The sequence below is a fragment of the Balaenoptera physalus genome, assembly GCF_965194825.1.
Source record: "Balaenoptera physalus genome assembly, chromosome: 15".
Taxonomy (NCBI): domain Eukaryota; kingdom Metazoa; phylum Chordata; class Mammalia; order Artiodactyla; family Balaenopteridae; genus Balaenoptera; species Balaenoptera physalus.
The window spans coordinates 24,284,869-24,861,584 of NC_138894.1; the positions used below are offsets into that span (position 1 = coordinate 24,284,869).

The 576,716-nt window shown below is 50.6% G+C and overlaps 2 long non-coding RNA genes across 2 annotated transcripts; one reads left to right on the forward strand and one right to left on the reverse strand.

Moving 5' to 3' along the window:
* Nucleotides 1-21,717: 21,717 nt before the first annotated feature.
* LOC309643934 lies at nt 21,718-283,454 on the reverse strand. The gene is made up of 3 exons (XR_014254155.1): nt 283,424-283,454; nt 32,730-32,769; nt 21,718-21,787 (listed from the first exon to the last, which is right to left on the reverse strand). It is a non-coding gene; the product is annotated as an uncharacterized lncRNA (long non-coding RNA).
* On the forward strand, nt 31,908-216,389 carry LOC309643935. The gene is made up of 3 exons (XR_014254156.1): nt 31,908-32,015; nt 38,011-38,089; nt 216,257-216,389. It is a non-coding gene; the product is annotated as an uncharacterized lncRNA (long non-coding RNA).
* Nucleotides 283,455-576,716: the final 293,262 nt, after the last annotated feature.

The window sequence follows — 576,716 nt, forward strand, 5'->3', positions numbered from 1 at the left end:
GTTCCAGAATCAAACCTCAGACATGTTCCCAGGCCACAGGGTTTCAGAATCAAACCGTTCTCATGTTCCCAGCCCACAGGGTTCCACAATCCACTGATGTCATGTTCCCAGGCCACAGGGTTCCAGAATAAGTCCTCAGTTATATTCCCAGACTACAGGGTTCCAGAATAAAACCTCAGTCATGTTCCAAGTCCACAGGGTTCCAGAACCAAGCCTCAGTCAGGTTCCCAGGGCACAGTATTCCACAGTCTAAACAGATGTCATGTTCCCAGGCCACAGGTTTCCAGAATCACGCCTCAGTCATATTCCCAGTCCACAGGGATCCAGAATCAAACCTCAGTCATGTTGCCAGGCCATAGGGTACCACCATCAAACCTCAGTCATATTTCCAGATCACAGGTTTCCAGAATCAAACCGATTTCTTGTTCCCAGGCAACAGGGTACCAGAATCAAAACCGATGTCATGTTCCCAGGCCACAGGATTCCACAATCTCACATCAGTCATGTTCCCAGGCCAATGGTTTCCAGAATCAAACCTCAGGCATATTCCCTGCCCACATGGCTCCAGAATCAAACCTCAGTCATGTTCCCAGGAAACAGGGTTCCAGAATAAAACCTCAGTCATGTTCCCTGGACACAGGTTTCAAAAATAAAACCCCAGTCATGTTCCCAGGCAACAGGGTTCCAGAATCAAGCCTCACTCATATTCCCAGGCCACAGGGTTCCACAATTAAACCTCAGTCATATTCCCAGGCCAGAGGGTTCCACCATCAAACCTCAGTCCTGTTGCCAGGCCACAGGGTTCCACCGTCAAGCCTCAGTCATGTTCCCAAGCCTGAGGGTTCCACAATCATACCTCGGTCATGTTCCCAGGCCACAGGGTTCTTCCATCAAACCTCTGTCATGTTCCCAGGCCACAGGATTCCACAATCTAACATCAGTCATGTTCCCAGACCAATGGTTTCCAGAATCAAACCTCAATCATGTTCCCAGGACACAGGGTCCCAGAATCAAACCAGTGTCAAGTTCCCAGGCCATGGGTTTCCATGTAGGCCACAGTCATGTTTCCAGGGTATAGGGTTCCACCATCAAACCTCAGTCATGTTGCCAGTCCACAGGTTTCTTCCATCAAACCTCAGTCAAGTTCCCAGGCCACAAGGTGCCAGAATCAAGCCTCAGTCATTTTGCCAGGCCAGAGTGTTCCACCATCAAACCTCACTCATGACCCCAGGTCACATATTTCCACAATGAAACCTCAGTCATTTTCCCAGGCCACAGGTATCCACAATCAAACCTCAGTCATGTTGCCAGGCCACAGGGTTCAACCATCAAACCTCAGTCATATTCCCAGGAAACAGGGTTCCAGAATCAAACCAATGTCATGTTCCCAGGCCACGGGGTTCCAGTATCAGGCCTCAGTCATGTTCCCAGTGCACAGGGTTCCACCATCAAACCTCAGTCATGTTGCCAGGCCACAGGTTTCCACCATCAAACCTCCGACATGTTCCCAGGCCACAGGGTTCCAGAATAAAACCTCAGACATGTTCCCAGGCCACAGGGTTCCACAATCCACTGATGTCATGTTCCCAGGCCACAGGGTTCCACAATCAATCCTCAGTTATGTTCCCAGGGCAGAGGGTTCCAGAATCAAGCCTCACTCATATTCCCAGGCCACAGCGTTCCACAATTAAACCTCAGTCATATTCCCAGGCCAGAGGGTTCCACAATCAAACCTCAGTCCTATTGCCAGGCCACGGTTCCACCATCAAGCCTCAGTCATGTTCCCAGGCCACAGGGTTCTTCCATCAAACCTCTGTCATGTTCCCAGGCCACAGGATTCCACAATCTAACATCAGTCATGTTCCCAGACCAATGGTTTCCAGAATCAAACCTCAATCATGTTCCCAGGACACAGGGTTCCAGAATCAAACCAATGTCAAGTTCCCAGGCCATGGGTTTCCATCTAGGCCACAGTCATGTTTCCAGGGTATAGGGTTCCACCATCAAACCTCAGTCATGTTGCCAGTCCACAGATTTCTTCCATCAAACCTCAGTCAAGTTCCCAGGCCACAAGGTGCGAGAATCAAGCGTCAGTCATTTTGCCATGCCAGAGTGTTCCACCATCAAACCTCACTCATGACCCCAGGTTACATATTTCCACAATGAAACCTCAGTCACTTTCCCAGGCCACAGGTATCCACAATCAAACCTCAGTCATGTTGCCAGGCCACAGGGTTCAACCATCAAACCTCAGTCATATTCCCAGGAAACAGGGTTCCAGAATCAAACCAGTCATGTTCCCAGGCCACGGGGTTCCAGTATCAGGCCTCAGTCATGTTCCCAGTGCACAGGGTTCCACCATCAAACCTCAGTCATGTTGCCAGGCCACAGGTTTCCACCATCAAACCTCCGACATGTTCCCAGGCCACAGGGTTCCAGAATAAAACCTCAGACATGTTCCCAGGCCACAGGGTTCCACAATCCACTGATGTCATGTTCCCAGGCCACAGGGTTCCAGAATCAATCCTCAGTTATATTCCCAGACTACAGGGTTCCAGAATAAAACCTCAGTCATGTTCCCAGGCCACAGGGTTCCAGAACCAAGCCTCTGTCAGGTTCCCAGGGCACAGTATTCCACAGTCTAAACAGATGTCATGTTCCCAGGCCACAGGTTTCCAGAATCACGCCTCAGTCATGTTCCCAGTCCACAGGGATCCAGAATCAAACCTCAGTCATGTTGCCAGGCCATAGGGTACCACCATCAAACCTAAGTCATATTCCCAGATCACAGGTTTCCAGAATCAAACCGATTTCATTTTCCCAGGCAACAGGGTACAAGAATCAAAACCGATGTCATGTTCCCAGGCCACAGGATTCCACAATCTCACATCAGTCATGTTCCCAGGCCAATGGTTTCCAGAATCAAACCTCAGGCATATTCCCTGGCCACATAGTTCCAGAATCAAACCTCAGTCATGTTCCCAGGAAACAGGGTTCCAGAATAAAACCTCAGTCATGTTCCCTGGACACAGGTTTCAAAAATAAAACCCCAGTCATGTTCCCAGGCCACAAGGTTCCAGAATCAAGCCTCACTCATATTCCCAGGCCACAGGGTTCCACAATTAAACCTCAGTCATATTCCCAGGCCAGAGGGTTCCACCATCAAACCTCAGTCATGTTCCCAAGACTGAGGGTTCCACAATCAAACCTCGGTCATGTTCCGAGGCCACAGGGTTCTTCCATCAAACCTCTGTCATGTTCCCAGGCCACAGGATTCCACAATCTAACATCAGTCATGTTCCCAGTCCAATGGTTTCCAGAATCAAACCTCAATCAAGTTCCCAGGACACAGGGTTCCAGAATCAAACCAATGTCAAGTTCCCAGGCCGTGGGTTTCCATCTAGGCCACAGTCATGTTTCCAGGGTACAGGGTTCCACCCTCAAACCTCAGTCATGTTGCCAGTCCACAGGTTTCTGCCATCAAACCTCAGTCAAGTTCCCAGGCCACACGGTGCCAGAATCAAGCCTCAGTCATTTTGCCAGGCCACAGGGTACCACCATTAAACCTCAGTCATGTTCCGAGGCCACAGGGTTCCTCCATCAAACCTCAATCATGTTCCCAGGACACAGGTTTCCAGAATCAAACCAAAGTCAAGTTCCCAGGCCATGAGTTTCCAGTACCAGGCCTCAGTCATCTTTCCAGGGCACAGGGTTCCACAATCAAACCTCAGTCATGTTGACAGTCCACAGGTTTCTGCCATCAAACCTCAGTCAAGTTCCCAGGCCACACGGTGCCAGAATCAAGCCTCAGTCATTTTGCCAGGACAGAGTGTTCCACCATCAAACCTCACTCATGACCCCAGGCCACATATTTCCACAATGAAACCTCAGTCATTTTCCCAGGCCACAGGTATCCAGAATCAAACCTCAGTCATATTCCCAGGACACATGGTTCCAGAATCAAACCTCAGTCATGTTCGCAGGCCACAGGGTTCCACAGTCAATCCTCAGTCATGTTCCCACGACAAAGGTGTCCAGAATCAAACCTCAGTCTTGTTCCCAGGGAACAGGGTTCCATAAACTAACCTCAGTCATGTTGCCAGGCCACAGGTTTCAACCATCAAAACTCAGTCATATTCCCAGGAAACAGGGTTCCAGAATCAAACCAATGTCATGTTCCCAGGCCACGGGGTTCCAGTATCAGGCCTCAGTCATGTTCCCAGTGCACAGGGTTCCACCAACAAACCTCAGTCATGTTGCCAGTCCACAGGTTTCTGCGATCAAACCACATTCAAGTTCCCAGGCCACAGGGTTCCAGAATCAAGCCTCAGTCATGTTGCCAGGCCACAGGGTACCACCATCAAACCTCAGTCATGTTCCCAGGCCACAGGTTTCCTCCATCAAACCTCAATCATGTTCCCAGGACACAGGTTTCCAGAATCAAACCAAAGTCAAGTTCCCAGGCCATGGTTTTCCAGTACCAGGCCTCAGTCATCTTTCCAGGGCACAGGGTTCCACAATCAAACCTCAGTCATGTTGCCAGTGCACAGGTTTCTGCCATCAAACCTCAGTCAAGTTCCCAGGCCACAGATTTCCAGAATCAAACCTCAGTCATATTCCCAGTCCACAGGGTTCCAGAACCAAGCCTCCGTCAGGTTCCCAGGGCACAGTATTCCACAATCTAAACAGATGTCATGTTCCCAGGTCACAGGTTTCCAGAATCACGCCTCAGTCATGTTCCCAGGCCACAGGTTTCCAGAATCAAACCGATTTCATGTTCCCAGGCAACAGGGTACCAGAATCAAAACCGATGCCATGTTCCCAGGCCACAGGGTTCCACCGTCAAATCTGAGTCCTGTTGCCAGGCCACAGGGTTCCACCATCAAGCCTCAGTCATGTTCCCAAGCCTGAGGGTTCAACCATCAAACCTCAGTCATGTTCCCAGGAAACAGGGTTTCAGAATCAAACCAATGTCATGTTCCCAGGCCACTGGGTTCCAGTATCAGGCCTCAGTCATGTTCCCAGTGCACAGGGTTCCACCATCTAACCTCAGTCATGTTGCCAGTCCACAGGTTTCTGCGATCATACCACATTCAAGTTCCCAGGCCACTGGATTCCAGAATCAAGCCTCAGTCATGCTGCCAGGCCACAGGGTACCACCATCAAACCTCAATCATGTTCCCAGAACACAGGTTTCCAGAATCAAACCAAAGTCAAGTTCCCAGGCCATGGGTTTCCAGTAGCAGGCCTCAGTCTGGTTTCCAGGGCACAGGGTTCCACAATCAAACCTCAGTCATATTGCCAGGCCATAGCGTACCACCATCAAACCTCAGTCATATTCCCAGGCCACAGTTTTCCGGAATCAAACCGATTTCATGTTCCCAGGCAACAGGGTACCAGAATCCAAACCGATGTCATGTTCCCAGGCCACAGGGTTCCACCATCAAATCTGAGTCCTGTTGCCAGGCCACAGGCTTCCACCATCAAGCCTCAGTCATGTCCCCAAGCCTGAGGTTTCCACAATCAAACCTCAGTCATGTTCCCAGTGCACAGGGTTCAACCATCAAACCTCAGGCATGTTCCCAGGAAACAGGGTTCCAGAATCAAACCAATGTCATGTTCCCAGGCCACGGGGTTCCAGTATCAGGCCTCAGTCATGTTCCCAGTGCACAGGGTTCCACCATCAAACCTCAGTCATGTTGCCAGTCCACAGGTTTCTGCTATCAAATCACAGTCAAGTTCCCAGGCCACAGGGTTCCAGAATCAAGCCTCAGTCATGTTGCCAGGCCACAGGGTACCACCATCAAAACTCAGTCATGTGCCCAGGCCACAGGGTTCCAGAATAAAACCTCAGCCATGTTCCCTGGTCACAGGTTCCAAAAATAAAACCCCAGTCATGTTCCTAGGCCACAGGGTTCCAGAATCAAGCCTCACTCATATTCCCAGGCCACAGGGTTCCACAATAAAACCTCAGTCATATTCCCAGGCCAGAGTGTTCCACAATCAAACCTAAGTCATCTTGCCAGGCCACAGGGTTCCACCATCAAACCTCAATCCTGTTGCAAGGCCACAGGCTTCCACCATCAAGCCTCAGTCACGTTCCCAAGCCTGAGGGTTCCACAATCAAACCTCTGTCATGTTGCCAGGCCACAGGGTTACAGAATTAAACCACAGTCATATTCCAAGGCCAGAGGGTTCCACAGTCAAACCTCACTCATATTTCCATGCCACAGGTTTCCAGAATCCAACCGATGTCATGTTCCCAGGCCACAGGGTTCCAGAATCAATCCTCAATCATGTTCCCAGGCCACAGGGTTCCAGAATCAATCCGCAGTTACATTCCCAGGCTACAGGGTTCCAGAATAAAACCTCAGTCATATTCCCAGTCCACAGGGTTCCAGAACCAAGCCTCAGTCAGGTTCCCAGGGCGCAGTATTCCACAATCTAAACAGATGTCATGTTCCCAGGTCACAGGTTTCCAGAATCACGCCTCAGTCATGTTCCCAGGCCACAGGGATCCAAAATCAAACCTCAGTCATGTTTCCAGGCCATAGGGTACCACCGTCAAACCTCAGTCATAATCCCAGGCCACAGGTTTCCAGAATCAAACCGATTTCATGTTCCCAGGCAACAGGGAACCAGAATCCAAACCGATGTCATGTTCCCAGGCCACAGGGTTCCACCGTCAAATCTCAGTCCTGTTGCCAGGCCACAGGGTTCCACCATCAAGCCTCAGTCATGTTCCCAAGCAGAGGGTTCAACCATCAAACCTCAGTCATGTTCCCAGGAAACAGGGTTCCAGAATCAAACCAATGTCATATTCCCAGGCCACAGCGTTCCACAATTAAACCTCAGTCATATTCCCAGGCCAGAGGCTTCCACAATCAAACCTCAGTCCTATTGCCAGGCCACGGTTCCACCATCAAGCCTCAGTCATGTTCCCAGGCCACAGGGTTCTTCCATCAAACCTCTGTCATGTTCCCAGGCCACAGGATTCCACAATCTAACATCAGTCATGTTCCCAGACCAATGGTTTCCAGAATCAAACCTCAATCATGTTCCCAGGACACAGGGTTCCAGAATCAAACCAATGTCAAGTTCTCAGGCCATGGGTTTCCATCTAGGCCACAGTCATGTTTCCAGGGTATAGGGTTCCACCATCAAACCTCAGTCATGTTGCCAGTCCACAGATTTCTTCCATCAAACCTCAGTCAAGTTCCCAGGCCACAAGGTGCGAGAATCAAGCGTCAGTCATTTTGCCATGCCAGAGTGTTCCACCATCAAACCTCACTCATGACCCCAGGTCACATATTTCCACAATGAAACCTCAGTCACTTTCCCAGGCCACAGGTATCCACAATCAAACCTCAGTCATGTTGCCAGGCCACAGGGTTCAACCATCAAACCTCAGTCATATTCCCAGGAAACAGGGTTCCAGAATCAAACCAATGTCATGTTCCCAGGCCACGGGGTTCCAGTATCAGGCCTCAGTCATGTTCCCAGTGCACAGGGTTCCACCATCAAACCTCAGTCATGTTGCCAGGCCACAGGTTTCCACCATCAAACCTCCGACATGTTCCCAGGCCACAGGGTTCCAGAATAAAACCTCAGACATGTTCCCAGGCCACAGGGTTCCACAATCCACTGATGTCATGTTCCCAGGCCACAGGGTTCCAGAATCAATCCTCAGTTATATTCCCAGACTACAGGGTTCCAGAATAAAACCTCAGTCATGTTCCCAGGCCACAGGGTTCCAGAACCAAGCCTCTGTCAGGTTCCCAGGGCACAGTATTCCACAGTCTAAACAGATGTCATGTTCCCAGGCCACAGGTTTCCAGAATCACGCCTCAGTCATGTTCCCAGTCCACAGGGATCCAGAATCAAACCTCAGTCATGTTGCCAGGCCATAGGGTACCACCATCAAACCTAAGTCATATTCCCAGATCACAGGTTTCCAGAATCAAACCGATTTCATTTTCCCAGGCAACAGGGTACAAGAATCAAAACCGATGTCATGTTCCCAGGCCACAGGATTCCACAATCTCACATCAGTCATGTTCCCAGGCCAATGGTTTCCAGAATCAAACCTCAGGCATATTCCCTGGCCACATGGTTCCAGAATCAAACCTCAGTCATGTTCCCAGGAAACAGGGTTACAGAATAAAACCTCAGTCATGTTCCCTGGACACAGGTTTCAAAAATAAAACCCCAGTCATGTTCCCAGGCCACAGGGTTCCAGAATCAAAGCTCACTCATATTCCCAGGCCACAGGGTTCCACAATTAAACCTCAGTCATATTCCCAGGCCAGAGGGTTCCACCATCAAACCTCAGTCCTGTTGCCAGGCCACGGTTCCACCATCAAGCCTCAGTCATGTTCCCAAGACTGAGGGTTCCACAATCAAACCTCGGTCATGTTCCCAGGCCACAGGGTTCTTCCATCAAACCTCTGTCATGTTACCAGGCCACAGGATTCCACAATCTAACATCAGTCATGTTCCCAGACCAATGGTTTCCAGAATCAAACCTCAATCATGTTCCCAGGACACAGGGTTCCAGAATCAAACCAATGTCAAGTTCCCAGGCCATGGGTTTCCATCTAGGCCACAGTCATGTTTCCAGGGTACAGGGTTCCACCCTCAAACCTCAGTCATGTTGCCAGTCCACAGGTTTCTTCCATCAAACCTCAGTCAATATCCCAGGCCACACGGTGCCAGAATCAAGCCTCAGTCATTTTGCCAGGCCACAGGGTACCACCATTAAACCTCAGTCATGTTCCCAGGCCACAGGGTTCCTCCATCAAACCTCAATCATGTTCCCAGGACACAGGTTTCCAGAATCAAACCAAAGTCAAGTTCCCAGGCCATGAGTTTCCAGTACCAGGCCTCAGTCATCTTTCCAGGGCACAGGGTTCCACAATCAAACCTCAGTCATGTTGACAGTCCACAGGTTTCTGCCATCAAACCTCAGTCAAGTTCCCAGGCCACACGGTGCCAGAATCAAGCCTCAGTCATTTTGCCAGGACAGAGTGTTCCACCATCAAACCTCACTCATGACCCCAGGCCACATATTTCCACAATGAAACCTCAGTCATTTTCCCAGGCCACAGGTATCCAGAATCAAACCTCAGTCATATTCCCAGGACACATGGTTCCAGAATCAAACCTCAGACATGTTCCCAGGCCACAGGGTTCCAGAATAAAACCTCAGTCATGTTCACAGGCCACAGGGTTCCAGAACCAAGCCTCAGTCAGGTTCCCAGGGCACAGTATTCCACAATCTAAACAGAGGTCATGTTCCCAGGTCACAGGTTTCAAGAATCACGCCTCAGTCATATTCCCAGGCCACAGGTTTCCAGAATCAAACCGATTTCATGTTCCCAGGCAACAGGGTACCAGAATCCAAAGCGATGTCATGTTCCCAGGCCACAGGGTTCCACCATCAAATCTCAGTCCTGTTGCCAGGCCACAGGGTTCCACCATCAAGCCTCAGTCATGTTCCTAAGCCTGAGGGTTCCACAATCAAACCTCAGTCATGTTGCCAGGCCACAGGTTTCAACCATCAAACCTCAGTCATATTCCCAGGAAACAGGGTTCCAGAATCAAACCAATGTCATGTTCCCAGGCCACGGGGTTCCAGTATCAGGCCTCAGTCATGTTCCCAGTGCACAGGGTTCCACCATCAAACCTCAGTCATGTTGCCAGTCCACAGGTTTCTGCGATCAAAGCACATTCAAGTTCCCAGGCCACAGGGTTCCAGAATCAAGCCTCAGTCATGTTGCCAGGCCACAGGGTACCACCATCAAACCTCAGTTATGTTCCCAGGCCACAGGTTTCCTCCATCAAACCTCAATCATGTTCCCAGGACACAGGTTTCCAGAATCAAACCAAAGTCAAGTTCCCAGGCCATGGTTTTCCAGTACCAGGCCTCAGTCATCTTTCCAGGGCACAGGGTTCCACAATCAAACCTCAGTCATGTTGCCAGTGCACAGGTTTCTGCCATCAAACCTCAGTCAAGTTCCCAGGCCACAGATTTCCAGAATCAAACCTCAGTCATATTCCCAGGACACATGGTTCCAGAATCAAACCTCAGTCATGTTCGCAGGCCACAGGGTTCCACAATCAAACCTCAGTCATGTTCCCAGGACAAAGGTGTCCAGAATCAAAACTCAGTCATGTTCCCAGGGATTAGGGTTCCAGAAACAAACCTCAGTCATGTTGCCAGGCCACAGGTTTCCACCATCAAACCTCAGACATGTTCCCAGGCCTCAGGGTTCCAGAATAAAACCTCAGACATGTTCCCAGACCACAGGGTTACACAATCCACTGATGTCATGTTCCCAGGACACAGGGTTCCAGAATCAAACCTCAGTTATGTTCCCAGGGCAGAGGGTTCCAGAATCAAGCCTCATTCATATTCCCATGCCACAGGGTTCCACAATTAAACCTCAGTCATATTCCCAGGCCAGAGGGTTCCACAATCAAACCTCAGTCCTATTGCCAGGCCACGGATCCACCATCAAGCCTCAGTCATGTTCCCAGGCCACAGGGTTCTTCCATCAAACTTCAGACATGTTCCCAGGCCACAGGATTCCACAATCTCACATCAGTCCTGTTCCCAGGCCAATGGTTTCCAGAATCAAACCCAAGTCATATTCCCAGGCCACAGGTTTCCAGAATCAAACCGATTTCATATTCCCAGGCAACAGGTTTCCACCATCAAACCTCAGTCCTGTTGCCAGGCCACAGGGTTCCACCATCAAGCCTCAGTCATGTTCCGAAGCCTGAGGGTTCCACAATCAAACCTCAGTCATGTTGCCAGGCCACAGGGTTCAACCATCAAACCTCAGACATATTCCCAGGAAACAGGGTTCCCGAATCCAACCAATGTCATGTTCCCAGGCCACGGGGTTCCAGTATCAGGCCTCAGTCATGTTCGCAGTGCACAGGGTTCCACCATCAAACCTCAGTCATGTTGCCGGTCCACAGGTTTCTGCGATCAAACCACATTCAAGTTCCCAGGCCACAGGGTTCCAGAATCAAACCTCAGACATGTTCCCAGGCCACAGGGTTTCAGAATCAAACCGTTCTCATGTTCCCAGCCCACAGGGTTCCACAATCCACTGATGTCATGTTCCCAGGCCACAGGGTTCCAGAATCAGTCCTCAGTTATATTCCCAGACTACAGGGTTCCAGAATAAAACCTCAGTCATGTTCCATGTCCACAGGGTTCCAGAACCAAGCCTCAGTCAGGTTCCCAGGGCACAGTATTCCACAGTCTAAACAGATGTCATGTTCCCAGGCCACAGGTTTCCAGAATCACGCCTCAGTCATGTTCCCAGTCCACAGGGATCCAGAATCAAACCTCAGTCATGTTGCCAGGCCATAGGGTACCACCATCAAACCTCAGACATATTCCCAGGAAACAGGGTTCCCGAATCAAACCAATGTCATGTTCCCAGTCCACGGGGTTCCAGTATCAGGCCTCAGTCATGTTCCCAGTGCACAGGGTTCCACCATCAAACCTCAGTCATGTTGCCGGTCCACAGGTTTCTGCGATCAAACCACATTCAAGTTCCCAGGCCACAGGGTTCCAGAATCAAACCTCAGACATGTTCCCAGGCCACAGGGTTTCAGAATCAAACCGTTCTCATGTTCCCAGCCCACAGGGTTCCACAATCCACTGATGTCATGTTCCCAGGCCACAGGGTTCCAGAATAAGTCCTCAGTTATATTCCCAGACTACAGGGTTCCAGAATAAAACCTCAGTCATGTTCCAAGTCCACAGGGTTCCAGAACCAAGCCTCAGTCAGGTTCCCAGGGCACAGTATTCCACAGTCTAAACAGATGTCATGTTCCCAGGCCACAGGTTTCCAGAATCACGCCTCAGTCATATTCCCAGTCCACAGGGATCCAGAATCAAACCTCAGTCATGTTGCCAGGCCATAGGGTACCACCATCAAACCTCAGTCATATTTCCAGATCACAGGTTTCCAGAATCAAACCGATTTCTTGTTCCCAGGCAACAGGGTACCAGAATCAAAACCGATGTCATGTTCCCAGGCCACAGGATTCCACAATCTCACATCAGTCATGTTCCCAGGCCAATGGTTTCCAGAATCAAACCTCAGGCATATTCCCTGCCCACATGGCTCCAGAATCAAACCTCAGTCATGTTCCCAGGAAACAGGGTTCCAGAATAAAACCTCAGTCATGTTCCCTGGACACAGGTTTCAAAAATAAAACCCCAGTCATGTTCCCAGGCCACAGGGTTCCAGAATCAAGCCTCACTCATATTCCCAGGCCACAGGGTTCCACAATTAAACCTCAGTCATATTCCCAGGCCAGAGGGTTCCACCATCAAACCTCAGTCCTGTTGCCAGGCCACAGGGTTCCACCGTCAAGCCTCAGTCATGTTCCCAAGCCTGAGGGTTCCACAATCATACCTCGGTCATGTTCCCAGGCCACAGGGTTCTTCCATCAAACCTCTGTCATGTTCCCAGGCCACAGGATTCCACAATCTAACATCAGTCATGTTCCCAGACCAATGGTTTCCAGAATCAAACCTCAATCATGTTCCCAGGACACAGGGTCCCAGAATCAAACCAGTGTCAAGTTCCCAGGCCATGGGTTTCCATGTAGGCCACAGTCATGTTTCCAGGGTATAGGGTTCCACCATCAAACCTCAGTCATGTTGCCAGTCCACAGGTTTCTTCCATCAAACCTCAGTCAAGTTCCCAGGCCACAAGGTGCCAGAATCAAGCCTCAGTCATTTTGCCAGGCCAGAGTGTTCCACCATCAAACCTCACTCATGACCCCAGGTCACATATTTCCACAATGAAACCTCAGTCATTTTCCCAGGCCACAGGTATCCACAATCAAACCTCAGTCATGTTGCCAGGCCACAGGGTTCAACCATCAAACCTCAGTCATATTCCCAGGAAACAGGGTTCCAGAATCAAACCAATGTCATGTTCCCAGGCCACGGGGTTCCAGTATCAGGCCTCAGTCATGTTCCCAGTGCACAGGGTTCCACCATCAAACCTCAGTCATGTTGCCAGGCCACAGGTTTCCACCATCAAACCTCCGACATGTTCCCAGGCCACAGGGTTCCAGAATAAAACCTCAGACATGTTCCCAGGCCACAGGGTTCCACAATCCACTGATGTCATGTTCCCAGGCCACAGGGTTCCAGAATCAATCCTCAGTTATGTTCCCAGGGCAGAGGGTTCCAGAATCAAGCCTCACTCATATTCCCAGGCCACAGCGTTCCACAATTAAACCTCAGTCATATTCCCAGGCCAGAGGGTTCCACAATCAAACCTCAGTCCTATTGCCAGGCCACGGTTCCACCATCAAGCCTCAGTCATGTTCCCAGGCCACAGGGTTCTTCCATCAAACCTCTGTCATGTTCCCAGGCCACAGGATTCCACAATCTAACATCAGTCATGTTCCCAGACCAATGGTTTCCAGAATCAAACCTCAATCATGTTCCCAGGACACAGGGTTCCAGAATCAAACCAATGTCAAGTTCCCAGGCCATGGGTTTCCATCTAGGCCACAGTCATGTTTCCAGGGTATAGGGTTCCACCATCAAACCTCAGTCATGTTGCCAGTCCACAGATTTCTTCCATCAAACCTCAGTCAAGTTCCCAGGCCACAAGGTGCGAGAATCAAGCGTCAGTCATTTTGCCATGCCAGAGTGTTCCACCATCAAACCTCACTCATGACCCCAGGTCACATATTTCCACAATGAAACCTCAGTCACTTTCCCAGGCCACAGGTATCCACAATCAAACCTCAGTCATGTTGCCAGGCCACAGGGTTCAACCATCAAACCTCAGTCATATTCCCAGGAAACAGGGTTCCAGAATCAAACCAATGTCATGTTCCCAGGCCACGGGGTTCCAGTATCAGGCCTCAGTCATGTTCCCAGTGCACAGGGTTCCACCATCAAACCTCAGTCATGTTGCCAGGCCACAGGTTTCCACCATCAAACCTCCGACATGTTCCCAGGCCACAGGGTTCCAGAATAAAACCTCAGACATGTTCCCAGGCCACAGGGTTCCACAATCCACTGATGTCATGTTCCCAGGCCACAGGGTTCCAGAATCAATCCTCAGTTATATTCCCAGACTACAGGGTTCCAGAATAAAACCTCAGTCATGTTCCCAGGCCACAGGGTTCCAGAACCAAGCCTCTGTCAGGTTCCCAGGGCACAGTATTCCACAGTCTAAACAGATGTCATGTTCCCAGGCCACAGGTTTCCAGAATCACGCCTCAGTCATGTTCCCAGTCCACAGGGATCCAGAATCAAACCTCAGTCATGTTGCCAGGCCATAGGGTACCACCATCAAACCTAAGTCATATTCCCAGATCACAGGTTTCCAGAATCAAACCGATTTCATTTTCCCAGGCAACAGGGTACAAGAATCAAAACCGATGTCATGTTCCCAGGCCACAGGATTCCACAATCTCACATCAGTCATGTTCCCAGGCCAATGGTTTCCAGAATCAAACCTCAGGCATATTCCCTGGCCACATAGTTCCAGAATCAAACCTCAGTCATGTTCCCAGGAAACAGGGTTCCAGAATAAAACCTCAGTCATGTTCCCTGGACACAGGTTTCAAAAATAAAACCCCAGTCATGTTCCCAGGCCACAGGGTTCCAGAATCAAGCCTCACTCATATTCCCAGGCCACAGGGTTCCACAATTAAACCTCAGTCATATTCCCAGGCCAGAGGGTTCCACCATCAAACCTCAATCATGTTCCCAGGACACAGGGTTCCAGAATCAAACCAATGTCAAGTTCCCAGGCCGTGGGTTTCCATCTAGGCCACAGTCATGTTTCCAGGGTACAGGGTTCCACCCTCAAACCTCAGTCATGTTGCCAGTCCACAGGTTTCTGCCATCAAACCTCAGTCAAGTTCCCAGGCCACACGGTGCCAGAATCAAGCCTCAGTCATTTTGCCAGGCCACAGGGTACCACCATTAAACCTCAGTCATGTTCCGAGGCCACAGGGTTCCTCCATCAAACCTCAATCATGTTCCCAGGACACAGGTTTCCAGAATCAAACCAAAGTCAAGTTCCCAGGCCATGAGTTTCCAGTACCAGGCCTCAGTCATCTTTCCAGGGCACAGGGTTCCACAATCAAAGCTCAGTCATGTTGACAGTCCACAGGTTTCTGCCATCAAACCTCAGTCAAGTTCCCAGGCCACACGGTGCCAGAATCAAGCCTCAGTCATTTTGCCAGGACAGAGTGTTCCACCATCAAACCTCACTCATGACCCCAGGCCACATATTTCCACAATGAAACCTCAGTCATTTTCCCAGGCCACAGGTATCCAGAATCAAACCTCAGTCATATTCCCAGGACACATGGTTCCAGAATCAAACCTCAGTCATGTTCGCAGGCCACAGGGTTCCACAGTCAATCCTCAGTCATGTTCCCACGACAAAGGTGTCCAGAATCAAACCTCAGTCTTGTTCCCAGGGAACAGGGTTCCATAAACTAACCTCAGTCATGTTGCCAGGCCACAGGTTTCTACCATCAAACCTCAGACATGTTCCCAGGCCACAGGGTTCCAGAATAAAACCTCAGTCATGTTCACAGGCCACAGGGTTCCAGAACCAAGCCTCAGTCAGGTTCCCAGGGCACAGTATTCCACAATCTAAACAGAGGTCATGTTCCCAGGTCACAGGTTTCAAGAATCACGCCTCAGTCATATTCCCAGGCCACAGGTTTCCAGAATCAAACCGATTTCATGTTCCCAGGCAACAGGGTACCAGAATCCAAACCGATGTCATGTTCCCAGGCCACAGGGTTCCACCATCAAATCTCAGTCCTGTTGCCAGGCCACAGGGTTCCACCATCAAGCCTCAGTCATGTTCCTAAGCCTGAGGGTTCCACAATCAAACCTCAGTCATGTTGCCAGGCCACAGGTTTCAACCATCAAACCTCAGTCATATTCCCAGGAAACAGGGTTCCAGAATCAAACCAATGTCATGTTCCCAGGCCACGGGGTTCCAGTATCAGGCCTCAGTCATGTTCCCAGTGCACAGGGTTCCACCAACAAACCTCAGTCATGTTGCCAGTCCACAGGTTTCTGCGATCAAACCACATTCAAGTTCCCAGGCCACAGGGTTCCAGAATCAAGCCTCAGTCATGTTGCCAGGCCACAGGGTACCACCATCAAACCTCAGTCATGTTCCCAGGCCACAGGTTTCCTCCATCAAACCTCAATCATGTTCCCAGGACACAGGTTTCCAGAATCAAACCAAAGTCAAGTTCCCAGGCCATGGTTTTCCAGTACCAGGCCTCAGTCATCTTTCCAGGGCACAGGGTTCCACAATCAAACCTCAGTCATGTTGCCAGTGCACAGGTTTCTGCCATCAAACCTCAGTCAAGTTCCCAGGCCACAGATTTCCAGAATCAAACCTCAGTCATATTCCCAGGACACATGGTTCCAGAATCAAACCTCAGTCATGTTCGCAGGCCACAGGGTTCCACAATCAAACCTCAGTCATGTTCCCAGGACAAAGGTGTCCAGAATCAAAACTCAGTCATGTTCCCAGGGATTAGGGTTCCAGAAACAAACCTCAGTCATGTTGCCAGGCCACAGGTTTCCACCATCAAACCTCAGACATGTTCCCAGGCCTCAGGGTTCCAGAATAAAACCTCAGACATGTTCCCAGACCACAGGGTTACACAATCCACTGATGTCATGTTCCCAGGACACAGGGTTCCAGAATCAAACCTCAGTTATGTTCCCAGGGCAGAGGGTTCCAGAATCAAGCCTCATTCATATTCCCATGCCACAGGGTTCCACAATTAAACCTCAGTCATATTCCCAGGCCAGAGGGTTCCACAATCAAACCTCAGTCCTATTGCCAGGCCACGGATCCACCATCAAGCCTCAGTCATGTTCCCAGGCCACAGGGTTCTTCCATCAAACTTCAGACATGTTCCCAGGCCACAGGATTCCACAATCTCACATCAGTCCTGTTCCCAGGCCAATGGTTTCCAGAATCAAACCCAAGTCATATTCCCAGGCCACAGGTTTCCAGAATCAAACCGATTTCATATTCCCAGGCAACAGGTTTCCACCATCAAACCTCAGTCCTGTTGCCAGGCCACAGGGTTCCACCATCAAGCCTCAGTCATGTTCCGAAGCCTGAGGGTTCCACAATCAAACCTCAGTCATGTTGCCAGGCCACAGGGTTCAACCATCAAACCTCAGACATATTCCCAGGAAACAGGGTTCCCGAATCAAACCAATGTCATGTTCCCAGGCCACGGGGTTCCAGTATCAGGCCTCAGTCATGTTCCCAGTGCACAGGGTTCCACCATCAAACCTCAGTCATGTTGCCGGTCCACAGGTTTCTGCGATCAAACCACATTCAAGTTCCCAGGCCACAGGGTTCCAGAATCAAACCTCAGACATATTCCCAGGCCACAGGGTTTCAGAATCAAACCGTTCTCATGTTCCCAGCCCACAGGGTTCCACAATCCACTGATGTCATGTTCCCAGGCCACAGGGTTCCAGAATCAGTCCTCAGTTATATTCCCAGACTACAGGGTTCCAGAATAAAACCTCAGTCATGTTCCATGTCCACAGGGTTCCAGAACCAAGCCTCAGTCAGGTTCCCAGGGCACAGTATTCCACAGTCTAAACAGATGTCATGTTCCCAGGCCACAGGTTTCCAGAATCACGCCTCAGTCATGTTCCCAGTCCACAGGGATCCAGAATCAAACCTCAGTCATGTTGCCAGGCCATAGGGTACCACCATCAAACCTCAGACATATTCCCAGGAAACAGGGTTCCCGAATCAAACCAATGTCATGTTCCCAGTCCACGGGGTTCCAGTATCAGGCCTCAGTCATGTTCCCAGTGCACAGGGTTCCACCATCAAACCTCAGTCATGTTGCCGGTCCACAGGTTTCTGCGATCAAACCACATTCAAGTTCCCAGGCCACAGGGTTCCAGAATCAAACCTCAGACATGTTCCCAGGCCACAGGGTTTCAGAATTAAACCGTTCTCATGTTCCCAGCCCACAGGGTTCCACAATCCACTGATGTCATGTTCCCAGGCCACAGGGTTCCAGAATAAGTCCTCAGTTATATTCCCAGACTACAGGGTTCCAGAATAAAACCTCAGTCATGTTCCAAGTCCACAGGGTTCCAGAACCAAGCCTCAGTCAGGTTCCCAGGGCACAGTATTCCACAGTCTAAACAGATGTCATGTTCCCAGGCCACAGGTTTCCAGAATCACGCCTCAGTCATATTCCCAGTCCACAGGGATCCAGAATCAAACCTCAGTCATGTTGCCAGGCCATAGGGTACCACCATCAAACCTCAGTCATATTTCCAGATCACAGGTTTCCAGAATCAAACCGATTTCTTGTTCCCAGGCAACAGGGTACCAGAATCAAAACCGATGTCATGTTCCCAGGCCACAGGATTCCACAATCTCACATCAGTCATGTTCCCAGGCCAATGGTTTCCAGAATCAAACCTCAGGCATATTCCCTGCCCACATGGCTCCAGAATCAAACCTCAGTCATGTTCCCAGGAAACAGGGTTCCAGAATAAAACCTCAGTCATGTTCCCTGGACACAGGTTTCAAAAATAAAACCCCAGTCATGTTCCCAGGCCACAGGGTTCCAGAATCAAGCCTCACTCATATTCCCAGGCCACAGGGTTCCACAATTAAACCTCAGTCATATTCCCAGGCCAGAGGGTTCCACCATCAAACCTCAGTCCTGTTGCCAGGCCACAGGGTTCCACCGTCAAGCCTCAGTCATGTTCCCAAGCCTGAGGGTTCCACAATCATACCTCGGTCATGTTCCCAGGCCACAGGGTTCTTCCATCAAACCTCTGTCATGTTCCCAGGCCACAGGATTCCACAATCTAACATCAGTCATGTTCCCAGACCAATGGTTTCCAGAATCAAACCTCAATCATGTTCCCAGGACACAGGGTCCCAGAATCAAACCAGTGTCAAGTTCCCAGGCCATGGGTTTCCATGTAGGCCACAGTCATGTTTCCAGGGTATAGGGTTCCACCATCAAACCTCAGTCATGTTGCCAGTCCACAGGTTTCTTCCATCAAACCTCAGTCAAGTTCCCAGGCCACAAGGTGCCAGAATCAAGCCTCAGTCATTTTGCCAGGCCAGAGTGTTCCACCATCAAACCTCACTCATGACCCCAGGTCACATATTTCCACAATGAAACCTCAGTCATTTTCCCAGGCCACAGGTATCCACAATCAAACCTCAGTCATGTTGCCAGGCCACAGGGTTCAACCATCAAACCTCAGTCATATTCCCAGGAAACAGGGTTCCAGAATCAAACCAATGTCATGTTCCCAGGCCACGGGGTTCCAGTATCAGGCCTCAGTCATGTTCCCAGTGCACAGGGTTCCACCATCAAACCTCAGTCATGTTGCCAGGCCACAGGTTTCCACCATCAAACCTCCGACATGTTCCCAGGCCACAGGGTTCCAGAATAAAACCTCAGACATGTTCCCAGGCCACAGGGTTCCACAATCCACTGATGTCATGTTCCCAGGCCACAGGGTTCCAGAATCAATCCTCAGTTATGTTCCCAGGGCAGAGGGTTCCAGAATCAAGCCTCACTCATATTCCCAGGCCACAGCGTTCCACAATTAAACCTCAGTCATATTCCCAGGCCAGAGGGTTCCACAATCAAACCTCAGTCCTATTGCCAGGCCACGGTTCCACCATCAAGCCTCAGTCATGTTCCCAGGCCACAGGGTTCTTCCATCAAACCTCTGTCATGTTCCCAGGCCACAGGATTCCACAATCTAACATCAGTCATGTTCCCAGACCAATGGTTTCCAGAATCAAACCTCAATCATGTTCCCAGGACACAGGGTTCCAGAATCAAACCAATGTCAAGTTCCCAGGCCATGGGTTTCCATCTAGGCCACAGTCATGTTTCCAGGGTATAGGGTTCCACCATCAAACCTCAGTCATGTTGCCAGTCCACAGATTTCTTCCATCAAACCTCAGTCAAGTTCCCAGGCCACAAGGTGCGAGAATCAAGCGTCAGTCATTTTGCCATGCCAGAGTGTTCCACCATCAAACCTCACTCATGACCCCAGGTCACATATTTCCACAATGAAACCTCAGTCACTTTCCCAGGCCACAGGTATCCACAATCAAACCTCAGTCATGTTGCCAGGCCACAGGGTTCAACCATCAAACCTCAGTCATATTCCCAGGAAACAGGGTTCCAGAATCAAACCAATGTCATGTTCCCAGGCCACGGGGTTCCAGTATCAGGCCTCAGTCATGTTCCCAGTGCACAGGGTTCCACCATCAAACCTCAGTCATGTTGCCAGGCCACAGGTTTCCACCATCAAACCTCCGACATGTTCCCAGGCCACAGGGTTCCAGAATAAAACCTCAGACATGTTCCCAGGCCACAGGGTTCCACAATCCACTGATGTCATGTTCCCAGGCCACAGGGTTCCAGAATCAATCCTCAGTTATATTCCCAGACTACAGGGTTCCAGAATAAAACCTCAGTCATGTTCCCAGGCCACAGGGTTCCAGAACCAAGCCTCTGTCAGGTTCCCAGGGCACAGTATTCCACAGTCTAAACAGATGTCATGTTCCCAGGCCACAGGTTTCCAGAATCACGCCTCAGTCATGTTCCCAGTCCACAGGGATCCAGAATCAAACCTCAGTCATGTTGCCAGGCCATAGGGTACCACCATCAAACCTAAGTCATATTCCCAGATCACAGGTTTCCAGAATCAAACCGATTTCATTTTCCCAGGCAACAGGGTACAAGAATCAAAACCGATGTCATGTTCCCAGGCCACAGGATTCCACAATCTCACATCAGTCATGTTCCCAGGCCAATGGTTTCCAGAATCAAACCTCAGGCATATTTCCTGGCCACATAGTTCCAGAATCAAACCTCAGTCATGTTCCCAGGAAACAGGGTTCCAGAATAAAACCTCAGTCATGTTCCCTGGACACAGGTTTCAAAAATAAAACCCCAGTCATGTTCCCAGGCCACAGGGTTCCAGAATCAAGCCTCACTCATATTCCCAGGCCACAGGGTTCCACAATTAAACCTCAGTCATATTCCCAGGCCAGAGGGTTCCACCATCAAACCTCAGTCCTGTTGCCAGGCCACAGGGTTCCACCGTCAAGCCTCAGTCATGTTCCCAAGACTGAGGGTTCCACAATCAAACCTCGGTCATGTTCCGAGGCCACAGGGTTCTTCCATCAAACCTCTGTCATGTTCCCAGGCCACAGGATTCCACAATCTAACATCAGTCATGTTCCCAGTCCAATGGTTTCCAGAATCAAACCTCAATCAAGTTCCCAGGACACAGGGTTCCAGAATCAAACCAATGTCAAGTTCCCAGGCCGTGGGTTTCCATCTAGGCCACAGTCATGTTTCCAGGGTACAGGGTTCCACCCTCAAACCTCAGTCATGTTGCCAGTCCACAGGTTTCTGCCATCAAACCTCAGTCAAGTTCCCAGGCCACACGGTGCCAGAATCAAGCCTCAGTCATTTTGCCAGGCCACAGGGTACCACCATTAAACCTCAGTCATGTTCCGAGGCCACAGGGTTCCTCCATCAAACCTCAATCATGTTCCCAGGACACAGGTTTCCAGAATCAAACCAAAGTCAAGTTCCCAGGCCATGAGTTTCCAGTACCAGGCCTCAGTCATCTTTCCAGGGCACAGGGTTCCACAATCAAACCTCAGTCATGTTGACAGTCCACAGGTTTCTGCCATCAAACCTCAGTCAAGTTCCCAGGCCACACGGTGCCAGAATCAAGCCTCAGTCATTTTGCCAGGACAGAGTGTTCCACCATCAAACCTCACTCATGACCCCAGGCCACATATTTCCACAATGAAACCTCAGTCATTTTCCCAGGCCACAGGTATCCAGAATCAAACCTCAGTCATATTCCCAGGACACATGGTTCCAGAATCAAACCTCAGTCATGTTCGCAGGCCACAGGGTTCCACAGTCAATCCTCAGTCATGTTCCCACGACAAAGGTGTCCAGAATCAAACCTCAGTCTTGTTCCCAGGGAACAGGGTTCCATAAACTAACCTCAGTCATGTTGCCAGGCCACAGGTTTCTACCATCAAACCTCAGACATGTTCCCAGGCCACAGGGTTCCAGAATAAAACCTCAGTCATGTTCACAGGCCACAGGGTTCCAGAACCAAGCCTCAGTCAGGTTCCCAGGGCACAGTATTCCACAATCTAAACAGAGGTCATGTTCCCAGGTCACAGGTTTCAAGAATCACGCCTCAGTCATATTCCCAGGCCACAGGTTTCCAGAATCAAACCGATTTCATGTTCCCAGGCAACAGGGTACCAGAATCCAAACCGATGTCATGTTCCCAGGCCACAGGGTTCCACCATCAAATCTCAGTCCTGTTGCCAGGCCACAGGGTTCCACCATCAAGCCTCAGTCATGTTCCTAAGCCTGAGGGTTCCACAATCAAACCTCAGTCATGTTGCCAGGCCACAGGTTTCAACCATCAAACCTCAGTCATATTCCCAGGAAACAGGGTTCCAGAATCAAACCAATGTCATGTTCCCAGGCCACGGGGTTCCAGTATCAGGCCTCAGTCATGTTCCCAGTGCACAGGGTTCCACCAACAAACCTCAGTCATGTTGCCAGTCCACAGGTTTCTGCGATCAAACCACATTCAAGTTCCCAGGCCACAGGGTTCCAGAATCAAGCCTCAGTCATGTTGCCAGGCCACAGGGTACCACCATCAAACCTCAGTCATGTTCCCAGGCCACAGGTTTCCTCCATCAAACCTCAATCATGTTCCCAGGACACAGGTTTCCAGAATCAAACCAAAGTCAAGTTCCCAGGCCATGGTTTTCCAGTACCAGGCCTCAGTCATCTTTCCAGGGCACAGGGTTCCACAATCAAACCTCAGTCATGTTGCCAGTGCACAGGTTTCTGCCATCAAACCTCAGTCAAGTTCCCAGGCCACAGATTTCCAGAATCAAACCTCAGTCATATTCCCAGGACACATGGTTCCAGAATCAAACCTCAGTCATGTTCGCAGGCCACAGGGTTCCACAATCAAACCTCAGTCATGTTCCCAGGACAAAGGTGTCCAGAATCAAAACTCAGTCATGTTCCCAGGGATTAGGGTTCCAGAAACAAACCTCAGTCATGTTGCCAGGCCACAGGTTTCCACCATCAAACCTCAGACATGTTCCCAGGCCTCAGGGTTCCAGAATAAAACCTCAGACATGTTCCCAGACCACAGGGTTACACAATCCACTGATGTCATGTTCCCAGGACACAGGGTTCCAGAATCAAACCTCAGTTATGTTCCCAGGGCAGAGGGTTCCAGAATCAAGCCTCATTCATATTCCCATGCCACAGGGTTCCACAATTAAACCTCAGTCATATTCCCAGGCCAGAGGGTTCCACAATCAAACCTCAGTCCTATTGCCAGGCCACGGATCCACCATCAAGCCTCAGTCATGTTCCCAGGCCACAGGGTTCTTCCATCAAACTTCAGACATGTTCCCAGGCCACAGGATTCCACAATCTCACATCAGTCCTGTTCCCAGGCCAATGGTTTCCAGAATCAAACCCAAGTCATATTCCCAGGCCACAGGTTTCCAGAATCAAACCGATTTCATATTCCCAGGCAACAGGTTTCCACCATCAAACCTCAGTCCTGTTGCCAGGCCACAGGGTTCCACCATCAAGCCTCAGTCATGTTCCGAAGCCTGAGGGTTCCACAATCAAACCTCAGTCATGTTGCCAGGCCACAGGGTTCAACCATCAAACCTCAGACATATTCCCAGGAAACAGGGTTCCCGAATCAAACCAATGTCATGTTCCCAGGCCACGGGGTTCCAGTATCAGGCCTCAGTCATGTTCGCAGTGCACAGGGTTCCACCATCAAACCTCAGTCATGTTGCCGGTCCACAGGTTTCTGCGATCAAACCACATTCAAGTTCCCAGGCCACAGGGTTCCAGAATCAAACCTCAGACATGTTCCCAGGCCACAGGGTTTCAGAATCAAACCGTTCTCATGTTCCCAGCCCACAGGGTTCCACAATCCACTGATGTCATGTTCCCAGGCCACAGGGTTCCAGAATCAGTCCTCAGTTATATTCCCAGACTACAGGGTTCCAGAATAAAACCTCAGTCATGTTCCATGTCCACAGGGTTCCAGAACCAAGCCTCAGTCAGGTTCCCAGGGCACAGTATTCCACAGTCTAAACAGATGTCATGTTCCCAGGCCACAGGTTTCCAGAATCACGCCTCAGTCATGTTCCCAGTCCACAGGGATCCAGAATCAAACCTCAGTCATGTTGCCAGGCCATAGGGTACCACCATCAAACCTCAGACATATTCCCAGGAAACAGGGTTCCCGAATCAAACCAATGTCATGTTCCCAGTCCACGGGGTTCCAGTATCAGGCCTCAGTCATGTTCCCAGTGCACAGGGTTCCACCATCAAACCTCAGTCATGTTGCCGGTCCACAGGTTTCTGCGATCAAACCACATTCAAGTTCCCAGGCCACAGGGTTCCAGAATCAAACCTCAGACATGTTCCCAGGCCACAGGGTTTCAGAATCAAACCGTTCTCATGTTCCCAGCCCACAGGGTTCCACAATCCACTGATGTCATGTTCCCAGGCCACAGGGTTCCAGAATAAGTCCTCAGTTATATTCCCAGACTACAGGGTTCCAGAATAAAACCTCAGTCATGTTCCAAGTCCACAGGGTTCCAGAACCAAGCCTCAGTCAGGTTCCCAGGGCACAGTATTCCACAGTCTAAACAGATGTCATGTTCCCAGGCCACAGGTTTCCAGAATCACGCCTCAGTCATATTCCCAGTCCACAGGGATCCAGAATCAAACCTCAGTCATGTTGCCAGGCCATAGGGTACCACCATCAAACCTCAGTCATATTTCCAGATCACAGGTTTCCAGAATCAAACCGATTTCTTGTTCCCAGGCAACAGGGTACCAGAATCAAAACCGATGTCATGTTCCCAGGCCACAGGATTCCACAATCTCACATCAGTCATGTTCCCAGGCCAATGGTTTCCAGAATCAAACCTCAGGCATATTCCCTGCCCACATGGCTCCAGAATCAAACCTCAGTCATGTTCCCAGGAAACAGGGTTCCAGAATAAAACCTCAGTCATGTTCCCTGGACACAGGTTTCAAAAATAAAACCCCAGTCATTTTCCCAGGCCACAGGGTTCCAGAATCAAGCCTCACTCATATTCCCAGGCCACAGGGTTCCACAATTAAACCTCAGTCATATTCCCAGGCCAGAGGGTTCCACCATCAAACCTCAGTCCTGTTGCCAGGCCACAGGGTTCCACCGTCAAGCCTCAGTCATGTTCCCAAGCCTGAGGGTTCCACAATCATACCTCGGTCATGTTCCCAGGCCACAGGGTTCTTCCATCAAACCTCTGTCATGTTCCCAGGCCACAGGATTCCACAATCTAACATCAGTCATGTTCCCAGACCAATGGTTTCCAGAATCAAACCTCAATCATGTTCCCAGGACACAGGGTCCCAGAATCAAACCAGTGTCAAGTTCCCAGGCCATGGGTTTCCATGTAGGCCACAGTCATGTTTCCAGGGTATAGGGTTCCACCATCAAACCTCAGTCATGTTGCCAGTCCACAGGTTTCTTCCATCAAACCTCAGTCAAGTTCCCAGGCCACAAGGTGCCAGAATCAAGCCTCAGTCATTTTGCCAGGCCAGAGTGTTCCACCATCAAACCTCACTCATGACCCCAGGTCACATATTTCCACAATGAAACCTCAGTCATTTTCCCAGGCCACAGGTATCCACAATCAAACCTCAGTCATGTTGCCAGGCCACAGGGTTCAACCATCAAACCTCAGTCATATTCCCAGGAAACAGGGTTCCAGAATCAAACCAATGTCATGTTCCCAGGCCACGGGGTTCCAGTATCAGGCCTCAGTCATGTTCCCAGTGCACAGGGTTCCACCATCAAACCTCAGTCATGTTGCCAGGCCACAGGTTTCCACCATCAAACCTCCGACATGTTCCCAGGCCACAGGGTTCCAGAATAAAACCTCAGACATGTTCCCAGGCCACAGGGTTCCACAATCCACTGATGTCATGTTCCCAGGACACAGGGTTCCAGAATCAATCCTCAGTTATGTTCCCAGGGCAGAGGGTTCCAGAATCAAGCCTCACTCATATTCCCAGGCCACAGCGTTCCACAATTAAACCTCAGTCATATTCCCAGGCCAGAGGCTTCCACAATCAAACCTCAGTCCTATTGCCAGGCCACGGTTCCACCATCAAGCCTCAGTCATGTTCCCAGGCCACAGGGTTCTTCCATCAAACCTCTGTCATGTTCCCAGGCCACAGGATTCCACAATCTAACATCAGTCATGTTCCCAGACCAATGGTTTCCAGAATCAAACCTCAATCATGTTCCCAGGACACAGGGTTCCAGAATCAAACCAATGTCAAGTTCCCAGGCCATGGGTTTCCATCTAGGCCACAGTCATGTTTCCAGGGTATAGGGTTCCACCATCAAACCTCAGTCATGTTGCCAGTCCACAGATTTCTTCCATCAAACCTCAGTCAAGTTCCCAGGCCACAAGGTGCGAGAATCAAGCGTCAGTCATTTTGCCATGCCAGAGTGTTCCACCATCAAACCTCACTCATGACCCCAGGTCACATATTTCCACAATGAAACCTCAGTCACTTTCCCAGGCCACAGGTATCCACAATCAAACCTCAGTCATGTTGCCAGGCCACAGGGTTCAACCATCAAACCTCAGTCATATTCCCAGGAAACAGGGTTCCAGAATCAAACCAATGTCATGTTCCCAGGCCACGGGGTTCCAGTATCAGGCCTCAGTCATGTTCCCAGTGCACAGGGTTCCACCATCAAACCTCAGTCATGTTGCCAGGCCACAGGTTTCCACCATCAAACCTCCGACATGTTCCCAGGCCACAGGGTTCCAGAATAAAACCTCAGACATGTTCCCAGGCCACAGGGTTCCACAATCCACTGATGTCATGTTCCCAGGCCACAGGGTTCCAGAATCAATCCTCAGTTATATTCCCAGACTACAGGGTTCCAGAATAAAACCTCAGTCATGTTCCCAGGCCACAGGGTTCCAGAACCAAGCCTCTGTCAGGTTCCCAGGGCACAGTATTCCACAGTCTAAACAGATGTCATGTTCCCAGGCCACAGGTTTCCAGAATCACGCCTCAGTCATGTTCCCAGTCCACAGGGATCCAGAATCAAACCTCAGTCATGTTGCCAGGCCATAGGGTACCGCCATCAAACCTAAGTCATATTCCCAGATCACAGGTTTCCAGAATCAAACCGATTTCTTTTTCCCAGGCAACAGGGTACCAGAATAAAAACCGATGTCATGTTCCCAGGCCACAGGATTCCACAATCTCACATCAGTCATGTTCCCAGGCCAATGGTTTCCAGAATCAAACCTCAGGCATATTCCCTGGCCACATAGTTCCAGAATCAAACCTCAGTCATGTTCCCAGGAAACAGGGTTCCAGAATAAAACCTCAGTCATGTTCCCTGGACACAGGTTTCAAAAATAAAACCCCAGTCATGTTCCCAGGCCACAGGGTTCCAGAATCATGCCTCACTCATATTCCCAGGCCACAGGGTTCCACCATCAAACCTCAGTCCTGTTGCCAGGGCACGGTTCCACCGTCAAGCCTCAGTCATGTTCCCAAGCCTGAGGGTTCCACAATCAAACCTCGGTCATGTTCCCAGGCCACAGGGTTCTTCCATCAAACCTCTGTCATGTTCCCAGGCCACAGGATTCCACAATCTAACATCTTTTCATGTTACCAGACCAATGGTTTCCAGAATCAAACCTCAATCATGTTCCCAGGACACAGGGTTCCAGAATCAAACCAGTGTCAAGTTCCCAGGCCATGGGTTTCCATCTAGGCCAGAGTCATGTTTCCAGGGAACAGGGTTCCACCATCAAACCTCAGTCATGTTGCCAGTCCACATGTTTCTTCCATCAAACCTCAGTCAAGTTCCCAGGCCACACGGTGCCAGAATCAAGCCTCAGTCATTTTGCCAGGCCAGAGTGTTCCACCATCAAACCTCACTCATGACCCCAGGCCACATATTTCCACAATGAAACCTCAGTCATTTTCCCAGGCCACAGGTATCCAGAATCAAACCTCAGTCATATTCCCAGGACACATGGTTCCAGAATCAAACCTCAGTCATGTTCCCTGGCCCCAGGGTTCCACATTCAAACCTCAGTCATGTTCCCAGGACACAGGTGTCCAGGATGAAACCTCAGTCATGTTTCCAGGGAACAGGGTTTCAGAACCAAACCTCAGTCATGTTCCCAGGCCAAAGGGTTACAGAAATAAAACACAGTCATATTCCCAGGCCAGAGGGTTCCACAGTCAAACCTCAGTCATGTTCCCATGCCACAGGGTTCCAGAATCCAACCGATGTCATGTTCCCAGGCCACAGGTTTCCAGAATCTATCCTCAGTCATGTTCCCAGGCCACAGGGTTCCAGAATCAACCCTCAGTTATGTTCCTAGGATACAGGGTTCCAGAATAAAACCTCAGTCATGTTCCCAGTCCACAGGGTTCCAGAAGCATGCCTCAGTCAGCTTTCCAGGGCACAGTGTTCCACAATCTAAACAGATGTCAGGTGCCCAGGTAACAGGTTTCCAGAATCAGGCCTCAGTCATGTTCCCAGGCCACAGGGATCCAGAATCAAACCTCAGTCATGTTGCCAGGCCATAGGGTACCACCATCAATCCTCAGTCATATTCCCAGGCCACAGGTTTCCAGAATCAAACCTCTGACTTATTCCCAGGCCACAGGGTTCCAGAAGCAAACCGATTTCATGTTCCCAGGCAACAGGGTACCAGAATCCAAACCGATGTCATGTTCCCAGGCCACAGGATTCCACAATATCACATCAGTCATGTTCCCAGGCCAATGGTTTCCAGAATCAAACCTCAGTCATAGTCCCAGGCCACATGTTTCCACAATCAAACCTCAGTCCTGTTGCCAGGCCACGGTTCCACCATCAAGCCTCAGTCATGTTCAAAGACCAGAGTGTTCCACAATCAAACCTAAGTCATCTTGCCAGGCCTCAGTGTTCCACCATGAAACCTCAGTCCTGTTGCCAGGCCACGGTTCCACCATCAAGCCTCAGTCATGTTCCCAGGCCACAGGGTTCCAGAATAAATCCTCAGTCATGTTTCCAGTGCACAGGGTTCCAGAATAAAAGCAATGTCATGTTCCTAGGCCACGGGGTTCCAGTATCAGGCCTCAGTCATGTTCCCAGTGCACAGGGTTCCACCATCAAACCTCAGTCATGTTGCCAGTCCACAGGTTTCTGCCGTCAAATCAGAGTCAAGTTCCCAGGCCACCGGGTTCCAGAATCAAGCCTCAGTCATGTTGCCAGCCCACAGGGTACCACCATTAAACCTCAGTCATGTTCCCAGGCCACAGGGTTCTTCCATCAAACCTGTCATGTTCCCAGGCCAGAGGATTGCACAGTCTAACATCAGTCATGTTCTCAGACCAATTGTTTCCAGAAACAAACCTCAATCATGTTCCCAGGACACAGGGTTCCAGAATCAAACCAATGTCAATTTCCCAGGCCATGGGTTTCCATCTAGGCCACAGTCATGTTTCCAGGGCACAGGGTTCCACAATCAAACCACAGTCATGTTGCCAGTCCACAGGTTTCTGCCATCAAACCTCAGTCAAGTTCTCAGCCACAGGGCTCGAGAATCAAGCCTCAGTCATTTTACCAGGGCAGAGTGTTCCACCATCAAACCTCACTCATGACACCAGGCCACATATTGCCACAATGAAACATAAGTCATTTTCCCAGGCCACAGGTATCCAGAATCAAACCTCAGTCATATTCCCAGGACACATGGTTCCAGAATCAAACCTCAGTCATATTCCCAGGACACATGGTTCCAGAATAAAACCTCAGTCATGTTCCCAGTCCACAGGGTTCCAGAACCAAGCCTCAGTCAGGTTCTAGGGCACAGTATTCCACAATCTAAACAGATGTCATGTTCCCAGGTCACAGGTTTCCAGAATCACGCCTCAGTCATGTTCCCAGGCCACAGGGATCCAGAATCAAACCTCAGTCATGTTGCCAGGCCATAGGGTACCACCATCAAACCTCAGTCATATTCCCAGGCCACAGGTTTCCAGAATCAAACCGATTTCATGTTCCCAGGCAACAGGGTACCAGAATCCAAACCGATGTCATGTTCCCAGGCCACAGGGTTCCACCATCAAATCTCAGTCCTGTTGCCAGGCCACAGGCTTCCAACATCAAGCCTCAGACATGTTCCCAGGCCACAGGGTTCCAGAATCAAACCGTTCTCGTGTTCCCAGGCCACAGGCTTCCACAATCCACTGATGTCATGTTCCCATTCAAAAGGGTTCCAGAATCAAACCTCAGTTATGTTCCCAGGCCACAGGGTTCCAGAATCAAGCCTCAGTCATGTTCGCAGGCCACAGGGATCCAGAATCAAACCTCACTCATGTTGCCAGGCCATAGGGTACCACCATCAAACCTCAGTCATGTTCCCAGGCCACAGGATTCCAGAATCAAACCGATTTAATGTTCCCAGGCAACAGGGTACCAGAATACAAACTGATGTCATGTTCCCAGGCCACAGGGTTCCAGAATCAAGCCTCACTCATATTCCCAGGCCACAGGGTTCCACAATTAAACCTCAGTCATATTCCCAGGCCAGAGGGTTCCACAATCAAACCTCAGTCCTGTTGCCAGGCCACGGTTTCACCATCAAGCCTCAGTCATGTTCCCAGCCCAGAGTGTTCCACAATCAAACCTAAGTCATCTTGCCAGGCCACAGGGTTCCACCATCAACTCTCAGTCCTGTTGCCAGGCCACAGGCTTCCACCATCAAGCCTCAGTCACGTTCCCAAGCCTGAGGGTTCCGCAATCAAACCTCTGTCATGTTGCCAGGCCACAGGGTTACAGAATTAAACCACAGTCATATTCCCAGGCCAGAGGGTTCCACAGTCAAACCTCACTCATGTTCCCATGCCACAGGTTTCCAGAAGCCAACCGATGTCATGTTCCCAGGCCACAGGGTTCCAGAATCAATCCTCATTCGTGTTCCCAGGCCACAGGGTTCCAGAATCAATCTGCAGTTATGTTCCCAGGCTACAGGTTTCCAGAATAAAACCTCAGTCATATACCCAGTCCACAGGGTTCCAGAACCAAACCTCAGTCAGGTTCCCAGGGCACAGTATTCCACAATGTAAACAGATGTCATGTTCCCAGGTCACAGGTTTCCAGAATCACGCCTCAGTCATGATCCCAGGCCACAGGGATCCAGAATCAAACCTCAGTCATGTTGCCAGGCCATAGGGTACCACCATCAAACCTCAGTTATATTCCCAGGCCACAGGTTTCCAGAATCAAACCGATTTCATGTTCCCAGGCAACAGGGTACCAGAATCCAAACCGATGTCATGTTCCCAGGCCACAGGGTTCCACCATCAAATCTCAGTCCTGTTGCCAGGCCACAGGCTTCCACCATCAAGCCTCAGTCATGTTTCCAAGCCTGAGGGTTCCACAATCAAACCTCTGTCATGTTGCCAGGCCACAGGGTTCAACCACAAAACCTCAGTCATGTTCCCAGGAAACAGGGTTCCAGAGTCAAACCAATGTCATGTTCCCAGGCCACGGGGTTCCAGTATCAGGCCTCAGTCATGTTCCCAGGACAAAGGTGTCCAGAATCAAACCTCCGTCATGTTCCCAGGGAACAGGGTTCCAGAAACAAACCTCAGTCATGTTGCCAGGCCACAGGTTTCCACCATCAAACCTCAGACATGTTCCCAGGCCACAGGGTTCCAGAATCAAACCGTTCTTATGTTCCCAGGCCAAAGGGTTCCACAATCCACTGATGTCATGTTCCCAGGCCACAGGGGTCCAGAATGAAACCTCAGTTATATTAACAGGCCACAGGGTTCCAGAATCAAGCCTCCCTCATATTCCCAGGCCACAGGGTTCCACAATTAAACCTCAGTCATATTCCCAGGCCAGAGGGTTCCACAATCAAACCTCAGCCCTGTTGCCAGGCCACGGTTCCACCATCAACCCTCAGTCATGTTCCCAGGCCTGAGTGTTCCACAATCAAACCTAAGTCATCTTGCCAGGCCTCAGGATTCCACCATCAAGTCTCAGTCCTGTTGCCAGGCCACAGGCTTCCACCATCAAGCCTCAGTCATGTTTCCAAGCCTGAGGGATCCACAGTCAAACCTCTGTCATGTTGCCAGGCCTCAGGGTTCAACCATCAAACCTCAGTCATGTTCCCAGGAAACAGGGTTCCAGAATCAATCCAATGTCATGTTCCCAGGCCACGGGGTTCCAGTATCAGGCCTCAGTCATGTTCCCAGTGCACAGGGTTCCACAATCAAACCTCAGTCATGTTCCCAGGCCACAGGATTTTTCCATCAAACCTCAGTCATGTTCTCAGGTCACAGGATTCCACAATCTCACATCAGTCATGTTCCCAGGCCAATGGTTTCCAGAATCAAACCTCAGTCATATTCCCAGGCCACATGGTTCCAGAATCAAATCTCAGTCATGTTCCCAGGACACAGGGTTCCAGAATAAAACCTCAGCCATGTTCCCTGGACACAGGTTCCAAAAATAAAACCCCAGTCAAGTTCCCAGGCCACAGGGTTCCAGAATCAAGCCTCACTCATATTCCCAGGCCAGAGGGTTCCACAATTAAACCTCAGTCATATTCCCAGGCCAGAGTGTTCCTCAATCAAACCTCAGTCTTGTTGCCAGGCCACGGTTCCACCATCAAGCCTCAGACATGTTCCCAAGCCTTAGGGTTCCACAATCAATCCTCTTTCATGTTGCCAGGCCACAGGGTTACAGAATTAAACCACAGTCATATTCCCAGGCCAGAGGGTTACACAGTCAAACCTCACTCATATTCCCATGCCACAGGGTTCCAGAATCCAACGCATGTCATTTTCCCTGGCCACAGGGTTCCAGAATCTATCCTCAGTCATGTTCCCAGGCCACAGGGTTCCAGAGTAAAACCTCAGTCATATTGCCAGTCCACAGGTTTCTGCGATCAAATCAGAGTCAAGCTCCCAGGCCACAGGGTTCCAGAATCAAGCCTCAGTCATGTTGCCAGGCCACATGGTACCACCATCAAACCTCAGTCATGTTCCCAGTCCACAGGGTTCTTCCATCAAACCTCAGTCATGTTCCCAGGCCACAGGATTCCACAATCTCACATCAGTCATGTTCCCAGGCCAATGGTTTCCAGAAACAATACTCAGTCATATTCCCAGGCCACATGGTTCTAGAAACAAACCTCAGTCATGTTCCCAGGACACAGGGTTCCAGAATAAAACCTCAGCCATGTTCCCTGTACACAGGTTCCAAAAATAAAACCCCAGTGATGTTCCCAGGCCACAGGGTTCTAGAATCAAGCCTCCCTCATATTCCCAGGCCACAGGGTTCCACAATCACACCTCAGGCCTGTTGCCAGGCCACAGGCTTCCACCATCAAGCCTCAGTCATGTTCCCAGGCCAGAGTGTTCCACAATCAAACCTAAGTCATCCTGCCAGGGCACAGGGTTCCACCCTCAAACCTCTGTCATGTTCCCAGGTCACAGGGTTCCAGAAAAAAACCTCAGTCATGTTCCCAGGCCACAGGTTTCCAGAATCAATCCTCAGTTATCTTCCCAGGCTACAGGGTTCCAGAATAAAACCTCAGTCATATTCCCAGTCCACAGGGTTCCAGAACCAAGCCTCAGTCAGGTTCCCAGGGCATAGTATTCCACAATCTAAACAGATGTCATGTTCCCAGGTCAAAGGTTTCCAGAATCACGCCTCAGTCATGTTCCCAGGCCACAGGGATCCAGAATCATACCTCAGTCATGTTGCCAGGGCATAGGGTACCACCATCAAACCTCAGTCATATTCCCAGTCCAAAGGTTTCCAGAATCAAACCGATTTCATGTTCCCAGGCAACAGGGTACCAGAATACAAACTGATGTCATGTTTCCAGGCCACAGGGTTCCAGAATCAAGCCTCACTCATATTCCCAGGCCACAGGGTTCCACAATTAAACCTCAGTCATATTCCCAGGCCAGAGGGTTCCACAATCAAACCTAAGTCATCTTGCCAGGCCACAGGGTTCCACCATCAAACCTCAATCCTGTCGCAAGGCCATAGGCTTCCACCATCAAGCCTCAGTCACGTTCCCAAGCCTGAGGATTCCACAATCAAACCTCTGTCATGTTGCCAGGCCACAGGGTTACAGAATTAAACCACAGTCATATTCCCAGGACAGAGGGTTCCACAGTCAAACTTCACTCATGTTCCCATGCGACAGGTTTCCAAAATCCAACCGATGTCATGTTCCCAGGCCACAGGGTTCCAGAATCAATCCTCAGTCGTTTTCCCAGGCCACAGGGTTCCAGAATAAAACCTCAGTCATATTGCCAGTCCACAGGTTTCTGCGATCAAATCAGAGTCAAGCTCCCAGGCCACAGGGTACCAGAATAAAGCTTCAGTCATGTTGCCAGGCCACATGGTACCACCATCAAACCTCAGTCATGTTCCCAGTCCACAGGGTTCTTCCATCAAACCTCAGTCATGTTCCCAGGCCACAGGATTCCACAATCTCACATCAGTCATGTTCCCAGGCCAGAGGGTTCCACAATCAAACCTCAGTCCTGTTGCCAGGCCACGGTTCCACCATCAAGCCTCAGTCATGTTCCCAGGCCAGAGTGTTCCACAATCAAACCTAAGTCATCTTGCCAGGCCACAGGGTTCCACCATCAACTCTCAGTCCTGTTGCCAGGCCACAGGCTTCCACCATCAAGCCTCAGTCACGTTCCCAAGCCTGAGGGTTCCACAATCAAACCTCTGTCATGTTGCCAGGCCACAGGGTTACAGAATTAAACCACAGTCATATTCCCAGGCCAGAGGGTTCCACAGTCAAACCTCACTCATGTTCCCATGCCACAGGTTTCCAGAAGCCAACCGATGTCATGTTCCCAGGCCACAGGGTTCCAGAATCAATCCTCAGTCGTGTTCCCAGGCCACAGGGTTCCAGAGTCAATCCGCAGTTATGTTCCCAGGCTACAGGTTTCCAGAATAAAACCTCAGTCATATTCCCAGTCCACAGGGTTCCAGAACCAAGCCTCAGTCAGGTTCCCAGGGCACAGTATTCCACAATCTAAACAGATGTCATGTTCCCAGGTCACAGGTTTCCAGAATCATGCCTCAGTCATGATCCCAGGCCACAGGGATCCAGAATCAAACCTCAGTCATGTTGCCAGGCCATAGGGTACCACCATCAAACCTCAGTTATATTCCCAGGCCACAGGTTTCCAGAATCAAACCGATTTCATGTTCCCAGGCAACAGGGTACCAGAATCCAAACCGATGTCATGTTCCCAGGCCACAGGGTTCCACCATCAAATCTCAGTCCTGTTGCCAGACCACAGGCTTCCACCATCAAGCTTCAGTCATGTTTCCAAGCCTGAGGGTTCCACAATCAAACCTCTGTCATGTTGCCAGGCCACAGGGTTCAACCATCAAACCTCAGTCATGTTCCCAGGAAACAGGGTTCCAGAGTCAAACCAATGTCATGTTCCCAGGCCACGGGGTTCCAGTATCAGGCCTCAGTCATGTTCCCAGGACAAAGGTGTCCAGAATCAAACCTCAGTCATGTTCCCAGGGAACAGGGTTCCAGAAACAAACCTCAGTCATGTTGCCAGGCCACAGGTATCCACCATCAAACCTCAGACATGTTCCCAGGCCACAGGGTTCCAGAATCAAACCGTTCTCATGTTCCCAGGCCAAAGGGTTCCACAATCCACTGATGTCATGTTCCCAGGCCACAGGGTTCCAGAATCAAACCTCAGTTATATTAACAGGCCACAGGGTTCCAGAATCAAGCCTCCCTCATATTCCCAGGCCACAGGGTTCCACAATTAAACCTCAGTCATATTCCCAGGCCAGAGGGTTCCACAATCAAACCTCAGCCCTGTTGCCAGGCCACGGTTCCACCATCAACCCTCAGTCATGTTCCCAGGCCTGAGTGTTCCACAATCAAACCTAAGTCATCTTGCCAGGCCTCAGGATTCCACCATCAAGTCTCAGTCCTGTTGCCAGGCCACAGGCTTCCACCATCAAGCCTCAGTCATGTTTCCAAGCCTGAGGGATCCACAGTCAAACCTCTGTCATGTTGCCAGGCCTCAGGGTTCAACCATCAAACCTCAGTCATGTTCCCAGGAAACAGGGTTCCAGAATCAATCCAATGTCATGTTCCCAGGCCACGGGGTTCCAGTATCAGGCCTCAGTCATGTTCCCAGTGCACAGGGTTCCACAATCAAACCTCAGTCATGTTCCCAGGCCACAGGATTTTTCCATCAAACCTCAGTCATGTTCCCAGGACACAGGGTTCCAGAATAAAACCTCAGCCATGTTCCCTGGACACAGGTTCCAAAAATAAAACCCCAGTCAAGTTCCCAGGCCACAGGGTTCCAGAATCAAGCCTCACTCATATTCCCAGGCCAGAGTGTTCCTCAATCAAACCTCAGTCTTGTTGCCAGGCCACGGTTCCACCATCAAGCATCAGACATGTTCCCAAGCCTTAGGGTTCCACAGTCAAACCTCTTTCATGTTGCCAGGCCACAGGGTTCCAGAATCAATCCTCATTCGTGTTCCCAGGCCACAGGGTTCCAGAATCAATCTGCAGTTATGTTCCCAGGCTACAGGGTTCCAGAATAAAACCTCAGTCATATTCCCAGGCCACAGTGTTCCAGAACCAAGCCTCAGTCAGGTTCCCAGGGTACAGTATTCCACAATCTAAACAGATGTCATGTTCCCAGGTCAAAGGTTTCCAGAATCACGCCTCAGTCATGTTCCCAGGCCACAGGGATCCAGAATCAAACCTCACTCATGTTGCCAGGCCATAGGGTACCACCATCAAAACTAAGTCATATTCCCAGGCCACAGGTTTCCAGAAACAAACCGATTTCATGTTCCCAGGCAACAGGGTAACAGAATCCATAGCGATGTCATGTTCCCTGGCCACAGGGTTCCACCATCAAATCTCAGTCCTGTTGCCAGGCCACAGGGTGCCACCATCAAGCCTCAGTCATGTTCCCAAGCCTGAGGGTTCCACAATCAAACCTCAGTCATGTTGCCAGGCCACAGGGTTCAACCATCTAACCTCAGTCATGTTCCCAGGAAACAGGGTTCCAGAATGAAACCAATGTCATGTTCCCAGTCCATGGGGTTCCACTATCTGGCCTCAGTCATGTTCCCAGTGCACAGGGTTCCACCATCAAACCTCAGTCATGTTGCCAGTCCACAGGTTTCTGCGATTACATCAGAGTCAAGTTCCCAGGCCACAGGGTTCCAGAATCAAGCCTCAGTCATGTTGCCAGGCCACAGGGTACCACCATCAAACCTCAGTCATGTTCCAAGGCCACAGAGTTCTTCCATCAAACCTCAGTCATGTTCCCAGGCCACAAGATTCCACAATCTCACATTAGTCATGTTCCCAGGCAAAAGGTTTCCAGAATCAAACCTCAGTCCTATTCCCAGGCCACATGGTTCCAGAATCAAACCTCAGTCATGTTCCCAGGACACAGGGATCCAGAATAAAACCTCAGCCATGTTCCCTGACACAGGCTCCAAAAATAAAACCCCAGTCATGTTCCCAGGCCACAGGGTTCCAGAATCAAGCCTCACTCATATTCCCAGGCGACAGGGTTCCACAGATAAACCTCAGTCATATTCCCAGGCCAGATTGTTCCACGGTCAAACCTCAGTCATGTTCCCATGCCACAGGGTTCCAGAATCCAACCGATGTCATGTTCCCAGGACACAGGGTTCCAGAATCAATCCTCAGTCATGTTCTCAGGCCACAGGGTTCCAGAATAAAACCTCAGTCAATTTCCCAGGCCACAGGGTTCCAGAATCAATCCGCAGTTATGTTCCCAGGCTACAGGGTTCTAGAATAAAACCTCAGTCATATTCCAAGTCCACAGGGTTCCAGAACCAAGCCTCAGTCAGGTTTCCAGGGCACAGTATTCCACAACCTAAACATATGTCATGTTCCCAGGTCACAGGTTCCCAGAATCACGCCTCAGTCATGTTCCCAGGCCACAGGGATCCAGAAACTAACCTCAGTCCTGTTGCCAGGCCACAGGCTTCCACCATCAAGGCTCAGTCATATTCCCAGGCCACAGGTTTCCAGAATCAAACCGATTTCATGTTCCCAGGCAACAGGGAACCAGAATCCAAACCGATGTCATGTTCCCAGGCCACAGGGTTCCACCATCAAATCTCAGTCCTGTTGCCAGGCCACAGGGTGCCACCATCAAGCCTCAGTCATGTTCCCAAGCCTGAGGGTTCCACAATCAAACCTCAGTCATGTTGCCAGGCCACAGTGTTCAACCATCAAACCTCAGTCATGTTCCCAGGAAACAGGGTTCCAGAATCAAACCAATGTCATGTTCCTAGGCCACGGGGTTCCAGTATCAGGCCTCAGTCATGTTCCCAGTGCACAGGGTTCCACCACTAAACCCCAGTCATGCTGCCAGTCAACAGGTTTCTGCGATCAAATCAGAGTCAAGTTCCAGGCCACAGGGTTCCAGAATCAAGCCTCAGTCATGTTGCCAGGCCACAGGGTACCACCATGAAACCTCAGTCATGTTCCCAGGCCACAGGGTTCCTCCATCAAACCTCAATCATGTTCCCAGGACACACGTTTCCAGAATCAAACCAAAGTCAATTTCCCCATCCATGGGTTTCCAGTACCAGGCCTCAGTCATGTTTCCATGGTACAGGGTTCCCCAATCAAACCTCAGTCATGTTGCCAGTCCACAGGTTTCTGCCATCAAATCTCAGTCAAGTTCCCAGGCCACAGATTTCCAGAATTAAACCTCAGTCATATTCCCAGGACACATGGTTCCAGAATCAAACCTCAGTCATGTTCGCAGGCCACAGGGTTCCACAATCAAACCTCAGTCATGTTCCCTGGACAAAGGTGTCCAGAATCAAACCTCAGTCATGTTCCCAGGGAACAGGGTTCCAGAAACAAACCTCAGTCATATTGCCAGGCCACAGGTTTCCACCATCAAACCTCAGACATGTTCCCAGGCCACAGGGTTCCAGAATCAAACCGTTCTCATATTCCCAGGCCACAGGGTTCCACAATCCACTGATGTCATGTTCCCAGCCCACAGGTTTCCAGAATCAAACCTCAGTTATGTTCCCAGGCGGCTGGGTTCCAGAATCAAGCCTCCCTCATATTCCCAGGCCACAGGGTTCCAGAATTAAACCTCAGTCATATTCCCAGGCCAGAGGGTTCCACAATCAAAGCTCAGTCCTGTTGCCAGGCCACGGTTCCACCATCAAGCCTCAGTCATGTTCCCAGGCCTGAGTGTTCCACAATCAAACCTAAGTCATCTTGCCAGGCCTCAGGGTTCCACCATCAAATCTCAGTCCTGTTGCCAGGCCACAGGCTTCCACCATCAAGCCTCAGTCATGTTCCCAAGCCTAAGGGTTCCACAGTCAAACCTCTGTCATGTTGCCAGGCCACAGGGTTATAGAATTAATCCACAGTCATATTCCCAGGCCAGAGGGTTCCAAAGTCAAACCTCGGTCATGTTCCCATGCCTCAGGGTTCCAGAATCCAACCGATGTCATGTTCCCAGGCCACAGGGTTCCAGAATCAATCCTCTGTCATGTTCCCAGGTCACAGGGTTCCAGTATAAAACCTCAGTCATGTTCCCAGGCCACAGGGTTCCAGAACCAATCCTCAGTTATGTTCCCAGGCTACAGGGTTCCAGAATAAAACCTCAGTCATATTCCCAGTCCACAGGGTTCCAGAACCAAGCCTCAGTCAGGTTCCCAGGGCACAGTATTCCACAACCTAAACAGATGTCATGTTCCCAGGTCACAGGTTTCCAGAATCACGCCTCACTCATGTTCCCAGGCCACAGGTTTCCAGAATCAAACCGATTTCATGTTCCCAGGCAACAGGGTACCAGAATCCAAACCGATGTCATGTTCCCAGGCCATAGGGTTCCACCATCAAATCTCAGTCCTGTTGCCAGGCCACAGGCTTCCACCATCAAGCCTCAGTCATGTTCCCAAGCTTGAGCGTTCCACAATCAAATCTCTGTCATGTTGCCAGGCCACAGGGTTCAACCATCAAACCTCAGTCATGTTCCCAGGAAATAGGGTTCTAAAATCAAACCAATGTCATGTTCCCAGGCCACGGGGTTCCACTATCAGGCCTCAGTCATGTTCCCAGTGCACAGGGTTCCACCATCAAACCTCAGTCATATTGCCAGTCCACAGGTTTCTGCGATCAAATCAGAGTCAAGCTCCCAGGCCACAGGGATCCAGAATCAAGCCTCAGTCATGTTGCCAGGCCACATGGTACCACCATCAAACCTCAGTCATGTTCCCAGTCCACAGGGTTCTTCCATCAAACTTCAGTCATGTTCCCAGGCCACAGGATTCCACAATCTCACATCAGTCATGTTCCCAGGCCTATGGTTTCCAGAAACAATACTCAGTCATATTCCCAGGCCACATGGTTCTAGAAACAAACCTCAGTCATGTTCCCAGGACACAGGGTTCCAGAATAAAAACTCAGCCATGTTCCCTGTACACAGGTTCCAAAAATAAAACCCCAGTGATGTTCCCAGGCCACAGGGTTCTAGAATCAAGCCTCCCTCATATTCCCAGGCCACAGGGTTCCACAATCACACCTCAGGCCTGTTGCCAGGCCACGGTTCCACCATCAAGCCTCAGTCATGTTCCCAAGCCTGAGGTTTCCACCCTCAAACCTCTGTCATGTTCCCAGGTCACAGGGTTCCAGAAAAAAACCTCAGTCATGTTCCCAGGCCACAGGTTTCCAGAATCAATCCTCAGTTATGTTCCCAGGCTACAGGGTTCCAGAATAAAACCTCAGTCATATTCCCATTCCACAGGGTTCCAGAACCAACCTCAGTCAGGTTCCCAGGGCACAGTTTTCTGCAATCTAAACAGATGTCATGTTCCCAGGTCAAAGGTTTCCAGAATCACGCCTCAGTCATGTTCCCAGGCCACAGGGATCCAGAATCATACCTCAGTCATGTTGCCAGGCCATAGGGTACCACCATCAAACCTCAGTCATATTCCCAGGCCAAAGGTTTCCAGAATCAAACCGATTTCATGTTCCCAGGCAACAGGGTACCAGAATACAAACTGATGTCATGTTCCCAGGCCACAGGGTTCCAGAATCAAGCCTCACTCATATTCCCAGGCCACAGGGTTCCACAATTAAACCTCAGTCATATTCCCAGGCCAGAGGGTTCCACAATCAAACCTCAGTCCTGCTGCCAGGCCACGGTTCCACCATCAAGCCTCAGTCGTGTTTCCAGGCCAGAGTGTTCCACAATCAAACCTAAGTCATCTCGCCAGTCCACAGGGTTTCACCATCAAACCTCAATCCTGTTGCAAGGCCATAGGCTTCCACCATCTAGCCTCAGTCACGTTCCCAAGCCTGAGGGTTGCACAATCAAACCTCTGTCATTTTGCCAGGCCACAGGGTTACAGAGTTAAACCACAGTCATATTCCCAGGGCACAGGTTTCCAGAATCAAACCGATTTCATGTTCCCAGGCAACAGGGTACCAGAATCCAAACCGATGTCATGTTCCCAGGCCACAGGGTTCCACCATCAAATCTCAGTCCTGTTGCCAGGCCACAGGGTTCCACCATCAAGCCTCAGTCATGTTCCCAAGCCTGAGGGTTCCACTATCAAACCTCAGTCATGTTGCCAGGCCACAGGGTTCAACCATCAAACCTCAGTCATGTTCCCAGGAAACATGGTTCCAGAATCAAACCAATGTCATGTTCCCAGGCCACGGGGTTCCAGTATCAGGCCTCAGTCATGTTCCCATTGCACAGGGTTCCACCATCAAAGCTCAGTCATGTTAGCAGTCCACAGGTTTCTGCGATCAAACCACATTCAAGTTCCCAGGCCCCAGGGTTCCAGAATCAAGCCTCAGTCATGTTGCCAGGCCACAGGGTACCACCATCAAACCTCAGTCATATTCCCAGGACACATGGTTCCAGAATCAAACCTCAGTCATGTTGCCAGTCCACAGGTTTCTGCCATCAAACCTCAGTCAAGTTCCCAGGCCACAGATTTCCAGAATCAAACCTCAGTCATGTTCCCAGGGAACAGGGTTCCAGAAACACACCTCAGTCATGTTGCCAGTCCACAGGTTTCCACCATCAAACCTCAGACATGTTCCCAGGCGACAGGTTTCCAGAATCAAATCGTTCTCATGTTCCCAGGTCACAGGGTTCCACAATCCAATGATGTCATGTTCCCAGGCCACAGGGTTCCAGAATCAAACCTCAGTTATGTTCCCAGGCCACAGGGTTCCAGAATCAAGCCTCACTCATACTCCCAGGCCACAGGGTTCCACAATTAAACCTCAGTCATATTCCCAGGCCAGAGGGTTCCACAATCAAACCTAAGTCATCTTGCCAGGCCACAGGGTTCCACCATCAAACCTCAATCCTGTTGCAAGGCCACAGGCTTCCACCATCAAGCCTCAGTCACGTTCCCAAGCCTGAGGGTTCCACAATCAAACCTCTGTCATGTTGCCAGGACACAGGGTTACAGATTTAAACCACAGTCATATTCCCAGGCCATAGGGTTCCACAGTCAAACCTCTCTCATGTTCCCATGCCACAGGTTTCCAGAATCCATCCGATGTCATTTTCCCAGGCCACAGGGTTCCAGAATCAATCCTCAGTCATGTTCCCAGGCTACAGGGTTCCAGAATAAAACCTCAGTCATATTCCCAGTCCACAGGGTTCCAGAACCAAGCCTCAGTCAGGTTCCCAGGGCACAGTATTCCACAATCTAAAGAGATGTCATGTTCCCAGGTCACAGGTTTCCAGAATCACGCCTCAGTCATGTTCCCAGGCCACAGGGATCCAGAATCAAACCTCAGTCATGTTGCCAGGCCATAGGGTACAACCATCAAACCTCAGTCATATTCCCAGGCCACAGGTTTCCAGAATCAAACCGATTTCATGTTCCCAGGCAACAGGGTACCAGAATCCAAACCGATGTCATGTTCCCAGGCCACAGGGTTCCACCATCAAATCTCAGTCCTGTTGCCAGGCCACAGGGTTCCACCATCAAGCCTCAGTCATGTTCCCAAGCCTGAGGGTTCCACTATCAAACCTCAGTCATGTTGCCAGGCCACAGGGTACCACCATCAAACCTCAGTCATATTCCCAGGACACATGGTTCCAGAATCAAACCTCAGTCATGTTGCCAGTCCACAGGTTTCTGCCATCAAACCTCAGTCAAGTTCCCAGGCCACAGATTTCCAGAATCAAACCTCAGTCATGTTCCCAGGGAACAGGGTTCCAGAAACACACCTCAGTCATGTTGCCAGTCCACAGGTTTCCACCATCAAACCTCAGACATGTTCCCAGGCGACAGGTTTCCAGAATCAAATCGTTCTCATGTTCCCAGGTCACAGGGTTCCACAATCCAATGATGTCATGTTCCCAGGCCACAGGGTTCCAGAATCAAGCCTCAATCATCCTCCCAGGCCACAGGGTTCCACAATTAAACCTCAGTCATATTCCCAGGCCAGAGGGTTCCACAATCAAACCTAAGTCATCTTGCCAGGCCACAGGGTTCCACCATCAAACCTCAATCCTGTTGCAAGGCCACAGGCTTCCACCATCAAGCCTCAGTCACGTTCCCAAGCCTGAGGGTTCCACAATCAAACCTCTGTCATGTTGCCAGGCCACAGGGTTACAGATTTAAACCACAGTCATATTCCCAGGCCAGAGGGTTCCGCAGTCAAACCTCACTCATGTTCCCATGCCACAGGTTTCCAGAATCCATCCGATGTCATGTTCCCAGGCCACAGGGTTCCAGAATCAATCCTCTGTCATGTTCCCAGGCTACAGGGTTCCAGAATAAAACCTCAGTCATATTCCCAGTCCACAGGGTTCCAGAACCAAGCCTCAGTCAGGTTCCCAGGGCACAGTATTCCACAATCTAAACAGATGTCATGTTCCCAGGTCACAGGTTTCCAGAATCACGCCTCAGTCATGTTCCCAGGCCACAGGGATCCAGAATCAAACCTCAGTCATGTTGCCAGGCCATAGGGTACCACCATCAAACCTCAGTCATATTCCCAGGCCAAAGGTTTCCAGAATCAAACCGATTTCCTGTTCCCAGGCAACAGGGTACCAGAATCCAAACCGATGTCATGTTCCCAGGCCACAGGGTTCCACCATCAAATCTCAGTCCTGTTGCCAGGCCACAGGGTTCCACCATCAAGCCTCAGTCATGTTCCCAAGCCTGAGGGTTCCACTATCAAACCTCAGTCATGTTGCCAGGCCACAGGGTTCAACCATCAAACCTCAGTCATCTTCCCAGGAAACAGGGTTCCAGAATCAAACCAATGTCATGTTCCCAGGCCACGGGATTCCAGTATCAGGCCTCAGTCATGTTCCCATTGCACAGGGTTCCACCATCAAAGCTCTGTCATGTTGGCAGTCCACAGGTTTCTGCGATCAAACCACATTCAAGTTCCCAGGCCCCAGGGTTCCAGAATCAAGCCTCAGTCATGTTGCCAGGCCACAGGTTTCAACCATCACACCTCAGTCATATTCCCAGGAAACAGGGTTCCAGAATCAAACCAATGTCATGTTCCCAGGTCACGGGATTCCAGTATCAGGCATCAGTCATGTTCCCAGTGCACAGGGTTCCACCATCAAACCTCAATCATGTTGCCAGTCCACAGGTTTCTGCCATCAAATCAGAGTCAAGTTCCAAGGCCACAGGGTTCAAGAATCAAGCCTCAGTCATGTTGCCAGGCCACAGGTTTCAACCATCACACCTCAGTCATATTCCCGGGAAACAGGGTTCCATAATCAAACCAATCTCATGTTCCCAGGGCACGGGGTTCCAGTATCAGGCCTCAGTCATGTTACCAGTGCACAGGGTTCCACCATCAAACCTCAGTCATGTTGCCAGTCCACAGGTTTGTGCTATCAAATCAGAGTCAAGTTCCCAGGCCAGAGGTTTCCAGAATTAAGCCTCAGTCATGTTGCCAGGCCACAGGGTACCACCATCAAACCTCAGTCATGTTCCCAGGCCACAGGGTTTTTCCATCAAACCTCAGTCATGTTCCCAAGCCACAGGATTCCACAATCTCACATCAGGCATGTTCCCACGCCAATGGTTTCCAGAATCAAACCTCAGTCATATTCCCAGGCCACATGGTTCCAGAATCAAACCTCAGTCATGTTCCCAGGACAAAGGGGTCCAGAATAAAACCTCAGTCATGTTCCCTGGACACAGGTTCCAAAATAAAACCCCAGGCATGTTCCCAGGCCACAGCGTTCCAGAATCAAGCCTCACTCATATTCCCAGGCCAGAGTGTTCCACAATTAAACCTCAGTCATATTCCCAGGACACAGGGTTCCACAATTAAACCTCAGTCATATTCCCAGGCCAGAGGGTTCCACAATCAAACCTAAGTCAACTTGCCAGGCATCAGGGTTCCACCATCAACTCTCAGTCCTGTTGTCAGGCCACAGGCTTCCACCATCAAGCCTCAGTCACGTTCCCAAACCTGAGGGTTCCACAATCAAACCTCTGTCATGTTGCCAGGCCATAGGGTACCACCATCAATCCTCAGTCATATTCCCAGGCCACAGGTTTCCAGAATCAAACCGATTTCATGTTCCCAGGCAACAGGTTACCAGAATCCAAACCGATGTCATGTTCCCAGGCCACAGGGTTCCACCATCAAATCTCAGTCCTGTTGCCAGGCCAGAGGTTTCCACCATTAAGCCTCAGTCATGTTCCCAAGCCTGAGGGTTCCACAATCAAACTTCAGTCACGTTGCCAGGCCACAAGATTCAACCATGAAACCTCAGTCATGTTCCCAGGAAACAGGGTTCCAGAATCAAACCAATGTCATGTTCCCAGGCCACGGGGTTCCAGTATCAGGCCTCAGTCATGTTCCCAGTGCACAGGGTTCCACCATCAAACCTCAGTCATGTTGCCAGTCCACAGGTTTCTGCTATCAAATCACAGTCAAGTTCCCAGGCCCCAGGGTTCCAGAATCAAGCCTCAGTCATGTTGCCAGGCCACAGGGTACCACCATCAAAACTCAGTCATGTGCCCAGGCCACAGGGTTCCAGAATAAAACCTCAGCCATGTTCCCTGGTCACAGGTTCCAAAAATAAAACCCCAGTCATGTTCCCAGGCCACAGGGTTCCAGAATCAAGCCTCACTCATATTCCCAGGCCACAGGGTTCCACAATAAAACCTCAGTCATATTCCCAGGCCAGAGTGTTCCACAATCAAACCTAAGTCATCTTGCCAGGCCACAGGCTTCCACCATCAAGCCTCAGTCACGTTCCCAAGCCTGAGGGTTCCACAATCAAACCTCTGTCATGTTGCCAGGCCACAGGGTTACAGAATTAAACCACAGTCATATTCCAAGGCCAGAGGGTTCCACAGTCAAACCTCACTCATATTCCCATGCCACAGGTTTCCAGAATCCAACCGATGTCATGTTCCCAGGCCACAGGGTTCCAGAATCAATCCTCAGTCATGTTCCCAGGCCACAGGGTTCCAGAATCAATCCGCAGTTACATTCCCAGGCTACAGGGTTCCAGAATAAAACCTCAGTCATATTCCTAGTCCACAGGGTTCCAGAACCAAGCCTCAGTCAGGTTCCCAGGGCACAGTATTCCACAATCTAAACAGATGTCATGTTCCCAGGTCACAGGTTTCCAGAATCACGCCTCAGTCATGTTCCCAGGCCACAGGGATCCAGAATCAAACCTCAGTCATGTTTCCAGGCCATAGGGTACCACCGTCAAACCTCAGTCATAATCCCAGGCCACAGTTTTCCAGAATCAAACCGATTTCATGTTCCCAGGCAACAGGGAACCAGAATACAAGCCGATGTCATGTTCCCAGGCCACAGGGTTCCACCGTCAAATCTCAGTCCTGTTGCCAGGCCACAGGGTTCCACCATCAAGCCTCAGTCATGTTCCCAAGCCTGAGGGTTCAACCATCAAACCTCAGTCATGTTCCCAGGAAACAGGGTTCCAGAATCAAACCAATGTCATGTTCCCAGTCCACGGGGTTCCAGTATCAGGCCTCAGTCATGTTCCCAGTGCACAGGGTTCCACCATCAAACCTCAGTCATGTTGCCGGTCCACAGGTTTCTGCGATCAAACCACATTCAAGTTCCCAGGCCACAGGGTACCAGAATAAAGCCTCAGTCCTGTTGCCAGGCCACAGGGTACCTCCATCAAACCTCAGTCATGTTCCCAGTGCACAAGGTTCCTCCATCAAACCTCAATCATGTTCCCAGGACACAGGTTCCAAGAATCCATCCAAAGTCAATTTCCCAGGCCATGGGTTTCCAGTACCAGGCCTCAGTCATGTTTCCAGGGCACAGGGTTCCACAATCAAACCTCAGTCATGTTGCCAGTCCACAGGTTTCTGCCATCAAACCTCAGTCAAGTTCCCAGGCCAGAGATTTCCAGAATCAAACCTCAGTCATATTCCCAGGACACATGGTTCCAGAATCAAACCTCAGTCATGTTCACAGGCCACAGGGTTCCACAATCAAACCTCAGTCATGTTCCCAGGACAAAGGTGTCCAGAATCAAACCTCATTCATATTCTCAGGGAACAGGGTTCCAGAAACAAACCTCAGTCATGTTGCCAGGCCACAGGTTTCCACCATTAAACCTCAGACATGTTCCCAGGCAACAGGGTTCCAGAATCAAGCCTCCCTCATATTCCCAGGCCACAGGGTTCCACAATTAAACCTCAGTCATATTCCCAGGCCAGAGGGTTCCACAATCAAACCTCAGTCCTGTTGCCAGGCCACGGTTCCACCATGAAGCCTCAGTCATGTTCCCAGGCCAGAGTGTTCCACAATCAAACCTAAGTCATCTTGCCAGGCCACAGGGTTCCACCATCAAACCTCAGTCCTGTGACCAGGCCACAAGCTTCCACCATCAAGCCTCAGTCACGTTCCCAAGCCTGAGGGTTCCACAATCAAACCTCTGTCATGTTGCCAGATCACAGGGTTACAGAATTAAACAACAGTCATATTCCCAGGCCAGAGGGTTCCACAGTCAAACCTCACTCATGTTCCCATGCCACATGGTTCCAGAATCCAACCGATGTCATGTTCCCTGGCCACAGGTTTCCAGAAGCTATCCTCAGTCATGTTCCCAGGCCACAGGATTCCAGAATAAAACCTCAGTCATATTCGCAGTCCACAGGGTTCCAGTATCAAGCCTCAGTCAGGTTCCCAGGGCACAGTATTCCACAATCTAAACAGATGTCATGTTCCCAGGTCACAGGTTTCCAGAATCACGCCTCAGTCATGTTCCCAGGCCACAGGGATCCAGAATCAAACCTCAGTCATGTTGCCAGTCCATAGGGTACCACCATCAAACCTCAGTCATATTCCCAGGCCACAGGGTTCCAGAATCAAACCGATTTCATGTTCCCAGGCAACAGGGTACCAGAATCCAAACCGATGTCATGTTCCCAGGCCACAGGGTTCCACCATCAAATCTCAGTCCTGTTGCCAGGCCACAGGCTTCCACCACCAAGCCTCAGTCATGTTCCCAAGCCTGAGGGTTCCACAATCAAACCTCTGTCATGTTGCCAGGCCACAGGGTTCAACCATGAAACTTCAGTCATGTTCCCAGGAAACATGGTTCCAGAATCAAACCAATGTCATGTTCCCAGGCCACGGGGTTCCAGTATCAGGCCTCAGTCATGTTGCCAGTCCACAGGTTTCTGCGATCAAATCAGAGTCAAGTTCCAGGCCACAGGGTTCCAGAATCAAGCCTCAGTAATGTTGCCAGGCCACAGGGTACCACCATGAAACCTCAGTCATGTTCCCAGGCCACAGGGTTCATCCATCAAACCTCAGTCATGTTCCCAGGCCACAGGATTCCACAATCTCACATCAGTCATGTTCCCAGTCCAATGGTTTCCAGAATCAAACCTCAGTCATTTTCCCAGGACACAGGGTTCCAGAATAAAACCTCAGCCATGTTCCCTGGACACAGGTTCCAAAAATAAAACCCCATTCATGTTCCCAGTCCACAGGGTTCCAGAATCAAGCCTCACTCATATTCCCAGGCCACAGGGTTCCACAATTAAACCTCAGTCATATTCCCAGGCCAGAGGGTTCCTCAATCAAACCTCAGTCCTGTTGCCAGGCCACGGTTCCACCATCAAGCCTCAGTCATGTTCCCAGACCAGATTGTTCCACAATCAAATCTATGTCATCTTGCCAGGCCACAGGGTTCCACCATCAAACCTCAATCCTGTTGCAAGGCCACAGGCTTCCACCATCAAGCCTCAGTCACGTTCCCAAGCCTGAGGGTTCCACAATCAAACCTCTGTCATGTTGCCAGGCCACAGGGTTACAGAATTAAACCACAGTCATATTCCCAGGCCAGAGGGTTCCACAGTCAAACCTCACTCATGTTCCCATGCCACAGGTTTCCAGAATCCAACCGATGTCATGTTCCCAGGCCACAGGGTTCCAGAATCAATCCTCAGTCATGTTCCCAGGCCACAGGGTTCCAGAATCATTCCGCAGTTATGTTCCCAGGCTACAGGGTTGCAGAATAAAACCTCAGTCATATTCCCAGTCCACAGGGTTCCAGAACCAAGCCTCCGTCAGGTTCCCAGCGCACAGTAATCAACAATCTAAACAGATGTCATGTTCCCAGGTCACAGGTTTCCAGAATCACGCCTCAGTCATGTTCCCAGGCCACAGGTTTCCAGAATCAAACCGATTTCATGTTCCCAGGCAACAGGGTACCAGAATCAAAACCGATGCCATGTTCCCAGGCCACAGGGTTCCACCGTCAAATCTGAGTCCTGTTGCCAGGCCACAGGGTTCCACCATCAAGCCTCAGTCATGTTCCCAAGCCTGAGGGTTCAACCATCAAACCTCAGTCATGTTCCCAGGAAACAGGGTTTCAGAATCAAACCAATGTCATGTTCCCAGGCCACTGGGTTCCAGTATCAGGCCTCAGTCATGTTCCCAGTGCACAGGGATCCACCATCTAACCTCAGTCATGTTGCCAGTCCACAGGTTTCTGCGATCATACCACATTCAAGTTCCCAGGCCACTGGATTCCAGAATCAAGCCTCAGTCATGCTGCCAGGCCACAGGGTACCACCATCAAACCTCAGTCATGTTCCCAGTGCACAGGGTTTCTCCATCAAACCTCAATCATGTTCCCAGAACACAGGTTTCCAGAATCAAACCAAAGTCAAGTTCCCAGGCCATGGGTTTCCAGTAGCAGGCCTCAGTCTGGTTTCCAGGGCACAGGGTTCCACAATCAAACCTCAGTCATATTGCCAGGCCATAGCGTACCACCATCAAACCTCAGTCATATTCCCAGGCCACAGTTTTCCGGAATCAAACCGATTTCATGTTCCCAGGCAACAGGGTACCAGAATCCAAACCGATGTCATGTTCCCAGGCCACAGGGTTCCACCATCAAATCTGAGTCCTGTTGCCAGGCCACAGGCTTCCACCATCAAACCTCAGTCATGTCCCCAAGCCTGAGGTTTCCACAATCAAACCTCAGTCATGTTCCCAGTGCACAGGGTTCAACCATCAAACCTCAGGCATGTTCCCAGGAAACAGGGTTCCAGAATCAAACCAATGTCATGTTCCCAGGCCACGGGGTTCCAGTATCAGGCCTCAGTCATGTTCCCAGTGCACAGGGTTCCACCATCAAACCTCAGTCATGTTGCCAGTCCACAGGTTTCTGCTATCAAATCACAGTCAAGTTCCCAGGCCACAGGGTTCCAGAATCAAGCCTCAGTCATGTTCCCAGGGAACAGGGTTCCAGAAACACACCTCAGTCATGTTGCCAGTCCACAGGTTTCCACCATCAAACCTCAGACATGTTCCCAGGCGACAGGTTTCCAGAATCAAATCGTTCTCATGTTCCCAGGTCACAGGGTTCCACAATCCAATGATGTCATGTTCCCAGGCCACAGGGTTCCAGAATCAAACCTCAGTTATGTTCCCAGGCCACAGGGTTCCAGAATCAAGCCTCACTCATACTCCCAGGCCACAGGGTTCCACAATTAAACCTCAGTCATATTCCCAGGCCAGAGGGTTCCACAATCAAACCTAAGTCATCTTGCCAGGCCACAGGGTTCCACCATCAAACCTCAATCCTGTTGCAAGGCCACAGGCTTCCACCATCAAGCCTCAGTCACGTTCCCAAGCCTGAGGGTTCCACAATCAAACCTCTGTCATGTTGCCAGGACACAGGGTTACAGATTTAAACCACAGTCATATTCCCAGGCCATAGGGTTCCACAGTCAAACCTCTCTCATGTTCCCATGCCACAGGTTTCCAGAATCCATCCGATGTCATTTTCCCAGGCCACAGGGTTCCAGAATCAATCCTCAGTCATGTTCCCAGGCTACAGGGTTCCAGAATAAAACCTCAGTCATATTCCCAGTCCACAGGGTTCCAGAACCAAGACTCAGTCGGGTTCCCAGGGCACAGTATTCCACAATCTAAAGAGATGTCAAGTTCCCAGGTCACAGGTTTCCAGAATCACGCCTCAGTCATGTTCCCAGGCCACAGGGATCCAGAATCAAACCTCAGTCATGTTGCCAGGCCATAGGGTACAACCATCAAACCTCAGTCATATTCCCAGGCCACAGGTTTCCAGAATCAAACCGATTTCATGTTCCCAGGCAACAGGGTACCAGAATCCAAACCGATGTCATGTTCCCAGGCCACAGGGTTCCACCATCAAATCTCAGTCCTGTTGCCAGGCCACAGGGTTCCACCATCAAGCCTCAGTCATGTTCCCAAGCCTGAGGGTTCCACTATCAAACCTCAGTCATGTTGCCAGGCCACAGGGTACCACCATCAAACCTCAGTCATATTCCCAGGACACATGGTTCCAGAATCAAACCTCAGTCATGTTGCCAGTCCACAGGTTTCTGCCATCAAACCTCAGTCAAGTTCCCAGGCCACAGATTTCCAGAATCAAACCTCAGTCATGTTCCCAGGGAACAGGGTTCCAGAAACACACCTCAGTCATGTTGCCAGTCCACAGGTTTCCACCATCAAACCTCAGACATGTTCCCAGGCGACAGGTTTCCAGAATCAAATCGTTCTCAAGTTCCCAGGTCACAGGGTTCCACAATCCAATGATGTCATGTTCCCAGGCCACAGGGTTCCAGAATCAAGCCTCAATCATACTCCCCGGCCACAGGGTTCCACAATTAAACCTCAGTCATATTCCCAGGCCAGAGGGTTCCACAATCAAACCTAAGTCATCTTGCCAGGCCACAGGGTTCCACCATCAAACCTCAATCCTGTTGCAAGGCCACAGGCTTCCACCATCAAGCCTCAGTCACGTTCCCAAGCCTGAGGGTTCCACAATCAAACCTCTGTCATGTTGCCAGGCCACAGGGTTACAGATTTAAACCACAGTCATATTCCCAGGCCAGAGGGTTCCGCAGTCAAACCTCACTCATGTTCCCATGCCACAGGTTTCCAGAATCCATCCGATGTCATGTTCCCAGGCCACAGGGTTCCAGAATCAATCCTCTGTCATGTTCCCAGGCTACAGGGTTCCAGAATAAAACCTCAGTCATATTCCCAGTCCACAGGGTTCCAGAACCAAGCCTCAGTCAGGTTCCCAGGGCACAGTATTCCACAATCTAAACAGATGTCATGTTCCCAGGTCACAGGTTTCCAGAATCACGCCTCAGTCATGTTCCCAGGCCACAGGGATCCAGAATCAAACCTCAGTCATGTTGCCAGGCCATAGGGTACCACCATCAAACCTCAGTCATATTCCCAGGCCAAAGGTTTCCAGAATCAAACCGATTTCCTGTTCCCAGGCAACAGGGTACCAGAATCCAAACCGATGTCATGTTCCCAGGCCACAGGGTTCCACCATCAAATCTCAGTCCTGTTGCCAGGCCACAGGGTTCCACCATCAAGCCTCAGTCATGTTCCCAAGCCTGAGGGTTCCACTATCAAACCTCAGTCATGTTGCCAGGCCACAGGGTTCAACCATCAAACCTCAGTCATCTTCCCAGGAAACAGGGTTCCAGAATCAAACCAATGTCATGTTCCCAGGCCACGGGATTCCAGTATCATGCCTCAGTCATGTTCCCATTGCACAGGGTTCCACCATCAAAGCTCTGTCATGTTGGCAGTCCACAGGTTTCTGCGATCAAACCACATTCAAGTTCCCAGGCCCCAGGGTTCCAGAATCAAGCCTCAGTCCTGTTGCCAGGCCACAGGTTTCAACCATCACACCTCAGTCATATTCCCAGGAAACAGGGTTCCAGAATCAAACCAATGTCATGTTCCCAGGTCACGGGATTCCAGTATCAGGCATCAGTCATGTTCCCAGTGCACAGGGTTCCACCATCAAACCTCAATCATGTTGCCAGTCCACAGGTTTCTGCCATCAAATCAGAGTCAAGTTCCAAGGCCACAGGGTTCAAGAATCAAGCCTCAGTCATGTTGCCAGGCCACAGGTTTCAACCATCACACCTCAGTCATATTCCCGGGAAACAGGGTTCCATAATCAAACCAATCTCATGTTCCCAGGGCACGGGGTTCCAGTATCAGGCCTCAGTCATGTTACCAGTGCACAGGGTTCCACCATCAAACCTCAGTCATGTTGCCAGTCCACAGGTTTGTGCTATCAAATCAGAGTCAAGTTCCCAGGCCAGAGGTTTCCAGAATTAAGCCTCAGTCATGTTGCCAGGCCACAGGGTACCACCATCAAACCTCAGTCATGTTCCCAGGCCACAGGGTTTTTCCATCAAACCTCAGTCATGTTCCCAAGCCACAGGATTCCACAATCTCACATCAGGCATGTTCCCACGCCAATGGTTTCCAGAATCAAACCTCAGTCATATTCCCAGGCCACATGGTTCCAGAATCAAACCTCAGTCATGTTCCCAGGACAAAGGGGTCCAGAATAAAACCTCAGTCATGTTCCCTGGACACAGGTTCCAAAATAAAACCCCAGGCATGTTCCCAGGCCACAGCGTTCCAGAATCAAGCCTCACTCATATTCCCAGGCCAGAGTGTTCCACAATTAAACCTCAGTCATATTCCCAGGACACAGGGTTCCACAATTAAACCTCAGTCATATTCCCAGGCCAGAGGGTTCCACAATCATACCTCAGTCCTGTTGCCAGGCCACGGTTCCACCATGAAACCTCAGTCATGTTCCCAGGCCTGAGTGTTCCACAATCAAACCTAAGTCAACTTGCCAGGCATCAGGGTTCCACCATCAACTCTCAGTCCTGTTGTCAGGCCACAGGCTTCCACCATCAAGCCTCAGTCACGTTCCCAAACCTGAGGGTTCCACAATCAAACCTCTGTCATGTTGCCAGGCCATAGGGTACCACCATCAATCCTCAGTCATATTCCCAGGCCACAGGTTTCCAGAATCAAACCGATTTCATGTTCCCAGGCAACAGGTTACCAGAAGCCAAACCGATGTCATGTTCCCAGGCCACAGGGTTCCACCATCAAATCTCAGTCCTGTTGCCAGGCCAGAGGTTTCCACCATTAAGCCTCAGTCATGTTCCCAAGCCTGAGGGTTCCACAATCAAACTTTGGTCACGTTGCCAGGCCACAAGATTCAACCATGAAACCTCAGTCATGTTCCCAGGAAACAGGGTTCCAGAATCAAACCAATGTCATGTTCCCAGGCCACGGGGTTCCAGTATCAGGCCTCAGTCATGTTCCCAGTGCACAGGGTTCCACCATCAAACCTCAGTCATGTTGCCAGTCCACAGGTTTCTGCTATCAAATCACAGTCAAGTTCCCAGGCCACAGGGTTCCAGAATCAAGCCTCAGTCATGTTGCCAGGCCACAGGGTACCACCATCAAAACTCAGTCATGTGCCCAGGCCACAGGGTTCCAGAATAAAACCTCAGCCATGTTCCCTGGTCACAGGTTCCAAAAATAAAACCCCAGTCATGTTCCCAGGCCACAGGGTTCCAGAATCAAGCCTCACTCATATTCCCAGGCCACAGGGTTCCACAATAAAACCTCAGTCATATTCCCAGGCCAGAGTGTTCCACAATCAAACCTAAGTCATCTTGCCAGGCCACAGGCTTCCACCATCAAGCCTCAGTCACGTTCCCAAGCCTGAGGGTTCCACAATCAAACCTCTGTCATGTTGCCAGGCCACAGGGTTACAGAATTAAACCACAGTCATATTCCAAGGCCAGAGGGTTCCACAGTCAAACCTCACTCATATTCCCATGCCACAGGTTTCCAGAATCCAACCGATGTCATGTTCCCAGGCCACAGGGTTCCAGAATCAATCCTCAGTCATGTTCCCAGGCCACAGGGTTCCAGAATCAATCCGCAGTTACATTCCCAGGCTACAGGGTTCCAGAATAAAACCTCAGTCATATTCCTAGTCCACAGGGTTCCAGAACCAAGCCTCAGTCAGGTTCCCAGGGCACAGTATTCCACAATCTAAACAGATGTCATGTTCCCAGGTCACAGGTTTCCAGAATCACGCCTCAGTCATGTTCCCAGGCCACAGGGATCCAGAATCAAACCTCAGTCATGTTTCCAGGCCATAGGGTACCACCGTCAAACCTCAGTCATAATCCCAGGCCACAGGTTTCCAGAATCAAACCGATTTCATGTTCCCAGGCAACAGGGAACCAGAATACAAGCCGATGTCATGTTCCCAGGCCACAGGGTTCCACCATCAAATCTCAGTCCTGTTGCCAGGCCACAGGGTTCCACCATCAAGCCTCAGTCATGTTCCCAAGCCTGAGGGTTCAACCATCAAACCTCAGTCATGTTCCCAGGAAACAGGGTTCCAGAATCAAACCAATGTCATGTTCCCAGTCCACGGGGTTCCAGTATCAGGCCTCAGTCATGTTCCCAGTGCACAGGGTTCCACCATCAAACCTCAGTCATGTTGCCGGTCCACAGGTTTCTGCGATCAAACCACATTCAAGTTCCCAGGCCACAGGGTACCAGAATAAAGCCTCAGTCCTGTTGCCAGGCCACAGGGTACCTCCATCAAACCTCAGTCATGTTCCCAGTGCACAAGGTTCCTCCATCAAACCTCAATCATGTTCCCAGGACACAGGTTCCAAGAATCCATCCAAAGTCAATTTCCCAGGCCATGGGTTTCCAGTACCAGGCCTCAGTCATGTTTCCAGGGCACAGGGTTCCACAATCAAACCTCAGTCATGTTGCCAGTCCACAGGTTTCTGCCATCAAACCTCAGTCAAGTTCCCAGGCCAGAGATTTCCAGAATCAAACCTCAGTCATATTCCCAGGACACATGGTTCCAGAATCAAACCTCAGTCATGTTCACAGGCCACAGGGTTCCACAATCAAACCTCAGTCATGTTCCCAGGACAAAGGTGTCCAGAATCAAACCTCATTCATATTCTCAGGGAACAGGGTTCCAGAAACAAACCTCAGTCATGTTGCCAGGCCACAGGTTTCCACCATTAAACCTCAGACATGTTCCCAGGCCACAGGGTTCCAGAATCAAGCCTCCCTCATATTCCCAGGCCACAGGGTTCCACAATTAAACCTCAGTCATATTCCCAGGCCAGAGGGTTCCACAATCAAACCTCAGTCCTGTTGCCAGGCCACGGTTCCACCATGAAGCCTCAGTCATGTTCCCAGGCCAGAGTGTTCCACAATCAAACCTAAGTCATCTTGCCAGGCCACAGGGTTCCACCATCAAACCTCAGTCCTGTGACCAGGCCACAAGCTTCCACCATCAAGCCTCAGTCACGTTCCCAAGCCTGAGGGTTCCACAATCAAACCTCTGTCATGTTGCCAGATCACAGGGTTACAGAATTAAACAACAGTCATATTCCCAGGCCAGAGGGTTCCACAGTCAAACCTCACTCATGTTCCCATGCCACATGGTTCCAGAATCCAACCGATGTCATGTTCCCTGGCCACAGGTTTCCAGAAGCTATCCTCAGTCATGTTCCCAGGCCACAGGATTCCAGAATAAAACCTCAGTCATATTCGCAGTCCACAGGGTTCCAGTATCAAGCCTCAGTCAGGTTCCCAGGGCACAGTATTCCACAATCTAAACAGATGTCATGTTCCCAGGTCACAGGTTTCCAGAATCACGCCTCAGTCATGTTCCCAGGCCACAGGGATCCAGAATCAAACCTCAGTCATGTTGCCAGTCCATAGGGTACCACCATCAAACCTCAGTCATATTCCCAGGCCACAGGGTTCCAGAATCAAACCGATTTCATGTTCCCAGGCAACAGGGTACCAGAATCCAAACCGATGTCATGTTCCCAGGCCACAGGGTTCCACCATCAAATCTCAGTCCTGTTGCCAGGCCACAGGCTTCCACCACCAAGCCTCAGTCATGTTCCCAAGCCTGAGGGTTCCACAATCAAACCTCTGTCATGTTGCCAGGCCACAGGGTTCAACCATGAAACCTCAGTCATGTTCCCAGGAAACATGGTTCCAGAATCAAACCAATGTCATGTTCCCAGGCCACGGGGTTCCAGTATCAGGCCTCAGTCATGTTGCCAGTCCACAGGTTTCTGCGATCAAATCAGAGTCAAGTTCCAGGCCACAGGGTTCCAGAATCAAGCCTCAGTCATGTTGCCAGGCCACAGGGTACCACCATGAAACCTCAGTCATGTTCCCAGGCCACAGGGTTCATCCATCAAACCTCAGTCATGTTCCCAGGCCACAGGATTCCACAATCTCACATCAGTCATGTTCCCAGTCCAATGGTTTCCAGAATCAAACCTCAGTCATTTTCCCAGGACACAGGGTTCCAGAATAAAACCTCAGCCATGTTCCCTGGACACAGGTTCCAAAAATAAAACCCCATTCATGTTCCCAGTCCACAGGGTTCCAGAATCAAGCCTCACTCATATTCCCAGGCCACAGGGTTCCACAATTAAACCTCAGTCATATTCCCAGGCCAGAGGGTTCCTCAATCAAACCTCAGTCCTGTTGCCAGGCCACGGTTCCACCATCAAGCCTCAGTCATGTTCCCAGACCAGATTGTTCCACAATCAAATCTATGTCATCTTGCCAGGCCACAGGGTTCCACCATCAAACCTCAATCCTGTTGCAAGGCCACAGGCTTCCACCATCAAGCCTCAGTCACGTTCCCAAGCCTGAGGGTTCCACAATCAAACCTCTGTCATGTTGCCAGGCCACAGGGTTACAGAATTAAACCACAGTCATATTCCCAGGCCAGAGGGTTCCACAGTCAAACCTCACTCATGTTCCCATGCCACAGGTTTCCAGAATCCAACCGATGTCATGTTCCCAGGCCACAGGGTTCCAGAATCAATCCTCAGTCATGTTCCCAGGCCACAGGGTTCCAGAATCATTCCGCAGTTATGTTCCCAGGCTACAGGGTTGCAGAATAAAACCTCAGTCATATTCCCAGTCCACAGGGTTCCAGAACCAAGCCTCCGTCAGGTTCCCAGGGCACAGTAATCCACAATCTAAACAGATGTCATGTTCCCAGGTCACAGGTTTCCAGAATCACGCCTCAGTCATGTTCCCAGGCCACAGGTTTCCAGAATCAAACCGATTTCATGTTCCCAGGCAACAGGGTACCAGAATCAAAACCGATGCCATGTTCCCAGGCCACAGGGTTCCACCGTCAAATCTGAGTCCTGTTGCCAGGCCACAGGGTTCCACCATCAAGCCTCAGTCATGTTCCCAAGCCTGAGGGTTCAACCATCAAACCTCAGTCATGTTCCCAGGAAACAGGGTTTCAGAATCAAACCAATGTCATGTTCCCAGGCCACTGGGTTCCAGTATCAGGCCTCAGTCATGTTCCCAGTGCACAGGGTTCCACCATCTAACCTCAGTCATGTTGCCAGTCCACAGGTTTCTGCGATCATACCACATTCAAGTTCCCAGGCCACTGGATTCCAGAATCAAGCCTCAGTCATGCTGCCAGGCCACAGGGTACCACCATCAAACCTCAGTCATGTTCCCAGTGCACAGGGTTTCTCCATCAAACCTCAATCATGTTCCCAGAACACAGGTTTCCAGAATCAAACCAAAGTCAAGTTCCCAGGCCATGGGTTTCCAGTAGCAGGCCTCAGTCTGGTTTCCAGGGCGCAGGGTTCCACAATCAAACCTCAGTCATATTGCCAGGCCATAGCGTACCACCATCAAACCTCAGTCATATTCCCAGGCCACAGTTTTCCGGAATCAAACCGATTTCATGTTCCCAGGCAACAGGGTACCAGAATCCAAACCGATGTCATGTTCCCAGGCCACAGGGTTCCACCATCAAATCTGAGTCCTGTTGCCAGGCCACAGGCTTCCACCATCAAACCTCAGTCATGTCCCCAAGCCTGAGGTTTCCACAATCAAACCTCAGTCATGTTCCCAGTGCACAGGGTTCAACCATCAAACCTCAGGCATGTTCCCAGGAAACAGGGTTCCAGAATCAAACCAATGTCATGTTCCCAGGCCACGGGGTTCCAGTATCAGGCCTCAGTCATGTTCCCAGTGCACAGGGTTCCACCATCAAACCTCAGTCATGTTGCCAGTCCACAGGTTTCTGCTATCAAATCACAGTCAAGTTCCCAGGCCACAGGGTTCCAGAATCAAGCCTCAGTCATGTTGCCAGGCCAGAGGGTACCACCATCAAAACTCAGTCATGTGCCCAGGCCACAGGGTTCCAGAATAAAACCTCAGCCATGTTCCCTGGTCACAGGTTCCAAAAATAAAACCCCAGTCATGTTCCTAGGCCACAGGGTTCCAGAATCAAGCCTCACTCATATTCCCAGGCCACAGGGTTCCACAATAAAACCTCAGTCATATTCCCAGGCCAGAGTGTTCCACAATCAAACCTAAGTCATCTTGCCAGGCCACAGGGTTCCACCATCAAACTTCAATCCTGTTGCAAGGCCACAGGCTTCCACCATCAAGTCTCAGTCACGTTCCCAAGCCTGAGGGTTCCACAATCAAACCTCTGTCATGTTCCCAGGCCACAGGGTTACAGAATTAAACCACAGTCATATTCCAAGGTCAGAGGGTTCCACAGTCAAACCTCACTCATATTCCCATGCCACAGGTTTCCAGAATCCAACCGATGTCATGTTCCCAGGCCACAGGGTTCCAGAATCAATCCTCAGTCATGTTCCCAGGCCACAGGGTTCCAGAATCAATCCGCAGTTACATTCCCAGGCTACAGGGTTCCAGAATAAAACCTCAGTCATATTCCCAGTCCACAGGGTTCCAGAACCAAGCCTCAGTCAGGTTCCCAGGGCACAGCATTCCACAATCTAAACAGATGTCATGTTCCCAGGTCACAGGTTTCCAGAATCACGCCTCAGTCATGTTCCCAGGCCACAGGGATCCAGAATCAAACCTCAGTCATGTTTCCAGGCCATAGGGTACCACCGTCAAACCTCAGTCATAATCCCAGGCCACAGGTTTCCAGAATCAAACCGATTTCATGTTCCCAGGCAACAGGGAACCAGAATCCAAACCGATGTCATGTTCCCAGGCCACAGGGTTCCACCGTCAAATCTGAGTCCTGTTGCCAGGCCACAGGGTTCCACCATCAAGCCTCAGTCATGTTCCCAAGCCTGAGGGTTCAACCATCAAACCTCAGTCATGTTCCCAGGAAACAGGGTTCCAGAATCAAACCAATGTCATGTTCCCAGTCCACGGGGTTCCAGTATCAGGCCTCAGTCATGTTCCCAGTGCACAGGGTTCCACCATCTAACCTCAGTCATGTTGCCAGTCCACAGGTTTCTGCGATCAAACCACATTCAAGTTCCCAGGCCACAGGGTACCAGAATAAAGCCTCAGTCCTGTTGCCAGGCCACAGGGTACCTCCATCAAACCTCAGTCATGTTCCCAGTGCACAGGGTTCCTCCATCAAACCTCAATCATGTTCCCAGGACACAGGTTCCCAGAATCCATCCAAAGTCAATTTCCCAGGCCATGGGTTTCCAGTACCAGGCCTCAGTCATGTTTCCAGGGCACAGGGTTCCACAATCAAACCTCAGTCATGTTGCCAGTCCACAGGTTTCTGCCATCAAACCTCAGTCAAGTTCCCAGGCCAGAGATTTCCAGAATCAAACCTCAGTCATATTCCCAGGACACATGGTTCCAGAATCAAACCTCAGTCATGTTCACAGGCCACAGGGTTCCACAATCAAACCTCAGTCATGTTCCCAGGACAAAGGTGTCCAGAATCAAACCTCATTCATATTCTCAGGGAACAGGGTTCCAGAAACAAACCTCAGTCATGTTGCCAGGCCACAGGTTTCCACCATTAAACCTCAGACATGTTCCCAGGCCACAGGGTTCCAGAATCAAGCCTCCCTCATATTCCCAGGCCACAGGTTTCCACAATTAAACCTAAGTCATATTCCCAGGCCAGAGGGTTCCACAATCAAACCTCAGTCCTGTTGCCAGGCCACGGTTCCACCATGAAGCCTCAGTCATGTTCCCAGGCCAGAGTGTTCCACAATCAAACCTAAGTCATCTTGCCAGGCCACAGGGTTCCACCATCAAACCTCAGTCCTGTGACCAGGCCACAAGCTTCCACCATCAAGCCTCAGTCACGTTCCCAAGCCTGAGGGTTCCACAATCAAACCTCTGTCATGTTGCCAGATCACAGGGTTACAGAATTAAACAACAGTCATATTCCCAGGCCAGAGGGTTCCACAGTCAAACCTCACTCATGTTCCCATGCCACATGGTTCCAGAATCCAACCGATGTCATGTTCCCTGGCCACAGGTTTCCAGAAGCTATCCTCAGTCATGTTCCCAGGCCACAGGATTCCAGAATAAAACCTCAGTCATATTCGCAGTCCACAGGGTTCCAGTATCAAGCCTCAGTCAGGTTCCCAGGGCACAGTATTCCACAATCTAAACAGATGTCATGTTCCCAGGTCACAGGTTTCCAGAATCACGCCTCAGTCATGTTCCCAGGCCACAGGGATCCAGAATCAAACCTCAGTCATGTTGCCAGTCCATAGGGTACCACCATCAAACCTCAGTCATATTCCCAGGCCACAGGGTTCCAGAATCAAACCGATTTCATGTTCCCAGGCAACAGGGTACCAGAATCCAAACCGATGTCATGTTCCCAGGCCACAGGGTTCCACCATCAAATCTCAGTCCTGTTGCCAGGCCACAGGCTTCCACCACCAAGCCTCAGTCATGTTCCCAAGCCTGAGGGTTCCACAATCAAACCTCTGTCATGTTGCCAGGCCACAGGGTTCAACCATGAAACCTCAGTCATGTTCCCAGGAAACATGGTTCCAGAATCAAACCAATGTCATGTTCCCAGGCCACGGGGTTCCAGTATCAGGCCTCAGTCATGTTGCCAGTCCACAGGTTTCTGCGATCAAATCAGAGTCAAGTTCCAGGCCACAGGGTTCCAGAATCAAGCCTCAGTCATGTTGCCAGGCCACAGGGTACCACCATGAAACCTCAGTCATGTTCCCAGGCCACAGGGTTCATCCATCAAACCTCAGTCATGTTCCCAGGCCACAGGATTCCACAATCTCACATCAGTCATGTTCCCAGTCCAATGGTTTCCAGAATCAAACCTCAGTCATTTTCCCAGGACACAGGGTTCCAGAATAAAACCTCAGCCATGTTCCCTGGACACAGGTTCCAAAAATAAAACCCCATTCATGTTCCCAGTCCACAGGGTTCCAGAATCAAGCCTCACTCATATTCCCAGGCCACAGGGTTCCACAATTAAACCTCAGTCATATTCCCAGGCCAGAGGGTTCCTCAATCAAACCTCAGTCCTGTTGCCAGGCCACGGTTCCACCATCAAGCCTCAGTCATGTTCCCAGACCAGATTGTTCCACAATCAAATCTATGTCATCTTGCCAGGCCACAGGGTTCCACCATCAAACCTCAATCCTGTTGCAAGGCCACAGGCTTCCACCATCAAGCCTCAGTCACGTTCCCAAGCCTGAGGGTTCCACAATCAAACCTCTGTCATGTTGCCAGGCCACAGGGTTACAGAATTAAACCACAGTCATATTCCCAGGCCAGAGGGTTCCACAGTCAAACCTCACTCATGTTCCCATGCCACAGGTTTCCAGAATCCAACCGATGTCATGTTCCCAGGCCACAGGGTTCCAGAATCAATCCTCAGTCATGTTCCCAGGCCACAGGGTTCCAGAATCATTCCGCAGTTATGTTCCCAGGCTACAGGGTTGCAGAATAAAACCTCAGTCATATTCCCAGTCCACAGGGTTCCAGAACCAAGCCTCCGTCAGGTTCCCAGGGCACAGTAATCCACAATCTAAACAGATGTCATGTTCCCAGGTCACAGGTTTCCAGAATCAGGCCTCAGTCATGTTCCCAGGCCACAGGTTTCCAGAATCAAACCGATTTCATGTTCCCAGGCAACAGGGTACCAGAATCAAAACCGATGCCATGTTCCCAGGCCACAGGGTTCCACCGTCAAATCTGAGTCCTGTTGCCAGGCCACAGGGTTCCACCATCAAGCCTCAGTCATGTTCCCAAGCCTGAGGGTTCAACCATCAAACCTCAGTCATGTTCCCAGGAAACAGGGTTTCAGAATCAAACCAATGTCATGTTCCCAGGCCACTGGGTTCCAGTATCAGGCCTCAGTCATGTTCCCAGTGCACAGGGTTCCACCATCTAACCTCAGTCATGTTGCCAGTCCACAGGTTTCTGCGATCATACCACATTCAAGTTCCCAGGCCACTGGATTCCAGAATCAAGCCTCAGTCATGCTGCCAGGCCACAGGGTACCACCATCAAACCTCAGTCATGTTCCCAGTGCACAGGGTTTCTCCATCAAACCTCAATCATGTTCCCAGAACACAGGTTTCCAGAATCAAACCAAAGTCAAGTTCCCAGGCCATGGGTTTCCAGTAGCAGGCCTCAGTCTGGTTTCCAGGGCACAGGGTTCCACAATCAAACCTCAGTCATATTGCCAGGCCATAGCGTACCACCATCAAACCTCAGTCATATTCCCAGGCCACAGTTTTCCGGAATCAAACCGATTTCATGTTCCCAGGCAACAGGGTACCAGAATCCAAACCGATGTCATGTTCCCAGGCCACAGGGTTCCACCATCAAATCTGAGTCCTGTTGCCAGGCCACAGGCTTCCACCATCAAACCTCAGTCATGTCCCCAAGCCTGAGGTTTCCACAATCAAACCTCAGTCATGTTCCCAGTGCACAGGGTTCAACCATCAAACCTCAGGCATGTTCCCAGGAAACAGGGTTCCAGAATCAAACCAATGTCATGTTCCCAGGCCACGGGGTTCCAGTATCAGGCCTCAGTCATGTTCCCAGTGCACAGGGTTCCACCATCAAACCTCAGTCATGTTGCCAGTCCACAGGTTTCTGCTATCAAATCACAGTCAAGTTCCCAGGCCACAGGGTTCCAGAATCAAGCCTCAGTCATGTTGCCAGGCCACAGGGTACCACCATCAAAACTCAGTCATGTGCCCAGGCCACAGGGTTCCAGAATAAAACCTCAGCCATGTTCCCTGGTCACAGGTTCCAAAAATAAAACCCCAGTCATGTTCCTAGGCCACAGGGTTCCAGAATCAAGCCTCACTCATATTCCCAGGCCACAGGGTTCCACAATAAAACCTCAGTCATATTCCCAGGCCAGAGTGTTCCACAATCAAACCTAAGTCATCTTGCCAGGCCACAGGGTTCCACCATCAAACTTCAATCCTGTTGCAAGGCCACAGGCTTCCACCATCAAGCCTCAGTCACGTTCCCAAGCCTGAGGGTTCCACAATCAAACCTCTGTCATGTTGCCAGGCCACAGGGTTACAGAATTAAACCACAGTCATATTCCAAGGTCAGAGGGTTCCACAGTCAAACCTCACTCATATTCCCATGCCACAGGTTTCCAGAATCCAACCGATGTCATGTTCCCAGGCCACAGGGTTCCAGAATCAATCCTCAGTCATGTTCCCAGGCCACAGGGTTCCAGAATCAATCCGCAGTTACATTCCCAGGCTACAGGGTTCCAGAATAAAACCTCAGTCATATTCCCAGTCCACAGGGTTCCAGAACCAAGCCTCAGTCAGGTTCCCAGGGCACAGCATTCCACAATCTAAACAGATGTCATGTTCCCAGGTCACAGGTTTCCAGAATCACGCCTCAGTCATGTTCCCAGGCCACAGGGATCCAGAATCAAACCTCAGTCATGTTTCCAGGCCATAGGGTACCACCGTCAAACCTCAGTCATAATCCCAGGCCACAGGTTTCCAGAATCAAACCGATTTCATGTTCCCAGGCAACAGGGAACCAGAATCCAAACCGATGTCATGTTCCCAGGCCACAGGGTTCCACCGTCAAATCTGAGTCCTGTTGCCAGGCCACAGGGTTCCACCATCAAGCCTCAGTCATGTTCCCAAGCCTGAGGGTTCAACCATCAAACCTCAGTCATGTTCCCAGGAAACAGGGTTCCAGAATCAAACCAATGTCATGTTCCCAGTCCACGGGGTTCCAGTATCAGGCCTCAGTCATGTTCCCAGTGCACAGGGTTCCACCATCTAACCTCAGTCATGTTGCCAGTCCACAGGTTTCTGCGATCAAACCACATTCAAGTTCCCAGGCCACAGGGTACCAGAATAAAGCCTCAGTCCTGTTGCCAGGCCACAGGGTACCTCCATCAAACCTCAGTCATGTTCCCAGTGCACAGGGTTCCTCCATCAAACCTCAATCATGTTCCCAGGACACAGGTTCCCAGAATCCATCCAAAGTCAATTTCCCAGGCCATGGGTTTCCAGTACCAGGCCTCAGTCATGTTTCCAGGGCACAGGGTTCCACAATCAAACCTCAGTCATGTTGCCAGTCCACAGGTTTCTGCCATCAAACCTCAGTCAAGTTCCCAGGCCAGAGATTTCCAGAATCAAACCTCAGTCATATTCCCAGGACACATGGTTCCAGAATCAAACCTCAGTCATGTTCACAGGCCACAGGGTTCCACAATCAAACCTCAGTCATGTTCCCAGGACAAAGGTGTCCAGAATCAAACCTCATTCATATTCTCAGGGAACAGGGTTCCAGAAACAAACCTCAGTCATGTTGCCAGGCCACAGGTTTCCACCATTAAACCTCAGACATGTTCCCAGGCCACAGGGTTCCAGAATCAAGCCTCCCTCATATTCCCAGGCCACAGGGTTCCACAATTAAACCTCAGTCATATTCCCAGGCCAGAGGGTTCCACAATCAAACCTCAGTCCTGTTGCCAGGCCACGGTTCCACCATGAAGCCTCAGTCATGTTCCCAGGCCAGAGTGTTCCACAATCAAACCTAAGTCATCTTGCCTGGCCACAGGGTTCCACCATCAAACCTCAGTCCTGTGACCAGGCCACAAGCTTCCACCATCAAGCCTCAGTCACGTTCCCAAGCCTGAGGGTTCCACAATCAAACCTCTGTCATGTTGCCAGATCACAGGGTTACAGAATTAAACAACAGTCATATTCCCAGGCCAGAGGGTTCCACAGTCAAACCTCACTCATGTTCCCATGCCACATGGTTCCAGAATCCAACCGATGTCATGTTCCCTGGCCACAGGTTTCCAGAAGCTATCCTCAGTCATGTTCCCAGGCCACAGGATTCCAGAATAAAACCTCAGTCATATTCGCAGTCCACAGGGTTCCAGTATCAAGCCTCAGTCAGGTTCCCAGGGCACAGTATTCCACAATCTAAACAGATGTCATGTTCCCAGGTCACAGGTTTCCAGAATCACGCCTCAGTCATGTTCCCAGGCCACAGGGATCCAGAATCAAACCTCAGTCATGTTGCCAGTCCATAGGGTACCACCATCAAACCTCAGTCATATTCCCAGGCCACAGGGTTCCAGAATCAAACCGATTTCATGTTCCCAGGCAACAGGGTACCAGAATCCAAACCGATGTCATGTTCCCAGGCCACAGGGTTCCACCATCAAATCTCAGTCCTGTTGCCAGGCCACAGGCTTCCACCACCAAGCCTCAGTCATGTTCCCAAGCCTGAGGGTTCCACAATCAAACCTCTGTCATGTTGCCAGGCCACAGGGTTCAACCATGAAACCTCAGTCATGTTCCCAGGAAACATGGTTCCAGAATCAAACCAATGTCATGTTCCCAGGCCACGGGGTTCCAGTATCAGGCCTCAGTCATGTTGCCAGTCCACAGGTTTCTGCGATCAAATCAGAGTCAAGTTCCAGGCCACAGGGTTCCAGAATCAAGCCTCAGTCATGTTGCCAGGCCACAGGGTACCACCATGAAACCTCAGTCATGTTCCCAGGCCACAGGGTTCATCCATCAAACCTCAGTCATGTTCCCAGGCCACAGGATTCCACAATCTCACATCAGTCATGTTCCCAGTCCAATGGTTTCCAGAATCAAACCTCAGTCATTTTCCCAGGACACAGGGTTCCAGAATAAAACCTCAGCCATGTTCCCTGGACACAGGTTCCAAAAATAAAACCCCATTCATGTTCCCAGTCCACAGGGTTCCAGAATCAAGCCTCACTCATATTCCCAGGCCACAGGGTTCCACAATTAAACCTCAGTCATATTCCCAGGCCAGAGGGTTCCTCAATCAAACCTCAGTCCTGTTGCCAGGCCACGGTTCCACCATCAAGCCTCAGTCATGTTCCCAGACCAGATTGTTCCACAATCAAATCTATGTCATCTTGCCAGGCCACAGGGTTCCACCATCAAACCTCAATCCTGTTGCAAGGCCACAGGCTTCCACCATCAAGCCTCAGTCACGTTCCCAAGCCTGAGGGTTCCACAGTCAAACCTCTGTCATGTTGCCAGGCCACAGGGTTACAGAATTAAACCACAGTCATATTCCCAGGCCAGAGGGTTCCACAGTCAAACCTCACTCATGTTCCCATGCCACAGGTTTCCAGAATCCAACCGATGTCATGTTCCCAGGCCACAGGGTTCCAGAATCAATCCTCAGTCATGTTCCCAGGCCACAGGGTTCCAGAATCATTCCGCAGTTATGTTCCCAGGCTACAGGGTTGCAGAATAAAACCTCAGTCATATTCCCAGTCCACAGGGTTCTAGAACCAAGCCTCCGTCAGGTTCCCAGGGCACAGTATTCCACAATCTAAACAGTTGTCATGTTCCAAGGTCACAGGTTTCCAGAATCACGCCTCAGTCATGTTCCCAGGCCACAGGTTTCCAGAATCAAACCGATTTCATGTTCCCAGGCAACAGGGTACCAGAATCAAAACCGATGCCATGTTCCCAGGCCACAGGGTTCCACCGTCAAATCTGAGTCCTGTTGCCAGGCCACAGGGTTCCACCATCAAGCCTCAGTCATGTTCCCAAGCCTGAGGGTTCAACCATCAAACCTCAGTCATGTTCCCAGGAAACAGGGTTCCAGAATCAAACCAATGTCATGTTCCCAGTCCACGGGGTTCCAGTATCAGGCCTCAGTCATGTTCCCAGTGCACAGGGTTCCACCATCTAACCTCAGTCATGTTGCCAGTCCACAGGTTTCTGCGATCAAACCACATTCAAGTTCCCAGGCCACAGGGTACCAGAATAAAGCCTCAGTCCTGTTGCCAGGCCACAGGGTACCTCCATCAAACCTCAGTCATGTTCCCAGTGCACAGGGTTCCTCCATCAAACCTCAATCATGTTCCCAGGACACAGGTTCCCAGAATCCATCCAAAGTCAATTTCCCAGGCCATGGGTTTCCAGTACCAGGCCTCAGTCATGTTTCCAGGGCACAGGGTTCCACAATCAAACCTCAGTCATGGTGCCAGTCCACAGGTTTCTGCCATCAAACCTCAGTCAAGTTCCCAGGCCAGAGATTTCCAGAATCAAACCTCAGTCATATTCCCAGGACACATGGTTCCAGAATCAAACCTCAGTCATGTTCACAGGCCACAGGGTTCCACAATCAAACCTCAGTCATGTTCCCAGGACAAAGGTGTCCAGAATCAAACCTCATTCATATTCTCAGGGAACAGGGTTCCAGAAACAAACCTCAGTCATGTTCCCATGCCACATGGTTCCAGAATCCAACCGATGTCATGTTCCCTGGCCACAGGTTTCCAGAAGCTATCCTCAGTCATGTTCCCAGGCCACAGGATTCCAGAATAAAACCTCAGTCATATTCGCAGTCCACAGGGTTCCAGTATCAAGCCTCAGTCAGGTTCCCAGGGCACAGTATTCCACAATCTAAACAGATGTCATGTTCCCAGGTCACAGGTTTCCAGAATCACGCCTCAGTCATGTTCCCAGGCCACAGGGATCCAGAATAAAACCCCAGTCATATTCCCTGTCCACAGGGTTCCAGAACCAAGCCTCAGTCAGGTTCCCAGGGCACAGTATTCCACAATCTAAACAGATGTCATGTTCCCAGGTCACAGGTTTCCAGAATCACGCCTCAGTCATGTTCCCAGGCCACAGGGATCCAGAATCAAACCTCACTCATGTTGCCAGGCAATAGGGTACCACCATCAAACCTCAGTCATGTTCCCAGGCCACAGGATTCCAGAATCAAACCGATTTCATGTTCCCAGGCAACAGGGTACCAGAATACAAACTGATGTCATGTTCCCAGGCCACAGGGTTCCAGAATCAAGCCTCACTCATATTCCCAGGCCACAGGGTTCCACAATTAAACCTCAGTCATATTCTCAGGCCACAGGGGTCCACAATCACACCTCAGGCCTGTTGCCAGGCCACGGTTCCACCATCAAGCCTCAGTCATGTTCCCAGGCCAGAGTGTTCCACAATCAAACCTAAGTCATCCTGCCGGGGCACAGGGTTCCACCATCAAACCTCAGTCCTGTTGCCAGGCCACAGGCTTCCACCATCAAGCCTCAGTCATGTTCCCAAGCCTGAGGTTTCCACCCTCAAACCTCTGTCATGTTCCCAGGTCACAGGGATCCAGAAAAAAACCTCAGTCATGTTCCCAGGCCACAGGATTCCAGAATCAATCCTCAGTTATGTTCCCAGGCTACAGGGTTCCAGAATAAAACCCCAGTCATATTCCCTGTCCACAGGGTTCCAGAACCAAGCCTCAGTCAGGTTCCCAGGGCACAGTATTCCACAATCTAAACAGATGTCATGTTCCCAGGTCACAGGTTTCCAGAATCACGCCTCAGTCATGTTCCCAGGCCACAGGGATCCAGAATCAAACCTCACTCATGTTGCCAGGCCATAGGGTACCACCATCAAACCTCAGTCATGTTCCCAGGCCACAGGATTCCAGAATCAAACCGATTTCATGTTCCCAGGCAACAGGGTACCAGAATACAAACTGATGTCATGTTCCCAGGCCACAGGGTTCCAGAATCAAGCCTCACTCATATTCCCAGGCCACAGGGTTCCACAATTAAACCTCAGTCATATTCTCAGGCCACAGGGGTCCACAATCACACCTCAGGCCTGTTGCCAGGCCACGGTTCCACCATCAAGCCTCAGTCATGTTCCCAGGCCAGAGTGTTCCACAATCAAACCTAAGTCATCCTGCCGGGGCACAGGGTTCCACCATCAAACCTCAGTCCTGTTGCCAGGCCACAGGCTTCCACCATCAAGCCTCAGTCATGTTCCCAAGCCTGAGGTTTCCACCCTCAAACCTCTGTCATGTTCCCAGGTCACAGGGATCCAGAAAAAAACCTCAGTCATGTTCCCAGGCCACAGGATTCCAGAATCAATCCTCAGTTATGTTCCCAGGCTACAGGGTTCCAGAATAAAACCCCAGTCATATTCCCTGTCCACAGGGTTCCAGAACCAAGCCTCAGTCAGGTTCCCAGGGCACAGTATTCCACAATCTAAACAGATGTCATGTTCCCAGGTCACAGGTTTCCAGAATCACGCCTCAGTCATGTTCCCAGGCCACAGGGATCCAGAATCAAACCTCGATCATGTTGCCAGGCCATAGGGTACCACCATCAAACCTCAGTCATGTTCCCAGTCCACAGGGTTCCAGAATCAAGCCTCACTCATATTCCCAGGCCACAGGGTTCCACAATTAAACCTCAGTCATATTCCCAGGCCAGAGGGTTCCTCAATCAAACCTCAGTCCTGTTGCCAGGCCACGGTTCCACCATCAAGCCTCAGTCATGTTCCCAGACCAGATTGTTCCACAATCAAATCTATGTCATCTTGCCAGGCCACAGGGTTCCACCATCAAACCTCAATCCTGTTGCAAGGCCACAGGCTTCCACCATCAAGCCTCAGTCACGTTCCCAAGCCTGAGGGTTCCACAGTCAAACCTCTGTCATGTTGCCAGGCCACAGGGTTACAGAATTAAACCACAGTCATATTCCCAGGCCAGAGGGTTCCACAGTCAAACCTCACTCATGTTCCCATGCCACAGGTTTCCAGAATCCAACCGATGTCATGTTCCCAGGCCACAGGGTTCCAGAATCAATCCTCAGTCATGTTCCCAGGCCACAGGGTTCCAGAATCATTCCGCAGTTATGTTCCCAGGCTACAGGGTTGCAGAATAAAACCTCAGTCATATTCCCAGTCCACAGGGTTCTAGAACCAAGCCTCCGTCAGGTTCCCAGGGCACAGTATTCCACAATCTAAACAGATGTCATGTTCCAAGGTCACAGGTTTCCAGAATCACGCCTCAGTCATGTTCCCAGGCCACAGGTTTCCAGAATCAAACCGATTTCATGTTCCCAGGCAACAGGGTACCAGAATCAAAACCGATGCCATGTTCCCAGGCCACAGGGTTCCACCGTCAAATCTGAGTCCTGTTGCCAGGCCACAGGGTTCCACCATCAAGCCTCAGTCATGTTCCCAAGCCTGAGGGTTCAACCATCAAACCTCAGTCATGTTCCCAGGAAACAGGGTTCCAGAATCAAACCAATGTCATGTTCCCAGTCCACGGGGTTCCAGTATCAGGCCTCAGTCATGTTCCCAGTGCACAGGGTTCCACCATCTAACCTCAGTCATGTTGCCAGTCCACAGGTTTCTGCGATCAAACCACATTCAAGTTCCCAGGCCACAGGGTACCAGAATAAAGCCTCAGTCCTGTTGCCAGGCCACAGGGTACCTCCATCAAACCTCAGTCATGTTCCCAGTGCACAGGGTTCCTCCATCAAACCTCAATCATGTTCCCAGGACACAGGTTCCCAGAATCCATCCAAAGTCAATTTCCCAGGCCATGGGTTTCCAGTACCAGGCCTCAGTCATGTTTCCAGGGCACAGGGTTCCACAATCAAACCTCAGTCATGGTGCCAGTCCACAGGTTTCTGCCATCAAACCTCAGTCAAGTTCCCAGGCCAGAGATTTCCAGAATCAAACCTCAGTCATATTCCCAGGACACATGGTTCCAGAATCAAACCTCAGTCATGTTCACAGGCCACAGGGTTCCACAATCAAACCTCAGTCATGTTCCCAGGACAAAGGTGTCCAGAATCAAACCTCATTCATATTCTCAGGGAACAGGGTTCCAGAAACAAACCTCAGTCATGTTCCCATGCCACATGGTTCCAGAATCCAACCGATGTCATGTTCCCTGGCCACAGGTTTCCAGAAGCTATCCTCAGTCATGTTCCCAGGCCACAGGATTCCAGAATAAAACCTCAGTCATATTCGCAGTCCACAGGGTTCCAGTATCAAGCCTCAGTCAGGTTCCCAGGGCACAGTATTCCACAATCTAAACAGATGTCATGTTCCCAGGTCACAGGTTTCCAGAATCACGCCTCAGTCATGTTCCCAGGCCACAGGGATCCAGAATAAAACCCCAGTCATATTCCCTGTCCACAGGGTTCCAGAACCAAGCCTCAGTCAGGTTCCCAGGGCACAGTATTCCACAATCTAAACAGATGTCATGTTCCCAGGTCACAGGTTTCCAGAATCACGCCTCAGTCATGTTCCCAGGCCACAGGGATCCAGAATCAAACCTCACTCATGTTGCCAGGCCATAGGGTACCACCATCAAACCTCAGTCATGTTCCCAGGCCACAGGATTCCAGAATCAATCCTCAGTTATGTTCCCAGGCTACAGGGTTCCAGAATAAAACCGCAGTCATATTCCCTGTCCACAGGGTTCCAGAACCAAGCCTCAGTCAGGTTCCCAGGGCACAGTATTCCACAATCTAAACAGATGTCATGTTCCCAGGTCACAGGTTTCCAGAATCACGCCTCAGTCATGTTCCCAGGCCACAGGGATCCAGAATCAAACCTCACTCATGTTGCCAGGCCATAGGGTACCACCATCAAACCTCAGTCATGTTCCCAGGCCACAGGATTCCAGAATCAAACCGATTTCATGTTCCCAGGCAACAGGGTACCAGAATCCAAACCGATGTCATGTTCCCAGGCCACAGGGTTCCACCATCAAATCTCAGTCCTGTTGCCAGGCCACAGGCTTCCACCACCAAGCCTCAGTCATGTTCCCAAGCCTGAGGGTTCCACAATCAAACCTCTGTCATGTTGCCAGGCCACAGGGTTCAACCATGAAACCTCAGTCATGTTCCCAGGAAACATGGTTCCAGAATCAAACCAATGTCATGTTCCCAGGCCACGGGGTTCCAGTATCAGGCCTCAGTCATGTTGCCAGTCCACAGGTTTCTGCGATCAAATCAGAGTCAAGTTCCAGGCCACAGGGTTCCAGAATCAAGCCTCAGTCATGTTGCCAGGCCACAGGGTACCACCATGAAACCTCAGTCATGTTCCCAGGCCACAGGGTTCATCCATCAAACCTCAGTCATGTTCCCAGGCCACAGGATTCCACAATCTCACATCAGTCATGTTCCCAGTCCAATGGTTTCCAGAATCAAACCTCAGTCATTTTCCCAGGACACAGGGTTCCAGAATAAAACCTCAGCCATGTTCCCTGGACACAGGTTCCAAAAATAAAACCCCATTCATGTTCCCAGTCCACAGGGTTCCAGAATCAAGCCTCACTCATATTCCCAGGCCACAGGGTTCCACAATTAAACCTCAGTCATATTCCCAGGCCAGAGGGTTCCTCAATCAAACCTCAGTCCTGTTGCCAGGCCACGGTTCCACCATCAAGGCTCAGTCATGTTCCCAGACCAGATTGTTCCACAATCAAATCTATGTCATCTTGCCAGGCCACAGGGTTCCACCATCAAACCTCAATCCTGTTGCAAGGCCACAGGCTTCCACCATCAAGCCTCAGTCACGTTCCCAAGCCTGAGGGTTCCACAGTCAAACCTCTGTCATGTTGCCAGGCCACAGGGTTACAGAATTAAACCACAGTCATATTCCCAGGCCAGAGGGTTCCACAGTCAAACCTCACTCATGTTCCCATGCCACAGGTTTCCAGAATCCAACCGATGTCATGTTCCCAGGCCACAGGGTTCCAGAATCAATCCTCAGTCATGTTCCCAGGCCACAGGGTTCCAGAATCATTCCGCAGTTATGTTCCCAGGCTACAGGGTTGCAGAATAAAACCTCAGTCATATTCCCAGTCCACAGGGTTCTAGAACCAAGCCTCCGTCAGGTTCCCAGGGCACAGTATTCCACAATCTAAACAGATGTCATGTTCCAAGGTCACAGGTTTCCAGAATCACGCCTCAGTCATGTTCCCAGGCCACAGGTTTCCAGAATCAAACCGATTTCATGTTCCCAGGCAACAGGGTACCAGAATCAAAACCGATGCCATGTTCCCAGGCCACAGGGTTCCACCGTCAAATCTGAGTCCTGTTGCCAGGCCACAGGGTTCCACCATCAAGCCTCAGTCATGTTCCCAAGCCTGAGGGTTCAACCATCAAACCTCAGTCATGTTCCCAGGAAACAGGGTTCCAGAATCAAACCAATGTCATGTTCCCAGTCCACGGGGTTCCAGTATCAGGCCTCAGTCATGTTCCCAGTGCACAGGGTTCCACCATCTAACCTCAGTCATGTTGCCAGTCCACAGGTTTCTGCGATCAAACCACATTCAAGTTCCCAGGCCACAGGGTACCAGAATAAAGCCTCAGTCCTGTTGCCAGGCCACAGGGTACCTCCATCAAACCTCAGTCATGTTCCCAGTGCACAGGGTTCCTCCATCAAACCTCAATCATGTTCCCAGGACACAGGTTCCCAGAATCCATCCAAAGTCAATTTCCCAGGCCATGGGTTTCCAGTACCAGGCCTCAGTCATGTTTCCAGGGCACAGGGTTCCACAATCAAACCTCAGTCATGGTGCCAGTCCACAGGTTTCTGCCATCAAACCTCAGTCAAGTTCCCAGGCCAGAGATTTCCAGAATCAAACCTCAGTCATATTCCCAGGACACATGGTTCCAGAATCAAACCTCAGTCATGTTCACAGGCCACAGGGTTCCACAATCAAACCTCAGTCATGTTCCCAGGACAAAGGTGTCCAGAATCAAACCTCATTCATATTCTCAGGGAACAGGGTTCCAGAAACAAACCTCAGTCATGTTCCCATGCCACATGGTTCCAGAATCCAACCGATGTCATGTTCCCTGGCCACAGGTTTCCAGAAGCTATCCTCAGTCATGTTCCCAGGCCACAGGATTCCAGAATAAAACCTCAGTCATATTCGCAGTCCACAGGGTTCCAGTATCAAGCCTCAGTCAGGTTCCCAGGGCACAGTATTCCACAATCTAAACAGATGTCATGTTCCCAGGTCACAGGTTTCCAGAATCACGCCTCAGTCATGTTCCCAGGCCACAGGGATCCAGAATCAAACCTCAGTCATGTTGCCAGTCCATAGGGTACCACCATCAAACCTCAGTCATATTCCCAGGCCACAGGGTTCCAGAATCAAACCGATTTCATGTTCCCAGGCAACAGGGTACCAGAATCCAAACCGATGTCATGTTCCCAGGCCACAGGGTTCCACCATCAAATCTCAGTCCTGTTGCCAGGCCACAGGCTTCCACCACCAAGCCTCAGTCATGTTCCCAAGCCTGAGGGTTCCACAATCAAACCTCTGTCATGTTGCCAGGCCACAGGGTTCAACCATGAAACCTCAGTCATGTTCCCAGGAAACATGGTTCCAGAATCAAACCAATGTCATGTTCCCAGGCCACGGGGTTCCAGTATCAGGCCTCAGTCATGTTGCCAGTCCACAGGTTTCTGCGATCAAATCAGAGTCAAGTTCCAGGCCACAGGGTTCCAGAATCAAGCCTCAGTCATGTTGCCAGGCCACAGGGTACCACCATGAAACCTCAGTCATGTTCCCAGGCCACAGGGTTCATCCATCAAACCTCAGTCATGTTCCCAGGCCACAGGATTCCACAATCTCACATCAGTCATGTTCCCAGTCCAATGGTTTCCAGAATCAAACCTCAGTCATTTTCCCAGGACACAGGGTTCCAGAATAAAACCTCAGCCATGTTCCCTGGACACAGGTTCCAAAAATAAAACCCCATTCATGTTCCCAGTCCACAGGGTTCCAGAATCAAGCCTCACTCATATTCCCAGGCCACAGGGTTCCACAATTAAACCTCAGTCATATTCCCAGGCCAGAGGGTTCCTCAATCAAACCTCAGTCCTGTTGCCAGGCCACGGTTCCACCATCAAGGCTCAGTCATGTTCCCAGACCAGATTGTTCCACAATCAAATCTATGTCATCTTGCCAGGCCACAGGGTTCCACCATCAAACCTCAATCCTGTTGCAAGGCCACAGGCTTCCGCCATCAAGCCTCAGTCACGTTCCCAAGCCTGAGGGTTCCACAATCAAACCTCTGTCATGTTGCCAGGCCACAGGGTTACAGAATTAAACCACAGTCATATTCCCAGGCCAGAGGGTTCCACAGTCAAACCTCACTCATGTTCCCATGCCACAGGTTTCCAGAATCCAACCGATGTCATGTTCCCAGGCCACAGGGTTCCAGAATCAATCCTCAGTCATGTTCCCAGGCCACAGGGTTCCAGAATCATTCCGCAGTTATGTTCCCAGGCTACAGGGTTGCAGAATAAAACCTCAGTCATATTCCCAGTCCACAGGGTTCCAGAACCAAGCCTCCGTCAGGTTCCCAGGGCACAGTATTCCACAATCTAAACAGATGTCATGTTCCCAGGTCACAGGTTTCCAGAATCACGCCTCAGTCATGTTCCCAGGCCACAGGTTTCCAGAATCAAACCGATTTCATGTTCCCAGGCAACAGGGTACCAGAATCAAAACCGATGCCATGTTCCCAGGCCACAGGGTTCCACCGTCAAATCTGAGTCCTGTTGCCAGGCCACAGGGTTCCACCATCAAGCCTCAGTCATGTTCCCAAGCCTGAGGGTTCAACCATCAAACCTCAGTCATGTTCCCAGGAAACAGGGTTTCAGAATCAAACCAATGTCATGTTCCCAGGCCACTGGGTTCCAGTATCAGGCCTCAGTCATGTTCCCAGTGCACAGGGTTCCACCATCTAACCTCAGTCATGTTGCCAGTCCACAGGTTTCTGCGATCATACCACATTCAAGTTCCCAGGCCACTGGATTCCAGAATCAAGCCTCAGTCATGCTGCCAGGCCACAGGGTACCACCATCAAACCTCAGTCATGTTCCCAGTGCACAGGGTTTCTCCATCAAACCTCAATCATGTTCCCAGAACACAGGTTTCCAGAATCAAACCAAAGTCAAGTTCCCAGGCCATGGGTTTCCAGTAGCAGGCCTCAGTCTGGTTTCCAGGGCACAGGGTTCCACAATCAAACCTCAGTCATATTGCCAGGCCATAGCGTACCACCATCAAACCTCAGTCATATTCCCAGGCCACAGTTTTCCGGAATCAAACCGATTTCATGTTCCCAGGCAACAGGGTACCAGAATCCAAACCGATGTCATGTTCCCAGGCCACAGGGTTCCACCATCAAATCTGAGTCCTGTTGCCAGGCCACAGGCTTCCACCATCAAGCCTCAGTCATGTCCCCAAGCCTGAGGTTTCCACAATCAAACCTCAGTCATGTTCCCAGTGCACAGGGTTCAACCATCAAACCTCAGGCATGTTCCCAGGAAACAGGGTTCCAGAATCAAACCAATGTCATGTTCCCAGGCCACGGGGTTCCAGTATCAGGCCTCAGTCATGTTCCCAGTGCACAGGGTTCCACCATCAAACCTCAGTCATGTTGCCAGTCCACAGGTTTCTGCTATCAAATCACAGTCAAGTTCCCAGGCCACAGGGTTCCAGAATCAAGCCTCAGTCATGTTGCCAGGCCACAGGGTACCACCATCAAAACTCAGTCATGTGCCCAGGCCACAGGGTTCCAGAATAAAACCTCAGCCATGTTCCCTGGTCACAGGTTCCAAAAATAAAACCCCAGTCATGTTCCTAGGCCACAGGGTTCCAGAATCAAGCCTCACTCATATTCCCAGGCCACAGGGTTCCACAATAAAACCTCAGTCATATTCCCAGGCCAGAGTGTTTCACAATCAAACCTAAGTCATCTTGCCAGGCCACAGGGTTCCACCATCAAACCTCAATCCTGTTGCAAGGCCACAGGCTTCCACCATCAAGCCTCAGTCACGTTCCCAAGCCTGAGGGTTCCACAATCAAACCTCTGTCATGTTGCCAGGCCACAGGGTTACAGAATTAAACCACAGTCATATTCCAAGGCCAGAGGGTTCCACAGTCAAACCTCACTCATATTTCCATGCCACAGGTTTCCAGAATCCAACCGATGTCATGTTCCCAGGCCACAGGGTTCCAGAATCAATCCTCAATCATGTTCCCAGGCCACAGGGTTCCAGAATCAATCCGCAGTTACATTCCCAGGCTACAGGGTTCCAGAATAAAACCTCAGTCATATTCCCAGTCCACAGGGTTCCAGAACCAAGCCTCAGTCAGGTTCCCAGGGCACAGTATTCCACAATCTAAACAGATGTCATGTTCCCAGGTCACAGGTTTCCAGAATCACGCCTCAGTCATGTTCCCAGGCCACAGGGATCCAGAATCAAACCTCAGTCATGTTTCCAGGCCATAGGGTACCACCGTCAAACCTCAGTCATAATCCCAGGCCACAGGTTTCCAGAATCAAACCGATTTCATGTTCCCAGGCAACAGGGAACCAGAATCCAAACCGATGTCATGTTCCCAGGCCACAGGGTTCCACCGTCAAATCTCAGTCCTGTTGCCAGGCCACAGGGTTCCACCATCAAGCCTCAGTCATGTTCCCAAGCCTGAGGGTTCAACCATCAAACCTCAGTCATGTTCCCAGGAAACAGGGTTCCAGAATCAAACCAATGTCATGTTCCCAGGCCACGGGGTTCCAGTATCAGGCCTCAGTCATGTTCCCAGTGCACAGGGTTCCACCATCTAACCTCAGTCATGTTGCCAGTCCACAGGTTTCTGCGATCAAACCACATTCAAGTTCCCAGGCCACAGGGTACCAGAATAAAGCCTCAGTCCTGTTGCCAGGCCACAGGGTACCTCCATCAAACCTCAGTCATGTTCCCAGTGCACAGGGTTCCTCCATCAAACCTCAATCATGTTCCCAGGACACAGGTTCCCAGAATCCATCCAAAGTCAATTTCCCAGGCCATGGGTTTCCAGTACCAGGCCTCAGTCATGTTTCCAGGGCACAGGGTTCCACAATCAAACCTCAGTCATGTTGCCAGTCCACAGGTTTCTGCCATCAAACCTCAGTCAAGTTCCCAGGCCAGAGATTTCCAGAATCAAACCTCAGTCATATTCCCAGGACACATGGTTCCAGAATCAAACCTCAGTCATGTTCACAGGCCACAGGGTTCCACAATCAAACCTCAGTCATGTTCCCAGGACAGAGGTGTCCAGAATCAAACCTCATTCATATTCTCAGGGAACAGGGTTCCAGAAACAAACCTCAGTCATGTTGCCAGGCCACAGGTTTCCACCATTAAACCTCAGACATGTTCCCAGGCCACAGGGTTCCAGAATCAAGCCTCCCTCATATTCCCAGGCCACAGGGTTCCACAATTAAACCTCAGTCATATTCCCAGGCCAGAGGGTTCCACAATCAAACCTCAGTCCTGTTGCCAGGCCACGGTTCCACCATGAAGCCTCAGTCATGTTCCCAGGCCAGAGTGTTCCACAATCAAACCTAAGTCATCTTGCCAGGCCACAGGGTTCCACCATCAAACCTCAGTCCTGTGACCAGGCCACAAGCTTCCACCATCAAGCCTCAGTCACGTTCCCAAGCCTGAGGGTTCCACAATCAAACCTCTGTCATGTTGCCAGATCACAGGGTTACAGAATTAAACAACAGTCATATTCCCAGGCCAGAGGGTTCCACAGTCAAACCTCACTCATGTTCCCATGCCACATGGTTCCAGAATCCAACCGATGTCATGTTCCCTGGCCACAGGTTTCCAGAAGCTATCCTCAGTCATGTTCCCAGGCCACAGGATTCCAGAATAAAACCTCAGTCATATTCGCAGTCCACAGGGTTCCAGTATCAAGCCTCAGTCAGGTTCCCAGGGCACAGTATTCCACAATCTAAACAGATGTCATGTTCCCAGGTCACAGGTTTCCAGAATCACACCTCAGTCATGTTCCCAGGCCACAGGGATCCAGAATCAAACCTCAGTCATGTTGCCAGTCCATAGGGTACCACCATCAAACCTCAGTCATATTCCCAGGCCACAGGGTTCCAGAATCAAACCGATTTCATGTTCCCAGGCAACAGGGTACCAGAATCCAAACCGATGTCATGTTCCCAGGCCACAGGGTTCCACCATCAAATCTCAGTCCTGTTGCCAGGCCACAGGCTTCCACCACCAAGCCTCAGTCATGTTCCCAAGCCTGAGGGTTCCACAATCAAACCTCTGTCATGTTGCCAGGCCACAGGGTTCAACCATGAAACCTCAGTCATGTTCCCAGGAAACATGGTTCCAGAATCAAACCAATGTCATGTTCCCAGGCCACGGGGTTCCAGTATCAGGCCTCAGTCATGTTGCCAGTCCACAGGTTTCTGCGATCAAATCAGAGTCAAGTTCCAGGCCACAGGGTTCCAGAATCAAGCCTCAGTCATGTTGCCAGGCCACAGGGTACCACCATGAAACCTCAGTCATGTTCCCAGGCCACAGGGTTCATCCATCAAACCTCAGTCATGTTCCCAGGCCACAGGATTCCACAATCTCACATCAGTCATGTTCCCAGTCCAATGGTTTCCAGAATCAAACCTCAGTCATTTTCCCAGGACACAGGGTTCCAGAATAAAACCTCAGCCATGTTCCCTGGACACAGGTTCCAAAAATAAAACCCCATTCATGTTCCCAGTCCACAGGGTTCCAGAATCAAGCCTCACTCATATTCCCAGGCCACAGGGTTCCACAATTAAACCTCAGTCATATTCCCAGGCCAGAGGGTTCCTCAATCAAACCTCAGTCCTGTTGCCAGGCCACGGTTCCACCATCAAGCCTCAGTCATGTTCCCAGACCAGATTGTTCCACAATCAAATCTATGTCATCTTGCCAGGCCACAGGGTTCCACCATCAAACCTCAATCCTGTTGCAAGGCCACAGGCTTCCACCATCAAGCCTCAGTCACGTTCCCAAGCCTGAGGGTTCAACCATCAAACCTCAGTCATGTTGCCAGGCCACAGGGTTACAGAATTAAACCACAGTCATATTCCCAGGCCAGAGGGTTCCACAGTCAAACCTCACTCATGTTCCCATGCCACAGGTTTCCAGAATCCAACCGATGTCATGTTCCCAGGCCACAGGGTTCCAGAATTAATCCTCAGTCATGTTCCCAGGCCACAGGGTTCCAGAATCATTCCGCAGTTATGTTCCCAGGCTACAGGGTTGCAGAATAAAACCTCAGTCATATTCCCAGTCCACAGGGTTCTAGAACCAAGCCTCCGTCAGGTTCCCAGGGCACAGTATTCCACAATCTAAACAGATGTCATGTTCCCAGGTCACAGGTTTCCAGAATCACGCCTCAGTCATGTTCCCAGGCCACAGGTTTCCAGAATCAAACCGATTTCATGTTCCCAGGCAACAGGGTACCAGAATCAAAACCGATGCCATGTTCCCAGGCCACAGGGTTCCACCGTCAAATCTGAGTCCTGTTGCCAGGCCACAGGGTTCCACCATCAAGCCTCAGTCATGTTCCCAAGCCTGAGGGTTCAACCATCAAACCTCAGTCATGTTCCCAGGAAACAGGGTTCCAGAATCAAACCAATGTCATGTTCCCAGTCCACGGGGTTCCAGTATCAGGCCTCAGTCATGTTCCCAGTGCACAGGGTTCCACCATCTAACCTCAGTCATGTTGCCAGTCCACAGGTTTCTGCGATCAAACCACATTCAAGTTCCCAGGCCACAGGGTACCAGAATAAAGCCTCAGTCCTGTTGCCAGGCCACAGGGTACCTCCATCAAACCTCAGTCATGTTCCCAGTGCACAGGGTTCCTCCATCAAACCTCAATCATGTTCCCAGGACACAGGTTCCCAGAATCCATCCAAAGTCAATTTCCCAGGCCATGGGTTTCCAGTACCAGGCCTCAGTCATGTTTCCAGGGCACAGGGTTCCAGAATCAAGCCTCAGTCATGTTGCCAGGCCACAGGGTACCACCATGAAACCTCAGTCATGTTCCCAGGCCACAGGGTTCATCCATCAAACCTCAGTCATGTTCCCAGGCCACAGGATTCCACAATCTCACATCAGTCATGTTCCCAGTCCAATGGTTTCCAGAATCAAACCTCAGTCATTTTCCCAGGACACAGGGTTCCAGAATAAAACCTCAGCCATGTTCCCTGGACACAGGTTCCAAAAATAAAACCCCATTCATGTTCCCAGTCCACAGGGTTCCAGAATCAAGCCTCACTCATATTCCCAGGCCACAGGGTTCCACAATTAAACCTCAGTCATATTCCCAGGCCAGAGGGTTCCTCAATCAAACCTCAGTCCTGTTGCCAGGCCACGGTTCCACCATCAAGCCTCAGTCATGTTCCCAGACCAGATTGTTCCACAATCAAATCTATGTCATCTTGCCAGGCCACAGGGTTCCACCATCAAACCTCAATCCTGTTGCAAGGCCACAGGCTTCCACCATCAAGCCTCAGTCACGTTCCCAAGCCTGAGGGTTCAACCATCAAACCTCAGTCATGTTGCCAGGCCACAGGGTTACAGAATTAAACCACAGTAATTTTCCCAGGCCAGAGGGTTCCACAGTCAAACCTCACTCATGTTCCCATGCCACAGGTTTCCAGAATCCAACCGATGTCATGTTCCCAGGCCACAGGGTTCCAGAATTAATCCTCAGTCATGTTCCCAGGCCACAGGGTTCCAGAATCATTCCGCAGTTATGTTCCCAGGCTACAGGGTTGCAGAATAAAACCTCAGTCATATTCCCAGTCCACAGGGTTCTAGAACCAAGCCTCCGTCAGGTTCCCAGGGCACAGTATTCCACAATCTAAACAGATGTCATGTTCCCAGGCAACAGGGTACCAGAATCAAAACCGATGCCATGTTCCCAGGCCACAGGGTTCCACCGTCAAATCTGAGTCCTGTTGCCAGGCCACAGGGTTCCACCATCAAGCCTCAGTCATGTTCCCAAGCCTGAGGGTTCAACCATCAAACCTCAGTCATGTTCCCAGGAAACAGGGTTCCAGAATCAAACCAATGTCATGTTCCCAGTCCACGGGGTTCCAGTATCAGGCCTCAGTCATGTTCCCAGTGCACAGGGTTCCACCATCTAACCTCAGTCATGTTGCCAGTCCACAGGTTTCTGCGATCAAACCACATTCAAGTTCCCAGGCCACAGGGTACCAGAATAAAGCCTCAGTCCTGTTGCCAGGCCACAGGGTACCTCCATCAAACCTCAGTCATGTTCCCAGTGCACAGGGTTCCTCCATCAAACCTCAATCATGTTCCCAGGACACAGGTTCCCAGAATCCATCCAAAGTCAATTTCCCAGGCCATGGGTTTCCAGTACCAGGCCTCAGTCATGTTTCCAGGGCACAGGGTTCCACAATCAAACCTCAGTCATGGTGCCAGTCCACAGGTTTCTGCCATCAAACCTCAGTCAAGTTCCCAGGCCAGAGATTTCCAGAATCAAACCTCAGTCATATTCCCAGGACACATGGTTCCAGAATCAAACCTCAGTCATGTTCACAGGCCACAGGGTTCCACAATCAAACCTCAGTCATGTTCCCAGGACAAAGGTGTCCAGAATCAAACCTCATTCATATTCTCAGGGAACAGGGTTCCAGAAACAAACCTCAGTCATGTTCCCATGCCACATGGTTCCAGAATCCAACCGATGTCATGTTCCCTGGCCACAGGTTTCCAGAAGCTATCCTCAGTCATGTTCCCAGGCCACAGGATTCCAGAATAAAACCTCAGTCATATTCGCAGTCCACAGGGTTCCAGTATCAAGCCTCAGTCAGGTTCCCAGGGCACAGTATTCCACAATCTAAACAGATGTCATGTTCCCAGGTCACAGGTTTCCAGAATCACCCCTCAGTCATGTTCCCAGGCCACAGGGATCCAGAATCAAACCTCAGTCATGTTGCCAGTCCATAGGGTACCACCATCAAACCTCAGTCATATTCCCAGGCCACAGGGTTCCAGAATCAAACCGATTTCATGTTCCCAGGCAACAGGGTACCAGAATCCAAACCGATGTCATGTTCCCAGGCCACAGGGTTCCACCATCAAATCTCAGTCCTGTTGCCAGGCCACAGGCTTCCACCACCAAGCCTCAGTCATGTTCCCAAGCCTGAGGGTTCCACAATCAAACCTCTGTCATGTTGCCAGGCCACAGGGTTCAACCATGAAACCTCAGTCATGTTCCCAGGAAACATGGTTCCAGAATCAAACCAATGTCATGTTCCCAGGCCACGGGGTTCCAGTATCAGGCCTCAGTCATGTTGCCAGTCCACAGGTTTCTGCGATCAAATCAGAGTCAAGTTCCAGGCCACAGGGTTCCAGAATCAAGCCTCAGTCATGTTGCCAGGCCACAGGGTACCACCATGAAACCTCAGTCATGTTCCCAGGCCACAGGGTTCATCCATCAAACCTCAGTCATGTTCCCAGGCCACAGGATTCCACAATCTCACATCAGTCATGTTCCCAGTCCAATGGTTTCCAGAATCAAACCTCAGTCATTTTCCCAGGACACAGGGTTCCAGAATAAAACCTCAGCCATGTTCCCTGGACACAGGTTCCAAAAATAAAACCCCATTCATGTTCCCAGTCCACAGGGTTCCAGAATCAAGCCTCACTCATATTCCCAGGCCACAGGGTTCCACAATTAAACCTCAGTCATATTCCCAGGCCAGAGGGTTCCTCAATCAAACCTCAGTCCTGTTGCCAGGCCACGGTTCCACCATCAAGCCTCAGTCATGTTCCCAGACCAGATTGTTCCACAATCAAATCTATGTCATCTTGCCAGGCCACAGGGTTCCACCATCAAACCTCAATCCTGTTGCAAGGCCACAGGCTTCCGCCATCAAGCCTCAGTCACGTTCCCAAGCCTGAGGGTTCCACAATCAAACCTCTGTCATGTTGCCAGGCCACAGGGTTACAGAATTAAACCACAGTCATATTCCCAGGCCAGAGGGTTCCACAGTCAAACCTCACTCATGTTCCCATGCCACAGGTTTCCAGAATCCAACCGATGTGATGTTCCCAGGCCACAGGGTTCCAGAATCAATCCTCAGTCATGTTCCCAGGCCACAGGGTTCCAGAATCATTCCGCAGTTATGTTCCCAGGCTACAGGGTTGCAGAATAAAACCTCAGTCATATTCCCAGTCCACAGGGTTCCAGAACCAAGCCTCCGTCAGGTTCCCAGGGCACAGTATTCCACAATCTAAACAGATGTCATGTTCCCAGGTCACAGGTTTCCAGAATCACGCCTCAGTCATGTTCCCAGGCCACAGGTTTCCAGAATCAAACCGATTTCATGTTCCCAGGCAACAGGGTACCAGAATCAAAACCGATGCCATGTTCCCAGGCCACAGGGTTCCACCGTCAAATCTGAGTCCTGTTGCCAGGCCACAGGGTTCCACCATCAAGCCTCAGTCATGTTCCCAAGCCTGAGGGTTCAACCATCAAACCTCAGTCATGTTCCCAGGAAACAGGGTTTCAGAATCAAACCAATGTCATGTTCCCAGGCCACTGGGTTCCAGTATCAGGCCTCAGTCATGTTCCCAGTGCACAGGGTTCCACCATCTAACCTCAGTCATGTTGCCAGTCCACAGGTTTCTGCGATCATACCACATTCAAGTTCCCAGGCCACTGGATTCCAGAATCAAGCCTCAGTCATGCTGCCAGGCCACAGGGTACCACCATCAAACCTCAGTCATGTTCCCAGTGCACAGGGTTTCTCCATCAAACCTCAATCATGTTCCCAGAACACAGGTTTCCAGAATCAAACCAAAGTCAAGTTCCCAGGCCATGGGTTTCCAGTAGCAGGCCTCAGTCTGGTTTCCAGGGCACAGGGTTCCACAATCAAACCTCAGTCATATTGCCAGGCCATAGCGTACCACAATCAAACCTCAGTCATATTCCCAGGCCACAGTTTTCCGGAATCAAACCGATTTCATGTTCCCAGGCAACAGGGTACCAGAATCCAAACCGATGTCATGTTCCCAGGCCACAGGGTTCCACCATCAAATCTGAGTCCTGTTGCCAGGCCACAGGCTTCCACCATCAAGCCTCAGTCATGTCCCCAAGCCTGAGGTTTCCACAATCAAACCTCAGTCATGTTCCCAGTGCACAGGGTTCAACCATCAAACCTCAGGCATGTTCCCAGGAAACAGGGTTCCAGAATCAAACCAATGTCATGTTCCCAGGCCACGGGGTTCCAGTATCAGGCCTCAGTCATGTTCCCAGTGCACAGGGTTCCACCATCAAACCTCAGTCATGTTGCCAGTCCACAGGTTTCTGCTATCAAATCACAGTCAAGTTCCCAGGCCACAGGGTTCCAGAATCAAGCCTCAGTCATGTTGCCAGGCCACAGGGTACCACCATCAAAACTCAGTCATGTGCCCAGGCCACAGGGTTCCAGAATAAAACCTCAGCCATGTTCCCTGGTCACAGGTTCCAAAAATAAAACCCCAGTCATGTTCCTAGGCCACAGGGTTCCAGAATCAAGCCTCACTCATATTCCCAGGCCACAGGGTTCCACAATAAAACCTCAGTCATATTCCCAGGCCAGAGTGTTCCACAATCAAACCTAAGTCATCTTTCCAGGCCACAGGGTTCCACCATCAAACCTCAATCCTGTTGCAAGGCCACAGGCTTCCACCATCAAGCCTCAGTCACGTTCCCAAGCCTGAGGGTTCCACAATCAAACCTCTGTCATGTTGCCAGGCCACAGGGTTACAGAATTAAACCACAGTCATATTCCCAGGCCAGAGGGTTCCACAGTCAAACCTCACTCATGTTCCCATGCCACAGGTTTCCAGAATCCAACCGATGTCATGTTCCCAGGCCACAGGGTTCCAGAATCAATCCTCAATCATGTTCCCAGGCCACAGGGTTCCAGAATCAATCCGCAGTTACATTCCCAGGCTACAGGGTTCCAGAATAAAACCTCAGTCATATTCCCAGTCCACAGGGTTCCAGAACCAAGCCTCAGTCAGGTTCCCAGGGCACAGTATTCCACAATCTAAACAGATGTCATGTTCCCAGGTCACAGGTTTCCAGAATCACGCCTCAGTCATGTTCCCAGGCCACAGGGATCCAGAATCAAACCTCAGTCATGTTTCCAGGCCATAGGGTACCACCGTCAAACCTCAGTCATAATCCCAGGCCACAGGTTTCCAGAATCAAACCGATTTCATGTTCCCAGGCAACAGGGAACCAGAATCCAAACCGATGTCATGTTCCCAGGCCACAGGGTTCCACCGTCAAATCTCAGTCCTGTTGCCAGGCCACAGGGTTCCACCATCAAGCCTCAGTCATGTTCCCAAGCCTGAGGGTTCAACCATCAAACCTCAGTCATGTTCCCAGGAAACAGGGTTCCAGAATCAAACCAATGTCATGTTCCCAGGCCACGGGGTTCCAGTATCAGGCCTCAGTCATGTTCCCAGTGCACAAAGTTCCACCATCTAACCTCAGTCATGTTGCCAGTCCACAGGTTTCTGCGATCAAACCACATTCAAGTTCCCAGGCCACAGGGTACCAGAATAAAGCCTCAGTCCTGTTGCCAGGCCACAGGGTACCTCCATCAAACCTCAGTCATGTTCCCAGTGCACAGGGTTCCTCCATCAAACCTCAATCATGTTCCCAGGACACAGGTTCCCAGAATCCATCCAAAGTCAATTTCCCAGGCCATGGGTTTCCAGTACCAGGCCTCAGTCATGTTTCCAGGGCACAGGGTTCCACAATCAAACCTCAGTCATGTTGCCAGTCCACAGGTTTCTGCCATCAAACCTCAGTCAAGTTCCCAGGCCAGAGATTTCCAGAATCAAACCTCAGTCATATTCCCAGGACACATGGTTCCAGAATCAAACCTCAGTCATGTTCACAGGCCACAGGGTTCCACAATCAAACCTCAGTCATGTTCCCAGGACAAAGGTGTCCAGAATCAAACCTCATTCATATTCTCAGGGAACAGGGTTCCAGAAACAAACCTCAGTCATGTTGCCAGGCCACAGGTTTCCACCATTAAACCTCAGACATGTTCCCAGGCCACAGGGTTCCAGAATCAAGCCTCCCTCATATTCCCAGGCCACAGGGTTCCACAATTAAACCTCAGTCATATTCCCAGGCCAGAGGGTTCCACAATCAAACCTCAGTCCTGTTGCCAGGCCACGGTTCCACCATGAAGCCTCAGTCATGTTCCCAGGCCAGAGTGTTCCACAATCAAACCTAAGTCATCTTGCCAGGCCACAGGGTTCCACCATCAAACCTCAGTCCTGTGACCAGGCCACAAGCTTCCACCATCAAGCCTCAGTCACGTTCCCAAGCCTGAGGGTTCCACAATCAAACCTCTGTCATGTTGCCAGATCACAGGGTTACAGAATTAAACAAGAGTCATATTCCCAGGCCATGGGTTCCACAGTCAAACCTCACTCATGTTCCCATGCCACATGGTTCCAGAATCCAACCGATGTCATGTTCCCTGGCCACAGGTTTCCAGAAGCTATCCTCAGTCATGTTCCCAGGCCACAGGATTCCAGAATAAAACCTCAGTCATATTCGCAGTCCACAGGGTTCCAGTATCAAGCCTCAGTCAGGTTCCCAGGGCACAGTATTCCACAATCTAAACAGATGTCATGTTCCCAGGTCACAGGTTTCCAGAATCACGCCTCAGTCATGTTCCCAGGCCACAGGGATCCAGAATCAAACCTCAGTCATGTTGCCAGTCCATAGGGTACCACCATCAAACCTCAGTCATATTCCCAGGCCACAGGGTTCCAGAATCAAACCGATTTCATGTTCCCAGGCAACAGGGTACCAGAATCCAAACCGATGTCATGTTCCCAGGCCACAGGGTTCCACCATCAAATCTCAGTCCTGTTGCCAGGCCACAGGCTTCCACCACCAAGCCTCAGTCATGTTCCCAAGCCTGAGGGTTCCACAATCAAACCTCTGTCATGTTGCCAGGCCACAGGGTTCAACCATGAAACCTCAGTCATGTTCCCAGGAAACATGGTTCCAGAATCAAACCAATGTCATGTTCCCAGGCCACGGGGTTCCAGTATCAGGCCTCAGTCATGTTGCCAGTCCACAGGTTTCTGCGATCAAATCAGAGTCAAGTTCCAGGCCACAGGGTTCCAGAATCAAGCCTCAGTCATGTTGCCAGGCCACAGGGTACCACCATGAAACCTCAGTCATGTTCCCAGGCCACAGGGTTCATCCATCAAACCTCAGTCATGTTCCCAGGCCACAGGATTCCACAATCTCACATCAGTCATGTTCCCAGTCCAATGGTTTCCAGAATCAAACCTCAGTCATTTTCCCAGGACACAGGGTTCCAGAATAAAACCTCAGCCATGTTCCCTGGACACAGGTTCCAAAAATAAAACCCCATTCATGTTCCCAGTCCACAGGGTTCCAGAATCAAGCCTCACTCATATTCCCAGGCCACAGGGTTCCACAATTAAACCTCAGTCATATTCCCAGGCCAGAGGGTTCCTCAATCAAACCTCAGTCCTGTTGCCAGGCCACGGTTCCACCATCAAGCCTCAGTCATGTTCCCAGACCAGATTGTTCCACAATCAAATCTATGTCATCTTGCCAGGCCACAGGGTTCCACCATCAAACCTCAATCCTGTTGCAAGGCCACAGGCTTCCACCATCAAGCCTCAGTCACGTTCCCAAGCCTGAGGGTTCCACAATCAAACCTCTGTCATGTTGCCAGGCCACAGGGTTACAGAATTAAACCACAGTCATATTCCCAGGCCAGAGGGTTCCACAGTCAAACCTCACTCATGTTCCCATGCCACAGGTTTCCAGAATCCAACCGATGTCATGTTCCCAGGCCACAGGGTTCCAGAATCAATCCTCAGTCATGTTCCCAGGCCACAGGGTTCCAGAATCATTCCGCAGTTATGTTCCCAGGCTACAGGGTTGCAGAATAAAACCTCAGTCATATTCCCAGTCCACAGGGTTCCAGAACCAAGCCTCCGTCAGGTTCCCAGGGCACAGTATTCCACAATCTAAACAGATGTCATGTTCCCAGGTCACAGGTTTCCAGAATCACGCCTCAGTCATGTTCCCAGGCCACAGGTTTCCAGAATCAAACCGATTTCATGTTCCCAGGCAACAGGGTACCAGAATCAAAACCGATGCCATGTTCCCAGGCCACAGGGTTCCACCGTCAAATCTGAGATCTGTTGCCAGGCCACAGGGTTCCACCATCAAGCCTCAGTCATGTTCCCAAGCCTGAGGGTTCAACCATCAAACCTCAGTCATGTTCCCAGGAAACAGGGTTTCAGAATCAAACCAATGTCATGTTCCCAGGCCACTGGGTTCCAGTATCAGGCCTCAGTCATGTTCCCAGTGCACAGGGTTCCACCATCTAACCTCAGTCATGTTGCCAGTCCACAGGTTTCTGCGATCATACCACATTCAAGTTCCCAGGCCACTGGATTCCAGAATCAAGCCTCAGTCATGCTGCCAGGCCACAGGGTACCACCATCAAACCTCAGTCATGTTCCCAGTGCACAGGGTTTCTCCATCAAACCTCAATCATGTTCCCAGAACACAGGTTTCCAGAATCAAACCAAAGTCAAGTTCCCAGGCCATGGGTTTCCAGTAGCAGGCCTCAGTCTGGTTTCCAGGGCACAGGGTTCCACAATCAAACCTCAGTCATATTGCCAGGCCATAGCGTACCACCATCAAACCTCAGTCATATTCCCAGGCCACAGTTTTCCGGAATCAAACCGATTTCATGTTCCCAGGCAACAGGGTACCAGAATCCAAACCGATGTCATGTTCCCAGGCCACAGGGTTCCACCATCAAATCTGAGTCCTGTTGCCAGGCCACAGGCTTCCACCATCAAGCCTCAGTCATGTCCCCAAGCCTGAGGTTTCCACAAACAAACCTCAGTCATGTTCCCAGTGCACAGGGTTCAACCATCAAACCTCAGGCATGTTCCCAGGAAACAGGGTTCCAGAATCAAACCAATGTCATGTTCCCAGGCCACGGGGTTCCAGTATCAGGCCTCAGTCATGTTCCCAGTGCACAGGGTTCCACCATCAAACCTCAGTCATGTTGCCAGTCCACAGGTATCTGCTATCCAATCACAGTCAAGTTCCCAGGCCACAGGGTTCCAGAATCAAGCCTCAGTCATGTTGCCAGGCCACAGGGTACCACCATCAAAACTCAGTCATGTGCCCAGGCCACAGGGTTCCAGAATAAAACCTCAGCCATGTTCCCTGGTCACAGGTTCCAAAAATAAAACCCCAGTCATGTTCCTAGGCCACAGGGTTCCAGAATCAAGCCTCACTCATATTCCCAGGCCACAGGGTTCCACAATAAAACCTCAGTCATATTCCCAGGCCAGAGTGTTCCACAATCAAACCTAAGTCATCTTGCCAGGCCACAGGGTTCCACCATCAAACCTCAATCCTGTTGCAAGGCCACAGGCTTCCACCATCAAGCCTCAGTCACGTTCCCAAGCCTGAGGGTTCCACAATCAAACCTCTGTCATGTTGCCAGGCCACAGGGTTACAGAATTAAACCACAGTCATATTCCAAGGCCAGAGGGTTCCACAGTCAAACCTCACTCATATTCCCATGCCACAGGTTTCCAGAATCCAACCGATGTCATGTTCCCAGGCCACAGGGTTCCAGAATCAATCCTCAGTCATGTTCCCAGGCCACAGGGTTCCAGAATCAATCCGCAGTTACATTCCCAGGCTACAGGGTTCCAGAATAAAACCTCAGTCATATTCCCAGTCCACAGGGTTCCAGAACCAAGCCTCAGTCAGGTTCCCAGGGCACAGTATTCCACAATCTAAACAGATGTCATGTTCCCAGGTCACAGGTTTCCAGAATCACGCCTCAGTCATGTTCCCAGGCCACAGGGATCCAGAATCAAACCTCAGTCATGTTTCCAGGCCATAGGGTACCACCGTCAAACCTCAGTCATAATCCCAGGCCACAGGTTTCCAGAATCAAACCGATTTCATGTTCCCAGGCAACAGGGAACCAGAATCCAAACCGATGTCATGTTCCCAGGCCACAGGGTTCCACCGTCAAATCTGAGTCCTGTTGCCAGGCCACAGGGTTCCACCATCAAGCCTCAGTCATGTTCCCAAGCCTGAGGGTTCAACCATCAAACCTCAGTCATGTTCCCAGGAAACAGGGTTCCAGAATCAAACCAATGTCATGTTCCCAGTCCACGGGGTTCCAGTATCAGGCCTCAGTCATGTTCCCAGTGCACAGGGTTCCACCATCTAACCTCAGTCATGTTGCCAGTCCACAGGTTTCTGCGATCAAACCACATTCAAGTTCCCAGGCCACAGGGTACCAGAATAAAGCCTCAGTCCTGTTGCCAGGCCACAGGGTACCTCCATCAAACCTCAGTCATGTTCCCAGTGCACAGGGTTCCTCCATCAAACCTCAATCATGTTCCCAGGACACAGGTTCCCAGAATCCATCCAAAGTCAATTTCCCAGGCCATGGGTTTCCAGTACCAGGCCTCAGTCATGTTTCCAGGGCACAGGGTTCCACAATCAAACCTCAGTCATGTTGCCAGTCCACAGGTTTCTGCCATCAAACCTCAGTCAAGTTCCCAGGCCAGAGATTTCCAGAATCAAACCTCAGTCATATTCCCAGGACACATGGTTCCAGAATCAAACCTCAGTCATGTTCACAGGCCACAGGGTTCCACAATCAAACCTCAGTCATGTTCCCAGGACAGAGGTGTCCAGAATCAAACCTCATTCATATTCTCAGGGAACAGGGTTCCAGAAACAAACCTCAGTCATGTTGCCAGGCCACAGGTTTCCACCATTAAACCTCAGACATGTTCCCAGGCCACAGGGTTCCAGAATCAAGCCTCCCTCATATTCCCAGGCCACAGGGTTCCACAATTAAACCTCAGTCATATTCCCAGGCCAGAGGGTTCCACAATCAAACCTCAGTCCTGTTGCCAGGCCACGGTTCCACCATGAAGCCTCAGTCATGTTCCCAGGCCAGAGTGTTCCACAATCAAACCTAAGTCATCTTGCCAGGCCACAGGGTTCCACCATCAAACCTCAGTCCTGTGACCAGGCCACAAGCTTCCACCATCAAGCCTCAGTCACGTTCCCAAGCCTGAGGGTTCCACAATCAAACCTCTGTCATGTTGCCAGATCACAGGGTTACAGAATTAAACAACAGTCATATTCCCAGGCCAGAGGGTTCCACAGTCAAACCTCACTCATGTTCCCATGCCACATGGTTCCAGAATCCAACCGATGTCATGTTCCCTGGCCACAGGTTTCCAGAAGCTATCCTCAGTCATGTTCCCAGGCCACAGGATTCCAGAATAAAACCTCAGTCATATTCGCAGTCCACAGGGTTCCAGTATCAAGCCTCAGTCAGGTTCCCAGGGCACAGTATTCCACAATCTAAACAGATGTCATGTTCCCAGGTCACAGGTTTCCAGAATCACGCCTCAGTCATGTTCCCAGGCCACAGGGATCCAGAATCAAACCTCAGTCATGTTGCCAGTCCATAGGGTACCACCATCAAACCTCAGTCATATTCCCAGGCCACAGGGTTCCAGAATCAAACCGATTTCATGTTCCCAGGCAACAGGGTACCAGAATCCAAACCGATGTCATGTTCCCAGGCCACAGGGTTCCACCATCAAATCTCAGTCCTGTTGCCAGGCCACAGGCTTCCACCACCAAGCCTCAGTCACGTTCCCAAGCCTGAGGGTTCCACAATCAAACCTCTGTCATGTTGCCAGGCCACAGGGTTCAACCATGAAACCTCAGTCATGTTCCCAGGAAACATGGTTCCAGAATCAAACCAATGTCATGTTCCCAGGCCACGGGGTTCCAGTATCAGGCCTCAGTCATGTTGCCAGTCCACAGGTTTCTGCGATCAAATCAGAGTCAAGTTCCAGGCCACAGGGTTCCAGAATCAAGCCTCAGTCATGTTGCCAGGCCACAGGGTACCACCATGAAACCTCAGTCATGTTCCCAGGCCACAGGGTTCATCCATCAAACCTCAGTCATGTTCCCAGGCCACAGGATTCCACAATCTCACATCAGTCATGTTCCCAGTCCAATGGTTTCCAGAATCAAACCTCAGTCATTTTCCCAGGACACAGGGTTCCAGAATAAAACCTCAGCCATGTTCCCTGGACACAGGTTCCAAAAATAAAACCCCATTCATGTTCCCAGTCCACAGGGTTCCAGAATCAAGCCTCACTCATATTCCCAGGCCACAGGGTTCCACAATTAAACCTCAGTCATATTCCCAGGCCAGAGGGTTCCTCAATCAAACCTCAGTCCTGTTGCCAGGCCACGGTTCCACCATCAAGCCTCAGTCATGTTCCCAGACCAGATTGTTCCACAATCAAATCTATGTCATCTTGCCAGGCCACAGGGTTCCACCATCAAACCTCAATCCTGTTGCAAGGCCACAGGCTTCCACCATCAAGCCTCAGTCACGTTCCCAAGCCTGAGGGTTCCACAATCAAACCTCTGTCATGTTGCCAGGCCACAGGGTTACAGAATTAAACCACAGTCATATTCCCAGGCCAGAGGGTTCCACAGTCAAACCTCACTCATGTTCCCATGCCACAGGTTTCCAGAATCCAACCGATGTCATGTTCCCAGGCCACAGGGTTCCAGAATCAATCCTCAGTCATGTTCCCAGGCCACAGGGTTCCAGAATCATTCCGCAGTTATGTTCCCAGGCTACAGGGTTGCAGAATAAAACCTCAGTCATATTCCCAGTCCACAGGGTTCCAGAACCAAGCCTCCGTCAGGTTCCCAGGGCACAGTATTCCACAATCTAAACAGATGTCATGTTCCCAGGTCACAGGTTTCCAGAATCACGCCTCAGTCATGTTCCCAGGCCACAGGTTTCCAGAATCAAACCGATTTCATGTTCCCAGGCAACAGGGTACCAGAATCAAAACCGATGCCATGTTCCCAGGCCACAGGGTTCCACCGTCAAATCTGAGTCCTGTTGCCAGGCCACAGGGTTCCACCATCAAGCCTCAGTCATGTTCCCAAGCCTGAGGGTTCAACCATCAAACCTCAGTCATGTTCCCAGGAAACAGGGTTTCAGAATCAAACCAATGTCATGTTCCCAGGCCACTGGGTTCCAGTATCAGGCCTCAGTCATGTTCCCAGTGCACAGGGTTCCACCATCTAACCTCAGTCATGTTGCCAGTCCACAGGTTTCTGCGATCATACCACATTCAAGTTCCCAGGCCACTGGATTCCAGAATCAAGCCTCAGTCATGCTGCCAGGCCACAGGGTACCACCATCAAACCTCAGTCATGTTCCCAGTGCACAGGGTTTCTCCATCAAACCTCAATCATGTTCCCAGAACACAGGTTTCCAGAATCAAACCAAAGTCAAGTTCCCAGGCCATGGGTTTCCAGTAGCAGGCCTCAGTCTGGTTTCCAGGGCACAGGGTTCCACAATCAAACCTCAGTCATATTGCCAGGCCATAGCGTACCACAATCAAACCTCAGTCATATTCCCAGGCCACAGTTTTCCGGAATCAAACCGATTTCATGTTCCCAGGCAACAGGGTACCAGAATCCAAACCGATGTCATGTTCCCAGGCCACAGGGTTCCACCATCAAATCTGAGTCCTGTTGCCAGGCCACAGGCTTCCACCATCAAGCCTCAGTCATGTCCCCAAGCCTGAGGTTTCCACAATCAAACCTCAGTCATGTTCCCAGTGCACAGGGTTCAACCATCAAACCTCAGGCATGTTCCCAGGAAACAGGGTTCCAGAATCAAACCAATGTCATGTTCCCAGGCCACGGGGTTCCAGTATCAGGCCTCAGTCATGTTCCCAGTGCACAGGGTTCCACCATCAAACCTCAGTCATGTTGCCAGTCCACAGGTTTCTGCTATCAAATCACAGTCAAGTTCCCAGGCCACAGGGTTCCAGAATCAAGCCTCAGTCATGTTGCCAGGCCACAGGGTACCACCATCAAAACTCAGTCATGTGCCCAGGCCACAGGGTTCCAGAATAAAACCTCAGCCATGTTCCCTGGTCACAGGTTCCAAAAATAAAACCCCAGTCATGTTCCTAGGCCACAGGGTTCCAGAATCAAGCCTCACTCATATTCCCAGGCCACAGGGTTCCACAATAAAACCTCAGTCATATTCCCAGGCCAGAGTGTTCCACAATCAAACCTAAGTCATCTTTCCAGGCCACAGGGTTCCACCATCAAACCTCAATCCTGTTGCAAGGCCACAGGCTTCCACCATCAAGCCTCAGTCACGTTCCCAAGCCTGAGGGTTCCACAATCAAACCTCTGTCATGTTGCCAGGCCACAGGGTTACAGAATTAAACCACAGTCATATTCCCAGGCCAGAGGGTTCCACAGTCAAACCTCACTCATGTTCCCATGCCACAGGTTTCCAGAATCCAACCGATGTCATGTTCCCAGGCCACAGGGTTCCAGAATCAATCCTCAATCATGTTCCCAGGCCACAGGGTTCCAGAATCAATCCGCAGTTACATTCCCAGGCTACAGGGTTCCAGAATAAAACCTCAGTCATATTCCCAGTCCACAGGGTTCCAGAACCAAGCCTCAGTCAGGTTCCCAGGGCACAGTATTCCACAATCTAAACAGATGTCATGTTCCCAGGTCACAGGTTTCCAGAATCACGCCTCAGTCATGTTCCCAGGCCACAGGGATCCAGAATCAAACCTCAGTCATGTTTCCAGGCCATAGGGTACCACCGTCAAACCTCAGTCATAATCCCAGGCCACAGGTTTCCAGAATCAAACCGATTTCATGTTCCCAGGCAACAGGGAACCAGAATCCAAACCGATGTCATGTTCCCAGGCCACAGGGTTCCACCGTCAAATCTCAGTCCTGTTGCCAGGCCACAGGGTTCCACCATCAAGCCTCAGTCATGTTCCCAAGCCTGAGGGTTCAACCATCAAACCTCAGTCATGTTCCCAGGAAACAGGGTTCCAGAATCAAACCAATGTCATGTTCCCAGGCCACGGGGTTCCAGTATCAGGCCTCAGTCATGTTCCCAGTGCACAAAGTTCCACCATCTAACCTCAGTCATGTTGCCAGTCCACAGGTTTCTGCGATCAAACCACATTCAAGTTCCCAGGCCACAGGGTACCAGAATAAAGCCTCAGTCCTGTTGCCAGGCCACAGGGTACCTCCATCAAACCTCAGTCATGTTCCCAGTGCACAGGGTTCCTCCATCAAACCTCAATCATGTTCCCAGGACACAGGTTCCCAGAATCCATCCAAAGTCAATTTCCCAGGCCATGGGTTTCCAGTACCAGGCCTCAGTCATGTTTCCAGGGCACAGGGTTCCACAATCAAACCTCAGTCATGTTGCCAGTCCACAGGTTTCTGCCATCAAACCTCAGTCAAGTTCCCAGGCCAGAGATTTCCAGAATCAAACCTCAGTCATATTCCCAGGACACATGGTTCCAGAATCAAACCTCAGTCATGTTCACAGGCCACAGGGTTCCACAATCAAACCTCAGTCATGTTCCCAGGACAAAGGTGTCCAGAATCAAACCTCATTCATATTCTCAGGGAACAGGGTTCCAGAAACAAACCTCAGTCATGTTGCCAGGCCACAGGTTTCCACCATTAAACCTCAGACATGTTCCCAGGCCACAGGGTTCCAGAATCAAGCCTCCCTCATATTCCCAGGCCACAGGGTTCCACAATTAAACCTCAGTCATATTCCCAGGCCAGAGGGTTCCACAATCAAACCTCAGTCCTGTTGCCAGGCCACGGTTCCACCATGAAGCCTCAGTCATGTTCCCAGGCCAGAGTGTTCCACAATCAAACCTAAGTCATCTTGCCAGGCCACAGGGTTCCACCATCAAACCTCAGTCCTGTGACCAGGCCACAAGCTTCCACCATCAAGCCTCAGTCACGTTCCCAAGCCTGAGGGTTCCACAATCAAACCTCTGTCATGTTGCCAGATCACAGGGTTACAGAATTAAACAAGAGTCATATTCCCAGGCCATGGGTTCCACAGTCAAACCTCACTCATGTTCCCATGCCACATGGTTCCAGAATCCAACCGATGTCATGTTCCCTGGCCACAGGTTTCCAGAAGCTATCCTCAGTCATGTTCCCAGGCCACAGGATTCCAGAATAAAACCTCAGTCATATTCGCAGTCCACAGGGTTCCAGTATCAAGCCTCAGTCAGGTTCCCAGGGCACAGTATTCCACAATCTAAACAGATGTCATGTTCCCAGGTCACAGGTTTCCAGAATCACGCCTCAGTCATGTTCCCAGGCCACAGGGATCCAGAATCAAACCTCAGTCATGTTGCCAGTCCATAGGGTACCACCATCAAACCTCAGTCATATTCCCAGGCCACAGGGTTCCAGAATCAAACCGATTTCATGTTCCCAGGCAACAGGGTACCAGAATCCAAACCGATGTCATGTTCCCAGGCCACAGGGTTCCACCATCAAATCTCAGTCCTGTTGCCAGGCCACAGGCTTCCACCACCAAGCCTCAGTCATGTTCCCAAGCCTGAGGGTTCCACAATCAAACCTCTGTCATGTTGCCAGGCCACAGGGTTCAACCATGAAACCTCAGTCATGTTCCCAGGAAACATGGTTCCAGAATCAAACCAATGTCATGTTCCCAGGCCACGGGGTTCCAGTATCAGGCCTCAGTCATGTTGCCAGTCCACAGGTTTCTGCGATCAAATCAGAGTCAAGTTCCAGGCCACAGGGTTCCAGAATCAAGCCTCAGTCATGTTGCCAGGCCACAGGGTACCACCATGAAACCTCAGTCATGTTCCCAGGCCACAGGGTTCATCCATCAAACCTCAGTCATGTTCCCAGGCCACAGGATTCCACAATCTCACATCAGTCATGTTCCCAGTCCAATGGTTTCCAGAATCAAACCTCAGTCATTTTCCCAGGACACAGGGTTCCAGAATAAAACCTCAGCCATGTTCCCTGGACACAGGTTCCAAAAATAAAACCCCATTCATGTTCCCAGTCCACAGGGTTCCAGAATCAAGCCTCACTCATATTCCCAGGCCACAGGGTTCCACAATTAAACCTCAGTCATATTCCCAGGCCAGAGGGTTCCTCAATCAAACCTCAGTCCTGTTGCCAGGCCACGGTTCCACCATCAAGCCTCAGTCATGTTCCCAGACCAGATTGTTCCACAATCAAATCTATGTCATCTTGCCAGGCCACAGGGTTCCACCATCAAACCTCAATCCTGTTGCAAGGCCACAGGCTTCCACCATCAAGCCTCAGTCACGTTCCCAAGCCTGAGGGTTCCACAATCAAACCTCTGTCATGTTGCCAGGCCACAGGGTTACAGAATTAAACCACAGTCATATTCCCAGGCCAGAGGGTTCCACAGTCAAACCTCACTCATGTTCCCATGCCACAGGTTTCCAGAATCCAACCGATGTCATGTTCCCAGGCCACAGGGTTCCAGAATCAATCCTCAGTCATGTTCCCAGGCCACAGGGTTCCAGAATCATTCCGCAGTTATGTTCCCAGGCTACAGGGTTGCAGAATAAAACCTCAGTCATATTCCCAGTCCACAGGGTTCCAGAACCAAGCCTCCGTCAGGTTCCCAGGGCACAGTATTCCACAATCTAAACAGATGTCATGTTCCCAGGTCACAGGTTTCCAGAATCACGCCTCAGTCATGTTCCCAGGCCACAGGTTTCCAGAATCAAACCGATTTCATGTTCCCAGGCAACAGGGTACCAGAATCAAAACCGATGCCATGTTCCCAGGCCACAGGGTTCCACCGTCAAATCTGAGATCTGTTGCCAGGCCACAGGGTTCCACCATCAAGCCTCAGTCATGTTCCCAAGCCTGAGGGTTCAACCATCAAACCTCAGTCATGTTCCCAGGAAACAGGGTTTCAGAATCAAACCAATGTCATGTTCCCAGGCCACTGGGTTCCAGTATCAGGCCTCAGTCATGTTCCCAGTGCACAGGGTTCCACCATCTAACCTCAGTCATGTTGCCAGTCCACAGGTTTCTGCGATCATACCACATTCAAGTTCCCAGGCCACTGGATTCCAGAATCAAGCCTCAGTCATGCTGCCAGGCCACAGGGTACCACCATCAAACCTCAGTCATGTTCCCAGTGCACAGGGTTTCTCCATCAAACCTCAATCATGTTCCCAGAACACAGGTTTCCAGAATCAAACCAAAGTCAAGTTCCCAGGCCATGGGTTTCCAGTAGCAGGCCTCAGTCTGGTTTCCAGGGCACAGGGTTCCACAATCAAACCTCAGTCATATTGCCAGGCCATAGCGTACCACCATCAAACCTCAGTCATATTCCCAGGCCACAGTTTTCCGGAATCAAACCGATTTCATGTTCCCAGGCAACAGGGTACCAGAATCCAAACCGATGTCATGTTCCCAGGCCACAGGGTTCCACCATCAAATCTGAGTCCTGTTGCCAGGCCACAGGCTTCCACCATCAAGCCTCAGTCATGTCCCCAAGCCTGAGGTTTCCACAAACAAACCTCAGTCATGTTCCCAGTGCACAGGGTTCAACCATCAAACCTCAGGCATGTTCCCAGGAAACAGGGTTCCAGAATCAAACCAATGTCATGTTCCCAGGCCACGGGGTTCCAGTATCAGGCCTCAGTCATGTTCCCAGTGCACAGGGTTCCACCATCAAACCTCAGTCATGTTGCCAGTCCACAGGTATCTGCTATCCAATCACAGTCAAGTTCCCAGGCCACAGGGTTCCAGAATCAAGCCTCAGTCATGTTGCCAGGCCACAGGGTACCACCATCAAAACTCAGTCATGTGCCCAGGCCACAGGGTTCCAGAATAAAACCTCAGCCATGTTCCCTGGTCACAGGTTCCAAAAATAAAACCCCAGTCATGTTCCTAGGCCACAGGGTTCCAGAATCAAGCCTCACTCATATTCCCAGGCCACAGGGTTCCACAATAAAACCTCAGTCATATTCCCAGGCCAGAGTGTTCCACAATCAAACCTAAGTCATCTTGCCAGGCCACAGGGTTCCACCATCAAACCTCAATCCTGTTGCAAGGCCACAGGCTTCCACCATCAAGCCTCAGTCACGTTCCCAAGCCTGAGGGTTCCACAATCAAACCTCTGTCATGTTGCCAGGCCACAGGGTTACAGAATTAAACCACAGTCATATTCCAAGGCCAGAGGGTTCCACAGTCAAACCTCACTCATATTCCCATGCCACAGGTTTCCAGAATCCAACCGATGTCATGTTCCCAGGCCACAGGGTTCCAGAATCAATCCTCAGTCATGTTCCCAGGCCACAGGGTTCCAGAATCAATCCGCAGTTACATTCCCAGGCTACAGGGTTCCAGAATAAAACCTCAGTCATATTCCCAGTCCACAGGGTTCCAGAACCAAGCCTCAGTCAGGTTCCCAGGGCACAGTATTCCACAATCTAAACAGATGTCATGTTCCCAGGTCACAGGTTTCCAGAATCACGCCTCAGTCATGTTCCCAGGCCACAGGGATCCAGAATCAAACCTCAGTCATGTTTCCAGGCCATAGGGTACCACCGTCAAACCTCAGTCATAATCCCAGGCCACAGGTTTCCAGAATCAAACCGATTTCATGTTCCCAGGCAACAGGGAACCAGAATCCAAACCGATGTCATGTTCCCAGGCCACAGGGTTCCACCGTCAAATCTGAGTCCTGTTGCCAGGCCACAGGGTTCCACCATCAAGCCTCAGTCATGTTCCCAAGCCTGAGGGTTCAACCATCAAACCTCAGTCATGTTCCCAGGAAACAGGGTTCCAGAATCAAACCAATGTCATGTTCCCAGTCCACGGGGTTCCAGTATCAGGCCTCAGTCATGTTCCCAGTGCACAGGGTTCCACCATCTAACCTCAGTCATGTTGCCAGTCCACAGGTTTCTGCGATCAAACCACATTCAAGTTCCCAGGCCACAGGGTACCAGAATAAAGCCTCAGTCCTGTTGCCAGGCCACAGGGTACCTCCATCAAACCTCAGTCATGTTCCCAGTGCACAGGGTTCCTCCATCAAACCTCAATCATGTTCCCAGGACACAGGTTCCCAGAATCCATCCAAAGTCAATTTCCCAGGCCATGGGTTTCCAGTACCAGGCCTCAGTCATGTTTCCAGGGCACAGGGTTCCACAATCAAACCTCAGTCATGTTGCCAGTCCACAGGTTTCTGCCATCAAACCTCAGTCAAGTTCCCAGGCCAGAGATTTCCAGAATCAAACCTCAGTCATATTCCCAGGACACATGGTTCCAGAATCAAACCTCAGTCATGTTCACAGGCCACAGGGTTCCACAATCAAACCTCAGTCATGTTCCCAGGACAGAGGTGTCCAGAATCAAACCTCATTCATATTCTCAGGGAACAGGGTTCCAGAAACAAACCTCAGTCATGTTGCCAGGCCACAGGTTTCCACCATTAAACCTCAGACATGTTCCCAGGCCACAGGGTTCCAGAATCAAGCCTCCCTCATATTCCCAGGCCACAGGGTTCCACAATTAAACCTCAGTCATATTCCCAGGCCAGAGGGTTCCACAATCAAACCTCAGTCCTGTTGCCAGGCCACGGTTCCACCATGAAGCCTCAGTCATGTTCCCAGGCCAGAGTGTTCCACAATCAAACCTAAGTCATCTTGCCAGGCCACAGGGTTCCACCATCAAACCTCAGTCCTGTGACCAGGCCACAAGCTTCCACCATCAAGCCTCAGTCACGTTCCCAAGCCTGAGGGTTCCACAATCAAACCTCTGTCATGTTGCCAGATCACAGGGTTACAGAATTAAACAACAGTCATATTCCCAGGCCAGAGGGTTCCACAGTCAAACCTCACTCATGTTCCCATGCCACATGGTTCCAGAATCCAACCGATGTCATGTTCCCTGGCCACAGGTTTCCAGAAGCTATCCTCAGTCATGTTCCCAGGCCACAGGATTCCAGAATAAAACCTCAGTCATATTCGCAGTCCACAGGGTTCCAGTATCAAGCCTCAGTCAGGTTCCCAGGGCACAGTATTCCACAATCTAAACAGATGTCATGTTCCCAGGTCACAGGTTTCCAGAATCACGCCTCAGTCATGTTCCCAGGCCACAGGGATCCAGAATCAAACCTCAGTCATGTTGCCAGTCCATAGGGTACCACCATCAAACCTCAGTCATATTCCCAGGCCACAGGGTTCCAGAATCAAACCGATTTCATGTTCCCAGGCAACAGGGTACCAGAATCCAAACCGATGTCATGTTCCCAGGCCACAGGGTTCCACCATCAAATCTCAGTCCTGTTGCCAGGCCACAGGCTTCCACCACCAAGCCTCAGTCACGTTCCCAAGCCTGAGGGTTCCACAATCAAACCTCTGTCATGTTGCCAGGCCACAGGGTTCAACCATGAAACCTCAGTCATGTTCCCAGGAAACATGGTTCCAGAATCAAACCAATGTCATGTTCCCAGGCCACGGGGTTCCAGTATCAGGCCTCAGTCATGTTGCCAGTCCACAGGTTTCTGCGATCAAATCAGAGTCAAGTTCCAGGCCACAGGGTTCCAGAATCAAGCCTCAGTCATGTTGCCAGGCCACAGGGTACCACCATGAAACCTCAGTCATGTTCCCAGGCCACAGGGTTCATCCATCAAACCTCAGTCATGTTCCCAGGCCACAGGATTCCACAATCTCACATCAGTCATGTTCCCAGTCCAATGGTTTCCAGAATCAAACCTCAGTCATTTTCCCAGGACACAGGGTTCCAGAATAAAACCTCAGCCATGTTCCCTGGACACAGGTTCCAAAAATAAAACCCCATTCATGTTCCCAGTCCACAGGGTTCCAGAATCAAGCCTCACTCATATTCCCAGGCCACAGGGTTCCACAATTAAACCTCAGTCATATTCCCAGGCCAGAGGGTTCCTCAATCAAACCTCAGTCCTGTTGCCAGGCCACGGTTCCACCATCAAGCCTCAGTCATGTTCCCAGACCAGATTGTTCCACAATCAAATCTATGTCATCTTGCCAGGCCACAGGGTTCCACCATCAAACCTCAATCCTGTTGCAAGGCCACAGGCTTCCACCATCAAGCCTCAGTCACGTTCCCAAGCCTGAGGGTTCCACAATCAAACCTCTGTCATGTTGCCAGGCCACAGGGTTACAGAATTAAACCACAGTCATATTCCCAGGCCAGAGGGTTCCACAGTCAAACCTCACTCATGTTCCCATGCCACAGGTTTCCAGAATCCAACCGATGTCATGTTCCCAGGCCACAGGGTTCCAGAATCAATCCTCAGTCATGTTCCCAGGCCACAGGGTTCCAGAATCATTCCACAGTTATGTTCCCAGGCTACAGGGTTGCAGAATAAAACCTCAGTCATATTCCCAGTCCACAGGGTTCCAGAACCAAGCCTCCGTCAGGTTCCCAGGGCACAGTATTCCACAATCTAAACAGATGTCATGTTCCCAGGTCACAGGTTTCCAGAATCACGCCTCAGTCATGTTCCCAGGCCACAGGTTTCCAGAATCAAACCGATTTCATGTTCCCAGGCAACAGGGTACCAGAATCAAAACCGATGCCATGTTCCCAGGCCACAGGGTTCCACCGTCAAATCTGAGTCCTGTTGCCAGGCCACAGGGTTCCACCATCAAGCCTCAGTCATGTTCCCAAGCCTGAGGGTTCAACCATCAAACCTCAGTCATGTTCCCAGGAAACAGGGTTCCAGAATCAAACCAATGTCATGTTCCCAGTCCACGGGGTTCCAGTATCAGGCCTCAGTCATGTTCCCAGTGCACAGGGTTCCACCATCTAACCTCAGTCATGTTGCCAGTCCACAGGTTTCTGCTATCAAATCACAGTCAAGTGCCCAGGCCACAGGGTTCCAGAATCAAGCCTCAGTCATGTTGCCAGGCCACAGGGTACCACCATCAAAACTCAGTCATGTGCCCAGGCCACAGGGTTCCAGAATAAAACCTCAGCCATGTTCCCTGGTCACAGGTTCCAAAAATAAAACCCCAGTCATGTTCCTAGGCCACAGGGTTCCAGAATCAAGCCTCACTCATATTCCCAGGCCACAGGGTTCCACAATAAAACCTCAGTCATATTCCCAGGCCAGAGTGTTCCACAATCAAACCTAAGTCATCTTGCCAGGCCACAGGGTTCCACCATCAAACCTCAATCCTGTTGCAAGGCCACAGGCTTCCACCATCAAGCCTCAGTCACGTTCCCAAGCCTGAGGGTTCCACAATCAAACCTCTGTCATGTTGCCAGGCCACAGGGTTACAGAATTAAACCACAGTCATATTCCAAGGCCAGAGGGTTCCACAGTCAAACCTCACTCATATTCCCATGCCACAGGTTTCCAGAATCCAACCGATGTCATGTTCCCAGGCCACAGGATTCCAGAATCAATCCTCAGTCATGTTCCCAGGCCACAGGGTTCCAGAATCAATCCGCAGTTACATTCCCAGGCTACAGGGTTCCAGAATAAAACCTCAGTCATATTCCCAGTCCACAGGGTTCCAGAACCAAGCCTCAGTCAGGTTCCCAGGGCACAGTATTCCACAATCTAAACAGATGTCATGTTCCCAGGTCACAGGTTTCCAGAATCACGCCTCAGTCATGTTCCCAGGCCACAGGGATCCAGAATCAAACCTCAGTCATGTTTCCAGGCCATAGGGTACCACCGTCAAACCTCAGTCATAATCCCAGGCCACAGGTTTCCAGAATCAAACCGATTTCATGTTCCCAGGCAACAGGGAACCAGAATCCAAACCGATGTCATGTTCCCAGGCCACAGGGTTCCACCGTCAAATCTCAGTCCTGTTGCCAGGCCACAGGGTTCCACCATCAAGCCTCAGTCATGTTCCCAAGCCTGAGGGTTCAACCATCAAACCTCAGTCATGTTCCCAGGAAACAGGGTTCCAGAATCAAACCAATGTCATGTTCCCAGGCCACGGGGTTCCAGTATCAGGCCTCAGTCATGTTCCCAGTGCACAGGGTTCCACCATCTAACCTCAGTCATGTTGCCAGTCCACAGGTTTCTGCGATCAAACCACATTCAAGTTCCCAGGCCACAGGGTACCAGAATAAAGCCTCAGTCCTGTTGCCAGGCCACAGGGTACCTCCATCAAACCTCAGTCATGTTCCCAGTGCACAGGGTTCCTCCATCAAACCTCAATCATGTTCCCAGGACACAGGTTCCCAGAATCCATCCAAAGTCAATTTCCCAGGCCATGGGTTTCCAGTACCAGGCCTCAGTCATGTTTCCAGGGCACAGGGTTCCACAATCAAACCTCAGTCATGTTGCCAGTCCACAGGTTTCTGCCATCAAACCTCAGTCAAGTTCCCAGGCCAGAGATTTCCAGAATCAAACCTCAGTCATATTCCCAGGACACATGGTTCCAGAATCAAACCTCAGTCATGTTCACAGGCCACAGGGTTCCACAATCAAACCTCAGTCATGTTCCCAGGACAAAGGTGTCCAGAATCAAACCTCATTCATATTCTCAGGGAACAGGGTTCCAGAAACAAACCTCAGTCATGTTGCCAGGCCACAGGTTTCCACCATTAAACCTCAGACATGTTCCCAGGCCACAGGGTTCCAGAATCAAGCCTCCCTCATATTCCCAGGCCACAGGGTTCCACAATTAAACCTCAGTCATATTCCCAGGCCAGAGGGTTCCACAATCAAACCTCAGTCCTGTTGCCAGGCCACGGTTCCACCATGAAGCCTCAGTCATGTTCCCAGGCCAGAGTGTTCCACAATCAAACCTAAGTCATCTTGCCAGGCCACAGGGTTCCACCATCAAACCTCAGTCCTGTGACCAGGCCACAAGCTTCCACCATCAAGCCTCAGTCACGTTCCCAAGCCTGAGGGTTCCACAATCAAACCTCTGTCATGTTGCCAGATCACAGGGTTACAGAATTAAACAACAGTCATATTCCCAGGCCAGAGGGTTCCACAGTCAAACCTCACTTATGTTCCCATGCCACATGGTTCCAGAATCCAACCGATGTCATGTTCCCTGGCCACAGGTTTCCAGAAGCTATCCTCAGTCATGTTCCCAGGCCACAGGATTCCAGAATAAAACCTCAGTCATATTCGCAGTCCACAGGGTTCCAGTATCAAGCCTCAGTCAGGTTCCCAGGGCACAGTATTCCACAATCTAAACAGATGTCATGTTCCCAGGTCACAGGTTTCCAGAATCACGCCTCAGTCATGTTCCCAGGCCACAGGGATCCAGAATCAAACCTCAGTCATGTTGCCAGTCCATAGGGTACCACCATCAAACCTCAGTCATATTCCCAGGCCACAGGGTTCCAGAATCAAACCGATTTCATGTTCCCAGGCAACAGGGTACCAGAATCCAAACCGATGTCATGTTCCCAGGCCACAGGGTTCCACCATCAAATCTCAGTCCTGTTGCCAGGCCACAGGCTTCCACCACCAAGCCTCAGTCATGTTCCCAAGCCTGAGGGTTCCACAATCAAACCTCTGTCATGTTGCCAGGCCACAGGGTTCAACCATGAAACCTCAGTCATGTTCCCAGGAAACATGGTTCCAGAATCAAACCAATGTCATGTTCCCAGGCCACGGGGTTCCAGTATCAGGCCTCAGTCATGTTGCCAGTCCACAGGTTTCTGCGATCAAATCAGAGTCAAGTTCCAGGCCACAGGGTTCCAGAATCAAGCCTCAGTCATGTTGCCAGGCCACAGGGTACCACCATGAAACCTCAGTCATGTTCCCAGGCCACAGGGTTCATCCATCAAACCTCAGTCATGTTCCCAGGCCACAGGATTCCACAATCTCACATCAGTCATGTTCCCAGTCCAATGGTTTCCAGAATCAAACCTCAGTCATTTTCCCAGGACACAGGGTTCCAGAATAAAACCTCAGCCATGTTCCCTGGACACAGGTTCCAAAAATAAAACCCCATTCATGTTCCCAGTCCACAGGGTTCCAGAATCAAGCCTCACTCATATTCCCAGGCCACAGGGTTCCACAATTAAACCTCAGTCATATTCCCAGGCCAGAGGGTTCCTCAATCAAACCTCAGTCCTGTTGCCAGGCCACGGTTCCACCATCAAGCCTCAGTCATGTTCCCAGACCAGATTGTTCCACAATCAAATCTATGTCATCTTGCCAGGCCACAGGGTTCCACCATCAAACCTCAATCCTGTTGCAAGGCCACAGGCTTCCACCATCAAGCCTCAGTCACGTTCCCAAGCCTGAGGGTTCCACAATCAAACCTCTGTCATGTTGCCAGGCCACAGGGTTACAGAATTAAACCACAGTCATATTCCCAGGCCAGAGGGTTCCACAGTCAAACCTCACTCATGTTCCCATGCCACAGGTTTCCAGAATCCAACCGATGTCATGTTCCCAGGCCACAGGGTTCCAGAATCAATCCTCAGTCATGTTCCCAGGCCACAGGGTTCCAGAATCATTCCGCAGTTATGTTCCCAGGCTACAGGGTTGCAGAATAAAACCTCAGTCATATTCCCAGTCCACAGGGTTCCAGAACCAAGCCTCCGTCAGGTTCCCAGGGCACAGTATTCCACAATCTAAACAGATGTCATGTTCCCAGGTCACAGGTTTCCAGAATCACGCCTCAGTCATGTTCCCAGGCCACAGGTTTCCAGAATCAAACCGATTTCATGTTCCCAGGCAACAGGGTACCAGAATCAAAACCGATGCCATGTTCCCAGGCCACAGGGTTCCACCGTCAAATCTGAGATCTGTTGCCAGGCCACAGGGTTCCACCATCAAGCCTCAGTCATGTTCCCAAGCCTGAGGGTTCAACCATCAAACCTCAGTCATGTTCCCAGGAAACAGGGTTTCAGAATCAAACCAATGTCATGTTCCCAGGCCACTGGGTTCCAGTATCAGGCCTCAGTCATGTTCCCAGTGCACAGGGTTCCACCATCTAACCTCAGTCATGTTGCCAGTCCACAGGTTTCTGCGATCATACCACATTCAAGTTCCCAGGCCACTGGATTCCAGAATCAAGCCTCAGTCATGCTGCCAGGCCACAGGGTACCACCATCAAACCTCAGTCATGTTCCCAGTGCACAGGGTTTCTCCATCAAACCTCAATCATGTTCCCAGAACACAGGTTTCCAGAATCAAACCAAAGTCAAGTTCCCAGGCCATGGGTTTCCAGTAGCAGGCCTCAGTCTGGTTTCCAGGGCACAGGGTTCCACAATCAAACCTCAGTCATATTGCCAGGCCATAGCGTACCACCATCAAACCTCAGTCATATTCCCAGGCCACAGTTTTCCGGAATCAAACCGATTTCATGTTCCCAGGCAACAGGGTACCAGAATCCAAACCGATGTCATGTTCCCAGGCCACAGGGTTCCACCATCAAATCTGAGTCCTGTTGCCAGGCCACAGGCGTCCACCATCAAGCCTCAGTCATGTCCCCAAGCCTGAGGTTTCCACAAACAAACCTCAGTCATGTTCCCAGTGCACAGGGTTCAACCATCAAACCTCAGGCATGTTCCCAGGAAACAGGGTTCCAGAATCAAACCAATGTCATGTTCCCAGGCCACGGGGTTCCAGTATCAGGCCTCAGTCATGTTCCCAGTGCACAGGGTTCCACCATCTAACCTCAGTCATGTTGCCAGTCCACAGGTTTCTGCTATCAAATCACAGTCAAGTGCCCAGGCCACAGGGTTCCAGAATCAAGCCTCAGTCATGTTGCCAGGCCACAGGGTACCACCATCAAAACTCAGTCATGTGCCCAGGCCACAGGGTTCCAGAATAAAACCTCAGCCATGTTCCCTGGTCACAGGTTCCAAAAATAAAACCCCAGTCATGTTCCTAGGCCACAGGGTTCCAGAATCAAGCCTCACTCATATTCCCAGGCCACAGGGTTCCACAATAAAACCTCAGTCATATTCCCAGGCCAGAGTGTTCCACAATCAAACCTAAGTCATCTTGCCAGGCCACAGGGTTCCACCATCAAACCTCAATCCTGTTGCAAGGCCACAGGCTTCCACCATCAAGCCTCAGTCACGTTCCCAAGCCTGAGGGTTCCACAATCAAACCTCTGTCATGTTGCCAGGCCACAGGGTTACAGAATTAAACCACAGTCATATTCCAAGGCCAGAGGGTTCCACAGTCAAACCTCACTCATATTCCCATGCCACAGGTTTCCAGAATCCAACCGATGTCATGTTCCCAGGCCACAGGGTTCCAGAATCAATCCTCAGTCATGTTCCCAGGCCACAGGGTTCCAGAATCAATCCGCAGTTACATTCCCAGGCTACAGGGTTCCAGAATAAAACCTCAGTCATATTCCCAGTCCACAGGGTTCCAGAACCAAGCCTCAGTCAGGTTCCCAGGGCACAGTATTCCACAATCTAAACAGATGTCATGTTCCCAGGTCACAGGTTTCCAGAATCACGCCTCAGTCATGTTCCCAGGCCACAGGGATCCAGAATCAAACCTCAGTCATGTTTCCAGGCCATAGGGTACCACCGTCAAACCTCAGTCATAATCCCAGGCCACAGGTTTCCAGAATCAAACCGATTTCATGTTCCCAGGCAACAGGGAACCAGAATCCAAACCGATGTCATGTTCCCAGGCCACAGGGTTCCACCGTCAAATCTCAGTCCTGTTGCCAGGCCACAGGGTTCCACCATCAAGCCTCAGTCATGTTCCCAAGCCTGAGGGTTCAACCATCAAACCTCAGTCATGTTCCCAGGAAACAGGGTTCCAGAATCAAACCAATGTCATGTTCCCAGGCCACGGGGTTCCAGTATCAGGCCTCAGTCATGTTCCCAGTGCACAGGGTTCCACCATCTAACCTCAGTCATGTTGCCAGTCCACAGGTTTCTGCGATCAAACCACATTCAAGTTCCCAGGCCACAGGGTACCAGAATAAAGCCTCAGTCCTGTTGCCAGGCCACAGGGTACCTCCATCAAACCTCAGTCATGTTCCCAGTGCACAGGGTTCCTCCATCAAACCTCAATCATGTTCCCAGGACACAGGTTCCCAGAATCCATCCAAAGTCAATTTCCCAGGCCATGGGTTTCCAGTACCAGGCCTCAGTCATGTTTCCAGGGCACAGGGTTCCACAATCAAACCTCAGTCATGTTGCCAGTCCACAGGTTTCTGCCATCAAACCTCAGTCAAGTTCCCAGGCCAGAGATTTCCAGAATCAAACCTCAGTCATATTCCCAGGACACATGGTTCCAGAATCAAACCTCAGTCATGTTCACAGGCCACAGGGTTCCACAATCAAACCTCAGTCATGTTCCCAGGACAAAGGTGTCCAGAATCAAACCTCATTCATATTCTCAGGGAACAGGGTTCCAGAAACAAACCTCAGTCATGTTGCCAGGCCACAGGTTTCCACCATTAAACCTCAGACATGTTCCCAGGCCACAGGGTTCCAGAATCAAGCCTCCCTCATATTCCCAGGCCACAGGGTTCCACAATTAAACCTCAGTCATATTCCCAGGCCAGAGGGTTCCACAATCAAACCTCAGTCCTGTTGCCAGGCCACGGTTCCACCATGAAGCCTCAGTCATGTTCCCAGGCCAGAGTGTTCCACAATCAAACCTAAGTCATCTTGCCAGGCCACAGGGTTCCACCATCAAACCTCAGTCCTGTGACCAGGCCACAAGCTTCCACCATCAAGCCTCAGTCACGTTCCCAAGCCTGAGGGTTCCACAATCAAACCTCTGTCATGTTGCCAGATCACAGGGTTACAGAATTAAACAACAGTCATATTCCCAGGCCAGAGGGTTCCACAGTCAAACCTCACTTATGTTCCCATGCCACATGGTTCCAGAATCCAACCGATGTCATGTTCCCTGGCCACAGGTTTCCAGAAGCTATCCTCAGTCATGTTCCCAGGCCACAGGATTCCAGAATAAAACCTCAGTCATATTCGCAGTCCACAGGGTTCCAGTATCAAGCCTCAGTCAGGTTCCCAGGGCACAGTATTCCACAATCTAAACAGATGTCATGTTCCCAGGTCACAGGTTTCCAGAATCACGCCTCAGTCATGTTCCCAGGCCACAGGGATCCAGAATCAAACCTCAGTCATGTTGCCAGTCCATAGGGTACCACTATCAAACCTCATTCATATTCCCAGGCCACAGGGTTCCAGAATCAAACCGATTTCATGTTCCCAGGCAACAGGGTACCAGAATCCAAACCGATGTCATGTTCCCAGGCCACAGGGTTCCACCATCAAATCTCAGTCCTGTTGCCAGGCCACAGGCTTCCACCACCAAGCCTCAGTCATGTTCCCAAGCCTGAGGGTTCCACAATCAAACCTCTGTCATGTTGCCAGGCCACAGGGTTCAACCATGAAACCTCAGTCATGTTCCCAGGAAACATGGTTCCAGAATCAAACCAATGTCATGTTCCCAGGCCACGGGGTTCCAGTATCAGGCCTCAGTCATGTTGCCAGTCCACAGGTTTCTGCGATCAAATCAGAGTCAAGTTCCAGGCCACAGGGTTCCAGAATCAAGCCTCAGTCATGTTGCCAGGCCACAGGGTACCACCATGAAACCTCAGTCATGTTCCCAGGCCACAGGGTTCATCCATCAAACCTCAGTCATGTTCCCAGGCCACAGGATTCCACAATCTCACATCAGTCATGTTCCCAGTCCAATGGTTTCCAGAATCAAACCTCAGTCATTTTCCCAGGACACAGGGTTCCAGAATAAAACCTCAGCCATGTTCCCTGGACACAGGTTCCAAAAATAAAACCCCATTCATGTTCCCAGTCCACAGGGTTCCAGAATCAAGCCTCACTCATATTCCCAGGCCACAGGGTTCCACAATTAAACCTCAGTCATATTCCCAGGCCAGAGGGTTCCTCAATCAAACCTCAGTCCTGTTGCCAGGCCACGGTTCCACCATCAAGCCTCAGTCATGTTCCCAGACCAGATTGTTCCACAATCAAATCTATGTCATCTTGCCAGGCCACAGGGTTCCACCATCAAACCTCAATCCTGTTGCAAGGCCACAGGCTTCCACCATCAAGCCTCAGTCACGTTCCCAAGCCTGAGGGTTCCACAATCAAACCTCTGTCATGTTGCCAGGCCACAGGGTTACAGAATTAAACCACAGTCATATTCCCAGGCCAGAGGGTTCCACAGTCAAACCTCACTCATGTTCCCATGCCACAGGTTTCCAGAATCCAACCGATGTCATGTTCCCAGGCCACAGGGTTCCAGAATCAATCCTCAGTCATGTTCCCAGGCCACAGGGTTCCAGAATCATTCCGCAGTTATGTTCCCAGGCTACAGGGTTGCAGAATAAAACCTCAGTCATATTCCCAGTCCACAGGGTTCCAGAACCAAGCCTCCGTCAGGTTCCCAGGGCACAGTATTCCACAATCTAAACAGATGTCATGTTCCCAGGTCACAGGTTTCCAGAATCACGCCTCAGTCATGTTCCCAGGCCACAGGTTTCCAGAATCAAACCGATTTCATGTTCCCAGGCAACAGGGTACCAGAATCAAAACCGATGCCATGTTCCCAGGCCACAGGGTTCCACCGTCAAATCTGAGATCTGTTGCCAGGCCACAGGGTTCCACCATCAAGCCTCAGTCATGTTCCCAAGCCTGAGGGTTCAACCATCAAACCTCAGTCATGTTCCCAGGAAACAGGGTTTCAGAATCAAACCAATGTCATGTTCCCAGGCCACTGGGTTCCAGTATCAGGCCTCAGTCATGTTCCCAGTGCACAGGGTTCCACCATCTAACCTCAGTCATGTTGCCAGTCCACAGGTTTCTGCGATCATACCACATTCAAGTTCCCAGGCCACTGGATTCCAGAATCAAGCCTCAGTCATGCTGCCAGGCCACAGGGTACCACCATCAAACCTCAGTCATGTTCCCAGTGCACAGGGTTTCTCCATCAAACCTCAATCATGTTCCCAGAACACAGGTTTCCAGAATCAAACCAAAGTCAAGTTCCCAGGCCATGGGTTTCCAGTAGCAGGCCTCAGTCTGGTTTCCAGGGCACAGGGTTCCACAATCAAACCTCAGTCATATTGCCAGGCCATAGCGTACCACCATCAAACCTCAGTCATATTCCCAGGCCACAGTTTTCCGGAATCAAACCGATTTCATGTTCCCAGGCAACAGGGTACCAGAATCCAAACCGATGTCATGTTCCCAGGCCACAGGGTTCCACCATCAAATCTGAGTCCTGTTGCCAGGCCACAGGCGTCCACCATCAAGCCTCAGTCATGTCCCCAAGCCTGAGGTTTCCACAAACAAACCTCAGTCATGTTCCCAGTGCACAGGGTTCAACCATCAAACCTCAGGCATGTTCCCAGGAAACAGGGTTCCAGAATCAAACCAATGTCATGTTCCCAGGCCACGGGGTTCCAGTATCAGGCCTCAGTCATGTTCCCAGTGCACAGGGTTCCACCATCAAACCTCAGTCATGTTGCCAGTCCACAGGTTTCTGCTATCAAATCACAGTCAAGTGCCCAGGCCACAGGGTTCCAGAATCAAGCCTCAGTCATGTTGCCAGGCCACAGGGTACCACCATCAAAACTCAGTCATGTGCCCAGGCCACAGGGTTCCAGAATAAAACCTCAGCCATGTTCCCTGGTCACAGGTTCCAAAAATAAAACCCCAGTCATGTTCCTAGGCCACAGGGTTCCAGAATCAAGCCTCACTCATATTCCCAGGCCACAGGGTTCCACAATAAAACCTCAGTCATATTCCCAGGCCAGAGTGTTCCACAATCAAACCTAAGTCATCTTGCCAGGCCACAGGGTTCCACCATCAAACTTCAATCCTGTTGCAAGGCCACAGGCTTCCACCATCAAGCCTCAGTCACGTTCCCAAGCCTGAGGGTTCCACAATCAAACCTCTGTCATGTTGCCAGGCCACAGGGTTACAGAATTAAACCACAGTCATATTCCAAGGCCAGAGGGTTCCACAGTCAAACCTCACTCATATTCCCATGCCACAGGTTTCCAGAATCCAACCGATGTCATGTTCCCAGGCCACAGGGTTCCAGAATCAATCCTCAGTCATGTTCCCAGGCCACAGGGTTCCAGAATCAATCCGCAGTTACATTCCCAGGCTACAGGGTTCCAGAATAAAACCTCAGTCATATTCCCAGTCCACAGGGTTCCAGAACCAAGCCTCAGTCAGGTTCCCAGGGCACAGTATTCCACAATCTAAACAGATGTCATGTTCCCAGGTCACAGGTTTCCAGAATCACGCCTCAGTCATGTTCCCAGGCCACAGGGATCCAGAATCAAACCTCAGTCATGTTTCCAGGCCATAGGGTACCACCGTCAAACCTCAGTCATAATCCCAGGCCACAGGTTTCCAGAATCAAACCGATTTCATGTTCCCAGGCAACAGGGAACCAGAATCCAAACCGATGTCATGTTCCCAGGCCACAGGGTTCCACCGTCAAATCTCAGTCCTGTTGCCAGGCCACAGGGTTCCACCATCAAGCCTCAGTCATGTTCCCAAGCCTGAGGGTTCAACCATCAAACCTCAGTCATGTTCCCAGGAAACAGGGTTCCAGAATCAAACCAATGTCATGTTCCCAGGCCACGGGGTTCCAGTATCAGGCCTCAGTCATGTTCCCAGTGCACAGGGTTCCACCATCTAACCTCAGTCATGTTGCCAGTCCACAGGTTTCTGCGATCAAACCACATTCAAGTTCCCAGGCCACAGGGTACCAGAATAAAGCCTCAGTCCTGTTGCCAGGCCACAGGGTACCTCCATCAAACCTCAGTCATGTTCCCAGTGCACAGGGTTCCTCCATCAAACCTCAATCATGTTCCCAGGACACAGGTTCCCAGAATCCATCCAAAGTCAATTTCCCAGGCCATGGGTTTCCAGTACCAGGCCTCAGTCATGTTTCCAGGGCACAGGGTTCCACAATCAAACCTCAGTCATGTTGCCAGTCCACAGGTTTCTGCCATCAAACCTCAGTCAAGTTCCCAGGCCAGAGATTTCCAGAATCAAACCTCAGTCATATTCCCAGGCGACAGGGTTCCAGAATCAAGCCTCCCTCATATTCCCAGGCCACAGGGTTCCACAATTAAACCTCAGTCATATTCCCAGGCCAGAGGGTTCCACAATCAAACCTAAGTCATCTTGCCAGGCCACAGGGTTCCACCATCAAACCTCAGTCCTGTGACCAGGCCACAAGCTTCCACCATCAAGCCTCAGTCACGTTCCCAAGCCTGAGGGTTCCACAATCAAACCTCTGTCATGTTGCCAGATCACAGGGTTACAGAATTAAACAACAGTCATATTCCCAGGCCAGAGGGTTCCACAGTCAAACCTCACTCATGTTCCCATGCCACATGGTTCCAGAATCCAACCGATGTCATGTTCCCTGGCCACAGGTTTCCAGAAGCTATCCTCAGTCATGTCCCCAGGCCACAGGATTCCAGAATAAAACCTCAGTCATATTCGCAGTCCACAGGGTTCCAGTATCAAGCCTCAGTCAGGTTCCCAGGGCATAGTATTCCACAATCTAAACAGATGTCATGTTCCCAGGTCACAGGTTTCCAGAATCACGCCTCAGTCATGTTCCCAGGCCACAGGGATCCAGAATCAAACCTCAGTCATGTTGCCAGTCCATAGGGTACCACCATCAAACCTCAGTCATATTCCCAGGCCACAGGGTTCCAGAATGAAACCGATTTCATGTTCCCAGGCAACAGGGTACCAGAATCCAAACCGATGTCATGTTCCCAGGCCACAGGGTTCCACCATCAAATCTCAGTCCTGTTGCCAGGCCACAGGCTTCCACCACCAAGCCTCAGTCATGTTCCCAAGCCTGAGGGTTCCACAATCAAACCTCTGTCATGTTGCCAGGCCACAGGGTTCAACCATGAAACCTCAGTCATGTTCCCAGGAAACATGGTTCCAGAATCAAACCAATGTCATGTTCCCAGGCCACGGGGTTCCAGTATCAGGCCTCAGTCATGTTGCCAGTCCACAGGTTTCTGCGATCAAATCAGAGTCAAGTTCCAGGCCACAGGGTTCCAGAATCAAGCCTCAGTCATGTTGCCAGGCCACAGGGTACCACCATGAAACCTCAGTCATGTTCCCAGGCCACAGGGTTCATCCATCAAACCTCAGTCATGTTCCCAGGCCACAGGATTCCACAATCTCACATCAGTCATGTTCCCAGTCCAATGGTTACCAGAATCAAACCTCAGTCATTTTCCCAGGACACAGGGTTCCAGAATAAAACCTCAGCCATGTTCCCTGGACACAGGTTCCAAAAATAAAACCCCATTCATGTTCCCAGTCCACAGGGTTCCAGAATCAAGCCTCACTCATATTCCCAGGCCACAGGGTTCCACAATTAAACCTCAGTCATATTCCCAGGCCACAGGGTTCCTCAATCAAACCTCAGTCCTGTTGCCAGGCCACGGTTCCACCATCAAGCCTCAGTCATGTTCCCAGACCAGATTGTTCCACAATCAAATCTATGTCATCTTGCCAGGCCACAGGGTTCCACCATCAAACCTCAATCCTGTTGCAAGGCCACAGGCTTCCACCATCAAGCCTCAGTCACGTTCCCAAGCCTGAGGGTTCCACAATCAAACCTCTGTCATGTTGCCAGGCCACAGGGTTACAGAATTAAACCACAGTCATATTCCCAGGCCAGAGGGTTCCACAGTCAAACCTCACTCATGTTCCCATGCCACAGGTTTCCAGAATCCAACCGATGTCATGTTCCCAGGCCACAGGGTTCCAGAATCAATCCTCAGTCATGTTCCCAGGCCACAGGGTTCCAGAATCATTCCGCAGTTATGTTCCCAGGCTACAGGGTTGCAGAATAAAACCTCAGTCATATTCCCAGTCCACAGGGTTCCAGAACCAAGCCTCCGTCAGGTTCCCAGGGCACAGTATTCCACAATCTAAACAGATGTCCTGTTCCCTGGTCAGAGGTTTCCAGAATCACGCCTCAGTCATGTTCCCAGGCCACAGGTTTCCAGAATCAAACCGATTTCATGTTCCCAGGCAACAGGGTACCAGAATCAAAACCGATGCCATGTTCCCAGGCCACAGGGTTCCACCGTCAAATCTGAGTCCTGTTGCCAGGCCACAGGGTTCCACCATCAAGCCTCAGTCATGTTCCCAAGCCTGAGGGTTCAACCATCAAACCTCAGTCATGTTCCCAGGAAACAGGGTTTCAGAATCAAACCAATGTCATGTTCCCAGGCCACTGGGTTCCAGTATCAGGCCTCAGTCATGTTCCCAGTGCACAGGGTTCCACCATCTAACCTCAGTCATGTTGCCAGTCCACAGGTTTCTGCGATCATACCACATTCAAGTTCCCAGGCCACTGGATTCCAGAATCAAGCCTCAGTCATGCTGCCAGGCCACAGGGTACCACCATCAAACCTCAGTCATGTTCCCAGTGCACAGGGTTTCTCCATCAAACCTCAATCATGTTCCCAGAACACAGGTTTCCAGAATCAAACCAAAGTCAACTTCCCAGGCCATGGGTTTCCAGTAGCAGGCCTCAGTCTGGTTTCCAGGGCACAGGGTTCCACAATCAAACCTCAGTCATATTGCCAGGCCATAGCGTACCACCATCAAACCTCAGTCATATTCCCAGGCCACAGTTTTCCGGAATCAAACCGATTTCATGTTCCCAGGCAACAGGGTACCAGAATCCAAACCGATGTCATGTTCCCAGGCCACAGGGTTCCACCATCAAATCTGAGTCCTGCTGCCAGGCCACAGGCTTCCACCATCAAGCCTCAGTCATGTCCCCAAGCCTGAGGTTTCCACAATCAAACCTCAGTCATGTTCCCAGTGCACAGGGTTCAACCATCAAACCTCAGGCATGTTCCCAGGAAACAGGGTTCCAGAATCAAACCAATTTCATGTTCCCAGGCCACGGGGTTCCAGTATCAGGCCTCAGTCATGTTCCCAGTGCACAGTGTTCCAACATCAAACCTCAGTCATGTTGCCAGTCCACAGGTTTCTGCGATTAAACCACATTCAAGTTCCCAGGCCTCAGGGTTCCAGAATCAAGCCTCAGTCATGTTGCCAGGCCACAGGTTACCACCATCAAACCTCAGTCATGTTCCCAGTGCACAGGGTTCCTCCATCAAACCTCAATCATGTTCGCAGGACACAGGTTTCCAGAATCAAACCAAAGTCAAGTTCCCAGGCCATGGGTTTCCAGTACCATGTCTCAGTCATGTTTCCAGGGCACAGGGTTCCACAATCAAACCTCAGTCATGTTGCCAGTCCACAGGTTTCTGCCATCAAACCTCAGTCAAGTTCCCAGGCCACAGATTTCCAGAATCAAACCTCAGTCATATTCCCAGGACACATGGTTCCAGAATCAAACCTCAGTCATGTTCGCAGGCCACAGGGTTCCACAATCAAACCTCAGTCATGTTCCCAGGACAAAGGTGTCCAGAATCAAACCTCAGTCATGTTCCCAGGGAACAGGGTTCCAGAAACAAACCTCAGTCATGTTGCCAGGCCACAGGTTTCCACCATCAAACCTCAGACGTGTTCCCAAGCCACAGGGTTCCAGAATCAAACCGTTCTCATGTTCCCAGGCCACAGGGTTCCACAATCAACTGATGTCATATTCCCAGGCCAAAGGGTTCCAGAATGAAACCTCAGTTATGTTCCCAGGTCACAGGTTTCCAGAATCAAGCCTCCCTCATATTCCCAGGCCACAGGGTTCCACAATTAAACCTCAGTCATATTCCGAGGCCAGAGGGTTCCACCATCAAACCTCAGTCCTGTTGCCAGGCCACAGGGTTCAACCATCAAACCTCAGTCATATTCCCAGGAAACAGGGTTTCAGAATCAACCCAATGTCATGTTGCCAGGCCACAGGGTACCACCATCAAACCTCAGTCTTGTTCCCAGGCCAGAGGGTTTTTCCATCAAACCTCAGTCATGTTCCCAGGCCACAGGATTCCACAATCTCACATCAGTCATGTTCCCAGGCCAATGGTTTACAGAATCAAACCTCAGTCATATTCCCAGGCCTCATGATTCCAGAATCAAACCTCAGTCATGTTCCCAGGACAAAGGGTTCCAGAATAAAACCTCAGTCATGTTCCCTGGACACAGGTTCCAAAAATAAAACCCCAGGCATGTTCCTAGGCCACAGGGTTCCAGAATCAAGCCTCACTCATACTCCCAGGTCACAGGGTTCCACAACTAAACCTCAGTCATATTCCCAGGCCTGAGGGTTCCACAATGAAACCTAAGTCATCTTGCCAGGCCACAGGGTTCCACCATCAAACCTCAATCCTGTTGCAAGGCCGCAGGGTTCCACCATCAAGCCTCAGTCACGTTCCCAAGCCTGAGGGTTCCACAATCAAACCTCTGTCATGTTGCCAGGCCACAGGGTATCACATTTAAACCACAGTCATATTCCCAGGCCAGAGGGTTCCACAGTCAAACCTCACTCATGTTCCCATGCCACAGGTTTCCAGAATCCAACCGATGTCATGTTCCCAGGCCACAGGGTTCCAGAATCAATCCTCAGTCATGTTCCCAGGCTACAGGGTTCCAGAATAAAACCTCAGTCATATTCGCAGTCCACAGGGTTCCAGAACCAAGCCTCAGTCAGGTTCCCAGGGCACAGTATTCCACAATCTAAACAGATGTCATATTCCCAGGTCACAGGTTTCCAGAATCACGCCTCAGTCATGTTCCCAGGCCACAGGGATCCAGAATCAAACCTCAGTCATGTTGCCAGGCCATAGGGTACCACCATCAAACCTCAGTCATATTCCCAGACCACAGGTTTCCAGAATCAAACCGATTTCATGTTCCCAGGCAACAGGGTACGAGAATCCAAACCGATGTCATGTTCCCAGGCCACAGGGTTCCACCATCAAATCTCAGTCCTCTTGCCAGGCCACAGGGTTCCACCATCAAGCCTCAGTCATGTTCCCAAGCCTGAGGGTTCCACTATCAAACCTCAGTCATGTTGCCAGGCCACAGGGTTCAACCATCAAACCTCAGTCATCTTCCCAGGAAACAGGGTTCCAGAATCAAACCAATGTCATGTTCCCAGGCCACGGGGTTCCAGTATCAGGCCTCAGTCATGTTCCCATTGCACAGGGTTCCACCATCAAAGCTCAGTCATGTTGGCAGTCCACAGGTTTCTGCGATCAAACCACATTCAAGTTCCCAGGCCCCAGGGTTCCAGAATCAAGCCTCAGTCATGTTGCCAGGCCACAGGTTTCAACCATCACACCTCAGTCATATTCCCAGGAAACAGGGTTCCAGAATCAAACCAATGTCATGTTCCCAGGGCACAGGATTCCAGTATCAGGCCTCAGTCATGTTCCCAGTGCACAGGGTTCCACCATCAAACCTCAATCATGTTGCCAGTCCACAGGTTTCTGCCATCAAATCAGAGTCAAGTTCCAAGGCCACAGGGTTCAAGAATCAAGCCTCAGTCATGTTGCCAGGCCACAGGTTTCAACTATCACACCTCAGTCATATTCCCAGGAAACAGGGTTCCAGAATCAAACCAATGTCATGTTCCCAGGGCACGGGGTTCCAGTATCAGGCCTCAGTCATGTTACCAGTGCACAGGGTTCCACCATCAAACCTCAGTCATGTTGCCAGTCCACAGGTTTGTGCTATCAAATCAGAGTCAAGTTCCCAGGCCAGAGGTTTCCAGAATTAAGCCTCAGTCATGTTGCCAGGCCACAGGGTACCACCATCAAACCTCAGTCATGTTCCCAGGCCACAGGGTTTTTCCATCAAACCTCAGTCATGTTCCCAAGCCACAGGATTCCACAATCTCACATCAGGCATGTTCCCACGCCAATGGTTTCCAGAATCAAACCTCAGTCATATTCCCAGGCCACATGGTTCCAGAATCAAACCTCAGTCATGTTCCCAGGACAAAGGGGTCCAGAATAAAACCTCAGTCATGTTCCCTGGACAAAGGTTCCAAAATAAAACCCCAGGCATGTTCCCAGGCCACAGCGTTCCAGAATCAAGCCTCACTCATATTCCCAGGCCAGAGTGTTCCACAATTAAACCTCAGTCATATTCCCAGGACACAGGGTTCCACAATTAAACCTCAGTCATATTCCCAGGCCAGAGGGTTCCACAATCATACCTCAGTCCTGTTGCCAGGCCACGGTTCCACCATGAAGCCTCAGTCATGTTCCCAGGCCTGAGTGTTCCACAATCAAACCTAAGTCAACTTGCCAGGCATCAGGGTTCCACCATCAACTCTCAGTCCTGTTGCCAGGCCACAGGCTTCCACCATCAAGCCTCAGTCACGTTCCCAAACCTGAGGGTTCCACAATCAAACCTCTGTCATGTTGCCAGGCCATAGGGTACCACCATCAATCCTCAGTCATATTCCCAGGCCACAGGTTTCCAGAATCAAACCGATTTCATGTTCCCAGGCAACAGGTTACCAGAATCCAAACCGATGTCATGTTCCCAGGCCACAGGGTTCCACCATCAAATCTCAGTCCTGTTGCCAGGCCAGAGGTTTCCACCATTAAGCCTCAGTCATGTTCCCAAGCCTGAGGGTTCCACAATCAAACTTCAGTCACGTTGCCAGGCCACAAGATTCAACCATGAAACCTCAGTCATGTTCCCAGGAAACAGGGTTCCAGAATCAAACCAAAGTCATGTTCCCAGGCCACGGGGTTCCAGTATCAGGCCTCAGTCATGTTCCCAGTGCACAGGGTTCCACCATCAAACCTCAGTCATGTTGCCAGTCCACAGGTTTCTGCTATCAAATCACAGTCAAGTGCCCAGGCCAAAGGGTTCCAGAATCAAGCCTCAGTCATGTTGCCAGGCCACAGGGTACCACCATCAAAACTCAGTCATGTGCCCAGGCCACAGGGTTCCAGAATAAAACCTCAGCCATGTTCCCTGGTCAGAGGTTCCAAAAATAAAACCCCAGTCATGTTCCCAGGCCACAGGGTTCCAGAATCAAGCCTCACTCATATTCCCAGGCCACAGGGTTCCACAATAAAACCTCAGTCATATTCCCAGGCCAGAGTGTTCCACAATCAAACCTAAGTCATCTTGCCAGGCCACAGGGTTCCACCATCAAACCTCAATCCTGTTGCAAGGCCACAGGCTTCCACCATCAAGCCTCAGTCACGTTCCCAAGCCTGAGGGTTCCACAATCAAACCTCTGTCATGTTGCCAGGCCACAGGGTTACAGAATTAAACCACAGTCATATTCCAAGGCCAGAGGGTTCCACAGTCAAACCTCACTCATATTCCCATGCCACAGGTTTCCAGAATCCAACCGATGTCATGTTCCCAGGCCACAGGGTTCCAGAATCAATCCTCAGTCATGTTCCCAGGCCACAGGGTTCCAGAATCAATCCGCAGTTACATTCCCAGGCTACAGGGTTCCAGAATAAAACCTCAGTCATATTCCCAGTCCACAGGGTTCCAGAACCAAGCCTCAGTCAGGTTCCCAGGGCACAGTATTCCACAATCTAAACAGATGTCCTGTTCCCAGGTCAGAGGTTTCCAGAATCACGCCTCAGTCATGTTCCCAGGCCACAGGGATCCAGAATCAAACCTCAGTCATGTTTCCAGGACATAGGGTACCACCGTCAAACCTCAGTCATATTCCCAGGCCACAGGTTTCCAGAATCAAACCGATTTCATGTTCCCAGGCAACAGGGAACCAGAATCCAAACCGATGTCATGTTCCCAGGCCACAGGGTTCCACCGTCAAATCTCAGTCCTGTTGCCAGGCCACAGGGTTCCACCATCAAGCCTCAGTCATGTTCCCAAGCCTGAGGGTTCAACCATCAAACCTCAGTCATGTTCCCAGGAAACAGGGTTCCAGAATCAAACCAATGTCATGTTCCCAGTCCACGGGGTTCCAGTATCAGTCCTCAGTCATGTTCCCAGTGCACAGGGTTCCACCATCTAACCTCAGTCATGTTGCCAGTCCACAGGTTTCTGCGATCAAACCACATTCAAGTTCCCAGGCCACAGGGTACCAGAATAAAGCCTCAGTCCTGTTGCCAGGCCACAGGTTACCTCCATCAAACCTCAGTCATGTTCCCAGTGCACAGGGTTCCTCCATCAAACCTCAATCATGTTCTCAGGACACAGGTTTCCAGAATCCATCCAAAGTCAATTTCCCAGGCCATGGGTTTCCAGTACCAGGCCTCAGTCATGTTTCCAGGGCACAGGGTTCCACAATCAAACCTCAGTCATGTTGCCAGTCCACAGGTTTCTGCCATCAAACCTCAGTCAAGTTCTCAAGCCAGAGATTTCCAGAATCAAACCTCAGTCATATTCCCAGGACACATGGTTCCAGAATCAAACCTCAGTCATGTTCACAGGCCACAGGGTTCCACAATCAAACCTCAGTCATGTTCCCAGGACAAAGGTGTCCAGAATCAAACCTCATTCATATTCTCAGGGAACAGGGTTCCAGAAACAAACCTCAGTCATGTTGCCAGGCCACAGGTTTCCACCATTAAACCTCAGACATGTTCCCAGGCCACAGGGTTCCAGAATCAAACCGTTCTCATGTTCCCAGGCCACAAGGTTCCACAATCCACTGATGTCATGTTCCCAGGCCACAGGGTTCCAAAATCAAACCTCAGTTATGTTCCCAGGCGACTGGGTTCCAGAATCAAGCCTCCCTCATATTCCCAGGCCACAGGGTTCCACAATTAAACCTCAGTCATATTCCCAGGCCAGAGGGTTCCACAGTCAAACCTCACTCATGTTCCCATGCCACATGGTTCCAGAATCCAACCGATGTCATGTTCCCTGGCCACAGGTTTCCAGAAGCTATCCTCAGTCATGTTCCCAGGCCACAGGATTCCAGAATAAAACCTCAGTCATATTCGCAGTCCACAGGGTTCCAGTATCAAGCCTCAGTCAGGTTCCCAGGGCACAGTATTCCACAATCTAAACAGATGTCATGTTCCCAGGTCACAGGTTTCCAGAATCACGCATCAGTCATGTTCCCAGGCCACAGGGATCCAGAATCAAACCTCAGTCATGTTGCCAGTCCATAGGGTACACCATCAAACCTCAGTCATGTTCCCAAGCCTGAGGGTTCCACAATCAAACCTCTGTCATGTTGCCAGGCCACAGGGTTCAACCATGAAACCTCAGTCATGTTCCCAGGAAACATGGTTCCAGAATCAAACCAATGTCATGTTCCCAGGCCACGGGGTTCCAGTATCAGGCCTCAGTCATGTTGCCATTCCACAGGTTTCTGCGATCAAATCAGAGTCAAGTTCCAGGCCACAGGGTTCCAGAATCAAGCCTCAGTCATGTTGACAGGCCACAGGGTTCATCCATCAAACCTCAGTCATGTTCCCAGGCCACAGGTTTCATCCATCAAACCTCAGTCATGTTCCCAGGCCACAGGATTCCACAATCTCACATCAGTCATGTTCCCAGTCCAATGGTTTCCAGAATCAAACCTCAGTCATTTTCCCAGGACACAGGGTTCCAGAATAAAACCTCAGTCATTTTCCCAGGACACAGGGATCCAGAATCAAACCTCAGTCATGTTTCCAAGCCATAGGGTACCACCGTCAAACCTCAGTAATATTCCCAGGCCACAGGTTTCCAGAATCAAACCGATTTCATGTTCCCAGGCAACAGGGTACCAGAATCAAAACCGATGCCATGTTCCCAGGCCACAGGGTTCCACCGTCAAATCTGAGTCCTGTTGCCAGGCCACAGGGTTCCACCATCAAGCCTCAGTCATGTTCCCAAGCCTGAGGGTTCAACCATCAAACCTCAGTCATGTTCCCAGGAAACAGGGTTCCAGAATCAAACCAATGTCATGTTCCCAGGCCAAGGGGTTCCAGTATCAGGCCTCAGTCATGTTCCCAGTGCACAGGGTTCCACCATCTAACCTCAGTCATGTTGCCAGTCCACAGGTTTTTGCGATCATACCACATTCAAGTTCCCAGGCCACAGGATTCCAGAATCAAGCCTCAGTCATGCTGCCAGGCCACAGGGTACCACCATCAAACCTCAGTCATGTTCCCAGTGCACAGGGTTTCTCCATCAAACCTCAATCATGTTCCCAGAACACAGGTTTCCAGAATCAAACCAAAGTCAAGTTCCCAGGCCATGGGTTTCCAGTAGCAGGCCTCAGTCTGGTTTCCAGGGCACAGGGTTCCACAATCAAACCTCAGTCATATTGCCAGGCCATAGCGTACCACCATCAAACCTCAGTCATATTCCCAGGCCACAGTTTTCCGGAATCAAACCGATTTCATGTTCCCAGGCAACAGGGTACCAGAATCCAAACCGATGTCATGTTCCCAGGCCACAGGGTTCCACCATCAAATCTGAGTCCTGTTGCCAGGCCAGAGGCTTCCACCATCAAGCCTCAGTCATGTCCCCAAGCCTGAGGTTTCCACAATCAAACCTCAGTCATGTTTCCAGGCCACAGTGTTCAACCATCAAACCTCAGGCATGTTCCCAGGAAACAGGGTTCCAGAATCAAACCAATTTCATGTTCCCAGGCCACGGGGTTCCAGTATCAGGCCTCAGTCATGTTCCCAGTGCACAGTGTTCCACCATCAAACCTCAGTCATGTTGCCAGTCCACAGGTTTCTGCGATTAAACCACATTCAAGTTCCCAGGCCTCAGGGTTCCAGATTCAAGCCTCAGTCATGTTGCCAGGCCACAGGGTACCACCATCAAACCTCAGTCATGTTCCCAGTGCACAGGGTTCCTCCATCAAACCTCAATCATGTTCGCAGGACACAGGTTTCCAGAATCAAACCAAAGTCAATTTCCCAGGCCATGGGTTTCCAGTACCATGTCTCAGTCATGTTTCCAGGGCACAGGGTTCCACAATCAAACCTCAGTCATGTTGCCAGTCCACAGGTTTCTGCCATCAAACCTCAGTCAAGTTCCCAGGCCACAGATTTCCAGAATCAAACCTCAGTCATATTCCCAGGACACATGGTTCCAGAATCAAACCTCAGTCATGTTCGCAGGCCACAGGGTTCCACAATCAAACCTCAGTCATGTTCCCAGGACAAAGGTGTCCAGAATCAAACCTCAGTCATGTTCCCAGGGAACAGGGTTCCAGAAACAAACCTCAGTCATGTTGCCAGGCCACAGGTTTCCACCATCAAACCTCAGACATGTTCCCAAGCCACAGGGTTCCAGAATCAAACCGTTCTCATGTTCCCAGGCCACAGGGTTCCACAATCCACTGATGTCATATTCCCAGGCCAAAGGGTTCCAGAATGAAACCTCAGTTATGTTCCCAGGCCACAGGGTTCCAGAATCAAGCCTCCCTCATATTCCCAGGCCACAGGGTTCCACAATTAAACCTCAGTCATATTCCCAGGCCAGAGGGTTCCACCATCAAACCTCAGTCCTGTTGCCAGGCCACGGTTCCACCATCAAGCCTCAGTCATGTTCCCAGGCCTGAGTGTTCCACAATCAAACGTAAGTCATCTTGCGAGGCCTCAGGGTTCCACCATCAAATCTCAGTCCTGTTGCCAGGACACAGGCTTCCACCATCAAGCCTCAGTCATGGTCCCAAGCCTGAGGGTTCCACAATTAAACCTCTGTCATGTTGCCAGGCCACAGGGTTCAACCATCAAACCTCAGTCATATTCCCAGGAAACAGGGTTTCAGAATCAACCCAATGTCATGTTGCCAGGCCACAGGGTACCACCATCAAACCTCAGTCTTGTTCCCAAGCCAGAGGGTTTTTCCATCAAACCTCAGTCATGTTCCCAGGCCACAGGATTCCACAATCTCACATCAGTCATGTTCCCAGGCCAATGGTTTACAGAATCAAACCTCAGTCATATTCCCAGGCCTCATGATTCCAGAATCAAACCTCAGTCATGTTCCCAGGACAAAGGGTTCCAGAATAAAACCTCAGTCATGTTCCCTGGACACAGGTTCCAAAAATAAAACCCCAGGCATATTCCCAGGCCACAGGGTTCCAGAATCAAGCCTCACTCATACTCCCAGGTCACAGGGATCCACAATTAAACCTCAGTCATATTCCCAGGCCTGAGGGTTCCACAATGAAACCTAAGTCATCTTGCCAGGCCACAGGGTTCCACCATCAAACCTCAATCCTGTTGCAAGGTCGCAGGGTTCAACCATCAAGCCTCAGTCACGTTCCCAAGCCTGAGGTTTCCACAATCAAACCTCTGTCATGTTGCCAGGCCACAGGGTATCAGATTTAAACCACCGTAATATTCCCAGGCCAGAGGGTTCCACAGTCAAACCTCACTCATGTTCCCATGCCACAGGTTTCCAGAATCCAACCGATGTCATGTTCCCAGGCCACAGGGTTCCAGAATCAATCCTCAGTCATGTTCCCAGGCTACAGGGTTCCAGAATAAAACCTCAGTCATATTCGCAGTCCACAGGGTTCCAGAACCAAGCCTCAGTCAGGTTCCCAGGGCACAGTATTCCACAATCTAAACAGATGTCATATTCCCAGGTCACAGGTTTCCAGAATCACGCCTCAGTCATGTTCCCAGGCCACAGGGATCCAGAATCAAACCTCAGTCATGTTGCCAGGCCATAGGGTACCACCATCAAACCTAAGTCATATTCCCAGATCACAGGTTTCCAGAATCAAACCGATTTCATGTTCCCAGGCAACAGGGTACCAGAATCCAAACCGATGTCATGTTCCCAGGCCACAGGGTTCCACCATCAAATCTCAGTCCTGTTGCCAGGCCACAGGGTTCAACCATCAAACCTCAGTCATGTTCCCAGGAAACAGGGTTCCAGAATGAAACCAATGTCATGTTCCCAGGCCACGGGGTTCCAGTATCAGGCCTCTGTCATGTTCCCATTGCACAGGGTTCCACCATCAAAGCTCAGTCATGTTGCCAGTCCACAGGTTTCTGCGATCAAACCACATTCAAGTTCCCAGGCCCCAGGGTTCCAGAATCAAGCCTCAGTCATGTTGCCAGGCCACAGGGTACCACCATCAAACCTCAGTCATATTCCCAGGACACATGGTTCCAGAATCAAACCTCAGTCATGTTCCCTGGACAAAGTTGTCTAGAATCAAACCTCAGTCATGTTCCCAGGGAACAGGGTTCCAGAAACACACCTCAGTCATGTTGCCAGTCCACAGGTTTCCACCATCAAACCTCAGACATGTTCCCACGCGACAGGTTTCCAGAATGAAATCGTTCCTATGTTCCCAGGCCACAGGGTTCCAGAATGAAACCTCAGTTATGTTCCCAGGCCACAGGGTTCCAGAATAAAGCCTCCATCATATTCCCAGGCCACAGGGTTCCACAATTAAACCTCAGTCATATTCCCAGGCCAGAGGGTTCCACCATCAAACCTCAGTCCTTTTGCCAGGCCACGGTTCCACCATCAAGCCTCAGTCATGTTCCCAGGCCTGAGTATTCCACAATCAAACGTAAGTCATCTTGCGAGGCCTCAGGGTTCCACCATCAAATCTCAGTCCTGTTGCCAGGCCACAGGCTTCCACCATCAAGCCTCAGTCATGTTCCCAAGCCTGAGGGTTCCACAATCAAACCTCTGTCATGTTGCCAGGCCACAGGGTATCAGATTTAAACCACAGTCATATTCCCAGGCCAGAGGGTTCCACAGTCAAACCTCACTCATGTTCCCATGCCACAGGTTTCCCGAATCCAACCGATGTCATGTTCCCAGGCCACAGGGTTCCAGAATCAATCCTCAGTCATGTTCCCAGGCTACAGGGTTCCAGAATAAAACCTCAGTCATATTCCCAGTCCACAGGGTTCCAGAACCAAGCCTCAGTCAGGTTCCCAGGGCACAGTATTCCACAATCTAAACAGAAGTCATGTTCCGAGGTCACAGGTTTCCATTATCACGCCTCAGTCATGTTCCCAGGCCACAGGGATCCAGAATCAAACCTCAGTCATGTTGCCAGCTCATAGGGTACCACCATCAAACCTCAGTCATATTCCCAGGCCACAGGTTTCCAGAATCAAACCGATTTCATGTTCCCAGGCAACAGGGTACCAGAATCCAAACCGATGACATGTTCCCAGGCCACAGGGTTCCACCATCAAATCTCAGTCCTGTTGCCAGGCCACAGGGTTCAACCATCAAACCTCAGTCATGTTCCCAGGAAACAGGGTTCCAGAATGAAACCAATGTCATGTTCCCAGGCCACGGGGTTCCAGTATCAGGCCTCAGTCATGTTCCCATTGCACAGGGTTCCACCATCAAAGCTCAGTCATGTTGCCAGTCCACAGGTTTCTGCGATCAAACCACATTCAAGTTCCCAGGCCCCAGGGTTCCAGAATCAAGCCTCAGTCATGTTGCCAGGCCACAGGGTACCACCATCAAACCTCAGTCATATTCCCAGGACACATGGTTCCAGAATCAAACCTCAGTCATGTTCCCTGGACAAAGTTGTCTAGAATCAAACCTCAGTCATGTTCCCAGGGAACAGGGTTCCAGAAACACACCTCAGTCATGTTGCCAGTCCACAGGTTTCCACCATCAAACCTCAGACATGTTCCCACGCGACAGGTTTCCAGAATGAAATCGTTCCTATGTTCCCAGGCCACAGGGTTCCAGAATCAAACCTCAGTTATGTTCCCAGGCCACAGGGTTACAGAATCAAGCCTCACTCATATTCCCAGGCCAGAGTGTTCCACAATTAAACCTCAGTCATATTCCCAGGACACAGGGTTCCACAATTAAACCTCAGTCATATTCCCAGGCCAGAGGGTTCCACAATCATACCTCAGTCCTGTTGCCAGGCCACGGTTCCACCATGAAGCCTCAGTCATGTTCCCAGGCCTGAGTGTTCCACAATCAAACCTAAGTCAACTTGCCAGGCATCAGGGTTCCACCATCAACTCTCAGTCCTGTTGCCAGGCCACAGGCTTCCACCATCAAGCCTCAGTCACGTTCCCAAACCTGAGGGTTCCACAATCAAACCTCTGTCATGTTGCCAGGCCATAGGGTATCACCATCAATCCTCAGTCATATTCCCAGGCCACAGGTTTCCAGAATCAAACCGATTTCATGTTCCCTGACAACAGGTTACCAGAATCCAAACCGATGTCATGTTCCCAGGCCACAGGGTTCCACCATCAAATCTCAGTCCTGTTGCCAGGCCACAGGTTTCCACCATCAAGCCTCAGTCATGTTCCCAAGCCTGAGGGTTCCACAATCAAACTTCAGTCATGTTGCCAGGCCACAGGGTACAACCATCAAACCTCAGTCATGTTCCCAGGAAAAAGGGTTCCAGAATCAAACCAATGTCATGTTCCCAGGCCACGGGGTTCCAGTATCAGGCCTCAGTCATGTTCCCAGTGCACACGGTTCCACCATCAAACCTCAGTCATGTTGCCAGTACACAGGTTTCTGCTATCAAATGACAGTCAAGTTCCCAGGCCACAGGATTCCAGAATCAAGCCTCAGTCAGGTTGCCAGGCCACAGGGTACCACCATCAAACCTCAGTCATATTCCCAGGCCACAGGGTTCCAGAATAAAACCTCAGCCATGTTCCCTGGTCACAGGTTCCAAAAATAAAACCCCAGTCATGTTCCCAGGCCACAGGGTTCCAGAATCAAGCCTCACTCATATTCCCAGGCCACAGGGTTCCACAATTAAACCTCAGTCATATTCCCAGGTCAGAGGGTTCCTCAGTCAAACCTTAGTCCTGTTGCCAGGCCACGGTTCCACCATCAAGCCTCAGTCATGTTCCCAGGCCAGAGTGTTCCACAATCAAACCTAAGTCATCTTGCCAGGCCACAGGGTTCCACCATCAAACCTCAATCCTGTTGCAAGGCCACAGGCATCCACCATCAAGCCTCAGTCACGTTCCCAAGCCTGAGGGTTCCACAATCAAACCTCTGTCATGTTGCCAGGCCACAGGGTTACAGAATTAAACCACAGTCATATTCCAAGGCCAGAGGTTTCCACAGTCAAACCTCACTCATGTTCCCATGCCACAGGTTTCCAAAATGCAACCGATGTCATGTTCCCAGGCCACAAGGTTCCAGAATCAATCCTCAGTCATGTTCCCAGGCCACAGGGTTCCAGAATCAATCCGCAGTTATATTCCCAGGCTACACGGTTCCAGAATAAAACCTCAGTCATATTCCCAGTCCACAGGGTTCCAGAACCAAGCCTCAGTCAGGTTCCCAGGGCACAGTATTCCACAATCTAAACAGATGTCATGTTCCCAGGTCACAGGTTTCCAGAATCACGCCTCAGTCATGTTCCCAGTCCACAGGGATCCAGAATCAAACCTCAGTCATGTTTTCAGGCCATAGGGTACCACCGTCAAACCTCAGTCATATTCCCAGGCCACAGGTTTCCAGAATCAAACCGATTTCATGTTCCCAGGCAACAGGGAACCAGAATCCAAACCGATGTCATGTTCCCAGGCCACAGGGTTTCACCATCAAATCTCAGTCCTGTTGCCAGGCCACGGTTCCACCATCAAGCCTCAGTCACGTTCCCAAGCCTGAGGGTTCCACAATCAAACCTCTGTCATGTTGCCAGATCACAGGGTTAGAGAATTAAACCACAGTCATATTCCCAGGCCAGAGGGTTCCACAGTCAAACCTCACTCATGTTCCCATGCCACATGGTTCCAGAATCCAACCGATGTCATGTTCCCTGGCCACAGGTTTCCAGAAGCTATCCTCAGTCATGTTCCCAGGCCACAGGATTCCAGAATAAAACCTCAGTCATATTCCCAGTCCACAGGGTTCCAGTATCAAGCCTCAGTCAGGTTCCCAGGGCACAGTATTCCACAATCTAAACAGATGTCATGTTCCCAGGTCACAGGTTTCCAGAATCACGCCTCAGTCATGTTCCCAGGCCACAGGGATCCAGAATCAAACCTCTGTCATGTTGCCAGGCCACAGGGTTCAACCATCAAACCTCAGTCATATTCCCAGGAAACAGGGTTCCAGAATCAACCCAATGTCATGTTGCCAGGCCACAGGGTACCACCATGAAACCTCAGTCTTGCTCCCAGGCTACAGGGTTTTTCCATCAAACCTCAGTCATGTTCCCAGGCCACAGGATTCCACAATCTGACATCAGTCATGTTCCCAGGCCAATGGTTTCCAGAATCAAACCTCAGTCATATTCCCAGGCCTCATGGTTCCAGAATCAAACCTCAGTCATGTTCCCAGGACAAAGGGTTCCAGAATAAAACTTCAGTCATGTTCCCTGGACACAGGTTCCAAAAATAAAACCCCAGGCATGTTCCCAGGCCACAGGGTTCCAGAATCAAGCCTCACTCATACTTCCAGGCCACAGGGTTCCACAATTAAACCTCAGTCATATTCCCAGGCCAGAGGGTTCCACAATCAAACCTAAGTCATGTTGCCAGGCCACAGGGTTCCACCATCAAACCTCAATACTTTTGCAAGGCCACAGTCTTCCACCATCAAGCCTCAGTCACGTTCCCAAGCCTGAGGGTTCCACAATCAAACCTCTCTCATGTTGCCAGGCCACAGGGTTACAGATTTAAACCACAGTCATATTCCCAGGCCAGAGGGTTCCACAGTCAAACCTCACTCATGTTCCCATGCCACAGGATTCCAGAATCCAACCGATGTCATGTTCCCAGGCCACAGGGTTCCAGAATCAATCCTCAGTCATGTTCCCAGGCTACAGGGTTTCAGAATAAAACCTCAGTCATATTCCCAGGCCTCATGGTTCCAGAATCAAACCTCAGTCATGTTCCCAGGACAAAGGGTTCCAGAATCAAGCCTCACTCATATTCCCAGGCCACAGGGTTCCACAGTCAAACCTCAATCATCTTCCCATGCCACAGGTTTCCAGAATCCAACCGATGTCATGTTCCCAGGCCACAGGGTTCCAGAATCAATCCTCAGTCATGTTCCCAGGCCACAGGGTTCCAGAATCAATCCTCAGTTATGTTCCCTGGCTACAGGGTTCCAGAATAAAACCTCAGTCATATTCCCAGTCCACAGGGTTCCAGAACCAAGCCTCAGTCAGGTTCCCAGGGCACAGTATTCCACAATCTAAACAGATGTCATGTTCCCAGGTCACAGGTTTCCAGAATCACGCCTCAGTCATGTTCCCAGGCCACAGGGATCCAGAATCATACCTCAGTCATGTTGACAGGCCATAGGGTACCACCATCAAACCTCAGTCATATTCCCAGGACACAGGTTTCCAGAATCAAACCGATTTCATGTTCCCAGGCAACAGGGTACCAGAGTACAAACTGATGTCATGTTCCCAGGCCACAGGGTTCCACCATCAAATCTGAGTCCTGTTGCCAGGCCACAGGGTTCTACCATCAAGCCTCAGTCAAGTTCCCAGGAAACAGTGTTCCAGAATCAAACCAATGTCATGTTCCCAGGCCACGGGGTTCCAGTATCAGGCCTCAGTCATGTTCCCAGTGCACAGTATTCCACCATCAAACCTCAGTCATGTTGCCAGTCCACAGGTTTCTGCGATTAAACCACATTCAAGTTCCCAGGCCACAGGGTTCCAGAATCAAGCCTCAGTCATGTTGCCAGGCCACAGGGTACCACCATCAAACCTCAGTCATGTTCCCAGTGCACAGGGTTCCTCCATCAAACCTCAATCATGTTCGCAGGACACAGGTTTCCAGAATCAAACCAAAATCAAGTTCCCAGGCCATGGGTTTCCAGTACCAGGTCTCAGTCATGTTTCCAGGGCACAGGGTTCCATAATCAAACCTCAGTCATGTTGCCAGTCCACAGGTTTCTGCCATCAAACCTCAGTCAAGTTCCCAGGCCACAGATTTCCAGAATCAAACCTCAGTCATATTCCCAGGACACATGGTTCCAGAATCAAACCTCAGTCATGTTCGCAGGCCACAGGGTTCCACAATCAAACCTCAGTCATGTTCCCAGGACACAGGTGTCCAGAATCAAACCTCAGTCATGTTCCCAGGGAAAAGGGTTCCAGAAACAAACCTCAGTCATGTTGCCAGGCCACAGGTTTCCACCATCAAACCTCAGACATGTTCCCAAGCCACAGGGTTCCAGAATCAAACTGTTCTCATGTTCCCAGGCCACAGGGTTCCACAATCCACTGATGTCATGTTCCCAGGCCACAGGGTTCCAGAATCAAGCCTCTCTCATATTCCCAGGCCACAGGGTTCCACATTTAAACCTCAGTCATATTCCCAGGCCAGAGGGTTCCACCATCAAACCTCAGTCCTGTTGCCAGGCCACGGTTCCGACATGAAGCCTCAGTCATGTTCCCAGGCCTGAGGGTTCCACAATCAAACCTCTGTCATGTTGCCAGGCCACAGGGTTCAACCATCAAACGTCAGTCATATTCCCAGGAAACAGGGTTCCAGAATCAATCCAATGTCATGTTGCCAGGCCACAGGGTACCACCATCAAACCTCAGTCATGTTCCCAGGCCACAGGGTTTTTCCATCAAACCTCAGTCATGTTCCCAGGCCACAGGATTCCACAATCTCACATCAGTCATGTTCGCAGGCCAATGGTTTCCAGAATCAAACCTCAGTCTTATTCCCAGGCCTCATGGTTCCAGAATCAAACCTCAGTCATGTTCCCAGGACAAAGGGTTCTAGAATAAAACCTCAATCATGTTCCCTGGACACAGGTTCCAAAAATAAAACCCCAGGCATGTTCCCAGGCCACAGGGTTCCAGAATCAAGCCTCACTCATACTTCCAGGCCACAGGGTTCCACAATTAAACCTCAGTCATATTCCCAGGCCAGAGGGTTCCACAATCAAACCTCAGTCCTGTTGCCAGGCCACGGTTCCACCATCAAGCCTCAGTCATGTTCCCAGGCCTGAGTGTTCCACAATAAAACATAAGTCATCTTGCCAGGTCACAGGGTTCCACAATCCACTGATGTCATGTTCCCAGGCCACAGGGTTCCAGAATCAAGCCTCCCTCATCTTCCCAGGCCACAGGTTTCCACAATTAAACCTAAATTATATTCCCAGGCCAGAGGGTTCCACAATCAAACCTCAGTCCTGTAGCCAGGCCACAGGGTTACAGAATTAAACCACAGTCATATTCCCAGGCCAGAGGGTTCCACAGTCAAACCTCACTCATGTTCCCATGCCACAGGTTTCCAGAATCCAACCGATGTCATGTTCCCAGGCCACAGGGTTCCAGAATCAATCCTCAGTTATATTCCCAGACTACAGGGTTCCAGAATAAAACCTCAGTCATGTTCCCAGGCCACAGGGTTCCAGAACCAAGCCTCAGTCAGGTTCCCAGGGCACAGCATTCCACAATCTAAACAGATGTCATGTTCCCAGGTCACAGGTTTCCAGAATCACGCCTCAGTCATGTTCCCAGTCCACAGGGATCCAGAATCAAACCTCAGTCATGTCGCCAGGCCATAGGGTACCACCATCAAACCTCAGTCATATTCCGAGGACACAGGTTTCCAGAATCAAACCGATTTCATGTTCCGAGGCAACAGGGTACCAGAATCCAAACCGACGTCATGTTCCCAGGCCACAGCGTTCCACCATCAAATCTCAGTACTGTTGCCAGGCCACAGGCTTCCACCATCAAGCCTCAGTCATGTTCCCAAGCCTGAGGGTTCCACAATCAAACCTCAGTCATGTTGCCAGGGCACAGGGTTCAACCATCAAACCTCAGTCATGTTCCCAGGAAACAGGGTTCCAGAATCAAACCAATGTCATGTTCCCAGGCCACGGGGTTCCAGTATCAGGCCTCAGGCATGTTCCCATTGCACAGGGTTCCACCATCAAAGTTCAGTCATGTTGGCAGTCCACAGGTTTCTGCAATCAAACCACTTTCAATTTCCCAGGCCAGTGGGTTCCAGAATCAAGCCTCAGTCATGTTGCCAGGCCACAGGGTACCACCATCAAACCTCAGTCATGTTCCCAGGACACATGGTTCCAGAATCAAACCTCAGTCATGTTCGCAGGCCACAGGGTTCCACAATCAAACCTCAGTCATGTTCCCAGGACAAAGGTGTCTAGAATCAAACCTCAGTCATGTTCCCAGGGAACAGGGTCCCAGAAACAAACCTCAGTCCTGTTGCCAGGCCACAGGGTTTCAGAATCAAACCGTTCTCATGTTCCCAGGCCACAGGGTTCCACAATCCACTTATGTCATGTTCCCAGGCCACAGGGTTCCAGAATCAAACCTCAGTTATGTTCCCAGGCCACAGGGTTCCAGAATCAAGCCTCCCTCATATTCCAAGGCCACAGGGTTCCACAGTTAAACCTCAGTCATATTCCCAGGCCAGAGGGTTCCACAATCAAACCTCAGTCCTGTGGCCAGGCCCCGGTTCCACCATCAAGCCTCAGTCATGTACCCAGGCCTGAGTGTTCCACAATCAAACCTAAGTCATCTTGTGAAGCCTCAGGGTTGCACAATGAAACCTCAGTCATGTTGCCAGTCCACAGGTTTCTGCGATCAAATCAGAGTCAAGTTCCAAGGCCACAGGGTTCCAGAATCAAGCCTCAGTCATGTTGCCAGGCCACAGGGTTCAACCATCAAACCTCAGTCATATTCCCAGGAAACAGGGTTCCAGAATCAAACCAATGTCATGTTCCCAGGGCACGGGGTTCCAGTATCAGGCCTCAGTCATGTTCCCAGTGCACAGGGTTCCACCATCAAACCTCAATCATGTTGCCAGTCCACAGGCTTCTGCGATCAAATCAGAGTCAAATTCCCAGGCCACAGGGTTCCAGAATCAAGCCTCAGTCATGTTGCCAGGCCACAGGGTTCAACCATCAAACCTCAGTCATATTCCCAGGAAACAGGGTTCCAGAATCAAACCAATGTCATGTTCCCAGGACACGGGGTTCCAGTATCAGGCCTCAGTCATGTTCCCAGTGCACAGGGTTCCACCATCAAACCTCAGTCATGTTGCCAGTCCACAGGTTTCTGCTATCAAATCAGAGTCAAGTTCCCAGGCCACAGGTTTCCAGAATCAAGCCTCAGTCATGTTGCCAGGCCACAGGGTACCACCATCAAACCTCAGTCATGTTCCCAAGCCACAGGGTTTTTCCATAAAACCTCAGTCATGTTCCCAAGCCACAGGATTCCACAATCTCACATCAGGCATGTTCCCAGGCCAATGGTTTCCAGAATCAATCCTCAGTCATATTCCCAGGCCACATGGTTCCAGAATCAAACCTCAGTCATGTTCCCAGGACAAAGGGTTCCAGAATAAAACCTCAGTCATGTTCCCTGGACACAGGTTCCAAAAATAAAATCCCAGGCATGTTCCCAGGCCACAGGGTTCCAGAATCAAGCCTCACTCATATTCCCAGGCCACAGGGTTCCACAATTAAACCTCAGTAATATTCCCAGGCCACAGGGTTCCACAATTAAACCTGAGTCATATTCCCAGGCCAGAGGGTTCCACAATCATACCTCAGTCCTGTTGCCAGGCCACGGTTCCACCATGAAGCCTCAGTCATGTTCGCAGGCCTGAGTGTTCCACAATCAAACCTAAGTCATCTTGCCAGGCCTCAGGGTTCCACCATCAACTCTCAGTCCTGTTGCCAGGCCACAGGCTTCCACCATCAAGCCTCAGTCAGGTTCCCAAACCTGAGGGTTCCACAATCAAACCTCTTTCATGTTGCCAGGCCACAGGGTTACAGAATTAAACCACAGTCATATTCCCAGGCCAGAGGGTTCCACAGTCAAACCTCAATCATATTCCCATGCCACAGGTTTCCAGAATCCAACCGATATTACGTTCCCAGGCCAAAGGGTTCCAGAATCAATCCTCAGTCATGTTCCCAGGCCACAGGGTTCCAGAATCAATCCGCAGTTATGTTCCCAGGCTACAGGTTTCCAGAATAAATCCTCAGTCATATTCCCAGTCCACAGGGTTCCAGAACCAAGCCTTAGTCAGGTTGCCAGGGCACAGTATTCCACAATCTAAACAGATGTCATGTTTCCAAGTCACAGGTTTCCAGAATCACGCCTCAGTCATGTTCCCAGGCCACAGGGATCCAGAATCAAACCTCAGTCATGTTGGCAGGTCATAGGGTACCGCCATCAATCCTCAGTCATATTCCCAGGCCACAGTTTTCCAGAATCAAACCGATTTCATGTTCCCAGGCAACAGGGTACCAGAATCCAAACCGATGTCATGTTCCCAGGCCACAGGGTTCCACCATCAAATCTCAGTCCTGTTGCCAGGCCACAGGGTTCCACCATCAAGCCTCAGTCATATTCCCAAGCCTGAGGGTTCCACAATCAAACTTCAGTCATGTTGCCAGGCCACAGGGTTCAACCTTGAAACCTCAGTCATGTTCCCAGGAAACAGGGCTCCAGAATCAAACCAATGGCATGTTCCCAGGCCACGGGGTTCCAGTATCAGGCCTCAGTCATGTTCCCTGTGCACAGGTTCCACCATCAAACCTCAGTCATGTTGCCAGTCCATAGGTTTCTGCTATCAAATCAGAGTCAAGTTCCCAGGCCCCAGGGTTCCAGAATCAAGCCTCAGTCATGTTGCCAGGCCACAGGGTTTTTCCATCAAACCTCAGTCATATTCCCAGGCCAAAGGTTTCCACAATCTCACATCAGTCATGTTCCCAGGCCAATGGTTTCCAGAATCAAACCTCAGTCATATTCCCAGGCCACATGGTTCCAGAATCAAACCTCAGTCATGTTTGCAGGACACAGGGTTCCACAATCAAACCTCAGTCATGTTCCCAGGACAAAGGTGTCCAGAATCAAACCTCAGTCATGTTCCCAGGGAACAGGGTTCCAGAAACAAACCTCAGTCATGTTGCCAGGCCACAGGTTTCCACCATCAACCCTCAGACATGTTCCCAGGCCAGAGGGTTCCAGAATCAAATCGTTCTCATGTTCCCAGGCCACAGGGTTCCACAATCCACTGATGTCATGTTCCCAGGCCACAGGGTTCCAGAATCAAACCGTTCTCATGTTCCCAATCCACAAGGTTCCACAATCCACTGATGTCATGTTCCCAGGCCACAGGATTCCAGAATCAAACCTCAGATATGTTCCCAGGCCACAGGGTTCCAGAATCAAGCCTCCCTCATATTCCCAGGCCACAGGGTTCCACAATTAAACCTCAGTCATATTCCCAGGCCAGAGGGTTCCACAATCAAAGCTCACTCATGTTCCCATGCCACAGGGTTCAGGAATCCAACTGATGTCATGTTCCCAGGCCACAGGGTTCCAGAATCAATCCTCAGTCATATTCCCAGGCCACAGGGTTCCAGAATAAACCCTCAGACATGTTCCCAGGCCAGAGGGTTCCAGAATCAAATCGTTCTCATGTTCCCAGGCCACAGGGTTCCACAATCCACTGATGTCATGTTCCCAGGCCACAGGTTTCCACCATCAAACCGATTTCATGTTCCCAGGCAACAGGGTTCCAGAATACAAACTGATGTCATGTTCCCAGGCCACAGGGTTCCACCATCAACTCTCAGTCCTGTTGCCAGGCCACAGGGTTCCAGAATCAAGCCTCAGTCATGTTGCCAGGCCACAGGGTACCACCTTCAAACCTCAGTCATGTTCCCAAGCCACAGGGTTTTTGCATCAAACCTCAGTCATGTTCCCAGGCCAAAGGTTTCCACAATCTCACATCAGTGATGTTCCCAGGACAATGGTTTCCAGAATCAAACCTCAGTCATATTCCCAGGCCACATGGTTCCAGAATCAAACCTCAGTCGTGTTCGCAGGACACAGGGTTCCACAATCAAACCTCAGTCATGTTCCCAGGACAAAGGTGTCCAGAATCAAACCTGAGTCATGTTCCCAGGGAACAGGGTTCCAGAAACAAACCTCAGTCATGTTGCCAGGCCACAGGTTTCCACCATCAAACCTCAGACATGTTCCCAGGCCACAGGGTTCCACAATCCACTGATGTCATGTTCCCAGGCCACAGGGTTCCAGAATCAAACCGTTCTAATGTTCCCAGGCCACAAGGTTCCACAATCCACTGATGTCATGTTCCCAGGCCACAGGATTCCAGAATCAAACCTCAGATATGTTCCCAGGCCACAGGGTTCCAGAATCAAGCCTCCCTCATATTCCCAGGCCTCAGGGTTCCACAATTAAACCTCAGTCATATTCCCAGGCCAGAGGGTTCCACAATCAAAGCTCACTCATGTTCCCATGCCACAGGGTTCAGGAATCCAACTGATGTCATGTTCCCAGGCCACAGGGTTCCAGAATCAATCCTCAGTCATATTCCCAGGCCACAGGGTTCCAGAATAAAACCTCAGTCATGTTCCAGGGCCACAGGGTTCCAGAATCAATACTCAGTTATGTTCCCTGGCTACAGGGTTCCAGAATAAAACCTCAGTCATGTTCCAGGGCCACAGGGTTCCAGAATCAATCCGCAGTTATGTTCCCAGGCTACAGGGTTCCAGAATAAAACCTCAGTCATATTCCCAGTCCACAGGGTTCCAGAACCAAGCCTCAGTAAGGTTCCCAGGGCACAGTATTCCACAATCTAAACAGATGTCATGTTCCCAGGTCACAGGTTTCCAGAATCACGCCTCAGTCATGTTCCCAGGCCACAGGGATCCAGAATCATACCTCAGTCATGTTGCCAGGTCATAGGGTACCACCATCAAACCTCAGTCTTATTCCCAGGCCACAGGTTTCCAGAATCAAACCGATTTCATGTTCCCAGGCAACAGGGTTCCAGAATACAAACTGATGTCATGTTCCCAGGCCACAGGGTTCCACCATCAAATCTCAGTCCTGTTGCCAGGCCACAGTGTTCAACCATGAAACCTCAATCCTTTTGCAAGGCCACAGGCTTCCACCATCAAGCCTCAGTCACGTTCCCAAGCCTGAGGGTTCCACAATCAAACCTCTGTCATGTTGCCAGGCCACAGGGTATCAGATTTAAACCACAGTCATATTCCCAGGCCAGAGGGTTCCACAGTCAAACCTCACTCATGTTCCCATGCCACAGGATTCCAGAATCCAACCGATGTCATGTTCCCAGGCCACAGGGTTCCAGAATCAATCCTCAGTCATGTTCCCAGGATACAGGGTGCCAGAATCAAGCCTCACTCATATTCCCAGGCCACAGGGTTCCAGAACCAAGCCTCAGTCAGGTTCCCAGGGCACAGTATTCCACAATCTAAACAGATGTCATGTTCCCAGGTCACAGGTTTCCAGAATCACGCCTCAGTCATGTTCCCAGGCCACAGGTTTCCAGAATCAAGCCTCAGTCATGTTCCCAAGCCTGAGGGTTCCACAATCAAACCTCTGTCATGTTGCCAGGCCACAGGGTTCAACCATCAAACCTCAGTCATGTTCCCAGTGCACAGGTTTCTGGAATCAAATCAGAGTCAAGTTCCAGGCCACAGGTTTCCAGAATCAAGCCTCAGTCATGTTGCCAGGCCACAGGGTACCACCATCAAACCTCAGTCATGTTCCCAGTGCACAGGGTTCATCCATCTATCCTCAGTCATGTTCCAAGGCCACAGGATTCCACAATCTCACATCAGTCATGTTCCCAGGCCAATGGTTTCCAGGATCAAACCTCAGTCATATTCCCAGGCCTCAGGGTTCCAGAATCAAACCTCAGTCATGTTCCCAGGACAAAGGGTTCCAGAATAAAACCTCAGTCAACTTCCCTGGACACAGGTTTCAAAAATAAAACCCCAGGCATGTTCCCAGGCCACAGGGTTCCAGAATCAAGCCTCACTCATATTCCCAGGCCACAGGGTTCCACAATTAAACCTCAGTCATATTCCCAGGCCAGAGTGTTCCACAATCAAACCTCAGTCCTGTTGCCAGGCCACGGTTCCACCATCAAGCCTCAGTCATGTTCCCAGGCCTGAGTGTTCCACAATCAAACCTAAGTCATCTTGCCAGGCCACAGGGTTCCACAATCCACTGATGTCATGTTCCCAGGCCACAGGGTCCCAGAATCAAGCCTCCCTCATATTCCCAGGCCACAGGGTTCCACAATTAAACCTCAGTCATATTCCCAGGCCACAGGGTTCCACCATCAAACCGCAGTCATGTTGCCAGTCCACAGGTTTCTGCCATCAAACCTCAGTCAAGTTCCCAGGCCACAAATTTCCAGAATCAAACCTCAGTCATATTCCCAGGACACATGGTTCCAGAATCAAACCTCAGTCATGTTCGCAGGCCACAGGGTTCCACAATCAAACCTCAGTCATGTTCCCAGGACAAAGGTGTCCAGAATCAAACCTCAGACATGTTCCCAAGCAACAGGTTTCCAGAATCAAACCTTTCTCATGTTCCCAGGCCACAGGGTTCCACAATCCACTGATGTCATGTTCCCAGGCCACAGGATTCCAGAATCAAACCTCAGATATGTTCCCAGGCCACAGGGTTCCAGAATCAAGCCTCCCTCATATTCCCAGGCCACAGGGTTCCACAATTAAACCTCAGTCATATTCCCAGGCCAGAGGGTTCCACAATCAAAGCTCACTCATGTTCCCATGCCACAGGGTTCAGGAATCCAACTGATGTCATGTTCCCAGGCCACAGGGTTCCAGAATCAATCCTCAGTCATATTCCCAGGCCACAGGGTTCCAGAATAAACCCTCAGACATGTTCCCAGGCCAGAGGGTTCCAGAATCAAATCGTTCTCATGTTCCCAGGCCACAGGGTTCCACAATCCACTGATGTCATGTTCCCAGGCCACAGGTTTCCACCATCAAACCGATTTCATGTTCCCAGGCAACAGGGTTCCAGAATACAAACTGATGTCATGTTCCCAGGCCACAGGGTTCCACCATCAACTCTCAGTCCTGTTGCCAGGCCACAGGGTTCCAGAATCAAGCCTCAGTCATGTTGCCAGGCCACAGGGTACCACCTTCAAACCTCAGTCATGTTCCCAAGCCACAGGGTTTTTGCATCAAACCTCAGTCATGTTCCCAGGCCAAAGGTTTCCACAATCTCACATCAGTGATGTTCCCAGGACAATGGTTTCCAGAATCAAACCTCAGTCATATTCCCAGGCCACATGGTTCCAGAATCAAACCTCAGTCGTGTTCGCAGGACACAGGGTTCCACAATCAAACCTCAGTCATGTTCCCAGGACAAAGGTGTCCAGAATCAAACCTGAGTCATGTTCCCAGGGAACAGGGTTCCAGAAACAAACCTCAGTCATGTTGCCAGGCCACAGGTTTCCACCATCAAACCTCAGACATGTTCCCAGGCCACAGGGTTCCACAATCCACTGATGTCATGTTCCCAGGCCACAGGGTTCCAGAATCAAACCGTTCTAATGTTCCCAGGCCACAAGGTTCCACAATCCACTGATGTCATGTTCCCAGGCCACAGGATTCCAGAATCAAACCTCAGATATGTTCCCAGGCCACAGGGTTCCAGAATCAAGCCTCCCTCATATTCCCAGGCCTCAGGGTTCCACAATTAAACCTCAGTCATATTCCCAGGCCAGAGGGTTCCACAATCAAAGCTCACTCATGTTCCCATGCCACAGGGTTCAGGAATCCAACTGATGTCATGTTCCCAGGCCACAGGTGTCCAGAATCAATCCTCAGTCATATTCCCAGGCCACAGGGTTCCAGAATAAAACCTCAGTCATGTTCCAGGGCCACAGGGTTCCAGAATCAATACTCAGTTATGTTCCCTGGCTACAGGGTTCCAGAATAAAACCTCAGTCATGTTCCAGGGCCACAGGGTTCCAGAATCAATCCGCAGTTATGTTCCCAGGCTACAGGGTTCCAGAATAAAACCTCAGTCATATTCCCAGTCCACAGGGTTCCAGAACCAAGCCTCAGTAAGGTTCCCAGGGCACAGTATTCCACAATCTAAACAGATGTCATGTTCCCAGGTCACAGGTTTCCAGAATCACGCCTCAGTCATGTTCCCAGGCCACAGGGATCCAGAATCATACCTCAGTCATGTTGCCAGGTCATAGGGTACCACCATCAAACCTCAGTCTTATTCCCAGGCCACAGGTTTCCAGAATCAAACCGATTTCATGTTCCCAGGCAACAGGGTTCCAGAATACAAACTGATGTCATGTTCCCAGGCCACAGGGTTCCACCATCAAATCTCAGTCCTGTTGCCAGGCCACAGGGTTCCACCATCAAGCCTCAGTCATGTTCCCAAGCCTGAGGGTTCCACAATCAAACCTCAGTCATGTTGCCAGGCCACAGTGTTCAACCATGAAACCTCAATCCTTTTGCAAGGCCACAGGCTTCCACCATCAAGCCTCAGTCACGTTCCCAAGCCTGAGGGTTCCACAATCAAACCTCTGTCATGTTGCCAGGCCACAGGGTATCAGATTTAAACCACAGTCATATTCCCAGGCCAGAGGGTTCCACAGTCAAACCTCACTCATGTTCCCATGCCACAGGATTCCAGAATCCAACCGATGTCATGTTCCCAGGCCACAGGGTTCCAGAATCAATCCTCAGTCATGTTCCCAGGATACAGGGTGCCAGAATCAAGCCTCACTCATATTCCCAGGCCACAGGGTTCCAGAACCAAGCCTCAGTCAGGTTCCCAGGGCACAGTATTCCACAATCTAAACAGATGTCATGTTCCCAGGTCACAGGTTTCCAGAATCACGCCTCAGTCATGTTCCCAGGCCACAGGTTTCCAGAATCAAGCCTCAGTCATGTTCCCAAGCCTGAGGGTTCCACAATCAAACCTCTGTCATGTTGCCAGGCCACAGGGTTCAACCATCAAACCTCAGTCATGTTCCCAGTGCACAGGTTTCTGGAATCAAATCAGAGTCAAGTTCCAGGCCACAGGTTTCCAGAATCAAGCCTCAGTCATGTTGCCAGGCCACAGGGTACCACCATCAAACCTCAGTCATGTTCCCAGTGCACAGGGTTCATCCATCTATCCTCAGTCATGTTCCAAGGCCACAGGATTCCACAATCTCACATCAGTCATGTTCCCAGGCCAATGGTTTCCAGGATCAAACCTCAGTCATATTCCCAGGCCTCAGGGTTCCAGAATCAAACCTCAGTCATGTTCCCAGGACAAAGGGTTCCAGAATAAAACCTCAGTCAACTTCCCTGGACACAGGTTTCAAAAATAAAACCCCAGGCATGTTCCCAGGCCACAGGGTTCCAGAATCAAGCCTCACTCATATTCCCAGGCCACAGGGTTCCACAATTAAACCTCAGTCATATTCCCAGGCCAGAGTGTTCCACAATCAAACCTCAGTCCTGTTGCCAGGCCACGGTTCCACCATCAAGCCTCAGTCATGTTCCCAGGCCTGAGTGTTCCACAATCAAACCTAAGTCATCTTGCCAGGCCACAGGGTTCCACAATCCACTGATGTCATGTTCCCAGGCCACAGGGTCCCAGAATCAAGCCTCCCTCATATTCCCAGGCCACAGGGTTCCACAATTAAACCTCAGTCATATTCCCAGGCCACAGGGTTCCACCATCAAACCGCAGTCATGTTGCCAGTCCACAGGTTTCTGCCATCAAACCTCAGTCAAGTTCCCAGGCCACAAATTTCCAGAATCAAACCTCAGTCATATTCCCAGGACACATGGTTCCAGAATCAAACCTCAGTCATGTTCGCAGGCCACAGGGTTCCACAATCAAACCTCAGTCATGTTCCCAGGACAAAGGTGTCCAGAATCAAACCTCAGACATGTTCCCAAGCAACAGGTTTCCAGAATCAAACCTTTCTCATGTTCCCAGGCCACAGGGTTCCACAATCCACTGATGTCATGTTCCCAGGCCACAGGGTTACAGAATCAAACCTCAGTTATGGTCCCAGGCCACAGGGTTCCAGAATCAAGCCTCCCTCATATTCCCAGGTCACAGGGTTCCACAATTAAACCTCAGTCATATTCCCAGGCCAGAGGGTTCCACCATCAAACCTCTGTCATGTTGCCAGGCCACAGGGTTCAACCATCAAACCTCAGTCATATTCCCAGGAAACAGGGTTCCAGAATCAATCCAATGTCATGTTGCCAGGCCACAGGGTACCACCATCAAACCTCAGTCATGTTCCCAGGCCACAGGGTTTTTCCATCAAACCTCAGTCATGTTCCCAGGCCACAGGATTCCACAATCTCACATCAGTCATGTTCCCAGGCCAATGGTTTCCAGAATCAAACCTCAGTCATATTCCCAGGCCTCATGGTTCCAGAATCAAACCTCTGTCATGTTCCCAGGACAAAGGGTTCCAGAATAAAACCTCAGTCATGTTCCCTGGACACAGGTTCCAAAAATAAAACCCCAGGCATGTTCCCAGGCCACAGGGTTCCAGAATCAAGCCTCACTCATATTCCCAGGCCACAGGGTTCCACAATTAAACCTCAGTCATATTCCCAGGCCAGAGTGTTCCACAATCAAACCTAAGTCATCTTGCCAGGCCACAGGGTTCCACCATCAAACCTCAATCCTGTTGCAAGGCCACAGGCTTCCACCATCAAGCCTCAGTCACGTTCCCAAGCCTGAGGGTTCCACAATCAAGCCTCAGTCATGTTGCCAGGCCACAGGGTACCACCTTCAAACCTCAGTCATGTTCCCAAGCCACAGGGTTTTTCCATCAAACCTCAGTCATGTTCCCAGGCCAAAGGTTTCCACAATCTCACATCAGTGATGTTCCCAGGACAATGGTTTCCAGAATCAAACCTCAGTCATATTCCCAGGCCACATGGTTCCAGAATCAAACCTCAGTCGTGTTCGCAGGACACAGGGTTCCACAATCAAACCTCAGTCATGTTCCCAGGACAAAGGTGTCCAGAATCAAACCTGAGTCATGTTCCCAGGGAACAGGGTTCCAGAAACAAACCTCAGTCATGTTGCCAGGCCACAGGTTTCCACCATCAAACCTCAGACATGTTCCCAGGCCACAGGGTTCCACAATCCACTGATGTCATGTTCCCAGGCCACAGGTTTCCAGAATCAAACCGATTTCATGTTCCCAGGCAACAGGGTACCAGAATCCAAAGCGATGTCATGTTCCCAGGCCACAGGGTTCCACCATCAAATCTGAGTCCTGTTGCCAGGCCACAGGGTTCTACCATCAAGCCTCAGTCAAGTTCCCAGGAAACAGTGTTCCAGAATCAAACCAATGTCATGTTCCCAGGCCACGGGGTTCCAGTATCAGGCCTCAGTCATGTTCCCAGTGCACAGTATTCCACCATCAAACCTCAGTCATGTTGCCAGTCCACAGGTTTCTGCGATTAAACCACATTCAAGTTCCCAGGCCACAGGGTTCCAGAATCAAGCCTCAGTCATGTTGCCAGGCCACAGGGTACCACCATCAAACCTCAGTCATGTTCCCAGTGCACAGGGTTCCTCCATCAAACCTCAATCATGTTCGCAGGACACAGGTTTCCAGAATCAAACCAAAATCAAGTTCCCAGGCCATGGGTTTCCAGTACCAGGTCTCAGTCATGTTTCCAGGGCACAGGGTTCCATAATCAAACCTCAGTCATGTTGCCAGTCCACAGGTTTCTGCCATCAAACCTCAGTCAAGTTCCCAGGCCACAGATTTCCAGAATCAAACCTCAGTCATATTCCCAGGACACATGGTTCCAGAATCAAACCTCAGTCATGTTCGCAGGCCACAGGGTTCCACAATCAAACCTCAGTCATGTTCCCAGGACACAGGTGTCCAGAATCAAACCTCAGTCATGTTCCCAGGGAAAAGGGTTCCAGAAACAAACCTCAGTCATGTTGCCAGGCCACAGGTTTCCACCATCAAACCTCAGACATGTTCCCAAGCCACAGGGTTCCAGAATCAAACTGTTCTCATGTTCCCAGGCCACAGGGTTCCACAATCCACTGATGTCATGTTCCCAGGCCACAGGGTTCCAGAATCAAGCCTCTCTCATATTCCCAGGCCACAGGGTTCCACATTTAAACCTCAGTCATATTCCCAGGCCAGAGGGTTCCACCATCAAACCTCAGTCCTGTTGCCAGGCCACGGTTCCGACATGAAGCCTCAGTCATGTTCCCAGGCCTGAGGGTTCCACAATCAAACCTCTGTCATGTTGCCAGGCCACAGGGTTCAACCATCAAACGTCAGTCATATTCCCAGGAAACAGGGTTCCAGAATCAATCCAATGTCATGTTGCCAGGCCACAGGGTACCACCATCAAACCTCAGTCATGTTCCCAGGCCACAGGGTTTTTCCATCAAACCTCAGTCATGTTCCCAGGCCACAGGATTCCACAATCTCACATCAGTCATGTTCGCAGGCCAATGGTTTCCAGAATCAAACCTCAGTCTTATTCCCAGGCCTCATGGTTCCAGAATCAAACCTCAGTCATGTTCCCAGGACAAAGGGTTCTAGAATAAAACCTCAATCATGTTCCCTGGACACAGGTTCCAAAAATAAAACCCCAGGCATGTTCCCAGGCCACAGGGTTCCAGAATCAAGCCTCACTCATACTTCCAGGCCACAGGGTTCCACAATTAAACCTCAGTCATATTCCCAGGCCAGAGGGTTCCACAATCAAACCTCAGTCCTGTTGCCAGGCCACGGTTCCACCATCAAGCCTCAGTCATGTTCCCAGGCCTGAGTGTTCCACAATAAAACATAAGTCATCTTGCCAGGTCACAGGGTTCCACAATCCACTGATGTCATGTTCCCAGGCCACAGGGTTCCAGAATCAAGCCTCCCTCATCTTCCCAGGCCACAGGTTTCCACAATTAAACCTAAATTATATTCCCAGGCCAGAGGGTTCCACAATCAAACCTCAGTCCTGTAGCCAGGCCACAGGGTTACAGAATTAAACCACAGTCATATTCCCAGGCCAGAGGGTTCCACAGTCAAACCTCACTCATGTTCCCATGCCACAGGTTTCCAGAATCCAACCGATGTCATGTTCCCAGGCCACAGGGTTCCAGAATCAATCCTCAGTTATATTCCCAGACTACAGGGTTCCAGAATAAAACCTCAGTCATGTTCCCAGGCCACAGGGTTCCAGAACCAAGCCTCAGTCAGGTTCCCAGGGCACAGCATTCCACAATCTAAACAGATGTCATGTTCCCAGGTCACAGGTTTCCAGAATCACGCCTCAGTCATGTTCCCAGTCCACAGGGATCCAGAATCAAACCTCAGTCATGTCGCCAGGCCATAGGGTACCACCATCAAACCTCAGTCATATTCCGAGGACACAGGTTTCCAGAATCAAACCGATTTCATGTTCCGAGGCAACAGGGTACCAGAATCCAAACCGACGTCATGTTCCCAGGCCACAGCGTTCCACCATCAAATCTCAGTACTGTTGCCAGGCCACAGGCTTCCACCATCAAGCCTCAGTCATGTTCCCAAGCCTGAGGGTTCCACAATCAAACCTCAGTCATGTTGCCAGGGCACAGGGTTCAACCATCAAACCTCAGTCATGTTCCCAGGAAACAGGGTTCCAGAATCAAACCAATGTCATGTTCCCAGGCCACGGGGTTCCAGTATCAGGCCTCAGGCATGTTCCCATTGCACAGGGTTCCACCATCAAAGTTCAGTCATGTTGGCAGTCCACAGGTTTCTGCAATCAAACCACTTTCAATTTCCCAGGCCAGTGGGTTCCAGAATCAAGCCTCAGTCATGTTGCCAGGCCACAGGGTACCACCATCAAACCTCAGTCATGTTCCCAGGACACATGGTTCCAGAATCAAACCTCAGTCATGTTCGCAGGCCACAGGGTTCCACAATCAAACCTCAGTCATGTTCCCAGGACAAAGGTGTCTAGAATCAAACCTCAGTCATGTTCCCAGGGAACAGGGTCCCAGAAACAAACCTCAGTCCTGTTGCCAGGCCACAGGGTTTCAGAATCAAACCGTTCTCATGTTCCCAGGCCACAGGGTTCCACAATCCACTTATGTCATGTTCCCAGGCCACAGGGTTCCAGAATCAAACCTCAGTTATGTTCCCAGGCCACAGGGTTCCAGAATCAAGCCTCCCTCATATTCCAAGGCCACAGGGTTCCACAGTTAAACCTCAGTCATATTCCCAGGCCAGAGGGTTCCACAATCAAACCTCAGTCCTGTGGCCAGGCCCCGGTTCCACCATCAAGCCTCAGTCATGTACCCAGGCCTGAGTGTTCCACAATCAAACCTAAGTCATCTTGTGAAGCCTCAGGGTTGCACAATGAAACCTCAGTCATGTTGCCAGTCCACAGGTTTCTGCGATCAAATCAGAGTCAAGTTCCAAGGCCACAGGGTTCCAGAATCAAGCCTCAGTCATGTTGCCAGGCCACAGGGTTCAACCATCAAACCTCAGTCATATTCCCAGGAAACAGGGTTCCAGAATCAAACCAATGTCATGTTCCCAGGGCACGGGGTTCCAGTATCAGGCCTCAGTCATGTTCCCAGTGCACAGGGTTCCACCATCAAACCTCAATCATGTTGCCAGTCCACAGGCTTCTGCGATCAAATCAGAGTCAAATTCCCAGGCCACAGGGTTCCAGAATCAAGCCTCAGTCATGTTGCCAGGCCACAGGGTTCAACCATCAAACCTCAGTCATATTCCCAGGAAACAGGGTTCCAGAATCAAACCAATGTCATGTTCCCAGGACACGGGGTTCCAGTATCAGGCCTCAGTCATGTTCCCAGTGCACAGGGTTCCACCATCAAACCTCAGTCATGTTGCCAGTCCACAGGTTTCTGCTATCAAATCAGAGTCAAGTTCCCAGGCCACAGGTTTCCAGAATCAAGCCTCAGTCATGTTGCCAGGCCACAGGGTACCACCATCAAACCTCAGTCATGTTCCCAAGCCACAGGGTTTTTCCATAAAACCTCAGTCATGTTCCCAAGCCACAGGATTCCACAATCTCACATCAGGCATGTTCCCAGGCCAATGGTTTCCAGAATCAATCCTCAGTCATATTCCCAGGCCACATGGTTCCAGAATCAAACCTCAGTCATGTTCCCAGGACAAAGGGTTCCAGAATAAAACCTCAGTCATGTTCCCTGGACACAGGTTCCAAAAATAAAATCCCAGGCATGTTCCCAGGCCACAGGGTTCCAGAATCAAGCCTCACTCATATTCCCAGGCCACAGGGTTCCACAATTAAACCTCAGTAATATTCCCAGGCCACAGGGTTCCACAATTAAACCTGAGTCATATTCCCAGGCCAGAGGGTTCCACAATCATACCTCAGTCCTGTTGCCAGGCCACGGTTCCACCATGAAGCCTCAGTCATGTTCGCAGGCCTGAGTGTTCCACAATCAAACCTAAGTCATCTTGCCAGGCCTCAGGGTTCCACCATCAACTCTCAGTCCTGTTGCCAGGCCACAGGCTTCCACCATCAAGCCTCAGTCAGGTTCCCAAACCTGAGGGTTCCACAATCAAACCTCTTTCATGTTGCCAGGCCACAGGGTTACAGAATTAAACCACAGTCATATTCCCAGGCCAGAGGGTTCCACAGTCAAACCTCAATCATATTCCCATGCCACAGGTTTCCAGAATCCAACCGATATTACGTTCCCAGGCCAAAGGGTTCCAGAATCAATCCTCAGTCATGTTCCCAGGCCACAGGGTTCCAGAATCAATCCGCAGTTATGTTCCCAGGCTACAGGTTTCCAGAATAAATCCTCAGTCATATTCCCAGTCCACAGGGTTCCAGAACCAAGCCTTAGTCAGGTTGCCAGGGCACAGTATTCCACAATCTAAACAGATGTCATGTTTCCAAGTCACAGGTTTCCAGAATCACGCCTCAGTCATGTTCCCAGGCCACAGGGATCCAGAATCAAACCTCAGTCATGTTGGCAGGTCATAGGGTACCGCCATCAATCCTCAGTCATATTCCCAGGCCACAGTTTTCCAGAATCAAACCGATTTCATGTTCCCAGGCAACAGGGTACCAGAATCCAAACCGATGTCATGTTCCCAGGCCACAGGGTTCCACCATCAAATCTCAGTCCTGTTGCCAGGCCACAGGGTTCCACCATCAAGCCTCAGTCATATTCCCAAGCCTGAGGGTTCCACAATCAAACTTCAGTCATGTTGCCAGGCCACAGGGTTCAACCTTGAAACCTCAGTCATGTTCCCAGGAAACAGGGCTCCAGAATCAAACCAATGGCATGTTCCCAGGCCACGGGGTTCCAGTATCAGGCCTCAGTCATGTTCCCTGTGCACAGGTTCCACCATCAAACCTCAGTCATGTTGCCAGTCCATAGGTTTCTGCTATCAAATCAGAGTCAAGTTCCCAGGCCCCAGGGTTCCAGAATCAAGCCTCAGTCATGTTGCCAGGCCACAGGGTTTTTCCATCAAACCTCAGTCATATTCCCAGGCCAAAGGTTTCCACAATCTCACATCAGTCATGTTCCCAGGCCAATGGTTTCCAGAATCAAACCTCAGTCATATTCCCAGGCCACATGGTTCCAGAATCAAACCTCAGTCATGTTTGCAGGACACAGGGTTCCACAATCAAACCTCAGTCATGTTCCCAGGACAAAGGTGTCCAGAATCAAACCTCAGTCATGTTCCCAGGGAACAGGGTTCCAGAAACAAACCTCAGTCATGTTGCCAGGCCACAGGTTTCCACCATCAACCCTCAGACATGTTCCCAGGCCAGAGGGTTCCAGAATCAAATCGTTCTCATGTTCCCAGGCCACAGGGTTCCACAATCCACTGATGTCATGTTCCCAGGCCACAGGGTTCCAGAATCAAACCGTTCTCATGTTCCCAATCCACAAGGTTCCACAATCCACTGATGTCATGTTCCCAGGCCACAGGATTCCAGAATCAAACCTCAGATATGTTCCCAGGCCACAGGGTTCCAGAATCAAGCCTCCCTCATATTCCCAGGCCACAGGGTTCCACAATTAAACCTCAGTCATATTCCCAGGCCAGAGGGTTCCACAATCAAAGCTCACTCATGTTCCCATGCCACAGGGTTCAGGAATCCAACTGATGTCATGTTCCCAGGCCACAGGGTTCCAGAATCAATCCTCAGTCATATTCCCAGGCCACAGGGTTCCAGAATAAACCCTCAGACATGTTCCCAGGCCAGAGGGTTCCAGAATCAAATCGTTCTCATGTTCCCAGGCCACAGGGTTCCACAATCCACTGATGTCATGTTCCCAGGCCACAGGTTTCCACCATCAAACCGATTTCATGTTCCCAGGCAACAGGGTTCCAGAATACAAACTGATGTCATGTTCCCAGGCCACAGGGTTCCACCATCAACTCTCAGTCCTGTTGCCAGGCCACAGGGTTCCAGAATCAAGCCTCAGTCATGTTGCCAGGCCACAGGGTACCACCTTCAAACCTCAGTCATGTTCCCAAGCCACAGGGTTTTTGCATCAAACCTCAGTCATGTTCCCAGGCCAAAGGTTTCCACAATCTCACATCAGTGATGTTCCCAGGACAATGGTTTCCAGAATCAAACCTCAGTCATATTCCCAGGCCACATGGTTCCAGAATCAAACCTCAGTCGTGTTCGCAGGACACAGGGTTCCACAATCAAACCTCAGTCATGTTCCCAGGACAAAGGTGTCCAGAATCAAACCTGAGTCATGTTCCCAGGGAACAGGGTTCCAGAAACAAACCTCAGTCATGTTGCCAGGCCACAGGTTTCCACCATCAAACCTCAGACATGTTCCCAGGCCACAGGGTTCCACAATCCACTGATGTCATGTTCCCAGGCCACAGGGTTCCAGAATCAAACCGTTCTAATGTTCCCAGGCCACAAGGTTCCACAATCCACTGATGTCATGTTCCCAGGCCACAGGATTCCAGAATCAAACCTCAGATATGTTCCCAGGCCACAGGGTTCCAGAATCAAGCCTCCCTCATATTCCCAGGCCTCAGGGTTCCACAATTAAACCTCAGTCATATTCCCAGGCCAGAGGGTTCCACAATCAAAGCTCACTCATGTTCCCATGCCACAGGGTTCAGGAATCCAACTGATGTCATGTTCCCAGGCCACAGGGTTCCAGAATCAATCCTCAGTCATATTCCCAGGCCACAGGGTTCCAGAATAAAACCTCAGTCATGTTCCAGGGCCACAGGGTTCCAGAATCAATACTCAGTTATGTTCCCTGGCTACAGGGTTCCAGAATAAAACCTCAGTCATGTTCCAGGGCCACAGGGTTCCAGAATCAATCCGCAGTTATGTTCCCAGGCTACAGGGTTCCAGAATAAAACCTCAGTCATATTCCCAGTCCACAGGGTTCCAGAACCAAGCCTCAGTAAGGTTCCCAGGGCACAGTATTCCACAATCTAAACAGATGTCATGTTCCCAGGTCACAGGTTTCCAGAATCACGCCTCAGTCATGTTCCCAGGCCACAGGGATCCAGAATCATACCTCAGTCATGTTGCCAGGTCATAGGGTACCACCATCAAACCTCAGTCTTATTCCCAGGCCACAGGTTTCCAGAATCAAACCGATTTCATGTTCCCAGGCAACAGGGTTCCAGAATACAAACTGATGTCATGTTCCCAGGCCACAGGGTTCCACCATCAAATCTCAGTCCTGTTGCCAGGCCACAGTGTTCAACCATGAAACCTCAATCCTTTTGCAAGGCCACAGGCTTCCACCATCAAGCCTCAGTCACGTTCCCAAGCCTGAGGGTTCCACAATCAAACCTCTGTCATGTTGCCAGGCCACAGGGTATCAGATTTAAACCACAGTCATATTCCCAGGCCAGAGGGTTCCACAGTCAAACCTCACTCATGTTCCCATGCCACAGGATTCCAGAATCCAACCGATGTCATGTTCCCAGGCCACAGGGTTCCAGAATCAATCCTCAGTCATGTTCCCAGGATACAGGGTGCCAGAATCAAGCCTCACTCATATTCCCAGGCCACAGGGTTCCAGAACCAAGCCTCAGTCAGGTTCCCAGGGCACAGTATTCCACAATCTAAACAGATGTCATGTTCCCAGGTCACAGGTTTCCAGAATCACGCCTCAGTCATGTTCCCAGGCCACAGGTTTCCAGAATCAAGCCTCAGTCATGTTCCCAAGCCTGAGGGTTCCACAATCAAACCTCTGTCATGTTGCCAGGCCACAGGGTTCAACCATCAAACCTCAGTCATGTTCCCAGTGCACAGGTTTCTGGAATCAAATCAGAGTCAAGTTCCAGGCCACAGGTTTCCAGAATCAAGCCTCAGTCATGTTGCCAGGCCACAGGGTACCACCATCAAACCTCAGTCATGTTCCCAGTGCACAGGGTTCATCCATCTATCCTCAGTCATGTTCCAAGGCCACAGGATTCCACAATCTCACATCAGTCATGTTCCCAGGCCAATGGTTTCCAGGATCAAACCTCAGTCATATTCCCAGGCCTCAGGGTTCCAGAATCAAACCTCAGTCATGTTCCCAGGACAAAGGGTTCCAGAATAAAACCTCAGTCAACTTCCCTGGACACAGGTTTCAAAAATAAAACCCCAGGCATGTTCCCAGGCCACAGGGTTCCAGAATCAAGCCTCACTCATATTCCCAGGCCACAGGGTTCCACAATTAAACCTCAGTCATATTCCCAGGCCAGAGTGTTCCACAATCAAACCTCAGTCCTGTTGCCAGGCCACGGTTCCACCATCAAGCCTCAGTCATGTTCCCAGGCCTGAGTGTTCCACAATCAAACCTAAGTCATCTTGCCAGGCCACAGGGTTCCACAATCCACTGATGTCATGTTCCCAGGCCACAGGGTCCCAGAATCAAGCCTCCCTCATATTCCCAGGCCACAGGGTTCCACAATTAAACCTCAGTCATATTCCCAGGCCACAGGGTTCCACCATCAAACCGCAGTCATGTTGCCAGTCCACAGGTTTCTGCCATCAAACCTCAGTCAAGTTCCCAGGCCACAAATTTCCAGAATCAAACCTCAGTCATATTCCCAGGACACATGGTTCCAGAATCAAACCTCAGTCATGTTCGCAGGCCACAGGGTTCCACAATCAAACCTCAGTCATGTTCCCAGGACAAAGGTGTCCAGAATCAAACCTCAGACATGTTCCCAAGCAACAGGTTTCCAGAATCAAACCTTTCTCATGTTCCCAGGCCACAGGGTTCCACAATCCACTGATGTCATGTTCCCAGGCCACAGGATTCCAGAATCAAACCTCAGATATGTTCCCAGGCCACAGGGTTCCAGAATCAAGCCTCCCTCATATTCCCAGGCCACAGGGTTCCACAATTAAACCTCAGTCATATTCCCAGGCCAGAGGGTTCCACAATCAAAGCTCACTCATGTTCCCATGCCACAGGGTTCAGGAATCCAACTGATGTCATGTTCCCAGGCCACAGGGTTCCAGAATCAATCCTCAGTCATATTCCCAGGCCACAGGGTTCCAGAATAAACCCTCAGACATGTTCCCAGGCCAGAGGGTTCCAGAATCAAATCGTTCTCATGTTCCCAGGCCACAGGGTTCCACAATCCACTGATGTCATGTTCCCAGGCCACAGGTTTCCACCATCAAACCGATTTCATGTTCCCAGGCAACAGGGTTCCAGAATACAAACTGATGTCATGTTCCCAGGCCACAGGGTTCCACCATCAACTCTCAGTCCTGTTGCCAGGCCACAGGGTTCCAGAATCAAGCCTCAGTCATGTTGCCAGGCCACAGGGTACCACCTTCAAACCTCAGTCATGTTCCCAAGCCACAGGGTTTTTGCATCAAACCTCAGTCATGTTCCCAGGCCAAAGGTTTCCACAATCTCACATCAGTGATGTTCCCAGGACAATGGTTTCCAGAATCAAACCTCAGTCATATTCCCAGGCCACATGGTTCCAGAATCAAACCTCAGTCGTGTTCGCAGGACACAGGGTTCCACAATCAAACCTCAGTCATGTTCCCAGGACAAAGGTGTCCAGAATCAAACCTGAGTCATGTTCCCAGGGAACAGGGTTCCAGAAACAAACCTCAGTCATGTTGCCAGGCCACAGGTTTCCACCATCAAACCTCAGACATGTTCCCAGGCCACAGGGTTCCACAATCCACTGATGTCATGTTCCCAGGCCACAGGGTTCCAGAATCAAACCGTTCTAATGTTCCCAGGCCACAAGGTTCCACAATCCACTGATGTCATGTTCCCAGGCCACAGGATTCCAGAATCAAACCTCAGATATGTTCCCAGGCCACAGGGTTCCAGAATCAAGCCTCCCTCATATTCCCAGGCCTCAGGGTTCCACAATTAAACCTCAGTCATATTCCCAGGCCAGAGGGTTCCACAATCAAAGCTCACTCATGTTCCCATGCCACAGGGTTCAGGAATCCAACTGATGTCATGTTCCCAGGCCACAGGTGTCCAGAATCAATCCTCAGTCATATTCCCAGGCCACAGGGTTCCAGAATAAAACCTCAGTCATGTTCCAGGGCCACAGGGTTCCAGAATCAATACTCAGTTATGTTCCCTGGCTACAGGGTTCCAGAATAAAACCTCAGTCATGTTCCAGGGCCACAGGGTTCCAGAATCAATCCGCAGTTATGTTCCCAGGCTACAGGGTTCCAGAATAAAACCTCAGTCATATTCCCAGTCCACAGGGTTCCAGAACCAAGCCTCAGTAAGGTTCCCAGGGCACAGTATTCCACAATCTAAACAGATGTCATGTTCCCAGGTCACAGGTTTCCAGAATCACGCCTCAGTCATGTTCCCAGGCCACAGGGATCCAGAATCATACCTCAGTCATGTTGCCAGGTCATAGGGTACCACCATCAAACCTCAGTCTTATTCCCAGGCCACAGGTTTCCAGAATCAAACCGATTTCATGTTCCCAGGCAACAGGGTTCCAGAATACAAACTGATGTCATGTTCCCAGGCCACAGGGTTCCACCATCAAATCTCAGTCCTGTTGCCAGGCCACAGGGTTCCACCATCAAGCCTCAGTCATGTTCCCAAGCCTGAGGGTTCCACAATCAAACCTCAGTCATGTTGCCAGGCCACAGTGTTCAACCATGAAACCTCAATCCTTTTGCAAGGCCACAGGCTTCCACCATCAAGCCTCAGTCACGTTCCCAAGCCTGAGGGTTCCACAATCAAACCTCTGTCATGTTGCCAGGCCACAGGGTATCAGATTTAAACCACAGTCATATTCCCAGGCCAGAGGGTTCCACAGTCAAACCTCACTCATGTTCCCATGCCACAGGATTCCAGAATCCAACCGATGTCATGTTCCCAGGCCACAGGGTTCCAGAATCAATCCTCAGTCATGTTCCCAGGATACAGGGTGCCAGAATCAAGCCTCACTCATATTCCCAGGCCACAGGGTTCCAGAACCAAGCCTCAGTCAGGTTCCCAGGGCACAGTATTCCACAATCTAAACAGATGTCATGTTCCCAGGTCACAGGTTTCCAGAATCACGCCTCAGTCATGTTCCCAGGCCACAGGTTTCCAGAATCAAGCCTCAGTCATGTTCCCAAGCCTGAGGGTTCCACAATCAAACCTCTGTCATGTTGCCAGGCCACAGGGTTCAACCATCAAACCTCAGTCATGTTCCCAGTGCACAGGTTTCTGGAATCAAATCAGAGTCAAGTTCCAGGCCACAGGTTTCCAGAATCAAGCCTCAGTCATGTTGCCAGGCCACAGGGTACCACCATCAAACCTCAGTCATGTTCCCAGTGCACAGGGTTCATCCATCTATCCTCAGTCATGTTCCAAGGCCACAGGATTCCACAATCTCACATCAGTCATGTTCCCAGGCCAATGGTTTCCAGGATCAAACCTCAGTCATATTCCCAGGCCTCAGGGTTCCAGAATCAAACCTCAGTCATGTTCCCAGGACAAAGGGTTCCAGAATAAAACCTCAGTCAACTTCCCTGGACACAGGTTTCAAAAATAAAACCCCAGGCATGTTCCCAGGCCACAGGGTTCCAGAATCAAGCCTCACTCATATTCCCAGGCCACAGGGTTCCACAATTAAACCTCAGTCATATTCCCAGGCCAGAGTGTTCCACAATCAAACCTCAGTCCTGTTGCCAGGCCACGGTTCCACCATCAAGCCTCAGTCATGTTCCCAGGCCTGAGTGTTCCACAATCAAACCTAAGTCATCTTGCCAGGCCACAGGGTTCCACAATCCACTGATGTCATGTTCCCAGGCCACAGGGTCCCAGAATCAAGCCTCCCTCATATTCCCAGGCCACAGGGTTCCACAATTAAACCTCAGTCATATTCCCAGGCCACAGGGTTCCACCATCAAACCGCAGTCATGTTGCCAGTCCACAGGTTTCTGCCATCAAACCTCAGTCAAGTTCCCAGGCCACAAATTTCCAGAATCAAACCTCAGTCATATTCCCAGGACACATGGTTCCAGAATCAAACCTCAGTCATGTTCGCAGGCCACAGGGTTCCACAATCAAACCTCAGTCATGTTCCCAGGACAAAGGTGTCCAGAATCAAACCTCAGACATGTTCCCAAGCAACAGGTTTCCAGAATCAAACCTTTCTCATGTTCCCAGGCCACAGGGTTCCACAATCCACTGATGTCATGTTCCCAGGCCACAGGGTTACAGAATCAAACCTCAGTTATGGTCCCAGGCCACAGGGTTCCAGAATCAAGCCTCCCTCATATTCCCAGGTCACAGGGTTCCACAATTAAACCTCAGTCATATTCCCAGGCCAGAGGGTTCCACCATCAAACCTCTGTCATGTTGCCAGGCCACAGGGTTCAACCATCAAACCTCAGTCATATTCCCAGGAAACAGGGTTCCAGAATCAATCCAATGTCATGTTGCCAGGCCACAGGGTACCACCATCAAACCTCAGTCATGTTCCCAGGCCACAGGGTTTTTCCATCAAACCTCAGTCATGTTCCCAGGCCACAGGATTCCACAATCTCACATCAGTCATGTTCCCAGGCCAATGGTTTCCAGAATCAAACCTCAGTCATATTCCCAGGCCTCATGGTTCCAGAATCAAACCTCTGTCATGTTCCCAGGACAAAGGGTTCCAGAATAAAACCTCAGTCATGTTCCCTGGACACAGGTTCCAAAAATAAAACCCCAGGCATGTTCCCAGGCCACAGGGTTCCAGAATCAAGCCTCACTCATATTCCCAGGCCACAGGGTTCCACAATTAAACCTCAGTCATATTCCCAGGCCAGAGTGTTCCACAATCAAACCTAAGTCATCTTGCCAGGCCACAGGGTTCCACCATCAAACCTCAATCCTGTTGCAAGGCCACAGGCTTCCACCATCAAGCCTCAGTCACGTTCCCAAGCCTGAGGGTTCCACAATCAAGCCTCAGTCATGTTGCCAGGCCACAGGGTACCACCTTCAAACCTCAGTCATGTTCCCAAGCCACAGGGTTTTTCCATCAAACCTCAGTCATGTTCCCAGGCCAAAGGTTTCCACAATCTCACATCAGTGATGTTCCCAGGACAATGGTTTCCAGAATCAAACCTCAGTCATATTCCCAGGCCACATGGTTCCAGAATCAAACCTCAGTCGTGTTCGCAGGACACAGGGTTCCACAATCAAACCTCAGTCATGTTCCCAGGACAAAGGTGTCCAGAATCAAACCTGAGTCATGTTCCCAGGGAACAGGGTTCCAGAAACAAACCTCAGTCATGTTGCCAGGCCACAGGTTTCCACCATCAAACCTCAGACATGTTCCCAGGCCACAGGGTTCCACAATCCACTGATGTCATGTTCCCAGGCCACAGGGTTCCAGAATCAAACCGTTCTAATGTTCCCAGGCCACAAGGTTCCACAATCCACTGATGTCATGTTCCCAGGCCACAGGATTCCAGAATCAAACCTCAGATATGTTCCCAGGCCACAGGGTTCCAGAATCAAGCCTCCCTCATATTCCCAGGCCTCAGGGTTCCACAATTAAACCTCAGTCATATTCCCAGGCCAGAGGGTTCCACAATCAAAGCTCACTCATGTTCCCATGCCACAGGGTTCAGGAATCCAACTGATGTCATGTTCCCAGGCCACAGGGTTCCAGAATCAATCCTCAGTCATATTCCCAGGCCACAGGGTTCCAGAATAAAACCTCAGTCATGTTCCAGGGCCACAGGGTTCCAGAATCAATACTCAGTTATGTTCCCTGGCTACAGGGTTCCAGAATAAAACCTCAGTCATGTTCCAGGGCCACAGGGTTCCAGAATCAATCCGCAGTTATGTTCCCAGGCTACAGGGTTCCAGAATAAAACCTCAGTCATATTCCCAGTCCACAGGGTTCCAGAACCAAGCCTCAGTAAGGTTCCCAGGGCACAGTATTCCACAATCTAAACAGATGTCATGTTCCCAGGTCACAGGTTTCCAGAATCACGCCTCAGTCATGTTCCCAGGCCACAGGGATCCAGAATCATACCTCAGTCATGTTGCCAGGTCATAGGGTACCACCATCAAACCTCAGTCTTATTCCCAGGCCACAGGTTTCCAGAATCAAACCGATTTCATGTTCCCAGGCAACAGGGTTCCAGAATACAAACTGATGTCATGTTCCCAGGCCACAGGGTTCCACCATCAAATCTCAGTCCTGTTGCCAGGCCACAGGGTTCCACCATCAAGCCTCAGTCATGTTCCCAAGCCTGAGGGTTCCACAATCAAACCTCAGTCATGTTGCCAGGCCACAGTGTTCAACCATGAAACCTCAATCCTTTTGCAAGGCCACAGGCTTCCACCATCAAGCCTCAGTCACGTTCCCAAGCCTGAGGGTTCCACAATCAAACCTCTGTCATGTTGCCAGGCCACAGGGTATCAGATTTAAACCACAGTCATATTCCCAGGCCAGAGGGTTCCACAGTCAAACCTCACTCATGTTCCCATGCCACAGGATTCCAGAATCCAACCGATGTCATGTTCCCAGGCCACAGGGTTCCAGAATCAATCCTCAGTCATGTTCCCAGGATACAGGGTGCCAGAATCAAGCCTCACTCATATTCCCAGGCCACAGGGTTCCAGAACCAAGCCTCAGTCAGGTTCCCAGGGCACAGTATTCCACAATCTAAACAGATGTCATGTTCCCAGGTCACAGGTTTCCAGAATCACGCCTCAGTCATGTTCCCAGGCCACAGGTTTCCAGAATCAAGCCTCAGTCATGTTCCCAAGCCTGAGGGTTCCACAATCAAACCTCTGTCATGTTGCCAGGCCACAGGGTTCAACCATCAAACCTCAGTCATGTTCCCAGTGCACAGGTTTCTGGAATCAAATCAGAGTCAAGTTCCAGGCCACAGGTTTCCAGAATCAAGCCTCAGTCATGTTGCCAGGCCACAGGGTACCACCATCAAACCTCAGTCATGTTCCCAGTGCACAGGGTTCATCCATCTATCCTCAGTCATGTTCCAAGGCCACAGGATTCCACAATCTCACATCAGTCATGTTCCCAGGCCAATGGTTTCCAGGATCAAACCTCAGTCATATTCCCAGGCCTCAGGGTTCCAGAATCAAACCTCAGTCATGTTCCCAGGACAAAGGGTTCCAGAATAAAACCTCAGTCAACTTCCCTGGACACAGGTTTCAAAAATAAAACCCCAGGCATGTTCCCAGGCCACAGGGTTCCAGAATCAAGCCTCACTCATATTCCCAGGCCACAGGGTTCCACAATTAAACCTCAGTCATATTCCCAGGCCAGAGTGTTCCACAATCAAACCTCAGTCCTGTTGCCAGGCCACGGTTCCACCATCAAGCCTCAGTCATGTTCCCAGGCCTGAGTGTTCCACAATCAAACCTAAGTCATCTTGCCAGGCCACAGGGTTCCACAATCCACTGATGTCATGTTCCCAGGCCACAGGGTCCCAGAATCAAGCCTCCCTCATATTCCCAGGCCACAGGGTTCCACAATTAAACCTCAGTCATATTCCCAGGCCACAGGGTTCCACCATCAAACCGCAGTCATGTTGCCAGTCCACAGGTTTCTGCCATCAAACCTCAGTCAAGTTCCCAGGCCACAAATTTCCAGAATCAAACCTCAGTCATATTCCCAGGACACATGGTTCCAGAATCAAACCTCAGTCATGTTCGCAGGCCACAGGGTTCCACAATCAAACCTCAGTCATGTTCCCAGGACAAAGGTGTCCAGAATCAAACCTCAGACATGTTCCCAAGCAACAGGTTTCCAGAATCAAACCTTTCTCATGTTCCCAGGCCACAGGGTTCCACAATCCACTGATGTCATGTTCCCAGGCCACAGGGTTACAGAATCAAACCTCAGTTATGGTCCCAGGCCACAGGGTTCCAGAATCAAGCCTCCCTCATATTCCCAGGTCACAGGGTTCCACAATTAAACCTCAGTCATATTCCCAGGCCAGAGGGTTCCACCATCAAACCTCTGTCATGTTGCCAGGCCACAGGGTTCAACCATCAAACCTCAGTCATATTCCCAGGAAACAGGGTTCCAGAATCAATCCAATGTCATGTTGCCAGGCCACAGGGTACCACCATCAAACCTCAGTCATGTTCCCAGGCCACAGGGTTTTTCCATCAAACCTCAGTCATGTTCCCAGGCCACAGGATTCCACAATCTCACATCAGTCATGTTTCCAGGCCAATGGTTTCCAGAATCAAACCTCAGTCATATTCCCAGGCCTCATGGTTCCAGAATCAAACCTCTGTCATGTTCCCAGGACAAAGGGTTCCAGAATAAAACCTCAGTCATGTTCCCTGGACACAGGTTCCAAAAATAAAACCCCAGGCATGTTCCCAGGCCACAGGGTTCCAGAATCAAGCCTCACTCATATTCCCAGGCCACAGGGTTCCACAATTAAACCTCAGTCATATTCCCAGGCCAGAGTGTTCCACAATCAAACCTAAGTCATCTTGCCAGGCCACAGGGTTCCACCATCAAACCTCAATCCTGTTGCAAGGCCACAGGCTTCCACCATCAAGCCTCAGTCACGTTCCCAAGCCTGAGGGTTCCACAATCAAGCCTCAGTCATGTTGCCAGGCCACAGGGTACCACCTTCAAACCTCAGTCATGTTCCCAAGCCACAGGGTTTTTCCATCAAACCTCAGTCATGTTCCCAGGCCAAAGGTTTCCACAATCTCACATCAGTGATGTTCCCAGGACAATGGTTTCCAGAATCAAACCTCAGTCATATTCCCAGGCCACATGGTTCCAGAATCAAACCTCAGTCGTGTTCGCAGGACACAGGGTTCCACAATCAAACCTCAGTCATGTTCCCAGGACAAAGGTGTCCAGAATCAAACCTGAGTCATGTTCCCAGGGAACAGGGTTCCAGAAACAAACCTCAGTCATGTTGCCAGGCCACAGGTTTCCACCATCAAACCTCAGACATGTTCCCAGGCCACAGGGTTCCACAATCCACTGATGTCATGTTCCCAGGCCACAGGGTTCCAGAATCAAACCGTTCTAATGTTCCCAGGCCACAAGGTTCCACAATCCACTGATGTCATGTTCCCAGGCCACAGGATTCCAGAATCAAACCTCAGATATGTTCCCAGGCCACAGGGTTCCAGAATCAAGCCTCCCTCATATTCCCAGGCCTCAGGGTTCCACAATTAAACCTCAGTCATATTCCCAGGCCAGAGGGTTCCACAATCAAAGCTCACTCATGTTCCCATGCCACAGGGTTCAGGAATCCAACTGATGTCATGTTCCCAGGCCACAGGGTTCCAGAATCAATCCTCAGTCATATTCCCAGGCCACAGGGTTCCAGAATAAAACCTCAGTCATGTTCCAGGGCCACAGGGTTCCAGAATCAATACTCAGTTATGTTCCCTGGCTACAGGGTTCCAGAATAAAACCTCAGTCATGTTCCAGGGCCACAGGGTTCCAGAATCAATCCGCAGTTATGTTCCCAGGCTACAGGGTTCCAGAATAAAACCTCAGTCATATTCCCAGTCCACAGGGTTCCAGAACCAAGCCTCAGTAAGGTTCCCAGGGCACAGTATTCCACAATCTAAACAGATGTCATGTTCCCAGGTCACAGGTTTCCAGAATCACGCCTCAGTCATGTTCCCAGGCCACAGGGATCCAGAATCATACCTCAGTCATGTTGCCAGGTCATAGGGTACCACCATCAAACCTCAGTCTTATTCCCAGGCCACAGGTTTCCAGAATCAAACCGATTTCATGTTCCCAGGCAACAGGGTTCCAGAATACAAACTGATGTCATGTTCCCAGGCCACAGGGTTCCACCATCAAATCTCAGTCCTGTTGCCAGGCCACAGGGTTCCACCATCAAGCCTCAGTCATGTTCCCAAGCCTGAGGGTTCCACAATCAAACCTCAGTCATGTTGCCAGGCCACAGTGTTCAACCATGAAACCTCAATCCTTTTGCAAGGCCACAGGCTTCCACCATCAAGCCTCAGTCACGTTCCCAAGCCTGAGGGTTCCACAATCAAACCTCTGTCATGTTGCCAGGCCACAGGGTATCAGATTTAAACCACAGTCATATTCCCAGGCCAGAGGGTTCCACAGTCAAAACTCACTCATGTTCCCATGCCACAGGATTCCAGAATCCAACCGATGTCATGTTCCCAGGCCACAGGGTTCCAGAATCAATCCTCAGTCATGTTCCCAGGATACAGGGTGCCAGAATCAAGCCTCACTCATATTCCCAGGCCACAGGGTTCCAGAACCAAGCCTCAGTCAGGTTCCCAGGGCACAGTATTCCACAATCTAAACAGATGTCATGTTCCCAGGTCACAGGTTTCCAGAATCACGCCTCAGTCATGTTCCCAGGCCACAGGTTTCCAGAATCAAGCCTCAGTCATGTTCCCAAGCCTGAGGGTTCCACAATCAAACCTCTGTCATGTTGCCAGGCCACAGGGTTCAACCATCAAACCTCAGTCATGTTCCCAGTGCACAGGTTTCTGGAATCAAATCAGAGTCAAGTTCCAGGCCACAGGTTTCCAGAATCAAGCCTCAGTCATGTTGCCAGGCCACAGGGTACCACCATCAAACCTCAGTCATGTTCCCAGTGCACAGGGTTCATCCATCTATCCTCAGTCATGTTCCAAGGCCACAGGATTCCACAATCTCACATCAGTCATGTTCCCAGGCCAATGGTTTCCAGGATCAAACCTCAGTCATATTCCCAGGCCTCAGGGTTCCAGAATCAAACCTCAGTCATGTTCCCAGGACAAAGGGTTCCAGAATAAAACCTCAGTCAACTTCCCTGGACACAGGTTTCAAAAATAAAACCCCAGGCATGTTCCCAGGCCACAGGGTTCCAGAATCAAGCCTCACTCATATTCCCAGGCCACAGGGTTCCACAATTAAACCTCAGTCATATTCCCAGGCCAGAGTGTTCCACAATCAAACCTCAGTCCTGTTGCCAGGCCACGGTTCCACCATCAAGCCTCAGTCATGTTCCCAGGCCTGAGTGTTCCACAATCAAACCTAAGTCATCTTGCCAGGCCACAGGGTTCCACAATCCACTGATGTCATGTTCCCAGGCCACAGGGTTCCAGAATCAAGCCTCCCTCATATTCCCAGGCCACAGGGTTCCACAATTAAACCTCAGTCATATTCCCAGGCCACAGGGTTCCACCATCAAACCGCAGTCATGTTGCCAGTCCACAGGTTTCTGCCATCAAACCTCAGTCAAGTTCCCAGGCCACAAATTTCCAGAATCAAACCTCAGTCATATTCCCAGGACACATGGTTCCAGAATCAAACCTCAGTCATGTTCGCAGGCCACAGGGTTCCACAATCAAACCTCAGTCATGTTCCCAGGACAAAGGTGTCCAGAATCAAACCTCAGACATGTTCCCAAGCAACAGGTTTCCAGAATCAAACCTTTCTCATGTTCCCAGGCCACAGGGTTCCACAATCCACTGATGTCATGTTCCCAGGCCACAGGGTTACAGAATCAAACCTCAGTTATGGTCCCAGGCCACAGGGTTCCAGAATCAAGCCTCCCTCATATTCCCAGGTCACAGGGTTCCACAATTAAACCTCAGTCATATTCCCAGGCCAGAGGGTTCCACCATCAAACCTCTGTCATGTTGCCAGGCCACAGGGTTCAACCATCAAACCTCAGTCATATTCCCAGGAAACAGGGTTCCAGAATCAATCCAATGTCATGTTGCCAGGCCACAGGGTACCACCATCAAACCTCAGTCATGTTCCCAGGCCACAGGGTTTTTCCATCAAACCTCAGTCATGTTCCCAGGCCACAGGATTCCACAATCTCACATCAGTCATGTTCCCAGGCCAATGGTTTCCAGAATCAAACCTCAGTCATATTCCCAGGCCTCATGGTTCCAGAATCAAACCTCTGTCATGTTCCCAGGACAAAGGGTTCCAGAATAAAACCTCAGTCATGTTCCCTGGACACAGGTTCCAAAAATAAAACCCCAGGCATGTTCCCAGGCCACAGGGTTCCAGAATCAAGCCTCACTCATATTCCCAGGCCACAGGGTTCCACAATTAAACCTCAGTCATATTCCCAGGCCAGAGTGTTCCACAATCAAACCTAAGTCATCTTGCCAGGCCACAGGGTTCCACCATCAAACCTCAATCCTGTTGCAAGGCCACAGGCTTCCACCATCAAGCCTCAGTCACGTTCCCAAGCCTGAGGGTTCCACAATCAAGCCTCAGTCATGTTGCCAGGCCACAGGGTACCACCTTCAAACCTCAGTCATGTTCCCAAGCCACAGGGTTTTTCCATCAAACCTCAGTCATGTTCCCAGGCCAAAGGTTTCCACAATCTCACATCAGTGATGTTCCCAGGACAATGGTTTCCAGAATCAAACCTCAGTCATATTCCCAGGCCACATGGTTCCAGAATCAAACCTCAGTCGTGTTCGCAGGACACAGGGTTCCACAATCAAACCTCAGTCATGTTCCCAGGACAAAGGTGTCCAGAATCAAACCTGAGTCATGTTCCCAGGGAACAGGGTTCCAGAAACAAACCTCAGTCATGTTGCCAGGCCACAGGTTTCCACCATCAAACCTCAGACATGTTCCCAGGCCACAGGGTTCCACAATCCACTGATGTCATGTTCCCAGGCCACAGGGTTCCAGAATCAAACCGTTCTAATGTTCCCAGGCCACAAGGTTCCACAATCCACTGATGTCATGTTCCCAGGCCACAGGATTCCAGAATCAAACCTCAGATATGTTCCCAGGCCACAGGGTTCCAGAATCAAGCCTCCCTCATATTCCCAGGCCTCAGGGTTCCACAATTAAACCTCAGTCATATTCCCAGGCCAGAGGGTTCCACAATCAAAGCTCACTCATGTTCCCATGCCACAGGGTTCAGGAATCCAACTGATGTCATGTTCCCAGGCCACAGGGTTCCAGAATCAATCCTCAGTCATATTCCCAGGCCACAGGGTTCCAGAATAAAACCTCAGTCATGTTCCAGGGCCACAGGGTTCCAGAATCAATACTCAGTTATGTTCCCTGGCTACAGGGTTCCAGAATAAAACCTCAGTCATGTTCCAGGGCCACAGGGTTCCAGAATCAATCCGCAGTTATGTTCCCAGGCTACAGGGTTCCAGAATAAAACCTCAGTCATATTCCCAGTCCACAGGGTTCCAGAACCAAGCCTCAGTAAGGTTCCCAGGGCACAGTATTCCACAATCTAAACAGATGTCATGTTCCCAGGTCACAGGTTTCCAGAATCACGCCTCAGTCATGTTCCCAGGCCACAGGTTTCCAGAATCAAGCCTCAGTCATGTTGCCAGGCCACAGGGTACCACCATCAAACCTCAGTCATGTTCCCAGTGCACAGGGTTCATCCATCTATCCTCAGTCATGTTCCAAGGCCACAGGATTCCACAATCTCACATCAGTCATGTTCCCAGGCCAATGGTTTCCAGGATCAAACCTCAGTCATATTCCCAGGCCTCAGGGTTCCAGAATCAAACCTCAGTCATGTTCCCAGGACAAAGGGTTCCAGAATAAAACCTCAGTCAACTTCCCTGGACACAGGTTTCAAAAATAAAACCCCAGGCATGTTCCCAGGCCACAGGGTTCCAGAATCAAGCCTCACTCATATTCCCAGGCCACAGGGTTCCACAATTAAACCTCAGTCATATTCCCAGGCCAGAGTGTTCCACAATCAAACCTCAGTCCTGTTGCCAGGCCACGGTTCCACCATCAAGCCTCAGTCATGTTCCCAGGCCTGAGTGTTCCACAATCAAACCTAAGTCATCTTGCCAGGCCACAGGGTTCCACAATCCACTGATGTCATGTTCCCAGGCCACAGGGTTCCAGAATCAAGCCTCCCTCATATTCCCAGGCCACAGGGTTCCACAATTAAACCTCAGTCATATTCCCAGGCCACAGGGTTCCACCATCAAACCGCAGTCATGTTGCCAGTCCACAGGTTTCTGCCATCAAACCTCAGTCAAGTTCCCAGGCCACAAATTTCCAGAATCAAACCTCAGTCATATTCCCAGGACACATGGTTCCAGAATCAAACCTCAGTCATGTTCGCAGGCCACAGGGTTCCACAATCAAACCTCAGTCATGTTCCCAGGACAAAGGTGTCCAGAATCAAACCTCAGACATGTTCCCAAGCAACAGGTTTCCAGAATCAAACCTTTCTCATGTTCCCAGGCCACAGGGTTCCACAATCCACTGATGTCATGTTCCCAGGCCACAGGGTTACAGAATCAAACCTCAGTTATGGTCCCAGGCCACAGGGTTCCAGAATCAAGCCTCCCTCATATTCCCAGGTCACAGGGTTCCACAATTAAACCTCAGTCATATTCCCAGGCCAGAGGGTTCCACCATCAAACCTCTGTCATGTTGCCAGGCCACAGGGTTCAACCATCAAACCTCAGTCATATTCCCAGGAAACAGGGTTCCAGAATCAATCCAATGTCATGTTGCCAGGCCACAGGGTACCACCATCAAACCTCAGTCATGTTCCCAGGCCACAGGGTTTTTCCATCAAACCTCAGTCATGTTCCCAGGCCACAGGATTCCACAATCTCACATCAGTCATGTTCCCAGGCCAATGGTTTCCAGAATCAAACCTCAGTCATATTCCCAGGCCTCATGGTTCCAGAATCAAACCTCTGTCATGTTCCCAGGACAAAGGGTTCCAGAATAAAACCTCAGTCATGTTCCCTGGACACAGGTTCCAAAAATAAAACCCCAGGCATGTTCCCAGGCCACAGGGTTCCAGAATCAAGCCTCACTCATATTCCCAGGCCACAGGGTTCCACAATTAAACCTCAGTCATATTCCCAGGCCAGAGTGTTCCACAATCAAACCTAAGTCATCTTGCCAGGCCACAGGGTTCCACCATCAAACCTCAATCCTGTTGCAAGGCCACAGGCTTCCACCATCAAGCCTCAGTCACGTTCCCAAGCCTGAGGGTTCCACAATCAAGCCTCAGTCATGTTGCCAGGCCACAGGGTACCACCTTCAAACCTCAGTCATGTTCCCAAGCCACAGGGTTTTTCCATCAAACCTCAGTCATGTTCCCAGGCCAAAGGTTTCCACAATCTCACATCAGTGATGTTCCCAGGACAATGGTTTCCAGAATCAAACCTCAGTCATATTCCCAGGCCACATGGTTCCAGAATCAAACCTCAGTCGTGTTCGCAGGACACAGGGTTCCACAATCAAACCTCAGTCATGTTCCCAGGACAAAGGTGTCCAGAATCAAACCTGAGTCATGTTCCCAGGGAACAGGGTTCCAGAAACAAACCTCAGTCATGTTGCCAGGCCACAGGTTTCCACCATCAAACCTCAGACATGTTCCCAGGCCACAGGGTTCCACAATCCACTGATGTCATGTTCCCAGGCCACAGGGTTCCAGAATCAAACCGTTCTAATGTTCCCAGGCCACAAGGTTCCACAATCCACTGATGTCATGTTCCCAGGCCACAGGATTCCAGAATCAAACCTCAGATATGTTCCCAGGCCACAGGGTTCCAGAATCAAGCCTCCCTCATATTCCCAGGCCTCAGGGTTCCACAATTAAACCTCAGTCATATTCCCAGGCCAGAGGGTTCCACAATCAAAGCTCACTCATGTTCCCATGCCACAGGGTTCAGGAATCCAACTGATGTCATGTTCCCAGGCCACAGGGTTCCAGAATCAATCCTCAGTCATATTCCCAGGCCACAGGGTTCCAGAATAAAACCTCAGTCATGTTCCAGGGCCACAGGGTTCCAGAATCAATACTCAGTTATGTTCCCTGGCTACAGGGTTCCAGAATAAAACCTCAGTCATGTTCCAGGGCCACAGGGTTCCAGAATCAATCCGCAGTTATGTTCCCAGGCTACAGGGTTCCAGAATAAAACCTCAGTCATATTCCCAGTCCACAGGGTTCCAGAACCAAGCCTCAGTAAGGTTCCCAGGGCACAGTATTCCACAATCTAAACAGATGTCATGTTCCCAGGTCACAGGTTTCCAGAATCACGCCTCAGTCATGTTCCCAGGCCACAGGGATCCAGAATCATACCTCAGTCATGTTGCCAGGTCATAGGGTACCACCATCAAACCTCAGTCTTATTCCCAGGCCACAGGTTTCCAGAATCAAACCGATTTCATGTTCCCAGGCAACAGGGTTCCAGAATACAAACTGATGTCATGTTCCCAGGCCACAGGGTTCCACCATCAAATCTCAGTCCTGTTGCCAGGCCACAGGGTTCCACCATCAAGCCTCAGTCATGTTCCCAAGCCTGAGGGTTCCACAATCAAACCTCAGTCATGTTGCCAGGCCACAGTGTTCAACCATGAAACCTCAATCCTTTTGCAAGGCCACAGGCTTCCACCATCAAGCCTCAGTCACGTTCCCAAGCCTGAGGGTTCCACAATCAAACCTCTGTCATGTTGCCAGGCCACAGGGTATCAGATTTAAACCACAGTCATATTCCCAGGCCAGAGGGTTCCACAGTCAAACCTCACTCATGTTCCCATGCCACAGGATTCCAGAATCCAACCGATGTCATGTTCCCAGGCCACAGGGTTCCAGAATCAATCCTCAGTCATGTTCCCAGGATACAGGGTGCCAGAATCAAGCCTCACTCATATTCCCAGGCCACAGGGTTCCAGAACCAAGCCTCAGTCAGGTTCCCAGGGCACAGTATTCCACAATCTAAACAGATGTCATGTTCCCAGGTCACAGGTTTCCAGAATCACGCCTCAGTCATGTTCCCAGGCCACAGGTTTCCAGAATCAAGCCTCAGTCATGTTCCCAAGCCTGAGGGTTCCACAATCAAACCTCTGTCATGTTGCCAGGCCACAGGGTTCAACCATCAAACCTCAGTCATGTTCCCAGTGCACAGGTTTCTGGAATCAAATCAGAGTCAAGTTCCAGGCCACAGGTTTCCAGAATCAAGCCTCAGTCATGTTGCCAGGCCACAGGGTACCACCATTAAACCTCAGTCATGTTCCCAGTGCACAGGGTTCATCCATCTATCCTCAGTCATGTTCCAAGGCCACAGGATTCCACAATCTCACATCAGTCATGTTCCCAGGCCAATGGTTTCCAGGATCAAACCTCAGTCATATTCCCAGGCCTCAGGGTTCCAGAATCAAACCTCAGTCATGTTCCCAGGACAAAGGGTTCCAGAATAAAACCTCAGTCAACTTCCCTGGACACAGGTTTCAAAAATAAAACCCCAGGCATGTTCCCAGGCCACAGGGTTCCAGAATCAAGCCTCACTCATATTCCCAGGCCACAGGGTTCCACAATTAAACCTCAGTCATATTCCCAGGCCAGAGTGTTCCACAATCAAACCTCAGTCCTGTTGCCAGGCCACGGTTCCACCATCAAGCCTCAGTCATGTTCCCAGGCCTGAGTGTTCCACAATCAAACCTAAGTCATCTTGCCAGGCCACAGGGTTCCACAATCCACTGATGTCATGTTCCCAGGCCACAGGGTTCCAGAATCAAGCCTCCCTCATATTCCCAGGCCACAGGGTTCCACAATTAAACCTCAGTCATATTCCCAGGCCACAGGGTTCCACCATCAAACCGCAGTCATGTTGCCAGTCCACAGGTTTCTGCCATCAAACCTCAGTCAAGTTCCCAGGCCACAAATTTCCAGAATCAAACCTCAGTCATATTCCCAGGACACATGGTTCCAGAATCAAACCTCAGTCATGTTCGCAGGCCACAGGGTTCCACAATCAAACCTCAGTCATGTTCCCAGGACAAAGGTGTCCAGAATCAAACCTCAGACATGTTCCCAAGCAACAGGTTTCCAGAATCAAACCTTTCTCATGTTCCCAGGCCACAGGGTTCCACAATCCACTGATGTCATGTTCCCAGGCCACAGGGTTACAGAATCAAACCTCAGTTATGGTCCCAGGCCACAGGGTTCCAGAATAAAGCCTCCCTCATATTCCCAGGTCACAGGGTTCCACAATTAAACCTCAGTCATATTCCCAGGCCAGAGGGTTCCACCATCAAACCTCTGTCATGTTGCCAGGCCACAGGGTTCAACCATCAAACCTCAGTCATATTCCCAGGAAACAGGGTTCCAGAATCAATCCAATGTCATGTTGCCAGGCCACAGGGTACCACCATCAAACCTCAGTCATGTTCCCAGGCCACAGGATTCCACAATCTCACATCAGTCATGTTCCCAGGCCAATGGTTTCCAGAATCAAACCTCAGTCATATTCCCAGGCCTCATGGTTCCAGAATCAAACCTCTGTCATGTTCCCAGGACAAAGGGTTCCAGAATAAAACCTCAGTCATGTTCCCTGGACACAGGTTCCAAAAATAAAACCCCAGGCATGTTCCCAGGCCACAGGGTTCCAGAATCAAGCCTCACTCATATTCCCAGGCCACAGGGTTCCACAATTAAACCTCAGTCATATTCCCAGGCCAGAGGGTTCCACAATCAAACCTCAGTCCTGTTTCCAGGCCACGGTTCCACCATCAAGCGTCAGTCATGTTCCCAGGCCAGAGTGTTCCACAATCAAACCTAAGTCATCTTGCCAGGCCACAGGGTTCCACCATCAAACCTCAATCCTGTTGCAAGGCCACAGGCTTCCACCATCAAGCCTCAGTCACGTTCCCAAGCCTGAGGGTTCCACAATCAAGCCTCAGTCATGTTGCCAGGCCACAGGGTACCACCTTCAAACCTCAGTCATGTTCCCAAGCCACAGGGTTTTTCCATCAAACCTCAGTCATGTTCCCAGGCCAAAGGTTTCCACAATCTCACATCAGTGATGTTCCCAGGACAATGGTTTCCAGAATCAAACCTCAGTCATATTCCCAGGCCACATGGTTCCAGAATCAAACCTCAGTCGTGTTCGCAGGACACAGGGTTCCACAATCAAACCTCAGTCATGTTCCCAGGACAAAGGTGTCCAGAATCAAACCTGAGTCATGTTCCCAGGGAACAGGGTTCCAGAAACAAACCTCAGTCATGTTGCCAGGCCACAGGTTTCCACCATCAAACCTCAGACATGTTCCCAGGCCACAGGGTTCCACAATCCACTGATGTCATGTTCCCAGGCCACAGGGTTCCAGAATCAAACCGTTCTAATGTTCCCAGGCCACAAGGTTCCACAATCCACTGATGTCATGTTCCCAGGCCACAGGATTCCAGAATCAAACCTCAGATATGTTCCCAGGCCACAGGGTTCCAGAATCAAGCCTCCCTCATATTCCCAGGCCTCAGGGTTCCACAATTAAACCTCAGTCATATTCCCAGGCCAGAGGGTTCCACAATCAAAGCTCACTCATGTTCCCATGCCACAGGGTTCAGGAATCCAACTGATGTCATGTTCCCAGGCCACAGGGTTCCAGAATCAATCCTCAGTCATATTCCCAGGCCACAGGGTTCCAGAATAAAACCTCAGTCATGTTCCAGGGCCACAGGGTTCCAGAATCAATACTCAGTTATGTTCCCTGGCTACAGGGTTCCAGAATAAAACCTCAGTCATGTTCCAGGGCCACAGGGTTCCAGAATCAATCCGCAGTTATGTTCCCAGGCTACAGGGTTCCAGAATAAAACCTCAGTCATATTCCCAGTCCACAGGGTTCCAGAACCAAGCCTCAGTAAGGTTCCCAGGGCACAGTATTCCACAATCTAAACAGATGTCATGTTCCCAGGTCACAGGTTTCCAGAATCACGCCTCAGTCATGTTCCCAGGCCACAGGGATCCAGAATCATACCTCAGTCATGTTGCCAGGTCATAGGGTACCACCATCAAACCTCAGTCTTATTCCCAGGCCACAGGTTTCCAGAATCAAACCGATTTCATGTTCCCAGGCAACAGGGTTCCAGAATACAAACTGATGTCATGTTCCCAGGCCACAGGGTTCCACCATCAAATCTCAGTCCTGTTGCCAGGCCACAGGGTTCCACCATCAAGCCTCAGTCATGTTCCCAAGCCTGAGGGTTCCACAATCAAACCTCAGTCATGTTGCCAGGCCACAGTGTTCAACCATGAAACCTCAATCCTTTTGCAAGGCCACAGGCTTCCACCATCAAGCCTCAGTCACGTTCCCAAGCCTGAGGGTTCCACAATCAAACCTCTGTCATGTTGCCAGGCCACAGGGTATCAGATTTAAACCACAGTCATATTCCCAGGCCAGAGGGTTCCACAGTCAAACCTCACTCATGTTCCCATGCCACAGGATTCCAGAATCCAACCGATGTCATGTTCCCAGGCCACAGGGTTCCAGAATCAAACCTCAGTCATATTCCCAGGATACAGGGTGCCAGAATCAAACCTCAGTCATGTTCGCAGGCCACAGGGTTCCACAATCAAACCTCAGTCATGTTCCCAGGACAAAGGTGTCCAGAATCAAACCTCAGACATGTTCCCAAGCAACAGGTTTCCAGAATCAAACCTTTCTCATGTTCCCAGGCCACAGGGTTCCACAATCCACTGGTGTCATGTTCCCAGGCCACAGGGTTACAGAATCAAACCTCAGTTATGGTCCCAGGCCACAGGGTTCCAGAATCAAGCCTCCCTCATATTCCCAGGTCACAGGGTTCCACAATTAAACCTCAGTCATATTCCCAGGCCAGAGGGTTCCACCATCAAACCTCTGTCATGTTGCCAGGCCACAGGGTTCAACCATCAAACCTCAGTCATATTCCCAGGAAACAGGGTTCCAGAATCAATCCAATGTCATGTTGCCAGGCCACAGGGTACCACCATCAAACCTCAGTCATGTTCCCAGGCCACAGGGTTTTTCCATCAAACCTCAGTCATGTTCCCAGGCCACAGGATTCCACAATCTCACATCAGTCATGTTCCCAGGCCAATGGTTTCCAGAATCAAACCTCAGTCATATTCCCAGGCCTCATGGTTCCAGAATCAAACCTCTGTCATGTTCCCAGGACAAAGGGTTCCAGAATAAAACCTCAGTCATGTTCCCTGGACACAGGTTCCAAAAATAAAACCCCAGGCATGTTCCCAGGCCACAGGGTTCCAGAATCAAGCCTCACTCATATTCCCAGGCCACAGGGTTCCACAATTAAACCTCAGTCATATTCCCAGGCCAGAGGGTTCCACAATCAAACCTCAGTCCTGTTTCCAGGCCACGGTTCCACCATCAAGCGTCAGTCATGTTCCCAGGCCAGAGTGTTCCACAATCAAACCTAAGTCATCTTGCCAGGCCACAGGGTTCCACCATCAAACCTCAATCCTGTTGCAAGGCCACAGGCTTCCACCATCAAGCCTCAGTCACGTTCCCAAGCCTGAGGGTTCCACAATCAAGCCTCAGTCATGTTGCCAGGCCACAGGGTACCACCTTCAAACCTCAGTCATGTTCCCAAGCCACAGGGTTTTTCCATCAAACCTCAGTCATGTTCCCAGGCCAAAGGTTTCCACAATCTCACATCAGTGATGTTCCCAGGACAATGGTTTCCAGAATCAAACCTCAGTCATATTCCCAGGCCACATGGTTCCAGAATCAAACCTCAGTCGTGTTCGCAGGACACAGGGTTCCACAATCAAACCTCAGTCATGTTCCCAGGACAAAGGTGTCCAGAATCAAACCTGAGTCATGTTCCCAGGGAACAGGGTTCCAGAAACAAACCTCAGTCATGTTGCCAGGCCACAGGTTTCCACCATCAAACCTCAGACATGTTCCCAGGCCACAGGGTTCCACAATCCACTGATGTCATGTTCCCAGGCCACAGGGTTCCAGAATCAAACCGTTCTAATGTTCCCAGGCCACAAGGTTCCACAATCCACTGATGTCATGTTCCCAGGCCACAGGATTCCAGAATCAAACCTCAGATATGTTCCCAGGCCACAGGGTTCCAGAATCAAGCCTCCCTCATATTCCCAGGCCTCAGGGTTCCACAATTAAACCTCAGTCATATTCCCAGGCCAGAGGGTTCCACAATCAAAGCTCACTCATGTTCCCATGCCACAGGGTTCAGGAATCCAACTGATGTCATGTTCCCAGGCCACAGGGTTCCAGAATCAATCCTCAGTCATATTCCCAGGCCACAGGGTTCCAGAATAAAACCTCAGTCATGTTCCAGGGCCACAGGGTTCCAGAATCAATACTCAGTTATGTTCCCTGGCTACAGGGTTCCAGAATAAAACCTCAGTCATGTTCCAGGGCCACAGGGTTCCAGAATCAATCCGCAGTTATGTTCCCAGGCTACAGGGTTCCAGAATAAAACCTCAGTCATATTCCCAGTCCACAGGGTTCCAGAACCAAGCCTCAGTAAGGTTCCCAGGGCACAGTATTCCACAATCTAAACAGATGTCATGTTCCCAGGTCACAGGTTTCCAGAATCACGCCTCAGTCATGTTCCCAGGCCACAGGGATCCAGAATCATACCTCAGTCATGTTGCCAGGTCATAGGGTACCACCATCAAACCTCAGTCTTATTCCCAGGCCACAGGTTTCCAGAATCAAACCGATTTCATGTTCCCAGGCAACAGGGTTCCAGAATACAAACTGATGTCATGTTCCCAGGCCACAGGGTTCCACCATCAAATCTCAGTCCTGTTGCCAGGCCACAGGGTTCCACCATCAAGCCTCAGTCATGTTCCCAAGCCTGAGGGTTCCACAATCAAACCTCAGTCATGTTGCCAGGCCACAGTGTTCAACCATGAAACCTCAATCCTTTTGCAAGGCCACAGGCTTCCACCATCAAGCCTCAGTCACGTTCCCAAGCCTGAGGGTTCCACAATCAAACCTCTGTCATGTTGCCAGGCCACAGGGTATCAGATTTAAACCACAGTCATATTCCCAGGCCAGAGGGTTCCACAGTCAAACCTCACTCATGTTCCCATGCCACAGGATTCCAGAATCCAACCGATGTCATGTTCCCAGGCCACAGGGTTCCAGAATCAATCCTCAGTCATGTTCCCAGGATACAGGGTGCCAGAATCAAGCCTCACTCATATTCCCAGGCCACAGGGTTCCAGAACCAAGCCTCAGTCAGGTTCCCAGGGCACAGTATTCCACAATCTAAACAGATGTCATGTTCCCAGGTCACAGGTTTCCAGAATCACGCCTCAGTCATGTTCCCAGGCCACAGGTTTCCAGAATCAAGCCTCAGTCATGTTCCCAAGCCTGAGGGTTCCACAATCAAACCTCTGTCATGTTGCCAGGCCACAGGGTTCAACCATCAAACCTCAGTCATGTTCCCAGTGCACAGGTTTCTGGAATCAAATCAGAGTCAAGTTCCAGGCCACAGGTTTCCAGAATCAAGCCTCAGTCATGTTGCCAGGCCACAGGGTACCACCATTAAACCTCAGTCATGTTCCCAGTGCACAGGGTTCATCCATCTATCCTCAGTCATGTTCCAAGGCCACAGGATTCCACAATCTCACATCAGTCATGTTCCCAGGCCAATGGTTTCCAGGATCAAACCTCAGTCATATTCCCAGGCCTCAGGGTTCCAGAATCAAACCTCAGTCATGTTCCCAGGACAAAGGGTTCCAGAATAAAACCTCAGTCAACTTCCCTGGACACAGGTTTCAAAAATAAAACCCCAGGCATGTTCCCAGGCCACAGGGTTCCAGAATCAAGCCTCACTCATATTCCCAGGCCACAGGGTTCCACAATTAAACCTCAGTCATATTCCCAGGCCAGAGTGTTCCACAATCAAACCTCAGTCCTGTTGCCAGGCCACGGTTCCACCATCAAGCCTCAGTCATGTTCCCAGGCCTGAGTGTTCCACAATCAAACCTAAGTCATCTTGCCAGGCCACAGGGTTCCACAATCCACTGATGTCATGTTCCCAGGCCACAGGGTTCCAGAATCAAGCCTCCCTCATATTCCCAGGCCACAGGGTTCCACAATTAAACCTCAGTCATATTCCCAGGCCACAGGGTTCCACCATCAAACCGCAGTCATGTTGCCAGTCCACAGGTTTCTGCCATCAAACCTCAGTCAAGTTCCCAGGCCACAAATTTCCAGAATCAAACCTCAGTCATATTCCCAGGACACATGGTTCCAGAATCAAACCTCAGTCATGTTCGCAGGCCACAGGGTTCCACAATCAAACCTCAGTCATGTTCCCAGGACAAAGGTGTCCAGAATCAAACCTCAGACATGTTCCCAAGCAACAGGTTTCCAGAATCAAACCTTTCTCATGTTCCCAGGCCACAGGGTTCCACAATCCACTGATGTCATGTTCCCAGGCCACAGGGTTACAGAATCAAACCTCAGTTATGGTCCCAGGCCACAGGGTTCCAGAATAAAGCCTCCCTCATATTCCCAGGTCACAGGGTTCCACAATTAAACCTCAGTCATATTCCCAGGCCAGAGGGTTCCACCATCAAACCTCTGTCATGTTGCCAGGCCACAGGGTTCAACCATCAAACCTCAGTCATATTCCCAGGAAACAGGGTTCCAGAATCAATCCAATGTCATGTTGCCAGGCCACAGGGTACCACCATCAAACCTCAGTCATGTTCCCAGGCCACAGGGTTTTTCCATCAAACCTCAGTCATGTTCCCAGGCCACAGGATTCCACAATCTCACATCAGTCATGTTCCCAGGCCAATGGTTTCCAGAATCAAACCTCAGTCATATTCCCAGGCCTCATGGTTCCAGAATCAAACCTCTGTCATGTTCCCAGGACAAAGGGTTCCAGAATAAAACCTCAGTCATGTTCCCTGGACACAGGTTCCAAAAATAAAACCCCAGGCATGTTCCCAGGCCACAGGGTTCCAGAATCAAGCCTCACTCATATTCCCAGGCCACAGGGTTCCACAATTAAACCTCAGTCATATTCCCAGGCCAGAGGGTTCCACAATCAAACCTCAGTCCTGTTTCCAGGCCACGGTTCCACCATCAAGCGTCAGTCATGTTCCCAGGCCAGAGTGTTCCACAATCAAACCTAAGTCATCTTGCCAGGCCACAGGGTTCCACCATCAAACCTCAATCCTGTTGCAAGGCCACAGGCTTCCACCATCAAGCCTCAGTCACGTTCCCAAGCCTGAGGGTTCCACAATCAAGCCTCAGTCATGTTGCCAGGCCACAGGGTACCACCTTCAAACCTCAGTCATGTTCCCAAGCCACAGGGTTTTTCCATCAAACCTCAGTCATGTTCCCAGGCCAAAGGTTTCCACAATCTCACATCAGTGATGTTCCCAGGACAATGGTTTCCAGAATCAAACCTCAGTCATATTCCCAGGCCACATGGTTCCAGAATCAAACCTCAGTCGTGTTCGCAGGACACAGGGTTCCACAATCAAACCTCAGTCATGTTCCCAGGACAAAGGTGTCCAGAATCAAACCTGAGTCATGTTCCCAGGGAACAGGGTTCCAGAAACAAACCTCAGTCATGTTGCCAGGCCACAGGTTTCCACCATCAAACCTCAGACATGTTCCCAGGCCACAGGGTTCCACAATCCACTGATGTCATGTTCCCAGGCCACAGGGTTCCAGAATCAAACCGTTCTAATGTTCCCAGGCCACAAGGTTCCACAATCCACTGATGTCATGTTCCCAGGCCACAGGATTCCAGAATCAAACCTCAGATATGTTCCCAGGCCACAGGGTTCCAGAATCAAGCCTCCCTCATATTCCCAGGCCTCAGGGTTCCACAATTAAACCTCAGTCATATTCCCAGGCCAGAGGGTTCCACAATCAAAGCTCACTCATGTTCCCATGCCACAGGGTTCAGGAATCCAACTGATGTCATGTTCCCAGGCCACAGGGTTCCAGAATCAATCCTCAGTCATATTCCCAGGCCACAGGGTTCCAGAATAAAACCTCAGTCATGTTCCAGGGCCACAGGGTTCCAGAATCAATACTCAGTTATGTTCCCTGGCTACAGGGTTCCAGAATAAAACCTCAGTCATGTTCCAGGGCCACAGGGTTCCAGAATCAATCCGCAGTTATGTTCCCAGGCTACAGGGTTCCAGAATAAAACCTCAGTCATATTCCCAGTCCACAGGGTTCCAGAACCAAGCCTCAGTAAGGTTCCCAGGGCACAGTATTCCACAATCTAAACAGATGTCATGTTCCCAGGTCACAGGTTTCCAGAATCACGCCTCAGTCATGTTCCCAGGCCACAGGGATCCAGAATCATACCTCAGTCATGTTGCCAGGTCATAGGGTACCACCATCAAACCTCAGTCTTATTCCCAGGCCACAGGTTTCCAGAATCAAACCGATTTCATGTTCCCAGGCAACAGGGTTCCAGAATACAAACTGATGTCATGTTCCCAGGCCACAGGGTTCCACCATCAAATCTCAGTCCTGTTGCCAGGCCACAGGGTTCCACCATCAAGCCTCAGTCATGTTCCCAAGCCTGAGGGTTCCACAATCAAACCTCAGTCATGTTGCCAGGCCACAGTGTTCAACCATGAAACCTCAATCCTTTTGCAAGGCCACAGGCTTCCACCATCAAGCCTCAGTCACGTTCCCAAGCCTGAGGGTTCCACAATCAAACCTCTGTCATGTTGCCAGGCCACAGGGTATCAGATTTAAACCACAGTCATATTCCCAGGCCAGAGGGTTCCACAGTCAAACCTCACTCATGTTCCCATGCCACAGGATTCCAGAATCCAACCGATGTCATGTTCCCAGGCCACAGGGTTCCAGAATCAAACCTCAGTCATATTCCCAGGATACAGGGTGCCAGAATCAAACCTCAGTCATGTTCGCAGGCCACAGGGTTCCACAATCAAACCTCAGTCATGTTCCCAGGACAAAGGTGTCCAGAATCAAACCTCAGACATGTTCCCAAGCAACAGGTTTCCAGAATCAAACCTTTCTCATGTTCCCAGGCCACAGGGTTCCACAATCCACTGGTGTCATGTTCCCAGGCCACAGGGTTACAGAATCAAACCTCAGTTATGGTCCCAGGCCACAGGGTTCCAGAATCAAGCCTCCCTCATATTCCCAGGTCACAGGGTTCCACAATTAAACCTCAGTCATATTCCCAGGCCAGAGGGTTCCACCATCAAACCTCTGTCATGTTGCCAGGCCACAGGGTTCAACCATCAAACCTCAGTCATATTCCCAGGAAACAGGGTTCCAGAATCAATCCAATGTCATGTTGCCAGGCCACAGGGTACCACCATCAAACCTCAGTCATGTTCCCAGGCCACAGGGTTTTTCCATCAAACCTCAGTCATGTTCCCAGGCCACAGGATTCCACAATCTCACATCAGTCATGTTCCCAGGCCAATGGTTTCCAGAATCAAACCTCAGTCATATTCCCAGGCCTCATGGTTCCAGAATCAAACCTCTGTCATGTTCCCAGGACAAAGGGTTCCAGAATAAAACCTCAGTCATGTTCCCTGGACACAGGTTCCAAAAATAAAACCCCAGGCATGTTCCCAGGCCACAGGGTTCCAGAATCAAGCCTCACTCATATTCCCAGGCCACAGGGTTCCACAATTAAACCTCAGTCATATTCCCAGGCCAGAGGGTTCCACAATCAAACCTCAGTCCTGTTTCCAGGCCACGGTTCCACCATCAAGCGTCAGTCATGTTCCCAGGCCAGAGTGTTCCACAATCAAACCTAAGTCATCTTGCCAGGCCACAGGGTTCCACCATCAAACCTCAATCCTGTTGCAAGGCCACAGGCTTCCACCATCAAGCCTCAGTCACGTTCCCAAGCCTGAGGGTTCCACAATCAAGCCTCAGTCATGTTGCCAGGCCACAGGGTACCACCTTCAAACCTCAGTCATGTTCCCAAGCCACAGGGTTTTTCCATCAAACCTCAGTCATGTTCCCAGGCCAAAGGTTTCCACAATCTCACATCAGTGATGTTCCCAGGACAATGGTTTCCAGAATCAAACCTCAGTCATATTCCCAGGCCACATGGTTCCAGAATCAAACCTCAGTCGTGTTCGCAGGACACAGGGTTCCACAATCAAACCTCAGTCATGTTCCCAGGACAAAGGTGTCCAGAATCAAACCTGAGTCATGTTCCCAGGGAACAGGGTTCCAGAAACAAACCTCAGTCATGTTGCCAGGCCACAGGTTTCCACCATCAAACCTCAGACATGTTCCCAGGCCACAGGGTTCCACAATCCACTGATGTCATGTTCCCAGGCCACAGGGTTCCAGAATCAAACCGTTCTAATGTTCCCAGGCCACAAGGTCCCACAATCCACTGATGTCATGTTCCCAGGCCACAGGATTCCAGAATCAAACCTCAGATATGTTCCCAGGCCACAGGGTTCCAGAATCAAGCCTCCCTCATATTCCCAGGCCTCAGGGTTCCACAATTAAACCTCAGTCATATTCCCAGGCCAGAGGGTTCCACAATCAAAGCTCACTCATGTTCCCATGCCACAGGGTTCAGGAATCCAACTGATGTCATGTTCCCAGGCCACAGGGTTCCAGAATCAATCCTCAGTCATATTCCCAGGCCACAGGGTTCCAGAATAAAACCTCAGTCATGTTCCAGGGCCACAGGGTTCCAGAATCAATACTCAGTTATGTTCCCTGGCTACAGGGTTCCAGAATAAAACCTCAGTCATGTTCCAGGGCCACAGGGTTCCAGAATCAATCCGCAGTTATGTTCCCAGGCTACAGGGTTCCAGAATAAAACCTCAGTCATATTCCCAGTCCACAGGGTTCCAGAACCAAGCCTCAGTAAGGTTCCCAGGGCACAGTATTCCACAATCTAAACAGATGTCATGTTCCCAGGTCACAGGTTTCCAGAATCACGCCTCAGTCATGTTCCCAGGCCACAGGGATCCAGAATCATACCTCAGTCATGTTGCCAGGTCATAGGGTACCACCATCAAACCTCAGTCTTATTCCCAGGCCACAGGTTTCCAGAATCAAACCGATTTCATGTTCCCAGGCAACAGGGTTCCAGAATACAAACTGATGTCATGTTCCCAGGCCACAGGGTTCCACCATCAAATCTCAGTCCTGTTGCCAGGCCACAGGGTTCCACCATCAAGCCTCAGTCATGTTCCCAAGCCTGAGGGTTCCACAATCAAACCTCAGTCATGTTGCCAGGCCACAGTGTTCAACCATGAAACCTCAATCCTTTTGCAAGGCCACAGGCTTCCACCATCAAGCCTCAGTCACGTTCCCAAGCCTGAGGGTTCCACAATCAAACCTCTGTCATGTTGCCAGGCCACAGGGTATCAGATTTAAACCACAGTCATATTCCCAGGCCAGAGGGTTCCACAGTCAAACCTCACTCATGTTCCCATGCCACAGGATTCCAGAATCCAACCGATGTCATGTTCCCAGGCCACAGGGTTCCAGAATCAATCCTCAGTCATGTTCCCAGGATACAGGGTGCCAGAATCAAGCCTCACTCATATTCCCAGGCCACAGGGTTCCAGAACCAAGCCTCAGTCAGGTTCCCAGGGCACAGTATTCCACAATCTAAACAGATGTCATGTTCCCAGGTCACAGGTTTCCAGAATCACGCCTCAGTCATGTTCCCAGGCCACAGGTTTCCAGAATCAAGCCTCAGTCATGTTCCCAAGCCTGAGGGTTCCACAATCAAACCTCTGTCATGTTGCCAGGCCACAGGGTTCAACCATCAAACCTCAGTCATGTTCCCAGTGCACAGGTTTCTGGAATCAAATCAGAGTCAAGTTCCAGGCCACAGGTTTCCAGAATCAAGCCTCAGTCATGTTGCCAGGCCACAGGGTACCACCATCAAACCTCAGTCATGTTCCCAGTGCACAGGGTTCATCCATCTATCCTCAGTCATGTTCCAAGGCCACAGGATTCCACAATCTCACATCAGTCATGTTCCCAGGCCAATGGTTTCCAGGATCAAACCTCAGTCATATTCCCAGGCCTCAGGGTTCCAGAATCAAACCTCAGTCATGTTCCCAGGACAAAGGGTTCCAGAATAAAACCTCAGTCAACTTCCCTGGACACAGGTTTCAAAAATAAAACCCCAGGCATGTTCCCAGGCCACAGGGTTCCAGAATCAAGCCTCACTCATATTCCCAGGCCACAGGGTTCCACAATTAAACCTCAGTCATATTCCCAGGCCAGAGTGTTCCACAATCAAACCTCAGTCCTGTTGCCAGGCCACGGTTCCACCATCAAGCCTCAGTCATGTTCCCAGGCCTGAGTGTTCCACAATCAAACCTAAGTCATCTTGCCAGGCCACAGGGTTCCACAATCCACTGATGTCATGTTCCCAGGCCACAGGGTTCCAGAATCAAGCCTCCCTCATATTCCCAGGCCACAGGGTTCCACAATTAAACCTCAGTCATATTCCCAGGCCACAGGGTTCCACCATCAAACCGCAGTCATGTTGCCAGTCCACAGGTTTCTGCCATCAAACCTCAGTCAAGTTCCCAGGCCACAAATTTCCAGAATCAAACCTCAGTCATATTCCCAGGACACATGGTTCCAGAATCAAACCTCAGTCATGTTCGCAGGCCACAGGGTTCCACAATCAAACCTCAGTCATGTTCCCAGGACAAAGGTGTCCAGAATCAAACCTCAGACATGTTCCCAAGCAACAGGTTTCCAGAATCAAACCTTTCTCATGTTCCCAGGCCACAGGGTTCCACAATCCACTGATGTCATGTTCCCAGGCCACAGGGTTACAGAATCAAACCTCAGTTATGGTCCCAGGCCACAGGGTTCCAGAATCAAGCCTCCCTCATATTCCCAGGTCACAGGGTTCCACAATTAAACCTCAGTCATATTCCCAGGCCAGAGGGTTCCACCATCAAACCTCTGTCATGTTGCCAGGCCACAGGGTTCAACCATCAAACCTCAGTCATATTCCCAGGAAACAGGGTTCCAGAATCAATCCAATGTCATGTTGCCAGGCCACAGGGTACCACCATCAAACCTCAGTCATGTTCCCAGGCCACAGGGTTTTTCCATCAAACCTCAGTCATGTTCCCAGGCCACAGGATTCCACAATCTCACATCAGTCATGTTCCCAGGCCAATGGTTTCCAGAATCAAACCTCAGTCATATTCCCAGGCCTCATGCTTCCAGAATCAAACCTCTGTCATGTTCCCAGGACAAAGGGTTCCAGAATAAAACCTCAGTCATGTTCCCTGGACACAGGTTCCAAAAATAAAACCCCAGGCATGTTCCCAGGCCACAGGGTTCCAGAATCAAGCCTCCCTCATATTCCCAGGCCACAGGGTTCCACAATTAAACCTCAGTCATATTCCCAGGCCAGAGGGTTCCACAATCAAACCTCAGTCCTGTTGCCAGGCCACGGTTCCACCATCAAGCCTCAGTCATGTTCCCAGGCCTGAGTGTTCCACAATAAAACATAAGTCATCTTGCCAGGTCACAGGGTTCCACAATCCACTGATGTCATGTTCCCAGGCCACAGGGTTCCAGAATCAAGCCTCCCTCATCTTCCCAGGCCACAGGTTTCCACAATTAAACCTAAATTATATTCCCAGGCCAGAGGGTTCCACAATCAAACCTCAGTCCTGTAGCCAGGCCACAGGGTTACAGAATTAAACCACAGTCATATTCCCAGGCCAGAGGGTTCCACAGTCAAACCTCACTCATGTTCCCATGCCACAGGTTTCCAGAATCCAACCGATGTCATGTTCCCAGGCCACAGGGTTCCAGAATCAATCCTCAGTCATGTTCCCAGGCTACAGGGTTCCAGAATAAAACCTCAGTCATATTCCCAGTCCACAGGGTTCCAGAACCAAGCCTCAGTCAGGTTCCCAGGGCACAGTATTCCACAATCTAAACAGATGTCATGTTCCCAGGTCACAGGTTTCCAGAATCACGCCTCAGTCATGTTCCCAGTCCACAGGGATCCAGAATCAAACCTCAGTCATGTCGCCAGGCCATAGGGTACCACCATCAAACCTCAGTCATATTCCCAGGACACAGGTTTCCAGAATCAAACCGATTTCATGTTCCGAGGCAACAGGGTACCAGAATCCAAACCGATGTCATGTTCCCAGGCCACAGCGTTCCACCATCAAATCTCAGTACTGTTGCCAGGCCACAGGCTTCCACCATCAAGCCTCAGTCATGTTCCCAAGCCTGAGGGTTCCACAATCAAACCTCAGTCATGTTGCCAGGGCACAGGGTTCAACCATCAAACCTCAGTCATGTTCCCAGGAAACAGGGTTCCAGAATCAAACCAATGTCATGTTCCCAGGCCACGGGGTTCCAGTATCAGGCCTCAGGCATGTTCCCATTGCACAGGGTTCCACCATCAAAGTTCAGTCATGTTGGCAGTCCACAGGTTTCTGCAATCAAACCACTTTCAATTTCCCAGGCCAGTGGGTTCCAGAATCAAGCCTCAGTCATGTTGCCAGGCCACAGGGTACCACCATCAAACCTCAGTCATGTTCCCAGGACACATGGTTCCAGAATCAAACCTCAGTCATGTTCGCAGGCCACAGGGTTCCACAATCAAACCTCAGTCATGTTCCCAGGACAAAGGTGTCTAGAATCAAACCTCAGTCATGTTCCCAGGGAACAGGGTCCCAGAAACAAACCTCAGTCCTGTTGCCAGGCCACAGGGTTTCAGAATCAAACCGTTCTCATGTTCCCAGGCCACAGGGTTCCACAATCCACTTATGTCATGTTCCCAGGCCACAGGGTTCCAGAATCAAGCCTCCCTCATATTCCCAGGTCACAGGGTTCCACAATTAAACCTCAGTCATATTCCCAGGCCAGAGGGTTCCACCATCAAACCTCTGTCATGTTGCCAGGCCACAGGGTTCAACCATCAAACCTCAGTCATATTCCCAGGAAACAGGGTTCCAGAATCAATCCAATGTCATGTTGCCAGGCCACAGGGTACCACCATCAAACCTCAGTCATGTTCCCAGGCCACAGGGTTTTTCCATCAAACCTCAGTCATGTTCCCAGGCCACAGGATTCCACAATCTCACATCAGTCATGTTCCCAGGCCAATGGTTTCCAGAATCAAACCTCAGTCATATTCCCAGGCCTCATGGTTCCAGAATCAAACCTCTGTCATGTTCCCAGGACAAAGGGTTCCAGAATAAAACCTCAGTCATGTTCCCTGGACACAGGTTCCAAAAATAAAACCCCAGGCATGTTCCCAGGCCACAGGGTTCCAGAATCAAGCCTCCCTCATATTCCCAGGCCACAGGGTTCCACAATTAAACCTCAGTCATATTCCCAGGCCAGAGGGTTCCACAATCAAACCTCAGTCCTGTTGCCAGGCCACGGTTCCACCATCAAGCCTCAGTCATGTTCCCAGGCCTGAGTGTTCCACAATAAAACATAAGTCATCTTGCCAGGTCACAGGGTTCCACAATCCACTGATGTCATGTTCCCAGGCCACAGGGTTCCAGAATCAAGCCTCCCTCATCTTCCCAGGCCACAGGTTTCCACAATTAAACCTAAATTATATTCCCAGGCCAGAGGGTTCCACAATCAAACCTCAGTCCTGTAGCCAGGCCACAGGGTTACAGAATTAAACCACAGTCATATTCCCAGGCCAGAGGGTTCCACAGTCAAACCTCACTCATGTTCCCATGCCACAGGTTTCCAGAATCCAACCGATGTCATGTTCCCAGGCCACAGGGTTCCAGAATCAATCCTCAGTCATGTTCCCAGGCTACAGGGTTCCAGAATAAAACCTCAGTCATATTCCCAGTCCACAGGGTTCCAGAACCAAGCCTCAGTCAGGTTCCCAGGGCACAGTATTCCACAATCTAAACAGATGTCATGTTCCCAGGTCACAGGTTTCCAGAATCACGCCTCAGTCATGTTCCCAGTCCACAGGGATCCAGAATCAAACCTCAGTCATGTCGCCAGGCCATAGGGTACCACCATCAAACCTCAGTCATATTCCCAGGACACAGGTTTCCAGAATCAAACCGATTTCATGTTCCGAGGCAACAGGGTACCAGAATCCAAACCGATGTCATGTTCCCAGGCCACAGCGTTCCACCATCAAATCTCAGTACTGTTGCCAGGCCACAGGCTTCCACCATCAAGCCTCAGTCATGTTCCCAAGCCTGAGGGTTCCACAATCAAACCTCAGTCATGTTGCCAGGGCACAGGGTTCAACCATCAAACCTCAGTCATGTTCCCAGGAAACAGGGTTCCAGAATCAAACCAATGTCATGTTCCCAGGCCACGGGGTTCCAGTATCAGGCCTCAGGCATGTTCCCATTGCACAGGGTACCACCATCAAACCTCAGTCATGTTCCCAGGACACATGGTTCCAGAATCAAACCTCAGTCATGTTCGCAGGCCACAGGGTTCCACAATCAAACCTCAGTCATGTTCCCAGGACAAAGGTGTCTAGAATCAAACCTCAGTCATGTTCCCAGGGAACAGGGTCCCAGAAACAAACCTCAGTCCTGTTGCCAGGCCACAGGGTTTCAGAATCAAACCGTTCTCATGTTCCCAGGCCACAGGGTTCCACAATCCACTTATGTCATGTTCCCAGGCCACAGGGTTCCAGAATCAAACCTCAGTTATGTTCCCAGGCCACAGGGTTCCAGAATCAAGCCTCCCTCATATTCCAAGGCCACAGGGTTCCACAGTTAAACCTCAGTCATATTCCCAGGCCAGAGGGTTCCACAATCAAACCTCAGTCCTGTTGCCAGGCCCCGGTTCCACCATCAAGCCTCAGTCATGTACCCAGGCCTGAGTGTTCCACAATCAAACCTAAGTCATCTTGTGAAGCCTCAGGGTTGCACAATGAAACCTCAGTCATGTTGCCAGTCCACAGGTTTCTGCGATCAAATCAGAGTCAAGTTCCAAGGCCACAGGGTTCCAGAATCAAGCCTCAGTCATGTTGCCAGGCCACAGGGTTCAACCATCAAACCTCAGTCATATTCCCAGGAAACAGGGTTCCAGAATCAAACCAATGTCATGTTCCCAGGGCACGGGGTTCCAGTATCAGGCCTCAGTCATGTTCCCAGTGCACCGGGTTCCACCATCAAACCTCAATCATGTTGCCAGTCCACAGGCTTCTGCGATCAAATCAGAGTCAAATTCCCAGGCCACAGGGTTCCAGAATCAAGCCTCAGTCATGTTGCCAGGCCACAGGGTTCAACCATCAAACCTCAGTCATATTCCCAGGAAACAGGGTTCCAGAATCAAACCAATGTCATGTTCCCAGGACACGGGGTTCCAGTATCAGGCCTCAGTCATGTTCCCAGTGCACAGGGTTCCACCATCAAACCTCAGTCATGTTGCCAGTCCACAGGTTTCTGCTATCAAATCAGAGTCAAGTTCCCAGGCCACAGGTTTCCAGAATCAAGCCTCAGTCATGTTGCCAGGCCACAGGGTACCACCATCAAACCTCAGTCATGTTCCCAAGCCACAGGGTTTTTCCATAAAACCTCAGTCATGTTCCCAAGCCACAGGATTCCACAATCTCACATCAGGCATGTTCCCAGGCCAATGGTTTCCAGAATCAATCCTCAGTCATATTCCCAGGCCACATGGTTCCAGAATCAAACCTCAGTCATGTTCCCAGGACAAAGGGTTCCAGAATAAAACCTCAGTCATGTTCCCTGGACACAGGTTCCAAAAATAAAATCCCAGGCATGTTCCCAGGCCACAGGGTTCCAGAATCAAGCCTCACTCATATTCCCAGGCCACAGGGTTCCACAATTAAACCTCAGTAATATTCCCAGGCCACAGGGTTCCACAATTAAACCTGAGTCATATTCCCAGGCCAGAGGGTTCCACAATCATACCTCAGTCCTGTTGCCAGGCCACGGTTCCACCATGAAGCCTCAGTCATGTTCGCAGGCCTGAGTGTTCCACAATCAAACCTAAGTCATCTTGCCAGGCCTCAGGGTTCCACCATCAACTCTCAGTCCTGTTGCCAGGCCACAGGCTTCCACCATCAAGCCTCAGTCAGGTTCCCAAACCTGAGGGTTCCACAATCAAACCTCTTTCATGTTGCCAGGCCACAGGGTTACAGAATTAAACCACAGTCATATTCCCAGGCCAGAGGGTTCCACAGTCAAACCTCAATCATATTCCCATGCCACAGGTTTCCAGAATCCAACCGATATTACGTTCCCAGGCCAAAGGGTTCCAGAATCAATCCTCAGTCATGTTCCCAGGCCACAGGGTTCCAGAATCAATCCGCAGTTATGTTCCCAGGCTACAGGTTTCCAGAATAAAACCTCAGTCATATTCCCAGTCCACAGGGTTCCAGAACCAAGCCTTAGTCAGGTTGCCAGGGCACAGTATTCCACAATCTAAACAGATGTCATGTTTCCAAGTCACAGGTTTCCAGAATCACGCCTCAGTCATGTTCCCAGGCCACAGGGATCCAGAATCAAACCTCAGTCATGTTGGCAGGTCATAGGGTACCGCCATCAATCCTCAGTCATATTCCCAGGCCACAGTTTTCCAGAATCAAACCGATTTCATGTTCCCAGGCAACAGGGTACCAGAATCCAAACCGATGTCATGTTCCCAGGCCACAGGGTTCCACCATCAAATCTCAGTCCTGTTGCCAGGCCACAGGGTTCCACCATCAAGCCTCAGTCATATTCCCAAGCCTGAGGGTTCCACAATCAAACTTCAGTCATGTTGCCAGGCCACAGGGTTCAACCTTGAAACCTCAGTCATGTTCCCAGGAAACAGGGCTCCAGAATCAAACCAATGGCATGTTCCCAGGCCACGGGGTTCCAGTATCAGGCCTCAGTCATGTTCCCTGTGCACAGGTTCCACCATCAAACCTCAGTCATGTTGCCAGTCCATAGGTTTCTGCTATCAAATCAGAGTCAAGTTCCCAGGCCCCAGGGTTCCAGAATCAAGCCTCAGTCATGTTGCCAGGCCACAGGGTTTTTCCATCAAACCTCAGTCATATTCCCAGGCCAAAGGTTTCCACAATCTCACATCAGTCATGTTCCCAGGCCAATGGTTTCCAGAATCAAACCTCAGTCATATTCCCAGGCCACATGGTTCCAGAATCAAACCTCAGTCATGTTTGCAGGACACAGGGTTCCACAATCAAACCTCAGTCATGTTCCCAGGACAAAGGTGTCCAGAATCAAACCTCAGTCATGTTCCCAGGGAACAGGGTTCCAGAAACAAACCTCAGTCATGTTGCCAGGCCACAGGTTTCCACCATCAACCCTCAGACATGTTCCCAGGCCAGAGGGTTCCAGAATCAAATCGTTCTCATGTTCCCAGGCCACAGGGTTCCACAATCCACTGATGTCATGTTCCCAGGCCACAGGGTTCCAGAATCAAACCGTTCTCATGTTCCCAATCCACAAGGTTCCACAATCCACTGATGTCATGTTCCCAGGCCACAGGATTCCAGAATGAAACCTCAGATATGTTCCCAGGCCACAGGGTTCCAGAATCAAGCCTCCCTCATATTCCCAGGCCACAGGGTTCCACAATTAAACCTCAGTCATATTCCCAGGCCAGAGGGTTCCACAATCAAAGCTCACTCATGTTCCCATGCCACAGGGTTCAGGAATCCAACTGATGTCATGTTCCCAGGCCACAGGGTTCCAGAATCAATCCTCAGTCATATTCCCAGGCCACAGGGTTCCAGAATAAACCCTCAGACATGTTCCCAGGCCAGAGGGTTCCAGAATCAAATCGTTCTCATGTTCCCAGGCCACAGGGTTCCACAATCCACTGATGTCATGTTCCCAGGCCACAGGTTTCCAGAATCAAACCGATTTCATGTTCCCAGGCAACAGGGTTCCAGAATACAAACTGATGTCATGTTCCCAGGCCACAGGGTTCCACCATCAACTCTCAGTCCTGTTGCCAGGCCACAGGGTTCCAGAATCAAGCCTCAGTCATGTTGCCAGGCCACAGGGTACCACCTTCAAACCTCAGTCATGTTCCCAAGCCACAGGGTTTTTCCATCAAACCTCAGTCATGTTCCCAGGCCAAAGGTTTCCACAATCTCACATCAGTGATGTTCCCAGGACAATGGTTTCCAGAATCAAACCTCAGTCATATTCCCAGGCCACATGGTTCCAGAATCAAACCTCAGTCGTGTTCGCAGGACACAGGGTTCCACAATCAAACCTCAGTCATGTTCCCAGGACAAAGGTGTCCAGAATCAAACCTGAGTCATGTTCCCAGGGAACAGGGTTCCAGAAACAAACCTCAGTCATGTTGCCAGGCCACAGGTTTCCACCATCAAACCTCAGACATGTTCCCAGGCCACAGGGTTCCACAATCCACTGATGTCATGTTCCCAGGCCACAGGGTTCCAGAATCAAACCGTTCTAATGTTCCCAGGCCACAAGGTTCCACAATCCACTGATGTCATGTTCCCAGGCCACAGGATTCCAGAATCAAACCTCAGATATGTTCCCAGGCCACAGGGTTCCAGAATCAAGCCTCCCTCATATTCCCAGGCCTCAGGGTTCCACAATTAAACCTCAGTCATATTCCCAGGCCAGAGGGTTCCACAATCAAAGCTCACTCATGTTCCCATGCCACAGGGTTCAGGAATCCAACTGATGTCATGTTCCCAGGCCACAGGGTTCCAGAATCAATCCTCAGTCATATTCCCAGGCCACAGGGTTCCAGAATAAAACCTCAGTCATGTTCCAGGGCCACAGGGTTCCAGAATCAATACTCAGTTATGTTCCCTGGCTACAGGGTTCCAGAATAAAACCTCAGTCATGTTCCAGGGCCACAGGGTTCCAGAATCAATCCGCAGTTATGTTCCCAGGCTACAGGGTTCCAGAATAAAACCTCAGTCATATTCCCAGTCCACAGGGTTCCAGAACCAAGCCTCAGTAAGGTTCCCAGGGCACAGTATTCCACAATCTAAACAGATGTCATGTTCCCAGGTCACAGGTTTCCAGAATCACGCCTCAGTCATGTTCCCAGGCCACAGAGATCCAGAATCATACCTCAGTCATGTTGCCAGGTCATAGGGTACCACCATCAAACCTCAGTCTTATTCCCAGGCCACAGGTTTCCAGAATCAAACCGATTTCATGTTCCCAGGCAACAGGGTTCCAGAATACAAACTGATGTCATGTTCCCAGGCCACAGGGTTCCACCATCAAATCTCAGTCCTGTTGCCAGGCCACAGGGTTCCACCATCAAGCCTCAGTCATGTTCCCAAGCCTGAGGGTTCCACAATCAAACCTCAGTCATGTTGCCAGGCCACAGTGTTCAACCATGAAACCTCAATTCTTTTGCAAGGCCACAGGCTTCCACCATCAAGCCTCAGTCACGTTCCCAAGCCTGAGGGTTCCACAATCAAACCTCTGTCATGTTGCCAGGCCACAGGGTATCAGATTTAAACCACAGTCATATTCCCAGGCCAGAGGGCTCCACAGTCAAACCTCACTCATGTTCCCATGCCACAGGATTCCAGAATCCAACCGATGTCATGTTCCCAGGCCACAGGGTTCCAGAATCAATCCTCAGTCATGTTCCCAGGCCACAGGGTTCCAGAATCAATCCTCAGTTATGTTCCCTGGCTACAGGGTTCCAGAATAAAACCTCAGTCATATTCCCAGTCCACAGGGTTCCAGAACCAAGACTCAGTCAGGTTCCCAGGGCACAGTATTCCACAATCTAAACAGATGTCATGTTCCCAGGTCACAGGTTTCCAGAATCACGCCTCAGTCATGTTCCCAGGCCACAGGGATCCAGAATCATACCTCAGTCATGTTGACAGGCCATAGGGTACCACCATCAAACCTCAGTCATATTCCCAGGACACAGGTTTCCAGAATCAAACCGATTTCATGTTCCCAGGCAACAGGGTACCAGAGTACAAACTGATGTCATGTTCCCAGGCCACAGGGTTCCACCATCAAATCTGAGTCCTGTTGCCAGGCCACAGGGTTCTACCATCAAGCCTCAGTCAAGTTCCCAGGAAACAGTGTTCCAGAATCAAACCAATGTCATGTTCCCAGGCCACGGGGTTCCAGTATCAGGCCTCAGTCATGTTCCCAGTGCACAGTATTCCACCATCAAACCTCAGTCATGTTGCCAGTCCACAGGTTTCTGCGATTAAACCACATTCAAGTTCCCAGGCCACAGGGTTCCAGAATCAAGCCTCAGTCATGTTGCCAGGCCACAGGGTACCACCATCAAACCTCAGTCATGTTCCCAGTGCACAGGGTTCCTCCATCAAACCTCAATCATGTTCGCAGGACACAGGTTTCCAGAATCAAACCAAAGTCAAGTTCCCAGGCCATGGGTTTCCAGTACCAGGTCTCAGTCATGTTTCCAGGGCACAGGGTTCCATAATCAAACCTCAGTCATGTTGCCAGTCCACAGGTTTCTGCCATCAAACCTCAGTCAAGTTCCCAGGCCACAGATTTCCAGAATCAAACCTCAGTCATATTCCCAGGACACATGGTTCCAGAATCAAACCTCAGTCATGTTCGCAGGCCACAGGGTTCCACAATCAAACCTCAGTCATGTTCCCAGGACACAGGTGTCCAGAATCAAACCTCAGTCATGTTCCCAGGGAAAAGGGTTCCAGAAACAAACCTCAGTCATGTTGCCAGGCCACAGGTTTCCACCATCAAACCTCAGACATGTTCCCAAGCCACAGGGTTCCAAAATCAAACTGTTCTCATGTTCCCAGGCCACAGGGTTCCACAATCCACTGATGTCATGTTCCCAGGCCACAGGGTTCCAGAATCAAGCCTCTCTCATATTCCCAGGCCACAGGGTTCCACATTCAAACCTCAGTCATATTCCCAGGCCAGAGGGTTCCACCATCAAACCTCAGTCCTGTTGCCAGGCCACGGTTCCGACATGAAGCCTCAGTCATGTTCCCAGGCCTGAGGGTTCCACAATCAAACCTCTGTCATGTTGCCAGGCCACAGGGTTCAACCATCAAACGTCAGTCATATTCCCAGGAAACAGGGTTCCAGAATCAATCCAATGTCATGTTGCCAGGCCACAGGGTACCACCATCAAACCTCAGTCATGTTCCCAGGCCACAGGGTTTTTCCATCAAACCTCAGTCGTGTTCCCAGGCCACAGGATTCCACAATCTCACATCAGTCATGTTCGCAGGCCAATGGTTTCCAGAATCAAACCTCAGTCATATTCCCAGGCCTCATGGTTCCAGAATCAAACCTCAGTCATGTTCCCAGGACAAAGGGTTCTAGAATAAAACCTCAATCATGTTCCCTGGACACAGGTTCCAAAAATAAAACCCCAGGCATGTTCCCAGGCCACAGGGTTCCAGAATCAAGCCTCACTCATACTTCCAGGCCACAGGGTTCCACAATTAAACCTCAGTCATATTCCCAGGCCAGAGGGTTCCACAATCAAACCTCAGTCCTGTTGCCAGGCCACGGTTCCACCATCAAGCCTCAGTCATGTTCCCAGGCCTGAGTGTTCCACAATAAAACATAAGTCATCTTGCCAGGTCACAGGGTTCCACAATCCACTGAGGTCATGTTCCCAGGCCACAGGGTTCCAGAATCAAGCCTCCCTCATCTTCCCAGGCCACAGGTTTCCACAATTAAACCTAAATTATATTCCCAGGCCAGAGGGTTCCACAATCAAACCTCAGTCCTGTAGCCAGGCCACAGGGTTACAGAATTAAACCACAGTCATATTCCCAGGCCAGAGGGTTCCACAGTCAAACCTCACTCATGTTCCCATGCCACAGGTTTCCAGAATCCAACCGATGTCATGTTCCCAGGCCACAGGGTTCCAGAATCAATCCTCAGTCATGTTCCCAGGCTACAGGGTTCCAGAATAAAACCTCAGTCATATTCCCAGTCCACAGGGTTCCAGAACCAAGCCTCAGTCAGGTTCCCAGGGCACAGTATTCCACAATCTAAACAGATGTCATGTTCCCAGGTCACAGGTTTCCAGAATCACGCCTCAGTCATGTTCCCAGTCCACAGGGATCCAGAATCAAACCTCAGTCATGTCGCCAGGCCATAGGGTACCACCATCAAACCTCAGTCATATTCCCAGGACACAGGTTTCCAGAATCAAACCGATTTCATGTTCCGAGGCAACAGGGTACCAGAATCCAAACCGATGTCATGTTCCCAGGCCACAGCGTTCCACCATCAAATCTCAGTACTGTTGCCAGGCCACAGGCTTCCACCATCAAGCCTCAGTCATGTTCCCAAGCCTGAGGGTTCCACAATCAAACCTCAGTCATGTTGCCAGGGCACAGGGTTCAACCATCAAACCTCAGTCATGTTCCCAGGAAACAGGGTTCCAGAATCAAACCAATGTCATGTTCCCAGGCCACGGGGTTCCAGTATCAGGCCTCAGGCATGTTCCCATTGCACAGGGTTCCACCATCAAAGTTCAGTCATGTTGGCAGTCCACAGGTTTCTGCAATCAAACCACTTTCAATTTCCCAGGCCAGTGGGTTCCAGAATCAAGCCTCAGTCATGTTGCCAGGCCACAGGGTACCACCATCAAACCTCAGTCATGTTCCCAGGACACATGGTTCCAGAATCAAACCTCAGTCATGTTCGCAGGCCACAGGGTTCCACAATCAAACCTCAGTCATGTTCCCAGGACAAAGGTGTCTAGAATCAAACCTCAGTCATGTTCCCAGGGAACAGGGTCCCAGAAACAAACCTCAGTTATGTTCCCAGGCCACAGGGTTCCAGAATCAAGCCTCCCTCATATTCCAATGCCACAGGGTTCCACAGTTAAACCTCAGTCATATTCCCAGGCCAGAGGGTTCCACAATCAAACCTCAGTCCTGTTGCCAGGCCCCGGTTCCACCATCAAGCCTCAGTCATGTACCCAGGCCTGAGTGTTCCACAATCAAACCTAAGTCATCTTGTGAAGCCTCAGGGTTGCACAATGAAACCTCAGTCATGTTGCCAGTCCACAGGTTTCTGCGATCAAATCAGAGTCAAGTTCCAAGGCCACAGGGTTCCAGAATCAAGCCTCAGTCATGTTGCCAGGCCACAGGGTTCAACCATCAAACCTCAGTCATATTCCCAGGAAACAGGGTTCCAGAATCAAACCAATGTCATGTTCCCAGGGCACGGGGTTCCAGTATCAGGCCTCAGTCATGTTCCCAGTGCACCGGGTTCCACCATCAAACCTCAATCATGTTGCCAGTCCACAGGCTTCTGCGATCAAATCAGAGTCAAATTCCCAGGCCACAGGGTTCCAGAATCAAGCCTCAGTCATGTTGCCAGGCCACAGGGTTCAACCATCAAACCTCAGTCATATTCCCAGGAAACAGGGTTCCAGAATCAAACCAATGTCATGTTCCCAGGACACGGGGTTCCAGTATCAGGCCTCAGTCATGTTCCCAGTGCACAGGGTTCCACCATCAAACCTCAGTCATGTTGCCAGTCCACAGGTTTCTGCTATCAAATCAGAGTCAAGTTCCCAGGCCACAGGTTTCCAGAATCAAGCCTCAGTCATGTTGCCAGGCCACAGGGTACCACCATCAAACCTCAGTCATGTTCCCAAGCCACAGGGTTTTTCCATAAAACCTCAGTCATGTTCCCAAGCCACAGGATTCCACAATCTCACATCAGGCATGTTCCCAGGCCAATGGTTTCCAGAATCAATCCTCAGTCATATTCCCAGGCCACATGGTTCCAGAATCAAACCTCAGTCATGTTCCCAGGACAAAGGGTTCCAGAATAAAACCTCAGTCATGTTCCCTGGACACAGGTTCCAAAAATAAAATCCCAGGCATGTTCCCAGGCCACAGGGTTCCAGAATCAAGCCTCACTCATATTCCCAGGCCACAGGGTTCCACAATTAAACCTCAGTAATATTCCCAGGCCACAGGGTTCCACAATTAAACCTGAGTCATATTCCCAGGCCAGAGGGTTCCACAATCATACCTCAGTCCTGTTGCCAGGCCACGGTTCCACCATGAAGCCTCAGTCATGTTCGCAGGCCTGAGTGTTCCACAATCAAACCTAAGTCATCTTGCCAGGCCTCAGGGTTCCACCATCAACTCTCAGTCCTGTTGCCAGGCCACAGGCTTCCACCATCAAGCCTCAGTCAGGTTCCCAAACCTGAGGGTTCCACAATCAAACCTCTTTCATGTTGCCAGGCCACAGGGTTACAGAATTAAACCACAGTCATATTCCCAGGCCAGAGGGTTCCACAGTCAAACCTCAATCATATTCCCATGCCACAGGTTTCCAGAATCCAACCGATATTACGTTCCCAGGCCAAAGGGTTCCAGAATCAATCCTCAGTCATGTTCCCAGGCCACAGGGTTCCAGAATCAATCCGCAGTTATGTTCCCAGGCTACAGGTTTCCAGAATAAAACCTCAGTCATATTCCCAGTCCACAGGGTTCCAGAACCAAGCCTTAGTCAGGTTGCCAGGGCACAGTATTCCACAATCTAAACAGATGTCATGTTTCCAAGTCACAGGTTTCCAGAATCACGCCTCAGTCATGTTCCCAGGCCACAGGGATCCAGAATCAAACCTCAGTCATGTTGGCAGGTCATAGGGTACCGCCATCAATCCTCAGTCATATTCCCAGGCCACAGTTTTCCAGAATCAAACCGATTTCATGTTCCCAGGCAACAGGGTACCAGAATCCAAACCGATGTCATGTTCCCAGGCCACAGGGTTCCACCATCAAATCTCAGTCCTGTTGCCAGGCCACAGGGTTCCACCATCAAGCCTCAGTCATATTCCCAAGCCTGAGGGTTCCACAATCAAACTTCAGTCATGTTGCCAGGCCACAGGGTTCAACCTTGAAACCTCAGTCATGTTCCCAGGAAACAGGGCTCCAGAATCAAACCAATGGCATGTTCCCAGGCCACGGGGTTCCAGTATCAGGCCTCAGTCATGTTCCCTGTGCACAGGTTCCACCATCAAACCTCAGTCATGTTGCCAGTCCATAGGTTTCTGCTATCAAATCAGAGTCAAGTTCCCAGGCCCCAGGGTTCCAGAATCAAGCCTCAGTCATGTTGCCAGGCCACAGGGTTTTTCCATCAAACCTCAGTCATATTCCCAGGCCAAAGGTTTCCACAATCTCACATCAGTCATGTTCCCAGGCCAATGGTTTCCAGAATCAAACCTCAGTCATATTCCCAGGCCACATGGTTCCAGAATCAAACCTCAGTCATGTTTGCAGGACACAGGGTTCCACAATCAAACCTCAGTCATGTTCCCAGGACAAAGGTGTCCAGAATCAAACCTCAGTCATGTTCCCAGGGAACAGGGTTCCAGAAACAAACCTCAGTCATGTTGCCAGGCCACAGGTTTCCACCATCAACCCTCAGACATGTTCCCAGGCCAGAGGGTTCCAGAATCAAATCGTTCTCATGTTCCCAGGCCACAGGGTTCCACAATCCACTGATGTCATGTTCCCAGGCCACAGGGTTCCAGAATCAAACCGTTCTCATGTTCCCAATCCACAAGGTTCCACAATCCACTGATGTCATGTTCCCAGGCCACAGGATTCCAGAATGAAACCTCAGATATGTTCCCAGGCCACAGGGTTCCAGAATCAAGCCTCCCTCATATTCCCAGGCCACAGGGTTCCACAATTAAACCTCAGTCATATTCCCAGGCCAGAGGGTTCCACAATCAAAGCTCACTCATGTTCCCATGCCACAGGGTTCAGGAATCCAACTGATGTCATGTTCCCAGGCCACAGGGTTCCAGAATCAATCCTCAGTCATATTCCCAGGCCACAGGGTTCCAGAATAAACCCTCAGACATGTTCCCAGGCCAGAGGGTTCCAGAATCAAATCGTTCTCATGTTCCCAGGCCACAGGGTTCCACAATCCACTGATGTCATGTTCCCAGGCCACAGGTTTCCAGAATCAAACCGATTTCATGTTCCCAGGCAACAGGGTTCCAGAATACAAACTGATGTCATGTTCCCAGGCCACAGGGTTCCACCATCAACTCTCAGTCCTGTTGCCAGGCCACAGGGTTCCAGAATCAAGCCTCAGTCATGTTGCCAGGCCACAGGGTACCACCTTCAAACCTCAGTCATGTTCCCAAGCCACAGGGTTTTTCCATCAAACCTCAGTCATGTTCCCAGGCCAAAGGTTTCCACAATCTCACATCAGTGATGTTCCCAGGACAATGGTTTCCAGAATCAAACCTCAGTCATATTCCCAGGCCACATGGTTCCAGAATCAAACCTCAGTCGTGTTCGCAGGACACAGGGTTCCACAATCAAACCTCAGTCATGTTCCCAGGACAAAGGTGTCCAGAATCAAACCTGAGTCATGTTCCCAGGGAACAGGGTTCCAGAAACAAACCTCAGTCATGTTGCCAGGCCACAGGTTTCCACCATCAAACCTCAGACATGTTCCCAGGCCACAGGGTTCCACAATCCACTGATGTCATGTTCCCAGGCCACAGGGTTCCAGAATCAAACCGTTCTAATGTTCCCAGGCCACAAGGTTCCACAATCCACTGATGTCATGTTCCCAGGCCACAGGATTCCAGAATCAAACCTCAGATATGTTCCCAGGCCACAGGGTTCCAGAATCAAGCCTCCCTCATATTCCCAGGCCTCAGGGTTCCACAATTAAACCTCAGTCATATTCCCAGGCCAGAGGGTTCCACAATCAAAGCTCACTCATGTTCCCATGCCACAGGGTTCAGGAATCCAACTGATGTCATGTTCCCAGGCCACAGGGTTCCAGAATCAATCCTCAGTCATATTCCCAGGCCACAGGGTTCCAGAATAAAACCTCAGTCATGTTCCAGGGCCACAGGGTTCCAGAATCAATACTCAGTTATGTTCCCTGGCTACAGGGTTCCAGAATAAAACCTCAGTCATGTTCCAGGGCCACAGGGTTCCAGAATCAATCCGCAGTTATGTTCCCAGGCTACAGGGTTCCAGAATAAAACCTCAGTCATATTCCCAGTCCACAGGGTTCCAGAACCAAGCCTCAGTAAGGTTCCCAGGGCACAGTATTCCACAATCTAAACAGATGTCATGTTCCCAGGTCACAGGTTTCCAGAATCACGCCTCAGTCATGTTCCCAGGCCACAGGGATCCAGAATCATACCTCAGTCATGTTGCCAGGTCATAGGGTACCACCATCAAACCTCAGTCTTATTCCCAGGCCACAGGTTTCCAGAATCAAACCGATTTCATGTTCCCAGGCAACAGGGTTCCAGAATACAAACTGATGTCATGTTCCCAGGCCACAGGGTTCCACCATCAAATCTCAGTCCTGTTGCCAGGCCACAGGGTTCCACCATCAAGCCTCAGTCATGTTCCCAAGCCTGAGGGTTCCACAATCAAACCTCAGTCATGTTGCCAGGCCACAGTGTTCAACCATGAAACCTCAATCCTTTTGCAAGGCCACAGGCTTCCACCATCAAGCCTCAGTCACGTTCCCAAGCCTGAGGGTTCCACAATCAAACCTCTGTCATGTTGCCAGGCCACAGGGTATCAGATTTAAACCACAGTCATATTCCCAGGCCAGAGGGCTCCACAGTCAAACCTCACTCATGTTCCCATGCCACAGGATTCCAGAATCCAACCGATGTCATGTTCCCAGGCCACAGGGTTCCAGAATCAATCCTCAGTCATGTTCCCAGGCCACAGGGTTCCAGAATCAATCCTCAGTTATGTTCCCTGGCTACAGGGTTCCAGAATAAAACCTCAGTCATATTCCCAGTCCACAGGGTTCCAGAACCAAGACTCAGTCAGGTTCCCAGGGCACAGTATTCCACAATCTAAACAGATGTCATGTTCCCAGGTCACAGGTTTCCAGAATCACGCCTCAGTCATGTTCCCAGGCCACAGGGATCCAGAATCATACCTCAGTCATGTTGACAGGCCATAGGGTACCACCATCAAACCTCAGTCATATTCCCAGGACACAGGTTTCCAGAATCAAACCGATTTCATGTTCCCAGGCAACAGGGTACCAGAGTACAAACTGATGTCATGTTCCCAGGCCACAGGGTTCCACCATCAAATCTGAGTCCTGTTGCCAGGCCACAGGGTTCTACCATCAAGCCTCAGTCAAGTTCCCAGGAAACAGTGTTCCAGAATCAAACCAATGTCATGTTCCCAGGCCACGGGGTTCCAGTATCAGGCCTCAGTCATGTTCCCAGTGCACAGTATTCCACCATCAAACCTCAGTCATGTTGCCAGTCCACAGGTTTCTGCGATTAAACCACATTCAAGTTCCCAGGCCACAGGGTTCCAGAATCAAGCCTCAGTCATGTTGCCAGGCCACAGGGTACCACCATCAAACCTCAGTCATGTTCCCAGTGCACAGGGTTCCTCCATCAAACCTCAATCATGTTCGCAGGACACAGGTTTCCAGAATCAAACCAAAGTCAAGTTCCCAGGCCATGGGTTTCCAGTACCAGGTCTCAGTCATGTTTCCAGGGCACAGGGTTCCATAATCAAACCTCAGTCATGTTGCCAGTCCACAGGTTTCTGCCATCAAACCTCAGTCAAGTTCCCAGGCCACAGATTTCCAGAATCAAACCTCAGTCATATTCCCAGGACACATGGTTCCAGAATCAAACCTCAGTCATGTTCGCAGGCCACAGGGTTCCACAATCAAACCTCAGTCATGTTCCCAGGACACAGGTGTCCAGAATCAAACCTCAGTCATGTTCCCAGGGAAAAGGGTTCCAGAAACAAACCTCAGTCATGTTGCCAGGCCACAGGTTTCCACCATCAAACCTCAGACATGTTCCCAAGCCACAGGGTTCCAAAATCAAACTGTTCTCATGTTCCCAGGCCACAGGGTTCCACAATCCACTGATGTCATGTTCCCAGGCCACAGGGTTCCAGAATCAAGCCTCTCTCATATTCCCAGGCCACAGGGTTCCACATTTAAACCTCAGTCATATTCCCAGGCCAGAGGGTTCCACCATCAAACCTCAGTCCTGTTGCCAGGCCACGGTTCCGACATGAAGCCTCAGTCATGTTCCCAGGCCTGAGGGTTCCACAATCAAACCTCTGTCATGTTGCCAGGCCACAGGGTTCAACCATCAAACGTCAGTCATGTTCCCAGGAAACAGGGTTCCAGAATCAAACCAATGTCATGTTCCCAGGCCACGGGGTTCCAGTATCAGGCCTCAGGCATGTTCCCATTGCACAGGGTTCCACCATCAAAGTTCAGTCATGTTGGCAGTCCACAGGTTTCTGCAATCAAACCACTTTCAATTTCCCAGGCCAGTGGGTTCCAGAATCAAGCCTCAGTCATGTTGCCAGGCCACAGGGTACCACCATCAAACCTCAGTCATGTTCCCAGGACACATGGTTCCAGAATCAAACCTCAGTCATGTTCGCAGGCCACAGGGTTCCACAATCAAACCTCAGTCATGTTCCCAGGACAAAGGTGTCTAGAATCAAACCTCAGTCATGTTCCCAGGGAACAGGGTCCCAGAAACAAACCTCAGTCCTGTTGCCAGGCCACAGGGTTTCAGAATCAATCCGTTCTCATGTTCCCAGGCCACAGGGTTCCACAATCCACTTATGTCATGTTCCCAGGCCACAGGGTTCCAGAATCAAACCTCAGTTATGTTCCCAGGCCACAGGGTTCCAGAATCAAGCCTCCCTCATATTCCAAGGCCACAGGGTTCCACAGTTAAACCTCAGTCATATTCCCAGGCCAGAGGGTTCCACAATCAAACCTCAGTCCTGTTGCCAGGCCCCGGTTCCACCATCAAGCCTCAGTCATGTACCCAGGCCTGAGTGTTCCACAATCAAACCTAAGTCATCTTGTGAAGCCTCAGGGTTGCACAATGAAACCTCAGTCATGTTGCCAGTCCACAGGTTTCTGCGATCAAATCAGAGTCAAGTTCCAAGGCCACAGGGTTCCAGAATCAAGCCTCAGTCATGTTGCCAGGCCACAGGGTTCAACCATCAAACCTCAGTCATATTCCCAGGAAACAGGGTTCCAGAATCAAACCAATGTCATGTTCCCAGGGCACGGGGTTCCAGTATCAGGCCTCAGTCATGTTCCCAGTGCACCGGGTTCCACCATCAAACCTCAATCATGTTGCCAGTCCACAGGCTTCTGCGATCAAATCAGAGTCAAATTCCCAGGCCACAGGGTTCCAGAATCAAGCCTCAGTCATGTTGCCAGGCCACAGGGTTCAACCATCAAACCTCAGTCATATTCCCAGGAAACAGGGTTCCAGAATCAAACCAATGTCATGTTCCCAGGACACGGGGTTCCAGTATCAGGCCTCAGTCATGTTCCCAGTGCACAGGGTTCCACCATCAAACCTCAGTCATGTTGCCAGTCCACAGGTTTCTGCTATCAAATCAGAGTCAAGTTCCCAGGCCACAGGTTTCCAGAATCAAGCCTCAGTCATGTTGCCAGGCCACAGGGTACCACCATCAAACCTCAGTCATGTTCCCAAGCCACAGGGTTTTTCCATAAAACCTCAGTCATGTTCCCAAGCCACAGGATTCCACAATCTCACATCAGGCATGTTCCCAGGCCAATGGTTTCCAGAATCAATCCTCAGTCATATTCCCAGGCCACATGGTTCCAGAATCAAACCTCAGTCATGTTCCCAGGACAAAGGGTTCCAGAATAAAACCTCAGTCATGTTCCCTGGACACAGGTTCCAAAAATAAAATCCCAGGCATGTTCCCAGGCCACAGGGTTCCAGAATCAAGCCTCACTCATATTCCCAGGCCACAGGGTTCCACAATTAAACCTCAGTAATATTCCCAGGCCACAGGGTTCCACAATTAAACCTGAGTCATATTCCCAGGCCAGAGGGTTCCACAATCATACCTCAGTCCTGTTGCCAGGCCACGGTTCCACCATGAAGCCTCAGTCATGTTCGCAGGCCTGAGTGTTCCACAATCAAACCTAAGTCATCTTGCCAGGCCTCAGGGTTCCACCATCAACTCTCAGTCCTGTTGCCAGGCCACAGGCTTCCACCATCAAGCCTCAGTCAGGTTCCCAAACCTGAGGGTTCCACAATCAAACCTCTTTCATGTTGCCAGGCCACAGGGTTACAGAATTAAACCACAGTCATATTCCCAGGCCAGAGGGTTCCACAGTCAAACCTCAATCATATTCCCATGCCACAGGTTTCCAGAATCCAACCGATATTACGTTCCCAGGCCAAAGGGTTCCAGAATCAATCCTCAGTCATGTTCCCAGGCCACAGGGTTCCAGAATCAATCCGCAGTTATGTTCCCAGGCTACAGGTTTCCAGAGTAAAACCTCAGTCATATTCCCAGTCCACAGGGTTCCAGAACCAAGCCTTAGTCAGGTTGCCAGGGCACAGTATTCCACAATCTAAACAGATGTCATGTTTCCAAGTCACAGGTTTCCAGAATCACGCCTCAGTCATGTTCCCAGGCCACAGGGATCCAGAATCAAACCTCAGTCATGTTGGCAGGTCATAGGGTACCGCCATCAATCCTCAGTCATATTCCCAGGCCACAGTTTTCCAGAATCAAACCGATTTCATGTTCCCAGGCAACAGGGTACCAGAATCCAAACCGATGTCATGTTCCCAGGCCACAGGGTTCCACCATCAAATCTCAGTCCTGTTGCCAGGCCACAGGGTTCCACCATCAAGCCTCAGTCATATTCCCAAGCCTGAGGGTTCCACAATCAAACTTCAGTCATGTTGCCAGGCCACAGGGTTCAACCTTGAAACCTCAGTCATGTTCCCAGGAAACAGGGCTCCAGAATCAAACCAATGGCATGTTCCCAGGCCACGGGGTTCCAGTATCAGGCCTCAGTCATGTTCCCTGTGCACAGGTTCCACCATCAAACCTCAGTCATGTTGCCAGTCCATAGGTTTCTGCTATCAAATCAGAGTCAAGTTCCCAGGCCCCAGGGTTCCAGAATCAAGCCTCAGTCATGTTGCCAGGCCACAGGGTTTTTCCATCAAACCTCAGTCATATTCCCAGGCCAAAGGTTTCCACAATCTCACATCAGTCATGTTCCCAGGCCAATGGTTTCCAGAATCAAACCTCAGTCATATTCCCAGGCCACATGGTTCCAGAATCAAACCTCAGTCATGTTTGCAGGACACAGGGTTCCACAATCAAACCTCAGTCATGTTCCCAGGACAAAGGTGTCCAGAATCAAACCTCAGTCATGTTCCCAGGGAACAGGGTTCCAGAAACAAACCTCAGTCATGTTGCCAGGCCACAGGTTTCCACCATCAACCCTCAGACATGTTCCCAGGCCAGAGGGTTCCAGAATCAAATCGTTCTCATGTTCCCAGGCCACAGGGTTCCACAATCCACTGATGTCATGTTCCCAGGCCACAGGGTTCCAGAATCAAACCGTTCTCATGTTCCCAATCCACAAGGTTCCACAATCCACTGATGTCATGTTCCCAGGCCACAGGATTCCAGAATGAAACCTCAGATATGTTCCCAGGCCACAGGGTTCCAGAATCAAGCCTCCCTCATATTCCCAGGCCACAGGGTTCCACAATTAAACCTCAGTCATATTCCCAGGCCAGAGGGTTCCACAATCAAAGCTCACTCATGTTCCCATGCCACAGGGTTCAGGAATCCAACTGATGTCATGTTCCCAGGCCACAGGGTTCCAGAATCAATCCTCAGTCATATTCCCAGGCCACAGGGTTCCAGAATAAACCCTCAGACATGTTCCCAGGCCAGAGGGTTCCAGAATCAAATCGTTCTCATGTTCCCAGGCCACAGGGTTCCACAATCCACTGATGTCATGTTCCCAGGCCACAGGTTTCCAGAATCAAACCGATTTCATGTTCCCAGGCAACAGGGTTCCAGAATACAAACTGATGTCATGTTCCCAGGCCACAGGGTTCCACCATCAACTCTCAGTCCTGTTGCCAGGCCACAGGGTTCCAGAATCAAGCCTCAGTCATGTTGCCAGGCCACAGGGTACCACCTTCAAACCTCAGTCATGTTCCCAAGCCACAGGGTTTTTCCATCAAACCTCAGTCATGTTCCCAGGCCAAAGGTTTCCACAATCTCACATCAGTGATGTTCCCAGGACAATGGTTTCCAGAATCAAACCTCAGTCATATTCCCAGGCCACATGGTTCCAGAATCAAACCTCAGTCGTGTTCGCAGGACACAGGGTTCCACAATCAAACCTCAGTCATGTTCCCAGGACAAAGGTGTCCAGAATCAAACCTGAGTCATGTTCCCAGGGAACAGGGTTCCAGAAACAAACCTCAGTCATGTTGCCAGGCCACAGGTTTCCACCATCAAACCTCAGACATGTTCCCAGGCCACAGGGTTCCACAATCCACTGATGTCATGTTCCCAGGCCACAGGGTTCCAGAATCAAACCGTTCTAATGTTCCCAGGCCACAAGGTTCCACAATCCACTGATGTCATGTTCCCAGGCCACAGGATTCCAGAATCAAACCTCAGATATGTTCCCAGGCCACAGGGTTCCAGAATCAAGCCTCCCTCATATTCCCAGGCCTCAGGGTTCCACAATTAAACCTCAGTCATATTCCCAGGCCAGAGGGTTCCACAATCAAAGCTCACTCATGTTCCCATGCCACAGGGTTCAGGAATCCAACTGATGTCATGTTCCCAGGCCACAGGGTTCCAGAATCAATCCTCAGTCATATTCCCAGGCCACAGGGTTCCAGAATAAAACCTCAGTCATGTTCCAGGGCCACAGGGTTCCAGAATCAATACTCAGTTATGTTCCCTGGCTACAGGGTTCCAGAATAAAACCTCAGTCATGTTCCAGGGCCACAGGGTTCCAGAATCAATCCGCAGTTATGTTCCCAGGCTACAGGGTTCCAGAATAAAACCTCAGTCATATTCCCAGTCCACAGGGTTCCAGAACCAAGCCTCAGTAAGGTTCCCAGGGCACAGTATTCCACAATCTAAACAGATGTCATGTTCCCAGGTCACAGGTTTCCAGAATCACGCCTCAGTCATGTTCCCAGGCCACAGGGATCCAGAATCATACCTCAGTCATGTTGCCAGGTCATAGGGTACCACCATCAAACCTCAGTCTTATTCCCAGGCCACAGGTTTCCAGAATCAAACCGATTTCATGTTCCCAGGCAACAGGGTTCCAGAATACAAACTGATGTCATGTTCCCAGGCCACAGGGTTCCACCATCAAATCTCAGTCCTGTTGCCAGGCCACAGGGTTCCACCATCAAGCCTCAGTCATGTTCCCAAGCCTGAGGGTTCCACAATCAAACCTCAGTCATGTTGCCAGGCCACAGTGTTCAACCATGAAACCTCAATCCTTTTGCAAGGCCACAGGCTTCCACCATCAAGCCTCAGTCACGTTCCCAAGCCTGAGGGTTCCACAATCAAACCTCTGTCATGTTGCCAGGCCACAGGGTATCAGATTTAAACCACAGTCATATTCCCAGGCCAGAGGGTTCCACAGTCAAACCTCACTCATGTTCCCATGCCACAGGATTCCAGAATCCAACCGATGTCATGTTCCCAGGCCACAGGGTTCCAGAATCAATCCTCAGTCATGTTCCCAGGATACAGGGTGCCAGAATCAAGCCTCACTCATATTCCCAGGCCACAGGGTTCCAGAACCAAGCCTCAGTCAGGTTCCCAGGGCACAGTATTCCACAATCTAAACAGATGTCATGTTCCCAGGTCACAGGTTTCCAGAATCACGCCTCAGTCATGTTCCCAGGCCACAGGTTTCCAGAATCAAGCCTCAGTCATGTTCCCAAGCCTGAGGGTTCCACAATCAAACCTCTGTCATGTTGCCAGGCCACAGGGTTCAACCATCAAACCTCAGTCATGTTCCCAGGAAACAGGGTTCCAGAATCAAACCAATGTCATGTTCCCAGGCCACGGGGTTCCAGTATCAGGCCTCAGTCATGTTCCCAATGCACAGGGTTCCACCATCAAACCTCAGTCATGTTGCCAGTCCACAGGTTTCTGGAATCAAATCAGAGTCAAGTTCCAGGCCACAGGTTTCCAGAATCAAGCCTCAGTCATGTTGCCAGGCCACAGGGTACCACCATCAAACCTCAGTCATGTTCCCAGTGCACAGGGTTCATCCATCTATCCTCAGTCATGTTCCAAGGCCACAGGATTCCACAATCTCACATCAGTCATGTTCCCAGGCCAATGGTTTCCAGGATCAAACCTCAGTCATATTCCCAGGCCTCAGGGTTCCAGAATCAAACCTCAGTCATGTTCCCAGGACAAAGGGTTCCAGAATAAAACCTCAGTCAACTTCCCTGGACACAGGTTTCAAAAATAAAACCCCAGGCATGTTCCCAGGCCACAGGGTTCCAGAATCAAGCCTCACTCATATTCCCAGGCCACAGGGTTCCACAATTAAACCTCAGTCATATTCCCAGGCCAGAGTGTTCCACAATCAAACCTCAGTCCTGTTGCCAGGCCACGGTTCCACCATCAAGCCTCAGTCATGTTCCCAGGCCTGAGTGTTCCACAATCAAACCTAAGTCATCTTGCCAGGCCACAGGGTTCCACAATCCACTGATGTCATGTTCCCAGGCCACAGGGTTCCAGAATCAAGCCTCCCTCATATTCCCAGGCCACAGGGTTCCACAATTAAACCTCAGTCATATTCCCAGGCCACAGGGTTCCACAATCAAACCGCAGTCATGTTGCCAGTCCACAGGTTTCTGCCATCAAACCTCAGTCAAGTTCCCAGGCCACAAATTTCCAGAATCAAACCTCAGTCATATTCCCAGGACACATGGTTCCAGAATCAAACCTCAGTCATGTTCGCAGGCCACAGGGTTCCACAATCAAACCTCAGTCATGTTCCCAGGACAAAGGTGTCCAGAATCAAACCTCAGACATGTTCCCAAGCAACAGGTTTCCAGAATCAAACCTTTCTCATGTTCCCAGGCCACAGGGTTCCACAATCCACTGATGTCATGTTCCCAGGCCACAGGGTTACAGAATCAAACCTCAGTTATGGTCCCAGGCCACAGGGTTCCAGAATCAAGCCTCCCTCATATTCCCAGGTCACAGGGTTCCACAATTAAACCTCAGTCATATTCCCAGGCCAGAGGGTTCCACCATCAAACCTCTGTCATGTTGCCAGGCCACAGGGTTCAACCATCAAACCTCAGTCATATTCCCAGGAAACAGGGTTCCAGAATCAATCCAATGTCATGTTGCCAGGCCACAGGGTACCACCATCAAACCTCAGTCATGTTCCCAGGCCACAGGGTTTTTCCATCAAACCTCAGTCATGTTCCCAGGCCACAGGATTCCACAATCTCACATCAGTCATGTTCCCAGGCCAATGGTTTCCAGAATCAAACCTCAGTCATATTCCCAGGCCTCATGGTTCCAGAATCAAACCTCTGTCATGTTCCCAGGACAAAGGGTTCCAGAATAAAACCTCAGTCATGTTCCCTGGACACAGGTTCCAAAAATAAAACCCCAGGCATGTTCCCAGGCCACAGGGTTCCAGAATCAAGCCTCACTCATATTCCCAGGCCACAGGGTTCCACAATTAAACCTCAGTCATATTCCCAGGCCAGAGGGTTCCACAATCAAACCTCAGTCCTGTTGCCAGGCCACGGTTCCACCATCAAGCGTCAGTCATGTTCCCAGGCCAGAGTGTTCCACAATCAAACCTAAGTCATCTTGCCAGGCCACAGGGTTCCACCATCAAACCTCAATCCTGTTGCAAGGCCACAGGCTTCCACCATCAAGCCTCAGTCACGTTCCCAAGCCTGAGGGTTCCACAATCAAGCCTCAGTCATGTTGCCAGTCCACAGGGTACCTCCATCAAACCTCAGTCATGTTCCCAGTGCACAGGGTTCCTCCATCAAACCTCAATCATGTTCCCAGGACACAGTTTTCCAGAATCCAACCAAAGTCAAGTTCCCAGGCCATGGGTTTCCAGTACCAGGCCTCAGTCATGTTTCCAGGGCACAGGGTTCCACAATCAAACCTCAGTCATGTTGCCAGTCCACAGGTTTCTGCCATCAAACCTCAGTCAAGTTCCCAGGCCACAGATTTCCAGAATCAAACCTCAGTCATATTCCCAGGACACATGGTTCCAGAATCAAACCTCAGTCATGTTCCCAGGCCACAGGGTTCCACAATCAAATCTCAGTCATGTTCCCAGGACAAAGGTGTCCAGAATCAAACCTCAGTCATATTCCCAGGGAACAGGGTTCCAGAAACAAACCTCAGTCATGTTGCCAGGCCACAGGTTTCCACCATTAAACCTCAGACATGTTCCCAGGCCACAGGGTTCCAGAATCAAACCGTTCTCATGTTCCCAGGACACAGGGTTCCACAATCTCACATCAGTCATGTTCCCAGGCCAATGGTTTCCAGAATCAAAGCTCAGTCATGTTCCCAGGACACAGGGTTCCAGAATAAAACCTCAGCCATGTTCCCTAGACACAGGTTCCAATAATAAAACCCCAGTCATGTTCCCAGGCGACAGGGTTCCAGAATCAAGCCTCACTCATATTCCCAGGCCACAAGGTTCCACAATTAAACCTCAGTCATATTCCCAGGCCAGAGTGTTCCACAATCAAACCTCAGTCCTGTTGCCAGGCCACGGTTCCACCATCAAGCCTCAGTCATGTTCCCAGGCCAGAGTGTTCCACAATCAAACCTAAGTCATCTTGCCAGGCCACAGGCTTCCACCTTCAAGCCTCAGTCACGTTCCCAAACCTGAGGGTTCCACAATCAAACCTCTGTCATGTTGCCAGGCCACAGGGTTACAGAAATAAACCACAGTCATATTCCCAGGCCAGAGGGTTACACAGTCAATCCTCAGTCGTGTTCCCATGCCACAGGGTTCAAGAATCCAACTGATGTCATGTTCCCAGGCCACAGGGTTCCAGAATCAATCCTCAGTCATATTCCCAGGCCACAGGGTTCCAGAATCAAACCTCAGTCATGTTCCCAGGCCACAGGGTTCCAGAATCAATCCGCAGTCATGTTCCCAGGGCACAGGGTTCCAGAATAAAACCTCAGTCATATTCCCAGTCCACAGGGTTCCAGAACCAAGCCTCAGTCAGGTTCCCAGGGCACAGTATTCCACAATCTAAACAGATGTCATGTTCCCAGGTCACAGGTTTCCAGAATCACGCCTCAGTCATGTTCCCAGGCCACAGGGATCCAGAATCATACCTCAGTCATGTTGCCAGGCCATAGGGTACCACCATCAAACCTCAGTCATATTCCCAGGCCACAGGTTTCCAGAATCAAACCGATTTCATATTCCCAGGCAACAGGGTACCAGATTCCAAACCGATGTCATGTTCCCAGGACACAGGGTTCCACCATCAAGCCTCAGTCATGTTCCCAGCCCACAGGGTTTTTCCATCAAACCTCAGTCATGTTCCCAGGCCACAGGATTCCACAGTCTCACATCAGTCATGTTCCCAGGCCAATGGTTTCCAGAATCAAACCTCAGTCATAATCCCAGGCCACATGGTTCCAGAATCAAACCTCAGTCATGTTCGCAGGACACAGGGCTCCACAATCAAACCTCAGTCATGTTCCTAGGACAAAGGTGTCCAGAGTCAAACCTCAGTCATGTTCCCAGGGAACAGGGTTCCAGAAACAAACCTCAGTCATGTTGCCAGGCCACAGGTTTCCACCATCAAACCTCAGACATGTTCCCAGGCCACAGAGTTCCAAAATCAAACCGTTCTCATGTTCCCAGGCCACAGGGTTCCACAATCCACTGAGGTCATGTTGCCAGGCCACAGGGTTCCAGAATCAAACCGTTCTCATGTTCCCAGGCCACAAGGTTCCACAATCCACTGATGTTATGTTCCCAGGCCACAGGGTTCCAGAATCAAACCTCAGTTATATTCCCAGGACACAGGTTTCCAGAATCAAACCAAAGTCAAGTTCCCAGGCCATGGGTTTCCAATACCAGGCCTCAGTCATGTTTCCAGGGCACAGGGTTCCACCATCAAGCCTCAGTCATGTTCCCAAGCCTGAGGGGTCCACAATCAAACTTCAGTCATGTTGCCAGGCCACAGTGTTCAACCGTGAAACCTCAGTCATGTTCCCAGGAAACAGGTTTCCAGAATCAAACCAATGTCATGTTCCCAGGCCACAGGGTACCACCATCAAACCTCAGTCATGTTCCCAGGCCACACGGTTTTTCCATCAAATCTCAGTCATGTTCCCAAGCCACAGGATTCCACAATCTCACATCAGGCATGTTCCCAGGCCAATGGTTTCCAGAATCAAACCTCAGTCATATTCCCAGGCCACATGGTTCCAAAATCAACCCTCAGTCATGTTCCCAGGACAAAGGGTTCCAGAATAAAACCTCCGTCATGTTCCCTGGACACAGGTTCCAAAAATAAAACCCCAGGCATGTTCCCTGGACACAGGTTCCAAAAATAAAACCCCAGGCATGTTCCCAGGCCACTGGGTTCCACAATTAAACCTCAGTCATATTCCCAGGCCACAGGGTTCCACAATTAAACCTCAGTCATATTCCCAGGCCAGAGGGTTCCACAATCATACCTCAGTCCTGTTGCCAGGCCACGGTTCCACCATCAAGCCTCAGTCACGTTCCCAAACCTGAGGGTTCCACAATCAAACCTCTGTCATGTTGCCAGACCACAGGGTTACAGAATTAAACCACAGTCATATTCCCAGGCCAGAGGGTTCCACAGTCAAACCTCAATCATGTTCCCATGCCACAGGTTTCCAGAATCCAACCGATGTCATGTTCCCATGCCACAGGTTTCCAGAATCCAACCGATGTCATGTTCCCAGGCCACAGGTTTCCAGAATCAATCCACAGTTATGTTCCCAGGCTACAGGTTTACAGAATAAAACCTCAGTCATATTCCCAGTCCACAGGGTTCCAGAACCAAGCCTCAGTCATGTTCCCAGGCCACAGGGATCCAGAATCAAACCTCAGTCATGTTGCCAGGCCATAGGGTACCACCATCAAACCTCAGTCATATTCCCAGGCCACAGGTTTCCAGAATCAAACCGATTTCATGTTCCCAGGCAACAGGGTACCAGAATCCAAACCGATGTCATGTTCCCAGGCCACAGGGTTCCACCATCAAATCTCAGTCCTGTTCCCAAGTCTGAGGGGTCCACAATCAAACTTCAGTCATGTTGCCAGGCCACAGTGTTCAACCATGAAACCTCAGTCATGTTCCCAGGAAACAGGGTTCCAGAATCAAACCAATGTCATGTTCCCAGGCCTCGGGGATCCAGTATCAGGCCTCAGTCATGTTCCCTGTGCACAGGGTTCCACCATCAAACCTCAGTCATGTTGCCAGTCCACAGGTTTCTGCTATCAAATCAGAGTCAAGTTCCCAGGCCACAGGGTTCCAGAATCAAGCCTCAGTCATGTTGCCAGGCCACAGGGTTCCACCATCAAACCTCAGTCATGTTCCCAGCCCACAGGGTTTTTCCATCAAACCTCAGTCATGTTCCCAGGCCACAGGATACCACAGTCTCACATCAGTCATGTTCCCATGCCAATGGTTTCCAGAATCAAACCTCAGTCATATTCCCAGTCCACATGGTTCCAGAATCAAACCTCAGTCATGTTCTCAGGACACAGGGTTCCACAATCAAACCTCAGTCATGTTCCTAGGACAAAGGTGTCCAGAGTCAAACCTCAGTCATGTTCCCAGGGAACAGGGTTCCAGAAACAAACCTCAGTCATGTTGCCAGGCCACAGGTTTCCACCATCAAACCTCAGACATGTTCCCAGGCCACAGGGTTCCAAAATCAAACCGTTCTCATGTTCCCAGGCCACAGGGTTCCAGGATCAAACCTCAGTTATATTCCCAGGACACAGGTTTCCAGAATCAAACCAAAGTCAAGTTCCCAGGCCATGGGTTTCCAATACCAGGCCTCAGTCATGTTTCCAGGGCACAGGGTTCCACAATCAAACCTCAGTCATGTTGCCAGTCCACAGGTTTCTGCCATCAAACCTCAGTCAAGTTCCCAGGCAACAGATTTCCAGAATCAAACCTCACTCATATTCCCAGTACACATGGTTCCAGAATCAAACCTCAGTCATGTTCGCAGACCACAGTGTTCCACAATCAAACCTCAGTCATGTTCCCAGGACAAAGGTGTCCAGAATCAAACCTCAGTCATGTTCCCAGGGAACAGGGTTCCAGAAACAAACCTCAGTCATGTTGCCAGGCCACAGGTTTCCACCATCAAACCTCAGACATGTTCCCAGGCCACAGGGTTCCAGAATCAAACCATTCACATGTTCCCAGGGCACAGGGTTCCACAATCCACTGATGTCATGTTCCCAGGCCACAGGGTTCCATAATCACGCCTCAGTCATATTCCCAGGTCACAGGGTTCCAGAATTAAACCTCAGTCATATTCCCAGGCCAGAGGGTTCCACAATCAAACCTCAGTCATGTTCCCAGGACAAAGGTGTCCAGAATCAAACCTCAGTCATGTTCCCAAGAAACAGGGTTCCACAATCAAACCTAAGTCATCTTACCAGGGCACAGGGTTCCACAATCCACTGATGTCATGTTCCCAGGCCACAGGGTTCCAGAATCAAACCTCAGTTATATTCCCAGGACACAGGTTTCCAGAATCAAACCAAAGTCAAGTTCCCAGGCCATGGGTTTCCAATACCAGGCCTCAGTCATGTTTCCAGGGCACAGGGTTCCACCCTCAAGCCTCAGTCATGTTCCCAAGCCTGAGGGGTCCACAATCAAACTTCAGTCATGTTGCCAGGCCACAGTGTTCAACCATGAAACCTCAGTCATGTTCCCAGGAAACAGGTTTCCAGAATGAAACCAATGTCATGTTCCCAGGCCACAGGGTACCACCATCAAACCTCAGTCATGTTCCCAGGCCACACGGTTTTTCCATCAAATCTCAGTCATGTTCCCAAGCCACAGGATTCCACAATCTCACATCAGGCATGTTCCCAGGCCAATGGTTTCCAGAATCAAACCTCAGTCATATTCCCAGGCCACATGGTTCCAAAATCAAACCTCAGTCATGTTCCCAGGACAAAGTGTTCCAGAATAAAACCTCCGTCATGTTCCCTGGACACAGGTTCCAAAAATAAAACCCCAGGCATGTTCCCAGGCCACAGGGTTCCAGAATCAAGCCTCACTCATATTCCCAGGCCACTGGGTTCCACAATTAAACCTCAGTCATATTCCCAGGCCACAGGGTTCCACAATTAAACCTCAGTCATATTCCCAGGCCAGAGGGTTCCACAATCATACCTTAGTCCTGTTTCCAGGCCACGGTTCCACCATCAAGCCTCAGTCATGTTCCCAGGCCTGAGTGTTCCACAATCAAACCTAAGTCATCTTGCCAGGCCACAGGGTTCCACCATCAAACCTCAATCCTGTTGCAAGGCCACAGGCTTCCACCATCAAGCCTCAGTCACGTTCCCAAGCCTGAGGGTTCCACAATCAAACCTCTGTCATGTTGCCAGGCCACAGGGTTACAGAATTAAACCACAGTCATATTCCCAGGCCAGAGGGTTCCACAGTCAAACCTCAGTCATGTTCCCATGCCACAGGTTTCCAGAATCCAACCGATGTCACGTTCCCAGGCCACAGGGTTCCAGAATCAATCCTCAGTCGTGTTCCCAGGCCACAGGGTTCCAGAGTCAATCCGCAGTTATGTTCCCAGGCTACAGGGTTCCAGAATAAAACCTCAGTCATATTCCCAGTCCACAGGGTTCCAGAACCAAGACTCAGTCAGGTTCCCAGGGCACAGTTTCCACAATCTAAACAGATGTCATGTTCCCAGGTCACAGGTTTCCAAAATCATGCCTCAGTCATGTTCCCAGGCCACAGGGATCCAGAATCAAACCTCAGTCATGTTGCCAAGCCATAGGGTACCACCATCAAACCTCAGTCATATGCCTAGGCCACAGGTTTCCAGAATCAAAACGATTTCATGTTCCCAGGCAACAGGGTACCAGAATCCAAAACGATGTCATGTTCCCAGGCCACAGGGTTCCACCATTAAATCTCAGTCCTGTTGCCAGGCCACAGGGTTCCACCATCAAGCCTCAGTCTTGTTCCCAAGCCTGAGGGTTCCACAATCAAACCTAGTCATGTTGCCAGGCCACAGGGTTCAACCATCAAACCTCAGTCATGTTCCCAGGCCACAGGGTTCCAGAATCAAGCCTCCCTCATATTCCCAGGCCACAGGGTTCCACAATTAAACCTCAGTCATATTCCCAGGCCAGAGGGTTCCACAATCAAACCTCAGTCCTGTGACCAGGCCACAAGCTTCCACCATCAAGCCTAAGTCACGTTCCCAAGCATGAGGGTTCCACAATCAAACCTCTGTCATGTTGCCAGATCACAGGGTTACAGAATTAAACCACAGTCATATTCCCAGGCCAGAGGATTCCACAGTCATACCTCACTCATGTTCCCATGCCACATGGTTCCAGAATCCAACCGATGTCATGTTCCCTGGCCACAGGTTTCCAGAAGCTATCCTCAGTCATGTTCCCAGGCCACAGGATTCCAGAATAAAACCTCAGTCATATTCCCAGTCCACAGGGTTCCAGTACCAAACCTCAGTCAGGTTCCCAGGGCACAGTATTCCACAATCTAAACAGATGTCATGTTCCCAGGTCACAGGTTTCCAGAATCACGCCTCAGTCATATTCCCAGGCCACAGGGATCCAGAATCAAACCTCAGTCATGTTGCCAGTCCACAGGTTTCTGCGATCAAATCAGAGTCAAGTTCCAGGCCACAGGGTTCCAGAATCAAGCCTCAGTCATGTTCCCAGGCCAGAGTGTTCCACAATCAAACCTAAGTCATCTTGCCAGGCCACAGGATTCCACCATCAAACCTCAGTCCTGTTGCCAGGCCACAGGCTTCCACCATCAAGCCTCAGTCATGTTCCCAGGAAACAGGGTTCCACCATCAAACCTCAGTCATGTTGCCAGTCCACAGGTTTCTGCTATCAAATCAGAGTCAAGTTCCCAGGCCACAGGGTTCCAGAATCAAGCCTCAGTCATGTTGCCAGGCCACAGGGAACCACCATCAAACCTCAGTCATGTTCCCAGGCCACAGGGTTTTTCCATTAACCCTCAGTCATGTTCCCAGGCCACAGGATTCCACAATCTCACATCAGTCATGTTCCCAGGCCAATGGTTTCCAGAATCAAACCTCAGTCATATTCCCAAACACAGGGTTCCAGAATAAAACCTCAGTCATGTTCCCTTGACACAGGTTCCAAAAATAAAACCCCAGGCATGTTCCCAGGCCACAGGGTTCCAGAATCAAGCCTCACTCATATTCCCAGGCCACAGGGTTCCACAGTTAACCTTCAGTCATATTCACAGGCCAGAGGGTTCCACAATCAAACCGCAGTCCTGTTGCCAGGCCACAGGCTTCCACCATCAAGCCTCAGTCATGTTCCCAAGCCTGAAGGTTCCACAATTAAACCTCTGTCATGTTGCCAGGCCACAGGGTTACACATTTAAAGCAGAGTCTTATTCCCAGGCCAGAGGGTTCCAAAGTCAAACCTCAGTCATGTTCCCATGCCACAGGTTTTCAGAATCCAACCGATGTCATGTTCCCAGGCCACAGGGTTCCAGAATCAATCCTCAGTCATTTTCCCAGGACACAGGAATCCAGAATCAAACTTCAGTCATATTCCCAGGCCACAGGTGTCCAGAATCAAACCGATTTCATGTTCCCAGGCAACAGGATACCAGAATCCAAACCGATTTCATGTTCCCTGGCCACAGGGTTCCACCATCAAATCTCAGTCCTCTTGCCAGGCCACAGGTTTCCACCATCAAGCCTCAGTCATGTTCCCAAGACTGAGGGTTCCACCATCAAACCTTTGTCATGTTGCCAGGCCACAGGGTTCAAACATGAAACCTCAGTCATGTTCCCAGGAAACAGGGTTCCAGAATCAAACCAATGTCATGTTCCCAGGCAATGGGGTTCCACTATCAGGCCTCAGTCATGTTCCCAGGAAACAGGGTTCCAGAATCAAACCAATGTCATGTTCCCAGGCCACGGGGTTCCAGTATCAGGCCTCAGTCATGTTCCCAGTGCACAGGATTCCACTAGTAAACCTCAGTCATGCTGCCAGTCAACAGTTTTCTGCGATCAAATCAGAGTAAAGTTCCCAGCCACAGGGTTCCAGAATCAAGCCTCAGTCATGTTGCCAGGCCACAGGGTACCACCATGAAACCTCAGTCATGTTCCCAGGCCACAGGGTTCCTCCATCAAACCTCAATCATGTTCCCAGGACACAGGTTTCCAGAATCAAACCAAAGTTAATTTCCCCATCCATGGGTTTCCAGTACCAGGCCTCAGTCATGTTTCCAGGGCACAGGGTTCCACAATCAAACCTCAGTCATGTTGCCAGTCCACAGGTTTCTGCCATCAAACCTCAGTCAAGTTCCCAGGCCACAGATTTCCAGAATCAAACCTCAGTCATATTCCCAGGACACATGGTTCCAGAATCAAACCTCAGTCATGTTCGCAGGCCACAGGGTTCCACAATCAAACCTCAGTCATGTTCCCAGGAAAAAAGTGTCCATGAATCAAACCTCAGTCATGTTCCCAGGGAACAGGGTTCCAGAAACAAACCTCAGTCATGATGCCAGGCCACAGGTTATCACCATCAAACCTCTGACATGTTCCCAGGCCACAGGGTTCCAGAATCAAACCGTTCTCATGTTCCCAGGCCACAGGGTTCCACAATCCACTGATGTCATGTTCCCAGGCCACAGGGTTCCAGAATCACGCCTCAGTCATATTCCCAGGCCACAGGGTTCCAGAATTAAACCTCAGTCATATTCCCAGGCCAGAGGGTTCCAGAATCCAACCGATGTCATGTTCCCAGGACACAGGGTTCTAGAACCAAGCCTCAGTCAGGTTCCCAGGCCTCAGGGATCCAGAATCAAACCTCAGACATGTTGCCAGGCCATAGGGTACCACCATCCAACCTCAGTCATATTCCCAGTCCACAGGTTTCCAGAATCAAACCGATTTCATGTTCCCAGGCAACAGGGTACCAGAATCCAAACCCATGTCATGTTCCCAGGCCACAGGGTTCCACCATCAAATCTCAGTCATTTTGCCAGGCCACAGGTTTCCACCACCAAGCCTCATTCATGTTCCCAAGCCTGAGTGTTCCACAATCAAACCTAAGTCATCTTGCCAGGCCACAGGGTTCCACAATCCACTGATGTCATGTTCCCAGGCCACAGGGTTCCAGAATAATACCTCAATTATGTTCCCAGGCCACAGGGTTCCAGAATCAAGCCTCCCTCATATTCCCAGGCCACAGGGTTCCACAATTAAACCTCAATCATATTCCCAGGCCAGAGGGTTCCACAATCAAACCTCAGTCCTGTTGCCAGGCCACGGTTCCACCATCAAGCCTCAGTCATGTTCTCAGGCCTGAGGTTTCCACAATCAAACCTCTGTCATGTTGCCAGGCCACAGGGTTCAACCATCAAACCTCAGTCATATTCCCAGGAAACAGGGTTCCAGAATCAATCCAATGTCATGTTGCCAGGCCACAGGGTACCACCATCAAACCTCAGTCATGTTCCCAGGCCACAGGGTTTTTCCATCAAACCTCAGTCATGTTCCCAGGCCACAGGATTCCACAATCTCACATCAGTCATGTTCCCAGGCCAATGGTTTCCTGAATCAAACCTCAGTCATATTCCCAGGCCTCATGGATCCAGAATCAAACCTCAGTCATGTTCCCAGGACAAAGGGTTCCAGAATAAAACCTCAGTCATGTTCCCTGGACACAGGTTCCTAAAATAAAACCCCAGGCATGTTCCCAGGCCACAGGGTTCCAGAATCAAGCCTCACTAATATTCCCAGGCCACAGGGTTCCACAATTAAACCTCAGTCATATTCCCAGGCCAGAGGGTTCCACAATCAAAGCTAAGTCATCTTGCCAGGCCACGGTTCCACCATCAAGCCTCAATCATGTGCCCAGGCCAGAGTGTTCCACAATCAAACCTAAGACATCTTGCCAGGCCACAGATTTCCACAATCCACTGATGTCATGTTCCCAGGCCACCGGGTTCCAGAATCAAGCCTCACTCATATTCCCAGGTCACAGGGTTCCACAATTAAACCTAAGTCATATTCCCAGGCCAGAGGGTTCCACAATCAAACCTCAGTCCTGTTGCCAGGCCACGGTTCCACCATCAAACCTCAGTCACGTTCCCAGGCCACAGGGTTCTTCCATCAAACCTCAGTCATGTTCCCAGGCCACAGGATTCCACAATCTCACATCAGTCATGTTCCCAGGCCAATGGTTTCCAGAATCAAACCTGAGTCATATTCCCAGGCCACATGGTTCCAGAATCAAACCTCAGTCATGTTCCCAGGACACATGGTTCCAGAATAAAACCTCAGCCATGTTCCCTGGACACAGGTTCCAAAAATAAAACCCCGGCATGTTCCCAGGCCACAGGGTTCCAGAATCAAGCCTCACTCATATTCCCAGGCCTCAGGGTTCCACAATTGAACCTCAGTCATATTCCCAGGCCAGTGGGTTCCTCAATCAAACCTCAGTCCTGTTGCCAGGGCACGGTTCCACCATCAAGCCTCAGTCATTTTCCCAGGCCAGAGTGTTCCACAAGCAAACCTAAGTCATCTTGCCAGGCCACAGGGTTCCACCATCAAACCTCAGTCCTGTGGACAGGCCACAGGCATCCACCATCAAGCCTCAGTCACGTTCCCAAGCCTGAGGTTTCCACAATCAAACCTCTGTCATGTTGCCAGGGCATAGGGTTACAGAATTAAACCAAAGTCATATTCCCAGGCCACAGGGTTCCAGAATCAATTCTCAGTCAAGTTCCCAGGCCACAGGATTCGAGAATCAATCTGCAGTTATGTTCCCAGGCCACAGGGTTCCAGAATAAAACCTCAGTCATATTCCCAGTCCACAGGGTTCCAGAACCAAGCCTCAGTCAGGTTCCCAGGGCACAGTATTCCACAATCTAAACAGATGTCATGTTCCCAGGTCACAGATTTCCAGAATCACGCCTCAGTCATATTCCCAGTACACAGGGATCCAGAACCAAACCTCAGTCATGTTGCCAGGCCATAGGGTACCACCATCAAACCTCAGTCATATTCCCAGGCCACAAGTTTCCAGAATCAAACCGATTTCATGTTCCGAGGCAACAGGGTACCAGAATCCAAACCGATGTCATGTTCCCAGGCAACAGGGTTCCACCATCAAATCTCAGTCCTGTTGCCAGACCAAAGGGATCCACCATCAAGGCTCAGTCATGTTCCCAAGCCTAAGGGTTCCACAATCAAACCTCTGTCAATTTGCCAGGACACAGGGTTACAGAATTAATCCAGTCATATTCCCAGGCCAGAGGGTTCCACAGTCAAACCTCAGTCATGTTCCCATGCCACAGGGTTCCAGAATCCAACCGATGTTATGTTCCCAGGCCACAGGGTTCCAGAATCAATCCTCAGTCATGTTCCCAGGTCACAGGGTTCCAGAATAAAACCTCAGTCATATTCCCAGGCCACAGGGTTCCAGAATCAATCCTCAGTTATGTCCCAAGGTTACAGGGCTCCAGAATAAAACCTCAGTCATATTCCCAGTCCACAGGGTTCCAGACCAAGCCTCAGTCAGGTTCCCAGGGCACAGTATTCCACAACCTAAACAGATGTCATGTTCCCAGGTCACAGGTTTCCAGAATCACGCCTCAGTCATGTTGCCACGCCACAGGTTTCCAGAATCAAACCGATTTCATGTTCCCAGGCAACAGGGTACCAGATTCCAAACCGATGTCATGTTCCAAGGCCACAGGGTTCCACCATGAAATCTCAGTCCTGTTGCCAGTCCACAGGGTACAACCATCAAACCTCAGTCATGTTCCCAGGAAACAGGGTTCCAGAATCAAACCAATGTCATGTTCCCAGGCCACGGGGCTCCACTATCTGGCCTCAGTCATGTTCCCAGTGCACAGGGTTCCACCATCAAACCTCAGTCATGTTGCCAGTCCACAGGTTTCTGCGATCAAATCATAGTCAAGTTCCCAGGGTCAGGGTTCCAGAATCATGCCTCAGTCATGTTGCCAGGCCACAGGGTACCACCATCAAACCTCAGTCACGTTCCCAGGCCACAGGGTTCTTCCATCAAACCTCAGTCATGTTCCCAGGCCACAGGATTCCACAATCTCACATTAGTCATGTTCCCAGGCCAAAGGTTTCCAGAATCAAACCTCAGTCCTATTCCCAGGCCACATGGTTCCAGAATCAAACTTCAGTCATGTTCCCAGGACACAGGGTTCCAGAATAAAACCTCAGCCATGTTCCCTGACACAGGTTCCAAATATAAAACCCCAGTCATGTTCCCAGGCCACAAGGTTCCAGAATCAAACCTCACTCATATTCCCAGGCCACAGGGTTCCACAATTAAACCTCAGTCATTATCCCAGGCCAGAGGGTTCCACGGTCAAACCTCAGTCTTGTTCCCATGCCACAGGGTTCCAGAATACAACCGATGTCATGTTCCCAGGCCACAGGGTTCCAGAATCAAGCCTCACTCATATTCCCAGGCCACAGGGTTCCACAATCATACCTCAGTCCTGTTGCCATGCCACGGTTCCACCATGAAGCCTCAGTCATGTTCCCAGGGCTGAGGGTTCCACAATCAAACCTAAGTCATCTTGCCAGGCCTCAGGCTTCCACCATCAACTCTCAGTCCTGTTGCCAGGCCACAGGCTTCCACCATCAAGCCTCAGTCACGTTCCCAAGCCTGAGGGTTCCACAATCAAACCTCTGTCATGTTGCCAGGCCACAGGGTTACAGAATTAAACCACAGTCATATTCCCAGGCCAGAGGGTTCCACAGTCAAACCTCACTCATGTTCCCATGCCGCAGGGTTCCAGAATCCAAACGATGTCATGTTCCCAGGCCACAGGGTTCTAGAACCAAGCCTCAGTCAGGTTCCCAGGCCTCAGGGATCCAGAATCAAACCTCAGTCATGTTGCCAGGCCATAGGGTACAACCATCAAACGTCAGTCATATTCCCAGGCCGCAGGTTTCCAGAATCAAAACGATTTCATGTTCCCAGGCAACAGGGTACCAGAATCCAAACCGATGTCATGTTCCCAGGCCACAGGGTTCCACCATCAAATCTCAGTCCTTTTGCCAGGCCACAGGTTTCCACCACCAAGCCTCATTCATGTTCCCAAGCCTGAGGGTTCCACAATCAAACCTCTGTCATGTTGCCAGGCCACAGGGTTATAGAATTAAACCACAGTCATATTCCGAGGCCAGAGGATTCCACAGTCAAACCTCACTCATATTCCCATGCCACAGGTTTCCAGAATCCAACCGATGTCATGTTCCCAGGCCACAGGGTTCCAGAATCAATCCTCAGTCGTGTTCCCAGGCCAAAGGGTTCCAGAATCAATCCACAGGTATGTTCCCAGGCTACAGGGTTCCAGAATAAAACCTCAGTCATATTCCCAGTCCACAGGGATCCAGAACCAAGCCTCAGTCAGGTTCCCAGGGCACAGTATTCCACAATCTAAACAGATGTCATGTTCCCAGGTCACAGGTTTCCAGAATCAGGCCTCAGTCATGTTGCCAGTCCACAGGGATCCAGAATCAAACCTCAGTCATGTTGCCAGGCCATAGGGTACCACCATCAAGCCTCCCTCATATTCCCAAGCCACAGTGTTCCACAATTAAACCTCAGTCATATTCCCAGGCCAGAGGGTTCCACCATCAAACCTCAGTCCTGTTGCCAGGTCACGGTTCCACCATCAAGCCTCTGTCATGTTCCCAGGCCTGAGGGTTCCACAATCAAACCTCTGTCATGTTGCCAGGCCACAGGGTTCAACCATCAAACCTCAGTCATATTCCCAGGAAACAGGGTTCCAGAATCATTCCAATGTCATGTTCCCAGGCCACGGGGTTCCAGTATCAGGCCTCAGTCATGTTCCCAGGGCACAGGGTTCCACCATCAAACCTCAGTCATGTTGCCAGTCCACAGGTTTCTGCTATCAAATCAGAGTCAAGTTCCCAGGCCACAGGGTTCCAGAATCAAGCCTCAGTCATGTTGCCAGGCCACAGGGTACCACCATCAAACCTCAGTCATGTTCCCAGGCCACAGTGTTTTTCCATCAAACCTCAGTCATGTTCCCAGGCCACAGGATTCCACAATCTCACATGAGTCATTTTCCCAGGCCAATGGTTTCCAGAATCAAACCTCAGTCATATTCCCAGGCCACATGGTTCAAGAATCAAACCTCAGTCATGTTCCCAGGACAAAGGTTTCCAGAATAAAACCTCAGTCATGTTCCCTGGACACAGGTTCCAAAAATAAAACCCCAGGCAAGTTCCCAGGCCACAGGGTTTCAGAATCAAGCCTCACTCATATTCCCAGGCCACAAGGTTCCACAATTAAACCCCAGACATGTTCCCAGGCCACAGGGTTCCACAATTAAACCTCAGTCATATTCCCAGGCCAGAGGGTTCCACAATCATACCTCAGTCCTGTTGCCAGGCCACGGTTCCACCATGAAGCCTCAATCATGTTCCCAGGCCTGAGTGTTGCACAATCAAACCTAAGTCATCTTGCCAGGCCTCAGGCTTCCACCATCAACTCTCAGTCCTGTTGCCAGGCCACAGGCTTCCACCATCAAGCCTCAGTCACGTTCCCAAACCTAGGGTTCCACAATCAAACCTCTGTCATGTTGCCAGGCCACAGGGTTACAGAATTAAACCACAGTCATATTCCCAGGCCAGAGGGTTCCACAGTCAAACTTCACTCATGTTCCCATGCCACAGGGTTCAAGAATCCCACTGATGTCATGTTCCCAGGCCACAGGGTTCGAGAATCAATCCTCAGTCATATTCCCAGGCCACAGGGTTCCAGAATAAAACCTCAGTCATGTTCCCAGGCCACAGGGTTCCAGAACCAAGCCTCAGTCAGGTTCCCAGGGCACAGTATTCCACAATCTAAACAGATGTCATGTTCCCAAGTCACAGGTTTCCAGAATCACGCCTCAGTCATGTTCCCAGGCCACAGGGATCCAGAATCATACCTCAGTCATGTTGCCAGGCCATAGGGTACCACCATCAAACCTCAGTCATATTCCCAGGCCACAGGTTTCCAGAATCAAACCGATTTCATCTTCCCAGGCAACAGGTTACCAGAATACAAACTGATGTCATGTTCCCAGGCCACAGGGTTCCACCATCAAATCTGAGTCCTGTTGCCAGGCCACAGGGTTCCACCATGAAGCCTCAGTCATGTTCCCAAGCCTGAGGCTTCCACAATCAAACCTCAGTCATGTTGCCAGGCCACAGGGTTCAACCATCAAACCTCACTCATGTTCCCAGAAAACAGGGTTCCAGAATCAAACCAATGTCATGTTCGCAGGCCACGGGGTTCCAGTATCAGGCCTCAGTCATGTTCCCAGTGCACAGGTTTCCACCATCAAACCTCAGTCATATTCCCAGGCCACAGGTTTCCAGAATCAAACCGATTTCATGTTCCCAGGCAACAGGGTACCAAAATCCAAACCGATGTCATGTTCCCACTCCACAGGGTTCCACCATTAAATCTCAGTCCTGTTGCCAGGCCACAGGGTTCCACCATCAAGCCTCAGTCATGTTCCCAGGGAACAGGGTTCCAGAAACAAACCTCAGTAATGTTGCCAGGCCACAGGTTTCCACCATCAAACCTCAGACATATTCCCAAGCCACAGGGTTCCAGAATCAAACCGTTCTCATGTTCCCAGGCCACAGGGTTCCACAATCCACTGATGTCATGTTCCCAGGCCACAGGGTTCCAGAATCAAACCTCAGTTATGTTCCCAGGCCACAGGGTTCCAGAATCAAGCCTCCCTCATATTCCCAGGCCACAGGGTTCCACAAATAAACCTCACTCATATTCCCAGGCCACAGGGTTCCACAATTAAACCTCAGTCATATTCCCAGGCCAGAGGGTTCCACAATCAAACCTCAGTCCTGTTTCCAGGCCACGGTTCCACCATCAAGCCTCAGTCACGTTCCCAAGCCTGAGGGTTCCACAATCAAACCTCTGTCATGTTGCCAGGCCACAGGGTTACAGAATTAAACCACAGTCATATTCCCAGGCCAGAGGGTTCCACAGTCAAACCTCAGTCATGTTCCCATGCCACAGGTTTCCAGAATCCAACCGATGTCATGATCCCAGGCCACAGGGTTCCAGAATCAATCCTCAGTCGTGTTCCCAGGCCACAGGATTCCAGAATAAAACCTCAGTCATATTCCCAGTCCACAGGGTTCCAGTACCATGCCTCAGTCAGGTTCCCAGGGCACAGTATTCCACAATCTAAACAGATGTCATGTTCCCAGGTCACAGGTTTCCAGAATCACGCCTCAGTCATGTTCCCAGGCCACAGGGATCCAGAATCAAACCTCAGTCATGTTGCCAGGCCATAGGGAACCACCATCAAACCTCAGTCATATTCCCAGGCCACAGTTTTCCAGAAACAAACCGATTTCATGTTCCCAGGCAACAGGGTACCAGAATCTAAACCGATGTCATGTTCCCAGGCAACAGGGTTCCATCATGAAATCTCAGTCCTTTTGCCAGGCCACAGGCTTCCACCATCATGCCTCAGTCACGTTCCCAAGCCTGAGGGTTCCACAATCAAACCTCTGTCATGTTGCCAGGCCACAGGGTTCAACCATCAAACCTCAGTCATATTCCCAGGAAACAGGGTTCCTGCATCAATCCAATGTCATGTTGTCAGGCCACAGGGTACCACCATCAAACTTCAGTCATGTTCCCAGGCCACAGGGTTTTTCCATGAAACCTCAGTCATGTTCCCAGGCCATAGGATTCCACAATCTCACATCAGTCATGTTCCCAGGCCAATGGTTTCCAGAATCAAACCTCAGTCATATTCCCAGGCCTCATGGTTCCAAAATCAAACCTCAGTCATGTTCCCAGGACAAAGGGTTCCAGAATAAAACCTCAGTCATGTTCCCTGGACACAGGTTCCAAAAATAAAACCCCAGGCATGTTCCCAGGCCACAGGGTTCCAGAATCAAGCCTCACTCATATTCCCAGGCCACAGGGTTCCACAATTAAACCTCAGTCATATTCCCCGGCCAGAGGGTTCCACAATCAAACCTCAGTCCTGTTGCCAGGCCACGGTTCCACCATGAAGCCTCAGTCATGTTCCCAGGACTGAGTGTTCCACAATCAAACCTAAGTCATCTTGCCAGGCCACAGGGTTCCACAATCCAGTTATGTCATGTTCCCAGGCCACAGGGTTCCAGAATCAAGCCTCGCTCATATTCCCAGGCCACAGGTTTCCACAATTAAACCTCAGTCATTTTCCCAGGCCAGAGGGTTCCACAATCAAACCTCAGTCCTGTTGCCAGGCCACAGGGTTACAGAATTAAACCACAGTCATATTCCCAGGCCAGAGGGTTCCACAGTCAAACCTCACTCATGTTCCCATGCCACAGGTTTCCAGAATCCAACCGATGTCATGTTCCCAGGCCACAGGGTTCCAGAATCAATCCGCAGTTATGTTCCCAGGCTACAGGGTTCCAGAATAAAACCTCAGTCATATTCCCAGTCCACAGGGTTCCAGAACCAAGCCTCAGTCAGGTTCCCAGGGCACAGTATTCCACAATCTAAAGAGATGTCATGTTCCCAGGTCACAGGTTTCCAGAATCACGCCTCAGTCATGTTCCCAGGCCACAGGGATCCAGAATCAAACCTCAGTCATGTTTCCAGGCCATAGGGTACCACCGTCAAACCTCAGTCATATTCCCAGGCCACAGGTTACCCGAATCAAACCGATTTCATGTTCCCAGGCAACAGGGTACCAGAATCCAAACCGATGTCATGTTCCCAGGCCTCAGGGTTCCACCGTCAAATCTCAGTCCTGTTGCCAGGCCACAGGGTTCCACCATCAAGCCTCAGTCATGTTCCCAAGCCTGAGGGTTCAACCATCAACCCTCAGTCATATTCCCAGGAAACAGGGTTCCAGAATCAAACCAATGTCATGTTCCCCGGCCACGGGGTTTCAGTATCAGGCCTCAGTCATGTTCCCAGTGCACAGTGTTCCACCATCAAACCTCAGTCATGTTGCCAGTCCACAGGTTTCTGCGATCAAACCACATTCAAGTTCCCAGGCCACAGGGTTCCAGAATCAAGCCTCAGTCATGTTGCCAGGCCACAGGGTACCACCATCAAACCTCAGTCATATTCCCAGTCCACAGGGTTCCAGAATCAAACCGATTTCATGTTCCCAGGCAACAGGGTACCAGAATCGAAACCGATGTCATGGTCCCAGGCCACAGGGTTCCACCATCAAATCTCAGTCCTGTTACCAGGCCACAGGCTTCCACCATCAAGCCTCAGTCATGTTCCCAAGCCTGAGGGTTGCATAATCAAACCTCTGTCATGTTGCCAGGCCACAGGGTTCAACCATCAAACCTCAGTCATGTTCCCAGGAAACAGGGTTCCAGAATCAAACCAATGTCATGTTCCCAGGCCACAGGGTTCCAGAATCAATCCTCAGTCATGTTGCCAGGCCACAGGGTACGACCATCAATCTCAGTCCTGTTGCCAGGCCACAGGCTTCCACCATCAAACCTCAGTCATGTTCCCAAGCCTGAGGTTTCCACAATCAAACCTCACTCATGTTTCCAGGAAACAGGGTTCCAGAATCCAACCAATGTCATGTTCCCAGGCCAGAGTGTTCCACAATCAAACCTAAGTCATCTTGGCAGGCCACAGGGTTCCACCATCAAACCTCAATCCTGTTGCAAGGCCACAGGCTTCCACCATCAAGCCTCAGTCACGTTCCCAAGCGTGAGGTTTCCACAATCAAACCTCTGTCATGTTGCCAGGCCACAGGGTTACAGAATTAAACCACAGTCATATTCCCAGGACAGAGGGTTCCACAGTCAAACCTCACTCATGATCCCATGCCACAGGTTTCCAGAATCCAACCGATGTCATGTTCCCAGGCCACAGGGTTCCAGAATCAATCCTCAGTCGTGTTCCCAGACCACAGGGTTCCAGAATCAATCCGCAGTTATGTTCCCAGGCTACAGGGTTCCAGAATAAAACCTCAGTCATATTCCCTGTCCACAGGGTTCCAGAACCAAGCCTCAGTCAGGTTCCCAGGGCACAGTATTCCACAATCTAAACAGATGTCATGTTCCCAGGTCACAGGTTTCCAGAATCACGCCTCAGTCATGTTCCCAGGCCACAGGGATCCAGAATCAAACCTCAGTCATGTTGCCAGGCCGTAGGGTACCACCATCAAACCTCAGTCATATTCCCAGGGCACAGGTTTCCAGAATCAAACCGATTTCATGTTCCCAGGCAACAGGGTACCAGAATCCAAACCGATGTCATGTTCCCAGGCCACAGGGTTCCACCATCAAATCTCAGTCCTGTTGCCAGGCCACAGGCTTTCACCATCAAGCCTCAGTCATGTTCCCAAGCCTGAGGGTTCCACAATCAAACCTCTGTCATGTTGCCAGGCCACAGGGTTCAACCATGAAACCTCAGTCATGTTCCCAGGAAACAGGGTTCCAGAATCAAACCAATGTCATGTTCCCAGGCCACAGGGTTCCAGAATCAAACCTCAGTCATGTTGCCAGGCCACAGGGTACCACCATCAAATCTCAGTCCTGTTGCCAGGCCACAGGCTTCCACCATCAAGCCTCAGTCATGTTCCCAAGCCTGAGGTTTCCACAATCAAACCTCAGTCATGTTCCCAGGAAACAGGGTTCCAGAATCAAACCAATGTCATGTTCCCAGGCCACGGGTTTCAGTATCAGTCCTCAGTCATGTTCCCAGTGCACAGGGTTCCACAATCAAACCTCAGTCATGTTGCCAGGCCACAGGGTTCAACCAAGAAACCTCAGTCATGTTCCCAGGAAACAGGGTTCCAGAATCAAACCAATGTCATATTCCCAGGCCACGGGGTTCCAGTATCAGGCCTCAGTCATGTTCCCAGTGCACAGGGTTCCACCATCAAACCTCAGTCATGTTGCCAGGACACAGGTTTCTGGAATCAAATCAGAGTCAAGTTCCAGGCCACAGGTTTCCAGAATCAAGCCTCAGTCATGTTGCCAGGCCACAGGGTACCACCATCAAACCTCAGTCATGTTCCCAGGCCACAGGGTTCATCCATCTATCCTCAGTCATGTTCCAAGGCCACAGGATTCCACAATCTCACATCAGTCATGTCCCCAGGCCAATGGTTTCCAGGATCAAACCTCAGTCATATTCCCAGGCCTCAGGGTTCCAGAATCAAACCTTAGTCACGTTCCCAGGACAAAGGGTTCCAGAATAAAACCTCAGTCAACTTCCCTGGACACAGGTTTCAAAAATAAAACCCCAGGCATGTTCCCAGGCCACAGGGTTCCATTATCAAGCCTCACTCATATTCCCAGGCCACAGGGTTCCACAATCAAACCTCAGTCCTGTTGCCAGGCCACGGTTCCACCATCAAGCCTCAGTCATGTTCCCAGGCCTGAGTGTTCCACAATCAAACCTAAGTCATCTTGCCAGGCCACAGGTTTCCACAATCTACTGATGTCATGTTCCCAGGCCACAGGGTTCCAGAATCAAGCCTCCCTCATATTCCCAGGCCACAGGGTTCCACAATTAAACCTCAGTCATATTCCCAGCCCAGAGGGTTCTACCATCAAACCGCAGTCATGTTGCCAGTCCACAGGTTTCTGCCATCAAACCTCAGTCAAGTTCCCAGGCCACAGATTTCCAGAATCAAACCTCAGTCATATTCCCAGGACACATGGTTCCAGAATCAAACCTCAGTCATGTTCGCAGGCCACAGGGTTCCACAATCAAACCTCAGTCATTTTCCCAGAACAAAGGTGTCCAGAATCGAACCTCAGACATGTTCCCAAGCAACAGGGTTCCAGAATCAAACCTTTCTCATGTTCCCAGGCCACAGGGTTCCACAATCCACTGATGTCATGTTCCCAGGCCACAGGGTTACAGAATCAAACCTCAGTTATGGTCCCAGGCCACAGGGTTCCAGAATCAAGCCTCCCTCATATTCCCAGGTCACAGGGTTCCACAATTAAACCTCAGTCATATTCCCAGGCCAGAGGGTTCCACCATCAAACCTCTGTCATGTTGCCAGGCCACAGGGTTCAACCATCAAACCTCAGTCATAATCCCAGGAAACAGGGTTCCAGAATCAATCCAATGTCATGTTGCCAGGCCACAGGGTACCACCATCAAACCTCAGTCATGTTCCCAGGCCACAGGGTTTTTCCATCAAACCTCAGTCATGTTCCCAGGCCACAGGATTCCACAATCTCACATCAGTCATGTTCCCAGGCCAATGGTTTCCAGAATCAAACCTCAGTCATATTCCCAGGCCTCATGGTTCCAGAATCAAACCTCTGTCATGTTCCCAGGACAAAGGGTTCCAGAATAAAACCTCAGTCATGTTCCCTGGACACAGGTTCCAAAAATAAAACCCCAGGCATGTTCCCAGGCCACAGGGTTCCAGAATCAAGCCTCACTCATATTCCCAGGCCACAGGGTTCCACAATTAAACCTCAGTCATATTCCCAGGCCAGAGGGTTCCACAATCAAACCTCAGTCCTGTTTCCAGGCCACGGTTCCACCATCAAGCCTCAGTCATGTTCCCAGGCCAGAGTGTTCCACAATCAAACCTAAGTCATCTTGCCAGGCCACAGGGTTCCACCATCAAACCTCAATCCTGTTGCAAGGCCACAGGCTTCCACCATCAAGCCTCAGTCACGTTCCCAAGCCTGAGGGTTCCACAATCAAACCTCTGTCATGTTGCCAGGCCACAGGGTTACAGAATTAAACCACAGTCATATTCCCAGGCCAGAGGGTTCCACAGTCAAACCTCAGTCATGTTCCCATGCCACAGGTTTCCAGAATCCAACCGATGTCATGTTCCCAGGCCACAGGGTTCCAGAATCAATCCTCAGTCGTGTTCCCAGGCCACAGGGTTCCAGAGTCAATCCGCAGTTATGTTCCCAGGCTACAGTGTTCCAGAATAAAACCTCAGTCATATTCCCAGTCCACAGGGTTCCAGAACCAAGACTCAGTCAGGTTCCCAGGGCACAGTTTCCACAATCTAAACAGATGTCATGTTCCCAGGTCACAGGTTTCCAAAATCATGCCTCAGTCATGTTCCCAGGCCACAGGGATCCAGAATCAAACCTCAGTCATGTTGCCAAGCCATAGGGTACCACCATCAAACCTCAGTCATATGCCTAGGCCACAGGTTTCCAGAATCAAAACGATTTCATGTTCCCAGGCAACAGGGTACCAGAATCCAAACCGATGTCATGTTCCCAGGCCACAGGGTTCCACCATTAAATCTCAGTCCTGTTGCCAGGCCACAGGGTTCCACCATCAAGCCTCAGTCTTGTTCCCAAGCCTGAGGGTTCCACAATCAAACCTAGTCATGTTGCCAGGCCACAGGGTTCAACCATCAAACCTCAGTCATGTTCCCAGGCCACAGGGTTCCAGAATCAAGCCTCCCTCATATTCCCAGGCCACAGGGTTCCACAATTAAACCTCAGTCATATTCCCAGGCCAGAGGGTTCCACAATCAAACCTCAGTCCTGTGACCAGGCCACAAGCTTCCACCATCAAGCCTCAGTCACGTTCCCAAGCATGAGGGTTCCACAATCAAACCTCTGTCATGTTGCCAGATCACAGGGTTACAGAATTAAACCACAGTCATATTCCCAGGCCAGAGGATTCCACAGTCAAACCTCACTCATGTTCCCATGCCACATGGTTCCAGAATCCAACCGATGTCATGTTCCCTGGCCACAGGTTTCCAGAAGCTATCCTCAGTCATGTTCCCAGGCCACAGGATTCCAGAATAAAACCTCAGTCATATTCCCAGTCCACAGGGTTCCAGTACCAAACCTCAGTCAGGTTCCCAGGGCACAGTATTCCACAATCTAAACAGATGTCATGTTCCCAGGTCACAGGTTTCCAGAATCACGCCTCAGTCATATTCCCAGGCCACAGGGATCCAGAATCAAACCTCAGTCATGTTGCCAGTCCACAGGTTTCTGCGATCAAATCAGAGTCAAGTTCCAGGCCACAGGGTTCCAGAATCAAGCCTCAGTCATGTTCCCAGGCCAGAGTGTTCCACAATCAAACCTAAGTCATCTTGCCAGGCCACAGGATTCCACCATCAAACCTCAGTCCTGTTGCCAGGCCACAGGCTTCCACCATCAAGCCTCAGTCATGTTCCCAGGAAACAGGGTTCCACCATCAAACCTCAGTCATGTTGCCAGTCCACAGGTTTCTGCTATCAAATCAGAGTCAAGTTCCCAGGCCACAGGGTTCCAGAATCAAGCCTCAGTCATGTTGCCAGGCCACAGGGAACCACCATCAAACCTCAGTCATGTTCCCAGGCCACAGGGTTTTTCCATTAACCCTCAGTCATGTTCCCAGGCCACAGGATTCCACAATCTCACATCAGTCATGTTCCCAGGCCAATGGTTTCCAGAATCAAACCTCAGTCATATTCCCAAACACAGGGTTCCAGAATAAAACCTCAGTCATGTTCCCTTGACACAGGTTCCAAAAATAAAACCCCAGGCATGTTCCCAGGCCACAGGGTTCCAGAATCAAGCCTCACTCATATTCCCAGGCCACAGGGTTCCACAGTTAACCTTCAGTCATATTCACAGGCCAGAGGGTTCCACAATCAAACCGCAGTCCTGTTGCCAGGCCACAGGCTTCCACCATCAAGCCTCAGTCATGTTCCCAAGCCTGAAGGTTCCACAATCAAACCTCTGTCATGTTGCCAGGCCACAGGGTTACACATTTAAAGCAGAGTCTTATTCCCAGGCCAGAGGGTTCCAAAGTCAAACCTCAGTCATGTTCCCATGCCACAGGTTTTCAGAATCCAACCGATGTCATGTTCCCAGGCCACAGGGTTCCAGAATCAATCCTCAGTCATGTTCCCAGGACACAGGAATCCAGAATCAAACTTCAGTCATATTCCCAGGCCACAGGTGTCCAGAATCAAACCGATTTCATGTTCCCAGGCAACAGGATACCAGAATCCAAACCGATTTCATGTTCCCTGGCCACAGGGTTCCACCATCAAATCTCAGTCCTCTTGCCAGGCCACAGGTTTCCACCATCAAGTCTCAGTCATGTTCCCAAGACTGAGGGTTCCACCATCAAACCTTTGTCATGTTGCCAGGCCACAGGGTTCAAACATGAAACCTCAGTCATGTTCCCAGGAAACAGGGTTCCAGAATCAAACCAATGTCATGTTCCCAGGCAATGGGGTTCCACTATCAGGCCTCAGTCATGTTCCCAGGAAACAGGGTTCCAGAATCAAACCAATGTCATGTTCCCAGGCCACGGGGTTCCAGTATCAGGCCTCAGTCATGTTCCCAGTGCACAGGATTCCACTAGTAAACCTCAGTCATGCTGCCAGTCAACAGTTTTCTGCGATCAAATCAGAGTAAAGTTCCCAGCCACAGGGTTCCACCATCCAACCTCCATCCTGTTGCCAGGCCACGGTTCCACCATCAAGCCTCAGTCATGTTCCCAGGCCTGTGGGTTCCACAATCAAACCTCTGTCATGTTGCCAGGCCACAGGGTTCCACCATAAAACCTCAGTCCTGTTGCCAGGCCACAGGGTTTAACCATCAAACCTCAGTCATTTTCCCAGGAAACAGGGTTCAAGAATCAAGCCTCCCTCATATTCCCAGGCCACAGGGTTCCACAATTAAACCTCAGTCATATTCCCAGACCAAAGGTTTCAACCATCAAACCTCAGTCATGTTCCCAGGAAACAGGGTTTCACAATCAAACCAATGTCATGTTCCGAGGCCACGGGGTTACAGTATTAGGCCTCAGTCATGTTCCCAGGGCACAGGGTTCCACCATCAAACCTCAGTCATATTGGCAGTCCTCAGGTTTCTGCGATCAAACCACATTCAAATTCCCAGGCCACAGGGTTCCAGAATCAAGCCTCACTCATATTCCCAGGCCTCAGGGTTCCACAATTAAACCTCAGTCATATTCCCAGGCCAGAGGGTTCCACAATCAAAGCTAAGTCATCTTGCCAGGCCACAGGGTTCCACCATCAAACCTCAGTCCTGTGACCAGGCCACAGGCTTCCACCATCAAGCCTCAGTCACGTTCCCAAGCCTGAGGGTTCCACCATCAAACCTCTGTCATGTTGCCAGATCACAGGGTTACAGAATTAAACCACAGTCATATTCCCAGGCCAGAGGGTTCCACAGTCAAACCTCAGTCATGTTACCATGCCACAGGGTTCCAGAATCCAACCGATGTCATGTTCCCTGGCCACAGGGTTCCAGAATCTATCCTCAGTCATGTTCCCAGGCCACAGGGTTCCAGAATAAAACTCAGTCATATTCAAAGTTCACAGGGTTCCAGAACAAAGCCTCAGTCAGGTTCCCAGGGCACAGTATTCCACAATCTAAACAGATGTCATGTTCCCAGGTCACAGATTTCCAGAATCACGCCTCATTCATGTTCCCAGGCCACAGGGATCCACCATCAAGCCTCAGTCAAGTTCCCAAGCCTGAGGGTTCCACAATCAAACCTCATTCATGTTCCCAGTGCACAGGGTTCTTCCATCAAACCTCAATCATGTTCCCAGGACACAGGTTTCCAGAATCAAACCAAAGTCAAGTTCCCAGGCCATGGGTTTCCAGTACCAGGCCTCAGTCATGTTTCCAGGGCACAGGGTTCCACAATCAAACCTCAGTCATGTTGCCAGTCCACAGGTTTCTGCCATCAAACCTCAGTCAAGTTCCCAGGCCACAGATTTCCAGAATCAAACCTCAGTCATATTCCCAGGACACATGGTTCCAGAATCAAACCTCAGTCATGTTCGCAGGCCACAGGGTTCCACAATCAAACCTCAGTCATGTTCCCAGGAAAAAGGTGTCCAGAATCAAACCTCAGTCATGTTCCCAGGGAACAGGGTTCCAGAAACAAACCTCAGTCATGATGGCAGGCCACAGGTTTCCACCATCAAACCTCAGACATGTTCCCAGGCCACAGGGTTCCAGAATCAAACCGTTCTCATGTTCCCAGGCCACAGGGTTCCACAATCCACTGATGTCATGTTCCCAGGCCACAGGGTTCCAGAATCACGCCTCAGTCATATTCCCAGGCCACAGGGTTCCAGAATTAAACCTCAGTCATATTCCCAGGCCAGAGGGTTCCAGAATCCAACCGATGTCATGTTCCCAGGCCACAGGGTTCTAGAACCAAGCCTCAGTCAGGTTCCCAGGCCTCAGGGATCCAGAATCAAACCTCAGTCATGTTGCCAGGCCATAGGGTACCACCATCAAACCTCAGTCATATTCCCAGTCCACAGGTTTCCAGAATCAAACCGATTTCATGTTCCCAGGCAACAGGGTACCAGAATCCAAACCCATGTCATGTTCCCAGGCCACAGGGTTCCACCATCAAATCTCAGTCATTTTGCCAGGCCACAGGTTTCCACCACCAAGCCTCATTCATGTTCCCAAGCCTGAGTGTTCCACAATCAAACCTAAGTCATCTTGCCAGGCCACAGGGTTCCACAATCCACTGATGTCATGTTCCCAGGCCACAGGGTTCCAGAATCAAACCTCAGTTATGTTCCCAGGCCACAGGGTTCCAGAATCAAGCCTCCCTCATATTCCCAGGCCACAGGGTTCCACAATTAAACCTCAGTCATATTCCCAGGCCAGAGGGTTCCACAATCAAACCTCAGTCCTGTTGCCAGGCCACGGTTCCACCATCAAGCCTCAGTCATGTTCCCAGGCCTGAGTGTTCCACAATCAAACCTAAGTCATCTTGCCAGGCCACAGGGTTCCACAATCCACTGATGTCATGTTCCCAGGCCACAGGGTTCCAGAATCAAGCCTCCCTCATATTCCCAGGCCACAGGTTTCCACAATTAAACCTAAGTCATATTCCCAGGCCAGAGGGTTCCACAATCAAACCTCAGTCTTGTTGCCAGGCCACGGTTCCACCATCAAACCTCAGTCATGTTCCCAGGCCACAGGGTTCTTCCAACAAATCTCAGTCATGTTCCCAGGCCACAGGATTCCACAATCTCACATCAGTCATGTTCCCAGGCCAATGGTTTCCAGAATCAAACCTCAGTCATATTCCCAGGCCACATGGTTCCAGAATCAAACCTCAGTCATGTTCCCAGGACACATGGTTCCAGAATAAAACCTCAGCCATGTTCCCTGGACACCGGTTCCAAAAATAAAACCCCAGTCATGTTCCCAGGCCACAGGGTTCCAGAATAAAGCCTCACTCATATTCCCAGGCCTGAGTGTTCCACAATCAAACCTAAATCATCTTGCCAGGCCACAGGGTTCCACATTCCACTGATGTCAAGTTCCCAGGCCACAGGGTTCCAAAATCAAGCCTCCCTCATATTCCCAGGCCACAGGTTTCCACAATTAAACCTAAGTCATATTCCCAGGCCAGAGGGTTCCACAATCAAACCTCAGTCCTGTTGCCAGGCCACGGTTCCACCATGAAGCCTCAGTCATGTTCCCAGTCCAGAGTGTTCCACAATCAAACCTAAGTCATCTTGCCTGGCCACAGGTTTCCACCATCAAACATCAGTCCTGTGACCAGGCCACAGGCTTCCACCATCAAGCCTCAGTCATGTTCCCAAGCCTGAGGGTTCCACAATCAAACCTCTGTCATGTTGCCAGATCACAGGGTTACAGAATTAAACCACAGTCATAATCCCTGGCCAGACGGTTCCACAGTCAAACCTCAGTCATGTTACCATGCCACAGGGTTCCAGAATCCAACCGATGTCATGTTCCCTGGCCACAGGGTTCCAGTATCTATCCTCAGTCATGTTCCCAGGCCACAGGGTTCCAGAACCAATCCTCAGTCAGGTTCCCAGGGCACAGTATTCCACAATCTAAACAGATGTCATATTCCCAGGTCACAGGTTTCCAGAATCACGCCTCAGTCATGTTCCCAGGCCACAGGAATTCAGAATCTTACCTCAGTCATGTTGCCAGGCCATAGGGTACCACCATCAAACATCAGTCATATTCCCAGGCCACAGGTTTCCAGAATCAAACCGATTTCATGTTCCCAGGCAACAGGGTACCAGAATCCAAATCGATGTCATGTTCCCAGGCCACAGGGTTCCACCATTAAATCTCAGTCCTGTTGCCAGGCCACAGGGTTCTACCATCAAGCCTCAGTCATGTTCCCAAGCCTGAGGGTTCAACCATCAAACCTCAGTCATGTTCCCAGGAAACAGGTTTCCAGAATCAAACCAATGTCATGTTCCCAAGCCACGGGGTTCCAGTATCAGGCCTCAGTCATGTTCCCAGTGCACAGGGTTCCACCATCAAACCTCAGTCATGTTGCCAGTCCACAGGTTTCTGCGATCAAACCACATTCAAGTTCCCAGGCCACAGGGTTCCAGAATCAAGCCTCAGTCATGTTGGCAGGCCACAGGGTACCACCATCAAAACTCAGTCATGTTCCCAGTGCACAGGGTTCCTCCATCCTACCTCAATCATGTTCCCAGGACACAGGTTTCCAGAATCAAACCAAAGTCAAGTTCCCAGGCCATGGGTTTCCAGTAGCAGGCCTCAATCATGTTTCCAGGGCACAGGGTTCCACAATCAAGCCTCAGTCATGTTGCCAGGCCACAGGGTACCACCATCATACCTCAGTCATATTCCCAGGACACAGGTTTCCAGAATCAAACCAATTTCATCTTCCCAGGCAACAGGGTACCAGAATCCAAACCGATGTCATGTTCCCAGGCCACAGGGTTCCACCATCAAATCTCAGTCCTGTTGCCAGGCCACAGGCTTCCACCATCAAGCCTCAGTCATTTTCCCAAGCCTGAGGGTTCCAAATTCAAACCTCTGTCATGTTGCCAGGCCACATTGTTCAACCATCAAACCTCAGTCATGTTCCCAGGAAACAGGGTTCCAGAATCAAACCAATGTCATGTTCCCAGGCCACAGGGTTCCAGAATCAAGCCTCAGTCATGTTGCCAGGCCACAGGGTACCACCATCAAACCTCAGTCATGTTCCCAGTGCACAGGGTTCCTCCATCAAACTTCAATCATGTTCCCAGGACACATGTTTCCAGAATCAAACCAAAGTCAAGTTCCCAGGCCATGGGTTTCCAGTACCAGGCCTCAGTCATGTTTCCAGGGCACAGGGTTCCACAATCAAACCTCAGTCATGTTGCCAGTCCACAGGTTTCTGCCATCAAACCTCAGTCAAGTTCCAAGGCCACAGATTTCCAGAATCAACCTCAGTCATATTCCCAGGACACATGGTTCCAGAATCAAACCTCAGTCATGTTCGCAGGCCACAGGGTTCCACAATCAAACCTCAGTCATGTTCCCAGGACAAAGGTGTCCAGAATCAAACCTCAGTCATGTTCCCAGGGAACAGGGTTCCAGAAACAAACCTCAGTCATGTTGCCAGGCCACAGGTTTGCACCATCAAACCTCAGACATGTTCCCTGGCCACAGGGTTCCAGAATCTATCCTCAGTCATGTTCCCAGGCCACAGGGTTCCAGAATAAAACCTCAGTCATATTCAAAGTTCACAGGGTTCCAGAACAAAGCCTCAGTCAGGTTCCCAGGGCACAGTATTCCACAATCTAAACAGATGTCATGTTCCCAGGTCACAGATTTCCAGAATCACGCCTCATTCATGTTCCCAGGCCACAGGGATCCACCATCAAGCCTCAGTCAAGTTCCCAAGCCTGAGGGTTCCACAATCAAACCTCATTCAAGTTCCCAGTGCACAGGGTTCTTCCATCAAACCTCAATCATGTTCCCAGGACACAGGTTTCCAGAATCAAACCAAAGTCAAGTTCCCAGGCCATGGGTTTCCAGTACCAGGCCTCAGTCATGTTTCCAGGGCACAGGGTTCCACAATCAAACCTCAGTCATGTTGCCAGTCCACAGGTTTCTGCCATCAAACCTCAGTCAAGTTCCCAGGCCACAGATTTCCAGAATCAAACCTCAGTCATATTCCCAGGACACATGGTTCCAGAATCAAACCTCAGTCATGTTCGCAGGCCACAGGGTTCCACAATCAAACCTCAGTCATGTTCCCAGGAAAAAGGTGTCCAGAATCAAACCTCAGTCATGTTCCCAGGGAACAGGGTTCCAGAAACAAACCTCAGTCATGATGGCAGGCCACAGGTTTCCACCATCAAACCTCAGACATGTTCCCAGGCCACAGGGTTCCAGAATCAAACCGTTCTCATGTTCCCAGGCCACAGGGTTCCACAATCCACTGATGTCATGTTCCCAGGCCACAGGGTTCCAGAATCACGCCTCAGTCATATTCCCAGGCCACAGGGTTCCAGAATTAAACCTCAGTCATATTCCCAGGCCAGAGGGTTCCAGAATCCAACCGATGTCATGTTCCCAGGCCACAGGGTTCTAGAACCAAGCCTCAGTCAGGTTCCCAGGCCTCAGGGATCCAGAATCAAACCTCAGTCATGTTGCCAGGCCATAGGGTACCACCATCAAACCTCAGTCATATTCCCAGTCCACAGGTTTCCAGAATCAAACCGATTTCATGTTCCCAGGCAACAGGGTACCAGAATCCAAACCCATGTCATGTTCCCAGGCCACAGGGTTCCACCATCAAATCTCAGTCATTTTGCCAGGCCACAGGTTTCCACCACCAAGCCTCATTCATGTTCCCAAGCCTGAGTGTTCCACAATCAAACCTAAGTCATCTTGCCAGGCCACAGGGTTCCACAATCCACTGATGTCATGTTCCCAGGCCACAGGGTTTCAGAATCAAACCTCAGTTATGTTCCCAGGCCACAGGGTTCCAGAATCAAGCCTCCCTCATATTCCCAGGCCACAGGGTTCCACAATTAAACCTCAGTCATATTCCCAGGCCAGAGGGTTCCACAATCAAACCTCAGTCCTGTTGCCAGGCCACGGTTCCACCATCAAGCCTCAGTCATGTTCCCAGGCCTGAGTGTTCCACAATCAAACCTAAGTCATCTTGCCAGGCCACAGGGTTCCACAATCCACTGATGTCATGTTCCCAGGCCACAGGGTTCCAGAATCAAGCCTCCCTCATATTCCCAGGCCACAGGTTTCCACAATTAAACCTAAGTCATATTCCCAGGCCAGAGGGTTCCACAATCAAACCTCAGTCTTGTTGCCAGGCCACGGTTCCACCATCAAACCTCAGTCATGTTCCCAGGCCACAGGGTTCTTCCAACAAATCTCAGTCATGTTCCCAGGCCACAGGATTCCACAATCTCACATCAGTCATGTTCCCAGGCCAATGGTTTCCAGAATCAAACCTCAGTCATATTCCCAGGCCACATGGTTCCAGAATCAAACCTCAGTCATGTTCCCAGGACACATGGTTCCAGAATAAAACCTCAGCCATGTTCCCTGGACACCGGTTCCAAAAATAAAACCCCAGTCATGTTCCCAGGCCACAGGGTTCCAGAATAAAGCCTCACTCATATTCCCAGGCCTGAGTGTTCCACAATCAAACCTAAATCATCTTGCCAGGCCACAGGGTTCCACATTCCACTGATGTCAAGTTCCCAGGCCACAGGGTTCCAAAATCAAGCCTCCCTCATATTCCCAGGCCACAGGTTTCCACAATTAAACCTAAGTCATATTCCCAGGCCAGAGGGTTCCACAATCAAACCTCAGTCCTGTTGCCAGGCCACGGTTCCACCATGAAGCCTCAGTCATGTTCCCAGTCCAGAGTGTTCCACAATCAAACCTAAGTCATCTTGCCTGGCCACAGGTTTCCACCATCAAACATCAGTCCTGTGACCAGGCCACAGGCTTCCACCATCAAGCCTCAGTCATGTTCCCAAGCCTGAGGGTTCCACAATCAAACCTCTGTCATGTTGCCAGATCACAGGGTTACAGAATTAAACCACAGTCATAATCCCTGGCCAGACGGTTCCACAGTCAAACCTCAGTCATGTTACCATGCCACAGGGTTCCAGAATCCAACCGATGTCATGTTCCCTGGCCACAGGGTTCCAGTATCTATCCTCAGTCATGTTCCCAGGCCACAGGGTTCCAGAACCAATCCTCAGTCAGGTTCCCAGGGCACAGTATTCCACAATCTAAACAGATGTCATATTCCCAGGTCACAGGTTTCCAGAATCACGCCTCAGTCATGTTCCCAGGCCACAGGGATCCAGAATTATACCTCAGTCATGTTGCCAGGCCATAGGGTACCACCATCAAACATCAGTCATATTCCCAGGCCACAGGTTTCCAGAACCAAACCGATTTCATGTTCCCAGGCAACAGGGTACCAGAATCCAAATCGATGTCATGTTCCCAGGCCACAGGGTTCCACCATTAAATCTCAGTCCTGTTGCCAGGCCACAGGGTTCTACCATCAAGCCTCAGTCATGTTCCCAAGCCTGAGGGTTCAACCATCAAACCTCAGTCATGTTCCCAGGAAACAGGTTTCCAGAATCAAACCAATGTCATGTTCCCAAGCCACGGGGTTCCAGTATCAGGCCTCAGTCATGTTCCCAGTGCACAGGGTTCCACCATCAAACCTCAGTCATGTTGCCAGTCCACAGGTTTCTGCGATCAAACCACATTCAAGTTCCCAGGCCACAGGGTTCCAGAATCAAGCCTCAGTCATGTTGGCAGGCCACAGGGTACCACCATCAAAACTCAGTCATGTTCCCAGTGCACAGGGTTCCTCCATCCTACCTCAATCATGTTCCCAGGACACAGGTTTCCAGAATCAAACCAAAGTCAAGTTCCCAGGCCATGGGTTTCCAGTAGCAGGCCTCAATCATGTTTCCAGGGCACAGGGTTCCACAATCAAGCCTCAGTCATGTTGCCAGGCCACAGGGTACCACCATCATACCTCAGTCATATTCCCAGGACACAGGTTTCCAGAATCAAACCAATTTCATCTTCCCAGGCAACAGGGTACCAGAATCCAAACCGATGTCATGTTCCCAGGCCACAGGGTTCCACCATCAAATCTCAGTCCTGTTGCCAGGCCACAGGCTTCCACCATCAAGCCTCAGTCATTTTCCCAAGCCTGAGGGTTCCAAATTCAAACCTCTGTCATGTTGCCAGGCCACATTGTTCAACCATCAAACCTCAGTCATGTTCCCAGGAAACAGGGTTCCAGAATCAAACCAATGTCATGTTCCCAGGCCACAGGGTTCCAGAATCAAGCCTCAGTCATGTTGCCAGGCCACAGGGTACCACCATCAAACCTCAGTCATGTTCCCAGTGCACAGGGTTCCTCCATCAAACTTCAATCATGTTCCCAGGACACATGTTTCCAGAATCAAACCAAAGTCAAGTTCCCAGGCCATGGGTTTCCAGTACCAGGCCTCAGTCATGTTTCCAGGGCACAGGGTTCCACAATCAAACCTCAGTCATGTTGCCAGTCCACAGGTTTCTGCCATCAAACCTCAGTCAAGTTCCAAGGCCACAGATTTCCAGAATCAACCTCAGTCATATTCCCAGGACACATGGTTCCAGAATCAAACCTCAGTCATGTTCGCAGGCCACAGGGTTCCACAATCAAACCTCAGTCATGTTCCCAGGACAAAGGTGTCCAGAATCAAACCTCAGTCATGTTCCCAGGGAACAGGGTTCCAGAAACAAACCTCAGTCATGTTGCCAGGCCACAGGTTTGCACCATCAAACCTCAGACATGTTCCCAAGCCACAGGGTTCCAGAATCAAACCTCAGTCATGTTCCCTGGCCACAGGGTTCCACAATCCACTGATGTCATGTTCCCAGGCCACAGGGTTCCAGAATCAAACCTCTGTTATGTTCCCAGGCCACAGGGTTCCAGAATTAAACCTCAGTCATATTCCCAGGCCACAGGGTTCCACCATCCAACCTCCATCCTGTTGCCAGGCCACGGTTCCACCATCAAGCCTCAGTCATGTTCCCAGGCCTGTGGGTTCCACAATCAAACCTCTGTCATGTTGCCAGGCCACAGGGTTCCACCATAAAACCTCAGTCCTGTTGCCAGGCCACAGGGTTTAACCATCAAACCTCAGTCATTTTCCCAGGAAACAGGGTTCAAGAATCAAGCCTCCCTCATATTCCCAGGCCACAGGGTTCCACAATTAAACCTCAGTCATATTCCCAGACCAAAGGTTTCAACCATCAAACCTCAGTCATGTTCCCAGGAAACAGGGTTTCACAATCAAACCAATGTCATGTTCCGAGGCCACGGGGTTACAGTATTAGGCCTCAGTCATGTTCCCAGGGCACAGGGTTCCACGATCAAACCTCAGTCATGTTGGCCGTCCACAGTTTTCTGCGATCAAACCACATTCAAATTCCCAGGCCACAGGGTTCCAGAATCAAGCCTCAGTCATGTTGCCAGGCAACAGTGTACCACCATCAAACCTCAGTCATGTTCCCAGTGCACAGGGTTCCTCCATCAAACCTCAATCATGTTCCCAGGACACAGGTTTCCAGAATCAAACCAAAGTCAAGTTCCCAGGCCATGGGTTTCCAGTAGCAGGCCTCAGTCATGTTTCCAGGGCACAGGGTTCCACAATCAAACCTCAGTCATGTTGCCAGGCCACAGGGTACCACCATCATACCTCAGTCATGTTCCCAGGCCACAGGATTCCACGATCTCACATCAGTCATGTTCCCAGGTCAATGGTTTCCAGAATCAAACCTCAGTCATATTCCCAGGCCACATGGTTCCAGAATCAAACCTCAGTCATGTTCCCAGGACAAAGGGATCCAGAATAAAACCTCAGTCATGTTCCCTGGACACAGGTTCCAAAAATAAAATCCCCGGCATGTTCCCAGGCCACAGGGTTCCAGAAGCAAGCCTCACTCATATTCCCAGGCCACAGGGTTCCACAATTAAACCTGTGTCATATTCCCAGGCCAGAGGTTTCCACAATCAAACCTCAGTCCTGTTGCCAGGCCACGGTTCCACCATCAAGCCTCAGTCATTTTCCCAGGAAACAGGGTTCAAGAATCAAGCCTCCCTCATATTCCCAGGCCACAGGGTTCCACAATTAAACCTCAGTCATATTCCCAGACCAAAGGTTTCAACCATCAAACCTCAGTCATGTTCCCAGGAAACAGGGTTTCACAATCAAACCAATGTCATGTTCCGAGGCCACGGGGTTACAGTATTAGGCCTCAGTCATGTTCCCAGGGCACAGGGTTCCACCATCAAACCTCAGTCATATTGGCAGTCCTCAGGTTTCTGCGATCAAACCACATTCAAATTCCCAGGCCACAGGGTTCCAGAATCAAGCCTCACTCATATTTCCAGGCCTCAGGGTTCCACAATTAAACCTCAGTCATATTCCCAGGCCAGAGGGTTCCACAATCAAAGCTAAGTCATCTTGCCAGGCCACAGGGTTCCACCATCAAACCTCAGTCCTGTGACCAGGCCACAGGCTTCCACCATCAAGCCTCAGTCACGTTCCCAAGCCTGAGGGTTCCACCATCAAACCTCTGTCATGTTGCCAGATCACAGGGTTACAGAATTAAACCACAGTCATATTCCCAGGCCAGAGGGTTCCACAGTCAAACCTCAGTCATGTTACCATGCCACAGGGTTCCAGAATCCAACCGATGTCATGTTCCCTGGCCACAGGGTTCCAGAATCTATCCTCAGTCATGTTCCCAGGCCACAGGGTTCCAGAATAAAACCTCAGTCATATTCAAAGTTCACAGGGTTCCAGAACAAAGCCTCAGTCAGGTTCCCAGGGCACAGTATTCCACAATCTAAACAGATGTCATGTTCCCAGGTCACAGATTTGCAGAATCACGCCTCATTCATGTTCCCAGGCCACAGGGATCCACCATCAAGCCTCAGTCAAGTTCCCAAGCCTGAGGGTTCCACAATCAAACCTCATTCATGTTCCCAGTGCACAGGGTTCTTCCATCAAACCTCAATCATGTTCCCAGGACACAGGTTTCCAGAATCAAACCAAAGTCAAGTTCCCAGGCCATGGGTTTCCAGTACCAGGCCTCAGTCATGTTTCCAGGGCACAGGGTTCCACAATCAAACCTCAGTCATGTTGCCAGTCCACAGGTTTCTGCCATCAAACCTCAGTCAAGTTCCCAGGCCACAGATTTCCAGAATCAAACCTCAGTCATATTCCCAGGACACATGGTTCCAGAATCAAACCTCAGTCATGTTCGCAGGCCACAGGGTTCCACAATCAAACCTCAGTCATGTTCCCAGGAAAAAGGTGTCCAGAATCAAACCTCAGTCATGTTCCCAGGGAACAGGGTTCCAGAAACAAACCTCAGTCATGATGGCAGGCCACAGGTTACCACCATCAAACCTCAGACATGTTCCCAGGCCACAGGGTTCCAGAATCAAACCGTTCTCATGTTCCCAGGCCACAGGGTTCCACAATCCACTGATGTCATGTTCCCAGGCCACAGGGTTCCAGAATCACGCCTCAGTCATATTCCCAGGCCACAGGGTTCCAGAATTAAACCTCAGTCATATTCCCAGGCCAGAGGGTTCCAGAATCCAACCGATGTCATGTTCCCAGGCCACAGGGTTCTAGAACCAAGCCTCAGTCAGGTTCCCAGGCCTCAGGGATCCAGAATCAAACCTCAGTCATGTTGCCAGGCCATAGGGTACCACCATCAAACCTCAGTCATATTCCCAGTCCACAGGTTTCCAGAATCAAACCGATTTCATGTTCCCAGGCAACAGGGTACCAGAATCCAAACCCATGTCATGTTCCCAGGCCACAGGGTTCCACCATCAAATCTCAGTCATTTTGCCAGGCCACAGGTTTCCACCACCAAGCCTCATTCATGTTCCCAAGCCTGAGTGTTCCACAATCAAACCTAAGTCATCTTGCCAGGCCACAGGGTTCCACAATCCACTGATGTCATGTTCCCAGGCCACAGGGTTTCAGAATCAAACCTCAGTTATGTTCCCAGGCCACAGGGTTCCAGAATCAAGCCTCCCTCATATTCCCAGGCCACAGGGTTCCACAATTAAACCTCAGTCATATTCCCAGGCCAGAGGGTTCCACAATCAAACCTCAGTCCTGTTGCCAGGCCACGGTTCCACCATCAAGCCTCAGTCATGTTCCCAGGCCTGAGTGTTCCACAATCAAACCTAAGTCATCTTGCCAGGCCACAGGGTTCCACAATCCACTGATGTCATGTTCCCAGGCCACAGGGTTCCAGAATCAAGCCTCCCTCATATTCCCAGGCCACAGGTTTCCACAATTAAACCTAAGTCATATTCCCAGGCCAGAGGGTTCCACAATCAAACCTCAGTCTTGTTGCCAGGCCACGGTTCCACCATCAAACCTCAGTCATGTTCCCAGGCCACAGGGTTCTTCCAACAAATCTCAGTCATGTTCCCAGGCCACAGGATTCCACAATCTCACATCAGTCATGTTCCCAGGCCAATGGTTTCCAGAATCAAACCTCAGTCATATTCCCAGGCCACATGGTTCCAGAATCAAACCTCAGTCATGTTCCCAGGACACATGGTTCCAGAATAAAACCTCAGCCATGTTCCCTGGACACCGGTTCCAAAAATAAAACCCCAGTCATGTTCCCAGGCCACAGGGTTCCAGAATAAAGCCTCACTCATATTCCCAGGCCTGAGTGTTCCACAATCAAACCTAAATCATCTTGCCAGGCCACAGGGTTCCACATTCCACTGATGTCAAGTTCCCAGGCCACAGGGTTCCAAAATCAACCCTCCCTCATATTCCCAGGCCACAGGTTTCCACAATTAAACCTAAGTCATATTCCCAGGCCAGAGGGTTCCACAATCAAACCTCAGTCCTGTTGCCAGGCCACGGTTCCACCATGAAGCCTCAGTCATGTTCCCAGTCCAGAGTGTTCCACAATCAAACCTAAGTCATCTTGCCTGGCCACAGGTTTCCACCATCAAACATCAGTCCTGTGACCAGGCCACAGGCTTCCACCATCAAGCCTCAGTCATGTTCCCAAGCCTGAGGGTTCCACAATCAAACCTCTGTCATGTTGCCAGATCACAGGGTTACAGAATTAAACCACAGTCATAATCCCTGGCCAGACGGTTCCACAGTCAAACCTCAGTCATGTTACCATGCCACAGGGTTCCAGAATCCAACCGATGTCATGTTCCCTGGCCACAGGGTTCCAGTATCTATCCTCAGTCATGTTCCCAGGCCACAGGGTTCCAGAACCAATCCTCAGTCAGGTTCCCAGGGCACAGTATTCCACAATCTAAACAGATGTCATATTCCCAGGTCACAGGTTTCCAGAATCACGCCTCAGTCATGTTCCCAGGCCACAGGGATCCAGAATCATACCTCAGTCATGTTGCCAGGCCATAGGGTACCACCATCAAACATCAGTCATATTCCCAGGCCACAGGTTTCCAGAATCAAACCGATTTCATGTTCCCAGGCAACAGGGTACCAGAATCCAAATCGATGTCATGTTCCCAGGCCACAGGGTTCCACCATTAAATCTCAGTCCTGTTGCCAGGCCACAGGGTTCTACCATCAAGCCTCAGTCATGTTCCCAAGCCTGAGGGTTCAACCATCAAACCTCAGTCATGTTCCCAGGAAACAGGTTTCCAGAATCAAACCAATGTCATGTTCCCAAGCCACGGGGTTCCAGTATCAGGCCTCAGTCATGTTCCCAGTGCACAGGGTTCCACCATCAAACCTCAGTCATGTTGCCAGTCCACAGGTTTCTGCGATCAAACCACATTCAAGTTCCCAGGCCACAGGGTTCCAGAATCAAGCCTCAGTCATGTTGGCAGGCCACAGGGTACCACCATCAAAACTCAGTCATGTTCCCAGTGCACAGGGTTCCTCCATCCTACCTCAATCATGTTCCCAGGACACAGGTTTCCAGAATCAAACCAAAGTCAAGTTCCCAGGCCATGGGTTTCCAGTAGCAGGCCTCAATCATGTTTCCAGGGCACAGGGTTCCACAATCAAGCCTCAGTCATGTTGCCAGGCCACAGGGTACCACCATCATACCTCAGTCATATTCCCAGGACACAGGTTTCCAGAATCAAACCAATTTCATCTTCCCAGGCAACAGGGTACCAGAATCCAAACCGATGTCATGTTCCCAGGCCACAGGGTTCCACCATCAAATCTCAGTCCTGTTGCCAGGCCACAGGCTTCCACCATCAAGCCTCAGTCATTTTCCCAAGCCTGAGGGTTCCAAATTCAAACCTCTGTCATGTTGCCAGGCCACATTGTTCAACCATCAAACCTCAGTCATGTTCCCAGGAAACAGGGTTCCAGAATCAAACCAATGTCATGTTCCCAGGCCACAGGGTTCCAGAATCAAGCCTCAGTCATGTTGCCAGGCCACAGGGTACCACCATCAAACCTCAGTCATGTTCCCAGTGCACAGGGTTCCTCCATCAAACTTCAATCATGTTCCCAGGACACATGTTTCCAGAATCAAACCAAAGTCAAGTTCCCAGGCCATGGGTTTCCAGTACCAGGCCTCAGTCATGTTTCCAGGGCACAGGGTTCCACAATCAAACCTCAGTCATGTTGCCAGTCCACAGGTTTCTGCCATCAAACCTCAGTCAAGTTCCAAGGCCACAGATTTCCAGAATCAACCTCAGTCATATTCCCAGGACACATGGTTCCAGAATCAAACCTCAGTCATGTTCGCAGGCCACAGGGTTCCACAATCAAACCTCAGTCATGTTCCCAGGACAAAGGTGTCCAGAATCAAACCTCAGTCATGTTCCCAGGGAACAGGGTTCCAGAAACAAACCTCAGTCATGTTGCCAGGCCACAGGTTTGCACCATCAAACCTCAGACATGTTCCCAAGCCACAGGGTTCCAGAATCAAACCTCAGTCATGTTCCCTGGCCACAGGGTTCCACAATCCACTGATGTCATGTTCCCAGGCCACAGGGTTCCAGAATCAAACCTCTGTTATGTTCCCAGGCCACAGGGTTCCAGAATTAAACCTCAGTCATATTCCCAGGCCACAGGGTTCCACCATCCAACCTCCATCCTGTTGCCAGGCCACGGTTCCACCATCAAGCCTCAGTCATGTTCCCAGGCCTGTGGGTTCCACAATCAAACCTCTGTCATGTTGCCAGGCCACAGGGTTCCACCATAAAACCTCAGTCCTGTTGCCAGGCCACAGGGTTTAACCATCAAACCTCAGTCATTTTCCCAGGAAACAGGGTTCAAGAATCAAGCCTCCCTCATATTCCCAGGCCACAGGGTTCCACAATTAAACCTCAGTCATATTCCCAGACCAAAGGTTTCAACCATCAAACCTCAGTCATGTTCCCAGGAAACAGGGTTTCACAATCAAACCAATGTCATGTTCCGAGGCCACGGGGTTACAGTATTAGGCCTCAGTCATGTTCCCAGGGCACAGGGTTCCACGATCAAACCTCAGTCATGTTGGCCGTCCACAGTTTTCTGCGATCAAACCACATTCAAATTCCCAGGCCACAGGGTTCCAGAATCAAGCCTCAGTCATGTTGCCAGGCAACAGTGTACCACCATCAAACCTCAGTCATGTTCCCAGTGCACAGGGTTCCTCCATCAAACCTCAATCATGTTCCCAGGACACAGGTTTCCAGAATCAAACCAAAGTCAAGTTCCCAGGCCATGGGTTTCCAGTAGCAGGCCTCAGTCATGTTTCCAGGGCACAGGGTTCCACAATCAAACCTCAGTCATGTTGCCAGGCCACAGGGTACCACCATCATACCTCAGTCATGTTCCCAGGCCACAGGATTCCACGATCTCACATCAGTCATGTTCCCAGGTCAATGGTTTCCAGAATCAAACCTCAGTCATATTCCCAGGCCACATGGTTCCAGAATCAAACCTCAGTCATGTTCCCAGGACAAAGGGATCCAGAATAAAACCTCAGTCATGTTCCCTGGACACAGGTTCCAAAAATAAAATCCCCGGCATGTTCCCAGGCCACAGGGTTCCAGAAGCAAGCCTCACTCATATTCCCAGGCCACAGGGTTCCACAATTAAACCTGTGTCATATTCCCAGGCCAGAGGTTTCCACAATCAAACCTCAGTCCTGTTGCCAGGCCACGGTTCCACCATCAAGCCTCAGTCATTTTCCCAGGAAACAGGGTTCAAGAATCAAGCCTCCCTCATATTCCCAGGCCACAGGGTTCCACAATTAAACCTCAGTCATATTCCCAGACCAAAGGTTTCAACCATCAAACCTCAGTCATGTTCCCAGGAAACAGGGTTTCACAATCAAACCAATGTCATGTTCCGAGGCCACGGGGTTACAGTATTAGGCCTCAGTCATGTTCCCAGGGCACAGGGTTCCACCATCAAACCTCAGTCATATTGGCAGTCCTCAGGTTTCTGCGATCAAACCACATTCAAATTCCCAGGCCACAGGGTTCCAGAATCAAGCCTCACTCATATTTCCAGGCCTCAGGGTTCCACAATTAAACCTCAGTCATATTCCCAGGCCAGAGGGTTCCACAATCAAAGCTAAGTCATCTTGCCAGGCCACAGGGTTCCACCATCAAACCTCAGTCCTGTGACCAGGCCACAGGCTTCCACCATCAAGCCTCAGTCACGTTCCCAAGCCTGAGGGTTCCACCATCAAACCTCTGTCATGTTGCCAGATCACAGGGTTACAGAATTAAACCACAGTCATATTCCCAGGCCAGAGGGTTCCACAGTCAAACCTCAGTCATGTTACCATGCCACAGGGTTCCAGAATCCAACCGATGTCATGTTCCCTGGCCACAGGGTTCCAGAATCTATCCTCAGTCATGTTCCCAGGCCACAGGGTTCCAGAATAAAACCTCAGTCATATTCAAAGTTCACAGGGTTCCAGAACAAAGCCTCAGTCAGGTTCCCAGGGCACAGTATTCCACAATCTAAACAGATGTCATGTTCCCAGGTCACAGATTTGCAGAATCACGCCTCATTCATGTTCCCAGGCCACAGGGATCCACCATCAAGCCTCAGTCAAGTTCCCAAGCCTGAGGGTTCCACAATCAAACCTCATTCATGTTCCCAGTGCACAGGGTTCTTCCATCAAACCTCAATCATGTTCCCAGGACACAGGTTTCCAGAATCAAACCAAAGTCAAGTTCCCAGGCCATGGGTTTCCAGTACCAGGCCTCAGTCATGTTTCCAGGGCACAGGGTTCCACAATCAAACCTCAGTCATGTTGCCAGTCCACAGGTTTCTGCCATCAAACCTCAGTCAAGTTCCCAGGCCACAGATTTCCAGAATCAAACCTCAGTCATATTCCCAGGACACATGGTTCCAGAATCAAACCTCAGTCATGTTCGCAGGCCACAGGGTTCCACAATCAAACCTCAGTCATGTTCCCAGGAAAAAGGTGTCCAGAATCAAACCTCAGTCATGTTCCCAGGGAACAGGGTTCCAGAAACAAACCTCAGTCATGATGCCAGGCCACAGGTTACCACCATCAAACCTCAGACATGTTCCCAGGCCACAGGGTTCCAGAATCAAACCGTTCTCATGTTCCCAGGCCACAGGGTTCCACAATCCACTGATGTCATGTTCCCAGGCCACAGGGTTCCAGAATCACGCCTCAGTCATATTCCCAGGCCACAGGGTTCCAGAATTAAACCTCAGTCATATTCCCAGGCCAGAGGGTTCCAGAATCCAACCGATGTCATGTTCCCAGGCCACAGGGTTCTAGAACCAAGCCTCAGTCAGGTTCCCAGGCCTCAGGGATCCAGAATCAAACCTCAGTCATGTTGCCAGGCCATAGGGTACCACCATCAAACCTCAGTCATATTCCCAGTCCACAGGTTTCCAGAATCAAACCGATTTCATGTTCCCAGGCAACAGGGTACCAGAATCCAAACCCATGTCATGTTCCCAGGCCACAGGGTTCCACCATCAAATCTCAGTCATTTTGCCAGGCCACAGGTTTCCACCACCAAGCCTCATTCATGTTCCCAAGCCTGAGTGTTCCACAATCAAACCTAAGTCATCTTGCCAGGCCACAGGGTTCCACAATCCACTGATGTCATGTTCCCAGGCCACAGGGTTTCAGAATCAAACCTCAGTTATGTTCCCAGGCCACAGGGTTCCAGAATCAAGCCTCCCTCATATTCCCAGGCCACAGGGTTCCACAATTAAACCTCAGTCATATTCCCAGGCCAGAGGGTTCCACAATCAAACCTCAGTCCTGTTGCCAGGCCACGGTTCCACCATCAAGCCTCAGTCATGTTCCCAGGCCTGAGTGTTCCACAATCAAACCTAAGTCATCTTGCCAGGCCACAGGGTTCCACAATCCACTGATGTCATGTTCCCAGGCCACAGGGTTCCAGAATCAAGCCTCCCTCATATTCCCAGGCCACAGGTTTCCACAATTAAACCTAAGTCATATTCCCAGGCCAGAGGGTTCCACAATCAAACCTCAGTCTTGTTGCCAGGCCACGGTTCCACCATCAAACCTCAGTCATGTTCCCAGGCCACAGGGTTCTTCCAACAAATCTCAGTCATGTTCCCAGGCCACAGGATTCCACAATCTCACATCAGTCATGTTCCCAGGCCAATGGTTTCCAGAATCAAACCTCAGTCATATTCCCAGGCCACATGGTTCCAGAATCAAACCTCAGTCATGTTCCCAGGACACATGGTTCCAGAATAAAACCTCAGCCATGTTCCCTGGACACCGGTTCCAAAAATAAAACCCCAGTCATGTTCCCAGGCCACAGGGTTCCAGAATAAAGCCTCACTCATATTCCCAGGCCTGAGTGTTCCACAATCAAACCTAAATCATCTTGCCAGGCCACAGGGTTCCACATTCCACTGATGTCAAGTTCCCAGGCCACAGGGTTCCAAAATCAAGCCTCCCTCATATTCCCAGGCCACAGGTTTCCACAATTAAACCTAAGTCATATTCCCAGGCCAGAGGGTTCCACAATCAAACCTCAGTCCTGTTGCCAGGCCACGGTTCCACCATGAAGCCTCAGTCATGTTCCCAGTCCAGAGTGTTCCACAATCAAACCTAAGTCATCTTGCCTGGCCACAGGTTTCCACCATCAAACATCAGTCCTGTGACCAGGCCACAGGCTTCCACCATCAAGCCTCAGTCATGTTCCCAAGCCTGAGGGTTCCACAATCAAACCTCTGTCATGTTGCCAGATCACAGGGTTACAGAATTAAACCACAGTCATAATCCCTGGCCAGACGGTTCCACAGTCAAACCTCAGTCATGTTACCATGCCACAGGGTTCCAGAATCCAACCGATGTCATGTTCCCTGGCCACAGGGTTCCAGTATCTATCCTCAGTCATGTTCCCAGGCCACAGGGTTCCAGAACCAATCCTCAGTCAGGTTCCCAGGGCACAGTATTCCACAATCTAAACAGATGTCATATTCCCAGGTCACAGGTTTCCAGAATCACGCCTCAGTCATGTTCCCAGGCCACAGGGATCCAGAATTATACCTCAGTCATGTTGCCAGGCCATAGGGTACCACCATCAAACATCAGTCATATTCCCAGGCCACAGGTTTCCAGAACCAAACCGATTTCATGTTCCCAGGCAACAGGGTACCAGAATCCAAATCGATGTCATGTTCCCAGGCCACAGGGTTCCACCATTAAATCTCAGTCCTGTTGCCAGGCCACAGGGTTCTACCATCAAGCCTCAGTCATGTTCCCAAGCCTGAGGGTTCAACCATCAAACCTCAGTCATGTTCCCAGGAAACAGGTTTCCAGAATCAAACCAATGTCATGTTCCCAAGCCACGGGGTTCCAGTATCAGGCCTCAGTCATGTTCCCAGTGCACAGGGTTCCACCATCAAACCTCAGTCATGTTGCCAGTCCACAGGTTTCTGCGATCAAACCACATTCAAGTTCCCAGGCCACAGGGTTCCAGAATCAAGCCTCAGTCATGTTGGCAGGCCACAGGGTACCACCATCAAAACTCAGTCATGTTCCCAGTGCACAGGGTTCCTCCATCCTACCTCAATCATGTTCCCAGGACACAGGTTTCCAGAATCAAACCAAAGTCAAGTTCCCAGGCCATGGGTTTCCAGTAGCAGGCCTCAATCATGTTTCCAGGGCACAGGGTTCCACAATCAAGCCTCAGTCATGTTGCCAGGCCACAGGGTACCACCATCATACCTCAGTCATATTCCCAGGACACAGGTTTCCAGAATCAAACCAATTTCATCTTCCCAGGCAACAGGGTACCAGAATCCAAACCGATGTCATGTTCCCAGGCCACAGGGTTCCACCATCAAATCTCAGTCCTGTTGCCAGGCCACAGGCTTCCACCATCAAGCCTCAGTCATTTTCCCAAGCCTGAGGGTTCCAAATTCAAACCTCTGTCATGTTGCCAGGCCACATTGTTCAACCATCAAACCTCAGTCATGTTCCCAGGAAACAGGGTTCCAGAATCAAACCAATGTCATGTTCCCAGGCCACAGGGTTCCAGAATCAAGCCTCAGTCATGTTGCCAGGCCACAGGGTACCACCATCAAACCTCAGTCATGTTCCCAGTGCACAGGGTTCCTCCATCAAACTTCAATCATGTTCCCAGGACACATGTTTCCAGAATCAAACCAAAGTCAAGTTCCCAGGCCATGGGTTTCCAGTACCAGGCCTCAGTCATGTTTCCAGGGCACAGGGTTCCACAATCAAACCTCAGTCATGTTGCCAGTCCACAGGTTTCTGCCATCAAACCTCAGTCAAGTTCCAAGGCCACAGATTTCCAGAATCAACCTCAGTCATATTCCCAGGACACATGGTTCCAGAATCAAACCTCAGTCATGTTCGCAGGCCACAGGGTTCCACAATCAAACCTCAGTCATGTTCCCAGGACAAAGGTGTCCAGAATCAAACCTCAGTCATGTTCCCAGGGAACAGGGTTCCAGAAACAAACCTCAGTCATGTTGCCAGGCCACAGGTTTGCACCATCAAACCTCAGACATGTTCCCAAGCCACAGGGTTCCAGAATCAAACCTCAGTCATGTTCCCTGGCCACAGGGTTCCACAATCCACTGATGTCATGTTCCCAGGCCACAGGGTTCCAGAATCAAACCTCTGTTATGTTCCCAGGCCACAGGGTTCCAGAATTAAACCTCAGTCATATTCCCAGGCCACAGGGTTCCACCATCCAACCTCCATCCTGTTGCCAGGCCACGGTTCCACCATCAAGCCTCAGTCATGTTCCCAGGCCTGTGGGTTCCACAATCAAACCTCTGTCATGTTGCCAGGCCACAGGGTTCCACCATAAAACCTCAGTCCTGTTGCCAGGCCACAGGGTTTAACCATCAAACCTCAGTCATTTTCCCAGGAAACAGGGTTCAAGAATCAAGCCTCCCTCATATTCCCAGGCCACAGGGTTCCACAATTAAACCTCAGTCATATTCCCAGACCAAAGGTTTCAACCATCAAACCTCAGTCATGTTCCCAGGAAACAGGGTTTCACAATCAAACCAATGTCATGTTCCGAGGCCACGGGGTTACAGTATTAGGCCTCAGTCATGTTCCCAGGGCACAGGGTTCCACGATCAAACCTCAGTCATGTTGGCCGTCCACAGTTTTCTGCGATCAAACCACATTCAAATTCCCAGGCCACAGGGTTCCAGAATCAAGCCTCAGTCATGTTGCCAGGCAACAGTGTACCACCATCAAACCTCAGTCATGTTCCCAGTGCACAGGGTTCCTCCATCAAACCTCAATCATGTTCCCAGGACACAGGTTTCCAGAATCAAACCAAAGTCAAGTTCCCAGGCCATGGGTTTCCAGTAGCAGGCCTCAGTCATGTTTCCAGGGCACAGGGTTCCACAATCAAACCTCAGTCATGTTGCCAGGCCACAGGGTACCACCATCATACCTCAGTCATGTTCCCAGGCCACAGGATTCCACGATCTCACATCAGTCATGTTCCCAGGTCAATGGTTTCCAGAATCAAACCTCAGTCATATTCCCAGGCCACATGGTTCCAGAATCAAACCTCAGTCATGTTCCCAGGACAAAGGGATCCAGAATAAAACCTCAGTCATGTTCCCTGGACACAGGTTCCAAAAATAAAATCCCCGGCATGTTCCCAGGCCACAGGGTTCCAGAAGCAAGCCTCACTCATATTCCCAGGCCACAGGGTTCCACAATTAAACCTGTGTCATATTCCCAGGCCAGAGGTTTCCACAATCAAACCTCAGTCCTGTTGCCAGGCCACGGTTCCACCATCAAGCCTCAGTCATTTTCCCAGGAAACAGGGTTCAAGAATCAAGCCTCCCTCATATTCCCAGGCCACAGGGTTCCACAATTAAACCTCAGTCATATTCCCAGACCAAAGGTTTCAACCATCAAACCTCAGTCATGTTCCCAGGAAACAGGGTTTCACAATCAAACCAATGTCATGTTCCGAGGCCACGGGGTTACAGTATTAGGCCTCAGTCATGTTCCCAGGGCACAGGGTTCCACCATCAAACCTCAGTCATATTGGCAGTCCTCAGGTTTCTGCGATCAAACCACATTCAAATTCCCAGGCCACAGGGTTCCAGAATCAAGCCTCACTCATATTTCCAGGCCTCAGGGTTCCACAATTAAACCTCAGTCATATTCCCAGGCCAGAGGGTTCCACAATCAAAGCTAAGTCATCTTGCCAGGCCACAGGGTTCCACCATCAAACCTCAGTCCTGTGACCAGGCCACAGGCTTCCACCATCAAGCCTCAGTCACGTTCCCAAGCCTGAGGGTTCCACCATCAAACCTCTGTCATGTTGCCAGATCACAGGGTTACAGAATTAAACCACAGTCATATTCCCAGGCCAGAGGGTTCCACAGTCAAACCTCAGTCATGTTACCATGCCACAGGGTTCCAGAATCCAACCGATGTCATGTTCCCTGGCCACAGGGTTCCAGAATCTATCCTCAGTCATGTTCCCAGGCCACAGGGTTCCAGAATAAAACCTCAGTCATATTCAAAGTTCACAGGGTTCCAGAACAAAGCCTCAGTCAGGTTCCCAGGGCACAGTATTCCACAATCTAAACAGATGTCATGTTCCCAGGTCACAGATTTGCAGAATCACGCCTCATTCATGTTCCCAGGCCACAGGGATCCACCATCAAGCCTCAGTCAAGTTCCCAAGCCTGAGGGTTCCACAATCAAACCTCATTCATGTTCCCAGTGCACAGGGTTCTTCCATCAAACCTCAATCATGTTCCCAGGACACAGGTTTCCAGAATCAAACCAAAGTCAAGTTCCCAGGCCATGGGTTTCCAGTACCAGGCCTCAGTCATGTTTCCAGGGCACAGGGTTCCACAATCAAACCTCAGTCATGTTGCCAGTCCACAGGTTTCTGCCATCAAACCTCAGTCAAGTTCCCAGGCCACAGATTTCCAGAATCAAACCTCAGTCATATTCCCAGGACACATGGTTCCAGAATCAAACCTCAGTCATGTTCGCAGGCCACAGGGTTCCACAATCAAACCTCAGTCATGTTCCCAGGAAAAAGGTGTCCAGAATCAAACCTCAGTCATGTTCCCAGGGAACAGGGTTCCAGAAACAAACCTCAGTCATGATGCCAGGCCACAGGTTACCACCATCAAACCTCAGACATGTTCCCAGGCCACAGGGTTCCAGAATCAAACCGTTCTCATGTTCCCAGGCCACAGGGTTCCACAATCCACTGATGTCATGTTCCCAGGCCACAGGGTTCCAGAATCACGCCTCAGTCATATTCCCAGGCCACAGGGTTCCAGAATTAAACCTCAGTCATATTCCCAGGCCAGAGGGTTCCAGAATCCAACCGATGTCATGTTCCCAGGCCACAGGGTTCTAGAACCAAGCCTCAGTCAGGTTCCCAGGCCTCAGGGATCCAGAATCAAACCTCAGTCATGTTGCCAGGCCATAGGGTACCACCATCAAACCTCAGTCATATTCCCAGTCCACAGGTTTCCAGAATCAAACCGATTTCATGTTCCCAGGCAACAGGGTACCAGAATCCAAACCCATGTCATGTTCCCAGGCCACAGGGTTCCACCATCAAATCTCAGTCATTTTGCCAGGCCACAGGTTTCCACCACCAAGCCTCATTCATGTTCCCAAGCCTGAGTGTTCCACAATCAAACCTAAGTCATCTTGCCAGGCCACAGGGTTCCACAATCCACTGATGTCATGTTCCCAGGCCACAGGGTTTCAGAATCAAACCTCAGTTATGTTCCCAGGCCACAGGGTTCCAGAATCAAGCCTCCCTCATATTCCCAGGCCACAGGGTTCCACAATTAAACCTCAGTCATATTCCCAGGCCAGAGGGTTCCACAATCAAACCTCAGTCCTGTTGCCAGGCCACGGTTCCACCATCAAGCCTCAGTCATGTTCCCAGGCCTGAGTGTTCCACAATCAAACCTAAGTCATCTTGCCAGGCCACAGGGTTCCACAATCCACTGATGTCATGTTCCCAGGCCACAGGGTTCCAGAATCAAGCCTCCCTCATATTCCCAGGCCACAGGTTTCCACAATTAAACCTAAGTCATATTCCCAGGCCAGAGGGTTCCACAATCAAACCTCAGTCTTGTTGCCAGGCCACGGTTCCACCATCAAACCTCAGTCATGTTCCCAGGCCACAGGGTTCTTCCAACAAATCTCAGTCATGTTCCCAGGCCACAGGATTCCACAATCTCACATCAGTCATGTTCCCAGGCCAATGGTTTCCAGAATCAAACCTCAGTCATATTCCCAGGCCACATGGTTCCAGAATCAAACCTCAGTCATGTTCCCAGGACACATGGTTCCAGAATAAAACCTCAGCCATGTTCCCTGGACACCGGTTCCAAAAATAAAACCCCAGTCATGTTCCCAGGCCACAGGGTTCCAGAATAAAGCCTCACTCATATTCCCAGGCCTGAGTGTTCCACAATCAAACCTAAATCATCTTGCCAGGCCACAGGGTTCCACATTCCACTGATGTCAAGTTCCCAGGCCACAGGGTTCCAAAATCAACCCTCCCTCATATTCCCAGGCCACAGGTTTCCACAATTAAACCTAAGTCATATTCCCAGGCCAGAGGGTTCCACAATCAAACCTCAGTCCTGTTGCCAGGCCACGGTTCCACCATGAAGCCTCAGTCATGTTCCCAGTCCAGAGTGTTCCACAATCAAACCTAAGTCATCTTGCCTGGCCACAGGTTTCCACCATCAAACATCAGTCCTGTGACCAGGCCACAGGCTTCCACCATCAAGCCTCAGTCATGTTCCCAAGCCTGAGGGTTCCACAATCAAACCTCTGTCATGTTGCCAGATCACAGGGTTACAGAATTAAACCACAGTCATAATCCCTGGCCAGACGGTTCCACAGTCAAACCTCAGTCATGTTACCATGCCACAGGGTTCCAGAATCCAACCGATGTCATGTTCCCTGGCCACAGGGTTCCAGTATCTATCCTCAGTCATGTTCCCAGGCCACAGGGTTCCAGAACCAATCCTCAGTCAGGTTCCCAGGGCACAGTATTCCACAATCTAAACAGATGTCATATTCCCAGGTCACAGGTTTCCAGAATCACGCCTCAGTCATGTTCCCAGGCCACAGGGATCCAGAATCATACCTCAGTCATGTTGCCAGGCCATAGGGTACCACCATCAAACATCAGTCATATTCCCAGGCCACAGGTTTCCAGAATCAAACCGATTTCATGTTCCCAGGCAACAGGGTACCAGAATCCAAATCGATGTCATGTTCCCAGGCCACAGGGTTCCACCATTAAATCTCAGTCCTGTTGCCAGGCCACAGGGTTCTACCATCAAGCCTCAGTCATGTTCCCAAGCCTGAGGGTTCAACCATCAAACCTCAGTCATGTTCCCAGGAAACAGGTTTCCAGAATCAAACCAATGTCATGTTCCCAAGCCACGGGGTTCCAGTATCAGGCCTCAGTCATGTTCCCAGTGCACAGGGTTCCACCATCAAACCTCAGTCATGTTGCCAGTCCACAGGTTTCTGCGATCAAACCACATTCAAGTTCCCAGGCCACAGGGTTCCAGAATCAAGCCTCAGTCATGTTGGCAGGCCACAGGGTACCACCATCAAAACTCAGTCATGTTCCCAGTGCACAGGGTTCCTCCATCCTACCTCAATCATGTTCCCAGGACACAGGTTTCCAGAATCAAACCAAAGTCAAGTTCCCAGGCCATGGGTTTCCAGTAGCAGGCCTCAATCATGTTTCCAGGGCACAGGGTTCCACAATCAAGCCTCAGTCATGTTGCCAGGCCACAGGGTACCACCATCATACCTCAGTCATATTCCCAGGACACAGGTTTCCAGAATCAAACCAATTTCATCTTCCCAGGCAACAGGGTACCAGAATCCAAACCGATGTCATGTTCCCAGGCCACAGGGTTCCACCATCAAATCTCAGTCCTGTTGCCAGGCCACAGGCTTCCACCATCAAGCCTCAGTCATTTTCCCAAGCCTGAGGGTTCCAAATTCAAACCTCTGTCATGTTGCCAGGCCACATTGTTCAACCATCAAACCTCAGTCATGTTCCCAGGAAACAGGGTTCCAGAATCAAACCAATGTCATGTTCCCAGGCCACAGGGTTCCAGAATCAAGCCTCAGTCATGTTGCCAGGCCACAGGGTACCACCATCAAACCTCAGTCATGTTCCCAGTGCACAGGGTTCCTCCATCAAACTTCAATCATGTTCCCAGGACACATGTTTCCAGAATCAAACCAAAGTCAAGTTCCCAGGCCATGGGTTTCCAGTACCAGGCCTCAGTCATGTTTCCAGGGCACAGGGTTCCACAATCAAACCTCAGTCATGTTGCCAGTCCACAGGTTTCTGCCATCAAACCTCAGTCAAGTTCCAAGGCCACAGATTTCCAGAATCAACCTCAGTCATATTCCCAGGACACATGGTTCCAGAATCAAACCTCAGTCATGTTCGCAGGCCACAGGGTTCCACAATCAAACCTCAGTCATGTTCCCAGGACAAAGGTGTCCAGAATCAAACCTCAGTCATGTTCCCAGGGAACAGGGTTCCAGAAACAAACCTCAGTCATGTTGCCAGGCCACAGGTTTGCACCATCAAACCTCAGACATGTTCCCAAGCCACAGGGTTCCAGAATCAAACCTCAGTCATGTTCCCTGGCCACAGGGTTCCACAATCCACTGATGTCATGTTCCCAGGCCACAGGGTTCCAGAATCAAACCTCTGTTATGTTCCCAGGCCACAGGGTTCCAGAATTAAACCTCAGTCATATTCCCAGGCCACAGGGTTCCACCATCCAACCTCCATCCTGTTGCCAGGCCACGGTTCCACCATCAAGCCTCAGTCATGTTCCCAGGCCTGTGGGTTCCACAATCAAACCTCTGTCATGTTGCCAGGCCACAGGGTTCCACCATAAAACCTCAGTCCTGTTGCCAGGCCACAGGGTTTAACCATCAAACCTCAGTCATTTTCCCAGGAAACAGGGTTCAAGAATCAAGCCTCCCTCATATTCCCAGGCCACAGGGTTCCACAATTAAACCTCAGTCATATTCCCAGACCAAAGGTTTCAACCGTCAAACCTCAGTCATGTTCCCAGGAAACAGGGTTTCACAATCAAACCAATGTCATGTTCCGAGGCCACGGGGTTACAGTATTAGGCCTCAGTCATGTTCCCAGGGCACAGGGTTCCACGATCAAACCTCAGTCATGTTGGCCGTCCACAGTTTTCTGCGATCAAACCACATTCAAATTCCCAGGCCACAGGGTTCCAGAATCAAGCCTCAGTCATGTTGCCAGGCAACAGTGTACCACCATCAAACCTCAGTCATGTTCCCAGTGCACAGGGTTCCTCCATCAAACCTCAATCATGTTCCCAGGACACAGGTTTCCAGAATCAAACCAAAGTCAAGTTCCCAGGCCATGGGTTTCCAGTAGCAGGCCTCAGTCATGTTTCCAGGGCACAGGGTTCCACAATCAAACCTCAGTCATGTTGCCAGGCCACAGGGTACCACCATCATACCTCAGTCATGTTCCCAGGCCACAGGATTCCACGATCTCACATCAGTCATGTTCCCAGGTCAATGGTTTCCAGAATCAAACCTCAGTCATATTCCCAGGCCACATGGTTCCAGAATCAAACCTCAGTCATGTTCCCAGGACAAAGGGATCCAGAATAAAACCTCAGTCATGTTCCCTGGACACAGGTTCCAAAAATAAAATCCCCGGCATGTTCCCAGGCCACAGGGTTCCAGAAGCAAGCCTCACTCATATTCCCAGGCCACAGGGTTCCACAATTAAACCTGTGTCATATTCCCAGGCCAGAGGTTTCCACAATCAAACCTCAGTCCTGTTGCCAGGCCACGGTTCCACCATCAAGCCTCAGTCATTTTCCCAGGAAACAGGGTTCAAGAATCAAGCCTCCCTCATATTCCCAGGCCACAGGGTTCCACAATTAAACCTCAGTCATATTCCCAGACCAAAGGTTTCAACCATCAAACCTCAGTCATGTTCCCAGGAAACAGGGTTTCACAATCAAACCAATGTCATGTTCCGAGGCCACGGGGTTACAGTATTAGGCCTCAGTCATGTTCCCAGGGCACAGGGTTCCACCATCAAACCTCAGTCATATTGGCAGTCCTCAGGTTTCTGCGATCAAACCACATTCAAATTCCCAGGCCACAGGGTTCCAGAATCAAGCCTCACTCATATTTCCAGGCCTCAGGGTTCCACAATTAAACCTCAGTCATATTCCCAGGCCAGAGGGTTCCACAATCAAAGCTAAGTCATCTTGCCAGGCCACAGGGTTCCACCATCAAACCTCAGTCCTGTGACCAGGCCACAGGCTTCCACCATCAAGCCTCAGTCACGTTCCCAAGCCTGAGGGTTCCACCATCAAACCTCTGTCATGTTGCCAGATCACAGGGTTACAGAATTAAACCACAGTCATATTCCCAGGCCAGAGGGTTCCACAGTCAAACCTCAGTCATGTTACCATGCCACAGGGTTCCAGAATCCAACCGATGTCATGTTCCCTGGCCACAGGGTTCCAGAATCTATCCTCAGTCATGTTCCCAGGCCACAGGGTTCCAGAATAAAACCTCAGTCATATTCAAAGTTCACAGGGTTCCAGAACAAAGCCTCAGTCAGGTTCCCAGGGCACAGTATTCCACAATCTAAACAGATGTCATGTTCCCAGGTCACAGATTTGCAGAATCACGCCTCATTCATGTTCCCAGGCCACAGGGATCCACCATCAAGCCTCAGTCAAGTTCCCAAGCCTGAGGGTTCCACAATCAAACCTCATTCATGTTCCCAGTGCACAGGGTTCTTCCATCAAACCTCAATCATGTTCCCAGGACACAGGTTTCCAGAATCAAACCAAAGTCAAGTTCCCAGGCCATGGGTTTCCAGTACCAGGCCTCAGTCATGTTTCCAGGGCACAGGGTTCCACAATCAAACCTCAGTCATGTTGCCAGTCCACAGGTTTCTGCCATCAAACCTCAGTCAAGTTCCCAGGCCACAGATTTCCAGAATCAAACCTCAGTCATATTCCCAGGACACATGGTTCCAGAATCAAACCTCAGTCATGTTCGCAGGCCACAGGGTTCCACAATCAAACCTCAGTCATGTTCCCAGGAAAAAGGTGTCCAGAATCAAACCTCAGTCATGTTCCCAGGGAACAGGGTTCCAGAAACAAACCTCAGTCATGATGCCAGGCCACAGGTTACCACCATCAAACCTCAGACATGTTCCCAGGCCACAGGGTTCCAGAATCAAACCGTTCTCATGTTCCCAGGCCACAGGGTTCCACAATCCACTGATGTCATGTTCCCAGGCCACAGGGTTCCAGAATCACGCCTCAGTCATATTCCCAGGCCACAGGGTTCCAGAATTAAACCTCAGTCATATTCCCAGGCCAGAGGGTTCCAGAATCCAACCGATGTCATGTTCCCAGGCCACAGGGTTCTAGAACCAAGCCTCAGTCAGGTTCCCAGGCCTCAGGGATCCAGAATCAAACCTCAGTCATGTTGCCAGGCCATAGGGTACCACCATCAAACCTCAGTCATATTCCCAGTCCACAGGTTTCCAGAATCAAACCGATTTCATGTTCCCAGGCAACAGGGTACCAGAATCCAAACCCATGTCATGTTCCCAGGCCACAGGGTTCCACCATCAAATCTCAGTCATTTTGCCAGGCCACAGGTTTCCACCACCAAGCCTCATTCATGTTCCCAAGCCTGAGTGTTCCACAATCAAACCTAAGTCATCTTGCCAGGCCACAGGGTTCCACAATCCACTGATGTCATGTTCCCAGGCCACAGGGTTTCAGAATCAAACCTCAGTTATGTTCCCAGGCCACAGGGTTCCAGAATCAAGCCTCCCTCATATTCCCAGGCCACAGGGTTCCACAATTAAACCTCAGTCATATTCCCAGGCCAGAGGGTTCCACAATCAAACCTCAGTCCTGTTGCCAGGCCACGGTTCCACCATCAAGCCTCAGTCATGTTCCCAGGCCTGAGTGTTCCACAATCAAACCTAAGTCATCTTGCCAGGCCACAGGGTTCCACAATCCACTGATGTCATGTTCCCAGGCCACAGGGTTCCAGAATCAAGCCTCCCTCATATTCCCAGGCCACAGGTTTCCACAATTAAACCTAAGTCATATTCCCAGGCCAGAGGGTTCCACAATCAAACCTCAGTCTTGTTGCCAGGCCACGGTTCCACCATCAAACCTCAGTCATGTTCCCAGGCCACAGGGTTCTTCCAACAAATCTCAGTCATGTTCCCAGGCCACAGGATTCCACAATCTCACATCAGTCATGTTCCCAGGCCAATGGTTTCCAGAATCAAACCTCAGTCATATTCCCAGGCCACATGGTTCCAGAATCAAACCTCAGTCATGTTCCCAGGACACATGGTTCCAGAATAAAACCTCAGCCATGTTCCCTGGACACCGGTTCCAAAAATAAAACCCCAGTCATGTTCCCAGGCCACAGGGTTCCAGAATAAAGCCTCACTCATATTCCCAGGCCTGAGTGTTCCACAATCAAACCTAAATCATCTTGCCAGGCCACAGGGTTCCACATTCCACTGATGTCAAGTTCCCAGGCCACAGGGTTCCAAAATCAAGCCTCCCTCATATTCCCAGGCCACAGGTTTCCACAATTAAACCTAAGTCATATTCCCAGGCCAGAGGGTTCCACAATCAAACCTCAGTCCTGTTGCCAGGCCACGGTTCCACCATGAAGCCTCAGTCATGTTCCCAGTCCAGAGTGTTCCACAATCAAACCTAAGTCATCTTGCCTGGCCACAGGTTTCCACCATCAAACATCAGTCCTGTGACCAGGCCACAGGCTTCCACCATCAAGCCTCAGTCATGTTCCCAAGCCTGAGGGTTCCACAATCAAACCTCTGTCATGTTGCCAGATCACAGGGTTACAGAATTAAACCACAGTCATAATCCCTGGCCAGACGGTTCCACAGTCAAACCTCAGTCATGTTACCATGCCACAGGGTTCCAGAATCCAACCGATGTCATGTTCCCTGGCCACAGGGTTCCAGTATCTATCCTCAGTCATGTTCCCAGGCCACAGGGTTCCAGAACCAATCCTCAGTCAGGTTCCCAGGGCACAGTATTCCACAATCTAAACAGATGTCATATTCCCAGGTCACAGGTTTCCAGAATCACGCCTCAGTCATGTTCCCAGGCCACAGGGATCCAGAATTATACCTCAGTCATGTTGCCAGGCCATAGGGTACCACCATCAAACATCAGTCATATTCCCAGGCCACAGGTTTCCAGAACCAAACCGATTTCATGTTCCCAGGCAACAGGGTACCAGAATCCAAATCGATGTCATGTTCCCAGGCCACAGGGTTCCACCATTAAATCTCAGTCCTGTTGCCAGGCCACAGGGTTCTACCATCAAGCCTCAGTCATGTTCCCAAGCCTGAGGGTTCAACCATCAAACCTCAGTCATGTTCCCAGGAAACAGGTTTCCAGAATCAAACCAATGTCATGTTCCCAAGCCACGGGGTTCCAGTATCAGGCCTCAGTCATGTTCCCAGTGCACAGGGTTCCACCATCAAACCTCAGTCATGTTGCCAGTCCACAGGTTTCTGCGATCAAACCACATTCAAGTTCCCAGGCCACAGGGTTCCAGAATCAAGCCTCAGTCATGTTGGCAGGCCACAGGGTACCACCATCAAAACTCAGTCATGTTCCCAGTGCACAGGGTTCCTCCATCCTACCTCAATCATGTTCCCAGGACACAGGTTTCCAGAATCAAACCAAAGTCAAGTTCCCAGGCCATGGGTTTCCAGTAGCAGGCCTCAATCATGTTTCCAGGGCACAGGGTTCCACAATCAAGCCTCAGTCATGTTGCCAGGCCACAGGGTACCACCATCATACCTCAGTCATATTCCCAGGACACAGGTTTCCAGAATCAAACCAATTTCATCTTCCCAGGCAACAGGGTACCAGAATCCAAACCGATGTCATGTTCCCAGGCCACAGGGTTCCACCATCAAATCTCAGTCCTGTTGCCAGGCCACAGGCTTCCACCATCAAGCCTCAGTCATTTTCCCAAGCCTGAGGGTTCCAAATTCAAACCTCTGTCATGTTGCCAGGCCACATTGTTCAACCATCAAACCTCAGTCATGTTCCCAGGAAACAGGGTTCCAGAATCAAACCAATGTCATGTTCCCAGGCCACAGGGTTCCAGAATCAAGCCTCAGTCATGTTGCCAGGCCACAGGGTACCACCATCAAACCTCAGTCATGTTCCCAGTGCACAGGGTTCCTCCATCAAACTTCAATCATGTTCCCAGGACACATGTTTCCAGAATCAAACCAAAGTCAAGTTCCCAGGCCATGGGTTTCCAGTACCAGGCCTCAGTCATGTTTCCAGGGCACAGGGTTCCACAATCAAACCTCAGTCATGTTGCCAGTCCACAGGTTTCTGCCATCAAACCTCAGTCAAGTTCCAAGGCCACAGATTTCCAGAATCAACCTCAGTCATATTCCCAGGACACATGGTTCCAGAATCAAACCTCAGTCATGTTCGCAGGCCACAGGGTTCCACAATCAAACCTCAGTCATGTTCCCAGGACAAAGGTGTCCAGAATCAAACCTCAGTCATGTTCCCAGGGAACAGGGTTCCAGAAACAAACCTCAGTCATGTTGCCAGGCCACAGGTTTGCACCATCAAACCTCAGACATGTTCCCAAGCCACAGGGTTCCAGAATCAAACCTCAGTCATGTTCCCTGGCCACAGGGTTCCACAATCCACTGATGTCATGTTCCCAGGCCACAGGGTTCCAGAATCAAACCTCTGTTATGTTCCCAGGCCACAGGGTTCCAGAATTAAACCTCAGTCATATTCCCAGGCCACAGGGTTCCACCATCCAACCTCCATCCTGTTGCCAGGCCACGGTTCCACCATCAAGCCTCAGTCATGTTCCCAGGCCTGTGGGTTCCACAATCAAACCTCTGTCATGTTGCCAGGCCACAGGGTTCCACCATAAAACCTCAGTCCTGTTGCCAGGCCACAGGGTTTAACCATCAAACCTCAGTCATTTTCCCAGGAAACAGGGTTCAAGAATCAAGCCTCCCTCATATTCCCAGGCCACAGGGTTCCACAATTAAACCTCAGTCATATTCCCAGACCAAAGGTTTCAACCATCAAACCTCAGTCATGTTCCCAGGAAACAGGGTTTCACAATCAAACCAATGTCATGTTCCGAGGCCACGGGGTTACAGTATTAGGCCTCAGTCATGTTCCCAGGGCACAGGGTTCCACCATCAAACCTCAGTCATATTGGCAGTCCTCAGGTTTCTGCGATCAAACCACATTCAAATTCCCAGGCCACAGGGTTCCAGAATCAAGCCTCACTCATATTTCCAGGCCTCAGGGTTCCACAATTAAACCTCAGTCATATTCCCAGGCCAGAGGGTTCCACAATCAAAGCTAAGTCATCTTGCCAGGCCACAGGGTTCCACCATCAAACCTCAGTCCTGTGACCAGGCCACAGGCTTCCACCATCAAGCCTCAGTCACGTTCCCAAGCCTGAGGGTTCCACCATCAAACCTCTGTCATGTTGCCAGATCACAGGGTTACAGAATTAAACCACAGTCATATTCCCAGGCCAGAGGGTTCCACAGTCAAACCTCAGTCATGTTACCATGCCACAGGGTTCCAGAATCCAACCGATGTCATGTTCCCTGGCCACAGGGTTCCAGAATCTATCCTCAGTCATGTTCCCAGGCCACAGGGTTCCAGAATAAAACCTCAGTCATATTCAAAGTTCACAGGGTTCCAGAACAAAGCCTCAGTCAGGTTCCCAGGGCACAGTATTCCACAATCTAAACAGATGTCATGTTCCCAGGTCACAGATTTGCAGAATCACGCCTCATTCATGTTCCCAGGCCACAGGGATCCACCATCAAGCCTCAGTCAAGTTCCCAAGCCTGAGGGTTCCACAATCAAACCTCATTCATGTTCCCAGTGCACAGGGTTCTTCCATCAAACCTCAATCATGTTCCCAGGACACAGGTTTCCAGAATCAAACCAAAGTCAAGTTCCCAGGCCATGGGTTTCCAGTACCAGGCCTCAGTCATGTTTCCAGGGCACAGGGTTCCACAATCAAACCTCAGTCATGTTGCCAGTCCACAGGTTTCTGCCATCAAACCTCAGTCAAGTTCCCAGGCCACAGATTTCCAGAATCAAACCTCAGTCATATTCCCAGGACACATGGTTCCAGAATCAAACCTCAGTCATGTTCGCAGGCCACAGGGTTCCACAATCAAACCTCAGTCATGTTCCCAGGAAAAAGGTGTCCAGAATCAAACCTCAGTCATGTTCCCAGGGAACAGGGTTCCAGAAACAAACCTCAGTCATGATGCCAGGCCACAGGTTACCACCATCAAACCTCAGACATGTTCCCAGGCCACAGGGTTCCAGAATCAAACCGTTCTCATGTTCCCAGGCCACAGGGTTCCACAATCCACTGATGTCATGTTCCCAGGCCACAGGGTTCCAGAATCACGCCTCAGTCATATTCCCAGGCCACAGGGTTCCAGAATTAAACCTCAGTCATATTCCCAGGCCAGAGGGTTCCAGAATCCAACCGATGTCATGTTCCCAGGCCACAGGGTTCTAGAACCAAGCCTCAGTCAGGTTCCCAGGCCTCAGGGATCCAGAATCAAACCTCAGTCATGTTGCCAGGCCATAGGGTACCACCATCAAACCTCAGTCATATTCCCAGTCCACAGGTTTCCAGAATCAAACCGATTTCATGTTCCCAGGCAACAGGGTACCAGAATCCAAACCCATGTCATGTTCCCAGGCCACAGGGTTCCACCATCAAATCTCAGTCATTTTGCCAGGCCACAGGTTTCCACCACCAAGCCTCATTCATGTTCCCAAGCCTGAGTGTTCCACAATCAAACCTAAGTCATCTTGCCAGGCCACAGGGTTCCACAATCCACTGATGTCATGTTCCCAGGCCACAGGGTTTCAGAATCAAACCTCAGTTATGTTCCAAGGCCACAGGGTTCCAGAATCAAGCCTCCCTCATATTCCCAGGCCACAGGGTTCCACAATTAAACCTCAGTCATATTCCCAGGCCAGAGGGTTCCACAATCAAACCTCAGTCCTGTTGCCAGGCCACGGTTCCACCATCAAGCCTCAGTCATGTTCCCAGGCCTGAGTGTTCCACAATCAAACCTAAGTCATCTTGCCAGGCCACAGGGTTCCACAATCCACTGATGTCATGTTCCCAGGCCACAGGGTTCCAGAATCAAGCCTCCCTCATATTCCCAGGCCACAGGTTTCCACAATTAAACCTAAGTCATATTCCCAGGCCAGAGGGTTCCACAATCAAACCTCAGTCTTGTTGCCAGGCCACGGTTCCACCATCAAACCTCAGTCATGTTCCCAGGCCACAGGGTTCTTCCAACAAATCTCAGTCATGTTCCCAGGCCACAGGATTCCACAATCTCACATCAGTCATGTTCCCAGGCCAATGGTTTCCAGAATCAAACCTCAGTCATATTCCCAGGCCACATGGTTCCAGAATCAAACCTCAGTCATGTTCCCAGGACACATGGTTCCAGAATAAAACCTCAGCCATGTTCCCTGGACACCGGTTCCAAAAATAAAACCCCAGTCATGTTCCCAGGCCACAGGGTTCCAGAATAAAGCCTCACTCATATTCCCAGGCCTGAGTGTTCCACAATCAAACCTAAATCATCTTGCCAGGCCACAGGGTTCCACATTCCACTGATGTCAAGTTCCCAGGCCACAGGGTTCCAAAATCAAGCCTCCCTCATATTCCCAGGCCACAGGTTTCCACAATTAAACCTAAGTCATATTCCCAGGCCAGAGGGTTCCACAATCAAACCTCAGTCCTGTTGCCAGGCCACGGTTCCACCATGAAGCCTCAGTCATGTTCCCAGTCCAGAGTGTTCCACAATCAAACCTAAGTCATCTTGCCTGGCCACAGGTTTCCACCATCAAACATCAGTCCTGTGACCAGGCCACAGGCTTCCACCATCAAGCCTCAGTCATGTTCCCAAGCCTGAGGGTTCCACAATCAAACCTCTGTCATGTTGCCAGATCACAGGGTTACAGAATTAAACCACAGTCATAATCCCTGGCCAGACGGTTCCACAGTCAAACCTCAGTCATGTTACCATGCCACAGGGTTCCAGAATCCAACCGATGTCATGTTCCCTGGCCACAGGGTTCCAGTATCTATCCTCAGTCATGTTCCCAGGCCACAGGGTTCCAGAACCAATCCTCAGTCAGGTTCCCAGGGCACAGTATTCCACAATCTAAACAGATGTCATATTCCCAGGTCACAGGTTTCCAGAATCACGCCTCAGTCATGTTCCCAGGCCACAGGGATCCAGAATTATACCTCAGTCATGTTGCCAGGCCATAGGGTACCACCATCAAACATCAGTCATATTCCCAGGCCACAGGTTTCCAGAACCAAACCGATTTCATGTTCCCAGGCAACAGGGTACCAGAATCCAAATCGATGTCATGTTCCCAGGCCACAGGGTTCCACCATTAAATCTCAGTCCTGTTGCCAGGCCACAGGGTTCTACCATCAAGCCTCAGTCATGTTCCCAAGCCTGAGGGTTCAACCATCAAACCTCAGTCATGTTCCCAGGAAACAGGTTTCCAGAATCAAACCAATGTCATGTTCCCAAGCCACGGGGTTCCAGTATCAGGCCTCAGTCATGTTCCCAGTGCACAGGGTTCCACCATCAAACCTCAGTCATGTTGCCAGTCCACAGGTTTCTGCGATCAAACCACATTCAAGTTCCCAGGCCACAGGGTTCCAGAATCAAGCCTCAGTCATGTTGGCAGGCCACAGGGTACCACCATCAAAACTCAGTCATGTTCCCAGTGCACAGGGTTCCTCCATCCTACCTCAATCATGTTCCCAGGACACAGGTTTCCAGAATCAAACCAAAGTCAAGTTCCCAGGCCATGGGTTTCCAGTAGCAGGCCTCAATCATGTTTCCAGGGCACAGGGTTCCACAATCAAGCCTCAGTCATGTTGCCAGGCCACAGGGTACCACCATCATACCTCAGTCATATTCCCAGGACACAGGTTTCCAGAATCAAACCAATTTCATCTTCCCAGGCAACAGGGTACCAGAATCCAAACCGATGTCATGTTCCCAGGCCACAGGGTTCCACCATCAAATCTCAGTCCTGTTGCCAGGCCACAGGCTTCCACCATCAAGCCTCAGTCATTTTCCCAAGCCTGAGGGTTCCAAATTCAAACCTCTGTCATGTTGCCAGGCCACATTGTTCAACCATCAAACCTCAGTCATGTTCCCAGGAAACAGGGTTCCAGAATCAAACCAATGTCATGTTCCCAGGCCACAGGGTTCCAGAATCAAGCCTCAGTCATGTTGCCAGGCCACAGGGTACCACCATCAAACCTCAGTCATGTTCCCAGTGCACAGGGTTCCTCCATCAAACTTCAATCATGTTCCCAGGACACATGTTTCCAGAATCAAACCAAAGTCAAGTTCCCAGGCCATGGGTTTCCAGTACCAGGCCTCAGTCATGTTTCCAGGGCACAGGGTTCCACAATCAAACCTCAGTCATGTTGCCAGTCCACAGGTTTCTGCCATCAAACCTCAGTCAAGTTCCAAGGCCACAGATTTCCAGAATCAACCTCAGTCATATTCCCAGGACACATGGTTCCAGAATCAAACCTCAGTCATGTTCGCAGGCCACAGGGTTCCACAATCAAACCTCAGTCATGTTCCCAGGACAAAGGTGTCCAGAATCAAACCTCAGTCATGTTCCCAGGGAACAGGGTTCCAGAAACAAACCTCAGTCATGTTGCCAGGCCACAGGTTTGCACCATCAAACCTCAGACATGTTCCCAAGCCACAGGGTTCCAGAATCAAACCTCAGTCATGTTCCCTGGCCACAGGGTTCCACAATCCACTGATGTCATGTTCCCAGGCCACAGGGTTCCAGAATCAAACCTCTGTTATGTTCCCAGGCCACAGGGTTCCAGAATTAAACCTCAGTCATATTCCCAGGCCACAGGGTTCCACCATCCAACCTCCATCCTGTTGCCAGGCCACGGTTCCACCATCAAGCCTCAGTCATGTTCCCAGGCCTGTGGGTTCCACAATCAAACCTCAGTCATGTTGGCCGTCCACAGTTTTCTGCGATCAAACCACATTCAAATTCCCAGGCCACAGGGTTCCAGAATCAAGCCTCAGTCATGTTGCCAGGCAACAGTGTACCACCATCAAACCTCAGTCATGTTCCCAGTGCACAGGGTTCCTCCATCAAACCTCAATCATGTTCCCAGGACACAGGTTTCCAGAATCAAACCAAAGTCAAGTTCCCAGGCCATGGGTTTCCAGTAGCAGGCCTCAGTCATGTTTCCAGGGCACAGGGTTCCACAATCAAACCTCAGTCATGTTGCCAGGCCACAGGGTACCACCATCATACCTCAGTCATGTTCCCAGGCCACAGGATTCCACGATCTCACATCAGTCATGTTCCCAGGTCAATGGTTTCCAGAATCAAACCTCAGTCATATTCCCAGGCCACATGGTTCCAGAATCAAACCTCAGTCATGTTCCCAGGACAAAGGGATCCAGAATAAAACCTCAGTCATGTTCCCTGGACACAGGTTCCAAAAATAAAATCCCCGGCATGTTCCCAGGCCACAGGGTTCCAGAAGCAAGCCTCACTCATATTCCCAGGCCACAGGGTTCCACAATTAAACCTGTGTCATATTCCCAGGCCAGAGGTTTCCACAATCAAACCTCAGTCCTGTTGCCAGGCCACGGTTCCACCATCAAGCCTCAGTCATTTTCCCAGGAAACAGGGTTCAAGAATCAAGCCTCCCTCATATTCCCAGGCCACAGGGTTCCACAATTAAACCTCAGTCATATTCCCAGACCAAAGGTTTCAACCATCAAACCTCAGTCATGTTCCCAGGAAACAGGGTTTCACAATCAAACCAATGTCATGTTCCGAGGCCACGGGGTTACAGTATTAGGCCTCAGTCATGTTCCCAGGGCACAGGGTTCCACCATCAAACCTCAGTCATATTGGCAGTCCTCAGGTTTCTGCGATCAAACCACATTCAAATTCCCAGGCCACAGGGTTCCAGAATCAAGCCTCACTCATATTTCCAGGCCTCAGGGTTCCACAATTAAACCTCAGTCATATTCCCAGGCCAGAGGGTTCCACAATCAAAGCTAAGTCATCTTGCCAGGCCACAGGGTTCCACCATCAAACCTCAGTCCTGTGACCAGGCCACAGGCTTCCACCATCAAGCCTCAGTCACGTTCCCAAGCCTGAGGGTTCCACCATCAAACCTCTGTCATGTTGCCAGATCACAGGGTTACAGAATTAAACCACAGTCATATTCCCAGGCCAGAGGGTTCCACAGTCAAACCTCAGTCATGTTACCATGCCACAGGGTTCCAGAATCCAACCGATGTCATGTTCCCTGGCCACAGGGTTCCAGAATCTATCCTCAGTCATGTTCCCAGGCCACAGGGTTCCAGAATAAAACCTCAGTCATATTCAAAGTTCACAGGGTTCCAGAACAAAGCCTCAGTCAGGTTCCCAGGGCACAGTATTCCACAATCTAAACAGATGTCATGTTCCCAGGTCACAGATTTGCAGAATCACGCCTCATTCATGTTCCCAGGCCACAGGGATCCACCATCAAGCCTCAGTCAAGTTCCCAAGCCTGAGGGTTCCACAATCAAACCTCATTCATGTTCCCAGTGCACAGGGTTCTTCCATCAAACCTCAATCATGTTCCCAGGACACAGGTTTCCAGAATCAAACCAAAGTCAAGTTCCCAGGCCATGGGTTTCCAGTACCAGGCCTCAGTCATGTTTCCAGGGCACAGGGTTCCACAATCAAACCTCAGTCATGTTGCCAGTCCACAGGTTTCTGCCATCAAACCTCAGTCAAGTTCCCAGGCCACAGATTTCCAGAATCAAACCTCAGTCATATTCCCAGGACACATGGTTCCAGAATCAAACCTCAGTCATGTTCGCAGGCCACAGGGTTCCACAATCAAACCTCAGTCATGTTCCCAGGAAAAAGGTGTCCAGAATCAAACCTCAGTCATGTTCCCAGGGAACAGGGTTCCAGAAACAAACCTCAGTCATGATGCCAGGCCACAGGTTACCACCATCAAACCTCAGACATGTTCCCAGGCCACAGGGTTCCAGAATCAAACCGTTCTCATGTTCCCAGGCCACAGGGTTCCACAATCCACTGATGTCATGTTCCCAGGCCACAGGGTTCCAGAATCACGCCTCAGTCATATTCCCAGGCCACAGGGTTCCAGAATTAAACCTCAGTCATATTCCCAGGCCAGAGGGTTCCAGAATCCAACCGATGTCATGTTCCCAGGCCACAGGGTTCTAGAACCAAGCCTCAGTCAGGTTCCCAGGCCTCAGGGATCCAGAATCAAACCTCAGTCATGTTGCCAGGCCATAGGGTACCACCATCAAACCTCAGTCATATTCCCAGTCCACAGGTTTCCAGAATCAAACCGATTTCATGTTCCCAGGCAACAGGGTACCAGAATCCAAACCCATGTCATGTTCCCAGGCCACAGGGTTCCACCATCAAATCTCAGTCATTTTGCCAGGCCACAGGTTTCCACCACCAAGCCTCATTCATGTTCCCAAGCCTGAGTGTTCCACAATCAAACCTAAGTCATCTTGCCAGGCCACAGGGTTCCACAATCCACTGATGTCATGTTCCCAGGCCACAGGGTTTCAGAATCAAACCTCAGTTATGTTCCCAGGCCACAGGGTTCCAGAATCAAGCCTCCCTCATATTCCCAGGCCACAGGGTTCCACAATTAAACCTCAGTCATATTCCCAGGCCAGAGGGTTCCACAATCAAACCTCAGTCCTGTTGCCAGGCCACGGTTCCACCATCAAGCCTCAGTCATGTTCCCAGGCCTGAGTGTTCCACAATCAAACCTAAGTCATCTTGCCAGGCCACAGGGTTCCACAATCCACTGATGTCATGTTCCCAGGCCACAGGGTTCCAGAATCAAGCCTCCCTCATATTCCCAGGCCACAGGTTTCCACAATTAAACCTAAGTCATATTCCCAGGCCAGAGGGTTCCACAATCAAACCTCAGTCTTGTTGCCAGGCCACGGTTCCACCATCAAACCTCAGTCATGTTCCCAGGCCACAGGGTTCTTCCAACAAATCTCAGTCATGTTCCCAGGCCACAGGATTCCACAATCTCACATCAGTCATGTTCCCAGGCCAATGGTTTCCAGAATCAAACCTCAGTCATATTCCCAGGCCACATGGTTCCAGAATCAAACCTCAGTCATGTTCCCAGGACACATGGTTCCAGAATAAAACCTCAGCCATGTTCCCTGGACACCGGTTCCAAAAATAAAACCCCAGTCATGTTCCCAGGCCACAGGGTTCCAGAATAAAGCCTCACTCATATTCCCAGGCCTGAGTGTTCCACAATCAAACCTAAATCATCTTGCCAGGCCACAGGGTTCCACATTCCACTGATGTCAAGTTCCCAGGCCACAGGGTTCCAAAATCAACCCTCCCTCATATTCCCAGGCCACAGGTTTCCACAATTAAACCTAAGTCATATTCCCAGGCCAGAGGGTTCCACAATCAAACCTCAGTCCTGTTGCCAGGCCACGGTTCCACCATGAAGCCTCAGTCATGTTCCCAGTCCAGAGTGTTCCACAATCAAACCTAAGTCATCTTGCCTGGCCACAGGTTTCCACCATCAAACATCAGTCCTGTGACCAGGCCACAGGCTTCCACCATCAAGCCTCAGTCATGTTCCCAAGCCTGAGGGTTCCACAATCAAACCTCTGTCATGTTGCCAGATCACAGGGTTACAGAATTAAACCACAGTCATAATCCCTGGCCAGACGGTTCCACAGTCAAACCTCAGTCATGTTACCATGCCACAGGGTTCCAGAATCCAACCGATGTCATGTTCCCTGGCCACAGGGTTCCAGTATCTATCCTCAGTCATGTTCCCAGGCCACAGGGTTCCAGAACCAATCCTCAGTCAGGTTCCCAGGGCACAGTATTCCACAATCTAAACAGATGTCATATTCCCAGGTCACAGGTTTCCAGAATCACGCCTCAGTCATGTTCCCAGGCCACAGGGATCCAGAATCATACCTCAGTCATGTTGCCAGGCCATAGGGTACCACCATCAAACATCAGTCATATTCCCAGGCCACAGGTTTCCAGAATCAAACCGATTTCATGTTCCCAGGCAACAGGGTACCAGAATCCAAATCGATGTCATGTTCCCAGGCCACAGGGTTCCACCATTAAATCTCAGTCCTGTTGCCAGGCCACAGGGTTCTACCATCAAGCCTCAGTCATGTTCCCAAGCCTGAGGGTTCAACCATCAAACCTCAGTCATGTTCCCAGGAAACAGGTTTCCAGAATCAAACCAATGTCATGTTCCCAAGCCACGGGGTTCCAGTATCAGGCCTCAGTCATGTTCCCAGTGCACAGGGTTCCACCATCAAACCTCAGTCATGTTGCCAGTCCACAGGTTTCTGCGATCAAACCACATTCAAGTTCCCAGGCCACAGGGTTCCAGAATCAAGCCTCAGTCATGTTGGCAGGCCACAGGGTACCACCATCAAAACTCAGTCATGTTCCCAGTGCACAGGGTTCCTCCATCCTACCTCAATCATGTTCCCAGGACACAGGTTTCCAGAATCAAACCAAAGTCAAGTTCCCAGGCCATGGGTTTCCAGTAGCAGGCCTCAATCATGTTTCCAGGGCACAGGGTTCCACAATCAAGCCTCAGTCATGTTGCCAGGCCACAGGGTACCACCATCATACCTCAGTCATATTCCCAGGACACAGGTTTCCAGAATCAAACCAATTTCATCTTCCCAGGCAACAGGGTACCAGAATCCAAACCGATGTCATGTTCCCAGGCCACAGGGTTCCACCATCAAATCTCAGTCCTGTTGCCAGGCCACAGGCTTCCACCATCAAGCCTCAGTCATTTTCCCAAGCCTGAGGGTTCCAAATTCAAACCTCTGTCATGTTGCCAGGCCACATTGTTCAACCATCAAACCTCAGTCATGTTCCCAGGAAACAGGGTTCCAGAATCAAACCAATGTCATGTTCCCAGGCCACAGGGTTCCAGAATCAAGCCTCAGTCATGTTGCCAGGCCACAGGGTACCACCATCAAACCTCAGTCATGTTCCCAGTGCACAGGGTTCCTCCATCAAACTTCAATCATGTTCCCAGGACACATGTTTCCAGAATCAAACCAAAGTCAAGTTCCCAGGCCATGGGTTTCCAGTACCAGGCCTCAGTCATGTTTCCAGGGCACAGGGTTCCACAATCAAACCTCAGTCATGTTGCCAGTCCACAGGTTTCTGCCATCAAACCTCAGTCAAGTTCCAAGGCCACAGATTTCCAGAATCAACCTCAGTCATATTCCCAGGACACATGGTTCCAGAATCAAACCTCAGTCATGTTCGCAGGCCACAGGGTTCCACAATCAAACCTCAGTCATGTTCCCAGGACAAAGGTGTCCAGAATCAAACCTCAGTCATGTTCCCAGGGAACAGGGTTCCAGAAACAAACCTCAGTCATGTTGCCAGGCCACAGGTTTGCACCATCAAACCTCAGACATGTTCCCAAGCCACAGGGTTCCAGAATCAAACCTCAGTCATGTTCCCTGGCCACAGGGTTCCACAATCCACTGATGTCATGTTCCCAGGCCACAGGGTTCCAGAATCAAACCTCTGTTATGTTCCCAGGCCACAGGGTTCCAGAATTAAACCTCAGTCATATTCCCAGGCCACAGGGTTCCACCATCCAACCTCCATCCTGTTGCCAGGCCACGGTTCCACCATCAAGCCTCAGTCATGTTCCCAGGCCTGTGGGTTCCACAATCAAACCTCTGTCATGTTGCCAGGCCACAGGGTTCCACCATAAAACCTCAGTCCTGTTGCCAGGCCACAGGGTTTAACCATCAAACCTCAGTCATTTTCCCAGGAAACAGGGTTCAAGAATCAAGCCTCCCTCATATTCCCAGGCCACAGGGTTCCACAATTAAACCTCAGTCATATTCCCAGACCAAAGGTTTCAACCATCAAACCTCAGTCATGTTCCCAGGAAACAGGGTTTCACAATCAAACCAATGTCATGTTCCGAGGCCACGGGGTTACAGTATTAGGCCTCAGTCATGTTCCCAGGGCACAGGGTTCCACGATCAAACCTCAGTCATGTTGGCCGTCCACAGTTTTCTGCGATCAAACCACATTCAAATTCCCAGGCCACAGGGTTCCAGAATCAAGCCTCAGTCATGTTGCCAGGCAACAGTGTACCACCATCAAACCTCAGTCATGTTCCCAGTGCACAGGGTTCCTCCATCAAACCTCAATCATGTTCCCAGGACACAGGTTTCCAGAATCAAACCAAAGTCAAGTTCCCAGGCCATGGGTTTCCAGTAGCAGGCCTCAGTCATGTTTCCAGGGCACAGGGTTCCACAATCAAACCTCAGTCATGTTGCCAGGCCACAGGGTTCCACCATCAAATCTCAGTCATTTTGCCAGGCCACAGGTTTCCAACACCAAGCGTCATTCATGTTCCCAAGCCTGAGTGTTCCACAATCAAACCTAAGTCATCTTGCCAGGCCACAGGGTTCCACAATCCACTGATGTCATGTTCCCAGGCCACAGGGTTCCAGAATCAAACCTCAGTTATGTTCCCAGGCCACAGGGTTCCAGAATCAAGCCTCCCTCATATTCCCAGGCCACAGGGTTCCACAATTAAACCTCAGTCATATTCCCAGGCCAGAGGGTTCCACAATCAAACCTCAGTCCTGTTGCCAGGCCACGGTTCCACCATCAAGCCTCAGTCATGTTCCCAGGCCTGAGTGTTCCACAATCAAACCTAAGTCATCTTGCCAGGCCACAGGGTTCCACAATCCACTGATGTCAAGTTCCCAGGCCACAGGGTTCCAGAATCAAGCCTCCCTCATATTCCCAGGCCACAGGTTTCCACAATTAAACCTAAGTCATATTCCCAGGCCAGAGGGTTCCACAATCAAACCTCAGTCCTGTTGCCAGGCCACGGTTCCACCATGAAGCCTCAGTCATGTTCCCAGTCCAGAGTGTTCCACAATCAAACCTAAGTCATCTTGCCTGGCCACAGGTTTCCACCATCAAACATCAGTCCTGTGACCAGGCCACAGGCTTCCACCATCAAGCCTCAGTCATGTTCCCAAGCCTGAGGGTTCCACAATCAAACCTCTGTCATGTTGCCAGATCACAGGGTTACAGAATTAAACCACAGTCATAATCCCTGGCCAGACGGTTCCACAGTCAAACCTCAGTCATGTTACCATGCCACAGGGTTCCAGAATCCAACCGATGTCATGTTCCCTGGCCACAGGGTTCCAGTATCTATCCTCAGTCATGTTCCCAGGCCACAGGGTTCCAGAACCAATCCTCAGTCAGGTTCCCAGGGCACAGTATTCCACAATCTAAACAGATGTCATATTCCCAGGTCACAGGTTTCCAGAATCACGCCTCAGTCATGTTCCCAGGCCACAGGGATCCAGAATCATACCTCAGTCATTTTGCCAGGCCATAGGGTACCACCATCAAACATCAGTCATATTCCCAGGCCACAGGTTTCCAGAATCAAACCGATTTCATGTTCCCAGGCAACAGGGTACCAGAATCCAAACCGATGTCATGTTCCCAGGCCACAGGGTTCCACCATTAAATCTCAGTCCTGTTGCCAGGCCACAGGGTTCTACCATCAAGCCTCAGTCATGTTCCCAAGCCTGAGGGTTCAACCATCAAACATCAGTCATGTTCCCAGGAAACTGGTTTCCAGAATCAAACCAATGTCATGTTCCCAAGCCACGGGGTTCCAGTATCAGGCCTCAGTCATGTTCCCAGTGCACAGGGTTCCACCATCAAACCTCAGTCATGTTGCCAGTCCACAGGTTTCTGCGATCAAACCACATTCAAGTTCCCAGGCCACAGGGTTCCAGAATCAGCCTCAGTCATGTTGCCAGGCCACAGGGTACCACCATCAAACCTCAGTCATGTTCCCAGTGCACAGGGTTCCTCCATCCTACCTCAATCATGTTCCCAGGACACAGGTTTCCAGAATCAAACCAAAATCAAGTTCCCAGGCCATGGGTTTCCAGTAGCAGGGCTCAGTCATGTTTCCAGGGCACAGGGTTCCACAATCAAGCCTCAGTCATGTTGCCAGGCCACAGGGAACCACCATCATACCTCAGTCATATTCCCAGGCCACAGGTTTCCAGAATCAAACCGATTTCATCTTCCCAGGCAACAGGGTACCAGAATCCAAACCGATGTCATGTTCCCAGGCCACAGGGTTCCACCATCAAATCTCAGTCCTGTTGCCAGGCCACAGGCTTCCACCATCAAGCCTCAGTCATTTTCCCAAGCCTGAGGGTTCCAAATTCAAACCTCTGTCATGTTGCCAGGCCACAGGTTTCAACCATCAAACCTCAGTCATGTTCCCAGGAAACAGGGTTCCAGAATCAAACCAATGTCATGTTCCCAGGCCACAGGGTTCCACAATCAAGCCTCAGTCATGTTGGCAGTCCTCAGGTTTCTGCGATCAAACCACATTCAACTTCCCAGGCCACAGGGTTCCAGAATCAAGCCTCAGTCATGTTGCCAGGCCACAGGTTACCACCATCAATCCTCAGTCATGTTCCCAGTGCACAGGGTTCCTCCATCAAACCTCAATCATGTTCCCAGGACACAGGTTTCCCGAATCAAACCAAAGTCAAGTTCCCAGGCCATGGGTTTCCAGTACCAGGCCTCAGTCATGTTTCCAGGGCACAGGGTTCCACAATCAAACCTCAGTCATGTTGCCAGGCCACAGGGTACCACCATCATACATCAGTCATGTTCCCAGGCCACAGGATTCCACAATCTCACATCAGTCATGTTCCCAGGTCAAAGGTTTCCAGAATCAAACCTCAGTCTTATTCCCAGGCCACATGGTTCCAGAATCAAACCTCAGTCATGTTCCCAGGACAAAGGGATCCAGAATAAAACCTCAGTCATGTTCCCTGGACACAGGTTCCAAAAATAAAATCCCCGGCATGTTCCCAGGCCACAGGGTTCCAGAAGCAAGCCTCACTCATATTCCCAGGCCACAGGGTTCCACAATTAAACCTTTGTCATATTCCCAGGCCAGAGGTTTCCACAATCAAACCTCAGTCCTGTTGCCAGGCCACGGTTCCACCATCAAGCCTCAGTCATGTTCCCAGGCCAGAGTGTTCCACAACCAAACCTAAGTCATCTTGCCAGGCCACAGGGTTCCACCATCAAACCTCAGTCCTGTTGCCAGGCCACAGGGTTCAACCATCAAACCTCAGTCATTTTCCCAGGAAACAGGGTTAAAGAATCAAGCCTCCCTCATATTCCCAGGCCACAGGGTTCCACAATTAAACCTCAGTCATATTTCCAGACCAAAGGTTTCAACCATCAAACCTCAGTCATGTTCCCAGGAAACAGGGTTTCACAATCAAACCAATGTCATGTTCCGAGGTCACGGGTTTACAGTATTAGGCCTCAGTCATGTTCCCAGGGCACAGGGTTCCACCATCAAACCTCAGTCATGTTGGCAGTCCACAGTTTTCTGCGATCAAACCACATTCAAATTCCCAGGCCACAGGGATCCAGAATCAAGCCTCACTCATATTCCCAGGCCTCAGGGTTCCACAATTAAACCTCAGTCATATTCCCAGGCCAGAGGGTTCCACAATCAAAGCTAAGTCATCTTGCCAGGCCACAGGGTTCCACCATCAAACCTCAGTCCTGTGACCAGGCCACAGGCTTTCACCATCAAGCCTCAGTCACGTTCCCAAGCCTGAGGGTTCCACCATCAAACCTCTGTCATGTTGCCAGATCACAGGGTTACAGAATTAAACCACAGTCATATTCCCAGGCCAGAGGGTTCCACAGTCAAACCTCAGTCATGTTACCATGCCACAGGGTTCCAGAATCCAACCGATGTCATGTTCCCTGGCCACAGGATTCCAGAATCTATCCTCAGTCATGTTCCCAGGCCACAGGGTACCACCATCAAACCTCAGTCATGTTCCCAGTGCACAGGGTTCTTCCATCAAACCTCAATCATGTTCCCAGGACACAGGTTTCCAGAATCAAACCAAAGTCAAGTTCCCAGGCCATGGGTTTCCAGTACCAGGCCTCAGTCATGTTTCCAGGGCACAGGGTTCCACAATCAAACCTCAGTCATGTTGCCAGTCCACAGGTTTCTGCCATCAAACCTCAGTCAAGTTCCCAGGCCACAGATTTCCAGAATCAAACCTCAGTCATATTCCCAGGACACATGGTTCCAGAATCAAACCTCAGTCATGTTCGCAGGCCACAGGGTTCCACAATCAAACCTCAGTCATGTTCCCAGGAAAAAGGTGTCCCGAATCAAACCTCAGTCATGTTCCCAGGGAACAGGGTTCCAGAAACAAACCTCAGTCATGATGCCAGGCCACAGGTTACCACCATCAAACCTCAGACATGTTCCCAGGCCACAGGGTTCCAGAATCAAACCGTTCTCATGTTCCCAGGCCACAGGGTTCCACAATCCACTGATGTCATGTTCCCAGGCCACAGGGTTCCAGAATCACGCCTCAGTCATATTCCCAGGCCACAGGGTTCCAGAATTAAACCTCAGTCATATTCCCAGGCCAGAGGGTTCCAGAATCCAACCGATGTCATGTTCCCAGGCCACAGGGTTCTAGAACCAAGCCTCAGTCAGGTTCCCAGGCCTCAGGGATCCAGAATCAAACCTCAGTCATGTTGCCAGGCCATAGGGTACCACCATCAAACCTCAGTCATATTCCCAGTCCACAGGTTTCCAGAATCAAACCGATTTCATGTTCCCAGGCAACAGGGTATCAGAATCCAAACCCATGTCATGTTCCCAGGCCACAGGGTTCCACCATCAAATCTCAGTCATTTTGCCAGGCCACAGGTTTCCACCACCAAGCCTCATTCATGTTCTCAAGCCTGAGTGTTCCACAATCAAACCTAAGTCATCTTGCCAGGCCACAGGGTTCCACAATCCACTGATGTCATGTTCCCAGGCCACAGGGTTCCAGAATCAAACCTCAGTTATGTTCCCAGGCCACAGGGTTCCAGAATCAAGCCTCCCTCATATTCCCAGGCCACAGGGTTCCACAATTAAACCTCAGTCATATTCCCAGGCCAGAGGGTTCCACAATCAAACCTCAGTCCTGTTGCCAGGCCACGGTTCCACCATGAAGCCTCAGTCATGTTCCCAGGCCTGAGTGTTCCACAATCAAACCTAAGTCATCTTGCCAGGCCACAGGGTTCCACAATCCACTGATGTCATGTTCCCAGGCCACAGGGTTCCAGAATCAAGCCTCCCTCATATTCCCAGGCCACAGGTTTCCACAATTAAACCTAAGTCATATTCCCAGGCCAGAGGGTTCCACAATCAAACCTCAGTCATGTTCCCAGGAAACAGGGTTCCAGAATCAAACCTCAGTCATGTTCCGAGGCCACAGGGTTCCAGAATCAAGCCTCCCTCATATTCCCAGGCAACAGGGTTCCACAATTAAACCTCAGTCATATTCCCAGACCTGAGGTTTCAACCATCAAACCTCAGTCATGTTCCCAGGAAACAGGGTTCCAGAATCAAACCAATGTCATGTTCCGAGGGCACGGGGTTCCAGTATTAGGCCTCAGTCATGTTCCCAGGCCACAGGGTTCCACCATCAAACCTCAGTCATGTTGGCAGTCCTCAGGTTTCTGCGATCAAACCACATTCAACTTCGCAGGCCACAGGGTTCCAGAATCAAGCCTCAGTCATGTTGCCAGGCCACAGGTTACCACCATCAATCCTCAGTCATGTTCCCAGTTCACAGGGTTCCTCCATCAAACCTCAATCATGTTCCCAGGACACAGGTTTCCCGAATCAAACCAAAGTCAACTTCCCAGGCCATGGGTTTCCAGTAGCAGGCCTCAGTCATGTTTCCAGGGCACAGGGTTCCACAATCAAACCTCAGTCATGTTGCCAGGCCACAGGGTACCACCATCATACATCAGTCATGTTCCCAGGCCACAGGATTCCACAATCTCACATCAGTCATGTTCCCAGGTCAATGGTTTCCAGAATCAAACCTCAGTCTTATTCCCAGGCCACATGGTTCCAGAATCAAACCTCAGTCATGTTCCCAGGACAAAGGGATCCAGAATAAAACCTCAGTCATGTTCCCTGGACACAGGTTCCAAAAATAAAATCCCCGGCATGTTCCCAGGCCACAGGGTTCCAGAAGCAAGCCTCACTCATATTCCCAGGCCACAGGGTTCCACAATTAAACCTGGGTCATATTCCCAGGCCAGAGGTTTCCACAATCAAACCTCAGTCCTGTTGCCAGGCCACGGTTCCACCATCAAGCCTCAGTCATGTTCCCAGGCCAGAGTGTTCCACAACCAAACCTAAGTCATCTTGCCAGGCCACAGGGTTCCACCATCAAACCTCAGTCCTATTGCCAGGCCACAGGGTTCAACCATCAAACCTCAGTCATTTTCCCAGGAAACAGGGTTAAAGAATCAAGCCTCCCTCATATTCCCAGGCCACAGGGTTCCACAATTAAACCTCAGTCATATTTCCAGACCAAAGGTTTCAACCATCAAACCTCAGTCATGTTCCCAGGAAACAGGGTTTCACAATCAAACCAATGTCATGTTCCGAGGCCACGGGGTTACAGTATTAGGCCTCAGTCATGTTCCCAGGGCACAGGGTTCCACCATCAAACCTCAGTCATGTTGGCAGTCCACAGTTTTCTGCGATCAAACCACATTCAAATTCCCAGGCCACAGGGTTCCAGAATCAAGCCTCACTCATATTCCCAGGCCTCAGGGTTCCACAATTAAACCTCAGTCATATTCCCAGGCCAGAGGGTTCCACAATCAAAGCTAAGTCATCTTGCCAGGCCACAGGGTTCCACCATCAAACCTCAGTCCTGTGACCAGGCCACAGGCTTCCACCATCAAGCCTCAGTCACGTTCCCAAGCCTGAGTGTTCCACCATCAAACCTCTGTCATGTTGCCAGATCACAGGGTTACAGAATTAAACCACAGTCATATTCCCAGGCCAGAGGGTTCCACAGTCAAACCTCACTCATGTTACCATGCCACACGGTTCCAGAATCCAACCGATGTCATGTTCCCTGGCCACAGGGTTCCAGAATCTATCCTCAGTCATGTTCCCAGGCCACAGGGTACCACCATCAAACCTCAGTCATGTTCCCAGTGCACAGGGTTCTTCCATCAAACCTCAATCATGTTCCCAGGACACAGGTTTCCAGAATCAAACCAAAGTCAAGTTCCCAGGCCATGGGTTTCCAGTACCAGGCCTCAGTCATGTTTCCAGGGCACAGGGTTCCACAATCAAACCTCAGTCATGTTGCCAGTCCACAGGTTTCTGCCATCAAACCTCAGTCAAGTTCCCAGGCCACAGATTTCCAGAATCAAACCTCAGTCATATTCCCAGGACACATGGTTCCAGAATCAAACCTCAGTCATGTTCGCAGGCCACAGGGTTCCACAATCAAACCTCAGTCATGTTCCCAGGAAAAAGGTGTCCAGAATCAAACCTCAGTCATGTTCCCAGGGAACAGGGTTCCAGAAACAAACCTCAGTCATGATGCCAGGCCACAGGTTACCACCATCAAACCTCAGACATGTTCCCAGGCCACAGGATTCCAGAATCAAACCGTTCTCATGTTCCCAGGCCACAGGGTTCCACAATCCACTGATGTCATGTTCCCAGGCCACAGGGTTCCAGAATCACGCCTCAGTCATATTCCCAGGCCACAGGGTTCCAGAATTAAACCTCAGTCATATTCCCAGGCCAGAGGGTTCCAGAATCCAACCGATGTCATGTTCCCAGGCCACAGGGTTCTAGAACCAAGCCTCAGTCAGGTTCCCAGGCCTCAGGGATCCAGAATCAAACCTCATTCATGTTGCCAGGCCATAGGGTACCACCATCAAACCTCAGTCATATTCCCAGTCCACAGGTTTCCAGAATCAAACCGATTTCATGTTCCCAGGCAACAGGGTACCAGAATCCAAACCCATGTCATGTTCCCAGGCCACAGGGTTCCACCATCAAATCTCAGTCATTTTGCCAGGCCACAGGTTTCCACCACCAAGCCTCATTCATGTTCCCAAGCCTGAGTGTTCCACAATCAAACCTAAGTCATCTTGCCAAGCCACAGGGTTCCACAACCCACTGATGTCATGTTCCCAGGCCACAGGGTTCCAGAATCAAACCTCAGTTATGTTCCCAGGCCACAGGGTTCCAGAATCAAGCCTCCCTCATATTCCCAGGCCACAGGGTTCCACAATTAAACCTCAGTCATATTCCCAGGCCAGAGGGTTCCACAATCAAACCTCAGTCCTGTTGCCAGGCCACGGTTCCACCATGAAGCCTCAGTCATGTTCCCAGGCCTGAGTGTTCCACAATCAAACCTAAGTCATCTTGCCAGGCCACAGGGTTCCACAATCCACTGATGTCATGTTCCCAGGCCACAGGGTTCCAGAATCAAGCCTCCCTCATATTCCCAGGCCACAGGTTTCCACAATTAAACCTAAGTCATATTCCCAGGCCAGAGGGTTCCACAATCAAACCTCAGTCTTGTTGCCAGGCCACGGTTCCACCATCAAACCTCAGTCATGTTCCCAGGCCACAGGGTTCTTCCAACAAATCTCAGTCATGTTCCCAGGCCACAGGATTCCACAATCTCACATCAGTCATGTTCCCAGGCCAATGGTTTCCAGAATCAAACCTCAGTCATATTCCCAGGCCACATGGTTCCAGAATCAAACCTCAGTCATGTTCCCAGGACACATGGTTCCAGAATAAAACCTCAGCCATGTTCCCTGGACACCGGTTCCAAAAATAAAACCCCAGTCATGTTCCCAGGCCACAGGGTTCCAGAATAAAGCCTCACTCATATTCCCAGGCCTGAGTGTTCCACAATCAAACCTAAATCATCTTGCCAGGCCACAGGGTTCCACATTCCACTGATGTCAAGTTCCCAGGCCACAGGGTTCCAAAATCAAGCCTCCCTCATATTCCCAGGCCACAGGTTTCCACAATTAAACCTAAGTCATATTCCCAGGCCAGAGGGTTCCACAATCAAACCTCAGTCCTGTTGCCAGGCCACGGTTCCACCATGAAGCCTCAGTCATGTTCCCAGTCCAGAGTGTTCCACAATCAAACCTAAGTCATCTTGCCTGGCCACAGGTTTCCACCATCAAACATCAGTCCTGTGACCAGGCCACAGGCTTCCACCATCAAGCCTCAGTCATGTTCCCAAGCCTGAGGGTTCCACAATCAAACCTCTGTCATGTTGCCAGATCACAGGGTTACAGAATTAAACCACAGTCATAATCCCTGGCCAGACGGTTCCACAGTCAAACCTCAGTCATGTTACCATGCCACAGGGTTCCAGAATCCAACCGATGTCATGTTCCCTGGCCACAGGGTTCCAGTATCTATCCTCAGTCATGTTCCCAGGCCACAGGGTTCCAGAACCAATCCTCAGTCAGGTTCCCAGGGCACAGTATTCCACAATCTAAACAGATGTCATATTCCCAGGTCACAGGTTTCCAGAATCACGCCTCAGTCATGTTCCCAGGCCACAGGAATTCAGAATCTTACCTCAGTCATGTTGCCAGGCCATAGGGTACCACCATCAAACATCAGTCATATTCCCAGGCCACAGGTTTCCAGAATCAAACCGATTTCATGTTCCCAGGCAACAGGGTACCAGAATCCAAATCGATGTCATGTTCCCAGGCCACAGGGTTCCACCATTAAATCTCAGTCCTGTTGCCAGGCCACAGGGTTCTACCATCAAGCCTCAGTCATGTTCCCAAGCCTGAGGGTTCAACCATCAAACCTCAGTCATGTTCCCAGGAAACAGGTTTCCAGAATCAAACCAATGTCATGTTCCCAAGCCACGGGGTTCCAGTATCAGGCCTCAGTCATGTTCCCAGTGCACAGGGTTCCACCATCAAACCTCAGTCATGTTGCCAGTCCACAGGTTTCTGCGATCAAACCACATTCAAGTTCCCAGGCCACAGGGTTCCAGAATCAAGCCTCAGTCATGTTGGCAGGCCACAGGGTACCACCATCAAAACTCAGTCATGTTCCCAGTGCACAGGGTTCCTCCATCCTACCTCAATCATGTTCCCAGGACACAGGTTTCCAGAATCAAACCAAAGTCAAGTTCCCAGGCCATGGGTTTCCAGTAGCAGGCCTCAATCATGTTTCCAGGGCACAGGGTTCCACAATCAAGCCTCAGTCATGTTGCCAGGCCACAGGGTACCACCATCATACTTCAGTCATATTCCCAGGACACAGGTTTCCAGAATCAAACCAATTTCATCTTCCCAGGCAACAGGGTACCAGAATCCAAACCGATGTCATGTTCCCAGGCCACAGGGTTCCACCATCAAATCTCAGTCCTGTTGCCAGGCCACAGGCTTCCACCATCAAGCCTCAGTCATTTTCCCAAGCCTGAGGGTTCCAAATTCAAACCTCTGTCATGTTGCCAGGCCACATTGTTCAACCATCAAACCTCAGTCATGTTCCCAGGAAACAGGGTTCCAGAATCAAACCAATGTCATGTTCCCAGGCCACAGGGTTCCAGAATCAAGCCTCAGTCATGTTGCCAGGCCACAGGGTACCACCATCAAACCTCAGTCATGTTCCCAGTGCACAGGGTTCCTCCATCAAACTTCAATCATGTTCCCAGGACACATGTTTCCAGAATCAAACCAAAGTCAAGTTCCCAGGCCATGGGTTTCCAGTACCAGGCCTCAGTCATGTTTCCAGGGCACAGGGTTCCACAATCAAACCTCAGTCATGTTGCCAGTCCACAGGTTTCTGCCATCAAACCTCAGTCAAGTTCCAAGGCCACAGATTTCCAGAATCAACCTCAGTCATATTCCCAGGACACATGGTTCCAGAATCAAACCTCAGTCATGTTCGCAGGCCACAGGGTTCCACAATCAAACCTCAGTCATGTTCCCAGGACAAAGGTGTCCAGAATCAAACCTCAGTCATGTTCCCAGGGAACAGGGTTCCAGAAACAAACCTCAGTCATGTTGCCAGGCCACAGGTTTGCACCATCAAACCTCAGACATGTTCCCTGGCCACAGGGTTCCAGAATCTATCCTCAGTCATGTTCCCAGGCCACAGGGTTCCAGAATAAAACCTCAGTCATATTCAAAGTTCACAGGGTTCCAGAACAAAGCCTCAGTCAGGTTCCCAGGGCACAGTATTCCACAATCTAAACAGATGTCATGTTCCCAGGTCACAGATTTCCAGAATCACGCCTCATTCATGTTCCCAGGCCACAGGGATCCACCATCAAGCCTCAGTCAAGTTCCCAAGCCTGAGGGTTCCACAATCAAACCTCATTCAAGTTCCCAGTGCACAGGGTTCTTCCATCAAACCTCAATCATGTTCCCAGGACACAGGTTTCCAGAATCAAACCAAAGTCAAGTTCCCAGGCCATGGGTTTCCAGTACCAGGCCTCAGTCATGTTTCCAGGGCACAGGGTTCCACAATCAAACCTCAGTCATGTTGCCAGTCCACAGGTTTCTGCCATCAAACCTCAGTCAAGTTCCCAGGCCACAGATTTCCAGAATCAAACCTCAGTCATATTCCCAGGACACATGGTTCCAGAATCAAACCTCAGTCATGTTCGCAGGCCACAGGGTTCCACAATCAAACCTCAGTCATGTTCCCAGGAAAAAGGTGTCCAGAATCAAACCTCAGTCATGTTCCCAGGGAACAGGGTTCCAGAAACAAACCTCAGTCATGATGGCAGGCCACAGGTTTCCACCATCAAACCTCAGACATGTTCCCAGGCCACAGGGTTCCAGAATCAAACCGTTCTCATGTTCCCAGGCCACAGGGTTCCACAATCCACTGATGTCATGTTCCCAGGCCACAGGGTTCCAGAATCACGCCTCAGTCATATTCCCAGGCCACAGGGTTCCAGAATTAAACCTCAGTCATATTCCCAGGCCAGAGGGTTCCAGAATCCAACCGATGTCATGTTCCCAGGCCACAGGGTTCTAGAACCAAGCCTCAGTCAGGTTCCCAGGCCTCAGGGATCCAGAATCAAACCTCAGTCATGTTGCCAGGCCATAGGGTACCACCATCAAACCTCAGTCATATTCCCAGTCCACAGGTTTCCAGAATCAAACCGATTTCATGTTCCCAGGCAACAGGGTACCAGAATCCAAACCCATGTCATGTTCCCAGGCCACAGGGTTCCACCATCAAATCTCAGTCATTTTGCCAGGCCACAGGTTTCCACCACCAAGCCTCATTCATGTTCCCAAGCCTGAGTGTTCCACAATCAAACCTAAGTCATCTTGCCAGGCCACAGGGTTCCACAATCCACTGATGTCATGTTCCCAGGCCACAGGGTTTCAGAATCAAACCTCAGTTATGTTCCCAGGCCACAGGGTTCCAGAATCAAGCCTCCCTCATATTCCCAGGCCACAGGGTTCCACAATTAAACCTCAGTCATATTCCCAGGCCAGAGGGTTCCACAATCAAACCTCAGTCCTGTTGCCAGGCCACGGTTCCACCATCAAGCCTCAGTCATGTTCCCAGGCCTGAGTGTTCCACAATCAAACCTAAGTCATCTTGCCAGGCCACAGGGTTCCACAATCCACTGATGTCATGTTCCCAGGCCACAGGGTTCCAGAATCAAGCCTCCCTCATATTCCCAGGCCACAGGTTTCCACAATTAAACCTAAGTCATATTCCCAGGCCAGAGGGTTCCACAATCAAACCTCAGTCTTGTTGCCAGGCCACGGTTCCACCATCAAACCTCAGTCATGTTCCCAGGCCACAGGGTTCTTCCAACAAATCTCAGTCATGTTCCCAGGCCACAGGATTCCACAATCTCACATCAGTCATGTTCCCAGGCCAATGGTTTCCAGAATCAAACCTCAGTCATATTCCCAGGCCACATGGTTCCAGAATCAAACCTCAGTCATGTTCCCAGGACACATGGTTCCAGAATAAAACCTCAGCCATGTTCCCTGGACACCGGTTCCAAAAATAAAACCCCAGTCATGTTCCCAGGCCACAGGGTTCCAGAATAAAGCCTCACTCATATTCCCAGGCCTGAGTGTTCCACAATCAAACCTAAATCATCTTGCCAGGCCACAGGGTTCCACATTCCACTGATGTCAAGTTCCCAGGCCACAGGGTTCCAAAATCAAGCCTCCCTCATATTCCCAGGCCACAGGTTTCCACAATTAAACCTAAGTCATATTCCCAGGCCAGAGGGTTCCACAATCAAACCTCAGTCCTGTTGCCAGGCCACGGTTCCACCATGAAGCCTCAGTCATGTTCCCAGTCCAGAGTGTTCCACAATCAAACCTAAGTCATCTTGCCTGGCCACAGGTTTCCACCATCAAACATCAGTCCTGTGACCAGGCCACAGGCTTCCACCATCAAGCCTCAGTCATGTTCCCAAGCCTGAGGGTTCCACAATCAAACCTCTGTCATGTTGCCAGATCACAGGGTTACAGAATTAAACCACAGTCATAATCCCTGGCCAGACGGTTCCACAGTCAAACCTCAGTCATGTTACCATGCCACAGGGTTCCAGAATCCAACCGATGTCATGTTCCCTGGCCACAGGGTTCCAGTATCTATCCTCAGTCATGTTCCCAGGCCACAGGGTTCCAGAACCAATCCTCAGTCAGGTTCCCAGGGCACAGTATTCCACAATCTAAACAGATGTCATATTCCCAGGTCACAGGTTTCCAGAATCACGCCTCAGTCATGTTCCCAGGCCACAGGGATCCAGAATTATACCTCAGTCATGTTGCCAGGCCATAGGGTACCACCATCAAACATCAGTCATATTCCCAGGCCACAGGTTTCCAGAACCAAACCGATTTCATGTTCCCAGGCAACAGGGTACCAGAATCCAAATCGATGTCATGTTCCCAGGCCACAGGGTTCCACCATTAAATCTCAGTCCTGTTGCCAGGCCACAGGGTTCTACCATCAAGCCTCAGTCATGTTCCCAAGCCTGAGGGTTCAACCATCAAACCTCAGTCATGTTCCCAGGAAACAGGTTTCCAGAATCAAACCAATGTCATGTTCCCAAGCCACGGGGTTCCAGTATCAGGCCTCAGTCATGTTCCCAGTGCACAGGGTTCCACCATCAAACCTCAGTCATGTTGCCAGTCCACAGGTTTCTGCGATCAAACCACATTCAAGTTCCCAGGCCACAGGGTTCCAGAATCAAGCCTCAGTCATGTTGGCAGGCCACAGGGTACCACCATCAAAACTCAGTCATGTTCCCAGTGCACAGGGTTCCTCCATCCTACCTCAATCATGTTCCCAGGACACAGGTTTCCAGAATCAAACCAAAGTCAAGTTCCCAGGCCATGGGTTTCCAGTAGCAGGCCTCAATCATGTTTCCAGGGCACAGGGTTCCACAATCAAGCCTCAGTCATGTTGCCAGGCCACAGGGTACCACCATCATACCTCAGTCATATTCCCAGGACACAGGTTTCCAGAATCAAACCAATTTCATCTTCCCAGGCAACAGGGTACCAGAATCCAAACCGATGTCATGTTCCCAGGCCACAGGGTTCCACCATCAAATCTCAGTCCTGTTGCCAGGCCACAGGCTTCCACCATCAAGCCTCAGTCATTTTCCCAAGCCTGAGGGTTCCAAATTCAAACCTCTGTCATGTTGCCAGGCCACATTGTTCAACCATCAAACCTCAGTCATGTTCCCAGGAAACAGGGTTCCAGAATCAAACCAATGTCATGTTCCCAGGCCACAGGGTTCCAGAATCAAGCCTCAGTCATGTTGCCAGGCCACAGGGTACCACCATCAAACCTCAGTCATGTTCCCAGTGCACAGGGTTCCTCCATCAAACTTCAATCATGTTCCCAGGACACATGTTTCCAGAATCAAACCAAAGTCAAGTTCCCAGGCCATGGGTTTCCAGTACCAGGCCTCAGTCATGTTTCCAGGGCACAGGGTTCCACAATCAAACCTCAGTCATGTTGCCAGTCCACAGGTTTCTGCCATCAAACCTCAGTCAAGTTCCAAGGCCACAGATTTCCAGAATCAACCTCAGTCATATTCCCAGGACACATGGTTCCAGAATCAAACCTCAGTCATGTTCGCAGGCCACAGGGTTCCACAATCAAACCTCAGTCATGTTCCCAGGACAAAGGTGTCCAGAATCAAACCTCAGTCATGTTCCCAGGGAACAGGGTTCCAGAAACAAACCTCAGTCATGTTGCCAGGCCACAGGTTTGCACCATCAAACCTCAGACATGTTCCCAAGCCACAGGGTTCCAGAATCAAACCTCAGTCATGTTCCCTGGCCACAGGGTTCCACAATCCACTGATGTCATGTTCCCAGGCCACAGGGTTCCAGAATCAAACCTCTGTTATGTTCCCAGGCCACAGGGTTCCAGAATTAAACCTCAGTCATATTCCCAGGCCACAGGGTTCCACCATCCAACCTCCATCCTGTTGCCAGGCCACGGTTCCACCATCAAGCCTCAGTCATGTTCCCAGGCCTGTGGGTTCCACAATCAAACCTCTGTCATGTTGCCAGGCCACAGGGTTCCACCATAAAACCTCAGTCCTGTTGCCAGGCCACAGGGTTTAACCATCAAACCTCAGTCATTTTCCCAGGAAACAGGGTTCAAGAATCAAGCCTCCCTCATATTCCCAGGCCACAGGGTTCCACAATTAAACCTCAGTCATATTCCCAGACCAAAGGTTTCAACCATCAAACCTCAGTCATGTTCCCAGGAAACAGGGTTTCACAATCAAACCAATGTCATGTTCCGAGGCCACGGGGTTACAGTATTAGGCCTCAGTCATGTTCCCAGGGCACAGGGTTCCACGATCAAACCTCAGTCATGTTGGCCGTCCACAGTTTTCTGCGATCAAACCACATTCAAATTCCCAGGCCACAGGGTTCCAGAATCAAGCCTCAGTCATGTTGCCAGGCAACAGTGTACCACCATCAAACCTCAGTCATGTTCCCAGTGCACAGGGTTCCTCCATCAAACCTCAATCATGTTCCCAGGACACAGGTTTCCAGAATCAAACCAAAGTCAAGTTCCCAGGCCATGGGTTTCCAGTAGCAGGCCTCAGTCATGTTTCCAGGGCACAGGGTTCCACAATCAAACCTCAGTCATGTTGCCAGGCCACAGGGTACCACCATCATACCTCAGTCATGTTCCCAGGCCACAGGATTCCACGATCTCACATCAGTCATGTTCCCAGGTCAATGGTTTCCAGAATCAAACCTCAGTCATATTCCCAGGCCACATGGTTCCAGAATCAAACCTCAGTCATGTTCCCAGGACAAAGGGATCCAGAATAAAACCTCAGTCATGTTCCCTGGACACAGGTTCCAAAAATAAAATCCCCGGCATGTTCCCAGGCCACAGGGTTCCAGAAGCAAGCCTCACTCATATTCCCAGGCCACAGGGTTCCACAATTAAACCTGTGTCATATTCCCAGGCCAGAGGTTTCCACAATCAAACCTCAGTCCTGTTGCCAGGCCACGGTTCCACCATCAAGCCTCAGTCATTTTCCCAGGAAACAGGGTTCAAGAATCAAGCCTCCCTCATATTCCCAGGCCACAGGGTTCCACAATTAAACCTCAGTCATATTCCCAGACCAAAGGTTTCAACCATCAAACCTCAGTCATGTTCCCAGGAAACAGGGTTTCACAATCAAACCAATGTCATGTTCCGAGGCCACGGGGTTACAGTATTAGGCCTCAGTCATGTTCCCAGGGCACAGGGTTCCACCATCAAACCTCAGTCATATTGGCAGTCCTCAGGTTTCTGCGATCAAACCACATTCAAATTCCCAGGCCACAGGGTTCCAGAATCAAGCCTCACTCATATTTCCAGGCCTCAGGGTTCCACAATTAAACCTCAGTCATATTCCCAGGCCAGAGGGTTCCACAATCAAAGCTAAGTCATCTTGCCAGGCCACAGGGTTCCACCATCAAACCTCAGTCCTGTGACCAGGCCACAGGCTTCCACCATCAAGCCTCAGTCACGTTCCCAAGCCTGAGGGTTCCACCATCAAACCTCTGTCATGTTGCCAGATCACAGGGTTACAGAATTAAACCACAGTCATATTCCCAGGCCAGAGGGTTCCACAGTCAAACCTCAGTCATGTTACCATGCCACAGGGTTCCAGAATCCAACCGATGTCATGTTCCCTGGCCACAGGGTTCCAGAATCTATCCTCAGTCATGTTCCCAGGCCACAGGGTTCCAGAATAAAACCTCAGTCATATTCAAAGTTCACAGGGTTCCAGAACAAAGCCTCAGTCAGGTTCCCAGGGCACAGTATTCCACAATCTAAACAGATGTCATGTTCCCAGGTCACAGATTTGCAGAATCACACCTCATTCATGTTCCCAGGCCACAGGGATCCACCATCAAGCCTCAGTCAAGTTCCCAAGCCTGAGGGTTCCACAATCAAACCTCATTCATGTTCCCAGTGCACAGGGTTCTTCCATCAAACCTCAATCATGTTCCCAGGACACAGGTTTCCAGAATCAAACCAAAGTCAAGTTCCCAGGCCATGGGTTTCCAGTACCAGGCCTCAGTCATGTTTCCAGGGCACAGGGTTCCACAATCAAACCTCAGTCATGTTGCCAGTCCACAGGTTTCTGCCATCAAACCTCAGTCAAGTTCCCAGGCCACAGATTTCCAGAATCAAACCTCAGTCATATTCCCAGGACACATGGTTCCAGAATCAAACCTCAGTCATGTTCGCAGGCCACAGGGTTCCACAATCAAACCTCAGTCATGTTCCCAGGAAAAAGGTGTCCAGAATCAAACCTCAGTCATGTTCCCAGGGAACAGGGTTCCAGAAACAAACCTCAGTCATGATGCCAGGCCACAGGTTACCACCATCAAACCTCAGACATGTTCCCAGGCCACAGGGTTCCAGAATCAAACCGTTCTCATGTTCCCAGGCCACAGGGTTCCACAATCCACTGATGTCATGTTCCCAGGCCACAGGGTTCCAGAATCACGCCTCAGTCATATTCCCAGGCCACAGGGTTCCAGAATTAAACCTCAGTCATATTCCCAGGCCAGAGGGTTCCAGAATCCAACCGATGTCATGTTCCCAGGCCACAGGGTTCTAGAACCAAGCCTCAGTCAGGTTCCCAGGCCTCAGGGATCCAGAATCAAACCTCAGTCATGTTGCCAGGCCATAGGGTACCACCATCAAACCTCAGTCATATTCCCAGTCCACAGGTTTCCAGAATCAAACCGATTTCATGTTCCCAGGCAACAGGGTACCAGAATCCAAACCCATGTCATGTTCCCAGGCCACAGGGTTCCACCATCAAATCTCAGTCATTTTGCCAGGCCACAGGTTTCCACCACCAAGCCTCATTCATGTTCCCAAGCCTGAGTGTTCCACAATCAAACCTAAGTCATCTTGCCAGGCCACAGGGTTCCACAATCCACTGATGTCATGTTCCCAGGCCACAGGGTTTCAGAATCAAACCTCAGTTATGTTCCCAGGCCACAGGGTTCCAGAATCAAGCCTCCCTCATATTCCCAGGCCACAGGGTTCCACAATTAAACCTCAGTCATATTCCCAGGCCAGAGGGTTCCACAATCAAACCTCAGTCCTGTTGCCAGGCCACGGTTCCACCATCAAGCCTCAGTCATGTTCCCAGGCCTGAGTGTTCCACAATCAAACCTAAGTCATCTTGCCAGGCCACAGGGTTCCACAATCCACTGATGTCATGTTCCCAGGCCACAGGGTTCCAGAATCAAGCCTCCCTCATATTCCCAGGCCACAGGTTTCCACAATTAAACCTAAGTCATATTCCCAGGCCAGAGGGTTCCACAATCAAACCTCAGTCTTGTTGCCAGGCCACGGTTCCACCATCAAACCTCAGTCATGTTCCCAGGCCACAGGGTTCTTCCAACAAATCTCAGTCATGTTCCCAGGCCACAGGATTCCACAATCTCACATCAGTCATGTTCCCAGGCCAATGGTTTCCAGAATCAAACCTCAGTCATATTCCCAGGCCACATGGTTCCAGAATCAAACCTCAGTCATGTTCCCAGGACACATGGTTCCAGAATAAAACCTCAGCCATGTTCCCTGGACACCGGTTCCAAAAATAAAACCCCAGTCATGTTCCCAGGCCACAGGGTTCCAGAATAAAGCCTCACTCATATTCCCAGGCCTGAGTGTTCCACAATCAAACCTAAATCATCTTGCCAGGCCACAGGGTTCCACATTCCACTGATGTCAAGTTCCCAGGCCACAGGGTTCCAAAATCAAGCCTCCCTCATATTCCCAGGCCACAGGTTTCCACAATTAAACCTAAGTCATATTCCCAGGCCAGAGGGTTCCACAATCAAACCTCAGTCCTGTTGCCAGGCCACGGTTCCACCATGAAGCCTCAGTCATGTTCCCAGTCCAGAGTGTTCCACAATCAAACCTAAGTCATCTTGCCTGGCCACAGGTTTCCACCATCAAACATCAGTCCTGTGACCAGGCCACAGGCTTCCACCATCAAGCCTCAGTCATGTTCCCAAGCCTGAGGGTTCCACAATCAAACCTCTGTCATGTTGCCAGATCACAGGGTTACAGAATTAAACCACAGTCATAATCCCTGGCCAGACGGTTCCACAGTCAAACCTCAGTCATGTTACCATGCCACAGGGTTCCAGAATCCAACCGATGTCATGTTCCCTGGCCACAGGGTTCCAGTATCTATCCTCAGTCATGTTCCCAGGCCACAGGGTTCCAGAACCAATCCTCAGTCAGGTTCCCAGGGCACAGTATTCCACAATCTAAACAGATGTCATATTCCCAGGTCACAGGTTTCCAGAATCACGCCTCAGTCATGTTCCCAGGCCACAGGGATCCAGAATCATACCTCAGTCATGTTGCCAGGCCATAGGGTACCACCATCAAACATCAGTCATATTCCCAGGCCACAGGTTTCCAGAATCAAACCGATTTCATGTTCCCAGGCAACAGGGTACCAGAATCCAAATCGATGTCATGTTCCCAGGCCACAGGGTTCCACCATTAAATCTCAGTCCTGTTGCCAGGCCACAGGGTTCTACCATCAAGCCTCAGTCATGTTCCCAAGCCTGAGGGTTCAACCATCAAACCTCAGTCATGTTCCCAGGAAACAGGTTTCCAGAATCAAACCAATGTCATGTTCCCAAGCCACGGGGTTCCAGTATCAGGCCTCAGTCATGTTCCCAGTGCACAGGGTTCCACCATCAAACCTCAGTCATGTTGCCAGTCCACAGGTTTCTGCGATCAAACCACATTCAAGTTCCCAGGCCACAGGGTTCCAGAATCAAGCCTCAGTCATGTTGGCAGGCCACAGGGTACCACCATCAAAACTCAGTCATGTTCCCAGTGCACAGGGTTCCTCCATCCTACCTCAATCATGTTCCCAGGACACAGGTTTCCAGAATCAAACCAAAGTCAAGTTCCCAGGCCATGGGTTTCCAGTAGCAGGCCTCAATCATGTTTCCAGGGCACAGGGTTCCACAATCAAGCCTCAGTCATGTTGCCAGGCCACAGGGTACCACCATCATACCTCAGTCATATTCCCAGGACACAGGTTTCCAGAATCAAACCAATTTCATCTTCCCAGGCAACAGGGTACCAGAATCCAAACCGATATCATGTTCCCAGGCCACAGGGTTCCACCATCAAATCTCAGTCCTGTTGCCAGGCCACAGGCTTCCACCATCAAGCCTCAGTCATTTTCCCAAGCCTGAGGGTTCCAAATTCAAACCTCTGTCATGTTGCCAGGCCACATTGTTCAACCATCAAACCTCAGTCATGTTCCCAGGAAACAGGGTTCCAGAATCAAACCAATGTCATGTTCCCAGGCCACAGGGTTCCAGAATCAAGCCTCAGTCATGTTGCCAGGCCACAGGGTACCACCATCAAACCTCAGTCATGTTCCCAGTGCACAGGGTTCCTCCATCAAACTTCAATCATGTTCCCAGGACACATGTTTCCAGAATCAAACCAAAGTCAAGTTCCCAGGCCATGGGTTTCCAGTACCAGGCCTCAGTCATGTTTCCAGGGCACAGGGTTCCACAATCAAACCTCAGTCATGTTGCCAGTCCACAGGTTTCTGCCATCAAACCTCAGTCAAGTTCCAAGGCCACAGATTTCCAGAATCAACCTCAGTCATATTCCCAGGACACATGGTTCCAGAATCAAACCTCAGTCATGTTCGCAGGCCACAGGGTTCCACAATCAAACCTCAGTCATGTTCCCAGGACAAAGGTGTCCAGAATCAAACCTCAGTCATGTTCCCAGGGAACAGGGTTCCAGAAACAAACCTCAGTCATGTTGCCAGGCCACAGGTTTGCACCATCAAACCTCAGACATGTTCCCAAGCCACAGGGTTCCAGAATCAAACCTCAGTCATGTTCCCTGGCCACAGGGTTCCACAATCCACTGATGTCATGTTCCCAGGCCACAGGGTTCCAGAATCAAACCTCTGTTATGTTCCCAGGCCACAGGGTTCCAGAATTAAACCTCAGTCATATTCCCAGGCCACAGGGTTCCACCATCCAACCTCCATCCTGTTGCCAGGCCACGGTTCCACCATCAAGCCTCAGTCATGTTCCCAGGCCTGTGGGTTCCACAATCAAACCTCTGTCATGTTGCCAGGCCACAGGGTTCCACCATAAAACCTCAGTCCTGTTGCCAGGCCACAGGGTTTAACCATCAAACCTCAGTCATTTTCCCAGGAAACAGGGTTCAAGAATCAAGCCTCCCTCATATTCCCAGGCCACAGGGTTCCACAATTAAACCTCAGTCATATTCCCAGACCAAAGGTTTCAACCATCAAACCTCAGTCATGTTCCCAGGAAACAGGGTTTCACAATCAAACCAATGTCATGTTCCGAGGCCACGGGGTTACAGTATTAGGCCTCAGTCATGTTCCCAGGGCACAGGGTTCCACGATCAAACCTCAGTCATGTTGGCCGTCCACAGTTTTCTGCGATCAAACCACATTCAAATTCCCAGGCCACAGGGTTCCAGAATCAAGCCTCAGTCATGTTGCCAGGCAACAGTGTACCACCATCAAACCTCAGTCATGTTCCCAGTGCACAGGGTTCCTCCATCAAACCTCAATCATGTTCCCAGGACACAGGTTTCCAGAATCAAACCAAAGTCAAGTTCCCAGGCCATGGGTTTCCAGTAGCAGGCCTCAGTCATGTTTCCAGGGCACAGGGTTCCACAATCAAACCTCAGTCATGTTGCCAGGCCACAGGGTACCACCATCATACCTCAGTCATGTTCCCAGGCCACAGGATTCCACGATCTCACATCAGTCATGTTCCCAGGTCAATGGTTTCCAGAATCAAACCTCAGTCATATTCCCAGGCCACATGGTTCCAGAATCAAACCTCAGTCATGTTCCCAGGACAAAGGGATCCAGAATAAAACCTCAGTCATGTTCCCTGGACACAGGTTCCAAAAATAAAATCCCCGGCATGTTCCCAGGCCACAGGGTTCCAGAAGCAAGCCTCACTCATATTCCCAGGCCACAGGGTTCCACAATTAAACCTGTGTCATATTCCCAGGCCAGAGGTTTCCACAATCAAACCTCAGTCCTGTTGCCAGGCCACGGTTCCACCATCAAGCCTCAGTCATTTTCCCAGGAAACAGGGTTCAAGAATCAAGCCTCCCTCATATTCCCAGGCCACAGGGTTCCACAATTAAACCTCAGTCATATTCCCAGACCAAAGGTTTCAACCATCAAACCTCAGTCATGTTCCCAGGAAACAGGGTTTCACAATCAAACCAATGTCATGTTCCGAGGCCACGGGGTTACAGTATTAGGCCTCAGTCATGTTCCCAGGGCACAGGGTTCCACCATCAAACCTCAGTCATATTGGCAGTCCTCAGGTTTCTGCGATCAAACCACATTCAAATTCCCAGGCCACAGGGTTCCAGAATCAAGCCTCACTCATATTTCCAGGCCTCAGGGTTCCACAATTAAACCTCAGTCATATTCCCAGGCCAGAGGGTTCCACAATCAAAGCTAAGTCATCTTGCCAGGCCACAGGGTTCCACCATCAAACCTCAGTCCTGTGACCAGGCCACAGGCTTCCACCATCAAGCCTCAGTCACGTTCCCAAGCCTGAGGGTTCCACCATCAAACCTCTGTCATGTTGCCAGATCACAGGGTTACAGAATTAAACCACAGTCATATTCCCAGGCCAGAGGGTTCCACAGTCAAACCTCAGTCATGTTACCATGCCACAGGGTTCCAGAATCCAACCGATGTCATGTTCCCTGGCCACAGGGTTCCAGAATCTATCCTCAGTCATGTTCCCAGGCCACAGGGTTCCAGAATAAAACCTCAGTCATATTCAAAGTTCACAGGGTTCCAGAACAAAGCCTCAGTCAGGTTCCCAGGGCACAGTATTCCACAATCTAAACAGATGTCATGTTCCCAGGTCACAGATTTGCAGAATCACGCCTCATTCATGTTCCCAGGCCACAGGGATCCACCATCAAGCCTCAGTCAAGTTCCCAAGCCTGAGGGTTCCACAATCAAACCTCATTCATGTTCCCAGTGCACAGGGTTCTTCCATCAAACCTCAATCATGTTCCCAGGACACAGGTTTCCAGAATCAAACCAAAGTCAAGTTCCCAGGCCATGGGTTTCCAGTACCAGGCCTCAGTCATGTTTCCAGGGCACAGGGTTCCACAATCAAACCTCAGTCATGTTGCCAGTCCACAGGTTTCTGCCATCAAACCTCAGTCAAGTTCCCAGGCCACAGATTTCCAGAATCAAACCTCAGTCATATTCCCAGGACACATGGTTCCAGAATCAAACCTCAGTCATGTTCGCAGGCCACAGGGTTCCACAATCAAACCTCAGTCATGTTCCCAGGAAAAAGGTGTCCAGAATCAAACCTCAGTCATGTTCCCAGGGAACAGGGTTCCAGAAACAAACCTCAGTCATGATGCCAGGCCACAGGTTACCACCATCAAACCTCAGACATGTTCCCAGGCCACAGGGTTCCAGAATCAAACCGTTCTCATGTTCCCAGGCCACAGGGTTCCACAATCCACTGATGTCATGTTCCCAGGCCACAGGGTTCCAGAATCACGCCTCAGTCATATTCCCAGGCCACAGGGTTCCAGAATTAAACCTCAGTCATATTCCCAGGCCAGAGGGTTCCAGAATCCAACCGATGTCATGTTCCCAGGCCACAGGGTTCTAGAACCAAGCCTCAGTCAGGTTCCCAGGCCTCAGGGATCCAGAATCAAACCTCAGTCATGTTGCCAGGCCATAGGGTACCACCATCAAACCTCAGTCATATTCCCAGTCCACAGGTTTCCAGAATCAAACCGATTTCATGTTCCCAGGCAACAGGGTACCAGAATCCAAACCCATGTCATGTTCCCAGGCCACAGGGTTCCACCATCAAATCTCAGTCATTTTGCCAGGCCACAGGTTTCCACCACCAAGCCTCATTCATGTTCCCAAGCCTGAGTGTTCCACAATCAAACCTAAGTCATCTTGCCAGGCCACAGGGTTCCACAATCCACTGATGTCATGTTCCCAGGCCACAGGGTTTCAGAATCAAACCTCAGTTATGTTCCCAGGTCACAGGGTTCCAGAATCAAGCCTCCCTCATATTCCCAGGCCACAGGGTTCCACAATTAAACCTCAGTCATATTCCCAGGCCAGAGGGTTCCACAATCAAACCTCAGTCCTGTTGCCAGGCCACGGTTCCACCATCAAGCCTCAGTCATGTTCCCAGGCCTGAGTGTTCCACAATCAAACCTAAGTCATCTTGCCAGGCCACAGGGTTCCACAATCCACTGATGTCATGTTCCCAGGCCACAGGGTTCCAGAATCAAGCCTCCCTCATATTCCCAGGCCACAGGTTTCCACAATTAAACCTAAGTCATATTCCCAGGCCAGAGGGTTCCACAATCAAACCTCAGTCTTGTTGCCAGGCCACGGTTCCACCATCAAACCTCAGTCATGTTCCCAGGCCACAGGGTTCTTCCAACAAATCTCAGTCATGTTCCCAGGCCACAGGATTCCACAATCTCACATCAGTCATGTTCCCAGGCCAATGGTTTCCAGAATCAAACCTCAGTCATATTCCCAGGCCACATGGTTCCAGAATCAAACCTCAGTCATGTTCCCAGGACACATGGTTCCAGAATAAAACCTCAGCCATGTTCCCTGGACACCGGTTCCAAAAATAAAACCCCAGTCATGTTCCCAGGCCACAGGGTTCCAGAATAAAGCCTCACTCATATTCCCAGGCCTGAGTGTTCCACAATCAAACCTAAATCATCTTGCCAGGCCACAGGGTTCCACATTCCACTGATGTCAAGTTCCCAGGCCACAGGGTTCCAAAATCAAGCCTCCCTCATATTCCCAGGCCACAGGTTTCCACAATTAAACCTAAGTCATATTCCCAGGCCAGAGGGTTCCACAATCAAACCTCAGTCCTGTTGCCAGGCCACGGTTCCACCATGAAGCCTCAGTCATGTTCCCAGTCCAGAGTGTTCCACAATCAAACCTAAGTCATCTTGCCTGGCCACAGGTTTCCACCATCAAACATCAGTCCTGTGACCAGGCCACAGGCTTCCACCATCAAGCCTCAGTCATGTTCCCAAGCCTGAGGGTTCCACAATCAAACCTCTGTCATGTTGCCAGATCACAGGGTTACAGAATTAAACCACAGTCATAATCCCTGGCCAGACGGTTCCACAGTCAAACCTCAGTCATGTTACCATGCCACAGGGTTCCAGAATCCAACCGATGTCATGTTCCCTGGCCACAGGGTTCCAGTATCTATCCTCAGTCATGTTCCCAGGCCACAGGGTTCCAGAACCAATCCTCAGTCAGGTTCCCAGGGCACAGTATTCCACAATCTAAACAGATGTCATATTCCCAGGTCACAGGTTTCCAGAATCACGCCTCAGTCATGTTCCCAGGCCACAGGGATCCAGAATTATACCTCAGTCATGTTGCCAGGCCATAGGGTACCACCATCAAACATCAGTCATATTCCCAGGCCACAGGTTTCCAGAACCAAACCGATTTCATGTTCCCAGGCAACAGGGTACCAGAATCCAAATCGATGTCATGTTCCCAGGCCACAGGGTTCCACCATTAAATCTCAGTCCTGTTGCCAGGCCACAGGGTTCTACCATCAAGCCTCAGTCATGTTCCCAAGCCTGAGGGTTCAACCATCAAACCTCAGTCATGTTCCCAGGAAACAGGTTTCCAGAATCAAACCAATGTCATGTTCCCAAGCCACGGGGTTCCAGTATCAGGCCTCAGTCATGTTCCCAGTGCACAGGGTTCCACCATCAAACCTCAGTCATGTTGCCAGTCCACAGGTTTCTGCGATCAAACCACATTCAAGTTCCCAGGCCACAGGGTTCCAGAATCAAGCCTCAGTCATGTTGGCAGGCCACAGGGTACCACCATCAAAACTCAGTCATGTTCCCAGTGCACAGGGTTCCTCCATCCTACCTCAATCATGTTCCCAGGACACAGGTTTCCAGAATCAAACCAAAGTCAAGTTCCCAGGCCATGGGTTTCCAGTAGCAGGCCTCAATCATGTTTCCAGGGCACAGGGTTCCACAATCAAGCCTCAGTCATGTTGCCAGGCCACAGGGTACCACCATCATACCTCAGTCATATTCCCAGGACACAGGTTTCCAGAATCAAACCAATTTCATCTTCCCAGGCAACAGGGTACCAGAATCCAAACCGATGTCATGTTCCCAGGCCACAGGGTTCCACCATCAAATCTCAGTCCTGTTGCCAGGCCACAGGCTTCCACCATCAAGCCTCAGTCATTTTCCCAAGCCTGAGGGTTCCAAATTCAAACCTCTGTCATGTTGCCAGGCCACATTGTTCAACCATCAAACCTCAGTCATGTTCCCAGGAAACAGGGTTCCAGAATCAAACCAATGTCATGTTCCCAGGCCACAGGGTTCCAGAATCAAGCCTCAGTCATGTTGCCAGGCCACAGGGTACCACCATCAAACCTCAGTCATGTTCCCAGTGCACAGGGTTCCTCCATCAAACTTCAATCATGTTCCCAGGACACATGTTTCCAGAATCAAACCAAAGTCAAGTTCCCAGGCCATGGGTTTCCAGTACCAGGCCTCAGTCATGTTTCCAGGGCACAGGGTTCCACAATCAAACCTCAGTCATGTTGCCAGTCCACAGGTTTCTGCCATCAAACCTCAGTCAAGTTCCAAGGCCACAGATTTCCAGAATCAACCTCAGTCATATTCCCAGGACACATGGTTCCAGAATCAAACCTCAGTCATGTTCGCAGGCCACAGGGTTCCACAATCAAACCTCAGTCATGTTCCCAGGACAAAGGTGTCCAGAATCAAACCTCAGTCATGTTCCCAGGGAACAGGGTTCCAGAAACAAACCTCAGTCATGTTGCCAGGCCACAGGTTTGCACCATCAAACCTCAGACATGTTCCCAAGCCACAGGGTTCCAGAATCAAACCTCAGTCATGTTCCCTGGCCACAGGGTTCCACAATCCACTGATGTCATGTTCCCAGGCCACAGGGTTCCAGAATCAAACCTCTGTTATGTTCCCAGGCCACAGGGTTCCAGAATTAAACCTCAGTCATATTCCCAGGCCACAGGGTTCCACCATCCAACCTCCATCCTGTTGCCAGGCCACGGTTCCACCATCAAGCCTCAGTCATGTTCCCAGGCCTGTGGGTTCCACAATCAAACCTCTGTCATGTTGCCAGGCCACAGGGTTCCACCATAAAACCTCAGTCCTGTTGCCAGGCCACAGGGTTTAACCATCAAACCTCAGTCATTTTCCCAGGAAACAGGGTTCAAGAATCAAGCCTCCCTCATATTCCCAGGCCACAGGGTTCCACAATTAAACCTCAGTCATATTCCCAGACCAAAGGTTTCAACCATCAAACCTCAGTCATGTTCCCAGGAAACAGGGTTTCACAATCAAACCAATGTCATGTTCCGAGGCCACGGGGTTACAGTATTAGGCCTCAGTCATGTTCCCAGGGCACAGGGTTCCACCATCAAACCTCAGTCATATTGGCAGTCCTCAGGTTTCTGCGATCAAACCACATTCAAATTCCCAGGCCACAGGGTTCCAGAATCAAGCCTCACTCATATTTCCAGGCCTCAGGGTTCCACAATTAAACCTCAGTCATATTCCCAGGCCAGAGGGTTCCACAATCAAAGCTAAGTCATCTTGCCAGGCCACAGGGTTCCACCATCAAACCTCAGTCCTGTGACCAGGCCACAGGCTTCCACCATCAAGCCTCAGTCACGTTCCCAAGCCTGAGGGTTCCACCATCAAACCTCTGTCATGTTGCCAGATCACAGGGTTACAGAATTAAACCACAGTCATATTCCCAGGCCAGAGGGTTCCACAGTCAAACCTCAGTCATGTTACCATGCCACAGGGTTCCAGAATCCAACCGATGTCATGTTCCCTGGCCACAGGGTTCCAGAATCTATCCTCAGTCATGTTCCCAGGCCACAGGGTTCCAGAATAAAACCTCAGTCATATTCAAAGTTCACAGGGTTCCAGAACAAAGCCTCAGTCAGGTTCCCAGGGCACAGTATTCCACAATCTAAACAGATGTCATGTTCCCAGGTCACAGATTTGCAGAATCACGCCTCATTCATGTTCCCAGGCCACAGGGATCCACCATCAAGCCTCAGTCAAGTTCCCAAGCCTGAGGGTTCCACAATCAAACCTCATTCATGTTCCCAGTGCACAGGGTTCTTCCATCAAACCTCAATCATGTTCCCAGGACACAGGTTTCCAGAATCAAACCAAAGTCAAGTTCCCAGGCCATGGGTTTCCAGTACCAGGCCTCAGTCATGTTTCCAGGGCACAGGGTTCCACAATCAAACCTCAGTCATGTTGCCAGTCCACAGGTTTCTGCCATCAAACCTCAGTCAAGTTCCCAGGCCACAGATTTCCAGAATCAAACCTCAGTCATATTCCCAGGACACATGGTTCCAGAATCAAACCTCAGTCATGTTCGCAGGCCACAGGGTTCCACAATCAAACCTCAGTCATGTTCCCAGGAAAAAGGTGTCCAGAATCAAACCTCAGTCATGTTCCCAGGGAACAGGGTTCCAGAAACAAACCTCAGTCATGATGCCAGGCCACAGGTTACCACCATCAAACCTCAGACATGTTCCCAGGCCACAGGGTTCCAGAATCAAACCGTTCTCATGTTCCCAGGCCACAGGGTTCCACAATCCACTGATGTCATGTTCCCAGGCCACAGGGTTCCAGAATCACGCCTCAGTCATATTCCCAGGCCACAGGGTTCCAGAATTAAACCTCAGTCATATTCCCAGGCCAGAGGGTTCCAGAATCCAACCGATGTCATGTTCCCAGGCCACAGGGTTCTAGAACCAAGCCTCAGTCAGGTTCCCAGGCCTCAGGGATCCAGAATCAAACCTCAGTCATGTTGCCAGGCCATAGGGTACCACCATCAAACCTCAGTCATATTCCCAGTCCACAGGTTTCCAGAATCAAACCGATTTCATGTTCCCAGGCAACAGGGTACCAGAATCCAAACCCATGTCATGTTCCCAGGCCACAGGGTTCCACCATCAAATCTCAGTCATTTTGCCAGGCCACAGGTTTCCACCACCAAGCCTCATTCATGTTCCCAAGCCTGAGTGTTCCACAATCAAACCTAAGTCATCTTGCCAGGCCACAGGGTTCCACAATCCACTGATGTCATGTTCCCAGGCCACAGGGTTTCAGAATCAAACCTCAGTTATGTTCCCAGGCCACAGGGTTCCAGAATCAAGCCTCCCTCATATTCCCAGGCCACAGGGTTCCACAATTAAACCTCAGTCATATTCCCAGGCCAGAGGGTTCCACAATCAAACCTCAGTCCTGTTGCCAGGCCACGGTTCCACCATCAAGCCTCAGTCATGTTCCCAGGCCTGAGTGTTCCACAATCAAACCTAAGTCATCTTGCCAGGCCACAGGGTTCCACAATCCACTGATGTCATGTTCCCAGGCCACAGGGTTCCAGAATCAAGCCTCCCTCATATTCCCAGGCCACAGGTTTCCACAATTAAACCTAAGTCATATTCCCAGGCCAGAGGGTTCCACAATCAAACCTCAGTCTTGTTGCCAGGCCACGGTTCCACCATCAAACCTCAGTCATGTTCCCAGGCCACAGGGTTCTTCCAACAAATCTCAGTCATGTTCCCAGGCCACAGGATTCCACAATCTCACATCAGTCATGTTCCCAGGCCAATGGTTTCCAGAATCAAACCTCAGTCATATTCCCAGGCCACATGGTTCCAGAATCAAACCTCAGTCATGTTCCCAGGACACATGGTTCCAGAATAAAACCTCAGCCATGTTCCCTGGACACCGGTTCCAAAAATAAAACCCCAGTCATGTTCCCAGGCCACAGGGTTCCAGAATAAAGCCTCACTCATATTCCCAGGCCTGAGTGTTCCACAATCAAACCTAAATCATCTTGCCAGGCCACAGGGTTCCACATTCCACTGATGTCAAGTTCCCAGGCCACAGGGTTCCAAAATCAAGCCTCCCTCATATTCCCAGGCCACAGGTTTCCACAATTAAACCTAAGTCATATTCCCAGGCCAGAGGGTTCCACAATCAAACCTCAGTCCTGTTGCCAGGCCACGGTTCCACCATGAAGCCTCAGTCATGTTCCCAGTCCAGAGTGTTCCACAATCAAACCTAAGTCATCTTGCCTGGCCACAGGTTTCCACCATCAAACATCAGTCCTGTGACCAGGCCACAGGCTTCCACCATCAAGCCTCAGTCATGTTCCCAAGCCTGAGGGTTCCACAATCAAACCTCTGTCATGTTGCCAGATCACAGGGTTACAGAATTAAACCACAGTCATAATCCCTGGCCAGACGGTTCCACAGTCAAACCTCAGTCATGTTACCATGCCACAGGGTTCCAGAATCCAACCGATGTCATGTTCCCTGGCCACAGGGTTCCAGTATCTATCCTCAGTCATGTTCCCAGGCCACAGGGTTCCAGAACCAATCCTCAGTCAGGTTCCCAGGGCACAGTATTCCACAATCTAAACAGATGTCATATTCCCAGGTCACAGGTTTCCAGAATCACGCCTCAGTCATGTTCCCAGGCCACAGGGATCCAGAATTATACCTCAGTCATGTTGCCAGGCCATAGGGTACCACCATCAAACATCAGTCATATTCCCAGGCCACAGGTTTCCAGAACCAAACCGATTTCATGTTCCCAGGCAACAGGGTACCAGAATCCAAATCGATGTCATGTTCCCAGGCCACAGGGTTCCACCATTAAATCTCAGTCCTGTTGCCAGGCCACAGGGTTCTACCATCAAGCCTCAGTCATGTTCCCAAGCCTGAGGGTTCAACCATCAAACCTCAGTCATGTTCCCAGGAAACAGGTTTCCAGAATCAAACCAATGTCATGTTCCCAAGCCACGGGGTTCCAGTATCAGGCCTCAGTCATGTTCCCAGTGCACAGGGTTCCACCATCAAACCTCAGTCATGTTGCCAGTCCACAGGTTTCTGCGATCAAACCACATTCAAGTTCCCAGGCCACAGGGTTCCAGAATCAAGCCTCAGTCATGTTGGCAGGCCACAGGGTACCACCATCAAAACTCAGTCATGTTCCCAGTGCACAGGGTTCCTCCATCCTACCTCAATCATGTTCCCAGGACACAGGTTTCCAGAATCAAACCAAAGTCAAGTTCCCAGGCCATGGGTTTCCAGTAGCAGGCCTCAATCATGTTTCCAGGGCACAGGGTTCCACAATCAAGCCTCAGTCATGTTGCCAGGCCACAGGGTACCACCATCATACCTCAGTCATATTCCCAGGACACAGGTTTCCAGAATCAAACCAATTTCATCTTCCCAGGCAACAGGGTACCAGAATCCAAACCGATGTCATGTTCCCAGGCCACAGGGTTCCACCATCAAATCTCAGTCCTGTTGCCAGGCCACAGGCTTCCACCATCAAGCCTCAGTCATTTTCCCAAGCCTGAGGGTTCCAAATTCAAACCTCTGTCATGTTGCCAGGCCACATTGTTCAACCATCAAACCTCAGTCATGTTCCCAGGAAACAGGGTTCCAGAATCAAACCAATGTCATGTTCCCAGGCCACAGGGTTCCAGAATCAAGCCTCAGTCATGTTGCCAGGCCACAGGGTACCACCATCAAACCTCAGTCATGTTCCCAGTGCACAGGGTTCCTCCATCAAACTTCAATCATGTTCCCAGGACACATGTTTCCAGAATCAAACCAAAGTCAAGTTCCCAGGCCATGGGTTTCCAGTACCAGGCCTCAGTCATGTTTCCAGGGCACAGGGTTCCACAATCAAACCTCAGTCATGTTGCCAGTCCACAGGTTTCTGCCATCAAACCTCAGTCAAGTTCCAAGGCCACAGATTTCCAGAATCAACCTCAGTCATATTCCCAGGACACATGGTTCCAGAATCAAACCTCAGTCATGTTCGCAGGCCACAGGGTTCCACAATCAAACCTCAGTCATGTTCCCAGGACAAAGGTGTCCAGAATCAAACCTCAGTCATGTTCCCAGGGAACAGGGTTCCAGAAACAAACCTCAGTCATGTTGCCAGGCCACAGGTTTGCACCATCAAACCTCAGACATGTTCCCAAGCCACAGGGTTCCAGAATCAAACCTCAGTCATGTTCCCTGGCCACAGGGTTCCACAATCCACTGATGTCATGTTCCCAGGCCACAGGGTTCCAGAATCAAACCTCTGTTATGTTCCCAGGCCACAGGGTTCCAGAATTAAACCTCAGTCATATTCCCAGGCCACAGGGTTCCACCATCCAACCTCCATCCTGTTGCCAGGCCACGGTTCCACCATCAAGCCTCAGTCATGTTCCCAGGCCTGTGGGTTCCACAATCAAACCTCAGTCATGTTGGCCGTCCACAGTTTTCTGCGATCAAACCACATTCAAATTCCCAGGCCACAGGGTTCCAGAATCAAGCCTCAGTCATGTTGCCAGGCAACAGTGTACCACCATCAAACCTCAGTCATGTTCCCAGTGCACAGGGTTCCTCCATCAAACCTCAATCATGTTCCCAGGACACAGGTTTCCAGAATCAAACCAAAGTCAAGTTCCCAGGCCATGGGTTTCCAGTAGCAGGCCTCAGTCATGTTTCCAGGGCACAGGGTTCCACAATCAAACCTCAGTCATGTTGCCAGGCCACAGGGTACCACCATCATACCTCAGTCATGTTCCCAGGCCACAGGATTCCACGATCTCACATCAGTCATGTTCCCAGGTCAATGGTTTCCAGAATCAAACCTCAGTCATATTCCCAGGCCACATGGTTCCAGAATCAAACCTCAGTCATGTTCCCAGGACAAAGGGATCCAGAATAAAACCTCAGTCATGTTCCCTGGACACAGGTTCCAAAAATAAAATCCCCGGCATGTTCCCAGGCCACAGGGTTCCAGAAGCAAGCCTCACTCATATTCCCAGGCCACAGGGTTCCACAATTAAACCTGTGTCATATTCCCAGGCCAGAGGTTTCCACAATCAAACCTCAGTCCTGTTGCCAGGCCACGGTTCCACCATCAAGCCTCAGTCATTTTCCCAGGAAACAGGGTTCAAGAATCAAGCCTCCCTCATATTCCCAGGCCACAGGGTTCCACAATTAAACCTCAGTCATATTCCCAGACCAAAGGTTTCAACCATCAAACCTCAGTCATGTTCCCAGGAAACAGGGTTTCACAATCAAACCAATGTCATGTTCCGAGGCCACGGGGTTACAGTATTAGGCCTCAGTCATGTTCCCAGGGCACAGGGTTCCACCATCAAACCTCAGTCATATTGGCAGTCCTCAGGTTTCTGCGATCAAACCACATTCAAATTCCCAGGCCACAGGGTTCCAGAATCAAGCCTCACTCATATTTCCAGGCCTCAGGGTTCCACAATTAAACCTCAGTCATATTCCCAGGCCAGAGGGTTCCACAATCAAAGCTAAGTCATCTTGCCAGGCCACAGGGTTCCACCATCAAACCTCAGTCCTGTGACCAGGCCACAGGCTTCCACCATCAAGCCTCAGTCACGTTCCCAAGCCTGAGGGTTCCACCATCAAACCTCTGTCATGTTGCCAGATCACAGGGTTACAGAATTAAACCACAGTCATATTCCCAGGCCAGAGGGTTCCACAGTCAAACCTCAGTCATGTTACCATGCCACAGGGTTCCAGAATCCAACCGATGTCATGTTCCCTGGCCACAGGGTTCCAGAATCTATCCTCAGTCATGTTCCCAGGCCACAGGGTTCCAGAATAAAACCTCAGTCATATTCAAAGTTCACAGGGTTCCAGAACAAAGCCTCAGTCAGGTTCCCAGGGCACAGTATTCCACAATCTAAACAGATGTCATGTTCCCAGGTCACAGATTTGCAGAATCACGCCTCATTCATGTTCCCAGGCCACAGGGATCCACCATCAAGCCTCAGTCAAGTTCCCAAGCCTGAGGGTTCCACAATCAAACCTCATTCATGTTCCCAGTGCACAGGGTTCTTCCATCAAACCTCAATCATGTTCCCAGGACACAGGTTTCCAGAATCAAACCAAAGTCAAGTTCCCAGGCCATGGGTTTCCAGTACCAGGCCTCAGTCATGTTTCCAGGGCACAGGGTTCCACAATCAAACCTCAGTCATGTTGCCAGTCCACAGGTTTCTGCCATCAAACCTCAGTCAAGTTCCCAGGCCACAGATTTCCAGAATCAAACCTCAGTCATATTCCCAGGACACATGGTTCCAGAATCAAACCTCAGTCATGTTCGCAGGCCACAGGGTTCCACAATCAAACCTCAGTCATGTTCCCAGGAAAAAGGTGTCCAGAATCAAACCTCAGTCATGTTCCCAGGGAACAGGGTTCCAGAAACAAACCTCAGTCATGATGCCAGGCCACAGGTTACCACCATCAAACCTCAGACATGTTCCCAGGCCACAGGGTTCCAGAATCAAACCGTTCTCATGTTCCCAGGCCACAGGGTTCCACAATCCACTGATGTCATGTTCCCAGGCCACAGGGTTCCAGAATCACGCCTCAGTCATATTCCCAGGCCACAGGGTTCCAGAATTAAACCTCAGTCATATTCCCAGGCCAGAGGGTTCCAGAATCCAACCGATGTCATGTTCCCAGGCCACAGGGTTCTAGAACCAAGCCTCAGTCAGGTTCCCAGGCCTCAGGGATCCAGAATCAAACCTCAGTCATGTTGCCAGGCCATAGGGTACCACCATCAAACCTCAGTCATATTCCCAGTCCACAGGTTTCCAGAATCAAACCGATTTCATGTTCCCAGGCAACAGGGTACCAGAATCCAAACCCATGTCATGTTCCCAGGCCACAGGGTTCCACCATCAAATCTCAGTCATTTTGCCAGGCCACAGGTTTCCACCACCAAGCCTCATTCATGTTCCCAAGCCTGAGTGTTCCACAATCAAACCTAAGTCATCTTGCCAGGCCACAGGGTTCCACAATCCACTGATGTCATGTTCCCAGGCCACAGGGTTTCAGAATCAAACCTCAGTTATGTTCCCAGGCCACAGGGTTCCAGAATCAAGCCTCCCTCATATTCCCAGGCCACAGGGTTCCACAATTAAACCTCAGTCATATTCCCAGGCCAGAGGGTTCCACAATCAAACCTCAGTCCTGTTGCCAGGCCACGGTTCCACCATCAAGCCTCAGTCATGTTCCCAGGCCTGAGTGTTCCACAATCAAACCTAAGTCATCTTGCCAGGCCACAGGGTTCCACAATCCACTGATGTCATGTTCCCAGGCCACAGGGTTCCAGAATCAAGCCTCCCTCATATTCCCAGGCCACAGGTTTCCACAATTAAACCTAAGTCATATTCCCAGGCCAGAGGGTTCCACAATCAAACCTCAGTCTTGTTGCCAGGCCACGGTTCCACCATCAAACCTCAGTCATGTTCCCAGGCCACAGGGTTCTTCCAACAAATCTCAGTCATGTTCCCAGGCCACAGGATTCCACAATCTCACATCAGTCATGTTCCCAGGCCAATGGTTTCCAGAATCAAACCTCAGTCATATTCCCAGGCCACATGGTTCCAGAATCAAACCTCAGTCATGTTCCCAGGACACATGGTTCCAGAATAAAACCTCAGCCATGTTCCCTGGACACCGGTTCCAAAAATAAAACCCCAGTCATGTTCCCAGGCCACAGGGTTCCAGAATAAAGCCTCACTCATATTCCCAGGCCTGAGTGTTCCACAATCAAACCTAAATCATCTTGCCAGGCCACAGGGTTCCACATTCCACTGATGTCAAGTTCCCAGGCCACAGGGTTCCAAAATCAAGCCTCCCTCATATTCCCAGGCCACAGGTTTCCACAATTAAACCTAAGTCATATTCCCAGGCCAGAGGGTTCCACAATCAAACCTCAGTCCTGTTGCCAGGCCACGGTTCCACCATGAAGCCTCAGTCATGTTCCCAGTCCAGAGTGTTCCACAATCAAACCTAAGTCATCTTGCCTGGCCACAGGTTTCCACCATCAAACATCAGTCCTGTGACCAGGCCACAGGCTTCCACCATCAAGCCTCAGTCATGTTCCCAAGCCTGAGGGTTCCACAATCAAACCTCTGTCATGTTGCCAGATCACAGGGTTACAGAATTAAACCACAGTCATAATCCCTGGCCAGACGGTTCCACAGTCAAACCTCAGTCATGTTACCATGCCACAGGGTTCCAGAATCCAACCGATGTCATGTTCCCTGGCCACAGGGTTCCAGTATCTATCCTCAGTCATGTTCCCAGGCCACAGGGTTCCAGAACCAATCCTCAGTCAGGTTCCCAGGGCACAGTATTCCACAATCTAAACAGATGTCATATTCCCAGGTCACAGGTTTCCAGAATCACGCCTCAGTCATGTTCCCAGGCCACAGGGATCCAGAATCATACCTCAGTCATGTTGCCAGGCCATAGGGTACCACCATCAAACATCAGTCATATTCCCAGGCCACAGGTTTCCAGAATCAAACCGATTTCATGTTCCCAGGCAACAGGGTACCAGAATCCAAATCGATGTCATGTTCCCAGGCCACAGGGTTCCACCATTAAATCTCAGTCCTGTTGCCAGGCCACAGGGTTCTACCATCAAGCCTCAGTCATGTTCCCAAGCCTGAGGGTTCAACCATCAAACCTCAGTCATGTTCCCAGGAAACAGGTTTCCAGAATCAAACCAATGTCATGTTCCCAAGCCACGGGGTTCCAGTATCAGGCCTCAGTCATGTTCCCAGTGCACAGGGTTCCACCATCAAACCTCAGTCATGTTGCCAGTCCACAGGTTTCTGCGATCAAACCACATTCAAGTTCCCAGGCCACAGGGTTCCAGAATCAAGCCTCAGTCATGTTGGCAGGCCACAGGGTACCACCATCAAAACTCAGTCATGTTCCCAGTGCACAGGGTTCCTCCATCCTACCTCAATCATGTTCCCAGGACACAGGTTTCCAGAATCAAACCAAAGTCAAGTTCCCAGGCCATGGGTTTCCAGTAGCAGGCCTCAATCATGTTTCCAGGGCACAGGGTTCCACAATCAAGCCTCAGTCATGTTGCCAGGCCACAGGGTACCACCATCATACCTCAGTCATATTCCCAGGACACAGGTTTCCAGAATCAAACCAATTTCATCTTCCCAGGCAACAGGGTACCAGAATCCAAACCGATGTCATGTTCCCAGGCCACAGGGTTCCACCATCAAATCTCAGTCCTGTTGCCAGGCCACAGGCTTCCACCATCAAGCCTCAGTCATTTTCCCAAGCCTGAGGGTTCCAAATTCAAACCTCTGTCATGTTGCCAGGCCACATTGTTCAACCATCAAACCTCAGTCATGTTCCCAGGAAACAGGGTTCCAGAATCAAACCAATGTCATGTTCCCAGGCCACAGGGTTCCAGAATCAAGCCTCAGTCATGTTGCCAGGCCACAGGGTACCACCATCAAACCTCAGTCATGTTCCCAGTGCACAGGGTTCCTCCATCAAACTTCAATCATGTTCCCAGGACACATGTTTCCAGAATCAAACCAAAGTCAAGTTCCCAGGCCATGGGTTTCCAGTACCAGGCCTCAGTCATGTTTCCAGGGCACAGGGTTCCACAATCAAACCTCAGTCATGTTGCCAGTCCACAGGTTTCTGCCATCAAACCTCAGTCAAGTTCCAAGGCCACAGATTTCCAGAATCAACCTCAGTCATATTCCCAGGACACATGGTTCCAGAATCAAACCTCAGTCATGTTCGCAGGCCACAGGGTTCCACAATCAAACCTCAGTCATGTTCCCAGGACAAAGGTGTCCAGAATCAAACCTCAGTCATGTTCCCAGGGAACAGGGTTCCAGAAACAAACCTCAGTCATGTTGCCAGGCCACAGGTTTGCACCATCAAACCTCAGACATGTTCCCAAGCCACAGGGTTCCAGAATCAAACCTCAGTCATGTTCCCTGGCCACAGGGTTCCACAATCCACTGATGTCATGTTCCCAGGCCACAGGGTTCCAGAATCAAACCTCTGTTATGTTCCCAGGCCACAGGGTTCCAGAATTAAACCTCAGTCATATTCCCAGGCCACAGGGTTCCACCATCCAACCTCCATCCTGTTGCCAGGCCACGGTTCCACCATCAAGCCTCAGTCATGTTCCCAGGCCTGTGGGTTCCACAATCAAACCTCTGTCATGTTGCCAGGCCACAGGGTTCCACCATAAAACCTCAGTCCTGTTGCCAGGCCACAGGGTTTAACCATCAAACCTCAGTCATTTTCCCAGGAAACAGGGTTCAAGAATCAAGCCTCCCTCATATTCCCAGGCCACAGGGTTCCACAATTAAACCTCAGTCATATTCCCAGACCAAAGGTTTCAACCATCAAACCTCAGTCATGTTCCCAGGAAACAGGGTTTCACAATCAAACCAATGTCATGTTCCGAGGCCACGGGGTTACAGTATTAGGCCTCAGTCATGTTCCCAGGGCACAGGGTTCCACGATCAAACCTCAGTCATGTTGGCCGTCCACAGTTTTCTGCGATCAAACCACATTCAAATTCCCAGGCCACAGGGTTCCAGAATCAAGCCTCAGTCATGTTGCCAGGCAACAGTGTACCACCATCAAACCTCAGTCATGTTCCCAGTGCACAGGGTTCCTCCATCAAACCTCAATCATGTTCCCAGGACACAGGTTTCCAGAATCAAACCAAAGTCAAGTTCCCAGGCCATGGGTTTCCAGTAGCAGGCCTCAGTCATGTTTCCAGGGCACAGGGTTCCACAATCAAACCTCAGTCATGTTGCCAGGCCACAGGGTTCCACCATCAAATCTCAGTCATTTTGCCAGGCCACAGGTTTCCAACACCAAGCGTCATTCATGTTCCCAAGCCTGAGTGTTCCACAATCAAACCTAAGTCATCTTGCCAGGCCACAGGGTTCCACAATCCACTGATGTCATGTTCCCAGGCCACAGGGTTCCAGAATCAAACCTCAGTTATGTTCCCAGGCCACAGGGTTCCAGAATCAAGCCTCCCTCATATTCCCAGGCCACAGGGTTCCACAATTAAACCTCAGTCATATTCCCAGGCCAGAGGGTTCCACAATCAAACCTCAGTCCTGTTGCCAGGCCACGGTTCCACCATCAAGCCTCAGTCATGTTCCCAGGCCTGAGTGTTCCACAATCAAACCTAAGTCATCTTGCCAGGCCACAGGGTTCCACAATCCACTGATGTCAAGTTCCCAGGCCACAGGGTTCCAGAATCAAGCCTCCCTCATATTCCCAGGCCACAGGTTTCCACAATTAAACCTAAGTCATATTCCCAGGCCAGAGGGTTCCACAATCAAACCTCAGTCCTGTTGCCAGGCCACGGTTCCACCATGAAGCCTCAGTCATGTTCCCAGTCCAGAGTGTTCCACAATCAAACCTAAGTCATCTTGCCTGGCCACAGGTTTCCACCATCAAACATCAGTCCTGTGACCAGGCCACAGGCTTCCACCATCAAGCCTCAGTCATGTTCCCAAGCCTGAGGGTTCCACAATCAAACCTCTGTCATGTTGCCAGATCACAGGGTTACAGAATTAAACCACAGTCATAATCCCTGGCCAGACGGTTCCACAGTCAAACCTCAGTCATGTTACCATGCCACAGGGTTCCAGAATCCAACCGATGTCATGTTCCCTGGCCACAGGGTTCCAGTATCTATCCTCAGTCATGTTCCCAGGCCACAGGGTTCCAGAACCAATCCTCAGTCAGGTTCCCAGGGCACAGTATTCCACAATCTAAACAGATGTCATATTCCCAGGTCACAGGTTTCCAGAATCACGCCTCAGTCATGTTCCCAGGCCACAGGGATCCAGAATCATACCTCAGTCATTTTGCCAGGCCATAGGGTACCACCATCAAACATCAGTCATATTCCCAGGCCACAGGTTTCCAGAATCAAACCGATTTCATGTTCCCAGGCAACAGGGTACCAGAATCCAAACCGATGTCATGTTCCCAGGCCACAGGGTTCCACCATTAAATCTCAGTCCTGTTGCCAGGCCACAGGGTTCTACCATCAAGCCTCAGTCATGTTCCCAAGCCTGAGGGTTCAACCATCAAACATCAGTCATGTTCCCAGGAAACTGGTTTCCAGAATCAAACCAATGTCATGTTCCCAAGCCACGGGGTTCCAGTATCAGGCCTCAGTCATGTTCCCAGTGCACAGGGTTCCACCATCAAACCTCAGTCATGTTGCCAGTCCACAGGTTTCTGCGATCAAACCACATTCAAGTTCCCAGGCCACAGGGTTCCAGAATCAGCCTCAGTCATGTTGCCAGGCCACAGGGTACCACCATCAAACCTCAGTCATGTTCCCAGTGCACAGGGTTCCTCCATCCTACATCAATCATGTTCCCAGGACACAGGTTTCCAGAATCAAACCAAAATCAAGTTCCCAGGCCATGGGTTTCCAGTAGCAGGGCTCAGTCATGTTTCCAGGGCACAGGGTTCCACAATCAAGCCTCAGTCATGTTGCCAGGCCACAGGGAACCACCATCATACCTCAGTCATATTCCCAGGCCACAGGTTTCCAGAATCAAACCGATTTCATCTTCCCAGGCAACAGGGTACCAGAATCCAAACCGATGTCATGTTCCCAGGCCACAGGGTTCCACCATCAAATCTCAGTCCTGTTGCCAGGCCACAGGCTTCCACCATCAAGCCTCAGTCATTTTCCCAAGCCTGAGGGTTCCAAATTCAAACCTCTGTCATGTTGCCAGGCCACAGGTTTCAACCATCAAACCTCAGTCATGTTCCCAGGAAACAGGGTTCCAGAATCAAACCAATGTCATGTTCCCAGGCCACAGGGTTCCACAATCAAGCCTCAGTCATGTTGGCAGTCCTCAGGTTTCTGCGATCAAACCACATTCAACTTCCCAGGCCACAGGGTTCCAGAATCAAGCCTCAGTCATGTTGCCAGGCCACAGGTTACCACCATCAATCCTCAGTCATGTTCCCAGTGCACAGGGTTCCTCCATCAAACCTCAATCATGTTCCCAGGACACAGGTTTCCCGAATCAAACCAAAGTCAAGTTCCCAGGCCATGGGTTTCCAGTACCAGGCCTCAGTCATGTTTCCAGGGCACAGGGTTCCACAATCAAACCTCAGTCATGTTGCCAGGCCACAGGGTACCACCATCATACATCAGTCATGTTCCCAGGCCACAGGATTCCACAATCTCACATCAGTCATGTTCCCAGGTCAATGGTTTCCAGAATCAAACCTCAGTCTTATTCCCAGGCCACATGGTTCCAGAATCAAACCTCAGTCATGTTCCCAGGACAAAGGGATCCAGAATAAAACCTCAGTCATGTTCCCTGGACACAGGTTCCAAAAATAAAATCCCCGGCATGTTCCCAGGCCACAGGGTTCCAGAAGCAAGCCTCACTCATATTCCCAGGCCACAGGGTTCCACAATTAAACCTTTGTCATATTCCCAGGCCAGAGGTTTCCACAATCAAACCTCAGTCCTGTTGCCAGGCCACGGTTCCACCATCAAGCCTCAGTCATGTTCCCAGGCCAGAGTGTTCCACAACCAAACCTAAGTCATCTTGCCAGGCCACAGGGTTCCACCATCAAACCTCAGTCCTGTTGCCAGGCCACAGGGTTCAACCATCAAACCTCAGTCATTTTCCCAGGAAACAGGGTTAAAGAATCAAGCCTCCCTCATATTCCCAGGCCACAGGGTTCCACAATTAAACCTCAGTCATATTTCCAGACCAAAGGTTTCAACCATCAAACCTCAGTCATGTTCCCAGGAAACAGGGTTTCACAATCAAACCAATGTCATGTTCCGAGGTCACGGGTTTACAGTATTAGGCCTCAGTCATGTTCCCAGGGCACAGGGTTCCACCATCAAACCTCAGTCATGTTGGCAGTCCACAGTTTTCTGCGATCAAACCACATTCAAATTCCCAGGCCACAGGGATCCAGAATCAAGCCTCACTCATATTCCCAGGCCTCAGGGTTCCACAATTAAACCTCAGTCATATTCCCAGGCCAGAGGGTTCCACAATCAAAGCTAAGTCATCTTGCCAGGCCACAGGGTTCCACCATCAAACCTCAGTCCTGTGACCAGGCCACAGGCTTTCACCATCAAGCCTCAGTCACGTTCCCAAGCCTGAGGGTTCCACCATCAAACCTCTGTCATGTTGCCAGATCACAGGGTTACAGAATTAAACCACAGTCATATTCCCAGGCCAGAGGGTTCCACAGTCAAACCTCAGTCATGTTACCATGCCACAGGGTTCCAGAATCCAACCGATGTCATGTTCCCTGGCCACAGGATTCCAGAATCTATCCTCAGTCATGTTCCCAGGCCACAGGGTACCACCATCAAACCTCAGTCATGTTCCCAGTGCACAGGGTTCTTCCATCAAACCTCAATCATGTTCCCAGGACACAGGTTTCCAGAATCAAACCAAAGTCAAGTTCCCAGGCCATGGGTTTCCAGTACCAGGCCTCAGTCATGTTTCCAGGGCACAGGGTTCCACAATCAAACCTCAGTCATGTTGCCAGTCCACAGGTTTCTGCCATCAAACCTCAGTCAAGTTCCCAGGCCACAGATTTCCAGAATCAAACCTCAGTCATATTCCCAGGACACATGGTTCCAGAATCAAACCTCAGTCATGTTCGCAGGCCACAGGGTTCCACAATCAAACCTCAGTCATGTTCCCAGGAAAAAGGTGTCCCGAATCAAACCTCAGTCATGTTCCCAGGGAACAGGGTTCCAGAAACAAACCTCAGTCATGATGCCAGGCCACAGGTTACCACCATCAAACCTCAGACATGTTCCCAGGCCACAGGGTTCCAGAATCAAACCGTTCTCATGTTCCCAGGCCACAGGGTTCCACAATCCACTGATGTCATGTTCCCAGGCCACAGGGTTCCAGAATCACGCCTCAGTCATATTCCCAGGCCACAGGGTTCCAGAATTAAACCTCAGTCATATTCCCAGGCCAGAGGGTTCCAGAATCCAACCGATGTCATGTTCCCAGGCCACAGGGTTCTAGAACCAAGCCTCAGTCAGGTTCCCAGGCCTCAGGGATCCAGAATCAAACCTCAGTCATGTTGCCAGGCCATAGGGTACCACCATCAAACCTCAGTCATATTCCCAGTCCACAGGTTTCCAGAATCAAACCGATTTCATGTTCCCAGGCAACAGGGTATCAGAATCCAAACCCATGTCATGTTCCCAGGCCACAGGGTTCCACCATCAAATCTCAGTCATTTTGCCAGGCCACAGGTTTCCACCACCAAGCCTCATTCATGTTCTCAAGCCTGAGTGTTCCACAATCAAACCTAAGTCATCTTGCCAGGCCACAGGGTTCCACAATCCACTGATGTCATGTTCCCAGGCCACAGGGTTCCAGAATCAAACCTCAGTTATGTTCCCAGGCCACAGGGTTCCAGAATCAAGCCTCCCTCATATTCCCAGGCCACAGGGTTCCACAATTAAACCTCAGTCATATTCCCAGGCCAGAGGGTTCCACAATCAAACCTCAGTCCTGTTGCCAGGCCACGGTTCCACCATGAAGCCTCAGTCATGTTCCCAGGCCTGAGTGTTCCACAATCAAACCTAAGTCATCTTGCCAGGCCACAGGGTTCCACAATCCACTGATGTCATGTTCCCAGGCCACAGGGTTCCAGAATCAAGCCTCCCTCATATTCCCAGGCCACAGGTTTCCACAATTAAACCTAAGTCATATTCCCAGGCCAGAGGGTTCCACAATCAAACCTCAGTCATGTTCCCAGGAAACAGGGTTCCAGAATCAAACCTCAGTCATGTTCCGAGGCCACAGGGTTCCAGAATCAAGCCTCCCTCATATTCCCAGGCAACAGGGTTCCACAATTAAACCTCAGTCATATTCCCAGACCTGAGGTTTCAACCATCAAACCTCAGTCATGTTCCCAGGAAACAGGGTTCCAGAATCAAACCAATGTCATGTTCCGAGGGCACGGGGTTCCAGTATTAGGCCTCAGTCATGTTCCCAGGCCACAGGGTTCCACCATCAAACCTCAGTCATGTTGGCAGTCCTCAGGTTTCTGCGATCAAACCACATTCAACTTCCCAGGCCACAGGGTTCCAGAATCAAGCCTCAGTCATGTTGCCAGGCCACAGGTTACCACCATCAATCCTCAGTCATGTTCCCAGTTCACAGGGTTCCTCCATCAAACCTCAATCATGTTCCCAGGACACAGGTTTCCCGAATCAAACCAAAGTCAAGTTCCCAGGCCATGGGTTTCCAGTAGCAGGCCTCAGTCATGTTTCCAGGGCACAGGGTTCCACAATCAAACCTCAGTCATGTTGCCAGGCCACAGGGTACCACCATCATACATCAGTCATGTTCCCAGGCCACAGGATTCCACAATCTCACATCAGTCATGTTCCCAGGTCAATGGTTTCCAGAATCAAACCTCAGTCTTATTCCCAGGCCACATGGTTCCAGAATCAAACCTCAGTCATGTTCCCAGGACAAAGGGATCCAGAATAAAACCTCAGTCATGTTCCCTGGACACAGGTTCCAAAAATAAAATCCCCGGCATGTTCCCAGGCCACAGGGTTCCAGAAGCAAGCCTCACTCATATTCCCAGGCCACAGGGTTCCACAATTAAACCTGGGTCATATTCCCAGGCCAGAGGTTTCCACAATCAAACCTCAGTCCTGTTGCCAGGCCACGGTTCCACCATCAAGCCTCAGTCATGTTCCCAGGCCAGAGTGTTCCACAACCAAACCTAAGTCATCTTGCCAGGCCACAGGGTTCCACCATCAAACCTCAGTCCTATTGCCAGGCCACAGGGTTCAACCATCAAACCTCAGTCATTTTCCCAGGAAACAGGGTTAAAGAATCAAGCCTCCCTCATATTCCCAGGCCACAGGGTTCCACAATTAAACCTCAGTCATATTTCCAGACCAAAGGTTTCAACCATCAAACCTCAGTCATGTTCCCAGGAAACAGGGTTTCACAATCAAACCAATGTCATGTTCCGAGGCCACGGGGTTACAGTATTAGGCCTCAGTCATGTTCCCAGGGCACAGGGTTCCACCATCAAACCTCAGTCATGTTGGCAGTCCACAGTTTTCTGCGATCAAACCACATTCAAATTCCCAGGCCACAGGGTTCCAGAATCAAGCCTCACTCATATTCCCAGGCCTCAGGGTTCCACAATTAAACCTCAGTCATATTCCCAGGCCAGAGGGTTCCACAATCAAAGCTAAGTCATCTTGCCAGGCCACAGGGTTCCACCATCAAACCTCAGTCCTGTGACCAGGCCACAGGCTTCCACCATCAAGCCTCAGTCACGTTCCCAAGCCTGAGTGTTCCACCATCAAACCTCTGTCATGTTGCCAGATCACAGGGTTACAGAATTAAACCACAGTCATATTCCCAGGCCAGAGGGTTCCACAGTCAAACCTCACTCATGTTACCATGCCACACGGTTCCAGAATCCAACCGATGTCATGTTCCCTGGCCACAGGGTTCCAGAATCTATCCTCAGTCATGTTCCCAGGCCACAGGGTACCACCATCAAACCTCAGTCATGTTCCCAGTGCACAGGGTTCTTCCATCAAACCTCAATCATGTTCCCAGGACACAGGTTTCCAGAATCAAACCAAAGTCAAGTTCCCAGGCCATGGGTTTCCAGTACCAGGCCTCAGTCATGTTTCCAGGGCACAGGGTTCCACAATCAAACCTCAGTCATGTTGCCAGTCCACAGGTTTCTGCCATCAAACCTCAGTCAAGTTCCCAGGCCACAGATTTCCAGAATCAAACCTCAGTCATATTCCCAGGACACATGGTTCCAGAATCAAACCTCAGTCATGTTCGCAGGCCACAGGGTTCCACAATCAAACCTCAGTCATGTTCCCAGGAAAAAGGTGTCCAGAATCAAACCTCAGTCATGTTCCCAGGGAACAGGGTTCCAGAAACAAACCTCAGTCATGATGCCAGGCCACAGGTTACCACCATCAAACCTCAGACATGTTCCCAGGCCACAGGATTCCAGAATCAAACCGTTCTCATGTTCCCAGGCCACAGGGTTCCACAATCCACTGATGTCATGTTCCCAGGCCACAGGGTTCCAGAATCACGCCTCAGTCATATTCCCAGGCCACAGGGTTCCAGAATTAAACCTCAGTCATATTCCCAGGCCAGAGGGTTCCAGAATCCAACCGATGTCATGTTCCCAGGCCACAGGGTTCTAGAACCAAGCCTCAGTCAGGTTCCCAGGCCTCAGGGATCCAGAATCAAACCTCATTCATGTTGCCAGGCCATAGGGTACCACCATCAAACCTCAGTCATATTCCCAGTCCACAGGTTTCCAGAATCAAACCGATTTCATGTTCCCAGGCAACAGGGTACCAGAATCCAAACCCATGTCATGTTCCCAGGCCACAGGGTTCCACCATCAAATCTCAGTCATTTTGCCAGGCCACAGGTTTCCACCACCAAGCCTCATTCATGTTCCCAAGCCTGAGTGTTCCACAATCAAACCTAAGTCATCTTGCCATGCCACAGGGTTCCACAACCCACTGATGTCATGTTCCCAGGCCACAGGGTTCCAGAATCAAACCTCAGTTATGTTCCCAGGCCACAGGGTTCCAGAATCAAGCCTCCCTCATATTCCCAGGCCACAGGGTTCCACAATTAAACCTCAGTCATATTCCCAGGCCAGAGGGTTCCACAATCAAACCTCAGTCCTGTTGCCAGGCCACGGTTCCACCATGAAGCCTCAGTCATGTTCCCAGGCCTGAGTGTTCCACAATCAAACCTAAGTCATCTTGCCAGGCCACAGGGTTCCACAATCCACTGATGTCATGTTCCCAGGCCACAGGGTTCCACAATTAAACCTAAGTCATATTCCCAGGCCAGAGGGTTCCACAATCAAACCTCAGTCATGTTCCCAGGAAACAGGGTTCCAGAATCAAACCTCAGTCATGTTCCGAGGCCACAGGGTTCCAGAATCAAGCCTCCCTCATATTCCCAGGCAACAGGGTTCCACAATTAAACCTCAGTCATATTCCCAGACCAGAGGTTTCAACCATCAAACCTCAGTCATGTTCCCAGGAAACAGGGTTCCAGAATCAAACCAATGTCATGTTCCGAGGGCACGGGGTTCCAGTATTAGGCCTCAGTCATGTTCCCAGGCCACAGGGTTCCACCATCAAACCTCAGTCATGTTGGCAGTCCTCAGGTTTCTGCGATCAAACTACATTCAACTTCCCAGGCCACAGGGTTCCAGAATCAAGCCTCAGTCATGTTGCCAGGCCACAGGTTACCACCATCAATCCTCAGTCATGTTCCCAGTGCACAGGGTTCCTCCATCAAACCTCAATCATGTTCCCAGGACACAGGTTTCCAGAATCAAACCAAAGTCAAGTTCCCAGGCCATGGGTTTCCAGTAGCAGGCCTCAGTCATGTTGCCAGGCCACAGGGTACCACCATCATACCTCAGTCATGTTCCCAGGCCACAGGATTCCACAATCTCACATCAGTCATGTTCCCAGGTCAATGGTTTCCAGAATCAAACCTCAGTCATATTCCCAGGCCACATGGTTCCAGAATGAAACCTCAGTCATGTTCCCAGGACAAAGGGATCCAGAATAAAACCTCAGTCATGTTCCCTGGACACAGGTTCCAAAAATAAAATCCCCGGCATGTTCCCAGGCCACAGGGTTCCAGAAGCAAGCCTCACTCATATTCCCAGGCCACAGGGTTCCACAATTAAACCTGTATCATATTCCCAGGCCAGAGGTTTCCACAATCAAACCTCAGTCCTGTTGCCAGGCCACGGTTCCACCATCAAGCCTCAGTCATGTTCCCAGGCCAGAGTGTTCCACAACCAAACCTAAGTCATCTTGCCAGGCCACAGGGTTCCACCATCAAACCTCAGTCCTGTTGCCAGGCCACAGGGTTCCACCATCAAATCTCAGTCATTTTGCCAGGCCACAGGTTTCCACCACCAAGCCTCATTCATGTTCCCAAGCCTGAGTGTTCCACAATCAAACCTAAGTCATCTTGCCAGGCCACAGGGTTCCACAATCCACTGATGTCATGTTCCCAGGCCACAGGGTTCCAGAATCAAACCTCAGTTATGTTCCCAGGCCACAGGGTTCCAGAATCAAGCCTCCCTCATATTCCCAGGCCACAGGGTTCCACAATTAAACCTCAGTCATATTCCCAGGCCAGAGGGTTCCACAATCAAACCTCAGTCCTGTTGCCAGGCCACGGTTCCACCATCAACCTCAGTCATGTTCCCAGGCCTGAGTGTTCCACAATCAAACCTACGTCATCTTGCCAGGCCACAGGGTTCCACAATCCACTGATGTCATGTTCCCAGGCCACAGGGTTCCAGAATCAAGCCTCCCTCATATTCCCAGGCCACAGGTTTCCACAATTAAACCTAAGTCATATTCCCAGGCCAGAGGGTTCCACAATCAAACCTCAGTCATATTCCCAGGAAACAGGGTTCCAGAATCAAACCTCAGTCATGTTCCGAGGCCACAGGGTTCCAGAATCAAGCCTCCCTCATATTCCCAGGCCACAGGGTTCCACCATCAAACCTCAGTCCTGTTGCAAGGCCACAGGGTTCAACCATCAAACCTCAGTCATTTTCCCAGGAAACAGGGTTCAAGAATCAAGCCTCCCTCATATTCCCAGGCCACAGGGTTCCACAATTAAACCTCAGTCATATTCCCAGACCAAAGGTTTCAACCATCAAACCTCAGTCATGTTCCCAGGAAACAGGGTTTCACAATCAAACCAATGTCATGTTCCGAGGCCACGGGGTTACAGTATTAGGCCTCAGTCATGTTCCCAGGGCACAGGGTTCCACGATCAAACCTCAGTCATGTTGGCAGTCCACAGTTTTCTGCGATCAAACCACATTCAAATTCCCAGGCCACAGGGTTCCAGAATCAAGCCTCAGTCATGTTGCCAGGCCACAGGGTACCACCATCATACCTCAGTCATGTTCTCAGGCCACAGGATTCCACAATCTCACATCAGTCATGTTCCCAGGTCAATGGTTTCCAGAATCAAACCTCAGTCATATTCCCAGGCCACATGGTTCCAGAATCAAACCTCAGTCATGTTCCCAGGACAAAGGGATCCAGAATAAAACCTCAGTCATGTTCCCTGGACACAGGTTCCAAAAATAAAATCCCCGGCATGTTCCCAGGCCACAGGGTTCCAGAAGCAAGCCTCACTCATATTCCCAGGCCACAGGGTTCCACAATTAAACCTGTGTCATATTCCCAGGCCAGAGGTTTCCACAATCAAACCTCAGTCCTGTTGCCAGGCCACGGTTCCACCATCAAGCCTCAGTCATGTTCCCAGGCCAGAGTGTTCCACAACCAAACCTAAGTCATCTTGCCAGGCCACAGGGTTCCACCATCAAACCTCAGGCCTGTTGCCAGGCCACAGGGTTCAACCATCAAACCTCAGTCATTTTCCCAGGAAACAGGGTTCAAGAATCAAGCCTCCCTCATATTCCCAGGCCACAGGGTTCCACAATTAAACCTCAGTCATATTCCCAGACCAAAGGTTTCAACCATCAAACCTCAGTCATGTTCCCAGGAAACAGGGTTTCACAATCAAACCAATGTCATGTTCCGAGGCCACGGGGTTACAGTATTAGGCCTCAGTCATGTTCCCAGGGCACAGGGTTCCACCATCAAACCTCAGTCATGTTGGCAATCCTCAGGTTTCTGCGATCAAACCACATTCAAATTCCCAGGCCACAGGGTTCCAGAATCAAGCCTCACTCATATTCCCAGGCCTCAGGGTTCCACAATTAAACCTCAGTCATATTCCCAGGCCAGAGGGTTCCACAATCAAACCTCAGTCCTGTGACCAGGCCACAGGCTTCCACCATCAAGCCTCAGTCACGTTCCCAAGCCTGAGGGTTCCACCATCAAACCTCTGTCATGTTGCCAGATCACAGGGTTACAGAATTAAACCACAGTCATATTCCCAGGCCAGAGGGTTCCACAGTCAAACCTCAGTCATGTTACCATGCCACAGGGTTCCAGAATCCAACCGATGTCATGTTCCCTGGCCAAAGGATTCCAGAATCTATCCTCAGTCATGTTCCCAGGCCACAGGGTTCCAGAATAAAACCTCAGTCATATTCCCAGTTCACAGGGTTCCAGAACAAAGCCTCAGTCAGGTTCCCAGGGCACAGTATTCCACAATCTAAACAGATGTCATGTTCCCAGGTCACAGGTTTCCAGAATCACGCCTCATTCATGTTCCCAGGCCACAGGGATCCACCATCAAGCCTCAGTCAAGTTCCCAAGCCTGAGGGTTCCACAATCAAACCTCATTCATGTTCCCAGTGCACAGGGTTCTTCCATCAAACCTCAATCATGTTCCCAGGACACAGGTTTCCAGAATCAAACCAAAGTCAAGTTCCCAGGCCATGGGTTTCCAGTACCAGGCCTCAGTCATGTTTCCAGGGCACAGGGTTCCACAATCAAACCTCAGTCATGTTGCCAGTCCACAGGTTTCTGCCATCAAACCTCAGTCAAGTTCCCAGGCCACAGATTTCCAGAATCAAACCTCAGTCATATTCCCAGGACACATGGTTCCAGAATCAAACCTCAGTCATGTTCGCAGGCCACAGGGTTCCACAATCAAACCTCAGTCATGTTCCCAGGAAAAAGGTGTCCAGAATCAAACCTCAGTCATGTTCCCAGGGAACAGGGTTCCAGAAACAAACCTCAGTCATGATGCCAGGCCACAGGTTACCACCATCAAACCTCAGACATGTTCCCAGGCCACAGGGTTCCAGAATCAAACCGTTCTCATGTTCCCAGGCCACAGGGTTCCACAATCCACTGATGTCATGTTCCCAGGCCACAGGGTTCCAGAATCACGCCTCAGTCATATTCCCAGGCCACAGGGTTCCAGAATTAAACCTCAGTCATATTCCCAGGCCAGAGGGTTCCAGAATCCAACCGATGTCATGTTCCCAGGCCACAGGGTTCTAGAACCAAGCCTCAGTCAGGTTCCCAGGCCTCAGGGATCCAGAATCAAACCTCAGTCATGTTGCCAGGCCATAGGGTACCACCATCAAACCTCAGTCATATTCCCAGTCCACAGGTTTCCAGAATCAAACCGATTTCATGTTCCCAGGCAACAGGGTACCAGAATCCAAACCCATGTCATGTTCCCAGGCCACAGGGTTCCACCATCAAATCTCAGTCATTTTGCCAGGCCACAGGTTTCCACCACCAAGCCTCATTCATGTTCCCAAGCCTGAGTGTTCCACAATCAAACCTAAGTCATCTTGCCAGGCCACAGGGTTCCACAATCCACTGATGTCATGTTCCCAGGCCACAGGGTTCCAGAATCAAACCTCAGTTATGTTCCCAGGCCACAGGGTTCCAGAATCAAACCTCAGTCATGTTCCCAGGACAAAGGGATCCAGAATAAAACCTCAGTCATGTTCCCTGGACACAGGTTCCAAAAATAAAATCCCCGGCATGTTCCCAGGCCACAGGGTTCCAGAAGCAAGCCTCACTCATATTCCCAGGCCACAGGGTTCCACAATTAAACCTCAGTCATATTCCCAGGCCAGAGGGTTCCACAATCAAACCTCAGTCCTGTTGCCAGGCCACGGTTCCACCATGAAGCCTCAGTCATGTTCCCAGGCCTGAGTGTTCCACAATCAAACCTAAGTCATCTTGCCAGGCCACAGGGTTCCACAATCCACTGATGTCATGTTCCCAGGCCACAGGGTTCCAGAATCAAGCCTCCCTCATATTCCCAGGCCACAGGTTTCCACAATTAAACCTAAGTCATATTCCCAGGCCAGAGGGTTCCACAATCAAACCTCAGTCATGTTCCCAGGAAACAGGGTTCCAGAATCAAACCTCAGTCATGTTCCGAGGCCACAGGGTTCCAGAATCAAGCCTCCCTCATATTCCCAGGCAACAGGGTTCCACAATTAAACCTCAGTCATATTCCCAGACCAGAGGTTTCAACTATCAAACCTCAGTCATGTTCCCAGGAAACAGGGTTCCAGAATCAAACCAATGTCATGTTCCGAGGGCACGGGGTTCCAGTATTAGGCCTCAGTCATGTTCCCAGGCCACAGGGTTCCACCATCAAACCTCAGTCATGTTGGCAGTCCTCAGGTTTCTGCGATCAAACTACATTCAACTTCCCAGGCCACAGGGTTCCAGAATCAAGCCTCAGTCATGTTGCCAGGCCACAGGTTACCACCATCAATCCTCAGTCATGTTCCCAGTGCACAGGGTTCCTCCATCAAACCTCAAACATGTTCCCAGGACACAGGTTTCCAGAATCAAACCAAAGTCAAGTTCCCAGGCCATTGGTTTCCAGTAGCAGTCCTCAGTCATGTTTCCAGGGCACAGGGTTCCACAATCAAACCTCAGTCATGTTGCCAGGCCACAGGGTACCACCATCATACCTCAGTCATGTTCCCAGGCCACAGGATTCCACAATCTCACATCAGTCATGTTCCCAGGTCAATGGTTTCCAGAATCAAACCTCAGTCATATTCCCAGGCCACATGGTTCCAGAATCAAACCTCAGTCATGTTCCCAGGACAAAGGGATCCAGAATAAAACCTCAGTCATGTTTCCTGGACACAGGTTCCAAAAATAAAATCCCCGGCATGTTCCCAGGCCACAGGGTTCCAGAAGCAAGCCTCACTCATATTCCCAGGCCACAGGGTTCCACAATTAAACCTGTATCATATTCCCAGGCCAGAGGTTTCCACAATCAAACCTCAGTCCTGTTGCCAGGCCACGGTTCCACCATCAAGCCTCAGTCATGTTCCCAGGCCAGAGTGTTCCACAACCAAACCTAAGTCATCTTGCCAGGCCACAGGGTTCCACCATCAAACCTCAGTCCTGTTGCCAGGCCACAGGGTTCCACCATCAAATCTCAGTCATTTTGCCAGGCCACAGGTTTCCACCACCAAGCCTCATTCATGTTCCCAAGCCTGAGTGTTCCACAATCAAACCTAAGTCATCTTGCCAGGCCACAGGGTTCCACAATCCACTGATGTCATGTTCCCAGGCCACAGGGTTCCAGAATCAAACCTCAGTTATGTTCCCAGGCCACAGGGTTCCAGAATCAAACCTCAGTCATGTTCCCAGGACAAAGGGATCCAGAATAAAACCTCAGTCATGTTCCCTGGACACAGGTTCCAAAAATAAAATCCCCGGCATGTTCCCAGGCCACAGGGTTCCAGAAGCAAGCCTCACTCATATTCCCAGGCCACAGGGTTCCACAATTAAACCTCAGTCATATTCCCAGGCCAGAGGGTACCACCATCATACCTCAGTCATGTTCCCAGGCCACAGGATTCCACAATCTCACATCAGTCATGTTCCCAGGTCAATGGTTTCCAGAATCAAACCTCAGTCATATTCCCAGGCCACATGGTTCCAGAATCAAACCTCAGTCATGTTCCCAGGACAAAGGGATCCAGAATAAAACCTCAGTCATGTTCCCTGGACACAGGTTCCAAAAATAAAATCCCCGGCATGTTCCCAGGCCACAGGGTTCCAGAAGCAAGCCTCACTCATATTCCCAGGCCACAGGGTTCCACAATCCACTGATGTCATGTTCCCAGGCCACAGGGTTCCAGAATCAAGCCTCCCTCATATTCCCAGGCCACAGGTTTCCACAATTAAACCTAAGTCATATTCCCAGGCCAGAGGGTTCCACAATCAAACCTCAGTCATGTTCCCAGGAAACAGGGTTCCAGAATCAAACCTCAGTCATGTTCCGAGGCCACAGGGTTCCAGAATCAAGCCTCCCTCATATTCCCAGGCAACAGGGTTCCACAATTAAACCTCAGTCATATTCCCAGACCAGAGGTTTCAACCATCAAACCTCAGTCATGTTCCCAGGAAACAGGGTTCCAGAATCAAACCAATGTCATGTTCCGAGGGCACGGGGTTCCAGTATTAGGCCTCAGTCATGTTCCCAGGCCACAGGGTTCCACCATCAAACCTCAGTCATGTTGGCAGTCCTCAGGTTTCTGCGATCAAACTACATTCAACTTCCCAGGCCACAGGGTTCCAGAATCAAGCCTCAGTCATGTTGCCAGGCCACAGGTTACCACCATCAATCCTCAGTCATGTTCCCAGTGCACAGGGTTCCTCCATCAAACCTCAATCATGTTCCCAGGACACAGGTTTCCAGAATCAAACCAAAGTCAAGTTCCCAGGCCATGGGTTTCCAGTAGCAGGCCTCAGTCATGTTTCCAGGGCACAGGGTTCCACAATCAAACCTCAGTCATGTTGCCAGGCCACAGGGTACCACCATCATACCTCAGTCATGTTCCCAGGCCACAGGATTCCACAATCTCACATCAGTCATGTTCCCAGGTCAATGGTTTCCAGAATCAAACCTCAGTCATATTCCCAGGCCACATGGTTCCAGAATCAAACCTCAGTCATGTTCCCAGGACAAAGGGATCCAGAATAAAACCTCAGTCATGTTCCCTGGACACAGGTTCCAAAAATAAAATCCCCGGCATGTTCCCAGGCCACAGGGTTCCAGAAGCAAGCCTCACTCATATTCCCAGGCCACAGGGTTCCACAATTAAACCTGTATCATATTCCCAGGCCAGAGGTTTCCACAATCAAACCTCAGTCCTGTTGCCAGGCCACGGTTCCACCATCAAGCCTCAGTCATGTTCCCAGGCCAGAGTGTTCCACAACCAAACCTAAGTCATCTTGCCAAGCCACAGGGTTCCACCAACAAACCTCAGTCCTGTTGCCAGGCCACAGGGTTCAACCATCAAACCTCAGTCATTTTCCCAGGAAACAGGGTTAAAGAATCAAGCCTCCCTCATATTCCCAGGCCACAGGGTTCCACAATTAAAGCTCAGTCATATTTCCAGACCAAAGGTTTCAACCATCAAACCTCAGTCATGTTCCCAGGAAACAGGGTTTCACAATCAAACCAATGTCATGTTCCGAGGCCACGGGGTTACAGTATTAGGCCTCAGTCATGTTCCCAGGGCACAGGGTTCCACCATCAAACCTCAGTCATGTTGGCAGTCCACAGTTTTCTGCGATCAAACCACATTCAAATTCCCAGCCCACAGGGTTCCAGAATCAAGCCTCACTCATATTCCCAGGCCTCAGGGTTCCACAATTAAACCTCAGTCATATTCCCAGGCCAGAGGGTTCCACAATCAAAGCTAAGTCATCTTGCCAGGCCACAGGGTTCCACCATCAAACCTCAGTCCTGTGACCAGGCCACAGGCTTTCACCATCAAGCCTCAGTCACGTTCCCAAGCCTGAGGGTTCCACCATCAAACCTCTGTCATGTTGCCAGATCACAGGGTTACAGAATTAAACCACAGTCATATTCCCAGGCCAGAGGGTTCCACAGTCAAACCTCAGTCATGTTACCATGCCACAGGGTTCCAGAATCCAACCGATGTCATGTTCCCTGGCCACAGGATTCCAGAATCTATCCTCAGTCATGTTCCCAGGCCACAGGGTTCCAGAATAAAACCTCAGTCATATTCCCAGTTCACAGGGTTCCAGAACAAAGCCTCAGTCAGGTTCCCAGGGCACAGTATTCCACAATCTAAACAGATGTCATGTTCCCAGGTCACAGGTTTCCAGAATCACGCCTCATTCATGTTCCCAGGCCACAGGGATCCACCATCAAGCCTCAGTCAAGTTCCCAAGCCTGAGGGTTCCACAATCAAACCTCATTCATGTTCCCAGTGCACAGGGTTCTTCCATCAAACCTCAATCATGTTCCCAGGACACAGGTTTCCAGAATCAAACCAAAGTCAAGTTCCCAGGCCATGGGTTTCCAGTACCAGGCCTCAGTCATGTTTCCAGGGCACAGGGTTCCACAATCAAACCTCAGTCATGTTGCCAGTCCACAGGTTTCTGCCATCAAACCTCAGTCAAGTTCCCAGGCCACAGATTTCCAGAATCAAACCTCAGTCATATTCCCAGGACACATGGTTCCAGAATCAAACCTCAGTCATGTTCGCAGGCCACAGGGTTCCACAATCAAACCTCAGTCATGTTCCCATTAAAAAGGTGTCCAGAATCCAACCTCAGTCATGTTTCCAGGGAACAGGGTTCGAGAAACAAACCTCAGTCATGATGCCAGGCCACAGGTTACCACCATCAAACCTCAGTCATATTCCCAGGCCAGAGGGTTCCACAATCAAACCTCAGTCCTGTTGCCAGGCCACGGTTCCACCATCAAGCCTCAGTCATGTTCCCAGGCCTGAGTGTTCCACAATCAAACCTAAGTCATCTTGCCAGGCCACAGGGTTCCACAATCCACTGATGTCATGTTCCCAGGCCACAGGGTTCCAGAATCAAGCCTCCCTCATATTCCCAGGCCACAGGTTTCCACAATTAAACCTAAGTCATATTCCCAGGCCAGAGGGTTCCACAATCAAACCTCAGTCATGTTCCCAGGAAACAGGGTTCCAGAATCAAACCTCAGTCATGTTCCGAGGCCACAGGGTTCCAGAATCAAGCCTCCCTCATATTCCCAGGCAACAGGGTTCCACAATTAAACCTCAGTCATATTCCCAGACCAGAGGTTTCAACCATCAAACCTCAGTCATGTTCCCAGGAAACAGGGTTCCAGAATCAAACCAATGTCATGTTCCGAGGGCACGGGGTTCCAGTATTAGGCCTCAGTCATGTTCCCAGGCCACAGGGTTCCACCATCAAACCTCAGTCATGTTGGCACTCCTCAGGTTTCTGCGATCAAACTACATTCAACTTCCCAGGCCACAGGGTTCCAGAATCAAGCCTCAGTCATGTTGCCAGGCCACAGGTTACCACCATCAATCCTCAGTCATGTTCCCAGTGCACAGGGTTCCTCCATCAAACCTCAATCATGTTCCCAGGACACAGGTTTCCAGAATCAAACCAAAGTCAAGTTCCCAGGCCATGGGTTTCCAGTAGCAGGCCTCAGTCATGTTTCCAGGGCACAGGGTTCCACAATCAAACCTCAGTCATGTTGCCAGGCCACAGGGTACCACCATCATACCTCAGTCATGTTCCCAGGCCACAGGATTCCACAATCTCACATCAGTCATGTTCCCAGGTCAATGGTTTCCAGAATCAAACCTCAGTCATATTCCCAGGCCACATGGTTCCAGAATCAAACCTCAGTCATGTTCCCAGGACAAAGGGATCCAGAATAAAACCTCAGTCATGTTCCCTGGACACAGGTTCCAAAAATAAAATCCCCGGCATGTTCCCAGGCCACAGGGTTCCAGAAGCAAGCCTCACTCATATTCCCAGGCCACAGGGTTCCACAATTAAACCTCAGTCATATTCCCAGGCCAGAGGTTTCCACAATCAAACCTCAGTCCTGTTGCCAGGCCACGGTTCCACCATCAAGCCTCAGTCATGTTCCCAGGCCAGAGTGTTCCACAACCAAACCTAAGTCATCTTGCCAAGCCACAGGGTTCCACCAACAAACCTCAGTCCTGTTGCCAGGCCACAGGGTTCAACCATCAAACCTCAGTCATTTTCCCAGGAAACAGGGTTAAAGAATCAAGCCTCCCTCATATTCCCAGGCCACAGGGTTCCACAATTAAAGCTCAGTCATATTTCCAGACCAAAGGTTTCAACCATCAAACCTCAGTCATGTTCCCAGGAAACAGGGTTTCACAATCAAACCAATGTCATGTTCCGAGGCCACGGGGTTACAGTATTAGGCCTCAGTCATGTTCCCAGGGCACAGGGTTCCACCATCAAACCTCAGTCATGTTGGCAGTCCACAGTTTTCTGCGATCAAACCACATTCAAACTCCCAGCCCACAGGGTTCCAGAATCAAGCCTCACTCATATTCCCAGGCCTCAGGGTTCCACAATTAAACCTCAGTCATATTCCCAGGCCAGAGGGTTCCACAATCAAAGCTAAGTCATCTTGCCAGGCCACAGGGTTCCACCATCAAACCTCAGTCCTGTGACCAGGCCACAGGCTTTCACCATCAAGCCTCAGTCACGTTCCCAAGCCTGAGGGTTCCACCATCAAACCTCTGTCATGTTGCCAGATCACAGGGTTACAGAATTAAACCACAGTCATATTCCCAGGCCAGAGGGTTCCACAGTCAAACCTCAGTCATGTTACCATGCCACAGGGTTCCAGAATCCAACCGATGTCATGTTCCCTGGCCACAGGATTCCAGAATCTATCCTCAGTCATGTTCCCAGGCCACAGGGTTCCAGAATAAAACCTCAGTCATATTCCCAGTTCACAGGGTTCCAGAACAAAGCCTCAGTCAGGTTCCCAGGGCACAGTATTCCACAATCTAAACAGATGTCATGTTCCCAGGTCACAGGTTTCCAGAATCACGCCTCATTCATGTTCCCAGGCCACAGGGATCCACCATCAAGCCTCAGTCAAGTTCCCAAGCCTGAGGGTTCCACAATCAAACCTCATTCATGTTCCCAGTGCACAGGGTTCTTCCATCAAACCTCAATCATGTTCCCAGGACACAGGTTTCCAGAATCAAACCAAAGTCAAGTTCCCAGGCCATGGGTTTCCAGTACCAGGCCTCAGTCATGTTTCCAGGGCACAGGGTTCCACAATCAAACCTCAGTCATGTTGCCAGTCCACAGGTTTCTGCCATCAAACCTCAGTCAAGTTCCCAGGCCACAGATTTCCAGAATCAAACCTCAGTCATATTCCCAGGACACATGGTTCCAGAATCAAACCTCAGTCATGTTCGCAGGCCACAGGGTTCCACAATCAAACCTCAGTCATGTTCCCATTAAAAAGGTGTCCAGAATCCAACCTCAGTCATGTTTCCAGGGAACAGGGTTCGAGAAACAAACCTCAGTCATGATGCCAGGCCACAGGTTACCACCATCAAACCTCAGACATGTTCCCAGGCCACAGGGTTCCACAATCCACTGATGTCATGTTCCCAGGCCACAGGGTTCCAGAATCACGCCTCAGTCATATTCCCAGGCCACAGGGTTCCAGAATTAAACCTCAGTCATATTCCCAGGCCAGAGGGTTCCAGAATCCAACCGATGTCATGTTCCCAGGCCACAGGGTTCTAGAACCAAGCCTCAGTCAGGTTCCCAGGCCTCAGGGATCCAGAATCAAACCTCAGTCATGTTGCCAGGCCATAGGGTACCACCATCAAACCTCAGTCATATTCCCAGTCCACAGGTTTCCAGAATCAAACCGATTTCATGTTCCCAGGCAACAGGGTACCAGAATCCAAACCCATGTCATGTTCCCAGGCCACAGGGTCCCACCATCAAATCTCAGTCATTTTGCCAGGCCACAGGTTTCCACCACCAAGCCTCATTCATGTTCCCAAGCCTGAGTGTTCCACAATCAAACCTAAGTCATCTTGCCAGGCCACAGGGTTCCACAATCCACTGATGTCATGTTCCCAGGCCACAGGGTTCCAGAATCACGCCTCAGTCATATTCCCAGGCCACAGGGTTCCAGAATTAAACCTCAGTCATATTCCCAGGCCAGAGGGTTCCAGAATCCAACCGATGTCATGTTCCCAGGCCACAGGGTTCTAGAACCAAGCCTCAGTCAGGTTCCCAGGCCTCAGGGATCCAGAATCAAACCTCAGTCATGTTGCCAGGCCATAGGGTACCACCATCAAACCTCAGTCATATTCCCAGTCCACAGGTTTCCAGAATCAAACCGATTTCATGTTCCCAGGCAACAGGGTACCAGAATCCAAACCCATGTCATGTTCCCAGGCCACAGGGTCCCACCATCAAATCTCAGTCATTTTGCCAGGCCACAGGTTTCCACCACCAAGCCTCAGTCAAGTTCCCAAGCCTGAGGGTTCCACAATCAAACCTCATTCATGTTCCCAGTGCACAGGGTTCTTCCATCAAACCTCAATCATGTTCCCAGGACACAGGTTTCCAGAATCAAACCAAAGTCAAGTTCCCAGGCCATGGGTTTCCAGTACCAGGCCTCAGTCATGTTTCCAGGGCACAGGGTTCCACAATCAAACCTCAGTCATGTTGCCAGTCCACAGGTTTCTGCCATCAAACCTCAGTCAAGTTCCCAGGCCACAGATTTCCAGAATCAAACCTCAGTCATATTCCCAGGACACATGGTTCCAGAATCAAACCTCAGTCATGTTCGCAGGCCACAGGGTTCCACAATCAAACCTCAGTCATGTTCCCATTAAAAAGGTGTCCAGAATCCAACCTCAGTCATGTTTCCAGGGAACAGGGTTCGAGAAACAAACCTCAGTCATGATGCCAGGCCACAGGTTACCACCATCAAACCTCAGACATGTTCCCAGGCCACAGGGTTCCACAATCCACTGATGTCATGTTCCCAGGCCACAGGGTTCCAGAATCACGCCTCAGTCATATTCCCAGGCCACAGGGTTCCAGAATTAAACCTCAGTCATATTCCCAGGCCAGAGGGTTCCAGAATCCAACCGATGTCATGTTCCCAGGCCACAGGGTTCTAGAACCAAGCCTCAGTCAGGTTCCCAGGCCTCAGGGATCCAGAATCAAACCTCAGTCATGTTGCCAGGCCATAGGGTACCACCATCAAACCTCAGTCATATTCCCAGTCCACAGGTTTCCAGAATCAAACCGATTTCATGTTCCCAGGCAACAGGGTACCAGAATCCAAACCCATGTCATGTTCCCAGGCCACAGGGTCCCACCATCAAATCTCAGTCATTTTGCCAGGCCACAGGTTTCCACCACCAAGCCTCATTCATGTTCCCAAGCCTGAGTGTTCCACAATCAAACCTAAGTCATCTTGCCAGGCAACAGGGTTCCACAATCCACTGATGTCATGTTCCCAGGCCACAGGGTTCCAGAATCAAACCTCAGTTATGTTCCCAGGCCACAGGGTTCCAGAATCAAGCCTCCCTCATATTCCCAGGCCACAGGGTTCCAAAATTAGACCTCAGTCATATTCCCAGGCCAGAGGGTTCCACAATCAAACCTCAGTCCTGTTGCCAGGCCACGGTTCCACCATCAAGCCTCAGTCATGTTCCCAGGCCTGAGTGTTCCACAATCAAACCTAAGTCATCTTGCCAGGCCACAGGGTTCCACAATCCACTGATGTTAAGTTCCCAGGCCACAGGGTTCCAGAATCAAGCCTCCCTCATATTCCCAGGCCACAGGTTTCCACAATTAAACCTAAGTCATATTCCCAGGCCAGAGGGTTCCACAATCAAACCTCAGTCTTGTTGCCAGGCCACGGTTCCACCATCAAACCTCAGTCATGTTCCCAGGCCACAGGGTTCTTCCAACAAATCTCAGTCATGTTCCCAGGCCACAGAATTCCACAATCTCACATCAGTCATCTTCCCAGGCCAATGGTTTCCAGAGTCAAACCTCAGTCATATTCCCAGGCCACATGGTTCCAGAATCAAACCTCAGTCATGTTCCCAGGACACATGGTTCCAGAATAAAACCTCAGCCATGTTCCCTGGACACCGGTTCCAAAAATAAAACCCCAGTCATGTTCCCAGGCCACAGGGTTCCAGAATCAAGCCTCACTCATATTCCCAGGCCTGAGTGTTCCACAATCAAACCTAAATCATCTTGCCAGCCCACAGGGTTCCACAATCCACTGATGTCATGTTCCCAGGCCACAGGGTTCCAGAATCAAGCCTCCCTCATATTCCCAGGCCACAGGTTTCCACAATTAAACCTAAGTCATATTCCCAGGCCAGAGGGTTCCACAATCAAACCTCAGTCATGTTCCCAGGAAACAGGGTTCCAGAATCAAACCTCAGTCATGTTCCGAGGCCACAGGGTTCCAGAATCAAGCCTCCCTCATATTCCCAGGCAACAGGGTTCCACAATTAAACCTCAGTCATATTCCCAGACCAGAGGTTTCAACCATCAAACCTCAGTCATGTTCCCAGGAAACAGGGTTCCAGAATCAAACCAAGGTCATGTTCCGAGGGCACGGGGTTCCAGTATCAGGCCTCAGTCATGTTCCCAGGCCACAGGGTTCCACCATCAAACCTCCGTCATGTTGGCAGTCCTCAGGTTTCTGCGATCAAACCACATTCAACTTCCCAGGCCACAGGGTTCCAGAATCAAGCCTCAGTCATGTTGCCAGGCCACAGGTTACCACCATCAATCCTCAGTCATGTTCCCAGTGCACAGGGTTCCTCCATCAAACCTCAATCATGTTCCCAGGACACAGGTTTCCAGAATCAAACCAAAGTCAAGTTCCCAGGCCATGGGTTTCCAGTACCAGGCCTCAGTCATGTTTCCAGGGCACAGGGTTCCACAATCAAACCTCAGTCATGTTGCCAGTCCACAGGTTTCTGCCATCAAACCTCAGTCAAGTTCCCAGGCCACAGATTTCCAGAATCAAACCTCAGTCATATTCCCAGGACACATGGTTCCAGAATCAAACCTCAGTCATGTTCGCAGGCCACAGGGTTCCACAATCAAACCTCAGTCATGTTCCCATTAAAAAGGTGTCCAGAATCCAACCTCAGTCATGTTTCCAGGGAACAGGGTTCGAGAAACAAACCTCAGTCATGATGCCAGGCCACAGGTTACCACCATCAAACCTCAGACATGTTCCCAGGCCACAGGGTTCCACAATCCACTGATGTCATGTTCCCAGGCCACAGGGTTCCAGAATCACGCCTCAGTCATATTCCCAGGCCACAGGGTTCCAGAATTAAACCTCAGTCATATTCCCAGGCCAGAGGGTTCCAGAATCCAACCGATGTCATGTTCCCAGGCCACAGGGTTCTAGAACCAAGCCTCAGTCAGGTTCCCAGGCCTCAGGGATCCAGAATCAAACCTCAGTCATGTTGCCAGGCCATAGGGTACCACCATCAAACCTCAGTCATATTCCCAGTCCACAGGTTTCCAGAATCAAACCGATTTCATGTTCCCAGGCAACAGGGTACCAGAATCCAAACCCATGTCATGTTCCCAGGCCACAGGGTCCCACCATCAAATCTCAGTCATTTTGCCAGGCCACAGGTTTCCACCACCAAGCCTCATTCATGTTCCCAAGCCTGAGTGTTCCACAATCAAACCTAAGTCATCTTGCCAGGCCACAGGGTTCCACAATCCACTGATGTCATGTTCCCAGGCCACAGGGTTCCAGAATCACGCCTCAGTCATATTCCCAGGCCACAGGGTTCCAGAATTAAACCTCAGTCATATTCCCAGGCCAGAGGGTTCCAGAATCCAACCGATGTCATGTTCCCAGGCCACAGGGTTCTAGAACCAAGCCTCAGTCAGGTTCCCAGGCCTCAGGGATCCAGAATCAAACCTCAGTCATGTTGCCAGGCCATAGGGTACCACCATCAAACCTCAGTCATATTCCCAGTCCACAGGTTTCCAGAATCAAACCGATTTCATGTTCCCAGGCAACAGGGTACCAGAATCCAAACCCATGTCATGTTCCCAGGCCACAGGGTCCCACCATCAAATCTCAGTCATTTTGCCAGGCCACAGGTTTCCACCACCAAGCCTCAGTCAAGTTCCCAAGCCTGAGGGTTCCACAATCAAACCTCATTCATGTTCCCAGTGCACAGGGTTCTTCCATCAAACCTCAATCATGTTCCCAGGACACAGGTTTCCAGAATCAAACCAAAGTCAAGTTCCCAGGCCATGGGTTTCCAGTACCAGGCCTCAGTCATGTTTCCAGGGCACAGGGTTCCACAATCAAACCTCAGTCATGTTGCCAGTCCACAGGTTTCTGCCATCAAACCTCAGTCAAGTTCCCAGGCCACAGATTTCCAGAATCAAACCTCAGTCATATTCCCAGGACACATGGTTCCAGAATCAAACCTCAGTCATGTTCGCAGGCCACAGGGTTCCACAATCAAACCTCAGTCATGTTCCCATTAAAAAGGTGTCCAGAATCCAACCTCAGTCATGTTTCCAGGGAACAGGGTTCGAGAAACAAACCTCAGTCATGATGCCAGGCCACAGGTTACCACCATCAAACCTCAGACATGTTCCCAGGCCACAGGGTTCCACAATCCACTGATGTCATGTTCCCAGGCCACAGGGTTCCAGAATCACGCCTCAGTCATATTCCCAGGCCACAGGGTTCCAGAATTAAACCTCAGTCATATTCCCAGGCCAGAGGGTTCCAGAATCCAACCGATGTCATGTTCCCAGGCCACAGGGTTCTAGAACCAAGCCTCAGTCAGGTTCCCAGGCCTCAGGGATCCAGAATCAAACCTCAGTCATGTTGCCAGGCCATAGGGTACCACCATCAAACCTCAGTCATATTCCCAGTCCACAGGTTTCCAGAATCAAACCGATTTCATGTTCCCAGGCAACAGGGTACCAGAATCCAAACCCATGTCATGTTCCCAGGCCACAGGGTCCCACCATCAAATCTCAGTCATTTTGCCAGGCCACAGGTTTCCACCACCAAGCCTCATTCATGTTCCCAAGCCTGAGTGTTCCACAATCAAACCTAAGTCATCTTGCCAGGCCACAGGGTTCCACAATCCACTGATGTCATGTTCCCAGGCCACAGGGTTCCAGAATCAAACCTCAGTTATGTTCCCAGGCCACAGGGTTCCAGAATCAAGCCTCCCTCATATTCCCAGGCCACAGGGTTCCACAATTAAACCTCAGTCATATTCCCAGGCCAGAGGGTTCCACAATCAAACCTCAGTCCTGTTGCCAGGCCACGGTTCCACCATCAAGCCTCAGTCATGTTCCCAGGCCTGAGTGTTCCACAATCAAACCTAAGTCATCTTGCCAGGCCACAGGGTTCCACAATCCACTGATGTCATGTTCCCAGGCCACAGGGTTCCAGAATCAAGCCTCCCTCATATTCCCAGGCCACAGGTTTCCACAATTAAACCTAAGTCATATTCCCAGGCCAGAGGGTTCCACAATCAAACCTCAGTCTTGTTGCCAGGCCACGGTTCCACCATCAAACCTCAGTCATGTTCCCAGGCCACAGGGTTCTTCCAACAAATCTCAGTCATGTTCCCAGGCCACAGAATTCCACAATCTCACATCAGTCATCTTCCCAGGCCAATGGTTTCCAGAGTCAAACCTCAGTCATATTCCCAGGCCACATGGTTCCAGAATCAAACCTCAGTCATGTTCCCAGGACACATGGTTCCAGAATAAAACCTCAGCCATGTTCCCTGGACACCGGTTCCAAAAATAAAACCCCAGTCATGTTCCCAGGCCACAGGGTTCCAGAATCAAGCCTCACTCATATTCCCAGGCCTGAGTGTTCCACAATCAAACCTAAATCATCTTGCCAGCCCACAGGGTTCCACAATCCACTGATGTCATGTTCCCAGGCCACAGGGTTCCAGAATCAAGCCTCCCTCATATTCCCAGGCCACAGGTTTCCACAATTAAACCTAAGTCATATTCCCAGGCCAGAGGGTTCCACAATCAAACCTCAGTCATGTTCCCAGGAAACAGGGTTCCAGAATCAAACCTCAGTCATGTTCCGAGGCCACAGGGTTCCAGAATCAAGCCTCCCTCATATTCCCAGGCAACAGGGTTCCACAATTAAACCTCAGTCATATTCCCAGACCAGAGGTTTCAACCATCAAACCTCAGTCATGTTCCCAGGAAACAGGGTTCCAGAATCAAACCAAGGTCATGTTCCGAGGGCACGGGGTTCCAGTATCAGGCCTCAGTCATGTTCCCAGGCCACAGGGTTCCACCATCAAACCTCCGTCATGTTGGCAGTCCTCAGGTTTCTGCGATCAAACCACATTCAACTTCCCAGGCCACAGGGTTCCAGAATCAAGCCTCAGTCATGTTGCCAGGCCACAGGTTACCACCATCAATCCTCAGTCATGTTCCCAGTGCACAGGGTTCCTCCATCAAACCTCAATCATGTTCCCAGGACACAGGTTTCCAGAATCAAACCAAAGTCAAGTTCCCAGGCCATGGGTTTCCAGTACCAGGCCTCAGTCATGTTTCCAGGGCACAGGGTTCCACAATCAAACCTCAGTCATGTTGCCAGTCCACAGGTTTCTGCCATCAAACCTCAGTCAAGTTCCCAGGCCACAGATTTCCAGAATCAAACCTCAGTCATATTCCCAGGACACATGGTTCCAGAATCAAACCTCAGTCATGTTCGCAGGCCACAGGGTTCCACAATCAAACCTCAGTCATGTTCCCATTAAAAAGGTGTCCAGAATCCAACCTCAGTCATGTTTCCAGGGAACAGGGTTCGAGAAACAAACCTCAGTCATGATGCCAGGCCACAGGTTACCACCATCAAACCTCAGACATGTTCCCAGGCCACAGGGTTCCACAATCCACTGATGTCATGTTCCCAGGCCACAGGGTTCCAGAATCACGCCTCAGTCATATTCCCAGGCCACAGGGTTCCAGAATTAAACCTCAGTCATATTCCCAGGCCAGAGGGTTCCAGAATCCAACCGATGTCATGTTCCCAGGCCACAGGGTTCTAGAACCAAGCCTCAGTCAGGTTCCCAGGCCTCAGGGATCCAGAATCAAACCTCAGTCATGTTGCCACTCCACAGGTTTCTGCCATCAAACCTCAGTCAAGTTCCCAGGCCTCAGATTTCCAAAATCAAACCTCAGTCATATTCCCAGGACACATGATTCCAGAACCAAACCTCAGTCATGTTCGCAGGCCACAGGGTTTCACAATCAAACCTCAGTCATGTTCCCAGGACAAAGGTGTCCAGAATCAAACCTCAGGCATGTTCCCAGGGAACAGGGTTCCAGAAACAAACCTCAGTCATGTTGCCAGGCCACAGGTTTCCACCATCAAACCTTCAGACATGTTCCCAGGCGACAGGGTTCCAGAACCAAACCGTTCTCATGTTCCCAGGCCACAGGGTTCCACAATCCACTGATGTCATGTTCCCAGGCCACAGGGTTTCAGAATCAACCTCAGTTATGTTCCCAGGCCACAGGGTTCCAGAATCAAGCCTCCCTCATATTCCCAGGCCACAGGGTTCCACAATTAAACCTCAGTCATATTCCCAGGCCAGAGGGTCCCACAATCAAACCTCAGTCCTGTTGCCAGGACACGGTTCCACCATCAAGCCTCAGTCATGTGCCCAGGCCTGAGTGTTCCACAATCAAACCTAAGACATCTTGCCAGGCCACAGAGTTCCACAATCCACTGATGTCATGTTCCCAGGCCACTGGGTTCCAGAATCAAGCCTCCCTCATATTCCCAGGTCACAGGGTTCCACAATTAAACCTAAGTCATATTCCCAGGCCAGAGGGTTCCACAATCAAACCTCAGTCCTCTTGCCAGGCCACGGTTCCACCATCAAACCTCAGGCACGTTCCCAGGCCACAGGGTTCTTCCATCAAACCTCAGTCATGTTCCCAGGCCACAGGATTCCACAATCTCACATCAGTCATGTTCCCAGGCCAATGGTTTCCAGAATCAAACCTGAGTCATATTCCCAGGCCACATGGTTCCAGAATCAAACCTCAGTCATGTTCCCAGGACACATTGTTCCAGAATAAAACCTCAGCCATGTTCCCTGGACACAGGTTCCAAAAATAAATCCCCAGGCATGTTCCCAGGCCACAGGGTTCCAGAATCAAGCCTCACTCATATTCCCAGGCCTCAGGGTTCCACAATTAAACCTCAGTCATATTCCCAGGCCAGAGGGTTCCACAATCAAAGCTAAGTCATCTTGCCAGGCCACAGGGTTCCACCATCAAACCTCAGTCCTGTGACCAGGCCACAGGCTTCCACCATCAAGCCTCAGTCACGTTCCCAAGCCTGAGGGTTCCACCATCAAACCTCTGTCATGTTGCCAGATCACAGGGTTACAGAATTAAACCACAGTCATATTCCCAGGCCAGAGGGTTCCACAGTCAAAACTCAGTCATGTTACCATGCCACACGGTTCCAGAATCCAACCGATGTCATGTTCCCTGGCCACAGGGTTCCAGAATCTATCCTCAGTCATGTTCCCAGGCCACAGGGTTCCAGAATAAAACCTCAGTCATATTCCCAGTTCACAGGGTTCCAGAACAAAGCCTCAGTCAGGTTCCCAGGGCACAGTATTGCACAATCTAAACAGATGTCATGTTCCCAGGTCACAGGTTTCCAGAATCACGCCTCATTCATGTTCCCAGGCCACAGGGATCCACCATCAAGCCTCAGTCAAGTTCCCAAGCCTGAGGGTTCCACAATCAAACCTCATTCATGTTCCCAGTGCACAGGGTTCTTCCATCAAACCTCAATCATGTTCCCAGGACACAGGTTTCCAGAATCAAACCAAAGTCAAGTTCCCAGGCCATGGGTTTCCAGTACCAGGCCTCAGTCATGTTTCCAGGGCACAGGGTTCCACAATCAAACCTCAGTCATGTTGCCAGTCCACAGGTTTCTGCCATCAAACCTCAGTCAAGTTCCCAGGCCACAGATTTCCAGAATCAAACCTCAGTCATATTCCCAGGACACATGGTTCCAGAATCAAACCTCAGTCATGTTCGCAGGCCACAGGGTTCCACAATCAAACCTCAGTCATGTTCCCAGGAAAAAGGTGTCCAGAATCCAACCTCAGTCATGTTTCCAGGGAACAGGGTTCGAGAAACAAACCTCAGTCATGATGCCAGGCCACAGGTTACCACCATCAAACCTCAGACATGTTCCCAGGCCACAGGGTTCCAGAATCAAACCGTTCTCATGTTCCCAGGCCACAGGGTTCCACAATCCACTGATGTCATGTTCCCAGGCCACAGGGTTCCAGAATCAAACCTCAGTCATATTCCCAGGCCACATGGTTCCACAATCAAACCTCATTCATGTTCCCAGTGCACAGGGTTCTTCCATCAAACCTCAATCATGTTCCCAGGACACAGGTTTCCAGAATCAAACCGATTTCATGTTCCCAGGCAACAGGGTACCAGAATCCAAACCCATGTCATGTTCCCAGGCCACAGGGTTCCACCATCAAATCTCAGTCATTTTGCCAGGCCACAGGTTTCCACCACCAAGCCTCATTCATGTTCCCAAGCCTGAGTGTTCCACAATCAAACCTAAGTCATCTTGCCAGGCCACAGTGTTCCACAATCCACTGATGTCATGTTCCCAGGCCACAGGGTTCCAGAATCAAACCTCAGTTATGTTCCCAGGCCACAGGGTTGCAGAATCAAGCCTCCCTCATATTCCCAGGCCACAGGTTTCCACAATTAAACCTAAGTCATATTCCCAGGCCAGAGGGTTCCACAATCAAACCTCAGTCTTGTTGCCAGGCCACGTTTCCACCATGAAGCCTCAGTCATGTTCCCAGTCCAGAGTGTTCCACAATCAAACCTAAGTCATCTTGCCTGGCCACAGGTTTCCACCGTCAAACATCAGTCCTGTGACCAGGCCACAGGCTTCCACCATCAAGCCTCAGTCATGTTCCCAAGCCTGAGGGTTCCACAATCAAACCTCTGTCATGTTGCCAGATCACAGGGTTACAGAATTAAACCACAGTCATAATCCCTGGCCAGACGGTTCCACAGTCAAACCTCAGTCATGTTACCATGCCACAGGGTTCCAGAATCCAACCGATGTCATGTTCCCTGGCCACAGGGTTCCAGTATCTATCCTCAGTCATGTTCCCAGGCCACAGGGTTCCAGAACCAAGCCTCAGTCAGGTTCCCAGGGCACAGTATTCCACAATCTAAACAGATGTCATATTCCCAGGTCACAGGTTTCCAGAATCACGCCTCAGTCATGTTCCCAGGCCACAGGGATCCAGAATCATACCTCAGTCATGTTGCCAGGCCATAGGGTACCACCATCAAACATCAGTCATATTCCCAGGCCACAGGTTTCTAGAATCAAACCGATTTCATGTTCCCAGGCAACAGGGTACCAGAATCCAAACCGATGTCATGTTCCCAGGCCACAGGGTTCCACCAATAAATCTCAGTCCTGTTGCCAGGCCACAGGGTTCTACCATCAAGCCTCAGTCATGTTCCCAAGCCTGAGGGTTCAACCATCAAACCTCAGTCATGTTCCCAGGAAACAGGGTTCCAGAATCAAACCAATGTCATGTTCCCAGGCCACGGGGTTCCAGTATCAGGCCTCAGTCATGTTCCCAGTGCACAGGGTTCCACCATCAAACCTCAGTCATGTTGCCAGTCCACAGGTTTCTGCGATCAAACCACATTCAAGTTCCCAGGACACAGGGTTCCAGAATCAAGCCTCAGTCATGTTGCCAGGCCACAGGGTACCACCATCAAACCTCAGTCATGTTCCCAGTGCACAGGGTTCCTCCATCCTACCTCAATCATGTTCCCAGGACACAGGTTTCCAGAATCAAACCAAAGTCAAGTTCCCAGGCCATGGGTTTACAGTAGCAGGCCTCAGTCATGTTTCCAGGGCACAGGGTTCCACAATCAAACCTCAGTCATGTTGCCAGGCCACAGGGTACCACCATCATACCTCAGTCATATTCCCAGGCCACAGGTTTCCAGAATCAAACCGATTTCATCTTCCCAGGCAACAGGGTACCAGAATCCAAACCGATGTCATGTTCCCAGGCCACAGGGTTCCACCATCAAATCTCAGTCCTGTTGCCAGGCCACAGGCTTCCACCATCAAGCCTCAGTCATTTTCCCAAGCCTGAGGGTTCCAAATTCAAACCTCTGTCATGTTGCCAGGCCACAGGGTTCAACCATCAAACCTCAGTCATGTTCCCAGGAAACAGGGTTCCAGAATCAAACCAATGTCATGTTCCCAGGCCACAGGGTTCCAGAATCAAGCCTCAGTCATGTTGCCAGGCCACAGGGTACCACCATCAAACCTCAGTCATGTTCCCTGTGCACAGGGTTCCTCCATCAAACTTCAATCATGTTCCCAGGACACATGTTTCCAGAATCAAACCAAAGTCAAGTTCCCAGGCCATGGGTTTCCAGTACCAGGCCTCAGTCATGTTTCCAGGGCACAGGGTTCCACAATCAAACCTCAGTCATGTTGCCAGTCCACAGGTTTCTGCCATCAAACCTCAGTCAAGTTCCCAGGCCACAGATTTCCAGAATCAAACCTCAGTCATATTCCCAGGACACATGGTTCCAGAATCAAACCTCAGTCATGTTCGCAGGCCACAGGGTTCCACAATCAAACCTCAGTCATGTTCCCAGGAAAAAGGTGTCCAGAATCCAACCTCAGTCATGTTTCCAGGGAACAGGGTTCGAGAAACAAACCTCAGTCATGATGCCAGGCCACAGGTTACCACCATCAAACCTCAGACATGTTCCCAGGCCACAGGGTTCCAGAATCAAACCGTTCTCATGTTCCCAGGCCACAGGGTTCCACAGTCCACTGATGTCATGTTCCCAGGCCACAGGGTTCCAGAATCACGCCTCAGTCATATTCCCAGGCCACAGGGTTCCAGAATTAAACCTCAGTCATATTCCCAGGCCAGAGGGTTCCAGAATCCAACCGATGTCATGTTCCCAGGCCACAGGGTTCTAGAACCAAGCCTCAGTCAGGTTCCCAGGCCTCAGGGATCCAGAATCAAACCTCAGTCATGTTGCCAGGCCATAGGGTACCACCATCAACCTCAGTCATATTCCCAGGCCACATGGTTCCAGAATCAAACCTCAGTCATATTCCCAGGCCACATGGTTCCACAATCAAACCTCATTCATGTTCCCAGTGCACAGGGTTCTTCCATCAAACCTCAATCATGTTCCCAGGACACAGGTTTCCAGAATCAAACCGATTTCATGTTCCCAGGCAACAGGGTACCAGAATCCAAACCCATGTCATGTTCCCAGGCCACAGGGTTCCACCATCAAATCTCAGTCATTTTGCCAGGCCACAGGTTTCCACCACCAAGCCTCATTCATGTTCCCAAGCCTGAGTGTTCCACAATCAAACCTAAGTCATCTTGCCAGGCCACAGTGTTCCACAATCCACTGATGTCATGTTCCCAGGCCACAGGGTTCCAGAATCAAACCTCAGTTATGTTCCCAGGCCACAGGGTTGCAGAATCAAGCCTCCCTCATATTCCCAGGCCACAGGGTTCCACAATTAAACCTCAGTCATATTCCCAGGCCAGAGGGTTCCACAATCAAACCTCAGTCCTGTTGCCAGGCCACGGTTCCACCATCAAGCCTCAGTCATGTTCCCAGGCCTGAGTGTTCCACAATCAAACCTAAGTCATCTTGCCAGGCCACAGGGTTCCACAATCCACTGATGTCATGTTCCCAGGCCACAGGGTTCCAGAATCAAGCCTCCCTCATATTCCCAGGCCACAGGTTTCCACAATTAAACCTAAGTCATATTCCCAGGCCAGAGGGTTCCACAATCAAACCTCAGTCTTGTTGCCAGGCCACGTTTCCACCATGAAGCCTCAGTCATGTTCCCAGTCCAGAGTGTTCCACAATCAAACCTAAGTCATCTTGCCTGGCCACAGGTTTCCACCGTCAAACATCAGTCCTGTGACCAGGCCACAGGCTTCCACCATCAAGCCTCAGTCATGTTCCCAAGCCTGAGGGTTCCACAATCAAACCTCTGTCATGTTGCCAGATCACAGGGTTACAGAATTAAACCACAGTCATAATCCCTGGCCAGACGGTTCCACAGTCAAACCTCAGTCATGTTACCATGCCACAGGGTTCCAGAATCCAACCGATGTCATGTTCCCTGGCCACAGGGTTCCAGTATCTATCCTCAGTCATGTTCCCAGGCCACAGGGTTCCAGAACCAAGCCTCAGTCAGGTTCCCAGGGCACAGTATTCCACAATCTAAACAGATGTCATATTCCCAGGTCACAGGTTTCCAGAATCACGCCTCAGTCATGTTCCCAGGCCACAGGGATCCAGAATCATACCTCAGTCATGTTGCCAGGCCATAGGGTACCACCATCAAACATCAGTCATATTCCCAGGCCACAGGTTTCTAGAATCAAACCGATTTCATGTTCCCAGGCAACAGGGTACCAGAATCCAAACCGATGTCATGTTCCCAGGCCACAGGGTTCCACCAATAAATCTCAGTCCTGTTGCCAGGCCACAGGGTTCTACCATCAAGCCTCAGTCATGTTCCCAAGCCTGAGGGTTCAACCATCAAACCTCAGTCATGTTCCCAGGAAACAGGGTTCCAGAATCAAACCAATGTCATGTTCCCAGGCCACGGGGTTCCAGTATCAGGCCTCAGTCATGTTCCCAGGCCACAGGGATCCACCATCAAGCCTCAGTCAAGTTCCCAAGCCTGAGGGTTCCACAATCAAACCTCATTCATGTTCCCAGTGCACAGGGTTCTTCCATCAAACCTCAATCATGTTCCCAGGACACAGGTTTCCAGAATCAAACCAAAGTCAAGTTCCCAGGCCATGGGTTTCCAGTACCAGGCCTCAGTCATGTTTCCAGGGCACAGGGTTCCACAATCAAACCTCAGTCATGTTGCCAGTCCACAGGTTTCTGCCATCAAACCTCAGTCAAGTTCCCAGGCCACAGATTTCCAGAATCAAACCTCAGTCATATTCCCAGGACACATGGTTCCAGAATCAAACCTCAGTCATGTTCGCAGGCCACAGGGTTCCACAATCAAACCTCAGTCATGTTCCCATTAAAAAGGTGTCCAGAATCCAACCTCAGTCATGTTTCCAGGGAACAGGGTTCGAGAAACAAACCTCAGTCATGATGCCAGGCCACAGGTTACCACCATCAAACCTCAGACATGTTCCCAGGCCACAGGGTTCCACAATCCACTGATGTCATGTTCCCAGGCCACAGGGTTCCAGAATCACGCCTCAGTCATATTCCCAGGCCACAGGGTTCCAGAATTAAACCTCAGTCATATTCCCAGGCCAGAGGGTTCCAGAATCCAACCGATGTCATGTTCCCAGGCCACAGGGTTCTAGAACCAAGCCTCAGTCAGGTTCCCAGGCCTCAGGGATCCAGAATCAAACCTCAGTCATGTTGCCAGGCCATAGGGTACCACCATCAAACCTCAGTCATATTCCCAGTCCACAGGTTTCCAGAATCAAACCGATTTCATGTTCCCAGGCAACAGGGTACCAGAATCCAAACCCATGTCATGTTCCCAGGCCACAGGGTCCCACCATCAAATCTCAGTCATTTTGCCAGGCCACAGGTTTCCACCACCAAGCCTCATTCATGTTCCCAAGCCTGAGTGTTCCACAATCAAACCTAAGTCATCTTGCCAGGCAACAGGGTTCCACAATCCACTGATGTCATGTTCCCAGGCCACAGGGTTCCAGAATCAAACCTCAGTTATGTTCCCAGGCCACAGGGTTCCAGAATCAAGCCTCCCTCATATTCCCAGGCCACAGGGTTCCAAAATTAGACCTCAGTCATATTCCCAGGCCAGAGGGTTCCACAATCAAACCTCAGTCCTGTTGCCAGGCCACGGTTCCACCATCAAGCCTCAGTCATGTTCCCAGGCCTGAGTGTTCCACAATCAAACCTAAGTCATCTTGCCAGGCCACAGGGTTCCACAATCCACTGATGTTAAGTTCCCAGGCCACAGGGTTCCAGAATCAAGCCTCCCTCATATTCCCAGGCCACAGGTTTCCACAATTAAACCTAAGTCATATTCCCAGGCCAGAGGGTTCCACAATCAAACCTCAGTCTTGTTGCCAGGCCACGGTTCCACCATCAAACCTCAGTCATGTTCCCAGGCCACAGGGTTCTTCCAACAAATCTCAGTCATGTTCCCAGGCCACAGAATTCCACAATCTCACATCAGTCATCTTCCCAGGCCAATGGTTTCCAGAGTCAAACCTCAGTCATATTCCCAGGCCACATGGTTCCAGAATCAAACCTCAGTCATGTTCCCAGGACACATGGTTCCAGAATAAAACCTCAGCCATGTTCCCTGGACACCGGTTCCAAAAATAAAACCCCAGTCATGTTCCCAGGCCACAGGGTTCCAGAATCAAGCCTCACTCATATTCCCAGGCCTGAGTGTTCCACAATCAAACCTAAATCATCTTGCCAGCCCACAGGGTTCCACAATCCACTGATGTCATGTTCCCAGGCCACAGGGTTCCAGAATCAAGCCTCCCTCATATTCCCAGGCCACAGGTTTCCACAATTAAACCTAAGTCATATTCCCAGGCCAGAGGGTTCCACAATCAAACCTCAGTCATGTTCCCAGGAAACAGGGTTCCAGAATCAAACCTCAGTCATGTTCCGAGGCCACAGGGTTCCAGAATCAAGCCTCCCTCATATTCCCAGGCAACAGGGTTCCACAATTAAACCTCAGTCATATTCCCAGACCAGAGGTTTCAACCATCAAACCTCAGTCATGTTCCCAGGAAACAGGGTTCCAGAATCAAACCAAGGTCATGTTCCGAGGGCACGGGGTTCCAGTATCAGGCCTCAGTCATGTTCCCAGGCCACAGGGTTCCACCATCAAACCTCCGTCATGTTGGCAGTCCTCAGGTTTCTGCGATCAAACCACATTCAACTTCCCAGGCCACAGGGTTCCAGAATCAAGCCTCAGTCATGTTGCCAGGCCACAGGTTACCACCATCAATCCTCAGTCATGTTCCCAGTGCACAGGGTTCCTCCATCAAACCTCAATCATGTTCCCAGGACACAGGTTTCCAGAATCAAACCAAAGTCAAGTTCCCAGGCCATGGGTTTCCAGTACCAGGCCTCAGTCATGTTTCCAGGGCACAGGGTTCCACAATCAAACCTCAGTCATGTTGCCAGTCCACAGGTTTCTGCCATCAAACCTCAGTCAAGTTCCCAGGCCACAGATTTCCAGAATCAAACCTCAGTCATATTCCCAGGACACATGGTTCCAGAATCAAACCTCAGTCATGTTCGCAGGCCACAGGGTTCCACAATCAAACCTCAGTCATGTTCCCATTAAAAAGGTGTCCAGAATCCAACCTCAGTCATGTTTCCAGGGAACAGGGTTCGAGAAACAAACCTCAGTCATGATGCCAGGCCACAGGTTACCACCATCAAACCTCAGACATGTTCCCAGGCCACAGGGTTCCACAATCCACTGATGTCATGTTCCCAGGCCACAGGGTTCCAGAATCACGCCTCAGTCATATTCCCAGGCCACAGGGTTCCAGAATTAAACCTCAGTCATATTCCCAGGCCAGAGGGTTCCAGAATCCAACCGATGTCATGTTCCCAGGCCACAGGGTTCTAGAACCAAGCCTCAGTCAGGTTCCCAGGCCTCAGGGATCCAGAATCAAACCTCAGTCATGTTGCCAGGCCATAGGGTACCACCATCAAACCTCAGTCATATTCCCAGTCCACAGGTTTCCAGAATCAAACCGATTTCATGTTCCCAGGCAACAGGGTACCAGAATCCAAACCCATGTCATGTTCCCAGGCCACAGGGTCCCACCATCAAATCTCAGTCATTTTGCCAGGCCACAGGTTTCCACCACCAAGCCTCATTCATGTTCCCAAGCCTGAGTGTTCCACAATCAAACCTAAGTCATCTTGCCAGGCCACAGGGTTCCACAATCCACTGATGTCATGTTCCCAGGCCACAGGGTTCCAGAATCACGCCTCAGTCATATTCCCAGGCCACAGGGTTCCAGAATTAAACCTCAGTCATATTCCCAGGCCAGAGGGTTCCAGAATCCAACCGATGTCATGTTCCCAGGCCACAGGGTTCTAGAACCAAGCCTCAGTCAGGTTCCCAGGCCTCAGGGATCCAGAATCAAACCTCAGTCATGTTGCCAGGCCATAGGGTACCACCATCAAACCTCAGTCATATTCCCAGTCCACAGGTTTCCAGAATCAAACCGATTTCATGTTCCCAGGCAACAGGGTACCAGAATCCAAACCCATGTCATGTTCCCAGGCCACAGGGTCCCACCATCAAATCTCAGTCATTTTGCCAGGCCACAGGTTTCCACCACCAAGCCTCAGTCAAGTTCCCAAGCCTGAGGGTTCCACAATCAAACCTCATTCATGTTCCCAGTGCACAGGGTTCTTCCATCAAACCTCAATCATGTTCCCAGGACACAGGTTTCCAGAATCAAACCAAAGTCAAGTTCCCAGGCCATGGGTTTCCAGTACCAGGCCTCAGTCATGTTTCCAGGGCACAGGGTTCCACAATCAAACCTCAGTCATGTTGCCAGTCCACAGGTTTCTGCCATCAAACCTCAGTCAAGTTCCCAGGCCACAGATTTCCAGAATCAAACCTCAGTCATATTCCCAGGACACATGGTTCCAGAATCAAACCTCAGTCATGTTCGCAGGCCACAGGGTTCCACAATCAAACCTCAGTCATGTTCCCATTAAAAAGGTGTCCAGAATCCAACCTCAGTCATGTTTCCAGGGAACAGGGTTCGAGAAACAAACCTCAGTCATGATGCCAGGCCACAGGTTACCACCATCAAACCTCAGACATGTTCCCAGGCCACAGGGTTCCACAATCCACTGATGTCATGTTCCCAGGCCACAGGGTTCCAGAATCACGCCTCAGTCATATTCCCAGGCCACAGGGTTCCAGAATTAAACCTCAGTCATATTCCCAGGCCAGAGGGTTCCAGAATCCAACCGATGTCATGTTCCCAGGCCACAGGGTTCTAGAACCAAGCCTCAGTCAGGTTCCCAGGCCTCAGGGATCCAGAATCAAACCTCAGTCATGTTGCCAGGCCATAGGGTACCACCATCAAACCTCAGTCATATTCCCAGTCCACAGGTTTCCAGAATCAAACCGATTTCATGTTCCCAGGCAACAGGGTACCAGAATCCAAACCCATGTCATGTTCCCAGGCCACAGGGTCCCACCATCAAATCTCAGTCATTTTGCCAGGCCACAGGTTTCCACCACCAAGCCTCATTCATGTTCCCAAGCCTGAGTGTTCCACAATCAAACCTAAGTCATCTTGCCAGGCCACAGGGTTCCACAATCCACTGATGTCATGTTCCCAGGCCACAGGGTTCCAGAATCAAACCTCAGTTATGTTCCCAGGCCACAGGGTTCCAGAATCAAGCCTCCCTCATATTCCCAGGCCACAGGGTTCCACAATTAAACCTCAGTCATATTCCCAGGCCAGAGGGTTCCACAATCAAACCTCAGTCCTGTTGCCAGGCCACGGTTCCACCATCAAGCCTCAGTCATGTTCCCAGGCCTGAGTGTTCCACAATCAAACCTAAGTCATCTTGCCAGGCCACAGGGTTCCACAATCCACTGATGTCATGTTCCCAGGCCACAGGGTTCCAGAATCAAGCCTCCCTCATATTCCCAGGCCACAGGTTTCCACAATTAAACCTAAGTCATATTCCCAGGCCAGAGGGTTCCACAATCAAACCTCAGTCTTGTTGCCAGGCCACGGTTCCACCATCAAACCTCAGTCATGTTCCCAGGCCACAGGGTTCTTCCAACAAATCTCAGTCATGTTCCCAGGCCACAGAATTCCACAATCTCACATCAGTCATCTTCCCAGGCCAATGGTTTCCAGAGTCAAACCTCAGTCATATTCCCAGGCCACATGGTTCCAGAATCAAACCTCAGTCATGTTCCCAGGACACATGGTTCCAGAATAAAACCTCAGCCATGTTCCCTGGACACCGGTTCCAAAAATAAAACCCCAGTCATGTTCCCAGGCCACAGGGTTCCAGAATCAAGCCTCACTCATATTCCCAGGCCTGAGTGTTCCACAATCAAACCTAAATCATCTTGCCAGCCCACAGGGTTCCACAATCCACTGATGTCATGTTCCCAGGCCACAGGGTTCCAGAATCAAGCCTCCCTCATATTCCCAGGCCACAGGTTTCCACAATTAAACCTAAGTCATATTCCCAGGCCAGAGGGTTCCACAATCAAACCTCAGTCATGTTCCCAGGAAACAGGGTTCCAGAATCAAACCTCAGTCATGTTCCGAGGCCACAGGGTTCCAGAATCAAGCCTCCCTCATATTCCCAGGCAACAGGGTTCCACAATTAAACCTCAGTCATATTCCCAGACCAGAGGTTTCAACCATCAAACCTCAGTCATGTTCCCAGGAAACAGGGTTCCAGAATCAAACCAAGGTCATGTTCCGAGGGCACGGGGTTCCAGTATCAGGCCTCAGTCATGTTCCCAGGCCACAGGGTTCCACCATCAAACCTCCGTCATGTTGGCAGTCCTCAGGTTTCTGCGATCAAACCACATTCAACTTCCCAGGCCACAGGGTTCCAGAATCAAGCCTCAGTCATGTTGCCAGGCCACAGGTTACCACCATCAATCCTCAGTCATGTTCCCAGTGCACAGGGTTCCTCCATCAAACCTCAATCATGTTCCCAGGACACAGGTTTCCAGAATCAAACCAAAGTCAAGTTCCCAGGCCATGGGTTTCCAGTACCAGGCCTCAGTCATGTTTCCAGGGCACAGGGTTCCACAATCAAACCTCAGTCATGTTGCCAGTCCACAGGTTTCTGCCATCAAACCTCAGTCAAGTTCCCAGGCCACAGATTTCCAGAATCAAACCTCAGTCATATTCCCAGGACACATGGTTCCAGAATCAAACCTCAGTCATGTTCGCAGGCCACAGGGTTCCACAATCAAACCTCAGTCATGTTCCCATTAAAAAGGTGTCCAGAATCCAACCTCAGTCATGTTTCCAGGGAACAGGGTTCGAGAAACAAACCTCAGTCATGATGCCAGGCCACAGGTTACCACCATCAAACCTCAGACATGTTCCCAGGCCACAGGGTTCCACAATCCACTGATGTCATGTTCCCAGGCCACAGGGTTCCAGAATCACGCCTCAGTCATATTCCCAGGCCACAGGGTTCCAGAATTAAACCTCAGTCATATTCCCAGGCCAGAGGGTTCCAGAATCCAACCGATGTCATGTTCCCAGGCCACAGGGTTCTAGAACCAAGCCTCAGTCAGGTTCCCAGGCCTCAGGGATCCAGAATCAAACCTCAGTCATGTTGCCACTCCACAGGTTTCTGCCATCAAACCTCAGTCAAGTTCCCAGGCCTCAGATTTCCAAAATCAAACCTCAGTCATATTCCCAGGACACATGATTCCAGAACCAAACCTCAGTCATGTTCGCAGGCCACAGGGTTTCACAATCAAACCTCAGTCATGTTCCCAGGACAAAGGTGTCCAGAATCAAACCTCAGGCATGTTCCCAGGGAACAGGGTTCCAGAAACAAACCTCAGTCATGTTGCCAGGCCACAGGTTTCCACCATCAAACCTTCAGACATGTTCCCAGGCGACAGGGTTCCAGAACCAAACCGTTCTCATGTTCCCAGGCCACAGGGTTCCACAATCCACTGATGTCATGTTCCCAGGCCACAGGGTTTCAGAATCAACCTCAGTTATGTTCCCAGGCCACAGGGTTCCAGAATCAAGCCTCCCTCATATTCCCAGGCCACAGGGTTCCACAATTAAACCTCAGTCATATTCCCAGGCCAGAGGGTCCCACAATCAAACCTCAGTCCTGTTGCCAGGACACGGTTCCACCATCAAGCCTCAGTCATGTGCCCAGGCCTGAGTGTTCCACAATCAAACCTAAGACATCTTGCCAGGCCACAGAGTTCCACAATCCACTGATGTCATGTTCCCAGGCCACTGGGTTCCAGAATCAAGCCTCCCTCATATTCCCAGGTCACAGGGTTCCACAATTAAACCTAAGTCATATTCCCAGGCCAGAGGGTTCCACAATCAAACCTCAGTCCTCTTGCCAGGCCACGGTTCCACCATCAAACCTCAGGCACGTTCCCAGGCCACAGGGTTCTTCCATCAAACCTCAGTCATGTTCCCAGGCCACAGGATTCCACAATCTCACATCAGTCATGTTCCCAGGCCAATGGTTTCCAGAATCAAACCTGAGTCATATTCCCAGGCCACATGGTTCCAGAATCAAACCTCAGTCATGTTCCCAGGACACATTGTTCCAGAATAAAACCTCAGCCATGTTCCCTGGACACAGGTTCCAAAAATAAATCCCCAGGCATGTTCCCAGGCCACAGGGTTCCAGAATCAAGCCTCACTCATATTCCCAGGCCTCAGGGTTCCACAATTAAACCTCAGTCATATTCCCAGGCCAGAGGGTTCCACAATCAAAGCTAAGTCATCTTGCCAGGCCACAGGGTTCCACCATCAAACCTCAGTCCTGTGACCAGGCCACAGGCTTCCACCATCAAGCCTCAGTCACGTTCCCAAGCCTGAGGGTTCCACCATCAAACCTCTGTCATGTTGCCAGATCACAGGGTTACAGAATTAAACCACAGTCATATTCCCAGGCCAGAGGGTTCCACAGTCAAAACTCAGTCATGTTACCATGCCACACGGTTCCAGAATCCAACCGATGTCATGTTCCCTGGCCACAGGGTTCCAGAATCTATCCTCAGTCATGTTCCCAGGCCACAGGGTTCCAGAATAAAACCTCAGTCATATTCCCAGTTCACAGGGTTCCAGAACAAAGCCTCAGTCAGGTTCCCAGGGCACAGTATTGCACAATCTAAACAGATGTCATGTTCCCAGGTCACAGGTTTCCAGAATCACGCCTCATTCATGTTCCCAGGCCACAGGGATCCACCATCAAGCCTCAGTCAAGTTCCCAAGCCTGAGGGTTCCACAATCAAACCTCATTCATGTTCCCAGTGCACAGGGTTCTTCCATCAAACCTCAATCATGTTCCCAGGACACAGGTTTCCAGAATCAAACCAAAGTCAAGTTCCCAGGCCATGGGTTTCCAGTACCAGGCCTCAGTCATGTTTCCAGGGCACAGGGTTCCACAATCAAACCTCAGTCATGTTGCCAGTCCACAGGTTTCTGCCATCAAACCTCAGTCAAGTTCCCAGGCCACAGATTTCCAGAATCAAACCTCAGTCATATTCCCAGGACACATGGTTCCAGAATCAAACCTCAGTCATGTTCGCAGGCCACAGGGTTCCACAATCAAACCTCAGTCATGTTCCCAGGAAAAAGGTGTCCAGAATCCAACCTCAGTCATGTTTCCAGGGAACAGGGTTCGAGAAACAAACCTCAGTCATGATGCCAGGCCACAGGTTACCACCATCAAACCTCAGACATGTTCCCAGGACACAGGGTTCCAGAATCAAACCGTTCTCATGTTCCCAGGCCACAGGGTTCCACAATCCACTGATGTCATGTTCCCAGGCCACAGGGTTCCAGAATCAAACCTCAGTCATATTCCCAGGCCACATGGTTCCACAATCAAACCTCATTCATGTTCCCAGTGCACAGGGTTCTTCCATCAAACCTCAATCATGTTCCCAGGACACAGGTTTCCAGAATCAAACCGATTTCATGTTCCCAGGCAACAGGGTACCAGAATCCAAACCCATGTCATGTTCCCAGGCCACAGGGTTCCACCATCAAATCTCAGTCATTTTGCCAGGCCACAGGTTTCCACCACCAAGCCTCATTCATGTTCCCAAGCCTGAGTGTTCCACAATCAAACCTAAGTCATCTTGCCAGGCCACAGTGTTCCACAATCCACTGATGTCATGTTCCCAGGCCACAGGGTTCCAGAATCAAACCTCAGTTATGTTCCCAGGCCACAGGGTTGCAGAATCAAGCCTCCCTCATATTCCCAGGCCACAGGTTTCCACAATTAAACCTAAGTCATATTCCCAGGCCAGAGGGTTCCACAATCAAACCTCAGTCTTGTTGCCAGGCCACGTTTCCACCATGAAGCCTCAGTCATGTTCCCAGTCCAGAGTGTTCCACAATCAAACCTAAGTCATCTTGCCTGGCCACAGGTTTCCACCGTCAAACATCAGTCCTGTGACCAGGCCACAGGCTTCCACCATCAAGCCTCAGTCATGTTCCCAAGCCTGAGGGTTCCACAATCAAACCTCTGTCATGTTGCCAGATCACAGGGTTACAGAATTAAACCACAGTCATAATCCCTGGCCAGACGGTTCCACAGTCAAACCTCAGTCATGTTACCATGCCACAGGGTTCCAGAATCCAACCGATGTCATGTTCCCTGGCCACAGGGTTCCAGTATCTATCCTCAGTCATGTTCCCAGGCCACAGGGTTCCAGAACCAAGCCTCAGTCAGGTTCCCAGGGCACAGTATTCCACAATCTAAACAGATGTCATATTCCCAGGTCACAGGTTTCCAGAATCACGCCTCAGTCATGTTCCCAGGCCACAGGGATCCAGAATCATACCTCAGTCATGTTGCCAGGCCATAGGGTACCACCATCAAACATCAGTCATATTCCCAGGCCACAGGTTTCTAGAATCAAACCGATTTCATGTTCCCAGGCAACAGGGTACCAGAATCCAAACCGATGTCATGTTCCCAGGCCACAGGGTTCCACCAATAAATCTCAGTCCTGTTGCCAGGCCACAGGGTTCTACCATCAAGCCTCAGTCATGTTCCCAAGCCTGAGGGTTCAACCATCAAACCTCAGTCATGTTCCCAGGAAACAGGGTTCCAGAATCAAACCAATGTCATGTTCCCAGGCCACGGGGTTCCAGTATCAGGCCTCAGTCATGTTCCCAGTGCACAGGGTTCCACCATCAAACCTCAGTCATGTTGCCAGTCCACAGGTTTCTGCGATCAAACCACATTCAAGTTCCCAGGACACAGGGTTCCAGAATCAAGCCTCAGTCATGTTGCCAGGCCACAGGGTACCACCATCAAACCTCAGTCATGTTCCCAGTGCACAGGGTTCCTCCATCCTACCTCAATCATGTTCCCAGGACACAGGTTTCCAGAATCAAACCAAAGTCAAGTTCCCAGGCCATGGGTTTACAGTAGCAGGCCTCAGTCATGTTTCCAGGGCACAGGGTTCCACAATCAAACCTCAGTCATGTTGCCAGGCCACAGGGTACCACCATCATACCTCAGTCATATTCCCAGGCCACAGGTTTCCAGAATCAAACCGATTTCATCTTCCCAGGCAACAGGGTACCAGAATCCAAACCGATGTCATGTTCCCAGGCCACAGGGTTCCACCATCAAATCTCAGTCCTGTTGCCAGGCCACAGGCTTCCACCATCAAGCCTCAGTCATTTTCCCAAGCCTGAGGGTTCCAAATTCAAACCTCTGTCATGTTGCCAGGCCACAGGGTTCAACCATCAAACCTCAGTCATGTTCCCAGGAAACAGGGTTCCAGAATCAAACCAATGTCATGTTCCCAGGCCACAGGGTTCCAGAATCAAGCCTCAGTCATGTTGCCAGGCCACAGGGTACCACCATCAAACCTCAGTCATGTTCCCTGTGCACAGGGTTCCTCCATCAAACTTCAATCATGTTCCCAGGACACATGTTTCCAGAATCAAACCAAAGTCAAGTTCCCAGGCCATGGGTTTCCAGTACCAGGCCTCAGTCATGTTTCCAGGGCACAGGGTTCCACAATCAAACCTCAGTCATGTTGCCAGTCCACAGGTTTCTGCCATCAAACCTCAGTCAAGTTCCCAGGCCACAGATTTCCAGAATCAAACCTCAGTCATATTCCCAGGACACATGGTTCCAGAATCAAACCTCAGTCATGTTCGCAGGCCACAGGGTTCCACAATCAAACCTCAGTCATGTTCCCAGGAAAAAGGTGTCCAGAATCCAACCTCAGTCATGTTTCCAGGGAACAGGGTTCGAGAAACAAACCTCAGTCATGATGCCAGGCCACAGGTTACCACCATCAAACCTCAGACATGTTCCCAGGCCACAGGGTTCCAGAATCAAACCGTTCTCATGTTCCCAGGCCACAGGGTTCCACAGTCCACTGATGTCATGTTCCCAGGCCACAGGGTTCCAGAATCACGCCTCAGTCATATTCCCAGGCCACAGGGTTCCAGAATTAAACCTCAGTCATATTCCCAGGCCAGAGGGTTCCAGAATCCAACCGATGTCATGTTCCCAGGCCACAGGGTTCTAGAACCAAGCCTCAGTCAGGTTCCCAGGCCTCAGGGATCCAGAATCAAACCTCAGTCATGTTGCCAGGCCATAGGGTACCACCATCAACCTCAGTCATATTCCCAGGCCACATGGTTCCAGAATCAAACCTCAGTCATATTCCCAGGCCACATGGTTCCACAATCAAACCTCATTCATGTTCCCAGTGCACAGGGTTCTTCCATCAAACCTCAATCATGTTCCCAGGACACAGGTTTCCAGAATCAAACCGATTTCATGTTCCCAGGCAACAGGGTACCAGAATCCAAACCCATGTCATGTTCCCAGGCCACAGGGTTCCACCATCAAATCTCAGTCATTTTGCCAGGCCACAGGTTTCCACCACCAAGCCTCATTCATGTTCCCAAGCCTGAGTGTTCCACAATCAAACCTAAGTCATCTTGCCAGGCCACAGTGTTCCACAATCCACTGATGTCATGTTCCCAGGCCACAGGGTTCCAGAATCAAACCTCAGTTATGTTCCCAGGCCACAGGGTTGCAGAATCAAGCCTCCCTCATATTCCCAGGCCACAGGGTTCCACAATTAAACCTCAGTCATATTCCCAGGCCAGAGGGTTCCACAATCAAACCTCAGTCCTGTTGCCAGGCCACGGTTCCACCATCAAGCCTCAGTCATGTTCCCAGGCCTGAGTGTTCCACAATCAAACCTAAGTCATCTTGCCAGGCCACAGGGTTCCACAATCCACTGATGTCATGTTCCCAGGCCACAGGGTTCCAGAATCAAGCCTCCCTCATATTCCCAGGCCACAGGTTTCCACAATTAAACCTAAGTCATATTCCCAGGCCAGAGGGTTCCACAATCAAACCTCAGTCTTGTTGCCAGGCCACGTTTCCACCATGAAGCCTCAGTCATGTTCCCAGTCCAGAGTGTTCCACAATCAAACCTAAGTCATCTTGCCTGGCCACAGGTTTCCACCGTCAAACATCAGTCCTGTGACCAGGCCACAGGCTTCCACCATCAAGCCTCAGTCATGTTCCCAAGCCTGAGGGTTCCACAATCAAACCTCTGTCATGTTGCCAGATCACAGGGTTACAGAATTAAACCACAGTCATAATCCCTGGCCAGACGGTTCCACAGTCAAACCTCAGTCATGTTACCATGCCACAGGGTTCCAGAATCCAACCGATGTCATGTTCCCTGGCCACAGGGTTCCAGTATCTATCCTCAGTCATGTTCCCAGGCCACAGGGTTCCAGAACCAAGCCTCAGTCAGGTTCCCAGGGCACAGTATTCCACAATCTAAACAGATGTCATATTCCCAGGTCACAGGTTTCCAGAATCACGCCTCAGTCATGTTCCCAGGCCACAGGGATCCAGAATCATACCTCAGTCATGTTGCCAGGCCATAGGGTACCACCATCAAACATCAGTCATATTCCCAGGCCACAGGTTTCTAGAATCAAACCGATTTCATGTTCCCAGGCAACAGGGTACCAGAATCCAAACCGATGTCATGTTCCCAGGCCACAGGGTTCCACCAATAAATCTCAGTCCTGTTGCCAGGCCACAGGGTTCTACCATCAAGCCTCAGTCATGTTCCCAAGCCTGAGGGTTCAACCATCAAACCTCAGTCATGTTCCCAGGAAACAGGGTTCCAGAATCAAACCAATGTCATGTTCCCAGGCCACGGGGTTCCAGTATCAGGCCTCAGTCATGTTCCCAGTGCACAGGGTTCCACCATCAAACCTCAGTCATGTTGCCAGTCCACAGGTTTCTGCGATCAAACCACATTCAAGTTCCCAGGACACAGGGTTCCAGAATCAAGCCTCAGTCATGTTGCCAGGCCACAGGGTACCACCATCAAACCTCAGTCATGTTCCCAGTGCACAGGGTTCCTCCATCCTACCTCAATCATGTTCCCAGGACACAGGTTTCCAGAATCAAACCAAAGTCAAGTTCCCAGGCCATGGGTTTCCAGTAGCAGGCCTCAGTCATGTTTCCAGGGCACAGGGTTCCACAATCAAACCTCAGTCATGTTGCCAGGCCACAGGGTACCACCATCATACCTCAGTCATATTCCCAGGCCACAGGTTTCCAGAATCAAACCGATTTCATCTTCCCAGGCAACAGGGTACCAGAATCCAAACCGATGTCATGTTCCCAGGCCACAGGGTTCCACCATCAAATCTCAGTCCTGTTGCCAGGCCACAGGCTTCCACCATCAAGCCTCAGTCATTTTCCCAAGCCTGAGGGTTCCAAATTCAAACCTCTGTCATGTTGCCAGGCCACAGGGTTCAACCATCAAACCTCAGTCATGTTCCCAGGAAACAGGGTTCCAGAATCAAACCAATGTCATGTTCCCAGGCCACAGGGTTCCAGAATCAAGCCTCAGTCATGTTGCCAGGCCACAGGGTACCACCATCAAACCTCAGTCATGTTCCCTGTGCACAGGGTTCCTCCATCAAACTTCAATCATGTTCCCAGGACACATGTTTCCAGAATCAAACCAAAGTCAAATTCCCAGGCCATGGGTTTCCAGTACCAGGCCTCAGTCATGTTTCCAGGGCACAGGGTTCCACAATCAAACCTCAGTCATGTTGCCAGTCCACAGGTTTCTGCCATCAAACCTCAGTCAAGTTCCCAGGCCACAGATTTCCAGAATCAAACCTCAGTCATATTCCCAGGACACATGGTTCCAGAATCAAACCTCAGTCATGTTCGCAGGCCACTGGGTTCCACAATCAAACCTCAGTCATGTTCCCAGGAAAAAGGTGTCCAGAATCCAACCTCAGTCATGTTTCCAGGGAACAGGGTTCGAGAAACAAACCTCAGTCATGATGCCAGGCCACAGGTTACCACCATCAAACCTCAGACATGTTCCCAGGCCACAGGGTTCCAGAATCAAACCGTTCTCATGTTCCCAGGCCACAGGGTTCCACAGTCCACTGATGTCATGTTCCCAGGCCACAGGGTTCCAGAATCACGCCTCAGTCATATTCCCAGGCCACAGGGTTCCAGAATTAAACCTCAGTCATATTCCCAGGCCAGAGGGTTCCAGAATCCAACCGATGTCATGTTCCCAGGCCACAGGGTTCTAGAACCAAGCCTCAGTCAGGTTCCCAGGCCTCAGGGATCCAGAATCAAACCTCAGTCATGTTGCCAGGCCATAGGGTACCACCATCAAACCTCAGTCATATTCCCAGGCCACATGGTTCCAGAATCAAACCTCAGTCATATTCCCAGGCCACATGGTTCCACAATCAAACCTCATTCATGTTCCCAGTGCACAGGGTTCTTCCATCAAACCTCAATCATGTTCCCAGGACACAGGTTTCCAGAATCAAACCGATTTCATGTTCCCAGGCAACAGGGTACCAGAATCCAAACCCATGTCATGTTCCCAGGCCACAGGGTTCCACCATCAAATCTCAGTCATTTTGCCAGGCCACAGGTTTCCACCACCAAGCCTCATTCATGTTCCCAAGCCTGAGTGTTCCACAATCAAACCTAAGTCATCTTGCCAGGCCACAGTGTTCCACAATCCACTGATGTCATGTTCCCAGGCCACAGGGTTCCAGAATCAAACCTCAGTTATGTTCCCAGGCCACAGGGTTGCAGAATCAAGCCTCCCTCATATTCCCAGGCCACAGGGTTCCACAATTAAACCTCAGTCATATTCCCAGGCCAGAGGGTTCCACAATCAAACCTCAGTCCTGTTGCCAGGCCACGGTTCCACCATCAAGCCTCAGTCATGTTCCCAGGCCTGAGTGTTCCACAATCAAACCTAAGTCATCTTGCCAGGCCACAGGGTTCCACAATCCACTGATGTCATGTTCCCAGGCCACAGGGTTCCAGAATCAAGCCTCCCTCATATTCCCAGGCCACAGGTTTCCACAATTAAACCTAAGTCATATTCCCAGGCCAGAGGGTTCCACAATCAAACCTCAGTCTTGTTGCCAGGCCACGTTTCCACCATGAAGCCTCAGTCATGTTCCCAGTCCAGAGTGTTCCACAATCAAACCTAAGTCATCTTGCCTGGCCACAGGTTTCCACCGTCAAACATCAGTCCTGTGACCAGGCCACAGGCTTCCACCATCAAGCCTCAGTCATGTTCCCAAGCCTGAGGGTTCCACAATCAAACCTCTGTCATGTTGCCAGATCACAGGGTTACAGAATTAAACCACAGTCATAATCCCTGGCCAGACGGTTCCACAGTCAAACCTCAGTCATGTTACCATGCCACAGGGTTCCAGAATCCAACCGATGTCATGTTCCCTGGCCACAGGGTTCCAGTATCTATCCTCAGTCATGTTCCCAGGCCACAGGGTTCCAGAACCAAGCCTCAGTCAGGTTCCCAGGGCACAGTATTCCACAATCTAAACAGATGTCATATTCCCAGGTCACAGGTTTCCAGAATCACGCCTCAGTCATGTTCCCAGGCCACAGGGATCCAGAATCATACCTCAGTCATGTTGCCAGGCCATAGGGTACCACCATCAAACATCAGTCATATTCCCAGGCCACAGGTTTCTAGAATCAAACCGATTTCATGTTCCCAGGCAACAGGGTACCAGAATCCAAACCGATGTCATGTTCCCAGGCCACAGGGTTCCACCAATAAATCTCAGTCCTGTTGCCAGGCCACAGGGTTCTACCATCAAGCCTCAGTCATGTTCCCAAGCCTGAGGGTTCAACCATCAAACCTCAGTCATGTTCCCAGGAAACAGGGTTCCAGAATCAAACCAATGTCATGTTCCCAGGCCACGGGGTTCCAGTATCAGGCCTCAGTCATGTTCCCAGTGCACAGGGTTCCACCATCAAACCTCAGTCATGTTGCCAGTCCACAGGTTTCTGCGATCAAACCACATTCAAGTTCCCAGGACACAGGGTTCCAGAATCAAGCCTCAGTCATGTTGCCAGGCCACAGGGTACCACCATCAAACCTCAGTCATGTTCCCAGTGCACAGGGTTCCTCCATCCTACCTCAATCATGTTCCCAGGACACAGGTTTCCAGAATCAAACCAAAGTCAAGTTCCCAGGCCATGGGTTTCCAGTAGCAGGCCTCAGTCATGTTTCCAGGGCACAGGGTTCCACAATCAAACCTCAGTCATGTTGCCAGGCCACAGGGTACCACCATCATACCTCAGTCATATTCCCAGGCCACAGGTTTCCAGAATCAAACCGATTTCATCTTCCCAGGCAACAGGGTACCAGAATCCAAACCGATGTCATGTTCCCAGGCCACAGGGTTCCACCATCAAATCTCAGTCCTGTTGCCAGGCCACAGGCTTCCACCATCAAGCCTCAGTCATTTTCCCAAGCCTGAGGGTTCCAAATTCAAACCTCTGTCATGTTGCCAGGCCACAGGGTTCAACCATCAAACCTCAGTCATGTTCCCAGGAAACAGGGTTCCAGAATCAAACCAATGTCATGTTCCCAGGCCACAGGGTTCCAGAATCAAGCCTCAGTCATGTTGCCAGGCCACAGGGTACCACCATCAAACCTCAGTCATGTTCCCTGTGCACAGGGTTCCTCCATCAAACTTCAATCATGTTCCCAGGACACATGTTTCCAGAATCAAACCAAAGTCAAATTCCCAGGCCATGGGTTTCCAGTACCAGGCCTCAGTCATGTTTCCAGGGCACAGGGTTCCACAATCAAACCTCAGTCATGTTGCCAGTCCACAGGTTTCTGCCATCAAACCTCAGTCAAGTTCCCAGGCCACAGATTTCCAGAATCAAACCTCAGTCATATTCCCAGGACACATGGTTCCAGAATCAAACCTCAGTCATGTTCGCAGGCCACAGGGTTCCACAATCAAACCTCAGTCATGTTCCCAGGAAAAAGGTGTCCAGAATCCAACCTCAGTCATGTTTCCAGGGAACAGGGTTCGAGAAACAAACCTCAGTCATGATGCCAGGCCACAGGTTACCACCATCAAACCTCAGACATGTTCCCAGGCCACAGGGTTCCAGAATCAAACCGTTCTCATGTTCCCAGGCCACAGGGTTCCACAGTCCACTGATGTCATGTTCCCAGGCCACAGGGTTCCAGAATCACGCCTCAGTCATATTCCCAGGCCACAGGGTTCCAGAATTAAACCTCAGTCATATTCCCAGGCCAGAGGGTTCCAGAATCCAACCGATGTCATGTTCCCAGGCCACAGGGTTCTAGAACCAAGCCTCAGTCAGGTTCCCAGGCCTCAGGGATCCAGAATCAAACCTCAGTCATGTTGCCAGGCCATAGGGTACCACCATCAAACCTCAGTCATATTCCCAGGCCACATGGTTCCAGAATCAAACCTCAGTCATATTCCCAGGCCACATGGTTCCACAATCAAACCTCATTCATGTTCCCAGTGCACAGGGTTCTTCCATCAAACCTCAATCATGTTCCCAGGACACAGGTTTCCAGAATCAAACCGATTTCATGTTCCCAGGCAACAGGGTACCAGAATCCAAACCCATGTCATGTTCCCAGGCCACAGGGTTCCACCATCAAATCTCAGTCATTTTGCCAGGCCACAGGTTTCCACCACCAAGCCTCATTCATGTTCCCAAGCCTGAGTGTTCCACAATCAAACCTAAGTCATCTTGCCAGGCCACAGTGTTCCACAATCCACTGATGTCATGTTCCCAGGCCACAGGGTTCCAGAATCAAACCTCAGTTATGTTCCCAGGCCACAGGGTTGCAGAATCAAGCCTCCCTCATATTCCCAGGCCACAGGGTTCCACAATTAAACCTCAGTCATATTCCCAGGCCAGAGGGTTCCACAATCAAACCTCAGTCCTGTTGCCAGGCCACGGTTCCACCATCAAGCCTCAGTCATGTTCCCAGGCCTGAGTGTTCCACAATCAAACCTAAGTCATCTTGCCAGGCCACAGGGTTCCACAATCCACTGATGTCATGTTCCGAGGGAACAGGGTTCCAGAATCAAGCCTCCCTCATATTCCCAGGCCACAGGTTTCCACAATTAAACCTAAGTCATATTCCCAGGCCAGAGGGTTCCACAATCAAACCTCAGTCTTGTTGCCAGGCCACGGTTCCACCATGAAGCCTCAGTCATGTTCCCAGTCCAGAGTGTTCCACAATCAAACCTAAGTCATCTTGCCTGGCCACAGGTTTCCACCATCAAACATCAGTCCTGTGACCAGGCCACAGGCTTCCACCATCAAGCCTCAGTCATGTTCCCAAGCCTGAGGGTTCCACAATCAAACCTCTGTCATGTTGCCAGATCACAGGGTTACAGAATTAAACCACAGTCATAATCCCTGGCCAGACGGTTCCACAGTCAAACCTCAGTCATGTTACCATGCCACAGGGTTCCAGAATCCAACCGATGTCATGTTCCCTGGCCACAGGGTTCCAGTATCTATCCTCAGTCATGTTCCCAGGCCACAGGGTTCCAGAACCAAGCCTCAGTCAGGTTCCCAGGGCACAGTATTCCACAATCTAAACAGATGTCATATTCCCAGGTCACAGGTTTCCAGAATCACGCCTCAGTCATGTTCCCAGGCCACAGGGATTCAGAATCATACCTCAGTCATGTTGCCAGGCCATAGGGTACCACCATCAAACATCAGTCATATTCCCAGGCCACAGGTTTCTAGAATCAAACCGATTTCATGTTCCCAGGCAACAGGGTACCAGAATCCAAACCGATGTCATGTTCCCAGGCCACAGGGTTCCACCATTAAATCTCAGTCCTGTTGCCAGGCCACAGGGTTCTACCATCAAGCCTCAGTCATGTTCCCAAGCCTGATGGTTCAACCATCAAACCTCAGTCATGTTCCCAGGAAACAGGGTTCCAGAATCAAACCAATGTCATGTTCCCAGGCCACGGGGTTCCAGTATCAGGCCTCAGTCATGTTCCCAGTGCACAGGGTTCCACCATCAAACCTCAGTCATGTTGCCAGTCCACAGGTTTCTGCGATCAAACCACATTCAAGTTCCCAGGACACAGGGTTCCAGAATCAAGCCTCAGTCATGTTGCCAGGCCACAGGGTACCACCATCAAACCTCAGTCATGTTCCCAGTGCACAGGGTTCCTCCATCCTACCTCAATCATGTTCCCAGGACACAGGTTTCCAGAATCAAACCAAAGTCAAGTTCCCAGGCCATGGGTTTCCAGTAGCAGGCCTCAGTCATGTTTCCAGGGCACAGGGTTCCACAATCAAACCTCAGTCATGTTGCCAGGCCACAGGGTACCACCATCATACCTCAGTCATATTCCCAGGCCACAGGATTCCAGAATCAAACCGATTTCATCTTCCCAGGCAACAGGGTACCAGAATCCAAACCGATGTCATGTTCCCAGGCCACAGGGTTCCACCATCAAATCTCAGTCCTGTTGCCAGGCCACAGGCTTCCACCATCAAGCCTCAGTCACTTTCCCAAGCCTGAGGGTTCCAAATTCAAACCTCTGTCATGTTGCCAGGCCACAGGGTTCAACCATCAAACCTCAGTCATGTTCCCAGGAAACAGGGTTCCAGAATCAAACCAATGTCATGTTCCCAGGCCACAGGGTTCCAGAATCAAGCCTCAGTCATGTTGCCAGGCCACAGGGTACCACCATCAAACCTCAGTCATGTTCCCTGTGCACAGGGTTCCTCCATCAAACTTCAATCATGTTCCCAGGACACATGTTTCCAGAATCAAACCAAAGTCAAGTTCCCAGGCCATGGGTTTCCAGTACCAGGCCTCAGTCATGTTTCCAGGGCACAGGGTTCCACAATCAAACCTCAGTCATGTTGCCAGTCCACAGGTTTCTGCCATCAAACCTCAGTCAAGTTCCAAGGCCACAGATTTCCAGAATCAACCTCAGTCATATTCCCAGGACACATGGTTCCAGAATCAAACCTCAGTCATGTTCGCAGGCCACAGGGTTCCACAATCAAACCTCAGTCATGTTCCCAGGACAAAGGTGTCCAGAATCAAACCTCAGTCATGTTCCCAGGGAACAGGGTTCCAGAAACAAACCTCAGTCATGTTGCCAGGCCACAGGTTTCCACCATCAAACCTCAGACATGTTCCCAAGCCACAGGGTTCCAGAATCAAACCTCAGTCATGTTCCCAGGCCACAGGGTTCCACAATTAAACCTCAGTCATATTCCCAGGCCACAGGGTTCCACCATCAAACCTCCATCCTGTTGCCAGGCCACGGTTCCACCATCAAGCCTCAGTCATGTTCCCAGGCCTGAGGGTTCCACAATCAAACCTCTGTCATGTTGCCAGGCCACAGGGTTCCACCATCAAACCTCAGTCCTGTTGCCAGGCCACAGGGTTCAACCATCAAACCTCAGTCATTTTCCCAGGAAACAGGGTTCAAGAATCAAGCCTCCCTCATATTCCCAGGCCACAGGGTTCCACAATTAAACCTCAGTCATATTCCCAGACCAAAGGTTTCAACCATCAAACCTCAGTCATGTTCCCAGGAAACAGGGTTTCACAATCAAACCAATGACATGTTCCGAGGCCACGGGGTTACAGTATTAGGCCTCAGTCATGTTCCCAGGGCACAGGGTTCCACCATCAAACTTCAGTCATGTTCCCAGTGCACAGGGTTCCTGCATCCTACCTCAATCATGTTCCCAGGACACAGGTTTCCAGAATCAAACCAAAGTCAAGTTCCCAGGCCATGGGTTTCCAGTAGCAGGCCTCAGTCATGTTTCCAGGGCACAGGGTTCCACAATCAAACCTCAGTCATGTTCCCAGGCCACAGGATTCCACAATCTCACATCAGTCATGTTCCCAGGTCAATGGTTTCCAGAATCAAACCTCAGTCATATTCCCAGGCCACATGGTTCCAGTTTCAAACCTCAGTCATGTTCCCAGGACAAAGGGATCCAGAATAAAACCTCAGTCATGTTCCCTGGACACAGGTTCCAAAAATAAAATCCCCGGCATGTTCCCAGGCCACAGGGTTCCAAAAGCAAACCTCACTCATATTCCCAGGGCACAGGGTTCCACAGTTAAACCTGTGTCATATTCCCAGGCCAGAGGTTTCCACAATCAAACCTCAGTCCTGTTGCCAGGCCACGGTTCCACCATCAAGCCTCAGTCATGTTCCCAGGCCAGAGTGTTCCACAACCTAACCTAAGTCATGTTGCCAGGCCACAGGCTTCCACCATCAAACCTCAGTCCTGTTGCCAGGCCACAGGGTTCAACCATCAAACCTCAGTCATTTTCCCAGGAAACAGGGTTTCACAATCAAACCAATGTCATGTTCCGAGGCCACGGGGTTCCACAATTAAACCTCAGTCATATTCCCAGACCAAAGGTTTCAACCATCAAACCTCAGTCATGTTCCCAGGAAACAGGGTTTCACAATCAAACCAATGTCATGTTCCGAGGCCACGGGGTTACAGTATTAGACCTCAGTCATGTTCCCAGGGCACAGGGTTCCACCATCAAACCTCAGTCATGTTGGCAGTCCACAGTTTTCTGCGATCAAACCACATTCAAATTCCCAGGCCACAGGGTTCCAGAATCAAGCCGCAGTCATGTTGCCAGGCCACAGGGTACCACCATCAAACCTCAGTCATGTTCCCAGTGCACAGGGTTCCTCCATCAAACCGCAGTCATGTTCCCAGTGCACAGGGCTCCAGAATCAAACCAAAGACAAGTTCCCAGGCCATGGGTTTCTAGTACCAGGCCTCAGTCATGTTTCCAGGGCAAAGGGTTCCACAATCAAACCTCAGTCATGTTGCCAGTCCACAGGTTTCTGCCATCAAACCTCAGTCAAGTTCCCAGGCCACAGATTTCCACAATCAAACCTCAGTCATATTCCCAGGACACATGGTTCCAGAATCAAACCTCAGTCATTTTCCCAGTCCACAGGGTTCCAGAACCAAGTCTCAGTCAGGTTCCCAGGGCACAGTGTTCCACAATCTAAACAGATGTCATGTTCCCAGGTCACAGGTTTCCAGAATCATGCCTCAGGCATGTTCCCAGGCCACAGGGATCCAGAATCAAACCTCAGTCATGTTGCCAGGCCATAGGGTACCACCATCAAACCTCAGTCATATTGCCAGGCCACAGGTTTCCAGAATCAAACCTATTTCATGTTTCCAGGCAACAGGGTACCAGAATCCAAACCGATGTCATGTTCCCAGGCCACAGGGTTCCACCATTAAATCTCAGTCCTGTTGCCAGGCCACAGGGTTCTACCATCAAGCCTCAGTCATGTTCCCAAGCTGAGGGTTCAACCATCAAACCTCAGTCATGTTCCCAGGAAACAGGGTTCCAGAATCAAACCAATGTCATGTTCCCAGGCCACGGGGTTCAAGTATCAGACCTCAGTCATGTTCCCAGTGCACAGGGTTCCACCATCAAACCTCAGTCATGTTGCCAGTCCACAGGTTTCTGCGATCAAACCACATTCAAGTTCCCAGGCCACAGGGTTCCAGAATCAAGCCTCAGTCATGTTGCCAGGCCACAGGGTACCACCATCAAACCTCAGTCATGTTCCCAGTGCACAGGGTTCCTCCATCCTACCTCAATCATGTTCCCAGGACACAGGTTTCCAGAATCAAACCAAAGTCAAGTTCCCAGGCCATGGGTTTCCAGTAGCAGGCCTCAGTCATGTTTCCAGGGCACAGGGTTCCACAATCAAACCTCAGTCATGTTGCCAGGCCACAGGGTACCACCATCATACCTCAGTCATATTCCCAGGCCACAGGATTCCAGAATCAAACCGATTTCATCTTCCCAGGCAACAGGGTACCAGAATCCAAACCGATGTCATGTTCCCAGGCCACAGGGTTCCACCATCAAATCTCAGTCCTGTTGCCAGGCCACAGGCTTCCACCATCAAGCCTCAGTCACTTTCCCAAGCCTGAGGGTTCCAAATTCAAACCTCTGTCATGTTGCCAGGCCACAGGGTTCAACCATCAAACCTCAGTCATGTTCCCAGGAAACAGGGTTCCAGAATCAAACCAATGTCATGTTCCCAGGCCACAGGGTTCCAGAATCAAGCCTCAGTCATGTTGCCAGGCCACAGGGTACCACCATCAAACCTCAGTCATGTTCCCTGTGCACAGGGTTCCTCCATCAAACTTCAATCATGTTCCCAGGACACATGTTTCCAGAATCAAACCAAAGTCAAGTTCCCAGGCCATGGGTTTCCAGTACCAGGCCTCAGTCATGTTTCCAGGGCACAGGGTTCCACAATCAAACCTCAGTCATGTTGCCAGTCCACAGGTTTCTGCCATCAAACCTCAGTCAAGTTCCAAGGCCACAGATTTCCAGAATCAACCTCAGTCATATTCCCAGGACACATGGTTCCAGAATCAAACCTCAGTCATGTTCGCAGGCCACAGGGTTCCACAATCAAACCTCAGTCATGTTCCCAGGACAAAGGTGTCCAGAATCAAACCTCAGTCATGTTCCCAGGGAACAGGGTTCCAGAAACAAACCTCAGTCATGTTGCCAGGCCACAGGTTTCCACCATCAAACCTCAGACATGTTCCCAAGCCACAGGGTTCCAGAATCAAACCTCAGTCATGTTCCCAGGCCACAGGGTTCCACAATTAAACCTCAGTCATATTCCCAGGCCACAGGGTTCCACCATCAAACCTCCATCCTGTTGCCAGGCCACGGTTCCACCATCAAGCCTCAGTCATGTTCCCAGGCCTGAGGGTTCCACAATCAAACCTCTGTCATGTTGCCAGGCCACAGGGTTCCACCATCAAACCTCAGTCCTGTTGCCAGGCCACAGGGTTCAACCATCAAACCTCAGTCATTTTCCCAGGAAACAGGGTTCAAGAATCAAGCCTCCCTCATATTCCCAGGCCACAGGGTTCCACAATTAAACCTCAGTCATATTCCCAGACCAAAGGTTTCAACCATCAAACCTCAGTCATGTTCCCAGGAAACAGGGTTTCACAATCAAACCAATGACATGTTCCGAGGCCACGGGGTTACAGTATTAGGCCTCAGTCATGTTCCCAGGGCACAGGGTTCCACCATCAAACTTCAGTCATGTTCCCAGTGCACAGGGTTCCTGCATCCTACCTCAATCATGTTCCCAGGACACAGGTTTCCAGAATCAAACCAAAGTCAAGTTCCCAGGCCATGGGTTTCCATTAGCAGGCCTCAGTCATGTTTCCAGGGCACAGGGTTCCACAATCAAACCTCAGTCATTTTGCCAGGCCACAGGGTACCACCATCATACCTCAGTCATGTTCCCAGGCCACAGGATTCCACAATCTCACATCAGTCATGTTCCCAGGTCAATGGTTTCCAGAATCAAACCTCAGTCATATTCCCAGGCCACATGGTTCCAGTTTCAAACCTCAGTCATGTTCCCAGGACAAAGGGATCCAGAATAAAACCTCAGTCATGTTCCCTGGACACAGGTTCCAAAAATAAAATCCCCGGCATGTTCCCAGGCCACAGGGTTCCAAAAGCAAACCTCACTCATATTCCCAGGGCACAGGGTTCCACAGTTAAACCTGTGTCATATTCCCAGGCCAGAGGTTTCCACAATCAAACCTCAGTCCTGTTGCCAGGCCACGGTTCCACCATCAAGCCTCAGTCATGTTCCCAGGCCAGAGTGTTCCACAACCTAACCTAAGTCATGTTGCCAGGCCACAGGCTTCCACCATCAAACCTCAGTCCTGTTGCCAGGCCACAGGGTTCAACCATCAAACCTCAGTCATTTTCCCAGGAAACAGGGTTTCACAATCAAACCAATGTCATGTTCCGAGGCCACGGGGTTCCACAATTAAACCTCAGTCATATTCCCAGACCAAAGGTTTCAACCATCAAACCTCAGTCATGTTCCCAGGAAACAGGGTTTCACAATCAAACCAATGTCATGTTCCGAGGCCACGGGGTTACAGTATTAGACCTCAGTCATGTTCCCAGGGCACAGGGTTCCACCATCAAACCTCAGTCATGTTGGCAGTCCACAGTTTTCTGCGATCAAACCACATTCAAATTCCCAGGCCACAGGGTTCCAGAATCAAGCCGCAGTCATGTTGCCAGGCCACAGGGTACCACCATCAAACCTCAGTCATGTTCCCAGTGCACAGGGTTCCTCCATCAAACCGCAGTCATGTTCCCAGTGCACAGGGCTCCAGAATCAAACCAAAGACAAGTTCCCAGGCCATGGGTTTCTAGTACCAGGCCTCAGTCATGTTTCCAGGGCAAAGGGTTCCACAATCAAACCTCAGTCATGTTGCCAGTCCACAGGTTTCTGCCATCAAACCTCAGTCAAGTTCCCAGGCCACAGATTTCCACAATCAAACCTCAGTCATATTCCCAGGACACATGGTTCCAGAATCAAACCTCAGTCATTTTCCCAGTCCACAGGGTTCCAGAACCAAGTCTCAGTCAGGTTCCCAGGGCACAGTGTTCCACAATCTAAACAGATGTCATGTTCCCAGGTCACAGGTTTCCAGAATCATGCCTCAGGCATGTTCCCAGGCCACAGGGATCCAGAATCAAACCTCAGTCATGTTGCCAGGCCATAGGGTACCACCATCAAACCTCAGTCATATTGCCAGGCCACAGGTTTCCAGAATCAAACCTATTTCATGTTTCCAGGCAACAGGGTACCAGAATCCAAACCGATGTCATGTTCCCAGGCCACAGGGTTCCACCATTAAATCTCAGTCCTGTTGCCAGGCCACAGGGTTCTACCATCAAGCCTCAGTCATGTTCCCAAGCTGAGGGTTCAACCATCAAACCTCAGTCATGTTCCCAGGAAACAGGGTTCCAGAATCAAACCAATGTCATGTTCCCAGGCCACGGGGTTCAAGTATCAGACCTCAGTCATGTTCCCAGTGCACAGGGTTCCACCATCAAACCTCAGTCATGTTGCCAGTCCACAGGTTTCTGCGATCAAACCACATTCAAGTTCCCAGGCCACAGGGTTCCAGAATCAAGCCTCAGTCATGTTGCCAGGCCACAGGGTACCACCATCAAACCTCAGTCATGTTCCCAGTGCACAGGGTACCACCATCATACCTCAGTCATATTCCCAGGCCACAGGATTCCAGAATCAAACCGATTTCATCTTCCCAGGCAACAGGGTACCAGAATCCAAACCGATGTCATGTTCCCAGGCCACAGGGTTCCACCATCAAATCTCAGTCCTGTTGCCAGGCCACAGGCTTCCACCATCAAGCCTCAGTCACTTTCCCAAGCCTGAGGGTTCCAAATTCAAACCTCTGTCATGTTGCCAGGCCACAGGGTTCAACCATCAAACCTCAGTCATGTTCCCAGGAAACAGGGTTCCAGAATCAAACCAATGTCATGTTCCCAGGCCACAGGGTTCCAGAATCAAGCCTCAGTCATGTTGCCAGGCCACAGGGTACCACCATCAAACCTCAGTCATGTTCCCTGTGCACAGGGTTCCTCCATCAAACTTCAATCATGTTCCCAGGACACATGTTTCCAGAATCAAACCAAAGTCAAGTTCCCAGGCCATGGGTTTCCAGTACCAGGCCTCAGTCATGTTTCCAGGGCACAGGGTTCCACAATCAAACCTCAGTCATGTTGCCAGTCCACAGGTTTCTGCCATCAAACCTCAGTCAAGTTCCAAGGCCACAGATTTCCAGAATCAACCTCAGTCATATTCCCAGGACACATGGTTCCAGAATCAAACCTCAGTCATGTTCGCAGGCCACAGGGTTCCACAATCAAACCTCAGTCATGTTCCCAGGACAAAGGTGTCCAGAATCAAACCTCAGTCATGTTCCCAGGGAACAGGGTTCCAGAAACAAACCTCAGTCATGTTGCCAGGCCACAGGTTTCCACCATCAAACCTCAGACATGTTCCCAAGCCACAGGGTTCCAGAATCAAACCTCAGTCATGTTCCCAGGCCACAGGGTTCCACAATTAAACCTCAGTCATATTCCCAGGCCACAGGGTTCCACCATCAAACCTCCATCCTGTTGCCAGGCCACGGTTCCACCATCAAGCCTCAGTCATGTTCCCAGGCCTGAGGGTTCCACAATCAAACCTCTGTCATGTTGCCAGGCCACAGGGTTCCACCATCAAACCTCAGTCCTGTTGCCAGGCCACAGGGTTCAACCATCAAACCTCAGTCATTTTCCCAGGAAACAGGGTTCAAGAATCAAGCCTCCCTCATATTCCCAGGCCACAGGGTTCCACAATTAAACCTCAGTCATATTCCCAGACCAAAGGTTTCAACCATCAAACCTCAGTCATGTTCCCAGGAAACAGGGTTTCACAATCAAACCAATGACATGTTCCGAGGCCACGGGGTTACAGTATTAGGCCTCAGTCATGTTCCCAGGGCACAGGGTTCCACCATCAAACTTCAGTCATGTTCCCAGTGCACAGGGTTCCTGCATCCTACCTCAATCATGTTCCCAGGACACAGGTTTCCAGAATCAAACCAAAGTCAAGTTCCCAGGCCATGGGTTTCCATTAGCAGGCCTCAGTCATGTTTCCAGGGCACAGGGTTCCACAATCAAACCTCAGTCATTTTGCCAGGCCACAGGGTACCACCATCATACCTCAGTCATGTTCCCAGGCCACAGGATTCCACAATCTCACATCAGTCATGTTCCCAGGTCAATGGTTTCCAGAATCAAACCTCAGTCATATTCCCAGGCCACATGGTTCCAGTTTCAAACCTCAGTCATGTTCCCAGGACAAAGGGATCCAGAATAAAACCTCAGTCATGTTCCCTGGACACAGGTTCCAAAAATAAAATCCCCGGCATGTTCCCAGGCCACAGGGTTCCAAAAGCAAACCTCACTCATATTCCCAGGGCACAGGGTTCCACAGTTAAACCTGTGTCATATTCCCAGGCCAGAGGTTTCCACAATCAAACCTCAGTCCTGTTGCCAGGCCACGGTTCCACCATCAAGCCTCAGTCATGTTCCCAGGCCAGAGTGTTCCACAACCTAACCTAAGTCATGTTGCCAGGCCACAGGCTTCCACCATCAAACCTCAGTCCTGTTGCCAGGCCACAGGGTTCAACCATCAAACCTCAGTCATTTTCCCAGGAAACAGGGTTTCACAATCAAACCAATGTCATGTTCCGAGGCCACGGGGTTCCACAATTAAACCTCAGTCATATTCCCAGACCAAAGGTTTCAACCATCAAACCTCAGTCATGTTCCCAGGAAACAGGGTTTCACAATCAAACCAATGTCATGTTCCGAGGCCACGGGGTTACAGTATTAGACCTCAGTCATGTTCCCAGGGCACAGGGTTCCACCATCAAACCTCAGTCATGTTGGCAGTCCACAGTTTTCTGCGATCAAACCACATTCAAATTCCCAGGCCACAGGGTTCCAGAATCAAGCCGCAGTCATGTTGCCAGGCCACAGGGTACCACCATCAAACCTCAGTCATGTTCCCAGTGCACAGGGTTCCTCCATCAAACCGCAGTCATGTTCCCAGTGCACAGGGCTCCAGAATCAAACCAAAGACAAGTTCCCAGGCCATGGGTTTCTAGTACCAGGCCTCAGTCATGTTTCCAGGGCAAAGGGTTCCACAATCAAACCTCAGTCATGTTGCCAGTCCACAGGTTTCTGCCATCAAACCTCAGTCAAGTTCCCAGGCCACAGATTTCCACAATCAAACCTCAGTCATATTCCCAGGACACATGGTTCCAGAATCAAACCTCAGTCATTTTCCCAGTCCACAGGGTTCCAGAACCAAGTCTCAGTCAGGTTCCCAGGGCACAGTGTTCCACAATCTAAACAGATGTCATGTTCCCAGGTCACAGGTTTCCAGAATCATGCCTCAGGCATGTTCCCAGGCCACAGGGATCCAGAATCAAACCTCAGTCATGTTGCCAGGCCATAGGGTACCACCATCAAACCTCAGTCATATTGCCAGGCCACAGGTTTCCAGAATCAAACCTATTTCATGTTTCCAGGCAACAGGGTACCAGAATCCAAACCGATGTCATGTTCCCAGGCCACAGGGTTCCACCATTAAATCTCAGTCCTGTTGCCAGGCCACAGGGTTCTACCATCAAGCCTCAGTCATGTTCCCAAGCTGAGGGTTCAACCATCAAACCTCAGTCATGTTCCCAGGAAACAGGGTTCCAGAATCAAACCAATGTCATGTTCCCAGGCCACGGGGTTCAAGTATCAGACCTCAGTCATGTTCCCAGTGCACAGGGTTCCACCATCAAACCTCAGTCATGTTGCCAGTCCACAGGTTTCTGCGATCAAACCACATTCAAGTTCCCAGGCCACAGGGTTCCAGAATCAAGCCTCAGTCATGTTGCCAGGCCACAGGGTACCACCATCAAACCTCAGTCATGTTCCCAGTGCACAGGGTTCCTCCATCCTACCTCAATCATGTTCCCAGGACACAGGTTTCCAGAATCAAACCAAAGTCAAGTTCCCAGGCCATGGGTTTCCAGTAACAGGCCTCAGTCATGTTTCCAGGGCACAGGGTTCCACAATCAAACCTCAGTCATGTTCCCAGGACAAAGGTGTCCAGAATCAAACCTCAGTCATGTTCCCAGGGAACAGGGTTCCAGAAACAAACCTCAGTCATGTTGCCAGGCCACAGGTTTCCACCATCAAACCTCAGACATGTTCCAAAGCCACAGGGTTCCAGAATCAAAGCTCAGTCATGTTCCCAGGCCACAGGGTTCCACAATCCACTGATGTCATGTTCCCAGGCCACAGGGTTCCAGAATCAAACCTCAGTTATGTTCCCAGGCCACAGGGTTCCAGAATCAAGCCTCCCCCATATTCCCAGGCCACAGGGTTCCACAATTAAACCTCAGTCATATTCCCAGGCCACAGGGTTCCACCATCAAACCTCCATTCTGTTGCCAGGCCACGGTTCCACCATCAAGCCTCAGTCATGTTCCCAGGCCTGAGGGTTCCACAATCAAACCTCTGTCATGTTGCCAGGCCACAGGGTTCCACCATCAAACCTCAGTCCTGTTGCCAGGCCACAGGGTTCAACCATCAAACCTCAGTCATTTTCCCAGGAAACAGGGTTCAAGAATCAAGCCTCCCTCATATTCCCAGGCCACAGGGTTCCACAATTAAACCTCAGTCATATTCCCAGACCAAAGGTTTCAACCATCAAACCTCAGTCATGTTCCCAGGAAACAGGGTTTCACAATCAAACCAATGTCATGTTCCGAGGCCACGGGGTTACAGTATTAGGCCTCAGTCATGTTCCCAGGGCACAGGGTTCCACCATCAAACCTCAGTCATGTTGCCAGTCCACAGGTTTCTGCGATCAAACCACATTCAACTTCCCAGGCCACAGGGTTCCAGAATCAAGCCTCAGTCATGTTGCCAGGCCACAGGGTACCACCATCAAACCTCAGTCATGTTCCCAGTGCACAGAGTTCCTCCATCCTACCTCAATCATGTTCCCAGGACACAGGTTTCCAGAATCAAACCAAAGTCAAGTTCCCAGGCCATGGGTTTCCAGTAGCAGGCCTCAGTCTTGTTTCCAGGGCACAGGGTTCCACAATCAAACCTCAGTCATGTTGCCAGGCCACAGGGTACCACCATCATACCTCAGTCATATTCCCAGGCCACAGGTTTCCAGAATCAATCCGATTTCATGTTCCCAGGCAACAGGGTACCAGAATCCAAACCGATGTCATGTTCCCAGGCCACAGGTTTCCACCATCAAATCTCAGTCCTGTTGCAAGGCCACAGGCTTCCACCATCAAGCCTCAGTCATTTTCCCAAGCCTGAGGGTTCCAAATTCAAACCTCTGTCATGTTGCCAGGCCACAGGGTTCAATCATCAAACCTCAGTCATGTTCCCAGGAAACAGGGTTCAGGAATCAAACCAATGTCATGTTCCCAGGCCACAGGGTTCCAGAATCAAGCCTCAGTCATGTTGCCAGGCCACAGGGTACCACCATCAAACCTCAGTCATGTTCCCAGTGCACAGGGTTCCTCCATCAAACTTCAATCATGTTCCCAGGACACATGTTTCCAGAATCAAACCAAAGTCAAGTTCCCAGGGCATGGGTTTCCAGTACCAGGCCTCAGTCATGTTTCCAGGGCAAAGGGTTCCACAATCAAACCTCAGTCATGTTGCCAGTCCACAGGTTTCTGCCATCAAACCTCAGTCAAGTTCCAAGGCCACAGATTTCCAGAATCAACCTCAGTCATATTACCAGGACACATGGTTCCAGAATCAAACCTCAGTCATGTTCGCAGGCCACAGGGTTCCACAATCAAACCTCAGTCATGTTCCCAGGACAAAGGTGTCCAGAATCAAACCTCAGTTATGTTCCCAGGGAACAGGGTTCCAGAAACAAACCTCAGTCATGTTGCCAGGCCACAGGTTTCCACCATCAAACCTCAGACATGTTCCCAAGCCACAGGGTTCCAGAATCAAACCTCAGTCATGTTCCCAGGCCACAGGGTTCCACAATCCACTGATGTCATGTTCCCAGGCCACAGGGTTCCAGAATCAAGCCTCCCTCATATTCCCAGGCCACAGGGTTCCACAATTAAACCTCAGTCCTATTCCCAGGCCACAGGGTTCCACCATCAAACCTCCATCCTGTTGCCAGGCCACGGTTCCACCATCAAGCCTCAGTCATGTTCCCAGGCCTGAGGGTTCCACAGTCAAACCTCAGTCATATTCCCAGTCCACAGGGTTCCAGAACCAAGTCTCAGTCAGGTTCCCAGGGCACAGTGTTCCACAATCTAAACAGATGTCATGTTCCCAGGTCACAGGTTTCCAGAATCATGCCTCAGGCATGTTCCCAGGCCACAGGGATCCAGAATCAAACCTCAGTCATGTTGCCAGGCCATAGGGTACCACCATCAAACCTCAGTCATATTGCCAGGCCACAGGTTTCCAGAATCAAACCGATGTCATGTTCCCAGGCCACAGGGTTCCACCATTAAATCTCAGTCCTGTTGCCAGGCCACAGGGTTCTACCATCAAGCCTCAGTCATGTTCCCAGGCCACAGGGATCCAGAATCAAACCTCAGTCATGTTGCCAGGCCATAGGGTACCACCATCAAACCTCAGTCATATCGCCAGGCCACAGGTTTCCAGAATCAAACCAATGTCATGTTCCCAGGCCACAGGGTTCCACAATCAAACCTCAGTCATGTTGCCAGGCCACAGGGTACCACCATCATACCTCAGTCATGTTCCCAGGCCACAGGATTCCACAATCTCACATCAGTCATGTTCCCAGGTCAATGGTTTCCAGAATCAAACCTCAGTCATATTCCCAGGCCACATGGTTCCAGAATCAAACCTCAGTCATGTTCCCAGGACAAAGGGATCCAGAATAAAACCTCAGTCATGTTCCCAGGCCACAGGGTTCCAGAAGCAAGCCTCACTCATATTCCCAGGCCACAGGGTTCCACAATTAAACCTGTGTCATATTCCCAGGCCAGAGGTTTCCACAATCAAACCTCAGTCCTGTTGCCAGGCCACGGTTCCACCATCAAGCCTCAGTCATGTTCCCAGGCCAGAGTGTTCCACATCCAAACCTAAGTCATGTTGCCAGGCCACAGGGTTCCACCATCAAACCTCAGTCCTGTTGCCAGGCCACAGGGTTCAACCATCAAACCTCAGTCATTTTCCCAAGAAACAGGGTTCAAGAATCAAGCCTCCCTCATATTCCCAGGCCACAGGGTTCCACAATTAAACCTCAGTCATATTCCCAGACCAAAGGTTTCAACCATCAAACCTCAGTCATGTTCCCAGGAAACAGGGTTTCACAATCAAACCAATGTCATGTTCCGAGGCCACGGGGTTACAGTATTAGACCTCAGTCATGTGCCCAGGGCACAGGGTTCCACCATCAAACCTCAGTCATGTTGGCAGTCCACAGTTTTCTGCGATCAAACCACATTCAAATTCCCAGGCCACAGGGTTCCAGAATCAAGCCTCAGACATGTTGCCAGGCCACAGGGTACCACCATCAAACCTCAGTCATGTTCCCAGTGCACAGGGTTCCTCCATCAAACCGCAGTCATGTTCCCAGTGCACAGGGCTCCAGAATCAAACCAAAGTCAAGTTCCCAGGCCATGGGTTTCCAGTACCAGGCCTCAGTCATGTTTCCAGGGCACAGGGTTACACAATCAAACTTCAGTCATGTTGCCAGTCCACAGGTTTCTGCCATCAAACCTCAGTCAAGTTCCCAGGCCACAGATTTCCACAATCAAACCTCAGTCATATTCCCAGGACACATGGTTCCAGAATCAAACCTCAGTCATATTCCCAGTCCACAGGGTTCCAGAACCAAGTCTCAGTCAGGTTCCCAGGGCACAGTGTTCCACAATCTAAACAGATGTCATGTTCCCAGGTCACAGGTTTCCAGAATCATGCCTCAGGCATGTTCCCAGGCCACAGGGATCCAGAATCAAACCTCAGTCATGTTGCCAGGCCATAGGGTACCACCATCAAACCTCAGTCATATTGCCAGGCCACAGGTTTCCAGAATCAAACCGATTTCATGTTCCCAGGCCACAGGGTTCCACCATTAAATCTCAGTCCTGTTGCCAGGCCACAGGGTTCTACCATCAAGCCTCAGTCATGTTCCCAGGCCACAGGGATCCAGAATCAAACCTCAGTCATGTTGCCAGGCCATAGGGTACCACCATCAAACCTCAGTCATATTGCCAGGCCACAGGTTTCCAGAATCAAACCAATGTCATGTTCCCAGGCCACAGGGTTCCACAATCAAACCTCAGTCATGTTGCCAGGCCACAGGGTACCACCATCATACCTCAGTCATGTTCCCAGGCCACAGGATTCCACAATCTCACATCAGTCATGTTCCCAGGTCAATGGTTTCCAGAATCAAACCTCAGTCATATTCCCAGGCCACATGGTTCCAGAATCAAACCTCAGTCATGTTCCCAGGACAAAGGGATCCAGAATAAAACCTCAGTCATGTTCCCTGGACACAGGTTCCAAAAATAAAATCGCCGGCATGTTCTCAGGCCACAGGGTTCCAGAAGCAAGCCTCACTCATATTCCCAGGCCACAGGGTTCCACAATTAAACCTGTGTCATATTCCCAGGCCAGAGGTTTCCACAATCAAACCTCAGTCCTGTTGCCAGGCCACGGTTCCACCATCAAGCCTCAGTCATGTTCCCAGGCCAGAGTGTTCCACATCCAAACCTAAGTCATGTTGCCAGGCCACAGGGTTCCACCATCAAACCTCAGTCCTGTTGCCAGGCCACAGGGTTCAACCATCAAACCTCAGTCATTTTCCCAAGAAACAGGGTTCAAGAATCAAGCCTCCCTCATATTCCCAGGCCACAGGGTTCCACAATTAAACCTCAGTCATATTCCCAGACCAAAGGTTTCAACCATCAAACCTCAGTCATGTTCCCAGGAAACAGGGTTCCAGAATCAAACCAATGTCATGTTCCGAGGGCACGGGGTTCCAGTATTAGGCCTCAGTCATGTTCCCAGGCCACAGGGTTCCACCATCAAACCTCAGTCATGTTGGCAGTCCTCAGGTTTCTGCGATCAAACTACATTCAACTTCCCAGGCCACAGGGTTCCAGAATCAAGCCTCAGTCATGTTGCCAGGCCACAGGTTACCACCATCAATCCTCAGTCATGTTCCCAGTGCACAGGGTTCCTCCATCAAACCTCAATCATGTTCCCAGGACACAGGTTTCCAGAATCAAACCAAAGTCAAGTTCCCAGGCCATGGGTTTCCAGTAGCAGGCCTCAGTCATGTTTCCAGGGCACAGGGTTCCACAATCAAACCTCAGTCATGTTGCCAGGCCACAGGGTACCACCATCATACCTCAGTCATGTTCCCAGGCCACAGGATTCCACAATCTCACATCAGTCATGTTCCCAGGTCAATGGTTTCCAGAATTAAACCTCAGTCATATTCCCAGGCCACATGGTTCCAGAATCAAACCTCAGTCATGTTCCCAGGACAAAGGGATCCAGAATAAAACCTCAGTCATGTTCCCTGGACACAGGTTCCAAAAATAAAATCCCCGGCATGTTCCCAGGCCACAGGGTTCCAGAAGCAAGCCTCACTCATATTCCCAGGCCACAGGGTTCCACAATTAAACCTCAGTCATATTCCCAGGCCAGAGGTTTCCACAATCAAACCTCAGTCCTGTTGCCAGGCCACGGTTCCACCATCAAGCCTCAGTCATGTTCCCAGGCCAGAGTGTTCCACAACCAAACCTAAGTCATCTTGCCAAGCCACAGGGTTCCACCAACTAACCTCAGTCCTGTTGCCAGGCCACAGGGTTCAACCATCAAACCTCAGTCATTTTCCCAGGAAACAGGGTTAAAGAATCAAGCCTCCCTCATATTCCCAGGCCACAGGGTTCCACAATTAAACCTCAGTCATATTTCCAGACCAAAGGTTTCAACCATCAAACCTCAGTCATGTTCCCAGGAAACAGGGTTTCACAATCAAACCAATGTCATGTTCCGAGGCCACGGGGTTACAGTATTAGGCCTCAGTCATGTTCCCAGGGCACAGGGTTCCACCATCAAACCTCAGTCATGTTGGCAGTCCACAGTTTTCTGCGATCAAACCACATTCAAATTCCCAGGCCACAGGGTTCCAGAATCAAGCCTCACTCATATTCCCAGGCCTCAGGGTTCCACAATTAAACCTCAGTCATATTCCCAGGCCAGAGGGTTCCACAATCAAAGCTAAGTCATCTTGCCAGGCCACAGGGTTCCACCATCAAACCTCAGTCCTGTGACCAGGCCACAGGCTTTCACCATCAAGCCTCAGTCACGTTCCCAAGCCTGAGGGTTCCACCATCAAACCTCTGTCATGTTGCCAGATCACAGGGTTACAGAATTAAACCACAGTCATATTCCCAGGCCAGAGGGTTCCACAGTCAAACCTCAGTCATGTTACCATGCCACAGGGTTCCAGAATCCAACCGATGTCATGTTCCCTGGCCACAGGATTCCAAAATCTATCCTCAGTCATGTTCCCAGGCCACAGGGTTCCAGAATAAAACCTCAGTCATATTCCCAGTTCACAGGGTTCCAGAACAAAGCCTCAGTCAGGTTCCCAGGGCACAGTATTCCACAATCTAAACAGATGTCATGTTCCCAGGTCACAGGTTTCCAGAATCACGCCTCATTCATGTTCCCAGGCCACAGGGATCCACCATCAAGCCTCAGTCAAGTTCCCAAGCCTGAGGGTTCCACAATCAAACCTCATTCATGTTCCCAGTGCACAGGGTTCTTCCATCAAACCTCAATCATGTTCCCAGGACACAGGTTTCCAGAATCAAACCAAAGTCAAGTTCCCAGGCCATGGGTTTCCAGTACCAGGCCTCAGTCATGTTTCCAGGGCACAGGGTTCCACAATCAAACCTCAGTCATGTTGCCAGTCCACAGGTTTCTGCCATCAAACCTCAGTCAAGTTCCCAGGCCACAGATTTCCAGAATCAAACCTCAGTCATATTCCCAGGAAACATGGTTCCAGAATCAAACCTCAGTCATGTTCGCAGGCCACAGGGTTCCACAATCAAACCTCAGTCATGTTCCCAGGAAAAAGGTGTCCAGAATCAAACCTCAGTCATGTTCCCAGGGAACAGGGTTCCAGAAACAAACCTCAGTCATGATGCCAGGCCACAGGTTACCACCATCAAACCTCAGACATGTTCCCAGGACACAGGGTTCCAAAATCAAACCGTTCTCATGTTCCCAGGCCACAGGGTTCCACAATCCACTGATGTCATGTTCCCAGGCCACAGGGTTCCAGAATCACGCCTCAGTCATATTCCCAGGCCACAGGGTTCCAGAATTAAACCTCAGTCATATTCCCAGGCCAGAGGTTTCCAGAATCCAACCGATGTCATGTTCCCAGGCCACAGGGTTCTAGAACCAAGCCTCAGTCAGGTTCCCAGGCCTCAGGGATCCAGAATCAAACCTCAGTCATGTTGCCAGGCCATAGGGTACCACCATCAAACCTCAGTCATATTCCCAGTCCACAGGTTTCCAGAATCAAACCGATTTCATGTTCCCAGGCAACAGGGTACCAGAATCCAAACCCATGTCATGTTCCCAGGCCACAGGGTTCCACCATCAAATCTCAGTCATTTTGCCAGGCCACAGGTTTCCACCACCAAGCCTCATTCATGTTCCCAAGCCTGAGTGTTCCACAATCAAACCTAAGTCATCTTGCCAGGCCACAGGGTTCCACAATCCACTGATGTCATGTTCCCAGGCCACAGGGTTCCAGAATCAAGCCTCCCTCATATTCCCAGGCCACAGGGTTCCACAATTAAACCTCAGTCATATTCCCAGGCCAGAGGGTTCCACAATCAAACCTCAGTCCTGTTGCCAGGCCACGGTTCCACCATGAAGCCTCATTCATGTTCCCAAGCCTGAGTGTTCCACAATCAAACCTAAGTTATCTTGCCAGGCCACAGGGTTCCACAATCCACTGATGTCATGTTCCCAGGCCACAGGGTTCCAGAATCAAGCCTCCCTCATATTCCCAGAGCACAGGGTTCCACAATTAAACCTCAGTCATATTCCCAGGCCAGAGGGTTCCACAATCAAACCTCAGTCCTGTTGCCAGGCCACGGTTCCACCATGAAGCCTCAGTCATGTTCCCAGGCCTGAGTGTTCCACAATCAAAACTAAGTCATCTTGCCAGGCCACAGGGTTCCACAATCCACTGATGTCATGTTCCTAGGCCACAGGGTTCCAGAATCAAGCCTCCCTCATATTCCCAGGCCACAGGGTTCCACAATTAAACCTCAGTCATATTCCCAGGCCAGAGGGTTCCACAATCAAACCTCAGTCCTGTTGCCAGGCCACGGTTCCACCATGAAGCCTCAGTCATGTTCCCAGGCCTGAGTGTTCCACAATCAAACCTAAGTCATCTTGCCAGGCCACAGGGTTCCACAATCCACTGATGTCATGTTCCCAGGCCACAGGGTTCCAGAATCACGCCTCAGTCATATTCCCAGGCCACAGGGTTCCAGAATTAAACCTCAGTCATATTCCCAGGCCAGAGGGTTCCAGAATCCAACCGATGTCATGTTCCCAGTCCACAGGGTTCTAGAACCAAGCCTCAGTCAGGTTCCCAGGCCTCAGGGATCCAGAATCAAACCTCAGTCATGTTGCCAGGCCATAGGGTACCACCATCAAACCTCAGTCATATTCCCAGTCCACAGGTTTCCAGAATCAAACCGATTTCATGTTCCCAGGCAACAGGGTACCAGAATCCAAACCCATGTCATGTTCCCAGGCCACAGGGTTCCACCATCAAATCTCAGTCATTTTGCCAGGCCACAGGTTTCCACCACCAAGCCTCATTCATGTTCCCAAGCCTGAGTGTTCCACAATCAAACCTAAGTCATCTTGCCAGGCCACAGGGTTCCACAATCCACTGATGTCATGTTCCCAGGCCACAGGGTTCCAGAATCAAGCCTCCCTCATATTCCCAGGCCACAGGGTTCCACAATTAAACCTCAGTCATATTCCCAGGCCAGAGGGTTCCACAATCAAACCTCAGTCCTGTTGCCAGGCCACGGTTCCACCATGAAGCCTCATTCATGTTCCCAAGCCTGAGTGTTCCACAATCAAACCTAAGTCATCTTGCCAGGCCACAGTGTTCCACAATCCACTGATGTCATGTTCCCAGGCCACAGGGTTCCAGAATCAAGCCTCCCTCATATTCCCAGGCCACAGGGTTCCACAATTAAACCTCAGTCATATTCCCAGGCCAGAGGGTTCCACAATCAAACCTCAGTCCTGTTGCCAGGCCACGGTTCCACCATCAAGCCTCAGTCATGTTCCCAGGCCTGAGTGTTCCACAATCAAACCTAAGTCATCTTGCCAGGCCACAGGGTTCCACAATCCACTGATGTCATGTTCCCAGGCCACAGGGTTCCAGAATCAAGCCTCCCTCATATTCCCAGGCCACAGGTTTCCACAATTAAACCTAAGTCATATTCCCAGGCCAGAGGGTTCCACAATCAAACCTCAGTCCTGTTGCCAGGCCACGGTTCCACCATCAAGCCTCAGTCATGTTCCCAGGCCAGAGTGTTCCACAACCAAACCTAAGTCATCTTGCCAGGCCACAGGGTTCCACCATCAAACCTCAGTCCTGTTGCCAGGCCACAGGTTTCAACCATCAAACCTCAGTCATTTTCCCAGGAAACAGGGTTCAAGAATCAAGCCTCCCTCATATTCCCAGGCCACAGGGTTCCACAATTAAACCTCAGTCATATTTCCAGACCAAAGGTTTCAACCATCAAACCTCAGTCATGTTCCCAGGAAACAGGGTTTCACAATCAAACCAATGTCATGTTCCGAGGCCACGGGGTTACAGTATTAGGCCTCAGTCATGTTCCCAGGGCACAGGGTTCCACCATCAAACCTCAGTCATGTTGGCAGTCCACAGTTTTCTGCGATCAAACCACATTCAAATTCCCAGCCCACAGGGTTCCAGAATCAAGCCTCACTCATATTCCCAGGCCTCAGGGTTCCACAATTAAACCTCAGTCATATTCCCAGGCCAGAGGGTTCCACAATCAAAGCTAAGTCATCTTGCCAGGCCACAGGGTTCCACCATCAAACCTCAGTCCTGTGACCAGGCCACAGGCTTTCACCATCAAGCCTCAGTCACGTTCCCAAGCCTGAGGGTTCCACCATCAAACCTCTGTCATGTTGCCAGATCACAGGGTTACAGAATTAAACCACAGTCATATTCCCAGGCCAGAGGGTTCCACAGTCAAACCTCAGTCATGTTACCATGCCACAGGGTTCCAGAATCCAACCGATGTCATGTTCCCTGGCCACAGGATTCCAGAATCTATCCTCAGTCATGTTCCCAGGCCACAGGGTTCCAGAATAAAACCTCAGTCATATTCCCAGTTCACAGGGTTCCAGAACAAAGCCTCAGTCAGGTTCCCAGGGCACAGTATTCCACAATCTAAACAGATGTCATGTTCCCAGGTCACAGGTTTCCAGAATCACGCCTCATTCATGTTCCCAGGCCACAGGGATCCACCATCAAGCCTCAGTCAAGTTCCCAAGCCTGAGGGTTCCACAATCAAACCTCATTCATGTTCCCAGTGCACAGGGTTCTTCCATCAAACCTCAATCATGTTCCCAGGACACAGGTTTCCAGAATCAAACCAAAGTCAAGTTCCCAGGCCATGGGTTTCCAGTACCAGGCCTCAGTCATGTTTCCAGGGCACAGGGTTCCACAATCAAACCTCAGTCATGTTGCCAGTCCACAGGTTTCTGCCATCAAACCTCAGTCAAGTTCCCAGGCCACAGATTTCCAGAATCAAACCTCAGTCATATTCCCAGGACACATGGTTCCAGAATCAAACCTCAGTCATGTTCGCAGGCCACAGGGTTCCACAATCAAACCTCAGTCATGTTCCCATTAAAAAGGTGTCCAGAATCCAACCTCAGTCATGTTTCCAGGGAACAGGGTTCGAGAAACAAACCTCAGTCATGATGCCAGGCCACAGGTTACCACCATCAAACCTCAGACATGTTCCCAGGCCACAGGGTTCCAGAATCAAACCGTTCTCATGTTCCCAGGCCACAGGGTTCCACAATCCACTGATGTCATGTTCCCAGGCCACAGGGTTCCAGAATCACGCCTCAGTCATATTCCCAGGCCACAGGGTTCCAGAATTAAACCTCAGTCATATTCCCAGGCCAGAGGGTTCCAGAATCCAACCGATGTCATGTTCCCAGGCCACAGGGTTCTAGAACCAAGCCTCAGTCAGGTTCCCAGGCCTCAGGGATCCAGAATCAAACCTCAGTCATGTTGCCAGGCCATAGGGTACCACCATCAAACCTCAGTCATATTCCAAGTCCACAGGTTTCCAGAATCAAACCGATTTCATGTTCCCAGGCAACAGGGTACCAGAATCCAAACCCATGTCATGATCCCAGGCCACAGGGTTCCACCATCAAATCTCAGTCATTTTGCCAGGCCACAGGTTTCCACCACCAAGCCTCATTCATGTTCCCAAGCCTGATTGTTCCACAACCAAACCTAAGTCATCTTGCCAGGCCACAGGGTTCCACAATCCACTGATGTCATGTTCCCAGGCCACAGGGTTCCAGAATCAAACCTCAGTTATGTTCCCAGGCCACAGGGTTCCAGAATCAAGCCTCCCTCATATTCCCAGGCCACAGGGTTCCACAATTAAACCTCAGTCATATTCCCAGGCCAGAGGGTTCCACAATCAAACCTCAGTCCTGTTGCCAGGCCACGGTTCCACCATCAAGCCTCAGTCATGTTCCCAGGCCTGAGTGTTCCACAATCAAACCTAAGTCATCTTGCCAGGCCACAGGGTTCCACAATCCACTGATGTCATGTTCCCAGGCCACAGGGTTCCAGAATCAAGCCTCCCTCATATTCCCAGGCCACAGGTTTCCACAATTAAACCTAAGTCATATTCCCAGGCCAGAGGGTTCCACAATCAAACCTCAGTCTTGTTGCCAGGCCACGGTTCCACCTTCAAACCTCAGTCATGTTCCCAGGCCACAGGGTTCTTCCAACAAATCTCAGTCATGTTCCCAGGCCACAGGATTCCACAATCTCACATCAGTCATGTTCCCAGGCCAATGGTTTCCAGAATCAAACCTCAGTCATATTCCCAGGCCACATGGTTCCAGAATCAAACCTCAGTCATGTTCCCAGGACACATGGTTCCAGAATAAAACCTCAGCCATGTTCCCTGGACACCGGTTCCAAAAATAAAACCCCAGTCATGTTCCCAGGCCACAGGGTTCCAGAATCAAGCCTCACTCATATTCCCAGGCCTGAGTGTTCCACAATCAAACCTAAATCATCTTGCCAGCCCACAGGGTTCCACAATCCACTGATGTCATGTTCCCAGGCCACAGGGTTCCAGAATCAAGCCTCCCTCATATTCCCAGGCCACAGGTTTCCACAATTAAACCTAAGTCATATTCCCAGGCCAGAGGGTTCCACAATCAAACCTCAGTCATGTTCCCAGGAAACAGGGTTCCAGAATCAAACCTCAGTCATGTTCCGAGGCCACAGGGTTCCAGAATCAAGCCTCCCTCATATTCCCAGGCAACAGGGTTCCACAATTAAACCTCAGTCATATTCCCAGACCAGAGGTTTCAACCATCAAACCTCAGTCATGTTCCCAGGAAACAGGGTTCCAGAATCAAACCAAGGTCATGTTCCGAGCGCACGGGGTTCCAGTATCAGGCCTCAGTCATGTTCCCAGGCCACAGGGTTCCACCATCAAACCTCAGTCATGTTGGCAGTCCTCAGGTTTCTGCGATCAAACCACATTCAACTTCCCAGGCCACAGGGTTCCAGAATCAAGCCTCAGTCATGTTGCCAGGCCACAGGTTACCACCATCAATCCTCAGTCATGTTCCCAGTGCACAGGGTTCCTCCATCAAACCTCAATCATGTTCCCAGGACACAGGTTTCCCGAATCAAACCAAAGTCAAGTTCCCAGGCCATGGTTTTCCAGTACCAGGCCTCAGTCATGTTTCCAGGGCACAGGGTTCCACAATCAAACCTCAGTCATGTTGCCAGTCCACAGGTTTCTGCCATCAAACCTCAGTCAAGTTCCCAGGCCTCAGATTTCCAAAATCAAACCTCAGTCATATTCCCAGGACACATGATTCCAGAACCAAACCTCAGTCATGTTCGCAGGCCACAGGGTTTCACAATCAAACCTCAGTCATATTCCCAGGACAAAGGTGTCCAGAATCAAACCTCAGGCATGTTCCCAGGGAACAGGGTTCCAGAAACAAACCTCAGTCATGTTGCCAGGCCACAGGTTTCCACCATCAAACCTTCAGACATGTTCCCAGGCGACAGGGTTCCAGAACCAAACCGTTCTCATGTTCCCAGGCCACAGGGTTCCACAATCCACTGATGTCATGTTCCCAGGCCACAGGGTTTCAGAATCAACCTCAGTTATGTTCCCAGGCCACAGGGTTCCAGAATCAAGCCTCCCTCATATTCCCAGGCCACAGGGTTCCACAATTAAACCTCAGTCATATTCCCAGGCCAGAGGGTTCAACAATCAAACCTCAGTCCTGTTGCCAGGCCACGGTTCCACCATCAAGCCTCAGTCATGTGCCCAGGCCTGAGTGTTCCACAATCAAACCTAAGACATCTTGCCAGGCCACAGAGTTCCACAATCCACTGATGTCATGTTCCCAGGCCACTGGGTTCCAGAATCAAGCCTCCCTCATATTCCCAGGTCACAGGGTTCCACAATTAAACCTAAGTCATATTCCCAGGCCAGAGGGTTCCACAATCAAACCTCAGTCCTCTTGCCAGGCCACGGTTCCACCATCAAACCTCAGTCACGTTCCCAGGCCACAGGGTTCTTCCATCAAACCTCAGTCATGTTCCCAGGCCACAGGATTCCACAATCTCACATCAGTCATGTTCCCAGGCCAATGGTTTCCAGAATCAAACCTGAGTCATATTCCCAGGCCACATGGTTCCAGAATCAAACCTCAGTCATGTTCCCAGGACACATGGTTCCAGAATAAAACCTCAGCCATGTTCCCTGGACACAGGTTCCAAAAATAAAACCCCAGGCATGTTCCCAGGCCACAGGGTTCCAGAATCAAGCCTCACTCATACTCCCAGGCCTCAGGGTTCCACAATTAAACCTCAGTCATATTCCCAGGCCAGAGGGTTCCACAATCAAAGCTAAGTCATCTTGCCAGGCCACAGGGTTCCACCATCAAACCTCAGTCCTGTGACCAGGCCACAGGCTTCCACCATCAAGCCTCAGTCACGTTCCCAAGCCTGAGGGTTCCACCATCAAACCTCTGTCATGTTGCCAGATCACAGGGTTACAGAATTAAACCACAGTCATATTCCCAGGCCAGAGGGTTCCACAGTCAAACCTCAGTCATGTTACCATGCCACAGGGTTCCAGAATCCAACCGATGTCAAGTTCCCTGGCCACAGGGTTCCAGAATCTATCCTCAGTCATGTTCCCAGGCCACAGGGTTACAGAATAAAACCTCAGTCATATTCCCAGTTCACAGGGTTCCAGAACAAAGCCTCAGTCAGGTTCCCAGGGCACAGTATTGCACAATCTAAACAGATGTCATGTTCCCAGGTCACAGGTTTCCAGAATCACGCCTCATTCATGTTCCCAGGCCACAGGGATCCACCATCAAGCCTCAGTCAAGTTCCCAAGCCTGAGGGTTCCACAATCAAACCTCATTCATGTTCCCAGTGCACAGGGTTCTTCCATCAAACCTCAATCATGTTCCCAGGACACAGGTTTCCAGAATCAAACCAAAGTCAAGTTCCCAGGCCATGGGTTTCCAGTACCAGGCCTCAGTCATGTTTCCAGGGCACAGGGTTCCACAATCAAACCTCAGTCATGTTGCCAGTCCACAGGTTTCTGCCATCAAACCTCAGTCAAGTTCCCAGGCCACAGATTTCCAGAATCAAACCTCAGTCATATTCCCAGGACACATGGTTCCAGAATCAAACCTCAGTCATGTTCGCAGGCCACAGGGTTCCACAATCAAACCTCAGTCATGTTCCCAGGAAAAAGGTGTCCAGAATCCAACCTCAGTCATGTTTCCAGGGAACAGGGTTCGAGAAACAAACCTCAGTCATGATGCCAGGCCACAGGTTACCACCATCAAACCTCAGACATGTTCCCAGGCCACAGGGTTCCAGAATCAAACCGTTCTCATGTTCCCAGGCCACAGGGTTCCACAATCCACTGATGTCATGTTCCCAGGCCACAGGGTTCCAGAATCACGCCTCAGTCATATTCCCAGGCCACAGGGTTCCAGAATTAAACCTCAGTCATATTCCCAGGCCAGAGGGTTCCAGAATCCAACCGATGTCATGTTCCCAGGCCACAGGGTTCTAGAACCAAGCCTCAGTCAGGTTCCCAGGCCTCAGGGATCCAGAATCAAACCTCAGTCATGTTGCCAGGCCATAGGGTACCACCATCAAACCTCAGTCATATTCCCAGGCCACATGGTTCCAGAATCAAACCTCAGTCATATTCCCAGGCCACATGGTTCCACAATCAAACCTCATTCATGTTCCCAGTGCACAGGGTTCTTCCATCAAACCTCAATCATGTTCCCAGGACACAGGTTTCCAGAATCAAACCGATTTCATGTTCCCAGGCAACAGGGTACCAGAATCCAAACCCATGTCATGTTCCCAGGCCACACGGTTCCACCATCAAATCTCAGTCATTTTGCCAGGCCACAGGTTTCCACCACCAAGCCTCATTCATGTTCCCAAGCCTGAGTGTTCCACAATCAAACCTAAGTCATCTTGCCAGGCCACAGTGTTCCACAATCCACTGATGTCATGTTCCCAGGCCACAGGGTTCCAGAATCAAACCTCAGTTATGTTCCCAGGCCACAGGGTTGCAGAATCAAGCCTCCCTCATATTCCCAGGCCACAGGGTTCCACAATTAAACCTCAGTCATATTCCCAGGCCAGAGGGTTCCACAATCAAACCTCAGTCCTGTTGCCAGGCCACGGTTCCACCATCAAGCCTCAGTCATGTTCCCAGGCCTGAGTGTTCCACAATCAAACCTAAGTCATCGTGCCAGGCCACAGGGTTCCACAATCCACTGATGTCATGTTCACAGGCCACAGGGTTCCAGAATCAAGCCTCCCTCATATTCCCAGGCCACAGGTTTCCACAATTAAACCTAAGTCATATTCCCAGGCCAGAGGGTTCCACAATCAAACCTCAGTCTTGTTGCCAGGCCACGGTTCCACCATGAAGCCTCAGTCATGTTCCCAGTCCAGAGTGTTCCACAATCAAACCTAAGTCATCTTGCCTGGCCACAGGTTTCCACCATCAAACATCAGTCCTGTGACCAGGCCACAGGCTTCCACCATCAAGCCTCAGTCATGTTCCCAAGCCTGAGGGTTCCACAATCAAACCTCTGTCATGTTGCCAGATCACAGGGTTACAGAATTAAACCACAGTCATAATCCCTGGCCAGACGGTTCCACAGTCAAACCTCAGTCATGTTACCATGCCACAGGGTTCCAGAATCCAACCGATGTCATGTTCCCTGGCCACAGGGTTCCAGTATCTATCCTCAGTCATGTTCCCAGGCCACAGGGTTCCAGAACCAAGCCTCAGTCAGGTTCCCAGGGCACAGTATTCCACAATCTAAACAGATGTCATATTCCCAGGTCACAGGTTTCCAGAATCACGCCTCAGTCATGTTCCCAGGCCACAGGGATTCAGAATCATACCTCAGTCATGTTGCCAGGCCATAGGGTACCACCATCAAACATCAGTCATATTCCCAGGCCACAGGTTTCTAGAATCAAACCGATTTCATGTTCCCAGGCAACAGGGTACCAGAATCCAAACCGATGTCATGTTCCCAGGCCACAGGGTTCCACCATTAAATCTCAGTCCTCTTGCCAGGCCACAGGGTTCTACCATCAAGCCTCAGTCATGTTCCCAAGCCTGAGGGTTCAACCATCAAACCTCAGTCATGTTCCCAGGAAACAGGGTTCCAGAATCAAACCAATGTCATGTTCCCAGGCCACGGGGTTCCAGTATCAGGCCTCAGTCATGTTCCCAGTGCACAGGGTTCCACCATCAAACCTCAGTCATGTTGCCAGTCCACAGGTTTCTGCGATCAAACCACATTCAAGTTCCCAGGACACAGGGTTCCAGAATCAAGCCTCAGTCATTTTGCCAGGCCACAGGGTACCACCATCAAACCTCAGTCATGTTCCCAGTGCACAGGGTTCCTCCATCCTACCTCAATCATGTTCCCAGGACACAGGTTTCCAGAATCAAACCAAAGTCAAGTTCCCAGGCCATGGGTTTCCAGTAGCAGGCCTCAGTCATGTTTCCAGGGCACAGGGTTCCACAATCAAACCTCAGTCATGTTGCCAGGCCACAGGGTACCACCATCATACCTCAGTCATATTCCCAGGCCACAGGTTTCCAGAATCAAACCGATTTCATCTTCCCAGGCAACGGGGTACCAGAATCCAAACCGATGTCATGTTCCCAGGCCACAGGGTTCCACCATCAAATCTCAGTCCTGTTGCCAGGCCACAGGCTTCCACCATCAAGCCTCAGTCACTTTCCCAAGCCTGAGGGTTCCAAATTCAAACCTCTGTCATGTTGCCAGGCCACAGGGTTCAACCATCAAACCTCAGTCATGTTCCCAGGAAACAGGGTTCCAGAATCAAACCAATGTCATGTTCCCAGGCCACAGGGTTCCAGAATCAAGCCTCAGTCATGTTGCCAGGCCACAGGGTACCACCATCAAACCTCAGTCATGTTCCCTGTGCACAGGGTTCCTCCATCAAACTTCAATCATGTTCCCAGGACACATGTTTCCAGAATCAAACCAAAGTCAAGTTCCCAGGCCATGGGTTTCCAGTACCAGGCCTCAGTCATGTTTCCAGGGCACAGGGTTCCACAATCAAACCTCAGTCATGTTGCCAGTCCACAGGTTTCTGGCATCAAACCTCAGTCAAGTTCCAAGGCCACAGATTTCCAGAATCAACCTCAGTCATATTCCCAGGACACATGGTTCCAGAATCAAACCTCAGTCATGTTCGCAGGCCACAGGGTTCCACAATCAAACCTCAGTCATGTTCCCAGGACAAAGGTGTCCAGAATCAAACCTCCGTCATGTTCCCAGGGAACAGGGTTCCAGAAACAAACCTCAGTCATGTTGCCAGGCCACAGGTTTCCACCATCAAACCTCAGACATGTTCCCAAGCCACAGGGTTCCAGAATCAAACCTCAGTCATGTTCCCAGGCCACAGGGTTCCACAATTAAACCTCAGTCATATTCCCAGGCCACAGGGTTCCACCATCAAACCTCCATCCTGTTGCCAGGCCACGGTTCCACCATCAAGCCTCAGTCATGTTCCCAGGCCTGAGGGTTCCACAATCAAACCTCTGTCATGTTGCCAGGCCACAGGGTTCCACCATCAAACCTCAGTCCTGTTGCCAAGCCACAGGGTTCAACCATCAAACCTCAGTCATTTTCCCAGGAAACAGGGTTCAAGAATCAAGCCTCCCTCATATTCCCAGGCCACAGGGTTCCACAATTAAACCTCAGTCATATTCCCAGACCAAAGGTTTCAACCATCAAACCTCAGTCATGTTCCCAGGAAACAGGGTTTCACAATCAAACCAATGTCATGTTCCGAGGCCACGGGGTTACAGTATTAGGCCTCAGTCATGTTCCCAGGGCACAGGGTTCCACCATCAAACCTCAGTCATGTTGCCAGTCCACAGGTTTCTGCGATCAAACCACATTCAAGTTCCCAGGCCACAGGGTTCCAGAATCAAGCCTCAGTCATGTTGCCAGGCCACAGGGTACCACCATCAAACCTCAGTCATGTTCCCAGTGCACAGAGTTCCTCCATCCTACCTCAATCATGTTCCCAGGACACAGGTTTCCAGAATCAAACCAAAGTCAAGTTCCCAGGCCATGGGTTTCCAGTAGCAGGCCTCAGTCTTGTTTCCAGGGCACAGGGTTCCACAATCAAACCTCAGTCATGTTGCCAGGCCACAGGGTACCACCATCATACCTCAGTCATATTCCCAGGCCACAGGTTTCCAGAATCAATCCGATTTCATGTTCCCAGGCAACAGGGTACCAGAATCCAAACCGATGTCATGTTGCCAGTCCACAGGTTTCTGCCATCAAACCTCAGTCAAGTTCCAAGGCCACAGATTTCCAGAATCAACCTCAGTCATATTACCAGGACACATGGTTCCAGAATCAAACCTCAGTCATGTTCGCAGGCCACAGGGTTCCACAATCAAACCTCAGTCATGTTCCCAGGACAAAGGTGTCCAGAATCAAACCTCAGTCATGTTCCCAGGGAACAGGGTTCCAGAAACAAACCTCAGTCATGTTGCCAGGCCACAGGTTTCCACAATCAAACCTCAGACATGTTCCCAAGCCACAGGGTTCCAGAATCAAACCTCAGTCATGTTCCCAGGCCACAGGGTTCCACAATCCACTGATGTCATGTTCCCAGGCCACAGGGTTCCAGAATCAAACCTCAGTTATGTTCCCAGGCCACAGGGTTCCAGAATCAAGCCTCCCTCATATTCCCAGGCCACAGGGTTCCACAATTAAACCTCAGTCATATTCCCAGGCCACAGGGTTCCACCATCAAACCTCCATCCTGTTGCCAGGCCACGGTTCCACCATCAAGCCTCAGTCATGTTCCCAGGCCTGAGGGTTCCACAGTCAAACCTCAGTCATATTCCCAGTCCACAGGGTTCCAGAACCAAGTCTCAGTCAGGTTCCCAGGGCACAGTGTTCCACAATCTAAACAGATGTCATGTTCCCAGGTCACAGGTTTCCAGAATCATGCCTCAGGCATGTTCCCAGGCCACAGGGATCCAGAATCAAACCTCAGTCATGTTGCCAGGCCATAGGGTACCACCATCAAACCTCAGTCATATTGCCAGGCCACAGGTTTCCAGAATCAAACCGATGTCATATTCCCAGGCCACAGGGTTCCACCATTAAATCTCAGTCCTGTTGCCAGGCCACAGGGTTCTACCATCAAGCCTCAGTCATGTTCCCAGGCCACAGGGATCCAGAATCAAACCTCAGTCATGTTGCCAGGCCATAGGGTACCACCATCAAACCTCAGTCATATTGCCAGGCCACAGGTTTCCAGAATCAAACCAATGTCATGTTCCCAGGCCACAGGGTTCCACAATCAAACCTCAGTCATGTTGCCAGGCCACAGGGTGCCACCATCATACCTCAGTCATGTTCCCAGGCCACAGGATTCCACAATCTCACATCAGTCATGTTCCCAGGTCAATGGTTTCCAGAATCAAACCTCAGTCATATTCCCAGGCCACATGGTTCCAGAATCAAACCTCAGTCATGTTCCCAGGACAAAGGGATCCAGAATAAAACCTCAGTCATGTTCCCTGGACACAGGTTCCAAAAATAAAATCCCCGGCATGTTCTCAGGCCACAGGGTTCCAGAAGCAAGCCTCACTCATATTCCCAGGCCACAGGGTTCCACAATTAAACCTGTGTCATATTCCCAGGCCAGAGGTTTCCACAATCAAACCTCAGTCCTGTTGCCAGGCCACGGTTCCACCATCAAGCCTCAGTCATGTTCCCAGGCCAGAGTGTTCCACATCCAAACCTAAGTCATGTTGCCAGGCCACAGGGTTCCACCATCAAACCTCAGTCCTGTTGCCAGGCCACAGGGTTCAACCATCAAACCTCAGTCATTTTCCCAAGAAACAGGGTTCAAGAATCAAGCCTCCCTCATATTCCCAGGCCACAGGGTTCCACAATTAAACCTCAGTCATATTCCCAGACCAAAGGTTTCAACCATCAAACCTCAGTCATGTTCCCAGGAAACAGGGTTTCACAATCAAACCAATGTCATGTTCCGAGGCCACGGGGTTACAGTATTAGACCTCAGTCATGTTCCCAGTGCACAGGGTTCCTCCATCAAACCGCAGTCATGTTCCCAGTGCACAGGGCTCCAGAATCAAACCAAAGTCAAGTTCCCAGGCCATGGGTTTCCAGTACCAGGCCTCAGTCATGTTTCCAGGGCACAGGGTTACACAATCAAACTTCAGTCATGTTGCCAGTCCACAGGTTTCTGCCATCAAACCTCAGTCAAGTTCCCAGGCCACAGATTTCCACAATCAAACCTCAGTCATATTCCCAGGACACATGGTTCCAGAATCAAACCTCAGTCATATTCCCAGTCCACAGGGTTCCAGAACCAAGTCTCAGTCAGGTTCCCAGGGCACAGTGTTCCACAATCTAAACAGATGTCATGTTCCCAGGTCACAGGTTTCCAGAATCATGCCTCAGGCATGTTCCCAGGCCACAGGGATCCAGAATCAAACCTCAGTCATGTTGCCAGGCCATAGGGTACCACCATCAAACATCAGTCATATTGCCAGGCCACAGGTTTCCAGAATCAAACCGATGTCATGTTCCCAGGCCACAGGGTTCCACCATTAAATCTCAGTCCTGTTGCCAGGCCACAGGGTTCTATCATTAAGCCTCAGTCATGTTCCCAAGCCTGAGGGTTCAACCATCAAACCTCAGTCATGTTCCCAGGAAACAGGGTTCCAGAATCAAACCAATGTCATGTTCCCAGGCCACGGGGTTCCAGTATCAGGCCTCAGTCATGTTCCCAGTGCACAGTATTCCACCATCAAACCTCAGTCATGTTGCCAGTCCACAGGTTTCTGCGATCAAACCACATTCAAGTTCCCAGGCCACAGGGTTCCAGAATCAAGCCTCAGTCATGTTGCCAGGACAAAGGTGTCCAGAATCAAACCTCAGTCATGTTCCCAGGGAACAGGGTTCCAGAAACAAACCTCAGTCATGTTGCCAGGCCACAGGTTTCCACCATCAAACCTCAGACATGTTCCCAAGCCACAGGGTTCCAGAATCAAACCTCAGTCATGTTCCCAGGCCACAGGGTTCCACAATCCACTGATGTCATGTTCCCAGGCCACAGGGTTTCAGAATCAAGCTCAGTTATGTTCCCAGGCCACAGGGTTCCAGAATCAAGCCTTCCTCATATTCCCAGGCCACAGGGTTCCAAAATTAAACCTCAGTCATATTCCCAGGCCAGAGGGTTCCAAAATCAAACCTCAGTCCTGTTGCCAGGCCACGGTTCCACCATCAAGCCTCAGTCATGTGCCCAGGCCTGAGTGTTCCACAATCAAACCTAAGACATCTTGCCAGGCCACAGAGTTCCACAATCCACTGATGTCATGTTCCCAGGCCACTGGGTTCCAGAATCAAGCCTCCCTCATATTCCCAGGTCACAGGGTTCCACAATTAAACCTAAGTCATATTCCCAGGCCAGAGGGTTCCACAATCAAACCTCAGTCCTGTTGCCAGGCCACGGTTCCACCATCAAACCTCAGTCACGTTCCCAGGCCACAGGGTTCTTCCATCAAACCTCAGTCATGTTCCCAGGCCACAGGATTCCACAATCTCACATCAGTCATGTTCCCAGGCCAATGGTTTCCAGAATCTAACCTGAGTCATATTCCCAGGCCACATGGTTCCAGAATCAAACCTCAGTCATATTCCCAGGCCACAGGGTTCCACCATCAAACCTCAGTCCTGTGACCAGGCCACAGGCTTCCACCATCAAGCCTCAGTCACGTTCCCAAGCCTGAGGGTTCCACCATCAAACCTCTGTCATGTTGCCAGATCACAGGGTTATAGAATTAAACCACAGTCATATTCCCAGGCCAGAGTGTTCCACAGTCAAACCTCAGTCATGTTACCATGCCACAGGGTTCCAGAATCCAACCGATGTCATGTTCCCTGGCCACAGGGTTCCAGAATCTATCCTCAGTCATGTTCCCAGGCCACAGGGTTCCAGAATAAAACCTCAGTCATATTCCCAGTTCACAGGGTTCCAGAACAAAGCCACAGTCAGGTTCCCAGGGCACAGTATTCCACAATCTAAACAGATGTCATGTTCCCAGGTCACAGGTTTCCAGAATCACGCCTCATTCATGTTCCCAGGCCACAGGGATCCACCATCAAGCCTCAGTCAGGTTCCCAAGCCTGAGGGTTCCACAATCAAACCTCATTCATGTTCCCAGTGCACAGGGTTCTTCCATCAAACCTCAATCATGTTCCCAGGACACAGGTTTCCAGAATCAAACCAAAGTCAAGTTCCCAGGCCATGGGTTTCCAGTACCAGGCCTCAGTCATGTTTCCAGGGCACAGGGTTCCACAATCAAACCTCAGTCATGTTGCCAGTCCACAGGTTTCTGCCATCAAACCTCAGTCAAGTTCCCAGGCCACAGATTTCCAGAATCAAACCTCAGTCATATTCCCAGGCCACATGGTTCCAGAATCAAACCTCAGTCATATTCCCAGGCCACATGGTTCCACAATCAAACCTCATTCATGTTCCCAGTGCACAGGGTTCTTCCATCAAACCTCAATCATGTTCCCAGGACACAGGTTTCCAGAATCAAACCGATTTCATGTTCCCAGGCAACAGGGTACCAGAATCCAAACCCATGTCATGTTCCCAGGCCACAGGGTTCCACCATCAAATCTCAGTCATTTTGCCAGGCCACAGGTTTCCACCACCAAGCCTCATTCATGTTCCCAAGCCTGAGTGTTCCACAATCAAACCTAAGTCATCTTGCCAGGCCACAGTGTTCCACAATCCACTGATGTCATGTTCCCAGGCCACAGGGTTCCAGAATCAAACCTCAGTTATGTTCCCAGGCCACAGGGTTGCAGAATCAAGCCTCCCTCATATTCCCAGGCCACAGGGTTCCACAATTAAACCTCAGTCATATTCCCAGGCCAGAGGGTTCCACAATCAAACCTCAGTCCTGTTGCCAGGCCACGGTTCCACCATCAAGCCTCAGTCATGTTCCCAGGCCTGAGTATTCCACAATCAAACCTAAGTCATCGTGCCAGGCCACAGGGTTCCACAATCCACTGATGTCATGTTCACAGGCCACAGGGTTCCAGAATCAAGCCTCCCTCATATTGCCAGGCCACAGGTTTCCACAATTAAACCTAAGTCATATTCCCAGGCCAGAGGGTTCCACAATCAAACCTCAGTCTTGTTGCCAGGCCACGGTTCCACCATGAAGCCTCAGTCATGTTCCCAGTCCAGAGTGTTCCACAATCAAACCTAAGTCATCTTGCCTGGCCACAGGTTTCCACCATCAAACATCAGTCCTGTGACCAGGCCACAGGCTTCCACCATCAAGCCTCAGTCATGTTCCCAAGCCTGAGGGTTCCACAATCAAACCTCTGTCATGTTGCCAGATCACAGGGTTACAGAATTAAACCACAGTCATAATCCCTGGCCAGACGGTTCCACAGTCAAACCTCAGTCATGTTACCATGCCACAGGGTTCCAGAATCCAACCGATGTCATGTTCCCTGGCCACCGGGTTCCAGTATCTATCCTCAGTCATGTTCCCAGGCCACAGGGTTCCAGAACCAAGCCTCAGTCAGGTTCCCAGGGCACAGTATTCCACAATCTAAACAGATGTCATATTCCCAGGTCACAGGTTTCCAGAATCACGCCTCAGTCATGTTCCCAGGCCACAGGGATTCAGAATCATACCTCAGTCATGTTGCCAGGCCATAGGGTACCACCATCAAACATCAGTCATATTCCCAGGCCACAGGTTTCTAGAATCAAACCGATTTCATGTTCCCAGGCAACAGGGTACCAGAATCCAAACCGATGTCATGTTCCCAGGCCACAGGGTTCCACCATTAAATCTCAGTCCTGTTGCCAGGCCACAGGGTTCTACCATCAAGCCTCAGTCATGTTCCCAAGCCTGAGGGTTCAACCATCAAACCTCAGTCATGTTCCCAGGAAACAGGGTTCCAGAATCAAACCAATGTCATGTTCCCAGGCCACGGGGTTCCAGTATCAGGCCTCAGTCATGTTCCCAGTGCACAGGGTTCCACCATCAAACCTCAGTCATGTTGCCAGTCCACAGGTTTCTGCGATCAAACCACATTCAAGTTCCCAGGACACAGGGTTCCAGAATCAAGCCTCAGTCATGTTGCCAGGCCACAGGGTACCACCATCAAACCTCAGTCATGTTCCCAGTGCACAGGGTTCCTCCATCCTACCTCAATCATGTTCCCAGGACACAGGTTTCCAGAATCAAACCAAAGTCAAGTTCCCAGGCCATGGGTTTCCAGTAGCAGGCCTCAGTCATGTTTCCAGGGCACAGGGTTCCACAATCAAACCTCAGTCATGTTGCCAGGCCACAGGGTACCACCATCATACCTCAGTCATATTCCCAGGCCACAGGTTTCCAGAATCAAACCGATTTCATCTTCCCAGGCAACAGGGTACCAGAATCCAAACCGATGTCATGTTCCCAGGCCACAGGGTTCCACCATCAAATCTCAGTCCTGTTGCCAGGCCACAGGCTTCCACCATCAAGCCTCAGTCACTTTCCCAAGCCTGAGGGTTCCAAATTCAAACCTCTGTCATGTTGCCAGGCCACAGGGTTCAACCATCAAACATCAGTCATGTTCCCAGGAAACAGGGTTCCAGAATCAAACCAATGTCATGTTCCCAGGCCACAGGGTTCCAGAATCAAGCCTCAGTCATGTTGCCAGGCCACAGGGTACCACCATCAAACCTCAGTCATGTTCCCTGTGCACAGGGTTCCTCCATCAAACTTCAATCATGTTCCCAGGACACATGTTTCCAGAATCAAACCAAAGTCAAGTTCCCAGGCCATGGGTTTCCAGTACCAGGCCTCAGTCATGTTTCCAGGGCACAGGGTTCCACAATCAAACCTCAGTCATGTTGCCAGTCCACAGGTTTCTGCCATCAAACCTCAGTCAAGTTCCAAGGCCACAGATTTCCAGAATCAACCTCAGTCATATTCCCAGGACACATGGTTCCAGAATCAAACCTCAGTCATGTTCGCAGGCCACAGGGTTCCACAATCAAACCTCAGTCATGTTCCCAGGACAAAGGTGTCCAGAATCAAACCTCCGTCATGTTCCCAGGGAACAGGGTTCCAGAAACAAACCTCAGTCATGTTGCCAGGCCACAGGTTTCCACCATCAAACCTCAGACATGTTCCCAAGCCACAGGGTTCCAGAATCAAACCTCAGTCATGTTCCCAGGCCACAGGGTTCCACAATTAAACCTCAGTCATATTCCCAGGCCACAGGGTTCCACCATCAAACCTCCATCCTGTGGCCAGGCCACGGTTCCACCATCAAGCCTCAGTCATGTTCCCAGGCCTGAGGGTTCCACAATCAAACCTCTGTCATGTTGCCAGGCCACAGGGTTCCACCATCAAACCTCAGTCCTGTTGCCAGGCCACAGGGTTCAACCATCAAACCTCAGTCATTTTCCCAGGAAACAGGGTTCAAGAATCAAGCCTCCCTCATATTCCCAGGCCACAGGGTTCCACAATTAAACCTCAGTCATATTCCCAGACCAAAGGTTTCAACCATCAAACCTCAGTCATGTTCCCAGGAAACAGGGTTTCACAATCAAACCAATGACATGTTCCGAGGCCACGGGGTTACAGTATTAGGCCTCAGTCATGTTCCCAGGGCACAGGGTTCCACCATCAAACCTCAGTCATGTTGGCAGTCCACAGTTTTCTGCGATCAAACCACATTCAAATTCCCAGGCCACAGGGTTCCAGAATCAAGCCTCAGTCATTTTGCCAGGCCACAGGGTACCACCATCAAACCTCAGTCATGTTCCCAGTGCACAGGGTTCCTGCATCCTACCTCAATCATGTTCCCAGGACACAGGTTTCCAGAATCAAACCAAAGTCAAGTTCCCAGGCCATGGGTTTCCAGTAGCAGGCCTCAGTCATGTTTCCAGGGCACAGGGTTCCACAATCAAACCTCAGTCATGTTGCCAGGCCACAGGGTACCACCATCATACCTCAGTCATGTTCCCAGGCCACAGGATTCCACAATCTCACATCAGTCATGTTCCCAGGTCAATGGTTTCCTGAATCAAACCTCAGTCATATTCCCAGGCCACATGGTTCCAGAATCAAACCTCAGTCATGTTCCCAGGACAAAGGGATCCAGAATAAAACCTCAGTCATGTTTCCTGGACACAGGTTCCAAAAATAAAATCCCCGGCATGTTCCCAGGCCACAGGGTTCCAGAAGCAAGCCTCACTCATATTCCCAGGCCACAGGGTTCCACAGTTAAACCTGTGTCATATTCCCAGGCCAGAGGTTTCCACAATCAAACCTCAGTCCTGTTGCCAGGCCACGGTTCCACCATCAAGCCTCAGTCATGTTCCCAGGCCAGAGTGTTCCACAACCTAACCTAAGTCATGTTGCCAGGCCACAGGGTTCCACCATTAAATCTCAGTCCTGTTGCCAGGCCACAGGGTTCTACCATCAAGCCTCAGTCATGTTCCCAAGCTGAGGGTTCAACCATCAAACCTCAGTCATGTTCCCAGGAAACAGGGTTCCAGAATCAAACCAATGTCATGTTCCCAGGCCACGGGGTTCAAGTATCAGACCTCAGTCATGTTCCCAGTGCACAGGGTTCCACCATCAAACCTCAGTCATGTTGCCAGTCCACAGGTTTCTGCGATCAAACCACATTCAAGTTCCCAGGCCACAGGGTTCCAGAATCAAGCCTCAGTCATGTTGCCAGGCCACAGGGTACCACCATCAAACCTCAGTCATGTTCCCAGTGCACAGGGTTCCTCCATCCTACCTCAATCATGTTCCCAGGACACAGGTTTCCAGAATCAAACCAAAGTCAAGTTCCCAGGCCATGGGTTTCCAGTAACAGGCCTCAGTCATGTTTCCAGGGCACAGGGTTCCACAATCAAACCTCAGTCATGTTCCCAGGACAAAGGTGTCCAGAATCAAACCTCAGTCATGTTCCCAGGGAACAGGGTTCCAGAAACAAACCTCAGTCATGTTGCCAGGCCACAGGTTTCCACCATCAAACCTCAGACATGTTCCAAAGCCACAGGGTTCCAGAATCAAAGCTCAGTCATGTTCCCAGGCCACAGGGTTCCACAATCCACTGATGTCATGTTCCCAGGCCACAGGGTTCCAGAATCAAACCTCAGTTATGTTCCCAGGCCACAGGGTTCCAGAATCAAGCCTCCCCCATATTCCCAGGCCACAGGGTTCCACAATTAAACCTCAGTCATATTCCCAGGCCACAGGGTTCCACCATCAAACCTCCATTCTGTTGCCAGGCCACGGTTCCACCATCAAGCCTCAGTCATGTTCCCAGGCCTGAGGGTTCCACAATCAAACCTCTGTCATGTTGCCAGGCCACAGGGTTCCACCATCAAACCTCAGTCCTGTTGCCAGGCCACAGGGTTCAACCATCAAACCTCAGTCATTTTCCCAGGAAACAGGGTTCAAGAATCAAGCCTCCCTCATATTCCCAGGCCACAGGGTTCCACAATTAAACCTCAGTCATATTCCCAGACCAAAGGTTTCAACCATCAAACCTCAGTCATGTTCCCAGGAATCAGGGTTTCACAATCAAACCAATGTCATGTTCCGAGGCCACGGGGTTACAGTATTAGGCCTCAGTCATGTTCCCAGGGCACAGGGTTCCACCATCAAACCTCAGTCATGTTGCCAGTCCACAGGTTTCTGCGATCAAACCACATTCAAGTTCCCAGGCCACAGGGTTCCAGAATCAAGCCTCAGTCATGTTGCCAGGCCACAGGGTACCACCATCAAACCTCAGTCATGTTCCCAGTGCACAGGGTTCCTCCATCCTACCTCAATCATGTTCCCAGGACACAGGTTTCCAGAATCAAACCAAAGTCAAGTTCCCAGGCCATGGGTTTCCAGTAGCAGGCCTCAGTCTTGTTTCCAGGGCACAGGGTTCCACAATCAAACCTCAGTCATGTTGCCAGGCCACAGGTTTCCAGAATCAATCCGATTTCATGTTCCCAGGCAACAGGGTACCAGAATCCAAACCGATGTCATGTTGCCAGTCCACAGGTTTCTGCCATCAAACCTCAGTCAAGTTCCAAGGCCACAGATTTCCAGAATCAACCTCAGTCATATTACCAGGACACATGGTTCCAGAATCAAACCTCAGTCATGTTCGCAGGCCACAGGGTTCCACAATCAAACCTCAGTCATGTTCCCAGGACAAAGGTGTCCAGAATCAAACCTCAGTCATGTTCCCAGGGAACAGGGTTCCAGAAACAAACCTCAGTCATGTTGCCAGGCCACAGGTTTCCACCATCAAACCTCAGACATGTTCCCAAGCCACAGGGTTCCAGAATCAAACCTCAGTCATGTTCCCAGGCCACAGGGTTCCACAATCCACTGATGTCATGTTCCCAGGCCACAGGGTTCCAGAATCAAACCTCAGTTATGTTCCCAGGCCACAGGGTTCAAGAATCAAGCCTCCCTCATATTCCCAGGCCACAGGGTTCCACAATTAAACCTCAGTCATATTCCCAGGCCACAGGGTTCCACCATCAAACCTCCATCCTGTTGCCAGGCCACGGTTCCACCATCAAGCCTCAGTCATGTTCCCAGGCCTGAGGGTTCCACAGTCAAACCTCAGTCATATTCCCAGTCCACAGGGTTCCAGAACCAAGTCTCAGTCAGGTTCCCAGGGCACAGTGTTCCACAATCTAAACAGATGTCATATTCCCAGGTCACAGGTTTCCAGAATCATGCCTCAGGCATGTTCCCAGGCCACAGGGATCCAGAATCAAACCTCAGTCATGTTGCCAGGCCATAGGGTACCACCATCAAACCTCAGTCATATTGCCAGGCCACAGGTTTCCAGAATCAAACCGATGTCATGTTCCCAGGCCACAGGGTTCCACCATTAAATCTCAGTCCTGTTGCCAGGCCACAGGGTTCTACCATCAAGCCTCAGTCATGTTCCCAGGCCACAGGGATCCAGAATCAAACCTCAGTCATGTTGCCAGGCCATAGGGTACCACCATCAAACCTCAGTCATATTGCCAGGCCACAGGTTTCCAGAATCAAACCAATGTCATGTTCCCAGGCCACAGGGTTCCACAATCAAACCTCAGTCATGTTGCCAGGCCACAGGGTACCACCATCATACCTCAGTCATGTTCCCAGGCCACAGGATTCCACAATCTCACATCAGTCATGTTCCCAGGTCAATGGTTTCCAGAATCAAACCTCAGTCATATTCCCAGGCCACATGGTTCCAGAATCAAACCTCAGTCATGTTCCCAGGACAAAGGGATCCAGAATAAAACCTCAGTCATGTTCCCTGGACACAGGTTCCAAAAATAAAATCCCCGGCATGTTCTCAGGCCACAGGGTTCCAGAAGCAAGCCTCACTCATATTCCCAGGCCACAGGGTTCCACAATTAAACCTGTGTCATATTCCCAGGCCAGAGGTTTCCACAATCAAACCTCAGTCCTGTTGCCAGGCCACGGTTCCACCATCAAGCCTCAGTCATGTTCCCAGGCCAGAGTGTTCCACATCCAAACCTAAGTCATGTTGCCAGGCCACAGGGTTCCACCATCAAACCTCAGTCCTGTTGCCAGGCCACAGGGTTCAACCATCAAACCTCAGTCATTTTCCCAAGAAACAGGGTTCAAGAATCAAGGCTCCCTCATATTCCCAGGCCACAGGGTTCCACAATTAAACCTCAGTCATATTCCCAGACCAAAGGTTTCAACCATCAAACCTCAGTCATGTTCCCAGGAAACAGGGTTTCACAATCAAACCAATGTCATGTTCCGAGGCCACGGGGTTACAGTATTAGACCTCAGTCATGTTCCCAGGGCACAGGGTTCCACCATCAAACCTCAGTCATGTTGGCAGTCCACAGTTTTCTGCGATCAAACCACATTCAAATTCCCAGGCCACAGGGTTCCAGAATCAAGCCTCAGACATGTTGCCAGGCCACAGGGTACCACCATCAAACCTCAGTCATGTTCCCAGTGCACAGGGTTCCTCCATCAAACCGCAGTCATGTTCCCAGTGCACAGGGCTCCAGAATCAAACCAAAGTCAAGTTCCCAGGCCATGGGTTTCCAGTACCAGGCCTCAGTCATGTTTCCAGGGCACAGGGTTACACAATCAAACTTCAGTCATGTTGCCAGTCCACAGGTTTCTGCCATCAAACCTCAGTCAAGTTCCCAGGCCACAGATTTCCACAGTCAAACCTCAGTCATATTCCCAGGACACATGGTTCCAGAATCAAACCTCAGTCATATTCCCAGTCCACAGGGTTCCAGAACCAAGTCTCAGTCAGGTTCCCAGGGCACAGTGTTCCACAATCTAAACAGATGTCATGTTCCCAGGTCACAGGTTTCCAGAATCATGCCTCAGGCATGTTCCCAGGCCACAGGTTTCCAGAATCAAGCCTCAGTCATGTTGCCAGGCCATAGGGTACCACCATCAAACCTCAGTCATATTGCCAGGCCACAGGTTTCCAGAATCAAACCGATGTCATGTTCCCAGGCCACAGGGTTCCACCATTAAATCTCAGTCCTGTTGCCAGGCCACAGGGTTCTATCATTAAGCCTCAGTCATGTTCCCAAGCCTGAGGGTTCAACCATCAAACCTCAGTCATGTTCCCAGGAAACAGGGTTCCAGAATCAAACCAATGTCATGTTCCCAGGCCACGGGGTTCCAGTATCAGGCCTCAGTCATGTTCCCAGTGCACAGGGTTCCACCATCAAACCTCAGTCATGTTGCCAGTCCACAGGTTTCTGCGATCAAACCACATTCAAGTTCCCAGGACACAGGGTTCCAGAATCACGCCTCAGTCATGTTCCCAGGCCACAGGGTTCCCGAATCAAGCCTCAGTCATGTTGCCAGGACAAAGGTGTCCAGAATCAAACCTCAGTCATGTTCCCAGGGAACAGGGTTCCAGAAACAAACCTCAGTCATGTTGCCAGGCCACAGGTTTCCACCATCAAACCTCAGACATGTTCCCAAGCCACAGGGTTCCAGAATCAAACCTCAGTCATGTTCCCAGGCCACAGGGTTCCACAATCCACTGATGTCATGTTCCCAGGCCACAGGGTTTCAGAATCAACCTCAGTTATGTTCCCAGGCCACAGGGTTCCAGAATCAAGCCTCCCTCATATTCCCAGGCCACAGGGTTCCACAATTAAACCTCAGTCATATTCCCAGGCCAGAGGGTTCCACAATCAAACCTCAGTCCTGTTGCCAGGCCACGGTTCCACCATCAAGCCTCAGTCATGTGCCCAGGCCTGAGTGTTCCACAATCAAACCTAAGACATCTTGCCAGGCCACAGAGTTCCACAATCCACTGATGTCATGTTCCCAGGCCACTGGGTTCCAGAATCAAGCCTCCCTCATATTCCCAGGTCACAGGGTTCCACAATTAAACCTAAGTCATATTCCCAGGCCAGAGGGTTCCACAATCAAACCTCAGTCCTGTTGCCAGGCCACGGTTCCACCATCAAACCTCAGTCACGTTCCCAGGCCACAGGGTTCTTCCATCAAACCTCAGTCATGTTCCCAGGCCACAGGATTCCACAATCTCACATCAGTCATGTTCCCAGGCCAATGGTTTCCAGAATCTAACCTGAGTCATATTCCCAGGCCACATGGTTCCAGAATCAAACCTCAGTCATATTCCCAGGCCACAGGGTTCCACCATCAAACCTCAGTCCTGTGACCAGGCCACAGGCTTCCACCATCAAGCCTCAGTCACGTTCCCAAGCCTGAGGGTTCCACCATCAAACCTCTGTCATGTTGCCAGATCACAGGGTTATAGAATTAAACCACAGTCATATTCCCAGGCCAGAGTGTTCCACAGTCAAACCTCAGTCATGTTACCATGCCACAGGGTTCCAGAATCCAACCGATGTCATGTTCCCTGTCCACAGGGTTCCAGAATCTATCCTCAGTCATGTTCCCAGGCCACAGGGTTCCAGAATAAAACCTCAGTCATATTCCCAGTTCACAGGGTTCCAGAACAAAGCCACAGTCAGGTTCCCAGGGCACAGTATTCCACAATCTAAACAGATGTCATGTTCCCAGGTCACAGTTTTCCAGAATCACGCCTCATTCATGTTCCTAGGCCACAGGGATCCACCATCAAGCCTCAGTCAAGTTCCCAAGCCTGAGGGTTCCACAATCAAACCTCATTCATGTTCCCAGTGCACAGGGTTCTTCCATCAAACCTCAATCATGTTCCCAGGACACAGGTTTCCAGAATCAAACCAAAGTCAAGTTCCCAGGCCATGGGTTTCCAGTACCAGGCCTCAGTCATGTTTCCAGGGCACAGGGTTCCACAATCAAACCTCAGTCATGTTGCCAGTCCACAGGTTTCTGCCATCAAACCTCAGTCAAGTTCCCAGGCCACAGATTTCCAGAATCAAACCTCAGTCATATTCCCAGGACACATGTTTCCAGAATCAAACCTCAGTTATGTTCGCAGGCCACAGGGTTCCACAATCAAACCTCTGTCATGTTCCCAGGAAAAAGGTGTCCAGAATCAAACCTCAGTCATGTTCCCAGGGAACAGGGTTCCAGAAACAAACCTCAGTCATGATGCCAGGCCACAGGTTACCACCATCAAACCTCAGACATGTTCCCAGGCCACAGGGTTCCAGAATCAAACCGTTCTCATGTTCCCAGGCCACAGGGTTCCACAATCCACTGATGTCATGTTCCCAGGCCACAGGGTTCCAGAATCACGCCTCAGTCATATTCCCAGGCCACAGGGTTCCAGAATTAAACCTCAGTCATATTCCCAGGCCAGAGTGTTCCAGAATCCAACCGATGTCATGTTCCCAGGCCACAGGGTTCTAGATCCAAGCCTCAGTCAGGTTCCCAGGCCTCAGGGATCCAGAATCAAACCTCAGTCATGTTGCCAGGCCATAGGGTACCACCATCAAACCTCAGTCATATTCCCAGTCCACAGGTTTCCAGAATCAAACCGATTTCATGTTCCCAGGCAACAGGGTACCAGAATCCAAACCCATGTCATGTTCCCAGGCCACAGGGTTCCACCATCAAATCTCAGTCATTTTGCCAGGCCACAGGTTTCCACCACCAAGCCTCATTCATGTTCCCAAGCCTGAGTGTTCCACAATCAAACCTAAGTCATCTTGCCAGGCCACAGGGTTCCACAATCCACTGATGTCATATTCCCAGGCCACAAGGTTCCAGAATCATACCTCAGTTATGTTCCCAGGCCACAGGGTTCCAGAATCAAGCCTCCCTCATATTCCCAGGTCACAGGGTTCCACAATTAAACCTCAGTCATATTCCCAGGCCAGAGGGTTCCACAATCAAACCTCAGTCCTGTTGCCAGGCCACGGTTCCACCATCAAGCCTCAGTCATGTTCCCAGGCCTGAGTGTTCCACAATCAAACCTAAGTGATCTTGCCAGTCCACAGGGTTCCACAATCCACTGATGTCATGTTCCCAGGCCACAGGGTTCCAGAATCAAGCCTCCCTCATATTCCCAGGCCACAGGTTTCCACAATTAAACCTAAGTCATATTCCCAGGCCAGAGAGTTCCACAATCAAACCTCAGTCATGTTCCCAGGAAACAGGGTTCCAGAATCAAACCTCAGTCATGTTCCGAGGCCACAGGGTTCCAGAATCAAGCCTCCCTCATATTCCCAGGCAACAGGGTTCCACAATTAAACCTCAGTCATATTCCCAGACCAGAGGTTTCAACCATCAAACCTCAGTCATGTACCCAGGAAACAGGGTTCCAGAATCAAACCAATGTCATGTTCCGAGGGCACGGGGTTCCAGTATTAGGCCTCAGTCATGTTCCCAGGCCACAGGGTTCCACCATCAAACCTCAGTCATGTTGGCAGTCCTCAGGTTTCTGCGATCAAACCACATTCAACTTCCCAGGCCACAGGGTTCCAGAATCAAGCCTCAGTCATGTTGCCAGGCCACAGGTTACCACCATCAATCCTCAGTCATGTTCCCAGTGCACAGGGTTCCTCCATCAAACCTCAATCATGTTCCCAGGACACAGGTTTCCCGAATCAAACCAAAGTCAAGTTCCCAGGCCATGGGTTTCCAGTAGCAGGCCTCAGTCATGTTTCCAGGGCACAGGGTTCCACAATCAAACCTCAGTCATGTTGCCAGTCCACAGGTTTCAGCCATCAAACCTCAGTCAAGTTCCCAGGCCACAGATTTCCAAAATCAAACCTCAGTCATATTCCCAGGACACATGATTCCAGAACCAAACCTCAGTCATGTTCGCAGGCCACAGGGTTTCACAATCAAACCTCAGTCATGTTCCCAGGACAAAGGTGTCCAGAATCAAACCTCAGGCATGTTCCCAGGGAACAGGGTTCCAGAAACAAACCTCAGTCATGTTGCCAGGCCACAGGTTTCCACCATCAAACCTTCAGACATGTTCCCAGGCGACAGGGTTCCAGAACCAAACCGTTCTCATGTTCCCAGGCCACAGGGTTCCACAATCCACTGATGTCATGTTCCCAGGCCAAAGGGTTTCAGAATCAACCTCAGTTATGTTCCCAGGCCACAGGGTTCCAGAATCAAGCCTCCCTCATATTCCCAGGCCACAGGGTTCCACAATTAAACCTCAGTCATATTCCCAGGCCAGAGGGTTCCACAATCAAACCTCAGTCCTGTTGCCAGGCCACGGTTCCACCATCAAGCCTCAGTCATGTGCCCAGGCCTGAGTGTTCCACAATCAAACCGAAGTCATCTTGCCAGGCCACAGAGTTCCACAATCCACTGATGTCATGTTCCCAGGCCACTGGGTTCCAGAATCAAGCCTCCCTCATATTCCCAGGTCACAGGGTTCCACAATTAAACCTAAGTCATATTCCCAGGCCAGAGGGTTCCACGATCAAACCTCAGTCCTCTTGCCAGGCCACGGTTCCACCATCAAACCTCAGTCACGTTCCCAGGCCACAGGGTTCTTCCATCAAACCTCAGTCATGTTCCCAGGCCACAGGATTCCACAATCTCACATCAGTCATGTTCCCAGGCCAATGGTTTCCAGAATCAAACCTGAGTCATATTCCCAGGCCACATGGTTCCAGAATCAAACCTCAGTCATGTTCCCAGGACACATGGTTCCAGAATAAAACCTCAGCCATGTTCCCTGGACACAGGTTCCAAAAATAAAACCCAGGCATGTTCCCAGGCCACAGGGTTCCAGAATCAAGCCTCACTCATATTCCCAGGCCTCAGGGTTCCACAATTAAACCTCAGTCATATTCCCAGGCCAGAGGGTTCCACAATCAAAGCTAAGTCATCTTGCCAGGCCACAGGGTTCCACCATCAAACCTCAGTCACGTTCCCAAGCCTGAGGGTTCCACCATCAAACCTCTGTCATGTTGCCAGATCACAGGGTTACAGAATTAAACCACAGTCATATTCCCAGGCCAGAGGATTCCACAGTCAAACCTCAGTCATGTTTCCAGGGCACAGGGTTACACAATCAAACTTCAGTCATGTTGCCAGTCCACAGGTTTCTGCCATCAAACCTCAGTCAAGTTCCCAGGCCACAGATTTCCACAGTCAAACCTCAGTCATATTCCCAGGACACATGGTTCCAGAATCAAACCTCAGTCATATTCCCAGTCCACAGGGTTCCAGAACCAAGTCTCAGTCAGGTTCCCAGGGCACAGTTTTCCACAATCTAAACAGATGTCATGTTCCCAGGTCACAGGTTTCCAGAATCATGCCTCAGGCATGTTCCCAGGCCACAGGTTTCCAGAATCAAGCCTCAGTCATGTTGCCAGGCCATAGGGTACCACCATCAAACCTCAGTCATATTGCCAGGCCACAGGTTTCCAGAATCAAACCGATGTCATGTTCCCAGGCCACAGGGTTCCACCATTAAATCTCAGTCCTGTTGCCAGGCCACAGGGTTCTATCATTAAGCCTCAGTCATGTTCCCAAGCCTGAGGGTTCAACCATCAAACCTCAGTCATGTTCCCAGGAAACAGGGTTCCAGAATCAAACCAATGTCATGTTCCCAGGCCACGGGGTTCCAGTATCAGGCCTCAGTCATGTTCCCAGTGCACAGGGTTCCACCATCAAACCTCAGTCATGTTGCCAGTCCACAGGTTTCTGCGATCAAACCACATTCAAGTTCCCAGGCCACAGGGTTCCTGAATCAAGCCTCAGTCATGTTGCCAGGACAAAGGTGTCCAGAATCAAACCTCAGTCATGTTCCCAGGGAACAGGGTTCCAGAAACAAACCTCAGTCATGTTGCCAGGCCACAGGTTTCCACCATCAAACCTCAGACATGTTCCCAAGCCACAGGGTTCCAGAATCAAACCTCAGTCATGTTCCCAGGCCACAGGGTTCCACAATCCACTGATGTCATGTTCCCAGGCCACAGGGTTTCAGAATCAACCTCAGTTATGTTCCCAGGCCACAGGGTTCCAGAATCAAGCCTCCCTCATATTCCCAGGCCACAGGGTTCCACAATTAAACCTCAGTCATATTCCCAGGCCAGAGGGTTCCACAATCAAACCTCAGTCCTGTTGCCAGGCCACGGTTCCACCATCTAGCCTCAGTCATGTGCCCAGGCCTGAGTGTTCCACAATCAAACCTAAGACATCTTGCCAGGCCACAGAGTTCCACAATCCACTGATGTCATGTTCCCAGGCCACTGGGTTCCAGAATCAAGCCTCCCTCATATTCCCAGGTCACAGGGTTCCACAATTAAACCTAAGTCATATTCCCAGGCCAGAGGGTTCCACAATCAAACCTCAGTCCTGTTGCCAGGCCACGGTTCCACCATCAAACCTCAGTCACGTTCCCAGGCCACAGGGTTCTTCCATCAAACCTCAGTCATGTTCCCAGGCCACAGGATTCCACAATCTCACATCAGTCATGTTCCCAGGCCAATGGTTTCCAGAATCTAACCTGAGTCATATTCCCAGGCCACATGGTTCCAGAATCAAACCTCAGTCATATTCCCAGGCCACAGGGTTCCACCATCAAACCTCAGTCCTGTGACCAGGCCACAGGCTTCCACCATCAAGCCTCAGTCACGTTCCCAAGCCTGAGGGTTCCACCATCAAACCTCTGTCATGTTGCCAGATCACAGGGTTATAGAATTAAACCACAGTCATATTCCCAGGCCAGAGTGTTCCACAGTCAAACCTCAGTCATGTTACCATGCCACAGGGTTCCAGAATCCAACCGATGTCATGTTCCCTGTCCACAGGGTTCCAGAATCTATCCTCAGTCATGTTCCCAGGCCACAGGGTTCCAGAATAAAACCTCAGTCATATTCCCAGTTCACAGGGTTCCAGAACAAAGCCACAGTCAGGTTCCCAGGGCACAGTATTCCACAATCTAAACAGATGTCATGTTCCCAGATCACAGTTTTCCAGAATCACGCCTCATTCATGTTCCTAGGCCACAGGGATCCACCATCAAGCCTCAGTCAAGTTCCCAAGCCTGAGGGTTCCACAATCAAACTTCATTCATGTTCCCAGTGCACAGGGTTCTTCCATCAAACCTCAATCATGTTCCCAGGACACAGGTTTCCAGAATCAAACCAAAGTCAAGTTCCCAGGCCATGGGTTTCCAGTACCAGGCCTCAGTTATGTTTCCAGGGCACAGGGTTCCACAATCAAACCTCAGTCATGTTGCCAGTCCACAGGTTTCTGCCATCAAACCTCAGTCAAGTTCCCAGGCCACAGATTTCCAGAATCAAACCTCAGTCATATTCCCAGGACACATGTTTCCAGAATCAAACCTCAGTTATGTTCGCAGGCCACAGGGTTCCACAATCAAACCTCAGTCATGTTCCCAGGAAAAAGGTGTCCAGAATCAAACCTCAGTCATGTTCCCAGGGAACAGGGTTCCAGAAACAAACCTCAGTCATGATGCCAGGCCACAGGTTACCACCATCAAACCTCAGACATGTTCCCAGGCCACAGGGTTCCAGAATCAAACCGTTCTCATGTTCCCAGGCCACAGGGTTCCACAATCCACTGATGTCATGTTCCCAGGCCACAGGGTTCCAGAATCACGCCTCAGTCATATTCCCAGGCCACAGGGTTCCAGAATTAAACCTCAGTCATATTCCCAGGCCAGAGGGTTCCAGAATCCAACCGATGTCATGTTCCCAGGCCACAGGGTTCTAGATCCAAGCCTCAGTCAGGTTCCCAGGCCTCAGGGATCCAGAATCAAACCTCAGTCATGTTGCCAGGCCATAGGGTACCACCATCAAACATCAGTCATATTCCCAGGCCACAGGTTTCTAGAATCAAACCGATTTCATGTTCCCAGGCAACAGGGTACCAGAATCCAAACCGATGTCATGTTCCCAGGCCACAGGGTTCCACCATTAAATCTCAGTCCTGTTGCCAGGCCACAGGGTTCTACCATCAAGCCTCAGTCATGTTCCCAAGCCTGATGGTTCAACCATCAAACCTCAGTCATGTTCCCAGGAAACAGGGTTCCAGAATCAAACCAATGTCATGTTCCCAGGCCACGGGGTTCCAGTATCAGGCCTCAGTCATGTTCCCAGTGCACAGGGTTCCACCATCAAACCTCAGTCATGTTGCCAGTCCACAGGTTTCTGCGATCAAACCACATTCAAGTTCCCAGGACACAGGGTTCCAGAATCAAGCCTCAGTCATGTTGCCAGGCCACAGGGTACCACCATCAAACCTCAGTCATGTTCCCAGTGCACAGGGTTCCTCCATCCTACCTCAATCATGTTCCCAGGACACAGGTTTCCAGAATCAAACCAAAGTCAAGTTCCCAGGCCATGGGTTTCCAGTAGCAGGCCTCAGTCATGTTTCCAGGGCACAGGGTTCCACAATCAAACCTCAGTCATGTTGCCAGGCCACAGGGTACCACCATCATACCTCAGTCATATTCCCAGGCCACAGGATTCCAGAATCAAACCGATTTCATCTTCCCAGGCAACAGGGTACCAGAATCCAAACCGATGTCATGTTCCCAGGCCACAGGGTTCCACCATCAAATCTCAGTCCTGTTGCCAGGCCACAGGCTTCCACCATCAAGCCTCAGTCACTTTCCCAAGCCTGAGGGTTCCAAATTCAAACCTCTGTCATGTTGCCAGGCCACAGGGTTCAACCATCAAACCTCAGTCATGTTCCCAGGAAACAGGGTTCCAGAATCAAACCAATGTCATGTTCCCAGGCCACAGGGTTCCAGAATCAAGCCTCAGTCATGTTGCCAGGCCACAGGGTACCACCATCAAACCTCAGTCATGTTCCCTGTGCACAGGGTTCCTCCATCAAACTTCAATCATGTTCCCAGGACACATGTTTCCAGAATCAAACCAAAGTCAAGTTCCCAGGCCATGGGTTTCCAGTACCAGGCCTCAGTCATGTTTCCAGGGCACAGGGTTCCACAATCAAACCTCAGTCATGTTGCCAGTCCACAGGTTTCTGCCATCAAACCTCAGTCAAGTTCCAAGGCCACAGATTTCCAGAATCAACCTCAGTCATATTCCCAGGACACATGGTTCCAGAATCAAACCTCAGTCATGTTCGCAGGCCACAGGGTTCCACAATCAAACCTCAGTCATGTTCCCAGGACAAAGGTGTCCAGAATCAAACCTCAGTCATGTTCCCAGGGAACAGGGTTCCAGAAACAAACCTCAGTCATGTTGCCAGGCCACAGGTTTCCACCATCAAACCTCAGACATGTTCCCAAGCCACAGGGTTCCAGAATCAAACCTCAGTCATGTTCCCAGGCCACAGGGTTCCACAATTAAACCTCAGTCATATTCCCAGGCCACAGGGTTCCACCATCAAACCTCCATCCTGTTGCCAGGCCACGGTTCCACCATCAAGCCTCAGTCATGTTCCCAGGCCTGAGGGTTCCACAATCAAACCTCTGTCATGTTGCCAGGCCACAGGGTTCCACCATCAAACCTCAGTCCTGTTGCCAGGCCACAGGGTTCAACCATCAAACCTCAGTCATTTTCCCAGGAAACAGGGTTCAAGAATCAAGCCTCCCTCATATTCCCAGGCCACAGGGTTCCACAATTAAACCTCAGTCATATTCCCAGACCAAAGGTTTCAACCATCAAACCTCAGTCATGTTCCCAGGAAACAGGGTTTCACAATCAAACCAATGACATGTTCCGAGGCCACGGGGTTACAGTATTAGGCCTCAGTCATGTTCCCAGGGCACAGGGTTCCACCATCAAACTTCAGTCATGTTCCCAGTGCACAGGGTTCCTGCATCCTACCTCAATCATGTTCCCAGGACACAGGTTTCCAGAATCAAACCAAAGTCAAGTTCCCAGGCCATGGGTTTCCAGTAGCAGGCCTCAGTCATGTTTCCAGGGCACAGGGTTCCACAATCAAACCTCAGTCATTTTGCCAGGCCACAGGGTACCACCATCATACCTCAGTCATGTTCCCAGGCCACAGGATTCCACAATCTCACATCAGTCATGTTCCCAGGTCAATGGTTTCCAGAATCAAACCTCAGTCATATTCCCAGGCCACATGGTTCCAGTTTCAAACCTCAGTCATGTTCCCAGGACAAAGGGATCCAGAATAAAACCTCAGTCATGTTCCCTGGACACAGGTTCCAAAAATAAAATCCCCGGCATGTTCCCAGGCCACAGGGTTCCAAAAGCAAACCTCACTCATATTCCCAGGGCACAGGGTTCCACAGTTAAACCTGTGTCATATTCCCAGGCCAGAGGTTTCCACAATCAAACCTCAGTCCTGTTGCCAGGCCACGGTTCCACCATCAAGCCTCAGTCATGTTCCCAGGCCAGAGTGTTCCACAACCTAACCTAAGTCATGTTGCCAGGCCACAGGCTTCCACCATCAAACCTCAGTCCTGTTGCCAGGCCACAGGGTTCAACCATCAAACCTCAGTCATTTTCCCAGGAAACAGGGTTTCACAATCAAACCAATGTCATGTTCCGAGGCCACGGGGTTCCACAATTAAACCTCAGTCATATTCCCAGACCAAAGGTTTCAACCATCAAACCTCAGTCATGTTCCCAGGAAACAGGGTTTCACAATCAAACCAATGTCATGTTCCGAGGCCACGGGGTTACAGTATTAGACCTCAGTCATGTTCCCAGGGCACAGGGTTCCACCATCAAACCTCAGTCATGTTGGCAGTCCACAGTTTTCTGCGATCAAACCACATTCAAATTCCCAGGCCACAGGGTTCCAGAATCAAGCCGCAGTCATGTTGCCAGGCCACAGGGTACCACCATCAAACCTCAGTCATGTTCCCAGTGCACAGGGTTCCTCCATCAAACCGCAGTCATGTTCCCAGTGCACAGGGCTCCAGAATCAAACCAAAGACAAGTTCCCAGGCCATGGGTTTCTAGTACCAGGCCTCAGTCATGTTTCCAGGGCAAAGGGTTCCACAATCAAACCTCAGTCATGTTGCCAGTCCACAGGTTTCTGCCATCAAACCTCAGTCAAGTTCCCAGGCCACAGATTTCCACAATCAAACCTCAGTCATATTCCCAGGACACATGGTTCCAGAATCAAACCTCAGTCATTTTCCCAGTCCACAGGGTTCCAGAACCAAGTCTCAGTCAGGTTCCCAGGGCACAGTGTTCCACAATCTAAACAGATGTCATGTTCCCAGGTCACAGGTTTCCAGAATCATGCCTCAGGCATGTTCCCAGGCCACAGGGATCCAGAATCAAACCTCAGTCATGTTGCCAGGCCATAGGGTACCACCATCAAACCTCAGTCATATTGCCAGGCCACAGGTTACCAGAATCAAACCTATTTCATGTTTCCAGGCAACAGGGTACCAGAATCCAAACCGATGTCATGTTCCCAGGCCACAGGGTTCCACCATTAAATCTCAGTCCTGTTGCCAGGCCACAGGGTTCTACCATCAAGCCTCAGTCATGTTCCCAAGCTGAGGGTTCAACCATCAAACCTCAGTCATGTTCCCAGGAAACAGGGTTCCAGAATCAAACCAATGTCATGTTCCCAGGCCACGGGGTTCAAGTATCAGACCTCAGTCATGTTCCCAGTGCACAGGGTTCCACCATCAAACCTCAGTCATGTTGCCAGTCCACAGGTTTCTGCGATCAAACCACATTCAAGTTCCCAGGCCACAGGGTTCCAGAATCAAGCCTCAGTCATGTTGCCAGGCCACAGGGTACCACCATCAAACCTCAGTCATGTTCCCAGTGCACAGGGTTCCTCCATCCTACCTCAATCATGTTCCCAGGACACAGGTTTCCAGAATCAAACCAAAGTCAAGTTCCCAGGCCATGGGTTTCCAGTAACAGGCCTCAGTCATGTTTCCAGGGCACAGGGTTCCACAATCAAACCTCAGTCATGTTCCCAGGACAAAGGTGTCCAGAATCAAACCTCAGTCATGTTCCCAGGGAACAGGGTTCCAGAAACAAACCTCAGTCATGTTGCCAGGCCACAGGTTTCCACCATCAAACCTCAGACATGTTCCAAAGCCACAGGGTTCCAGAATCAAAGCTCAGTCATGTTCCCAGGCCACAGGGTTCCACAATCCACTGATGTCATGTTCCCAGGCCACAGGGTTCCAGAATCAAACCTCAGTTATGTTCCCAGGCCACAGGGTTCCAGAATCAAGCCTCCCCCATATTCCCAGGCCACAGGGTTCCACAATTAAACCTCAGTCATATTCCCAGGCCACAGGGTTCCACCATCAAACCTCCATTCTGTTGCCAGGCCACGGTTCCACCATCAAGCCTCAGTCATGTTCCCAGGCCTGAGGGTTCCACAATCAAACCTCTGTCATGTTGCCAGGCCACAGGGTTCCACCATCAAACCTCAGTCCTGTTGCCAGGCCACAGGGTTCAACCATCAAACCTCAGTCATTTTCCCAGGAAACAGGGTTCAAGAATCAAGCCTCCCTCATATTCCCAGGCCACAGGGTTCCACAATTAAACCTCAGTCATATTCCCAGACCAAAGGTTTCAACCATCAAACCTCAGTCATGTTCCCAGGAAACAGGGTTTCACAATCAAACCAATGTCATGTTCCGAGGCCACGGGGTTACAGTATTAGGCCTCAGTCATGTTCCCAGGGCACAGGGTTCCACCATCAAACCTCAGTCATGTTGCCAGTCCACAGGTTTCTGCGATCAAACCACATTCAACTTCCCAGGCCACAGGGTTCCAGAATCAAGCCTCAGTCATGTTGCCAGGCCACAGGGTACCACCATCAAACCTCAGTCATGTTCCCAGTGCACAGAGTTCCTCCATCCTACCTCAATCATGTTCCCAGGACACAGGTTTCCAGAATCAAACCAAAGTCAAGTTCCCAGGCCATGGGTTTCCAGTAGCAGGCCTCAGTCTTGTTTCCAGGGCACAGGGTTCCACAATCAAACCTCAGTCATGTTGCCAGGCCACAGGGTACCACCATCATACCTCAGTCATATTCCCAGGCCACAGGTTTCCAGAATCAATCCGATTTCATGTTCCCAGGCAACAGGGTACCAGAATCCAAACCGATGTCATGTTCCCAGGCCACAGGTTTCCACCATCAAATCTCAGTCCTGTTGCCAGTCCACAGGTTTCTGCCATCAAACCTCAGTCAAGTTCCCAGGCCACAGATTTCCACAATCAAACCTCAGTCATATTCCCAGGACACATGGTTCCAGAATCAAACCTCAGTCATTTTCCCAGTCCACAGGGTTCCAGAACCAAGTCTCAGTCAGGTTCCCAGGGCACAGTGTTCCACAATCTAAACAGATGTCATGTTCCCAGGTCACAGGTTTCCAGAATCATGCCTCAGGCATGTTCCCAGGCCACAGGGATCCAGAATCAAACCTCAGTCATGTTGCCAGGCCATAGGGTACGACCATCAAACCTCAGTCATATTGCCAGGCCACAGGTTTCCAGAATCAAACCTATTTCATGTTTCCAGGCAACAGGGTACCAGAATCCAAACCGATGTCATGTTCCCAGGCCACAGGGTTCCACCATTAAATCTCAGTCCTGTTGCCAGGCCACAGGGTTCTACCATCAAGCCTCAGTCATGTTCCCAAGCTGAGGGTTCAACCATCAAACCTCAGTCATGTTCCCAGGAAACAGGGTTCCAGAATCAAACCAATGTCATGTTCCCAGGCCACGGGGTTCAAGTATCAGACCTCAGTCATGTTCCCAGTGCACAGGGTTCCACCATCAAACCTCAGTCATGTTGCCAGTCCACAGGTTTCTGCGATCAAACCACATTCAAGTTCCCAGGCCACAGGGTTCCAGAATCAAGCCTCAGTCATGTTGCCAGGCCACAGGGTACCACCATCAAACCTCAGTCATGTTCCCAGTGCACAGGGTTCCTCCATCCTACCTCAATCATGTTCCCAGGACACAGGTTTCCAGAATCAAACCAAAGTCAAGTTCCCAGGCCATGGGTTTCCAGTAACAGGCCTCAGTCATGTTTCCAGGGCACAGGGTTCCACAATCAAACCTCAGTCATGTTCCCAGGACAAAGGTGTCCAGAATCAAACCTCAGTCATGTTCCCAGGGAACAGGGTTCCAGAAACAAACCTCAGTCATGTTGCCAGGCCACAGGTTTCCACCATCAAACCTCAGACATGTTCCAAAGCCACAGGGTTCCAGAATCAAAGCTCAGTCATGTTCCCAGGCCACAGGGTTCCACAATCCACTGATGTCATGTTCCCAGGCCACAGGGTTCCACCATCAAACCTCCATTCTGTTGCCAGGCCACGGTTCCACCATCAAGCCTCAGTCATGTTCCCAGGCCTGAGGGTTCCACAATCAAACCTCTGTCATGTTGCCAGGCCACAGGGTTCCACCATCAAACCTCAGTCCTGTTGCCAGGCCACAGGGTTCAACCATCAAACCTCAGTCATTTTCCCAGGAAACAGGGTTCAAGAATCAAGCCTCCCTCATATTCCCAGGCCACAGGGTTCCACAATTAAACCTCAGTCATATTCCCAGACCAAAGGTTTCAACCATCAAACCTCAGTCATGTTCCCAGGAAACAGGGTTTCACAATCAAACCAATGTCATGTTCCGAGGCCACGGGGTTACAGTATTAGGCCTCAGTCATGTTCCCAGGGCACAGGGTTCCACCATCAAACCTCAGTCATGTTGCCAGTCCACAGGTTTCTGCGATCAAACCACATTCAACTTCCCAGGCCACAGGGTTCCAGAATCAAGCCTCAGTCATGTTGCCAGGCCACAGGGTACCACCATCAAACCTCAGTCATGTTCCCAGTGCACAGAGTTCCTCCATCCTACCTCAATCATGTTCCCAGGACACAGGTTTCCAGAATCAAACCAAAGTCAAGTTCCCAGGCCATGGGTTTCCAGTAGCAGGCCTCAGTCTTGTTTCCAGGGCACAGGGTTCCACAATCAAACCTCAGTCATGTTGCCAGGCCACAGGGTACCACCATCATACCTCAGTCATATTCCCAGGCCACAGGTTTCCAGAATCAATCCGATTTCATGTTCCCAGGCAACAGGGTACCAGAATCCAAACCGATGTCATGTTCCCAGGCCACAGGTTTCCACCATCAAATCTCAGTCCTGTTGCAAGGCCACAGGCTTCCACCATCAAGCCTCAGTCATTTTCCCAAGCCTGAGGGTTCCAAATTCAAACCTCTGTCATGTTGCCAGGCCACAGGGTTCAATCATCAAACCTCAGTCATGTTCCCAGGAAACAGGGTTCAGGAATCAAACCAATGTCATGTTCCCAGGCCACAGGGTTCCAGAATCAAGCCTCAGTCATGTTGCCAGGCCACAGGGTACCACCATCAAACCTCAGTCATGTTCCCAGTGCACAGGGTTCCTCCATCAAACTTCAATCATGTTCCCAGGACACATGTTTCCAGAATCAAACCAAAGTCAAGTTCCCAGGGCATGGGTTTCCAGTACCAGGCCTCAGTCATGTTTCCAGGGCAAAGGGTTCCACAATCAAACCTCAGTCATGTTGCCAGTCCACAGGTTTCTGCCATCAAACCTCAGTCAAGTTCCAAGGCCACAGATTTCCAGAATCAACCTCAGTCATATTACCAGGACACATGGTTCCAGAATCAAACCTCAGTCATGTTCGCAGGCCACAGGGTTCCACAATCAAACCTCAGTCATGTTCCCAGGACAAAGGTGTCCAGAATCAAACCTCAGTTATGTTCCCAGGGAACAGGGTTCCAGAAACAAACCTCAGTCATGTTGCCAGGCCACAGGTTTCCACCATCAAACCTCAGACATGTTCCCAAGCCACAGGGTTCCAGAATCAAACCTCAGTCATGTTCCCAGGCCACAGGGTTCCACAATCCACTGATGTCATGTTCCCAGGCCACAGGGTTCCAGAATCAAGCCTCCCTCATATTCCCAGGCCACAGGGTTCCACAATTAAACCTCAGTCCTATTCCCAGGCCACAGGGTTCCACCATCAAACCTCCATCCTGTTGCCAGGCCACGGTTCCACCATCAAGCCTCAGTCATGTTCCCAGGCCTGAGGGTTCCACAGTCAAACCTCAGTCATATTCCCAGTCCACAGGGTTCCAGAACCAAGTCTCAGTCAGGTTCCCAGGGCACAGTGTTCCACAATCTAAACAGATGTCATGTTCCCAGGTCACAGGTTTCCAGAATCATGCCTCAGGCATGTTCCCAGGCCACAGGGATCCAGAATCAAACCTCAGTCATGTTGCCAGGCCATAGGGTACCACAATCAAACCTCAGTCATATTGCCAGGCCACAGGTTTCCAGAATCAAACCGATGTCATGTTCCCAGGCCACAGGGTTCCACCATTAAATCTCAGTCCTGTTGCCAGGCCACAGGGTTCTACCATCAAGCCTCAGTCATGTTCCCAGGCCACAGGGATCCAGAATCAAACCTCAGTCATGTTGCCAGGCCATAGGGTACCACCATCAAACCTCAGTCATATCGCCAGGCCACAGGTTTCCAGAATCAAACCAATGTCATGTTCCCAGGCCACAGGGTTCCACAATCAAACCTCAGTCATGTTGCCAGGCCACAGGGTACCACCATCATACCTCAGTCATGTTCCCAGGCCACAGGATTCCACAATCTCACATCAGTCATGTTCCCAGGTCAATGGTTTCCAGAATCAAACCTCAGTCATATTCCCAGGCCACATGGTTCCAGAATCAAACCTCAGTCATGTTCCCAGGACAAAGGGATCCAGAATAAAACCTCAGTCATGTTCCCAGGCCACAGGGTTCCAGAAGCAAGCCTCACTCATATTCCCAGGCCACAGGGTTCCACAATTAAACCTGTGTCATATTCCCAGGCCAGAGGTTTCCACAATCAAACCTCAGTCCTGTTGCCAGGCCACGGTTCCACCATCAAGCCTCAGTCATGTTCCCAGGCCAGAGTGTTCCACATCCAAACCTAAGTCATGTTGCCAGGCCACAGGGTTCCACCATCAAACCTCAGTCCTGTTGCCAGGCCACAGGGTTCAACCATCAAACCTCAGTCATTTTCCCAAGAAACAGGGTTCAAGAATCAAGCCTCCCTCATATTCCCAGGCCACAGGGTTCCACAATTAAACCTCAGTCATATTCCCAGACCAAAGGTTTCAACCATCAAACCTCAGTCATGTTCCCAGGAAACAGGGTTTCACAATCAAACCAATGTCATGTTCCGAGGCCACGGGGTTACAGTATTAGACCTCAGTCATGTTCCCAGGGCACAGGGTTCCACCATCAAACCTCAGTCATGTTGGCAGTCCACAGTTTTCTGCGATCAAACCACATTCAAATTCCCAGGCCACAGGGTTCCAGAATCAAGCCTCAGACATGTTGCCAGGCCACAGGGTACCACCATCAAACCTCAGTCATGTTCCCAGTGCACAGGGTTCCTCCATCAAACCGCAGTCATGTTCCCAGTGCACAGGGCTCCAGAATCAAACCAAAGTCAAGTTCCCAGGCCATGGGTTTCCAGTACCAGGCCTCAGTCATGTTTCCAGGGCACAGGGTTACACAATCAAACTTCAGTCATGTTGCCAGTCCACAGGTTTCTGCCATCAAACCTCAGTCAAGTTCCCAGGCCACAGATTTCCACAATCAAACCTCAGTCATATTCCCAGGACACATGGTTCCAGAATCAAACCTCAGTCATATTCCCAGTCCACAGGGTTCCAGAACCAAGTCTCAGTCAGGTTCCCAGGGCACAGTGTTCCACAATCTAAACAGATGTCATGTTCCCAGGTCACAGGTTTCCAGAATCATGCCTCAGGCATGTTCCCAGGCCACAGGGATCCAGAATCAAACCTCAGTCATGTTGCCAGGCCATAGGGTACCACCATCAAACCTCAGTCATATTGCCAGGCCACAGGTTTCCAGAATCAAACCGATTTCATGTTCCCAGGCCACAGGGTTCCACCATTAAATCTCAGTCCTGTTGCCAGGCCACAGGGTTCTACCATCAAGCCTCAGTCATGTTCCCAGGCCACAGGGATCCAGAATCAAACCTCAGTCATGTTGCCAGGCCATAGGGTACCACCATCAAACCTCAGTCATATTGCCAGGCCACAGGTTTCCAGAATCAAACCAATGTCATGTTCCCAGGCCACAGGGTTCCACAATCAAACCTCAGTCATGTTGCCAGGCCACAGGGTACCACCATCATACCTCAGTCATGTTCCCAGGCCACAGGATTCCACAATCTCACATCAGTCATGTTCCCAGGTCAATGGTTTCCAGAATCAAACCTCAGTCATATTCCCAGGCCACATGGTTCCAGAATCAAACCTCAGTCATGTTCCCAGGACAAAGGGATCCAGAATAAAACCTCAGTCATGTTCCCTGGACACAGGTTCCAAAAATAAAATCGCCGGCATGTTCTCAGGCCACAGGGTTCCAGAAGCAAGCCTCACTCATATTCCCAGGCCACAGGGTTCCACAATTAAACCTGTGTCATATTCCCAGGCCAGAGGTTTCCACAATCAAACCTCAGTCCTGTTGCCAGGCCACGGTTCCACCATCAAGCCTCAGTCATGTTCCCAGGCCAGAGTGTTCCACATCCAAACCTAAGTCATGTTGCCAGGCCACAGGGTTCCACCATCAAACCTCAGTCCTGTTGCCAGGCCACAGGGTTCAACCATCAAACCTCAGTCATTTTCCCAAGAAACAGGGTTCAAGAATCAAGCCTCCCTCATATTCCCAGGCCACAGGGTTCCACAATTAAACCTCAGTCATATTCCCAGACCAAAGGTTTCAACCATCAAACCTCAGTCATGTTCCCAGGAAACAGGGTTCCAGAATCAAACCAATGTCATGTTCCGAGGGCACGGGGTTCCAGTATTAGGCCTCAGTCATGTTCCCAGGCCACAGGGTTCCACCATCAAACCTCAGTCATGTTGGCAGTCCTCAGGTTTCTGCGATCAAACTACATTCAACTTCCCAGGCCACAGGGTTCCAGAATCAAGCCTCAGTCATGTTGCCAGGCCACAGGTTACCACCATCAATCCTCAGTCATGTTCCCAGTGCACAGGGTTCCTCCATCAAACCTCAATCATGTTCCCAGGACACAGGTTTCCAGAATCAAACCAAAGTCAAGTTCCCAGGCCATGGGTTTCCAGTAGCAGGCCTCAGTCATGTTTCCAGGGCACAGGGTTCCACAATCAAACCTCAGTCATGTTGCCAGGCCACAGGGTACCACCATCATACCTCAGTCATGTTCCCAGGCCACAGGATTCCACAATCTCACATCAGTCATGTTCCCAGGTCAATGGTTTCCAGAATTAAACCTCAGTCATATTCCCAGGCCACATGGTTCCAGAATCAAACCTCAGTCATGTTCCCAGGACAAAGGGATCCAGAATAAAACCTCAGTCATGTTCCCTGGACACAGGTTCCAAAAATAAAATCCCCGGCATGTTCCCAGGCCACAGGGTTCCAGAAGCAAGCCTCACTCATATTCCCAGGCCACAGGGTTCCACAATTAAACCTCAGTCATATTCCCAGGCCAGAGGTTTCCACAATCAAACCTCAGTCCTGTTGCCAGGCCACGGTTCCACCATCAAGCCTCAGTCATGTTCCCAGGCCAGAGTGTTCCACAACCAAACCTAAGTCATCTTGCCAAGCCACAGGGTTCCACCAACTAACCTCAGTCCTGTTGCCAGGCCACAGGGTTCAACCATCAAACCTCAGTCATTTTCCCAGGAAACAGGGTTAAAGAATCAAGCCTCCCTCATATTCCCAGGCCACAGGGTTCCACAATTAAACCTCAGTCATATTTCCAGACCAAAGGTTTCAACCATCAAACCTCAGTCATGTTCCCAGGAAACAGGGTTTCACAATCAAACCAATGTCATGTTCCGAGGCCACGGGGTTACAGTATTAGGCCTCAGTCATGTTCCCAGGGCACAGGGTTCCACCATCAAACCTCAGTCATGTTGGCAGTCCACAGTTTTCTGCGATCAAACCACATTCAAATTCCCAGGCCACAGGGTTCCAGAATCAAGCCTCACTCATATTCCCAGGCCTCAGGGTTCCACAATTAAACCTCAGTCATATTCCCAGGCCAGAGGGTTCCACAATCAAAGCTAAGTCATCTTGCCAGGCCACAGGGTTCCACCATCAAACCTCAGTCCTGTGACCAGGCCACAGGCTTTCACCATCAAGCCTCAGTCACGTTCCCAAGCCTGAGGGTTCCACCATCAAACCTCTGTCATGTTGCCAGATCACAGGGTTACAGAATTAAACCACAGTCATATTCCCAGGCCAGAGGGTTCCACAGTCAAACCTCAGTCATGTTACCATGCCACAGGGTTCCAGAATCCAACCGATGTCATGTTCCCTGGCCACAGGATTCCAAAATCTATCCTCAGTCATGTTCCCAGGCCACAGGGTTCCAGAATAAAACCTCAGTCATATTCCCAGTTCACAGGGTTCCAGAACAAAGCCTCAGTCAGGTTCCCAGGGCACAGTATTCCACAATCTAAACAGATGTCATGTTCCCAGGTCACAGGTTTCCAGAATCACGCCTCATTCATGTTCCCAGGCCACAGGGATCCACCATCAAGCCTCAGTCAAGTTCCCAAGCCTGAGGGTTCCACAATCAAACCTCATTCATGTTCCCAGTGCACAGGGTTCTTCCATCAAACCTCAATCATGTTCCCAGGACACAGGTTTCCAGAATCAAACCAAAGTCAAGTTCCCAGGCCATGGGTTTCCAGTACCAGGCCTCAGTCATGTTTCCAGGGCACAGGGTTCCACAATCAAACCTCAGTCATGTTGCCAGTCCACAGGTTTCTGCCATCAAACCTCAGTCAAGTTCCCAGGCCACAGATTTCCAGAATCAAACCTCAGTCATATTCCCAGGAAACATGGTTCCAGAAACAAACCTCAGTCATGTTCGCAGGCCACAGGGTTCCACAATCAAACCTCAGTCATGTTCCCAGGAAAAAGGTGTCCAGAATCAAACCTCAGTCATGTTCCCAGGGAACAGGGTTCCAGAAACAAACCTCAGTCATGATGCCAGGCCACAGGTTACCACCATCAAACCTCAGACATGTTCCCAGGACACAGGGTTCCAAAATCAAACCGTTCTCATGTTCCCAGGCCACAGGGTTCCACAATCCACTGATGTCATGTTCCCAGGCCACAGGGTTCCAGAATCACGCCTCAGTCATATTCCCAGGCCACAGGGTTCCAGAATTAAACCTCAGTCATATTCCCAGGCCAGAGGTTTCCAGAATCCAACCGATGTCATGTTCCCAGGCCACAGGGTTCTAGAACCAAGCCTCAGTCAGGTTCCCAGGCCTCAGGGATCCAGAATCAAACCTCAGTCATGTTGCCAGGCCATAGGGTACCACCATCAAACCTCAGTCATATTCCCAGTCCACAGGTTTCCAGAATCAAACCGATTTCATGTTCCCAGGCAACAGGGTACCAGAATCCAAACCCATGTCATGTTCCCAGGCCACAGGGTTCCACCATCAAATCTCAGTCATTTTGCCAGGCCACAGGTTTCCACCACCAAGCCTCATTCATGTTCCCAAGCCTGAGTGTTCCACAATCAAACCTAAGTCATCTTGCCAGGCCACAGGGTTCCACAATCCACTGATGTCATGTTCCCAGGCCACAGGGTTCCAGAATCAAGCCTCCCTCATATTCCCAGGCCACAGGGTTCCACAATTAAACCTCAGTCATATTCCCAGGCCAGAGGGTTCCACAATCAAACCTCAGTCCTGTTGCCAGGCCACGGTTCCACCATGAAGCCTCATTCATGTTCCCAAGCCTGAGTGTTCCACAATCAAACCTAAGTTATCTTGCCAGGCCACAGGGTTCCACAATCCACTGATGTCATGTTCCCAGGCCACAGGGTTCCAGAATCAAGCCTCCCTCATATTCCCAGAGCACAGGGTTCCACAATTAAACCTCAGTCATATTCCCAGGCCAGAGGGTTCCACAATCAAACCTCAGTCCTGTTGCCAGGCCACGGTTCCACCATGAAGCCTCAGTCATGTTCCCAGGCCTGAGTGTTCCACAATCAAAACTAAGTCATCTTGCCAGGCCACAGGGTTCCACAATCCACTGATGTCATGTTCCCAGGCCACAGGGTTCCAGAATCAAGCCTCCCTCATATTCCCAGGCCACAGGGTTCCACAATTAAACCTCAGTCATATTCCCAGGCCAGAGGGTTCCACAATCAAACCTCAGTCCTGTTGCCAGGCCACGGTTCCACCATGAAGCCTCAGTCATGTTCCCAGGCCTGAGTGTTCCACAATCAAACCTAAGTCATCTTGCCAGGCCACAGGGTTCCACAATCCACTGATGTCATGTTCCCAGGCCACAGGGTTCCAGAATCACGCCTCAGTCATATTCCCAGGCCACAGGGTTCCAGAATTAAACCTCAGTCATATTCCCAGGCCAGAGGGTTCCAGAATCCAACCGATGTCATGTTCCCAGTCCACAGGGTTCTAGAACCAAGCCTCAGTCAGGTTCCCAGGCCTCAGGGATCCAGAATCAAACCTCAGTCATGTTGCCAGGCCATAGGGTACCACCATCAAACCTCAGTCATATTCCCAGTCCACAGGTTTCCAGAATCAAACCGATTTCATGTTCCCAGGCAACAGGGTACCAGAATCCAAACCCATGTCATGTTCCCAGGCCACAGGGTTCCACCATCAAATCTCAGTCATTTTGCCAGGCCACAGGTTTCCACCACCAAGCCTCATTCATGTTCCCAAGCCTGAGTGTTCCACAATCAAACCTAAGTCATCTTGCCAGGCCACAGGGTTCCACAATCCACTGATGTCATGTTCCCAGGCCACAGGGTTCCAGAATCAAGCCTCCCTCATATTCCCAGGCCACAGGGTTCCACAATTAAACCTCAGTCATATTCCCAGGCCAGAGGGTTCCACAATCAAACCTCAGTCCTGTTGCCAGGCCACGGTTCCACCATGAAGCCTCATTCATGTTCCCAAGCCTGAGTGTTCCACAATCAAACCTAAGTCATCTTGCCAGGCCACAGTGTTCCACAATCCACTGATGTCATGTTCCCAGGCCACAGGGTTCCAGAATCAAGCCTCCCTCATATTCCCAGGCCACAGGGTTCCACAATTAAACCTCAGTCATATTCCCAGGCCAGAGGGTTCCACAATCAAACCTCAGTCCTGTTGCCAGGCCACGGTTCCACCATCAAGCCTCAGTCATGTTCCCAGGCCTGAGTGTTCCACAATCAAACCTAAGTCATCTTGCCAGGCCACAGGGTTCCACAATCCACTGATGTCATGTTCCCAGGCCACAGGGTTCCAGAATCAAGCCTCCCTCATATTCCCAGGCCACAGGTTTCCACAATTAAACCTAAGTCATATTCCCAGGCCAGAGGGTTCCACAATCAAACCTCAGTCATGTTCCCAGCAAACAGGGTTCCAGAATCAAACCTCAGTCATGTTCCGAGGCCACAGGGTTCCAGAATCAAGCCTCCCTCATATTCCCAGGCAACAGGGTTCCACAATTAAACCTCAGTCATATTCCCAGACCAGAGGTTTCAACCATCAAACCTCAGTCATGTTCCCAGGAAACAGGGTTCCAGAATCAAACCAATGTCATGTTCCGAGGGCACGGGGTTCCAGTATTAGGCCTCAGTCATGTTCCCAGGCCACAGGGTTCCACCATCAAACCTCAGTCATGTTGGCAGTCCTCAGGTTTCTGCGATCAAACCACATTCAACTTCCCAGGCCACAGGGTTCCAGAATCAAGCCTCAGTCATGTTGCCAGGCCACAGGTTACCACCATCAATCCTCAGTCATGTTCCCAGTGCACAGGGTTCCTCCATCAAACCTCAATCATGTTCCCAGGACACAGGTTTCCAGAATCAAACCAAAGTCAAGTTCCCAGGCCATGGGTTTCCAGTAGCAGGCCTCAGTCATGTTTCCAGGGCACAGGGTTCCACAATCAAACCTCAGTCATGTTGCCAGGCCACAGGGTACCACCATCATACCTCAGTCATGTTCCCAGGCCACAGGATTCCACAATCTCACATCAGTCATGTTCCCAGGTCAATGGTTTCCAGAATCAAACCTCAGTCATATTCCCAGGCCACATGGTTCCAGAATGAAACCTCAGTCATGTTCCCAGGACAAAGGGATCCAGAATAAAACCTCAGTCATGTTCCCTGGACACAGGTTCCAAAAATAAAATCCCCGGCATGTTCCCAGGCCACAGGGTTCCAGAAGCAAGCCTCACTCATATTCCCAGGCCACAGGGTTCCACAATTAAACCTGTATCATATTCCCAGGCCAGAGGTTTCCACAATCAAACCTCAGTCCTGTTGCCAGGCCACGGTTCCACCATCAAGCCTCAGTCATGTTCCCAGGCCAGAGTGTTCCACAACCAAACCTAAGTCATCTTGCCAGGCCACAGGGTTCCACCATCAAACCTCAGTCCTGTTGCCAGGCCACAGGGTTCCACCATTAAATCTCAGTCATTTTGCCAGGCCACAGGTTTCCACCACCAAGCCTCATTCATGTTCCCAAGCCTGAGTGTTCCACAATCAAACCTAAGTCATCTTGCCAGGCCACAGGGTTCCACAATCCACTGATGTCATGTTCCTAGGCCACAGGGTTCCAGAATCAAACCTCAGTTATGTTCCCAGGCCACAGGGTTGCTGAATCAAGCCTCCCTCATATTCCCAGGCCACAGGGTTCCACAATTAAACCTCAGTCATATTCCCAGGCCAGAGGGTTCCACAATCAAACCTCAGTCCTGTTGCCAGGCCACGGTTCCACCATCAAGCCTCAGTCATGTTCCCAGGCCTGAGTGTTCCACAATCAAACCTAAGTCATCTTGCCAGGCCACAGGGTTCCACAATCCACTGAAGTCATGTTCCCAGGCCACAGGGTTCCAGAATCAAGCCTCCCTCATATTCCCAGGCCACAGGTTTCCACAATTAAACCTAAGTCATATTCCCAGGCCAGAGGGTTCCACAATCAAACCTCAGTCATGTTCCCAGGAAACAGGGTTCCAGAATCAAACCTCAGTCATGTTCCGAGGCCACAGGGTTCCAGAATCAAGCCTCCCTCATATTCCCAGGCAACAGGGTTCCACAGTTAAACCTCAGTCATATTAACAGACCAGAGGTTTCAACCATCAAACCTCAGTCATGTTCCCAGGAAACAGGGTTCCAGAATCAAACCAATGTCATGTTCCGAGGGCACGGGGTTCCAGTATTAGGCCTCAGTCATGTTCCCAGGCCACAGGGTTCCACCATCAAACCTCAGTCATGTTGGCAATCCTCAGGTTTCTGCGATCAAACCACATTCAACTTCCTAGGCCACAGGGTTCCAGAATCAAGCCTCAGTCATGTTGCCAGGCCACAGGTTACCACCATCAATCCTCAGTCATGTTCCCAGTGCACAGGGTTCCTCCATCAAACCTCAATCATGTTCCCAGGACACAGGTTTCCCGAATCAAACCAAAGTCAACTTCCCAGGCCATGGGTTTCCAGAAGCAGGCCTCAGTCATGTTTCCAGGGCACAGGGTTCCACAATCAAACCTCAGTCATGTTCCCAGGACAAAGGGATCCAGAATAAAACCTCAGTCATGTTCCCTGGACACAGGTTCCAAAAATAAAATCCCCGGCATGTTCCCAGGCCACAGGGTTCCAGAAGCAAGCCTCACTCATATTCCCAGGCCACAGGGTTCCACAATTAAACCTGTGTCATATTCCCAGGCCAGAGGTTTCCACAATCAAACCTCAGTCCTGTTGCCAGGCCACGGTTCCACCATCAAGCCTCAGTCATGTTCCCAGGCCAGAGTGTTCCACAACCAAACCTAAGTCATCTTGCCAGGCCACAGGGTTCCACCATCAAACCTCAGTCCTGTTGCCAGGCCACAGGTTTCAACCATCAAACCTCAGTCATTTTCCCAGGAAACAGGGTTCAAGAATCAAGCCTCCCTCATATTCCCAGGCCACAGGGTTCCACAATTAAACCTCAGTCATATTTCCAGACCAAAGGTTTCAACCATCAAACCTCAGTCATGTTCCCAGGAAACAGGGTTTCACAATCAAACCAATGTCATGTTCCGAGGCCACGGGGTTACAGTATTAGGCCTCAGTCATGTTCCCAGGGCACAGGGTTCCACCATCAAACCTCAGTCATGTTGGCAGTCCACAGTTTTCTGCGATCAAACCACATTCAAATTCCCAGCCCACAGGGTTCCAGAATCAAGCCTCACTCATATTCCCAGGCCTCAGGGTTCCACAATTAAACCTCAGTCATATTCCCAGGCCAGAGGGTTCCACAATCAAAGCTAAGTCATCTTGCCAGGCCACAGGGTTCCACCATCAAACCTCAGTCCTCTGACCAGGCCACAGGCTTTCACCATCAAGCCTCAGTCACGTTCCCAAGCCTGAGGGTTCCACCATCAAACCTCTGTCATGTTGCCAGATCACAGGGTTACAGAATTAAACCACAGTCATATTCCCAGGCCAGAGGGTTCCACAGTCAAACCTCAGTCATGTTACCATGCCACAGGGTTCCAGAATCCAACCGATGTCATGTTCCCTGGCCACAGGATTCCAGAATCTATCCTCAGTCATGTTCCCAGGCCACAGGGTTCCAGAATAAAACCTCAGTCATATTCCCAGTTCACAGGGTTCCAGAACAAAGCCTCAGTCAGGTTCCCAGGGCACAGTATTCCACAATCTAAACAGATGTCATGTTCCCAGGTCACAGGTTTCCAGAATCACGCCTCATTCATGTTCCCAGGCCACAGGGATCCACCATCAAGCCTCAGTCAAGTTCCCAAGCCTGAGGGTTCCACAATCAAACCTCATTCATGTTCCCAGTGCACAGGGTTCTTCCATCAAACCTCAATCATGTTCCCAGGACACAGGTTTCCAGAATCAAACCAAAGTCAAGTTCCCAGGCCATGGGTTTCCAGTACCAGGCCTCAGTCATGTTTCCAGGGCACAGGGTTCCACAATCAAACCTCAGTCATGTTGCCAGTCCACAGGTTTCTGCCATCAAACCTCAGTCAAGTTCCCAGGCCACAGATTTCCAGAATCAAACCTCAGTCATATTCCCAGGACACATGGTTCCAGAATCAAACCTCAGTCATGTTCGCAGGCCACAGGGTTCCACAATCAAACCTCAGTCATGTTCCCAGGAAAAAGGTGTCCAGAATCCAACCTCAGTCATGTTTCCAGGGAACAGGGTTCGAGAAACAAACCTCAGTCATGATGCCAGGCCACAGGTTACCACCATCAAACCTCAGACATGTTCCCAGGCCACAGGGTTCCAGAATCAAACCGTTCTCATGTTCCCAGGCCACAGGGTTCCACAATCCACTGATGTCATGTTCCCAGGCCACAGGGTTCCAGAATCACGCCTCAGTCATATTCCCAGGCCACAGGGTTCCAGAATTAAACCTCAGTCATATTCCCAGGCCAGAGGGTTCCAGAATCCAACCGATGTCATGTTCCCAGTCCACAGGGTTCTAGAACCAAGCCTCAGTCAGGTTCCCAGGCCTCAGGGATCCAGAATCAAACCTCAGTCATGTTGCCAGGCCATAGGGTACCACCATCAAACCTCAGTCATATTCCCAGTCCACAGGTTTCCAGAATCAAACCGATTTCATGTTCCCAGGCAACAGGGTACCAGAATCCAAACCCATGTCATGTTCCCAGGCCACAGGGTTCCACCATCAAATCTCAGTCATTTTGCCAGGCCACAGGTTTCCACCACCAAGCCTCATTCATGTTCCCAAGCCTGAGTGTTCCACAATCAAACCTAAGTCATCTTGCCAGGCCACAGGGTTCCACAATCCACTGATGTCATGTTCCCAGGCCACAGGGTTCCAGAATCAAGCCTCCCTCATATTCCCAGGCCACAGGGTTCCACAATTAAACCTCAGTCATATTCCCAGGCCAGAGGGTTCCACAATCAAACCTCAGTCCTGTTGCCAGGCCACGGTTCCACCATGAAGCCTCATTCATGTTCCCAAGCCTGAGTGTTCCACAATCAAACCTAAGTTATCTTGCCAGGCCACAGGGTTCCACAATCCACTGATGTCATGTTCCCAGGCCACAGGGTTCCAGAATCAAGCCTCCCTCATATTCCCAGACCACAGGGTTCCACAATTAAACCTCAGTCATATTCCCAGGCCAGAGGGTTCCACAATCAAACCTCAGTCCTGTTGCCAGGCCACGGTTCCACCATGAAGCCTCAGTCATGTTCCCAGGCCTGAGTGTTCCACAATCAAACCTAAGTCATCTTGCCAGGCCACAGGGTTCCACAATCCACTGATGTCATGTTCCCAGGCCACAGGGTTCCAGAATCAAGCCTCCCTCATATTCCCAGGCCACAGGGTTCCACAATTAAACCTCAGTCATATTCCCAGGCCAGAGGGTTCCACAATCAAACCTCAGTCCTGTTGCCAGGCCACGGTTCCACCATGAAGCCTCAGTCATGTTCCCAGGCCTGAGTGTTCCACAATCAAACCTAAGTCATCTTGCCAGGCCACAGGGTTCCACAATCCACTGATGTCATGTTCCCAGGCCACAGGGTTCCAGAATCAAGCCTCCCTCATATTCCCAGGCCACAGGGTTCCACAATTAAACCTCAGTCATATTCCCAGGCCAGAGGTTTCCACAATCAAACCTCAGTCCTGTTGCCAGGCCACGGTTCCACCATGAAGCCTCAGTCATGTTCCCAGGCCTGAGTGTTCCACAATCAAACCTAAGTCATCTTGCCAGGCCACAGGGTTCCACAATCCACTGATGTCATGTTCCCAGGCCACAGCGTTCCAGAATCACGCCTCAGTCATATTCCCAGGCAACAGGGTTCCAGAATTAAACCTCAGTCATATTCCCAGGCCAGAGGGTTCCAGAATCCAACCGATGTCATGTTCCCAGTCCACAGGGTTCTAGAACCAAGCCTCAGTCAGGTTCCCAGGCCTCAGGGATCCAGAATCAAACCTCAGTCATGTTGCCAGGCCATAGGGTACCACCATCAAACCTCAGTCATATTCCCAGTCCACAGGTTTCCAGAATCAAACCGATTTCATGTTCCCAGGCAACAGGGTACCAGAATCCAAACCCATGTCATGTTCCCAGGCCACAGGGTTCCACCATCAAATCTCAGTCATTTTGCCAGGCCACAGGTTTCCACCACCAAGCCTCATTCATGTTCCCAAGCCTGAGTGTTCCACAATCAAACCTAAGTCATCTTGCCAGGCCACAGGGTTCCACAATCCACTGATGTCATGTTCCCAGGCCACAGGGTTCCAGAATCAAGACTCCCTCATATTCCCAGGCCACAGGGTTCCACAATTAAACCTCAGTCATATTCCCAGGCCAGAGGGTTCCACAATCAAACCTCAGTCCTGTTGCCAGGCCACGGTTCCACCATGAAGCCTCATTCATGTTCCCAAGCCTGAGTGTTCCACAATCAAACCTAAGTCATCTTGCCAGGCCACAGGGTTCCACAATCCACTGATGTCATGTTCCCAGGCCACAGAGTTCCAGAATCAAGCCTCCCTCATATTCCCAGGCCACAGGGTTCCACAATTAAACCTCAGTCATATTCCCAGGCCAGAGGGTTCCACAATCAAACCTCAGTAGTGTTGCCAGGCCACGGTTCCACCATGAAGCCTCAGTCATGTTCCCAGGCCTGAGTGTTCCACAATCAAACCTAAGTCATCTTGCCAGGCCACAGGGTTCCACAATCCACTGATGTCATGTTCCCAGGCCACAGGGTTCCAGAATCAAGCCTCCCTCATATTCCCAGGCCACAGGTTTCCACAATTAAACCTAAGTCATATTCCCAGGCCAGAGGGTTCCACAATCAAACCTCAGTCATGTTCCCAGGAAACAGGGTTCCAGAATCAAACCTCAGTCATGTTCCGAGGCCACAGGGTTCCAGAATCAAGCCTCCCTCATATTCCCAGGCAACAGGGTTCCACAATTAAACCTCAGTCATATTCCCAGACCAGAGGTTTCAACCATCAAACCTCAGTCATGTTCCCAGGAAACAGGGTTCCAGAATCAAACCAATGTCATGTTCCGAGGGCACGGGGTTCCAGTATTAGGCCTCAGTCATGTTCCCAGGCCACAGGGTTCCACCATCAAACCTCAGTCATGTTGGCAGTCCTCAGGTTTCTGCGATCAAACTACATTCAACTTCCCAGGCCACAGGGTTCCAGAATCAAGCCTCAGTCATGTTGCCAGGCCACAGGTTACCACCATCAATCCTCAGTCATGTTCCCAGTGCACAGGGTTCCTCCATCAAACCTCAATCATGTTCCCAGGACACAGGTTTCCCGAATCAAACCAAAGTCAACTTCCCAGGCCATGGGTTTCCAGTAGCAGGCCTCAGTCATGTTTCCAGGGCACAGGGTTCCACAATCAAACCTCAGTCATGTTTCCAGGCCACAGGGTACCACCATCATACCTCAGTCATGTTCCCAGGCCACAGGATTCCACAATCTCACATCAGTCATGTTCCCAGGTCAATGGTTTCCAGAATCAAACCTCAGTCTTATTCCCAGGCCACATGGTTCCAGAATCAAACCTCAGTCATGTTCCCAGGACAAAGGGATCCAGAATAAAACCTCAGTCATGTTCCCTGGACACAGGTTCCAATAATAAAATCCCCGGCATGTTCCCAGGCCACAGGGTTCCAGAAGCAAGCCTCACTCATATTCCCAGGCCACAGGGTTCCACAATTAAACCTGTGTCATATTCCCAGGCCAGAGGTTTCCACAATCAAACCTCAGTCCTGTTGCCAGGCCACGGTTCCACCATCAAGCCTCAGTCATGTTCCCAGGCCAGAGTGTTCCACAACCAAACCTAAGTCATCTTGCCAGGCCACAGGGTTCCACCATCAAACCTCAGTCCTGTTGCCAGGCCACAGGTTTCAACCATCAAACCTCAGTCATTTTCCCAGGAAACAGGGTTCAAGAATCAAGCCTCCCTCATATTCCCAGGCCACAGGGTTCCACAATTAAACCTCAGTCATATTTCCAGACCAAAGGTTTCAACCATCAAACCTCAGTCATGTTCCCAGGAAACAGGGTTTCACAATCAAACCAATGTCATGTTCCGAGGCCACGGGGTTACAGTATTAGGCCTCAGTCATGTTCCCAGGGCACAGGGTTCCACCATCAAACCTCAGTCATGTTGGCAGTCCACAGTTTTCTGCGATCAAACCACATTCAAATTCCCAGCCCACAGGGTTCCAGAATCAAGCCTCACTCATATTCCCAGGCCTCAGGGTTCCACAATTAAACCTCAGTCATATTCCCAGGCCAGAGGGTTCCACAATCAAAGCTAAGTCATCTTGCCAGGCCACAGGGTTCCACCATCAAACCTCAGTCCTGTGACCAGGCCACAGGCTTTCACCATCAAGCCTCAGTCACGTTCCCAAGCCTGAGGGTTCCACCATCAAACCTGTCATGTTGCCAGATCACAGGGTTACAGAATTAAACCACAGTCATATTCCCAGGCCAGAGGGTTCCACAGTCAAACCTCAGTCATGTTACCATGCCACAGGGTTCCAGAATCCAACCGATGTCATGTTCCCTGGCCACAGGATTCCAGAATCTATCCTCAGTCATATTCCCAGGCCACAGGGTTCCAGAATAAAACCTCAGTCATATTCCCAGTTCACAGGGTTCCAGAACAAAGCCTCAGTCAGGTTCCCAGGGCACAGTATTCCACAATCTAAACAGATGTCATGTTCCCAGGTCACAGGTTTCCAGAATCACGCCTCATTCATGTTCCCAGGCCACAGGGTTCCACCATCAAGCCTCAGTCAAGTTCCCAAGCCTGAGGGTTCCACAATCAAACCTCATTCATGTTCCCAGTGCACAGGGTTCTTCCATCAAACCTCAATCATGTTCCCAGGACACAGGTTTCCAGAATCAAACCAAAGTCAAGTTCGCAGGCCATGGGTTTCCAGTACCAGGCCTCAGTCATGTTTCCAGGGCACAGGGTTCCACAATCAAACCTCAGTCATGTTGCCAGTCCACAGGTTTCTGCCATCAAACCTCAGTCAAGTTCCCAGGCCACAGATTTCCAGAATCAAACCTCAGTCATATTCCCAGGACACATGGTTCCAGAATCAAACCTCAGTCATGTTCGCAGGCCACAGGGTTCCACAATCAAACCTCAGTCATGTTCCCAGGAAAAAGGTGTCCAGAATCAAACCTCAGTCATGTTCCCAGGGAACAGGGTTCCAGAAACAAACCTCAGTCATGATGCCAGGCCACAGGTTACCACCATCAAACCTCAGACATGTTCCCAGGCCACAGGGTTCCAGAATCAAACCGTTCTCATGTTCCCAGGCCACAGGGTTCCACAATCCACTGATGTCATGTTCCCAGGCCACAGGGTTCCAGAATCACGCCTCAGTCATATTCCCAGGCCACAGGGTTCCAGAATTAAACCTCAGTCATATTCCCAGGCCAGAGGGTTCCAGAATCCAACCGATGTCATGTTCCCAGGCCACAGGGTTCTAGAACCAAGCCTCAGTCAGGTTCCCAGGCCTCAGGGATCCAGAATCAAACCTCAGTCATGTTGCCAGGCCATAGGGTACCACCATCAAACCTCAGTCATATTCCCAGTCCACAGGTTTCCAGAATCAAACCGATTTCATGTTCCCAGGCAACAGGGTACCAGAATCCAAACCCATGTCATGTTCCCAGGCCACAGGGTTCCACCATCAAATCTCAGTCATTTTGCCAGGCCACAGGTTTCCACCACCAAGCCTCATTCATGTTCCCAAGCCTGAGTGTTCCACAATCAAACCTAAGACATCTTGCCAGGCCACAGGGTTCCACAATCCACTGATGTCATGTTCCCAGGCCACAGGGTTCCAGAATCAAGCCTCCCTCATATTCCCAGGCCACAGGGTTCCACAATTAAACCTCAGTCATATTCCCAGGCCAGAGGGTTCCACAATCAAACCTCAGTCCTGTTGCCAGGCCACGGTTCCACCATGAAGCCTCATTCATGTTCCCAAGCCTGAGTGTTCCACAATCAAACCTAAGTTATCTTGCCAGGCCACAGGGGTCCACAATCCACTGATGTCATGTTCCCAGGGCACAGGGTTCCAGAATCAAGCCTCCCTCATATTCCCAGGCCACAGGGTTCCACAATTAAACCTCAGTCATATTCCCAGGCCAGAGGGTTCCACAATCAAACCTCAGTCCTGTTGCCAGGCCACGGTTCCACCATGAAGCCTCAGTCATGTTCCCAGGCCTGAGTGTTCCACAATCAAACCTAAGTCATCTTGCCAGGCCACAGGGTTCCACAATCCACTGATGTCATGTTCCCAGGCCACAGGGTTCCAGAATCAAGCCTCCCTCATATTCCCAGGCCACAGGGTTCCACAATTAAACCTCAGTCATATTCCCAGGCCAGAGGGTTCCACAATCAAACCTCAGTCCTGTTGCCAGGCCATGGTTCCACCATGAAGCCTCAGTCATCTTCCCAGGCCTGAGTGTTCCACAATCAAACCTAAGTCATCTTGCCAGGCCACAGGGTTCCACAATCCACTGATGTCATGTTCCCAGGCCACAGGGTTCCAGAATCAAGCCTCCCTCATATTCCCAGGCCACAGGGTTCCACAATTAAACCTCAGTCATATTCCCAGGCCAGAGGGTTCCACAATCAAACCTCAGTCCTGTTGCCAGGCCACGGTTCCACCATGAAGCCTCAGTCATGTTCCCAGGCCTGAGTGTTCCACAATCAAACCTAAGTCATCTTGCCAGGCCACAGGGTTCCACAATCCACTGATGTCATGTTCCCAGGCCACAGGGTTCCAGAATCACGCCTCAGTCATATTCCCAGGCCACAGGGTTCCAGAATTAAACCTCAGTCATATTCCCAGGCCAGAGGGTTCCAGAATCCAACCGATGTCATGTTCCCAGTCCACAGGGTTCTAGAACCAAGCCTCAGTCAGGTTCCCAGGCCTCAGGGATCCAGAATCAAACCTCAGTCATGTTGCCAGGCCATAGGGTACCACCATCAAACCTCAGTCATATTCCCAGTCCACAGGTTTCCAGAATCAAACCGATTTCATGTTCCCAGGCAACAGGGTACCAGAATCCAAACCCATGTCATGTTCCCAGGCCACAGGGTTCCACCATCAAATCTCAGTCATTTTGCCAGGCCACAGGTTTCCACCACCAAGCCTCATTCATGTTCCCAAGCCTGAGTGTTCCACAATCAAACCTAAGTCATCTTGCCAGGCCACAGGGTTCCACAATCCACTGATGTCATGTTCCCAGGCCACAGGGTTCCAGAATCAAGCCTCCCTCATATTCCCAGGCCACAGGGTTCCACAATTAAACCTCAGTCATATTCCCAGGCCAGAGGGTTCCACAATCAAACCTCAGTCCTGTTGCCAGGCCACGGTTCCACCATGAAGCCTCATTCATGTTCCCAAGCCTGAGTGTTCCACAATCAAACCTAAGTCATCTTGCCAGGCCACAGGGTTCCACAATCCACTGATGTCATGTTCCCAGGCCACAGGGTTCCAGAATCAAGCCTCCCTCATATTCCCAGGCCACAGGGTTCCACAATTAAACCTCAGTCATATTCCCAGGCCAGAGGATTCCACAATCAAACCTCAGTCCTGATGCCAGGCCACGGTTCCACCATGAAGCCTCAGTCATGTTCCCAGGCCTGAGTGTTCCACAATCAAACCTAAGTCATCTTGCCAGGCCACAGGGTTCCACAATCCACTGATGTCATGTTCCCAGGCCACAGGGTTCCAGAATCAAGCCTCCCTCATATTCCCAGGCCACAGGTTTCCACAATTAAACCTAAGTCATATTCCCAGGCCAGAGGGTTCCACAATCAAACCTCAGTCATGTTCCCAGGAAACAGGGTTCCAGAATCAAACCTCAGTCATGTTCCGAGGCCACAGGGTTCCAGAATCAAGCCTCCCTCATATTCCCAGGCAACAGGGTTCCACAATTAAACCTCAGTCATATTCCCAGACCAGAGGTTTCAACCATCAAACCTCAGTCATGTTCCCAGGAAACAGGGTTCCAGAATCAAACCAATGTCATGTTCCGAGGGCACGGGGTTCCAGTATTAGGCCTCAGTCAGGTTCCCAGGCCACAGGGTTCCACCATCAAACCTCATTCATGTTGGCAGTCCTCAGGTTTCTGCGATCAAACTACATTCAACTTCCCAGGCCACAGGGTTCCAGAATCAAGCCTCAGTCATGTTGCCAGGCCACAGGTTACCACCATCAATCCTCAGTCATGTTCCCAGTGCACAGGGTTCCTCCATCAAACCTCAATCATGTTCCCAGGACACAGGTTTCCAGAATCAAACCAAAGTCAAGTTCCCAGGCCATGGGTTTCCAGTAGCAGGCCTCAGTCATGTTTCCAGGGCACAGGGTTCCACAATCAAACCTCAGTCATGTTGCCAGGCCACAGGGTACCACCATCATACCTCAGTCATGTTCCCAGGCCACAGGATTCCACAATCTCACATCAGTCATGTTCCCAGGTCAATGGTTTCCAGAATCAAACCTCAGTCATATTCCCAGGCCACATGGTTCCAGAATCAAACCTCAGTCATGTTCCCAGGACAAAGGGATCCAGAATAAAACCTCAGTCATGTTCCCTGGACACAGGTTCCAAAAATAAAATCCCCGGCATGTTCCCAGGCCACAGGGTTCCAGAAGCAAGCCTCACTCATATTCCCAGGCCACAGGGTTCCACAATTAAACCTGTATCATATTCCCAGGCCAGAGGTTTCCACAATCAAACCTCAGTCCTGTTGCCAGGCCACGGTTCCACCATCAAGCCTCAGTCATGTTCCCAGGCCAGAGTGTTCCACAACCAAACCTAAGTCATCTTGCCAGGCCACAGGGTTCCACCATCAAACCTCAGTCCTGTTGCCAGGCCACAGGGTTCCACCATCAAATCTCAGTCATTTTGCCAGGCCACAGGTTTCCACCACCAAGCCTCATTCATGTTCCCAAGCCTGAGTGTTCCACAATCAAACCTAAGTCATCTTGCCAGGCCACAGGGTTCCACAATCCACTGATGTCATGTTCCCAGGCCACAGGGTTCCAGAATCAAACCTCAGTTATGTTCCCAGGCCACAGGGTTGCAGAATCAAGCCTCCCTCATATTCCCAGGCCACAGGGTTCCACAATTAAACCTCAGTCATATTCCCAGGCCAGAGGGTTCCACAATCAAACCTCAGTCCTGATGCCAGGCCACGGTTCCACCATCAAGCCTCAGTCATGTTCCCAGGCCTGAGTGTTCCACAATCAAACCTAAGTCATCTTGCCAGGCCACAGGGTTCCACAATCCACTGATGTCATGTTCCCAGGCCACAGGGTTCCAGAATCAAGCCTCCCTCATATTCCCAGGCCACAGGTTTCCACAATTAAACCTAAGTCATATTCCCAGGCCAGAGGGTTCCACAATCAAACCTCAGTCATGTTCCCAGGAAACAGGGTTCCAGAATCAAACCTCAGTCATGTTCCGAGGCCACAGGGTTCCAGAATCAAGCCTCCCTCATATTCCCAGGCAACAGGGTTCCACAATTAAACCTCAGTCATATTCCCAGACCAGAGGTTTCAACCATCAAACCTCAGTCATGTTCCCAGGAAACAGGGTTCCAGAATCAAACCAATGTCATGTTCCGAGGGCACGGGGTTCCAGTATTAGGCCTCAGTCATGTTCCCAGGCCACAGGGTTCCACCATCAAACCTCAGTCATGTTGGCAGTCCTCAGGTTTCTGCGATCAAACCACATTCAACTTCCTAGGCCACAGGGTTCCAGAATCAAGCCTCAGTCATGTTGCCAGGCCACAGGGTACCACCATCAATCCTCAGTCATGTTCCCAGTGCACAGGGTTCCTCCATCAAACCTCAATCATGTTCCCAGGACACAGGTTTCCCGAATCAAACCAAAGTCAACTTCCCAGGCCATGGGTTTCCAGTAGCAGGCCTCAGTCATGTTTCCAGGGCACAGGGTTCCACAATCAAACCTCAGTCATGTTTCCAGGCAACAGGGTACCACCATCATACCTCAGTCATGTTCCCAGGCCACAGGATTCCACAATCTCACATCAGTCATGTTCCCAGGTCAATGGTTTCCAGAATCAAACCTCAGTCTTATTCCCAGGCCACATGGTTCCAGAATCAAACCTCAGTCATGTTCCCAGGACAAAGGGATCCAGAATAAAACCTCAGTCATGTTCCCTGGACACAGGTTCCAAAAATAAAATCCCCGGCATGTTCCCAGGCCACAGGGTTCCAGAAGCAAGCCTCACTCATATTCCCAGGCCACAGGGTTCCACAATTAAACCTGTGTCATATTCCCAGGCCAGAGGTTTCCACAATCAAACCTCAGTCCTGTTGCCAGGCCACGGTTCCACCATCAAGCCTCAGTCATGTTCCCAGGCCAGAGTGTTCCACAACCAAACCTAAGTCATCTTGCCAGGCCACAGGGTTCCACCATCAAACCTCAGTCCTGTTGCCAGGCCACAGGTTTCAACCATCAAACCTCAGTCATTTTCCCAGGAAACAGGGTTCAAGAATCAAGCCTCCCTCATATTCCCAGGCCACAGGGTTCCACAATTAAACCTCAGTCATATTTCCAGACCAAAGGTTTCAACCATCAAACCTCAGTCATGTTCCCAGGAAACAGGGTTTCACAATCAAACCAATGTCATGTTCCGAGGCCACGGGGTTACAGTATTAGGCCTCAGTCATGTTCCCAGGGCACAGGGTTCCACCATCAAACCTCAGTCATGTTGGCAGTCCACAGTTTTCTGCGATCAAACCACATTCAAATTCCCAGCCCACAGGGTTCCAGAATCAAGCCTCACTCATATTCCCAGGCCTCAGGGTTCCACAATTAAACCTCAGTCATATTCCCAGGCCAGAGGGTTCCACAATCAAAGCTAAGTCATCTTGCCAGGCCACAGGGTTCCACCATCAAACCTCAGTCCTGTGACCAGGCCACAGGCTTTCACCATCAAGCCTCAGTCACGTTCCCAAGCCTGAGGGTTCCACCATCAAACCTCTGTCATGTTGCCAGATCACAGGGTTACAGAATTAAACCACAGTCATATTCCCAGGCCAGAGGGTTCCACAGTCAAACCTCAGTCATGTTACCATGCCACAGGGTTCCAGAATCCAACCGATGTCATGTTCCCTGGCCACAGGATTCCAGAATCTATCCTCAGTCATGTTCCCAGGCCACAGGGTTCCAGAATAAAACCTCAGTCATATTCCCAGTTCACAGGGTTCCAGAACAAAGCCTCAGTCAGGTTCCCAGGGCACAGTATTCCACAATCTAAACAGATGTCATGTTCCCAGGTCACAGGTTTCCAGAATCACGCCTCATTCATGTTCCCAGGCCACAGGGATCCACCATCAAGCCTCAGTCAAGTTCCCAAGCCTGAGGGTTCCACAATCAAACCTCATTCATGTTCCCAGTGCACAGGGTTCTTCCATCAAACCTCAATCATGTTCCCAGGACACAGGTTTCCAGAATCAAACCAAAGTCAAGTTCCCAGGCCATGGGTTTCCAGTACCAGGCCTCAGTCATGTTTCCAGGGCACAGGGTTCCACAATCAAACCTCAGTCATGTTGCCAGTCCACAGGTTTCTGCCATCAAACCTCAGTCAAGTTCCCAGGCCACAGATTTCCAGAATCAAACCTCAGTCATATTCCCAGGACACATGGTTCCAGAATCAAACCTCAGTCATGTTCGCAGGCCACAGGGTTCCACAATCAAACCTCAGTCATGTTCCCATTAAAAAGGTGTCCAGAATCCAACCTCAGTCATGTTTCCAGGGAACAGGGTTCCAGAAACAAACCTCAGTCATGATGCCAGGCCACAGGTTACCACCATCAAACCTCAGACATGTTCCCAGGCCACAGGGTTCCAGAATCAAACCGTTCTCATGTTCCCAGGCCACAGGGTTCCACAATCCACTGATGTCATGTTCCCAGGCCACAGGGTTCCAGAATCACGCCTCAGTCATATTCCCAGGCCACAGGGTTCCAGAATTAAACCTCAGTCATATTCCCAGGCCAGAGGGTTCCAGAATCCAACCGATGTCATGTTCCCAGGCCCCAGGGTTCTAGAACCAAGCCTCAGTCAGGTTCCCAGGCCTCAGGGATCCAGAATCAAACCTCAGTCATGTTGCCAGGCCATAGGGTACCACCATCAAACCTCAGTCATATTCCAAGTCCACAGGTTTCCAGAATCAAACCGATTTCATGTTCCCAGGCAACAGGGTACCAGAATCCAAACCCATGTCATGATCCCAGGCCACAGGGTTCCACCATCAAATCTCAGTCATTTTGCCAGGCCACAGGTTTCCACCACCAAGCCTCATTCATGTTCCCAAGCCTGATTGTTCCACAACCAAACCTAAGTCATCTTGCCAGGCCACAGGGTTCCACAATCCACTGATGTCATGTTCCCAGGCCACAGGGTTCCAGAATCAAACCTCAGTTATGTTCCCAGGCCACAGGGTTCCAGAATCAAGCCTCCCTCATATTCCCAGGCCACAGGGTTCCACAATTAAACCTCAGTCATATTCCCAGGCCAGAGGGTTCCACAATCAAACCTCAGTCCTGTTGCCAGGCCACGGTTCCACCATCAAGCCTCAGTCATGTTCCCAGGCCTGAGTGTTCCACAATCAAACCTAAGTCATCTTGCCAGGCCACAGGGTTCCACAATCCACTGATGTCATGTTCCCAGGCCACAGGGTTCCAGAATCAAGCCTCCCTCATATTCCCAGGCCACAAGTTTCCACAATTAAACCTAAGTCATATTCCCAGGCCAGAGGGTTCCACAATCAAACCTCAGTCTTGTTGCCAGGCCACGGTTCCACCTTCAAACCTCAGTCATGTTCCCAGGCCACAGGGTTCTTCCAACAAATCTCAGTCATGTTCCCAGGCCACAGGATTCCACAATCTCACATCAGTCATGTTCCCAGGCCAATGGTTTCCAGAATCAAACCTCAGTCATATTCCCAGGCCACATGGTTCCAGAATCAAACCTCAGTCATGTTCCCAGGACACATGGTTCCAGAATAAAACCTCAGCCATGTTCCCTGGACACCGGTTCCAAAAATAAAACCCCAGTCATGTTCCCAGGCCACAGGGTTCCAGAATCAAGCCTCACTCATATTCCCAGGCCTGAGTGTTCCACAATCAAACCTAAATCATCTTGCCAGCCCACAGGGTTCCACAATCCACTGATGTCATGTTCCCAGGCCACAGGGTTCCAGAATCAAGCCTCCCTCATATTCCCAGGCCACAGGTTTCCACAATTAAACCTAAGTCATATTCCCAGGCCAGAGGGTTCCACAATCAAACCTCAGTCATGTTCCCAGGAAACAGGGTTCCAGAATCAAACCTCAGTCATGTTCCGAGGCCACAGGGTTCCAGAATCAAGCCTCCCTCATATTCCCAGGCAACAGGGTTCCACAATTAAACCTCAGTCATATTCCCAGACCAGAGGTTTCAACCATCAAACCTCAGTCATGTTCCCAGGAAACAGGGTTCCAGAATCAAACCAAGGTCATGTTCCGAGCGCACGGGGTTCCAGTATCAGGCCTCAGTCATGTTCCCAGGCCACAGGGTTCCACCATCAAACCTCAGTCATGTTGGCAGTCCTCAGGTTTCTGCGATCAAACCACATTCAACTTCCCAGGCCACAGGGTTCCAGAATCAAGCCTCAGTCATGTTGCCAGGCCACAGGTTACCACCATCAATCCTCAGTCATGTTCCCAGTGCACAGGGTTCCTCCATCAAACCTCAATCATGTTCCCAGGACACAGGTTTCCCGAATCAAACCAAAGTCAAGTTCCCAGGCCATGGTTTTCCAGTACCAGGCCTCAGTCATGTTTCCAGGGCACAGGGTTCCACAATCAAACCTCAGTCATGTTGCCAGTCCACAGGTTTCTGCCATCAAACCTCAGTCAAGTTCCCAGGCCTCAGATTTCCAAAATCAAACCTCAGTCATATTCCCAGGACACATGATTCCAGAACCAAACCTCAGTCATGTTCGCAGGCCACAGGGTTTCACAATCAAACCTCAGTCATATTCCCAGGACAAAGGTGTCCAGAATCAAACCTCAGGCATGTTCCCAGGGAACAGGGTTCCAGAAACAAACCTCAGTCATGTTGCCAGGCCACAGGTTTCCACCATCAAACCTTCAGACATGTTCCCAGGCGACAGGTTTCCAGAACCAAACCGTTCTCATGTTCCCAGGCCACAGGGTTCCACAATCCACTGATGTCATGTTCCCAGGCCACAGGGTTTCAGAATCAACCTCAGTTATGTTCCCAGGCCACAGGGTTCCAGAATCAAGCCTCCCTCATATTCCCAGGCCACAGGGTTCCACAATTAAACCTCAGTCATATTCCCAGGCCAGAGGGTTCAACAATCAAACCTCAGTCCTGTTGCCAGGCCACGGTTCCACCATCAAGCCTCAGTCATGTGCCCAGGCCTGAGTGTTCCACAATCAAACCTAAGACATCTTGCCAGGCCACAGAGTTCCACAATCCACTGATGTCATGTTCCCAGGCCACTGGGTTCCAGAATCAAGCCTCCCTCATATTCCCAGGTCACAGGGTTCCACAATTAAACCTAAGTCATATTCCCAGGCCAGAGGGTTCCACAATCAAACCTCAGTCCTCTTGCCAGGCCACGGTTCCACCATCAAACCTCAGTCACGTTCCCAGGCCACAGGGTTCTTCCATCAAACCTCAGTCATGTTCCCAGGCCACAGGATTCCACAATCTCACATCAGTCATGTTCCCAGGCCAATGGTTTCCAGAATCAAACCTGAGTCATATTCCCAGGCCACATGGTTCCAGAATCAAACCTCAGTCATGTTCCCAGGACACATGGTTCCAGAATAAAACCTCAGCCATGTTCCCTGGACACAGGTTCCAAAAATAAAACCCCAGGCATGTTCCCAGGCCACAGGGTTCCAGAATCAAGCCTCACTCATACTCCCAGGCCTCAGGGTTCCACAATTAAACCTCAGTCATATTCCCAGGCCAGAGGGTTCCACAATCAAAGCTAAGTCATCTTGCCAGGCCACAGGGTTCCACCATCAAACCTCAGTCCTGTGACCAGGCCACAGGCTTCCACCATCAAGCCTCAGTCACGTTCCCAAGCCTGAGGGTTCCACCATCAAACCTCTGTCATGTTGCCAGATCACAGGGTTACAGAATTAAACCACAGTCATATTCCCAGGCCAGAGGGTTCCACAGTCAAACCTCAGTCATGTTACCATGCCACAGGGTTCCAGAATCCAACCGATGTCAAGTTCCCTGGCCACAGGGTTCCAGAATCTATCCTCAGTCATGTTCCCAGGCCACAGGGTTACAGAATAAAACCTCAGTCATATTCCCAGTTCACAGGGTTCCAGAACAAAGCCTCAGTCAGGTTCCCAGGGCACAGTATTGCACAATCTAAACAGATGTCATGTTCCCAGGTCACAGGTTTCCAGAATCACGCCTCATTCATGTTCCCAGGCCACAGGGATCCACCATCAAGCCTCAGTCAAGTTCCCAAGCCTGAGGGTTCCACAATCAAACCTCATTCATGTTCCCAGTGCACAGGGTTCTTCCATCAAACCTCAATCATGTTCCCAGGACACAGGTTTCCAGAATCAAACCAAAGTCAAGTTCCCAGGCCATGGGTTTCCAGTACCAGGCCTCAGTCATGTTTCCAGGGCACAGGGTTCCACAATCAAACCTCAGTCATGTTGCCAGTCCACAGGTTTCTGCCATCAAACCTCAGTCAAGTTCCCAGGCCACAGATTTCCAGAATCAAACCTCAGTCATATTCCCAGGACACATGGTTCCAGAATCAAACCTCAGTCATGTTCGCAGGCCACAGGGTTCCACAATCAAACCTCAGTCATGTTCCCAGGAAAAAGGTGTCCAGAATCCAACCTCAGTCATGTTTCCAGGGAACAGGGTTCGAGAAACAAACCTCAGTCATGATGCCAGGCCACAGGTTACCACCATCAAACCTCAGACATGTTCCCAGGCCACAGGGTTCCAGAATCAAACCGTTCTCATGTTCCCAGGCCACAGGGTTCCACAATCCACTGATGTCATGTTCCCAGGCCACAGGGTTCCAGAATCACGCCTCAGTCATATTCCCAGGCCACAGGGTTCCAGAATTAAACCTCAGTCATATTCCCAGGCCAGAGGGTTCCAGAATCCAACCGATGTCATGTTCCCAGGCCACAGGGTTCTAGAACCAAGCCTCAGTCAGGTTCCCAGGCCTCAGGGATCCAGAATCAAACCTCAGTCATGTTGCCAGGCCATAGGGTACCACCATCAAACCTCAGTCATATTCCCAGGCCACATGGTTCCAGAATCAAACCTCAGTCATATTCCCAGGCCACATGGTTCCACAATCAAACCTCATTCATGTTCCCAGTGCACAGGGTTCTTCCATCAAACCTCAATCATGTTCCCAGGACACAGGTTTCCAGAATCAAACCGATTTCATGTTCCCAGGCAACAGGGTACCAGAATCCAAACCCATGTCATGTTCCCAGGCCACACGGTTCCACCATCAAATCTCAGTCATTTTGCCAGGCCACAGGTTTCCACCACCAAGCCTCATTCATGTTCCCAAGCCTGAGTGTTCCACAATCAAACCTAAGTCATCTTGCCAGGCCACAGTGTTCCACAATCCACTGATGTCATGTTCCCAGGCCACAGGGTTCCAGAATCAAACCTCAGTTATGTTCCCAGGCCACAGGGTTGCAGAATCAAGCCTCCCTCATATTCCCAGGCCACAGGGTTCCACAATTAAACCTCAGTCATATTCCCAGGCCAGAGGGTTCCACAATCAAACCTCAGTCCTGTTGCCAGGCCACGGTTCCACCATCAAGCCTCAGTCATGTTCCCAGGCCTGAGTGTTCCACAATCAAACCTAAGTCATCGTGCCAGGCCACAGGGTTCCACAATCCACTGATGTCATGTTCACAGGCCACAGGGTTCCAGAATCAAGCCTCCCTCATATTCCCAGGCCACAGGTTTCCACAATTAAACCTAAGTCATATTCCCAGGCCAGAGGGTTCCACAATCAAACCTCAGTCTTGTTGCCAGGCCACGGTTCCACCATGAAGCCTCAGTCATGTTCCCAGTCCAGAGTGTTCCACAATCAAACCTAAGTCATCTTGCCTGGCCACAGGTTTCCACCATCAAACATCAGTCCTGTGACCAGGCCACAGGCTTCCACCATCAAGCCTCAGTCATGTTCCCAAGCCTGAGGGTTCCACAATCAAACCTCTGTCATGTTGCCAGATCACAGGGTTACAGAATTAAACCACAGTCATAATCCCTGGCCAGACGGTTCCACAGTCAAACCTCAGTCATGTTACCATGCCACAGGGTTCCAGAATCCAACCGATGTCATGTTCCCTGGCCACAGGGTTCCAGTATCTATCCTCAGTCATGTTCCCAGGCCACAGGGTTCCAGAACCAAGCCTCAGTCAGGTTCCCAGGGCACAGTATTCCACAATCTAAACAGATGTCATATTCCCAGGTCACAGGTTTCCAGAATCACGCCTCAGTCATGTTCCCAGGCCACAGGGATTCAGAATCATACCTCAGTCATGTTGCCAGGCCATAGGGTACCACCATCAAACATCAGTCATATTCCCAGTCCACAGGTTTCTAGAATCAAACCGATTTCATGTTCCCAGGCAACAGGGTACCAGAATCCAAACCGATGTCATGTTCCCAGGCCACAGGGTTCCACCATTAAATCTCAGTCCTCTTGCCAGGCCACAGGGTTCTACCATCAAGCCTCAGTCATGTTCCCAAGCCTGAGGGTTCAACCATCAAACCTCAGTCATGTTCCCAGGAAACAGGGTTCCAGAATCAAACCAATGTCATGTTCCCAGGCCACGGGGTTCCAGTATCAGGCCTCAGTCATGTTCCCAGTGCACAGGGTTCCACCATCAAACCTCAGTCATGTTGCCAGTCCACAGGTTTCTGCGATCAAACCACATTCAAGTTCCCAGGACACAGGGTTCCAGAATCAAGCCTCAGTCATTTTGCCAGGCCACAGGGTACCACCATCAAACCTCAGTCATGTTCCCAGTGCACAGGGTTCCTCCATCCTACCTCAATCATGTTCCCAGGACACAGGTTTCCAGAATCAAACCAAAGTCAAGTTCCCAGGCCATGGGTTTCCAGTAGCAGGCCTCAGTCATGTTTCCAGGGCACAGGGTTCCACAATCAAACCTCAGTCATGTTGCCAGGCCACAGGGTACCACCATCATACCTCAGTCATATTCCCAGGCCACAGGTTTCCAGAATCAAACCGATTTCATCTTCCCAGGCAACGGGGTACCAGAATCCAAACCGATGTCATGTTCCCAGGCCACAGGGTTCCACCATCAAATCTCAGTCCTGTTGCCAGGCCACAGGCTTCCACCATCAAGCCTCAGTCACTTTCCCAAGCCTGAGGGTTCCAAATTCAAACCTCTGTCATGTTGCCAGGCCACAGGGTTCAACCATCAAACCTCAGTCATGTTCCCAGGAAACAGGGTTCCAGAATCAAACCAATGTCATGTTCCCAGGCCACAGGGTTCCAGAATCAAGCCTCAGTCATGTTGCCAGGCCACAGGGTACCACCATCAAACCTCAGTCATGTTCCCTGTGCACAGGGTTCCTCCATCAAACTTCAATCATGTTCCCAGGACACATGTTTCCAGAATCAAACCAAAGTCAAGTTCCCAGGCCATGGGTTTCCAGTACCAGGCCTCAGTCATGTTTCCAGGGCACAGGGTTCCACAATCAAACCTCAGTCATGTTGCCAGTCCACAGGTTTCTGGCATCAAACCTCAGTCAAGTTCCAAGGCCACAGATTTCCAGAATCAACCTCAGTCATATTCCCAGGACACATGGTTCCAGAATCAAACCTCAGTCATGTTCGCAGGCCACAGGGTTCCACAATCAAACCTCAGTCATGTTCCCAGGACAAAGGTGTCCAGAATCAAACCTCCGTCATGTTCCCAGGGAACAGGGTTCCAGAAACAAACCTCAGTCATGTTGCCAGGCCACAGGTTTCCACCATCAAACCTCAGACATGTTCCCAAGCCACAGGGTTCCAGAATCAAACCTCAGTCATGTTCCCAGGCCACAGGGTTCCACAATTAAACCTCAGTCATATTCCCAGGCCACAGGGTTCCACCATCAAACCTCCATCCTGTTGCCAGGCCACGGTTCCACCATCAAGCCTCAGTCATGTTCCCAGGCCTGAGGGTTCCACAATCAAACCTCTGTCATGTTGCCAGGCCACAGGGTTCCACCATCAAACCTCAGTCCTGTTGCCAAGCCACAGGGTTCAACCATCAAACCTCAGTCATTTTCCCAGGAAACAGGGTTCAAGAATCAAGCCTCCCTCATATTCCCAGGCCACAGGGTTCCACAATTAAACCTCAGTCATATTCCCAGACCAAAGGTTTCAACCATCAAACCTCAGTCATGTTCCCAGGAAACAGGGTTTCACAATCAAACCAATGTCATGTTCCGAGGCCACGGGGTTACAGTATTAGGCCTCAGTCATGTTCCCAGGGCACAGGGTTCCACCATCAAACCTCAGTCATGTTGCCAGTCCACAGGTTTCTGCGATCAAACCACATTCAAGTTCCCAGGCCACAGGGTTCCAGAATCAAGCCTCAGTCATGTTGCCAGGCCACAGGGTACCACCATCAAACCTCAGTCATGTTCCCAGTGCACAGAGTTCCTCCATCCTACCTCAATCATGTTCCCAGGACACAGGTTTCCAGAATCAAACCAAAGTCAAGTTCCCAGGCCATGGGTTTCCAGTAGCAGGCCTCAGTCTTGTTTCCAGGGCACAGGGTTCCACAATCAAACCTCAGTCATGTTGCCAGGCCACAGGGTACCACCATCATACCTCAGTCATATTCCCAGGCCACAGGTTTCCAGAATCAATCCGATTTCATGTTCCCAGGCAACAGGGTACCAGAATCCAAACCGATGTCATGTTGCCAGTCCACAGGTTTCTGCCATCAAACCTCAGTCAAGTTCCAAGGCCACAGATTTCCAGAATCAACCTCAGTCATATTACCAGGACACATGGTTCCAGAATCAAACCTCAGTCATGTTCGCAGGCCACAGGGTTCCACAATCAAACCTCAGTCATGTTCCCAGGACAAAGGTGTCCAGAATCAAACCTCAGTCATGTTCCCAGGGAACAGGGTTCCAGAAACAAACCTCAGTCATGTTGCCAGGCCACAGGTTTCCACAATCAAACCTCAGACATGTTCCCAAGCCACAGGGTTCCAGAATCAAACCTCAGTCATGTTCCCAGGCCACAGGGTTCCACAATCCACTGATGTCATGTTCCCAGGCCACAGGGTTCCAGAATCAAACCTCAGTTATGTTCCCAGGCCACAGGGTTCCAGAATCAAGCCTCCCTCATATTCCCAGGCCACAGGGTTCCACAATTAAACCTCAGTCATATTCCCAGGCCACAGGGTTCCACCATCAAACCTCCATCCTGTTGCCAGGCCACGGTTCCACCATCAAGCCTCAGTCATGTTCCCAGGCCTGAGGGTTCCACAGTCAAACCTCAGTCATATTCCCAGTCCACAGGGTTCCAGAACCAAGTCTCAGTCAGGTTCCCAGGGCACAGTGTTCCACAATCTAAACAGATGTCATGTTCCCAGGTCACAGGTTTCCAGAATCATGCCTCAGGCATGTTCCCAGGCCACAGGGATCCAGAATCAAACCTCAGTCATGTTGCCAGGCCATAGGGTACCACCATCAAACCTCAGTCATATTGCCAGGCCACAGGTTTCCAGAATCAAACCGATGTCATATTCCCAGGCCACAGGGTTCCACCATTAAATCTCAGTCCTGTTGCCAGGCCACAGGGTTCTACCATCAAGCCTCAGTCATGTTCCCAGGCCACAGGGATCCAGAATCAAACCTCAGTCATGTTGCCAGGCCATAGGGTACCACCATCAAACCTCAGTCATATTGCCAGGCCACAGGTTTCCAGAATCAAACCAATGTCATGTTCCCAGGCCACAGGGTTCCACAATCAAACCTCAGTCATGTTGCCAGGCCACAGGGTGCCACCATCATACCTCAGTCATGTTCCCAGGCCACAGGATTCCACAATCTCACATCAGTCATGTTCCCAGGTCAATGGTTTCCAGAATCAAACCTCAGTCATATTCCCAGGCCACATGGTTCCAGAATCAAACCTCAGTCATTTTCCCAGGACAAAGGGATCCAGAATAAAACCTCAGTCATGTTCCCTGGACACAGGTTCCAAAAATAAAATCCCCGGCATGTTCTCAGGCCACAGGGTTCCAGAAGCAAGCCTCACTCATATTCCCAGGCCACAGGGTTCCACAATTAAACCTGTGTCATATTCCCAGGCCAGAGGTTTCCACAATCAAACCTCAGTCCTGTTGCCAGGCCACGGTTCCACCATCAAGCCTCAGTCATGTTCCCAGGCCAGAGTGTTCCACATCCAAACCTAAGTCATGTTGCCAGGCCACAGGGTTCCACCATCAAACCTCAGTCCTGTTGCCAGGCCACAGGGTACAACCATCAAACCTCAGTCATTTTCCCAAGAAACAGGGTTCAAGAATCAAGCCTCCCTCATATTCCCAGGCCACAGGGTTCCACAATTAAACCTCAGTCATATTCCCAGACCAAAGGTTTCAACCATCAAACCTCAGTCATGTTCCCAGGAAACAGGGTTTCACAATCAAACCAATGTCATGTTCCGAGGCCACGGGGTTACAGTATTAGACCTCAGTCATGTTCCCAGGGCACAGGGTTCCACCATCAAACCTCAGTCATGTTGGCAGTCCACAGTTTTCTGCGATCAAACCACATTCAAATTCCCAGGCCACAGGGTTCCAGAATCAAGCCTCAGACATGTTGCCAGGCCACAGGGTACCACCATCAAACCTCAGTCATGTTCCCAGTGCACAGGGTTCCTCCATCAAACCGCAGTCATGTTCCCAGTGCACAGGGCTCCAGAATCAAACCAAAGTCAAGTTCCCAGGCCATGGGTTTCCAGTACCAGGCCTCAGTCATGTTTCCAGGGCACAGGGTTACACAATCAAACTTCAGTCATGTTGCCAGTCCACAGGTTTCTGCCATCAAACCTCAGTCAAGTTCCCAGGCCACAGATTTCCACAATCAAACCTCAGTCATATTCCCAGGACACATGGTTCCAGAATCAAACCTCAGTCATATTCCCAGTCCACAGGGTTCCAGAACCAAGTCTCAGTCAGGTTCCCAGGGCACAGTGTTCCACAATCTAAACAGATGTCATGTTCCCAGGTCACAGGTTTCCAGAATCATGCCTCAGGCATGTTCCCAGGCCACAGGGATCCAGAATCAAACCTCAGTCATGTTGCCAGGCCATAGGGTACCACCATCAAACATCAGTCATATTGCCAGGCCACAGGTTTCCAGAATCAAACCGATGTCATGTTCCCAGGCCACAGGGTTCCACCATTAAATCTCAGTCCTGTTGCCAGGCCACAGGGTTCTATCATTAAGCCTCAGTCATGTTCCCAAGCCTGAGGGTTCAACCATCAAACCTCAGTCATGTTCCCAGGAAACAGGGTTCCAGAATCAAACCAATGTCATGTTCCCAGGCCACGGGGTTCCAGTATCAGGCCTCAGTCATGTTCCCAGTGCACAGTATTCCACCATCAAACCTCAGTCATGTTGCCAGTCCACAGGTTTCTGCGATCAAACCACATTCAAGTTCCCAGGCCACAGGGTTCCAGAATCAAGCCTCAGTCATGTTGCCAGGACAAAGGTGTCCAGAATCAAACCTCAGTCATGTTCCCAGGGAACAGGGTTCCAGAAACAAACCTCAGTCATGTTGCCAGGCCACAGGTTTCCACCATCAAACCTCAGACATGTTCCCAAGCCACAGGGTTCCAGAATCAAACCTCAGTCATGTTCCCAGGCCACAGGGTTCCACAATCCACTGATGTCATGTTCCCAGGCCACAGGGTTTCAGAATCAAGCTCAGTTATGTTCCCAGGCCACAGGGTTCCAGAATCAAGCCTTCCTCATATTCCCAGGCCACAGGGTTCCAAAATTAAACCTCAGTCATATTCCCAGGCCAGAGGGTTCCAAAATCAAACCTCAGTCCTGTTGCCAGGCCACGGTTCCACCATCAAGCCTCAGTCATGTGCCCAGGCCTGAGTGTTCCACAATCAAACCTAAGACATCTTGCCAGGCCACAGAGTTCCACAATCCACTGATGTCATGTTCCCAGGCCACTGGGTTCCAGAATCAAGCCTCCCTCATATTCCCAGGTCACAGGGTTCCACAATTAAACCTAAGTCATATTCCCAGGCCAGAGGGTTCCACAATCAAACCTCAGTCCTGTTGCCAGGCCACGGTTCCACCATCAAACCTCAGTCACGTTCCCAGGCCACAGGGTTCTTCCATCAAACCTCAGTCATGTTCCCAGGCCACAGGATTCCACAATCTCACATCAGTCATGTTCCCAGGCCAATGGTTTCCAGAATCTAACCTGAGTCATATTCCCAGGCCACATGGTTCCAGAATCAAACCTCAGTCATATTCCCAGGCCACAGGGTTCCACCATCAAACCTCAGTCCTGTGACCAGGCCACAGGCTTCCACCATCAAGCCTCAGTCACGTTCCCAAGCCTGAGGGTTCCACCATCAAACCTCTGTCATGTTGCCAGATCACAGGGTTATAGAATTAAACCACAGTCATATTCCCAGGCCAGAGTGTTCCACAGTCAAACCTCAGTCATGTTACCATGCCACAGGGTTCCAGAATCCAACCGATGTCATGTTCCCTGGCCACAGGGTTCCAGAATCTATCCTCAGTCATGTTCCCAGGCCACAGGGTTCCAGAATAAAACCTCAGTCATATTCCCAGTTCACAGGGTTCCAGAACAAAGCCACAGTCAGGTTCCCAGGGCACAGTATTCCACAATCTAAACAGATGTCATGTTCCCAGGTCACAGGTTTCCAGAATCACGCCTCATTCATGTTCCCAGGCCACAGGGATCCACCATCAAGCCTCAGTCAGGTTCCCAAGCCTGAGGGTTCCACAATCAAACCTCATTCATGTTCCCAGTGCACAGGGTTCTTCCATCAAACCTCAATCATGTTCCCAGGACACAGGTTTCCAGAATCAAACCAAAGTCAAGTTCCCAGGCCATGGGTTTCCAGTACCAGGCCTCAGTCATGTTTCCAGGGCACAGGGTTCCACAATCAAACCTCAGTCATGTTGCCAGTCCACAGGTTTCTGCCATCAAACCTCAGTCAAGTTCCCAGGCCACAGATTTCCAGAATCAAACCTCAGTCATATTCCCAGGCCACATGGTTCCAGAATCAAACCTCAGTCATATTCCCAGGCCACATGGTTCCACAATCAAACCTCATTCATGTTCCCAGTGCACAGGGTTCTTCCATCAAACCTCAATCATGTTCCCAGGACACAGGTTTCCAGAATCAAACCGATTTCATGTTCCCAGGCAACAGGGTACCAGAATCCAAACCCATGTCATGTTCCCAGGCCACAGGGTTCCACCATCAAATCTCAGTCATTTTGCCAGGCCACAGGTTTCCACCACCAAGCCTCATTCATGTTCCCAAGCCTGAGTGCTCCACAATCAAACCTAAGTCATCTTGCCAGGCCACAGTGTTCCACAATCCACTGATGTCATGTTCCCAGGCCACAGGGTTCCAGAATCAAACCTCAGTTATGTTCCCAGGCCACAGGGTTGCAGAATCAAGCCTCCCTCATATTCCCAGGCCACAGGGTTCCACAATTAAACCTCAGTCATATTCCCAGGCCAGAGGGTTCCACAATCAAACCTCAGTCCTGTTGCCAGGCCACGGTTCCACCATCAAGCCTCAGTCATGTTCCCAGGCCTGAGTATTCCACAATCAAACCTAAGTCATCGTGCCAGGCCACAGGGTTCCACAATCCACTGATGTCATGTTCACAGGCCACAGGGTTCCAGAATCAAGCCTCCCTCATATTGCCAGGCCACAGGTTTCCACAATTAAACCTAAGTCATATTCCCAGGCCAGAGGGTTCCACAATCAAACCTCAGTCTTGTTGCCAGGCCACGGTTCCACCATGAAGCCTCAGTCATGTTCCCAGTCCAGAGTGTTCCACAATCAAACCTAAGTCATCTTGCCTGGCCACAGGTTTCCACCATCAAACATCAGTCCTGTGACCAGGCCACAGGCTTCCACCATCAAGCCTCAGTCATGTTCCCAAGCCTGAGGGTTCCACAATCAAACCTCTGTCATGTTGCCAGATCACAGGGTTACAGAATTAAACCACAGTCATAATCCCTGGCCAGACGGTTCCACAGTCAAACCTCAGTCATGTTACCATGCCACAGGGTTCCAGAATCCAACCGATGTCATGTTCCCTGGCCACCGGGTTCCAGTATCTATCCTCAGTCATGTTCCCAGGCCACAGGGTTCCAGAACCAAGCCTCAGTCAGGTTCCCAGGGCACAGTATTCCACAATCTAAACAGATGTCATATTCCCAGGTCACAGGTTTCCAGAATCACGCCTCAGTCATGTTCCCAGGCCACAGGGATTCAGAATCATACCTCAGTCATGTTGCCAGGCCATAGGGTACCACCATCAAACATCAGTCATATTCCCAGGCCACAGGTTTCTAGAATCAAACCGATTTCATGTTCCCAGGCAACAGGGTACCAGAATCCAAACCGATGTCATGTTCCCAGGCCACAGGGTTCCACCATTAAATCTCAGTCCTGTTGCCAGGCCACAGGGTTCTACCATCAAGCCTCAGTCATGTTCCCAAGCCTGAGGGTTCAACCATCAAACCTCAGTCATGTTCCCAGGAAACAGGGTTCCAGAATCAAACCAATGTCATGTTCCCAGGCCACGGGGTTCCAGTATCAGGCCTCAGTCATGTTCCCAGTGCACAGGGTTCCACCATCAAACCTCAGTCATGTTGCCAGTCCACAGGTTTCTGCGATCAAACCACATTCAAGTTCCCAGGACACAGGGTTCCAGAATCAAGCCTCAGTCATGTTGCCAGGCCACAGGGTACCACCATCAAACCTCAGTCATGTTCCCAGTGCACAGGGTTCCTCCATCCTACCTCAATCATGTTCCCAGGACACAGGTTTCCAGAATCAAACCAAAGTCAAGTTCCCAGGCCATGGGTTTCCAGTAGCAGGCCTCAGTCATGTTTCCAGGGCACAGGGTTCCACAATCAAACCTCAGTCATGTTGCCAGGCCACAGGGTACCACCATCATACCTCAGTCATATTCCCAGGCCACAGGTTTCCAGAATCAAACCGATTTCATCTTCCCAGGCAACAGGGTACCAGAATCCAAACCGATGTCATGTTCCCAGGCCACAGGGTTCCACCATCAAATCTCAGTCCTGTTGCCAGGCCACAGGCTTCCACCATCAAGCCTCAGTCACTTTCCCAAGCCTGAGGGTTCCAAATTCAAACCTCTGTCATGTTGCCAGGCCACAGGGTTCAACCATCAAACATCAGTCATGTTCCCAGGAAACAGGGTTCCAGAATCAAACCAATGTCATGTTCCCAGGCCACAGGGTTCCAGAATCAAGCCTCAGTCATGTTGCCAGGCCACAGGGTACCACCATCAAACCTCAGTCATGTTCCCTGTGCACAGGGTTCCTCCATCAAACTTCAATCATGTTCCCAGGACACATGTTTCCAGAATCAAACCAAAGTCAAGTTCCCAGGCCATGGGTTTCCAGTACCAGGCCTCAGTCATGTTTCCAGGGCACAGGGTTCCACAATCAAACCTCAGTCATGTTGCCAGTCCACAGGTTTCTGCCATCAAACCTCAGTCAAGTTCCAAGGCCACAGATTTCCAGAATCAACCTCAGTCATATTCCCAGGACACATGGTTCCAGAATCAAACCTCAGTCATGTTCGCAGGCCACAGGGTTCCACAATCAAACCTCAGTCATGTTCCCAGGACAAAGGTGTCCAGAATCAAACCTCCGTCATGTTCCCAGGGAACAGGGTTCCAGAAACAAACCTCAGTCATGTTGCCAGGCCACAGGTTTCCACCATCAAACCTCAGACATGTTCCCAAGCCACAGGGTTCCAGAATCAAACCTCAGTCATGTTCCCAGGCCACAGGGTTCCACAATTAAACCTCAGTCATATTCCCAGGCCACAGGGTTCCACCATCAAACCTCCATCCTGTGGCCAGGCCACGGTTCCACCATCAAGCCTCAGTCATGTTCCCAGGCCTGAGGGTTCCACAATCAAACCTCTGTCATGTTGCCAGGCCACAGGGTTCCACCATCAAACCTCAGTCCTGTTGCCAGGCCACAGGGTTCAACCATCAAACCTCAGTCATTTTCCCAGGAAACAGGGTTCAAGAATCAAGCCTCCCTCATATTCCCAGGCCACAGGGTTCCACAATTAAACCTCAGTCATATTCCCAGACCAAAGGTTTCAACCATCAAACCTCAGTCATGTTCCCAGGAAACAGGGTTTCACAATCAAACCAATGACATGTTCCGAGGCCACGGGGTTACAGTATTAGGCCTCAGTCATGTTCCCAGGGCACAGGGTTCCACCATCAAACCTCAGTCATGTTGGCAGTCCACAGTTTTCTGCGATCAAACCACATTCAAATTCCCAGGCCACAGGGTTCCAGAATCAAGCCTCAGTCATTTTGCCAGGCCACAGGGTACCACCATCAAACCTCAGTCATGTTCCCAGTGCACAGGGTTCCTGCATCCTACCTCAATCATGTTCCCAGGACACAGGTTTCCAGAATCAAACCAAAGTCAAGTTCCCAGGCCATGGGTTTCCAGTAGCAGGCCTCAGTCATGTTTCCAGGGCACAGGGTTCCACAATCAAACCTCAGTCATGTTGCCAGGCCACAGGGTACCACCATCATACCTCAGTCATGTTCCCAGGCCACAGGATTCCACAATCTCACATCAGTCATGTTCCCAGGTCAATGGTTTCCTGAATCAAACCTCAGTCATATTCCCAGGCCACATGGTTCCAGAATCAAACCTCAGTCATGTTCCCAGGACAAAGGGATCCAGAATAAAACCTCAGTCATGTTTCCTGGACACAGGTTCCAAAAATAAAATCCCCGGCATGTTCCCAGGCCACAGGGTTCCAGAAGCAAGCCTCACTCATATTCCCAGGCCACAGGGTTCCACAGTTAAACCTGTGTCATATTCCCAGGCCAGAGGTTTCCACAATCAAACCTCAGTCCTGTTGCCAGGCCACGGTTCCACCATCAAGCCTCAGTCATGTTCCCAGGCCAGAGTGTTCCACAACCTAACCTAAGTCATGTTGCCAGGCCACAGGGTTCCACCATTAAATCTCAGTCCTGTTGCCAGGCCACAGGGTTCTACCATCAAGCCTCAGTCATGTTCCCAAGCTGAGGGTTCAACCATCAAACCTCAGTCATGTTCCCAGGAAACAGGGTTCCAGAATCAAACCAATGTCATGTTCCCAGGCCACGGGGTTCAAGTATCAGACCTCAGTCATGTTCCCAGTGCACAGGGTTCCACCATCAAACCTCAGTCATGTTGCCAGTCCACAGGTTTCTGCGATCAAACCACATTCAAGTTCCCAGGCCACAGGGTTCCAGAATCAAGCCTCAGTCATGTTGCCAGGCCACAGGGTACCACCATCAAACCTCAGTCATGTTCCCAGTGCACAGGGTTCCTCCATCCTACCTCAATCATGTTCCCAGGACACAGGTTTCCAGAATCAAACCAAAGTCAAGTTCCCAGGCCATGGGTTTCCAGTAACAGGCCTCAGTCATGTTTCCAGGGCACAGGGTTCCACAATCAAACCTCAGTCATGTTCCCAGGACAAAGGTGTCCAGAATCAAACCTCAGTCATGTTCCCAGGGAACAGGGTTCCAGAAACAAACCTCAGTCATGTTGCCAGGCCACAGGTTTCCACCATCAAACCTCAGACATGTTCCAAAGCCACAGGGTTCCAGAATCAAAGCTCAGTCATGTTCCCAGGCCACAGGGTTCCACAATCCACTGATGTCATGTTCCCAGGCCACAGGGTTCCAGAATCAAACCTCAGTTATGTTCCCAGGCCACAGGGTTCCAGAATCAAGCCTCCCCCATATTCCCAGGCCACAGGGTTCCACAATTAAACCTCAGTCATATTCCCAGGCCACAGGGTTCCACCATCAAACCTCCATTCTGTTGCCAGGCCACGGTTCCACCATCAAGCCTCAGTCATGTTCCCAGGCCTGAGGGTTCCACAATCAAACCTCTGTCATGTTGCCAGGCCACAGGGTTCCACCATCAAACCTCAGTCCTGTTGCCAGGCCACAGGGTTCAACCATCAAACCTCAGTCATTTTCCCAGGAAACAGGGTTCAAGAATCAAGCCTCCCTCATATTCCCAGGCCACAGGGTTCCACAATTAAACCTCAGTCATATTCCCAGACCAAAGGTTTCAACCATCAAACCTCAGTCATGTTCCCAGGAATCAGGGTTTCACAATCAAACCAATGTCATGTTCCGAGGCCACGGGGTTACAGTATTAGGCCTCAGTCATGTTCCCAGGGCACAGGGTTCCACCATCAAACCTCAGTCATGTTGCCAGTCCACAGGTTTCTGCGATCAAACCACATTCAAGTTCCCAGGCCACAGGGTTCCAGAATCAAGCCTCAGTCATGTTGCCAGGCCACAGGGTACCACCATCAAACCTCAGTCATGTTCCCAGTGCACAGGGTTCCTCCATCCTACCTCAATCATGTTCCCAGGACACAGGTTTCCAGAATCAAACCAAAGTCAAGTTCCCAGGCCATGGGTTTCCAGTAGCAGGCCTCAGTCTTGTTTCCAGGGCACAGGGTTCCACAATCAAACCTCAGTCATGTTGCCAGGCCACAGGTTTCCAGAATCAATCCGATTTCATGTTCCCAGGCAACAGGGTACCAGAATCCAAACCGATGTCATGTTGCCAGTCCACAGGTTTCTGCCATCAAACCTCAGTCAAGTTCCAAGGCCACAGATTTCCAGAATCAACCTCAGTCATATTACCAGGACACATGGTTCCAGAATCAAACCTCAGTCATGTTCGCAGGCCACAGGGTTCCACAATCAAACCTCAGTCATGTTCCCAGGACAAAGGTGTCCAGAATCAAACCTCAGTCATGTTCCCAGGGAACAGGGTTCCAGAAACAAACCTCAGTCATGTTGCCAGGCCACAGGTTTCCACCATCAAACCTCAGACATGTTCCCAAGCCACAGGGTTCCAGAATCAAACCTCAGTCATGTTCCCAGGCCACAGGGTTCCACAATCCACTGATGTCATGTTCCCAGGCCACAGGGTTCCAGAATCAAACCTCAGTTATGTTCCCAGGCCACAGGGTTCAAGAATCAAGCCTCCCTCATATTCCCAGGCCACAGGGTTCCACAATTAAACCTCAGTCATATTCCCAGGCCACAGGGTTCCACCATCAAACCTCCATCCTGTTGCCAGGCCACGGTTCCACCATCAAGCCTCAGTCATGTTCCCAGGCCTGAGGGTTCCACAGTCAAACCTCAGTCATATTCCCAGTCCACAGGGTTCCAGAACCAAGTCTCAGTCAGGTTCCCAGGGCACAGTGTTCCACAATCTAAACAGATGTCATATTCCCAGGTCACAGGTTTCCAGAATCATGCCTCAGGCATGTTCCCAGGCCACAGGGATCCAGAATCAAACCTCAGTCATGTTGCCAGGCCATAGGGTACCACCATCAAACCTCAGTCATATTGCCAGGCCACAGGTTTCCAGAATCAAACCGATGTCATGTTCCCAGGCCACAGGGTTCCACCATTAAATCTCAGTCCTGTTGCCAGGCCACAGGGTTCTACCATCAAGCCTCAGTCATGTTCCCAGGCCACAGGGATCCAGAATCAAACCTCAGTCATGTTGCCAGGCCATAGGGTACCACCATCAAACCTCAGTCATATTGCCAGGCCACAGGTTTCCAGAATCAAACCAATGTCATGTTCCCAGGCCACAGGGTTCCACAATCAAACCTCAGTCATGTTGCCAGGCCACAGGGTACCACCATCATACCTCAGTCATGTTCCCAGGCCACAGGATTCCACAATCTCACATCAGTCATGTTCCCAGGTCAATGGTTTCCAGAATCAAACCTCAGTCATATTCCCAGGCCACATGGTTCCAGAATCAAACCTCAGTCATGTTCCCAGGACAAAGGGATCCAGAATAAAACCTCAGTCATGTTCCCTGGACACAGGTTCCAAAAATAAAATCCCCGGCATGTTCTCAGGCCACAGGGTTCCAGAAGCAAGCCTCACTCATATTCCCAGGCCACAGGGTTCCACAATTAAACCTGTGTCATATTCCCAGGCCAGAGGTTTCCACAATCAAACCTCAGTCCTGTTGCCAGGCCACGGTTCCACCATCAAGCCTCAGTCATGTTCCCAGGCCAGAGTGTTCCACATCCAAACCTAAGTCATGTTGCCAGGCCACAGGGTTCCACCATCAAACCTCAGTCCTGTTGCCAGGCCACAGGGTTCAACCATCAAACCTCAGTCATTTTCCCAAGAAACAGGGTTCAAGAATCAAGGCTCCCTCATATTCCCAGGCCACAGGGTTCCACAATTAAACCTCAGTCATATTCCCAGACCAAAGGTTTCAACCATCAAACCTCAGTCATGTTCCCAGGAAACAGGGTTTCACAATCAAACCAATGTCATGTTCCGAGGCCACGGGGTTACAGTATTAGACCTCAGTCATGTTCCCAGGGCACAGGGTTCCACCATCAAACCTCAGTCATGTTGGCAGTCCACAGTTTTCTGCGATCAAACCACATTCAAATTCCCAGGCCACAGGGTTCCAGAATCAAGCCTCAGACATGTTGCCAGGCCACAGGGTACCACCATCAAACCTCAGTCATGTTCCCAGTGCACAGGGTTCCTCCATCAAACCGCAGTCATGTTCCCAGTGCACAGGGCTCCAGAATCAAACCAAAGTCAAGTTCCCAGGCCATGGGTTTCCAGTACCAGGCCTCAGTCATGTTTCCAGGGCACAGGGTTACACAATCAAACTTCAGTCATGTTGCCAGTCCACAGGTTTCTGCCATCAAACCTCAGTCAAGTTCCCAGGCCACAGATTTCCACAGTCAAACCTCAGTCATATTCCCAGGACACATGGTTCCAGAATCAAACCTCAGTCATATTCCCAGTCCACAGGGTTCCAGAACCAAGTCTCAGTCAGGTTCCCAGGGCACAGTGTTCCACAATCTAAACAGATGTCATGTTCCCAGGTCACAGGTTTCCAGAATCATGCCTCAGGCATGTTCCCAGGCCACAGGTTTCCAGAATCAAGCCTCAGTCATGTTGCCAGGCCATAGGGTACCACCATCAAACCTCAGTCATATTGCCAGGCCACAGGTTTCCAGAATCAAACCGATGTCATGTTCCCAGGCCACAGGGTTCCACCATTAAATCTCAGTCCTGTTGCCAGGCCACAGGGTTCTATCATTAAGCCTCAGTCATGTTCCCAAGCCTGAGGGTTCAACCATCAAACCTCAGTCATGTTCCCAGGAAACAGGGTTCCAGAATCAAACCAATGTCATGTTCCCAGGCCACGGGGTTCCAGTATCAGGCCTCAGTCATGTTCCCAGTGCACAGGGTTCCACCATCAAACCTCAGTCATGTTGCCAGTCCACAGGTTTCTGCGATCAAACCACATTCAAGTTCCCAGGACACAGGGTTCCAGAATCACGCCTCAGTCATGTTCCCAGGCCACAGGGTTCCCGAATCAAGCCTCAGTCATGTTGCCAGGACAAAGGTGTCCAGAATCAAACCTCAGTCATGTTCCCAGGGAACAGGGTTCCAGAAACAAACCTCAGTCATGTTGCCAGGCCACAGGTTTCCACCATCAAACCTCAGACATGTTCCCAAGCCACAGGGTTCCAGAATCAAACCTCAGTCATGTTCCCAGGCCACAGGGTTCCACAATCCACTGATGTCATGTTCCCAGGCCACAGGGTTTCAGAATCAACCTCAGTTATGTTCCCAGGCCACAGGGTTCCAGAATCAAGCCTCCCTCATATTCCCAGGCCACAGGGTTCCACAATTAAACCTCAGTCATATTCCCAGGCCAGAGGGTTCCACAATCAAACCTCAGTCCTGTTGCCAGGCCACGGTTCCACCATCAAGCCTCAGTCATGTGCCCAGGCCTGAGTGTTCCACAATCAAACCTAAGACATCTTGCCAGGCCACAGAGTTCCACAATCCACTGATGTCATGTTCCCAGGCCACTGGGTTCCAGAATCAAGCCTCCCTCATATTCCCAGGTCACAGGGTTCCACAATTAAACCTAAGTCATATTCCCAGGCCAGAGGGTTCCACAATCAAACCTCAGTCCTGTTGCCAGGCCACGGTTCCACCATCAAACCTCAGTCACGTTCCCAGGCCACAGGGTTCTTCCATCAAACCTCAGTCATGTTCCCAGGCCACAGGATTCCACAATCTCACATCAGTCATGTTCCCAGGCCAATGGTTTCCAGAATCTAACCTGAGTCATATTCCCAGGCCACATGGTTCCAGAATCAAACCTCAGTCATATTCCCAGGCCACAGGGTTCCACCATCAAACCTCAGTCCTGTGACCAGGCCACAGGCTTCCACCATCAAGCCTCAGTCACGTTCCCAAGCCTGAGGGTTCCACCATCAAACCTCTGTCATGTTGCCAGATCACAGGGTTATAGAATTAAACCACAGTCATATTCCCAGGCCAGAGTGTTCCACAGTCAAACCTCAGTCATGTTACCATGCCACAGGGTTCCAGAATCCAACCGATGTCATGTTCCCTGTCCACAGGGTTCCAGAATCTATCCTCAGTCATGTTCCCAGGCCACAGGGTTCCAGAATAAAACCTCAGTCATATTCCCAGTTCACAGGGTTCCAGAACAAAGCCACAGTCAGGTTCCCAGGGCACAGTATTCCACAATCTAAACAGATGTCATGTTCCCAGGTCACAGTTTTCCAGAATCACGCCTCATTCATGTTCCTAGGCCACAGGGATCCACCATCAAGCCTCAGTCAAGTTCCCAAGCCTGAGGGTTCCACAATCAAACCTCATTCATGTTCCCAGTGCACAGGGTTCTTCCATCAAACCTCAATCATGTTCCCAGGACACAGGTTTCCAGAATCAAACCAAAGTCAAGTTCCCAGGCCATGGGTTTCCAGTACCAGGCCTCAGTCATGTTTCCAGGGCACAGGGTTCCACAATCAAACCTCAGTCATGTTGCCAGTCCACAGGTTTCTGCCATCAAACCTCAGTCAAGTTCCCAGGCCACAGATTTCCAGAATCAAACCTCAGTCATATTCCCAGGACACATGTTTCCAGAATCAAACCTCAGTTATGTTCGCAGGCCACAGGGTTCCACAATCAAACCTCTGTCATGTTCCCAGGAAAAAGGTGTCCAGAATCAAACCTCAGTCATGTTCCCAGGGAACAGGGTTCCAGAAACAAACCTCAGTCATGATGCCAGGCCACAGGTTACCACCATCAAACCTCAGACATGTTCCCAGGCCACAGGGTTCCAGAATCAAACCGTTCTCATGTTCCCAGGCCACAGGGTTCCACAATCCACTGATGTCATGTTCCCAGGCCACAGGGTTCCAGAATCACGCCTCAGTCATATTCCCAGGCCACAGGGTTCCAGAATTAAACCTCAGTCATATTCCCAGGCCAGAGGGTTCCAGAATCCAACCGATGTCATGTTCCCAGGCCACAGGGTTCTAGATCCAAGCCTCAGTCAGGTTCCCAGGCCTCAGGGATCCAGAATCAAACCTCAGTCATGTTGCCAGGCCATAGGGTACCACCATCAAACCTCAGTCATATTCCCAGTCCACAGGTTTCCAGAATCAAACCGATTTCATGTTCCCAGGCAACAGGGTACCAGAATCCAAACCCATGTCATGTTCCCAGGCCACAGGGTTCCACCATCAAATCTCAGTCATTTTGCCAGGCCACAGGTTTCCACCACCAAGCCTCATTCATGTTCCCAAGCCTGAGTGTTCCACAATCAAACCTAAGTCATCTTGCCAGGCCACAGGGTTCCACAATCCACTGATGTCATATTCCCAGGCCACAAGGTTCCAGAATCATACCTCAGTTATGTTCCCAGGCCACAGGGTTCCAGAATCAAGCCTCCCTCATATTCCCAGGTCACAGGGTTCCACAATTAAACCTCAGTCATATTCCCAGGCCAGAGGGTTCCACAATCAAACCTCAGTCCTGTTGCCAGGCCACGGTTCCACCATCAAGCCTCAGTCATGTTCCCAGGCCTGAGTGTTCCACAATCAAACCTAAGTGATCTTGCCAGGCCACAGGGTTCCACAATCCACTGATGTCATGTTCCCAGGCCACAGGGTTCCAGAATCAAGCCTCCCTCATATTCCCAGGCCACAGGTTTCCACAATTAAACCTAAGTCATATTCCCAGGCCAGAGAGTTCCACAATCAAACCTCAGTCATGTTCCCAGGAAACAGGGTTCCAGAATCAAACCTCAGTCATGTTCCGAGGCCACAGGGTTCCAGAATCAAGCCTCCCTCATATTCCCAGGCAACAGGGTTCCACAATTAAACCTCAGTCATATTCCCAGACCAGAGGTTTCAACCATCAAACCTCAGTCATGTACCCAGGAAACAGGGTTCCAGAATCAAACCAATGTCATGTTCCGAGGGCACGGGGTTCCAGTATTAGGCCTCAGTCATGTTCCCAGGCCACAGGGTTCCACCATCAAACCTCAGTCATGTTGGCAGTCCTCAGGTTTCTGCGATCAAACCACATTCAACTTCCCAGGCCACAGGGTTCCAGAATCAAACCTCACTCCTGTTGCCAGGCCACAGGTTACCACCATCAATCCTCAGTCATGTTCCCAGTGCACAGGGTTCCTCCATCAAACCTCAATCATGTTCCCAGGACACAGGTTTCCCGAATCAAACCAAAGTCAAGTTCCCAGGCCATGGGTTTCCAGTAGCAGGCCTCAGTCATGTTTCCAGGGCACAGGGTTCCACAATCAAACCTCAGTCATGTTGCCAGTCCACAGGTTTCAGCCATCAAACCTCAGTCAAGTTCCCAGGCCACAGATTTCCAAAATCAAACCTCAGTCATATTCCCAGGACACATGATTCCAGAACCAAACCTCAGTCATGTTCGCAGGCCACAGGGTTTCACAATCAAACCTCAGTCATGTTCCCAGGACAAAGGTGTCCAGAATCAAACCTCAGGCATGTTCCCAGGGAACAGGGTTCCAGAAACAAACCTCAGTCATGTTGCCAGGCCACAGGTTTCCACCATCAAACCTTCAGACATGTTCCCAGGCGACAGGGTTCCAGAACCAAACCGTTCTCATGTTCCCAGGCCACAGGGTTCCACAATCCACTGATGTCATGTTCCCAGGCCAAAGGGTTTCAGAATCAACCTCAGTTATGTTCCCAGGCCACAGGGTTCCAGAATCAAGCCTCCCTCATATTCCCAGGCCACAGGGTTCCACAATTAAACCTCAGTCATATTCCCAGGCCAGAGGGTTCCACAATCAAACCTCAGTCCTGTTGCCAGGCCACGGTTCCACCATCAAGCCTCAGTCATGTGCCCAGGCCTGAGTGTTCCACAATCAAACCGAAGTCATCTTGCCAGGCCACAGAGTTCCACAATCCACTGATGTCATGTTCCCAGGCCACTGGGTTCCAGAATCAAGCCTCCCTCATATTCCCAGGTCACAGGGTTCCACAATTAAACCTAAGTCATATTCCCAGGCCAGAGGGTTCCACGATCAAACCTCAGTCCTCTTGCCAGGCCACGGTTCCACCATCAAACCTCAGTCACGTTCCCAGGCCACAGGGTTCTTCCATCAAACCTCAGTCATGTTCCCAGGCCACAGGATTCCACAATCTCACATCAGTCATGTTCCCAGGCCAATGGTTTCCAGAATCAAACCTGAGTCATATTCCCAGGCCACATGGTTCCAGAATCAAACCTCAGTCATGTTCCCAGGACACATGGTTCCAGAATAAAACCTCAGCCATGTTCCCTGGACACAGGTTCCAAAAATAAAACCCAGGCATGTTCCCAGGCCACAGGGTTCCAGAATCAAGCCTCACTCATATTCCCAGGCCTCAGGGTTCCACAATTAAACCTCAGTCATATTCCCAGGCCAGAGGGTTCCACAATCAAAGCTAAGTCATCTTGCCAGGCCACAGGGTTCCACCATCAAACCTCAGTCACGTTCCCAAGCCTGAGGGTTCCACCATCAAACCTCTGTCATGTTGCCAGATCACAGGGTTACAGAATTAAACCACAGTCATATTCCCAGGCCAGAGGGTTCCACAGTCAAACCTCAGTCATGTTTCCAGGGCACAGGGTTACACAATCAAACTTCAGTCATGTTGCCAGTCCACAGGTTTCTGCCATCAAACCTCAGTCAAGTTCCCAGGCCACAGATTTCCACAGTCAAACCTCAGTCATATTCCCAGGACACATGGTTCCAGAATCAAACCTCAGTCATATTCCCAGTCCACAGGGTTCCAGAACCAAGTCTCAGTCAGGTTCCCAGGGCACAGTGTTCCACAATCTAAACAGATGTCATGTTCCCAGGTCACAGGTTTCCAGAATCATGCCTCAGGCATGTTCCCAGGCCACAGGTTTCCAGAATCAAGCCTCAGTCATGTTGCCAGGCCATAGGGTACCACCATCAAACCTCAGTCATATTGCCAGGCCACAGGTTTCCAGAATCAAACCGATGTCATGTTCCCAGGCCACAGGGTTCCACCATTAAATCTCAGTCCTGTTGCCAGGCCACAGGGTTCTATCATTAAGCCTCAGTCATGTTCCCAAGCCTGAGGGTTCAACCATCAAACCTCAGTCATGTTCCCAGGAAACAGGGTTCCAGAATCAAACCAATGTCATGTTCCCAGGCCACGGGGTTCCAGTATCAGGCCTCAGTCATGTTCCCAGTGCACAGGGTTCCACCATCAAACCTCAGTCATGTTGCCAGTCCACAGGTTTCTGCGATCAAACCACATTCAAGTTCCCAGGCCACAGGGTTCCTGAATCAAGCCTCAGTCATGTTGCCAGGACAAAGGTGTCCAGAATCAAACCTCAGTCATGTTCCCAGGGAACAGGGTTCCAGAAACAAACCTCAGTCATGTTGCCAGGCCACAGGTTTCCACCATCAAACCTCAGACATGTTCCCAAGCCACAGGGTTCCAGAATCAAACCTCAGTCATGTTCCCAGGCCACAGGGTTCCACAATCCACTGATGTCATGTTCCCAGGCCACAGGGTTTCAGAATCAACCTCAGTTATGTTCCCAGGCCACAGGGTTCCAGAATCAAGCCTCCCTCATATTCCCAGGCCACAGGGTTCCACAATTAAACCTCAGTCATATTCCCAGGCCAGAGGGTTCCACAATCAAACCTCAGTCCTGTTGCCAGGCCACGGTTCCACCATCAAGCCTCAGTCATGTGCCCAGGCCTGAGTGTTCCACAATCAAACCTAAGACATCTTGCCAGGCCACAGAGTTCCACAATCCACTGATGTCATGTTCCCAGGCCACTGGGTTCCAGAATCAAGCCTCCCTCATATTCCCAGGTCACAGGGTTCCACAATTAAACCTAAGTCATATTCCCAGGCCAGAGGGTTCCACAATCAAACCTCAGTCCTGTTGCCAGGCCACGGTTCCACCATCAAACCTCAGTCACGTTCCCAGGCCACAGGGTTCTTCCATCAAACCTCAGTCATGTTCCCAGGCCACAGGATTCCACAATCTCACATCAGTCATGTTCCCAGGCCAATGGTTTCCAGAATCTAACCTGAGTCATATTCCCAGGCCACATGGTTCCAGAATCAAACCTCAGTCATATTCCCAGGCCACAGGGTTCCACCATCAAACCTCAGTCCTGTGACCAGGCCACAGGCTTCCACCATCAAGCCTCAGTCACGTTCCCAAGCCTGAGGGTTCCACCATCAAACCTCTGTCATGTTGCCAGATCACAGGGTTATAGAATTAAACCACAGTCATATTCCCAGGCCAGAGTGTTCCACAGTCAAACCTCAGTCATGTTACCATGCCACAGGGTTCCAGAATCCAACCGATGTCATGTTCCCTGTCCACAGGGTTCCAGAATCTATCCTCAGTCATGTTCCCAGGCCACAGGGTTCCAGAATAAAACCTCAGTCATATTCCCAGTTCACAGGGTTCCAGAACAAAGCCACAGTCAGGTTCCCAGGGCACAGTATTCCACAATCTAAACAGATGTCATGTTCCCAGATCACAGTTTTCCAGAATCACGCCTCATTCATGTTCCTAGGCCACAGGGATCCACCATCAAGCCTCAGTCAAGTTCCCAAGCCTGAGGGTTCCACAATCAAACTTCATTCATGTTCCCAGTGCACAGGGTTCTTCCATCAAACCTCAATCATGTTCCCAGGACACAGGTTTCCAGAATCAAACCAAAGTCAAGTTCCCAGGCCATGGGTTTCCAGTACCAGGCCTCAGTTATGTTTCCAGGGCACAGGGTTCCACAATCAAACCTCAGTCATGTTGCCAGTCCACAGGTTTCTGCCATCAAACCTCAGTCAAGTTCCCAGGCCACAGATTTCCAGAATCAAACCTCAGTCATATTCCCAGGACACATGTTTCCAGAATCAAACCTCAGTTATGTTCGCAGGCCACAGGGTTCCACAATCAAACCTCAGTCATGTTCCCAGGAAAAAGGTGTCCAGAATCAAACCTCAGTCATGTTCCCAGGGAACAGGGTTCCAGAAACAAACCTCAGTCATGATGCCAGGCCACAGGTTACCACCATCAAACCTCAGACATGTTCCCAGGCCACAGGGTTCCAGAATCAAACCGTTCTCATGTTCCCAGGCCACAGGGTTCCACAATCCACTGATGTCATGTTCCCAGGCCACAGGGTTCCAGAATCACGCCTCAGTCATATTCCCAGGCCACAGGGTTCCAGAATTAAACCTCAGTCATATTCCCAGGCCAGAGGGTTCCAGAATCCAACCGATGTCATGTTCCCAGGCCACAGGGTTCTAGATCCAAGCCTCAGTCAGGTTCCCAGGCCTCAGGGATCCAGAATCAAACCTCAGTCATGTTGCCAGGCCATAGGGTACCACCATCAAACCTCAGTCATATTCCCAGTCCACAGGTTTCCAGAATCAAACCGATTTCATGTTCCCAGGCAACAGGGTACCAGAATCCAAACCCATGTCATGTTCCCAGGCCACAGGGTTCCACCATCAAATCTCAGTCATTTTGCCAGGCCACAGGTTTCCACCACCAAGCCTCATTCATGTTCCCAAGCCTGAGTGTTCCACAATCAAACCTAAGTCATCTTGCCAGGCCACAGGGTTCCACAATCCACTGATGTCATATTCCCAGGCCACAAGGTTCCAGAATCATACCTCAGTTATGTTCCCAGGCCACAGGGTTCCAGAATCAAGCCTCCCTCATATTCCCAGGCCACAGGGTTCCACAATTAAACCTCAGTCATATTCCCAGGCCAGAGGGTTCCACAATCAAACCTCAGTCCTGTTGCCAGGCCACGGTTCCACCATCAAGCCTCAGTCATGTTCCCAGGCCTGAGTGTTCCACAATCAAACCTAAGTGATCTTGCCAGGCCACAGGGTTCCACAATCCACTGATGTCATGTTCCCAGGCCACAGGGTTCCAGAATCAAGCCTCCCTCATATTCCCAGGCCACAGGTTTCCACAATTAAACCTAAGTCATATTCCCAGGCCAGAGAGTTCCACAATCAAACCTCAGTCATGTTCCCAGGAAACAGGGTTCCAGAATCAAACCTCAGTCATGTTCCGAGGCCACAGGGTTCCAGAATCAAGCCTCCCTCATATTCCCAGGCAACAGGGTTCCACAATTAAACCTCAGTCATATTCCCAGACCAGAGGTTTCAACCATCAAACCTCAGTCATGTACCCAGGAAACAGGGTTCCAGAATCAAACCAATGTCATGTTCCCAGGGCACGGGGTTCCAGTATTAGGCCTCAGTCATGTTCCCAGGCCACAGGGTTCCACCATCAAACCTCAGTCATGTTGGCAGTCCTCAGGTTTCTGCGATCAAACCACATTCAACTTCCCAGGCCACAGGGTTCCAGAATCAAGCCTCAGTCATGTTGCCAGGCCACAGGTTACCACCATCAATCCTCAGTCATGTTCCCAGTGCACAGGGTTCCTCCATCAAACCTCAATCATGTTCCCAGGACACAGGTTTCCCGAATCAAACCAAAGTCAAGTTCCCAGGCCATGGGTTTCCAGTAGCAGGCCTCAGTCATGTTTCCAGGGCACAGGGTTCCACAATCAAACCTCAGTCATGTTGCCAGTCCACAGGTTTCAGCCATCAAACCTCAGTCAAGTTCCCAGGCCACAGATTTCCAAAATCAAACCTCAGTCATATTCCCAGGACACATGATTCCAGAACCAAACCTCAGTCATGTTCGCAGGCCACAGGGTTTCACAATCAAACCTCAGTCATGTTCCCAGGACAAAGGTGTCCAGAATCAAACCTCAGGCATGTTCCCAGGGAACAGGGTTCCAGAAACAAACCTCAGTCATGTTGCCAGGCCACAGGTTTCCACCATCAAACCTTCAGACATGTTCCCAGGCGACAGGGTTCCAGAACCAAACCGTTCTCATGTTCCCAGGCCACAGGGTTCCACAATCCACTGATGTCATGTTCCCAGGCCAAAGGGTTTCAGAATCAACCTCAGTTATGTTCCCAGGCCACAGGGTTCCAGAATCAAGCCTCCCTCATATTCCCAGGCCACAGGGTTCCACAATTAAACCTCAGTCATATTCCCAGGCCAGAGGGTTCCACAATCAAACCTCAGTCCTGTTGCCAGGCCACGGTTCCACCATCAAGCCTCAGTCATGTGCCCAGGCCTGAGTGTTCCACAATCAAACCGAAGTCATCTTGCCAGGCCACAGAGTTCCACAATCCACTGATGTCTTGTTCCAAGGCCACTGGGTTCCAGAATCAAGCCTCCCTCATATTCCCAGGTCACAGGGTTCCACAATTAAACCTAAGTCATATTCCCAGGCCAGAGGGTTCCACGATCAAACCTCAGTCCTCTTGCCAGGCCACGGTTCCACCATCAAACCTCAGTCACGTTCCCAGGCCACAGGGTTCTTCCATCAAACCTCAGTCATGTTCCCAAGCCACAGGATTCCACAATCTCACATCAGTCATGTTCCCAGGCCAATGGTTTCCAGAATCAAACCTGAGTCATATTCCCAGGCCACATGGTTCCAGAATCAAACCTCAGTCATGTTCCCAGGACACATGGTTCCAGAATAAAACCTCAGCCATGTTCCCTGGACACAGGTTCCAAAAATAAAACCCAGGCATGTTCCCAGGCCACAGGGTTCCAGAATCAAGCCTCACTCATATTCCCAGGCCTCAGGGTTCCACAATTAAACCTCAGTCATATTCCCAGGCCAGAGGGTTCCACAATCAAAGCTAAGTCATCTTGCCAGGCCACAGGGTTCCACCATCAAACCTCAGTCACGTTCCCAAGCCTGAGGGTTCCACCATCAAACCTCTGTCATGTTGCCAGATCACAGGGTTACAGAATTAAACCACAGTCATATTCCCAGGCCAGAGGGTTCCACAGTCAAACCTCAGTCATGTTACCATGCCACAGGGTTCCAGAATCCAACCGATGTCATGTTCCCTGGCCACAGGGTTCCAGAATCTATCCTCAGTCATGTTCCCAGGCCACAGGGTTCCAGAATAAAACCTCAGTCATATTCCCAGTTCACAGGGTTCCAGAACAAAGCCTCAGTCAGGTTCCCAGGGCACAGTATTCCACAATCTAAACAGATGTCATGTTCCCAGGTCACAGGTTTCTAGAATCACGCCTCATTCATGTTCCCAGGCCACAGGGATCCACCATCAAGCCTCAGTCAAGTTCCCAAGCCTGAGGGTTCCACAATCAAACCACATTCATGTTCCCAGTGCACAGGGTTCTTCCATCAAACCTCAATCATGTTCCCAGGACACAGGTTTCCAGAATCAAACCAAAGTCAAGTTCCCAGGCCATGGGTTTCCAGTACCAGGCCACAGTCATGTTTCCAGGGCACAGGGTTCCACAATCAAACCTCAGTCATGTTGCCAGTCCACAGGTTTCTGCCATCAAACCTCAGTCAAGTTCCCAGGCCACAGATTTCCAGAATCAAACCTCAGTCATATTCCCAGGACACATGGTTCCAGAATCAAACCTCAGTCATGTTCGCAGGCCACAGGGTTCCACAATCAAACCTCAGTCATGTTCCCAGGAAAAAGGTGTCCAGAATCAAACCTCAGTCATGTTCCCAGGGAACAGGGTTCCAGAAACAAACCTCAGTCATGATGCCAGGCCACAGGTTACCACCATCAAACCTCAGACATGTTCCCAGGCCACAGGGTTCCAGAATCAAACCGTTCTCATGTTCCCAGGCCACAGGGTTCCACAATCCACTGATGTCATGTTCCCAGGCCACAGGGTTCCAGAATCACGCCTCAGTCATATTCCCAGGCCACAGGGTTCCAGAATTAAACCTCAGTCATATTCCCAGGCCAGAGGGTTCCAGAATCCAACCGATGTCATGTTCCCAGGCCACAGGGTTCTAGAACCAAGCCTCAGTCAGGTTCCCAGGCCTCAGGGATCCAGAATCAAACCTCAGTCATGTTGCCAGGACATAGGGTACCACCATCAAACCTCAGTCATATTCCCAGTCCACAGGTTTCCAGAATCAAACCGATTTCATGTTCCCAGGCAACAGGGTACCAGAATCCAAACCCATGTCATGTTCACAGGCCACAGGGTTCCACCATCAAATCTCAGTCATTTTGCCAGGCCACAGGTTTCCACCACCAAGCCTCATTCATGTTCCCAAGCCTGAGTGTTCCACAATCAAACCTAAGTCATCTTGCCAGGCCACAGGGTTCCACAATCCACTGATGTCATGTTCCCAGGCCACAGGGTTCCAGAATCATACCTCAGTTATGTTCCCAGGCCACAGGGTTCCAGAATCAAGCCTCCCTCATATTCCCAGGCCACAGGGTTCCACAATTAAACCTCAGTCATATTCCCAGGCCAGAGGGTTCCACAATCAAACCTCAGTCCTGTTACCAGGCCACGGTTCCACCATCAAGCCTCAGTCATGTTCCCAGGCCTGAGTGTTCCACAATCAAACCTAAGTCATCTTGCCAGGCCACAGGGTTCCACAATCCACTGATGTCAAGTTCCCAGGCCACAGGGTTCCAAAATCAAGCCTCCCTCATATTCCCAGGCCATAGGTTTCCACAATTAAACCTAAGTCATATTCCCAGGCCAGAGGGTTCCACAATCAAACCTCAGTCTTGTTGCCAGGCCACGATTCCACCATCAAACCTCAGTCATGTTCCCAGGCCACAGGGTTCTTCCATCAAATCTCAGTCATGTTCCCAGGCCACAGGATTCCACAATCTCACATCAGTCATGTTCCCAGGTCAATGGTTTCCAGAATCAAACCTCAGTCATATTCCCAGGCCACATGGTTCCAGAATCAAACCTCAGTCATGTTCCCAGGACACATGGTTCCAGAATAAAACCTCAGCCATGTTCCCTGGACACCGGTTCCAAAAATAAAACCCCAGTCATGTTCCCAGGCCACAGGGTTCCAGATTCAAGCCTCACTCATATTCCCAGGCCTCAGGGTTCCACAATTAAACCTCAGTCATATTCCCAGGCCAGAGGGTTCCACAATCAAACCTCAGTCCTGTTGCCAGGCCACGGTTCCACCATCAAGCCTCAGTCATGTTCCCAGGCCAGAGTGTTCCACAATCAAACATAAGTCATCTTGCCTGGCCACAGGTTTCCACCATCAAACATCAGTCCTGTGACCAGGCCACAGGCTTCCACCATCAAGCCTCAGTCATGTTCCCAAGCCTGAGGGTTCCACAATCAAACCTCTGTCATGTTGCCAGATCACAGGGTTACAGAATTAAACCACAGTCATAATCCGTGGCCAGACGGTTCCACAGTCAAACCTCAGTCATGTTACCATGCCACAGGGTTCCAGAATCCAACCGATGTCATGTTCCCTGGCCACAGGGTTCCAGTATCTATCCTCAGTCATGTTCCCAGGCCACAGGGTTCCAGAACCAAGCCTCAGTCAGGTTCCCAAGGCACAGTATTCCACAATCTAAACAGATGTCATATTCCCAGGTCACAGGTTTCCAGAATCACGCCTCAGTCATGTTCCCAGGCCACAGGGATCCAGAATCATACCTCAGTCATGTTGCCAGGCCATAGGGTACCACCATCAAACATCAGTCATACTCCCAGGCCACAGGTTTCCAGAATCAAACCGATTTCATGTTCCCAGGCAACAGGGTTCCACCATTAAATCTCAGTCCTGTTGCCAGGCCACAGGGTTCCACCATCAAGCCTCAGTCATGTTCCCAAGCCTGAGGGTTCCACAATCAAACCTCAGTCATGTTGCCAGGCCACAGGGTTCAACCATCAAACCTCAGTCATGTTCCCAGGAAACAGGGTTCCAGAATCAAACCAATGTCATGTTCCCAGGCCACGGGGTTGCAGTATCAGGCCTCAGTCATGTTCCCAGTGCACAGGGTTCCACCATCAAACCTCAATCATGTTGCCAGTCCACAGGTTTCTGCGATCAAATCAGAGTCAAGTTCCAGGCCACAGGCTTCGAGAATCAAGCCTCAGTCATGTTGCCAGGCCACAGGGTACCACCATCAAACCTCAGTCATGTTCCCAGGCCACAGGGTTGTTCCATTAAACCTCAGTCATATTCGCAAGCCACAGGATTCCACAATCTCACATCAGTCATGTTCCCAGGCCAATGGTTTCCGGAATCAAACCTCAGTCATATTCCCAGGACACATGGTTCCAGAATCAAACCTCAGTCATGTTCCGAGGCCACAGGGTTCCAGAATCAAGCCTCCCTCATATTCCCAGGCAACAGGGTTCCACAATTAAACCTCAGTCATATTCCCAGACCAGAGGTTTCAACCATCAAACCTCAGTTATGTTCCCAGGAAACAGGGTTCCAGAATCAAACCAATGTCATGTTCCGAGGGCACGGGGTTCCAGTATTAGGCCTCAGTCATGTTCCCAGGCCACAGGGTTCCACCATCAAACCTCAGTCATGTTGGCAGTCCTCAGGTTTCTGCGATCAAACCACATTCAACTTCCCAGGCCACAGGGTTCCAGAATCAAACCTCAGTCCTGTTGCCAGGCCACAGGTTACCACCATCAATCCTCAGTCATGTTCCCAGTGCACAGGGTTCCTCCATCAAACCTCAATCATGTTCCCAGGACACAGGTTTCCCGAATCAAACCAAAGTCAAGTTCCCAGGCCATGGGTTTCCAGTAGCAGGCCTCAGTCATGTTTCCAGGGCACAGGGTTCCACAATCAAATCTCAGTCATGTTGCCAGTCCACAGGTTTCTGCCATCAAACCTCAGTCAAGTTCCCAGGCCACAGATTTCCAAAATCAAACCTCAGTCATATTCCCAGGACACATGATTCCAGAATCAAACCTCAGTCATGTTCGCAGGCCACAGGGTTTCACAATCAAACCTCAGTCATGTTCCCAGGACAAAGGTGTCCAGAATCAAACCTCAGGCATGTTCCCAGGGAACAGGGTTCCAGAAACAAACCTCAGTCATGTTGCCAGGCCACAGGTTTCCACCATCAAACCTCAGACATGTTCCCAGGCGACAGGGTTCCAGAACCAAACCGTTCTCATGTTCCCAGGCCACAGGGTTCCACAATCCACTGATGTCATGTTCCCAGGCCACAGGGTTTCAGAATCAACCTCAGTTATGTTCGCAGGCCACAGGGTTCCAGAATCAAGCCTCCCTCATATTCCCAGGCCACAGGGTTCCACAATTAAACCTCAGTCATATTCCCAGGCCAGAGGGTTCCACAATCAAACCTCAGTCCTGTTGCCAGGCCACGGTTCTACCATCAAACCTCAGACATGTTCCCAGGCGACAGGGTTCCAGAACCAAACCGTTCTCATGTTCCCAGGCCACAGGGTTCCACAATCCACTGATGTCATGTTCCCAGGCCACAGGGTTTCCGAATCAACCTCATTTATGTTCCCAGGCCACAGGGTTCCAGAATCAAGCCTCCCTCATATTCCCAGGCCACAGGGTTCCACAATTAAACCTCAGTCATATTCCCAGGCCAGAGGGTTCCACAATCAAACCTCAGTCCTGTTGCCAGGCCACGGTTCCACCATCAAGCCTCAGTCATGTGCCCAGGCCTGAGTGTTCCACAATCAAACCTAAGACATCTTGCCAGGCCACAGAGTTCCACAATCCACTGATGTCATGTTCCCAGGCCACTGGGTTCCAGAATCAAGCCTCCCTCATATTCCCAGGTCACAGGGTTCCACAATTAAATCTCAGTCATATTCCCTGGCCAGAGGGTTCCACAATCAAACCTCAGTCCTGTTGCCATGCCACGGTTCCACCATCAAACCTCAGTCACGTTCCCAGGCCACAGGGTTCTTCCATCAAACCTCAGTCATGTTCCCAGGCCACAGGATTCCACAATCTCACATCAGTCATGTTCCCAGGCCAATGGTTTCCAGAATCAAACCTGAGTCATATTCCCAGGCCACATGGTTCCAGAATCAAACCTCAGTCATGTTCCCAGGACACATGGTTCCAGAATAAAACCTCAGCCATGTTCCCTGGACACAGGTTCCAAAAATAAAACCCCAGGCATGTTCCCAGGCCACAGGGTTCCAGAATCAAGCCTCACTCAAATTCCCAGGCCTCAGGGTTCCACAATTAAACCTCAGTCATATTCCCAGGCCAGAGGGTTCCACAATCAAAGCTAAGTCCTCTTGCCAGGCCACAGGGTTCCACCATCAAACCTCAGTCCTGTGACCAGGCCACAGGCTTCCACCTTCAAGCCTCAGTCACGTTCCCAAGCCTGAGGGTTCCACCATCAAACCTCTGTCATGTTGCCAGATCACAGGGGTACAGAATTAAACCACAGTCATATTCCCAGGCCAGAGGGTTCCACAGTCAAACCTCAGTCATGTTACCATGCCACAGGGTTCCAGAATCCAACCGATGTCATGTTCCCTGGCCACAGGGTTCCAGAATCTATCCTCAGTCATGTTCCCAGGCCACAGGGTTCCAGAATAAAACCTCAGTCATATTCCCAGTTCACAGGGTTCCAGAACAAAGCCTCAGTCAGGTCCCCAGGGCACAGTATTCCACAATCTAAACAGATGTCATGTTCCCAGGTCACAGGTTTCCAGAATCACGCCTCATTCATGTTCCCAGGCCACAGGGATCCACCATCAAGCCTCAGTCAAGTTCCCAAGCCTGAGGGTTCCACAATCAAACCTCATTCATGTTCCCAGTGCACAGGGTTCTTCCATCAAACCTCAATCATGTTCCCAGGACACAGGTTTCCAGAATCAAACCAAAGTCAAGTTCCCAGGCCATGGGTTTCCAGTACCAGGCCTCAGTCATGTTTCCAGGGCACAGGGTTCCACAATCAAACCTCAGTCATGTTGCCAGTCCACAGGTTTCTGCCATCAAACCTCAGTCAAGTTCCCAGGCCACAGATTTCCAGAATCAAACCTCAGTCATATTCCCAGGACACATGGTTCCAGAATCAAACCTCAGTCATGTTCGCAGGCCACAGGGTTCCACAATCAAACCTCAGTCATGTTCCCAGGAAAAAGGTGTCCAGAATCAAACCTCAGTCATGTTCCCAGGGAACAGGGTTCCAGAAACAAACCTCAGTCATGATGCCAGGCCACAGGTTACCACCATCAAACCTCAGACATGTTCCCAGGCCACAGGGTTCCAGAATCAAACCGTTCTCATGTTCCCAGGCCACAGGGTTCCACAATCCACTGATGTCATGTTCCCAGGCCACAGGGTTCCAGAATCACGCCTCAGTCATATTCCCAGGCCACAGGGTTCCAGAATTAAACCTCAGTCATATTCCCAGGCCAGAGGGTTCCAGAATCCAACCGATGTCATGTTCCCAGGCCACAGGGTTCTAGAACCAAGCCTCAGTCAGGTTCCCAGGCCTCAGGGATCCAGAATCAAACCTCAGTCATGTTGCCAGGACATAGGGTACCACCATCAAACCTCAGTCATATTCCCAGTCCACAGGTTTCCAGAATCAAACCGATTTCATGTTCCCAGGCAACAGGGTACCAGAATCCAAACCCATGTCATGTTCACAGGCCACAGGGTTCCACCATCAAATCTCAGTCATTTTGCCAGGCCACAGGTTTCCACCACCAAGCCTCATTCATGTTCCCAAGCCTGAGTGTTCCACAATCAAACCTAAGTCATCTTGCCAGGCCACAGGGTTCCACAATCCACTGATGTCATGTTCCCAGGCCACAGGGTTCCAGAATCATACCTCAGTTATGTTCCCAGGCCACAGGGTTCCAGAATCAAGCCTCCCTCATATTCCCAGGCCACAGGGTTCCACAATTAAACCTCAGTCATATTCCCAGGCCAGAGGGTTCCACAATCAAACCTCAGTCCTGTTACCAGGCCACGGTTCCACCATCAAGCCTCAGTCATGTTCCCAGGCCTGAGTGTTCCACAATCAAACCTAAGTCATCTTGCCAGGCCACAGGGTTCCACAATCCACTGATGTCAAGTTCCCAGGCCACAGGGTTCCAAAATCAAGCCTCCCTCATATTCCCAGGCCATAGGTTTCCACAATTAAACCTAAGTCATATTCCCAGGCCAGAGGGTTCCACAATCAAACCTCAGTCTTGTTGCCAGGCCACGATTCCACCATCAAACCTCAGTCATGTTCCCAGGCCACAGGGTTTTCCATCAAATCTCAGTCATGTTCCCAGGCCACAGGATTCCACAATCTCACATCAGTCATGTTCCCAGGTCAATGGTTTCCAGAATCAAACCTCAGTCATATTCCCAGGCCACATGGTTCCAGAATCAAACCTCAGTCATGTTCCCAGGACACATGGTTCCAGAAGAAAACCTCAGCCATGTTCCCTGGACACCGGTTCCAAAAATAAAACCCCAGTCATGTTCCCAGGCCACAGGGTTCCAGATTCAAGCCTCACTCATATTCCCAGGCCTCAGGGTTCCACAATTAAACCTCAGTCATATTCCCAGGCCAGAGGGTTCCACAATCAAACCTCAGTCCTGTTGCCAGGCCACGGTTCCACCATCAAGCCTCAGTCATGTTCCCAGGCCAGAGTGTTCCACAATCAAACATAAGTCATCTTGCCTGGCCACAGGTTTCCACCATCAAACATCAGTCCTGTGACCAGGCCACAGGCTTCCACCATCAAGCCTCAGTCATGTTCCCAAGCCTGAGGGTTCCACAATCATACCTCTGTCATGTTGCCAGATCACAGGGTTACAGAATTAAACCACAGTCATAATCCCTGGACAGACGGTTCCACAGTCAAACCTCAGTCATGTTACCATGCCACAGGGTTCCAGAATCCAACCGATGTCATGTTCCCTGGCCACAGGGTTCCAGTATCTATCCTCAGTCATGTTCCCAGGCCACAGGGTTCCAGAACCAAGCCTCAGTCAGGTTCCCAGGGCACAGTATTCCACAATCTAAACAGATGTCATATTCCCAGGTCACAGGTTTCCAGAATCACGCCTCAGTCATGTTCCCAGGCCACAGGGATCCAGAATCATACCTCAGTCATGTTGCCAGGCCATAGGGTACCACCATCAAACATCAGTCATACTCCCAGGCCACAGGTTTCCAGAATCAAACCGATTTCATGTTCCCAGGCAACAGGGTTCCACCATTAAATCTCAGTCCTGTTGCCAGGCCACAGGGTTCCACCATCAAGCCTCAGTCATGTTCCCAAGCCTGAGGGTTCCACAATCAAACCTCAGTCATGTTGCCAGGCCACAGGGTTCAACCATCAAACCTCGGTCATGTTCCCAGGAAACAGGGTTCCAGAATCAAACCAATGTCATGTTCCCAGGCCACGGGGTTGCAGTATCAGGCCTCAGTCATGTTCCCAGTGCACAGGGTTCCACCATCAAACCTCAATCATGTTGCCAGTCCACAGGTTTCTGCGATCAAATCAGAGTCAAGTTCCAGGCCACAGGCTTCGAGAATCAAGCCTCAGTCATGTTGCCAGGCCACAGGGTACCACCATCAAACCTCAGTCATGTTCCCAGGCCACAGGGTTGTTCCATTAAACCTCAGTCATATTCGCAAGCCACAGGATTCCACAATCTCACATCAGTCATGTTCCCAGGCCAATGGTTTCCGGAATCAAACCTCAGTCATATTCCCAGGACACATGGTTCCAGAATCAAACCTCAGTCATGTTCCGAGGCCACAGGGTTCCAGAATCAAGCCTCCCTCATATTCCCAGGCAACAGGGTTCCACAATTAAACCTCAGTCATATTCCCAGACCAGAGGTTTCAACCATCAAACCTCAGTTATGTTCCCAGGAAACAGGGTTCCAGAATCAAACCAATGTCATGTTCCGAGGGCACGGGGTTCCAGTATTAGGCCTCAGTCATGTTCCCAGGCCACAGGGTTCCACCATCAAACCTCAGTCATGTTGGCAGTCCTCAGGTTTCTGCGATCAAACCACATTCAACTTCCCAGGCCACAGGGTTCCAGAATCAAACCTCAGTCCTGTTGCCAGGCCACAGGTTACAACCATCAATCCTCAGTCATGTTCCCAGTGCACAGGGTTCCTCCATCAAACCTCAATCATGTTCCCAGGACACAGGTTTCCCGAATCAAACCAAAGTCAAGTTCCCAGGCCATGGGTTTTCAGTACCAGGCCTCAGTCATGTTTCCAGGGCACAGGGTTCCACAATCAAACCTCAGTCATGTTGCCAGTCCACAGGTTTCTGCCATCAAACCTCAGTCAAGTTCCCAGGCCACAGATTTCCAAAATCAAACCTCAGTCATATTCCCAGGACACATGATTCCAGAATCAAACCTCAGTCATGTTCGCAGGCCACAGGGTTTCACAATCAAACCTCAGTCATGTTCCCAGGACAAAGGTGTCCAGAATCAAACCTCAGGCATGTTCCCAGGGAACAGGGTTCCAGAAACATACCTCAGTCATGTTGCCAGGCCACAGGTTTCCACCATCAAACCTCAGACATGTTCCCAGGCGACAGGGTTCCAGAACCAAACCGTTCTCATGTTCCCAGGCCACAGGGTTCCACAATCCACTGATGTCATGTTCCCAGGCCACAGGGTTTCAGAATCAACCTCAGTTATGTTCCCAGGCCACAGGGTTCCAGAATCAAGCCTCCCTCATATTCCCAGGCCACAGGGTTCCACAATTAAACCTCAGTCATATTCCCAGGCCAGAGGGTTCCACAATCAAACCTCAGTCCTGTTGTCAGGCCACGGTTCCAACATCAAACCTCAGCCATGTTCCCAGGCGACAGGATTCCAGAACCAAACCGTTCTCATGTTCCCAGGCCACAGGGTTCCACAATCCACTGATGTCATGTTCCCAGGCCACAGGGTTTCAGAATCAACCTCAGTTATGTTCCCAGGCCACAGGGTTCCAGAATCAAGCCTCCCTCATATTCCCAGGCCACAGGGTTCCACAATTAAACCTCAGTCATATTCCCAGGCCAGAGGGTTCCACAATCAAACCTCAGTCCTGTTGCCAGGCCACGGTTCCACCATCAAACCTCAGACATGTTCCCAGGCGACAGGGTTCCAGAACCAAACCGATCTCATGTTCCCAGGCCACAGGGTTCCACAATCCACTGATGTCATGTTCCCAGGCCACAGGGTTTCAGAATCAACCTCAGTTATGTTTCCAGGCCACAGGGTTCCAGAATCAAGCCTCCCTCATATTCCCAGGCCACAGGGTTCCACAATTAAACCTCAGTCATATTCCCAGGCCAGAGGGTTCCACAATCAAACCTCAGTCAAGTTCCCAGGCCACAGATTTCCAAAATCAAACCTCAGTCATATTCCCAGGACACATGATTCCAGAATCAAACCTCAGTCATGTTCGCAGGCCACAGGGTTTCACAATCAAACCTCAGTCATGTTCCCAGGACAAAGGTGTCCAGAATCAAACCTCAGGCATGTTCCCAGGGAACAGGGTTCCAGAAACAAACCTCAGTCATGTTGCCAGGCCACAGGTTTCCACCATCAAACCTCAGTCATGTTGCCAGGCCATAGGGTACCACCATCAAACATCAGTCATACTCCCAGGCCACAGGTTTCCAGAATCAAACCGATTTCATGTTCCCAGGCAACAGGGTTCCACCATTAAATCTCAGTCCTGTTGCCAGGCCACAGGGTTCCACCATCAAGCCTCAGACATGTTCCCAAGCCTGAGGGTTCCACAATCAAACCTCAGTCATGTTGCCAGGCCACAGGGTTCAACCATCAAACCTCAGTCATGTTCCCAGGAAACAGGGTTCCAGAATCAAACCAATGTCATGTTCCCAGGCCACGGGGTTGCAGTATCAGGCCTCAGTCATGTTCCCAGTGCACAGGGTTCCACCATCAAACCTCAATCATGTTGCCAGTCCACAGGTTTCTGCGATCAAATCAGAGTCAAGTTCCAGGCCACAGGCTTCGAGAATCAAGCCTCAGTCATGTTGCCAGGCCACAGGGTACCACCATCAAACCTCAGTCATGTTCCCAGGCCACAGGGTTGTTCCATTAAACCTCAGTCATATTCGCAAGCCACAGGATTCCACAATCTCACATCAGTCATGTTCCCAGGCCAATGGTTTCCGGAATCAAACCTCAGTCATATTCCCAGGACACATGGTTCCAGAATCAAACCTCAGTCATGTTCCGAGGCCACAGGGTTCCAGAATCAAGCCTCCCTCATATTCCCAGGCAACAGGGTTCCACAATTAAACCTCAGTCATATTCCCAGACCAGAGGTTTCAACCATCAAACCTCAGTTATGTTCCCAGGAAACAGGGTTCCAGAATCAAACCAATGTCATGTTCCGAGGGCACGGGGTTCCAGTATTAGGCCTCAGTCATGTTCCCAGGCCACAGGGTTCCACCATCAAACCTCAGTCATGTTGGCAGTCCTCAGGTTTCTGCGATCAAACCACATTCAACTTCCCAGGCCACAGGGTTCCAGAATCAAACCTCAGTCCTGTTGCCAGGCCACAGGTTACCACTATCAATCCTCAGTCATGTTCCCAGTGCACAGGGTTCCTCCATCAAACCTCAATCATGTTCCCAGGACACAGGTTTCCCGAATCAAACCAAAGTCAAGTTCCCAGGCCATGGGTTTCCAGTAGCAGGCCTCAGTCATGTTTCCAGGGCACAGGGTTCCACAATCAAATCTCAGTCATGTTGCCAGTCCACAGGTTTCTGCCATCAAACCTCAGTCAAGTTCCCAGGCCACAGATTTCCAAAATCAAACCTCAGTCATATTCCCAGGACACATGATTCCAGAATCAAACCTCAGTCATGTTCGCAGGCCACAGGGTTTCACAATCAAACCTCAGTCATGTTCCCAGGACAAAGGTGTCCAGAATCAAACCTCAGGCATGTTCCCAGGGAACAGGGTTCCAGAAACAAACCTCAGTCATGTTGCCAGGCCACAGGTTTCCACCATCAAACCTCAGACATGTTCCCAGGCGACAGGGTTCCAGAACCAAACCGTTCTCATGTTCCCAGGCCACAGGGTTCCACAATCCACTGATGTCATGTTCCCAGGCCACAGGGTTTCAGAATCAACCTCAGTTATGTTCCCAGGCCACAGGGTTCCAGAATCAAGCCTCCCTCATATTCCCAGGCCACAGGGTTCCACAATTAAACCTCAGTCATATTCCCAGGCCAGAGGGTTCCACAATCAAACCTCAGTCCTGTTGCCAGGCCACGGTTCCAACATCAAACCTCAGCCATGTTCCCAGGCGACAGGATTCCAGAACCAAACCGTTCTCATGTTCCCAGGCCACAGGGTTCCACAATCCACTGATGTCATGTTCCCAGGCCACAGGGTTTCAGAATCAACCTCAGTTATGTTCCCAGGCCACAGGGTTCCAGAATCAAGCCTCCCTCATATTCCCAGGCCACAGGGTTCCACAATTAAACCTCAGTCATATTCCCAGGCCAGAGGGTTCCACAATCAAACCTCAGTCCTGTTGCCAGGCCACGGTTCCACCATCAAACCTCAGACATGTTCCCAGGCGACAGGGTTCCAGAACCAAACCGTTCTCATGTTCCCAGGTCACAGGGTTCCACAATCCACTGATGTCATGTTCCCAGGCCACAGGGTTTCAGAATCAACCTCAGTTATGTTCCCAGGCCACAGGGTTCCAGAATCAAGCCTCCCTCATATTCCCAGGCCACAGGGTTCCACAATTAAACCTCAGTCATATTCCCAGGCCAGAGGGTTCCACAATCAAACCTCAGTCAAGTTCCCAGGCCACAGATTTCCAAAATCAAACCTCAGTCATATTCCCAGGACACATGATTCCAGAATCAAACCTCAGTCATGTTCGCAGGCCACAGGGTTTCACAATCAAACCTCAGTCATGTTCCCAGGACAAAGGTGTCCAGAATCAAACCTCAGGCATGTTCCCAGGGAACAGGGTTCCAGAAACAAACCTCAGTCATGTTGCCAGGCCACAGGTTTCCACCATCAAACCTCAGTCATGTTGCCAGGCCATAGGGTACCACCATCAAACATCAGTCATACTCCCAGGCCACAGGTTTCCAGAATCAAACCGATTTCATGTTCCCAGGCAACAGGGTTCCACCATTAAATCTCAGTCCTGTTGCCAGGCCACAGGGTTCCACCATCAAGCCTCAGACATGTTCCCAAGCCTGAGGGTTCCACAATCAAACCTCAGTCATGTTGCCAGGCCACAGGGTTCAACCATCAAACCTCAGTCATGTTCCCAGGAAACAGGGTTCCAGAATCAAACCAATGTCATGTTCCCAGGCCACGGGGTTGCAGTATCAGGCCTCAGTCATGTTCCCAGTGCACAGGGTTCCACCATCAAACCTCAATCATGTTGCCAGTCCACAGGTTTCTGCGATCAAATCAGAGTCAAGTTCCAGGCCACAGGCTTCGAGAATCAAGCCTCAGTCATGTTGCCAGGCCACAGGGTACCACCATCAAACCTCAGTCATGTTCCCAGGCCACAGGGTTGTTCCATTAAACCTCAGTCATATTCGCAAGCCACAGGATTCCACAATCTCACATCAGTCATGTTCCCAGGCCAATGGTTTCCGGAATCAAACCTCAGTCATATTCCCAGGACACATGGTTCCAGAATCAAACCTCAGTCATGTTCCGAGGCCACAGGGTTCCAGAATCAAGCCTCCCTCATATTCCCAGGCAACAGGGTTCCACAATTAAACCTCAGTCATATTCCCAGACCAGAGGTTTCAACCATCAAACCTCAGTTATGTTCCCAGGAAACAGGGTTCCAGAATCAAACCAATGTCATGTTCCGAGGGCACGGGGTTCCAGTATTAGGCCTCAGTCATGTTCCCAGGCCACAGGGTTCCACCATCAAACCTCAGTCATGTTGGCAGTCCTCAGGTTTCTGCGATCAAACCACATTCAACTTCCCAGGCCACAGGGTTCCAGAATCAAACCTCAGTCCTGTTGCCAGGCCACAGGTTACCACCATCAATCCTCAGTCATGTTCCCAGTGCACAGGGTTCCTCCATCAAACCTCAATCATGTTCCCAGGACACAGGTTTCCCGAATCAAACCAAAGTCAAGTTCCCAGGCCATGGGTTTCCAGTAGCAGGCCTCAGTCATGTTTCCAGGGCACAGGGTTCCACAATCAAATCTCAGTCATGTTGCCAGTCCACAGGTTTCTGCCATCAAACCTCAGTCAAGTTCCCAGGCCACAGATTTCCAAAATCAAACCTCAGTCATATTCCCAGGACACATGATTCCAGAATCAAACCTCAGTCATGTTCGCAGGCCACAGGGTTTCACAATCAAACCTCAGTCATGTTCCCAGGACAAAGGTGTCCAGAATCAAACCTCAGGCATGTTCCCAGGGAACAGGGTTCCAGAAACAAACCTCAGTCATGTTGCCAGGCCACAGGTTTCCACCATCAAACCTCAGACATGTTCCCAGGCGACAGGGTTCCAGAACCAAACCGTTCTCATGTTCCCAGGCCACAGGGTTCCACAATCCACTGATGTCATGTTCCCAGGCCACAGGGTTTCAGAATCAACCTCAGTTATGTTCCCAGGCCACAGGGTTCCAGAATCAAGCCTCCCTCATATTCCCAGGCCACAGGGTTCCACAATTAAACCTCAGTCATATTCCCAGGCCAGAGGGTTCCACAATCAAACCTCAGTCCTGTTGCCAGGCCACGGTTCCAACATCAAACCTCAGCCATGTTCCCAGGCGACAGGATTCCAGAACCAAACCGTTCTCATGTTCCCAGGCCACAGGGTTCCACAATCCACTGATGTCATGTTCCCAGGCCACAGGGTTTCAGAATCAACCTCAGTTATGTTCCCAGGCCACAGGGTTCCAGAATCAAGCCTCCCTCATATTCCCAGGCCACAGGGTTCCACAATTAAACCTCAGTCATATTCCCAGGCCAGAGGGTTCCACAATCAAACCTCAGTCCTGTTGCCAGGCCACGGTTCCACCATCAAGCCTCAGTCATGTGCCCAGGCCTGAGTGTTCCACAATCAAACCTAAGACATCTTGCCAGGCCACAGAGTTCCACAATCCACTGATGTCATGTTCCCAGGCCACTGGGTTCCAGAATCAAGCCTCCCTCATATTCCCAGGTCACAGGGTTCCACAATTAAATCTCAGTCATATTCCCTGGCCAGAGGGTTCCACAATCAAACCTCAGTCCTGTTGCCATGCCACGGTTCCACCATCAAACCTCAGTCACGTTCCCAGGCCACAGGGTTCTTCCATCAAACCTCAGTCATGTTCCCAGGCCCCAGGATTCCACAATCTCACATCAGTCATGTTCCAAGGCCAATGGTTTCCAGAATCAAACCTGAGTCATATTCCCAGGCCACATGGTTCCAGAATCAAACCTCAGTCATGTTCCCAGGACACATGGTTCCAGAATAAAACCTCAGCCATGTTCCCTGGACACAGGTTCCAAAAATAAAACCCCAGGCATGTTCCCAGGCCACAGGGTTCCAGAATCAAGCCTCACTCAAATTCCCAGGCCTCAGGGTTCCACAATTAAACCTCAGTCATATTCCCAGGCCAGAGGGTTCCACAATCAAAGCTAAGTCCTCTTGCCAGGCCACAGGGTTCCACCATCAAACCTCAGTCCTGTGACCAGGCCACAGGCTTCCACCTTCAAGCCTCAGTCACGTTCCCAAGCCTGAGGGTTCCACCATCAAACCTCTGTCATGTTGCCAGATCACAGGGGTACAGAATTAAACCACAGTCATATTCCCAGGCCAGAGGGTTCCACAGTCAAACCTCAGTCATGTTACCATGCCACAGGGTTCCAGAATCCAACCGATGTCATGTTCCCTGGCCACAGGGTTCCAGAATCTATCCTCAGTCATGTTCCCAGGCCACAGGGTTCCAGAATAAAACCTCAGTCATATTCCCAGTTCACAGGGTTCCAGAACAAAGCCTCAGTCAGGTCCCCAGGGCACAGTATTCCACAATCTAAACAGATGTCATGTTCCCAGGTCACAGGTTTCCAGAATCACGCCTCATTCATGTTCCCAGGCCACAGGGATCCACCATCAAGCCTCAGTCAAGTTCCCAAGCCTGAGGGTTCCACAATCAAACCTCATTCATGTTCCCAGTGCACAGGGTTCTTCCATCAAACCTCAATCATGTTCCCAGGACACAGGTTTCCAGAATCAAACCAAAGTCAAGTTCCCAGGCCATGGGTTTCCAGTACCAGGCCTCAGTCATGTTTCCAGGGCACAGGGTTCCACAATCAAACCTCAGTCATGTTGCCAGTCCACAGGTTTCTGCCATCAATCCTCAGTCAAGTTCCCAGGCCACAGATTTCCAGAATCAAACCTCAGTCATATTCCCAGGACACATGGTTCCAGAATCAAACCTCAGTCATGTTCGCAGGCCACAGGGTTCCACAATCAAACCTCAGTCATGTTCCCAGGAAAAAGGTGTCCAGAATCAAACCTCAGTCATGTTCCCAGGGAACAGGGTTCCAGAAACAAACCTCAGTCATGATGCCAGGCCACAGGTTACCACCATCAAACCTCAGACATGTTCCCAGGCCACAGGTTTCCAGAATCAAACCGTTCTCATGTTCCCAGGCCACAGGGTTCCACAATCCACTGATGTCATGTTCCCAGGCCACAGGGTTCCAGAATCACGCCTCAGTCATATTCCCAGGCCACAGGGTTCCAGAATTAAACCTCAGTCATATTCCCAGGCCAGAGGGTTCCAGAATCCAACCGATGTCATGTTCCCAGGCCACAGGGTTCTAGAACCAAGCCTCAGTCAGGTTCCCAGGCCTCAGGGATCCAGAATCAAACCTCAGTCATGTTGCCAGGCCATAGGGTACCACCATCAAACCTCAGTCATATTCCCAGTCCACAGGTTTCCAGAATCAAACCGATTTCATGTTCCCAGGCAACAGGGTACCAGAATCCAAACCCATGTCATGTTCCCAGGCCACAGGGTTCCACCATCAAATCTCAGTCATTTTGCCAGGCCACAGGGTTCCACAATCCACTGATGTCATGTTCCCAGGCCACAGGGTTCCAGAATCATACCTCAGTTATGTTCCCAGGCCACAGGGTTCCAGAATCAAGCCTCCCTCATATTCCCAGGCCACAGGGTTCCACAATTAAACCTCAGTCATATTCCCAGGCCAGAGGGTTCCACAATCAAACCTCAGTCCTGTTGCCAGGCCACGGTTCCACCATCAAGCCTCAGTCATGTTCCCAGGCCTGAGTGTTCCACAATCAAACCTAAGTCATCTTGCCAGGCCACAGGGTTCCACAATCCACAGATGTCATGTTCCCAGGCCACAGGGTTCCAGAATCAAGCCTCCCTCATATTCCCAGGCCACAGGTTTCCACAATTAAACCTAAGTCATATTCCCATGCCAGAGGGTTCCACAATCAAACCTCAGTCTTGTTGCCAGGCCACGGTTCCACCATCAAACCTCAGTCATGTTCCCAGGCCACAGGGTTCTTCCATCAAATCTCAGTCATGTTCCCAGGCCACAGGATTCCACAATCTCACATCAGTCATGTTCCCAGGCCAATGGTTTCCAGAATCAAACCTCAGTCATATTCCCAGGCCACATGGTTCCAGAATCAAACCTCAGTCATGTTCCCAGGACACATGGTTCCAGAATAAAACCTCAGCCATGTTCCCTGGACACCGGTTCCAAAAATAAAACCCCAGTCATGTTCCCAGGCCACAGGGTTCCAGAATCAAGCCTCACTCATATTCCCAGGCCTCAGGGTTCCACAATTAAACCTCAGTCATATTCCCAGGCCAGAGGGTTCCACAATCAAACCTCAGTCCTGTTGCCAGGCCACGGTTCCACCATCAAGCCTCAGTCATGTTCCCAGGCCAGAGTGTTCCACAATCAAACCTAAGTCATCTTGCCTGGCCACAGGTTTCCACCATCAAACATCAGTCCTGTGACCAGGCCACAGGCTTCCACTATCAAGCCTCAGTCATGTTCCCAAGCCTGAGGGTTCCACAATCAAACCTCTGTCATGTTGCCAGATCACAGGGTTACAGAATTAAACCACAGTCATAATCCCTGGCCAGACGGTTCCACAGTCAAACCTCAGTCATGTTACCATGCCACAGGGTTCCAGAATCCAACCGATGTCATGTTCCCTGGCCACAGGGTTCCAGTATCTATCCTCAGTCATGTTCCCAGGCCACAGGGTTCCAGAACCAAGCCTCAGTCAGGTTCCCAGGGCACAGTATTCCACAATCTAAACAGATGTCATATTCCCAGGTCACAGGTTTCCAGAATCACGCCTCAGTCATGTTCCCAGGCCACAGGGATCCAGAATCATACCTCAGTCATGTTGCCAGGCCATAGGGTACCACCATCAAACATCAGTCATATTCCCAGGCCACAGGTTTCCAGAATCAAACCGATTTCATGTTCCCAGGCAACAGGGTACCAGAATCCAAGCCGATGTCATGTTCCCAGGCCACAGGGTTCCACCATTAAATCTCAGTCCTGTTGCCAGGCCACAGGGTTCCACAATCAAGCCTCAGTCATGTTCCCAAGCCTGAGGGTTCCACAGTCAAACCTCAGTCATGTTGCCAGGCCACAGGGTTCTACCATCAAACCTCAGTCATGTTCCCAGGAAACAGGGTTCCAGAATCAAACCAATGTCATGTTCCCAGGCCACGGGGTTCCAGTATCAGGCCTCAGTCATGTTCCCAGTGCACAGGGTTCCACCATCAAACCTCAATCATGTTGCCAGTCCACAGGTTTCTGCGATCAAATCAGAGTCAAGTTCCAGGCCACAGGCTTCGAGAATCAAGCCTCAGTCATGTTGCCAGGCCACAGGGTACCACCATCAAACCTCAGTCATGTTCCCAGGCCACAGGGTTGTTCCATTAAACCTCAGTCATATTCCCAGGCCACAGGATTCCACAATCTCACATCAGTCATGTTCCCAGGCCAATGGTTTCCGGAATCAAACCTCAGTCATATTCCCAGGTCACATGGTTCCAGAATCAAACCTCAGTCATGTTCCGAGGCCACAGGGTTCCAGAATCAAGCCTCCCTCATATTCCCAGGCAACAGGGTTCCACAATTAAACCTCAGTCATATTCCCAGACCAGAGGTTTCAACCATCAAACCTCAGTCATTTTCCCAGGAAACAGGGTTCCAGAATCAAACCAATGTCATGTTCCGAGGGCACGGGGTTCCAGTATTAGGCCTCAGTCATGTTCCCAGGCCACAGGGTTCCACCATCTAACCTCAGTCATGTTGCCAGTCCACAGGTTTCCGCGATCATACCACATTCAACTTCCCAGGCCACAGGGTTCCAGAATCAAGCCTCAGTCATGCTGCTAGGCCACAGGGTACCACCATCAAACCTCAGTCATCTTCCCAGTGCACAGGGTTTCTCCATCAAACCTCAATCATGTTCCCAGGACACAGGTTTCCAGAATCAAACCAAAGTCAAGTTCCCAGTCCATGGGTTTCCAGTAGCAGGCCTCAGTCAGGTTTCCAGGGCACAGGGTTCCACAATCAAACCTCAGTCATGTTGCCAGTCCACAGGTTTCTGCCATCAAACCTCAGTCAAGTTCCCAGGCCACAGATTTCCAGAATCAAACCTCAGTCATATTCCCAGGACACATGGTTCCAGAATCAAACCTCAGTCATGTTCGCAGGCCACAGGGTTCCACAATCAAACCTCAGTCATGTTCCCAGGACAAAGGTGTCCAGAATCAAACCTCAGTCATGTTCCCAGGGAACAGGGTTCCAGAAACAAACCTCAGTCATGTTGCCAGGCCACAGGTTTCCACCATCAAACCTCAGACATGTTCCCTAGCCACAGGGTTCCAGAATCAAACCGTTCTCAGGTTCCCAGGCCACAGGGTTCCACAATCCACTGATGTCATATTCCCAGGCCAAAGGGTTCCAGAATGAAACCTCAGTTATGTTCCCAGGCCACAGGGTTCCAGAATCAAGCCTCCCTCATATTCCCAGGCCACAGGGTTCCACAATTAAACCTCAGTCATATTCCCAGGCCAGAGGGTTCCACCATCAAACCTCAGTCCTTTTGCCAGGCCACGGTTCCACCATCAAGCCTCAGTCATGTTCCCAGGCCTGAGTGTTCCACAATCAAACGTAAGTCATCTTGCGAGGCCTCAGGGTTCCACCATCAAATCTCAGTCCTGTTGCCAGGCCACAGGCTTCCACCATCAAGCCTCAGTCATGTTCCCAAGCCTGAGGGTTCCACAATCAAACCTCTGTCATGTTGCCAGGCCACAGGGTTCAACCATCAAACCTCAGTCATATTCCCAGGAAACAGGGTTTCAGAATCAACCCAATGTCATGTTGCCAGGCCACAGGGTACCACCATGAAACCTCAGTCATGTTCCCAGGCCACAGTGTTTTTCCATCAAACCTCAGTCATGGTCCCAGGCCACAGGATTCCACAATCTCACATCAGTCATGTTCCCAGGCCAATGGTTTACAGAATCAAACCTCAGTCATATTCCCAGGCCTCATGATTCCAGAATCAAACCTCAGTCATGTTCCCAGGACAAGGGGTTCCAGAATAAAACCTCAGTCATGTTCCCTGGACACAGGTTCCAAAAATAAAACCCCAGGCATGTTCCCAGGCCACAGGGTTCCAGAATCAAGCCTCACTCATACTCCCAGGTCACAGGGTTCCACAATTAAACCTCAGTCATATTCCCAGGCCAGAGGGTTCCACAATGAAACCTAAGTCATCTTGCCAGGCCACAGGGTTCCACCATCAAACCTCAATCCTCTTGCAAGGCCGCAGGGTTCCACCATCAAGCCTCAGTCACGTTCCCAAGCCTGAGGGTTCCACAATCAAACCTCTGTCATGTTGCCAGGCCACAGGGTATCAGATTTAAACCACCGTCATATTCCCAAGCCAGAGGGTTCCACAGTCAAACCTCACTCATGTTCCCATGCCACAGGTTTCCCGAATCCAACCGATGTCATGTTCCCAGGCCACAGGGTTCCAGAATCAATCCTCAGTCATGTTCCCAGGCTACAGGGTTCCAGAATAAAACCTCAGTCATATTCCCAGTCCACAGGGTTCCAGAACCAAGCCTCAGTCAGGTTCCCAGGGCACAGTATTCCACAATCTAAACAGATGTCATGTTCCGAGGTCACAGGTTTCCACAATCACGCCTCAGTCATGTTCCCAGGCCACAGGGATCCAGAATCAAACCTCAGTCATGTTGCCAGCTCATAGGGTACCACCATCAAACCTCAGTCATATTCCCAGGCCACAGGTTTCCAGAATCAAACCGATTTCATGTTCCCAGGCAACAGGGTACCAAAATCCAAACCGATGTAATGTTCCCAGGCCACAGGGTTCCACCATCAAATCTCAGTCCTGTTGCCAGGCCACAGGGTTCAACCATCAAACCTCAGTCATGTTCCCAGGCCACAGGGTTCCAGAATAAAACCTCAGTTATGTTCCCAGGCCACAGGGTTCCAGAATCAAGCCTCACTCATATTCCCAGGCCAGAGTGTTCCACAATTTAACCTCAGTCATATTCCCAGGACACAGGGTTCCACAATTAAACCTCAGTCATATTCCCAGGCCAGAGGGTTCCACAATCATACCTCAGTCCTGTTTCCAGGCCACGGTTCCACCATGAAGCCTCAGTCATGTTCCCAGGCCTGAGTGTTCCACAATTAAACCTAAGTCAACTTGCCAGGCATCAGGGTTCCACCATCAACTCTCAGTCCTGTTGCCAGGCCACAGGCTTCCACCATCAAGCCTCAGTCACGTTCCCAAACCTGAGGGTTCCACAATCAAACCTCTGTCATGTTGCCAGGCCATAGGGTACCACCATCAATCCTCAGTCATATTCCCAGGCCACAGGTTTCCAGAATCAAACCGATTTCATGTTCCCTGGCAACAGGTTACCAGAATCCAAACCGATGTCATGTTCCCAGGCCACAGGGTTCCACCATCAAATCTCAGTCCTGTTGCCAGGCCACAGGTTTCCACCATCAAGCCTCAGTCATGTTCCCAAGCCTGAGGGTTCCACAATCAAACTTCAGTCATATTGCCAGGCCACAGGGTACAACCATCAAACCTCAGTCATGTTCCCAGGAAACAGGGTTCCAGAATCAAACCAATGTCATGTTCCCAGGCCACGGGGTTCCAGTATCAGGCCTCAGTCATGTTCCCAGTGCACACGGTTCCACCATCAAACCTCAGTCATGTTGCCAGTACACAGGTTTCTGCTATCAAATCACAGTCAAGTTCCCAGGCCACAGGGTTCCAGAATCAAGCCTCAGTCAGGTTGCCAGGCCACAGTGTACCACCATCAGACCTCAGTCATATTCCCAGGCCACAGGGTTCCAGAATAAAACCTCAGCCATGTTCCCTGGTCACAGGTTCCAAAAATAAAACCCCAGTCATGTTCCCAGGCCACAGGGTTCCAGAATCAAGCCTCACTCATATTCCCAGGCCACAGGGTTCCACAATTAAACCTCAGTCATATTCCCAGGTCAGAGGGTTCCTCAGTCAAACCTCAATCCTGTTGCAAGGCCACAGGCATCCACCATCAAGCCTCAGTCACGTTCCCAAGCCTGAGGGTTCCACAATCAAACCTCTGTCATGTTGCCAGGCCACAGGGTTACAGAATTAAACCACAGTCATATTCCCAGGCCAGAGGGTTCCACAGTCAAACCTCACTCATGTTCCCATGCCACATGGTTCCAGAATCCAACCGATGTCATGTTCCCTGGCTACAGGTTTCCAGAAGCTATCCTCAGTCATGTTCCCAGGCCACAGGATTCCAGAATAAAACCTCAGTCATATTCCCAGTCCACAGGGTTCCAGTATCAAGCCTCAGTCAGGTTCCCAGGGCACAGTATTCCACAATCTAAACAGATGTCATGTTCCCAGGTCACAGGTTTCCAGAATCACGCCTCAGTCATGTTCCCAGGCCACAGGGATCCAGAATCAAACCTCTGTCATGTTGCCAGGCCACAGGGTTCAACCATCAAACCTCAGTCATATTCCCAGGAAACAGGGTTCCAGAATCAACCCAATGTCATGTTGCCAGGCCACAGGGTACCACCATCAAACCTCAGTCTTGCTCCCAGGCTACAGGGATTTTCCATCAAACCTCAGTCATGTTCCCAGGCCACAGGATTCCACAATCTCACATCAGTCATGTTCCCAGGCCAATGGTTTCCAGAATCAAACCTCAGTCATATTCCCAGGCCTCATGGTTCCAGAATCAAACCTCAGTCATGTTCCCAGGACAAAGGGTTCCAGAATAAAACTTCAGTCATGTTCCCTGGACACAGGTTCCAAAAATAAAACCCCAGGCATGTTCCCAGGCCACAGGGTTCCAGAATCAAGCCTCACTCATACTTCCAGGCCACAGGGTTCCACAATTAAACCTCAGTCATATTCCCAGGCCAGAGGGTTCCACAATCAAACCTAAGTCATGTTGCCAGGCCACAGGGTTCCACCATCAAACCTCAATACTTTTGCAAGGCCACAGTCTTCCACCATCAAGCCTCAGTCACGTTCCCAAGCCTGAGGGTTCCACAATCAAACCTCTGTCATGTTGCCAGGCCACAGGGTTACAGATTTAAACCACAGTCATATTCCCAGGCCAGAGGGTTCCACAGTCAAACCTCACTCATGTTCCCATGCCACAGGATTCCAGAATCCAACCGATGTCATGTTCCCAGGCCACAGGGTTCCAGAATTCATCCTCAGTCATGTTCCCAGGCTACAGGGTTTCAGAATAAAACCTCAGTCATATTCCCAGGCCTCATGGTTCCAGAATCAAACCTCAGTCATGTTCCCAGGACAAAGGGTTCCAGAATCAAGCCTCACTCATATTCCCAGGCCACAGGGTTCCACAGTCAAACCTCAATCATCTTCCCATGCCACAGGTTTCCAGAATCCAACCGATTTCATGTTCCCAGGCCACAGGGTTCCAGAATCAATCCTCAGTCATGTTCCCAGGCCACAGGGTTCCAGAATCAATCCTCAGTTATGTTCCCTGGCTACAGGGTTCCAGAATAAAACCTCAGTCATATTCCCAGTCCACAGGGTTCCAGAACCAAGACTCAGTCAGGTTCCCAGGGCACAGTATTCCACAATCTAAACAGATGTCATGTTCCCAGGTCACAGGTTTCCAGAATCACGCCTCAGTCATGTTCAAAGGCCACAGGGATCCAGAATCATACCTCAGTCATGTTGCCAGGCCATAGGGTACCACCATCAAACCTCAGTCATATTCCCAGGACACAGGTTTCCAGAATCAAACCGATTTGATGTTCCCAGGCAACAGGGTACCAGAGTACAAACTGATGTCATGTTCCCAGGCCACAGGGTTCCACCATCAAATCTGAGTTCTGTTGCCAGGCCACAGGGTTCTACCATCAAGCCTCAGTCATGTTCCCAGGAAAAAGTGTTCCAGAATCAAACCAATGTCATGTTCCCAGGCCACGGGGTTCCAGTATCACGCCTCAGTCATGTTCCCAGTCCACAGGGATCCAGAATCAAACCTCAGTCATGTTGCCAGGCCATAGGGTACCACCATCAAACCTCAGTCATATTCCCAGGACACAGGTTTCCAGAATCAAACCGATTTCATGTTCCCAGGCAACAGGGTACCAGAATCCAAACCGATGTCATGTTCCCAGGCCACAGCGTTCCACCATCAAATCTCAGTCCTGTTGCCAGGCCACAGGCTTCCACCATCAAGCCTCAGTCATGTTCCCAAGCCTGAGGGTTCCACAATCAAACCTCAGTCATATTGCCAGGGCACAGGGTTCAACCATCAAACCTCAGTCATGTTCCCAGGAAACAGGGTTCCAGAATCAAACCTCAGTCATGTTCGCAGGCCACAGGGTTCCACAATCAAACCTCAGTCATGTTCCCAGGACAAAGGTGTCCAGAATCAAACCTCAGGCATGTTCCCAGGGAACAGGGTTCCAGAAACAAACCTCAGTCATGTTGCCAGGCCACAGGTTTCCACCATCAAACCTCAGACATGTTCCCTAGCCACAGGGTTCCAGAATCAAACCGTTCTCAGGTTCCCAGGCCACAGGGTTCCACAATCCACTGATGTCATATTCCCAGGCCAAAGGGTTCCAGAATGAAACCTCAGTTATGTTCCCAGGCCACAGGGTTCCAGAATCAAGCCTCCCTCATATTCCCAGGCCACAGGGTTCCACAATTAAACCTCAGTCATATTCCCAGGCCAGAGGGTTCCACCATCAAACCTCAGTCCTTTTGCCAGGCCACGGTTCCACCATCAAGCCTCAGTCATGTTCCCAGGCCTGAGTGTTCCACAATCAAACGTAAGTCATCTTGCGAGGCCTCAGGGTTCCACCATCAAATCTCAGTCCTGTTGCCAGGCCACAGGCTTCCACCATCCAGCCTCAGTCATGTTCCCAAGCCTGAGGGTTCCACAATCAAACCTCTGTCATGTTGCCAGGCCACAGGGTTCAACCATCAAACCTCAGTCATATTCCCAGGAAACAGGGTTTCAGAATCAACCCAATGTCATGTTGCCAGGCCACAGGGTACCACCATGAAACCTCAGTCATGTTCCCAGGCCACAGTGTTTTTCCATCAAACCTCAGTCATGGTCCCAGGCCACAGGATTCCACAATCTCACATCAGTCATGTTCCCAGGCCAATGGTTTACAGAATCAAACCTCAGTCATATTCCCAGGCCTCATGATTCCAGAATCAAACCTCAGTCATGTTCCCAGGACAAGGGGTTCCAGAATAAAACCTCAGTCATGTTCCCTGGACACAGGTTCCAAAAATAAAACCCCAGGCATGTTCCCAGGCCACAGGGTTCCAGAATCAAGCCTCACTCATACTCCCAGGTCACAGGGTTCCACAATTAAACCTCAGTCATATTCCCAGGCCAGAGGGTTCCACAATGAAACCTAAGTCATCTTGCCAGGCCACAGGGTTCCACCATCAAACCTCAATCCTCTTGCAAGGCCGCAGGGTTCCACCATCAAGCCTCAGTCACGTTCCCAAGCCTGAGGGTTCCACAATCAAACCTCTGTCATGTTGCCAGGCCACAGGGTATCAGATTTAAACCACCGTCATATTCCCAGGCCAGAGGGTTCCACAGTCAAACCTCACTCATGTTCCCATGCCACAGGTTTCCCGAATCCAACCGATGTCATGTTCCCAGGCCACAGGGTTCCAGAATCAATCCTCAGTCATGTTCCCAGGCTACAGGGTTCCAGAATAAAACCTCAGTCATATTCCCAGTCCACAGGGTTCCAGAACCAAGCCTCAGTCAGGTTCCCAGGGCACAGTATTCCACAATCTAAACAGATGTCATGTTCCGAGGTCACAGGTTTCCACAATCACGCCTCAGTCATGTTCCCAGGCCACAGGGATCCAGAATCAAACCTCAGTCATGTTGCCAGCTCATAGGGTACCACCATCAAACCTCAGTCATATTCCCAGGCCACAGGATTCCACAATCTCACATCAGTCATGTTCCCAGGCCAATGGTTTCCAGAATCAAACCTCAGTCATATTCCCAGGCCTCATGGTTCCAGAATCAAACCTCAGTCATGTTCCCAGGACAAAGGGTTCCAGAATAAAACTTCAGTCATGTTCCCTGGACACAGGTTCCAAAAATAAAACCCCAGGCATGTTCCCAGGCCACAGGGTTCCAGAATCAAGCCTCACTCATACTTCCAGGCCACAGGGTTCCACAATTAAACCTCAGTCATATTCCCAGGCCAGAGGGTTCCACAATCAAACCTAAGTCATGTTGCCAGGCCACAGGGTTCCACCATCAAACCTCAATACTTTTGCAAGGCCACAGTCTTCCACCATCAAGCCTCAGTCACGTTCCCAAGCCTGAGGGTTCCACAATCAAACCTCTGTCATGTTGCCAGGCCACAGGGTTACAGATTTAAACCACAGTCATATTCCCAGGCCAGAGGGTTCCACAGTCAAACCTCACTCATGTTCCCATGCCACAGGATTCCAGAATCCAACCGATGTCATGTTCCCAGGCCACAGGGTTCCAGAATTCATCCTCAGTCATGTTCCCAGGCTACAGGGTTTCAGAATAAAACCTCAGTCATATTCCCAGGCCTCATGGTTCCAGAATCAAACCTCAGTCATGTTCCCAGGACAAAGGGTTCCAGAATCAAGCCTCACTCATATTCCCAGGCCACAGGGTTCCACAGTCAAACCTCAATCATCTTCCCATGCCACAGGTTTCCAGAATCCAACCGATTTCATGTTCCCAGGCCACACGGTTCCAGAATCAATCCTCAGTCATGTTCCCAGGCCACAGGGTTCCAGAATCAATCCTCAGTTATGTTCCCTGGCTACAGGGTTCCAGAATAAAACCTCAGTCATATTCCCAGTCCACAGGGTTCCAGAACCAAGACTCAGTCAGGTTCCCAGGGCACAGTATTCCACAATCTAAACAGATGTCATGTTCCCAGGTCACAGGTTTCCAGAATCACGCCTCAGTCATGTTCAAAGGCCACAGGGATCCAGAATCATACCTCAGTCATGTTGCCAGGCCATAGGGTACCACCATCAAACCTCAGTCATATTCCCAGGACACAGGTTTCCAGAATCAAACCGATTTGATGTTCCCAGGCAACAGGGTACCAGAGTACAAACTGATGTCATGTTCCCAGGCCACAGGGTTCCACCATCAAATCTGAGTTCTGTTGCCAGGCCACAGGGTTCTACCATCAAGCCTCAGTCATGTTCCCAGGAAAAAGTGTTCCAGAATCAAACCAATGTCATGTTCCCAGGCCACGGGGTTCCAGTATCACGCCTCAGTCATGTTCCCAGTCCACAGGGATCCAGAATCAAACCTCAGTCATGTTGCCAGGCCATAGGGTACCACCATCAAACCTCAGTCATATTCCCAGGACACAGGTTTCCAGAATCAAACCGATTTCATGTTCCCAGGCAACAGGGTACCAGAATCCAAACCGATGTCATGTTCCCAGGCCACAGCGTTCCACCATCAAATCTCAGTCCTGTTGCCAGGCCACAGGCTTCCACCATCAAGCCTCAGTCATGTTCCCAAGCCTGAGGGTTCCACAATCAAACCTCAGTCATATTGCCAGGGCACAGGGTTCAACCATCAAACCTCAGTCATGTTCCCAGGAAACAGGGTTCCAGAATCAAACCTCAGTCATGTTCGCAGGCCACAGGGTTCCACAATCAAACCTCAGTCATGTTCCCAGGACAAAGGTGTCCAGAATCAAACCTCAGGCATGTTCCCAGGGAACAGGGTTCCAGAAACAAACCTCAGTCATGTTGCCAGGCCACAGGTTTCCACCATCAAACCTCAGACATGTTCCCTAGCCACAGGGTTCCAGAATCAAACCGTTCTCAGGTTCCCAGGCCACAGGGTTCCACAATCCACTGATGTCATATTCCCAGGCCAAAGGGTTCCAGAATGAAACCTCAGTTATGTTCCCAGGCCACAGGGTTCCAGAATCAAGCCTCCCTCATATTCCCAGGCCACAGGGTTCCACAATTAAACCTCAGTCATATTCCCAGGCCAGAGGGTTCCACCATCAAACCTCAGTCCTTTTGCCAGGCCACGGTTCCACCATCAAGCCTCAGTCATGTTCCCAGGCCTGAGTGTTCCACAATCAAACGTAAGTCATCTTGCGAGGCCTCAGGGTTCCACCATCAAATCTCAGTCCTGTTGCCAGGCCACAGGCTTCCACCATCCAGCCTCAGTCATGTTCCCAAGCCTGAGGGTTCCACAATCAAACCTCTGTCATGTTGCCAGGCCACAGGGTTCAACCATCAAACCTCAGTCATATTCCCAGGAAACAGGGTTTCAGAATCAACCCAATGTCATGTTGCCAGGCCACAGGGTACCACCATGAAACCTCAGTCATGTTCCCAGGCCACAGTGTTTTTCCATCAAACCTCAGTCATGGTCCCAGGCCACAGGATTCCACAATCTCACATCAGTCATGTTCCCAGGCCAATGGTTTACAGAATCAAACCTCAGTCATATTCCCAGGCCTCATGATTCCAGAATCAAACCTCAGTCATGTTCCCAGGACAAGGGGTTCCAGAATAAAACCTCAGTCATGTTCCCTGGACACAGGTTCCAAAAATAAAACCCCAGGCATGTTCCCAGGCCACAGGGTTCCAGAATCAAGCCTCACTCATACTCCCAGGTCACAGGGTTCCACAATTAAACCTCAGTCATATTCCCAGGCCAGAGGGTTCCACAATGAAACCTAAGTCATCTTGCCAGGCCACAGGGTTCCACCATCAAACCTCAATCCTCTTGCAAGGCCGCAGGGTTCCACCATCAAGCCTCAGTCACGTTCCCAAGCCTGAGGGTTCCACAATCAAACCTCTGTCATGTTGCCAGGCCACAGGGTATCAGATTTAAACCACCGTCATATTCCCAGGCCAGAGGGTTCCACAGTCAAACCTCACTCATGTTCCCATGCCACAGGTTTCCCGAATCCAACCGATGTCATGTTCCCAGGCCACAGGGTTCCAGAATCAATCCTCAGTCATGTTCCCAGGCTACAGGGTTCCAGAATAAAACCTCAGTCATATTCCCAGTCCACAGGGTTCCAGAACCAAGCCTCAGTCAGGTTCCCAGGGCACAGTATTCCACAATCTAAACAGATGTCATGTTCCGAGGTCACAGGTTTCCAGAATCACGCCTCAGTCATGTTCCCAGGCCACAGGGATCCAGAATCAAACCTCAGTCATGTTGCCAGCTCATAGGGTACCACCATCAAACCTCAGTCATATTCCCAGGACACAGGTTTCCAGAATCAAACCGATTTCATGTTCCCAGGCAACAGGGTACCAAAATCCAAACCGATGTAATGTTCCCAGGCCACAGGGTTCCACCATCAAATCTCAGTCCTGTTGCCAGGCCACAGGGTTCAACCATCAAACCTCAGTCATGTTCCCAGGCCACAGGGTTCCAGAATAAAACCTCAGTTATGTTCCCAGGCCACAGGGTTCCAGAATCAAGCCTCACTCATATTCCCAGGCCAGAGTGTTCCACAATTTAACCTCAGTCATATTCCCAGCACACAGGGTTCCACAATTAAACCTCAGTCATATTCCCAGGCCAGAGGGTTCCACAATCATACCTCAGTCCTGTTGCCAGGCCACGGTTCCACCATGAAGCCTCAGTCATGTTCCCAGGCCTGAGTGTTCCACAATTAAACCTAAGTCAACTTGCCAGGCATCAGGGTTCCACCATCAACTCTCAGTCCTGTTGCCAGGCCACAGGCTTCCACCATCAAGCCTCAGTCACGTTCCCAAACCTGAGGGTTCCACAATCAAACCTCTGTCATGTTGCCAGGCCATAGGGTACCACCATCAATCCTCAGTCATATTCCTAGGCCACAGGTTTCCAGAATCAAACCGATTTCATGTTCCCTGGCAACAGGTTACCAGAATCCAAACCGATGTCATGTTCCCAGGCCACAGGGTTCCACCATCAAATCTCAGTCCTGTTGCCAGGCCACAGGTTTCCACCATCAAGCCTCAGTCATGTTCCCAAGCCTGAGGGTTCCACAATCAAACTTCAGTCATATTGCCAGGCCACAGGGTACAACCATCAAACCTCAGTCATGTTCCCAGGAAACAGGGTTCCAGAATCAAACCAATGTCATGTTCCCAGGCCACGGGGTTCCAGTATCAGGCCTCAGTCATGTTCCCAATGCACACGGTTCCACCATCAAACCTCAGTCATGTTGCCAGTACACAGGTTTCTGCTATCAAATCACAGTCAAGTTCCCAGGCCACAGGGTTCCAGAATCAAGCCTCAGTCAGGTTGCCAGGCCACAGTGTACCACCATCAGACCTCAGTCATATTCCCAGGCCACAGGGTTCCAGAATAAAACCTCAGCCATGTTCCCTGGTCACAGGTTCCAAAAATAAAACCCCAGTCATGTTCCCAGGCCACAGGGTTCCAGAATCAAGCCTCACTCATATTCCCAGGCCACAGGGTTCCACAATTAAACCTCAGTCAAATTCCCAGGTCAGAGGGTTCCTCAGTCAAACCTCAATCCTGTTGCAAGGCCACAGGCATCCACCATCAAGCCTCAGTCACGTTCCCAAGCCTGAGGGTTCCACAATCAAACCTCTGTCATGTTGCCAGGCCACAGGGTTACAGAATTAAACCACAGTCATATTCCCAGGCCAGAGGGTTCCACAGTCAAACCTCACTCATGTTCCCATGCCACATGGTTCCAGAATCCAACCGATGTCATGTTCCCTGGCTACAGGTTTCCAGAAGCTATCCTCAGTCATGTTCCCAGGCCACAGGATTCCAGAATAAAACCTCAGTCATATTCCCAGTCCACAGGGTTCCAGTATCAAGCCTCAGTCAGGTTCCCAGGGCACAGTATTCCACAATCTAAACAGATGTCATGTTCCCAGGTCACAGGTTTCCAGAATCACGCCTCAGTCATGTTCCCAGGCCACAGGGATCCAGAATCAAACCTCTGTCATGTTGCCAGGCCACAGGGTTCAACCATCAAACCTCAGTCATATTCCCAGGAAACAGGGTTCCAGAATCAACCCAATGTCATGTTGCCAGGCCACAGGGTACCACCATCAAACCTCAGTCTTGCTCCCAGGCTACAGGGATTTTCCATCAAACCTCAGTCATGTTCCCAGGCCACAGGATTCCACAATCTCACATCAGTCATGTTCCCAGGCCAATGGTTTCCAGAATCAAACCTCAGTCATATTCCCAGGCCTCATGGTTCCAGAATCAAACCTCAGTCATGTTCCCAGGACAAAGGGTTCCAGAATAAAACTTCAGTCATGTTCCCTGGACACAGGTTCCAAAAATAAAACCCCAGGCATGTTCCCAGGCCACAGGGTTCCAGAATCAAGCCTCACTCATACTTCCAGGCCACAGGGTTCCACAATTAAACCTCAGTCATATTCCCAGGCCAGAGGGTTCCACAATCAAACCTAAGTCATGTTGCCAGGCCACAGGGTTCCACCATCAAACCTCAATACTTTTGCAAGGCCACAGTCTTCCACCATCAAGCCTCAGTCACGTTCCCAAGCCTGAGGGTTCCACAATCAAACCTCTGTCATGTTGCCAGGCCACAGGGTTACAGATTTAAACCACAGTCATATTCCCAGGCCAGAGGGTTCCAGAATCCAACCGATGTCATGTTCCCAGGCCACAGGGTTCCAGAATCAATCCTCAGTCATGTTCCCAGGCTACAGGGTTTCAGAATAAAACCTCAGTCATATTCCCAGGCCTCATGGTTCCAGAATCAAACCTCAGTCATGTTCCCAGGACAAAGGGTTCCAGAATCAAGCCTCACTCATATTCCCAGGCCACAGGGTTCCACAGTCAAACCTCAATCATCTTCCCATGCCACAGGTTTCCAGAATCCAACCGATTTCATGTTCCCAGGCCACAGGGTTCCAGAATCAATCCTCAGTCATGTTCCCAGGCCACAGGGTTTCAGAATCAATCCTCAGTTATGTTCCCTGGCTACAGGGTTCCAGAATAAAACCTCAGTCATATTCCCAGTCCACAGGGTTCCAGAACCAAGACTCAGTCAGGTTCCCAGGGCACAGTATTCCACAATCTAAACAGATGTCATGTTCCCAGGTCACAGGTTTCCAGAATCACGCCTCAGTCATGTTCAAAGGCCACAGGGATCCAGAATCATACCTCAGTCATGTTGCCAGGCCATAGGGTACCACCATCAAACCTCAGTCATATTCCCAGGACACAGGTTTCCAGAATCAAACCGATTTGATGTTCCCAGGCAACAGGGTACCAGAGTACAAACTGATGTCATGTTCCCAGGCCACAGGGTTCCACCATCAAATCTGAGTCCTGTTGCCAGGCCACAGGGTTCTACCATCAAGCCTCAGTCATGTTCCCAGGAAACAGTGTTCCAGAATCAAACCAATGTCATGTTCCCAGGCCACGGGGTTCCAGTATCAGGCCTCAGTCATGTTCCCAGTGCACAGTATTCCACCATCAAACCTCAGTCATGTTGCCAGTCCACAGGTTTCTGTGATTAAACCACATTCAAGTTCCCAGGCCACAGGGTTCCAGAATCAAGCCTCAGTCATGTTGCCAGGCCACAGGGTACCACCATCAAACCTCAGTCATGTTCCCAGTGCACAGGGTTCCTCCATCCTACCTCAATCATGTTCCCAGGACACAGGTTTCCAGAATCAAACCAAAGTCAAGTTCCCAGGCCATGGGTTTCCAGTACCAGGTCTCAGTCATGTTTCCAGGGCACAGGGTTCCATAATCAAACCTCAGTCATGTTGCCAGTCCACAGGTTTCTGCCATCAAACCTCAGTCAAGTTCCCAGGCCACAGATTTCCAGAATCAAACCTCAGTCATATTCCCAGGACACATGGTTCCAGAATCAAACCTCAGTCATGTTCGCAGGCCACAGGGTTCCACAATCAAACCTCAGTCATGTTCCCAGGACAAAGGTGTCCAGAATCAAACCTCAGTCATGTTCCCAGGGAAAAGGGTTCCAGAAACAAACCTCAGTCATGTTGCCAGGCCACAGGTTTCCACCATCAAACCTCAGACATGTTCCCAAGGCACAGGGCTCCAGAATCAAACTGTTCTCATGTTCCCAGGCCCCAGGGTTCCACAATCCACTGATGTCATGTTCCTAGGCCACAGGGTTCCAGAATCAAGCCTCTCTCATATTCCCAGGCCACAGGGTTCCACAATTAAACCTCAGTCATATTCCCAGGCCAGAGGGTTCCACCATCAAACCTCAGTCCTGTTGCCAGGCCACGGTTCCACCATGAAGCCTCAGTCATGTTCCCAGGCCTGAGGGTTCCACAATCAAACCTCTGTCATGTTGCCAGGCCACAGGGTTCAACCATCAAACGTCAGTCATATTCCCAGGAAACAGGGTTCCAGAATCAATCCAATGTCATGTTGCCAGGCCACAGGGTACCACCATCAAACCTCAGTCATGTTCCCAGGCCACAGGGTTTTTCCATCAAACCTCAGTCATGTTCCCAGGCCACAGGATTCCACAATCTCACATCAGTCATGTTCGCAGGCCAATGGTTTCCAGAATCAAACCTCAGTCATATTCCCAGGCCTCATGGTTCCAGAATCAAACCTCAGTCATGTTCCCAGGACAAAGGGTTCCAGAATAAAACCTCAATCATGTTCCCTGGACACAGGTTCCAAAAATAAAACCCCAGGCATGTTCCCAGGCCACAGGGGTCCAGAATCAAGCCTCACTCATATTCCCAGGCCACAGGGTTCCACAATTAAACCTCAGTCATATTCACAGGCCAGAGGGTTCCACAATCAAACCTCAGTCCTGTTGCCAGGCCACGGTTCCACCATCAAGCCTCAGTCATGGTCCCAGGCCTGAGTGTTCCACAATCAAACCTAAGTCATCTTGCCAGGCCACAGGGTTCCACAATCCACTGATGTCATGTTCCCAGGCCACAGGGTTCCAGAATCAAGCCTCCCTCATATTCCCAGGCCACAGGTTTCCACAATTAAACCTAAGTCATATTCCCAGGCCAGAGGGTTCCACAATCAAACCTCAGTCCTGTAGCCAGGCCACAGGGTTACAGAATTAAACCACAGTCATATTCCCAGGCCAGAGGGTTCCACAGACAAACCTCACTCATGTTCCCATGCCACAGGTTTCCAGAATCCAACCGATGTCATGTTCCCAGGCCACAGGTTTCCAGAATCAATCCTCAGTCATGTTCCCAGGTTACAGGGTTCCAGTATAAAACCTCAGTCATATTCCCAGTCCACAGGGTTCCAGAACCAAGCCTCAGTCAGGTTCCCAGGGCTCAGTATTCCACAATCTAAACAGATGTCATGTTCCCAGGCCACAGTTTTCCAGAATCAATCCTCAGTCATGTTCCCAGGCTACAGGGTTCCAGTATAAAACCTCAGTCATATTCCCAGTCCACAGGGTTCCAGAACCAAGCCTCAGTCAGGTTCCCAGGGCTCAGTATTCCACAATCTAAACAGATGTCATGTTCCCAGGTCACAGGTTTCCAGAATCACGCCTCAGTCATGTTCCCAGTCCACAGGGATCCAGAATCAAACCTCAGTCATGTTGCCAGGCCATAGGGTACCACCATCAAACCTCAGTCATATTCCCAGGACACAGGTTTCCAGAATCAAACCGATTTCATGTTCCCAGGCAACAGGGTACCAGAATCCAAACCGATGTCATGTTCCCAGGCAACAGCGTTCCACCATCAAATCTCAGTCCTGTTGCCAGGCCACAGGCTTCCACCATCAAGCCTCAGTCATGTTCCCAAGCCTGAGGGTTCCACAATCAAACCTCAGTCATGTTGCCAGGCCACAGGGTTCAACCATCAAACCTCAGTCATATTCCCAGGAAAGAGGGTTCCAGAATCAAACCAATGTCATGTTCCCAGGGCACGGGGTTCCAGTATCAGGCCTCAGTCATGTTCCCAGTGCACAGGGTTCCACCATCAAACCTCAATCATGTTGCCAGTCCACAGGTTTCTGCAATCAAACCACTTTCAATTTCCCAGGCCACTGGGTTCCAGAATCAAGCGTCAGTCATGTTGCCAGGACACATGGTTCCAGAATCAAACCTCAGTCTTGTTCGCAGGCCACAGGGTTCCACAATCAAACCTCAGTCATGTTCCCAGGACAAAGGTGTCTAGAATCAAACCTCAGTCATGTTCCCAGGCCACAGGTTTCCACCATCAAACCACAGACATGTTCCCAGGCCACAGGATTCCAGAATCAAACCGTTCTCATGTTCCCAGGCCACAGGGTTCCACAATCCACTGATGTCATGTTCCCAGGCCACAGGTTTCCAGAATCAAGCCTCAGTCATGTTCCCAAGCCTGAGGGTTCCACAATCAAACCTCTGTCATGTTGCCAGGCCACAGGGTTCAACCATCAAACCTCAGTCATGTTCCCAGGAAACAGGGTTCCAGAATCAAACCAATGTCATGTTTCCAGGCCACGGGGTTCCAGTATCAGGCCTCAGTCATGTTCCCAATGCACAGGGTTCCACCATCAAACCTCAGTCATGTTGCCAGTCCACAGGTTTCTGCGATCAAACCACATTCAAATTCCCAGGCCACAGGGTTCCAGAATCAAGCCTCAGTCATGTTGCCAGGCCACAGGGTACTTCCATCAAACCTCAGTCATGTTCCCAGTGCACAGGGTTCCTCCATCAAACCTCAATCATGTTCCCAGGACACAGTTTTCCAGAATCCAACCAAAGTCAAGTTCCCAGGCCATGGGTTTCCAGTACCAGGCCTCAGTCATGTTTCCAGGGCACAGGGTTCCACAATCAAACCTCAGTCATGTTGCCAGTCCTCAGGTTTCTGCCATCAAACCTCAGTCAAGTTCCCAGGCCACAGATTTCCAGAATCAAACCTCAGTCATATTCCCAGGACACATGGTTCCAGAATCAAACCTCAGTCATGTTCGCAGGCCACAGGGTTCCACAATCAAATCTCAGTCATGTTCCCAGGACAAAGGTGTCCAGAATCAAACCTCAGTCATATTCCCAGGGAACAGGGTTCCAGAAACAAACCTCAGTCATGTTGCCAGGCCACAGGTTTCCACCATTAAACCTCAGATATGTTCCCAGGCCACAGGGTTCCAGAATCAAACCGTTCTCATGTTCCCAGGCCACAGGGTTCCACAATCTCACGTCAGTCATGTTCCCAGGCCAATGGTTTCCAGAATCAAACCTCAGTCATGTTCCCAGGACACAGGGTTCCAGAATAAAACCTCAGCCATGTTCCCTGGACACAGGTTCCAATAATAAAACCCCAGTCATGTTAACAGGCGACAGGGTTCCAGAATCAAGCCTCACTCATATTCCCAGGCCACAGGGTTCCACAATTAAACCTCAGTCATATTCCCAGGCCAGAGTGTTCCACAATCAAACCTCAGTCCTGTTGCCAGGCCACGGTTCCACCATCAAGCCTCAGTCATGTTCCCAGGCCAGAGTGTTCCACAATCAAACCTAAGTCATCTTGCCAGGCCTCATGGTTCCACCATCAAACCTCAGTCCTGTTGCCAGGCCACAGGCTTCCACCTTCAAGCCTCAGTCACGTTCCGAAGCCTGAGGGTTCCACAATCAAACCTCTGTCATGTTGCCAGGCCACAGGGTTACAGAATTAAACCACAGTCATATTCCCAGGCCAGAGGGTTCCACAGTCAAACCTCAGTCTTGTTCCCATGCCACAGGGTTCAAGAATCCAACTGATGTCATGTTCCCAGGCCACAGGGTTCCAGAATCAATCCTCAGTCATATTCCCAGGCCACAGAGTTTCAGAATCAAACCTTAGTCATGTTCCCAGGTCACAGGGTTCCAGAATCAATCCTCAGTTATGTTCCCTGGCTACAGGGTTCGAGAATAAAACCTGAGTCATATTCCCAGTCCACAGGGTTCCAGAACGAAGCCTCAGTCAGGTTCCCAGGGCACATTAATCCACAATCTAAACAAATGTCATGTTCCCAGGTCACAGGTTTCCAGAATCACGCCTCAGTCATGTTCCCAGGCCACAGGGATCCAGAATCATACCTCAGTCATGTTGCCAGGCCATAGGGTACCACCATCAAACCTCAGTCATATTCCCAGGACACAGGTTTCCAGAATCAAACCGATTTCATGTTCCCAGGCAACAGGGTATCAGAGTACAAACTGATGTCATGTTCCCAGGTCACAGGGTTCCACCATCAAATCTGAGTCCTGTTGCCAGGCCACAGGGTTCTACCATCAAGCCTCAGTCATGTTCCCAAGCCTGAGGTTTCCACAATCATACCTCAGTCATGTTGACAGGCCACAGGGTTCAACCTTCAAACCTCACTCATGTTCCCTGGAAACAGGGTTCCAGAATCAAACCAATGTCATGTTCCCAGGCCACGGGGTTCCAGTATCAGGCCTAAGTCATGTTCCGAGTGCACAGTGTTCCACCATCAAACCTCAGTCATGTTGCCAGTCCACAGGTTTCTGCGATTAAACCACATTCAAGTTCCCAGGCCACAGGGTTCCAGAATTAAGCCTCAGTCATGTTGCCAGGCCACAGGGTACCACCATCAAACCTCAGTCATGTTCCCAGTGCAGAGGGTTCCTCCATCAAACCTCAATCATGTTCCCAGGACACAGGTTTCCAGAATCAAACCAAAGTCAAGTTCCTAGGCCATGGGTTTCCAGTACCAGGTCTCAGTCATGTTTCCAGGGCACAGGGTTCCACAATCAAACCTCAGTCATGTTGCCAGTCCACAGGTTTCTGCCATCAAACCTCAGTCAAGTTCCCAGGCCACAGATTTCCAGAATCAAACCTCAGTCATATTCCTAGGACACATGGTTCCAGAATCAAACCTCAGTCATATTCGCAGGCCACATGGTTCCACAATCAAACCTCAGTCATGTTCCCAGGACAAAGGTGTCCAGAATCAAACCTCAGTCATGTTCCCAGGGAACAGGGTTCCAGAAACAAACCTCAGTCATGTTGCCAGGCCACAGGTTTCCACCATCAAACCTCAGACATGTTCCCAAGCCGCAGGGTTCCAGAATCAAACTGTTCTCATGTTCCCAGGCCACAGGGATCCACAATCCACTGATGTCATGTTCCCAGGCCACAGGGTTCCAGAATCAAACCTCAGTTATGTTCCCAGGCCACAGGGTTCCAGAATAAAACCTCAGTCATATTCCCAGGCCAGAGGGTTCCACCATCAAACCTCAGTCCTGTTGCCAGGCCACAAAGTTCAACCATCAAACCTCAGTCATATTCCCAGGAAACAGGGTTCCAGAATCAATCCGATGTCATGTTGCCAGGCCACAGGGTACCACCATCAAACCTCAGTCATGTTCCCAGGCCACAGGGTTTTTCCATCAAACCTCAGTCATGTTCCCAGGCCTCAGGATTCCACAATCTCACATCAATCATGTTCCCAGGCCAATGGATTCCAGAATCAAACCTCAGTCCTATTCCCAGGCCTCATGATTCCAGAATCAAACCTCAGTCATGTTCCCAGGATAAAGGGTTCAAGAATAAAACCTCAGTCATGTTCCCTGGACACAGGTTCCAAAAATAAAACCCCAGGCATGTTCCCAGATCACAGGGTTCCAGAATCAAGCGTCCCTCATATTCCCAGGCCACAGGTTTCCACAATTAAACCTAAGTCATATTCCCAGGCCAGAGGGTTCCACAGTCAAACCTCACTCATGTTCCCATGCCACAGGTTTTCAGAATCCAACCGATGTGATGTTCCCAGGCCACAGGGTTCCAGAATCATTCCGCAGTTATGTTCCCAGGCTACAGGGTTCCAGAATAAAACCTCAGTCATATTCCCAGTCCACAGGGTTCCAAAACCAAGCCTCAGTCAGGTTCCCAGGGCACAGTATTCCACAATCTAAACAGATGTCATGTTCCCAGGTCACAGGTTTCCAGAATCACGCCTCAGTCATGTTCCCAGGCAACAGGGATCCAGAATCAAACCTCAGTCATGTTTCCAAGCCATAGGGTACCACCGTCAAACCTCAGTCATATTCCCAGGCCACAGGTTTCCAGAATCAAACCGATTTCATGTTCCCAGGCAACAGGGTACCAGCATCCAAACCGATGTCATGTTCCCAGGCCACAGGGTTCCACCGTCAAATCTCAGTCCTGTTGCCAGGCCACAGGATTCCACTATCAAGCCTCAGTCATGTTCCCAAGCCTGAGGGTTCAACCATCAAACCTCAGTCATGTTCCCAGGAAACAGGGTTCCAGAATCAAACCAATGTCATGTTCCCAGGCCACGGGGTTTCAGTATCAGGCCTCAGTCATGTTCCCATTGCACAGGGTTCCAACATCTAACCTCAGTCATGTTGCCAGTCCACAGGTTTCTGCGATCAAACCACATTCAACTTCCCAGGACACAGGGTTCCAGAATCAAGCCTCAGTCATGTTGCCAGCCCACAGGGTACCACCATCAAACCTCAGTCATGTTCCCAGTGCACAGAGTTCCTCCATCAAACCTCAATCATGTTCCCAGGACACAGGTTTCCAGTATCAAACCAAAGTGAAGTTCCCAGGCCATGGGTTTCCAGTAACAGGCCTCAGTCATGTTTCCAGGGCACAGGGTTCCACAATCAAACCTCAGTCATGTTGCCAGTCCACAGGTTTCTGCCATCAAACCTCAGTCAAGTTCCCAGGCCACAGATTTCCAGAATCAAACCTCAGTCATATTCCCAGGAAACATGGTTCCAGAATCAAAGCTCAGTCATTTTCGCAGGCCACAGGGTTCCACAATCAAACCTCAGTCATCTTCCCAGGAGAAAGGTTTCCAGAATCAAACCTCAGTCATGTTCCCAGGGAACAGGGTTCCAGAAACTAACCTCAGTCATGTTGCCAGACCACAGGTTTCCAACATCAAACCACAGACATATTCCCAGGCCACAGGATTCCAGAATCAAACCGTTCTCATGTTCCCAGGCCACAGGGTTCCACAATCCACTGATGTCATGTTCCCAGGACACAGGGTTCCAGAATCAAACCTCAGTTATGTTCCCAGGCCACAGGGTTCCAGAATCAAGCCTCCCTCATATTCCCAGGCCACAGGGTTCCACAATTAAACCTCAGTCATATTCCCAGGCCAGAGGGTTCCACAATCAAACCTCAGTCCTGTTGCCAGGCCACGGTTCCACCATGAAGCCTCAGTCATGTTCCCAGGCCAGAGTGTTCCACAATCAAACCTAAGTCATCTTGCCAGGCCACAGGGTTCCACCATCAAACCTCAGTCCTGTGACCAGGCCACAAGCTTCCACTATCTAGCCTCAGTCACGTTCCCAAGCCTGAGGGTTCCACAATCAAACCTCTGTCATGTTGCCAGATCACAGGGTTACAGAATTAAACCACAGTCATATTCCCAGGCCAGAGGTTTCCACAGTCAAACCTCACTCATGATCCCATGCCACAAGGTTCCAGAATCCAACCGATGTCTTGTTCCCTGGCCACAGGTTTCAAGAATCTATCCTCAGTCATGTTCCCAGGCCACAGGATTCCAGAATAAAACCTCAGTCATATTCCCAGTCCACAGGGTTCCAGTACCATGCCTCAGTCAGGTTCCCAGGGCACAGTATTCCACAATCTAAACAGATGTCGTGTTCCCAGGTCACAGGTTTCCAGAATCACGCCTCAGTCATGTTCCCAGGCCACAGGGATCCAGAATCAAACCTCAGTCATGTTGCCAGGCCATAGGGTACCACCATCAAACCTCAGTCATATTCCCAGGCCACAGTTTTCCAGAAACAAACCGATTTCATGTTCCCAGGCAACAGGGTACCAGAATCTAAACCGATGTCATGTTCCCAGGCAACAGGGTTCCACCATGAAATCTCAGTCCTTTTGCCAGGCCACAGGCTTCCACCATCATGCCTCAGTCACGTTCCCAAGCCTGAGGGTTCCACAATCAAACCTCTGTCATGTTGCCAGGCCACAGGGTTCAACCATCAAACCTCAGTCATATTCCCAGGAAACAGGGTTCCAGCATCAATCCAATGTCATGTTGTCAGGCCACAGGGTACCACCATCAAACCTCAGTCATGTTCCCAGGCCACAGGGTTTTTCCATGAAACCTCAGTCATGTTCCCAGGCCATAGGTTTCCACAATCTCACATCAGTCATGTTCCCAGGCCAATGGTTTCCAGAATCAAACCTAAGTCATATTCCCAGGCCTCATGGTTCCAAAATCAAACCTCAGTCATGTTCCCAGGACAAAGGGTTCCCGAATAAAACCTCAGTCATGTTCCCTGGACACAGGTTCCAAAAATAAAACCCCAGGCATGTTCCCAGGCCACAGGGTTCCAGAATCAAGCCTCACTCATATTCCCAGGCCACAGGGTTCCACAATTAAACCTCAGTCATATTCCCCGGCCAGAGGGTTCCACAATCAAACCTCAGTCCTGTTGCCAGGCCACGGTTCCACCATGAAGCCTCAGTCATGTTCCCAGGACTGAGTGTTCCACAATCAAACCTAAGTCATCTTGCCAGGCCACAGGGTTCCACAATCCAATTATGTCCTGTTCCCAGGCCACAGGGTTCCAGAATCAAGCCTCGCTCATATTCCCAGGCCACAGGTTTCCACAATTAAACCTAAGTCATTTTCCCAGGCCAGAGGGTTCCACAATCAAACCTCAGTCCTGTTGCCAGGCAACAGGGTTACAGAATTAAACCACAGTCATATTCCCAGGCCAGAGGGTTCCACAGTCAAACCTCACTCATGTTCCCATGCCACAGGTTTCCAGAATCCAACCGATGTCATGTTCCCAGGCCACAGGGTTCCAGAATCAATCCGCAGTTATGTTCCCAGGCTACAGGGTTCCAGAATAAAACCTCAGTCATATTCCCAGTCCACAGGGTTCCAGAACCAAGCCTCAGTCAGGTTCCCAGGGCACAGTATTCCACAATCTAAAGAGATGTCATGTTCCCAGGTCACAGGTTTCCAGAATCACGCCTCAGTCATGTTCCCAGGCCACAGGGATCCAGAATCAAACCTCAGTCATGTTTCCAGGCCATAGGGTACCACCGTCAAACCTCAGTCATATTCCCAGGCCACAGGTTTCCAGCATCAAACCGATTTCATGTTCCCAGGCAACAGGGTACCAGAATCCAAACCGATGTCATGTTCCCAGGCCTCAGGGTTCCACCGTCAAATCTCAGTCCTGTTGCCAGGCCACAGCGTTCCACCATCAAGCCTCAGTCATGTTCCCAAGCCTGAGGGTTCAACCATCAACCCTCAGTCATATTCCCAGGAAACAGGGTTCCAGAATCAAACCAATGTCATGTTCCCCGGCCACGGGGTTTCAGTATCAGGCCTCAGTCATGTTCCCAGTGCACAGGGTTCCTCCATCTAACCTCAGTCATGTTGCCAGTCCACAGGTTTCTGCGATCAAACCACATTCAAGTTCCCAGGCCACAGGGTTCCAGAATCAAGCCTCAGTCATGTTGCCAGGCCACAGGGTACCACCATCAAACCTCAGTCATATTCCCAGTCCACAGGGTTCCAGAATCAAACCGATTTCATGTTCCCAGGCAACAGGGTACCAGAATCGAAACCGATGTCATGTTCCCAGGCCACAGGGTTCCACCATCAAATCTCAGTCCTGTTACCAGGCCACAGGCTTCCACCATCAAGCCTCAGTCATGTTCCCAAGCCTGAGGTTTCCACAATCAAACCTCAGTCATGTTTCCAGGAAACAGGGTTCCAGAATCCAACCAATGTCATGTTCCCAGGCCAGAGTGTTCCACAATCAAACCTAAGTCATCTTGGCAGGCCACAGGGTTCCACCATGAAACCTCAATCCTGTTGCAAGGCCACAGGCTTCCACCATCAAGCCTCAGTCACGTTCCCAAGCGTGAGGGTTCCACAATCAAACCTCTGTCATGTTGCCAGGCCACAGGGTTACAGAATTAAACCACAGTCATATTCCCAGGACAGAGGGTTCCACAGGAAAACCTCACTCATGATCCCATGCCACAGGTTTCCAGAATCCAACCGATGTCATGTTCCCAGGCCACAGGGTTCCAGAATCAATCCTCAGTCGTGTTCCCAGACCACAGGGTTCCAGAATCAATCCGCAGTTATGTTCCCTAGCTACAGGTTCCAGAATAAAACCTCAGTCATATTCCCTGTCCACAGGGTTCCAGAACCAAGCCTCAGTCAGGTTCCCAGGGCACAGTATTCCACAATCTAAACAGATGTCATGTTCCCAGGTCACAGGTTTCCAGAATCACGCCTCAGTCATATTCCCAGGCCACAGGGATCCAGAATCAAACCTCAGTCATGTTGCCAGGCCATAGGGTACCACCATCAAACCTCAGTCATATTCCCAGGGCACAGGTTTCCAGAATCAAACCGATTTCATGTTCCCAGGCAACAGGGTACCAGAATCCAAACCGATGTCATGTTCCCAGGCCACAGGGTTCCAGAATCAAACCTCAGTCATGTTGCCAGGCCACAGGGTACCACCATCAAATCTCAGTCCTGTTGCCAGGCCACAGGCTTCCACCATCAAGCCTCAGTCATGTTCCCAAGCCTGAGGTTTCCACAGTCAAACCTCAGTCATGTTCCCAGGAAACAGGGTTCCAGAATCAAACCAATGTCATGTTCCCAGGCCACGGGTTTCAGTATCAGTCCTCAGTCATGTTCCCAGTGCACAGGGTTCCACATTCAGACCTCAGTCATGTTGCCAGGACACAGGTTTCTGGAATCAAATCAGAGTCAAGTTCCAGGCAACAGGTTTCCAGAATCAAGCCTCAGTCATGTTGCCAGGCCACAGGGTACCACCATCAAACCTCAGTCATGTTCCCAGGCCACAGGGTTCATCCATCTATCCTCAGTCATGTTCCAAGGCCACAGGATTCCACAATCTCACATCCGTCATGTCCCCAGGCCAATGGTTTCCAGGATCAAACCTCAGTCATATTCCCAGGCCTCAGGGTTCCAGAATCAAACCTCAGTCATGTTCCCAGGACAAAGGGTTCCAGAATAAAACCTCAGTCAACTTCCCTGGACACAGGTTTCAAAAATAAAACCCCAGGCATGTTCCCAGGCCACAGGGTTCCAGAATCAAGCCTCACTCATATTCCCAGGCCACAGGGTTCCACAATTAAACCTCAGTCATATTCCCAGGCCAGAGTGTTCCACAATCAAACCTCAGTCCTGTTTCCAGGCCACGGTTCCACCATCAACCCTCAGTCATGTTCCCAGGCCTGAGTGTTCCACAATCAAACCTAAGTCATCTTGCCAGGCCACAGGGTTCCACAATCCACTGATGTCATGTTCCCAGGCCACAGGGTTCCAGAATCAAGCCTCCCTCATATTCCCAGGCCACAGGGTTCCACAATTAAACCTCAGTCATATTCCCAGGCCACAGGGTTCCACCATCAAACCGCAGTCATGTTGCCAGTCCACAGGTTTCTGCCATCAAACCTCAGTCAAGTTCCCAGGCCACAGATTTCCAGAATCAAACCTCAGTCATATTCCCAGGACACATGGTTCCAGAATCAAACCTCAGTCATGTTCGCAGGCCACAGGGTTCCACAATCAAACCTCAGTCATGTTCCCAGGACAAAGGTGTCCAGAATCAAACCTCAGACATGTTCCCAAGCAACAGGGTTCCAGAATCAAACCTTTCTCATGTTCCCAGGCCACAGGGTTCCACAATCCACTGATGTCATGTTCCCTGGCCACAGGGTTACAGAATCAAACCTCAGTTATGGTCCCAGGCCACAGGGTTCCAGAATCAAGCCTCCCTCATATTCCCAGGTCACAGGGTTCCACAATTAAACCTCAGTCATATTCCCAGGCCAGAGGGTTCCACCATCAAACCTCTGTCATGTTGCCAGGCCACAGGTTTCAACCATCAAACCTCAGTCATATTCCCAGGAAACAGGGTTCCAGAATCAATCCAATGTCATGTTGCCAGGCCACAGGGTACCACCATCAAACCTCAGTCATATTCCCAGGCCTCATGGTTCCAGAATCAAACCTCTGTCATGTTCCCAGGACAAAGGGTTCCAAAATAAAACCTCAGTCATGTTCCCTGGACACAGGTTCCAAAAATAAAACCCCAGGCATGTTCCCAGGCCACAGGGTTCCAGAATCAAGCCTCACTCATATTCCCAGGCCACAGGTTTCCACAATTAAACCTCAGTCATATTCCCAGGCCAGAGGTTTCCACAATCAAACCTCAGTCCTGTTTCCAGGCCACGGTTCTACCATCAAGCCTCAGTCATGTTCCCAGGCCAGAGTGTTCCACAATCAAACCTAAGTCATCTTGCCAGGCCACAGGGTTCCACCATCAAATCTCAATCCTGTTGCAAGGCCACAGGCTTCCACCATCAAGCCTCAGTCACGTTCCCAAGCCTGAGGGTTCCACAATCAAACCTCTGTCATGTTGCCAGGCCACAGGGTTACAGAATTAAACCACAGTCATATTCCCAGGCCAGAGGGTTCCACAGTCAAACCTCACTCATGTTCCCATGCCACAGGTTTCCAGAATCCAACCGATATCATGTTCCCAGGCCACAGGGTTCCAGAATCAATCCTCAGTCGTGTTCCCAGGCCACAGGGTTCCAGAGTCAATCCGCAGTTATGTTCCCAGGCTACAGGGTTCCAGAATAAAACCTCAGTCATATTCCCAGTCCACAGGGTTCCAGAACCAAGACTCAGTCAGGTTCCCAGGGCACAGTATTCCACAATCTAAACAGATGTCATGTTCCCAGGTCACAGGTTTCCAAAATCATGCCTCAGTAATGTTCTCAGGCCACAGGGATCCAGAATCAAACCTCAGTCATGTGGCCAGGCCATAGGGTACCACCATCAAACCTCAGTCATATGCCTAGGCCACAGGTTTCCAGAATCAAACCGATTTCATGTTCCCAGGCAACAGGGTACCAGAATCCAAACCGATGTCATGTTCCCAGGCCACAGGGTTCCACCATTAAATCTCAGTCCTGTTGCCAGGCCACATGGTTCCACCATCAAGCCTCAGTCTTGTTCCCAAGCCTGAGGGATCCACAATCAAACCTAGTCATGTTGCCAGGCCACAGGGTTCAACCATCAAACCTCAGTCATGTTCCCAGGCCACAGGGTTCCAGAATCAAGCCTCCCTCATATTCCCAGGCCACAGGGTTCCACAATTAAACCTCAGTCATATTCCCAGGCCAGAGGGTTCCACAATCAAACCTCAGTCCTGTTGCCAGGCCACGGTTCCACCATGAAGCCTCAGTCATGTTCCCAGGCCAGAGTGTTCCACAATAAAACCTAAGTCATCTTGCCAGGCCACAGGGTTCCACCATCAAACCTCAGTCCTGTGACCAGGCCACAAGCTTCCACCATCAAGCCTCAGTCACGTTCCCAAGCATGAGGGTTCCACCATCAAACCTCTGTCATGTTGCCAGATCACAGGGTTACAGAATTAAACCACAGTCATATTCCCAGGCCAGAGGATTCCACAGTCAAACCTCACTCATGTTCCCATGCCACATGGTTCCAGAATCCAACCGATGTCATGTTCCCTGGCCACAGGTTTCCAGAAGCTATCCTCAGTCATGTTCCCAGGCCACAGGATTCCAGAATAAAACCTCAGTCATATTCCCAGTCCACAGGGTTCCAGTACCAAACCTCAGTCAGGTTCCCAGGGCACAGTATTCCACAATCTAAACAGATGTCATGTTCCCAGGTCACAGGTTTCCAGAATCACGCCTCAGTCATGTTCCCAGGCCACAGGGATCCAGAATCAAACCTCAGTCATGTTCCCAGGCCATAGGGTACCACCATCAATCCTCAGTCATATTCCCAGGCCACAGGTTTCCAGAATCAAACCGATTTCATGTTCCCAGGCAACAGGGTACCAGAATCCAAACCGATGTCATGTTCCCAGGCCACAGGGTTCCACCATCAAATCTCAGTCCTGTTGCCAGGCCACAGGCTTCCACCATCAAGCCTCAGTCATGTTCCCAAGCCTGAGGGTTCCACAATCAAACCTCTGTCATGTTGCCAGGCCACAGGGTTCAACCATGAAACCTCAGTCATGTTCCCAGGAAACAGGGTTCCAGAATCAATCCAATGTCATGTTCCCAGGCCAAGGGGTTCCAGTATCATGCCTCACTCATGTTCCCAGTGCACAGGTTTCCACCATCAAACCTCAGTCATGTTACCAGTCCACAGGTTTCTGCGATCAAATCAGAGTCAAGTTCCAGGCCACAGGGTTCCAGAATCAAGCCTCAGTCATGTTCCCAGGCCAGAGTGTTCCACAATCAAACCTAATTCATCTTGCCAGGCCACAGGGTTCCACCATCAAACCTCAGTCCTGTTGCCAGAACACAGGCTTCCACCATCAAGCCTCAGTCATGTTCCCAGGAAACAGGGTTCCACCATCAAACCTCAGTCATGTTGCCAGTCCACAGGTTTCTGCTATCAAATCAGAGTCAAGTTCCCAGGCCACAGGGTTCCAGAATCAAGCCTCAGTCATGTTGCCAGGCCACAGGGAACCACCATCAAACCTCAGTCATGTTCCCAGGCCACAGGGTTTTTCCATCAAACCTCAGTCATGTTCCCAGGCCACAGGATTCCACAATCTCACATCAGTCATGTTCCCAGGCCAATGGTTTCCAGAATCAAACCTCAGTCATATTCCCAAACACAGGGTTCCAGAATAAAACCTCAGTCATGTTCCCTTGACACAGGTTCCAAAAATAAAACCCCAGGCATGTTCCCAGGCCACAGGGTTCCAGAATCAAGCCTCACTCATATTCCCAGGCCACAGGGTTCCACAATTAACCTTCAGTCATATTCCCAGGACAGAGGGTTCCACAATCAAACCTCAGTCCTGTTGCCAGGCCACAGGCTTCCACCATCAAGCCTCAGTCATGGTCCCAAGCCTGAAGTTTCCACAATCAAACCTCTGTCATGTTGCCAGGCCACAGGGTTACACATTTAAAGCAGAGTCATATTCCCAGGCCAGACGGTTCCAAAGTCAAACCTCAGTCATGTTCCCATGCCACAGGTTTTCAGAATCCAACCGATGTCATGTTCCCAGGCCACAGGGTTCCAGAATCAATCCTCAGTCATGTTCCCAGGACACAGGAATCCAGAATCAAACTTCAGTCATATTCCCAGGCCACAGGTTTCCAGAATCAAACCGATTTCATGTTCCCAGGCAACAGGATACCAGAATCCAAACCGATTTCATGTTCCCTGGCCACAGGGTTCCACCATCAAGCCTCAGTCATGTTCCCAAGACTGAGGGTTCCACCATCAAACCTTTGTCATGTTGCCAGGCCACAGGGTTCAAACATGAAACCTCACTCATGTTCCCAGGAAACAGGGTTCCAGAATCAAACCAATGTCATGTTCCCAGGCAATGGGGTTCCACTATCAGGCCTCAGTCATGTTCCCAGGAAACAGGGTTCCAGAATCAAACCAATGTCATGTTCCCAGGCCACGGGGTTCCAGTATCAGGCCTCAGTCATGTTCCCAGTGCACAGGATTCCACTAGTAAACCTCAGTCATGCTGCCAGTCAACAGTTTTCTGCGATCAAATCAGAGTAAAGTTCCCAGCCACAGGGTTCCAGAATCAAGCCTCAGTCATGTTGCCAGGCCACAGGGTACCACCATGAAACCTCAGTCATGTTCCCAGGCCACAGGGTTCCTCCATCAAACCTCAATCATGTTCCCAGGACACAGGTTTCCAGAATCAAACCAAAGTCAATTTCCCTATCCATGGGTTTCCAGTACCAGGCCTCAGTCATGTTTCCAGGGCACAGGGTTCCACAATCAAACCTCAGTCATGTTGCCAGTCCACAGGTTTCTGCCATCAAACCTCAGTCAAGTTCCCAGGCCACAGATTTCCAGAATCAAACCTCAGTCATATTCCCAGGACACATGGTTCCAGAATCAAACCTCAGTCATGTTCGCAGGCCACAGGGTTCCACAATCAAACCTCAGTCATGTTCCCAGGAGAAAGGTGTCCAGAATCAAACCTCAGTCATGTTCCCAGGGAACAGGGTTCCAGAAACAAACCTCAGTCATATTGCCAGGCCACAGGTTTCCACCATCAAACCTCAGACATATTCCCAGGCCACAGGGTTCCAGAATCAAACCGTTCTCATATTCCCAGGCCACAGGGTTCCACAATCCACTGATGTCATGTTCCCAGGCCACAGGGTTACAGAATCCAACCGATGTTATGTTCCCAGGCCACAGGGTTCCAGAATCAATCCTCAGTCATGTTCCCAGGTCACAGGGTTCCAGATTAAAACCTCAGTCATATTCCCAGGCCACAGGGTTCCAGAATCAATCCTCAGTTATGTCCCAAGGTTACAGGGCTCCAGAATAAAACCTCAGTCATATTCCCAGTCCACAGGGTTCCAGACCAAGCCTCAGTCAGGTTCCCAGGGCACAGTATTCCACAACCTAAACAGATGTCATGTTCCCAGGTCACAGGTTTCCAGAATCACGCCTCAGTCATGTTGCCACGCCACAGGTTTCCAGAATCAAACCGATTTCATGTTCCCAGGCAACAGGGTACCAGATTCCAAACCGATGTCATGTTCCAAGGCCACAGGGTTCCACCATGAAATCTCAGTCCTGTTGCCAGTCCACAGGGTACAACCATCAAACCTCAGTCATGTTCCCAGGAAACAGGGTTCCAGAATCAAACCAATGTCATGTTCCCAGGCCACGGGGCTCCACTATCTGGCCTCAGTCATGTTCCCAGTGCACAGGGTTCCACCATCAAACCTCAGTCATGTTGCCAGTCCACAGGTTTCTGCGATCAAATCATAGTCAAGTTCCCAGGGTCAGGGTTCCAGAATCATGCCTCAGTCATGTTGCCAGGCCACAGGGTACCACCATCAAACCTCAGTCATGTTCCCAGGCCACAGGGTTCTTCCATCAAACCTCAGTCATGTTCCCAGGCCACAGGATTCCACAATCTCACATTAGTCATGTTCCCAGGCCAAAGGTTTCCAGAATCAAACCTCAGTCCTATTCCCAGGCCACATGGTTCCAGAATCAAACCTCAGTCATGTTCCCAGGACACAGGGTTCCAGAATAAAACCTCAGCCATGTTCCCTGACACAGGTTCCAAATATAAAACCCCAGTCATGTTCCCAGGCCACAAGGTTCCAGAATCAAACCTCACTCATATTCCCAGGCCACAGGGTTCCACAATTAAACCTCAGTCATTATCCCAGGCCAGAGGGTTCCACGGTCAAACCTCAGTCTTGTTCCCATGCCACAGGGTTCCAGAATACAACCGATGTCATGTTCCCAGGCCACAGGGTTCCAGAATCAAGCCTCACTCATATTCCCAGGCCACAGGGTTCCACAATCATACCTCAGTCCTGTTGCCATGCCACGGTTCCACCATGAAGCCTCAGTCTTGTTCCCAAGCCTGAGGGATCCACAATCAAACCTAGTCATGTTGCCAGGCCACAGGGTTCAACCATCAAACCTCAGTCATGTTCCCAGGCCACAGGGTTCCAGAATCAAGCCTCCCTCATATTCCCAGGCCACAGGGTTCCACAATTAAACCTCAGTCATATTCCCAGGTCAGAGGGTTCCTCAGTCAAACCTCAATCCTGTTGCAAGGCCACAGGCATCCACCATCAAGCCTCAGTCACGTTCCCAAGCCTGAGGGTTCCACAATCAAACCTCTGTCATGTTGCCAGGCCACAGGGTTACAGAATTAAACCACAGTCATATTCCCAGGCCAGAGGTTTCCACAGTCAAACCTCACTCATGTTCCCATGCCGCAGGGTTCCAGAATCCAAACGATGTCATGTTCCCAGGCCACAGGGTTCTAGAACCAAGCCTCAGTCAGGTTCCCAGGCCTCAGGGATCCAGAATCAAACCTCAGTCATGTTGCCAGGCCATAGGGTACAACCATCAAACGTCAGTCATATTCCCAGGCCGCAGGTTTCCAGAATCAAAACGATTTCATGTTCCCAGGCAACAGGGTACCAGAATCCAAACCGATGTCATGTTCCCAGGCCACAGGGTTCCACCATCAAATCTAAGTCCTTTTGCCAGGCCACAGGTTTCCACCACCAAGCCTCATTCATGTTCCCAAGCCTGAGGGTTCCACAATCAAACCTCTGTCATGTTGCCAGGCCACAGGGTTATAGAATTAAACCACAGTCATATTCCCAGGCCAGAGGATTCCACAGTCAAACCTCACTCATGTTCCCATGCCACAGGTTTCCAGAATCCAACCGATGTCATGTTCCCAGGCCACAGGGTTCCAGAATCAATCCTCAGTCGTGTTCCCAGGCCAAAGGGTTCCAGAATCAATCCGCAGGTATGTTCCCAGGCTACAGGGTTCCAGAATAAAACCTCAGTCATATTCCCAGTCCACAGGGTTCCAAAACCAAGCCTCAGTCAGGTTCCCAGGGCACAGTATTCCACAATCTAAACAGATGTCATGTTCCCAGGTCACAGGTTTCCAGAATCAGGCCTCAGTCATGTTCCCAGTCCACAGGGATCCAGAATCAAACCTCAGTCATGTTGCCAGGCCATAGGGTACCACCATCAAGCCTCCCTCATATTCCCAAGCCACAGGGTTCCACAATTAAACCTCAGTCATATTCCCAGGCCAGAGGGTTCCACCATCAAACCTCAGTCCTGTTGCCAGGCCACGGTTCCACCATCAAGCCTCTGTCATGTTCCCAGGCCTGAGGGTTCCACAATCAAACCTCTGTCATGTTGCCAGGCCACAGGGTTCAACCATCAAACCTCAGTCATTTTCCCAGGAAACAGGGTTCCAGAATCATTCCAATGTCATGTTCCCAGGCCACGGGGTTCCAGTATCAGGCCTCAGTCATGTTCCCAGGGCACAGGGTTCCACCATCAAACCTCAGTCATGTTGCCAGTCCACAGGTTTCTGCTATCAAATCAGAGTCAAGTTCCCAGGCCACAGGGTTCCAGAATCAAGCCTCAGTCATGTTGCCAGGCCACAGGGTACCACCATCAAACCTCAGTCATGTTCCCAGGCCACAGTGTTTTTCCATCAAACCTCAGTCATGTTCCCAGGCCACCGGAATCCACAATCTCACATCAGTCATTTTCCCAGGCCAATGGTTTCCAGAATCAAACCTCAGTCATATTCCCAGGCCACATGTTTCAAGAATCAAACCTCAGTCATGTTCCCAGGACAAAGGTTTCCAGAATAAAACCTCAGTCATGTTCCCTGGACACAGGTTCCAAAAATAAAACCCCAGGCAAGTTCCCAGGCCACAGGGTTTCAGAATCAAGCCTCACTCATATTGCCAGGCCACAAGGTTCCACAATTAAACCCCAGACATGTTCCCAGGCCACAGGATTCCACAATTAAACCTCAGTCATATTCCCAGGCCAGAGGGTTCCACAATCATACCTCAGTCCTGTTGCCAGGCCACGGTTCCACCATGAAGCCTCAATCATGTTCCCAGGCCAGAGTGTTCCACAATCAAACCTAAGTCATCTTGCCAGGCCACAGGGTTACAGAATTAAACCACAGTCATATTCCCAGGCCAGAGGGTTCCAGAATCAAACCTCAGTAATGTTCCCAGGCCACAGGGTTCCAGAATCAAACCTCAGTTATGTTCCCAGGCCACAGGGTTCCAGAATCAAGCCTCCCTCATATTCCCAAGCCACAGGGTTCCACAAATAAACCTCAGTCATATTCCCAGGCCACAGGGTTCCACCATCAAACCTCCATCCTGTTGCCAGGCCACGGTTCCACCATCAAGCCTCAGTCATGTTCCCAGGCCTGAGGTTTCCACAATCAAACCTCTGTCATGTTGCCAGGCCACAGGGTTCAACCATCAAACCTCAGTCATATTCCCAGGAAACAGGGTTCCAGAATCAATCCAATGTCATGTTGCCAGGCCACAGGGTACCACCATCAAACCTCAGTCATGTTCCCAGGCCACAGGGTTTTTCCATCAAACCTCAGTCATGTTCCCAGGCCACAGGATTCCACAATCTCACATCAGTCATGTTCCCAGGCCAATGGTTTCCTGAATCAAACCTCAGTCATATTCCCAGCCCTCATGGATCCAGAATCAAACCTCAGTCATGTTCGCAGGACAAAGGGTTCCAGAATAAAACCTCAGTCATGTTCCCTGGACACAGGTTCCAAAAATAAAACCCCAGGCATGTTCCCAGGCCACAGGGTTCCAGAATCAAGCCTCACTCATATTCCCAGGCCACAGGGTTCCACAATTAAACCTCAGTCATATTCCCAGGCCAGAGGGTTCCACAATCAAAGCTAAGTCATCTTGCCAGGCCACGGTTCCACCATCAAGCCTCAATCATGTGCCCAGGCCTGAGTGTTCCACAATCAAACCTAAGACATCTTGCCAGGCCACAGAGTTCCACAATCCACTGATGTCATGTTCCCAGGCCACCGGGTTCCAGAATCAAGCCTCACTCATATTCCCAGGTCACAGGGTTCCACAATTAAACCTAAGTCATATTCCCAGGCCAGAGGGTTCCACAATCAACCCTCAGTCCTGTTGCCAGGCCACGGTTCCACCATCAAACCTCAGTCACGTTCCCAGGCCACAGGGTTCTTCCATCAAACCTCAGTCATGTTCCCAGGCCAAAGGATTCCACAATCTCACATCAGTCATGTTCCCAGGCCAATGGTTCCCAGAATCAAACCTGAGTCATATTCCCAGGCCACATGGTTCCAGAATCAAACCTCAGTCATGTTCCCAGGACACATGGTTCCAGAATAAAACCTCAGCCATGTTCCCTGGACACAGGTTCCAAAAATAAAACCCCGGCATGTTCCCAGGCCACAGGGTTCCAGAATCAAGCCTCACTCATATTCCCCGGCCTCAGGGTTCCACAATTAAACCTCAGTCATATTCCCAGGCCAGAGGGTTCCACAATCAAAGCTAAGTCATCTTGCCAGGCCACAGGGTTCCACCATCAAACCTCAGTCCTGTGACCAGGCCACAGGCTTCCACCATCCAGCCTCAGTCACGTTCCCAAGCCTGAGGGTTCCACCATCAAACCTCTGTCATGTTGCCAGATCACAGGGTTACAGAATTAAACCACAGTCATATTCCCAGGCCAGAGGGTTCCACAGTCAAACCTCAGTCATGTTACCATGCCACAGGGTTCCAGAATCCAACCGATGTCATGTTCCCTGGCCACAGGGTTCCAGAATCTATCCTCAGTCATGTTCCCAGGCCACAGGGTTCCAGAATAAAACCTCAGTCATATTCAAAGTTCACAGGATTCCAGAACCAAGCCTCAGTCAGGTTCCCAGGGCACAGTATTCCACAATCTGAACAGATGTCATGTTCCCAGGTCACAGGTTTCCAGAATCACACCTCCTTCATGTTCCCAGGCCACAGGGATCCACCATCAAGCCTCAGTCAAGTTCCCAAGCCTGAGGGTTCCACAATCAAACCTCATTCATGTTCCCAGTGCACAGGGTTCTTCCATCAAACCTCAATCATGTTCCCAGGACACAGGTTTCCAGAATCAAACCAAAGTCAAGTTCCCAGGCCATGGGTTTCCAGTACCAGGCCTCAGTCATGTTGCCAGTCCACAGGTTTCTGCCATCAAACCTCAGTCAAGTTCCCAGGCCACAGATTTCCAGAATCAAACCTCAGTCATATTCCCAGGACACATGGTTCCAAAATCAAACCTCAGTCATGTTCGCAGGCCACAGGGTTCCACAATCAAACCTCAGACATGTTCCCAGGAAAAAAGTGTCCATGAATCAAACCTCAGTCATGTTCCGAGGGAACAGGGTTCCAGAAACAAACCTCAGTCATGATGCCAGGCCACAGGTTACCACCATCAAACCTCAGACATGTTCCCAGGCCACAGGGTTCCAGAATCAAACCGTTCTCATGTTCCCAGGCCACAGGGTTCCACAATCCACTGATGTCATGTTCCCAGGCCACAGGGTTCCAGAATCACGCCTCAGTCATATTCCCAGGCCACAGGGTTCCAGAATTAAACCTCCGTCATATTCCCAGGCCAGAGGGTTCCAGAATCCAACCGATGTCATGTTCCCAGGCCTCAGGGATCCAGAATCAAACCTCAGTCATGTTGCCAGGCCATAGGGTACCACCATCCAACCTCAGTCATATTCCCAGTCCACAGGTTTCCAGAATCAAACCGATTTCATGTTCCCAGGCAACAGGGTACCAGAATCCAAACCCATGTCATGTTCCCAGGCCACAGGGTTCCACCATCAAATCTCAGTCATTTTGCCAGGCCACAGGTTTCCACCACCAAGCCTCATTCATGTTCCCAAGCCTGAGTGTTCCACAATCAAACCTAAGTCATCTTGCCAGGCCACAGGGTTCCACAATCCACTGATGTCATGTTCCCAGGCGACAGGGTTCCAGAATAATACCTCAGTTATGTTCCCAGGCCACAGGGTTCCAGAATCAAGCCTCCCTCATATTCCCAGGCCACAGGGTTCCACAATTAAACCTCATACATATTCCCAGGCCAGAGGGTTCCACAATCAACCCTCAGTCCTGTTGCCAGGCCACGGTTCCACCATCAAGCCTCAGTCATGTTCCCAGGCCTGAGGTTTCCACAATCAAACCTCTGTCATGTTGCCAGGCCACAGGGTTCAACCATCAAACCTCAGTCATATTCCCAGGAAACAGGGTTCCAGAATCAATCCAATGTCATGTTGCCAGGCCACAGGGTACCACCATCAAACCTCAGTCATGTTCCCAGGCCACAGGGTTTTTCCATCAAACCTCAGTCATGTTCCCAGGCCACAGGATTCCACAATCTCACATCAGTCATGTTCCCAGGCCAATGGTTTCCTGAATCAAACCTCAGTCATATTCCCAGGCCTCATGGATCCAGAATCAAACCTCAGTCATGTTCGCAGGACAAAGGGTTCCAGAATAAAACCTCAGTCATGTTCCCTGGACACAGGTTCCAAAAATAAAACCCCAGGCATGTTCCCAGGCCACAGGGTTCCAGAATCAAGCCTCACTCATATTCCCAGGCCACAGGGTTCCACAATTAAACCTCAGTCATATTCCCAGGCCAGAGGGTTCCACAATCAAAGCTAAGTCATCTTGCCAGGCCACGGTTCCACCATCAAGCCTCAATCATGTGCCCAGGCCTGAGTGTTCCACAATCAAACCTAAGACATCTTGCCAGGCCACAGAGTTCCACAATCCACTGATGTCATGTTCCCAGGCCACCGGGTTCCAGAATCAAGCCTCCCTCATATTCCCAGGTCACAGGGTTCCACAATTAAACCTAAGTCATATTCCCAGGCCAGAGGGTTCCACAATCAAACCTCAGTCCTGTTGCCAGGCCACGGTTCCACCATCAAACCTCAGTCACGTTCCCAGGCCACAGGGTTCTTCCATCAAACCTCAGTCATGTTCCCAGGCCACAGGATTCCACAATCTCACATCAGTCATGTTCCCAGGCCAATGGTTTCCAGAATCAAACCTGAGTCATATTCCCAGGCCACATGGTTCTAGAATCAAACCTCAGTCATGTTCCCAGGACACATGGTTACAGAATAAAACCTCAGCCATGTTCCCTGGACACAGGTTCCAAAAATAAAACCCCGGCATGTTCCCAGGCCACAGGGTTCCAGAATCAAGCCTCACTCATATTCCCAGGCCTCAGGGTTCCACAATTAAACCTCAGTCATATTCCCAGGCCAGTGGGTTCCTCAATCAAACCTCAGTCCTGTTGCCAGGGCACGGTTCCACCATCAAGCCTCAGTCATTTTCCCAGGCCAGAGTGTTCCACAAGCAAACCTAAGTCATCTTGCCAGGCCACAGGGTTCCACCATCAAACCTCAGTCCTGTGGACAGGCCACAGGCATCCACCATCAAGCCTCAGTCACGTTCCCAAGCCTGAGGTTTCCACAATCAAACCTCTGTCATGTTGCCAGGCCATAGGGTTACAGAATTAAACCAAAGTCATATTCCCAGGCCACAGGGTTCCAGAATCAATTCTCAGTCAAGTTCCCAGGCCACAGGATTCCAGAATCAATCTGCAGTTATGTTCCCAGGCCACAGGGTTCCAGTATAAAACCTCAGTCATATTCCCAGTCCACAGGGTTCCAGAACCAAGCCTCAGTCAGGTTCCCAGGGCACAGTATTCCACAATCTAAACAGATGTCATGTTCCCAGGTCACAGGTTTCCAGAATCACGCCTCAGTCATATTCCCAGTCCACAGGGATCCAGAATCAAACCTCAGTCATGTTGCCAGGCCATAGGGTACCACCATCAAACCTCAGTCATATTCCCAGGCCACAGGTTTCCAGAATCAAACCGATTTCATGTTCCCAGGCAATAGGGTACCAGAATCCAAACCGATGTCATGTTCCCAGGCAACAGGGTTCCACCATCAAATCTCAGTCCTGTTGCCAGACCAAAGGGATCCACCATCAAGGCTCAGTCATGTTCCCAAGCCTAAGGGTTCCACAATCAAACCTCTGTCAATTTGCCAGGACACACGGTTACAGAATTAATCCACAGTCATATTCCGAGGCCAGAGGGTTCCACAGTCAAACCTCAGTCATGTTCCCATGCCACAGGGTTCCAGAATCCAACCGATGTTATGTTCCCAGGCCACAGGGTTCCAGAATCAATCCTCAGTCATGTTCCCAGGTCACAGGGTTCCAGATTAAAACCTCAGTCATATTCCCAGGCCACAGGGTTCCAGAATCAATCCTCAGTTATGTCCCAAGGTTACAGGGCTCCAGAATAAAACCTCAGTCATATTCCCAGTCCACAGGGTTCCAGACCAAGCCTCAGTCAGCTTCCCAGGGCACAGTATTCCACAACCTAAACAGATGTCATGTTCCCAGGTCACAGGTTTCCAGAATCACCCCTCAGTCATGTTGCCACGCCACAGGTTTCCAGAATCAAACCGATTTCATGTTCCCAGGCAACAGGGTACCAGATTCCAAACCGATGTCATGTTCCAAGGCCACAGGGTTCCACCATGAAATCTCAGTCCTGTTGCCAGTCCACAGGGTACAACCATCAAACCTCAGTCATGTTCCCAGGAAACAGGGTTCCAGAATCAAACCAATGTCATGTTCCCAGGCCACGGGGCTCCACTATCTGGCCTCAGTCATGTTCCCAGTGCACAGGGTTCCACCATCAAACCTCAGTCATGTTGCCAGTCCACAGGTTTCTGCGATCAAATCATAGTCAAGTTCCCAGGGTCAGGGTTCCAGAATCATGCCTCAGTCATGTTGCCAGGCCACAGGGTACCACCATCAAACCTCAGTCATGTTCCCAGGCCACAGGGTTCTTCCATCAAACCTCAGTCATGTTCCCAGGCCACAGGATTCCACAATCTCACATTAGTCATGTTCCCAGGCCAAAGGTTTCCAGAATCAAACCTCAGTCCTATTCCCAGGCCACATGGTTCCAGAATCAAACCTCAGTCATGTTCCCAGGCCACAGGGTTCCAGAACCAAGCCTCAGTCAGGTTCCCAGTGCACAGTATTCCACAATCTAAACAGATGTCATGTTCCCAAGTCGCAGGTTTCCAGAATCACGCCTCAGTCATGTTCCCAGGCCACAGGGATCCAGAATCATACCTCAGTCATGTTGCCAGGCCATAGGGTCCCACCATTAAACCTCAGTCATATTCCCAGGCCACAGGTTTCCAGAATCAAACCGATTTCATCTTCCCAGGCAACAGGTTACCAGAATACAAACTGATGTCATGTTCCCAGGCCACAGGGTTCCACTATCAAATCTGAATCCTGTTGCCAGGCCACAGGGTTCCACCATCAAGCCTCAGTCATGTTCCCAAGCCTGAGGCTTCCACAATCAAACCTCAGTCATGTTGCCAGGCCACAGGGTTCAACCATCAAACCTCACTCATGTTACCAGAAAACAGGGTTCCAGAATCAAACCAATGTCATGTTCCCAGGCCACGAGGTTCCAGTATCAGGCCTCAGTCATGTTCCCAGTGCACAGGTTTCCACCATCAAACCTCAGTCATATTCCCAGGCCACAGGTTTCCAGAATCAAACCGATTTCATGTTCCCAGGCAACAGGGGACCAGAATCCAAACCGATGTCATGTTCCCACTCCACAGGGTTCCACCATTAAATGTCAGTCCTGTTGCCAGGCCACAGGGTTCCACCATCAAGCCTCAGTCATGTTCCCAGGGAACAGGGTTCCAGAAACAAACCTCAGTAATGTTGCCAGGCCACAGGTTTCCACCATCAAACCTCAGACATGTTCCCAAGCCACAGGGTTCCAGATTCAAACCGTTCTCATGTTCCCAGGCCACAGGGTTCCACAATCCACTGATGTCATGTTCCCAGGCCACAGGGTTCCAGAATCAAACCTCAGTTATGTTCCCAGGCCACAGGGTTCCAGAATCAAGCCTCCCTCATATTCCCAGGCCACAGGGTTCCACAAATAAACCTCAGTCATATTCCCAGGCCACAGGGTTCCACCATCAAACCTCCATCCTGTTGCCAGGCCACGGTTCCACCATCAAGCCTCAGTCATGTTCCCAGGCCTGAGGTTTCCACAATCAAACCTCTGTCATGTTGCCAGGCCACAGGGTTCAACCATCAAACCTCAGTCATATTCCCAGGAAACAGGGGTCCAGAATCAATCCAATGTCATGTTGCCAGGCCACAGGGTACCACCATCAAACCTCAGTCATGTTCCCAGGCCACAGGGTTTTTCCATCAAACCTCAGTCATGTTCCCAGGCCACAGGATTCCACAATCTCACATCAGTCATGTTCCCAGGCCAATGGTTTCCTGAATCAAACCTCAGTCATATTCCCAGGCCTCATGGATCCAGAATCAAACCTCAGTCATGTTCGCAGGACAAAGGGTTCCAGAATAAAACCTCAGTCATGTTCCCTGGACACAGGTTCCAAAAATAAAACCCCAGGCATGTTCCCAGGCCACAGGGTTCCAGAATCAAGCCTCACTCATATTCCCAGGCCACAGGGTTCCACAATTAAACCTCAGTCATATTCCCAGGCCAGAGGGTTCCACAATCAAAGCTAAGTCATCTTGCCAGGCCACGGTTCCACCATCAAGCCTCAATCATGTGCCCAGGCCTGAGTGTTCCACAATCAAACCTAAGACATCTTGCCAGGCCACAGAGTTCCACAATCCACTGATGTCATGTTCCCAGGCCACTGGGTTCCAGAATCAAGCCTCCCTCATATTCCCAGGTCACAGGGTTCCACAATTAAACCTAAGTCATATTCCCAGCCAGAGGGTTCCACAATCAAACCTCAGTCCTGTTGCCAGGCCACGGTTCCACCATCAAACCTCAGTCACGTTCCCAGGCCACAGGATTCTTCCATCAAACCTCAGTCATGTTCCCAGGCCACAGGATTCCACAATCTCACATCAGTCATGTTCCCAGGCCAATGGTTTCCAGAATCTAACCTGAGTCATATTCCCAGGCCACATGGTTCCAGAATCAAACCTCAGTCATGTTCCCAGGACACATGGTTCCAGAATAAAACCTCAGCCATGTTCCCTGGACACAGGTTCCAAAAATAAAACCCCAGGCATGTTCCCAGTCCACAGGGTTCCAGAATCAAGCCTCACTCATATTCCCAGGCCTCAGGGTTCCACAATTAAACCTCAGTCATATTCCCAGGCCAGAGGGTTCCACAATCAAAGCTAAGTCATCTTGCCAGGCCACAGGGTTCCACCATCAAACCTCAGTCCTGTGACCAGGCCACAGGCTTCCACCATCAAGCCTCACTCACGTTCCCAAGCCTGAGGGTTCCACCATCAAACCTCTGTCATGTTGCCAGATCACAGGGTTACGGAATTAAACCACAGTCATATTCCCAGGCCAGAGGGTTCCACAGTCAAACCTCAGTCATGTTACCATGCCACAGGGTTCCAGAATCCAACCGATGTCATGTTCCCTGGCCACAGGGTTCCAGAATCTATCCTCAGTCATGTTCCCAGGCCACAGGGTTCCAGAATAAAACCTCAGTCATATTCCCAGTTCACAGGGTTCCAGAACAAAGCCTCAGTCAGGTTCCCAGGGCACAGTATTCCACAATCTAAACAGATGTCATGTTCCCAGGTCACAGGTTTCCAGAATCACGCCTCATTCATGTTCCCAGGCCACAGGGATCCACCATCAAGCCTCAGTCATGTTGCCAGGCCACAGGTTACCACCATCAATCCTCAGTCATGTTCCCAGTGCACAGGGTTCCTCCATCAAACCTCAATCATGTTCCCAGGACACAGGTTTCCCGAATCAAACCAAAGTCAAGTTCCCAGGCCATGGGTTTCCAGTACCAGGCCTCAGTCATGTTTCCAGGGCACAGGGTTCCACAATCAAACCTCAGTCATGTTGCCAGTCCACAGGTTTCTGCCATCAAACCTCAGTCAAGTTCCCAGGCCACAGATTTCCAGAATCAAACCTCAGTCATATTCCCAGGACACATGGTTCCAGAATCAAACCTCAGTCATGTTCGCAGGCCACAGGGTTCCACAATCAAACCTCAGTCATGTTCCCAGGAAAAAGGTGTCCAGAATCAAACCTCAGTCATGTTCCCAGGGAACAGGGTTCCAGAAACAAACCTCAGTCATGATGCCAGGCCACAGGTTACCACCATCAAACCTCAGACATGTTCCCAGGCCACAGGGTTCCAGAATCAAACCGTTCTCATGTTCCCAGGCCACAGGGTTCCACAATCCACTGATGTCATGTTCCCAGGCCACAGGGTTCCAGAATCACGCCTCAGTCATATTCCCAGGCCACAGGGTTCCAGAATTAAACCTCAGTCATATTCCCAGGCCAGAGGGTTCCAGAATCCAACCGATGTCATGTTCCCAGGCCACAGTGTTCTAGAACCAAGCCTCAGTCAGGTTCCCAGGCCTCAGGGATCCAGAATCAAACCTCAGTCATGTTGCGAGGCCATAGGGTACCACCATCAAACCTCAGTCATATTCCCAGTCCACAGGTTTCCAGAATCAAACCGATTTCATGTTCCCAGGCAATAGGGTACCAGAATCCAAACCCATGTCATGTTCCCAGGCCACAGGTTTCCACCATCAAATCTCAGTCATTTTGCCAGGCCACAGGTTTCCACCACCAAGCCTCATTCATGTTCCCAAGCCTGAGTGTTCCACAATCAAACCTAAGTCATCTTGCCAGGCCACAGGGTTCCACAATCCACTGATGTCATGTTCCCAGGCCACAGGGTTCCAGAATCAAACCTCAGTTATTTTCTCAGGCCACAGGGTTCCAGAATCAAGCCTCCCTCATATTCCCAGGCCACAGGGTTCCACAATTAAACCTCAGTCATATTCCCAGGCCAGAGGGTTCCACAATCAAACCTCAGTCCTGTTGCCAGGCCACGGTTCCACCATCAAGCCTCAGTCATGTTCCTAGGCCTGAGTGTTCCACAATCAAACCTAAGTCATCTTGCCAGGCCACAGGGTTCCACAATCCACTGATGTCATGTTCCCAGGCCACAGGGTTCCACAATCAAGCCTCCCTCATATTCCCAGGCCACAGGTTTCCACAATTAAACCTAAGTCATATTCCCAGGCCAGAGGGTTCCACAATCAAACCTCAGTCTTGTTGCCAGGCCACGGTTCCACCATCAAACCTCAGTCATGTTCCCAGGCCACAGGGTTCTTCCAACAAATCTCAGTCATGTTCCCAGGCCACAGGATTCCACAATCTCACATCAGTCATGTTCCCAGGCCAATGGTTTCCAGAATCAAACCTCAGTCATATTCCCAGGCCACATGGTTCCAGAATCAAACCTCAGTCATGTTCCCAGGACACATGGTTCCAGAATAAAACCTCAGCCATGTTCCCTGGACACCGGTTCCAAAAATAAAACCCCAGTCATGTTCCCAGGCCACAGGGTTCCAGAATCAAGCCTCACTCATATTCCCAGGCCTGAGTGTTCCACAATCAAACCTAAATCATCTTGCCAGGCCACAGGGTTCCACAATCCACTGATGTCATGTTCCCAGGCCACAGGGTTCCAGAATCAAGCCTCCCTCATATTCCCAGGCCACAGGTTTCCACAATTAAACCTAAGTCATATTCCCAGGCCAGAGGGTTCCACAATCAAACCTCAGTCATGTTCCCAGGAAACAGGGTTCCAGAATCAAACCTCAGTCATGTTCTGAGGCCACAGGGTTCCAGAATCAAGCCTCCCTCATATTCCCAGGCAACAGGGTTCCACAATTAAACCTCAGTCATATTCCCAGACCAGAGGTTTCAACCATCAAACCTCAGTCATGCTCCCAGGAAACAGGGTTCCAGAATCAAACCAATGTCATGTTCCGAGGGCACGGGGTTCCAGTATTAGGCCTCAGTCATGTTCCCAGGCCACAGGGTTCCACCATCAAACCTCAGTCATGTTGGCAGTCCTCAGGTTTCTGCGATCAAACCACATTCAACTTCCCAGGCCACAGGGTTCCAGAATCAAGCCTCAGTCATGTTGCCAGGCCACAGGTTACCACCATCAATCCTCAGTCATGTTCCCAGTGCACAGGGTTCCTCCATCAAACCTCAATCATGTTCCCAGGACACAGGTTTCCCGAATCAAACCAAAGTCAAGTTCCCAGGCCATGGGTTTCCAGTACCAGGCCTCAGTCATGTTTCCAGGGCACAGGGTTCCACAATCAAACCTCAGTCATGTTGCCAGTCCACAGGTTTCTGCCATCAAACCTCAGTCAAGTTCCCAGGCCACAGATTTCCAAAATCAAACCTCAGTCATATTCCCAGGACACATGATTCCAGAACCAAACCTCAGTCATGTTCGCAGGCCACAGGGTTTCACAATCAAACCTCAGTCATGTTCCCAGGACAAAGGTGTCCAGAATCAAACCTCAGGCATGTTCCCAGGGAACAGGGTTCCAGAAACAAACCTCAGTCATGTTGCCAGGCCACAGGTTTCCACCATCAAACCTTCAGACATATTCCCAGGCGACAGGGTTCCAGAACCAAACCGTTCTCATGTTCCCAGGCCACAGGATTCCACAATCCACTGCTGTCATGTTCCCAGGCCACAGGGTTTCAGAATCAACCTCAGTTATGTTCCCAGGCCACAGGGTTCCAGAATCAAGCCTCCCTCATATTCCCAGGCCACAGGGTTCCACAATTAAACCTCAGTCATACTCCCAGGCCAGAGGGTTCCACAATCAAACCTCAGTCCTGTTGCCAGGCCACGGTTCCACCATCAAGCCTCAGTCATGTGCCCAGGCCTGAGTGTTCCACAATCAAACCTAAGACATCTTGCCAGGCCACAGAGTTCCACAATCCACTGATGTCATGTTCCCAGGCCACTGGGTTCCAGAATCAAGCCTCCCTCATATTCCCAGGTCACAGGGTTCCACAATTAAACCTAAGTCATATTCCCAGGCCAGAGTGTTCCACAATCAAACCTCAGTCCTCTTGCCAGGCCACGGTTCCACCATCAAACCTCAGTCACGTTCTCAGGCCACAGGATTCTTCCATCAAACCTCAGTCATGTTCCCAGGCCACAGGATTCCACAATCTCACATCAGTCATGTTCCCAGGCCAATGGTTTCCAGAATCAAACCTGAGTCATATTCCCAGGCCACATGGTTCCAGAATCAAACCTCAGTCATGTTCCCAGGACACATGGTTCCAGAATAAAACCTCAGCCATGTTCCCTGGACACAGGTTCCAAAAATAAAACCCCAGGCATGTTCCCAGGCCACAGGGTTCCAGAATCAAGCCTCACTCATATTCCCAGGCCTCAGGGTTCCACAATTAAACCTCAGTCATATTCCCAGGCCAGAGGGTTCCACAATCAAAGCTAAGTCATCTTGCCAGGCCACAGGGTTCCACCATCAAACCTCAGTCCTGTGACCAGGCCACAGGCTTCCACCATCAAGCCTCAGTCACGTTACCAAGCCTGAGGGTTCCACCATCAAACCTCTGTCATGTTGCCAGATCACAGGGTTACAGAATTAAACCACAGTCATATTCCCAGGCCAGAGGGTTCCACAGTCAAACCTCAGTCATGTTACCATGTCACACGGTTCCAGAATCCAACCGATGTCATGTTCCCTGGCCACAGGGTTCCAGAATCTATCCTCAGTCATTTTCCCAGGCCACAGGGTTCCAGAATAAAACCTCAGTCATATTCCCAGTTCACAGGGTTCCAGAACAAAGCCTCAGTCAGGTTCCCAGGGCACAGTATTCCACAATCTAAACAGATGTCATGTTCCCAGGTCACAGGTTTCCAGAATCACGCCTCATTCATTTTCCCAGGCCACAGGGATCCACCATCAAGCCTCAGTCAAGTTCCCAAGCCTGAGGGTTCCACAATCAAACCTCATTCATGTTCCCAGTGCACAGGGTTCTTCCATCAAACCTCAATCATGTTCCCAGGACACAGGTTTCCAGAATCAAACCAAAGTCAAGTTCCCAGGCCATGGGTTTCCAGTACCAGGCGTCAGTCATGTTTCCAGGGCACAGGGTTCCACAATCAAACCTCAGTCATGTTGCCAGTCCACAGGTTTCTGCCATCAAACCTCAGTCAAGTTCCCAGGCCACAGATTTCCAGAATCAAACCTCAGTCATATTCCCAGGACACAGGTTTCCAGAATCAAACCGATTTCATCTTCCCAGGCAACAGGGTACCAGAATCCAAACCGATGTCATGTTCCCAGGCCACAGGGTTCCACCATCAAATCTCAGTCCTGTTGCCAGGCCACAGGCTTCCACCATCAAGCCTCAGTCATTTTCCCAAGCCTGAGGGTTCCAAATTCAAACCTCTGTCATGTTGCCAGGCCACATTGTTCAACCATCAAACCTCAGTCATGTTCCCAGGAAACAGGGTTCCAGAATCAAACCAATGTCATGTTCCCAGGCCACAGGGTTCCAGAATCAAGCCTCAGTCATGTTGCCAGGCCACAGGGTACCACCATCAAACCTCAGTCATGTTCCCAGTGCACAGGGTTCCTCCATCAAACTTCAATCATGTTCCCAGGACACATGTTTCCAGAATCAAACCAAAGTCAAGTTCCCAGGCCATGGGTTTCCAGTACCAGGCCTCAGTCATGTTTCCAGGGCACAGGGTTCCACAATCAAACCTCAGTCATGTTGCCAGTCCACAGGTTTCTGCCATCAAACCTCAGTCAAGTTCCAAGGCCACAGATTTCCAGAATCAACCTCAGTCATATTCCCAGGACACATGGTTCCAGAATCAAACCTCAGTCATGTTCGCAGGCCACAGGGTTCCACAATCAAACCTCAGTCATGTTCCCAGGACAAAGGTGTCCAGAATCAAACCTCAGTCATGTTCCCAGGGAACAGGGTTCCACAATCCACTGATGTCATGTTCCCAGGCCACAGGGTTCCAGAATCAAACCTCAGTTATGTTCCCAGGCCACAGGGTTCCACCATCAAACCTCCATCCTGTTGCCAGGCCACGGTTCCACCATCAAGCCTCAGTCATGTTCCCAGGCCTGAGGGTTCCACAATAAAACCTCTGTCATGTTGCCAGGCCACAGGGTTCTACCATCAAACCTCAGTCCTGTTGCCAGGCCACAGGGTTCAACCATCAAACCTCAGTCATTTTCCCAGGAAACAGGGTTCAAGAATCAAGCCTCCCTCATATTCCCAGGCCACAGGGTTCCACAATTAAACCTCAGTCATATTCCCAGACCAAAGGTTTCAACCATCAAATCTCAGTCATGTTCCCAGGAAATAGGGTTTCACAATCAAACCAATGTCATGTTCCGAGGCCATGGGGTTACAGTATTAGGCCTCAGTCATGTTCCCAGGGCACAGGGTTCCACCATCAAACCTCAGTCATGTTGGCAGTCCTCAGGTTTCTGCGATCAAACCACATTCAACTTCCCAGGCCACAGGGTTCCAGAATCAAGCCTCAGTCATATGGCCAGGCCACAGGTTACCACCATCAATCCTCAGTCATGTTCCCAGTGCACAGGGTTCCTCCATCAAACCTCAATCATGTTCCCAGGACACAGGTTTCCCGAATCAAACCAAAGTCAAGTTCCCAGGCCATGGGTTTCCAGTAGCAGGCCTCAGTCATGTTTCCAGGGCACAGGGTTCCACAATCAAACCTCAGTCATGTTGCCAGTCCACAGGTTTCTGCCATCAAACCTCAGTCAAGTTCCCAGGCCACAGATTTCCAAAATCAAACCTCAGTCATATTCCCAGGACACATGATTCCAGAATCAAACCTCAGTCATGTTCGCAGGCCACAGGGTTTCACAATCAAACCTCAGTCATGTTCCCAGGACAAAGGTGTCCAGAATCAAACCTCAGGCATGTTCCCAGGGAACAGGGTTCCAGAAACAAACCTCAGTCATGTTGCCAGGCCACAGGTTTCCACCATCAAACCTTCAGACATGTTCCCAGGCGACAGGGTTCCAGAACCAAACCGTTCTCATGTTCCCAGGCCACAGGTTTCCACAATCCACTGATGTCATGTTCCCAGGCCACAGGGTTTCAGAATCAACCTCAGTTATGTTCCCAGGCCACAGGGTTCCAGAATCAAGCCTCCCTCATATTCCCAGGCCACAGGGTTCCACAATTAAACCTCAGTCATATTCCCAGGCCAGAGGGTTCCACAATCAAACTTCAGTCCTGTTGCCAGGCCACGGTTCCACCATCAAGCCTCAGTCATGTGCCCAGGCCTGAGTGTTCCACAATCAAACCTAAGACATCTTGCCAGGCCACAGAGTTCCACAATCCACTGATGTCATGTTCCCAGGCCACTGGGTTCCAGAATCAATCCTCCCTCATATTCCCAGGTCACAGGGTTCCACAATTAAACCTAAGTCATATTCCTAGGCCAGAGGGTTCCACAATCAAACCTCAGTCCTGTTGCCAGGCCACGGTTCCACCATCAAACCTAAGTCACGTTCCCAGGCCACAGGGTTCTTCCATCAAACCTCAATCATGTTCCCAGGACACAGGTTTCCCGAATCAAACCAAAGTCAAGTTCCCTGGCCATGGGTTTCCAGTACCAGGCCTCAGTCATGTTTCCAGGGCACAGGGTTCCACAATCAAACCTCAGTCATGTTGCCAGTCCACAGGTTTCTGCCATCAAACCTCAGTCAAGTTCCCAGGCCACAGATTTCCAAAATCAAACCTCAGTCATATTCCCAGGACACATGATTCCAGAACCAAACCTCAGTCATGTTCGCAGGCCACAGGGTTTCACAATCAAACCTCAGTCATGTTCCCAGGACAAAGGTGTCCAGAATCAAACCTCAGGCATGTTCCCAGGGAACAGGGTTCCAGAAACAAACCTCAGTCATGTTGCCAGGCCACAGGTTTCCACCATCAAACCTTCAGACATGTTCCCAGGCGACAGGGTTCCAGAACCAAACCGTTCTCATGTTCCCAGGCCACAGGGTTCCACAATCCACTGATGTCATGTTCCCAGGCCACAGGGTTTCAGAATCAACCTCAGTTATGTTCCCAGGCCACAGGGTTCCAGAATCAAGCCTCCCTCATATTCCCAGGCCACAGGGTTCCACAATTAAACCTCAGTCATATTCCCAGGCCAGAGGGTTCCACAATCAAACCTCAGTCCTGTTGCCAGGCCACGGTTCCACCATCAAGCCTCAGTCATGTGCCCAGGCCTGAGTGTTCCACAATCAAACCTAAGACATCTTGCCAGGCCACAGAGTTCCACAATCCACTGATGTCATGTTCCCAGGCCACTGGGTTCAAGAATCAAGCCTCCCTCATATTCCCAGGTCACAGGTTTCCACAATTAAACCTAAGTCATATTCCCAGGCCAGAGGGTTCCACAATCAAACCTCAGTCCTCTTGCCAGGCCACGGTTCCACCGTCAAACCTCAGTCACGTTCCCAAGCCACAGGGTTCTTCCATCAAACCTCAGTCATGTTCCCAGGCCACAGGATTCCACAATCTCACATCAGTCATGTTCCCAGGCCAATGGTTTCCAGAATCAAACCTGAGTCATATTCCCAGGCCACATGGTTCCAGAATCAAACCTCAGTCATGTTCCCAGGACACATGGTTCCAGAATAAAACCTCAGCCATGTTCCCTGGACACAGGTTCCAAAAATAAAACCCCAGGCATGTTCCCAGGCCACAGGGTTCCAGAATCAAGCCTCACTCATATTCCCAGGCCTCAGGGTTCCACAATTAAACCTCAGTCATATTCCCAGGCCAGAGGGTTCCACAATCAAAGCTAAGTCATCTTGCCAGGCCACAGGGTTCCACCATCAAACCTCAGTCCTGTGACCAGGCCACAGGCTTCCACCATCAAGCCTCAGTCACGTTCCCAAGCCTGAGGGTTCCACCATCAAACCTCTGTCATGTTGCCAGATCACAGGGTTACAGAATTAAACCACAGTCATATTCCCAGGCCAGAGGGTTCCACAGTCAAACCTCAGTCATGTTACCATGCCACACGGTTCCAGAATCCAACCGATGTCATGTTCCCTGGCCACAGGGTTCCAGAATCTATCCTCAGTCATGTTCCCAGGCCACAGGGTTCCAGAATAAAACCTCAGTCATATTCCCAGTTCACAGGGTTCCAGAACAAAGCCTCAGTCAGGTTCCCAGGGCACAGTATTCCACAATCTAAACAGATGTCATGTTCCCAGGTCACAGGTTTCCAGAATCACGCCTCATTCATGTTCCCAGGCCACAGGGATCCACCATCAAGCCTCAGTCAAGTTCCCAAGCCTGAGGGTTCCACAATCAAACCTCATTCATGTTCCCAGTGCACAGGGTTCTTCCATCAAACCTCAATCATGTTCCCAGGACACAGGTTTCCAGAATCAAACCAAAGTCAAGTTCCCAGGCCATGGGTTTCCAGTACCAGGCCTCAGTCATGTTTCCAGGGCACAGGGTTCCACAATCAAACCTCAGTCATGTTGCCAGTCCACAGGTTTCTGCCATCAAACCTCAGTCAAGTTCCCAGGCCACAGATTTCCAGAATCAAACCTCAGTCATATTCCCAGGACACAGGTTTCCAGAATCAAACCGATTTCATCTTCCCAGGCAAAGGGTACCAGAATCCAAACCGATGTCATGTTCCCAGGCCACAGGGTTCCACCATCAAATCTCAGTCCTGTTGCCAGGCCACAGGCTTCTACCATCAAGCCTCAGTCATTTTCCCAAGCCTGAGGGTTCCAAATTCAAACCTCTGTCATGTTGCCAGGCCACATTGTTCAACCATCAAACCTCAGTGATGTTTCCAGGGCACAGGGTTCCACAATCAAACCTCAGTCATGTTGCCAGTCCACAGGTTTCTGCCATCAAACCTCAGTCAAGTTCCCAGGCCACAGATTTCCAAAATCAAACCTCAGTCATATTCCCAGGACACATGATTCCAGAACCAAACCTCAGTCATGTTCGCAGGCCACAGTGTTTCACAATCAAACCTCAGTCATGTTCCCAGGACAAAGGTGTCCAGAATCAAACCTCAGGCATGTTCCCAGGGAACAGGGTTCCAGAAACAAACCTCAGTCATGTTGCCAGGCCACAGGTTTCCACCATCAAACCTTCAGACATGTTCCCAGGCGACAGGGTTCCAGAACCAAACCGTTCTCATGTTCCCAGGCCACAGGGTTCCACAATCCACTGATGTCATGTTCCCAGGCCACAGGGGTTCAGAATCAACCTCAGTTATGTTCCCAGGCCACAGGGTTCCAGAATCAAGCCTCCCTCATATTCCCAGGCCACAGGGTTCCACAATTAAACCTCAGTCATATTCCCAGGCCAGAGGGTTCCACAATCAAACCTCAGTCCTGTTGCCAGGCCACGGTTCCACCATCAAGCCTCAGTCATGTGCCCAGGCCTGAGTGTTCCACAATCAAACCTACGACATCTTGCCAGGCCACAGAGTTCCACAATCCACTGATGTCATGTTCCCAGGCCACTGGGTTCCAGAATCAAGCCTCCCTCATATTCCCAGGTCACAGGGTTCCACAATTAAACCTAAGTCATATTCCCAGGCCAGAGTGTTCCACAATCAAACCTCAGTCCTCTTGCCAGGCCACGGTTCCACCATCAAACCTCAGTCACGTTCCCAGGCCACAGGGTTCTTCCATCAAACCTCAGTCATGTTCCCAGGCCACAGGATTCCACAATCTAACATCAGTCATGTTCCCAGGCCAATGGTTTCCAGAATCAAACCTCAGTCATATTCCTAGGCCACATGGTTCCAGAATCAAACCTCAGTCATGTTCCCAGGACACATGGTTCCAGAATAAAACCTCAGCCATGTTCCCTGGACACCGGTTCCAAAAATAAAACCCCAGTCATGTTCCCAGGCCACAGGGTTCCAGAATCAAGCCTCACTCATATTCCCAGGCCACAGGGTTCCACAATTAAACCTCAGTCATATTCACAGGCCAGAGGGTTCCACAATCAAACCTCAGTCCTGTTGCCAGGCCACGGTTCCACCATGAAGCCTCAGTCATGTTCCCAGTCCAGAGTGTTCCACAATCAAACCTAAGTCATCTTGCCTGGCCACAGGTTTCCACCATCAAACATCAGTCCTGTGACCAGGCCACAGGCTTCCACCATCAAGCCTCAGTCATGTTCCCAAGCCTGAGGGTTCCACAATCAAACCTCTGTCATGTTGCCAGATCACAGGGTTACAGAATTAAACCACAGTCATAATCCCTGGCCAGAAGGTTCCACAGTCAAACCTCAGTCATGTTACCATGCCACAGGGTTCCAGAATCCAACCGATGTCATGTTCCCAGGCCACAGGGTTCCAGAACCAAGCCTCAGGCAGGTTCCCAGGGCACAGTATTCCACAATCTAAACAGATGTCATGTTCCCAGGTCACAGGTTTCCAGAATCACGCCTCATTCATGTTCCCAGGCCACAGGGATCCACCATCAAGCCTCAGTCAAGTTCCCAAGCCTGAGGGTTCCACAATCAAACCTCATTCATGTTCCCAGTGCACAGGGTTCTTCCATCAAACCTCAATCATGTTCCCAGGACACAGGTTTCCAGAATCAAACCAAAGTCAAGTTCCCAGGCCATGGGTTTCCAGTACCAGGCCTCAGTCATGTTTCCAGGGCACAGGGTTCCACAATCAAACCTCAGTCATGTTGCCAGGCCACAGGGTACCACCATCATACATCAGTCATGTTCCCAGGCCACAGGATTCCACAATCTCACATCAGTCATGTTCCCAGGTCAATGGTTTCCAGAATCAAACCTCAGTCTTATTCCCAGGCCACATGGTTCCAGAATCAAACCTCAGTCATGTTCCCAGGACAAAGGGATCCAGAATAAAACCTCAGTCATGTTCCCTGGACACAGGTTCCAAAAATAAAATCCCCGGCATGTTCCCAGGCCACAGGGTTCCAGAAGCAAGCCTCACTCATATTCCCAGGCCACAGGGTTCCACAATTAAACCTGTGTCATACTCCCAGGCCAGAGGTTTCCACAATCAAACCTCAGTCCTGTTGCCAGGCCACGGTTCCACCATCAAGCCTCAGTCATGTTCCCAGGCCAGAGTGTTCCACAACCAAACCTAAGTCATCTTGCCAGGCCACAGGGTTCCACCATCAAACCTTAGTCCTGTTGCCAGGCCACAGGGTTCAACCATCAAACCTCAGTCATTTTCCCAGGAAACAGGGTTAAAGAATCAAGCCTCCCTCATATTCCCAGGCCACAGGGTTCCACAATTAAACCTCAGTCATATTTCCAGACCAAAGGTTTCAACCATCAAACCTCAGTCATGTTCCCAGGAAACAGGGTTTCACAATCAAACCAATGTCATGTTCCGAGGCCACGGGGTTACAGTATTAGGCCTCAGTCATGTTCCCAGGGCACAGGGTTCCACCTTCAAACCTCAGTCATGTTGGCAGTCCACAGTTTTCTGCGATCAAACCACATTCAAATTCCCAGGTCACAGGGTTCCAGAATCAAGCTTCACTCATATTCCCAGGCCTCAGGGTTCCACAATTAAACCTCAGTCATATTCCCAGGCCAGAGGGTTCCACAATCAAAGCTAAGTCATCTTGCCAGGCCACAGGGTTCCACCATCAAACCTCAGTCCTGTGACCAGGCCACAGGCTTCCACCATCAAGCCTCAGTCACGTTCCCAAGCCTGAGGGTTCCACCATCAAACCTCTGTCATGTTGCCAGATCACAGGGTTACAGAATTAAACCACAGTCATATTCCCAGGCCAGAGGGTTCCACAGTCAAACCTCAGTCATGTTACCATGCCACACGGTTCCAGAATCCAACCGATGTCATGTTCCCTGGCCACAGGGTTCCAGAATCTATCCTCAGTCATGTTCCCAGGCCACAGGGTTCCAGAATAAAACCTCAGTCATATTCCCAGTTCACAGGGTTCCAGAACAAAGCCTCAGTCAGGTTCCCAGGGCACAGTATTGCACAATCTAAACAGATGTCATGTTCCCAGGTCACAGGTTTCCAGAATCACGCCTCATTCATGTTCCCAGGCCACAGGGATCCACCATCAAGCCTCAGTCAAGTTCCCAAGCCTGAGGGTTCCACAATCAAACCTCATTCATGTTCCCAGTGCACAGGGTTCTTCCATCAAACCTCAATCATGTTCCCAGGACACAGGTTTCCAGAATCAAACCAAAGTCAAGTTCCCAGGCCATGGGTTTCCAGTACCAGGCCTCAGTCATGTTTCCAGGGCACAGGGTTCCACAATCAAACCTCAGTCATGTTGCCAGTCCACAGGTTTCTGCCATCAAACCTCAGTCACGTTCCAAGGCCACAGATTTCCAGAATCAACCTCAGTCATATTCCCAGGACACATGGTTCCAGAATCAAACCTCAGTCATGTTCGCAGGCCACAGGGTTCCACAATCAAACCTCAGTCATGATCCCAGGACAAAGGTGTCCAGAATCAAACCTCAGTCATGTTCCCAGGGAACAGGGTTCCAGAAACAAACCTCAGTCATGTTGCCAGGCCACAGGTTTCCACCATCAAACCTCAGACATGTTCCCAAGCCACAGGGTTCCAGAATCAAACCTCAGTCATGTTCCCAGGCCACAGGGTTCCACAATCCACTGATGTCATGTTCCCAGGCCACAGGGTTCCAGAATCAAACCTCAGTTATGTTCCCAGGCCACAGGGTTCCAGAATCAAGCCTCCCTCATATTCCCAGGCCACAGTGTTCCACAATTAAACCTCAGTCATATTCCCAGGACACATGGTTCCAGAATCAAACCTCAGTCATGTTCGCAGGCCACAGGGTTCCACAATCAAACCTCAGTCATGTTCCCAGGAAAAAGGTGTCCAGAATCAAACCTCAGTCATGTTCCCAGGGAACAGGGTTCCAGAAACAAACCTCAGTCATGATGCCAGGCCACAGGTTACCACCATCAAACCTCAGACATGTTCCCAGGCCACAGGGTTCCAGAAGCAAACCGTTCTCATGTTCCCAGGCCACAGGGTTCCACAATCCACTGATGTCATGTTCCCAGGCCACAGGGTTCCAGAATCACGCCTCAGTCATATTCCCAGGCCACAGGGTTCCTGAATTAAACCTCAGTCATATTCCCAGGCCAGAGGGTTCCAGAATCCAACCGATGTCATGTTCCCAGGCCACAGGGTTCTAGAACCAAGCCTCAGTCAGGTTCCCAGGCCTCAGGGATCCAGAATCAAACCTCAGTCATGTTGCCAGGCCATAGGGTACCACCATCAAACCTCAGTCAAATTCCCAGTCCACAGGTTTCCAGAATCAAACCGATTTCATGTTCCCAGGCAACAGGGTACCAGAATCCAAACCCATGTCATGTTCCCAGGCCACAGGGTTCCACCATCAAATCTCAGTCATTTTGCCAGGCCACAGGTTTCCACCACCAAGCCTCATTCATGTTCCCAAGCCTGAGTGTTCCACAATCAAACCTAAGTCATCTTGCCAGGCCACAGGGTTCCACAATCCACTGATGTCATGTTCCCAGGCCACAGGGTTCCAGAATCAAACCTCAGTTATGTTCCCAGGCCACAGGGTTCCAGAATCAAGCCTCCCTCATATTCCCAGGCCACAGGGTACCAAAATTAGACCTCAGTCATATTCCCAGGCCAGAGGGTTCCACAATCAAACCTCAGTCCTGTTGCCAGGCCACGGTTCCACCATCAAGCCTCAGTCATGTTCCCAGGCCTGAGTGTTCCACAATCAAACCTAAGTCATCTTGCCAGGCCACAGGGTTCCACAATCCACTGATGTCAAGTTCCCAGGCCACAGGGTTCCAGAATCAAGCCTCCCTCATATTGCCAGGCCACAGGTTTCCACAATTAAACCTAAGTCATATTCCCAGGCCAGAGGGTTCCACAATCAAACCTCAGTCCTGTTGCCAGGCCACGGTTCCACCATGAAGCCTCAGTCATGTTCCCAGTCCAGAGTGTTCCACAATCAAACCTAAGTCATCTTGCCTGGCCACAGTTTTCCACCATCAAACATCAGTCCTGTGACCAGGCCACAGGCTTCCACCATCAAGCCTCAGTCATGTTCCCAAGCCTGAGGGTTCCACAATCAAACCTCTGTCATGTTGCCAGATCACAGGGTTACAGAATTAAACCACAGTCATAATCCCTGGCCAGACGGTTCCACAGTCAAACCTCAGTCATGTTACCATGCCACAGGGTTCCAGAATCCAACCGATGTCATGTTCCCTGGCCACAGGGTTCCAGTATCTATCCTCAGTCATGTTCCCAGGCCACAGGGTTCCAGAACCAATCCTCAGTCAGGTTCCCAGGGCACAGTATTCCACAATCTAAACAGATGTCATATTCCCAGGTCACAGGTTTCCAGAATCACGCCTCAGTCATGTTCCCAGGCCACAGGGATCCAGAATCATACCTCAGTCATGTTGCCAGGCCATAGGGTACCACCATCAAACATCAGTCATATTCCCAGGCCACAGGTTTCTAGAATCAAACCGATTTCATGTTCCCAGGCAACAGGGTACCAGAATCCAAACCGATGTCATGTTCCCAGGCCACAGGGTTCCACCATTAAATCTCAGTCCTGTTGCCAGGCCACAGGGATCTACCATCAAGCCTCAGTCATATTCCCAAGCCTGAGGGTTCAACCATCAAACCTCAGTCATGTTCCCAGGAAACAGGTTTCCAGAATCAAACCAATGTCATGTTCCCAAGCCACGGGGTTCCAGTATCAGGCCTCAGTCATGTTCCCAGTGCACAGGGTTCCACCATCAAACCTCAGTCATGTTGCCAGTCCACAGGTTTCTGCGATCAAACCACATTCAAGTTCCCAGGCCACAGGTTTCCAGAATCAAGGCTCAGTCATGTTGCCAGGCCACAGGGTACCACCATCAAACCTCAGTCATGTTCCCAGTGCACAGGGTTCCTCCATCCTACCTCAATCATATTCCCAGGACACAGGTTTCCAGAATCAAACCAAAATCAAGTTCCCAGGCCATGGGTTTCCAGTAGCAGGCCTCAGTCATGTTTCCAGGGCACAGGGTTCCACAATCAAGCCTCAGTCATGTTGCCAGGCCACAGGGAACCACCATCATACCTCAGTCATATTCCCAGGCCACAGGTTTCCAGAATCAAACCGATTTCATCTTCCCAGGCAACAGGGTACCAGAATCCAAACCGATGTCATGTTCCCAGGCCACAGGGTTCCACCATCAAATCTCAGTCCTGTTGCCAGGGCACAGGCTTCCACCATCAAGCCTCAGTCATTTTGCCAAGCCTGAGGGTTCCAAATTCAAACCTCTGTCATGTTGCCAGGCCACAGGGTTCAACCATCAAACCTCAGTCATGTTCCCAGGAAACAGGGTTCCAGAATCGAACCAATGTCATGTTCCCAGGCCACAGGGTTCCAGAATCAAGCCTCAGTCATGTTGGCAGGCCACAGGGTACCTCCATCAAACCTCAGTCATGTTCCCAGTGCACAGGGTTCTTCCATCAAACTTCAGTCATGTTCCCAGGACACATGTTTCCAGAATCAAACCAAAGTCAAGTTCCCAGGCCATGGGTTTCCAGTACCAGGCCTCAGTCATGTTTCCAGGGCACAGGGTTCCACAATCAAACCTCAGTCATGTTGCCAGTCCACAGGTTTCTGCCATCAAACCTCAGTCAAGTTCCAAGGCCACAGATTTCCAGAATCAACCTCAGTCATATTCCCAGGACACATGGTTCCAGAATCAAACCTCAGTCATGTTCGCAGGCCACAGGGTTCCACAATCAAACCTCAGTCATGTTCCCAGGACAAAGGTGTCCAGAATCAAACCTCAGTCATGTTCCCAGGGAACAGGGTTCCAGAAACAAACCTCAGTCGTGTTGCCAGTCCACAGGTTTGCACCATCAAACCTCAGACATGTTCCCAAGCCACAGGTTTCCAGAATCAAACCTCAGTCATGTTCCCAGGCCACAGGGTTCCACAATCCACTGATGTCATGTTCCCAGGCCACAGGGTTCCAGAATCAAACCTCAGTTATGTTCCCAGGCCACAGGGTTCCAGAATTAAACCTCAGTCATATTCCCAGGCCACAGGGTTCCACCATCAAACCTCCATCCTGTTGCCAGGCCACGGTTCCACCATCAAGCCTCAGTCATGTTCCCAGGCCTGTGGGTTCCACAATCAAACCTCTGTCATGTTGCCAGGCAACAGGGTTCCACCATCAAACCTCAGTCCTGTTGCCAGGCCACAGGGTTCAACCATCAAACCTCAGTCATTTTCCCAGGAAACAGGGTTCAAGAATCAAGCCTCCCTCATATTCCCAGGCCACAGGGTTCCACAATTAAACCTCAGTCATATTCCCAGACCAAAGGTTTCAACCATCAAACCTCAGTCATGTTCCCAGGAAACAGGGTTCCAGAATCAAACCAATGTCATGTTCCGAGGGCACGGGGTTCCAGTATTAGGCCTCAGTCATGTTCCCAGGCCACAGGGTTCCACCATCAAACCTCAGTCATGTTGGCAGTCCTCAGGTTTCTGCGATCAAACCACATTCAACTTCCCAGGCCACAGGGTTCCAGAATCAAGCCTCAGTCATGTTGCCAGGCCACAGGTTACCACCATCAATCCTCAGTCATGTTCCCAGTGCACAGGGTTCCTCCATTAAACCTCAATCATGTTCCCAGGACACAGGTTTCCCGAATCAAACCAAAGTCAAGTTCCCAGGCCATGGGTTTCCAGTACCAGGCCTCAGTCATGTTTCCAGGGCACAAGGTTCCACAATCAAACCTCAGTCATGTTGCCAGGCCACAGGGTACCACCATCATACCTCAGTCATGTTCCCAGGCCACAGGATTCCACAATCTCACATCAGTCATGTTCCCAGGTCAATGGTTTCCAGAATCAAACCTCAGTCATATTCCCAGGCCACATGGTTCCAGAATCAAACCTCAGTCATGTTCCCAGGACAAAGGGATCCAGAATAAAACCTCAGTCATGTTCCCTGGACACAGGTTCCAAAAATAAAATCCCCGGCATGTTCCCAGGCCACAGGGTTCCAGAAGCAAGCCTCACTCATATTCCCAGGCCACAGGGTTCCACAATTAAACCTGTGTCATATTCCCAGGCCAGAGGTTTCCACAATCAAACCTCAGTCCTGTTGCCAGGCCACGGTTCCACCATCAAGCCTCAGTCATGTTCCCAGGCCAGAGTGTTCCACAACCAAACCTAAGTCATCTTGCCAGGCCACAGGGTTCCACCATCAAACCTCAGTCCTGTTGCCAGGCCACAGGGTTCAACCATCAAACCTCAGTCATTTTCCCAGGAAACAGGGTTCAAGAATCAAGCCTCCCTCATATTCCCAGGCCACAGGGTTCCACAATTAAACCTCAGTCATATTTCCAGACCAAAGGTTTCAACCATCAAACCTCAGTCATGTTCCCAGGAAACAGGGTTTCACAATCAAACCAATGTCATGTTCCGAGGCCACGGGGTTACAGTATTAGGCCTCAGTCATGTTCCCAGGGCACAGGGTTCCACCATCAAACCTCAGTCATGTTGGCAGTCCACAGTTTTCTGCGATCAAACCACATTCAAATTCCCAGGCCACAGGGTTCCAGAATCAAGCCTCACTCATATTCCCAGGCCTCAGGGTTCCACAATTAAACCTCAGTCATATTCCCAGGCCAGAGGGTTCCACAATCAAAGCTAAGTCATCTTGCCAGGCCACAGGGTTCCACCATCAAATCTCAGTCCTGTGACCAGGCCACAGGCTTTCACCATCAAGCCTCAGTCACGTTCCCAAGCCTGAGGGTTCCACCATCAAACCTCTGTCATGTTGCCAGATCACAGGGTTACAGAATTAAACCACAGTCATATTCCCAGGCCAGAGGGTTCCACAGTCAAACCTCAGTCATGTTACCATGCCACAGGGTTCCAGAATCCAACCGATGTCATGTTCCCTGGCCACAGGATTCCAGAATCTATCCTCAGTCATGTTCCCAGGCCACAGGGTTCCAGAATAAAACCTCAGTCATATTCCCAGTTCACAGGGTTCCAGAACAAAGCCTCAGTCAGGTTCCCAGGGCACAGTATTCCACAATCTAAACAGATGTCATGTTCCCAGGTCACAGGTTTCCAGAATCACGCCTCATTCATGTTCCCAGGCCACAGGGATCCACCATCAAGCCTCAGTCAAGTTCCCAAGCCTGAGGGTTCCACAATCAAACCTCATTCATGTTCCCAGTGCACAGGGTTCTTCCATCAAACCTCAATCATGTTCCCAGGACACAGGTTTCCAGAATCAAACCAAAGTCAAGTTCCCAGGCCATGGGTTTCCAGTACCAGGCCTCAGTCATGTTTCCAGGGCACAGGGTTCCACAATCAAACCTCAGTCATGTTGCCAGTCCACAGGTTTCTGCCATCAAACCTCAGTCAAGTTCCCAGGCCACAGATTTCCAGAATCAAACCTCAGTCATATTCCCAGGACACATGGTTCCAGAATCAAACCTCAGTCATGTTCGCAGGCCACAGGGTTCCACAATCAAACCTCAGTCATGTTCCCAGGAAAAAGGTGTCCAGAATCAAACCTCAGTCATGTTCCCAGGGAACAGGGTTCCAGAAACAAACCTCAGTCATGATGCCAGGCCACAGGTTACCACCATCAAACCTCAGACATGTTCCCAGGCCACAGGGTTCCAGAATCAAACCGTTCTCATGTTCCCAGGCCACAGGGTTCCACAATCCACTGATGTCATGTTTCCAGGCCACAGGGTTCCAGAATCACGCCTCAGTCATATTCCCAGGCCACAGGGTTCCAGAATTAAACCTCAGTCATATTCCCAGGCCAGAGGGTTCCAGAATCCAACCGATGTCATGTTCCCAGGCCACAGGGTTCTAGAACCAAGCCTCAGTCAGGTTCCCAGGCCTCAGGGATCCAGAATCAAACCTCAGTCATGTTGCCAGGCCATAGGGTACCACGATCAAACCTCAGTCATATTCCCAGGCCACATGGTTCCAGAATCAAACCTCAGTCATATTCCCAGGCCACATGGTTCCACAATCAAACCTCATTCATGTTCCCAGTGCACAGGGTTCTTCCATCAAACCTCAATCATGTTCCCAGGACACAGGTTTCCAGAATCAAACCGATTTCATGTTCCCAGGCAACAGGGTACCAGAATCCAAACCCATGTCATGTTCCCAGGCCACAGGGTTCCACCATCAAATCTCAGTCATTTTGCCAGGCCACAGGGTTCCACCACCAAGCCTCATTCATGTTCCCAAGCCTGAGTGTTCCACAATCAAACCTAAGTCATCTTGCCAGGCCACAGGGTTCCCCAATCCACTGATGTCATGTTCCCAGGCCACAGGGTTCCAGAATCAAACCTCAGTTATGTTCCCAGGCCACAGGGTTCCAGAATCAAGCCTCCCTCATATTCCCAGGCCACAGGGTTCCAAAATTAGACCTCAGTCATATTCCCAGGCCAGAGGGTTCCACAATCAAACCTCAGTCCTGTTGCCAGGCCACGGTTCCACCATCAAGCCTCAGTCATGTTCCCAGGCCTGAGTGTTCCACAATCAAACCTAAGTCATCTTGCCAGGCCACAGGGTTCCACAATCCACTGATGTTAAGTTCCCAGGCCACAGGGTTCCAGAATCAAGCCTCCCTCATATTCCCAGGCCACAGGTTTCCACAATTAAACCTAAGTCATATTCCCAGGCCAGAGGGTTCCACAATCAAACCTCAGTCCTGTTGCCAGGCCACGGTTCCACCATGAAGCCTCAGTCATGTTCCCAGTCCAGAGTGTTCCACAATCAAACCTAAGTCATCTTGCCTGGCCACAGTTTTCCACCATCAAACATCAGTCCTGTGACCAGGCCACAGGCTTCCACCATCAAGCCTCAGTCATGTTCCCAAGCCTGAGGGTTCCACAATCAAACCTCTGTCATGTTGCCAGATCACAGGGTTACAGAATTAAACCACAGTCATAATCCCTGGCCAGACGGTTCCACAGTCAAACCTCAGTCATGTTACCATGCCACAGGGTTCCAGAATCCAACCGATGTCATGTTCCCTGGCCACAGGGTTCCAGTATCTATCCTCAGTCATGTTCCCAGGCCACAGGGTTCCAGAACCAATCCTCAGTCAGGTTCCCAGGGCACAGTATTCCACAATCTAAACAGATGTCATATTCCCAGGTCACAGGTTTCCAGAATCACGCCTCAGTCATGTTCCCAGGCCACAGGGATCCAGAATCATACCTCAGTCATGTTGCCAGGCCATAGGGTACCACCATCAAACATCAGTCATATTCCCAGGCCACAGGTTTCTAGAATCAAACCGATTTCATGTTCCCAGGCAACAGGGTACCAGAATCCAAACCGATGTCATGTTCCCAGGCCACAGGGTTCCACCATTAAATCTCAGTCCTGTTGCCAGGCCACAGGGATCTACCATCAAGCCTCAGTCATATTCCCAAGCCTGAGGGTTCAACCATCAAACCTCAGTCATGTTCCCAGGAAACAGGTTTCCAGAATCAAACCAATGTCATGTTCCCAAGCCACGGGGTTCCAGTATCAGGCCTCAGTCATGTTCCCAGTGCACAGGGTTCCACCATCAAACCTCAGTCATGTTGCCAGTCCACAGGTTTCTGCGATCAAACCACATTCAAGTTCCCAGGCCACAGGTTTCCAGAATCAAGGCTCAGTCATGTTGCCAGGCCACAGAGTACCACCATCAAACCTCAGTCATGTTCCCAGTGCACAGGGTTCCTCCATCCTACCTCAATCATATTCCCAGGACACAGGTTTCCAGAATCAAACCAAAATCAAGTTCCCAGGCCATGGGTTTCCAGTAGCAGGCCTCAGTCATGTTTCCAGGGCACAGGGTTCCACAATCAAGCCTCAGTCATGTTGCCAGGCCACAGGGAACCACCATCATACCTCAGTCATATTCCCAGGCCACAGGTTTCCAGAATCAAACCGATTTCATCTTCCCAGGCAACAGGGTACCAGAATCCAAACCGATGTCATGTTCCCAGGCCACAGGGTTCCACCATCAAATCTCAGTCCTGTTGCCAGGGCACAGGCTTCCACCATCAAGCCTCAGTCATTTTCCCAAGCCTGAGGGTTCCAAATTCAAACCTCTGTCATGTTGCCAGGCCACAGGGTTCAACCATCAAACCTCAGTCATGTTCCCAGGAAACAGGGTTCCAGAATCAAACCAATGTCATGTTCCCAGGCCACAGGGTTCCAGAATCAAGCCTCAGTCATGTTGGCAGGCCACAGGGTACCTCCATCAAACCTCAGTCATGTTCCCAGTGCACAGGGTTCTTCCATCAAACTTCAGTCATGTTCCCAGGACACATGTTTCCAGAATCAAACCAAAGTCAAGTTCCCAGGCCATGGGTTTCCAGTACCAGGCCTCAGTCATGTTTCCAGGGCACAGGGTTCCACAATCAAACCTCAGTCATGTTGCCAGTCCACAGGTTTCTGCCATCAAACCTCAGTCAAGTTCCAAGGCCACAGATTTCCAGAATCAACCTCAGTCATATTCCCAGGACACATGGTTCCAGAATCAAACCTCAGTCATGTTCGCAGGCCACAGGGTTCCACAATCAAACCTCAGTCATGTTCCCAGGACAAAGGTGTCCAGAATCAAACCTCAGTCATGTTCCCAGGGAACAGGGTTCCAGAAACAAACCTCAGTCGTGTTGCCAGTCCACAGGTTTGCACCATCAAACCTCAGACATGTTCCCAAGCCACAGGTTTCCAGAATCAAACCTCAGTCATGTTCCCAGGCCACAGGGTTCCACAATCCACTGATGTCATGTTCCCAGGCCACAGGGTTCCAGAATCAAACCTCAGTTATGTTCCCAGGCCACAGGGTTCCAGAATTAAACCTCAGTCATATTCCCAGGCCACAGGGTTCCACCATCAAACCTCCATCCTGTTGCCAGGCCACGGTTCCACCATCAAGCCTCAGTCATGTTCCCAGGCCTGTGGGTTCCACAATCAAACCTCTGTCATGTTGCCAGGCAACAGGGTTCCACCATCAAACCTCAGTCCTGTTGCCAGGCCACAGGGTTCAACCATCAAACCTCAGTCATTTTCCCAGGAAACAGGGTTCCAGAATCAAGCCTCCCTCATATTCCCAGGCCACAGGGTTCCACAATTAAACCTCAGTCATATTCCCAGACCAAAGGTTTCAACCATCAAACCTCAGTCATGTTCCCAGGAAACAGGGTTCCAGAATCAAACCAATGTCATGTTCCGAGGGCACGGGGTTCCAGTATTAGGCCTCAGTCATGTTCCCAGGCCACAGGGTTCCACCATCAAACCTCAGTCATGTTGGCAGTCCTCAGGTTTCTGCGATCAAACCACATTCAACTTCCCAGGCCACAGGGTTCCAGAATCAAGCCTCAGTCATGTTGCCAGGCCACAGGTTACCACCATCAATCCTCAGTCATGTTCCCAGTGCACAGGGTTCCTCCATCAAACCTCAATCATGTTCCCAGGACACAGGTTTCCCGAATCAAACCAAAGTCAAGTTCCCAGGCCATGGGTTTCCAGTACCAGGCCTCAGTCATGTTTCCAGGGCACAAGGTTCCACAATCAAACCTCAGTCATGTTGCCAGGCCACAGGGTACCACCATCATACCTCAGTCATGTTCCCAGGCCACAGGATTCCACAATCTCACATCAGTCATGTTCCCAGGTCAATGGTTTCCAGAATCAAACCTCAGTCATATTCCCAGGCCACATGGTTCCAGAATCAAACCTCAGTCATGTTCCCAGGACAAAGGGATCCAGAATAAAACCTCAGTCATGTTCCCTGGACACAGGTTCCAAAAATAAAATCCCCGGCATGTTCCCAGGCCACAGGGTTCCAGAAGCAAGCCTCACTCATATTCCCAGGCCACAGGGTTCCACAATTAAACCTGTGTCATATTCCCAGGCCAGAGGTTTCCACAATCAAACCTCAGTCCTGTTGCCAGGCCACGGTTCCACCATCAAGCCTCAGTCATGTTCCCAGGCCAGAGTGTTCCACAACCAAACCTAAGTCATCTTGCCAGGCCACAGGGTTCCACCATCAAACCTCAGTCCTGTTGCCAGGCCACAGGGTTCAACCATCAAACCTCTGTCATTTTCCCAGGAAACAGGGTTAAAGAATCAAGCCTCCCTCATATTCCCAGGCCACAGGGTTCCACAATTAAACCTCAGTCATATTTCCAGACCAAAGGTTTCAACCATCAAACCTCAGTCATGTTCCCAGGAAACAGGGTTTCACAATCAAACCAATGTCATGTTCCGAGGCCACGGGGTTACAGTATTAGGCCTCAGTCATGTTCCCAGGGCACAGGGTTCCACCATCAAACCTCAGTCATGTTGGCAGTCCACAGTTTTCTGCGATCAAACCACATTCAAATTCCCAGGCCACAGGGTTCCAGAATCAAGCCTCACTCATATTCCCAGGCCTCAGGGTTCCACAATTAAACCTCAGTCATATTCCCAGGCCAGAGGGTTCCACAATCAAAGCTAAGTCATCTTGCCAGGCCACAGGGTTCCACCATCAAACCTCAGTCCTGTGACCAGGCCACAGGCTTTCACCATCAAGCCTCAGTCACGTTCCCAAGCCTGAGGGTTCCACCATCAAACCTCTGTCATGTTGCCAGATCACAGGGTTACAGAATTAAACCACAGTCATATTCCCAGGCCAGAGGGTTCCACAGTCAAACCTCAGTCATGTTACCATGCCACAGGGTTCCAGAATCCAACCGATGTCATGTTCCCTGGCCACAGGATTCCAGAATCTATCCTCAGTCATGTTCCCAGGCCACAGGGTTCCAGAATAAAACCTCAGTCATATTCCCAGTTCACAGGGTTCCAGAACAAAGCCTCAGTCAGGTTCCCAGGGCACAGTATTCCACAATCTAAACAGATGTCATGTTCCCAGGTCACAGGTTTCCAGAATCACGCCTCATTCATGTTCCCAGGCCACAGGGATCCACCATCAAGCCTCAGTCAAGTTCCCAAGCCTGAGGGTTCCACAATCAAACCTCATTCATGTTCCCAGTGCACAGGGTTCTTCCATCAAACCTCAATCATGTTCCCAGGACACAGGTTTCCAGAATCAAACCAAAGTCAAGTTCCCAGGCCACAGATTTCCAGAATCAAACCTCAGTCATATTCCCAGGACACATGGTTCCAGAATCAAACCTCAGTCATGTTCGCAGGCCACAGGGTTCCACAATCAAACCTCAGTCATGTTCCCAGGAAAAAGGTGTCCAGAATCAAACCTCAGTCATGTTCCCAGGGAACAGGGTTCCAGAAACAAACCTCAGTCATGATGCCAGGCCACAGGTTACCACCATCAAACCTCAGACATGTTCCCAGGCCACAGGGTTCCAGAATAAAACTGTTCTCATGTTCCCAGGCCACAGGGTTCCACAATCCACTGATGTCATGTTCCCAGGCCACAGGGTTCCAGAATCACGCCTCAGTCATATTCCCAGGCCACAGGGTTCCAGAATTAAACCTCAGTCATATTCCCAGGCCAGAGGGTTCCAGAATTTAACCGATGTCATGTTCCCAGGCCACAGGGTTCTAGAACCAAGCCTCAGTCAGGTTCCCAGGCCTCAGGGATCCAGAATCAAACCTCAGTCATGTTGCCAGGCCATAGGGTACCACCATCAAACCTCAGTCAAATTCCCAGTCCACAGGTTTCCAGAATCAAACCGATTTCATGTTCCAGGGCAACAGGGTACCAGAATCCAAACCCATGTCATGTTCCCAGGCCACAGGATTCCACCATCAAATCTCAGTCATTTTGCCAGGCCACAGGTTTCCACCACCAAGCCTCATTCATGTTCCCAAGCCTGAGTGTTCCACAATCAAACCTAAGTCATCTTGCCAGGCCACAGGGTTCCACAATCCACTGATGTCATGTTCCCAGGCCACAGGGTTCCAGAATCAAACCTCAGTTATGTTCCCAGGCCACAGGGTTCCAGAATCAAGCCTCCCTCATATTCCCAGGCCACAGGGTTCCAAAATTAGACCTCAGTCATATTCCCAGGCCAGAGGGTTCCACAATCAAACCTCAGTCCTGTTGCCAGGCCACGGTTCCACCATCAAGCCTCAGTCATGTTCCCAGGCCTGAGTGTTCCACAATCAAACCTAAGTCATCTTCCAAGGCCACAGGGTTCCACAATCCACTGATGTCAAGTTCCCAGGCCACAGGGTTCCAGAATCAAGCCTCCCTCATATTCCCAGGCCACAGGTTTCCACAATTAAACCTAAGTCATATTCCCAGGCCAGAGGGTTCCACAATCAAACCTCAGTCCTGTTGCCACGCCACGGTTCCACCATGAAGCCTCAGTCATGTTCCCAGTCCAGAGTGTTCCACAATCAAACCTAAGTCATCTTGCCTGGCCACAGTTTTCCACCATCAAACATCAGTCCTGTGACCAGGCCACAGGCTTCCACCATCAAGCCTCAGTCATGTTCCCAAGCCTGAGGGTTCCACAATCAAACCTCTGTCATGTTGCCAGATCACAGGGTTACAGAATTAAACCACAGTCATAATCCCTGGCCAGACGGTTCCACAGTCAAACCTCAGTCATGTTACCATGCCACAGGGTTCCAGAATCCAACCGATGTCATGTTCCCTGGCCACAGGGTTCCAGTATCTATCCTCAGTCATGTTCCCAGGCCACAGGGTTCCAGAACCAATCCTCAGTCAGGTTCCCAGGGCACAGTATTCCACAATCTAAACAGATGTCATATTCCCAGGTCACAGGTTTCCAGAATCACGCCTCAGTCATGTTCCCAGGCCACAGGGATCCAGAATCATACCTCAGTCATGTTGCCAGGCCATAGGGTACCACCATCAAACATCAGTCATATTCCCAGGCCACAGGTTTCTAGAATCAAACCGATTTCATGTTCCCAGGCAACAGGGTACCAGAATCCAAACCGATGTCATGTTCCCAGGCCACAGGGTTCCACCATTAAATCTCAGTCCTGTTGCCAGGCCACAGGGATCTACCATCAAGCCTCAGTCATATTCCCAAGCCTGAGGGTTCAACCATCAAACCTCAGTCATGTTCCCAGGAAACAGGTTTCCAGAATCAAACCAATGTCATGTTCCCAAGCCACGGGGTTCCAGTATCAGGCCTCAGTCATGTTCCCAGTGCACAGGGTTCCACCATCAAACCTCAGTCATGTTGCCAGTCCACAGGTTTCTGCGATCAAACCACATTCAAGTTCCCAGGCCACAGGTTTCCAGAATCAAGGCTCAGTCATGTTGCCAGGCCACAGGGTACCACCATCAAACCTCAGTCATGTTCCCAGTGCACAGGGTTCCTCCATCCTACCTCAATCATATTCCCAGGACACAGGTTTCCAGAATCAAACCAAAATCAAGTTCCCAGGCCATGGGTTTCCAGTAGCAGGCCTCAGTCATGTTTCCAGGGCACAGGGTTCCACAATCAAGCCTCAGTCATGTTGCCAGGCCACAGGGAACCACCATCATACCTCAGTCATATTCCCAGGCCACAGGTTTCCAGAATCAAACCGATTTCATCTTCCCAGGCAACAGGGTACCAGAATCCAAACCGATGTCATGTTCCCAGGCCACAGGGTTCCACCATCAAATCTCAGTCCTGTTGCCAGGGCACAGGCTTCCACCATCAAGCCTCAGTCATTTTCCCAAGCCTGAGGGTTCCAAATTCAAACCTCTGTCATGTTGCCAGGCCACAGGGTTCAACCATCAAACCTCAGTCATGTTCCCAGGAAACAGGGTTCCAGAATCAAACCAATGTCATGTTCCCAGGCCACAGGGTTCCAGAATCAAGCCTCAGTCATGTTGGCAGGCCACAGGGTACCTCCATCAAACCTCAGTCATGTTCCCAGTGCACCGGGT